This window comes from Dendrobates tinctorius, unplaced genomic scaffold (assembly GCF_039654945.1).
Source record: "Dendrobates tinctorius isolate UK_male_01 unplaced genomic scaffold, ASM3965494v1 ptg000241l, whole genome shotgun sequence".
NCBI classification, from domain to species: domain Eukaryota; kingdom Metazoa; phylum Chordata; class Amphibia; order Anura; family Dendrobatidae; genus Dendrobates; species Dendrobates tinctorius.
The window spans coordinates 13,461,080-14,037,795 of NW_027361908.1; the positions used below are offsets into that span (position 1 = coordinate 13,461,080).

At 43.4% G+C, this 576,716-nt stretch overlaps 1 protein-coding gene and 1 long non-coding RNA gene across 3 annotated transcripts; one reads left to right on the top strand and one right to left on the bottom strand.

The window, feature by feature from the left end:
- Positions 1–37,561: 37,561 nt before the first annotated feature.
- Positions 37,562–178,681, bottom strand: LOC141060651 (uncharacterized). 2 transcript variants are annotated; one of them, XR_012222740.1, is made up of 5 exons: positions 178,545–178,675; positions 39,256–39,398; positions 39,051–39,174; positions 38,790–38,916; positions 37,562–37,953 (listed from the first exon to the last, which is right to left on the bottom strand). It is a non-coding gene; the product is annotated as an uncharacterized lncRNA (long non-coding RNA). The 2 variants fall into 2 exon arrangements; XR_012222741.1 differs by lacking the exon at positions 39,256–39,398 and having other exon boundaries at positions 178,545–178,681.
- PPM1H (protein phosphatase, Mg2+/Mn2+ dependent 1H) lies at positions 178,233–482,986 on the top strand. The gene is made up of 10 exons (XM_073556965.1): positions 178,233–178,683; positions 296,441–296,606; positions 305,518–305,862; positions 331,700–331,812; positions 357,763–357,847; positions 372,880–372,998; positions 443,339–443,402; positions 445,471–445,578; positions 477,349–477,500; positions 482,275–482,986. Exons 1-10 carry the CDS (start codon positions 178,271–178,273, stop codon positions 482,420–482,422), a joined length of 1,713 nt encoding a protein of 570 aa, XP_073413066.1. The 5' UTR covers positions 178,233–178,270; the 3' UTR covers positions 482,423–482,986.
- Positions 482,987–576,716: the final 93,730 nt, after the last annotated feature.

A 576,716-nucleotide genomic window follows, 5' to 3' on the forward strand; every position in this document is an offset into this window, starting at 1 on the left:
CCAACTCACCACAGACAAAGATTTCCAATCCAAAATTGGATTATGGATTTGCAACCAGGGAAATCCCAGAACAATGGTATCATGCAAATTATGCAACACCAAAAACCTGCAATTTTCTTGATGGTCTGGGGCGACCCGCATTACCACCTGGGTCCAAAACTGAGGTTTATTCTTCGCCAAAGGAGTAGCATCAATACCTCTCAAAGGGATAGGTGTCCGCAGAGGTGTCATAGGAAACCCACAACATTTAGCAAAATCCAAGTCCATCAGGTTCAGAGCCGCTCCCGAATCCACAAAAGCCTTAGTGGAAAATGTGGACAGGGAGCAGATCAGAGTAATTGCCAGAAGAAACTTAGGTTGAACACCACCCACAGCAAATGTGTGTGCAAAATGTTTCTCTTGTTTAGGGCAGACAGAAATCATATGAGAGGCATCTCCACAGAAAAAACACAGCTTATTACGCCTTCTGAACTCCTGACGTTGCGCCCTAGACAAAACTCTATCACATTGCATAGGTTCAGACATTTGTTCAACAGGTGGCAACATTTCTCGTGTACTCTTACGTTCACGAATCAACCTGAATGGCCAATGACATAGAATCATCAAGACCAGAGGGAACAGGAAATCCCACCATAGCATCTTTTACGGTTTCTGACAAACCCTTCCGAAAGAGAGCTGCCAAGGCACCATCATTCCAGGTAGTAAGGACCGCCCACTTTCGGAATTTTTGACAGTATAACTCTGCAGAATCCTGACCCTGGCTCAATGCCAACAGGGCTTTCTCAGCTTGATCAATAGCATTAGGTTCATCATACAACAACCCCAAGGCTTGAAAAAATGCGTCCACATTAGTTAAAATAGGATCATCAGGTGTCAAAGAAAACGCCCAATCCTGGGGATCGCCACACAGCAAAGAGATGACAATTTTAACCTTCTGCGCAGAGCTCCCCGATGAGTTAGGCTTCAAGGTAAGAAATAATTTACAATTATTCTTAAAATTCAAAAATTTAGACCTATCCCCAAAAAACACATCAGGAGTAGGAATCTTTGGTTCAGCAGCATGTGAATGAGCAAGATAGGTGGAAATTCCCTGCACTTCAGCAGCCAGCTGCTCCACACGATCAGACAATGGCGTAATCTCAATTAAGAAGATTCCTCCTACGGCCCCAGAGAAAAATAGGAAAAAATACATAAAAAAATTCTGACACTTTTTTTTACAATTCTTTCCTGCTATTGAGTACCCTAGAATCTGCGGTATGGCTGGTCATTCTGTTATGAATGAGTCACCGGAGGAGGAAAAAAACAAAAATACAAGTCCAGAAAACCGGAGAGGTTGGTAGCTAGCGGATTGCAGACCCCTGATCCTATGCACAACAACTAACAGTAGCCGTGGGGTGTTCCTACGGTGGTCCTAGACACCTCGTTCACAGCCGGAGAACTAAATAAACCTAAAGAAAGAAAGGGGAAATCTAAACTGCCCCAGAGCAGACCCCAAAGCAATAGATAGCCCCCAACATGTAATGACGGTGAAAACAGATGAAAACACAAACATAGACAGAAAGACAGGCAGAGCAAATGATGGGGCCCTCACTAACTAGATAGGACAGGAAAGAAAAGCAACTGTCTGCAATCACGCAAAAACCCTGCCAAAAATAATGTCCAACACGTCTGATAGAAAAGGCCCTGAAGTCACTAGACTTTAAAATCACTATATCAGCACTCAGGTATATTTTGAAAACAGCAAAGAGATCAACTGATCAGAGACAAAAATGAAGTTCAGCCAGTCCCAACCAGGGCTGGCTGAACACAAACACTAAGTAAACCAGACAAAATCTCATGAAACAATAGCAGAGCAAAAACTTAGCTTTAGTAGGCAGGACTAAACTGGAGGTCAGAGCTCAGAGCAGAGAGGATCACCAGCAACCCAGCAGGGCGTTGGCAGCCTTATATCCACTCAGAGATTCCGGATGTCCAATCACACTCCACCTGTTCAGATGACAGGTTTTTCCCATCCAAATCAATTTCACTACCTCCTTTCACCAGCAGAGGGAGTTCATCGGACATCAAAGGTGAAGGAGAAAATGAGCTCATAACAGCGAGGGTTGAGATTTGCCCCTACTCCCCCGCAGCACACCTGCTGCCCACACCAGTGAGGGAGGGGCCTGGGAAATGGAGGAAAAATACACTCCCTGGTCGCCTTCCTCTGAACGACCAGGAGGGGCGGTACTTCGGTGGTATGGAAGATTTGGCGAAGACCCCACGGACTATCACACCAGTCTGCTCACTGCTGGGACATAACCCTTCACCTTGGGGAACCCCAGACAGCACCATGGGGACCAACTCCACCCACCTGTCTGGGTACGTCCGCCTGTAAGAGCAAGTCCCGCTCCCCAGCAGCGACTCTAGGGGCTTCATTGCCAGCCGCTATTTGATTTCCGGGTTGAGCCAAACGGGAGGCCCCAGACCCTGATAATTGCTGCTGAACTGCTTCACACCATTCAGCTCCTCACTCTCCTCAGTGAGGCCCAGCAGCCAATAATCACAGGTCTGAACATGGCCTGAGGCTAAGCAGAAAAAAAAAGTAAGGTTGGTGATAATGTCACATGCCCCGTCCTGAGTGACACGGCCAGCAGGCCGGTAACTGATACAACAGGACGCGGCACGTGTAACTGTCCTATGTGACGCAGCCCGCAGGCCGGTAACTAGAATCATAGAATCATAGAATCATAGAATCGTAGAGTTGGAAGGGACCTCCTGGGCCATCTGGTCCAACCCCCTGCTCAAAGCAGGATTCGCTAAATCATCCCAGTCAGATGTCTGTCCAGCCTCTGTTTGAAGACTTCCATTGAAGGAGAACTCACCACTTCTCGTGGCAGCCTGTTCCACTCATTGATCACTCTAACTGTCAAAAAGTTTTTTCTAATATCTAATCTGTGTCTCTTCCCATTCAGTTTCATCCCATTGCTTCTAGTCTTTCCTTGTGCAAATGAGAATAAAGTTGATCCTTCTACAATGTGACAGCCCTTTAGATATTTGTAGACAGCTATTAAGTCTCCTCTCAGTCTTCTCTTTTGCAAACTAAACATTCCCAAATCCTGCTAATCCTGCTAAAATCCTGCTAAAATCCTGCTAAATCCTGCTAAAACTAATACAATACAATACAATACAATACAATACAATACAAGAATACAATACAATACAAAATCCTGCTAAAACTAATACAATAAGACAAAGGGAAAGGGAAAACCTGGGTAACAATAACAATGGTGGCCCTGCGATAGGGAAACGGGGAAGTGGAGACCTCCTGCACTCCCCTGAGTCAGTGTCTCTACACTCCTAACGTTCCCTAGGCTGATTCCGCACCGGGCGCCGATCAGGAACCTCAAAACCCTGACTCGCCCTGCACCTAAACCCTCACTAGGGAATTGGTCAGTGCGGAAACTAATCCCACCACTGCACAAAACACACATAAGGAAAAGTGACAAAACAGGGGAACACCACTTAGCTTTGCTCTGTTGCTTACGCTCCCAGCAACAAAGCCCACACCTGCGTGCATCTTTTCCTCCACTGTGTTTGACATCTGGGTGCACTGTCCAGAAACAGAACTTCTCAGCATCATAATGCAGCCTTGGAGCAAACAGAGTCCACACCTGCATGCAGCTGTCCAGAAACAGAGTCCCGCAAATGAGTCCAGCCTGCTTGAGTCCAGCTCTCAACAACAATGTCCAGCATTTTGAGTGCAGCTCTACACCATAGCTGCCACTCCACCAATCCATGCACGAACTCCTTGCTGACACCATAGCTGCGACTCCACCATGCCATGCCAGCACTCCTTGCAGACACCATAGCTGACACTCCAGGGATCTCACTGAGCTGTCCGTAACTCTCCTTTAGCTCCATCCTTCACCCAGGCTTGCTTGCAAATGAATACTTTATCACCAACCGTGATTAACACACCTGATACTCTCTTATAGAGCTATCACACCTGATACATAATTATGTGCACAGACTAAGGTAACCAAAGTGTAATGACCCTAATGGCCACCGGGGGGAAAACTACAACTGAAATCACCACAGTGCAATGACACTAACGGCCACCGGGGGCAAAACCACCTTTGGTAAACAGCCAAGGGGAAAAAAAAAGTTACTTTGTGCATTTGCTCTGTCAGATCCAACCTGGATCGTGACACCAGAATTCCAAGCAGAGGAAGTTCACCGACCGCCATATTGGAACACTCAAGTGATGGGTGTCTCAATATGGAAACTGCTGCTGGTACCAACCTATTGCGCGGTACCACCAGCAGAACACCATCACACCACACACATACAAGCACACACACTCTATATGCCGAACTCACCACACACACACACACACACACACACACTCACAGACACTCACACACTCAGACTCACGCTCCCACACTCACACTCAGACACTCACATTCATGCAGCCTCTTGCATGGTACCACCAGCGGAACACCGTCGCACTGCGCCTGTGCAAATTCCGCACAGGCACAATGAATCATTCAGCTGATCCTGGCGGCTGATGTGTGACGTGTCTACAGGTAGAGGAAGTCGGTCACATTAAAGGGGTTTTCCCAAGAATGAAAGTTCATTTTAAAAATTGTCTGTGTCTGACCGTGTACGGAGCATATCACATCTCCTGGGCAGGGGAGGAAGCAAAAGACAATACTGACATTACAGCAGGGGATCACAGAGGATTCATTTTGTGAGTACAGGTCAAAAAAGAGAGCACAGACAGGAGAAGTCAGCACATGGGGAAAGAGAGTGGATAGGTGGGTGAGCACATGGGGAGAGAGATTCTCAATGCTGCAAAACCTGCCCCCATCGTGACATTACCTCCCTCCCGATCCGATACTTCATAAGTGTCACCAATGTAGGAAATAGTGACTGGCAAGTTTGTTTTTTTTCTGCAAACCATGAATAAAGTCTCAAAATGTTCAAATTCATGTGAAATAGCTAAATTCAATTCAAACTCGGTATTCTGTGGATTGATCCACTCATCTCTAATGATAGCAGTTTTCTATAGTAATCAGATTATAATAGTGTTAGACCGGTTTACTTTGAACATTAGAACCCTGTGGCTCCAATCAGTCTGGCAATAACCAAACTAAGTTTGATTGTAAGGGACTCTTATATCAAAGTGTGGACTTAAAGGGAACCTGTCAGGTTGGATAACACAAATATCCTTCAGGTATAAGGTTAATCTGTACATTGCAAATGCACAGCCGCCGTGCTGAAAGTGCACACACGGGTGAAAGTTAATTTTATTCCTCTGGGATTTGTTCATACAGGCATGCCGACACAGAAAGAGTCATCACTCACAACACTGTGAGCAAAACCTGACATGTTGACTGACAACTGATTACGAAATTATACTGAGCAGTGAATGAAGCTGAGACACCTTCATGACTGAAATCTAAAGGCTCCGATGAGGACTGAAGTTCCTTTTCCCCGGGTGCCACACTTTCAGTACTGCTGCCAGGAACCTTCATAACATTATTAACCTGCAGATTAACCAGATATCTTCAGGTTAATAACATAATCTTACGTGACAGGTTCTTTTTAAATGACAGTTGGCATATACCAGAAAGCATTGCACCTACAATGATTTCAGGTCAATTACTTGACCTCTTTATACACTGTGTGCAATTTGTATTTTTGATGATTAATTTAATTATTGAACAACTACAGTGCTGTTAGTCAATTCAAAATGCTAATAAACCTGAAACCTGAATATTTAAGAAAGTAAAAGTGAGGTTTCAACCTTCTTAGCAGAATATCTAAGTGTGCAGAATTACTATGCAAATAAGTGAAAAATGTAAATTTTGCCATCTCAATTGTTTATTTTTCTGACAATATATTACAATAACCAAGCAACTCAAAATGTACAAAAATACATTTAAAACAAAATATCAGTGACCATATAGCCATTCTTCTTTTTAACAGTCAAAAGTCTTCCATTCATGGAGTCTGTCAGTTTCTTAATCTGTTGATGATCAATGTTTTGGGCAGCACCAACCACAGCCTCCAAGACACTGTTAAGAGAGGTGCACTGTTTTCCTTCACCATAAACCTGCCATTTAAGAAGAGCCCACATGTTTTTAATATGATATAGGTCAGGTGAGAAAGGTGTCATGCTATTATTATTTTTATCTTTAACCCCTTCCTGAACGGTCAGTTTTTCTGGCCAGTGTCATTTTATGTGGTTATAACTCTGCAATGCTTCAACAGATCCCAATGATTCTGAGACTGTTTTCTCTTGACATATTGTACTTCATGATAATAGTAACAAAAATTGTTCAATATGGCTTAGGCTAGTTTCACACTAGCGTTTATTTCCTGCAGAGCACGGCGCCGCTAAGCCACGCCCCTGCCGGCTCCCTGCCCGCCCCATCCGGTCATCGCCGCCTACTATCGCACACGGCTACATGCGATCTGCGCACCCTATCTTTAGCATAGGGTGTGCAGATCGTGCACTGGCCGTGCGCTAGTAGGATTTTAGTGTGCGCTGCGCACTTTTGAAGGTACACCGTGCGCGCCAAAATGCAACATGATGCGTTCGGCGCACGCCGGCGCACCTTCAAAAGTGCGCAGCACACGCTAAAATCCTACTAGCGCATGGCCAGCGCTAAAGATAGGGTGCGCAGATCGCATGCAGCAGTGTGCGATAGTAGGCGGCGATGACCGGATGGGGCGGGCAGGGAGACGGCAGGGGCGTGGCTTAGCGGTGCCGTGCGCTGCAGGAAATAAACGCTAGTGTGAAACTAGCCTTACATTTATTTTTTATTCAAAAAATGAAAATTTTGCAAAAGTTTGGAGAATTTTGCAATTTTGAAACTTCTAATTTTCATGCCTTCAAATCAATTAGTTATGTCATACAAAATAGTTAACAAATAACATTTTCCACATGTCTACTTTACATCAGCACAATATTTGAAACATATTTTTTTGTTAGGAAGTTACAAGAGTTTAAAGTTGAACAACGATTTTTCCAACAAAAAAATTTGCAAAACTTTTTTTTTTTTAAGGAAAACATCACATTTGAAGAGACTTGTAGGGGTCTATATGACAGAAACTAACCAAAAGTGACACCATTCTAAAAACTGCACCACTCAAAGTGCTCATAACCACATTTATGAAGTTTATTAACCCTTCAGGTGCTTCACAGTAATTAATGGAATGTGGAAGGAAAAAATGAATATTTAACTTTTAAAAAAAAAATTACTTTAGAAAAGGAGAGAAAAGTAATAAAATCCTCATAGGGGTTTGTTATAAGCCACCAAATACAACAGAAACCACTGAAAATGTATTATTGAAACAAACAGACAAAGCAGCAAATCACAATGAGGTGATTATTATGAGGGACTTCAACTACCCCGACATAGACTGGGAAACTGAAACCTGCGTATCTCAGAAAGGAAACCAATTTCTATCAGTGACCAAGGAAAATTATCTGTCACAACTTGTGCAGGGCCCAACTAGAGGGACAGCCCTTCTGGACTTAATTTTAAGCAACAGGCCTGATAGAATAACAGAAGTACGAGTCGATGGGCACCTAGGGAACAGTGACCACAATATAATACAATTCCACTTGTCCTTCAGTAAAGTGCCCTGGAAGCGGGTTACAAAAACACTGAATTTCAGGAAAGCAAAGTTTGATCAGCTTAGAGAGGACCTTCGCCGAATTGATTGGGACAATGTCCTCAAAAATAGGAGCACAGAAAATAAATGGGAAATATTTAAATCAGTTTTACACACCCACTGCGAGCTAGCCATACCGTACAGAAATAAAAGGGCTAGGAACAGGAGAACACCAATGTGGCTAAATAAGGATGTAAAAAGGGCAATAAATAACAAGAACAAGGCATTTAAGAAGCTAAAACAAGAAGGCAATGAAGAAGCATTAAACAGTTATAGAGAAAAAAATAAAATGTGTAAAAAAACAAATACATTTAGCAAAAGTGGAAAATGAGAGACTCATTGCTAAGGAAAGTAAAACAAACCCCAAACTATTCTTTAATTATATAAACAGTAAAATGATTAAAATTGATGGTGTCGGCCCTTTAAAGAACAATGAGGGTGAAATCATAGAGTGCGATATGGGAAAAGCAAATGTTTTAAATACTTTTTTCTCAACAGTGTTCACACAGGAAAAGGATTCGCCAGGGGAAATGCAGAGTGATAATGTAAACTCCCCATTAAGTATTACCAGCCTAACCCAGGAAGAAGTGCAGAACCGCCTTAGTAAGATTAAAATTGACAAATCACCAGGCCCTGATGGCATTCACCCTCGGGTATTAAGGGAGTTAAGTAATGTGATAGACAGGCCTCTATTTCTTATATTTAAAGACTCTATAGAAACAGGGTCTGTTCCTTTTGATTGGCGGCAAGCAAATGTGGTACCAATATTCAAAAAGGGGTGTAAAAGGGAACCTGGAAACTATAGGCTGGTAAGTTTAACATCTGTGGTGGGTAAAATTTTTGATGGGTTTCTAAGGGATACCATTATGGAATATCTTAATGTTAATAAATGTTTAACGCCATATCAACATGGATTTATGAAGGATCGCTCCTGTCAAACTAACCTGATCAATTTCTATGAGGATGTAAGCTCTCAAATGGACCAAGGAGAATCATTGGATGTCATTTATCTCAACTTCTCTAAAGCATTTGACACTGTCCCACATAAGTAAGATGAGAAAGCTTGGGCTAGGGGAAAATGTGTGTAGATGGGAAGGTAGCTGGCTTAGTGATAGAAAACAAAGAGTGGTTATTAATGGTGCATACTCAGATTGGGCCAGGGTTACTAGTGGGGTACCACAGGGTTCTGTATTGGGCCCCCTACTATTTAATATATTTATTAATGATCTAGTGGATGGCTTACACAGTAAAATATCAGTATTTGCAGATGATACAAAACTATGTAAGGTAGTTAACACAAAGGAGGACAGTTTGCAACTACAGATTTGAGTAAATTGGAGAATTGGGCTGAAAAATGGCAAATGAGGTTTAACACAGATAAGTGTAAGGTTATGCACATGGGTAGGAGAAACAGATGCTACGATTACTTACTAAATGGGAAACTGCTGGGGCAATCAGACATGGAAAAAGACTTAGGCATCTTAGTCAATAAGAAGCTAAATTGGAGTGCCCAGTGTCAGGCAGCTGCCACCAAAGCAAATAGGGTCATGGGATGCATTAGAAGAGGTCTGGGGACACGAGATGAAAACATAATTCTCCCTCTGTACAAATCACTCGTCAGACCACACTTGGAGTATTGTGTGCAATTTTGGATGCCAAGAAAGACATTACTGAACTTGAAAGGGTTCAAAGGCGGGCTACTAAAATGATAAATGGAGTTGGTTCACTACAATACCCAGAAAGGTTATCAAAATTAGGTCTATTTACTCTAGAAAAGAGAAGACTTAGGGGAGACCTAATATATATGTACAAATATATCAGAGGGCAATACAGAGATCTCTCCAATGAACTGTTTATACCAAGGACTGTGACAAGAACAAGGGGCCATTCTCTTCGTTTGGAGGAAAGACAATTTCTGCACCAGCATAGAAGAGGGTTCTTCACGGTAAGAGCAGTGAGGCTCTGGAATTCTCTTCCTGAGGAAGTGGTGATGGCCAACTCACTGAATGAATTTAAGAAAGGAATGGATGCTTTTCTTGTGAGTAACAGTATAGAAGGTTACGAATAACAGAATATTATAGGTAGATGGTTGACCCAGCTTAGGGGAAGGAATTTTTTTCCCTATGGAGAAAATTGGCTTCTACTCTATGGGTTTTTTGCCTTCCCCAGGATCAAAACTGCAGAACAGCTGCACTAAAAATAGGCTGAACTAGATGGACATAAGGTCATCCTTCAGCCTTCAAAACTATGTTACTATGACCCAATTTTTTTTTATTTTTGAAAAAGGTAACAGGAAAAAAATGGAAGCCAAAATTGGTTGTGCAATTTCTGCTGAGTACGCTGATATCCTATACTAGATGGAGGCTCGATGCTATCGCATCGGGAGGACGGTAATGTAATGATGGGTGCAGGCTTTGCAGCTTTGAGAATCTCTCCCCCCATGTGTTCACCCACCTATCCACTCTCTCTTTCCCCATGTGCTGACTTCTCCCGTCTGTGCTCTCTTTGACCTGTCTACCCCATGTGTTATCCCCCTTGTCTGCTGTCTCTCTCCTTCCTGTGTTGTGTTTTTCCCTCATGTGCTGTACCGTTTGAGCTGTTTTCCTCCTGTGCTCTGTCTCTCTCACCCCTGTGTCTGACCGTGTACAGAACATACCACAGCTCCTGGGCAAGGGGAGGAAGCAAAAGACAATACTGACATTACAGTAGGATATTGCAGAGGATATATTTTGTGAGGTAAAATATTGTTTAAAAACAGTCAGTGAAATTTCTTACCTCACAAAATGAGTCCTCTGTGATCCCCTACTGTAGTGTCAGTATTGTCTTTTGCTTCCTCCCCTGCCCAGGAGATGTGGTATGCGCCGTACATGTCAAACAGACAATTTTTCAAATGAACTTTCGTTCGTGGGAAAACCCCTTTAACATGACCGGCTTCTTCTGCCTGTAGACACGTTGCGCATCTGCCGTCGGGATCAGCCGAATGATTCACTGCACGTGCGTGGAATGTGCGCAGGCGCAGTGCTACAGTGTTCCGCTGGTGGTACTGCGCAAGAGGCTTTGTGAGTGTGAGTTTGTTTGTGACTGTGAGTGTGTGAGTGTGACTGTGAGTGTGCGTGTGTGTGTGTGTGGTGTGCATGTGTGAGTGTGTGTGTGTGTGGTGCGTATGGCATATAGAGTGTTTGTATGTGTGTATGTGGGTGGTGCGACGGTGTTCCACTGGTGGTACCGCGCAATAGGTTGGTACCAGCAGCAGTTTCCATATTGAGACACCCATCACTCGGGTGTCCCAATATGGCAGTCGGTGAACTTCTGGGATATGGTGACATCTGGACAGAACAGGAAATGAAAAAATTACAAGGCAATTATATAAATAGACTAGATGGAGGCCCAATTGCTATCGCACCGGGAGGGTGGTAGTGTCACGATGGGGGCAGGCTTTGCAGAGTTGAGAATCTCTCCCCCATGTGCTCACCCACCTATCCACTCTCTCTTTCCCCATGTGCTGACGTCTCCCATCTGTGCTCTCTACTTTGACCTGTCTACCCCATGTGCTATCCCCCTTGTCTGCTGTCTCCCTCCTTCCTGTGCTGTGTTCTCCCCTCATGTGCTGTCCCGTTTGAGCTGTCTCCCCCCTGTGCTCTGTCTCTCTCACTCCTGTGTCTGACCATGTACAGAACATACCACAGCTCCTGGGCAGGGGAGGAAGAAAAAGACAATACTGACAATACAGTAGGAGATCGCAGGGGATACATTTTGTGAGGTAAAATATTGTTTAAAAACAGTCAGTGAAATATTTTACCTTACAAAATGAATCCTCTGTGATCCCCTGCTGTAATGTTAGTATTGTCTTTTGCTTCCTCCTCTACCCAGGAGATGTGGTACGTTGTGAATTCCCTTGATCTGACTTCTGAGTCGGGGCTCACTCTGGTGGTTACTGTGGGTAGTGGAGCTTGCCGGGTTGACAGAAGTCTGCCACCTGACGACGATTGGAAATCAGGGGTTACTGACTGAGAGGATATAAATGAGCAGGCTTCCCTCAGTTGCTGCTGGTGATTAGTATCTTCCTGCGCATTTTGAGGTCTGCTGTCTCCTGCCTGATCCTGCATTTTTCAGTTAAGTTGTTCATTTATTAATCCTTTGCATCTGATCTGGTTTTGCCTCTTTCTGCTTTGCTGTGAGGGTTCAGCGTGCACCCTGCTGGGGCAGTGCTGGACCCCGCTCCATATGTTACAGCTTGTGTCAGTTTGTTCAGTCCCCTGTTATATTAGTCTCTTTTGCTTTGCTGCCAGTTCACACCAGAATGCTGATATAGAGGGGGAGAGGTCGTGAAACCTCAGTGTTTTTTGTACATAATTCGTGTTAGATTTGTTAGGGTTTTTGTGTGATTGCAGACAGTATCTTTCCTTTCCTATCCTAACTAGACAGTTTGGGCCCCATCATCATATGTTTGGGGGCTATCTATTTTTTTGGGGTTCTACTCCGTGGCAGTTTAGATTTCACCTTTCTTGCTTTAAGCTTTGTTAGTTCTCCGGCTGTGCCGAGGCGTCTAGGGCATCGTAGGTACGCCCTACGGTTACTGCTAGTTGTGTTGTTAGGATTAGGGGTTTGCAATCTGCTAAGTTACCAATCTTTCTGGTTTCCTGGTGGCCTAGCCTATTCCTGCCATCCTCCTCGGTGACCTATTCATAACAGTGGAATGCTCCATACACAGTCATACACAGACAATTTTTAAAATGAACTTTCCTTCATGGGAAACCCCCTTTAATGTGACCGGCTTCCTCTGCCTGTAGACACGTTGCGCATCTGCCGCCGAGATCAGCTGAATGATTCACTGCGCCTGCACAGAATTCACGCAGTGCAGTGCGAAAGTGTTCCACTGGTGGTACCACGCAAGAGGCTGCGTGAGTGTGAGTGAGTATGAGTGTGTGAGAGTGAGTGTGAGAGTGTGTGTGTGGTGCGTACGGCGTATAGAGTGTGTGTGTGTGGTGTGACAGTGTTCTGCTGGTGGTACTGTGCAATAGATTGGTACCAGCAGCAGTTTCCATATTGAGGCACACATTCCTTGGGTGTCCCAATATGGCGGTCGGTGAACTTCCTCTGCTTGGAATTCTGGGATACAGTGACATCTGGACAGAACAGGAAATGAAAACATTAGAAGGCAATTATATAAATAAATGTGGGGAAAAACAGTGTTTGGACACACAGCAGAGCTCGGAAGGAAAGGAGCGACATTTGACTTTTGACTTTCTGAATGTAAAATTTTCTGGAATAATTAGCGGACACCCTGATTTGCCTAAACAATGGAAACTATTCACAAGTTACACCATTTTGGAAACTAGACGACTCAGGGAACTACTCTAGATGTGTGGTGAGCACCGTGAACCCCAAGTGCTTCACAGACGTTTATAACATTGAGCCATGTAAATAAAAAAAGTAAATATTTCACACAAAAATGGTTTTAGCCCCAAATTTTGCATTCTCAAAAGGGTAACAGTGGAAATAGCACCATACAATTTGTTGTGCAATGTCTCCTGAGTATGCCAATACCCCATATGTGGGGGAAAACTACTATTTTGGTGCATGACAGGGTTCAGAAGGAAAGGACCACCATTTGACATTTTGAATGCAAAATTTGCTGGAATCATTAGTGGACACCATGTCGCTTTTGGAGAGCCCTGATGTGCCTAAACAGTGGAAACCCCACCACACACAAATGACCCTATTTGAGAAACTAGACCCCTCAAGGAATTTATCTAGATGTGTGATGAGCACCTTGAACCACCAGGCGCTGCATAGAAGTTTATTATGTTGAGTCGCAAAATAGCAAAAAATTACATTTTTCCCACAAAAATGTTCTTTAAGCCCCATCTTTTTATTGTCACAAGGGTAACAGGAGAAAATCCATAATGAAATTTGTTGTGCAATTTCTCCTGAGTATGCCAATGCCAAAAATGTGAAGAAAAACTACAGTTTGTGTTCATGGCAGCGCTTGGAATGCAGGGAGCACCATTTGATTTTTTTAATGCAAAATTTGCTGGAATCATTAGCCATGTCAACTTTGGAAAGCTTCTGATGTACCTAAAGAAAGAAAACACCTCAGACGTGACCACCTTTTAGACACTACACCGCTCAAGGAAATTATCTAGCTGTGGGTGAATCTCTTGAACTTACAGGTGCTTCATAGAATAGAAGATGTTGAGCAGTGAAAATAAAAAAAATCACATTTTCCCCTCAAAAATGTGTTTTAGCCCCAAATTCTTTTTTATTTTCAAAAGGGTAACAGGAAAAAATGGACCCCAACATTTGTTGTGCAATTTTTCCTGCGTATGCAGATACTCCATAAGTGTGGAGAAATTACTGTTTTTGCCCCTGACGAAGGAAAACGTGCCGAAACGCGCGTTGGGGAGGGCGCCTATGCAGGAGCATTGTACGCTGTAAGTTATGATAGACTCTTTCACTCTGATTATATTGTCTGCCTTGGTCCTTGTGCAGTATGTTTGCACACTGACATCTACTGGTGTCCTTTAGCACTTGCACTTTACTTAAAAAAAATTTTTATGGTGCACATTATTTATATATGCATATTTTTCCAGTTATAATTAATTTTTTGTGCACATCTTGCTATATTATACAGTAGTATGATTTTATAACAATCTTTAAAGCACTTTATAAGATTTGTATGTAATTTTCCTGGTTAGTACTGCCCCATTTTTTCGACATATACAGATTTTTTAACTATACATTGTTTTTTCATCGTTTTCCCTGCTATATTAATAAACTATATACTATAATTTTGGGACTTATGGTCGAAGTGTGTCTGTTGTTGTGTTGTTTTTTGGGCCCACGGTAGAGCTCAGAAATGATGGAGTGATGTTTTTGAATGCAGATTTTGATGGAATGTTCTGCAGGAGTTATGTCATGTATGGACATTTTTGATACCTAACAGAAGGTATTATGTGGTTTTTGCAATGTAATGTAAGGCAACCAGGGTGGTAGTCGTGACAATGAGCTGTAGTGTTCCCACACCCTGGTGCCCCACAGATGAGATATAACGTCTTTCTCGCTGCATGTGCAGCGTGCGCAGCAGCATACTCACATTCACTGCCAGAGTCCTCTCGGCTGCGATCACTCCGGTTCCACATCCATGAACTTCACAAACCACTTCAGAGTCAATGTCCTTTTCCAAAGGTTTAACTTTACTGAGCAGTAGGGTATCCGTCACACGTGCAGTACCATCTACACAGAGTGGCATTTCTTCCGCTTTCCCTGTTTCTCCTGCAATCTCTTTCTCTTTCTGGCAGTCCCTGCCTTGTTTAGGGACAATCTTTGTCCCACTCCTGGACAATCCTTGTCCCATTTCTGGACAATCCCTGTCCCATTCGTGCTCCAGGCCCACCAGCTTCCTTCCATTCCCTGGTCCTGCTTCAATGGGAAAAGGTGCCAGGTTCTACAGCCCAGCTTCACCTGCCCCGGTCATAGACCCTGGATCCTCTTTGGGTTGGTCTCTGTTCTAGCTTTTGACCACCTGCACGTTCCTCAGCCTGGGGTCTCTTCTTGCCATAGCAGCTTTATCCCCACGGCTGGCAGACTGTGCTTTCTCACTGTTCACTGCTCCATCCTGACTGCACTAAAGATAAAAGAAAAAGAAACCACAAAAGCGCGCCCATAGGGCCTTACCAGTGCAGATATAATGAATATAAATTAAATTGTGCAAGGTACTCACCCTCAATAGTTGTGTAAAGCCACAACTACTGTATGCGCTTAGTCACTTGCAATGAAGCTGCAGCAGGATGGTGTAAACAGACAGCGTCTGCTTCCATTACTCAAAGAGGAGATCCCAAGAGGGAAAAAAACACCAGATTACCGCGCTGCTATATTTCAACCATCAAATAGAGGAAATCCAGTAGATTGTAGAAATTGGTTCCAATATCAGTACTTTATTTATGGTACATACAGAAACAATGCGTTTCGCGGTCCATTCAGTGACCTCTTCTTCAGGTCGAATGTACAGGACCTGAAGAAGAGGTCACTGAATGGACCTTGAAACGCATTGTCTCTGTATGTACCATAAATAAAGTACTGATATTGGAATCAATTTCTACAATCTACTGGATTTCCTCTATTTGATGGTTGAAATATAGCAGCGTGGGAATCTGATGTTTATTTCCCTCTTGGGATCTCCTCTTTGAGTGATCCTGACTGCACTGAATCCTAACCAGGAAGTTCCCTCTTATATCTCACTGCTCTGCGCTGCACTGCTCTATAGCCCAATCCTAGAAGGAAAACCCCTATGCTAACTAAACCTAAGCTAATAATCCTTTTCCCTATCTCTAATATGCCCCACTACTCTAACCCTACTATTATCCTGTACTAACCTTTACACGATCCCTACTTCTACACATATTAAATACATTACAATACAGTACATAAAAATACAGCACATTACACTAACATTATCAAATGACAGGATGCCGCACGTAAGACAGGTGTACAGTATCCACAGGGGGGAAGACACTTGAGAGACTCTGTCACCTCCTTACACTCCTCCTTTCTGAAATATAGTTGTCCCCAACCATGGCAGCACCTGTAACTAAAACTGTTAGAAATTTTAAAATATTTAACATTTTTACAGTTCATGCAGTCTATGTCCTTTCCTGCTCTGGGTATCCAAACACAAGAAATTGATGAAAACAAACACACTGGCCCAGTGGCCAAATCAGCAACAGTCCATATAGTCCTGACCCAGCTCGCTCCATGGGTCCTCCTGTTCAGGTGCTCCCCCTCCCTCCTTTAGTAGAGTACGGTCCCTTTAAAACAAATGTGCTACTTGTACATGTTCGGGAGCAGATCAGTGTTAAAACAACAGTAGTTCAAGGGTAAAACAGCACAGTACTGCAAGGACCCGCACACACAGTCCATTTTTTTTCCAAGGGTGATTAAACCCTTCAGGGTTTTAGTCCCGTAATACAGCAGGGTATGCTCAACCATGGGCAAAAAAAAATTAGAGGAGGGGGAAGCAAACAAAAAGTCCTTCACTGTGACCATACTGGTCACCACTGACACCCAGTCCTGGCGCCATCCAGAGCTCCTTGCCCTTCCGGAGAAATGGAACAGTCTCTGATATTTTTCTCCAGTGTAACTAGCACAACACACTTAAAGGGTCACATTAATCAATTCAGGGCTGCCGACCAGCGTAGTGGGCCGCATTCTCGCACTGAATAATAATAAATGTGTGGCCTGAAGATCCACTGAAGGATAACTCACCACTGTCCCTCCGACTTATTTCCTCCACCAGCGGCTGATTCATAGTACATGGAGCCTCCTGCTCCGTGACCTGACTGTGGCCACTGTTTTCTTTAAGGGCGCCACTGCCCCAGGCTTGCTGTGGGGGTAGTGACCGTTGCAGGTAGCTGCACACAATACTGCACCTCCCGCGCCTGTCTCTCCTTGATACTGGGAGACTACATTCACTGCCACAGCATACGGTCCCTGGGGCCCCTCTTTTTTAATAAAAGTCACTCAGTTCTCGGTTCCATTCCTGTAGAGGACCATCAAATGTAATTGACCCGGTGTTAATGTAACCCTTGTTCCCGGTCTCAACCTTATGGATGAACCCGTACCCTCTGGTAGAGTTGAAGTATTTGATTAGGCCACGTGTCACCTGGCCGGACATAGTTCTTCTGCCGGGGCGCCACAGCTCCCTTAAGATTCGTTGCTCCCACCCTTTCTTCTCCTCGATTACTCCTGCCACCCACTGGGCCTCTTCTGCCGTGGAAGCCCGGAGTTCATCCAGGTAGGCATCACAGGGAGGCACGGAGACCGAGGAAGGTGGTGGGGCAGGTGTCGGTGTGTGAGCTGCGGTGTGAGTAGGTGACGTACTCACCGGGACTGCAGCCGGCTGCGACGGTCCTCCACTGCGGCCGCGCGGACTCAGGATCACAGTCACGACGGTCCCTCTCTCCATGACTTCCAGTTTCTCTGTCTCTTCTTCCAGTTCCAGCGTCTCCGCGTCTGCGGTGTTCAAGCTCCTGGCGATCTCTTCCAGCCGATCAAATGGGAACCAATTCTCCAGTTCTCCCGTCCACCAGCCTCCAGGGTGCAGGTCTGACTTCGCTTGGGCTATTGACCGTTCCCAGTCCTGTCAGCCGATGCCTCCGCGGAATGACATACTTCCTCGCTACATCTGCATAGGTATCTCACTAGGTAATGGCGTCTCTCTTCTGGGCACACCATCTTGCTCCTCTGTACTCCACCCTTTTGTGGGTGGAGTTACTTGCGACTGCTCCACCCGTTCAGCTTCAGGCCCCCTGTTTCTCAGGGATTTGCTGCAGGGTTCAGTGCTTCTTTCGCTGCACCCATCCCAGGCAGGCACCAGTCACTAGGGGACATGGCCTCAGCTTAGGCCACTGCTTCTGCCATCTTCAAGCCTTTTTCCACTTAGGATGCCCATGATGGGTAGCACCGCTTCTATCTTTTGCACCACTGATCGCCAATTTCTTGTCAGCGTTCAGCGCCATCTTAAAGTCTCTAATGGCCGCCTTCGTTGCCGTTTTCAAGGCTCCTCCGATCTCTGCATTTCAGACATCACAATCCTGCTCACTACGCCTATTCTCTAAGGTGGCCAGGGTGGTAGTCGTGGCAATGAGCTGTAGTGTTCCCACACTGTGGCACCCCACAGATGAGATATAATGTCTTTCCCGCTGCATGTGCAGCATGCGCAGCAAAACACTCACATTCACTGCCAGAGTCCTCTCAGCTGCAATCACTCCAGTTCTTCATCCCTGAACTTCACAAACCACTTCATAGTGAATGTCCTTTTCCAACTGTTTAACTTTACTGAGCAGTAGGGTATCCATCACACATGCAGCACAATCTACACAGAGTGGCATTTCCTCAGCTTTCCCTGTTTCTCCTGCAATCTCTTTCTACTTCTGGCAGTCCCTGCCTTGTTTCGGGACAATCTCTGTCCCACTCCTGAACAATCTCTGTCCCATTCGTGCTCCAGGCCCACCAGCTTCCTACCACTCCCTGGTCCTGCTTCAGAAGGAAAAGGTGCCAGGTTCGCCATCCCAGCTTCACCTGCCCCGGTCGTAGACCACAGATCCTCTTCGGGCTGGTCTTTGTTCTAGTTTGTGACCGCCCGCACGTTCCTCAGCCTGGGGTCCCTTCCTGACAAAGCAGCTCTATCCCCATGGCTGATAGACTGTCCTTTTTCACTGTTCACTGCTCCATCCTGGCTGCACGGAACCCTAGCCAGGAAGTCCTCTCCTATATCTCATTGCTCTGTACTGCACACAATCCCTGTCCTGCTCGTGCTCCAGGCTCGCCAGCTTCCTACCATTCCCTGGTCCAGATTCAATAGGAAAAGGTGCCAGGTTCAAAATCCCAGCTTCACCTGCCCTGGTCGTAGACCACAAATCCTCTTCAGGTTGGTCTCTGTTCTAGCTGGTGACCACCCACACATTCCTCGGCCTGGGGCCCCTTACTGCTGTAGGATGTTTATCTCCACAGCTGGCAGACTGTCCTTTCTCCCTGTTCAGTGCTCCATCCTGGCTGCACTGAACTCTAACCAGGAAGCCCCCTCCTATATCTCACTGCTTTGTGCTGCTCTGCTTTGTAGCCCCTTCTAGCAGAAAAACCCCTATGCTAACTAATCCTAAGCTAATAATCCTATTCCCTATCTCTAATGTGCCCCACTTCTCTAACCCTACTATTATGCTATACTAACCCCTATACTATCCCTACTTCTACACATATTAAATACATCACAATACAGTTCATAAACAATACAGCACATTACACTAACATTAGCAAATGACAGGGTGCCGCAAGTAAGACAGGTGTACAGTATCCACAGGGGGGGAAGACACCTGATGGACTCTGTTACCTATTTACAGTAGCATACACCAGGTTTCACTCAGCATTGTTTAGTGCAACACTTCTCTCTGTAGAAAAGATATAATCAGAAATTAAGGCCACATACACTTTTTTGATATAGGTTGTTTAAAGAAATTCTTTAGCTTACTTACTTTGTACAATTTTATATATAATAGCCACTTTATTATTTCACTATTATTAGTATTCTTTAAATAACCTAAATGATTCTTTGAATGATTTCCACATTCTGCTTTAATGTTGGTAACCTTTTTATGAGAAAAAATACTGGAGGTAGTGGGGCTAGCCAGATTGACAGAGGCCTGCCACCTGATGATAGTGATGATTGGAGATCTGGGGTTACTGATTGGAGTATTTAAGTTTGCAGACTTCTTGCAATCCCTGCTGGTGATGGTGGTCATTTGAAACGAATTTGGTTTCATGAAACCCGATCCTACCAAGGTCGCTCAAATCTAATCATGACTATTTATCAATCATGGCCTGCTTAATACACATATCATATTTAACCTGCAGTGTTGCTTACGTACCAATATATTTCACACAGACTAGCGATGCTGCAGTTTAACTCATATGTGTATTTACCTGCCCAGGTGTGAGAACATCATGAATTCACAGGTATACATGGGAAGTTTTTTATTTTATTGTAGTGTAAAAAACATAGTGCACTCGGTACTGGTATCAAAACAGGTTTTTTAGTAACATACACACACAAAAACATTTTTACACCATTTCATCTTGCCAGTGCACCCGTCCTACATCAGAGATAAAGTAGGCCGCAAATTGGTCCCTCATTTGGCCACCTTCAACGGATGACCTGAGAGGGTGCTGAGTGAATTCAGGCAATGGGTTAGGAGCAGCATCATAGAGTTCAAAGGTCGGGTGCTCTTTAGCCATCACAAAATTATGTAGAACCACACACGCCTTCACCACCTCATGCACTGTTTCAAGTTTAAGATTAATGGCTGTGCCGAGAATTCGCCATCTGGAGACAAGAATCCCAAAAGCACACTCTACAGTTCTTCTGGTCCTGGTCTGCCTGTAATTGAAGATTTTTTTGGTGTGGTCCAAGTCACGGCTGGAGTAGGGTTTCAGTAGGTTTGCGCACATTTGAAAAGCCTCATCCCCAACTATTACAAAAGGCAGTGGCGGAGCTTTGGTGTGGGGAAGAGGCCGAGGCATAGGGAAATTAAATTGGTTGCCATACAACCTCCGGCCCATGTCTGAGTTTTTAAAAGCCTGGGAGTCATTACCACGGCCAAATGCTCCAATGTCCACTGCTACAAACATACATCCGGCATCTGCAATGGCCATGAGTACTATTGAAAAGTACTTTTTGTAATTATAGTACTCAGATCCAGTTCTTTTGGGTTTGATGATCCATATGTGTTTCCCATCAACAGCTCCCAAACAGTTGGGGAAATTGCAGACTGTCCAAAATTTGTCAGCAATTTCCATCCACTTTTCAGCGGTGGGCAGGGGCATAAATTCGGGACAAAGAACGTTCCAGAGAGCCCGGCAGGTGTCCGCAACAATTCCAGACAAGGTAGAGATTCCAATACGGTACTGGAAGTGTAGTGAATATAGGGTCTCTCCAGTCACCAGAAATCTGCGAAACAGAGAAAGAAGTAAAATTTATATTTCTGTATATGTTTTTTAAACCTATAAAATAAAAAATTAGTACAGTCACAAAAAATAATTAGCCCAGGTTTTGAATAGTACATGTAAAAAAACAAAACATCACCCCACCCCTTGGTTTTTAAATATTACATACCGTAATGTCACCAGGAGCCGTTCCTCAGGAGGAATCGCACGACGGAGCTGTGTGTCCTGTCTCCGGATGGATTCTTGGACACGAGCAAGCAAATTCCTGAAGCTTTCTTGGGACATCCGGATATAATCTGTAAATTTCTCTGGGTTTGCCTGTAGCTCACTGTAGAGGGTGTGGTACACCTCACGGCTCTCCAGGAGTTCAACAATCGGATGTATCCACATACGCCGCCGCTGCTATCTTCGCTGTCTCGCTCTCTTCCTTTGCTCATGGCAAGCAACTGCATATGCCCTAGCCATCGTGATGTCCAAATCCAAGGTGAAGTGAAAACTCTTCCAGCGCAGATCCATGTTGACACGAGAAAAATCAAGCAAATGTGAAGAATACTGTAGACAGGGTCTATGTTTTAACATACCACACCGCCACTGACGTCCCATTGGTCATGTGTGTTGCAAGATTGTTACCTAGATTTTCTTTGGGTGAGGACAAACAATGTGCAAAAAAATGCAAACGCACTAAAAACGCATACAATCGCTGCGTTTTTTCCTGCATGCGCATACAAATGCTTGAAAAAAACGTAGCGTTTGTATGCATTTTTTCCATGCGTTTGTGTGCGCAAAAAACGCACCACAAAAAAACGCAAGTGTGAAAGTAGCCTTAGCCTGTTTTTGCCATCCTCCTCGGTGACCCATTCATAACAGTCGATTTTTTGGATGTCACAATTTGGTGTCATAGTTTCGGCCTTTTACAAACGGATATTTTCCGTAAGGAGACCTCTGTCAATTCCCTTCTCCATGCCTCCTCTGCTCATCCTAGACACGTGATTAAGGCTATCCCTACAGGGCAATTTTTGAGACTCCAACGTATATGCTCTTCTTTGGATGATTTTAAAATTCGGGCAGATAAAATGAAGCAAAGGTTTTTGGAGTGCGGCTATAGTTATAGATGCATTAAAAAAGCTTATAGCTGGGCCCTTAACACTGATGGATAAAGTCTTCTCAACCTAGAAATCCAAGGGAGATGATAAGGTAAGACTAATTACCCAATACCACTCACAGTGGCAACTTTTGCGGGGTATTGTATCCAAATATTGGCCTATTTTAACTAGTGATCCAATTTTAAAACAGTATCTTCCCACTAAGCCAAGTATAACAGCCCATCAAGCACGCAATTTGCAGGATCATCCGGTCAAAAGTTTTTATGATGTTAATAATCAATCTACGTAATTTCCCACTCTTATTCCTAAACCGATTTCGAGATGGGGATGTTCTCCGTGCAGCAATTGCGTTGCTTGTTCTAAATGTTGAACAAGCTATCACGTTTGGTGCATCAAACAATAAATCATTCAAAATTACCCAAACATTAAGGCAGTAATTTATCATGCCACTTGTCCTTGTTCCAAAATTTATAATGGATTAACTACAAGTCCTTTGAAAATACACGTGCGTGAAAATGTGAGGGATATTATTGCTGCGGAGAAAGAAATAGTTGTTAAACACCTTAAACCTAGCCCCAGGCATTTTATAATATATCACAATTGTGATCCATCTGGTTTAAGAGTAGTTGGGATTGATTGCATTGTAACAGAGTTACGTGGTGGCAATGTCAGTCGTCTCCTTGCGCAGAAAGAAGCCAGATGGATCTGGACTCTGCGCACATTACAACCTCTGGGCCTCAATGAAATATTGAATTGCTCATCTTTTCTCTGATCCTCAGAGTCTGGTTTTTTTTATTCTACAGGATAATATATTTATATTTAATATGTATTTTTTATTATTGTTAATATTTATTATTGTTTGGTTTTACCTTTTTTCAGTATTCCATGTCTCACTACGCTGTTGTTGCTAAAGTCAACATACCTTTAAGAATTGGATGGCTGAACTTACAGACTTTTGCACTCTGCAAAATGAATTTCTATGGACTTTTGTATTTAGTATTTTTTTATTATTTTTTGACTGGATGAACTTACAGATTTTAGCATTCTGGAAAATATACTGCTCAAAAAAATAAAGGGAACAGTAAATGTATTGTTAACTGTTCCCTTTATTTTTTTGAGCAGTATATTTCTAAAGTCTATTGTATTTATTATTTCTTTTTATATTTTTCTTATATAAAAAATAAATAAAAAAGTCAGTATTTTTATAGGAAATTAATATCTTGTGTGATAAATATTTTTTGCACTGTCACTTTAGTTGTGATCTATTATTATTTTCTATATTTACAGTGCCTTGCGAAAGTATTCGCCCCCTGGAACTTTTCAACCTTTTTCAACATATCATGCTTCAAACATAAAGATACCAAATGTAAATTTTTAGTGAAGAATCAACAACAAGTGGAACAGAATTGTGAAGTTGAATGAAAATGTATTGGTTATTTAAAATTTTTGTGGAAATTCAAAAACTGAAAAGTTGGGCATGTAATATTATTCTGCCCCTTTATCTTAATACTTTGTTGCGCCACCTTTTGCTGTGATTAAAGCTGCAAGTCGCTTGGGGTATGTCTCTATCAGCTTTGTACATCGAGAGACTGAAATTCTTGCCCATTCTTCCTTGGCAAACAGCTCAAGCTCAATGAGGTTTGATGGAGATTGTTTGTGAACAGCAGTTTTCAGCTCTTTCCACAGATTCTCGATTGGATTCAGGTCTGGACTTTGACTTGACCATTCTAACACCTGGATACGTTTATTTGTGAACCATTCCATTGTAGATTTTGCTTTATGTTTGGGATCATTGTCTTGTTGGAAGACAAATCTCCTTCCCAGTCTCAGGTCTTTTGCAGACTCCAACTGGTTTTCTTCAAGAATGGTCTTCTATTTGGCTCCATCCATCCTCCCATCAATTTTAACCATCTTCCCTGTCCCTGCTGAAGAAAAGCAGGCCCAAACCATGATGCTGCCTCCACCATATTTGACAGTGGGGATGGTGTGTTCAGGATGATGAACTGTGTTGCCTTTACGCCAAACATATCATTTGGCATTGTTGCCAAAAAGTTCGATTTTGGTTTCATCTGACCAGAGCACCTTCTTCCACATGTTTGGTGTATCTCCCAGGTGGCTTGTTGCAAGCTTTAAAGGACACTTTTTATGGATATCTTTGAGAAATGGCTTTCTTCTTGCCACTCTTCCATAAAGGCCAGATTTGTGCAGTGTACGACTGATTGTTGTCCTACGGACAGACTGTCCCACCTCAGCTATAGATCTCTGCAGTTCATCCAGAATGATCATGGGCCTCTTGGCACCATCTCTGATCAGTCTTCTCCTTGTTTGAGATGAAAGTTTAGAGGGATGGCTGGGTCTTGGTAGATTTGCAGTGGTATCATACTCCTTCCATTTCAATATGATCGCTTGCACAGTGCTCCTTGGGATGTTTAAAGTTTTGGAAATCATTTTGCATCCAAATCCAGCTTTAAACTTCTCTACAACAGTATCACGGACCTGCCTGTTGTGTTCCTTGGTCTTCATTATGCTCTCTGTGCTTCAAACAGAAACCTGAGACTATCACAGAGCAGGTATACGGAGACTTACACACAGGTGGATTATATTTATCATCAGTAGTCATTTAGGACAACATTGGATCATTCAGAGATTCACAATTAACTTCTGGAGTGAGTTTGCTGCACTGAAAGTAAAGGGGCCCGATAATATTGCACGCCCCACTTTTCAGTTTTTGAATTTCCACAAAAATTTAAAATAACCAATAAATTTAGTTCAACTTCACAATTGTGTTCCACTTGTTGATTCTTCACCAAAAGTTTATATTTGGTATCTTTATGTTTGAAGCATGATATGTGGGAAAAGGTTGAAAAGTTCCAGGGTGCCGAATACTTTTGCAAAGCACTGTATATTAATTACACATTTATATCAATTTTATTTTTTATGATGAATTTTACTATTTTTATACTGGCTATACATGATTGTTTTTTGTTTGGTTTATATTATGCACTAATACACCATTATATTTATTAATAATTAATTTTATATTGTTATAATTATGTATTTTTTAGCTTATCAGTATTTATTCATTTTTTCATTTTTTTATTTTTTAGCACCTTTTATTATATACGATATATTTTTATCATAATTCCTTTTTTCCATAGACTTAATTTCTCAATTTTTTTCTCATATATCTTTACTACACTTTTGTCTTTGATATGATTTATTTATTTTGTGTTACCTTTCTATTTTATTTTATTTTTATTTTTTTCATTCATTCATTTAATATTTCTTAAAGACTAATTTCTATTTCTTTTCTCATATAAATTTGCTACTTCCATCCACTACACTTTAGCCTATGACAGGATTCTACCTAGATCACGTATAATGTAGCAAGTAGGGCTTCCTTCATTTTCTTGGTGACTCCTGTGCATTGGAGGTGTGCGTGCACATTCACTCCGCTTGCATCCCCTGTGGCGTCTTTACTGTGTCATGTGTCATGGTGACTCCTCAGGTGATGTAGCTGGGATTGTGAGCGTCTGCGCATGCGCCGCCTCCACACCAGCATGCATGTCATCTCAGTGACTCTTGATGATTGGTTTATGGCCCTATATATACGTAAACCCCTGCTCTTGATTATACACGCCCCCGAAAGATTAGCCCCAAAAAGTGCATAGGGACCTGGCAGGACGTTTGTTAGGTAAACCATGCCCCTTTGACTATTTAGAATACCATTTATTTGTTCTCATTAGCACCTTGCATTTTTAAGACTTGCACTATAGCACCCTTCATCAGCACTTTATCATTAGCACCTTATGTTCTTTATTAATTATTTGCTACACCACTGTGGTTTTGCACTATAGCACTTTGCCTCTCATTGCAGATTGCTCCTATGTGAGCCTTTTTTTGCTCAGCACTATATTGTGTTTACATTACATTGTCTTTGCTTTATTTTTTTCATTTAGGTGCTTTTTGAGATCTGTACAATATATTTTTTGAGATTTGTATTCCTTTTGAGTCATATATATGTATACATATTGTAAGGTAGCGCTGTCATTCAAGGTTGGGGACACTCGCTTGGCAGCCAAATAATCACGTCCGGCACGGGTTTTCCATAAAACAATAACAATCTATGCGGTTTATTCAGGCATCATAAACTCACAGCAGCAACATAAAATTCATATAATCAGCATAGCGTTCATGACAGAGCTTCCCTGTTAAGCCTGTGGTCACACAGGTTACGCAATGTCCAGTACTCAGGCTCTTCAGCCTCACAGATATCTCACCCCGTCAGGGTTACCTCATGGCTGCTTCAGCTCACGGCAGACGTTCATTCCCTCTCCCTGGGAACTGTCAGACGCTTGCAGCAATTACTCACAGCATTCACGTGCTGTCAGGCAGGAAGCCCCATCCTCCAGCGGGACCTTCCACAACGGACCAACCGGGTCCAAGCATTCACCCATGTGACCTTCCCTGGCCACCTTATATGGTCCATAGCCACGCCCACCAGGTCACATGGCTATGACCTCATCACAGGTCCTTCACACTCACATAGTCTTTTACTACCAGCGTTTTCAGACACACCCCTGGGTGGATTTGTAGGTAGCTGGTCCCGCACGTCTCTCCAGCTACCTGAAGACTTCCCTAAGACATTGACACGGAACCTCAGCAGTATCACTGCTGATCAACACATACACAAGTCTTCATCTCAAGGCCACCCACCTTGAGATACATTACGATCATTCAGCATCCTACTCCTATCAGGACACTGGAAATGCTTATACGCCTGTCCTGGACCACCCACACAGTGCCCCCTAGCGGACACAGTGGTCACTACACCACAACATTTTAACATATATTAGATTTATTTTGGCTCCTTTTTACTTGTCATTGGGCATTTGTGCAATACTATCCTTTCCTATTGCAGATTTTATATTACATAACATTATAAAAAAAATGTGCTCCATCTAATTCAGCTGTTATTATTTTGATTTATTATTTTGATTTATTTCAATAAAAATCCTTTTAATTTACCATATTTTATTTGTCTTTATTTCACAATTCCTTTTTATGATCCTGATTTAATCTTTGTGCTTGACTTTTATTTTTTATACAGTTTGTTCCATCTTTGATAATCATTCTATAATGCTGTAGATAAGCCCCCGATCCGACCTGCAAGATAAGAAAAAAAGTTTAATTATACTCACCCAGGGGGGCGGTCCGGTGCGGTCCGATGGGTGTCGCAGGTCCGGGTCCAGCGCCTCCCATCTTCTTGCAATGCTGCCCTCCTGCTTGCTTCATGGCTCCTTGGCATCGCGCTCCTGCACAGGCGTACTTCTCTGCCCTGTTGAGAGCAGAGCAGATTCCTGCAATGCGCAGGTGCTGGGTCACTCTGACCTTTCCCAACGCCTGCACACTGCAGTACTTTGCTCTGCCCTCAACAGGGCAGAGAAGTGCGCCTGCGCAGGAGCGCGATGCCAGGGAGCTATGAATCAAGCAGGAGGGCGGCGTCGCCGGACCTGCGACACCCATCGGACCAGATCGCACCGAACGCTCCCCCCCACGGGAGAGTATAATGAAACTTATTTTTCTTATCTTGCAGGTTGGATCGGAGGCTTATCTACAGCATTACAGAATACTGTAGATAAGCCATGAAAGGCGGTGGCCACATCTTATAGCGGCCAAAATAACTGACAGGTTCGCTTTAAAGTGTAAAGTATGTCATGTATTCAGCAAAGCTCATGTTGCAGCGCTTCCAGAAATGGATGAATTTTTATTTCGCCTGACTATACCTTGTTTTGAAACAAAAATATTCAGCCATGTCTTTTCATCTTTGATTTATAAAAGAAAGCTGAAACAATTCCATTGGGAGGAAAAATATAGTCATTCCTGATTCACTGCATGAACAAATAGGCCTGTCAGAGACTTTAGGTGAAGAAAGTAACAACTACTACAGCCTCTGCAAGCAAGCCAGATGTTCTAGATCCTTTACATGCCAAGCAATATTTTATTATCCCTTCACATCATGTGTCCTACCTCCAACTAGCACTAAATCTATGGAGTTACCAAAGTTTCCTCCACCTGTAAACATGGCTTTATCTTGAATTGAAAGAGAAAAAGACAAGGCAATAAATGGTATGCACACCAGAATGAATTTCAAATGTATAAATCACAGTTTATTTGGAAAAACAAGACACACCATATATCATAAAATCATTTAAAAACAACACATGTAGAATATCAAATCACACCACCCCTGGACCATGATTCATATATTGCACTTAGTGTTGAGCATTTCAATACTGCAATATCAGGTATCCGCCGATATTCGCGGTATCGGAATTCCGATACTGAGTTCCGATACTTTTAGAATATCGAATACCGGAATCGGAAGTTCCCATAATGCAATGAGCCAGTTTGATTTTATTCAGCCAATGAGGAATCCTAAGAAGTGTGGGAACATCCTGTTATGCATGTTAGGCATGTTAACTAATGGCATGGCTGTGATTGGCTGCTGAAATGATGTCATGATGCACTATAAAAGCCGCCGCCGCCTTTTTGAGTTCACTCTGCTGTGAATTTACTTAGGGACAGGACGCTGCTGTTCTGACTCTGAGGGACAGTTTGAGCTAGCGATTTGCTTTATTGTGCTTTACCCAGGCTACTTTAGCAACCACTGTGTGAGAAGCTTTCTTTTACCTTGCAGCGCTGTTCACGGCTGTCTGCGAGGTCTCTGTGTGTGAGTGCAGCTCACGCTGTAGTGTGTTCTGCAGACACCTCCGGTTGTAGTCCGCTCAGCGTGTGTCACTGCCTCATACATTGTCCTTTTTTGCATTAGTGCAGCTCATTTTTCCTGATTTCTCCTATTATTGTGGTTCCATCCGTATCCAGCTAGACTATTTGCAAACACTATATAGGAGTAGATAGAGGAGCCTTTCTGCTGGCTTGTGCCCTGCAGCCCCAGCCAGATTAGTATTAGCCTATTTTTTGGAGCCTCATCTATTACATTGTAGGTCACCTTCCTGCATTGTAATAGCTACAAAAAGTTTGTGATACTATCGGTTTTACATCTTTGGGCACATCCAGTGTCTTTTTGTGAAAAAAAAAAGTTAATAAAGTTCACCAAACAATCAACTTTACAGTTGTGTAGGCCACATTAGCTCATATTAAAGTCTAGTCCACACTTTATAAAATTAGTGTTTCTTATACCTGTTAGCAGCTGTTCAGGAATAAGCACACTAAGCCCTTAGTACTTTTCTGCCTATCTTTATCAGTCTACCAAGATAAAGAAGGCAGGGAGTAAGGCACGCGGTCGTGGGTGTGGAGTTTCAGCAGGGAGAGGACGTGGGGATTCTGTGCCTGCTGCGGGCACCAGTGACTCAGCATCCCCCAGTTTTACCAGGGAACAGTACTTTATGCGCAGCTTTGTAGGAGCTTGCCGTACTCCACTGCTGCAGGACAAACAAATTGAAGCCGTTGTCGGATGGATGGCAGCTAACGCATCGACTTCAATTAGTTCCAGATCCTCTCAGGTCCAGAGCACTGAAGAGCACCCATCTGTCTCTTCACCTGCTGCCAAATTGCCCAGGCAGTCAGAGAGCCCTGGACAGGAGCCATCTCTACTTCTGTTCTCTGAATCTGTTGACTTGGAAAGAGGGGGCCAGCCAAGCAGCATTTGAGAATTTGAAGAAGAGGTAGTATGCAGTGATGCGCAACAGCTTTGTCTCTCTGAATCTGAAGAGGTGGGTGGGCCAGTGCCTATGGTCAGCACACCTCAGTACGTATCTGATGATGAGACTCAGGTGCCACTTTCTGGTGCATACTGTGCTGTCGAGACTACCCAGGAGAAGCAGTCGTTTGAAGAGGGTAGTGTAGATGATGAGGTCCTTGACCCATCATGGCGTGAGGTACAGGAAGATGGTGGGAGCAGCTCTGAGGAAGAGATTCCCCGAACGGCCAAAAAAGGAGGGAGAGGGAGGGGGCAGACTCAGCTGCCTGTAGCCTCCACTTTGGCACCCATTAGGAGCATGCCTCTTCCAAAACCCAAAACCGGCACTCCCAAGACTTGCAGTGCCTGGTCCTTTTTTGACACAGTTGCAGATGACATTTGCTTTGTCAAATGCAAGCTGTGTAATCAGAATGTGAAAAGAGGGAAAAGTGTCAGCAACCTCAATACCACAAATATGTGGAAACATGTGAGGACCAAGCACGTGGTGGAGTTACAAAGACACACTGAAGACCTAGGCCAACCTACAGCGCCACCTACCACCTCTTCAGCTCATGTTGTAGCCTCTTCCTCCAGCTCCCACACAGCTGGTTCAGCTTCCTCACAGGATCGCCATGGAAGAACCTCTGGCACTGTTGTACAGAGACACAGTGTCATTCCACCCACAGCACCACGTTCCCTGTCATCCTCACACTCCCAGGCCACTCTACAGCCATCGGTAGCACAGGCATGGGAGAAAAGGCACCCATACTCGTCAAACCACCCCCAAGCACAGGCTCTGAATGCTGGCATTGCAAAACTACTGTCCCTTGAAATGATCTCATTCAGGCTGGTGGAGACTGACACCTTCCGTAACTTCATGGCATTGGCAGTCCCACAATACAACATGCCCAGCCACTTTTATTTCAGCAGGCAAGCCGTCCCTGCCCTGCAAAAGCATGTGGAGGGAAAAATTAAACATGCGCTACTAAACGCCGGCAGTAGCAAGGTCCACCTGACCACCGATGCGTGGATCATGGACAGGTATGATATCTTTCCCTCACTGCCCATTGGGTAAATGTTGTGAAGCTGGGCACAGATCTTGAGAGTGGCGCTTTATGTGTTCTGCCAACTCCAAGGATTGCAGGAATGCAGTCTGTACACATTGACTCCTCCTCATACTCCAGTTCCTCTGAATCAGCGCTGCAGGAGCCGTCACAGTCTACCTCCACATGGACCCGTGAACGCTTACCTGTTACGACCGGTCGTCAGCAGGCCGTATTGAAATTAATTTCTTTGAGGAATCGAAGCCACACAGCGCAGGAGCGATGGAATTCCATCAAGCAGGAGAGCGACGTATGGTTTGTGCCAGCGAATCTCCAGCCAGACATGGTAGTGTGTGACAATGGCCGAAATCTGGTGGCAGCTCTGGGCCTAGGCAACCTCACTCACATCCCATGTCTGGCACATGTGCTCAACTTGGTAGTGCAGAGTTTTTTGAGGGACTATCCGGATCTTGATGCACTGCTGCACAAGGTCAGCATAGAGTGCACTCACTTGCGGCGTTCCAGCATGGCAAGATGGCGCATTGCAGCTCTGCAGCGCCGATTCCGCCTTCCGGAACATCGCATCATATGTGACCTACCCACCTGGTGGAATTCAACATTACATATGTTGGAGAGGTTGTGTGAGCAGCAGGCAGCAGTAATGGAGTACCAGCTGCATCAGGCGCAAACAAGTCGCACTGCGCGCCGTTCACACTTCACCACCACTGAGTGGGCCCCTATGAAGGACATCTGCCACGTTTTGCTTCCCTTCGATGATTCCACGCAGATGGCGAGTGCAGATGATGCACTAGTCAACATGACTATCCCCCTTATCTGCCTGCTTGAAAAAACACTGCAAGCACTAAGGGAGGAGGTTGTGGAAGAGGTGGAGGATGAGGAGTCACAAATGCCATCTGCTTCTGGACAGTCTGCGCAAAGTGGTTCCTCACAAAGGCCTAGGCAGGGGACTCTTTGTGAGGAGGATGAGGAGGAGTCAATGGAGGAGGAAGACATCTGTCCAGAGGGAGGTACACAATGCTCTAGTAGTCAGTATGTAGAGCGAGGGTGGGGTAATGCAGAGCAGGCAGAGATGACGCCTCAAGCAGGGGACAGCGTTTCTTGGTCAGTTGGCAGTCTGCAGCACATAGTTGATTTCATGCTGCAGTGCCTGAGAAACGACCGCCGCATCGCCCACATTCTCAACACGGCTGATTATTGGGTGTACACCCTCCTAGATCCTCGCTACTGGGACAACTTACAAAGCCTCACAACACCGTTGAACAGGGAGCGTAAAATGCGGGAGTACCAAGACACACTGGTGCATTCCATCATGTTCTCCATTCCACCCAAGAGCAGTGCTGTTATTGCTTTACATAGCAGCTCAGTGCGTCGAGGCAGTGGAGGAAGCTCTGCACAAAGAGGGAGCAGAAGCAGCACATCAGCACAAGGCAAGACCAGTATGGCCCAAATGTGGCAAAGTTTTGTGTCCCCGCCACAAATGTCTACACCATCACAGACGGCTCCAGTCAGCAGGAGGCAACGTTTCCGTCAGATGGTGACAGACTACATGTCTTGCCCTCTCAGTGTTCCCCCACACGGCTCTTCCCCCTTCAAGTTTGGGGTATGCATTGGAGGTGCTGGCTTGCCCTGCTGCTAGTGTATTATCGGAATGCGTCTTTAGTGCCGCAGGTGGTGTACTAACAGACTGTCGCATGCGACTATCCTCCGATAACGTTGACCGGCTTACTTTTCTGAAAATGAACAAGGCCTGGATCTTACAGGAATTTGCCAGTCATCTTCCAGATAAAATAATTGGTTGGCAACAGTATCCAGGTCTCCTGTTGTGTTCATGTTTCTACGACCTGTTTCTCCTGTAATCCCTGGGCTCCAACACCGCCAGTTGCTGCTAAGAAGTGCCGTCTGCATAATCAACACTTGCTCCTGTGTTATTGGGGTTCAGTAACGTTAGCTGATCCCCTGCTGTGTGTCCGGCAATTTCGCCTGCTCTGTCCACATTCACACTACTACAGATATGAAACTTGCTCCAATTAGGCCTCTGGCTACACTCTGTTTCTCCTGTAATCCCTGGGCTCCAACACCACCAGTTGCTGCTCAAAAGTGTCATCTGCACAGTCAACACTTGCTCCTGTGTTATTAGGGTTCAGTAACGTCAGCTGATCCCCTGCTATGTGTCCAGCAATTTCGTCTGCTCTGTCAAGTTCACACTACTACAGATTTTAAACTTGCTCCAATTACGCCTCTGCCTCCACTCTGTTTCTACTGTAATCCCTGGGCTCCAACACCGCCAGTTGCTGCTCAGAAGTGCCATCTGCACAGTCAACACTTGCACCTGTGTTATTGGGGTTCAGTAATGTCAGCTGATCCACTGCTGTGTGTCCGGCTATTTCGCCTGCTCTGTCCACATTCACACTACTACAGATTTTAAACTTGCTCCAATTACACCTCTGCCTCCACTCTGTTTCTCCTGTAATCCCTTGGCTCCAACACTGCCAGTTGCTGCTCAGAAGTGCCATCTGCACAGTCAACACATGCTCCAGTGTCATTGGGGTGCAGTAACATCAGCTGATCCCCTGTTGTGTCTGGCAATTTCTCCTGCTCCGACCACACTCACACTACTACAGATATTAAACTTGCTCCAATTAGGCCTCTGGCTACACTCTGTTTCTCCTGTAATCCCTGGGCTCCAATACCGCCAGTTGCTGCTCAGAAGTGCCATCTGCACAGTCAACACATGTCCAGAGTTATTGGGGTTCAGTAAAGTCAGCTGATCCCCTGCTGTGTGTCCGGCAATTTCGCCTGCTATGTCCACATTCACACTACTACAAATATTAAACTTGCTCCAATTAGGCCTCTGGCTACACTCTGTTTCTCCTGTAATCCCTGGGCTCCAACCCTGCCAGTTGCTGCTCAGAAGTGCCGTCTGCACAGTCAACATTTCCTCCCTTGTTATTGGGGTTCAGTAATGTCAGCTGATCCACTGCTGTGTGTCCGGAAATTTCGCCTGCTCCGTCCACATTCACACTACTACAGATATTAAACTTGCTCGAATTAGGCCTCTGGCTACACTCTGTTTCTACTGTAATCCCTGGGCTCCAACACCACCAGTTGCTGCTCAGAAGTGCCGTCTGCACAGTTAACACTTGCTCCTGTGTTTGTGTTATTGGGGTTCAGTAACGTCAGCTGATCCACTGCTGTGTGTCCGGCAATTTCTCCTGCTCCGACCACACTCACACTACTACAGATATTAAACTTACTCCAATTAGGCAATTAGGCCTCTGGCTACACTCTGTTTCTCCTGTAATCCCTGGGCTCCAACACTGCCAGTTGCTGCTCAGAAGTGCCGTCTGCACAGTCAACACATGCTCCAGTGTTATTGGTGTTCAGTAACGTCAACTGATCCCCTGCTGTGTGCCCGGCAATTTCACCTGCTCTGTCCACATTCACACTACTACAGATTTTAAACTTGCTCCAATTACGCCTCTGCCTCCACTCTGTTTCTAGTATTTACCCTGGGCTCCAACACCGCCAGTTGCTACTCAGAAGTGTCTTTGGCACGTGTACTCCCTCCTGCCCAGCTTGGTTCCAGCACACCAGCTGTTTCCGGGTAGTGTCAACGTCACTTTGCCTCCAATACGTTGTCCTGTCGTGTTGCGGTCGGGTTAGCCGACTCTATGGTGCCTGCAGTTTAGGTGCTTCCTATGTGGGCTGCGGGATCTGGCAATGAAGGCTGGTTCCGTAGTGCCAATAGGACAAGCTCCCCCTGTAGGACCGTGGGTTTCGGTAACTCCGGCCGGCTCGCGGCCTTGCAACTTTTTTTTTCATGTGTACTTTCTGCTGCCTATCTGAGTTCCAGTACCATTAGCTGGTTCTTTGGAAGTCAATCTTGAATATGTCCCCCTGGGTTCCAGTAATGTCAGCTGGTTCCAGGCAGAGCCTTTGGCTTAGGTGCCTCCTTCTCGGTATCCGAGTTCCACCAACGTTTGCTGGTCCTTGGTAGTGCTTTCTGGCACAGGTACCTCCTGCTTAGTAACCGGGTTCCAGTACCATCAGCTGGTCCTCAGTAGTTCAATTGGCTCTTGTACCTTCGGCTACCCATCCAGGTTCCAGTACCGTCAGCTGGTTCTCAGCAGTTCCTCAGCCTTCTTGTACCTTCTGCTACATTTCCAAGTTCAAGCTTTTTGAAATGGTTTTTGGTAATCACTCTGGATCTCCCTGACGCCGACCCTAAAGACGACGACCCTGAAGACCACCCCGAAGGAGACCAAGAAGATGACCCTGAAGAAGATGACCAAGAGGACAAAGAACAAGAAGACAACCACCAAGAAACATAAGAACAAGAGACAGAAGAGCAAGAAGCTGCAGAACAAAAAGTAGAAGAACATTAAGCATAAGACTAAAAATCAGAGCAAAAGATATTATCTAAATTATAAGCAGAAGAAGACTAAGCAGTATATGGGGGTGAGTCCGTTCCTCCTCGTGGTGCCCCTGGAAAATACCTGCTGCTGCAGGCAAAACTGAACGCGGACAAATCCTGTTGTAAATCTTTTGTGACAGGCAGAACGGAAGGTGTAATCTTCAAACTTTTATAGATAACAACTACAGGAATGCCTGTCACAAATAAGAATATGATGAAGAAGAAGAATATGAAGAAGATCAAGAAGTAGAATATGAAGAAGAATAATAGTTGAATAAGAAGACTATGAAGAATGTAAAAAAAAGAATAATAGGAAGAAGGTGAAGAAGAAGAAGAAGATGAATAAGGTGAAGAAGTTGAAAAAGATGCTGCTGCTGAGGATGACGAAGGAGAAAGTGTGGGAGAAGTAAAAAAGAAGGTTAAGAGCATGGAAGTAGTGAAACCTAAATATCTGACAAAATATAAAAAAAGCTTAACATAGTCAATATCTTTGTAACTCCGAACGTCTTAAAAAAAAAATTAATTCCTGCTATTCCATTTGATTGGGCTAAACCTCTATGCCTTTAATGCCTCTTCCACCTCCCCCAATACATTCTACATTATTCTTAGTTGCTTTCCTTCATGTAGAATTAACCTACAAGGAAAGTAAGGGTTTATTTTCATTCCGATATTTGTGTCCCATTGACTTGCATTGGTTTCCGGTATCGGAATCGGTGATATCCGATATTTTTGGGTATCGGTCCGATCCAATCCGATCCAAAATTTCCCGATATCGGAAGGTATCGCTCAACACTAATTGCAATACCAAAATCTCCCTATACAATATAACACCGGTATATGAGAAGTCTGTGTGTAAACCACCCTCAAAAAATCAAGCAATGATCACAATAGGGTCAAAACATGGAAATCTACACACACATGTACAAATGTCTAGATATGGCTAAAATAGACATAGTGAACCCCTACATCATAAGAAGCCCTGAGTATCAAAGCCAGGACAAATAGCCCATGCCTGTTATAGAGGAGGTAAGGTAAGGGTCCCGTTACATTTAGCGATGCACCAGCGATCTCGACAACGATACGACCCGGTCAGGATCGCTGGTACATCGCTAAATGGTCGCTAGTGAGCTGCCAAACAGGCAGATCTCACCAGCGATGTAGCAGCAGTCGGCGGTCGTTACTTACCTGTCAGACGCGGCGATGAAGACGTCCTCCCACCCATGTCCACGCTTTGCTCGTCAGCGCCAGCAGGAAGCCGCCGACAAGCAATGGCCCAGGACGTTCTTGGGCGATCAGCGATAGCCAGAGGGGGAGCCGGTCGGAGGTAAGTGTCACATGTAGCGATATCGCTAGCAATATTGCTGCTGCGTCACAAAATCGGTGACGCTTTAGCGATATTGCTATGTGTGAAGCCCCCTTTAGGATACCATATAAATACACCCTATCCAAAGAAAATGAAAAGTCATGGCCCTAATTATAATTACCAAGCCGGCATAAGGAGAGAATGAGAACAAGCTAAAAAGGGCTGAAGGTCCACAACGAAAGAGAAACAGGGATGTAGGAAAGACCCCATGCATATCGCTGCACAAATCAGCTTCGTCAGGGGAAGTGTGTCTGAATCCCCAAAGTGCACATATTAATACAATAAACTTAACGTCTAAATCAATTACCAGAGTGTAGATACTGCCACCTGATTCAGCAGAAGGGCCATCTCACAGACGCTGACATGCCTAATGCCACTGTATCGCGAGATCAAAACACAGGAGCAGCGTGAGGCACGCATGCGCAGTGGTGCAGACCGGTCTGTACCAGCAACAAATAGTTGCTGGGTATACCGTAGATCATGCGTGCACAATGAGCGCAGATAAGAAGTACTGGGCGCAGGTGCACATAGAAAAAGTGTCCAAACAGAGACGTCGTTCAGCTATCGTGCCAGTGACAAAAATTGCCAGGAATAGCGTGGCCCACGTATATGCAGCAAAGACCAGGCACACGACAGGATAATGCAAATGCAGGCATGTATGCGAGAGATATATACAAGCATGTGTGAGATAAACATATAAAGACGCCCCAAAAAACTCCAAGAGCGCAACCAACAGCCAAAGAGAGAAAAATAAACAATTAATCAACATATATTTAATTACAAAAAAGCAATTTTTTATATATATGTGGAAAAATGATCAAAAAAGAAAATATAATAAAAATGAAAATAAAAAAAAGTGAAAAGTAAGATAAGAAAACGGAGGTAAATAATGATAAACACAAATGAAGTATTCTTTTTGTTTTAAGCCGAACCATCCCAAAAGATGAATGAGCAACAGAATCCAAAAATATGGACAAATAGTATTACAGTCCTTTAAAAGTAGAATCTCCAGACTTCTATGATGCAGGGTAAAAGAGGAATATGCAGAAAGGATGTATATCTCCATGAAGGAGGAGTAAGATAAAATGTAAATGTCAAGGTCCATAATCCATCTCCTGGTAGACAACTGACCAAATCCTGATGACCTGGGGAAAGGAAAAGATGCGTAAATATATATGAAAAAAGCAAAACAGCACAAAATGGACAATGAAAATTAACCCCAAAAAAGGTAAACAAAAACTCCTCATTTAGCCCTGTTGGAGATACAGACTGTAAATCAAAAAGCCATCTAGATTCTGCCTATAACAAAAATCTACGATTATTGCCCCCCTATTGTTATGAATGATTTTCTGTAGCCCCACAACCTTAATGCCTGATGCATTGCCCTTATGTACCGACAAGAAGTGTGCGGGGGGCAAATAAGTGCATAAATGATGTCCCTGCTCTTATAATTAATGTAGGAACCCAGGGTATGTCTCCTTAAATTGAGAGGGTTAAAGAAAACGTCCCGTGTCGGAACCATGAATGGGCACACATTGCAGTCTCCCCACGGAAAAGATCCCTTTAGAATATTCCCTCTATTCAATTTGCAAGTTGGACGGACAAAATTACTTTTGGTCAACAGATCCCATAAATTTGGAGCTCTCCTAGCTGTTAGGAGAGGCCGCACACTCATGGCCAAAGACGTCTGGGCATCCGTGGTAAGTATAGACCAATGCTTAGATAAAACATTTTTTACTTGTTGCCAACTGCTGTTGTAATCAGTGATAAAATGCAGACGTGATTCCTGTTCACGGTTGCAAGGGAATAGAAGGGAGGCCTGGTTGTGCTGTTGAGCCCGCCGAAACGCAGAGGAGATTACCCTCCTCGGATAACCGCGTTTTTTAATACGTCCCTTTAAATCATAAGCCTGAGGGAAAAAATCTTTGTCAAGAGTACAATTCCTTCTGACACTGAGGAATTGACAAATGGGCACACCCACCTTAGTGTGTTGCGGGTGAAACCTGCTATATTCCAACAAAGAATTAGTGGCTGTTGGCTGGCGATAGAGGTCCGTAGCCAGGCGTGAATTATCCACATAGATGGTCAAGTCCAAGAAGGTGGTGGAGCTAGAGGAAATGGAATGGGTAAGGAAAATATTGTATGAGTTGACATTTAAACTGTTCAAAAATTGAATACATTCAATTTCAGTGCCCATCCATATAAAGAAAATATAGTCTATGAAACAATGCCAATGACAGACCTGTTTCTGGAAGGTCTCAGACGAATAGACGACATTTTCCTCCCACCAGTCAAGAAAAATATTTGCGTACGCCGGCGCACACCGAGCCCCCCTCGCCACTCCAGAGATTTGATGATAGAACACTCTAAAAGAAAGAAGTTATGATGGAGAATAAACTTCAGAAGGTCAAGCATAAACACATTGTGTCTATGGTCCACACACTCACGTTTGTCAAGAAAAAATGCATCGGCCTCAATCCCATCCTCATGTCTGATGTTTGAGTTCAGTGACTCCACATCACATGTGACAAGTAAGAACTCTGCTGGAAGGACAATCCCCCGACACACTTCGATGAAACTGGCTGAATCCCTAATAAAAGAGGGCAGGGAAGTAGCCAATGGTTGTATGAAAAAATCCACATAGGTACAGGCCCTCTCACACACACTTCCAATACTTGAGACAATGGGGGCGACCGGGGGGGGGGGGGGTTAGAGGAGTGTTTGTGCACCTTTGGCAACAAATAAAAGTTGGCTTTATCTTTTTTTCCTCTGTCAATTAAAACATATATAGCATTTGCTTATTCAATTTATTGTGTAAAATATACATATGTTTTGGTCTAGTTGCACATTAAAGGCGTTGTCTGGGAATTACATACTACAAGATAAGTAATCAATATGAAATTGTCGTTGTCCGACCTTTAGTGGCCAGATGTAAACAATATATGAAGCCCAAACAGTGAGGCACCATACATTTTCTTAGTGGCTGCGCCTGGGTACTGCATCATTTCTCTAGTGAATGGGAGATGAGACAAGGTGCAGTACCCAGGAGCTGTCACTAAATAATGTAAAGTATAGAGAGCTCTGTTCTGGCTTCATACATTGTTTATATCAGCACAAGAATATGATCACCTAGGAGACCAAAAGCTTCAAACAATAAATACATCCAAAACGAACAGAAGCTATGTCTAAAATGATAAATCTTTATTACAAAAATGCTCATAAAAACATGGAACATGTAAAAGGAGGGGGGACATAACAAGTGGGTCACCGCACCATAGGAAAAATAGCAGAATTAGCAATATATGTTAAATAAACATTTCCATGGAGATATATATAACAGATCATTCATATGCATAATGCAAAAGGCGATCAGATAATCGCCACAAATTAGGCCATAAAGATGTGCCAATGGTAATTAAATAAATAATATGCTGACATACAGACCAAAAAGAATGATCTCCATAGGAAGCAGTAAAGTAAATGCCCTTCACAAAACCAAGCATGGGTGACTAGTGTCCAGAGCTATATAGATAATGACGCGCAAATGCAGACAATAATATGTATATGTGGACCCCAGAGTTGGAGATGGAGAAGGATGTTAATAAAATCATGGCATATTTACCTAGGTGCAGGCAGGAGGACCCCGACGCACGTTTCGCGGCAGCTTTATCAAGCTTTACCCCTTGATAAAGCTGCCGCGAAACGCGTGTCGTGGTCCTCCTGCCTGCACCTAGGTAAATATGCCATGATTTTATTAACATCCTTCTCCATCTCCAACTCTGGGGTCCACATATACATATTATTGTCTGCATTTGCGCGTCATTATCTATATAGCTCTGGACACTAGTCACCCATGCTTGGTTTTGTGAAGGGCATTTACTTTACTGCTTCCTATGGAGATCATTCTTTTTGGTCTGTATGTCAGCATATTATTTATTTAATTACCATTGGCACATCTTTATGGCCTAATTTGTGGCGATTATCTGATCGCCTTTTGCATTATGCATATGAATGATCTGTTATATACACTCACTGGCCACTTTATTAGGTACACCATGCTAGTAAGGGGTTGGACCCCCTTTTGCCTTCAGAACTGCCTCAATTCTTCGTGGCAGAGATTCAACAAGGTGCTGGAAGCATTCCTCAGAGATTTTGGACCATATTGACATGATGGCATCACACAGTTGGCGCAGATTTGTCGGCTGCACATCCCTGATGCGAATCTCCCGTTCCACCACATCCCAAAGATGCTCTATTGGATTGAGATCTGGTGACTGAGGAGGCCATTTGAGTACAGTAAACTCATTGTCATGTTCAAGAAACCAATCTGAGATGATTCGAGCTTTATGACATGGCGCATTATCCTGCTGAAAGTAGCCATCAGATGTTGGGTACATTGTGGTCATAAAGGGATGGACATGGTCAGCAACAATACTCAGGTAGGCTGTGGCGTTGCAACGATGCTCAATTGGTACCAAGGGGCCCAAAGAGTGCCCAGAAAAAATTCCCCACACCATGACACCACCACCACCAGCCTGAACCGTTGATACAAGGCAGGATGGATCCATGCTTTCATGTTGTTTACGCCAAATTCTGACCCTACCATCCGAATGTCGCAGCAGAAATCGAGACTCATCAGACCAGGCAACATTTTTCCAATCTTCTACTGTCCAATTTCGATGAGCTTGTGCAAATTGTAGCCTCAGTTTCCTGTTCTTAGCTGAGAGGAGTGGTACCCAGTGTGGTCTTCTGCTGCTGTAGCCCATCTGCCTCAAAGTTCGACGCACTGTGCGTTCAGAGATGCTCTTCTGCCTACCTTGGTTGTAACGGGTGGCAATTTGAGTCACTGTTGCCTTTCTATCAGCTCGAACCAGTCTGCCCATTCTCCTCTGACCTCTGGCATCAACATGGCATTTCCGGCCACAGAACTGCCGCTCACTGGATTTTTTTTCTTTTTCGGACCATTCTCTGTAAACCCTAGAGATGGTTGTGCGTGAAAATCCCAGTAGATCAGCAGTTTCTGAAATTCTCAGACCAGCCCTTCTGGCACCAACAATCATGCCACGTTCAAAGGCACTCAAATCACCTTTCTTCCCCATACTGATGCTCGGTTTGAACTGCAGGAGATTGTCTTGACCATGTCTACATGCCTAAATGCACTGAGTTGCCGCCATGTGATTGGCTGATTAGAAATTAAGTCTTAACACACAGTTGGACAGGTGTACCTAATAAAGTGGCCAGTGAGTGTATATCTCCATGGAAATGTTTATTTAACATATATTGCTAATTCTGCTATTTTTCCTATGGTGCGGTGACCCACTTGTTATGTCCCCCCTCCTTTTACATGTTCCATGTTTTTATGAGCATTTTTGTAATAAAGATTTATCATTTTAGACATAGCTTCTGTTCGTTTTGGATGTATTGTTTATATCAGGCTGCCGCTGTTGCAGATAACAGCTGTTCGGCCATTGGATGTGCTGGGATTCAGACCACTACTGATGTCATACATGACATATCTTTTTAGCTAAGTCATCATTTAGTTAGCCTTGGAAAACACCTTTAACACAAATAAGTGGGTCCCGAAGCTAATTTATGTAGAACTGGAGCAGACAGTTTTAGAATGGAGATATAATGATAGAGCAGCTTGTGCCACTATACTCTTAACCCTATGGCCTCAAGTTATTTCTACAAATCAGTTTTCATAACACATTAAACAATTTATCTAAAGTCTATTTTATTGGACTAGTTTATACATTTCAGCATTATCTCACGCAACTGGAATTTCACTTTACCATCTGGTGTTGTGAAATAAACTAATGAATATAATTCAAAGGAGAAGCTTATTTTATTAATGGAAGATGTCATTGCAGTAAAGAACAGTCAAAAAGAAGAAAACATTATACTAATAGGAGCTCTCTCATCTGATGATGTTACTGCCCAAAACATTTATATAATTTTTGAATATTTTCAAGCAAAAATATCCATAATAGTGGTGGGAGGAGACAAAAATCAGAATGAGATACATGCCATCAAATGCTCTCCCCATTTTAACATTGGAATGTTAAGGGCTTAACTAGTGGGGTGGATTCTATAAGCCAACAGTCAGGGTGTGCAGCACAGATCAATGGCGATGGGGCAGCAGACCGGGTCTTGTCAGTTGGCAGCTGGATCAGCAAGGAATATGATAAAGTGGACACAGACAGAGAAGTGCAGCAGAAAGCAACTAATGAAGCTGAACTAGTTATGAGTATACATAAGGTAATGGTCAGGATGGAAGAAGCCGATGCAAAATGCATGTTGGGGCTGCTTACCTTTGCTCATTTCCACACAGAGTACTATAGATGAGATGGCCCTTTAGGTGTATGCTCTCCCACTCAAAACGTGCGTGTGGCTTTTCTGTACATTTAATGCACAGGCCTCACACTATTTTACATGCATGCCTCTATCTATAGACATTGTTACTCTGTCTCACTTGCATTTATATAATATCTGGGGGATATAACTATTATTGTACTAGTTACTTTATAGTGTTGAGAGATTAAGACTCTTGCCAGACATTGACTTTTTGTTGGAATATGTTTAGTGCAACAACTCCATTCCTGTCTGTGAGTGTTTAGTTGCTGGATTTGTATTCCATTCATAAAATTAGAACAAAAAAAACTCCCAGAAGTTCACACATGTGACTGTATTTCCAGTTTTTCCTGTGTCTGTGTATGAGAGAAGCAGCCTGCTGTAGATGCTGAAGAGTATCTGCTGCCAAGAGGTTATGGGCCCAGAGTGACACAAAACCCCAGAGTAACACAGCAACAGAAGCCCAAGACAAAAAGCAGCACAGAGCAACAGAGATGTCCACTAGCACCAATCCTGTCAAGTTCTCAGTGCCAGCCTCACTAATCAGAACTACCAGTCCTGGAAATTCAAGGTGAAGATGCTGCTCATAAGAGAAGATACATGGAAATATACTCAGGAACAAGTGCCTCATCCATTACCAGATGATTGGCTAGAGATGGATAAGAAAGCACAAAGCAAGATCTCCCTCAGTGTAGATTATAATCCGATTGTGCACATATCCAAGTGTGCAACTGCAAAGGAGATGTGGGATGAGTTACAGAAAGTGCATGAAAGATCAAATCTCAGCAATAAGCTAAAATGTATCTCATGAGAAACCTGTATCAGTCTAAACTAAGTGATGGACAGAATATACATTACTATATAAGAAACACCCTAGAAATTGTGGAGTGTCTCGGAGGAAAAATTAAAGATTTTCATGTTGCTGCACTTCTATTAAGTCGTCTTCCAGAAAGTTATGACACACTTGTGACTGCACTAGATGCATGGCCAGGTGATGAGCTGACACTAGAGTATGTTAAAGGTAAACTTGTGGATTAATTCAAGAGAAAAATGCAGCATGTAAAAAGTAGTAATGAATCCAGAGCAGAAACACCATTAAAGACCCAGGATTTCCCCTAGATATAAGAGCAATCTAAGAGAAACTCGTGAATGTTTTGTCTGTAAAAAGCCCGGCCACCTTAAAGCAGACTGCAGAATATGGAAAGCAAGAATGAGTCAGCTTAAAAAGCAGAACAGTCATCGAAGGGTTAAAACAGCTGTAAAGGAAGATTCTGCATGTGTTGAAACTGCATTTAATGCCAGTACTGGCCCATCCGCAAAGCATATATGGTGTATAGATTCTGGTGCAAGCAGCCATATGACAAATAACAAGGATTTCTTCACTGACCTTAATTAAAGTAAGTCAGAAAAGGTCATCTTAGCTATTGGTCACTCTATGACTTCAGAAGGAGTAGGAGATGTTACCTCCACTATTCAGTTTCCTCTGTACAAAGCAGAAAGATTCCAGTAAGGGATGTTCTCTATGTTCCCAGCCTTGAAAGCATTCTTCTGTCAGTAAAGAAGCTCACGCAAAAGGGGAATGTAGTTAATTTTAGAGATAACAGCTGCATCATCTCAAAGAAGGGTCACACTGCTGCAGAAGGAAAAAATCAAGATGAATTTTATCAGCTAAAATGCAAAGAAAGAGTTTAAAGTGATAGACAAGATCTGCATAAGAACTGTATCCATTTATGACAGATGTCTTGGGCAAAGAGACCCAGAAGCAGTAAGGAAGTGTCACGGGGCAGTTGGGACAAAGCAGGAGACGTGGAACCTGGGCCCCTAAACTGCCCCTCAGGCTAAGGGGTGCCCTGACTCTCCTTAACTTGGGGGTACACTTGAAGGTAGTGAGGCCCAAGTCCCCGACCTGTCCCTATCTCCTGTTTAGCCCTAAGCTAAACCACCAACCCCCTCCCCAGGAGGTGAGACAGGGAATAAAGTGAACTGCACCCAATAACTCACAAAGGAAAATAAAACAGACACCACAGGGTTAAAGCAACTAAAACCCAAAACTTAGCTTTGCTCTGCTGCAAATGTTCCAAGCAACAGAGTAAGGATCCGATCAGCATCTAGCAGCAACTCCACTGCTCCAGATAAGCTGAACCCCCTCCCCACCAGGTACGTCCAGTCTTCACCACGGTTGAATAACAAATGAACAATATTACCAACAGTGATTTACTGCACATGATGACCTTTTATAGGAAGGAGGGGGGAGCAGTCATCACCTGTTGGTTAATTCAAACATGTAGTAAACCCAGCTGCCACTGGGGGCAAAACCAGCACCAAAACAACTACAGTTGAAGTAAACCCCAGCGGCCACCGGGGGATAAAGGAAAAGGGTTTCTATAAGAATCCACATTCTGCCACGGCTCCAAAAATGGACCGTGACAGTACCCCTCCTTCAATGAGGGGCCTCTGGACCCTCAACACTGAACCTCACCCGAAAAACACCTACGGTGCAGACGCCTAGGTCCACCAGAGTTCACCTCAGCGACCACCTGACTCGCTGGTTTATGGAAAACGTGGGCAGATGAAAATGGTAATGTATGCTCCGGAGGCACCACAAATCTCCCGAGCGCCGACCTGGGGAACAAGTTGTGTATGGGCATAATTGGGGGTAACTGCAGCTGGTAAGTCTCTGGGCCGAGGATGGCAGACACCCGATACGGCCCGATCACCCGAGAACTCCAGACCCCAGCAACACACTTCCACTGGATGTTTTTGGTGGCCACCCATACATACTCGTTCACACACAGGTCCGGACCTGAACGTTTATTACCATTCATGTGTTTGCCACAAAATGGTGAACTCTTCAAAGGACTGACAACAGAGGCGTCCCCCTGTGTCATCACACTCACACCCCCACAATGCTCAGAAGGAGTCACCACTCTCCTCCGACCCCTCCTCCTACGAGGACTCCGACACCCAGGGTTAGCATGTGGTGAGGGTAGAAACTTGCCCCAACTCCCTGGCAGCACCTCTGCTGCCGCCACTGGAGAAGAAGGGGATGGTTGTAGAAAAACGGCAGAGACAGTAGCCCCTGGGCAGCAGCCCTCACACGACTGATCCCAGCTGACTACTTCCCTAGACCGCCAATCTATGACCGAGTTGTGTTTTTCTAACCAAGGGATGCCTAAAACGATAGGTGATGGCATTCCCCCTAAGACGTAGCATGACAGGGACTCTACATGCTGAGTCCCTATGTGCAGATGTATATTTTCTACGACTTGGGTCAACCTCCCCTGGCTCAGTGGGACAGAGTCAATGGCCTGGACGCTTAGAGGTTTGGCCAGCGTCCTACACTTCAGGCCATGTGTCTGGACAAAGTGAGTGTCCACCAGATTGACTCCCGCTCCACTGTCCACAAACACCGGTATGCCCTCAGATACCCGCCAACCACCACCTCCGCTGACATAGTACACTGAGAGGGCAAAATGGAAGAAATATACACTCCCTGGTCGCCTCCCTCCACACGACCAGGGGGGCGCGGCTCCTTAGATGGTACAGAAGATTTGGCGCACGCTGGGCAGACCCTGAAAACATGACCAGTTTGCCCACAGCTAAAACATGCCCCCACATCACGACGATCCGCAGGCAACACGGCTGGGGAAACAACTCCTCCCACCTGCCTGGGCTCATCCACCTGCACCTGTGAGTCCTCCTCCTCAGCAAGGACCCCAGGGAGCATATTCGCCAAAGCCGCAAAAAACTCGTCCACCGACCATAGAGATGATGAATCGGCCGGCATGGAGAAAGCCCAGGATAGGAGATCACCTTCAAGGAGGGCTATAATGAATCCCACCCGCTGTAATTCACTCCCTAATGAACAAGGGTGGAGCCTGAAGTGTAGCTTGCAGGCCTTCTGAAAAAACAAAAAATTCTCTCACCCTCCAGAAAACCTGTCTGGGATAACTTGGGCTCTGGTTGAACCTGCATCTGAGCTCAGGCCCCGTACCCCTCCCACTGCTGCAGCTGCTGCTCCACCACACCACGCAGCACGCCACGCTCCTCAGTGAGGGTCTGCAGCAATTGGAGACAGGTCTGCATTAGGGCCATGGCTCACCAGGAAAAAATGGGTGGGTTGGTAATAATGTCACGGGGCAGTTGGGACAAAGCAGGAGACGTGGAACCTGGGCCCCTGAACTGCCCCTCAGGCTAAGGGGTGCCCTGACTCTCCTTAACTTGGGGGTACATTTGAAGTTAGTGAGGCCCAAGTCCCCGACCTGTCCCTATCTCCTGTTTAGCCCTAAGCTAAACCACCAACCCCCTCCCCAGGAGGTGAGACAGGGAATAAAGTGAACTGCACCCAATAACTCACAAAGGAAAATAAAACAGACACCACAGGGTTAAAGCAACTAAAACCCAAAACTTAGCTTTGCTCTGCTGCAAATGCTCCAAGCAACAGAGTAAGGATCTGATCAGCATCCAGCAGCAACTCCACTGTTCCAGATAAGCTGAACCCCCTCTCCACCAGGTAGGTCCAGTCTTCACCACGGTTGGATAACAACTGAACAATCTTACCAACAGTGATTTACTGCACATGACGACCTTTTATAGGAAGGAGGGGGGAGTAGTCATCACCTGTTGGTTAATTCAAATGTGTAGTAACCCCAGCGGCCACCGGGGGCAAAACCAGCACCAAAACAACTACAGTTGTAGTAAACCCCAGCGGCCACCGGGGGAAAAAGGAAAAAGTTTTCTATAAGAATCCACATTCTGCTACGGCTCCAAAAATGGACCGTGACAGGAAGCTAGCTCAACTTGCAAATGGTATTGAAATCAACCAGTGTATCCAAATGATGAAGTGCACTAGCTGTCTTAAAGGGAAAATGTCCAGAAAATCCCTTCCTAAACTAAGCACCACTAGATCTGCACAGCCTCTGGATCTGATACATACAGATGTATGTGGTCCAATGAGTGTTCAGTCTCCTAGCAAGAAGAGATATTTTCTCACATTTATTGATGACTACTCCAGATATACAGTCACCTACCTGTTTCATAGTAAGGATGAAGTTCCAAAGAATCTTGAAGAATATCTTGCTGTAGTGTTTAACAAATTTGGAAGAATACCAAAAGCCCTGCGTGCAGATAATGGAAATGAATATACAAGTGGTAAGGTGCAAACCATTTTGAAAAAGGATGGAATCGTGTTCCAGACTACCATTCCATACAACCCAGAACAAAATGGCATTGCCGAGAGAAAGAACCGTACTATCTGTGAAAGTGGAAGAAGTATGTTGTTTGATGTGAATCTACCTACAATGTATTGGGGAGAAGCCATCATGACAGCTTGCTATCTTCAAAACAGAGTGCCAGGTAAAGCCAAAAATAAAACTCCATATGAGCTATTGAACTGTGAGAAGCCTAACCTGAAGCACCTCAGGATATTTGGAAGCAAAACGTTTATGAATGTTCCCAAAGAAAAATGATCCAAGTGGGAATAACACGCAAAGTAAGGATTCCTGGTGAGCTATAGAGAAACTGAAAAGGGATACAGAATCCCTCACCCAGAGACCAACACAGTAACAATCAGCAGAGATATAGTGATTGATGAAAACTCCGCATCGCTCAAATTCCATGAAGTTACACCAGTTATTCAACCTAAGAAGCAGGAACAAGAATCTCAATCACCAAACACAAGCGCCGAAAAGGAAACCACTGAAAAATGGATAAGCTCTGAAGCCACCAAGGAAGACACAGAAGAACCAAATCAAGCTGTAGTCAGGAGATCAGAAAGGCCAAACAATGGTATCTTAGCTAGACGCCTTTCTTATGTGGTCAGAACACTTTCTGAACCAGAGCCAGAGTCATGGCAAGAGATGCAAAAACTGCCTGCCCATGAGAAGCAGAAGTGGATAAATGTTGCTAATGAAGAGATGGAGTTCCTTCACCAACTCCAGACATGGGAGCTTACTGAGCTACCACAAGGAAAAAGAGCTAACGGATGTAAGTGGGTCTTCAAAAAATAATATGACTTCAGAACCACAATGGGACTAACAGGATAAATAGTTGTTGAGTGTGGGTGTTGGAATATGTTTGGTGCAACAACTCCATTCCTGTCTATGAGTGTTTAGTTGCTAGATTTGTATGCTCTTCATAAAGTTAGAACAAAAAAAAACTCCCAGAGGCTCACACAGGGATAGCATTTGACTGTATTTCCTGTTTTTCCTGTGTATGAGAGAAGCAGCCTGCTGTAGATGCTGTACAGATAGAGTCACACAAATGATTTATTCCTGATCTATTAAGCATATTGTTCCTGATTGTTCCTGAATAAAGAAGCTCTGTTGTCACACACTTGGAGAATAATCAGCTGCCAACACTTTTTCATTCTTACCCTGATTTATAAGTCTCCTATGTGTAGATATGTCATACTGAATGTAAATATGTTGGTCCATTTTTTGCCTGTACAAATTACAATATTGTGGATCTGTAGCATGCTAATACCTCGCGCCATCACGATTAACCTTTTTATTCTATTTGCTCGCCAGTGTTTTTTGTATATTTTGTAATAAACTTAATTGTTATATTTTAAAAACAACTTCTTTGGACATGGACTTTTAGTCTCTTAAAGGTTATATACTCTTGCTCCTCCATGTTGTATTGCTGTTCCTGTGTACCGACTTCTGGCTTCCCACTCACTATGCTACCTGCTGCTATTCCATAATGTATTGCTGTTCCTGCGTACTGACTTGTGGCTTACCATTGATATCACTACCTGCTTCTCTTCCATGTTGTGTTGCTGTGTCTGTGTACCAACCTATAGCTTCCAACTGAATACCTGCCTGAGCTAAACCAGTGGTTGCAATAAAAAGACTTCAATCCAGATATATATCTGTTAGGGGCTGGCGGAACGCACCAAATAATAAAGATGGTATAAGGTATATGGTGCGTTCGCAGCCCGGGGTCCACCGTGAAGAGGTGACAAACTGCAGCTAAGAAATGAGGAATGAAATATAGCAGGAGGTAGCCGGACACCGGTGGGTAACCACTGACCCGGTGTGTGCAGGGACAGACTCTGTTACTTCACAGAGTTCGCACCAGCCGGCGTATAAGCGTGACCTGTTAACATCACAGATCACGGCTATGTGAACTACCGCTCAGAGCGAGTACAATGTCTGCCCTGGTGGACACCACTAGCCAGCATAAGAACCGTGCTGGTAAGTGCACGAAACTGTGCATGGCGCCGCTCTGGCAGACACTACGGTAACAGCGGTATGTGAGGCCTGTACGGGCCGACGCCCCAAGGCGCTACAGGACGGTAAGTTGACTACACTGCGGCACTAAGCAGTGCTAGTGCTAAGGTGCTGACTCTGACTCCTGAACCCTAACTCATATGTATCAAAGGGAGGGGATCTTAATGAGTCAGTCACCAGTCTCATACTGTACATCCGTCATCACACACACCACTAAACAGAATAGCATCAAAGTCTATCATAGCGCATGGCGGGGCGGCCATGCAAACCTTTTATAGCAGCATCCTTCCGGGGCCTTCCTGATGGTTAAATCCGAGCTGGAGAAGGACCTGAACATGTGACCTGCGATCTCTAATAGGAGATCGTCCCACGGGCATGCTCAGTTGACCGAAAGGAGGACTTAGTCCCTGAAATCATTCGCTGCTGACCAGCATGCGTTGCTGTAGCTGGACCAGAGGTGGCAGCAGCAAACAAACCTACAATGCTGGTGTGGGCAGAGCGCCGGGATCGACGAGTCTGCTGAACAGGCTCCACTGCGGCTGGAGAGGAACTGGAGTCCACCGAAGGCAATGCTCGGGATTCCTGCTGTGCAGCGCCAGGAACCCGATGCCTAACATACAGTATATCATTACAAGAACCGTAGATGTATAGACAATATGGAACTTGTAGCATGCAAATGGTTAATAGCAAATTTGTAATGGCAATTTTGTTCTAGCATGCAAAATGTTGTTTCACATAGGAATAGTAAATTAATACACAATCTGGTAACTTGCTTGCAGAGTGTTAGCACCACGCCAGATCCCTGCTCTGACAGGCAGGGTCTCTGGCGTGTCATTTCTCTCATGCTCTGCATGCTCGCAGCAGCATTTCCAGCCGTGCTTCTAGCCATGTCCTTAGGGCACACGCACGCGTGCTCTCGCCTTCTTAAATTTGCCTGAGCAACCTTCCTGTTTTGTACTCTAGTTGTGTAAGGTTGAATACCAGTCCTTGCTGCGCTCTGGTGCAAATCCTGCCTGCTGCACTCTGGTGCAAACCCTGCCTGCTGCACTCTGGTGCAAACCCTGCCTGCTGCACTCTGGTGCAAACCCTGCCTGCTGCACTCTGGTGCAAACCCTGCCTGCTGCATTCTGGTGCAAACCCTGCCTGCTGCACTCTGGTGCAGATCTTGCCTGCTGTACTCTGATACAAACACTGCCTGCTGCACTTTGATACAAACATACAAACTCTGTCTGCTGCACTCTGATGTGAACTCTGTCTGCTGCATTCTAATACAAATTCTGCCAGATGCTCACTCCAGTCTGTCCTCTGGGTCCAGCTGCTGGGTATCCATTGGTCTGTCCTGGAGTGGCACCTGGCATTCATCAGGAGAAAAGCCTCACCATAAGAGGCTCTATTGAAGAGTCAGGTGTTTGCTTAGTCACTCCCTTCCAGGCTCTCCACGGTCCGTGGCACAGTGGTTCCAGGAACCACGTCTGACAGTTTGCTCAGGCCATGGATCCCGCTGGACCCGGATCTTGCCCTTTTGGACCATGAAACAGGAGCTTTGCTGATAGAAAGACGCATAGGAAGAGCTGTCCATACAGTTGCAGTCCTTAACAACTGTCCTTAACAACTAAGTTGGAGGCCTTAAACATCCCTCCAGAGTTCCAGCATGTTCAAGCAGCCGTGTCTTCTCCAGAAACTTCCCAGTTTGCTTAGTTCAAGATCCAGTTCCATGGCTTACAGCTCCACCACATGTTCACAGCAATCCGAAGCTCTGCCGCAGGTTCATCAATTAGTGCCGGCTACACTTTTCACTCTTTCCTCATCACTTCCCATGAGACCGAACAAAGGTGGCATTTCTTATGTCACATCTTGGAAGTGACGCCCCGGCGTGGTTGAACACATTATGGGAGAGAGAGGACCCTATCATCTTCAATTTGTCCGTATTCTTGGAAGCCTTTCACAAAATATTAGACGAACCCGGGCAAACCACCTCTGCAGCTTCTGCTCTTCTTCATTTACGTCAGTACAACTAGACTGTGGGACAATATGCGGTACACTTCCATACTCTGGCGTCTGAGCTCGGTTGGAATAATGAAGCATTGGTGGCAACATTCTGGGAGTGCCTCTCTGCAAACATAAAGGATGAGCTAACTGGTCGAGACTTACCAACTACCTTTGACGAGCTGATCTCCCTCACCATCCGTATAGACCTTTGTTTCAGTGAGCAGGTCTGTGAGATGGAGCATGAAAGAGGACTGCGGCGCCTGGCTCTGTCTTTTCAACGGCCGCTTGTTCCTTTGCCCTCCCTTGTCAAGGACTCATCTGAACCCATGCAGATCGACCACCTTGGCCGTGCTAGACAGCGACTGAGGGAACGACGTGCTAAAGGCCAGTGCCTTTATTGTGGAGGCATGGGTGACTCCATTCGAGTCTGTAAGGTAAAGCCGGAGAAGATCCAGCATTTAGGGTCAGTAGCAGAGGCCTCCCTAGACTGAAAACACATCTCTTTACCCCTGACCCTTACTGTGGCCGTAACAACCGGTGAATCCCAGTTTGTTGAGTCAGCATATTTGGATTCCGGGGCAGTGTGGGGAAGGTGACTTGATGGACGGATTTGACTGAAGGAAGAAGGGACGGTTGGTGCACTATAGACGGATATTGGCAATGACAGAAGGGAAACAGCTGGGGAAGATGGAAAAGGAGTGCAGTACCTAGTTTTGACCACAAGATGGCAGGAGGGAGCGTAGTTCAGGACTTGACAGCAGCTTAGGGCTTTAGAAACCGCTTAGTCATGGGGGGCGGGGAGATAGAAACCCAGGAGGGAAATTCCCGAGGAAGGGGATAAATAGGACAGGACAGGGTTCCAGGCTAGGCTAGTCCCGGGAGGAGTTCAGGAGGAGAAGACTCAGTACGGAGGACTGACAATGGTGGAGAGCTTGACCAGGGGACTGATAGGAAGAGACAGTCAGGGGGGTGGCCCTGACACAAAGAACCGCAGGACAGACGAGGCCCCGGGGGTACCGATTGGACGACGACCTCGGACTGGTGAAGCGCTGGCGGTAAATAGGCCTAGGGCAGCCCCAGCGAAAGATCTGTAAGGAACGTCACTATGACTGAAGGAAGGTGAAGGTACCCGGGCCTGAATACGGAGAGCTGTAAAGGAGCTGCGGTCTATGGTTACGGTCGTCAGGAGGATGGCCAATAAACTCGAACCTGTTGCAACCAAAATCTGCCTCCGTCTGGTGTCTGTGTCATCTGGTCGCGGTAAGCAGTGGACCACCCCACAATCCAGGCCCTTACCACAGCAGCTGGAAATTTTATCCTTGAGGCTGTAGTGGATCGGTTCCAAATCCCAGTTTGTCTGCTCAAGAACCCCCTGGCAATAACATCTGACGATGGGAGAACTCTTAGGGAGATGGTTCATCTCGCTAATGAGCCCCTTAAGGTCCATATTGGGATGCTTCACACTGAGAGGATTTTCTTCTATGTTCTTTCCCACATGTCTCACGCCTTTCTCTTAGGCCTACCATGGCTACGACAGCACGGACCTGTGTTGGACTGGAGAAATGGAGAAGTGCTCCGCTGGGGACATTCCTGTCATGAGGAATGTCTGGCTCCTGTACGTCTAAGGCCCTGTCTTGTACGGCATCAATGCCTGGTTTGCCATCTGCCTATTGGTCCTTTGCCGATATTTTTTACAAGAAGGAAGCAGAGACTTTGCTGCCCCACAGGCTATATGACTGCCCTAGCTACACCCCCTAGAGGCCGAATTTACCCTCTGTCCCCAGTTGAGACTCAAGCTATGTCTGACTACATTCGGGAGGATTTGGCCAGGGGGTTCATTCAGAAATCCTCTTCTCCTGCTGGAGATTGGTTTTTCTTCGTTATCAAGAAGTATGGATCACCCCGACCCTTTATTGACTATTGAGGTCTCAGACAGATCATGGTAAAAAAATAAATATCCTATCCCACTGATTCCTGAGTTGTTTGATCGATTAAGAGGTGCTAGGATCTTCACCAAATTAGATTTAAGAGGTGCCTACAATCTTATCTGCATTCGCCATGGAGATGAATGGAAGACAGCTTTCAACACCAGGGATGGACATTATGAATATCGAGTGATGTCCTTCGATCTCAGTAATGCACCGGCAGTTTTTCAAGAATTTGTCTACATATTTTGAGACCTGCTTTATTCCTGCGTTGTCATGGACGATATTTTGGCATTTTCCCTGGATCTGGCCTCCCACAGACGAGCAGTTCGGCAAGTTCTTCAGCGTCTTTGGGAGAATCGCCTCTACGCCAAGTATGAGAAATGCGTTTTTGAACAATCCTCTCTTCACTTCTTGAGTTACATTATCTCGGATACCAGACTCAGGACGGATCCTGAGAAAGTCTCTTCCATCCTTAAATGTCCGCTGCCCATGGGAGTCAAAGTAATACAGCGATTCGTTGGCTTTGCTTATTATTTTCAGCAATTCAGTCCTCACTTCTCCACGCTGACTGCTCCCATCTCTGCTAGGACCCGAAAGGGAGCTAACCCATAGAACTTTTCCTCTGAGGCTGAAGAGGCCTTCCACTCTCTTAAACGGTCTTTCTCCACTGCTCCTATCCTGCATCACTCGAATTTGAGCAAGCAGTTGTTTCTAGAGGTGGACGCATCCTCGTTAGGGGCTGGAGCTGTGCTCACCCAGAAGTCCTCCTCGGGTCACCGCGTGTCCTGTGGTTTCTTCTCTAAAGCCTTCTCTGCTCCTCAGCGTAACTACTCCATCAGGGAACGAGAGTTACCATTGAGATGGCTTTGGAGGAGTGGCGATACCTGCTGGAGGGCGCAGTCTGTCCAGTGGTCATCTACATGGACCATAAGAACCTGGCGTATCTCCAGTCCGCCCAGAGACTTAATTCACACCAAGCTAGGTGGTATTTGCTTTTTGCCTGCTTTAACTTTCTTTTATATTTCAGAGCCGATGCCCTTTCTTGCTCTTTTCTGTCCTAGGATCAAGAGGATCGACAATTTGTCATTGAACCGTCCACGATGGTCACTGTCGCTCCAGTCAGTCTGTCACAAATTCCACCAGGGAAGACCCTTGTGGCTGAATCCGAGTTTTGTCTTGGGGCCACTCGTCCAAGATGGCTGATCACGCAGGACAAAGGAAGACTCTACAGTTGATTTCTCGCTACTACTGGTGGCCGCCCATGAGGAGAGAGATCTATGCTTATGTGGCTGCCTGTCCGATTTGTGCCCGCAACAAAGTCCCCAGACAACTTGCTGCCGTTCTCTCCTGCCGTTACCCGTACCATCTGGTCCATGGCAGCACATACCTATGGACTTCATTATGGATTTGTCAGTAACTGAGGGCTACACCATCATCTGGGTAGTCATGGATCGCTTCTCCAAAATGGCGCACTTTACCCCATTGTCTGGTCTTCCGTCTGGCTGACAACTTCATCAAACATATTTTGCGCCTGCACGGATTTCCTTGTCACATTGTGTCCGATCAAGGTTCGCAGTTCACTTCCGTATTCTGTTGCGCTCTCTGTAAACATCTGGATATTGCCTTGGATTTCTCATTGGCTTATTACGACCAGTCAAATGGGCAAGTGTAGCGTGTCAACCAGGTTCTGGGCAATTAACTTTGACACTTCGTCAATGCCCACCATAATGATTGGGTGAAATTGCTTCCCTGGGCTGAGTTCTCGTTCAACAATCACTTTGGTGGAGCCTCGGGAGAATCTCCGCTCTACATTGTGTTCGGTCAACAACCTGGAGGTTGCCCTCCTGCTGATGGTTTATTCTGATGTCCCTGCTGCAGATGTCCTCTCCAAGGATTTTGTGAAGTTGTGGGAGGACACCAAAGCCACTTTAGAAGCATCCTCCACCCGTATAAAGAGACATGCAGACAAAAGGCATCTGGCTCCTCTGTGCTTCTGCCCTGGTGACAAGGTGTGGCTCTCATCCAGGTACGCCCGGCTGAAGGTTTCCTCTAAGGCCTCTTTCACACAACAGGTTTTCGCCGTCAGGCGCGATCCGGCGCTTTTGACAGAAACCGGATCCGGCGAAATGCAATGCCGGATCCGGTTTCCCCCTCATTGACTTGCATTTGCGCCGGATCGCGCCGGATGGCCATGCGTTTCATCCGGTTTTCGCCGGATCCGGCAATGTGTCGCAATGTGTCGCGATCCGGCGTCTGGAAAAAACGTCTACTGTAACGTTTTTTGTCTCCGGCGAAAAAGCCAGACACGCCGGATCCGGCGCGTCCGGCTTTTTCACACAATGAAAGCCTATGAGCGCCGCAATGCGCCGGATCCGGTTTTTTGGTCTGAGCATGCTCAGTAGCTCTGCCCACAAGACATATATAAAAGCAAGACAGTGGGACCCACAGCCACACCCAACATGCCACCCAAGAAAGCAACCAAGCGAAGCAGGAGAAGGCAGGAGACCACTGCAGCACCATCAGCACCACCACCCCAAATGGAGCAGCAAATAGAACATGCTGAGGAGGGGAGGCCAGCAGCAGATGAGAGACGGTAATTATCAAATCCCCCATTCCTCCAAACTAGGGCCATGGAATATCAAGATATTCATTGGCCCTTTGTTTCTCTTTATTCAACAGCCGCCAAAGAGATGCAGCAGCAGCAGCAGCAGAAATGGCATCACTGGCAGCAGCAATACCCACAGCCATGGAGTCTGGCCATCAACAGGACAGCACATCTTCTTCTGGGAGCCCTCCCTCGCATCGTCAGCGTTTGACGGTAAGTTTTTATTTCCAAAATCCATCATCTCTGTAATATATGTCTATTCATTGCCTTTTATTTCAAAACAGGAATCACAAGATGAAGAGGAGCTCCCAGAAGAAGAAGGAAGGGGTGGACAGACACCTGGAGTGGACTCACAATTGGTAAGTTTTTTGCATCAAACGCAGAAACACAACATCACACTACACACAACACATAGAAAACAATGTTCTGCAGACCACACACAGCAAACAAATGCCTACATCCAAAGACATAACATTTTTTGTTTTCTTCTCTAGTCTTCCCAATCTGGTGCTCGGCCAAGAGGTCCTCGCAGTGCCTCCCAGGGTCGTCGGCGACAGCAACGCGGCGGTCACCAGCGTGTAAGTATAAATATTTTTGCTTTGTTTTTTTGCACTTTTTATTTCATTTCTTTTGTGGAGGCTAATTATGTTATTTTTGTCTTTTTCTTTAACAGCCTTCACAGCGTGCTCCCGACTCTGACGGTGAGGATGGAGGACTCGATGTGGACCACCTCATCGATCTCGTCAGAGAAAGGGAGCCGCTCTGGAATATGGCTGACCGCCGCCACGCTGACCTTATCGTTACCCGACGACTCTGGGAGGAAATCTGTTCTCTCCTTGTGGGCCGCTGGGAGGACCTCGAAGCTCGGGCCCAGATTAAAGAGCGTAAGTATATACAGTACCGGTTGCTTGATGTAAACCAGTGTTTCCCGAACTCCAGTCCTCGTGGTCCCCATGGATCATGTGTTCAGGATTTCTATTTACTATGGAAATCCTGAAAACATGACCCCTGGGGACCATGAGGACTGGAGTTTGTGAAACACTGATGTTGTATACTAACCACTCCTTTCTCGTTTCAGGGAACAGAATTGTGAATCGGTGGCGGTCTGTGAGGGATCGTTTCAAGAAGGAGTTCAATAAAGAGATGCGGGCCCCGAGTGGATCTGGAGGACGCAGGAGCAAGTACAAGTACGCACAAGCCCTGTCGTTCCTCCGGGAAACAATGCTCACCAGAAGGTAAATATTACACACCACATGTGAAAAAAATGTTAGATGTAACTTTTTTTTTTCAGCCAGGGCCATACCATGTCAGTATTTTAATTGTTTTTTTTTCTCTTTATTCCACAGCACGGTGAGCAGCACTCGGGAGCCTGCACGATTGGACCCTTCTGAGGCGATCCCTGAGGAGACCGGCACCGAGGGACACTTCGACCGCCCCGGTACATCTGCACCTTCCCAGCCTTCCCACACATTCGACCCATCTGTCCCATCCACCAGCACAGGAGCATCGTGGCCGCCTACATTACATGAAGCTGCTGGTGAGGAGATCGCTTTCCCTTTACCCCACCCTTCTGCCCCTGCCACCTCTAGTACACCTGCGGGTACTGGGCGGCAGCGGCAGAGGGGTCAGGAAAAGAGTTATGCGCAAGAGTTCTTGCATCTGAATGCATCTTTCCAGAACTGTCTCAAAGTCTTGTCAGAGCAAATCTCCGCAGGCTTTCAGCAGATCAACTCCAGCATTCTGGAGGTGAAGACACTTCTGCAAACCATGCATTCAGAAGCAAGATCTTCGCCAAACCACACCTTTTTCAGGTCTGTTGTGGAGCGCATGGCAACACTATCTCCTACCCAGCAGATGCATGTAATGCATTCGTGCCACGGTGCTCTACATCAGGTTACCTCCCAACCTCCACCTCCCACCACTGTAGTTCCTCCACCTGCACCCCCTCCAGCCACTTTCCATCCTCCCCCTCCTATTACATCTGCACCCCCTCCAGCCACTTTCCATCCTCCCCCTCCTATTACATCTGCACCCCCTCCAGCCACTTTCCATCCTCCCCCTCCTATTACATACCAGCAACCTCACCAGTACCAGACATCTCCCCACTTCCAGCAACCTGCCCCGTACCAAACTCCTTCCCCGTACCAAACTCCTTCCCCGTACCAAACTCCTTCCCCATACAACTTTCCATCAACATCATCTGCTCCTACAGTCCCTGCCCAACCCTCCACTCCACCGCCCACCACCTCTTCTGCCTCCCACATGTCCACCCATTCTGTAGCTTTTTCCACACCTTCACCTCTAACTGTTCCTTCCCCACCACGATCCCAGTCCTCTCTCCACACACCCAGTGTCGAAGTGTCCCGCAGCCCCTCCAGCAGTATTTCCACCCCACAGTACACAGATTTGTAATTTTTTTTTTTTGTAATAAAAATGCCCATTGGGTTTAAAACCTTTATTAAAAAAGTTTTTTGCACTTTAAAAACATAAAAAAAAAAAAAATTTAAATAAAAGTTAAATTATCGTTTCACAATGGTTGTCTGTCATTTCTTTCTGCGGCGAACTATGTTTTAAAAAAAGGTTAAATACAGGGTATTTCAAAGGTAAAAAGGTATTCAAAACCAGGTATATAACTGTGGGTAAATTTTAGCTTTTTGCCACAGTTGTGTTCCTGGTTGTGTTTGAAGCAAAGTATTTCACCTAAAAAGTTGTGTTTATTGTTGGTGATTTCCTACCAATGTACACAACTTTTGTTAAAAGGTGAAATACTTTGCATAAAACACAACCAGGTACACACCTGTGGCCTAAAGGTAAAAATAGTAAGACCATGACAAGATAGCCAACTTTGGTTGGCAAAGGTATATACTGTTGGTCCAGAAGGTACACAAGTTTAGGGCACAAATCTTTCACACTCTGTCATCCCAGTGTACTCTGCCTTGAGGTGACATGAAGTATAGTGGAAAATTGTCCCTGAAACCGTCACAGAACTTCTAGTGGTAATATTTCCAATGACAACATCCATCTTCGCCAGTAACTTGCTCTTCTCTCCAACCTGCACTTTCTTCTCTACAACCTGTCAAAGAAGGACTGTAGGAACATGCTATATCTAGTTTTCCAGTAGCCAATCCCGTTCGGAAGGCCACAAGGGTCAATTTTAAAAACCGGATCCGGCGTAATCCGTCGAAAAACGGATAGAAAAACGGATAGAAAAACGGATGAACCGGATGAGACGGATCCGGTTTTGTCTGTCAAGAACAAGACGGATCCGGCAGAAAACCGGATCCGGCACTTCAGGTTTTACAAAACATTTGCCGGATCCGGCATTCCGGCACGACGCCGGATCGCGCCTGACGCCGAAAACCTGATGTGTGAAAGTAGCCTTACAAGTTGGGTCCTCGTTTTATCGGGCCTTTCTAGTTGTTGAAGTGGATCAATGAGGTTTTCTCTAAATTAAAGATGCCTCCTTCTTTACTGATTCCAAATTCCTTCCATATAGCTCTACTAAAGTTGGTCATCCTGAGTCCCTTCCTCAAGGATCCCAGTACCACGCCCATTCAAACAGCCTCGGATGATGCTTTTGAAGTGGAGAACATCTTGGCCATGAAGAAGGTGAGAGGCAAGACCGTCTTCCTTGTAGACTGGAAGTGATTTGGTCCCGAAGAGAGATCCTGGGAGCCGAAGGAGAGCATTCAAGCTCCGATTTTCCTCCGGATATTCCTCAATGGCCTGAAGAGGAGGGGGCATAAAGGGGGGTACTGTTAGCACCACACCAGATCCCTGCTCTGACAGGCAGGGTCTTCGGGGTGTCATTTCTCTCACCCGCACTGCCGTCGGTTCCTCTCTTCCTCATGCTCTGCATGCTCCCAGCAGCACTTCCAGCTGGGCTACTAGCCGTGTCATTAGGGCGCGAGCTCGCTCCCACCCTCTTAAAGGGCCAGTGCGTGCACTTGCTATTTCCTCCCCAGCCAATGGTTGAGAGGCATTATGTATATATTGCTTCCTCTCCACTGGGGAGGTGCCAGTCTTGTTGTGTAAGGTTGCATACCAGTCCTTGCTGCACTCTGGTGCAAATCCTGCCTGCTGCACTCTGGTGCAAACTCTGTCTGCTGCATTCTAATACAAACTCTGCCAGCTTTTCCCTTCAGTCTGTCCTCTGGGTCCAGCTGCTGCGCGTCCATTGGTCTGTCCTGGAGTTGCACCTGATGTTCATCGGGAGCCAAGTCTAACCTCACCATCAGAGGCTCTATTGAACAGTCAGGTGTTCGCTTAGTCACGCCCCTCCAGGCTCTCCACGGTCTGTGGCACAATGGTTCCGTAAACCCCGTCCGTGACACAGAGTTATTGATAATAGTAACAATTTATGCAAACAGGAACTGCAGAGACTGAAGTGTAAATTGCATTGAGAACAGCAATGTTTTGTAAATTGGTATGTGTGCACTACACCAAAGTAAACTGTACTAAGCTTGGAAATACATTCTGATAGCTGTAAATAATTAGTTACCTTGCTGAAGCTGAGCTAAGTAGAAGGTAAAGCAACTCCTGACAAACACATGGTGGCTTGAACTGCTAGACTCAAAAGGCTATAGGTGATCAGTCAAAGACTAGGAGCACATAGAGAGGTAGTCATAGGAGAAGCAAGGAAGGCACAGTGCCTGAGAGAACAGGTGAGCAAAAAAGAAAGTCCACTGCATTGGTTACAATGGTGTTTCCTACCTCCTTTGTTCAGTAAGTCATCACGCTACTAGGGTAGGAGAATAAGTTAACTTGAACTAATCCTAAACCCCTAAAGTATCTTTGCCCATTGATTAATGTGTACACCTATTATTTTAATACTGATTTACAAACAATTATTCAATTATGTTCAGCAAGTCTGCTATTGATAATATTTCTTTTCAGTTTGTGTCAAGGCCACTCTTGAGTGCATATCATAAGAGTCTCATAATTCCAGAAAATTCTGCAACACAATGCAATAAATTTATTCTTTGATATCCACCGTGCCTGAAATCTTAATATAAACCCTCTCTCTTCACGTGATTATAGAAATCAAAGGCTGAGAAAACTAACATGAGGAAGATTCTCTGAAATACAGCTCATGGCCATATAGCTATAACACAAGCTGCTCTTTTCTGCACAAGCATAATATATACTATAGATTATTGTGTCCCTCTTTTCTTAAAAAGCTTTAGTTAGTACATATTCTAGTCACATAATAAGATATAAAAATATGTATTTTTAAAGAGATCATTGTTTTTTTTTTACTAATTGTAAAACAGAGAGCATAACTGTATTCATCTACAGTACCTAGCTGAAGACAAACAAGACTATAATGCCTTTATATCACTAGGGAAATAAAAGACACACACATCTAGTCCTGGAGAAAAACAGCAGCTCAGTATTCATTACAAGCAACCTATAGTAATTTCTAGTCTTAGCACAGCATCTGTATGGCTGTCACATTTTAATGCTTCATTCTGAAATCTGACATGTAGGGATGAGCGATATTGCCCAATATCGTATCGGAATTCCGATTTCCGATATTGGAAAATATCGGATATCGGAATTTCCGATTTCCGATATCAATGCAAGTCAATGGGAGAAAAAATTCGGAATTACAAAATGACCACAACAGTGCTATATAATGGATAAAATGGAGGGGAAACACGTCAGGATAATGGGGAAGGAGTTTGCAGAGGCAGAGGAGCAAAAAAAAATCGCTGGAAAAATGCATAGAGCGAAAGCTGTAGCAGGAAAACTGGTCGCCATCTTAATAGAATCATAGAATCATAGAATCGCAGAGTTGGAAGGGACCTCCTGGGCCATCTGGTCCAACCCCCTGCTCAAAGCAGGATTCGCTAAATCATCCCAGTCAGATGTCTGTCCAGCCTCTGTTTGAAGACTTCCATTGAAGGAGAACTCACCACTTCTCGTGGCAGCCTGTTCCACTCATTGATCACTCTGTCAAAAAGTTTTTTCTAATATCTAATCTGTGTCTCCTCCCATTCAGTTTCATCCCATTGCTTCTAGTCTTTCCTTGTGCAAATGAGAATAAAGTTGATCCTTCTACAATGTGACAGCCCTTTAGATATTTGTAGACAGCTATTAAGTCTCCTCTCAGTCTTCTCTTTTGCAAACTAAACATTCCCAAATCCTGCAACCTTTCCTCATAAGACAGGGTTTGCAGACCGGTCACCATTCTGGTCGCTCTTTTCTGAACTTGCTCCAGTTTGTTGATGTCTTTTTTAAAATGTGGTGCCCAAAACTGGACACAATATTCCAGATGAGGTCTGACCAAAGAGGAGTAGAGGGAAATAATGACTTCACGTGATCTAGACTGTATGCTTCTGTTAATACATCCTAGAATTGCATTTGCCTTTTTTGCTGCTGCATCACACTGTTGACTCATATTCAGTCTGTGATCTATTAGTATACCCAAGTCTTTTTCACATGTGCTGTCACTTAGCCCTATTCCTCCCATTCTATATACAGTGGGGCAAAAAAGTATTTAGTCAGTCAGCAATAGTGCAAGTTCCACCACTTAAAAAGATGAGAGGCATCTGTAATTTACATCATAGGTAGACCTCAACTATGGGAGACAAACTGAGAAAAAAAAATCCAGAAAATCACATTGTCTGTTTTTTTTTCCTTTTATTTGCATATTATGGTGGAAAATAAGTATTTGGTCAGAAACAAGCAATCAAGATTTCTGGCTCTCACAGACCTGTAACTTCTTCTTTAAGAGTCTCCTCTTTCCTCCACTCATTACCTGTAGTAATGGCACCTGTTTAAACTTGTTATCAGTATAAAAAGACACCTGTGCACACCCTCAAACAGTCTGACTCCAAACTCCACTATGGTGAAGACCAAAGAGCTGTCAAAGGACACCAGAAACAAAATTGTAGCCCTGCACCAGGCTGGGAAGACTGAATCTGCAATAGCCAACCAGCTTGGAGTGAAGAAATCAACTGTGGGAGCAATAATTAGAAAATGGAAGACATACAAGACCACTGATAATCTCCCTCGATCTGGTGCTCCACGCAAAATCCCACCCCGTGGGGTCAGAATGATCACAAGAACGGTGAGCAAAAATCCCAGAACCACGCGGGGGGGACCTAGTGAATGAACTGCAGAGAGCTGGGACCAATGTAACAAGGCCTACCATAAGTAACACACTATGCCACCATGGACTCAGATCCTGCAGTGCCAGACGTGTCCCACTGCTTAAGCCTGTACATGTCCGGGCCCGTCTTAAGTTTGCTAGAGAGCATTTGGATGATCCAGAGGAGATTTGGGAGAATGTCCTATGGTCTGATGAAACCAAACTGGAACTGTTTGGTAGAAACACAACTTGTCGTGTTTGGAGGAAAAAGAATACTGAGTTGCATCCATCAAACACCATACCTACTGTAAAGCATGGTGGTGGAAACATCATGCTTTGGGGCTGTTTCTCTGCAAAGGGGCCAGGACGACTGATCCGGGTACATGAAAGAATGAATGGGGCCATGTATCGTGAGATTTTGAGTGCAAACCTCCTTCCATCAGCAAGGGCATTGATGATGAAACGTGGCTGGGTCTTTCAACATGACAATGATCCAAAGCACACCGCCAGGGCAACGAAGGAGTGGCTTCGTAAGAAGCATTTCAAGGTCCTGGAGTGGCCTAGCCAGTCTCCAGATCTCAACCCTATAGAAAACCTTTGGAGGGAGTTGAAAGTCCGTGTTGCCAAGCGAAAAGCCAAAAACATCACTGCTCTAGAGGAGATCTGCATGGAGGAATGGGCCAACATACCAACAACAGTGTGTGGCAACCTTGTGAAGACTTACAGAAAACGTTTGACCTCTGTCATTGCCAACAAAGGATATATCACAAAGTATTGAGATGAAATTTTGTTTCTGACCAAATACTTATTTTCCACCATAATATGCAAATAAAAGGAAAAAAAAACAGACAATGTGATTTTCTGGATTTTTTTTTCTCAGTTTGTCTCCCATAGTTGAGGTCTACCTATGATGTAAATTACAGACGCCTCTCATCTTTTTAAGTGGTGGAACTTGCACTATTGCTGACTGACTAAATACTTTTTTGCCCCACTGTATGCTTTTTTCATTTTTATTGCCCAGATGTAGTACTTTGCATTTCTCCCTGTTAAAAACCATTCTGTTAGTTGCTGCCCACTTCTCAAGTTTATTTAAATCTTTTTGAATCCTCTCTCTCTCTTCTCTAGTATTAGCTATCCCTCCTAGCTTTGTGTCATCAGCAAATTTAATCAGTTTACCCTCAATTCCTTCATCTAAATCGTTGATAAAGATGTTGAACAATACAGGGCCCAGGACAGAGCCCTGTGATACCCCACTTGAGACATTCTTCCAACTGGATGTGCAGCCATTTACGACCACTCTTTGGGTCCGATCACTAAGCCAGTTATGAATCCACCTAACAGTTGCCTTGTCCATTCCATACTTAGTCATTTTTTCAATAAGGATAGTATGAGAGACTTTGTCAAATGCTTTGCTGAAGTCAAGATATACTATATCTACAGCATTTCCTTGATCCACCCAATCAGTGATACCGTCATAGAAGGAAATTAAGTTAGTCTGACATGACTTATTAGTTACAAACCCATGCTGACTCTGTTTAATCACTTCATTCTTATCCAGGTATTGACATACATGTTGTTTAATAATTTGTTCAAAGATCTTTCCTGGTATAGAAGTCAGACTCACCGGCCTATAGTTGCCTGGGTCCACCTTCTTCCCCTTTTTGAAAATAGGAACAACATTTGCTCTTCTCCAGTTTTCTGGCACTTCTCCTGTTCTCCAAGAATTTTCAAAGATTATGGAGAGGGGTTAAAAAATTTCTTCTGCTATCTCCTTCAGTACTCTGGGGTGTAATTCATCTGGACCTGGAGACTTGAATTCATTTAGGTTAGCTAAGTGTTTCCTCACTATCTTTCTGTTTATAGATATCCTGGATTCTTCTATTCCCTTAATAGGACAGTGAATAACAGTTGATGTTACATTTCCTTTCTGAGAGAAAACAGATGCAAAATAGGAATTTAAAAGTTCTGCCTTCTCAATATCCTGTCTTACCATTTCATCATTTTCATCCTGTAAAAATCCTATAGCATCTTTGACTTTTCTTTTACTTTTGACATATCCCCAAAATCCTTTATTATTGCTTTTGACATCTCTTGCAAGCCTCAATTCATTTTCAGCTTTAGATAATCTGATTTGTGCCCTGCAGGTTCTGCAGACAGCATTATATTCTTCTTTAGATATGCCTCCCTCTTTCCATTTTATAAACATTTTTTTCTTCCTTTTTAGCATGTGCTTAAGTTCTGTGTTCATCCATCCTGGTTTCCTTAAATGCTTCCTATTCTTCCCTCTTTTTGGAATTGTTAACAACTGTGCTTTGAGAATTTCATTTTTCAAGATTTCCCATCCTTCCTGGACATTTTTGTCTTTAAGGATATCCAGCCATTGGATCCCTCCAATTCTCTTTCTGAATCCCTTAAAATCTGCCTTTCTGAAATCTAACCTTGATGTCTGAGTCTTCACAGGTCTTCCGCCTCTAGTTATCCAAAATTCTAAAATAGCATGGTCGCTACCTCCTAGGGTCCCAGCCACTTTTACCTCCTCAACCATTTCCTCCCTGTTTATAAGGATTAGATCCAAGGTAGCAGTTCCCCTTGTTTTCTCCCTTACCTTTTGGAAGATAAAGTTGTCAGCAAGAGAGGATAAGAATTTCCTTGACCTGTTAGTTTTGCCTGAGAGAGATTCCCAACAAATGTCTGGATAGTTGAAATCTCCCATGACAACTATGTCATATTTTTTGGAGAACTTGGCCATTTGATGCATAAAGAGTTCATCCATATCTTCAGCTTGCACAGGCGGCCTGTAGTAAATGCCTACAATGGTGTCCTTTCCATTGTTCTGTCCTTGTATTCTTACCCAAACAGTTTCCACAGAACTCCCAGTCTCTGAAGCTTCAATCTCTGTGCAGATATACGCGTTTCTAACATACAATGCGACACCCCCTCCTCGTTTATCAAGTCTGTTTCTTGCAAATAATTTGTATCCTTCTAGTCTTGTATTCCAATCATGTGTATTGTCCCACCAAGTTTCAGTGATTCCAATGACATCATATTTCTTTTCCTGTGTTAGTAGTTCCAATTCTCCTTGTTTGTTGCCCATGCTTTGTGCATTAGTATAGAAACATTTTAGTTTGTGATTGGTTTCTCTTTCTCCAATATTTTTGTTAATTAGATTCTTTCGTCTTTGTTCTTCCTTTCCACTTCTAATAGCAGAGTTCTCAATAGCATTTGTCAGGTGTATGGCTTTTTCTGGTCTTTTGCTTCCCTTCCCATGTTGTTCTAGTTTAAAGCTCTCCTTACAAGTGTAGCAAGGCGACTTCCAAATACATGCTTTCCAGTCTTCATAAGGTGCACCCCATCTCTAGCAAGTAGTCCATCGTATAAGTAGTTCACTCCGTGATCCAGAAATCCAAATCGTTGCTGATGGCACCATCGACGTAGCCAGTTGTTCACCTGCAGAATCTTATTCCACCTCCTTGTTCCATGGCCATCCACTGGGAGGATGGAAGAGAAGACCACCTGCGCTCCCAGTTCTTTCACTTTCTTGCCTAAGTCTTCAAAGTCTCTGCAGATGGTTTCCAGGTCGTTTCTTGCGGTGTCATTTGTCCCCACATGTAGTAGCAGGAATGGGTAGTCATCTGTAGGTCTTAAGAGTCCTGATATCCTGTCAGACACATCTTTAATTTTTGCACCTGGAAGACAGCACATTTCTCTTGAAGTTATATCCGGTCTGCAGACCTTAACAGATCTTCTTAACAGCGGTGTTTTTTCATTGGGTTAGGATTAGTTGGGGTAGGGTTAGGGTTTATGGTTAGTAGGGTAAGGGTTAGGGGTTAAGGTTAGTAGGGTTAGGGTTAGGGGTTAGGGTTAGTAAGGGATATGGTTAGGGTTAGTAGGGTTAGGGTAAGAGTTAGGGGTTAGGGTTATGCTTATGGTTAGTAGGGTTAAGGTTAGGGATATTAGGGTTAGGGGTTATGGTTAGTAGGGTTAGGGTAAGGGTTAGTGGTTAGGGTTAGTGGTAAGGGTTAAGGGTTAGGGGTTAGGGATGGTTAGGGGTTAGGGATGATCACTGTCACCAGCTGGAGGAATGTGCTCTGGCTGCTCTGCATCACCCCATCCACGCTCTATCTGGTGACTACTAGTAGAGAGCTGTGTACTTTCCTCCTGTGGCTCATCCTCATAGTCCTCCTCATCCTCATTGCTTGCTGTGTCCTGCCTGGACCTTTGTGAGGCACCCACAGAGCTTTGTACCAACTGGGCCGTTGAAGATTGCCTGGTTGGTGCAAGTGTCTCATCATACTCCTCCTCCTCCTGAGAAACCTCATCCCTTAGTCCTTTAAGTGATGATTCTATAAGGCATATAAGGGGAATAGTCAGGCTGAGTAGGGCAGCATCCGCGCTCACCATCAGAGTGGAGTCCTCGAAGCACTTCAAATTGGTGCATATGTCCTTCATGGATGCCCACTCTGTAGGTGTATAGTGGGAGGGCTGAGATGTGTGTCGCCTATTTTGCGCCTGATGCAGCTGCAACTCCACAATTGCAGGTTGCTGCTCACACAACCTCCGCAGCATATGCAAAGTCGAATTCCACCTGGTGGGGAGGTCAACAATGATGCGGTGCTCGGGCAGGCCCAATCTGCTCTTCATGGCTGAAAGGCGCGATGCAGCCATGCTTGAACGCCGCAAATGAGAGCACTCGTATCTGACTTTGTGCAGCAGCTCCTCAAGGTCAGGATAGTTCCTAAGGACACTCTGCACCACCAGGTTTAGGACATGGGCAAGGCATGGAATGTGAGTCAGACCACCTAGGCTCAGAGCCGCGATCAGGTTTCTGCCATTGTCACACACCACCATACCTGGCTGGAGGTTGAGCGGCGCAAGCCACATGTCGCTCTGCTCCTTGAGCGTGTTCCACACCTCGGTTGCGGTGTGGCTAACATCACCCAGATAAACCAATTTCAACACGGCCTGTTGATGTTTGGCCGATGCAGTGCTGAAATCGGTTGTTGTGGTACGTCTGGGAGCAGGTGAGTCTGACAAGGAGTATGAGGAGGAGTCAATTTGTACGGAGGAGAGGCCTGCAATCCGTGGAGTTGGCAGGACCCGCGCACTTGCACTGTCTACTTAAGTTCCAGGCTCAACTACATTTACCCAATGGGCGGTGATGGAAATGTAGCATCCCTGGCCATGCTGACTGGTCCACGTGTCGGTGGTCAGGTGGACCTTGCTACTAACTGCATTTTGTAGCGCATGCTTAATTTTATGCTCCACATGCTGTTGCAGGGCGGGGATGGCTTGCCTGCTGAAGTAGAAGTGGCTGGGAACGCTGTATTGTGGGATTGCAAACCCCAACATATCGATAAAGGCTGGCTTGCTCACCAGCCAGAATGGTAGCATTTCCACTGCAAGCAGTTTGGCAATGCGAGAATTCATGCCCTGTGCTCGTGGGTGGTTTGCCGAGTACAGGCGCCTTTTCTCCCACACCTGTGTGACAGATAGCTGAACACTGGATTGGGAGTGTGAGGATGCCAGTGATTGGGATGCTGATGCTGACGAAGTACAGACAGCGTGCCGCCGTACAACACTGCCTGCAGATGCACCCTGGCATTCTGGCGAGGGAGCGGGAGCAGCTGTTTGTGAGCTGGAGGAAGAGGTGGCCGCTGTGGCTGAAGAGGTGGAAGGTGGGGGACCAGCTGCAGGTGGCGAATTATCTTGGGTGTGATGCTGCCACTCCACAGGGTGCCTCTTCCTGACATGCGTCAACATATTGGTGGTATGAAGGTTGCTGACGCTCTTCCCTCTCCACACAGTTTGTCGACAAAGCTTGCATCTGACTACTGTAACGTCATCTGCAACTTGGTCGAAAAAGGCCCATGCACCAAAACTCTTGGGCGCACCCCTTGTGCTCTTTAAAAGAGCCCTGTTCCTAACGGGTGCTGAAGTTGAGGGAGCCGACAACTAATTTTTCCCTCTTCCTCTCCCACATGGATGGCCACGCTGCGCCACACCTGCAAGCTCTTCTTCTGAGCTATCCCCACTTGCTTGCTGCCCCTCAGCATGCCATGATGGGTCAAGGACCTCGTCATCCAATACACTTTTGTCAGCAGAAACTGGCAGCTTAGTTTCATCATCATCTGCTGACTGGGGTCTGGTCGCTGTGGGCACTGGCCCACCCTCCACTTCTTCCTCAGATGCACACAATGGTTGCACATCTGTGCACACTACTTCTTCTTCAGCTGCAGGAATGCTGTCTGGCTGGCACACAGATTCCAAGCCAACAGATTCTGAGAAGAGGATTAAGGTTGGCTCCTGGCCCTCTGAATGTCTGGGCAATTTAGTGGGCGGTGAAGAAGCAGTTGGGTGCTGCTCTTCAGTGGCCTGACTCGATGTGGTGGAGAGGTCCTGGGAGGATGCTGCACTCATTGAGGTGGATACCTCAGCTGCCATCCAACCAACAACGGTTTCTACTTGATCCTCTCTTATCAGCCTATGGCCCTGCGCTCCTAACAAGCTGTGCATAAATGACTGCTGCCGGGTGAAAGTAGGTGCTGAGTGACTTGGGCCTGCTGCTTGCTCTGGATGTGCACCATGTCTAGCTGCTGATGCACCTCTTCCGCGGCCGCCGCGGGGATGTCCCTTAATCCCTGCCTTCTTCATCTCTATCGATGGATTCAGAACGGCAAGAAAGTAATTATTAGGGATTAGTGTGCTTATTCCTGTAGGACTACAAACAGGTATAAGAAACACTAATGGCACTGTATGATGGTGTGTCTGCTACACTTTATTTGAATCTAGTGTGGCCTACACAAAGAGTAACGTGTGTTTGTGATGTTGGTGTACACGTTACGGTCGGATGTCACAGCGCAGTAAATGACACTGCTGTGATACCAAAAAAATAAAGGATTGTCCGGGACTGGGCCAGGTGCTGTGTGGCACCAGCCACAGAGATTGTTTGGGCCCTCACAGTACAATCCCTATATAGTGTTTAACTTTAACCTCAATAGATGCTGTATAAGTAACACTTAAAGGGCACTGAGAGTGAATTTACTGGTGAAAAATTTGGGGGTGCGCGATAGAACAGGCCCCACTAGGGGTCCTGCAGTCTGATGTGACTACAAAGACTGACCTAGTGGGTGCAGAACTCCACAAAAAATAGCACACAGGTGGCTTACACAGTGGAGGTTACTAACTGTGCAAAGCGCACCAGAGAACAGGGGGGGGGTTGGGTCCCTCACAGCACAATCCCTATATAGTGTTTAACTTTAATCAGCCTCACTACCTTCCTTCACCAGAAGAGGGAGTTCATCAGACCTCAATGGTGAAGGGGAAAATGAACTCACAACAGTACCTCCCCCTTGAGGAGGGGTCACCGAACCCTCATCCACGCCACCAGGGCGATCAGGGTGAGCCCGATGAAAGGCACGCACCAATCTTTTGGCATGAATATCAGAGGCAGAGACCCAGGAATTATCCTCCTGACCATAACCCTTCCACTTAACCAAATACTGGAGTCTCCGTCTAGCCAGACGGGAATCCAGTATCTTCTCTACCTCATATTCCATGTTACCTTCAACCAATACAGGGTCCGGAGGTGCCACCCCAGGAACTACTGGTTCAACAAACCTCTTCAACAAGGACTTATGAAACACATTATGGATTTTAAATGTAACAGGAAGAGCCAAACGAAAAGAGACAAGATTAATAATCTCCAAAATCTTGTAAGGTCCAATAAATCTAGGCTTAAACTTAGGAGAAGCCACCTTCATAGCGATATTTTTTGATGATAACCAAACCATATCACCAACCTTAAACTGGGGACCAATGGTCCTATGTCAGTTGGAAAACCGCTGGGCCTTTTCCTGGGAGAGAGATAACTTATCCACCACTTGGTCCCAGATCAGGTGCATTGTCTCCACCACAGTGTCAACACCTGGGCAGGCAGAAGGCTCCACCTGCCCTGAAGAAAATCGAGGATGAAACCCAAAGTTACAAAAAAAAGGTGACATCAAAGTGGCAGAACTAGCTCTATTATTTAAAGCAAATTCGGCCAAGGGCGAAAATGAAACCCAATCATCCTGATCAGCGGAAATAAAACATCTCAAATACGACTCCAAGGTCTGGTTTGTTCTCTCCGTCTGCCCATTGGTCTGAGGGTGAAAAGCAGAGGTGAAGGACAACAGAATTCCCAGCTTGGAACAGAAAGTCCTCCAAAATCTAGACAGAACGGAACTCCTCTGTCAGATACAATGTTCTCAGGAATCCCGTGCAAGCGAACCACCTGTTGCAAAAACAGGGGCACCAACTCAGAGGAAGATGGCAACTTAGGGAGTGGTACAAGATGAACCATCTTAGAGAACCTATCACAAATCACCCAAATAACAGTCATTCTCTGAGAGACAGGCATATCAGTGATGAAATCCATTGAAATATGGGCCCATGGCCTCCTGGGAACCGGCAAAGGCATCAACAACCCACTAGAGCGAGAACAAGGTTTAGACCGAGAGCAAGTCCCACAGGACTGCACAAAATTCCTGACATCACGAGACAAGGCGGGCCACCAAAAAGACCGACTCACCAGATCTCTAGTACCAAAAATACCTGGATGACCAGCCAATGCAGAGCAATGAACTTCAGACATCACTCTCTTCTTCCACTGGTCAGGAACATACAACTTTCTACTGGGACAACGCTCAGGTTTGTCCTCCTGGAACTTTTCCAAAGCACGTCTCAAATCGGGCGAGATGGCAGAAAGAACTACCCCTTCGCCTAAGATGGTAGCAGGCTTGGTCACCACAGGAGAATCAGCAAAGAAGCTCCTAGAGAGAGCGTCAGCCTTGACATTCTTAGTGCAAGGAAGAAAAGAGACCACAAAATCAAAACATATAAAAAACAAGGCCCACCTAGCCTGTCTAGGGTTCAAGCGTTTGGCCGTCTCCAGGTAAATCAAATTCTTGTGGTCAGTGAGGACCACGACTTGATGTTTAGCTCCCTCCAACCAATGTCTCCACTCCTCAAATGCCCATTTCATGGCTAACAGTTCCCGATTCCCCACATCATAGTTACGTTCAGATGGAGAGAACTTTCGGGAAAAGAAAGCACAGGGATTCATTTTAGATGTTACAGGATCCTTTTGGGACAAAACAGCTCCTGCACCAATCTCAGAAGCATCCACCTCTACCTGGAACGGGAGTGAGACATCAGGTTGCTGCAAAACCGGGGCAGAAGTGAATCTTCGCTTCAGCTCCTAAAAGGAAGAAACAGCCTCCGGAGACCAATTCAACACATCAGCACCCTTCTTAGTCAGATCAGTCAATGGCTTGGCAATACTAGAAAATTATGCTATAAATTTCCGATAAAAATTAGCAAAACCCAAAAACTTCTGGAGGGCCTTCAAAGAAGTGGGCTGAACCCAATCATAAATGGCCTGTACCTTGGCCGGGTCCATTTCAATAGTTGACGGAGACAAAATAAATCCCAAAAAAAGAAATCCTCTGTACCCCAAAAAGGAATTTCGATCCTTTGACATACAGGGAATTCTCCCTCAAGATCCGGAACACAGTCCGAACATGTTCCACATGAGAATCCCAATCCTTGGAGAAGATCAAAATATCATCCAGATAGATAATCAAAAATTTATCCACAAAGTCTCGGAAAATATCGTTCATGAAGCACTGGAAGACAGAAGGGGCATTAGTGAGCCCAAAAGGCATCACCAGGTACTCAAAATGTTCCTCCGGAGTATTAAACGCCGTCTTCCATTCATCCCCATGCTTAATGCGGATAAAATTATATGCCCCCCTGAGGTCAAGCTTGGTAAACCAGCAAGCACCTTTAACTCTGGAGAATAGATCCGAAATCAGGGGTAACGGATACTGATATTTAATAGTAATTTTGTTGAGGGCACGATAATCAATACAAGGCCTTAATGAACCATCCACCCAGCACCTAAGGGTGAAGAGGATGGTCTAATATGACCCTTCTCCAACGCCTCCGTAATATAGGATCGCATAGCCTCGTGCTCGGGTACAGATAAATTGAAGAGCCGACCCTTGGGAAATTTACACCCCAGGCTCAGTTCAATTGCACAATCATAACTCCTATGAGGAGGCAAAGACGCAGACTCATTCTCACTAAATACATCATAAAAATCCGCCAAATAGTCAGGAACATCATGTGACTGAGGAGAGGTGGAAAAAAACGGAGCCTCACTAAGGTCACACCGTCAACCCCAACTCACCACAGACACAGATTTCCAATCCAAAACTGGATTATGAATTTGCAACCAGGGAAACCCCAGAACAATGGTATCATGCAAATTATGCAACACCAAAAATCTGCAATTTTCTTGATGGTCTGGGGCGACCCGCATTACCACCTGGATCCAAAACTGAGGTTTATTTTTCGCCAAAGGAGTAGCATCAATCCCCCTCAAAGAGATAGGCGTCCGCAGAGGTGTCATAGGAAATCCACAACGTTTAGCAAAATCCAAGTCCATTAGGTTCAGGGCTGCTCCCGAATCCACAAAAGCCTTGGCGGAAAATGTGGACAGGGAGCAGATCAGAGTAATTGCCAGAAGAAACTTAGGTTGAACACCACCCACAGAAAACGTGTGTGCAAAACGTTTCTCTCGTTTAGGACAGACAGAAATAATATGCGAGGCATCTCCACAAAAAAAACACAGCTTATTACGCCTTCTGAACTCCTGACGTTGCTCCCTGGACAAAACTCTATCACATTGTATAGGTTCAGACATTTGTTCAACAGGTGGCAACACCTCTCGTGCAGTCCTGCGTTCACGTAAACGCCGATCAACCTGAATGGCTAATGACATAGAATCGTCCAGACCAGAGGGAACAGGAAATCCCACAATAGTAACTTTTACGGCTTCTGACAAACCCTTCCGAAAGAGAGCTGCCAAGGCATTATCATTCCAGGTAGTAAGGACCGCCCACTTTTGGAATTTTTGACAGTACAATTCTGCAGAATCTCGACCCTGGCTCAATGCCAACAGGGTCTTTTCAGCCTGATCAATAGCATTGGGTTCGTCATACAACAACCCCAAGGCTTGAAAAAATGCGTTCACATTAGTCAGAATAGGATCATCTGGTTTCAAAGAAAACGCCCAATCCTGGGGATCGCCACGCAGCAAAGAGATGACAATTTTAACCTGCTGCGCGGAGCTCCCTGAGGAGTTAGGCTTCAAGGCAAAAAATAATTTACAATTATTTTTGAAATTCAAAAATTTAGACCGATCCCCAAAAAACACATCAGGAGTAGGGATCTTTGGTTCAGCAGCATGTGAATGAGCAAGGTAGGCGGAAATTCCCCGCACTTCCGCAGCGAGCTGCTCCACACGATCAGACAATTGCTTTATCTCCATTGAGAGAAAAAAAAATTCCCCCTACGGCCTCAGAGATATAGAGGAAAAAATATACACACTTTTTTTTTTTTTTTTACAATTCTTTCCTGCTATTGAGTACCCTAGGATCTGCGGCATGGCTGGTGATTCTGTTATGAATGAGTCACCGTAGGAGGCAAAAACAGAAATACTAGCTAAGTCCAGAAAACCAGAGAAGTTGGCAGCTATCGGATTGCAGACCCCTGAATCTATCAACAACTAGCAGTAGCCGTGGGGGTTTCCTATGGTGCCCTAGACCCCTCGATCACAGCCGGAGAACTACATAGCCTAAAGACAGAAAGGGAAATCTAAATGCCCCAGAGCAGACCCCAAAGCAATAGGCAGCCCCCAACATATAATGACGGTGAAGCAAGATGAAAAAACACTCACACAGATAGAAAGATAGGCTGAGCAAATGATGGGGCCCAAGCTAACTAGATAGGACAGGATAGAAAAGCTGCTGTCTGTAATCCGCCAAAACCCTATCAAAACAAGAGCCAACAGCTGATAGGGAAAAAAGCCCTGAAGACGCTAGGCTTCAAAAAGACTCAGGTATTTTCTGAAGACAGAGCAAAAAGGAATTCAGCTCACCCCAGCAGGGAACGGCAGAAATCAAGGAAAACAATGCAAAACAAAACCAAAACACAAATGCAAAAAGTAGAGCAGAAAACTTAGCTTTTGAGGAGCAGGAATCAGACTGGTCTCCTAGAATCCCTCAGAGAGATCACCAGCAAGGCAGAAGGGCGTCGGCTGCCTTATATCCAGTCAGTAATTCCCGTCACCCAGTCATCATCATCCTGCCCAGGTGCTTGGTAATCAGCCTCACTACCTTCCTTCACCAGAAGAGGGAGTTCATCAGACCTCAATGTGAAGGGGAAAATGAACTCACAACAGAAAAGGCAGTGAGACACACACCACACAGTGCTGCAGCAAGAGGAGCTGCAGCAGCTGCAGTGAATGTGCGCTGCAGTGTCTCACTAAGCACCTCACTGAGAGCCTGCACAGCACAAAAAATGAAACTGAGTGTGGTCAGTGAGGAAAAAGACTGCTTCTGTAACACACAGGGGCTGCTACAGTCGCTGAAAAACAATTTCTATCGCTATTAGATCTGAGATCTCGCCCTATCTCCAACAGCAACCTATCCTTATCTGCTTTCACAGTAGAGTGAGGCTAAAATGGCAGGCGCAGCCTTTTATACTGCCTGATCACACCATCCAGCCAGCCAATCGCAGCGCAGCCCCTAGCTAGCAAGTTTGGATGCCTCCTACCAAGCTTAGGGGAGTTACACAATGTTGTCAGCAATTCTTCAGCTCCTGATTGGCTCCACGGAGTGCTCAGAGGCTTATGGGATTATGGGATTTCCAATTTCCGATGTGAAAAAAATATCGGAATCGGGAATCGGAATTCCGATATCGCAAATATCGGGCCGATTTCCGATATTTCAATATCGGAAAGCTCATCCTTACTGCCATGCTATGCAAGCCAAAAACGAGGTATTATAGGCATTTGCTAAATAAACAATTTTGTGGAATCACGCTGCCCTGGCCTGCCGAACGTGATTCCACACTTAATGTAAGTTATTAAACGATGCTGGCACTTTATCATTGTGTTTATTTAAGCACTTTAATCAACTTTAAGCACCTTATGCACTTTATTTAGCAATAGCATATATTTAGCACTTTATCCCGTTTCCTTACTAGAGGTTTACTTACCTATATTGGGTTAAATCCATACGGGGTTTACCTATGCTTATGCATGCCTGTGTTATTGTGTTACATTATATTCATTGGTAAATGAGATTTGTTAAGGTGCTTTTATGTTATTTATTAATGCCCTGTGTCTCCTGCATTAGCAGTGATGCTCTGTTTATGTTTTAACGTATTTTGTTAATAAAATTTAATATTTTAGCTTGAAAACTCTTTTGATTCCCGCTTTGCTTAATTGGCTCTTTAGGGGATGTTGTTGTATTTTGCTGATATTTGAGTTGTTCTATTTATTTCTCATTCCAGTGCATAGGGAATTTTTTGTATTTATTAATAAAATATGTAGTTTTATTTGTTGCCTATGCCTCTTTATCCCTGCTATCAGTTATGGGATGTTGCTTATAAAAAGTAATGGCGGTCTGCTCTGGATGAAGATGATGGACTTCAACTAGAGACATCACTGGTGATCATTGTATTACCTGTACACTGACACTATATACAGAGCTCCTGTGCAATATCACCGGTGATCGCTGTATTACCTGTATACTGACACTTTACACTGTATACTATGTACAGAGCTCCTGTGTATAATGGCACTTATGGTAATATTAATATTGTCTTTTTTTTATTAATAATCGGCAGTATTGTGTATTTGGTCACTATGTGGTGGTAATATGTGGTCCGGTCATGGCGTGGTGGTATTTGTCCCTTGCATATGGTAATATTCGTTCACTATGTGGTGGTGATATGTGGTCTGGTTATGGTGTGGCTGTATTTGTTTTATGTATGTAGAGGTAATATGTGGTCTAGTCAATGTGTCAGTATTTGTTCATTGTATGTGGCATTATTCAGCAGCTATTTGGTGGTAATATGTGGTCCCACCATGGTGTGGCAGTATTTGACGCCTGTATGTGGTATTATTTGGTCACTATGTGGTGGTAATATATGTCCAGCCATGGTGTAGCGGTATTTGTCCCTTGAAAGTAGTATTATTCGGTCACTATGTGATGGTAATATGTGCGCTGGTCATGGAGTGATGGTATTTGTCCCTTATAATGTGGTATTATTGTTCATTTTAGAAAATGTATGTGACACATTCCTTTAAAGAAACATTAATAAAAATTATACCTAAAAAGAGTACAGGATATTTTAACAAATGTTTAATAGGTTAGGGTAGAGTAGGACCTTGCCAAAAGAGTCTATCTTGTTGTGGTGGTGGCTTAAAAAAAAATCTTTTGGCCAACAAAAGCTGATGGCTATGTATGTGTGATTGGTGAGGATGTGGTGCAGAACTGGAGTTTTTCTATCAGTGGATAGTGGGACTGTGGAAAGTTCGAAGGTTGGAGGCGGAGTTGTGGCGGAGACTGGGCGGAGTCTCAAGAGGGCCCAAAAATTTTGTTCATATGGGGGCCCCAAAATTCCTAGTGGCAGCACTGGATCTAAGTGGTTGACAGAGGGAGAGAGCTCCCTCTTTCCTTCTTTAACCCCATGCTCCCCGCTCCACCGCAAATTGATCACAGTGTGCCGGTGGTGTGAATCTGTCAACTTTAAAAAACTTTTTAGGCCATGTCAGCAATAAGGGCTAATAGCTTGTGTGCCAGCATGAAACAGAAGTATTGCGGTATATTACCCCAGAAATTTCAAGTCCCATAGTGAGTCTAAGGCCGGGGTCACACTTGCGAGAAACTTGCACGTGTCTTGCAACTCAAAACCCAGCACTGCCGCCGGCACTCGGGACCGGAGTGCTCAGCTGCAAAGAAATACATGTAGCCGCACACTCCGGTCCTGAGTTATTTATGCTTACATTGATGGTTTATTATGTTTAGTTCATTACTGATTTGTGTATATGTCTTTTTTTGTGTATTTTTTGCTTTTTTTTATTTTTTACTTTTTTGCATTAGGTTGTTTAATCTAATTTAATAGTAGGATAGGACAAACAGAGCATGCTCGAGAAATGGACTATACCCATGAAATGTCACACAGGCTTCTGGTAAGCTCCCCTTTCCTTCCACCTCCAATATGCAGCATATCAGCAAGTCCTCAAGGATTTAAAATAATAGGAATATACACCCGGTGAAGGTTTCATGTTGTTTATAGAATGGTGAATATGCTGCGAATGCATTTGATGGGATTTATTCATGGATTTAATGGAGATGAAAAATTTGAGAATACATTGAATAACATCAGAACAAAGTTTATGTGTGTGTGTTTTTTTGTCTAAATGGCAGAAAAAACCTGGAGATAAATGGCAGCAAAAACTTGGAGATAGATTCCCTTAAATTGATGCATTTTTGATCTGTTAATCTCTCCTTCTTAGTATATTCAAGATAGGCTAGAGAACTGAATCTGTATTTTGGACGGTGTGTAATAGACACTGCAAAAGGAAATATCCTTTTATAACCTACCAACCTATAACATCTACGCACAACAGCCTACAGTGCTTAAACATATGTACAATCTTTTTTACAATGTAGAATTATAAAACATCATATGGTTTGTAGCTTAGCTCCAACTGGAGAACATGGGTGACATCTGCTGACCAAACTGGAGTGTAAAGTAAGTATAAAGTCATGCATGATTACAGGTTTAACAAAACTATGGAAAATATAGAGCACTATTATAAATCCATATTGAAAGTAAGAGCATACAAGTATAAAGTGAATGTACCAAAATAAATAATTCCTTCAAAGTAGCAATCATGTTGAGAAAACAGAACAAGTAGAAAATGCTATCTTATGAATTTTAAAGTGAACAACCTGATTGGGTCCTCTCTGACACACATTTCAGCGACTCAAGAGATGCATGCTTCCCTTTATATCTAATTGATGTAATTGATTAAAATAGACTTTTGCGCATTAAAGGGAATCTGTCACCCTTTTTTTGGCCTTGCAGCTGCCGGCATAGACATTGGGGGCTTATCTACAGCTGTTGTGAGTTCATTCTCGGGTTCACGAGTTGTGAGTTCCCCTTCTGGACTCCCTCTGGTGGTGACGGGAGGTGGTGCGGTTGGTTTGATTGGTGGAGATCTGCCACCTGAGAATGAGGATGACGATTGGATCTCAGGATTCTCAGATTGGATTTAAGACAGTCGACGCCCTATTCAGTTGCTGGTGATTCCTTCTGGCTTGTCAGCTCTTGGTTTTCAGCTCTGTTCCAGTCATCTAAATCTAAGTTTTTCTGCTAATGTTCACACTTGATTTTGTTGGTCTATTCAGTTTTTTGTGTGGTCTGCCAGCCCCGGCTGGGGGCTGAGCTGAATTTCCACTCTTATTTATCAGTATTTTGCCAATTGGCTTTTTGTCCCTTACTAGTTCGGTCTCTTTTTGCTTTGCCTCAGAATATTTCAGAGTGCTGATATAGTGGGAGAAGTCTAGTGACTTCAGGGTTAATTTTGCTATCAGAAGTGTTGGACATTATTTTTGTAGGGTTTTTTGCAGGTTGCAGACAGTGTCTTCCCTTTCCTTTCCTGTCTAGTTAGTTTGGGCCCCATCATTTTCTCAGCCTATTTTCCTGCCTGTGTTTGTGCCTTCATCTTGTTTCACCGTCAATACATGTGTGGGGGCTATCTATTCCTTTGGGGTCTGCTCTGGGGCAGTTAGTTTTCCCTTTTCTTGCTTTAGGCTTATGTAGTCCTCCGGCCGTGACGAGGCGTCTAGGCTCATCGTAGGCACGCTCCACGGCTACTGCTAGTTGTGTGGTAAGATCAGGGATCTGCAATCTGCATAGTTACCAACCACTCTGGTTTTCTGTGGCTTAGCTGTTTTGCTTTTTTTCTCCTTGGTGACCCATTCATAACATACAGCATTCTGTAATGCTGTAGATAAGCCCCCGATGTAGCATGAAAGAGAAGAAAAACACGTTATGTTATACTCACCGAGGTGGGCGGTCCGGTCCGATGGGTGTCGCCGTCCCGTCCGGCGCCTCCCTTCTTCATGCGATGACATCCTCTTCTCCCATCCTGTAATGGCTCCGGCACAGGAGCATTGCTCTGCTCTGTTGAGGGCAGAGCAGAGTCCTGCAGTGCGCAGGCGTCGGGAGAGGTCTGCAACACTGTCTGCAACCTGCAAAAAACCCTACAAGAATAATGTCCAACACTTCTGATAGCAAAATTAACCCTGAAGTCACTAAAATTCATAAGATAGCATTTTCTACTTGTTCTGTTTTCTCAATATAATTGCTACTTTGAAGGAATTATTTATTTTGGTACATTCACTTTATACTTGTATGCTCTTACTTTCAATATGGATTTATAATAGTGCTCTATATTTTCCATAGTTTGTTAAATCTGTAATCATGCATGACTTTATACTTACTTTACACTCCAGTTTGGTCAGCAGATGTCACCCATGTTCTCCAGTTGAAGCTAAGCTACAAACCATATGTTTTATAATTCTACATTGTAAAAACGATTCTACATATGTTTAAGCACTGTAGGCTGTTGTGCGTAGATTTTATAGGTTGGTAGGTTATAAAAGGATATTTCCTTTCAGGTTACATTGGGGGCTTATCTACAGCATTACAGAATTCTGTAGATAAGCCCCCGATGTGTATGCTGGCAGCTGCAAGGCCAAAAAAAGGGTGACAGATTCCCTTTAAGGGTGTATCTATATTAACCCCTTTACCCCCAAGGGTGGTTTGCAGTTTAATGGCCAGGCCAATTTTTACAATTCTGACCACTGTCCCTTTATGAGGTAATAACTCTGGAACGCTTCCATGGATCCCAGTGATTCTGACATTGTTTTCTCGTGACATATTTTATTTCATAACAGCGGTAAAATTTACTATTACTTGCGCTTATTTGTGGAAAAAATGGAAATTTAGCGAAAATTTTGAAAATTTCACAATTTTCCAACTTTGAATTTTCATGCCCTTAAATCACAGAGATATAGCACACAAAATACTGAATAAGTAACATTTCCCACATGTTTACTTTACATCAGAACAATTTTGGAACCAATTTTTTTTTGTTAGGAAGTTATAAGCGTTAAAAGTTAAACAGTGATTTCTCATTTTTACAACACCATTTCTTTTTAGGGACCACATCACGCTTGAAGTCACTTTGAGGGGTCTATATGATAGAAAATACCAAAAAGTGACACTATTCTAAAAACTTCAACCCTGAAGGTGCTCAAAACCACATTCAAGAAGTTTTTTAACCCTTCAGGTGCTTCATAGGAATTTTTGGAATGTTTAAAAAAAAAAGAACATTTAACTATTTTTCACAAAAAAATTAATTTGGATCCAATTTTTTTTATTTTCCCAAGGGTAGCAAAATAAATTGGACCCCAGGAGATGTTGCGCAATTTGTCCTGAGTATGCTGATACCCCATATGTGCAGGTAAACTACTGTTTGGGCGCATGGTAGAGCTCAGAAGGGAAGGAGTGCCATTTTACTTTTTCAAAGCAAAATTTGTTGGAATTAAGATTGGACGCCATATCGCGTTTGGAGAGCCCCTGATATGCCTAAACAGTGGAAACCCCCACACAAGTGGCACCATTTTGGAAACTAGAGCTCCCAAGGAGCTTATTTAGGTGTGTGGTGAGCACTTTGAACCCCCAAGTGCTTCACAGAAGTTTACAACGTAGAGCCGTAAAAATAAAAAAAAATTTTTTTCCACAAAAATGATCTTTGCGCACCCAATTTTTAATTTTCCCAAGCCTTAAAAGTTATTGTGCAAATTGTCCTGAGTACGCTGATACCCCATATGTGGGGGTAAACCACTGTTTGGGAGCATGGCAGAGCTCTGAAGGGAAGGAGTGCCAGATTTTACTATTATGGCTTGCAGGTGCCATGACCCACTGGGAGAGCCAAAGAGGTGCCAAAACAGCAGAACCCCCAATAAGTGACCCAATTTTACGAACTACATCTCTCAATGAATTCATCTAGGGGTGCAGTGATCATATTGACACCATGGGTGTGTCACGGAATTTTATACCATTGGGCAGTGAGGACAAAATAACTACATTTTTACCACCAAAATTTTGTTTTAGCCAAAGATTTTACAATTTCACACAAGAAGTGGGTAAAAATGGCAACAAAATTTGTCCCACAATTTCTACTGAACGTGGCACAAGCCCATATGTGGCTGTACAGTACAACTTAGCCTTGCGGAGAGACTCGGGAGGAACGGAGCACTATTTGCCTATTCAAGTGAATGGGTCTGTGCATATGTCAGTGTGTTTCCACGGACTATGTGTCCAGGGCAAAACAAGCTGACATGTCCGCGCGTGTGGCATGCATGTGCCTCATCAGTACCACAAGGACGGGCGCTATGAAAGAAGCGTTATAGCAAGCGCTGTTCCCAGGCGCCAGGTGCTGAACATAGCTCTCATCATTCTTCCCTGCTCTGCTGGCGATCGGTGCGAGCAGGGGAGAATGATGAGAGTTACATTTAAGTAATAAAAGAGACAGCAGGTGGCAGCTGATGGGACTATTACTCTCAAATTGATAAGGCAGTTTTATTCTTTGGGTCAGTATGATTACAGAGATACCTCATTTATTCATATTGCTATTTTATGTTTGGGCGCTTTTATATAAGGCTACTTTCACACTTGCGTTTTTTTGCTGTGCGTTTTTTGCGCACAAAAACGCATGAAAAAGCGCATCATGCATTTGTGTGTGTTTTTTGCGGGTTTTGGTGCGTTTTTTTTAAAAACTGCATGTGTTTTTTTGCGCGAAAAAAGGCAAGTGTGAAACCAGCCTAATAAAACTATTTTATAGAAAAAATATTTTTTATTAATATAAATTTTATTAATTATAATTAACCCCTTAATCCCATATGACATAATTCCCAGGGACGGGATAGTACGTCATAGAGATCAGCGGCGCCCACGTGGTGAGCGCCGCTAATCGCGGCCGGGTGTCAGCTGATTATCACAGCTGATTATCACAGCTGACACCCAGCACAATGTGTCAGGGGCAGTCACGGACCGCCCCGACACGTTAACCCCTTGCACGCCGCGATCAAACACGATCGCGGTGTACCGGGGGTTAAAGGGAAGCATCGGCAGGGAGGGGGCTCCCTCCATGCTTCCCTGAGCCCCCACGGCAGCGCAATGTGCAGCGCTGCTGCGGGGGGCTCCTTCCCTGCAGGCCCCCGAATCCAAGATGGTGACGGGGACCTTCGGGGGCCTGCAGGGAGCTGGCTTCCTCAGTGCCTGCAAAGCGCAGGCACAAGGAAGCCTGCTGCACTGCCTGTGACAGATCGCTGATCTGTCACAGTGATGTGATGTGACAGATCAGCGATCTGTCACAGGACAGTGATGTCCCACCTGGGACAATGTAATAAAGTTAAAAAAAAGTGTTAAAATAATTTTAAAAAAATCGCCAAATAAATTAGAAAAAAAAAAAAATATTCCCCAATAAATTCATTTTTTGGAAATAAAAAAACAAAAACAATAAAAGTACACATATTTGGTATCGCCGCGTCCGTAACGACCTGCCCTATAAAACTATCCCATTAGTGAACCCCTTTAGCGAACCCCTTAAAAAATAAAAATAAAAAACGAAGCAAAAAATAATGATTTATTATCATACCGCCGAACAAAAAGTGCAATAACGCGCGATCAAAAAGACACATATAAATATCCATGGTACCGCTGAAAATGTCATCTTCTCCCGCAAAAAATGAGCCGCCATACAGCATCATCAGTGAAAAAATAAAAAAGTTATAGCTTGCAGAACAAAGCGATGCAAAAATAATTATTTTTTATATAAAAGTTTTCATTGCATAAAACCGACAAAACATAAAAAACGACCTAAATGAGGTATCGCTGTAACCGTACTGACCTGAAGAATAAAGCCGCTTTATCAATTTTATCGCACGTGGAACAGTGTAAACGCACCCCCCCAAAAGAAATTCATGAAATGCTGGTTTTTGTTCATTCTGTGTCCTAAAAATCAGAATAAAAAGCAATCAAAAAATGTCACATGCCCGAAAATGGTACCAATAAAAACGTCAACTCGTCCCGCAAAAAAATAAGACCTCACATGACTCGGTGGGTCAAAATATGGAAAAAATATAGCTCTCAATATGTGGTGATGCAAAAACTATTTTTACAATAAAAAGCGTCTTTTAGCGTATGACAGCTGCCAAACATAAAAACCCGGGATAAATAGTAAATCAAACCCCCCGTTATCACCCCCTTAGTAAGGGAAAAATAATAAGATTAAAAGAAAATGTATTTATTTCCATTTTCACATTAAGGTTAGGGCTAGGGCTAGGGTTAGGGCCAGGGCTAGGGTTAGGGCTAGGGCTGAGATTAGGGTTAGGGGTGTGTTGGGGTTAAGGTTGGAGTTAGAATTGGGGGTTTCCACTGTTTGGTCACATCAGGTGCTCTCCATATGCAACATGGCGTCTGATCTCAATTCCAGACAATTCTGAGTTGAAAAAGTCAAATGGTGGTCTTTCCCTTCCAAGCTCTGCCATGCGCCCAAACAGTTTTACCCCCACAAATGGGGTATCAGCCTACTCAGGACAAATTGCAAAACAACTTTTGGGGTCCAATTTCTCCTGTTACCCTTAGGAATTGAAAAAATTGGGGGCAAAAATATCATTTTTGTGGAAAAAACTGATTTTTTTATTTTCATGCCCGGGCGTTATAAACTTCTGTGAAGCACTTGGCGGTTCAAAGTGCTCACCACACTTCTAGAAAAGTTCCGTGGGGGGTCTAGTTTCCAAAATGGGGTCACTTGTGGGGAGTTTCAATAGTTTAGGTACATCAGGGGCTCTCCAAACGCACATGACACCCGCAGACTATTCCCTCAAAGTCTGCATTCCACAACGTCACTGCTTCCCTTCCGAGACCCGACGTGTGCCCATACAGTAGTTTTCTCCCACATATGGGGTATCAGCGCACTCAGGACAAATTGGACAACAACTTTTGGGGTCCAATTTCTCCTGTTATCCTTGGGAAAATAAAAAAAATTGGGTACTAAAAGATCATGTTTGTGAAAAAATACGATTTTTTTATTTTCATTCCCGGGCATTATAAACTTCTGTGAAGCCCTTAGGGGTTCAAAGTGCTCACCACACATCTATATAAGTTCCTTAGGGGGTCTAGTTTCCAAAATGGGGTCATTTGTGGGGGGTTTCCACTGTTTAGGTACATTAGGGGCTCTCCAAAGGCAACATGACACTCGCAGACCATTCCATCAAAGTCTGCATTCCACAACGTCACTGCTTCCCTTCCGAGACCCGACGTGTGCCCATACAGTAGTTTTCTCCCACATATGGGGTATCAGCGCACTCAGGACAAATTGGACAACAACTTTTGGGGTCCAATTTCTCCTGTTATCCTTGGGAAAATAAAAAAATTGGGTACTAAAAGATCATGTTTGTGCAAAAATACGATTTTTTTATTTTCATTCCCGGGCATTATAAACTTCTGTGAAGCCCTTAGGGGGTCAAAGTGCTCACCACACATCTAGATAAGTTCCTTGGGGGTCTAGTTTCCAAAATGGTGTCATTTGTGGGGGGGTTTCCGCTGTTTTGGTACATCAGGGGCTCTCCAAACACGACATGGTGTCGATCTCAATTCCAACCAAAAACGTCAAATGGCGCTGCTTCCCTTCCGAGCTCTGCCATGCGCCCAAATAGTGGTCTACCCCCACATATGGGGTATCAGCGTACTCAGGACAAATTGCACAATAACTTTTAGGGTCCTGTTACCCTTGGAAAAATAAGAACTGAGGGTGAAAAGATCATTTTTGTGGAAAAAATATGATTTTTTAATTGTACGGCTGTATATTATAAACTTCTGTTTAAGCCCTTGGGGGTTCAAAGTTCTCACCACACATGTAGATAAGTTCATTGGGGGGTCTAGTTTCCAAAATGGTGTCATTTGTGGGGGGTTTCCACTGTTTTGGTACATCAGGGGCTTTCCAATCGCGACATGGTGTCCGATCTCAATTCCAGCCAAAAACGTCAAATGGCACTGCTTCCCTTCCGAGCTCTGCCATGCGCCCAAATAGTGGTTTACCCCCACATGTGGGGTATCAGCGTACTCAGGACAAATTGCACAATAACTTTTAGGGTCCGGTTACCCTTGGGAAAATAAAAATTGGGGGTGAAAAGATCATTTTTGTGGAAAAAATATGATTTTTTAATTGTACCGCTGTACGTTATAAACTTCTGTGAAGCCCTTGTGGGTTCAAAGTTCTCACCACATATCTAGATAAGTTCCTTGGGGGGTCTAGTTTCCAAAATGCGGTCACTTGTGGGGGGTTTCCACTGTTTAGGTACATCAGGGGCTCTCCAAATGTGACATGGCATCCGATCTGAATTCCAGCCAATTTTGCATTGAAAAAGTCAAACAGCGCTCCTTCCCTTCTGAGCTCAGCCATGCGCCGAAACAGTGGTTCCCCCCACATATCAGGTATCAGCGTACTCAGGACAAATTGCACAATAAATTTTGCAGTCCAATTTCTCCTGTTACCCTTGGTAAAATAAAAAAACTTGAACCTGAAGTATTTTTTTTTTGTGAAAAAAGTTAAATGTTAATTTTTTTTTTAAATATTCAAAAAATTCCTGTGACGCATCTAAAGGGTTAATAAACTTCTTGAATGTGGTTTTGAGCACCTTAAGGGGTGCAGTTTTTAGAATGGTGTCACTTTTGGGTATTTTCTATCATATAGACCCCTCAAAGTGGCTTCAAATGTGACGTGGTCCGTAAAAATAAAATGGTGTTGCAAAAATGAGAAATCGCTGGTCAATTTTTAACCCTTATAACTTCCTAACAAAAAAAAATCTTGGTTCCAAAATTGTGCTGATGTAAAGTAAACATGTGGGAAATGTTACTTATCAAGTATTTTGTGTGCCGTATCTCTGTGATTTAAGGGCATAAAAATTCAAAGTTGGAAAATTGCGAAATTTTCAAAATTTTCACCAAATTTCCATTTTTTTCACAAATAAATGCAAGTTATTTGAATGAAATTTTACCACTAGCATGAAGTACAATATCTCACGAGAAAACATTGTTAGAATCACCGGGATCCATGGAAGCGTTTCAGAGTTATTACCTCATAAAGGGACAGTGGTCGGAATTGTAAAAATTGGCCCGGTCATGAACGTGCAAACCACCCTTGGGGCTTAAGGGGTTAATTCAAGTAATTTATTGTCCATCATGCTATGACCGGGGTTACAAAAATGTTTTACCACAGGTAGATCCGTTCTATTTTCTCTTATTGTGTGACGATGAGAATTCATCCTTGTTCTCAGTTTTTTTTTTTCTCGCAGATGGGTTTGAGCCCTAATAGTGACCAAGCTGAGAGGTTGAGGCGAGTCGCCAAACAATTATAGAAAACTCCACTAGATGGCACCCAGCAGTCAATATGAACCCTCCTTATTACCTTTATAATATGTCATCTAATGAATATACGTGTCAGATCCCAGGAGAAGCAGCATGTGTTGCAGATCTGTCCATATTTACAGCAGTGTTCTGCCAGACATGCTCACAGATACAATTCATAAGACTATTTGTCTTTTATCCCTTTTATTTTATACTATTTTTGCCTGTATGTATGTCGTTTAATTATTCCGTGTTTTTCCAACCATTTTAAGCATTGTACTCCTTGTAGATTAAATAAAAAATTGAATGTTTGTTCCTCATTGCACCCACGATTGCGAGTAGAGATAGTAGCTAGCTTGTGTTACCTTGCAGCCAGGGGGAAAGTAGTGAACTGTTCAGGAGCTTGGGAAAGCTGGATGTGAATGTGTACTAGTGTGTTGCCCAGTGCAGGCATCTCGCTTGCCTGGTTAAAAGGCAAGTGGTGGCAGTGTGAAGTGTGGTGTGGATCTGGAGACCGTCTGTGGGCTGCGCCTAGCTGATTGTTGGTCTATTGAGACAGGTGAGTGACCGAGTGAGTGGGAAACGTAGCCCCCTTTACAGTGGCATATAAGGCATGAGTGTCATGAGTGAGTGGTGTTCATGACAGTATCTATTTCGCAATATTTTTTACAATTTTCGACAGTGTTTTTGAGATTGATACTTATATATAGTGTATATATGCTATGCACACACAGAACATATGTAGAACACTGTGTAAATGAAAAAACATATTGTAGAATAAAGTGCTCTCTCCGCAAGAAAAAAAATTGGATTTCGTTTTTTTAAGTCTACATCTCCTCTAACAGTCTCGCACCCCTTTAATCTATTCTAAACTCTGCTGCTCGGCTAATACACCTGTTCCCCCGCTATTTCCCGGCCTCTCCTTTCTGTCAATCCCTGCACTGGCTCCCATTACCCAAAGACTCCAGTTCAAAACCCTAACCATGACATACAAAGCCATCCACAACCTGAGTCCATACATCTGTGACCTAGTCTCCCGGTACTTACCTGCACGCAACCTCCGATCCTCACAAGATCTCCTTCTGTACTCCCCTCTTATCTCCTCTTCCCACAATCGCATACAAGATTTCTCTCGCGCATCCCCCTACTCTGGAACTCTCTACCCCAACATACCAGACTCTTGCCTACCATGGAAACCTTCAAAAGGAACATGAAGACCTACCTCTTCCGACAAGCCTACAACCTGCAGTAACCACTGATCCACCAAAACGCTGCATGACCAGCTCTACCCTCACCTATTGTATCCTCACCCATCCCTTGTAGATTGTGAGCCCTCGCGGGCAGGGTCCTCTCTCCTCCTGTACCAGTCGGGACTTGTATTGTTTAATATTACTGTACTTGTTTTTATTATGTATACGCCTCCTCACAGGTAAAGAGCCATGGAATAAATGGCGCTATAATAATAAAAAATAGTAATAATACTATAGATTAATCACTTTGTCTCCACAATTTTCATTTATAGATTTTCATTTTCTCTTTCCTTTTTCCAAAGAGCCAAAACATTTTTATTTTCCCATCCGTATAGCTGTTTGAGAGCTTGATGATTGTAGAGAAAGTTGTAGTTTTAAATGGCACCAATTAAAAAAAATGCAATTAACCATTGTTTGGGGGGGCTTAGTTTTCATTGTATGGTAAAAATGACCTGGGAGCATAATTCTCCAGGTCAGTTCAATTACGTTAACACCAAAGTTGATTAGATTATCATTTAAGGGGTAAACAGTAGTGATGGGCGAGCACTAAAATGCTCGGGTGCGCATTGCTCGGGTCGAGCAAATTGGAATACTCGGGTACTCGGACAGAACAAAGAGCCCAATGTCTATGGGAGACCCGAGCATTTTTATCGCAATCCCCCCAGGGGTCCTTTTAAGGTCTAAAAACGTCTGAAAATGATGGAAACACTGCTCAAATGACATGGGAACATCATGTTGATTGCCCCTGGAAGCAAAAAATAATGAGGATTTCACTTCTCTGAAACCCCTTCAAAGACATTTTAAAATGTCACATGAATGTAATGCTAAAGGCCTGAAGATACTGGCCATAGATCAAGTAGTTTTGGGGGTTCGGGGAGGTGATCTTACTAAAGCCTCATTGCAGGTAGAAAGTAGATGGATTTACCGTCTGGGGAGTGTGAGCCCGGATGGACTTAATGAAACCTTTGGTTTTGGGGCATTTCTTTGAGTTTTTCGTGTCCATTGATGGTCTCTCTACCATTTTTTTGGGGTATGTTCTTCTGTTTAGCGTGTCTATTGAGGTCCTTTTAGGGATTGGGTTTGTTTTTTATTTGTTTTTTATTTATTTTATTATTAAAATTTGTTCATTATTGTCATTGTTTTTAGTGTTTCTGTACTGGGTCATCTTTTGCTGTTCTTTGATGTGGTCATTCGGAGTTGTCCTTGATTGCAGAAGTTCATATCAAGAATGAAGAAAAGAACAAGAAATAAAGAATAAAGGATATAGTGTTTTTATGTACATAATAAAGTTATTAAACTCATATGTGTTTTAGCAAGAGATTGATGGATATATATATGGATTGTATGTATTACATTGTGTATCTGTAGTATGGCAAGTATGGATTGCAACTTATTGAGTTGTATTTTTATCATATGTAAGCTGTTATGTATTTGGCTATTCTATATGGGCACTATAAATTATAACTAATTAGTATTGGTATCTTTATCACTTTTCGTTGGTATGAATTACTATATATTAATATTAGGTATTTTATTAATGATAAATTTATTATTTTGAGCACGTGCACTGATAATACTATTAGGATAATTGCTATTATAAGCACCTGTATTTTAAATACAAAAATAGTATTGTTATACACTGTTTGCACAAGTATAAAAATTATTACAGTTATAATTGTAATTTAATGCCCTTGTTAGTTAATCACCATTGGAAGATAGTGCGCATGCATGGTCGGCACTCCGTGTACTTCTTGCAGCGCTGCCAGAATGATCCACATGAATTCACGTGTGGGCCATTTAGCGCATGTCCAAGAAGTAGTTTTATTGCTCCGGGGTGTTCTGGACTGGTGCATGCGCCGTAATGTCTTCTGAGCACTTTGATTATTTTCTCACGTCGGACTTTGCACTGCGCACTCCCGGAAGTATGGGGTCACATGATGGTGGATTCAGCTTACTGATTGGCCGTATGTGGATATAAAAAGAGGTCCCTAATTAGGTGGAGGTACGCTCCCGGAAGAAGCTAGAGGGCGAAACGCGCGTCGGGGCGCGGGGATCTCTGCACAGGATCGCTAACATTACCATAGATTGGTCCTAGGTAAATAATGTATGGATTACTTCCCTACTATGTTATTTAAGATTTCATAGGTTTACTCAAGTGTATGTCGCATTGGCGCTTTATGATAATGGGGTTGGTTTGCTTTTTCCTTATTATGTTGGCATGATGGCTTTACACGGTATCGATATTGTGTCTCATCTCTGAAATTATGTAAGGTTTTTGTACCAGGAATTTTTGTATATAGAGTGAGATATGCGATTGTATATTATATGCCTCAGTGATGCCTAACAATGATAAGGATAGTTTACTTCCCCTTTTAGGGTTGTTATAATAACTAAACATGACATTGGTATTTTGCCTTATTTTATAAATTTAGAAGGGATATTAGGTACCTCTTCCATGCATTTTTGTGTACTTTTTCACACTATATACATATACAGTGGGGCAAAAAAGTATTTAGTCAGTCAGCAATAGTGCAAGTTCCACCACTTAAAAAGATGAGAGGCGTCTGTAATTTACATCATAGGTAGACCTCAACTATGGGAGACAAACTGAGAAAAAAAAATCCAGAAAATCATATTGTCTGTTTTTTTTTCATTTTATTTGCATATTATGGTGGAAAATAAGTATTTGGTCAGAAACAAGCAATCAAGATTTCTGGCTCTCACAGACCTGTAACTTCTTCTTTAAGAGTCTCCTCTTTCCTCCACTCATTACCTGTAGTAATGGCACCTGTTTAAACTTGTTATCAGTATAAAAAGACACCTGAGCACACCCTCAAACAGTCTGACTCCAAACTCCACTATGGTGAAGATCAAAGAGCTGTCAAAGGACACCAGAAACAAAATTGTAGCCCTGCACCAGGCTGGGAAGACTGAATCTGCAATAGCCAACCAGCTTGGAGTGAAGAAATCAACTGTGGGAGCAATAATTAGAAAATGGAAGACATACAAGACCACTGATAATCTCCCTCGATCTGGTGCTCCACGCAAAATCCCACCCCGTGGGGTCAGAATGATCACAAGAACGGTGAGCAAAAATCCCAGAACCACGCGGGGGACCTAGTGAATGAACTGCAGAGAGCTGGGACCAATGTAACAAGGCCTACCATAAGTAACACACTATGCCACCATGGACTCAGATCCTGCAGTGCCAGACGTGTCCCACTGCTTAAGCCTGTACATGTCCGGGCCCGTCTGAAGTTTGCTATAGAGCATGTGGATGATCCAGAGGAGTTTTGGGAGAATGTCCTATGGTCTGATGAAACCAAACTGGAACTGTTTGGTAGAAACACAACTTGTCGTGTTTGGAGGAAAAAGAATACTGAGTTGCATCCATCAAACACCATACCTACTGTAAAGCATGGTGGTGGAAACATCATGCTTTGGGGCTGTTTCTCTGCAAAGGGGCCAGGACGACTGATCCGGGTACATGAAAGAATGAATGGGGCCATGTATCGTGAGATTTTGAGTGCAAACTTCCTACCATCAGCAAGGGCATTGATGATGAAACGTGGCTGGGTCTTTCAACATGACAATGATCCAAAGCACACCGCCAGGGCAACGAAGGAGTGGCTTCGTAAGAAGCATTTCAAGGTCCTGGAGTGGCCTAGCCAGTCTCCAGATCTCAACCCTATAGAAAACATTTGGAGGGAGTTGAAAGTCCATGTTGCCAAGCGAAAAGCCAAAAACATCACTGCTCTAGAGGAGATCTGCATGGAGGAATGGGCCAACATACCAACAACAGTGTGTGGCAACCTTGTGAAGACTTACAGAAAACGTTTGACCTCTGTCATTGCCAACAAAGGATATATCACAAAGTATTGAGATGAAATTTTGTTTCTGACCAAATACTTATTTTCCACCATAATATGCAAATAAAATGAAAAAAAAAACAGACAATGTGATTTTCTGGATTTTTTTTTCTCAGTTTGTCTCCCATAGTTGAGATCTACCTATGATGTAAATTACAGACGCCTCTCATCTTTTTAAGTGGTGGAACTTGCACTATTGCTGACTGACTAAATACTTTTTTGCCCCACTGTATTAATTCCAGAAGGATTATTATTATTTTTTTGAACTTATGGTCTCTGCTTTTTTCCCCGTTGGGGTATGTTATGAGTAAATTATTATGTATTCTGTAACTTTTATATAAATTGGAATATTTTGATATTCAATAAAATTGAATTTTTTTCATATGTTGAGTTGGTTAGCTTCGTTTTGGGATAATTAGTGAATTCTTTTTACCCCAGTGTGTATTCTCTGAATGCACAGGAAAGAAATCACCAGCAGGATTGCAGGAAGTCTGCAGACTTAAATACTCCAATCCATAACCCCAGATCGCCAATCGTCATCATCATCAGGTGGCAAATCTCTGTCAATCTGGCCAGCTCTACTACCTCCAGTAATCACCGGAGGGAGCAGGGGGTCTTCGGCTTAGAAGTCTGAGCCAGGGAATTCACAACACAAGTCATATGCACCCCAATAACTCCAATCTCCGCTTGGAAGAAACAGGGAGGATGGCCTTTTTAACAAAAAATGTACCATTAAAAAGGAGCGGGTCTCCTAGACTTGGAATGCCCATACACTTTGTGTATGAGCTGGCAAACATTTCCCCTGTGGGGTACACCTCAACTTTTTTCAGAAAAAGTCTTTTATGCACAGCCTAACCACCCACCCTTGATAATAATGCGACACTGGCTGTAGCTGCACGGAACACGTAAACACTTTTGATCTAGTGGCGGTGGATGATCAGACGTGGAGGAAGGCCTGATTAAAAAAATAGGCCCAATTTCTAGGAGGGGGTCTCCTAGACTTGGAATGCCCATACTCTTTGTCTATGGACTGGCAAACATTTCCCCTGTGGGGGTGTACATATTTTTTGTATATTGGTGACGGGCATCATAACACCCTTGCCAAAACAGAGTGGTCGGAGCATGACTGAATATGTTCACCCTGGTGGTGGTGGACGGTGAGGATGAGAAGGAGGAGGAGGACACCAAGTAGCCAAAATCAGGAAGCGTATATCCATGTTTGGTTGTGAAGAGGTGCATGGGAACACACCTCCCAAAAGAACACTACATTCGAGTTTATGCTTCGCTGTCATCATTTGGTAGTGTCAAGAAGTCAGGCCCAATCCATCCCTTGTTCATTTTTATGAGATATCCTGTCTGCATTTTCTGTACAAAGGTGAATGCGCTTGTCTGTGATAACGCCACTAGCAGCAATAAAAACCCGCTCGGACAAAACGCTAGCGGCAGGGCAAGACAGAACCTCCAAGGTGTAAAGAGCCAGCTCATGCCACATGTCCAGCTTGGATACCCAATGATTAAAAGGCACAGAGGAATCATGGAGGAAGATGGTATGGTCAGCAAAGTACTCCCTCAGCATCTTAGAGAAGATTGCATTCCTTGTGAGATTACCCCGCGCCTCAGTGCATGAGCAATGGGAGGGTCTTAGGCTAGTTTCACACTAGCGTTTGAGCGCAGCGACGGCCTGCGCACGGCCGCCGCTAAGCCCCGCCCCCTGCCGCACCCGCCAGTAGCTCCGCCCACCGGCGCATGACGCTGCATGCGCCCTGCGTCCCCTATCTTTATCACAGGGGGCGCAGGCCGTGCGCAGTATGCGTTTGGCGGCGCATGCGTCCTTTTGACGGTGCGCCGACCTGCGCCAAACGCAACCTGCTGCAGTTTGGTTGCGTCGGCGCACCATCAAAAAGGCGCATGCGCCACCAAACGCATACTGCGCACGGCCTGCGCCCCCTGTGATAAAGATAGGGGACGCAGGGCGCATGCAGCGTCATGCGCCGGTGGGCGGAGCTACCGGCGGGGCGCGGCAGGGGGCGGGGCTTAGTGGCGGCCGTGCGCAGGCCGTCGCTGCGCTCATAAACGCTAGTGTGAAACTAGCCTTAGTAAACTGTCCCAGAACTTTCCAGTGTTCCCCTGCCTTTGCTAGAGTGGACTTGTGTCTGTCTCGCCTGTCCTGCTTGGTTGGCCAATGAACTGTTATCTCTGCCGCCAGCGTTTTGAGATGGGAATTTTTTTAATAATTCAGCAACAATGGCCCTATGCTACTGCACCATTTTGGTACTCCTGTCTGCTTCTGGAACAAGAGATTGAAAGTTATCCTTGTACCGTTGGTCTAAAAGTGTCACTAGCCAGTAATGACTGGTACCCAATATTTTAACAATATGAGGGTCACGGGAAAGGCAGCACAATATAAAGTCAGCTATGCGCGCAGGACTGATAACAGGCAAGCTTTCCATGTCCTCACCAACAGGACGACTGACAAAGGTTTCCTCCTCCTCGTTTTCATCTTCTTCCCTGTCCTCAGGCATCCACACTGTAGAGACGGCATGACAGTTGTAGTCCCGTCTATAGCGCATGAAAGTAACTTCTGTTCTTCCTCCTCCTCTTCCTCATTGTCAACCAATCCACGTTGGGATGACATGAGGCTGGGCTGTGTGTAATCACCCTGTATGGTTCCTTGATCCATGTCCTCATGCTCCGCCTGTAATGCATCCTCTTTCATTGTGAGCAGAGAGCTTTTCAGAATGCAGATGAGCAGGATGGTGACGCTAATTATGGCGTCATCGCTGCTCACCATCTTGGTGGATGCCTCAAAGTTTTAGAGGATGCTACATATGTCTGACATCCATGTCCACTCCTGAGGTCTTATGCGTGGAGTCAAACCTGAAAAACGACGGCCTTGTTGATGCTGGTATTCAACAACTGCCCGCTTCTGCTCACAAATCCTAACATATGCAGTGTAGAGTTCCAACGCGTGGGGACATCACACACCAGTTGGTGAGCCGGAATCTGCAATCACTGCTGAAGCATGGCAAGGATGGCTGAAGCTGTAGCTGACTTTCTAAAATGTGCACACAGGCAACGTACTTTAACCAGCAGATCCGGCAGCTCCGGATAGCTTTTTAGAAAACGTTGAGCAACGAGGTTCAGCACATGGGCCAGGAGTGGTACATGTGTCAGTTCGCCTCGCCTCAAAGCCGCCACCAGGTTCCTGCCTTTGTCACACACAACCATGCCTGGCTGGAGATTTAGCAGTGTCAGCCACACATCTGCCTGCTCTTTCAGAGCTGTCAACAACTCTTCAGCATTGTGTGGTTTGTCACCCAAGCAAATTAGCTTCAGCACAGCCTGTTGCCGCTTTGCTTTGGCAGTGCTTCCAGCTTGTGACTGATGTGCTCATTTCTGACATGGAGGCTGAAGAGGAGGTGCAGGAGCTGTACACAGTGGGGGCAACCCTGATTGACGTAGGGAACACAATACTTAGCGTCGGGAGGACGTGTTTCATCTTAAGGTTGACTGGGTCCCGGCTTCCTCTAACCCAGTGTGCTGTCAGTGAGATGTAGCGTCCCTGGTCACAAGCACTTGCACACGTGTCCTTGGTTAGGTGTACTTTCCCGGTAACTGCATTGTTGAGGGCACGGGTAATGTTGTGGGACACGTGCTTGTGTAATGCCGGGACGGCACAGCGGGATAAATAGTGGCAGCTGGGGACAGAGTGCCTTAGGATGGCCACCCCCATCAGGTTGCAGAAAGCTTCCATCTCCACGAGCCTAAAAGGCAACATTTTGACCGCAAGCAGACGAGAAATATGAGAATTAAGTACTGTGGCCTGTGGGGCATTGGCTGCGTATTTCTGCTTACATTCCAATGACTGGGGTATGGACAACTGAAAGCTGCGCTGGAACAAGGACGTGGACGTTGTTCTGCCTTCTTCCACGTATGACACTGTGTGGATTCCAGCATACGGCTTAACCTTTCATCCACTCTCAGAAAGACTGTATGGGTGCTTAAGTCTATTATTTATTGGGATGATATGGACAATGATGGGAGATGATAACTGATGGATAATTCAGCAGATTGTTGTACAAAATGGATGATTCAGGTAAAAACTACAAAAGACAGATAATACAGCATATCAGTACTAGTAGACAGTATACAATACATGAATACTGGCAGGTAATAGCAATGAAGGGTATTACCACAACAGTAGCAATGATACAGGATGCTGCTATCATGCATTATATAAAAGCTGAGCAATATAACATACACAGCAGCAAAGGAGAAATAAATATCTAACACAACTAGTGGCTGCCAACTTTACACTCACTGAGCAGAAGATGCATAACTAGAGGATGCTTATAACAAACATGCAGTAAAATAACATCACAGGAGCATGCAATGCAAACATCATAGGCTGCTAACATAGATGCATAACTCATAATTGCATTATCCTTACCGGAATCCGCTTGTTATAGCAATGGTTTTGCAAAGAGCTGAGCTACACACATGTGGGCTGCTCAAGAGACGCTGGAGAATGGTTACATATTGTTGACCAAGGCTAGAAGAAGGGGCGGTTCTGAACAATTACCCATTCGGGGAACAGAAAATTTCAAACACAGGAATAAAAGAGAAGGTCAACTTATGACACCTACTGGCTATATCTGGAACAGCACTTAAAAATATCTAGCTGCCGGCAACGGCAGGTGCAGGGCTAGGATGCATCTTCGCATGCACCGTGGACAGGCGATTGGCTTTCCTGCACAACAGTGGAAGAAGCAGTGGTGTCACCTGCAGACACTGTTCCTGGAGCCTGGGGTTGGGCCCACAAAGTCAGGTGCTGTGCTGCCATGTGTATGATCATGCTGGTGGTAGTTTTGCTACCCCTGCTGATGCTGGCATGACAGGTGTTGCAAATGGCCCGTTTGGGGTTATAGACAGAGTCTTTAAAAAAAATATCCAGACTCGGGAAGACCTAACAGTTGGACTGGCAACTTCTGTCAGGTTGGTGTTACGGGGAACGGTTGCACACCTTCTGTCTGCAGCCATCACACTGCTTCTTCCTGCCTGAATTGATTTGACGCCTACCTCCCCTTGTGTGCTGCTGTCCTCACTCTGCATGTCCTCCTGCCAGGTTGGGTCTCTTACTACATCTTCCTCATCCACACCACCTCATCTTCTACTTCCCCACCCTGGTCCTCCTCCTGACTTTCCGGCAATTGTGTCTCATCATCGTCCACCTCTTGTGACAGTGGCTGCTCAAAGATTTGTGCATCGCTACATGGAATATCATCTTGCCCTGATTCAAGTGGACCAGGCAAGAGGCACGAATCTCCAAATGGAAAACTGAACAGCTCTTTGGAGTGCCGAGTGTGGGATCAGTTGTCTCAGGGCACTCAGCATTGTGAGAGGAAGGAGGATCATGGTAAGGAATATGCATTCCAGATTCACGGCTACTGTGACTTGACCGTGTTGAAGACAGGGTGCTGGTGGTGGTGGATAAGTAACTGGAAGTATTATCCGCTATACAACCAACAACCTTTACACACTGCTTGGGCTTCAATAGTGCTGTCTTGCCGCGGTCCCCTAGGACTTTGGACACTAAGGTCCAGCGAGAATATGTGGGCGTTTTTGGTGGGCCAATTTCAGCTTGCCCACGGCCTCAGCCTGCACCATCATCATCACGTCCACTTCCCCATCCCTTGCCACGCGCCTTGCCCATTGTAAATGGACTAGAATATTTTACACGTTTACAACAAAAGGGTGATTTGTGAGGCTACTTGTATGTGATACGTGTGCTCGAAAACCACACTTTTACCTATCTGGACTTTAGGTAAAAATGTTTTTGGCCTTATCCGATTTAATAATTACATTAACAGACTGCAAAAAAATAGAATGTTTTGGCCTGAACTGGCCAAACTTTGAGCACGCACAGATATCATCTGGCACGGCGATACCACTACGTGAAATGTGTACCCTGTTTTTTGTTGTTGTTTTTTTTGGGCTAACTATTGCTGTATATCAGTACTGTGACACCCAGGACAAAAAAAGGAAAACTGGCCTAAATTGGCCAAACTTTTGAGCACGCACAGATATGAGCCGTCACGGAGATACCACTACGACAAATGTGTGGCCTGTATTTTTTTTTGGCTAAATACTGCTGTATTTAAGTACAGTGACAGCCAGGCCAAAAAAATAAAACCACCGTAAACTGGCCAAACTTTGAGCACGCACAGATATGAGCTGGCACGAAGATACCACTAAGACAAATGTGTTTTTTTTTGGGGGGGAGCAAAATAGTGCTGTATGTAAGTACAGTTTCACCCAGGACAAAAAAAGAAAAATGCCGTAAACTGGCCAGACATTGAGCACACACAGATATGAGCTGCCACGGAGATACCACACCAAAAAATGTGTGGCCTATATTCCAATTACACCTGGAGATAGCTATATACAGCCAATATATCCTACCGGTAGCAGCAGCACCAGAACACAGGAAGGGAATGGACCTTCTTGATGTATGCAATGATCTATATATACACACACAGTGCCTGCAGCTCTTTCACTGATGTGTATAGAGCAACGTACACTACCCTGCCTACCTAACACTTGAACCTATATACTCCGGAATTAGTCTTAAGAAGGACGGTTGGTTTAGCTGTATTTGAGTAGTTTAGGATAGTAGACCCCACACTAACTAATAAATCCCCAATTCTGACCCTATCTCGGCAGCAGCTCTCCCTACAGTATCTCAATCCGGAGCTGAATGCGCCGAGCAGGGCGGTGTTGTGAGTTCATTTTCCCCTTCACCATTGAGATCTGATGAACTCCCTCTTCTGGTGAAGGAAGGGAGTGAGGCTGATTACCAAGCACCTGAGCTGGATGATGATGACTGGGTGATGGGAATTGCTGACTGGATATAAGGCAGCCGACGCCCTTCTGCCTTGCTGGTGATTTCTCTGAGGGATTCTAGGAGACCAGTCTGATTCCTGCTCCTCAAAAGCTAAGTTTTCTGCCCTGCTTTTTGCATTTGTGTTTTGGTTTTGTTTTGCATTGTTTTTCTGGATTTCTGCCATTCCCTGCTGGGGTGAGCTGAATTCCTTTTTGCCTTTTTGCTCTGTCTTCAGAAAATACCTGAGTACTGATATAGTCTTTTTGAAGCCTAGCGTCTTCAGGGCCTTTTTCCCTATCAGTCTGTTGGCTCATGTTTTGATAGGGTTTTTGTGCGGATTGCAGACAGCAGCTTTTCTCTCCTGTCCTATTTAGTTAGCTTGGGCCCCATCATTTGCTCAGCCTATCTTTCTATCTGTGTTAGTGTTTTTTCATCTTGCTTCACCGTCATTATATGTTGGGGGCTGCCGATTGCTTTGGGGTCTGCTCTGGGGCAGTTTAGATTTCCCTTTCTGTCTTTAGGCTATTTAGTTCTCCGGCTGTGATCGAGGGGTCTAGGGCACAGTAGGAACCCCCACGGCTACTGCTAGTTGTTGTTGATAGGTTCAGGGGTCTGCAATCCCATAGCTGCCAACTTCTCTGGTTTTCTGGACTTAGCTAGTATTTCTGTTTTTCCCTCCTACGGTGACTCATTCATAACAGGGCGGTGTCCAGTCTCTTATACCCCTGATGATGCTGTGTGGCCAGCCAATCACTGCACGACCACAACAAAGATGGCTGCGGCGTTTCATTGCCTGACAGAAAATCCCTGCATCGTGATTAGGCCTGTAAAGTCCACCAAAAAAGCTGGGTGGAGACATGAATTCTCACCGAGTAATCCCGGAAATGCTCGGTGCTTGCTGAGTGCGCCAAGTACCGTGACACTGGGGCGAGCAACGAGTAGTGGCAAACACGTTCGCTCATCACTAGTAAACAGGAAAATCAGAAGGTTTCTGTCTGCATTTTCCAAGACCCGTAATATTTTAATTTTTCAATCTATAGAGCTACGTGAGCGCTTGATTTTTGCATGGCTTACAGTTTTATTGATACCAATCGTGCGTACTTACAGTGTATATAGAAAATCTACATATCCCTGTTAAAATGTCAGGTTTTTGTCATTTAAAAAAATTATGCCATTAAGAATCATTTCAGAACTTTTTCCAACTTTAATGTCACCCACGATCTGTACAAATCCCTTGAGAAAGAAACTGAAATCATTTTGCGAGGCAAAATAACAAAGCTAAAATAATGTGGTTGCATAAGTGTGAACACCCTTGAATAATTGGGGACGTGCTTGTGTTCGGAATAAGCCAATCAAATACAAACTCATGTTAAATAGTAGTCAGTACAATACATCCTTTACCCTTTCTTTCCAACATCCCCTCCTCCTTTCACTTGTTCAGGCTACTTGGTTCAGCCTGTCCATATATATATCCCTTTCAGACCAAATTAAAAGGCCGTGGCCTAGCATAGTTTCCAGGGAGCACAGCCTGATGTCCTTTAATGAGCCTTGTCACATGATAGGATAAATGCCAAACCATGTGACAAGGCTTGTTAAAGGGTCTACATTGACTTTTAAGATGGCTACTTCCAATAGGTGGCGCTAGAGTTCTAGTCCTCTTCCTCTCTTAAGAGACAATTTGCATATTTCCCAGATGAGAATTGCCGCTTTAAGTCTCCTCATCTCGGCATGCTTAACATGTCACTCTCCGCAAGGAGGAACGATACTTCTTGGATCACAATTGATGAAAAAATGAATCCAGAACGCAATGTGTAGAGACTTATGGTTTTTTAATTGTCAAAGTTTAGTTGTCAAAGATTTCTTCATTAGGACAAGTCTGTGGTGGTTTGTGCTGGATTCAGTTCTTCATTAATTGTAGAAACCATAATTGGTGCTTTTTGAAGCGCAGAAAAGATCCATCCTCCATTTGATCCTTCTCTCTGATTACCAAGTACTAGACAGCCCTCAAAAATTGATGATATGTAATAAAATTGGCCCGGCAGGCTTCCAAAATGCCTAGTGGTACCTTAACCCCTTCCTGACATGAGACGTACTATCCCGTCCACGGTACCCGGGCCCGTATGACCGGGGACGGGATAGTACGTCTACCGCGATCAGCGGCGCCCACGTGGTGAGCGCCGCTGATCGCGGCCGGGTGTCAGCTGATTATCACAGCTGACACCCGGCACAATGTGTCAGGGGCGGTCACGGACCGCCCCCGACACGTTAACCCCTTGCACACCGCGATCAAACGCGATCGCGGTGTACCGGGAGTTAAAGGGAAGCATCGGCAGGGAGGGGGCTCCCTCCGTGCTTCCCTGAGCCCCCCACGGCAGCGCAATGTGCAGCGCTGCTGCGGGGGGCTCCTTTCCTCCAGGCCCCCGAATCCAAGATGGCGACGGGGGCCTTCGGGGGCCTGGGGAAGCTGGCTTCCTCAGTGCCTGCAAAGCGCAGGCATGAGGAAGCCTTGTGCACTGCCTGTGACAGATTGCTGATCTGTCACAGTGATCTGTGATGTGACAGATCAGCGATCTGTCACAGGACAGTGATGTCCCACCTGGGACTATGTAATAAAGTAAAAAAAAATTAAAAAAAAGTGTAAAAATAAATTAAAAAAAATCGCCAAATAAATTAGTAAAAAAAAAAAAAAATATTCCCCAATAAATTCATTTTTTTAAAATAATAAAAAAAAAAAAACAATAAATGTACACATATTAGGTATCGCCGCGTCCGTAACGACCTGCCCTATAAAACTGTCCCATTAGTTAACCCCTTTAGCGAACCCCTTAAAAAATAAAAATAAAAAACGAAGCAAAAAATAATGATTTATTATCATACCGCCAAACAAAAAGTGCAATAACGCGCGATCAAAAAGACGCATATAAATATCCATGGTACCGCTGAAAACGTCATCTTGTCCCGCAAAAAACAAGCCACCACACAGCATCATCAGTGAAAAAATAAAAAAGTTATAACTCACAGAATAAAGCGATGCAAAAATAATTATTTTTTATATAAAATAGTTTTCATTGCATAAAACCGACAAAAACATAAAAAAACGACCTAAATGAGGTATCGCTGTAACCGTACTGACCCAAAGAATAAAACCGCTTTATCAATTTTACCGCACGCGGAACGGTGTAAACGCACCCCCCCCAAAAGAAATTCATGAAACGCTGGTTTTTGTTCATTCTGCGTCCCAAAAATCGGAATAAAAAGCGATCAAAAAATTTCACGTGCCCGAAAATGGTACCAATAAAAACGTCAACTCGTCCCGCAAAAAATAAGACCTCACATGACTCGGTGGGTCAAAATACGGAAAAATTATAGCTCTCAATATGTGGTGATGCAAAAACTATTTTTACAATAAAAAGCGTCTTTTAGCGTGTGACAGCCGCCAAACATAAAAACCGCCATAAATCGTAAATCAAACCCCCCGTTATCACCCCCTTAGTTAGGGAAAAATAATAAAATAAAAAAAATGTATTTATTTCCATTTTTCCATTAGGGTTAGGGCTAGGGTTAGGGCTAGGGGTGTGTTGGGGTAGGGTTAGGTTAGGGTTAGGGCTAGGGTTAGGGCTAGGGTTAGGGCTAGGGTTAGGGCTAGGGTTAGGGGCGTGTTGGGGTTCGGGTTGGAGTTAGAATTGGGGGTTTCCACTGTTTGGGCACATCAGGGGCTCTCCAAATGCAACATGGCGTCTGATCTCAATTCCAGCCAATTCTGAGTTGAAAAAGTCAAATGGTGCTCCTTCCCTTCCAAGCTCTGCTATGCGCCCAAACAGTGTTTTACCCCCTCATGTAGGGTATCAGCCTACTCAGGACAAATTGCAAAACAATTTTTGGGGTCCAATTTCTCCTGTTACCCTTAGGAAAATAAAAAATTGGGGGCAAAAATATCATTTTTGTGGAAAAAAATGATTTTTTTATTTTCACGTCCGAGTGTTATAAACTTCTGTGAAGCACTTGGGGGTTCAAAGTGCTCACCACACATCTAGATAAGTTCCGTGGGGGGTCTAGTGTCCAAAATGGGGTCACTTGTGGGGAGTTTCAATAGTTTAGGTACATCAGGGGCTCTCCAAACGCACATGACACCCGCAGACCATTCCATCAAAGTCTGCATTCCAAAACGTCACTGCTTCCCTTCCGAGCCCCGACGTGTGTCCATACAGTAGTTTTCTCCCACATATGGGGTGTCAGCGTACTCAGGACAAATTGGACAACAACTTTTGGGGTCCAATTTCTCCTGGTACCCTTGGGAAAATAAAAAAAAGGTGACTAAAAGATCATGTTTGTGGAAAAAATACGAATTTTTTATTTTCACGCCCGGCGTTGTAAACTTCTGTGAAGCACTGGGGGGGTCAAAGTGCTCACCACACATCTAGATAAGTTCCTTGGGGGGTCTAGTTTACAAAATGGTGTCATTTGTGGGGGGTTTCCACTGTTTAGGTACATTAGGGGCTCTCCAAAGGCAACATGACACCCGCAGACCATTCCATCAAAGTCTGCATTCCAAAACGTCACTACTTCCCTTCCGAGCCCTGACGTGTGCCCATACAGTAGTTTTCTCCCACATATGGGGTGTCAGCATACTCAGGACAAATTGGACAACAACTTTTGGGGTCCAATTTCTCCTGGTACCCTTGGGAAAATAAAAAAATGGTGACTAAAAGATCATGTTTGTGGAAAAAATACGAATTTTTTATTTTCACGCCCGGGCGTTGTAAACTTCTGTGAAGCACTGGGGGGGTCAAAGTGCTCACCACACATCTAGATAAGTTCCTTGGGTGGTCTAGTTTACAAAATGGTGTCATTTGTGGGGGGTTTCCACTGTTTAGGTACATTAGGGGCTCTCCAAAGGCAATATGACACCCGCAGACCATTCCATCAAAGTCTGCATTCCAAAACGTCACTACCTCCCTTCCGAGCCCCGACGTGTGCCCATACAGTAGTTTTCTCCCACATATGGGGTATCAGCATACTCAGGACAAATTGGACAACAACTTTTGGGGTCCAATTTCTCCTGGTACCCTTGGGAAAATAAAAAAATGGTGACTAAAAGATCATGTTTGTGGAAAAAATACGAATTTTTTATTTTCACGCCCGGGCGTTGTAAACTTCTGTGAAGCACTGGGGGGGTCAAAGTGCTCACCACACATCTAGATAAGTTCCTTGGGGGGTCTAGTTTACAAAATGGTGTCATTTGTGGGGGGTTTCCACTGTTTAGGTACATTAGGGGCTCTCCAAAGGCAACATGACACCCGCAGACCATTCCATCAAAGTCTGCATTCCAAAACATCACTACTTCCCTCCCGAGCCACGACGTGTGTCCATACAGTAGTTTTCTCCCACATATGGGGTATCAGCATACTCAGGACAAATTGGACAACAACTTTTGGGGTCCAATTTCTCCTGGTACCCTTGGGAAAATAAAAAAATGGTGACTAAAAGATCATGTTTGTGGAAAAAATACAAATTTTTTATTTTCACGCCCGGGCGTTGTAAACTTCTGTGAAGCACTGGGGGGGTCAAAGTGCTCACCACACATCTAGATAAGTTCCTTAGGGGGTCTAGTTTCCAAAATGGTGTCATTTGTGGGGGGTTCCACTGTTTTGGTACATCAGGAGTTTTCCAAACGCGACATGGTGTCCGATCTCAATTCCAGCCAAAAACATCAAATGGCGCTGCTTCCCTTCCGAGCTCTGCCATGCCCCCAAATAGTGGTTTACCCCCACATGTGGGGTATCAGCGTACTCAGGACAAATTGCACAATAACTTTTAGGGCCCTGTTACCCTTGGAAAAATAAGAATTGAGGGTGAAAAGATCATTTTTGTGGAAAAAATATGATTTTTTAATTGTATGGCTTTATGTTATAAACTTCTGTGAAGCCCATGGGGGTTCAAAGTTCTCACCACACATCTAGATAAGTTCCTTAGGGTGTCTAGTTTCCAAAATGGTGTCATTTGTGGGGGGTTTCCACTGTTTTGGTACATCAGGGGTTTTCCAAACGCGACATGGTGTCCGATCTCAATTCCAGCCAAAAACGTCAAATGGCGCTGCTTCCCTTCCGAGCTCTGCCATGCGCCCAAATAGTGGTTTACCCCCACATGTGGGGTATCAGCGTACTCAGGACAAATTGCACAATAACTTTTAGGGTCCTGTTACCCTTGGAAAAATAAGAATTGAGGGTGAAAAGATCATTTTTGTTGAAAAAATATGATTTTTTAATTGTATGGCTTTATGTTATAAACTTCTGTGAAGCCCATGGGGGTTCAAAGTTCTCACCACACATCTAGATAAGTTCCTTAGGGGGTCTAGTTTCCAAAATGGTGTCATTTGTGGGGGGTTTCCACTGTTTTGGTACATCAGGGGTTTTCCAAACGCGACATGGTGTCCGATCTCAATTCCAGCCAAAAACGTCAAATGGCGCTGCTTCCCTTCCGAGCTCTGCCATGCGCCCAAATAGTGGTTTACCCCCACATGTGGGGTATCAGCGTACTCAGGACAAATTGCACAATAACTGTTAGGGTCCTGTTACCCTTGGGAAAATAAAAATTGGGGTGAAAAGATCATTTTTGTGGAAAAAATATGATTTTTTAATTGTACCGCTGTACGTTATAAACTTCTGTAAAGCCCTTGTGGGTTCAAAGTTCTCACCACATATCTAGATAAGTTCCTTGGGGGGTCTAGTTTCCAAAATGGGGTCACTTGTAGGGGGTTTCCACTGTTTAGGTACATCAGGGACTCTCCAAACGCGACATGGCGTCCAATCTGAATTCCAGCCAATTTTGCATTGAAAAAGTCAAACGGCGCTCCTTCCATTCTGAGCTCTGCCATGCGCCGAAACAGTCTTTCCCCCCCACTTATCAGGTATCTGCGTACTCAGGACAAATTGCACAATAACTTTTGCAGTTCAATTTCTCCTGTTACCCTTGGTAAAATAAAAAAAATTGAACCTGAAGTATTTTTTTTATGAAAAAAAGTTAGATGTTCATTTTTTTTTAAATATTCAAAAAAATTCCTGTGACGCACCTAAAGGGTTAATAAACTTCTTGAATGTGGTTTTGAGCACCTTAAGGGGTGCAGTTTTTAGAATGGTGTCACTTTTGTGTATTTTCTATCATATACACCCCTAAAAGTGGCTTCAAATGTGATGTGGTCCTAAAAATAAAATGGTGTTGTAAAAATGAGAAATCGCTGGTCAACTTTTAACCCTTATAACTTCCTAACAAAAAAAAATTTTGGTTCCAAAATTGTGCTGATGTAAAGTAAACATGTGGGAAATGTTAGTTATCAAGTTTTTTGTGTGCCGTATCTCTGTGATTTAAGGGCATAAAAATTCAAAGTTGGAAAATTGCGAAATTTTCAAAAATTTCGCCAAATTTCCGTTTTTCTCACAAATAAACGCAAGTTATTTGAATGAAATTTTACCACTAACATGAAGTACAATATGTCACGAGAAAACAATGTCAGAATCACCGGGATCCATGGAAGCATTCGAGAGTTATGACCTCATAAAGGTACAGTGGTCAGAATTGTAAAAATTGGCCCGGTCGTGAACGTGCAAACCACCCTTGGGGGTGAAGGGGTTAAAGGCACTACTGGAATTTCTGGTAAATACTGGTTGTGTACTGCACTTGACAACAATATCCCATATTCAGGGCCGGTTTTAGGCAAAGTGGGGCCCTAGGCAAAAGTTTAACATGGGGCCCCAAATGCTAACATATTACACATCACACAGAATCATTTCTGGTGTATTTACATGCGCTGAGTTCAGTCCGCTAAACAAATGTGATCGAGAATATTGAAGTCATTGGACACTTGTTTCCCGGCCTCTTTACACCAACTGAGAAAGACTGATGGGAACAGAACAATCACTATTAGATCAATCTGTCCCCATACAGTATCATGTTATCAGCAGCACATCTACAGTTTACACCTGCGATGTGCTGCTGAGAACAATGATTTCTGTTTCAGCATAAACAATCCAATCACTCGATGAATATGCAGCATTTTGCTTGTTTAGTATAATGCACACCATAGTCCTTCATATATCATAATGTGCACCACAGTCCTCCATATTGTAAAATGCACACCCCATAGTTCTCCATATAGTATAATACACTTCCTCTGGTACTCCATATATTAAAATACACTTCTCAGTCCTCCATACAGTATAAGACACTCCTCATAGTCCTCCATATATGAAAATACACTCCTCGGTCCTCCATATAGTATAATAAACTTCTCATAGTCCTCCATATATTAAAATACACTGCTCAGTCCCCCATATAGCACAATACACGTCTTATATAGTATAATTATAGTATAATGTAGCCCCTCCATAGAATACAATGCAGCCCTCCTCATATAGTATAATATAGCCCCCATAGAATATAATACAGCCCACCTCCCCATAGAATATAATGTAGCCCCAAAGAGTATGACGCAATCCTCCCTCATAGAATATAATACAGCCCCCCCATAGAATATAATGCATTAGAATACAGCCTTCCCTTCGCAGTGTCAGAGGCAGAGGGGAATGATGGGAGAGGGAGCGTCATCTGACGCTCTCCTCCTCAATCATTGCTTTGAACTGTACCGGCATCCTAGACGCCAGCATAGAATGCGACGGCGGCAGGCAGGCCCCCCTGACTCATGGGCCCCATAACAGCTGCGTGATGTGCTATTAGCGGCACGCCACTGGCTGGGGGCCCCCGGGGGAGCGGGGGCCCTAGGCAGCTGTCTGGTCTGCTTGCTGCTAACGCCGGCCCTGCCCGTATTCTTCATATTTCTAACCTGTGAAGGTAGAAAGATGGAAGACTTTACTTACAAAGAGAAACATCCAAGATTGGCTATGTTTTGCCAAATTCTACAAGACTGCCAAAATCGTGATGGAAAACATGTTATGGTCTGAAAATGCCGATGTTTTTTGGCCATGATTCCAAAAGGTATTTTTTTGGTGCAGAGTCAATACTGCGCATCACCAAAAGAACACCATATCCACAATGAAGCATGGTGAAAGGAGCATTAAGCTTTAGAACTGTTTTCCAACAGCTAAAACCGGGGCTTTAGTCAAGGTATAGGAAATTATAAACAGTTCCAAATATCAGTCAATTTTGTAATAAAACCTTCAGGCTTCTGCTACAGAAGTGAAGATGACTTAATCCTTTCAGCAAGATAATGGTCCTAATCATATCTCCAAATCAGCAAAAGAATGCCTTTACCAGAAGATCCACATTTTGGAATGACCCAGCCAGAGCCCAGACCTGAATCCAATGGAAAATCTGTGGGTTAACCTGAAGAGGACTGCTCCCAAGAGATGCACTCACAATCTGACAGATTTGGAGTGCTACTGAAAGGAAGAGAGTGGTCAAAGATTTCCAATTCTAAATGTGCTATGCTGATAGACTGCTAGCCAAAAAACACTAAATGCTGTCATAAATGTAGTGGGTACTTCAACAAAGTATTAGTTTAAGGCTGTGCATATTTATGTGACCACAACATTTTAGTTCTTTATTTGTCTTTTTGCACATGAAAAGACAACAGTTTGTCTTCCAATTGAATTGTACAGATTATAGGTGACATTAAAAAGTGGATACAGTTCTTCTGTGTTTTTCTGTGCTGTGCTGTGCATAAATATGTGATTCTTCGGAGTTTGTATTAGCCAGTGCCTGATGAAGAGACCAGAGTAGTCTCGAAAGCTTGCAATTTGTTACCAACTTTTCAGTTAGCCATTAAAAGGTATCAACCACTGAGGATTCTCAATTCTCAATATTTATCTACAGTTCTTAAATGATTCTACTTGGTATGAACTTTTTACATGACAAAAACCTGCCATTTTAACATGTAGACAGGGATGTGTAGACATTTTATACCAACTGTACAATGTTTTGATTGCTTTATATTTCACTTTTTTTAGGGAGATGTAGTGAGGCTGTGCCTTTCTGAATGAGGACACAAATATGCAAAAGTACAATACATGTAGTCACTGAGGAAAAAAATGAAACATCAGAAAATATTCAGTGGCGTGAAAAAGTGTTTGTCCCGTCGTGATTTTCTATTCATTTGCACGTTTCTCATACTTAAATGTTTCAGATTACCAAACAATTTTCAATATTCGACAAAGACAACGCAAGAAAACACAAAATGCATTTTTTTAAGTTAAGGGAAACAGAAATATAAACCTACAGGGCCCTGTGTGAAAAAGTGATTTCCCAACCTCCACCCCTCTTAAAATATAAATTAACTGTGGTTTACCACATCTTTGGGAAGCGGAGTTGAAATTTCCTAGCCACACCCAAGCCTGATTATTGCCACACATGTTTTCAATCAAGAAATCACTTAAATAGGACCTGTCTGACAAAGTGAAATAGAGCAAAAGACTCTCAAAAGCTAGACATGATGCCGCAATCTGAAGAAATTCTGGAACAAATGAGAAACAAAGTAATTGACAGCTATCAGTCTGGAAAAGGTTTTAAAGCCATTTCTAAAGCTTTGGTACTCCAGCAAACCACAGTCAGAGCCATTATCCACAAATGGCAGAAACATGGAACAGTGGTGAACCTTCCCAGGAGTGGCTGGCCAACCAAAATTACCGTATTTTTCAGACTATAAGATGCACCTTTTTCCTCCCAAAATGTGGAGGAAAATGTGGGGTGCTTCTTATAGTCCAGATGTACCAGCTCTGGTTGTGGTGAGGAGGTGGAGAGGTTTTGGCGGAGCAGCAGGTCACAGAGGCAGGAGCCGGTGGCTGCGGCTAAGTCCTGTGCCCGCTGCTAAAGAGAAATTAATATTCACTGCATTCCACGCCCATGGGCGTGGAAGGCAATGAATATTCATCTCTTTTTGGCATCCTTGTATTATTGGCCACATCCCGTTCCTGGTATGATTGGCCCCATCCCGTTCTTGGTATGATTGGTCCCATCCTTATCTTGGTATGATTGGCCCCATCAGAAAAGATTAAAAAAACAAACCATTACACTTTCCTTCCTCCGCTCCCTTGCAGTGTCCTGTTCCATTGCAAACAGCTGCTTAATGCATGTAAGCAGCGCATGGCAGGGACATCATGCGCTGCTCACAAGCATAGCACAGCGTCCAGAATACTCACCGGAACTGTTCATGGCAGAGAGCAGTGAGTATTCATTGCTCTTCAGTAACGCGCAGTGTCAGCCACCGGCTTCCAGCTGCTGCCAGCGGTCATGTATGCCGAGACTTAAGAGAAATGAGTATTCTGAAAATTCATTTCTTTTAAGTATCTGCACACGTGAACGCCGGTAGCAGCAGAAAGCCGGTGGCTACAGAAGAGCCATGAATATTCACTGCTCTCTGTTATGAACAGTCCCAGTGAGTATTCTGGACACTGTGCTCTGCTTGTGAGCAGTGCATGATGTCCCTGCCAAGCACTGCTTACATGCATAAAACAGTTGATGGCATCGGAGCAGGACGCTGTGAGGGAGCGCCTGGTAGGTAAGTAATATTTTGTTTTAATTTTTAATCTTTTCTGATGGGGCTATGCATACCAGGAATGAGATGGGGCCAATCAGACCAGGATCAGGATAAGTATGGGGCCATGCATATGAATCAAGGGCAACCGGGAGGAAGTTGTGGCGAGTTATTTAAAGGTACAGTACATAGACAGAGTCCACTGAGCACCTCCCAGGCCCTTGTACATAGATAGATGGGACCAACACAACTTTTCCCCTCAGGGAAGAAGAAGATCCTACTCTTTCCCTGTCACACTCTTCAACTGCACTCACAGCAGCTGTAGCAGCCAAAGGTTAGAGGAATTCCAGGCACCAGGATAATCCCTTCAGAAATGGGGGGCCCTTCCATAGTTCTGGGGGCCCGTGTTGCAATCCTTAGGCCTTTTGTCCAGTCTTTGGTCTGGAGCAACAGACCTCTCCCGTCCGGGGGGGGTCTGGCAGTGCCCCATCCTGAAAACACATCTGCCCTGACCAACGCATCCGGGTAGTACCGAGGAAGCAACAGCCTCCTCTCTCCTTTAGGCTGCAAGTCCAGCACCCAACATTAACTATTCACTGTCCCTAACTATATACAAGCATCAGTGAATACAATGAACACATTATCATTTAAAGGGAACATTCACATTACAATACAAATACAGCATAAGCATTTCATTAAGACCAGACAAACACAGCTCAACATAATACATTATATCACAGTACATAAAGTGCACGGGGGGTCATACGGAAGGAGGAGGGGGCACAACTGAGGAGACCAGCCACCTGCTTACACATACCAGGACTGGGATTGGGCCAATCTTACCAGGATAAGGATGGGTCCTGCATACCAGGATAAGATGGGGGAACTGCATATTAGGATGAGATGGGAGGCCCTGCATACCAGAATAGGGATGAGGGTGATCATTCCTGCCAGGATAGGGATGAGAGATCCATGCATACCAGGATAGGGATGAGGGGTCATGTGTATCAGGATGGGGATGAGGGGACCATGCATACCAGGATAGGGATGAGGGGGGCTATGCATACCAGGGTAGGGATGAGTGGGCCATGTGTATCAGGATGGAGATGAGGGGACCATATATACCAGGATAGGGGATAGTACAGTAAGTACAGACTTGACCACATTTTTTGCTTCAATTTTTTTTCCCAATTTCCTCCTTTAAAACCTAGTGTGATGGTCAACGTGTGACTGGACACACCGCCTCCAGCAGAGCGAATTTCTATGGCACACGTGACCCCGGATACACAGCCTCCAGCAGGGCTTATTTAAATAATATAAAGTGCAGCCGGATACACCGCCTCCAGCAGGCGAATTTCAGAGTTACACATATATCTGGATACACCGCTTCCAGCAGGGCGAATTTAAATAATAAAGGGAAACACCAGGGAAACTGATACAATGAAGGGCCCTGCGATAGGGAATGGGGACGTGGAGACCTCCTGCACTCCTCAGTCAGTGTCTCTACACTCCTAACGATCCCTAGGCCGGTTCCGCACCGGGCGCCAATCAGGAATCTAAAAACCCTAGCTCGCCCTGCACCTACCCCTTTCTAGTGAAATGAACGGTGCAGAAACTAATCCCACCACTGCACTGAAACACACAAAAGGAAAGTTACAAAACGGGTAACACCACTTAGCTTTGCTCTGTTGCTCTTGCTCCCAGCAACAGGGTCCACCACCAGAATTCAGCTTCCACCTGAAGCTACTACACCAGAGCTCTGCCTGAGCTGCAAGGAACTTCTCTCTGTAGTTCCTTCCTCCACCAGACTTGGTTGGAAATGAGCAATATCACCAACAGTGAGTGAGAGAACAAGACACACCTATATAGTTAAACCAGAGCAATCACACCTGTTAGTGATAATCACGTGCACTAAACTAAAGAAACGAGAGTGCAATGACCCTATCGGCCACTGGGGGCAAAACTAGAACTGAAATCACCACAGTGCAATGACCCTAATGGCCACCGGGGGCAAAACTACCTTAAAGCCAAAGGCTTGAAGGAAAAAAAAAGGTTACTAGTGCATTTATCTGTCATAATCCAATCTGGATCATGACACCTAGGTGCTTCTTATGGTCTGGTGCATCTTATAGACAGAAAAATACTGTTCTGTCCACACTGAATAAAGCAGACTTATTGCAGCTATACAGTCAGCTAAACCGCTATACCGGGGTCCAATAAGGAGACTATAGTTGGGTCTGTGCTTTTATTGAATTTGATATATTGGTGTGGTGAAACTATAAACAAACAAACATAATATACAATCAGTACAGGGTACAGCAGAAATACATATTATACATAGTACACTGTGAATGAACATTTGTACACTAATAGCTGACCAAGAGCAAGAGCTGATTAAACCAGGCTAATATTAGGACAGGAATTAGCTACAGAAAGCATGAGTACATATCGGCGATGCAATCGCAAGGGGAGAGGAATAGACGAGATGCTTCCTGGATGCAGGCTGAAGGAAAATGGAGGAAAGTGGAGGGAAAGCCACCATAATGCTTTGCAAAAGGAGGGAGGAGATTCAGACATTGTAATGGAAAACAGAAAGATAAGACTGCGAATATGACTCTGGCCACTAGAGCGAGACAAAACACTGCAAACATTAACAAACAGATAATCAGCATTAACAAACAGATAATCATAGATTACAAATTAGATGTTGGAGACAGAACAAATACGGTACCCCAAGAGCGCAGTGGCGACTCATCCAAGAGGTCACAAAGGATGCCACAACAACCTCCAAAGAACTGCAGGCCTCACTTGCCTCAGTTAAGATCAATACTCATGACTCCACCATAAGCAAGAGACTGGGCAAAAATGGCCTACATGAGTTTGGCATGATCTTAAAAAGATGATGCATGCTCAGAAATCCTCCAATGTGGTGGAATTACAACAATTCTGCAAAGATGGATGGGCCAAAATTCCTCCAGATTATTGCAAAAGACTCATTGCCAGTTATCACAAACGTCTGATTACAGTTGTTGCTGTAAGGTTGGCCTAACCAGCTATTAGGTTTAGGGGGCAATCACTTTTTTGACACTGGGCCCTGTAGGTTTGGATTTCTTTTTCCCTTCTATAATAATAAATGCGCTAAGCAGCTTCCGGGTTGTAACAACTTCCGTCCAGTTGTAACTGGTGACGTCACAGCACACCTCTTGCCATGTTAACCCTCAACACACCACTCCTCCTCAACACACACTCCTCTCACCTTTCACCATCTAGACTCACTCTTTCACTCCACATACGACCCTTTCTCTCACTCCGTCTCTCATACTCACGCCGTCATCTCCGCTGCTCCACGATCCCCGGCATCTTCTTCCACCGGCGCCATCCTGGATCCAGACGTTGTCCACGCCGGCGACATGTTCTTGCGGCGACGCCATCTTGGATCGGCGAAATCCCGCGATACTCAAGATGGCGTCGCCGCAAGAACATGTCGCTGGCGTGGACGACGTCGGGATCCAAAATGGCATCGGCGAAATATCGCGGGATTTTGCGATACTCAAGATGGCATCGCCGCAAGAACATGTCGCCGGATCGTGGAGCAGCGGCGATGATGGCGTGAGTATGAGAGACGGAGTGAGAGAAAGGGTCGTATGTGGAGTGAAAGAGTGAGTGGAGATGGTGAAAGGTGAGAGGAGTGTGTGTTGAGGAGGAGTGTGTGTTGAGGGTTAACATGGCAAGAGGTGTGTCACTATCCTCCCGATGCGATAGCATCGGGCCTTAATCTAGTAAAAAAATAAAGACCTTCATTTAAAAACTGCATTTTGTATTTACTTGTGTTATCTTTGTTAAAATATTTTGTTTTGTGATCTGAAACATTTAGGTGTGACAAACATGCAAAAGAATAGGAAATCAGAAAGGGGCAAACAATTTTTCACACCACTGTAGATGTAATGAATTTATGTTTGGTATATACAAAAATACAAAGGGCTACTAAAAAGTCGTGCTTCAATTGTGCCTTTTTTAGCCCTTGAAATATCTTGATTAATCATTTTAAAATGCTCTTAAGAAGTTTTGAGCTTGGCACCGTTACATAATCCTATTATGGCATCTCTTGAATCCACATTGTATGAAACCTGTATTTCCACATATTCCATTAAGCAAACAGTACAAACCTTCAGCAACAAATACATTATTGAAAATAAATTCAACCTAACCTGTGCTTCCCTTTCTTTTAAAACTGCACAAAAAAATAAAAGGTCGCCATACATCTTACCCATTGCTACCATGGGCAATTTTTGTTTCTGTGCATTCGTTTTTCCTCTCCTTCTTCCAACAGCATTTTTGTTTTTCCATTGACATAGTATGAAATCTTGTTTTTGGGAATGAGTTGCAGTTTAGAATAAAACCATTCATTTTACCATACAACACATTCAAAAATAGTAAACAAATTCCAAATGAGGTGAAAGGGTAAATAAAAAAAACTCACCCAATTTTTTTGTTTGTTTCTTTTCTTTCTTACAGAGTATATCTTGTGGTAAACATGACTTAGCGACATGATTCTGGAGGCAAGTATAATTATAGCGATACCAAACTTGCATAGTTTTTAAATTTATTTTACTAGTGATAAAAAGAAAAAAATAACAGAAATTTGTGAAAAAAATTGGTTTATGTAGCCATTTTCTAAGAACAGTAACTTTTTATTTCCTGCTGATGAAGCCAAAAGTGGGCTTGTTTTTTTGCGTGGCAAAATTATATTTTTATTGATACCATTTTGGGATACATACAATGTTTTAGGGGGAAAGGAGGTCACCCAAAAACAGTAATTCTGGTGGTTTGATTAATGTTTATGGACATGTTGATAAAAAATGATAAAACAGTTTCTATATGTATGTATTTTTAATTGGAAAAAAAGTGGGTGATTCGAATTTTTAGGTTTTTCATATTTTAAAAATTTTATTTTATACTTTATTTCTAGCTACCCTACTTATTCTATATACTGTAATATACGTGCATGCGATTGTCCTTTATAGGAGTGCCAATATAACAGACCCCTGAGTCATAATCATAGAGTAGGGTGATGGAATTCATTCCCCGGGTACCCTATGCCTTTAATGCCATTGTCAGAGACTGACAGCTAACAGTTAACAGCAGGGATTGGAGTAAGGTACATTTCACACCTCTTATAGCAAGGACAAATTGAGCACTTTTTGACATGCACAAATAAAACCTAAATACAAAATATCAAATGAAACTCCCATATGAATATATTTTCTGAAAATAAACACCTCATTGTCAAAATGCAGCCCTAAAAGTAAAAGTTAAACCCTCAAATGTACCACTTATGAAAATATGTGTAGGTGGATATAACGCTAAGTCACCAAAACCGGAAACACACAAATCTGGTTTTCGGTTGGAAAAAAAATTACAAAATATAGGGAGTAGGCTAGTTTCACACTAGCGTTACCGGGTGCAGCGCACGGCCGCCGCTAAGCTCTGCCCCGGCCGCGCCCCCTCCGGTCAGCTCCTCCTATGATCGCATGATGCTGCATGCGATCAGAGCACCCTATATTTAGCGTTGGGTACGCTGGTCGTGCGCTGGTACACTTTTACCGCCCTTTTGGTGCTGCGCCGAGTGCACAAAAATGCAACACAGTGAGTTTGCCTGTTTTTGGGGTCATTTACTTCACTTAGACTATTGGCTGATTTTCATTTGTTCAGTATTTCATTACTTTTGATACGTCTGGTGCACACAGTGGAGATAGCTGCAAGGTACCTAACTGGTCCTTCAGGTGTTCATACCTTCAATGGTTTTTAATTGTTTTTAATATGTGGTCTGTACCTTGTTTTGTGTGATCCTGTGTAATCATGCTTTAATAAAATGTATTGTTTCTAATACTTGATATTTATTCAAGGTGATTCTGTCCATTTTTTGTACATACTTCTTTTTGTTGAGTATCAAATATAGTCAGCTCTGTTCTAGTACAATAAAGGTATGTGCACACGTTCAGTAATTTGAATAACTTTGGACGCAGCACATGACCGCTCTGTCTAAAGCGCTGCCGGCTTTATAACGCAGGTGATTCCGCATGTGATCATTGAACCGTGCCTAATCACTGCGTCCAATACACTGTTCAGGTGACATTTATCTTGCGGAGGCTCGCGTCTCTGCAAGAGAAATTGACATGCTGCAGTCTGGAGAGACGTGCTGCATGTCTGTCTCTGCAGGTGTTGGAGCATGCATAGCGGATGTCAAGGCTCCTACCTCCGCCGCTACTTACCTGCGCGGTCCCGTGCGCATCCTGACCCTTCTGCGCACCTCCCGGCGTGCTCCTGCTCCACGGCACTTCCCCGCTCTGGATATTCGGGGTCCTCGGTGTCGGTCCTGCGCGCCTGCGACCGACATCTCACCCGGCACTTAGACCTCTGGGAGCAGTGACGCGGTGGCTTCGCCCCCAACATGGCAGCGCCCACCAACTATTTCTACTCGGTGTCAGGTCAGGTAAGGCTCGGTGACGCTGTCTTTGCTGCCAGTGCCCGCTCTGTCCTCAGGCCCTGTACTGCTAACAATTGCTCTCTACCTGCACTACCTCTGGTAGCTTCTGTGTGTCTGCACCTCCTGCTTTGCTCCGTGCCCCTGTTTCTGTCCCTGTTCCTGCGTCTTACTCTGTACAGCCATCTCCAGCGATCTGTCTGGTGTACCTTGTGCCTGCGTGTGCCCCTGTCTGTCCGTCCTGAGCCCTCTTGTTCGCTCTATTATTATCTTGCTCTCTCTTTTGCAGCCTCCAGCCTCCACCATCCCCAGGTGCTCCCGGCCCATTCTCCTCTCTTGCTCCGTGATCCCTGGAATCCTCACTTCAGTTGCACATTGGATTCTCCGCCTCTGTTTCCCTGGTGCTTAGCCCAGTCGCCCCTTTGGCTCCTGCTGTCACTGTTCCATCCCCTGTGGGCCTGCCCCTAGCACTCCCTGCATAGGGGGTGGCGCCACCTGGTCAGCTCGCCCTCGGGGGCTCTGGAGCCGTGACCCAGAGGGTCCACTTCCGGGTTGTCCTAGCATTCCCACACCTTAAACAGCACGACCGTAACAGCGGATATGGGTTTTTTTGAAATCCCATCCACTATGCTGTAACATCTGGATGTAAGCAGCATCCAACCCGCAGCGCTTACTGACCGTGCGAACGTACCCGAAAAGCCAGGGATAGCATATACAAAGTTACTCGAGGTAGGGGATTCTCATGTACCACTGTGCAGCAGTAAACTATACTCCACCACCTCGGCAGACTCAGTATTTACTATCCCCAATTTTTAATTGCACTAGAATAGATCCGACAGAGATGGAGAAATCTCATGTTACCACTTCACATAGCAATGATGACAAAAGACAGTATAGTAGATTGTGCATGCTCGGTCACCTAATGCCATTCATATACATCTCCTTATAAAACAGGCAGCACTAGTAACTACGGGAAAATATATTGGTGACACTATTTTTTAATAGATATAAATTGATGAAATGGCTAAAATACTGTTTTTGTTCACAAACAAACTTCTGACTCTATAAGAACATTAAAGTATTTGTGGTTTTCTTGTTGGCGGTTTATATTAAAACGATTTTGTCATCATCCATTTGACCATGGTCTGCAGATTAGTTTCCATTTTGTCCAAGCCTCGGCTTATTTCCCAGATGCTTCTTAGATAAAATCAGCTTTAATATTTAAGAATTATTTTCAGATGCAATAATCCTTTCCTTCCAAACATCTTCAATAAGAGCCTTAAAGCATGTTTACAAGTAGGAGGCTATATAAACTAAGTTATTCCATACTGACTTCCAACAATTTCGAGAATGGGTATCTGGAGTGCCACTTCTGAATGAAGCAGAAGTTGGGCATAAGCACTTTTATTCCATTCATTCTTTATGGGACTATAGGAGGTAGCTGAGTACTGCACTTGGCATTTTCCAGCCATTAAATAAAGAATGTTTGGAGTTGAGATGCACATGATAGACCTCTGCCACATTCTCTGCAGAGCAACAATTTTTGGGAATAGTGAAGGCATCAAGTGCTTTTGAATGATACAGGTTTTCTGTTATCCCTGTTTTGTCTTTGTGTTTTGCTTACATTTACATTACATTTCCGTCCCATGCCTCATGGGGTGTGGGAGGGGACTGATCAGGGTTTAACCCCTTCATGACCCAGCCTATTTTGACCCTAATGACCTGGCCATTTTTTGCAATTCTGACCAGTGTCCCTTTATGAGGTAATAACTCTGGAACGCTTCAACGCATCCTAGTGATTCTGAGATTGTTTTCTCGTGACATATTGGGCTTCATGTTAGTGGTAAATTTAGGTCAATAATTTTTGCATTTATTTGTGAAAAAAATGGAAATTTGGCTAGCGGGTTCAATGGATCCCATTGTAGTCCTTGCCAAACAATTGCAGGGTCTGTCCCTTGAACTGTCAGACTTACAATCCAGGGGCTCACAGCAGCAGACTGTTGGTATGGCAGGCAGTCAGGCTGAAGTGAAACCTAAGGTGGCCCTCCAGAATAGGTTTTCTGGGGAACAGGATAAATTTGTTGGGTTCTGTGAAGCCTGCAAGCCTTATTTTAGGCTTTGTCTCATTCATCTGGGAGTGAGGAGCAATGGGTTGGGATCGTTATTTCTCTCCTTCAAGGAAATCCTCAGTCCTGGGCCTTTTCACTTTCTCTAGGTATTGTGTATAACGACCTGGACTGTGTCTCCCTTGCTGAGTCTAAGCTATACAAGCTCTAGCAGGGAAACCACCCGGCAGAGGAATTCTGCTCAGAATTCTGTAGATGGGCCACTAGCTCATGGTGGAACGATCCGGCTCTTAGGAGTCAGTTTTGTCAAGGCCTGTCTGAAAGATAAAAAGATGCAAGAGAACTTTACAAGACTCTTGAGTCGTTGGAGGCCGCCATGGCTCTGGCCATACGCATAGATAAATGCCTCAAGGATAGATTTATAGTGGTGAATCTTGCCAAAATTTTAATATATTCACCTGATCTCAAGTCAAATTAGGTATATGTCGGGCATGTGTTACAGTGTTTTCAGGATAATAAACTGTATGCCATATTAGAAAAATGTGTATTGTCTGTTAAATGTGTGCAATTCTATGCTAGGGGATAGCTTTTTCCCTACTCAGGCTCTGGAAGCCAGAATCTCATTACCACACAAGGAAGGTAAAGATGTCTGATTCCTGCTCCTCAAAAGCTAAGTTTTCTGCTCTGCTTTTTGCATATGTGTTTTGGTTTTGTTTTGCCTTGTTTTTCTGGATTTCTGCCATTCCCTTCTGGGGTGAGCTGAATTCCTTTTTGCTCTGTCTTCAGAAAATACCTGAGTACTGATATAGTGTTTTTGAAGCCTAGCGTCTTCAGGGCTTTTTTCCCTATCAGTCTGTTGGCTCTTGTTTTGATAGGGTTTTTGCGGATTGCAGACAGCAGCTTTTCTATCCTGTCCTACTTAGTTAGCTTGGGCCCCATCATTTGCTCAGCCTATCTTTCTATCTGTGTTAGTGTTTTTTCATCTTGCTTCACCGTCATTATATGTTGGGGGCTGCCTATTGCTTTGGGGTCTGCTCTGGGGCAGTTTAGATTTCCCTTTTTGTCTTTAGGCTATTTAGTTCTCCGGCTGTGATTGAGGGGTCTAGGGCACCGTAGGAACCCCCCACGGCTACTGCTAGTTGTTGTTGATAGGTTCAGGGGTCTGCAATCCGATAGCTGCCAACTTCTCTAGTTTTTTGGACTTAGCTAGTATTTCTGTTTTTGCCTCCTACGGTGACTCATTGTCACGGGGGCTTAGTTCAACTAAGGCTGAAATACCCGGGGCCCCTGTGGTGTCCCTTTACTAGGGGAAACCCTGTCTGACCCTCAACCCAGGGTTTTTGCTGAAGGTGCAAATGCCTGAGCCTCCGACCTTTCCTTATCTCCTGCTCAGCCCTGCACTTAACCCTCCACCCTCCACCCAGTGAGAAGTCACCACCAAAGCTCCCACACAAATAATGACAGACAGGGAGAACTTAAACTGCACTGCGCCGCACACACACAGGAATAAACAGTAATGTGAACAGGGCACAACTAAACACAAATATGGGAAGGAGAAAGGATAACGACGGATCATACGACACCAGATATGAATCTCTCTCTCTTGAACACCTCCACTCCAGACCGGAACCACTTGGTATGAAACACAAGCTATAATCGGCGACGCCCATAGGCCAGCATGACTATTTAAAGACCGTGGGCGTGACTAACCATCCAACCTGGTCTCCAGCAGGATTAACCCCCGAGAGCCTGAAGATCAGGCTGGCGCCACTGAGGCTATAGTGGCTGGAGGTGGAACTACCTCTGCCTGCCGGATGCTGTGGTGTGAACAGCGTCCGACATGACAGTACCCCGTCTTCTACGAGGGACCCCAGGGCCCTCAAGACTCATAGGACCCGGCTTGTCCGGATGACGACGGTGAAAAGAACTGACCAGCCGATCCGCATGTATGTCTGAGGCTGGAACCCAAGACCTCTCCTCTGGACCATACCCCCGCCAGTGCACCAAATACTGAAGAGTACGGCGTACTACTCGAGAGTCCACTACCTTGGCGACCTCGAACTCTAACTCGCCATCCACCATGACTGGAGGTGGCATCGGCGTCGTGTCCACCAAGCCTACCACCTTTTTCAATAAAGCCCTGTGAAACACGTTGTGTATCTTGTACACCGCGGGAAGTTCCAACCGATAAGCTACTGGGTTAATGATGGCAGAAATCCTAAAAGGCCCAATAAACCTTGGACCCAGTTTTAAAGAAGGGATTTTGAGTTTTATGTTCTTCGTAGCTAACCACACCCATTCACCCACACACAGGTCCGGACCTGGCACGCGTCTACTGTCAGCCACCCGTTTGTACCTGGCACTCATGCTCAACAAACGCTGTTTCACCCGCCTCCAGACTGATGACAATTGGGCTCCTAGCTGATCCTCCTCCGGGACACCCCCGGAGTCACCCTGACGTAAGGTACAAAACTGAGGATGTTGACCGTACACACAAAAGAATGGAGACTCTCCTGATGACTCTTGGCGGTGATTATTTAATGCGAATTCGGCCAGAGGAAGGAAAGTAGACCACTCCTCCTGGTTGTCGGACACAAAGCATCGTAAATACTGTTCTAGATTTTGGTTCATGCGCTCAGTTTGTCCATTAGACTGTGGATGAAACGCCGATGAATGTGACAACTTGATCCCCAACCTTGAGCAAAAAGCTTTCCAAAACCTCGCCACAAATTGCGTACCCCTATCAGATACTATGTCAGACGGTACTCCGTGGAGTCTGACCACCTCCTTCACAAATACCTGAGCCAACGTCTTAGCATTGGGCAAAGAGGACAACGCCACAAAATGCGCCATCTTTGAAAAACGGTCAACCACCACCAGGATGACCGTGTTCCCTGCCGAGGCTGGCAAGTCAGTGATAAAATCCATGGAGATTTCTGTCCATGGCCTATTGGGTACCCCCAGAGGCTGTAGCGTGCCAGCAGGACGGGTTCGGGGTGACTTAGCCCTAGCGCACGTGATGCAAGCTGCCACGTACGAGACCACGTCCTGCCGGATTTTGGGCCACCAGAAACGACGCGATACCAGCTCTAAGGTGCCCTTCACCCCTGGGTGACCAGCCAGTACCGAATCGTGGTGTTCCTTCAACACCTTAGGCCGAAGATGCAGGGGTACAAATGATTTGTTGGCGGGAAGTCCTGGTGGTACCTCCTCTTGGGCCTCGGCAATCTCCGCCTCTACCTCAGTCGTGAGAGCCGAGACCACTACCCCTTTCTGGAGGATGGGTACCGGCTCTTCCCGAGGTTCTCCCCCCGGAAAGCACCTAGACAAAGCATCTGCCTTGGTGTTTTTAGCCCCGGGACGGTACGTCACAAGAAAATTGAAACGAGTAAAAAACAATGCCCAGCGAGCCTGCCTAGGAGACAGACGCTTGGCCGACTCCAGGTAGAGCAGATTCTTATGGTCGGTGATAACTGTGACCTGGTGAGCCGCCCCCTCCAAGAAGTGTCGCCATTCCTCAAAAGCCAGTTTGATGGCCAACAACTCCCTGTTGCCGATATCATAATTCCGTTCGGCCGGCGACAACTTCTTGGAGAAGTAGGCGCATGGATGCATCTCGCTCAAGGACGAGCCTTGAGACAGTACTGCCCCCACTCCCACCTCCGACGCATCAACCTCTACCACAAAAGGTTTAGACACGTCTGGTTGCACCAGAATGGGGGCTGAAGCAAAACTATTCTTCAGACGCTCAAATGCACGTATAGCCACCTCAGGCCAGTTCGCCAGATCGGCACCCTTTTTTGTCATGTCCGTGAGCGGTTTGGCGACAGTCGAAAAGTGTTTTATAAATTTCCTATAATAATTTGCAAACCCAAGGAACCGCTGGAGTGCTTTCAGACTCTCCGGCCTCTCCCATTGCAACACCGCTTGCACCTTAGCGGTGTCCATTTTAAAACCAGCTGCGGACACAATATATCCCAAAAAGGGCAACTCCTGGACAAAAAATAAACATTTTTCCAGCTTAGCATAGAGCTGGTTCTCCCGGAGCAACTGTAACACCTGCCTAACATGCTGCAAATGAGTGTCCCGATCGCTAGAATAAATGAGGATATCATCCAGGTATACAATCACAAATCTCCCCAGGACATGAGCAAAGACATCATTAATAAAATGTTGGAAAACGGCAGGCGCGGTGGTCAACCCAAACGGCATAACCAGACTCTCAAAATGACCCTCAGGAGTGTTAAACGCCGTCTTCCACTCATCCCCCTGACGGACCCTTATGAGGTTATACGCCCCCCTGAGGTCCAGCTTGGAAAACCATTTTGCCCCCGCTACCTGGTTGAACAAATCCGGGATCAACGGCATTGGGTAGGGATCACGGATAGTAATCTGGTTTAACTCTCGGAAATCCAGACACGGGCGTAACCCCCCATCTTTCTTCTTAATGAAGAAAAACCCCGCGGCTACAGGCGAGGACGAAGGCCGGATGTGACCTTTGCTCAGACTCTCCGCGATGTAGTCTTTCAGAGCTTGTCTCTCAGGACCAGAAATATTAAACATCCTGGCCTTAGGTAATTTGGCCCCGGGTTTTAACCTAATAGCACAGTCATAGGCTCTATGTGGAGGCAGTTCTGAGCAACCCTTCTCAGAGAAAACATCCGCGAAATCCTGCAAAGCCTCCGGCAGGCTGGGCGTCACGGCGGACACACATGTGGCCAAGCAATTGTCTTGGCAGAAACCACTACATTGTACTATGTCCTGAGTTTTCCAATCAATTACCAGGTTGTGCCTGGACAGCCATGGAAAACCCAGGACCATTTGAGCTGGGAGATTACGGAGGACCCTACATGTAACCGACTCAGAATGTAGGACCCCAATGTGGAGTTTCACCTCTGCCACAAACTCAGTAATCTCCCCTTGAGGGAGGGGAACAGCATTAATGGTCACCACCTGTATGGGGTGAGGAAGTTTTTCAATCTTAAACCCGGCGGTGTGTGCAAACTCCTCATCTATGAGATTGGTGGCGGAACCGCTATCCACAAACACTGATATAGGTAGCTCTCTGCCGGCGACAATAACCTTGGCAGGGAGCATACATTGAGATACCATCATGGAGGATATGCATACGCTCAGTTGGGTCTCCTCCATACCCTCTGAGCTTAACAGTTTTCCGCCGGTGTGACCCTCTTAGGTAGTACCGGGCAAACGTTAACATAATGACCTCCTTTACCACAGTAGAAACATGCTCCGGACTTCCGGACTCCCGGAGCGCGAGGCTGAACCTGTGCCACGCCAGCAATCTGCATAGGTTCAGGGGACTCATCTACTTCAACCACACCTGCACCTCTGTTTTCCCCCAGAGGTAGCGTCTCCTCTGCCCCCTGACGAAAACGGCGATCAATACGTATCACCAAACTCATGGCAGACTCCAATGATGCCGGAGTCTCATACATCAGGAGGGCTTGTTTCACCCTCCCTGATACCCCATGAATAAACTGGCTCCGCAGTGCTGGGTCATTCCACTGTGTGTCTACAGCCCAGCGGCGAAATTCCGAACAATAGTCTTCTGCCAAGCGCTCCCCCTGGCGGAGGGCGCGGATTTTAGATTCCGCTAGAGCCAGTCGGTCAGGGTCATCGTAAATGAGCCCGAGGGCAGAAAAAACATTATCGACCGAATGAAATGTAGCAGAGTCAGGTGGTAAGGAAAATGCCCATGCTTGGGGGTCACCACTCAGTAATGACAACACCAGCCCTACTCGCTGGGCCTCATTACCTGAGGATATTGGCCGCATGCGGAAGTATAATTTGCAGGCCTCCCGAAATACGACAAATTTGCTGCGATCGCCTGAAAATCGTTCTGGCAGCAGAAACTTCGGCTCTGCACCGATACCTGCAGATGCCGTTTGCACCTTTGCTACTACCAGGCCCTGCTGCTGAACTGCCCCATTCAACTCGGAGACCTGTATGGACAGCACCGCCAACTGGCGGGTTATGGAATCTAATGGATCCATGGACTCCTGAAAAAATGTGGGCCGATTATAATGTCACGGGGGCTTAGTTCAACTAAGGCTGAAATACCCGGGGCCCCTGTGGTGTCCCTTTACTAGGGGAAACCCTGTCTGACCCTCAACCCAGGGTTTTTGCTGAAGGTGCAAATGCCTGAGCCTCCGACCTTTCCTTATCTCCTGCTCAGCCCTGCACTTAACCCTCCACCCTCCACCCAGTGAGAAGTCACCACCAAAGCTCCCACACAAATAATGACAGACAGGGAGAACTTAAACTGCACTGCGCCGCACACACACAGGAATAAACAGTAATGTGAACAGGGCACAACTAAACACAAATATGGGAAGGAGAAAGGATAACGACGGATCATACGACACCAGATATGAATCTCTCTCTCTTGAACACCTCCACTCCAGACCGGAACCACTTGGTATGAAACACAAGCTATAATCGGCGACGCCCATAGGCCAGCATGACTATTTAAAGACCGTGGGCGTGACTAACCATCCAACCTGGTCTCCAGCAGGATTAACCCCCGAGAGCCTGAAGATCAGGCCGGCGCCACTGAGGCTATAGTGGCTGGAGGTGGAACTACCTCTGCCTGCCGGATGCTGTGGTGTGAACAGCGTCCGACATGACACTCATTCATAACACTCATGGCGTCGTCTGCGCTTACCATCCTTGTGCATTCCTCAAAACACTGAGGGACTTTACAGAGGTCTTTCAGCTTCGACCACTGCACACCCGACAACTCCATGTCTGCCCTCAAACTGCCTGCCCGTGTATCCTCCCACAAATGCATTACAGCCTGCCTCTATTCGCACAGCCTCTCAACCATGTGCAGGGTGGAGTTCCACCTTGTTGCAACGTCGATAATTAGGCGGTGCTTGGGAAGGTGGAGCAATCGCTGCAGCTTCTGCATACGACTGGAGTGTACGGGCGACCGGCGGATGTGCGAGCACAGTCTTCGCACCTTATGGAGCAGGGCTGTTATCTCCGGATAATTATTGAGGAAGCACTGCACCACCAGGTTCAAGGTGTGAGCCAGGCAAGGTATGTGTCTGAGTTTTGAAAGGGCTATGGCTGCCACAAAATTCCGGCCGTTATCACTAACTACCTTGCCTGCCTCAAGATGTACACTGCCCAGCCATGACTCAGTTTGTCGCTGCAAGTAGTCGGCCAATACCTCCGCAGTGTGTCTGTTGTCGCCCAAACATATCATCTTCAACACAGCCTGCTGATGCTTACCACTAGCTGTTCGATAGTGGGACACCTCGTGTGCAACACTGGCAGCTGCGGAAGGAGTGCTCATGAGACTGCGCTCTGTGGACGAGCTTTCGCTTCTGGAGGAGGAGGGTCGAACGCCTACAGCCAACTGTTTCCTATACCGTGGGCTAGGCAGCACTGTCCCACCGCCGCTGTCCCCTGTGGACCCTGCATCCACCACATTAACCCAGTGCGCAGTGATGGACACGTAACAGCCCTGACCATGCCTACTGGACCATGCATCTGTTGTGAGGTGCACCTTTCCACTCACTGATTGCTTGAGTGCATGGACAATGCGGTCTTTCACATGCAGGTGGAGGGCTGGGATGGCTTTTCAAGAAAAGAAGTGCCGACTGGGTAGGTCATAGCGTGGTACTGCGTAGGCCATGAGCTCGCGGAAAGCTTTGCTTTCAACCAACCGGTAGGGCATCATCTCTAACGAGATTAGTTTGGCAATGTGGGCGTTCAAACACAGTGTACGCAGATGAGAGGATGAGTACTTTCTTGTCCTTCTCAGAGTCTCTGGAAGGGTGAGCTGGACTTGAGAGCTGCATATGGTGGAACTAGCGGTGGACATGGCGGACTGAGCGAGGGTTGGTCATGGTGTTGGTGGTCTTGCTGATGGCCTAGATTCAGTCTTTTGTAGCAATAACATTGTGATTCCTTGACTGCTTTGGCCTTGCGACGACACCTCAACATTTGCTACTGGTGGTGTGCTAACCAGTGGGCTCACAGTGGGGGAAGCGATGTAGCGTTGTTGACTACCTTCATTCGGAGCAGGTGCACATGTGGTAGGTGAGGTTTCGTAGTCCGTCTACGCTTGCAAGTGCATGGTGGTTAAATGTCTAAGCATGCAACTGGTATTCAAATTTCTCAGATTTTTCCCTCGGCTAAAGGTCTTTGCGCATTTCATACAGATAACCTTTGCCTGATCATTAGGATTTTGTTCAAAAAAGTGCCACACTGCACTCTTCCTACTATGGAATACATTTTGAGGCCTTGCACGCTTTGCTAATTTGACCGTCTGGCCAAGCTGTCCTGCAAATCTTTTGGTTTTTGTAACCCGTTTTTGGACTGCTACGGGCCTGCCAGATAACAGCTGTTGCGATGTCGATGCCTGCTGCGGATCCTCCTCCTCTTCTGAGCTATTGGCAGCGGCACCCTCTTCCCCCAATGGATGCCAATCTGGGTCAACAACTGTGTCATCCATCACCTCCTCTTCAATTTCATGTGCACCTTCCTCTGTGTCACCATGTAAGGTGGTATAGTATGCAGGAAGGGGCACCTGAATTTCATCAGGGTTAGATTCTGGCTCAGTACACTGCGAGGACAATGTAGTGCTCTGAGTGAATGTACCAGCAGAAAAATCTAGCAGTGGCTGTGCATCAGTGCACTCCACGTCAGATTCATCTTGGACTGGGGAATTCCCGATTTGACTTGATAACCCAGGCATGGTATGTGAAAAGAGCTCCATGGAGTAATCTGTAGTGTGGCCTGCCGCATCCTTCACTTTTGGTAGGGGTGAAGGACACAAGGAAAGGTGTTGTTCCTGACCAGGAGCCTCCACTGATGACTCAGTGCTTTTATTTTTTGAAACTTCAGAAGAGGTGGCGATAGAGCTGGAGGCTGTGTCAGCAATGTAAGCCAAAACTTGTTCCTGAAGCTCCAGCTTTAAAAGCGGTTTACCTACTCCCAGAAAAGGGAGCCTTCGAGGCCTTGTGGAGCCAGACGATGACGCAGGCTCAACACCTCCTGCCTTAGGTGCTATTGTGCTTTTGCCACTACCAGCAGATGCACCACCATCACCACCATCAGTACCAGCTGGTAACCCCCGCCCACGTTCACGGCCTCTTCCACCATACTTCCTCATTTTTGTGAAAATGTACCCAAAATACCACCAGCTATATGGTACTGTAAAACAAGGTACAAGGTGATATAGTATTGGGGAGAATTTGAATTTCCCTAGAGATTTTAGGAGGCTGAACAATTATCTCACGCCCACTATAGATTACACCTCAATTTAACAGGTTGAAATTGGCTGGTGTATGACAAAGTACAAGGTGTATATAGTATTGGGGAGAATTTGAATCTCCCTAGAGATTTTAGGAGGCTGAACTATTATCTCAAGCCCACTATAGATTACACCTCAATTTAACAGATTGAAATTGGCTGGTGTATGACAAAGTACAAGGTGTATATAGTATTGGGGAGAATTTGAATCTCCCTAGAGATTTTAGGAGGCTGACAATGATGCTCTCAGTCCAAGTATGGCAGCAGGCAGCCTAATAAGCAGGACTGCTGCACACCAAAGTGTGGAAAAATGAACGCTTGGTAACTGCAGAAAAGAGGAAGAAAAGTATTTTTGCTTTTAAAAAATCAGTTTGCACAGCAGTGTGCAAACAGCAATGCAGCTGTCAGGGAGCCTTATAAGGCAGCCTAATAACCAACAGAGCTGATGCACAAAAATATAGCCTCCCCTGTCACTGCACACAAAGTGTTGTGTTGTACAGTAAAAATCGCTACCAGCAGTAGCAGTTTTTTTGTTCTACTTCCCTGCCTAACACTCTCCCTACAGAATCAGCAGCAGCTCTCCCTATGCTAAGATCGGCATAAGTAAGATGGCGGTCGGTGTGCACGCCCTTTTATAGCCCCTGTGACGCCACACAAAGCAAGCCAATCACTTGCATGCACTTCTCAAAGATGGTGGTGACCGCTGCCCATGTAATTGCGTTGCCCACAATATGCGTTCTCCATCATTGGCTGAGAAAAGGCGCTGGAAGCATTATTTGAAACGCGACTTGGGGCTCTGATCGGCGACCTCACGGCCAACCTCACGCTATGGTCAGGTTTCGATCGGCGAAACCTGACTTTAGCTAAAGTCGGCTATTTTTGAATTTGACCGACCCGTTTCGCTCAACTCTAGTGTTGAGGTATTATTATGAGTGCAATAGTGTGCAGATGAAGTAAATGCTAATAAGAATCCCTCCAGCTTGGTGATCACTAAACCCCAAAATCTTAATATGACATAATAATTACAAAAAGGAAAATATCCAAATAAAGTACTACTGTGCATATTCAAGAGGTAATCATAAAGTGAAAAAAGATGCACCGTATTTTCCGGCGTAAAAGACGACCAGGCGTATAAGATGACCCCCCAACTTTTCCAGCTAATAGAAAATTTTCTTAAAAGTCGGGGGTCTTCTTATATGCCATGTGTCATCTTATATGCTGGGTGCAGGGGAGTGGTCCCGATGACAAAGGGAGGGTGTACGTGGAGTTATTATCCCCCTTTTACCTCATTGGTGGCAGTGGTGCTGTAGGCGGGTCTCTGCTGGGGATTGTAAAATATCAGTATTTCTATAATAAAAAATATATGGATTAATTCTCTCATACAGAATCTAGCTAACAGGCTTTGCTTACGTTAGAGTGTGACTGAGCTATTCTGAGTTCCTTGGCTCACACAGCTGTCTCTCTTGTCAAATGTATAGGTCAAGATAGTCAAAGCTGTCAAAATGTGACTATTTAGAGATAATGAATGGTTCTAAAGATCTCAGACTTTAGGCTTAAATATCTCAGACTAAGGTAATGCATAAATAACTGTATACATATTGTTAAAATAACTACGGTTCACTTAATATGGAAGAACTTCTGAACATAGTGGCAAGCCACCATATGTGGTTGTAGTTTATAGTATATAAAGCCGGTCTAACTCTTGTTCAGGAGATCTCATATCCCTTGAGACTCTCGAACACCCGGACAGCTGCTCAAGACTATATGTAAGATAATGCTCGTTTTCTCTTCAAATAATTACTGCATGTCATGAACTTACTTTTCTTCATTTTTGTAATCACTTTTTGAATGAACAATTAAAAACAAGATTTATTTTATCCTCAATTCAACATTGCCTTTACTTTTGATTCTCAACCGTGCAAGAAGATATATATATATATATTTTTCTACATTTTGGCGAGCCGTAGCCAGACTGATCTTTTGTGCTAATTTTGGCTGGCATTCCTTCCTCGATTGTACAAGGGGGAGCACGAACTCTGCTAAAAAACCACCTGTTGTACAAGCCTCCTCAGGAATTCTACTATTTCACGGCACAAAAATCACACTGAACCTGAAGACGACGGGTGAGGATCGTAAAGAGCTGCATGCGTCTCATCCAGACGGAGATCTGAGGATTGCATAAGGACACAGAGGACCATCCATTGACGGGAAAGACTCTCAATAGGTGAGAAAAAATATAATGGATTTTATACATGATTATGCTAAGAAAAGTAACATAGATTTCAAGTTTGTTCATAATCATACGGATGCCCAATTATGGTCTAGTTTGTATAATCAATGTGAGGCAGAAAATGTTAAAATTGACAAAAGGTTTTTTTCAGTTAGAAAATTACAAAGGAAATTTCAGAATGTTATGCAGCTAGTTCATGTGTATAATAGCCTAGTCTTTGAGAAAACTGAACCTAACACCTATAAAACATGCATTGTCACACAAGACATTAATCACACTGACACACCAGGTGACACACAAGAGTCTGACGGGGATTACTTTGATTGTCCAAATTGTTTGATTTTGTCAGAACATATAGAACAATTGGAAGATCAAATAGATACCAGGACAGAGTTATTGTCTAAATTACGACAAGATATAAAGAGGGTTTCTGTTAACACAAGATCAACAGGTAAACAGGAGGACGGTGTTGCCTCTTCATTTGTACCAAATATGCAAAATCCAGATGCTTCAGTAGAGGAATTAGAGGCAGTAGAATTACAACGGAAAAAATTATATGACAGAGCAGCACGCATTAATCTGAAAATACACGATCAGCTAATGAAAATTGTAAAAGACATTCCAAATTACAATGATAAAATGGATGCCTTTTATAATGCGGACACTTTTGAATCAAACACAGACAAATACAATCTGAATGATGAGCAAAAGAATAAAATATTCAAAGTTTGGTTACCTTCACATATGGGAAAAAGATTACAGACCACACCCAGATTAAATGATGAGAATGAAATGGCACATAGTACAAAAGAAGACAGACTTAGACAATTAGTATTGTTTACAACTGGAGAAGACATGCCTACAGTTGATATTTTAGGGAGTTTACAAACAAATATTTCTGAAGACCCATTCTCTTTTTTGGTAAAGTTTGAACAGGCCTATAGGATGGTAATGGATCTCAGGCCTCACGAAGAGCCAGCATCCATGATCAAATTTTTTGTAAAGAAGTTCAAGTACTTAGATCCTGCCTCAGTGCAATTGGCTAACACTCAGCCATCATTGCAAGAAGCAACAGTTTTTATTGACAGAATAAGGAGATCCATGAAACAAAATCAGGTCAAGGCTAAAATAGCGGTAGTTCATGAGAAGGAAGACAGTCAACTGAAACCTAGAGCCACAGTATTCTCCAAGAGCAGGGATTACATTGAGCATAGAGGTAAAAATACTACACAAAGGAACAATATCCATTGTTATTTTTGTGGTATACCTGGACACTTGAAGTGGCAGTGCAGGAAATTTTTGAGAGCAGAATCAGAGATGGGTACACAAGGAACAGGTAAGCTTGGAAGGGAAAACGGACTCATGCCAAAATCATACAACACACCTTCCGCACCTGCATTACAATTATCTGCACCTGCTCATACTGCCAACAGACAAACACAGTCACCATATGCACCATTAATCAGACAGATCAGAGAAATGACAGTAAAGGAAACAGAGTCAAGGGATAGAATTCCAAGGTCTTTTAAAAAGGACACTGGTCTTCTCCCATCTCCTTCATCTTTCTGACAATCACAGACCATTCCTGTACCACATCCATTGGAATTTGTGACTCGAGTTACATTGGATGACTGTGGAAGACCATTTATCAAAGTAAGTTTAGCAGGCCAGAATGTTGTATTTCTTATTGACACAGGAGCTCAGTTAAGTGTTACAAACCTTGATTTGAAGCTAAACCCAGATTCACCAGTTTGTACAATTGTCGGTTTCAGTGGAAAAGGTGGAACTAAAGCGACCTTAGTTCCCAATGTGATTTTGGAAATACCTAGTTCTTTCAAAACAGAAATTGACATCTGGTATTGTCGTGATTCTGAAAATATACTTGGCACAGATTTTATGCAGAAATTCGGATGGGTAGTTGACCTAGGAAATCAAGTGATCTGGAAAGATTCCAATGGTTGTAAACCGGTAGTCATTGATCCTAATGATTATAGCCATGTTGGAAGTATTTGCTTGAATGATGTGGTGTCATCTGACCATTTGTGGCCTGACACTAATGATGACAAGGTATTGACAGAAATTGTACAGCTTTTTCCTTCTCTTTGGGCTCAGTTCAGGAATCAGGTTGGAACAATGAAAGACGTTATCGTGAATGTAGAGGGGCGTGATCCCCCGCCACAGCGTCAGTATAAATTGCCTCCAGAATCAATTGACTCTATGTCAAAGATCATACAGGAATTGTTAGATCAAGGTGTTATCCGAAAGGCTAATTCTGTAAGTAACAATCCTTTGTGGTGTGTTTTGAAATCTGATGGTTCTTATCGAATGATATTGGATTTACGGATGTTCAATAAGCATACACCCAATGTCGCACCAATTGTGGCAGATACTCATGACATGATGGCAAGGTTAAATGCAAAGGCCAAATACTTTTCTGTACTGGACATTAGCAATGGTTTTTTCAGTATACCTCTTGAAAAGAGTTGTCAGTATAAGTTTGCATTTACTTTCTTGGACGAGCAATATCTGTTTTGCAGGTTACCTCAAGGAGCACATTTGTCACCTAGTGTTTTTCATCAGGCATTGGCAAAGGTATTATCCAGATTTTCGAGGCCTGATTGCATTCTGCAATATGTGGATGATATTTTATTGTCTACAGAGGATAAAGAGACACATGTTTCTCTTCTGACAGAATTGTTTGAGTTGCTGCATGATGCAGGGTTGAAATTGAACACCAAAAAGGTCAAATTGATGCAGACTGAGGTCAGATTTTTAGGAGTGCTGTTGAGTCCAGGAAAAAGACAGCCACTGCAGGAAAGAATTGAGGCAATTGCTTCCCTACCAATTCCGACATCACACAAGGCATTGAGACATTTTTTAGGTCTTATGAATTATTCAAGGGATTTCATTGAGAATTTTGCAGATAAGGCCAGATCTTTATATGATCTTTTGAAAGGTGAAAACAGTGATTACTTTGGTCCTTGGGGTGATGAACAGCAAACCTCATTTGAACAATTGAAAATGAATTTACAAAATGCACCTGCTTTGTCCACAGTAGATCCTTCGGCTCCATTTGCTTTGCAAGTGCATACATCAGGAACATCTGTTTCTGCTGTATTACTGCAATTACAGGGAGAAGAGTGGAGAATTTTGGGCTATTTTTCAAAACTTCTCTCACCTGTTGAAAAAGGTTTTGAGACCTGTGCAAGACACTTGGTAGGTGTGTACTTTGCAGTCAAAGCAACCGAACATATTGTCGGGTTCAACAAAATCATTTTGCAAACTCCTCACTCTACACTAAAACTTCTCTTTGAGAATAATATCCCAGGTGTGTCACATCAGAGATTTGCTCATTGGTTATTGTCATTGTCTCCCAAACAAATTGAGGTAGATTACAAGGCCAAATATGTTCTTCCTCAGCTGATGCAATATGAAGGACAAACTCATGATTGTTTACAGTCTTTTCAGGATCCAAGTCCATCACTTTTCAGACGGAAAGCAGAGGTAACAGACGAACCAATTTTTGTAGATGGTTCCAGATTCTATTCAGATGGGCACTATTATTCAGGATATGCCATTTTTTATCCCAAAAGAGGACAGGTTGTGAAGCACAAATTACCGAGTCATTTTTCAGCTCAAAAAGCAGAGCTAGAAGCAGTAAAAATGGTACTACAGCTGAATGAAGCAGATGATCAGTGTCCCATTGTGATCTACAGTGATAGCTCTTATGTTGTAAGATCACTGACAGATTACTTGTCAGTTTGGGAAAAAAGAGGTTATGTAGATTCATCTAATAAGACTCTTGTACACAGTGACACACTGAAGACAATTTTCAGGATAGCATCAAAAAACCCTAATGGTTTTGCTATTGTCAAGGTTCCGGCCCATAAAAAATCTGATGATGAATTATCTGTTGGAAATGCAACCGCAGATATGCTAGCCAAAGAGGCAGCCCTGACAGGAGAAGAGGTGTTTGAACCTGAACCTCTCGAGGTTTCAGCAGTTCAAAGAACAGACACGCATATCCCTTCTTTTGCGGAAGAACAAGAAAAAGACTCATCTCTTGTTGCTTCCGGGGTTGATCCAAAACCTCCCTTTGTTTGTGAAAACAGGGTTTTGTGTCATGACTTAAACGGGGAGTTGCGTCCTGTTGTCCCAAGACATCTACAGGTTGAGTTCACAAAATACAATCATGAAAGTTTGGGTCATTTGGGCCAACAAAAATTGTTAGGCATTCTCAGAGAGAAATTTTACTGGGAAAAGATGGAAGAGACAGTGCAAAGTGTTGTTCAATCATGTCTCATTTGTGCCCAAATTAATCCAAGACCAAAAGGACAGAAACCGCCACTACTCCGAATCGCACCTGCAGATGGTCCATGGTCTACGTTGCAAATCGACTACATTGGACCGTTACCATCAGGTAAAAATGGTGTCAGGTATGCATTGGTTGTGGTAGATGTTTTTTCTAAGTGGGTTGAAATTTTACCTGTCAGGAAAGATGATGCTTTGTCTACAGCTAGAGCATTAGTTAATCATGTCTTTTGTACTTGGGGGATCCCAAGAATGATCACCTCTGATCGAGGAAGTCACTTTACAGGAAAAATCATGCAAGCCGTTTGTGCTATTCTAGGGGTACGACAGCAGTTTCATGTACCCTACCATCCACAGTCTGCTGGTATTGTGGAAAGGATGAATAGAACAATAAAATCCAGAATTGCCAAGATGTTATTGGACAAAGGCAATACTTGGGTTGATGCAGTACCTTTTGTACTGTTGAGTGTAAGAGGAACAACCTCTGCCACAACTCAGTTTACTCCTTTTGAACTGATGACAGGAAGAAAAATGCCATTGATTTTTCCTCATGAACCATTTTTGTCTACACCACAAAAAGATGCTGTTGCAAGGTCCAAATGGTTGCAATTGTTACAGGAAAATTTGAAAACGATTCTTCCACATGCTGCATCAAGAATGCAGAGAATGGAGCCACCATATGTATCCAAATTCAAGAAAGGGGCTCTAGTGATGATTAAAACTTTCAGGAAGAATGGACCTTGGGAAAGTAATTGGGAAGGTCCCTTTGAAATTATCGAAACCATGGGACAAGTGATGATACTTGTGCAGCGAGCATCTAAGGTGGTTAAAAATACCCGCAGACAACAAAAATTGTGGGTACATGTTGATCAATGCAAACTGTATATTGCAAAATAATGATACTGCATTTCTTTTAGGAAGAAATGGATTCCAATAAGAACTGGAATATGAAACTCCACGTCTTTGACGAAAGAGATTCAACACCAATCCTTCAGGAGAAAAAGAAATTTCCCAGGAAAAGCTACTATCTGATGGGAATCACATTTCTGCTGTTTTGTACTGTTTCAACTGTGATCTACGCTGAAGATATTTCACACCATGGAACAAATACTAGTGAAGTGAAGGAACTTTTCAAAGGAACTTTACATCCAAGGAAACCAAGAGGAACGAATCTACAAAGCTTAATAGATGAGGACATACCGGACGATTCAGTAGATATTACTGGAAACATTTGCATGGGTTTTGGTGCAAAATGCTGTATTGAGCTACACTTCATACATGACACTGACATAATATTACACGCAGCCACAGGACCTAAGACGAAGTTCACACAGTTACAAGGAGATTATATACACAATAATAAGACAGGCACATGGGAATGTAGTCCTACAGATGTGTTATTCTGGAATATAGAGATAAGAGGTGAAGAGAAAGCTGTGTGGTCAGGAGACATTACAAATGATATGATCGCAAAAGGGAAAGTTGAAACATCCAAGACAGATGCTTGGTTAAGGACACAACTATTTGGGAAAGTTTTAGATCCTTCATTTCTTTCTATTACAGAAGGAGACGAGGATTGGGTAAAAACATGGAATTTTCAGATAACCAGAGAACCAGTACAAGTACAGGTATCTGTAGTTTTTACAGTTTCAAATACTATAACTCCAGAAGTGAGGGTTACACCACAAGCAGTATATAGTCAAGAAAATATGTCTCCTTTATTACTAAAATGCAGCACGAGGTTAGAGCTACCTTCAGAATCTTTGTTAATATGGACCAAAGATAAATCATTTTTGGGAAGTTTTTCAAATGGTCCAACAAATGTTATACACAAAGGTCAATCCGGTAACGTGAGATGGTTAAATAAGGATTTTATTTTTTCTGTAGATAATCCATCTCCTAAGGATTCTGGACTTTACCAATGTTGCATTTTAACGAAGTATAACTACAAACAATGTAGAGATGTAAAGGTAAATATATGGTCAGCAGTAGATAATGTATGCACACAGACAAGATTTCAACCATCTACTCCTTTTCAGATCAATCAGTTCCAAACTAAACCTCTGTTACGAGATGGAGTGTTTCTGACCATGGTATGGACCTTTAACATGTCTAACTGGAAAATCTCTTCTAGATATCCCCAGTGTCAACCACATCTCACTAACATGGAGATGGGAATAGAACAATGGTTTGGGAAAAGAACTTCAACACAGGTTAGAAGTAAGAGGGGAGTGTTAGAAGGTATTTTGGGGGGATTAGGAACAGTAGGAAGTTTAATTAACACTATGGACATTCATACACTTAAATCAGATCTGGAAAATATTGGGTATATTGGAGGAAAAGGGGTAAAGATTCAGAAAAGCTTGAATCAAGTCCTTGAAAAGATGGTTTTGAACACTGCTACTGTATTGGGATCTTCTGTATCACATCTTCAGGATGCTACTTTAGCTTTAATGGAAAGTGAACAGGAATCTCAAGTGGCCAAAACATGTCTAGAAATTCAGATTGAATATTCCACCAATCTGAAAATGATTGCACAAGCCTTACAAAGTGGAATTACCCCTTTAGGGCTAATAAGAAATTTGCCCATAGAATATAACTTTGCGTTAAACCATACAGATTTGTGGGTAAATAAGTGGTTAGGATGTGAACAGAACATTTGTGTAGGAACATCACTGATTCCAGTGTCAGGAAGAGAAGAAACCCTGGTTCCTATAGGTGTTCTGGGAATTCCTGTCAGCCCTACACAATTGTTATATTATCAATTACAGTACACAGATTCTGCATTTGATGGTACAAACATTGAACAATTAGACATTTCGTCATGCTTAAATTTTGTTTCCAAGGTAATGTGTCTACCTGGACAGGATAAAGTCATTTATCATTCTTGTTTTCATAATCATACCTCCTGTCATGCCAGAGTTGAGAATGTCCACACGATACATGACTTGGTGACACCAGTAAGCGCTAACAAAACTTGTTTCCAAGTCATGTCAGGAAGAGAAGCAGTTTCTGCATTCTTCTCATCTTGTGTACATGTCGAAAATCTGACAATGGGTTTATATTGTATTGAGGGAAATGTTAAAACTCTCACAAAGAAGGAAGGAAGTATTAATATTACGTCAATAAGCTCAAGACGTCTGAAAATCCTTCCGATCCAGTTCAATTTGTCACAAGTTAATAAATTCCCTTGGGATTTGTGGACAAATGAAATAAAGAAAGACAAGGGTTTATTAAATCTGCTGACAAAACAATTAAAAGAAGCTGAAATTGTATTTAGACATGAACAAGGTAATCTAAATGATATTGAACATGAATGGACGAGTATGTCAGGCTCATCTTGGTGGAGAAATTTAGGAAAATCTGTAACTAGTTGGTCACAGTCTTCAGCGAAAATGGCAGCAGGGAATGTATTGTCTAATCCGATCGTTATTTTATTTATCATAGTTTTGCTGTGTATAATATATCAAATAATTATTATGTGTAAAATTAGGAGAATTTATAAGAATATAAAGGTAGAAATGAAAAAGGAAGATGATATTTTAAGAGAGATGTTAAAACGAAAAAATATAACTCTCTGATTTAATTTTTGTTTTTACAATAGGTTTGAAAATTCAGATGACATTCAGGGCAGATGGTGATACAAGGTTTTCAGAATAAAGAATGAATGTGATACGAATGGTGAGAGAATGAGTTAGGATTGATTATGATATGTCTCAAATCATAATCAGGGGGGACTGTAAAATATCAGTATTTCTATAATAAAAAATATATGGATTAATTCTCTCATACAGAATCTAGCTAACAGGCTTTGCTTACGTTAGAGTGTGACTGAGCTATTCTGAGTTCCTTGGCTCACACAGCTGTCTCTCTTGTCAAATGTATAGGTCAAGATAGTCAAAGCTGTCAAAATGTGACTATTTAGAGATAATGAATGGTTCTAAAGATCTCAGACTTTAGGCTTAAATATCTCAGACTAAGGTAATGCATAAATAACTGTATACATATTGTTAAAATAACTACGGTTCACTTAATATGGAAGAACTTCTGAACATAGTGGCAAGCCACCATATGTGGTTGTAGTTTATAGTATATAAAGCCGGTCTAACTCTTGTTCAGGAGATCTCATATCCCTTGAGACTCTCGAACACCCGGACAGCTGCTCAAGACTATATGTAAGAACAATGCTCGTTTTCTCTTCAAATAATTACTGCATGTCATGAACTTACTTTTCTTCATTTTTGTAATCACTTTTTGAATGAACAATTAAAAACAAGATTTATTTTATCCTCAATTCAACATTGCCTTTACTTTTGATTCTCAACCGTGCAAGAAGATATATATATATATATTTTTCTACAGGGATCGGCAGCTACTCCATCTGCACTGTGGCGGCTCTGTGCTGGGGGTCGGCGGCGGCTCCTCGTTGTCCAGCGTGGGAGTGCTGTGCTGGGGGGCGGCTGCGGAGGCTCTCTGTCCAGCGTCGGGGCTCCTCTGGCATTTCCCAAAGCCCGGAGGCCCAGGCAGCTCCATTGCTGTGATGCGGTGGCCTCCCTGAAAATGGCCGCCGGAGCCCGAGTATGCTCAGATTCAGATCTCGTCTCCCGAGATCTCGGGATGAGATCTGAATCTGAGCATGTGTGGGCTCTGGCGGCTATTTTCCTAGAGGCCACCACATCGCAGCAATGGAGCTGCCTGGGCCTCCGGGGAAATGCCGGAGGAGCCCCGACGCTGGACAGAGAGCCTCCGCAGCCGCCCCCCAGCACAGCGCCCCCACGCTGGACAAAGAGGAGCCGCCGCCGACCCCCAGCACAGAGCCGCCACATTGCTGAAGCAGGAGCCGCCGCACCGCTGCCACCAATGAGGTAAAAGGGGGATAACTCCACTTACACCCTCCCTTGTTCATCGGGACCACTTCCCCATATGCATCCGGCGTATAAGATGACACCCGGCGTATAAGATGACCCCCGACTTCTAAGCAGATTTTCAGGGGTTAAAAATTCGTCTTATACACCGGAAAATACGGTATATAAAGGCAATTGACAAAAATCTATCATATAGGTGCTAAATGACAATTATCTAATATATAAAGCTCAAAGTGTGTATGTATGTGTGTATGTGTGTATGTCCGGGATTGGCATCCGCACCGTCGCAGCTACAGCCACAAAATTTGGCACAGTCACACGTCTGGACCCCGAGAGCGTCCTAAGCTATGTTGTGAGGCGAAATTTTAACCCCGCGCGTTCCAATTCACCAAACAATTTTGCCCCTATCTACATACTGGGGGAAAAAGTGTGTGCGCGTCAGGCCCGCCCCTCATTGTGATGTCATAATGCCCCTATTTGCATACTGGGGAAGCAGTGTGTGCATATCAAGCCCCGTCCCTCATTATGTCACAACGGTTGCCATGGCGACGCTGATGTCATCATAGGTCGCAAGCCCCGCCGCCGCTCATTATGATGTCACAATGGTTGACTATGGGATGGAGGATGTGTGATGGGTATATGGGCACGGGACTATGGGATGGAGGATATGTATGACGGGCATATGGGCACGGGACTATGGGATGGAGGATGTGTGATGGGTATATGGGCACTTGACTATGGGATGGAGGATATGTTTGATGGGTATATGGGCACGGGACTATGGGATGGCGGATATGTATATGGGCACGGGACTATGGGATGGAGGATGTGTGATGGGTATATGGGCATTGGACTATGGGATGGAGGCTATGTATGACGGGTATATGGGCACGGGACTATGAGATGGCGGATATGTATGATGGGTATATGGGCATGGGACTATGAGATGAAGGATGTGTGATGGGTATATGGGCACTCGACTATGGGATGGCGAATATGTATGATGGGTATATGGGCATGGGACTATGGGATGGAGAATATGTATGATGGGTATATGGGCATGGGACTATGGGATGGAGAATATGTATGATGGGTATATGGGCACTCGACTATGGGATGGAGGATGCGTGATGGGTATATGGGCACTGGACTATGGGATGGAGGATATGTATGTTGGGTATATGGGCACTCGACTATGGGATGGAGAATATGTATGATGGGTGTATGGGCATGGGACTATGGGATGGAGGATGTGTGATGGGTATATGGGCATGGGACTATGAGATGAAGGACGTGTGATGGGTATATGGGCACGGGACTATGGGATGGAGGATAATTATAATTTGCTACAACCACAGTTAGTTACTATGCCCGGGCAGCGCCGGGCTCTTCAGCTAGTTATATATAAGAACAGTTTATCCTCTTCATACAGTCCAAAACCCATTCTTCAATAGATGAATTGATAACAGGAAAACCAAGTCCATATATTCATTATATAGGCGATTCCATGGTAACTTACGTTACATTCACAATCCAAAAACTGAGTTAATAATGGCTACAGACTGTTATTTGAAGGCAGGCACAAAATGAGTGAATGCATATTGTACATTAAACTATTCTCAATAGATTTCAACACAGTTTGATTTTTCAACAATACAAATTAAATACAAAACACAGTGTTATTACTTGGTAACTTACGTTACACAAAAAGGAAAGGTAATTGTTCATATCATGAGACTGCCAAATTTTCTGTTCTGATAAACAGGGGAGAAGCACTATTTTTATTGTATTAAAACACCATAGTCCAAGCAACTTTATCAAATTTATTTTAACCTCTCAAGTTAAATGCAACAGTTTTTATTACAAGAAATGTAGGTAACTTACGTTACAACACAATATAGTAACTTATGTTACAAAACAAAGAATGTGTTCAACTTGATCAGTGTTCATATTTGAGAAGGCAAACTGACTTTATTAAGACAAAACATAGGCTGCATGTGAATTCATTGGTGTGAACTACATAGGTAGACTAAAATTTAGTATAAAAATGTAATCAATCAATATTCATTCTTCAGTTGTCAACATTTTTGTAGAGTGGAAATTTTGATTACAAAACACGTGTCACGCTCGTGCCTTGGCTGATTGGCGCGAGCCGGGGGGTTGTGGCCCCACTGTGCCACAGACCAGACTACCCTGGAAGAGGCGTGACTAAGACAGCTGCCTTGGTCTTCTCTGGAGCCTCCAATGTTGAGGTCAGGGTTGTGTGGCAGGCAGCTGCCAGGTGCCACTCCAGGGTGGTGTCTGGCTGTGACTGCTGATCCCACTCGGGGACAGGACACTTGGTCAGGTGCGAGTGACTGGTAGGCCGGTGGGTACGGCAGGCACGACTGGTTCCCAGGCAGGCATAGCTGAGATACTGGGCAGACTGGCACGGCTGAAACACTGGGCAGACACGGCTGAGACACTGGTCAAGCAGGCACGGCTTGGAGACACAGGGCAAGCAGGCACGGCTTGGAGACACAGGGCAAGCAGGCACGGCTTGGAGACACAGGGCAAGCAGGCACTGCTTGGAGACACAGGGCAAGCAGGCACGGCTTGGAGACACAGGGCAGGTAGATGTGGTGTACAAAGGAACAGGTAGGTACCTGTTCACACAGCAGGAGTGGGTACTGGCCGGAAGGAATGGAATCTGGAGGAACAGGTAGGGTCCTGTTCAAACAGGAGGTGCAGGTATGGGTATTGATAGGAGAGAATGGAATATGACAAAGCAGGAGTGCAGAGTAGGTGGAGTTGCAGGAGTGCAGAGTAGGCGGAACCGCAGGTGGGTGGAGTAGGTGGAGCCTGCAAGAGTGCAGGGTAGGCGGAGCCTGCAAGAGTGCAGGGTAGGCGGAGCCTGCAAGAGTGCAGACAGGGGGGACACAGGGAAAGACCCAGCAGGGAAAGGAACGACAGACAAGTAGACTGACAGACAGAGGTAAGACAGCGCACAGACAGGGAAACAGTATGAGACAATGTATAGGGACTGAAGGATACAGGAACCAGGATATTCTGTCTCCTGGAGGGTGGGCAGAGAAGTACTAGACAAAGTACAGAGACAAAGCTAGGACAAGACAGAGACCAGGATATTTGCCTCCTGGTGGGCAGGCAGAGTGTACAAGACAGCTAGGAGTAAAACCTCTCAGAGAAGGTGAGACATAGGACAGGGCCTGGCTTCCTCAGCAGCAAGGAGCTGAGTTGAGACATTGCACAGGCAATGTCCCAGTGGATGGGGCAGGCTTAAATAGTAGAGGGCTCTAGGTAAGTGGTCCGGGACACATTAGCCAGGTGCACCCTGACGCCATAAGAAGCAGAGAGTTCAGGGGCCACCCCCCTATACACAGCCAGGAAGCATGCAGGAGAGCGGAGGAACAGAGTACAGAGCATAGGGCTGGCAACAGACAGAATTCACAGCATGGCTTGGCACAGTGAGCAAGTTGGTGAGTGGGGGATGGGAGGCCATGCAGCGATGCCAGCAGGGTTGTTACAATACGACCATTGATCAATTACATAATGTAGACTAAATTTTAATCTAGGCCTACATATGTGGTCCAGGCCAATGAATTCAGACACAGCTAATGAAGAACTTCAACAAGGATGTAAATTTGTAGTCACTGCTCATTTAACTTCCTGGCTAATCAAAAAATTCCCAAATGTCCCTAGAACCCATTTTCAGGGGAGGAGCAACCTTTCTTAAAATTTGAGATACATCATAAAAAATTTCATCATCTTTAGATGGCCATTTCCATGTATTTTTGTCGAGGCGAGCCTTAAGATCAAATAATTAACCTCAAGACATAAGAGATTGAGAGGAACTACCCAAAATATGTATTCTCTCACCTTGCATGAGCTTTTTCAGATCAAAGTGTGACACTAAAGATGGCTGCCATTTCCTGTTTTTCATCACACACCATGTGCTCATGGATCCGGAATTTCCTGTTTTCACACACCATGTGCTCCATGGATCCGCCCATGATGACGCCCACTCTGATGACCTCATGGACCAACCCAGCCTGATGACCTCATGGATCCACCCACGGCCTAGCTCACTGCCCAACCCACTAACCAATGGAATATAGCAGAACACTCCCATTTTAGAATTAACCGAGCCCCCTCACAGGGGATATAGGAACCTATGTTTGAATCAATAAAGCTCTCTCTCGCTTGGAGCTGTGCCATAGATTGATCATAGAGCTACATCCGACTGTGTGGTGTGTTTCTTTTAGTGTGCACTGATCAATACCCTTTGGGCCAGGAACAGGCAACTAGTGAACATTTCTTATTGTTAAACCTAACATTTTTATTCTTGCCATAGAGTTCCATGGTTTTCACTTTCATCTCATTGCGTGCAACCTCAGTAACCACTCCACGATACTTTCTGCCATCATACATTACTTCAACCCAGTCATCAACATTCAATATCAGGGTACTTGCAGTTATTAGCATTGTAATAGACCATGTTTTTAGTTATTCTAAAGCCAATAAATTTACCTGCAAAATTCCCTATGGCATGAAATTTGGAAATTCCTTGCTTACCAATTGCTTTAAATCCAGAGCCAAATTTCTGTAATCAATCTCAGTGTTGCTTATGTCTAGTACCTCTACATTCTTCAGTTCGTTTGCAGCATTGAAACTGAATTGAAAGGCAGGTAACTTACATTGAAAAGCTGAAGTAACTTACGCTACAAAACTGATGGTAACTTACGTTACAATAAGTTTACTTCATACAGAAACTGTGAATGTTTTAGCAGCAACATGAAACTTAGTGAATAGTTAATACATTCTGCAATATAAGAACTCTGAAAGTTACAACTTAACTTCAAAAACTTTTTATCTTTTTGGCAACTTACGTTACTGAGAAAATGTCTACAATGGATACGTGCAAAATTTCTGGTAAAGAATAATCTTACAGAACCAAAGATAGTATAGTATTTTTGTTTCCTAACAGTACTTCTTTTATATTTACTGAACTTAAGTTATGCATGTTGCTAGTTAACCCCTTAAGCCCCAAGAGTGGTTTGCACGTTCATGACCGGGCCAATTTTTACAATTCTGACCACTGATCCTTTATGAGGTTATAACTCTGAAATGCTTCCATGGATCCTGGTGATTCTGACAGTTTTCTCGTGACATATTGTACTTCATGTTAAATTTCATTCATATAACTTGCGTTTTTGAAAAAAACGGAAATGTGGTGAAAATTTTGAAAATTTCTCAATTTTCCAAATTTGAATTTTTATGCCCTTAAATCACAGAGATACAGCACACAAAAAACTTAATAAATAACATTTCCCACTTGTTTACTTTACATCAGCACAATTTTGGAACCAAAATTTTTTTTTGTTAGGAAGTTATAAGGGTTAAAAATTGACCAGCGATTTCTCATTTTTGCAACACCATTTTATTTTTACAGACCACATCACATTTGAAGCCACTTTCACGGGTCTATATGATAGAAAATACCCAAAAGTGACACCATTCTAAAAACTGCACCCCTTAAGGTGCTCAAAACCACATTCAAGAAGTTTATTAACCCTTCAGGTGCGTCACAGGAATTTTTTGAATATTTAAAAAAAAAAAATGAACATTTAACTTTTTTTCACAAAAAAAATACTTCAGGTTCAATTTTTTTTATTTTACCAAGGGTAACAGGAGATATTGGACTGCAAAAGTTATTGTGCAATTTGTCCTGAGTACGCCGATACCTGATATGTGGGGGGAACCACTGTTTCGGCGCATGGCAGACCTCAGCAGGGAAGGAGCGCCGTTTGACTTTTTCAATGCAAAATTGGCAGGAATTCAGATCGGACACCATGTCGCGTTTGGAGAGACCCTGATGTACCTAAACAGTGGAAACACCCCACAAGTGACCCAATTTTGGAATCTAGACCCCCCAAGGAACTTATCTAGATATGTGGTGAGAACTTTGAACCCACAAGGGCTTCACAGAAGTTTATAACGTACAGCGGTACAATTAAAAAATCATTTTTTCCACAAAAATGATCTTTTCACCCCCAATTTTTATTTTTCCAAGGGTAACAGGACCCTAAAAGATAATGTGAAATTTGTCCTGAGTGCACTGATACCCCACATGTGGGGGTAAACCACTATTTGGGTGCATGGCACAGCTCGGAAGGGAAGCAGCACCATTTGACGTTTTTGGCTGGAATTGAGATCGGACACCATGTCGCATTTGGAAAGCCCCTGATGTACCAAAACAGTAGAAACCCCCCACAAATGACACCATTTTGGAAACTAGACCCCCCAAGGAACTTATCTAGATGTGTGGTGAGCACTTTGAACCCCCCAGTGCTTCACAGAAGTTTATAACGCCCGGGCGTGAAAATAAAAAAATCGTATATTTTCCACAAACATGATATTTTAGTCCCCATTTTTTTTATTTTCCCAAGGGTAATAGGAGAAATTGGACCCCAAAATTTGTTGTCCAATTTGTCCTGAGTACGCTGACACCCCATATGTGGGAGAAAACTACTGCATGGGCACACGTCGGGGCTCGAAAGGGAAGTAGTGACGTTTTGCAATGCAGACTTTGATGGAATGGTCTGCAGGTGTCATGTTGCCTTTGGAAAGCCCCTAATGTACCAAACAGTGTAAACCCCCAAAAATGACCCCATTTTGGAAACTAGACCCCCCACGGAACTTATCTAGATGTGTGGTGAGCACTTTGAACCCTCAAGGGCTTCACAGAAGTTTATAATGCCCAGGCATGAAAATAAAAAAATTGTATTTTTTCCACGAACATGAACAATTAAATTAGTCTCCATTTTTTTATTTTCCCAAGGGTAACAGGAGAAATTGAACACCAAAAGTTGTTGTCCAATTTGTCCTGAGTACGCTGACACCCCATATGTAGGAGAAAACTACTGTATGGACACACGTCGGGGCTCGGAAGGGAAGTAGTGACGTTTTGGAATGCAGACTTTGATGGAATGGTCTGCGGGTGTCATGTACGTTTGGAGAGCCGCTGATGTACCTAAACTATTGAAACTCCCCACAAGTGACCCCATTTTGGAAACTAGACCCCCACGGAACTTATCTAGATGTGTGGTGAGCACTTTGAACCCCCAAGTGCTTCACAGAAGTTTATAACGCCTGGGCGTGAAAATAAAAAAATCATTTTTTTCCACAAAAATATTTTTGCCCCCAATTTTTTATTTTCCTAAGGGTAACAGGAGAAATTGGACCCCAAATGTTGTTTTGCAATTTGTCCTGAGTAGGCTGATACCCCATATGTGGGGGTAAAACACTGTTTGGGCGCATGGCAGAGCTTGGAAGGGAAGGAGCACCATTTGACTTTTTCAATGCAGAATTGGCTGGAATTGAGATCAGACGCCATGTTGCATTTGGAGAGCCCCTGATGTGCCCAAACAGTGGAAACCCCCAATTATAACTCCAACCCTAACCCCAACACACCCCTAACCCTAATCTCAACCCTAGCCCTAACCCTAACAGGAAAATGGAAATGAATACATTTTCTTTTAATTTTATTATTTTTCTCTAACTAAGGGGGTGATAACGGGGGGTTTGATTTACTATTTATGGCGGTTTTTATGTTTGGCAGCTGTCGCACGCTAAAAGACGCTTTTTATTGTAAAAATAGTTTTTTGCATCACCACATATTGAGAGCTATAATGTTTCCGTATTTTGACCCACCGAGTCATGTGAGGTCTTATTCTTTGCGGGACGAGTTGACGTTCTTATTGGTACCATTTTCGGGCACCTGACATTTTTTGATCACTTTTTATTTAGATTTTTGGGACGCAGAATGAACAAAAACCAGCCTTTCATGAATTTCTTTTGGGGGGGTGCATTTGCACCGTTCCGCGTGCGGTAAACTTGATAAAGCGGTTTTATTCTTCAGGTTAGTACGATTACAGCGATACCTCATTTAGGTCGTTTTTTATGTTTTGTCGGTTTTATGCAATGAAAACTATTTTATATAAAAAATTATTTTTGCATCGCTTTATTCTGCGAGCTATAACTTTATTTTTTTGCGGATGATGCTGTATGGCGGCTCGTTTTTTGCGGGACAAGCTGACGTTTTCAGCGGTACCATGGATATTTATATGTGTCTTTTTGATTGCGCGTTATTACACTTTTTGTTCGGTGGTATGATAATAAATCATTTTTTGCTTCGGTTTTATTTTTATTTTTTAAGGGGTTCGCTAAATGGGTTAACTAATGGGACAGTTTTATAGGGCGGGTCGTTACGGACACGGCGATACCAAATATGTGTACTTTTATTGTTTTGTTTTGTTTTTTTCAAAAAATGAATTTATTGGGGAATATTTATTTTTTTTTTTTTGCTAATTTATTTAGCGATTTTTTAACCCCTTTCTGCCATTAGACGTACTATCCCGTCCATGTGCCCTGGGACTTATTTCCCAAGGACGGGATAGTACGTCTAATGCGATCAGCGGCGCCCACGTGGTGAGGCACAGGCAGTTCTGCAGACTTCCTCATGCCTGCGCTTTTTTTTTGTTTTTATTTTCAAAAAATGAATTTATTGGGGAATATTTTTTTTTTTTTTTTACTAATTTATTTAGCGATTTTTTTAAAATTATTTTTACACTTTTTTTTTAACGTTATTACATAGTCCTAGGTGGGACATCACTGTCCTGTGACAGATCGCTGATCTGTCACATCACAGATCACTGTGACAGATCAGCAATCTGTCACAGGCAGTTCTGCAGACTTCCTCATGCCTGCGCTTTGCAGGCAGTAAGGAAGTCAGCTCCCTACAGGCCCCCAAAGGCCCCCGCCGCCATCTTGGATCCGGGGGATCGCGGCCGGGTGTCAGCTGATTATCACAGCTGACACCCGGCACAATGTGTCAGGGGCGGTCACGGACCGCCCCCGACACATTAACCCCTTGTACACCGCGATCAAACACGATCGCGGTGTACCGGGGGTTAAAGGGAAGCATCGGCAGGGAGGGGGCTCCCTCCGTGCTTCCCTGAGCCCCCCACGGCAGCGCAATGTGCAGCGCTGCTGTGGGGGACTCCTTCCCTACAGGCCCCCGGATCCAAGATGGCGACGGGGGCCTGTAGGGAGCTGACTTCCTCACTGCCTGCAAAGCGCAGGCATGAGGAAGTCTGCAGAACTGCCTGTGACAGATTGCTGATCTGTCACAGTGATCTGTGATGTGACAGATCAGCGATCTGTCACAGGAAAGTGATGTCCCACCTAGGACTATGTAATAAAGTTAAAAAAAAGTGTAAAAATAATTTAAAAAAAATCGCTAAATAAATTAGTAAAAAAAAAAAAAATATATTCCCCAATAAATTCATTTTTTGAAAATAAAAACAAAAAAAAAAAACACAATAAAAGTACACATATTTGGTATCGCCGCGTCCGTAGCGACCCGCCCTATAAAACTGTCCCATTGGTTAACCCCTTTAGCGAACCCCTTAAAAAATAAAAAACAAAGCAAAAAAATAATGATTTATTATCATACCACCGAACAAAGAGTGCAATAACGCGCGATCAAAAAGACGCATATAAATATCCATGGCACCGCTGAAAACGTCATCTTGTACCGCAAAAAATGAGCCACGATACAGCATCATCTGCAAAAAAATAAAAAAGTTATAGCTCGCAGAATAAAGCGATGCAAAAATACTTATTTTTTATATAAAATTGTTTTCATTGCAAAAAACCGACAAAACATAAAAAAAGACCTAAATGAGGTATCGCTGTAACCGTACCGACCCGAAGAATAAAACTGCTTTATCAATTTTACCGCACGCGGAACGGTGTAAACGCATCCCCCCAAAAGAAATTCATGAAACGCTGGTTTTTGTTCATTCTGCGTCCCAAAAATCAGAATAAAAAGCGATCAAAAAATGTCACGTGCCCGAAAATGGTATCAATAAAAACGTCAACTCATCCCGCAAAGAATAAGATCTCACATGACTCTGTGAGTCAAAATACGGAAAAATTATAGCTCTCAATATGTGGTGATGCAAAAACTATTTTTACAATGAAAAGCATCTTTTAGCGTGCGACAGCCGCCAAACATAAAAACCGCCATAAATAGTAAATCAAACCCCCCCGTTATCACCCCCTTAGTTAGGGAAAAATAATAAAACTAAAAGAAAATGTATTTATTTCCATTTTCCCATTAGGGTTAAGGTTAGGGCTAGGGCTGAGATTAGGGTTAGGGGTGTGTTGGGGTTATGGTTGGAGTTATAATTGTGGGGTTTCCACTGTTTGGGCACATCAGGTGCTCTCCAAATGCAACATGGCGTCTGATCTCAATTCCAGCCAATTCTGCGTTGAAAAAGTCAAATGGTGCTCCTTCCCTTCCAAGCTCTGCCATGCGCCCAGTGTTTTACCCCCACATATAGGGTATCAGCATACTCAGGACAAATTGCAAAACAACCTTTGGGGTCCAATTTCTCCTGTTACCCTTAGGAAAATAAAAAATTGGGGGCAAAAATATCATTTTTGTGGAAAAAAAATGATTTTTTTATTAAAACGCCCAGGCGTTATAAACTTCTGTGAAGCACTTGGGGGTTCAAAGTGCTCACCACACATCTAGATAAGTTCCGTGGGGGGGTCTAGTGTCCAAAATGTGGTCACTTGTGTGGAGTTTCAATAGTTTAGGTACATCAGGGGCTCTCCAAACGCACATGACACCCGCAGACCAATCCATCAAAGTCTGCATTCCAAAACGTCACTACTTCCCTTCCGAGCCCCGACGTGTGCCCATACAGTAGTTTTCTCCCATATTTGAGGTATCAGCGTACTCAGGACAAATTGGACAACAGCTAAAAACGTCAAATGGTTTTTCCAGCTAAAAACGTCAAATGGCGCTGCTTCCCTTCCGAGCTCTGCCATGCGCCCAAATAGTGGTTTACCCCCACATGTGGGGTATCAACGCACTCAGGACAAATTGCTCAATGACTTTTAGGGTCCTGTTACCCTTGGAAAAATAAAAATTGGGGGTGAAAAGATCATTTTTGTGGAAAAAATATGATTTTTTAATTGTACCGCAGTACGTTATAAACTTCTGTGAAGCCCTTGTGGGTTCAAAGTTCTCACCACATATCTAGATAAGTTCCTTGGGGGGGTCTAGCCTCCAACATGGGGTCACTTGGGGGGGTTTCCACTGTTTAGGTACATCAGGGGCTCTCCAAACGCGACATGGCGTCCGATCTGAATTCCTGCCAATTTTGCATTGAAAAAGTCAAACGGCGCTCCTTCCCTGCTGAGGTCTGCCATGCGCCGAAACAGTGGTTCCCCCCACATATCAGGTATCAGTGTACTCAGGACAAAATTGCACAATAACTTTTGCAGTCCAATTTCTCCTGTTACCCTTGGTAAAATAAAAAAAATTGAACCTGAAGTATTTTTATAGTGAAAAAAAGTTAAATGTTCATTTTTTAAAAAATATTCAAAAAATTCCTGTGACGCACCTAAAGGGTTAATAAACTTCTTGAATGTGGTTTTGAGCACCTTAAGGGGTGCAGTTTTTAGAATGGTGTCACTTTTGGGTATTTTCTATCATATAGACCCGTGAAAGTGGCTTCAAATGTGATGTGGTCCGTAAAAATAAAATGGTGTTGTAAAAATGAGAAATCGCTGGTCAACTTTTAACCCTTATAACTTCCTAACAGAAAAAAAATTTTGGTTCCAAAATTGTGCTGATGTAAAGTAAACATGTGGGAAATGTTACTAATCAAGTTTTTTGTGTGCCGTATCTCTGTGATTTAAGGGCATAAAAATTCAAATTTGGAAAATTGCGAAATTTTCAAAATTTTCGCCAAATTTCCATTTTTTTCACAAATAAAAGCAAGTTATTTGAATGAAATTTTACCACTAACATGAAGTACAATATGTCACGAGAAAACAATGTCAGAATCACCCGGATCCATGGAAGCGTTTCAGAGTTATTACCTCATAAAGGGACAGTGGTCAGAATTGTAAAAATTGGCCTGGTCATTAACGTGCAAACCACCCTTGGGGCTTAAGGGGTTAAAATTATTTTTATACCTTTTTTTTTTTTTTTTAACTTTATTGCATTGTCCCAGGTGGGACATCACTGTCCTGTGACAGATCGCTGATCTGTCACATCACATATCACTGTGACAGATCAGCGATCTGTCACAGGCACTGCTGCAGACTTCCTCATGCCTGCGCTTTGCAGGCAGTGAGGAAGTCAGCTCCCTACAGGCCCCCGAAGGTCCCCGCCGACATCTTGGATCCGGGGGCCTGTAGGGAAAGAGACCCCCGCAGCAGCGCTGCACATTGCGCTGCAGTGGGGGGCTCAGGGAAGCACGGAGGGAGCCCCCTCCCTGCCGATGCTTCCCTTTAACCCCCGGTACACCACAATCGTGTTTGATCGCGGTGTACAAGGGGTTAACGTGTCGGGGGCGGTCCGTGACCGCCCCTGACACATTGTGCCGGGTGTCAGCTGTGATAATCAGCTGACACCCGGCCGCGATCAGCGGCACTCACCACGTGGGCGCCGCTGATCGCTATGACGTACTATCCCGTCCCTGGGAATTAAGTCCCAGGGCACATGGACGGGATAGTACGTCTCATGGCAGAAAGGGGTTAATAGTAATCCACTTACTAATATAGCCTGCTAGTGTATGATTCCAGTAAGAACAGCAGGTATTCACAGGCAACCCTTTGCCATCTTGGAAATATATGGAATTTGAAAGAAACAGTGTTGCCACGTTATGCCATGTGTAATGAAGTACCAACTTACAAAAAATTAACTATTTCCAAAATATTTGAAAATTTTGAAAATATTCCTTCTCAGCATGGAATCGCCCATATGCCAATCCACACTTGAGTTGAGGCCCATGAAAATAAAGGCAAAACCAGTAAAACAGAGATACATGTAACTATGAAAATATGTTTAATAGAGTTCGTAGCCACCAACGTCCCTTGCATTTGAGGCATTTTTTTATAAGTCAATTATTTATATGTAATTATGATTATAATAAAGATTGTTCATTTATTTTCTAAATATCTTCCTTTGGTTACGCTTTTCTGATTACCCTATATTGCTCCTTAATTGGATTTTTTAGGGATTTCAGACTGGTTTATATATATTAGCCGAGTTTGCCTTACACAATCGTCACAGTGAGTCCACTGGTAGGTTGCCATTTTTGGGCACATAAGGCTTCTATCTCCAGTTCTGTACCATCAGTACTGAGGGGTCTTCAGGGGTTATTGGGGAGGAACGATTACCTTCATCACTCTCATCTGAATTGCAAGGGGTTCAGGACAACTTAAAGATCTTGGTAGTTTGATACAAAACGCAAGGCTGATAGGAAAAGGTTGTCAGGTCCGGACCTGGGTGTGAATGATTTACTATGGATGTCTACCAGCAATATTAAACTGAAAATTACTTCCTGGAAATGAAGTCCTTGGTTCAATAGGCCTTACAAGGTGGTCGCCGTAATTAGCCCTGTAGCCTTTCATCTTGATTTTTCTAAAACTCTTAAAATCCACCATATTTTCCACAGGGTCAAAAAAATATGTAGTGGCTTGCCACTGTCACCGATTATTCTTGATGGTAATTTGGAGTTTCAGGTGGCAAGAATTATGGATTCTCGTATGGTTTGCTGCTCTTTGCAATACTTGGTGCACTGGAAGGGGTTTGGTCCAGAGTAGAGACTGTAGGTTCCGGCATCTGAGGTTAACCTCCTTACCGACCTGTGACGTCACGTAGTCATCATGAACATGCAAAACAGAAGCCGCGGAGACACCATCACATGTTTCTCAACGCAAGCAGTGACCAGCCAGGTCTTTGCCCGGGAAGGAACAACCACGGGAAGGGCAGTCTCCAATGAAGGAAACCACCTATGCCAAAACATGGTATCCATCCACATCCAGCTGTTTCGGGGTATTGCCCCCTCATCAGTGTGGAGTAGGAAACTGGCTGGTAGGAGCAATGCCTAGTAAAAAGACTATGAAAAGGAGGATGAATGAACTCATGGAGATCAGCATCCGACACTGCGGAGACACCATCACGTGTTTCTCAACGCAGTGATTCTAGAGCACTGCCCCCATCCCTTATGGGAAATATGTATCCATCCACATACAGCTGTTTCGGGGTATTGCCCCTCATCAGTGTGGAGAGAAACATGTGATGGTGTCTCCGCGGCTTCTGTTTTGCATGTTTTACATATTTCCCATAAGGGATGGGGGCAGTGCTCTAGAATCACTGCGTTGAGAAACACGTGATGGTGTCTCCGCAGTGTCGGATGTTGATCTCCATGAGTTCATTCATCCTCCTTTTCGTAGTCATCATGAAAACTTGTGCCTTCCCGACCTGTGACGCCACATAGGCGTCATGGCGAGATCGCATTCCTGTGGGTCGGGTGACCGGGGTCACTGGAATGTCACCTGACTTGCAGGTACGCCAGGACCTGTACTTGACCCAAGGAGGGTGGCTTTGCCCCCTGTGGCTACGATCGCTGGGGTGACTTCTGTGTCACCTTCCCCAGATCTGATTAGAGCTAGCGCCCATGTGACGCTATCCCTCCAGATGTGGAGGTGCGGAGTGAACTATGGATGCCCTCGCTCTTCAGCCTCATCCCGTCAGTGGAAGCTGAAGAGCGAGGTCCCTGCCTGCTGCCGCCGCCTGCCATCCGGTGCTCCCCTCTGCTGTCCTCCGCTCCTCCTGCCGTCCGATTCCACCCCCCGCCCCGGTGATCACCCCCCTGTCCCGATGTTGACCCCCCTGCTCCAGTGATCACTTGCTGCCGGCATCTCCTCAGCCCCCTCCTGCCCCAATGATCTCCCCCCGCCCCGGTGACCACCCCCCGCCCCAGTGATCACCCCCCTGCTGCTGCCGCCGTCTCCTGCATCTTTTCAGCCCCCTCCTACCCCCTGAGCCTGACAGCCCCCTCTTTCCCCTAGTGTTCACCCGCCTGCCCCAGTGTACACCCCCTGCCCCAGTGATCACCCCCCCTGCTGCTGCTGCCGGCTCCTGCATCTCCTCAGACCCTTCCTGCCCCCCGCGCTGACAGCCCCCTCCTGCCCCCCAGTGATTACACCTTTGCCCCGGTGTTCACCCCCTGCCCCACTGATCACCCCCCCCCTGCTACTGCCAGCTCCTGCATCTCATCAGCCCCCTCCTGCCCACCTGCGCCTGAAAGCCCCCTCTTGCGCCCACTGCGCCTGACAGCCCCCTCCGGCAGTAGAAAGTTTCACCAAAAACTCGCACATACACACGCACACTATATTAAAGGTTTTTTTTTTTTTATTTTACACACTCACAATGTCCCGCTCATCCCAGACATCTCAGTCACAAAGGGTGTACTCAGCTGAGGAGGCACATGCCATCATTTCCTCCGAAACTGATAGTGAGGGAAAGGACCTCACTTTTCTCTATTCCTCTAGCTCTTCCTCCTCCAGTGACACAGACTCGCTACCATGAAGACGTCGCAGGACAAGAAATTGTCCGGAGCCCAGGGAAGAAGAGGCGGAGGCCGAGGGAGAAGACCCACAGCCAAGTGCGAGTAACCCCCAACATTGTGCTAGTCACGCCCAACCTAGCACTAGTGCCCCCTTGTGGACTCGCGTCCCTGAAAATTTTGCTCCACGGATTCCTGATTTCGTTCCTCAATCAGGAATCTAGTTCGACTGCCAACCTCAGGGAAATAGACTTTTTCAAAGTCTATTTCTGAGTCAATTGTCAGTCTTATGGTGGAGCAAACTAACTTGTACACCCTGCAATTTTTTGCCGAAAACCCCAATTCATCGTTTTCTACTTGGAGTCCCGTTGATTCAGTAGAAATGATGAAATATTGGGGACTGGTCCTTCACATGGGGATTGTGAAGAAACCAGAAATTTGACAATACTGGAGTACTGATATTTTATATCAAACTTCAATATTTGGCATGGTTATGTTTCGCAAACGTTTTGGAGGTGATTCATAAGTTTCTCCATTTTAGGGACAATACTGAGCCTTCCCCGCGATGACCCAAATTTTGATTGTTCAAAACTCGGCCGGTCATCGAACACTTCAGCAACAAGTTTGCTGAAGTGTACATTCCCCATAGGGAAATTTGTGCAGATGAATCCCTCAACCACTTCAAAGGGATGCTTCAATTCCGTCAGTACCTGCCCAGTAAGAGGGCGAGGTACCGGATAAAACTCTATAAGCTGTGTGAGAGTACCTCAGGGTACACTCACAGCTTTAGAGTTTACCAAGGGAAGGATAGCAGGATCCAGCCCCCAGAATTCCCACCTGCTCTCAGGGTGAGTGGGAAAATAGTGTGGGATTTGGTCCACCCACTGCTTGATAAAGCCAATCATCTGTACATTGATAACTTTAGTATAACCATCCCACTCTTTCAATCCCTCTCTGCCAGAGCTACCGCAGCTTGTGGTAACGTGCGCAGAAACCAGAGGGGTCTCCCTTTGTCACTAATTGAGCAGCCTCTCCCAAAGGGTGAGAGCCGATCCCAATGTAGCGGCAACATGGTTGTGGTCAAGTTCATAGACAAAAGGGATGTTTTTTTCTTGACAACAATCCATGGTATATTGGCACCATGGCCACCACCGTTAAAGGTACCCCAGCACAGGTCCACAAATCGGACTGTACCCAGGGGTACAACAAACACATGGGGGAGTTGATCTTTCTGATCAAGTCCTCCAGCCCTATAGTGCCATGCGGAAGGTGAAGGTACCCTTTTTCTTCTCCCATAAAGTACTGCTTAATACGTTTTTTTCCTTCATGAACCAGGTAATGCCAGCAATGGCTTTAATGGACTGCGGGTCTGTAGCTAACTTTATTAATTTTGGACTGGTTTTGAAAGGGGGAATTAGACCAATCGGTGATTCAGTTTCCAAGTGTTCGTTCAGGGCAGCACACCAGGGGGTAGTCCTTCCTTGACCTATGATGGGACAGGATCAAAGAGAGATTAAAAGGCCCATTCCACTGTAAGGGGATTGATAAATGTTACTGCTTTACCTTTCCTCCTTAGGTGGTCCCGGTATCGTATGTTCTAGTGTAATATAAGTTAATGTGTATTACCACTTAGCAGTAATGGCACTGCTACACTATTACGTGTATTGCCTTTTCCTGTAAACTGTACATATCATTGTATATCGTATTCATGTTAATATAGGGAGAGTGTAGTGGCCACTAGATGGGGGAGCATTTTAGTCTTAGTGCCCACAGTTCTTAGATAGTGTAAGTTTATGGCTAATAGTAGAAGGGGCTGCTGTGTGGTAAGCCAGTGTAGGTGCTAGGTCAAGCCAGAGGGCCCTGGACACCACAGCAGCCACACAACGTTGATGGAGTAAAGCCCAGTCATCCACAACATCAGCACACCACAGCAGCGGGCTGATACAATTGGGGAGCCAATAGGCGTTTCATTATGTGGCAACTCATCGCATGGGCAGATACCCTCGGTGCCAGGGCGAAACAGCTGAAGGAACCTACAGTTGCAGTGAGTTTGGACAGAAAGTATGTGATGCAAGTGCAGGTAACAGCCCAGAAGGGTTGGTCACTCTCCCAGTGGCTTCTGACTCCAGGAAATAATGATCTTGGCTCTGGGGAAAAACAGATCAAGGGAGGCATATCCGTAGCAGAGCTGTGGAGAGAAGATGCTGAGGAATCAGGGATGGTCCAACCCAGGCCCGTGCCTTGTGATCACGAGAGTAGTGCAGGGAAAGGATCATTGTTTGGTGAGGCCTGTTGAAAAATGGGAAGATTTTGGATGTGCTGTGTAGAGAACCCAGTAAAGATGTTCTTGTTAAAGTTCAAATGGACTGTGTCTCTGTTAATGCAAATCCGCCTGGAGAGGGTCCCCTGCGGCATAGGGAAGATCCTGAAGGAGACGGACCTGAAGACACAGGTATGCTGACTAGTGGACATTTTTTTTCTGTGAGGGGAGGCCAAGACACTAATACGGTCCTGGCTGAACATTACACCACCTCCACATTGGTGTTTTTTTTTCAAAGTACCACAGAAGGATGGATGCAAATGGTCCATACCAGCCACTAAAAACTCATATGCAAGATAAATACTTTAATGGCCCCAGCTTAAACTCGAGCTATGGTGACTTGATGAATGAACAATCTGCAGGAAGATCGATCTTGTGGAAGCCTACAGATGAACACAAAGGAGACAAAATAAGGGTGTTGTCCTGAGGGGCTATGTGTAAACTAAATAACTGGTAAGTCTAATTCCCTTTTTCCAGTACATCCCTCTGGACAGCATACCAGCAGTAGTGGCAGAGGAATTGCACCAGGCTGGGTGCAGAAGCCCTAAAGGACAAAAGTCCCGGGCAAGTACCATTCTATATATAGTAAATGATCTGCAAGAGCGTAAGAAAATAGACAATTTTAGAAATCTGCAAAGAGAAAACACCATAGTAATTGCCTGATATATATATATGTCTATACTACCAACAATTCAGTGTAAACAAATTATACAGCAGAAACGGCGAGAGTGAGACGCTCTCCTATTGTACCCCAACACCAATAATAAACCAAAGTGATTGTTAGATGAATTATACTTATAAAAACCTTAGACTTAGGCTAGACCTTAAACACCTCTTATTGCACAGAAAAAGTATGGTGATAGTGACTTCCACAAACAAAATAAACACTGTTGCAGACCAATAATAAACTCGCATGTACACTGTTATTTCATGGGTCCTCCTGGGCTCAGACTAAGGCCGGGGTCACACTTGCGATTAATACGGACGAGTGCTATGTGATAAAACATTGCATAGCACTCGGACCAGTATTCATCTATGGGGCAGCTCCCAGCAGCGTTTTTTACCTCGGCCGTTTTCAAGATGCGAGTGAAATCGCAGCATGCTGGGATTGTCACCGACAATCGGCCAAGTCTCGGCTCACTCGCACCCATATAAGCCTATGGTGCGAGTGAGACAACACACATAAATCGCATTTCATCTGAGTGATGTGCGATATACGCCGACCCTGGCAATGGAGGAGATGGTGAGTGGATTATCAATCCTGTGGTGCCAATGTTATCGATACAAGGAGTCTGGACTTTGGAATTGATGAAAGTGGTTTAAGTAAATGCCCTTACCATTGGTCATTCAATATAGAAAAAATATTTTATATATATTGTGGAGGAACACACACAGACCCGGTCCTCCCACGTCACCACCGTGACGTAACTACACAGGCACAGCTCTCCGGCGCCCCCCTTTGTCTCTCAGGTCAGTAAGGGAACTGCACCTAGAGCAAATGGTCGCCGGGGAGGAGGTCCTGTTACCCGCTCGGGGTTCTAAGATTCGTGATCAGAGTAAAAGCATCAGCCCAAGATTAAGTTTATAGTTTAATTGCCTTAAGGGCGCACTAGATAATTACAGAAATATACAGTAAATTTGCAGTCAGAGAAAAGATATAACAAAAGGGTACAAGACTTAAGATATTAAGCTGGAGGTCAATTTACCAGATTGTAGGATCATGTGGGTGCTGGGGAGCTCTGCAGTCCACAGGTACAAGAATCTTAGTTGCCAGACAGACCCCCAAAGCATGGGCTGCTGCTCCCCTCGGCAGGTCTGTCCCCAGGTCCTTCTTAGATCGTCATCCCGGATCTTCTGTGTGAAGGAATGAATGTCTGCCAGGGGCTGCCAATCCTTAAACACGCTAGGTTCCTCCCCCTGTGTCAGAGGGTGGGCTAATAATCCATGCTCCTAGGATGGAGCCAAAGCGTCTGGGACGCACAAAGGACGTATATTCCTGCGTCTGCTAGCAGGTACATTCTAATTGAAGCCCTAAGCTTTTTTCCGGCCCCCTGCTGGCACGGCTCCGTACCTGAGCTTTGAAGCTCTGTTTTGGGCCTATCTTCATTATCACACCAATGGCCCTGGCTATTTAGCATTGGAACCCTAAATCCTGCTTGTATTTACTAAGTACACAGCACCTGGGGGTATAGAAGCCGTTAGCTGCCTGTAATTCCTGAACTTAGACCAAAATGGATGCCAAGCTCAGACCTGTGGCCCCATACCCAAGATGGCGGCTGCTCCTTCACCACTATATATATATATATATATATATATATATATATATATATATATATATATAAAAATCAGTGAAGTAGCGATTACTAGCGGGCTGGGGTAGCGATATTGGAACACACAGGAGCAGATTCCTTTTAAACAAGTACAAAGCTCTTATATTATTATAGCCTCATAAACCACTTTATAATCCCTGGTAGGCATGTGAACAACACAGAGTCCACAGTCTATTCTAGTCCGGTTCTGTTCACAAAGTTCCAATGCCTGACGTCTGGCAGGACACCATGCACCAGGCTCTGGGTTACCTGGCTTAAAGCACCTCAGGTTTTCCCAGCCTGGCTTCCTCTGGCTCCTGTCCATAGTCCAGACCCTTGGTGTCTCCTGGACCTTCAGGGAGCTCCAACCAGCTCCAGTCTTACACATGGACTCCTCTCATGTGCTGCACACTGGAAACAAATAGGACCAATCCCACCCATCACTTCTGGTTAACCCCAAATCCAGCCCTTTACTAAAAATACTAGAACCAGCAACCTGTCCTGGATTTAGATCGCAGCAGACTTCTGTCTGTGCAATACACACCTATTTCTCAGTACAGCACAATATAATATATATATATAATATACAGTGGGGGAAAAAAGTATTTAGTCAGCCACCAATTGTGCCAGTTTCTCTCACTTAAAAAGATGAGAGAGGCCTGTATTTGACATCATAGGTAGACCACAACTATGAGAGTCAAAATGAGAAAACAAGTCCAGAAAATCACCTTGTCCGATTTGGCAAGATATATTTTGCAAATTATGGTGGAAAATAAGAATTTGGCCATTAACAAAAGTTAATCTCGATATTTTGTTATATATCCTTTGCTGGCAATCACAGAGGTCAAACGTTTTCGGTAATTCTTCACAAGGTTGACACACACTGTTGGTGGTATGTTGGCCCATTCATCCATGCAGATCTCCTCTACATCAGTGATGTTTTGGGCCTGTCGCTGGGCAACACAGACTTTCAAATGTCGCCTAAGGTTTTTTATGGGGTTGAGATCTGGAGACTGACTAGGCCACTCCAGGATCTTCATATGCTTCTTACAAAGCCACTCCTTTGTTGCCCTGGCGGTGTGCGTGGGATCATTAACATGCTGAAAAACCCATCCACGTTTCATCTTCAATACCCTTGCTGATGGAAGGAGGTTTGCACTCAAAATTTCACGATACCTGGCCCCATTCATTCTTTCATGTACACGGGATCAGTCATCCTGGTGTCATGTCGGACGCTGTTCACACCACAGCGTCCGGCAGGCAGAGGTAGTTCCACCTCCAGCCACTATAGCCTCAGTGGCGCCGGCTTGATCTTCAGGCTCTCTGGGGTTAATCCTGCTGGAGACCAGGTTGGAAGGTTAGTCACGCCCACGGTCTTTAAATAGTCATACTGGCATATGGGCGTCGCCGATTATAGCTTGTGTTTTCATACCAAGTGGTTCCGGTCTGGAGTGGAGGTGTTGCAGAGAGAGAGATTCGTATCTGGTGTCGTATGATCCGTCGTTATCCTTTCTCCTTCCCATATTAGTGTTTAGTTGTGCCCTGTTCACATTACTGTATATTCCTGTGTGTGTGCGGCGCAGTGCAATTTAAGTTCTCCCTGTCTGTCATTATTTGTGTAGGTGTTTTGGTGGTGTGTCTCCTCACTGGGTGGAGGGTGGAGGGTTAAGTGCAGGGCTGAGCAGGAGATAAGGAAAGGTTGGAGGCTCAGGCATTTGCACCTTCAGCAAAAACCCTGGGTTGAGGGTCAGACAGGGTTTTCCCTAGTTATAGGGACATCACAGGGGCCCCGGGAATTACAGCCTTAGTTGAACTAGGCCCCCGTGACACCTGGTCCCTTTGCAAATAAACAGCCCCAAAACATGATGTTGCCACCCCCATGCTTCACTGTAGGTATAGTGTTCTTTGGATGCAACTCAGCATTCTGCCTCCTCCAAACACAACGAGTTTTGTTTCTACCAAACAGTTCTACTTTGGTGTCATCAGACCATATGCCATTATCTCAATACTCTTCTGGATAATCCAAATGCTCTCTAGCAAACTTCAGACAGGCCCGGACATGTACTGGCTTAAGCAGCGGGACACGTCTGGCACTGCAGGATCTAAGTCCCTGGCGGCGTAGTGTGTTACTGATGGTAGCCTTTGTTACGGTGGTCCCAGCTCTATGCAGGTCATTCACTAGGTCCCATGTGGTTCTGGGATTTTTGCTCACCATTCTTGTGGTCATTTTGACCCCACGGGGTGAGATCTTGTGTGGAGCCCCAAATAGAGAGAGATTATCAGTGGTCTTGTATGTCTTCCATTTTCTTATTATTGCTCCCACTAATCACACCAAGCTGCTTGCCTACTGCAGACTCAGTCTTCCCAGCCTGGTGCAGGGCTACAATTTTGTTTCTGGTGTCCTTTGACAGCTCTTTGGTCTTCACCATAGTGGAGTTTGGAGCGTGACTGTTCGAAGTTGTGGACAGGTGTCTTTTATACTGATAACAAGTTCAAACAGATGCCATTACTACAGGTAATGAGTGGAGGACAGAGGAGCCTCTTAAAGAAGTAGTTACAGGTCTGTGAGAGCCAGAAATCTTACATGTTTTTAGGTGACCAAATACTTATTTTCCACCATAACAAATAAATCTTGCCAAATCAGACAGGGTGACTTTCTGGATTTGTTTTCTCATTTTGACGCTCATAGTTGTGGTCTACCTATAGTGTCAATTACAGGCCTCTCTCATCTTTTTAAGTGGGAGAACTTGCACAATTGGTGGCTGACTAAACACTTTTTTCCCCCCACTGATATATATTATATAATATATATATATATATATATATATATATATATATATATATATATATATATATACATACAGTGGGGAAAAAAAGTATTTAGTCAGTTAGCAATAGTGCAAGTTCCACCACTTAAAAAGATGAGAGGCGTCTGTAATTTACATCATAGGTAGACCTCAACTATGGGAGACAAACTGAGAAAAAAAAATCCAGAAAATCATATTGTCTGTTTTTTTTTCATTTTATTTGCATATTATGGTGGAAAATAAGTATTTGGTCAGAAACAAAATTTCATCTCAATACTTTGTGATATATCCTTTGTTGGCAATGACAGAGGTCAAACGTTTGCTGTAAGTCTTCACAAGTTTGCCACACACTGTTGTTGGTATGTTGGCCCATTCCTCCATGCAGATCTCCTCTAGAGCAGTGATGTTTTTGGCTTTTCGCTTGGCAACACGGACTTTCAACTCCCTCCAAAGGTTTTCTATAGGGTTGAGATCTGGAGACTGGCTAGGCCACTCCAGAACCTTGAAATGCTTCTTACGAAGCCACTCCTTTGTTGCCCTGGCGGTGTGCTTTGGATCATTGTCATGTTGAAAGACCCAGCCACGTTTCATCTTCAATGCCCTTGCTGATGGAGGGAGGTTTGCACTCAAAATCTCATGATACATGGCCCCATTCATTCTTTCATGTACCCGGATCAGTCGTCCTGGCCCCTTTGCAGAGAAACAGCCCCAAAGCATGATGTTTCCACCACCATGCTTTACAGTAGGTATGGTGTTTGATGGATGCAACTCAGTATTCTTTTTCCTCCAAACACGACAAGTTGTGTTTCTACCAAACAGTTCCAGTTTGGTTTCATCAGACCATAGGACATTCTCCCAAAACTCCTCTGGATCATCCAAATGCTCTCTAGCAAACTTCAGACGGGCCCGGACATGTACAGGCTTAAGCAGTGGGACACGTCTGGCACTGCAGGATCTGAGTCCATGGTGGCATAGTGTGTTACTTATGGTAGGCCTTGTTACATTGGTCCCAGCTCTCTGCAGTTCATTCACTAGGTCCCCCCGCGTGGTTCTGGGATTTTTGCTCACCGTTCTTGTGATCATTCTGACCCCACGGGGTGGGATTTTGCGTGGAGCACCAGATCGAGGGAGATTATCAGTGGTCTTGTATGTCTTCCATTTTCTAATTATTGCTCCCACAGTTGATTTCTTCACTCCAAGCTGGTTGGCTATTGCAGATTCAGTCTTCCCAGCCTGGTGCAGGGCTACAATTTTGTTTCTGGTGTCCTTTGACAGCTCTTTGGTCTTCACCATAGTGGAGTTTGGAGTCAGACTGTTTGAGGGTGTTCACAGGTGTCTTTTTATACTGATAACAAGTTTAAACAGGTGCCATTACTACAGGTAATGAGTGGAGGAAAGAGGAGACTCTTAAAGAAGAAGTTACAGGTCTGTGAGAGCCAGAAATCTTGATTGCTTGTTTCTGACCAAATACTTATTTTCCACCATAATATGCAAATAAAATGAAAAAAAAAAACAGACAATGTGATTTTCTGGATTTTTTTTTCTCAGTTTGTCTCCCATAGTTGAGGTCTACCTATGATGTAAATTACAGACGCCTCTCATCTTTTTAAGTGGTGGAACTTGCACTATTGCTGACTGACTAAATACTTTTTTTCCCCACTGTATATATATATATATATATATATATATATATATATATATATATATACACACACACACAAACAGATACAATGTGTGGAAAATGAGTATTTGACCAACAAACAAGAATTTTTGGCTCTCACAGACCTATTAGTTTTTCTTTAACCCCTTAACCACCAAGGGTGGTTTGCACGTTAACTCCCGGGCCAATTTTTACAATTCTGACCACTGTACCTTTATGAGGTCATAACTCTGGAACTCTTTCATGGATCCTGGTGATTCTGACATTGTTTTCTCGTGACATATTGTACTTCATGGTAGTGGTAAAATTGCATTCAAATAACTTGCGTTTATTTGTGAAAAAAACGGAAATTTGGCAAAAATTTTGAAAATTTCGCAATTTTCCAACTTTGAATTTTTATGCCCTTAAATCACAGCGATACGGCACACAAAAAACTTAATACATAACATTTCCCACATGTTTACTTTACATCAGCACAATTTTGGAACCAAAAATTTTTTTTGTTAGGAAGTTATAAGGGTTAAAAATTGACCAGCGATTTCTCATTTTTGCAACACCATTTTATTTTTAGGGACCACTTCACATTTGAAGCCACTTTGAGGGGTCTATATGATAGAAAATACCCAAAAGTGACACCATTCTAAAAACTGCACCCCTTAAGGTGCTTAAAACCACATTCAAGAAGTTTATTAACCCTTTAGGTGCGTCACAGGAATTTTTTGAATATTAAAAAAAAAATGAACATTTAACTTTTTTTCACAAAAAAAATACTTCAGGTTCAATTTTCTTTATTTTACCAAGGGTAACAGGAGAAATTGGACTGCAAAAGTTATTGTGCAATTTGTCCTGAGTACGCTGATACCTGATATGTGGGGGGGAACCACTGTTTCGGCGCATGGCAGACCTCAGTAGGGAAGGAGCGCTGTTTGACTTTTTCAGTGCAAAATTGGCTGGAATTCAGATCGGACGCCATGTCGCGTTTGGAGAGCCCCTGATGTACCTAAACAGTGGAAACCCCCCAAGTGACCCCATTTTGGAAACTAGACCCCCCAAGGAACTTATCTAGATATGTGGTGAGAACTTTGAACCCACAAGGGCTTCACAGAAGTTTATAACGTACAGCGGTACAATTAAAAAATCATATTTTTTCCACAAAAATGATCTTTTCACCCCCAATTTTTATTTTTCCAAGTGTAACAGGACCCTAAAAGTTATTGTGCAATTTGTCCTGAGTACGCTGATACCCCATATGTGGGTGTAAATGACTATTTGGGCGCATAGCAGAGCTCGGAAGGGAAGCAGCGCCATTTGACGTTTTTGGCTAGAATTGAGATCGGACACCATGTCGCGATTGGAAAACCCCTGATGTACCAAAACAGTGGAAACCCCCCACAAATGACACCATTTTGGAATCTAGACCCCCCAAGGAACTTATCTAGATGTGTGGTGAGAACTTTGAACCCCCAAGGGCTTCACAGAAGTTTATAACGTACAGCAGTACAATTAAAAAATCATATTTTTTCCACAAAAATGATCTTTTCACCCTCAATTCTTATTTTTCCAAAAGTAACAGGACCCTAAAAGATATTGTGCAATTTATCCTGAGTACGCTGATACCCCACATGTGGGTGTAAACCACTATTTGGGCGCATGGCAGAGCTCGGAAGGGAAGCAGCGCCATTTGACGTTTTTGGCTGGAATTGAGATCGGACACCATGTCGCGTTAGGAAAGCCCCTGATGTACCAAAACAGTAGAAACCCCCACAAATGACACCATTTTGGAAACTAGACCCCGCAAGGAACTTATCTAGATGTGTGGTGAGCACTTTGAACCCCCCAGTGCTTCACTGAAGTTTATAACGTCCGGGCGTGAAAATAAAAAAATCGTATTTTTTCCACAAACATGATCTTTTAGTCCCCATTTTTTTATTTTCCCAAGGGTACCAGGAGAAATTGGACCACCAAAGTTGTTGTCCATTTTGTCCTGAGTACGCTGATACCTCATATGTGGGAGAAAACTACTGTATGGGCACACGTCGGGGCTCGGAAGGGAAGTAGTGACGTTTTGGAATGCAGACTTTGATGGATTGGTCTGCGGGTGTCATGTGCGTTTGGAGAGCCCCTGATGTACCTAAACAGTGGAAACCCCCCACAAGTGACCCCATTTTGGAAACTAGACCCCCCACGGAGCTTATCTAGATGTGTGGAGAGCACTTTGAACCCCCAAGTGCTTCACAGAAGTTTATAACGCCTGGGCGTGAAAATAAAAAAAACATTTTTTTCCGCAAAATTATATTTTTGCCCCCAATTTTTTATTTTCCTAAGGGTAACAGGAGAAATTGGACCCGAAAAGTTGTTTTGTAATTTGTCCTGAGTAGGCTGATACCCTACATGTGGGGGTAAAACACTCTTTGGGCACATGGCAGAGCTTGGAAGGGAAGGAGCACCATTTGACTTTTTCAACGCAGAATTGGCTGGAATTGAGATCAGACGCCATGTTGCCTTTGGAGAGCACCTGATGTGCCCAAACAGTGGAAACCCCCAATTATAACTCCAACCCTAACCTCAACACACCCCTAACCCTAATCTGAGCCCTAGCCCTAACCCTAGCCCTAACCCTAACCCTAACCCTAGCCCTAACCCTAGCCCTAACCCTAGCCCTAACCCTAGCCCTACCCTAACCCTAACCCTAGCGGGAAAATGGAAATAAATACATTTTCTTTTAGTTTTATTATTTTTCCCTAACTAAGGGGGTGATAACGAGGGGTTTGATTTACGATTTATGGCGGTTTTTATGTTTGGCGGCTGTCGCACGCTAAAAGACGCTTTTTATTGTAAAAATAGTTTTTGCATCACCACATATTGTGAGCTATAATTTTTCCGTATTTTGACCCACCGAGTCATGTGAGGTCTTATTCTTTGCGGGACGAGTTGACGTTTTTATTGGTACCATTTTCGGGCACGTGACATTTTTTGATCGCTTTTTATTCCAATTTTTGGGGCGCAGAATGAACAAAAACCAGCGTTTCATGAATTTCTTTTGGGGGGGTGCGTTTACACCGTTCCACGTGTGGTAAAATTGATAACGCGTTTTTATTCTTCGGGTCAGTACGGTTACAGCGATACCTCATTTAGGTCGTTTTTTTATGTTTTGTCGGTTTTTTGCAATGAAAACAATTTTATATAAAAAATAATTATTTTTGTATCGCTTTATTCTGCGAGCTATAACTTTTTTATTTTTTTGCGGATGATGCTGTATGGCGGCTCGTTTTTTGCGGGACAAGATGACGTTTTCAGCGGTACCATGCATATTTATATGCATCTTTTTGATCGCGCGTTATTGCACTTTTTGTTCGGTGGTATGATAATAAATCATTATTTTTTGCTTCGTTTTTTATTTTTATTTTTTAAGGGGTTCGCTAAAGGGGTTAACTAATGGGACAGTTTTATAGGGCAGGTCATTACGGACGCGGCGATACCAAATATGTGTACTTTTATTGTTTTTGTTTTTTTTTATTTTGAAAAAATGGATTTATTGGGGAATATTTTTTTTTTTTTTACTAATTTATTTAGCGATTTTTTTTTAATTATTTTTAACACTTTTTTTTTTTTTTTTACTTTATTACCTTGTCCCAGGTGGGACATCACTGTCCTGTGACAGATCGCTGATCTGTCACATCATAGATCACTGTGACAGATCAGCGATCTGACACAGGCACTGCTGAAGGCTTCCTCATGCCTGCGCTTTGCAGGCACTGAGGAAGCCAGCTTCCTCAGGCCCCCGAAGGCCCCCGTCGCCATCTTGGATTCGGGGGCCTGGAGGAAAGGAGCCCCCCGCAGCAGCGCTGCACATTGCGCTGCCGTGGGGGGCTCAGGGAAGCACTGAGGGAGCCCCCTCCCTGCCGATGCTTCCCTTTAACCCCCGGTACACCGCGATCGCGTTTGATCGCGGTGTGCAAGGGGTTAACGTGTCGGGGGCGGTCCGCTGATCGCGATGACGTAATATTCCGTCCATGGTAATTAGGTCCATGGTCACATGGACGGAATATTACGTCTATTGTAGGTAAGGGGTTAATGACCGCCGATACGCCTTTTAACGGCGGCAGCTAAGGGTACTTATGCCTCAGTGCCGTTGTTTAACGGCGCTGAGAAATAAGTGCATAGCACCCCCCAGAGAACATGATTTGCGTCGGTTTTTACCAACCCCAGTGTTGCGATGGCCGTTATTAACAGAATAACTGACCGCAAAAAAAAAGTATGATTTCCCATTTAATTTCTCTCTCCTCTGATGTGATCGCACATCAAAGGAGAAATGAGGTTCCCCCGATTCCTCCTTGGTACCTCCAGTGTCCCTGGACCTTCAAGCATCCCCCAGTCCTGTCCCGCGGCCGCCGGCGTCTTCTTCCTGGAAGAAAATGGCGCCCGCCGAGATCTGCCGCTGCACCGGGCAACAATAGGAAGTTATTCCTATTGGTTCATTTTGATCACTGTGATAGACCCTATCACAGTGATCAACATAAAAAAAAATAGTAAATTAAACCCCTCTTTATCAACCCCTTAGTTAGGTAAAAATAATAAAAAAAAAAAGTATTTATTTCTATTTTTCTATTAGTGTTAGGGTTGGGCTAAAGTTAGGATTGTGGTTAAGGTTGGGATAGGGTTAGGGGTGTGTTAGGGTTGTGATTAGGGTTAGGGGTGTGTTGGGCTTAGGGTTGTGGTTAGAGCTATAGTTGGGATTAGGGTTAGGTGTGTGTTGGGGTTAGGTTTGGAGTTAGAATTGGGGGGGAGTTCCACCTCAGGATGTCGCCAAACGTGACATGCCACCACCATTGATTCCAGCCAATTTTGCGTTAAAAAAGTCAAACGGTTCTACCTCCCTTCTGAGACCTGCCATGCGCCCAAACAGTGGCTTTCCCCCCACATACGGGGTATTGGCGTACTCAGGAGAAATTGCACAACAAATTTTGTGGTCCATTTTCCCCTGATACCCAAAGGAAACCTTTTGTGAAAAAAGTAAAATGTTCATTTTTCCCTTCCACATTGCTTTAGTTCTCGTGAAGCACCTCAAGGGTTAATAAACTTCTCGAATGTGGTTTTGCACACCTTGAGGGGTGCAGTTTTTAGAATGGCGTCACTTTTGGATATATTCTGTTATACTGACCCCCCCAAACTCACTTCAAATGTGAGGTGGTCTCTAAAGAAAATGATTTTGTAAATTTTGTAGGAAAAATGAGAAATCGCTGGTCACATTTGACAGCGACAGCATTCGCGGATGATGGGACAGTAGTCCCATCACTCCATGCATGTCAAGTTAAAAAAACACAATACAGACATATACACATACAGTACATACAACATATAACAAAGAGTACATACTCACCAATCACCTAGTCCCCGAAGCCCTTGATCTCCTGTAACCAAAAATAAACCAACCTATACATACCTTTCCGTCGTAGTCCAGTTAACGAGTGTCCCACGACGATCTCCTGTGTACAACACTGACATCAGGTGATGTCAGTGTTCTACAGGGGCTTCCGCGATGCACTGACATGCGGAGGTAATCCGGCAGCGGAGGGATACAATGCGGCGGAAGAGAGGTCTCCTCACACAGCATTGCCGTAAAGTGAGGACTTGAAATCAGGTAACCTCTTCAGTGATGCACTGAAGGAGCCATTGCCTCCTATCAGTGCATCGTGGGAGGAGGCTCTGTATAGCAATGACATCACCCGATGTCACTGTTCTATAGGGGAGATCGTTGTGGGACACTCGTTATTAAATGGATTACGTTGGAACAGGGATTATTTGTTTGGTAATTTTTTTTTTTGCAGGAGATCGAGGGCGTCGCTTGAATTAGGCATCTAATAAATATGGCAAAAATGTGTAGTGTATTATTTCATTAAAAGACTTTTTTCTGGCTGTGTCTTTTATATAACCCTTAACAACTATAGGATTAGTAATGGATAGGTGTCTTACTGACACCTCTCCATTACTAACCGGGCTTGGATATAAATATAAAGGTGACATCAACCCCATAAATATTACCCCATATGCCACCGCTACACAGCAGCGGGAAGAGAGAGGCTAAGTGACAGAATTGGCTCATCTTAGAGATGCACCATTTCTGGGGGGAGATGTTTGTAGCCGGGGGGGGCAATAACCAGGGTTCCCTTCCTAGGCTATGAACATCTTCCCCCAGTTGTCGGCTTTCCCTCTCTGGTGCCGAAAATTGCGTGGAAGCCCATGTCATTTTTTTCCCTTTTTTTTTCAAAATTAAACATATTGTTCATTAATAAACATCGGCCTTGGTATTATATATCAAACTATAGATACATCTATCTATCGATAGATATATCTATAAAAGAGGTAACAAAGGAAGTGCAGAATATTGGTGAAGGTGTCCGTGGTATTCGGTAAGTATATATTGTAAGACTATAACAACGAACAGCCGGACCAAAGTGATACTACGTGGACAATCGGAAAAACACGAAACTAAAAAGGAGAGGAAGGATCCGATCATATAGTCCAAAAGTCAATAATATATTTATTAAACACAGGTAAGAATAACATGACAGTAAGCAATTACAGATAAAACTAGACAAATACTGGTACTAAAAAAGGGACGCATACACAGGAATATAAAAATATTCACAAGACCGCTACAATGTAACCAGACAATGGACAGAAATACATTGCACCCAATTGCATATCAAGATGTATGGACCAGTGAAAAGGTGCCTAGTGCAAATGTGACAAAAATTAAGCAACAGCAAATAAATGTGGAATATCAATCATGAATAATCTAAAAAAAAAATCAAAATACCCTGTGATATCAACAAAATTGTTACACCATGTTCCAAATTATTATGCAAATGATATTTTTCTCAGATTTTCCTAAATGGTCGTTACAAATGACAGTCAGTCTAATAAAAGTCATCACCTGTTAGAGTGTACATCGAATTTTATTGAGGAAACCTCCCAATGATAACAGTATAATCTCCAAAATGAATAAAAACTCAAAATACACTGTTCCAAATTATTAGGCACAGTAGAATTTCTAAACATTTGATATGTTTTAAAGAACTGAAAATGCTCATTTGTGGAATTTGCAGCATTAGGAGGTCACATTCAATGAACAAAAAAGCTATTTAACTCCAAATCATCCTAACAGGCCAAGTTACATTACAGACCTCTCTATCCTTAGTAGTGTATCAAATACTTATTTATTGGTATAATTTGTTTATTTTTCTATTTTTAAAAAATATTTTGACAATGATTTTTACTTAGCTTCTCTGTGTGACATTAACTTTTATTACTTTGATGACTGGTATAATGCATCAGCACTGCAATTCATTATGCCTGTCAGTGTTACACTAACCGAATCCTCATAGACCACGCTAGTAGCATGGTCCAAACAGGCCATCGTAGCAGGCAGACCCATACGTATAATAATGACCTTGGCCAAAGCAACGATCGTGCCCTCGTGAGGACGTCGAGGGCGCGCCAATTGGAAGCGAGAATTAGCCCCCTCCCCTCTTCCGGCGTTATAACTATATGATTGCTATGGTCAAGTGGACCAAGAAGGTGCAGGGATCCACTCCTGGCTGTGACATCCGGGACTCGGCTTTCACTTAAGTCGAGCTCCTGGCAGTGATCATGTGGGCACTGCTCCTGTGCTCGCATGATCGCTAAGACGGAAATCTATATTATTTTTCAGAGGCCAAGACCCAACTATGACATAAACTTACGTCAACTGTTGTGAAAGGGCCAAATGGGTTGTCTACTTTCTGATAATTTTCCTTTGTAGGTTGCAGTAGCCATAAACCAAGTATTACTTACCCTCCCCAGGTTCAGTACTGACATGTCGACAGTGCTGTAGCCAATAAGTGAGATTATATGAGTCTCAGAATGATTCCATTCCGGAAGAGAATCCCTTATCATTGCAGTAGAGGTGTGTGTGCAGGCTGAATAGTGCTACTAGCACAGCGCTAGCGGTCTGCAACTCAGTGACGGATGGACTTTACACCCGGGAGAACGGACACACACTCCAGAGTCTGTCATTATTGTTGGTCAGGAGTAGAGATGAGCAAACATCGTCGGCTCCCTCCTATAGCGCTTACCGAAGAAGCTGCATCGGAGCCCGGATACCTGGAGCGCTCCTGATGATCAGCTGTTCGGCGCCGCAGCTGCATGTGTCACGGGCTGTGTGACAGTCAAAGCACATGCATGGAGAACCTGTGTGTTGTGACTGTTAGGCTAGTTTCACATTTGCGTCTTTGTGCGCAGCGCATCGTGCGCAAGTAGAAACGCATGCAAAAACGCACATGGGTTTGTGTTTTTTTATGCGCATGGGTTTTCTAGGTGTCACATTTCACAGGAGGAAAATCCTTGAAAAATCCTTGAAACAGACTCCACCAAAGGGACACCAGTGGGCGTGTGTCATGGGAAGGGGGAGGTTTAAACCAGTGTCTAGACATGTTTACTCTCAAAACGCATGCGTACGCAAACACAGGCGTATGCATGTCCGTGTGCACGCCTGCGTTCCCATAGGCTGCAATGCGTTGTTTTGACGCATTCCGTGTGCAAGCGTACGCATGCGTTTTTTTGACACCTTTGGGCGGGCCAAAAAATGCAACATGTTGCCTTCGGCGCGTCTAGACGCACACCTGCAAAAAACGCATGCGCACGAATACGCAGACGAACGCATGCAAACGCAAGACCATGCGTACGCCATGTTAAACATAGGTACGCATGCATGCGCACGATGCGCTGCACACAAAAACGCTAATGTGAAACCAGCCTTAGGCTGCGTTCACACGTCGCGGTTTTTCGTGGTGGTTTTTGACGCACGATTTTGCCGCGAAAACGCAAAAAAAAAGCATCCCATGCAATCCTATAGGATTCCGCAATGCTGTGCTAATGGCGCAGATTTTCCCGCGGTGGAATCGTATGGCGGAAAAATCCATAGCATGCTCATTATTTTGTGGAATCGCGGCGATTCCGCCCACATAGGAATGCATTGTTCTGCTTACTTTCCGCATGTGGCTATGCCCACCATGCGAAAAGTACCGTAAGCAGAACATTTGCGGATGGTACCCACGGTCCGGAGGAGAGGAGACTGTCCTCCGGGCTGTGGGTACCATATCCCTGTAAAAATAGAATTAAAATTAAAAAATCGGGTTATATTCACCTTCCGGCGTCCCGCGCAGCATCCCCAGGCTCAGTGGCGTATCTAGGGGGGGCAGCCGGGGCAGTTGCCCCGGGCGCAGCCAGCAGGGGGGCGCAGTCGGGCCGCCTAATGCAGCGGTCCGCAGTGTCCTCCCTGGCGGCTGCGTTCTGCTGCCCCCCGCCTGAGAGTCGGCGGTTCTCTGTGTCAGCTGTCAAGCTGACAGCCGGCGCAGAGAAGGAGGCCGCGCCGGCTCCCAGGGAGCAATTGTACTGGCGTCTATACAGACGCCTGTACAATTGAAGCTCTGACCGCCGGGCCAGAGCGACGTCAGCAGCGTGATCAGGTCATGTGATCACGCTGCTGACGTCACTCCCCGGCGCCCAAAGCAAACGCTGGTGGTAAGTGTGCTCCACTGTGGAGCTGAAGAACCACCGAAGATGGGAGATGAGGGGGAGTTGTAGAGGGGATGGCGGTTAATGTGTGGGGATATTTAGAGTGGGGATGGGGGTTAATGTGTGTGGGGGTTAATGAGTGGGGATGCCATGGGGTTAATGTGTGGGGGGATTTGGAGTGGAGATGGGGGTTATTTAATGTGATGGGGGTTAATGGGTGGGGGGGTTAATGAATGGGGATGGGGATAAATGTGTGGGGGCGTCAATGAGTGGGGATGGGGGTTAATGTGTGGGGGTATTTGGAGTGCAGATGGTTATTTAATGTGTGGGGGGATTTGGAGTGGTGATGGGGTTAATGAGTGGGGATTGGGTTAATGTGCGCGGCGGTTAATGAATGGGGATGGGGGTTAATGTATGGGGGCGTTAATGAGTGGGGTTGGGGTTAATGTGTGGGGGTATTTGGAGTGGGGGTGGGGGGATTTAGAGTGCTCATGGGGGTTAATGAGTGGGGATTGGGTTAATGTGTGGGGGGATTTGGAGCGGGATGGGGGTTATTTAATGTGTGGGGGGGATTTGGAATGGGGATGGGGGTACTTAATGTGTGTGGGGGATTGGGGATGGGGGGATTTAATGTGTGGGGAGATTTGAGGACACAAAATAAAGAGTATGTATGAGGAAACAGTATGGGGGATTGGTGCAGACAGTATGGGGAGCGAATGGGTTAATATGTGAATGGACACAGTATGGGGAGTCAGGGGTATGTGTGAGCAGACAGTATAGAGAGTGAGGGGGTAAATATATGAGGAGACAGTGTGGTGAACAGGTGGGATGCTAGAGGGGAATAGTGTGAGGCGACAGTATAATGCAGATATTTTTATTTAGGAGCATTATAATGACACTTCTATCTTTAAGGGCGTCGTGTGGAGATTTTCTGCAGAAGACCGGAGAAGATGGACGTCTACAGAGACGAGATATGGATGAGAAAACTCATCATGGGGTCTAGAAGAAAAGGTGACTGACTGCAGAGACGACGTCATCTATAAGGTACCTGGATGTAAATGTTATTTGTGCTACTGACTTATTCTCATGTTTTTATTTGTTAGGAACATTAAAGGGGTTGTTCAGGTTTGTGCTGAGTCTGCAGTCATTCTTTGTGACTGCAGACTTCTGAATTCCCACAGTGCTCACTGAACGCTGTCAGGATTCTCTCGTGCCGATAATTTACATACATACGGTTACATGCTGACTAGACATGTGTAGCCTCACTCAATGAAAATGAACGGAGCGAGGCCGGGCACGTCTAGTCGGAATGTGGCCAGAAGTATATAAATCACATACTTGTGCTGACATGACTGTACATCGGCAAGGGAGAATCCTAAAAGTGTGCAGTGCATTCGTTGTGAGAATTCAGAAGCTGCAATGTCAGGATTCAGCTCTGCAGGTTCCAGTGCCATCACATAGACACTTCACTCATATGCGATTTTCATAGGTATGGTCCTGTGACAACGAGCTTCTCTTCCTGCTTCTCTCATTTTTTTACTGAACATTGAGAGCATTAGGAGGAGCAGCACGTGGGTGCATGGCTAAGTGTGCAAGTCGCATATGTACTTGGGGGGGGGGGGCCGAACCGAATTCTTGCCCCGGGTGCCAGAAAGCCTAGATACACCTCTGCCCAGGCTTCAGCGATACACGCGGCAGGTCTCGTTCCCAGTAATGCATTGCGATAATGACCTTTGCTGACGTCGCTGTCTCGCGATACTGTAGCGGTCTCGCAAGACCGCAACGTCAAAGGTCATTGCCGCACTGCATCACAGGGAACATGACCTGCCGGAACATTGCGGAGGCCCGGGAAGGCTGCACGGGACATCGGAAGGTGAATATAACCCGATTTTTTACTTTTTTTTATTATTTTTAACATTAGATCTTTTTACTATTGATGCTGCATAGGCGGCCTCAGTAGTTAAAAGTTGGTCACACTCGTCAAACACTATGTTTGACGAGTGTGACCAACCTGTCAATCAGTTCTCCAAGCCATGCTACAGATCACTTGGAAAATGCTAGCATTCTGCAAGCTAATTACGCTTGCAAATCGCTAGTTTTTCCGCGGGAAAATCGCGGGAATTTAAAATTCGATTTTCCCGCGGAATGGAATTCTGGAATTCTCACGGTAACTTCCGTGGGAGTTCCGCTATGTGTGAACTTAGCCTTAAACAGCCGTGACGCATGCAGCTGCGTGTGACCATAGCCTTACTGCATGCTGGTGAAGCTCAAAGTATGCACAGAGGAAAAGAAGATTAAAAAACCCACAATGGATGCTCGATTCATCATTTGCTTTTTTCTCCTGTGACATTTGTTGTTTTCTGCCAAATTCGTCACAATGGCACGCACAGGGTCAGAAATGTTGTACAAAAATCAACTTTTTTTTACTAGATAATAGGGACAGCAGAATAAAAACACTTTGAGGCCTGGGTGGCTGTACACACCACCTGGTGGCCTTGGTCACTTCGGCTTTTTTTCTGGGGCACAAGGGGGTAAACTGGTCGGGTTTTATTCTTTTTACGTTCAGCATTGGAATAACGCTGCAGCCAATCAGTGAGCTCAGCGGCTCTGGGCAGCTCGTGCAGTGATCACTGATTGTCTGCAGCGCTCTCTGCGTGACATTGGCGCTGCAGACAATGAACTACAGGAGCGGTGGTGGGAAATCAGCACTGAACCCGAGGAGGGTGAACCAGGAACAATGTAATAAAAAATATATATATATACTGTATATAAGCAGGGGTTCACTGCTTTCAGTTTGCAGAAAGAAAATAATAAACCTGGACAATTCCTTTAAGCATGGACGCTACATATGGGCTAATTATATGTGCCAACCTGCCCCTAGTCACAAGTGTAATAATCTAGACACGTTCCCAGAAAACGCAGATATAACGGAGATGTGCGTGTGTACGGAATCCCGGCTCTGCAGGCCGCCGCCACAGCTCCCACCTGCCCGCACACGTAATATGCCGCGTCCTCCCAGCACCGGTGCGCCGCGCGGATCACGTGACAGGGAGTGGGTCACATGACCAGAGCTTATTTCGCCGTTTCGCGTCGCGCGGAGAAGCTGCACCTGGAGCGCGATCATTTCCTCCTCCGACAGACGCCGGCGGCCGATCCATGCAGCGCCGGACACCGTGCGAGGGGGAAGGGAGAGCTGCCCGAGCGCCTGCCGCCCGTTTCTTCATGCTGCCACCGCACCGCCTGTAACATGCTCACTAGGATGAAATCTGCTGTGGCCAATTTCATGGGAGGAATCATGGCTGGCGGCTCCGATCACGCCAATGGCTCGGACTTACCCGTGAGGTTTCCTTATGTCAGACCGGAGTTTCTGGGGCTGTCGCAGGATGAGATCGAGTGTTCGGCCGACCACATCGCCAGACCAATTCTGATCCTGAAGGAGACCAAGAGGCTACCCTGGAGCACCGGCTACGCGGAGTGAGTGACACCGGCCTGGTGCTGAGGGGTCGTGAGCTCATGGTGGGCGGTGTGACGTCACGCCTCGTGCACTGATGGCAGGGGTGATGTCCAGCAGATACAGGGGCAGGTGTGTGTGATATATGTAAGATCTATAAGATATAGGGGCAGGTGTGTGGATATATGTAAGATCTATAAGATATAGGGGCAGGTGTGTGGATATATGTAAGATCTATAAGATATAGGGGCAGGTGTGTGGATATATGTAAGATCTATAAGATATAGGGGCAGGTGTGTGGATATATGTAAGATCTATAATATATGGGGCAGGTGTGTGATATATGTAAGATCTATAATATATAGGGGCAGGTGTGTGTGATATATGTAAGATCTATAATATATAGGGGCAGGTGTGTGTCTGATATATGTAAGATCTATAATATATAGGGGCAGGTGTGTGTCTGATATATGTAAGATCTATAATATATAGGGGCAGGTGTGTGATATATGTAAGATCTATAATATATAGGGGCAGGTGTGTCTGATATATGTAAGATCTATAATATATAGGGGCAGGTGTGTGGATATATGTAAGATCTATAAGATATAGGGGCAGGTGTGTGGATATATGTAAGATCTATAAGATATAGGGGCAGGTGTGTGGATATATGTAAGATCTATAAGATATAGGGGCAGGTGTGTGGATATATGTAAGATCTATAATATATAGGGGCAGGTGTGTGGATATATGTAAGATCTATAATATATGGGGCAGGTGTGTGATATATGTAAGATCTATAATATATAGGGGCAGGTGTGTGTGATATATGTAAGATCTATAATATATAGGGGCAGGTGTGTGTCTGATATATGTAAGATCTATAATATATAGGGGCAGGTGTGTGTGATATATGTAAGATCTATAATATATAGGGGCAGGTGTGTGATATATGTAAGATCTATAATATATAGGGGCAGGTGTGTCTGATATATGTAAGATCTATAATATATAGGGGCAGGTGTGTGGATATATGTAAGATCTATAATATATAGGGGCAGGTGTGTCTGATATATGTAAGATCTATAATATATAGGGGCAGGTGTGTGTGATATATGTAAGATCTATAATATATAGGGGCAGGTGTGTGTGATATATGTAAGATCTATAATATATAGGGGCAGGTGTGTGATATATGTAAGATCTATAATATATAGGGGCAGGTGTGTGATATATGTAAGATCTATAATATATAGGGGCAGGTGTGTGTCTGATATATGTAAGATCTATAATATATGGGGCAGGTGTGTGTGATATATGTAAGATCTATAATATATAGGGGCAGGTGTGTGGATATATGTAAGATCTATAATATATAGGGGCAGGTGTGTGGATATATGTAAGATCTATAAGATATAGGGGCAGGTGTGTGGATATATGTAAGATCTATAATATATAGGGGCAGGTGTGTGTGATATATGTAAGATCTATAAGATATAGGGGCAGGTGTGTGATATATGTAAGATCTATAATATATAGGGGCAGGTGTGTGGATATATGTAAGATCTATAAGATATAGGGGCAGGTGTGTGGATATATGTAAGATCTATAATATATAGGGGCAGGTGTGTGGATATATGTAAGATCTATAAGATATAGGGGCAGGTGTGTGGATATATGTAAGATCTATAATATATAGGGGCAGGTGTGTGTGATATATGTAAGATCTATAAGATATAGGGGCAGGTGTGTGATATATGTAAGATCTATAATATATAGGGGCAGGTGTGTGGATATATGTAAGATCTATAATATATAGGGGCAGGTGTGTGGATATATGTAAGATCTATAAGATATAGGGGCAGGTGTGTGGATATATGTAAGATCTATAAGATATAGGGGCAGGTGTGTGTGATATATGTAAGATCTATAAGATATAGGGGCAGGTGTGTGATATATGTAAGATCTATAATATATAGGGGCAGGTGTGTGGATATATGTAAGATCTATAATATATAGGGGCAGGTGTGTGGATATATGTAAGATCTATAAGATATAGGGGCAGGTGTGTGTGATATATGTAAGATCTATAATATATAGGGGCAGGTGTGTGGATATATGTAAGATCTATAATATATAGGGGCAGGTGTGTGTGATATATGTAAGATCTATAATATATAGGGGCAGGTGTGTCGGAGATATGTAAGATCTATAAGATATAGGGGCAGGTGTGTCGGAGATATGTAAGATCTATAAGATATAGGGGCAGGTGTGTCGGAGATATGTAAGATCTATAAGATATAGGGGCAGGTGTGTCGGAGATATGTAAGATCTATAAGATATAGGGGCAGGTGTGTCGGAGATATGTAAGATCTATAAGATATAGGGGCAGGTGTGTCGGAGATATGTAAGATCTATAAGATATAGGGGCAGGTGTGTCGGAGATATGTAAGATCTATAAGATATAGGGGCAGGTGTGTCGGAGATATGTAAGATCTATAAGATATAGGGGCAGGTGTGTCGGAGATATGTAAGATCTATAAGATATAGGGGCAGGTGTGTCGGAGATATGTAAGATCTATAAGATATAGGGGCAGGTGTGTCGGAGATATGTAAGATCTATAAGATATAGGGGCAGGTGTGTCGGAGATATGTAAGATCTATAAGATATAGGGGCAGGTGTGTCGGAGATATGTAAGATCTATAAGATATAGGGGCAGGTGTGTCGGAGATATGTAAGATCTATAAGATATAGGGGCAGGTGTGTCGGAGATATGTAAGATCTATAAGATATAGGGGCAGGTGTGTGGATATATGTAAGATCTATAATATATAGGGGCAGGTCTGTCGGAGATATGTAAGATCTATAATATATAGGGGCAGGTGTGTCTGTGATATATGGATAATATATGTACAGTACAGACCAAAAGTTTGGACACACCTTATTCAGGCTATGTGCCCACATTAGCTTTTTTTAAATGCTCAGGAAACGGGCCTCCTTCCCAGAAAACGCGTGGTTTTTTTTGCACGTTTTTGATGCGTTTTTTCCGCGCGTCTTTTGGACTATAGGAAATAGCAAAAAACGCGGACCTAAGCGGAAATTAATGAACATGCTGCGTTTTTTACCGCTAAGGCCTCTTTCACACTTCCGTTTTTTCTTGTCAGTTAAAATCCGCCAAAATGGCGGAAAGCGGATTCGTTTGTAACTGATGCAAAAGGATGCCACCGGACCGTTTTTTTTGACGGATCCGTTGAATGCAGAATTTTAAAGCAACCGCAGTCCGAGAGAGAGAGATTTTTTTTCCACCGCCAGAAAGGATTTCAGGGTTAAATCCCCGTCTGACTTCCATTCTCCGGGCATGCGCACTGAAAAATGCGGATCCTACAGCCAAAAAAATGTTGCAGGGTCCGTCCAGGCATGTCGGCGGACGCAAACATTTTGGCGGTTCCGCAAAAAAACGGCTCCAACGGATGGCCATCCGTCAAGATCCGCTGGTAATGCAACTCAATGGGGAAAAAAACGGATCCGCCAAAAAAAATGGCGGATCCGTTTTTTTTAAAAAACTGGCGGATTTTGACTGATGGTCAAAAACGGAAGTGTGAAAGTGGCCTAAGCGTTTCCTTAGCGGTAAAAAAACCGCATCCATTGGCACAAAAAGGCCAAAATGCATTAAAATGACTGGGATGCTGCTTTTAAGTGTTTTTGATGCGGTTTTACCCCGAAAAACGCATAAAAAAAGCAACATGGACACATAGCCTCAAAGAGTTTTCTTTATTTTCATGACTATGAAAATTGTAGACTCACTCTGAAGGCATCAAAACTATGAATTAACACGTGCAATTATATAATTAACAAAAAAGTGTGAAACAACTGAAAATGTGTCTTATATTCTAGGTTCTTCAAAGTAGCCACCTTTTGCTTTGATTACTGCTTTGCACACTCTTGGCATTTTCTTGATGAGCTTCAAGAGGTAGTCACCGGAAATGGTCTTCCAACAGTCTTGAAGGAGTTCCCAGAGATGCTTAGCACTTGTTGGCCCTTTTGCCTTCACTCTGCGGTCCAGCTCACCCCAAACCATCTCGATTGGGTTCAGGTCTGGTGACTGTGGAGGCCAAGTCATCTGGTGTAGCACCCCATCACTCTCCTTCTTGGTCAAATAGCCCTTACACAGCCTGGAGGTGTGTTTGGGGTCATTGTCCTGTTGAAAAATAAATGATGATCCAACTAAACACAAACCGGATGGAATAGCATGCCACTGCAAGATGCTGTGGTAGCCATGCTGGTTCAGTATGCCTTCAATTTTGAATAAATCCACAAGATTGTCACCTGCAAAGCACCCCCACACCATCACACCTCCTCCTCCATGCTTCACGGTGGGAACCAGGCATGTAGAGTCCATCCGTTCACCTTTTCTGCGTCGCACAAAGACACGGTGGTTGAAACCAAAGATCTCAAATTTGGACTCATCAGACCAAAGCACAGATTTCCACTGGTCTAATGTCCATTCCTTGTGTTCTCTAGCCCAAACAAGTCTCTTCTGCTTGTTGCCTGTCTTTAGCAGTGGTTTCCTAGTAGCTATTATACCATGAAGGCCTGCTGCACAAAGTCTCCTCTTAACAGTTGTTGTAGAGATGTGTCTTCTGCTACAGCTCTGTGTGGCATTGACCTGGTCTCTAATCTGAGCTGCTGGTGACTCAGATGAACTTATCCTCCGCAGCAGAGGTGACTCTTGGTCTTCCTTTCCTGGGGCGGTCCTCATGTGAGCCAGTTTCTTTGTAGCGCTTGATGGTTTTTGCCACTGCACTTGGAGACACTTTCAAAGTTTTCCCAATTTTTTGAACTGACTGACCTTCATTTCTTAAAGTAATGATGGCCACTCATTTTTCTTTACTTAGCTGCTTTTTTCTTGCCATAATACAAATTCTAACAGTCTATTCAGTAGGACTATCACCTGTGTATCCACCAGACTTCTGCACAACACAACTGATGGTCCCAACCCCATTTATAGGGCAAGAAATCCTACTTATTAAACCTGACAGGGCACACCTGTGAAGTGAAAACCATTTCCGGTCACTACCTCTTGAAGCTCATCAAGAGAATGCCAAGTGTGTTCAAAGCAGTAATCAAAGCAAAAGGTGGCTACTTTGAAGAACCTAGAATATAAGACATATTTTCAGTTGGTTCACACTTTTTTGTTAATTATATAATTCCACATGTGTTAATTCATAGTTTTGATGCCTTCAGAGTGAATCTACAATTTTCATAGTCATGAAAGTAAAGAAAACTCTTTAAATGAGAAGGTGTCCAAACTTTTGGTCTGTACTGTATATGATATCATATATAGGGTCAGGTGTGTCTGTATAATATAAACATGCTCAGTTGTGTGTGTGAGATCTATGTATAATTATAGGGTCAGGTGTGTGTGTATGATATCTATAATATACAGGGGCTGGTGTGAGCCATATCTATGTATAATACGGTATATAGGGTTAGGTGTGTGTGTGTGTGTGATATATCTATGTATAAAATATATACTGGGTCTGGTGTGTGTGATATATCTATGTATAATATATAGGGTTATGTACACTCACTGGCCACTTTATTAGGTACACCATGCTAGTAACGGGTTGGACCCCCTTTTGCCTTCAGAACTGCCTCAATTCTTCGTGGCAGAGATTCAACAAGGTGCTGGAAGCATTCCTCAGAGATTTTGGACCATATTGACATGATGGCATCACACAGTTGGCGCAGATTTGTCGGCTGCACATCCCTGATGCGAATCTCCCGTTCCACCACATCCCAAAGATGCTCTATTGGATTGAGATCTGGTGACTGAGGAGGCCATTTGAGTACAGTGAACTCATTGTCATGTTCAAGAAACCAATCTGAGATGATTCGAGCTTTATGACATGGCGCATTATCCTGCTGAAAGTAGCCATCAGATGCCTGTTCTTAGCTGAGAGGAGTGGTACCCAGTGTGGTCTTCTGCTGCTGTAGCCCATCTGCCTCAAAGTTCGACGCACTGTGCGTTCAGAGATGCTCTTCTGCCTACCTTGGTTGTAACGGGTGGCAATTTGAGTCACTGTTGCCTTTCTATCAGCTCGAACCAGTATGCCCATTCTCCTCTGACCTCTGGCATCAACAAGGCATTTCCGGCCACAGAACTGCCGCTCACTGGATTTTTTTTCTTTTTCGGACCATTCTCTGTAAACCCTAGAGATGGTTGTGCGTGAAAATCCCAGTAGATCAGCAGTTTCTGAAATACTCAGACCAGCCCTTCTGGCACCAACAATCATGCCACGTTCAAAGGCACTCAAATCACCTTTCTTCCCCATACTGATGCTCGGTTTGAACTGCAGGAGATTGTCTTGACCATGTCTACATGCCTAAATGCACTGAGTTGCCGCCATGTGATTGGCTGATTAGAAATTAAGTCTTAACACACAGTTGGACAGGTGTACCTAATAAAGTGGCCAGTGAGTGTATATACGTGTGTGTGATATATGTATGTATAATATAGAGGGTTAGTGGTGTGTGTAAGATATCTTTCATATAGAGGGTCTGGTGTGTGTGATATCTATGTATACGGTAATATATAGGGTTACGTGTGTGTGTGTGTGTGATATATCTATGTATAATATAGAGGGTTAGAGGAGTGTGTATATGATGTCTATAATAGGGTTAGGTGTGTGATATATCTATGTATAATATATAGGGCTAGGTGTGTGATATATCTATGTATAATATAGAGGGTTAGGTGTGTGTATATGATATCTATAATAGGGTTAGGTGTGTGATATATCTATGTATAATATAGAGGGTTAGGTGTGTGTATATGATATCTATAATAGGGTTAGGTGTGTGATATATCTATGTATAATATAGAGGGTTAGGTGTGTGTATATGATATCTATAATAGGGTTAGGTGTGTGATATATCTATGTATAATATAGAGGGTTAGGTGTGTGTATATGATATCTATAATAGGGTTAGGTGTGTGATATATCTATGTATAATATAGAGGGTTAGGTGTGTGTATATATGATATCTATAATACATAGGGTCTGGTGTGTGTGGTATCTATAATATATAGGGTTAGGTGGTTTTTCTCCACGAGTGACCACGTAGGAGACTTATTGGATATGCTGCTGGCCTAGGTGTCTGTATGATATCCATAATATATAGGGTCAGGTGGTGTTCTCTCTCCACGAGTGACCACTTAGGAGCCGTATTGGATGTGCTCCTTTTTTCCTGAGGTGTCTTCTCTGGTACAATAAGGCTACTGCCTCCTGCTTTATCTGGCGCTTTTATCTAGTCTTTAGCTAAAATGCCGCAGGAAAACTGATGGAGGATCTAATCCCATAGTTAGCAGCGGTGTCCGCTCCATCAGTAGTGCTAATCTGCCACTGGGAGAAAATGGGGGAGAACGAATGCCTCAGTTCTGATACATGGGGCTGTATCCACCTTACAAACCAGCCTAATTCAACTGATGTGAGCCTTGCTTAACCCCTTAACGACCAGGTGTATTTTTGGTTTTACATTTTCATTTTTCCCTCCCCTTCTTTCCAGAGCCATAACTTTTTTTATTTTTCCATTTATATGGCCATGTGAGGGGTTATTTTTTGCGGGACGTGTTGTACTTTTAAATGACATCATTGGTTTTACCATATCGTGTACTCGAAAACGGGAAAAAAATTCCAAGTGCGGTGAAATTGCAAAAAAAGTGCAATCCCACACTTGTTTTTTGCTTGGCTTTTTTGTTAGGTTCACTAGATGCTAAATCTGACCTGCCATTATGATTCTCCAGGTCATTACGAGTTCATAGACACCAAACAGGTCTATGTCCTCTTTTATCTAAGTAGTGAAAAAAAATTCCAAAGTTTGCTAAAAACAAAAAAAAATTGCGCAATTTTCCGAGACCCGTAGCGCCTCCATTTTTCAAGATCTGGGGTCGGGTGAGGGCTTATTTTTTCCGTGCCGGATGGACGTTTTTAATGATACCACTTTTGTGCAGATACGTTCTTTTGATCGCCCGTTATTGCATTTTAATGCAATGTCATGGTGACCAAAAAAGCGTAATTCTGGCGTTTTTAATTTTTTTCTCGCTACGCCGTTTAGCGATCGGGTTAATGCTTTTTTTTTTATTGATCGGGCGATTCTGAACGCAGTGATACCTAATATGTGTATGTGGGATTTTTTTTTTACTGTTTTATTTTGATTGGGGCGAAAGGGAGGTGATTTGAACTTCTATGTTTTTTTAATTTTTTTTATTTTTAAACTTTTTTTTTTTTTACTTTTGGCATGCTTCAATAGCCTCCATAGGAGGCTAGAAGCATGCGCAACCCGATCGGCTCTGCTACATATGGGCGATGAGCAGATCGCTCATATGTAGCAGATTTTCTGCTGTGCTTTCAGCGCCGACCACCGGGTGGCGCTGAAAGCCATATGCCTGGAACAACCATAGAGGTCTCATAGAGACCTCTGGTTGTCCAGGCAACATGACGCCGACCCCCGATCACGTGACGGGGGTCGGCGATGACGTCATTTCCGGCCCGGCGGCCGGAAATGCTATTTAAATGCCCGCTGTCAGCGTTTGACAGCGGCATTTAACGAGTTAATAGGCGCGGGCGGACGGCGATTCCGCTCGCGCCTATTGCGGGCACATGTCAGCTGTTCATAACAGCTGACATGTCCCGGCTTTGATGCAGGCTCAGCGCCGGAGCCCTCATCAAAGCAGGGGAAATGTCTGATGACGGACTGTGTCCGTCATTGGACATTAAGGGGTTAAAGGGAACCTGCCATTTTAATGACGCAATCCTCCTATCATTGGTTCTATACTACTAATATATTGCAGTCATGTTATATAGCACTGTGCACTTACAATTGCTCATTTTGCCTTTCTACCCAACTAACTCTTCTCTTTTCCATTAGGTCTATGGCATCACGTGATTAATACTGACTAGCTGAATCCTTCTAAGCTCTGTGTAGAAGTAGGAGGTCTCTTTCCCTGTATGATCCAAAGTCACTGCACATGTCTATGTAGAGGGGAGGAGCCGAGCCGCTGTGTCAGGAGGGGAATGATTTCTTCAGGGACAAGAGACTTCCTGCTTCTACTCAGCAGAGAAAGGAGAAGAATTAGCTGGGTAGAAAGGCAAAATGAGCAATTGTAAGTCCACAGTGCTATATAATGATTGCAATATATTAAAAACTTAGATGGAGGGCTTCTTTAGGGGTTGTCCAGGCGTTTTACAGAAGTCTGCAATGGCTTTCCTCACATGGTATGCAGCAGTGCACTCTGAGGGTTCTCCGTTGGCGGAAGTGAGACTGAGCGGTCATGTGACCACAAGTAAGTGATATGCCACATTGTGTTGCGCGAGGCCACGCACACAAGTAAATTGATAGTGACTGCAGACAACCCCTTTACATATGATCCATGATTTATGGGATGTTGTAGAATCAGATTTTTATGTAACTAAAACTTTAATTTTATTGGAAGTCCCGGTGTTTGTGTACATGAGTCTGGTGGGCGGTCTTGTCAGGGGTTTACAGTCTTCCCTGTATGACTGTGCATGTAGAACCAGCTGTCAATCACTGTTAAGACCGCCCACTGGACACAAGCACCAGGGATTTGAATTAAAACACGTTACACTGAATATTTAAACGCCCCTGGAAGAAGCAACTACTGCGAAACGGCGCTGTCGGGCGGCGGGGAGAACTTACCAGCATCTAGCCTCACTACATTTGTCCTGTTTTTCAGCGGCCAGCAGCAGGTAAAAAACACTGTATTTAATCTATTATGAACACTTTATAAAATGTCCGTTCTGCTGTGCCAAACTTTTTCCTCTCCTTTGGGAAATAATTATAAAAACAAATATATATATCCAGGACTGAGGATTTAACTATTGAATTACTTCTCACTTGTTGCTTTCCTCTATAGCCTCCCCCCCTCCTCTTAACAATATGCCATATATATCACTGTAGTGTGACGGCACTTATTTTGGCAAATTTTAGCAATATTGGTTGCAATTGCTGGTGGATTATAGGCTATGGGTTTTTTTCTTGTTTGATGGGGGTTTTATAGGAATTGTGGGCTCTAGATGTATTATAACATTATTCAATGTGACTTTATTCAATACATGTGTTTAGCACCTTATGGAGAATTATTACCTTCATTTTTTGCTGGTTACTCCTACCCCCTCATGTTGGAGACCCCATTATTCTGTCTTTTTAATATAAATCTCTACTGTTTTAAAACTGATCATTAATAAAATTTTGTATTTTCTTAAAGAAGTATTTTTTCCCCTCTGTCTTCACTTCTTCAATCCTCATGATATATTTCATGATGATTTTTGTTTTGCAATGCTTATTGAAGTGACCATTGCCGTACTAATTTAGGATTATGGGTATAACTGAATATTTTCTACCAAGCGTTATGTAATTCTGCGTCACACTCTGCCATGCGCCCAACAGATTAGACTGCATGTAGAAGGTTCCCATATAAGCAATGACAATCAAAAAAACCCCAAACCTTTAGGAAAGGAGAGTCCCCTCCAGGTCGGGTTCAGAGGGTCACTTTTCTGTAAATGGAGCGCACTGCCCAGACAGAATGCAGATCTGACCAAATCTAACAGCCCTCTATGAGGTTCCGATCAGGAAATCCGTGATCCATATCTGGACCGTGATTCATGGACCTCTAAATATGGCCTTAGGGTATTTGCTGCGTTGTTTTTCTGCACAAAAACTAAAGTGAATGAGATTCCTGAAGTCTTGTTCACACGGTGCTTATTTTTTTTCCTTGCAGTTTCATATCTGCAGCATGGCACGTCAATATTCACCTGTTCCAGTGCATGGTAAAAAAACACGCCGATTTTACAGCTCTTTCTCCTGCCGAGAGATAATGACTGTCCTACTCTGGTCACTTCTTGGGCAGTTATTGTTTCCCATAGTGATCTCTGCACAGCTGTCATTTCCCACAACTACTCTGGTAAAATGTGATTGGCTGCTGTGGGCACCCAAGTTTTTTTTTTTTTTTTTTTTCTTGGCTGGATTTCCACGTTCAGTTTTTTGATGAATGATTTTAAGCTAGGATTTTGGTCCAACAGCTGACACCCCCACTGATTTAGTACCAAAAGGGTGGGACCAGCTCCCCTGTCGGCCAAGCCAAACATTCATGCGCCCCCTTACTACCCTATGTGCACATCGCGTTTTTATTACTTTTTTTTTAGTGTTGATTACGTCTTTGAAGCTCCTTTTAGTCTGTCATGCTTTATATAAAGCTGCTTTGTTTTCAATACTTCCTGGTATTTGGCTGTGACAAACTTTTGTAACAGTCATGTGCGAATCACATGTGGATTTTATCTGTGGATTTTCCGCATCCAATGCAATTCTATAGGGAAAATCCGCACATTAGGCTCGCAGGATACTTACGAGAGAAATTGACACGTTGCGGACCACTGTAAGAGGCTGCGTTGTCGGAGAAGTGAAAATACGCAGCGTCAAAAACTCATTGTGTGGGAACCCCACCTAAAAGAACCAAAACGGCACAACTTACTTCAGTGGTAACTATTTTAGGAAACGATCCATTTTTGGAGGGGTTGACATGCACTATTTATTTTCCAACAGCTGTTTTTCAGAGAAAAAAAAAGTTCTTGGAGCAAGGTTGCAAAGGTCCAGGCATCAGAGGTTGTCGTTAATTGTGCTGAGGGTTTAATTTGTGTGTTTTTCACTGCGCTGCCATAAATATTAGCCTGGCTACAAAATGGGCATTATGGTATTAGCAAGTATGCTAAAGTCTTTCAGCCAAAAGAACAAATAAGCGTTAGTTTGTTTTTCATTGCATTTTTTTTACGTGTCTTGTGTGTTTCAGATGATGGTGTTTATCTCCTATTGAATAAAAAATGTTTTGTTTTTGAACATTTCCTTTTTACTTATCTTTAACACTTTATTAATAGTCATTTGTGGATTAAACATGTTTATGGAGTTTTTGTTGTGGAAATGCACTTAAAACCCCCCTTTTCCCCAAGAAATTAATAAGGTTCATATTTCAAGGTAACACAGCAGGGAAAAAAAAAAAAAAAGTGCCCATGAGATCTGTGTAAATCATTCACTTTGCTGAAGCTGTAAGACGTTTTGTTTATGTACAAAAATGTGCAGCTGGAAAAGCTCATCATGTGCTACTTGTGTGAATGTAACCGTGGTTTGCACGTTCATGACCGGGCCAATTTTTACAATTGTGACCACTGTCCCTTTATGAGGTAATAACTCTGAAACGCTTCCATGGATCCCGGTGATTCTAACACGGTTTTCTCGTGACATATTGTACTTCATGATAGTGGTAAAATTTCATTCAAATAACTTGCGTTTATTTGTGAGAGAAATGGAAATTTGGCGAAAATTTTGAAAATTTCGCAATTTTCCAACTTTGAATTTTTATGCCCTTAAATCACAGAGATTCGGCACACAAAAAACTTGATAACTAACATTTCCCACATGTTTACTTTACATCAGCACAATTTTGGAACCAAAATTTTTTTTTTGTTAGGAAGTTATAAGGGTTAAAAATTGACCAGCGATTTCTCATTTTTGCAACACCATTTTATTTTTACAGACCACATCACATTTGAAGCCACTTTGAGGGGTCTATATGATAGAAAATACCCAAAAGTGACACCATTCTAAAAACTGCACCCCTTAAGGCCTCTTTCCACTTCCGTTTTTTACAATCAGTCACAATCCGCCAGGTTTTGAAAAAAACGGATCCGCAATTTTCTTTTGAGGATCCGTTTTTTTCCCCATTGACTTCCATTATTGGCGGATTCTGACGGATTGCCGTCCGTTGCATCCGTTTTTTTTTTGCGGATCCGCCAAAAGTTCCTGTCCGTCACCATCCTCAAAGATTTCAAAACGGAGCTTGCAACGTTTTTTTCTGTGGCGGATCCTCCAGACACTCATTTAACCCGAAATTCTTTCTGGGTGCCAGACAAAAAAAAAATTCTCTCTCTCTCTCTCTCTCTCTCTCTCTCTCTCTCTCTCTCTCTCTCTCTCTCTCTCTCTCTCTCTCTCTCTCTCTCTCCCCCCCCCCCCCCCCCCCCCCTCCAAAACGGACAGGTGCCATCCGTTGTCATCAGTACTAAAACGGATCCACCATCCGCTCTTTTGGCGGATCTTGACTGATGCAAAAAACTGAAGTGTGAAAGAGGCCTAAGGTTCTCAAAACCACATTCAAGAAGTTTATTACCCCTTTAGGTGCGTCACAGGAATTTTTTTGAATATTTAAAAAAAAAAATGAACATCTAACTTTTTTCACAAAAAAAAATACTTCAGGTTCAATTTTTTTTTATTTTACCAAGGGTAACAGGAGAAATTGGACTGCAAAAGTTATTGTGCAATTTGTCCTGAGTACGCTGATACCTGATATGTGGGGGGGAACCACTGTTTCGGCGCATGGCAGAGCTCAGAATGGAAGGAGCGCCGTTTGACTTATTCAATGCAAAATTGGCTGGAATTCAGATCGGACGCCATGTCACGTTTGGAGAGTCCCTGATGTACCTAAACAGTGGAAACCCCCTACAAGTGACCCCATTTTGGAAACTAGACCCCCCAAGGAACTTATCTAGATATGTGGTGAGAACTTTGAACCCACAATGGCTTCACAGAAGTTTATAACGTACAGCGGTACAATTAAAAAAAATCATATTTTTTCCACAAAAATGATCTTTTCACCCCCAATTTTTATTTTCCCAAAGGTAACAGGACCCTAAAAGTTATTGTGCAATTTGTCCTGAGTACGCTGATACCCTACATGTGGGGGTAAACCACTATTTGGGCGCATGGCAGAGTTCGGAAGGGAAGCAGCGCCATTTGACATTTTTGGCTGGAATTGAGATCGGACACTATGTCGCGATTGGAAAACCCCTGATGTACCTAAACAGTGGAAACCCCCCACAAATGACACCATTTTGTAAACTAGACCCCCCCAAGGAACTTATCTAGATGTGTGGTGAGCACTTTGAACCCCCCAGTGCTTCACAGAAGTTTATAACGCCCGGGCATGAAAATAAAAAATTTGTATTTTTTTTCTACAAACATGATCTTTTAGTCACCATTTTTTATTTTCCCAAGGGTACCAGGAGTAATTGGACCCCAAAAGTTGTTGTCCAATTTGTCCTGAGTATGCTGATACTCCATATGTGGGAGAAAACTACTGTATGCACACGTCGGGGCTCGGAAGGGAAGTAGTGACGTTTTGGAATGCGGACTTTGATGGAATGGTCTGCGGGTGTCATGTGCCTTTGGAGAGCCCCTAATGTACCTAAACTATTGAAACCCCCCACAAATGACCCCATTTTGGACACTAGGCCCCCCACGGAACTTATCTAGATGTGTGGTGAGCACTTTGAACCCCCAAGTGCTTCACAGAAGTTTATAACGCTCAGACGTGAAAATAAAAAAATCATTTTTTTCCACAAAAATGATATTTTTACCCCCATTTTTTTATTTTCCTAAGGGTAACAGGAGAAATTGGACCCCAAAAGTTGTTTTGCAATTTGTCCTGAGTAGGCTGATACCCCATATGTGGGGGTAAAACGCTGTTTGGGCGCATGGCAGAGCTTGGAAGGGAAGGACCACCATTTGACTTTTTCAACTCAATTGGCTGGAATTGAGAACAGACGCCATGTTGCATTTGGAGAGCCCCTGATGTGCCCAAACAGTGGAAACCCCCAATTCTAACTCCAACCCGAACCCCAACACACCCCTAGCCCTAACCCTAATGGGAAAATGGAAATATATACATTTTATTTTATTTTATTATTTTTCCCTAACTAAGGAGGTGATAACGGGGGGTTTGATTTACTATTTATGGCGGTTTTTATGTTTGGTAGCTGTCGCACGCTAAAAGACGCTTTTTATTGTAAAAATAGTTTTTGCATCACCACATATTGAGAGCTATAATTTTTCCATATTTTGACCCACCGAGTCATGTGAGGTCTTATTCTTTGCGGGACGAGTTGACGTTTTTATTGGTACCATTTACGGGCACGTGACATTTTTTGATCGCTTTTTATTCTGATTTTTGGGACGCAGAATGAACAAAAACCAGCGTTTCATGAATTTCTTTTGGGGGGGTGCGTTTACACCATTCCGCGTGCGGTAAAATTGATAAAGTGGTTTTATTCTTCGGGTCAGTATGGTTACAGCAATACCTCATTTAGGTTATTTTTTTATGTTTTGGTGGTTTTATGCAATGAAAACTATTTTATATAAAAAATAATTATTTTTGCATCACTTTATTCTGCGAGCTATAACTTTTTTATTTTTCCGCTGATGATGCTGTATGGCGGCTCATTTTTTGCGGGACAAGATGACGTTTTCAGCGGTACCATGGATATTTATATACGTCTTTTTGATCGCGCGTTATTACACTTTTTGTTTGGCGGTATGATAAATCATTATTTTTTGCTTCGTTTTTTATTTTTATTTTTTAAGGGGATCGCTAAAGGGGTTAACTAATGGGACAGTTTTATAGGGCGGGTCGTTACGGACGCAGCGATACCTAATATGTGTACTTTTGTTGTTTTTTTGTTTTTTTTATTTCCAAAAAATGGATTTATTGGGGGAATATTTTTTTTTTTTTCCAATTTATTTGGCGATTTTTAAAAAAAAAAAAAAAAATTATTTTAACACTTTTTTTAACTTTATTTCATAGTCCCAGTTGGGACATCACTGTCCTGTGACAGATCGCTGATCTGTCACAGCACAGATCACTGTGACAGATCAGCGATCTATCACAGGCACTACTGCAGACTTCCTCATGCCTGCGCTTTGCAGGCACTGAGGAAGCCAGCTCCCTGAAGGCCCCTGTCGCCATCTTGGATTCGGGGGCCTGCAGGGAAAGAGCCCCCCCGCAGCAGCGCTGCACATTGCGCTGCTGTGGGGGGCTCAGGGAAGCACGGAGGGAGCCCCCTCCCTGCCGATGCTTCCCTTTAACCCCCGGTACACCGCGATCATGTTTGATCGCGGTGTGCAAGGGGTTAACGTGTCGGGGGCAGTCCGTGACCGCCCCTGACACATTGTGCCGGGTGTCAGCTGTGATAATCAGCTGACACCTGGCCGCGATCAGCGGCGCTCACCACGTGGGCGCCGCTGATCGCGCTAGACGTACTATCCCATCCATGGGCATAGGGGCCCGGGTCCCATGGACGGGATAGTACATCTGATGTCAGAAAGGGGTTAAAGCAAACCGGTCAGCAGGATTTCGCTAAGCTGCTGGTGGCACCATTTTTTTGGAGGGGGTAAAAAATTTTTATGATCTTGGGCTGGGTGAGGGCTTATTTCTCTCTCACCCATGACAGCACCATGGAGAGAGGGGATCCGCCCATCCTGGACAGGAACCTACAGATAAAAAGGCGGTACCTTCCCTCCGCCTTCAGTTGGGTTCCTTTCCCTGACGGGTGACCTACAGAACCAGCAGCAGCAGCTTACCAAAGGGGAGATCCAGGGCCATTCCGTCCGAGGATTGACAGCAGGGAGGCCCCTGTCACGGTGGGGTCAGTTCCTGAAGCCGCCACCGCTACAGCCGACGGGCTCGACAGGGTGGGCGGGGGGAGAGGACCGAGCCGCCGCTCCTGAAAGGAGGCTGGGGCTGGTGGGGACCCAGGGCACGCGCGGGCCGCGCTATGGTACAGAGGTATACCAATATGGCGCTGCCCCGGAAATGAACAAACGACGCCCGGGACCCCGCAGTCGGCGCATGGCGCACTCCCCGGACAGAGCGGTGCAGCCTGGGAGAGGAGGTGACGTCACACGCCGAGAGATTCGATGAAAGCGCTGAAAGTGCTCCTGGCTGGAAGCATCCCAGCAGGGCTGTGGAGTCTGTAAGCCAAACCTGCGACTTCACGACTCCGACTCACACATATATTGCTTATATTTAAGTGAAAAATTTATTGTAGTACAATGTGAACATCAGACATGTAATCATTTCTATGATCCAATAATCAAGATATTTAGATACAACATAATATCTATTTATTGGAATACAACTTTAGAACACAAGCTGTAATAAATTGTAAATATGTAATACACTGTATACATGTACATGTATACGGTACAGACCAAAGTTTGGACACACCTTCTCATTCAAAGAGTTTTCTTTATTTTCATGACTATGAAAATTGTAGATTCATTCTGAATCCATCAAAACAATGAATTAACACATGTGGAATTATATAATTAAAATGTGAAACAACTGAAGATATGTCTTATATTCTAGATTCTTCAAAGTAGCCACCTTTTGCTTTGATTACTGCTTTGCACACTCTTGGCATTCTCTTGATGAGCTTCAAGTGGTAGTCACCAGAAATGGTCTTCCAACAGTCTTGAAGGAGTTCCCAGAGATGCTTAGCACTTGTTGGCCCTTTTGCCTTCACTCTGCGGTCCAGCTCACCCCAAACCATTGGGTTCAGGTCTGGTGACTGTGGAGGCCAGGTCATCTGGCGTAGCACCCCATCACTCTCCTTGGTCAAATAGCCCTTACACAGCCTGGAGGTTTGTTTGAGGCCATTGTCCTTTCATTCTTTTTGGTACAGATATGATATGGATAGACAGATATGGATAAATGGATATATAGGTAGAGCAGATTTCTAATCTGCTTTTGCTATTGAAAACATTATCTATGAGCTCAAAAACCTTTCAGGTGATGCGTTTTTTTAAAAAGCTGATCTGCTTTTGCAACTGAAAAACGTATCCTCAAAAAACGCAGGAAAAACGCTGTGTGTGAATGTAGCCTTAGATCAGGAATAGAACAGTCATTTATAGGACATTTCATAACTTTCCCAAATTCCTATGAAAAAATATTCAGCATATTCTGCATTGAACTACTGTACCCAATTTATTATATGTTTTAGGAGTCTGAGCCGGTCCATTTTATACCGACTCCGACTCCACCAAAATGAGCACAGACTCCGACTCCACAGCCCTGCGTCCCAGAAGTGGGGAACAGCAGGAGCAGCAGCCCAAGCAGGAGCCAGGCAGCAGCGGCACCACCATCTCCGGCAAAAAAGAGCGAACAGGCGTGGTGACCGGTCTAGTAGACACTCCACGCAGTGCAGCAGATCGGCTGCAAGGAGCAGTCACCATCCTTGGATCAGCCTGTACGGGACCTGAATCCACCTCCCGAACTGGTACCTGCAACCGTGCTTACCTGGTGTGTGACCTTCGTGAATGTTCACCATTGTAACAGACTTCTATTCCCTTATCAGGGAAATAAGAAGGGGGAAAACAAAGAGCGGGGTGTGCCCCACTGGTAGCAGCGCCCTACCAATCTCATGAGATAAGAGGCTCCGTGAATCCTGCGGACCTAAGAGCTGTAATCAGTTCAGAGGTTCAGAGTACCCCCCTTTTCATCCCTGACATGGGGGGGGGGGAGTTAAAGGGAGATACGCCATAGCGGGTTCCCAGTCACATGTCTCGACGTCAGAGGAGATTACCTCACATACCTTGGACACCGGCTCATCATCCTCAGACGAGCAAACGGGAGGCCGTCATTGTTTAACCCTAGAGGAGGTAGACACGCTGGTAAAGGCAGTAAGATCTACCATGGGGGTGGCAGACCCTCGCCCTGATAGGCCAGTCCAGGACATAATGTTGGGGGACTGGGCCAAAAGAAACGCAGGGCGTTCCTGCTAAACGAGAATGTACAGGGAAAAAAAAAAGGGAAAAGCCGGATAGGCAGTCCCTTCCCTTAAGAGGAAATATCCCTTTGACGAAGGGGCGTCCACATCTTGGGACAAGGCCTCGAAATCCGAAGTAGCTGTCGCCAGGGCCTCAAAAAAAAAAGAAGTTTGCACTCCCCTTTGAGGACGGGTACTCTGAATCATCTTTTAGATAAAAAGGGAGATACCTTCCTCAAGGGTGCTTGGGAAGCAATAGGCCAGCTATAGCGGCAACATGTACCTCCAGAGCCTTATGGTATGGGTGGATCAACTAGATAAATCGTTGAAGGAAGGTACACCCAGGGGAAAAGATTTGGGAATCTATTCCAAGAATAAGGGGAGCAGGCAGACTTATCAGCCGACTCAGTAAGATTATCATCCAAAGCGGCAGCCCGAAGAAAGTTGTGGCTCAAATGTTGGCCAGGGGATTTACAAGCTTAAATGAAACTATGCTCGATCCCCTGCGAAACGAAGTTCCTATTCAGGGAAACGTTGGATCACATCCTCAAAAAGCAGGGGATAAAATGAAGGGATGCCCAAACCTGGGGCCTATAGCTTTTAAAAGGTCCTTTCATAACAAAGTTCTTTCAGAGGAGGTCACCGAGGGAACAGGAATGGGATGAGAGAAGAGGAGATGGAGGTCCTCTTCGGTAACTTATCCCGAGACAAGAAACCTTCTAACTGACATATATATAATAACTTTTTTTTTTTTTTTAACTTTTGGAATGCTTCAATAGTGTCATCCTCCAGGCCGGGTTTTTGTCTTGTCTCTCCTTTCCTGGTCTGGTCATGTCAGGGGTTAATTTTCCCTGCCTCGTTCCTGTGTCTGGTCTGCTATATCTCTGTGCTGCAACCTGTGTGCAGTGCCAGTTATATTGCTTGCCTTCGGCGTCTTTAGCTGGCTCTGGTGAGTTTCCTGATGTGTCCTGCTGCGTTCATCTGACTCTACCCATGTCTGCTGCTGACCTTTGGACCGTGTTCAGACTACCCATTTTTTATTGCTTCTTTTCTTGTCCTCTGTCTCTCTGGTATTCTGACCCTGGCAGGTGACCTTGCTTGCGAGTTTGGATTTCCATTTGGTACTGCGCTACTGTCTGGTATCGACTCGGCTCTCTGACTATTCCGCTGACACCTAGTGGTTGCTTCTCTGTATTACTGCTGGTCTGCTTCATTGCAGGGTTTTCAGCTCAGTCTCCATTCTGCTGCCGTCTAGTGGTGTTCGTGTTACTCTGCAGTAGCCCCTAGTATTACATCGTGGCAAATAGTCTCCATAGGAGACTAGAAGCTGCCATAATCTGATCAGCTCTGCTAAATACAGGCGATGATCAGATCGCTTGTATGTAGCAGAATTGCTCACTTGCTATGAGCGCCAACCACCAGGCGGTGCTCATAGCAATCTGGCAGTGACAACCATAGAGGTTTGCTGGAGACATGGTTGTCATGCCAACCCATCGGTGACCCACAATCACATTTAGCAGGTTAACAGCCGCAGGTGGATTGCAATTCCACTTGCGGCTGTTAGAGGCACAAGTCACCTGTTCAATACAGCTGACCTGTGACGGGAAAGATGTGGGCTCAGCGCCAGAACCCACATCAAAGGAGGAGACACAACATGTGCAGTACTAGTACGACTCATGTTGTGAAGGGGTTAACATATACTAGGATTTGAAAATTTCTGTTCACCCAGTAATGCTGGTTTCACATTAGCGTTTCGAGACGCAACAAACCCTTGTCGTGAAGATCCGGCCCCGCCGTGCCTCCTCCGGTCAGCTCCGCCTATGGGCGCATGCCGCTGCATGCGGCCTGCGTACCCTACTGTATCTTTAGCATTGGGTACGCAAGCCGTGCGCAGATATGCTTTTGACGGTGTGGCGACCTGCGCCAAACGCAACGTGTTGCATTTTGGTGCGATTGCCGCACTGTCAAAAGGACGCATGCGGCGGTAAAAACATATCTGTGCACGGTCTGCATACCCAATGCTAAAGATGGGGTACGCAGGCTGCATGCGCCTATAGGCGGAGCTGACCAGAGGAGGCGCGGCAGGGGCGGAGCTTCATGGCGAGCGTCCGTTGCGCCTCCAAATGCTAATGTGAAACTAGCTTAAGAAGAAATGTAAGTGTTTGTATAAAAAAAATCATTTTATTGGATATAACAAGCTATTATTAAAATCATAAAAGGTGCTTACAAAGGAGGGACACAGTTATTCAAAATACATGCCTTGTACATTAGTGTTATTTTAGCAGGTTGTACCACCTTAAGAATTGATTTGTCTTTTTTCTTATAGTGTAAACACTAAACCTGACATACATATATCCCAAGATATCCATTGTTTTTGACTGTAGATTCTATATATCAATTTAGTGATGCAGTAGATGAGAGATTCTTTGACGCTCTCACCTTTCATACAGAATAACATGGAGCTATTTTCCAATGTGGATTTGAAAGCTAGAGAACTCCTGGCTTATAAAGGCCTCTGATATGTTCAGCAAAGGTGCTGCCTCTTTCTCTTCTAATACTTCAATTTCCAGTGAAGAATTTCCAGTGAAGAAGTTATGAAAAAATATAAAAACGCACTATATAAAAAGACAAAACTATGTTGGACCAAAACATCCATGGAAAACTATTTTTGTCAAAATATCGTTCCAAGGGGATTGAGAATTCAAGTTTTCCCGACATTTGAGTTAGATGATGATGATGATGATAACGGCTGCACGTTTGCTGCAATTTATACAAATAATCATGGAAAAAAATAAGCGCTTTACAAAAAAAATAGAAAAAGAAATTGAAGCCCAACAGAAAGCTTTACATGAAGAAATGAAAAGTGACTCTTTCCTAGAATTTAAACTACCGTAATCTGGATAAAGATTTTGAAAAAATGGGAGAAAGAAATGGTCCAAAACAAGATTTAAAAAATATTTGAAACAAAACCTTTTTGATGGCAAACATTAGATTTAACCTCTTAACAGAAAATGTCTAGGCGTTCATCCGTACAATTGGCATTATTTTTTTTGCTGACTAAAACATCTCCCTAAATGTTTGGGATAATGAGCGGGATTATGGGGGCAAAAGAAGGTAAAAGGGATGAATGAAGAAAAATGGCATGGTATAACAAAGATCTCGAAATCTTGCTTTGTAACATCATTTATTATTTAATGTTTGTAAGCCTTTACAAGGTATCATAACTACAAGATTATCTTGTTTTTCACACTAAGAGCATTATTTTTTTTCAAATGGCTAACACGGTACCAACCCCCCCCCCCCATTGGTTTTTTTTTTTTTTTTTGTTTTTTTTTTCTCGAACAACACCCCAAATAGTAAAGTATTTTCACTTAAGGTACTTAGTCTTTCATCTCATCAATTGTCAGTTCAATCCAAAAGCTCTACATTTCTTTTCAAGAAAATTTAATCTTCAAAAATTTGCACTACAAAACTGATCAAGTTAACTCCGGACCTGTGGTCATTTTCAAAACCTACTATATGTTTTACTCAAATATACATCCTCCCCATCCTTTTTTTTTTTTTTTTTCCTGAGTGGGTCACTAGTTCAAGTTTTGGACTTTTTTGAGTTTTAAAAAAAAATACAAAATAAAAAAATAATAATTAAAACAAGATATAACAGGAGACAAAAACATGTCAAAAAACGCAATGAAAAAACTCAAGTAACCGAATTTGCTTAATAGTTGCAGAAATTGTGCAGAAAATCGGCAACATAAAAAATTTATCAAAAGCTCATAATTGCAACATATCATAAACACAAAGTATATTACCACTTGCAGGCATGGGGTGTCAGATCAAAAGGGCTCCTCACATGTGGCTACAATTAAGCCAAAACCCCTAAACACACTAATATAAAGCTCAAGTGTGTGTGTGTGTATGTATGTATGTGTGTGTGTATGTCCAGGATTGGCATCCGCACCGTCGCAGCTACTTCCACAAAATTTGGCACAGTCACACGTCTGGACCCCGAGAGTGTCCTAGGCTATGTTGTGAGGCGAAATTTTAATCCCGCGCGTTCCAATTCACCGAACAACTTTGCCCCTATCTACATAATGGGGGGGAAAAAGTGTGTGAATCAAGCCCCGCCCCTCATTATGATGTCATAATGGTTGCCATGGTGACGCTGATGTCATCCTAGGTTGCCAGCCCCGCCGCTCATAATGTCATAATGGTTGACTATGGGTTGGAGGATGTGTGATGGGTATATGGGCACTGGACTATGGGATGGAGGATATGTATGATGGGTATATGGGCACGGGACTATGGGATGGAGGATATGTATGATGGGTATATGTATGGGCATGGGACTATGGGATGGAGGATATGTATGACGGGTATATGGGCATGGGACTATGAGATGAAGGATGTGTGATGGGTATATGGGCACGGGACTATGGGATGGAGGATATGTATGATGGGTATATGGACACGGGACTATGGGATGGAGGATATGTATGATGGGTATATGTATAGGCATGGGACTATGGGATGGAGGATATGTATGATGGGTATATGGGCATGGGACTATGGGATGGAGGATGGGTATATGGGCATGGGACTATGGGATGGAGGATGTGTGATGGGTATATGGGCACCGGGACTATGGGATGGAGGATATGTATGATGGGTATATGGGCACGGGACTATGGGATGGAGGATATGTATAATGAGTATATGGGCATGGGACTATGGGATGGAGGATATGTATGATGGGTATATGGGCATGGGACTATGAGATGAAGGATGTGTGATGGGTATATGGGCACAGGACTATGGGATGGCGAATATGTATGATGGGTATATGGGAATGGGACTAAGGGATGGAGGATATGTATGATGGGTAAGATCACATCTCACCACCTGTGCACTCGACCCAATCCCATCGCACTTCATACCAAACCTCACCACAGTCTTCATCCCAACCCTAACCCATCTCTTCAACCTATCACTAACAACTGGTGTTTTCCCCTCAAGCTTTAAACATTCCTCCATCACTCCTATCCTCAAAAAGCCCTCTCTTGACCCATCCTCTGTATCTAGCTATCGCCCTATATCACTTCTCCCCTACGCCTCCAAGCTACTGGAACAACACGTCTACCTTGAACTGTCCTCCCATCTCTCTTCTTGCTCCCTCTTCGACTGCTTACAATCTGGCTTCCGGTCACACCACTCCACTGAAACTGCCCTTACTAAGGTCACCAATGACCTCTTAACCGCCAAGAGCAAGCGACACTACTCTGTCCTCCTCCTCCTGGACCTGTCGGCTGCCTTTGACACAGTGGACCATTCCCTATTATTACAGACCCTCTCATCCCTCGGCATCACAGACTTGGCCCTATCCTGGATCTCATCATACCTAACAGACCGGACATTCAGCGTCTCCCACTCACACACCACCTCCTCACCTCGCCCCCTATCTGTCGGAGTCCCACAAGGTTCAGTCCTTGGGCCCCTGATGTTCTCTATTTACACCTTTGGCCTAGGATAGCTAATAGAATCTCATGGCTTTCAGTATCATCTTTACGCTGATGACACACAGATCTACATCTCTGGACCAGATATCACCTCCCTACTAAACAGAATCCCTCAATGTCTGTCCACTATTTCATCCTTCTTCTCCGCTAGATTTCTGAAACTCAACATGGACAAAACAGAATTCATCATCTTTCCCCCATCTCACGTGACCCCCCCTACGAACCTATCAATTACAGTAAATGACTGCCCACTCTCCCCAGTCCCACAAGCTCGCTGCCTCGGAGTAATCCTTGACGCTAATCTCTCCTTCAAACCACATATCCAAGCCCTTTCCACTTCCTGCCAACTTCAACTCAAAAATATTTCACGAATCCGTTCATTCCTCACCCAAGAATCTGCAAAATCCCTAGTCCATGCCCTCATCATCTCTCGCCTTGACTACTGCAACCTCCTGCTCTGTGGCCTCCCCTCAAACACTCTCGCACCCCTCCAATCTATTCTAAACTCTGCTGCCCGACTAATCCACCTGTCCCCCCGCTATTCCCCAGCTTCTCCCCTCTGTCAATCCCTTCACTGGCTCCCAATTGCACAGAGACTCCATTACAAAACCCTAACCATGACATACAAAGCCATCCACAACCTGTCTCCTCCATACATCTGTGACCTCGTCTCCCGGTACTTTCCCGCACGCAACCTCCGATCCTCACAAGATCTCCTTCTCTACTCCCCTCTTATCTCCTCTTCCCACAATCGCATACAAGATTTCTCTCGCGCATCACCCCTACTTTGGAACTCTCTACCACAACATATCAGACTCTCACCTACCATCGAAACCTTCAAAAAGAGCCTGAAGACCCACCTCTTCCGACAAGCCTACAACCTGCAGTAACCACTGATCGACCAAACCGCTGCACGACCAGCTCTACCCTCGCCTACTGTATTATCACCCATCCCTTGAAGATTGTGAGCCCTCGCGGGCAGGGTCCTCTCTCCTCCTGTACCAGTTATGACTTGTATCATTTAAGATTATTGTACTTGTTTTTATGTATACTCCTCCTTACATGTAAAGCGCCCTGGAATAAATGGCGCTATAACAAGAAATAACAATAAATAATAATAATAATGGGTATATGGGCACGGGCCTATGGGATCGTGGCTATGTATGATGGGTATATGGGCACGGGACTATGGGATGGAGGATAATTATAATTTGCTTTAACCACAGTTAGTTACTATGCCCGGGCAGCATCGGGCTCTTCAGCTAGTATTATATAAATTTGCTATGTAGTTCTACAAAATTATACAATGTGTCATTCACTATTGCAATAAATAAAATGAATTCTGCATCATTTGCACCATAATTTGTAGCAGGAAATCTGTGTGAATGTGTCATCAGAAAATGAGCTATTTTCACTTAATTTTTAGTTTTTGTTTTTTTTCTTTTCATATTATGATCTAAATGTGAAAATTCAGAAATCTTCCATTTTTCTGTCTGGCTTCTTAGTCTCCACAATAGTCTGAAAATTCATGTTCTCTTGTAATCATCAGTTTTCAGTAGTCATCTTATTCTCATCACACAGGCTTTACCCTTCATTGTAATTCTATCATTCACATTAGGCAATGGTCACAGCTCACTTCTCCCCCCCCCCCTTCCTGCATGATGACCTGTGCACGGGTCACAGAGCATGAGTAGAGAATTCTACCATAGACATTAATTAAAATCTCCTATACATTGTCTCTGTAAAGCAGTGGTCCCCAGCTTTCTGACCTTGAAAGCCCCATCCAGCTCTGAGAGAGGGTCGCGAGCCCCATCCAGCTCTGAGAGAGGGTCGCGAGCCCCATCCAGCTCTGAGAGAGGGTCGCGAGCCCCATCCAGCTCTGAGAGAGGGTCGCGAGCCCCATCCAGCTCTGAGAGAGGGTCGCAAGCCACATCCGGTTTCCACACTCGCTCACATTAGTGGCAACCAAAGCCCCTATTATCGGTATAATGACAGCCAAAGCTTTTCCACAGAAGAAGTATACCAAGATCTAAGGGTTCCCACAATTCCCCCTTCAGTATTCTCCCATCAAGCACGCCCACCACACTGTCTCATCCAGCTTCAAGCACCTTCTCTGACCAGTAGTATCATCCTGTCTCCAGGACACCATCCTTAAATTATCTCTAAACCCCTAAGACCAGTATATATGCATCCAGACCTGCTCTTCTGTGCCGGACTACTCACAAAATTCACGATTTTGAGATGCGTCCTTCATATCTCTTCGCTAGACCTGGAGCTAATACACAAAGCTAGCAGGCAGCCGGGGATTCCTGCTGTAAAGCATATCTCTAAAAACTGTTAATGAAAGTTCAAGCAAGAAGTCCGCAAGTATAGAAATCGATGGAAAAATGGGCATTGCTTAGTGCTTGACCAGGACTTAGAAACCTTTTACAAAATGAAAATTGGAGGATTTTTCCCTTTTTTTTTTTTTTTTTGTCCCACTTGTTGTTGATTCTTTGCCAAAAATTTACATTTGGTATCTTTGTTTGAAGCATGATATGTGGGAAAAGGTTGAAAAGTTCCAGGGGGGCGAATACTTTTGCAAGGCACTGTATTTGAAGGTCCTCTCATGCTCTGTAAACCAACTAAAGCGGAAGGGGAAGTGTCGACCTTTTTATCTTTTTCTGGATGGGCGGAACCTCTCTCAGGTGGTACTGCCATGGGCTCTGGAAAAATCCATTACTAGGGAGAGTTACTTTTTTTTTAAATCAACATTGCTTTCCATCCCATTATGGATCTATATAAGGCAGTCATTCTAATCCTGCAGAGCCCTTTATCATCATAGTTTGTGATTGCTGTGAGATTGCTACATTTATGATGTTGTCAATACCACACTTCTTTGTTATATTGATTTGTCCAGAAGAACTTGAACATTGAGAATCTATCTTGAAGTGTTCGAAGATGGATATTTTTGGCCCAGCTGAATACTGCGCTTTTCTGTAGTGCAGATTATAGAAAAGCAGTATTTCATTACAGAAGATCTGGAAATGATGAGATATATTATGTGTTGAGCTCTATAATAGCTCCACTTCTAGATTAGCAAACTATATAATTGTTCATCATTCCTGCTTTAATTATAATAGCATATAAAAAAAAAAAACATGTAACAATAGGAAATTCTAGTCGATATGGCTCTATCTTGCACATACAGGGTGTCCTAAATATTGCATTGCCCTTGCCCACCTACCCCCCCTTTCCTGTGTTACATATACAAGTAGTGATTTAAATCACATACAGTGACCATTTATCTGTGGATTGCTTTCTTTTCTTCTTTGTATCCCATGTAATTAAGTTAGTTTGTATCTTGTACCCATTATTCTGACAGAGTAGTCTGTACTGTTCCACTCCTTGAAAGGAATGACTTGGGCATCCTTTTACGGGGGTGTTCTAATCTGCTTTCTGCAGTTCTTTTACTTGTTGGATGCTTCACTTCCAGTATAGGGTTCCAGCACATTCTTAACGCTATTAAAGGAGTTGTGCAATAATCGTCTCTTATCAGCATTTTTGCATCAGGCGCTGTTCCAGTGGTGGTTAGAACTTGCTTACCTGGGTCTTGTCACACGTGCCCAATCGCTGCTGGCTTAGCCCTCTCTGCCTTTAGACCAGTGTTTCTCAACTCCAGTCCTGAAGACCCACCAACAGGTCAAGTTTTCAGGATATCCTTAGCATTGCACAGGTGATTTCAACACCTGCTCAAGCACTAATTCCATCACCTGTGCAATATTAAGGAAATCCTGAAAACTTGATCTGTTGGTGGGTCTTGAGGACTGGAGTTGAGAAACACTGCTTTAGACGAATCGGACATCAAGAGGAAGTCAGAACTACTGCTAGCGATTTTCGCTACCTCTTGTTGTTTTTTTTTTTTTTTTTTTCTTTTTTTTTCTCTGTAGTAATATCAGACTTTATTTTGTTAAATGTTTTTTCTTTTCAAACCAATTTTATTGAGAGTTTTTACAATAATGAGGGGAAGAGCTCAGGGGGAGGGTGGGAGGAATGGGGAGGGGAGGGAAGAAAGGTGGGAAGGACCGGTTGGTCCAAACAAGTTTTCATTCATAAAACAATATTTGAGAGATATAATTGACTGGGTTATTTTATAACCAGAACCATGCTAAAATAATATGTTTAATACAAACCAGATTGTCTCTGGAGCAAAGAACAAACAACAAAATATCAGTGCTGCAATTGCTATAGGGTTAGCTTGTAGGAAATAATGTAATCCATCTGAGCCATTTATGATTGAAGAGGCCAATATTATTATTAATAGTGGCTAGTTTTAGTTCGAAAGATTTGTGTAAGGAGATTTTTTCCTTTATGTCTTCAATTGTTGGAATATCCTGTCTTTTCCAATTAAAAGCTATGGAGCTTTTGGTAATAAGGAGGATGAGAATTATTAGAGGTGGTAATGTTTGGTTTGATTCTTGTGAGGTAATAGATAACAAGGCCAATTGGGGAGAGAGGGTGATGGGTTTTTGAAGAAGGGAGTTTATTAGGAGAGAAATATTTCTCCAGAGAGGTTTGATCACTGGGCAGTGCCAAAATATGTGAAAAAGATTCCCGTCATGTCCACATCCTCTCCAGCATAATGGGGAGATCTCAGGGTATATCTTGGCTAGTCTGGCTGGGGTGTGATACCAACGCGAGATAATTTTCTGATGGGTTTCCAAGAGAGACATAGATAACGTGGCGGATATGGAGGAGGAACATGCCTGCTCCCAGTCCTCTATTCCTGGATTTATCCCAAGTTCCGTCTCCCACTTAATTATATTGTTTGTTTTGGTAAATTCGTGGCACTTAATGAGCCACATATAAATATAGGAAACCTTCCAGAAAAGGCAGTGGTTTATGTTGTTAATAAGATTGGAGAAAGGCTCAGAGGGTTTTGCGCCTTTCTTTCTAAGTTTGGTTGCTAGTTCTTTTAGTTGAATATAGTCATAAAATGATGATGATGGAATACTGAACTTGTGTTTCAAATCGCTAAAGGAATAGATGTGGTTGTGTCCGCAAATGTCTCTGAATTTTTTGACACCGTGGTCAGACCAGATCGAGGGTAGATCTGACTCAAAAAGACGCTATCACGTCGAGAGATAGAGGGCCCAACGGGGCAGTATTCGTGACGCTTCTTTTTTGTTTAGCTAAGAGTCTCCAAGCTTCCAGGGTTGCTCGGAAGATTGGATGAGTAGTGGAGAGAACCTTTTTGAGAAGGATGGATTCCAGGACGAGAAAAGAAGGAGACCTGTTGTTGTTTAACACCTTTTCAATGTCGGCCCATGCCGGAGGGTCTACGGTTGACCACCAGTGGAGGCTGTTTTTGACAAGGAATGAGGAGTAGTAAGCCGAGATATTTGGAAGGCCAGCACCTCCAAATCTCCTGTTGCCATATAAAACATTTTTCTCAACTCTGGCTTTTTTCCCGTGCCAAACGAAATTGTTGGTCATGATTTGAAGATTGGTAAGGGCAGAGGTGGAAATGGGTAGAGGGAGAGATCTAAAGAAATAGATTATTTTGGGGAGGATATAGGCTTTAAAAATTATAATTTTACCCCACCAAGAGAGGTTTTTCTCCCTGTATGTGTTTAGGTCTTTTGAGATGGTCTCTGTGAGGAATTTTAAATTTAGAGGTATGAGGGAAGGAACTTTATTTGTGAATTTGATTCCCAAATATGTGATGTAATCTGTAGTCCAGCTCCATGGGCATGAGCGGCTGATAGAGTTGGTTTGGGTGTTGTCCAGATTAAGTGCTAGCATCTTGGATTTTGTTATGTTGATTTTGAAATGGGAGATGTCCGAAAACTTCTGCAGAAGTTCTTGGACTCTGACAATTGATTTGGTTGGGTCTGACAAAGTGAGAATAACGTCGTCAGCGAAGAGGCATATTTTATATTCTTTATCCCCTACCTTGATGCCCTGGATACCCGGGTTGTCTCTAATAGATTGAGCTAGGGGTTCAATTGCTAGGGCAAAGAGAAGAGGGGAAAGTGGGCAGCCCTGTCTGGTGCCGTTGGATATTTGGAAAACTTTCGAAAGGTGGTTATTAACATATACTTTGGCCGTTGGGTCGGTGTATAATGCTCTAATGCTTGTAATTAGTTCGTGGTGAAAGCCGAATTTATGTAGGGTGGCGAAGAGGTAATCCCAATTTAATCTGTCGAAAGCCTTTTCGGCGTCAAGAGAAGCTATGACAGATTTGGTTTTGTGTGTATTGATGAGTTTTATAAGATTGATCAATCTCCTAGTGCCGTCTGTAGATTGTCTATTGATTATGAACCCGATTTGATCTTTATTGATTAGTTTGGGGAGTATGGAATTCAGTCTGTTTGATAGTAGTTTTGCATAAAGTTTGATATCTGTATTTATTAGCGAAATTGGCCTGAAATTTTTCATAAGAGTGGTATCCGAATTGGGTTTGGGAATAAGGATTAGGGTGGCCTCAAGCATTTCCTTGGGGAAGTAGCCCAAAGTAGAGGCTGTGTTAAAGATTTTCGTCAAGTGAGGAGCGAGAATTTCGGCAAAAGTTTTATAGTAGTTATTCGTAAATCCGTCAGGGCCAGGGGCCTTGAAGGGTTTGAGGTGTTTTATAGCTTCTAGAGTTTCTTTTTCGGAAAAGGGGGATGACAGAATAGATTTGTCATCCTCATCTAGTTTCGGGAGATTAATTTTTGCCAGAAAAGAAGTGATATCTGAAAGATTAGGATGGGGGAGGGGTAAGTTTTGATTGATATTGTAGAGATTTTCGTAAAATGTGGCAAAGGAGTTAGCAATATCCTGTGGGTGGGACAGGGGGATAGCTTTAGGGGAAAGAATGGTGTCGATCCTGTTTTTCCGTCTATGGTTTTTCAAGATGTTAGTCATGTATCGCGATGGGCGATTTAGATTTTGATATAGTCTAAAGCAGTTGTTTTTAACTGCTGAGTCATGAAACGAGAATATCAGGGCTCTAAGCTCTTGTCGTAATTTGAGGAGTTCCGAGTGTATAACTGAACCTGAATTTGTATTGTCAGTTATCATTGTTTCTTTAGTTTTGATTTGATTCTGGAGATCTGTTATTTTCTCTCTGTTTGCCCTTTTGTGTCTCGAGGATATTCTAATTTGGATGCCTCTCAGAACAGCTTTGTGGGCATTCCAAAGTGTAAAAGGGTTAGAAAGTTCAGTATTGTTCTCTTTGAAGTAGTTTAGGAGGGTTGTAGTAATCTCTGCATTATAATGTGGGATATTAATTAAAGAAGAGTTGCACTTCCATAAAAATTGTTGGTTGGTAGCTGGGCCGAGAGTGAACGTAGCTACTACTGGAGCGTGATCAGAGATCGTTTTAAGGAGAATAGAAATGGAAGTAAATTTGGGGAGTGAAAAGACATCGGTTAAAATTAGGTCAATACGAGAAGCAGTGTGATGGACATCCGAAAAGTGAGTGTACTCGATTGAAGTCGTGTTTATGGAACGAAATGTGTCAAAGAATTCATTGTAATATATCCAGTTGTTTAGCGATTCTGCCTTGTATCTATTGGGGGCTGAGGAGTCCAATTTTCCGTTTGGGACCATGTTAAAATCTCCTGCGAATATTAAAGAACCCTTTTTTATTAGATTGATTTTCTTTAGAAGTTTGTTTAAGAATCTGATTTGACCTGTGGTAGGGACATAGACGTTCACAATAGTGACAGTTGAGTTATTGATATTGCAAACTAGAATGTGGTAGTGGCCTTTCTCGTCTCTTAGTTCTTCTATGAATTTAAAGTTGATGGAGTTTTTTATCATGGTGAGGACTCCTGCCTTTTTCTTTACTTCCGATGATTCATATATGTGGGGAAAGTTTTTATGGGAAAAGTTGGGGTGGGCCTCTCTTTTAAACTTTGTTTCCTGAAGACATACAACATCGGAGCCCAGCTTGTTGGCCTCATAATGTATTACATGGCGCTTCCTAGGGCTGTTTAGACCACTGACGTTGTACGTGGCCAGGTTTATTTTCATTGTCAGAGTGGTGTTTTGTGGTTGTGAAGGTACCTGTGATGCTGTTGAACTCGGTTGGGTTGTGGCTGATGAAGAAGTTTAGGCACAGATGGAAAAGGTTGAGGTTGTATAGGCTGCAACTGAAACACAATATAATGGAAAAAACAAGACAAATTAGACAAATTAGTAGCAAATTTGGTCAGAATAATCTTATAAGGACCAACAGGAGCAGATTTCTACAACGAACTCTGCTCAACTCAGGGGGGACCACCAGGAGAAGGTTGCCTAGGCAAACTCTACTCTAACTCGGTGGAAAGTCCGTGGGAGAGTATCCCGAAAACAACCTCTGAGAGGAATAAACCAACATCCTAGCCAAGTAGGGCACTTGACAGGAAAAAGAATCTGCAGTCTATCTTTGCAATTTTAACGATGGTGACAAAATTAACGGGCCAAAAGGGAAATGCCGTGTGACCTGCTAAATAAAAGGAAGAAAGAAAAGAGTTTTGTGGTGGTTGAGACAGCTCCGGTGATCAGGACGGATTCTTGGAGTCTTGGGATGAAGCCGGCCTGTTCCTGGGCTTGATTTTCATTGATTTCAAAAATCTGTGACCTTCTTCTATGGAGGAAAGGACTGTGGTTTTGCCATTGTGGAGGACCAGGAGTTTTAGGGGAAAGCCCCATTTGTATTGAATATTATTGTCTCTCAAGGGGATGGTGATATCTTGGAAAGCTTTTCTTCCTTCTATGGTATGTTTTGAGAGGTCTGTGAAGATCTTGAGGTGGGAATATGGGTCTGGGAAGCCTCCATTATCTCTGATGTTATTTTGGATCCGTTCTTTGGTGTGGAAAAAATGGATTCGGAGGATTGTGTCTCTGGGGGTGTCTTTAGGTAGGTGGGCCGGTTTTGGTAGTCTGTGTATTCTGTCAATGATAGTATCATGGGCTGAGAGAGTCGGTTCGATTTTTTTGAAGACTTTTTGGACATAGTCTTCTAGTTTGGTAGAGGCAACGGATTCTGGAATCCCTCTGATTTTTATATTGTTTCTTCTGCTGCGATCTTCTAGGTCTGCCAGCTTGTGTTTCAACTGGGTGATCTCTGTTCTGATTTGGTGACTCTCGTTAGCTGACTCCTCGGATTTCTTTTCTACTGTGACAATCCTGGATTCGAGGGTTTCTAATTTTTTGTTAAAAGATTCAAATGTTGATTGGAAGATTTTCATTTGAGATTCGAGGGTGGCTTCCACGGTGATTTTGAGATTATTATTTATTTTTTCAGCCAAAGAGGTCATATATAGCTCAATAGAGTCAAGGTTTGCTTTGTCAAGGGAGTCTAGTTTTGGTTTGGATTTTGCTGGGCTGGAATTCGGAGTTGAGGCCCATGAATCATTATCGGAGTCGTCTTTACTGTCGATTAGAGGTGCGAATCTCTCGTTCCGGGCTCCTGGGTTCCTTCTTTTTGAGGAGACAGAAGTGTCCATAGTGGTAGCGATTTTATGTGGGGTCCTGGACCTAGTGGGGCTGGTTGTGTTGACTTTGTCCGAGGACGGATGAGATTTGCCCCCCTTGTCTCCACCTCCTTTAGGGGATGAGGAGGCAGAGGAGGCCGGTGTTTTGGTTTGTTTAGCAATATTTGATTTATTCTGGCTCATTTTGCCAAACTGAGATATCATAGAAAGATTCAGTGCCCGTTGTCTAGTAATGGGGGTTGTGTAGAGCACTCCTGTAGGATGGGAGTTAAAGAACGCTTGTAGGGCGAATTCTAGTAATTTAAGGGGGAGGGCGGTTTATATTTGAATATGATGCCCTGGTCGGAGCTAATCAACCCCCTTGTGTTAATGCTTGGTGTGACAATGATATTGTGGTTGCCACTTTTGTGCTGGGTAGCCTTGGGTTAATAATTTTTATTAGAACAGGCAGGCTCAGCAGCACTGTTTTTTTTTTTTTTTTTTTTTTCCCTTAGACTACGTTTTTTGCGTATCCGGGGAAAGTAAGCTACGCAATTGGCGTAAGGAGTGTGCGCGTCTGCGCACTGAAACACCTCTTTGTCAGTGTTGATCTCCGCTCTGATGTCGGGACATTGGAGGCTGCAGGCAACCCGGGTGGCTCCCCACTGATGTCCAGCGAGGAGGGAAGGACCCCCCGGGATCCGAAGGAGCTGGGGGCGGTAATGTTTTAGACTCCTGTTTGTTGCAATTACCCGCGGCGGACGGGGATGACAGGCGGGGTCGCGGCTAGTGCGCCTGTGCGCTGGCTTGTATAACTAGCCGCTCAGCCGCGGTAACAGATTATCTCCTCCTCACTCCCGATGGCCGGTGGGGGGTCCCGGTCAGTGGGAGGAGATGTTTTTGAATGCGGGCAGGGGCCACGGGATTCTCCGAGGTCAGCGGAGGTTGCGGAGGAATTATTCACAGTTCTCCGGTTGCCGCTATTGTCCCTGTCGCCTCGGAGTTATCAGCCCGGGTGCGGGGCTGTTGCACATGCACAGTAGGAAGGAAACTCGTCGGGGCTGAGGCGGCAGTGTAATAAAAGAAACGGCCGCGGCGGTTCTTACCGGGGATAGTAGTAGGAGAAAATTTAAGTACCGGGCACCTCTTCGGGGAGCACCGGGGGCCCCTCTTTCGCTGTTCTTTGCTGCAGTGGTTCTTGAAGGAGCCGCGGTACGGGCCGGAGAGGTGGGCCGACAAGCACAGGGAGACGGGGGCTACAACGGTTTTTTCCTGGGCCAGATGAGCCCTTCCGAGGATGGGCACCCGTCAGGAACTCTGTGGGGATAGATTAGTCCACGGACAGTCTTGGTGGGGACAGTCTTGGTAGGGATAGGATCGGTAGGCCTCGGTAGGCCTCAGAAATGAGGTCAGGCCTTGCAGTTCTGATTTTCCCTGGATTACAGTCAATAGGGGTTTCAAAGTTGGTCTGTGATAGCCGTTGAGTATTCTTTCAATAAAGAATTGGTTAGGATGGGTCTTTCCTGGTTGATGGTTGTTGATTTAAATAGGCTGTGTCAGGAGCTCTCGGGCTGCACCTCTTACTCCATTGCAGTCCAGGCCACGCCCCCCTACCTCTTGATTTTTGATTTGTCCAAAGGCAGGGAGAATTAAGCCAGTTTTGATTGGGTGCAGGCCTCCTGTGACATAATGTGACATGAGCCTCGGGAGAGTGAGTGCCAACACCACTTGAACGGAGCCCGCTCCGCAGGTGAGTAGAAATGTTATTTTGCTGGTGAAAACATGCTGATTGAGACAATGTAGTCCGGGTAGTGGAAAACCCCATTTAACCTGCAGACTAACCCCATATCTGCAGGTCAGTAGCGTTATCGGACATGATGGTAGACTCCCTTTAAGGTATTTAATTGCCATCATTAAGCTTGAGCTCGAGCTGTGGCGGCTTAATGTATGAGCAGAGCGTAGGAAGATCAATCTTGTGCAAGCCTACAGTATATAGGTCCAACATGGTCTTCTACGCCCTCATCTTGATTGGATCAAGCCATCAGGTGGCTGGTCTTCCTCTTCACCTTGTTTCTTTTATTTTTTTGACCATGATGTCCTTCTCCAGTGACTGCTGGATGAGGAGTCCAAAATAGGCAAGTCGTAGCTTGGTTATCCTTGCTTCAACTAACATATCTGGCTTGATTTTGTTCCAAAATTCATTTTTGTTCTTCTTGCCATGGTATTGGTCGCATCCTTCTCCAGCACCACATGTGGAAAAAGGTGTTCATGATAGACAGTTGATTTGTTGTACAAAAGTGAATCTTCCAGCCTTGTTTTGTTCACAAAATCCAAAGTTTGCAACAATGGTTCCATGTTTCCCACTGCCCACTTTGGCATTCGTCTTCCTTTATAATGAGTAAGTCATCTTTTGGCGTCTTGCTGCTTTTTTTTCTTCTTGAACTTGGTCATAGAATAGTTAAAGGTCCTCCTCAGCATCTGCTGTTGTTGAGTAGACTTGTATAACTCTGACATAAATTGGCGCTCCTTGCAGTCATATCGAGATGACATTTAAGATAATTGTCAACCGCGGGGTGGTTCAGCTGATTGTTCAGCCGGTAGCTGTTTTGCCCAACTCTTCCATACAGCGGAGCTCTCTCTCTGAGGATCATTTTTTGCGCAGAGAACCACTGCTAGGCATCTCTGGTCGTCCATATTGGCGTGTTCAGCCAATGATAATCTATTGCCTATAGGACCTGTAGGATATTCTCTGCGTTGTACAAAATATATTTCATAAAGCCTCACTGTATCTACTTACTACTGTAATTCACCACAGAATTTCTATACACAATTCAACTGTGGGGAATTTGCTGCATATTGGTCCCTTGGGAGTGTAGCCTTACAGTGGCTCTCGTATTGCTGATAAACAATATTGGAGACAGAACAAACCCTAATTTGATCATTCTGTCCTTATACAGTATCTTGTTGGCATGTTAAACAAGATTTGTATGGCTTACTAAACTGAATAGCCGAAAAAAGTTTTGCTCCTTTTATCGGGTAATTGCCAGGGTGTTTACACTGGGGGATAATCGTGGTCGTGTTCCCACGCACACCCTGGCGGATAATCGTGGTCAAGTGTTCCCACGCTCATTCGCCAAAAGTCCACTAGAGTAAAAGCACTGTGAAGATGGTTTTTTTTTCTTGAAAGATGGTTTCTAAACAGCCCTGATTTGCTTTTCCGTTTTAGTGAGTGTTTAGTGTGCATCTTTATGACCCGGGGCTGGTACGAAAGGCTGTATTTTCAGAATAAGTTACAATTTCTTTGATATTACTTGTGACAGATCTTTGCTGCTTTTACATACACATTTTCAAAGCGTTTCTGTATTTAAATGGAGCATGCTTTAAAAATCCTAGGGGCTTCACATTGAATATGAAACCAAAAATAGGGCAATGCAATTTAAAAGCATATTTGCTATTTTGAGACTCGCTGCGGCAAACTTGCTTCTATAACACAAATGTCTTGTGTCCTGTCCATGTGCCTCTGCTCTGAGAACAAAGGAGTTGTCAAAAAGCGCCAGGATTCTTCTGGGTGTTCTTTTAAGCGTTCTCATTGGCTTGTGTTGTAAAGTACACAGCGTTTTCCGTGCAGAAAATGCCAGAAGAATAGACATAATTTAGAAAGTAATTTCTTTTATCCGCTTGTTATTTTTAGAATTCTAACTCCGTTTAGACTTTCAAAAGCCTGAACATATGCACAGCAAGTCAGTTTTGCATAAAAATCCATATGTTCATTCATTTTGTGAGGTTTCTAATAGGTTTTTGCATGCAGTTAACTGCTGTGGAATCTGCTTGGTAAAGATTCTTGAAGGACATCTGTGGTCAGGATTTCACCTCTCACCTCCTCCACCCTCCTCGCCCCCAAAATATTGGTGCATGTAGCTCTTTCAATACAAATTTCAGCAATACCATTACATTGCCAGTCTTTTCCAGAGAAATCCATGGTTAAATTGATATGCAAATGGAGCTGTAGATCTATTTGTAGATCTGAAGCCTTTTGTCACTCCAGCTCTAATCCACGCCCTGCGCCACCTCCTCTTGTTTGACTGGTGGCCTCTAAAGTGTATGACTTCAGGCAAGGGAGTTGTCATTCAAGCAGGAGGAGGTGGCGTTGGGCAGACATAGAGCTGGAGTGACGGAGTCTTCAGAGCTACATCTTCATTTGCATATTAATTCAGAAGCTGATATCTCAGTAATGGAGGAACGGACTGACCATGTAAAGGTATTACTGGACTTGTCACATCTGTATAATTGCATTTTTCTTAATACATGATAATTTTATCTTGAACATTCGCAGGTGAATTCTCCTTCCAAGCTGACTTATGTAAGCTTCATTTGAATTTAGAAAGTGCGGTTCTTCATTTCTTTTTTTGTTTCTCCCCACTGGATGCACAGCAGCAGACGATGCCAAAAGTACATGCAAAATATAGCGCGTCGTCCATTAGTGTTCACATTAAAGCCTTTTTCCATGCTACCCAATTGCATAATTAACAGCTTTAATGACTATCTGGCAGAGCACAGTGTGTGTAGTAGATGCCCCTGAATATACCTTGCAGTCTCTTTTCGTACATTGCCTTTCAGTTTAATTGTGCCAGCCAGAAATGACACAATCTCGAAAACCATTTTAAGAGCTTCTGATAAGTCTAAGTAGATCGCTCTTCACTACAAGTGTAGTATAGGTGGTGACCATAAAATAAACCGTATGGTATACCATGCAGAAAAAAAACCCTGTCTTTAAAGGGAAACCTGGCACCTTATTCATTCAGCCCAAATTATGGGCGGCATAAATTAGAGACTGCCTCCATTATTGCAGACATGTATGTTTTACTCCGAAACACAAACACTGAAGCATTTCAGAGAAATCTAATTTAAAAAGTAAGGCAAGGACAATGCGATCAAGATGACTAGTCCAAGAAGCAGCTGCTCCCTTTCCTGCTCCCCTAGATGGTCAGGTTTCTCCCCATGTTTCCGACTGCCCTTTAGACTTGTCATCATAGTCTCATCGACCCTTGCCAGCTTTTGAGGTACGGTATGTCTTCTGTAACCCAGCACAGCATTTCTGGTTAAGACTTATGTTCACACCACTTTTTAGGCCCACATGAGTGGCTCAATTAGAGCATACTTCTGAAGCCCTGATAAATGAAATTGGGATGTACCATATTTTTCGGACTATAAGACAAACCAAACCATAAGGCGCACCTAGGTTTTAGAAGAGGAAATTGGGGGAAAAAAAAGAATTGAGCAAAAATGTGATCAATTCTGTACTTAATATCCCCTATCCTGGTATATATGGTCCCCCCCCATCTCCATTTTGATGCACATGGCCCATTCATCCCTATCCTGGTATGCATGGCTCCCTTTTCCCTATTCTGGTATGCATGGCTTTCATCCCCATCCTTGTATGCATGTCCCCCTTATCTCTATCCTGGTAAGAATGGTCCCCCTCATTCCTATCCTGGCAGGAATTAACTCCCTCAATCCCTGTACTCTTATGCAGGGTCCCCATCCCTATCCTGGCATGATTGACCCCTATCCCGGTCCTGGTATGATTAGCACCCATCCCCTTCCAGGTAAGCATGGCCCCATCAGAAAACATTGGAAGAAAAAAAAAAACCATTACACTTCCCAGCGTTCCATTGCAGCGTCTTGTTCTGGTGTCAGCAGCTGCTTTATGCTAAGGGCCATCATGCTCTGCTTGCAAGCCAAAGGCAGCTGCCGGAATACTAACTGCTCTGCATGCCGGGACTGTGTGCACGCAAAGCAGTGAGTATTCATTGCTCTTCAGTAGCACGCAGGGTGAGCCAAAGCCTTCCTGCAGCTGCCGGGGGTCACGTGTGCAGCTGTGAAGAAACCAGAGTATATTGTAATTGCCCAGACAGCTATGTGTTTTAACAGGCCTGGAGAAATTGACTTTTTGTCTGTATATTTGGCTTGTGGATTTAAGTGTGGGTTCTGGTGGGTCAAGAAGGCTGACTTGCACAATGATTTACCATGTAACATAGTGTGTGCTTATCTGATGCTTGTTTATATTCTGGAATCAGTTTGTTGACTTTTGAATGTAGATAAGCTGTGAGGGTGTACTGAAGGACTCTGGGTAAATCTAAAAATTGCTTACCTGCCTTGGGTATAAAAGACCCTGAGACAGAGAGAGATGGGGTCTCATCTCATCACATAGAGCTACTAGCCGGACATTCTGCTAAACACCAAATGGACAAGAAACTCTTCAGGATCCCAGCTGAGGGTATGTCAGACCCGGCTGAAAGAACACAGGACTGCTCTCGGTCATCTCCCTACGCTTGTCGTGACTTCCTCTCTGTGTGTTATCACAGGTGGAATAGCGACCCTGGGAGCTCCTAACATAACATCTACTAGCATCCCGGTGAGCCAGCGGAGGGGAGAGACCTTGTAATATGCACCTTCTTTGGGAAATTGCTGGAATTCTACTGTTTGCTAGTGGGTGTTGTGGTTCAATAAAGCTTGGCCACACTGTTTTACCCTAACCCTGTGTTGTCTGTGTAGCGTTCTGCCCACAAGGAGATAGAACGGGCGTTCAGTGGTATGAGCCCTGGTCCATGTAGTCTTGCTAAAGACAGGCGGGCCAGCGGACGAGAGCACCCACTATCCCCGTTTCTTCACAGCAGCTACTTAAGAGACGTAAATATTCACCGCATTCCACACCCATGGGCGTGGAATGCAGCAAATATTAATTTCACTTTAGCAGCGGGCACAGGAGTTAGCAGCAGCTGGCTCCTTCCTCTGTGACCAGCAGCTCTACCAATTCCGCTCCCCGCCAGAGCCGCTACATCCGGACTATATGACTCACCTCCTATTTTCCACCACATTTTTGGAGGAAAAAGTGTGTCTTACAGTTTGAAAAATACGGTATTTGCTGTTGAGGCCATTGATTTTCATGAAGCAAACAGTCAGTTTGTGTTTCATCAGACATTATTTTCAGCAGTATCCCCCTACTGCAGGCAGTCACCAAAACTTTGGTGACCACTTAATTTTTGGGAATACCGGCCTGTTTTATGTCCAACAATGCACATCTGCTTCATTAAAGTCGATGGCTCCGTCGACGGATACTCCCATATCCAGTTTTTTAGAGCTTCCAATGTAAAGCTTAACAGAACCACTTCCACTGTATTTTAAAACATACATGGCTGAACTAACTCAACCGGTCTCGGATTCTTGCTGCATAGAGCTCGGGCGGCATGAATTGGCAGTGTATTTCCTTTTAAAGTATAACTTGATTTTTTGGTTGGAGTATGATATGTTTAAAAAATTACCTTTTACATTATAATCGCCTAATAACAATATTGATATGATCATTGTAAAGCATTGCTTTTCCGCGACTTTCTTATTTTCTGAACAAAAAAAATGTACCACTGTATTTTTGGGCAACGAAATTTTTGTTTATATGTGGATTTTTTTCTTCCATACAATGTCTGTCCCTTATCACTGCATCACATAAGCTATGCCAAGCCAATATAAGGAGATGTATAGATCAAGCAATGCTCTCTATTTAAATATACAAATAACCTCTTCAGAGAGGAAGAGGACGTGAACTAAAGCGCCACCTATTGGAAGTAGCTTTTCTAAAGGTCAATATAAACCCTTTTTTAAACACTCTGCACACTGATAGTTTAGATATGCAATGGTGCAATAGCATACCCTTTTTGACAAAATTTCTTAATTAGGGTATCAGCTTCAGTGATATAGTCCTGGGTACTGGAGCAGTTTCTATGAGCTCGTATGAATTGGCTCTTTGGAATGTTCAGAAGCCAGCTAGGGAGGTGACAACTTTCTAATGAAATGTGATTGTTCGAATCGGTGGGTTTATGAAATAGTTGTGTCTGGATGGTGTTTTCCTCAATGAAGATTCTCAGATCCAGAAAGTTAATTTCCGTGGGGATAGTGGTTGCAGTGAATTTTAAAAAATAACAATTTTTATTCGATTCATTAATAAAATCAATTAAAAGAGTGGGACCACCAGACCAAATAAAAACAATATGGTCTATGAAGCGATGCCATAGTACCAGGTTCGCGCGCAGTCTGCCCTCAGGGAAGATGGTTTCCTGTTCCCACATGCCCACATAGAGATTTGCATAACTGGGCGCGAACCTGGTACCCATTGCAGTCCCCCACTGCTGGGAGTAGTAGTTCGCTCCATAGTGAAAATAGTTGTGAGTAAGTATAAAATCAATACATTCAACAATAAAAGAAATTTGATCACTAGGTAAAATTCTGGCCTCTGACATAAAAAATTCCGCAGATTTGCAACCCTTTTCATGTTCAATGACCGTATAAAGGGAAGTAATATCAAGAGTCCCTAAAATAAAATGTTCTTTCCATTCTATGGTTTCTAAAACCTGTAGAACATGAGTACTGTCCTTCATATAAGCTGGAAGAGCAGGGACTAGCTTCTGTAAATGGCAATCCACAAATTTGGAAAGGTTGGCTGTCAGGCCGCCAATGGCCGATATTATCGGTTTGCCAGGTGGATTGGTTAAACTCTTGTGAACCTTTGGGATGTAATAAAAATATGGTATCCTAGGGTGAGTAGTGTTGATAAAATCAAATTCCTCTTATATAACCTTTGTCAAGGCCCCGCCTTATGAGATCCTGCATCTCTGCAAGGTACCTCTCTGATGGATCACTGTTCAGTAATTTGTAAGTGCGTGAATCAAATAATATCCTTAAGGACTCTTCCTCATAGTCAGAAGTATTCAGAATCACTATACTCCCTCCTTTGTCAGCTGGTCTTATTGTGATTCATGATTCACCTGAAAACATCTTATAGCTGAACGTTCTTTACCGGATAAGTTGTACCTAAATTTTCTACACCTTCTGTCGGATATGTTCCTAATGTCCTGTATCACATTGTTTTGAAATGCCTCAAAGGATTCTGAATATTCTTGAATCGGGTTGGAGTTGGATTTCTTTTTTAAATCAGTGTGTTGGTAAGGGTCTGTAACTACTGGCAGACTAATAACGTCACTAGAGGTCATTCTCTCTTTCATATAGAATTTCTTGATAGCCAGTCTCCTCATAAAGGTTTTAATACCTATGAAGGCCTGAAATTTGTTAAAACCAATGCTCGGTGCAAATTTGAGACCTTTGCTTAATAGACTCTTCTCATTATCTTTTAAATTATAGTCACTAAGATTAAAGATTTTTTGTTCCAAGTGACTTATTTGGTCCTTTGATAGTTGTTGGTTGGTCTTTTTTTTTTTTTTGGTAAATTTCCCGCCCCTACATCCCCTCTGCCGTAATTTCTTTGACCCACCTGAAAAAACGGCAGGTGACTTTGTTTAGTTTTAGGTTTAGTTTTTTTCGTGAGGGTATTACTTCTATTTGAGACTAGGGGCTGTTGGGTTAGATTATTGTCAGAAGTGGAAGGATAATTGTCTGTTTTCGCAAGTGAAGTAAATCTGTTTTGAATGGAAATAGCAGGTACTGGTGTTGATGCGGCTACTGCTGTCTCATGACGTTGGACATTTTCTATATTGGGATCTGTGCCCTGTGTATGGGCTATCTCTTGTATATTATTGACATTTATGTCATCCATACCCGAAGTTAAATGAATCGAAAATCTTTCACTAGAAGTTAAAAGGGAGGAATTCTCCTGTCCATGCACTTCATCAAGGGTCACCAATGGGTAAAACTGTCTAGAACAAAATTGGCTTTCCTCAGTGTGAGAGTTAGTACTACAAATAGTGGGATGATGCAAGCGTGTGGAGTGGTACCAGTTGCTAGAGTCATTTAATAAAAAGTGTCTCCCAAATTTCTTTTTTTTCCTTTCTATAATCTCCTTTTCTTTTACATGTATCCTCCGTATGTTAACGGAAAGGTGTATTATTTCGGGATGTGTTTTCATATGGTTTTATAACTTCAAATAAGTTGGAAATATCATCCCTAATTCTGATCAAAGAATATGGGAAGCAAGATGTGCCACAGTCCGCGCTGCTGAATCCACAAAATCACCTGGGATGCAAGATGTAGTAACAAAGTACTGCTTTATTCCTTCCTACGCGTTTCGGCGCCCTTCCTGGCACCTTCCTCAGGGATATTACACCAGCCATAGGAGCAGGGAATTTATAGCCCCTTCCATTAGCAATTATGGGTGTGTTCTGTTTACATATGATGTCATAATGGTCATCACTGGGGGAGGGGCCAGCATTTTTGGCACAATTTCACACAAATAACATAATAAAACAAGAAAATCCTTCAAAATACTTGCTAAAATGTACATAAAAATCCTACCAGTAAAATGATATAAAGACCTTCATAAAAATTGCAGCGGAAACATTGCCAAAGTATCCAGACTGTCAATGCAAAAACAAAAAAATTTTTTTTAAAAAATATTATCTCCCGACTTTCAGGGTAGTAGAACCCATGTGTTTACTGGTTTCATTTTTTTCTCTTTGTGACTTATGTTGAGCGCCACCGTTCTGCTGGTATCAGTGCCTTTGGAACATAGGTTCTATGAACTATTTTTTCACAAAACTATCCTGTTAAATATGTGATACTATGGTTTGTTAAAAAATTATTATAAAAAATTGCAATGAACAATTTTCTTTATTTTTGTTTTGTAGGAGGGAATCAAGGAGCGATGCCACTATTAAATAAAATGGATTATTTCTAAAATTAACTGCTTTTAAAAAACTTATTTTTATTTTCATTTTTATTATTTATTATCAATAAAGAATTATCTAAAAATTACTATTATATAATCGTATTATTAAAAATGGCCTGAAGAAAGTATCTATCATCTTCCGTATAGTTATGGTCACTATTTTATATATTAATTGTGGTGGTGTCACCCATGAAACGTGTGTCTTTTGGTCTAGCACACCTGGGTTCAAGTCACAGGTCTCCATGCAGGCATAAATGACATTGTCTTTTGTAATATCAGGAAAAATTATAAATTGTTATGAGCTTATGCATATTAAATTAGGGAATTGTGAAATTCTAGATAGGATACCAACTTTGATATATATTTAAACAAAATAAATGTGTCATTAGGTGTATGTGAGACATTAAGTGTTTAGATATACCCGTGCGATCAAAAAAGTAGTCAGATGAAAAAATAAATAAAATGAAAAAAGATAGAATGAAAAAATAAAGTGAGGTTTGCTTAAGTGTGTGACATAAGGATGCAGGAATTCCTCCTACTATGGTGCGCCTTTCTTACCCACTCAGGATGTGACCAAGAGAGGGGGGGGGTTGGGGGATTATAATTTATATTAGTTCTGAAATTATGTTTAGCCCTCTCGGTTTTAATGTGTCCAGTTTAAACATCCAATATTTTTCACGTTTTTTGAGCAGCTCGAATCTGTTGGGTATATTCACTGCTATATGATCGATCGGGGTTATCTTGATTGCTGTTGCATCTCTGTTATGATACGTGTCATAATGGAATGACACTCCATGTGCTCTATACCCACTCTTTATATTTGAACGATGTTTGTTTAGCCGCTCATGAAGTGGTCTGATAGTTCTGCCAACATACTGCATGCCACATGGACACTCAAGCAGGTAAATTACAAACTCTGTAGAGCAATTCATGTCATGTTTAATGGTAAAGGATTCATTCGTTGATGCGGATTTAAAGCTGCTTGTCTGTTGGATGCTCCGACAACAAAGGCATCTATTTTTTCTACATTTTGATGTCTTTTTCTGCAGTACTTTGGCATAATTCGTGGTTGTCTTCTGTTTGAGCCTACTAGGAGCTATTATCCCTTTAATGTTTGGCGCCCTGCGGAAAGTAATTCCTGGTCTATCAGGTACAATGGATTTTAATATTGGATCACTTAGAAGTAAGTGCCAGTGTCTATGAAGGCATTTTTTGATTGACTTGTGACAATTATTATAAGTCGTTATAAAATTAAATGCTTTATTCTTCTCTGTCCCTTTTCTGTCTTTCTGTATAAGGAGGGTTTCTTGCGGGATTTCTCCACTGTGCTTTTGTGTGCTGGATATCAATTTTTTTGGGTATCCTTTCTCTAGGAATCTTTTTCTGAGTATTTCAGATTGAGAAGCGTAGTCATCCTTGGAAGTGCAATTCTTCTTAATCCTTCTAAATTGATTGGCCGGTATATTACGCAGCCATTTTGTGTAATGTCCACTCCTGAAGTCAATATATGAATTCCTGTCCGTAGGCTTAAAGTATGTTTTTGTATGTATCCTTGTGCCATCAGAGAAAATTTAGGTCCAGGAAATTGATGCTTTCTTCATGTATTGTTCGTTCAAAATTTATCCCCCAGTGGTTATTAATGATGTCACTGAAAAACTCCTCCATGTCACCAACTTCCGTGTCCCAGATCAGGAATAAGTCATCAATAAACCTTTTATATAAAACCAAGCCATTCTTGTATTTGTTTCCATATATATGTATGTCTTCAAAAAGACCCATAAAAAGATTAGCGTACGAACAAGCTGTTTTCGAACCCATAGCTGTACCATACTTTTGATGGTACATGTCACCATCAAAGGTGAAAAAGTTATTGTTTAATATGAAATTTAGGCCATCCAGAATGAAGTTGATGTTCCTTATATCCAATTGTATGTCTCTTTTTAGGTAGTATTCAATACAGAGTAATCCTATTTCATGACCTATATTCGTGTACAATGATGTAACATCCATGGTGACAAATCTATATGATTTTTTCCATGTGATTCTTCCCAAAATCCTGATCATATCCGTAGAATCCTTAATATAGCTTTCTAATTTCACCACGTATTTCTGTAAATTTCTATCAATATAGGTGGCAAGGTTACTTGTCAGGGAATCAATTCCTGAGATTATTGGTCGCCCAGGGGGATTGTCCAAGCTTTTATGAATCTTGGGCAAGTGGTATAGGAATGGAATGGGGGGTTGCCTTTTTATTAGAAACTTCTTTAAGTCCTTATTAATTATCCCCTGTTGGAATGCCATGTTTATTTTTTGATTGTGTATTTTTGTTAATGTGGGGTACGGGTTATTTTTTACTTTCTCATAGTATTTAGTGTCCGACAATAATCTTAATGCTTCTTTTTTATAATCATTGGTGTTTTGTATCACTATGCCGCCCCCCTTATCGGCTGCCCGAATTACTATTTCACTATTCTTACCCAAATTTTTCAGGGCTTCTCTCTCTTTCTTCGTGAGATTATTCTTATCCCCCCTTAAGTTGCCGGCTTTCTTCATTAAGGTGTCCTTTTTAAGATCTTTTAATAGTAAGTCTTGGAACGTCTCTAGTATATGACCCCTACTTTCCAAGGGATAGAAATTGGATTTTGTTTTCAGAGTAGGATCAGATGGTGCTTCACTTTTGTTATCTTTCGTGTCATCTGGCTTTAATAAGAAATGCCTTTTGAGAGTCAACCTCCTAATATACTGATGCACATCTATAAAAAGTTTAAAATCGTCTGGTTGGTTCGTGGGGCAGAAAAGTAAGCCCTTATTCAGAAGCTCCTTTTCTTCTTCTGTCAATGAATAATCTGATAAATTAATGACATTATTATTAGTTACCGTTATCTGTTTCAATCCCGGAAAGTGATCTTTGCTTTTTTCTTTATTTCCTCTTCCTCTTTTTCCTCTTTTTTTCTTTTTCCAAGAGCGGGACTGAAAAATTTCGTTATATTTTGATTTGTTACGTTTACAGCAGCTAAAAAAGGAACTATGCCATTATTTTGATTTTGAGTTGTCTAATATAACCTTTTGTGTAGGGGTATTGCTACCTGTTTCTATAGGTGTTGGTGTTACTATACTGATTAAATCCTCCTGGTTCTGATCAGTTTCTGTAATAATCATTAAGTCGGGTACAGAGTTTTTATTGTTTTTCAATGGCTTATTATTGTCATGTAATATGATTGGGTCTAGGGGCCTCTCTCTGTTGATTCTATCGATGAGTTCTTTGATTTTGTTAAGATGTTCATCAACATTAACTGTTCCAGTTCCAACAGGTTTTGGATCCTCTGCATTATTATGTACTTGTGCTACAGTAATGACTTGATTGCTGCTAGCTGGCTCGTTATTGGATGCTTCTTTGTTTATATTCCTATCCCCATTGATTAATCTTGTCATGCTGCTAGGTAATTTCTCTATCACGATGAAACCCTCATCATCCAATATTTCATCTGGAAAAAGGCTTGACTCCTCTTTGCTATCTATTTCCTCCTCATCCATTGTCTCAATTTCATTAGTGCTCACAGTCACCGTAGATCTTAGGTTCAGTCCCTGTGTGCTGGATTTTTCAGGACCGTGCCTAGACGCTGTTTTTGTCTCTGTCTGCATTTTGTTCCCAATAGGTGCTATCTCCGTATTATTCTTCCTAAAATCTATAGTATTTTGACTGTCTTGACTATTACTAGTGTTATTTCTTGTATCTCTCTCACCAGGGGTCTTACCCCTCCTGGAGCTGTTGGAGAAACTCCTTCCTCTATGCTCTTTGTGGTGTGTGGGAGTTCTATTCCTCCTATATGTATTATTCTCCATCTCAGGTTTGTACTGGGAATAGTCCTGTCTATCTCTGTTGAGCTTCCTGGACTTCCTAATTACTGTATCGTGTTCGATTTGCGTCAAACTAGTGCTGATATTAGAATATATTCTTTTAAATTCAGTACATGCATTAAACCTATTCAAGCTTGCACTGATTATGTTAATTTCTTCTGTTGCAGCATCTGCAAGTTTTGACCTTTTATCACATAAAATACTCAACAGCGTGTTCATACATTTTCTCAAAACAAAGTTCCAATTTGTAGTAAAGTCATTATCATCAGGAAATGGAGAATTCAATACCAATCTTAGCCCCCTGGGGCAGATGTTCTCCTCTATGTAAACAGCCAAAAACCGGGCATCAATGCCATACTGCACCTCCTTTTTGAGGGCATCCTCCAAAGCATGCAAAAGTTCCTTCATAGTCTTAAGTTCCTCATCGCCAAAGTTCTCACCACCAGTCACATTATCCTCAGAAGATGTTCGACCAGTACCTATGGTGCGTTGTATCAACTTCTCTCTGGAAGCAAATCTTCCACGCAAATAGTCCATCTTATCACGCAAAATTTATGCAGCACTCTGTTCCAAAACGGGATGCTAAGCCCCAACCACCGTCACTCTCCCACAGAAACGATGATTCACTGTATCAATACAAAAAGGGTGGGGGAACAAGAGGTGCAATAGTGCCCTATCACTAGTGACACTACGATGTGAGTGGTGTAATGCAGTTCCACTCACCTATTCCGGTTGTGTGACCCACAACTGGCTTGAAGACATAACACAGTATCAGCTGCTGCAGGACCTCCACCGACCACTCCAAAGTGGAAAAACTGCCAGAGAATATGGGAAGCAAGATGTGCTACAGTCCGCGCTGCTGAATCCACAAAATCACCTGGGATGCAAGATGTAGTAACAAAGTACTGCTTTATTCCTTCCTACGCGTTTCGGCGCCCTTCCTGGCACCTTCCTCAGGGATATTACACCAGCCATAGGAGCAGGGAATTTATAGCCCCTTCCATTAGCAATTATGGGTGTGTTCTGTTTACATATGATGTCATAATGGTCATCACTGGGGGAGGGGCCAGCATTTTTGGCACAATTTCACACAAATAACATAATAAAACAAGAAAATCCTTCAAAATACTTGCTAAAATGTACATAAAAATCCTACCAGTAAAATGATATAAAGACCTTCATAAAAATTGCAGCGGAAACATTGCCAAAGTATCCAGACTGTCAATGCAAAAACAAAAAAATTTTTTTTAAAAAATATTATCTCCCGACTTTCAGGGTAGTAGAACCCATGTGTTTACTGGTTTCATTTTTTTCTCTTTGTGACTTATGTTGAGCGCCACCGTTCTGCTGGTATCAGTGCCTTTGGAACATAGGTTCTATGAACTATTTTTTCACAAAACTATCCTGTTAAATATGTGATACTATGGTTTGTTAAAAAATTATTATAAAAAATTGCAATGAACAATTTTCTTTATTTTTGTTTTGTAGGAGGGAATCAAGGAGCGATGCCACTATTAAATAAAATGGATTATTTCTAAAATTAACTGCTTTTAAAAAACTTATTTTTATTTTCATTTTTATTTTTATTATTTATTATCAATAAAGAATTATCTAAAAATTACTATTATATAATCGTATTATTAAAAATGGCCTGAAGAAAGTATCTATCATCTTCCGTATAGTTATGGTCACTATTTTATATATTAATTGTGGTGGTGTCACCCATGAAACGTGTGTCTTTTGGTCTAGCACACCTGGGTTCAAGTCACAGGTCTCCATGCAGGCATAAATGACATTGTCTTTTGTAATATCAGGAAAAATTATAAATTGTTATGAGCTTATGCATATTAAATTAGGGAATTGTGAAATTCTAGATAGGATACCAACTTTGATATATATTTAAACAAAATAAATGTGTCATTAGGTGTATGTGAGACATTAAGTGTTTAGATATACCCGTGCGATCAAAAAAGTAGTCAGATGAAAAAATAAATAAAATGAAAAAAGATAGAATGAAAAAATAAAGTGAGGTTTGCTTAAGTGTGTGACATAAGGATGCAGGAATTCCTCCTACTATGGTGCGCCTTTCTTACCCACTCAGGATGTGACCAAGAGAGGGGGGGGGGGGTTGGGGGATTATAATTTATATTAGTTCTGAAATTATGTTTAGCCCTCTCGGTTTTAATGTGTCCAGTTTAAACATCCAATATTTTTCACGTTTTTTGAGCAGCTCGAATCTGTTGGGTATATTCACTGCTATATGATCGATCGGGGTTATCTTGATTGCTGTTGCATCTCTGTTATGATACGTGTCATAATGGAATGATACTCCATGTGCTCTATACCCACTCTTTATATTTGAACGATGTTTGTTTAGCCGCTCATGAAGTGGTCTGATAGTTCTGCCAACATACTGCATGCCACATGGACACTCAAGCAGGTAAATTACAAACTCTGTAGAGCAATTCATGTCATGTTTAATGGTAAAGGATTCATTCGTTGATGCGGATTTAAAGCTGCTTGTCTGTTGGATGCTCCGACAACAAAGGCATCTATTTTTTTTACATTTTGATGTCTTTTTCTGCAGTACTTTGGCATAATTCGTGGTTGTCTTCTGTTTGAGCCTACTAGGAGCTATTATCCCTTTAATGTTTGGCGCCCTGCGGAAAGTAATTCCTGGTCTATCAGGTACAATGGATTTTAATATTGGATCACTTAGAAGTAAGTGCCAGTGTCTATGAAGGCATTTTTTGATTGACTTGTGACAATTATTATAAGTCGTTATAAAATTAAATGCTTTATTCTTCTCTGTCCCTTTTCTGTCTTTCTGTATAAGGAGGGTTTCTTGCGGGATTTCTCCACTGTGCTTTTGTGTGCTGGATATCAATTTTTTTGGGTATCCTTTCTCTAGGAATCTTTTTCTGAGTATTTCAGATTGAGAAGCGTAGTCATCCTTGGAAGTGCAATTCTTCTTAATCCTTCTAAATTGATTGGCCGGTATATTACGCAGCCATTTTGTGTAATGTCCACTCCTGAAGTCAATATATGAATTCCTGTCCGTAGGCTTAAAGTATGTTTTTGTATGTATCCTTGTGCCATCAGAGAAAATTGTTAGGTCCAGGAAATTGATGCTTTCTTCATGTATTGTTCGTTCAAAATTTATCCCCCAGTGGTTATTAATGATGTCACTGAAAAACTCCTCCATGTCACCAACTTCCGTGTCCCAGATCAGGAATAAGTCATCAATAAACCTTTTATATAAAACCAAGCCATTCTTGTATTTGTTTCCATATATATGTATGTCTTCAAAAAGACCCATAAAAAGATTAGCGTACGAACAAGCTGTTTTCGAACCCATAGCTGTACCATACTTTTGATGGTACATGTCACCATCAAAGGTGAAAAAGTTATTGTTTAATATGAAATTTAGGCCATCCAGAATGAAGTTGATGTTCCTTATATCCAATTGTATGTCTCTTTTTAGGTAGTATTCAATACAGAGTAATCCTATTTCATGACCTATATTCGTGTACAATGATGTAACATCCATGGTGACAAATCTATATGATTTTTTCCATGTGATTCTTCCCAAAATCCTGATCATATCCGTAGAATCCTTAATATAGCTTTCTAATTTCACCACGTATTTCTGTAAATTTCTATCAATATAGGTGGCAAGGTTACTTGTCAGGGAATCAATTCCTGAGATTATTGGTCGCCCAGGGGGATTGTCCAAGCTTTTATGAATCTTGGGCAAGTGGTATAGGAATGGAATGGGGGGTTGCCTTTTTATTAGAAACTTCTTTAAGTCCTTATTAATTATCCCCTGTTGGAATGCCATGTTTATTTTTTGATTGTGTATTTTTGTTAATGTGGGGTACGGGTTATTTTTTACTTTCTCATAGTATTTAGTGTCCGACAATAATCTTAATGCTTCTTTTTTATAATCATTGGTGTTTTGTATCACTATGCCGCCCCCCTTATCGGCTGCCCGAATTACTATTTCACTATTCTTACCCAAATTTTTCAGGGCTTCTCTCTCTTTCTTCGTGAGATTATTCTTATCCCCCCTTAAGTTGCCGGCTTTCTTCATTAAGGTGTCCTTTTTAAGATCTTTTAATAGTAAGTCTTGGAACGTCTCTAGTATATGACCCCTACTTTCCAAGGGATAGAAATTGGATTTTGTTTTCAGAGTAGGATCAGATGGTGCTTCACTTTTGTTATCTTTCGTGTCATCTGGCTTTAATAAGAAATGCCTTTTGAGAGTCAACCTCCTAATATACTGATGCACATCTATAAAAAGTTTAAAATCGTCTGGTTGGTTCGTGGGGCAGAAAAGTAAGCCCTTATTCAGAAGCTCCTTTTCTTCTTCTGTCAATGAATAATCTGATAAATTAATGACATTATTATTAGTTACCGTTATCTGTTTCAATCCCGGAAAGTGATCTTTGCTTTTTTCTTTATTTCCTCTTCCTCTTTTTCCTCTTTTTTTCTTTTTCCAAGAGCGGGACTGAAAAATTTCGTTATATTTTGATTTGTTACGTTTACAGCAGCTAAAAAAGGAACTATGCCATTATTTTGATTTTTTGAGTTGTCTAATATAACCTTTTGTGTAGGGGTATTGCTACCTGTTTCTATAGGTGTTGGTGTTACTATACTGATTAAATCCTCCTGGTTCTGATCAGTTTCTGTAATAATCATTAAGTCGGGTACAGAGTTTTTATTGTTTTTCAATGGCTTATTATTGTCATGTAATATGATTGGGTCTAGGGGCCTCTCTCTGTTGATTCTATCGATGAGTTCTTTGATTTTGTTAAGATGTTCATCAACATTAACTGTTCCAGTTCCAACAGGTTTTGGATCCTCTGCATTATTATGTACTTGTGCTACAGTAATGACTTGATTGCTGCTAGCTGGCTCGTTATTGGATGCTTCTTTGTTTATATTCCTATCCCCATTGATTAATCTTGTCATGCTGCTAGGTAATTTCTCTATCACGATGAAACCCTCATCATCCAATATTTCATCTGGAAAAAGGCTTGACTCCTCTTTGCTATCTATTTCCTCCTCATCCATTGTCTCAATTTCATTAGTGCTCACAGTCACCGTAGATCTTAGGTTCAGTCCCTGTGTGCTGGATTTTTCAGGACCGTGCCTAGACACTGTTTTTGTCTCTGTCTGCATTTTGTTCCCAATAGGTGCTATCTCCGTATTATTCTTCCTAAAATCTATAGTATTTTGACTGTCTTGACTATTACTAGTGTTATTTCTTGTATCTCTCTCACCAGGGGTCTTACCCCTCCTGGAGCTGTTGGAGAAACTCCTTCCTCTATGGTCTTTGTGGTGTGTGGGAGTTCTATTCCTCCTATATGTATTATTCTCCATCTCAGGTTTGTACTGGGAATAGTCCTGTCTATCTCTGTTGAGCTTCCTGGACATCCTAATTACTGTATCGTGTTCGATTTGCGTCAAACTAGTGCTGATATTAGAATATATTCTTTTAAATTCAGTACATGCATTAAACCTATTCAAGCTTGCACTGATTATGTTAATTTCTTCTGTTGCAGCATCTGCAAGTTTTGACCTTTTATCACATAAAATACTCAACAGCGTGTTCATACATTTTCTCAAAACAAAGTTCCAATTTGTAGTAAAGTCATTATCATCAGGAAATGGAGAATTCAATACCAATCTTAGCCCCCTGGGGCAGATGTTCTCCTCTATGTAAACAGCCAAAAACCGGGCATCAATGCCATACTGCACCTCCTTTTTGAGGGCATCCTCCAAAGCATGCAAAAGTTCCTTCATAGTCTTAAGTTCCTCATCGCCAAAGTTCTCACCACCAGTCACATTATCCTCAGAAGATGTTCGACCAGTACCTATGGTGCGTTGTATCAACTTCTCTCTGGAAGCAAAAAAAAAAAAAAAAAAATTTGGGTAAGAATAGTGAAATAGTAATTCGGGCAGCCGATAAGGGGGGCGGCATAGTGATACAAAACACCAATGATTATAAAAAAGAAGCATTAAGATTATTGTCGGACACTAAATACTATGAGAAAGTAAAAAATAACCCGTACCCCACATTAACAAAAATACACAATCAAAAAATAAACATGGCATTCCAACAGGGGATAATTAATAAGGACTTAAAGAAGTTTCTAATAAAAAGGCAACCCCCCATTCCATTCCTATACCACTTGCCCAAGATTCATAAAAGCTTGGACAATCCCCCTGGGCGACCAATAATCTCAGGAATTGATTCCCTGACAAGTAACCTTGCCACCTATATTGATAGAAATTTACAGAAATACGTGGTGAAATTAGAAAGCTATATTAAGGATTCTACGGATATGATCAGGATTTTGGGAAGAATCACATGGAAAAAATCATATAGATTTGTCACCATGGATGTTACATCATTGTACACGAATATAGGTCATGAAATAGGATTACTCTGTATTGAATACTACCTAAAAAGAGACATACAATTGGATATAAGGAACATCAACTTCATTCTGGATGGCCTAAATTTCATATTAAACAATAACTTTTTCACCTTTGATGGTGACATGTACCATCAAAAGTATGGTACAGCTATGGGTTCGAAAACAGCTTGTTCGTACGCTAATCTTTTTATGGGTCTTTTTGAAGACATACATATATATGGAAACAAATACAAGAATGGCTTGGTTTTATATAAAAGGTTTATTGATGACTTATTCCTGAACTGGGACACGGAAGTTGGTGACATGGAGGAGTTTTTCAGTGACATCATTAATAACCACTGGGGGATAAATTTTGAACGAACAATACATGAAGAAAGCATCAATTTCCTGGACCTAACAATTTTCTCTGATGGCACAAGGATACATACAAAAACATACTTTAAGCCTACGGACAGGAATTCATATATTGACTTCAGGAGTGGACATTACACAAAATGGCTGCGTAATATACCGGCCAATCAATTTAGAAGGATTAAGAAGAATTGCACTTCCAAGGATGACTACGCTTCTCAATCTGAAATACTCAGAAAAAGATTCCTAGAGAAAGGATACCCAAAAAAATTGATATCCAGCACACAAAAGCACAGTGGAGAAATCCCGCAAGAAACCCTCCTTATACAGAAAGACAGAAAAGGGACAGAGAAGAATAAAGCATTTAATTTTATAACGACTTATAATAATTGTCACAAGTCAATCAAAAAATGCCTTCATAGACACTGGCACTTACTTCTAAGTGATCCAATATTAAAATCCATTGTACCTGATAGACCAGGAATTACTTTCCGCAGGGCGCCAAACATTAAAGGGATAATAGCTCCTAGTAGGCTCAAACAGAAGACAACCACGAATTATGCCAAAGTACTGCAGAAAAAGACATCAAAATGTAGAAAAAATAGATGCCTTTGTTGTCGGAGCATCCAACAGACAAGCAGCTTTAAATCCGCATCAACGAATGAATCCTTTACCATTAAACATGACATGAATTGCTCTACAGAGTTTGTAATTTACCTGCTTGAGTGTCCATGTGGCATGCAGTATGTTGGCAGAACTATCAGACCACTTCATGAGCGGCTAAACAAACATCGTTCAAATATAAAGAGTGGGTATAGAGCACATGGAGTGTCATTCCATTATGACACGTATCATAACAGAGATGCAACAGCAATCAAGATAACCCCGATCGATCATATAGCAGTGAATATACCCAACAGATTCGAGCTGCTCAAAAAACGTGAAAAATATTGGATGTTTAAACTGGACACATTAAAACCGAGAGGGCTAAACATAATTTCAGAACTAATATAAATTATAATCCCCCAACCCCCCCCCTCTCTTGGTCACATCCTGAGTGGGTAAGAAAGGCGCACCATAGTAGGAGGAATTCCTGCATCCTTATGTCACACACTTAAGCAAACCTCACTTTATTTTTTCATTCTATCTTTTTTCATTTTATTTATTTTTTCATCTGACTACTTTTTTGATCGCACGGGTATATCTAAACACTTAATGTCTCACATACACCTAATGACACATTTATTTTGTTTAAATATATATCAAAGTTGGTATCCTATCTAGAATTTCACAATTCCCTAATTTAATATGCATAAGCTCATAACAATTTATAATTTTTCCTGATATTACAAAAGACAATGTCATTTATGCCTGCATGGAGACCTGTGACTTGAACCCAGGTGTGCTAGACCAAAAGACACACGTTTCATGGGTGACACCACCACAATTAATATATAAAATAGTGACCATAACTATACGGAAGATGATAGATACTTTCTTCAGGCCATTTTTAATAATACGATTATATAATAGTAATTTTTAGATAATTCTTTATTGATAATAAATAATAAAAATAAAAATGAAAATAAAAATAAGTTTTTTAAAAGCAGTTAATTTTAGAAATAATCCATTTTATTTAATAGTGGCATCGCTCCTTGATTCCCTCCTACAAAACAAAAATAAAGAAAATTGTTCATTGCAATTTTTTATAATAATTTTTTAACAAACCATAGTATCACATATTTAACAGGATAGTTTTGTGAAAAAATAGTTCATAGAACCTATGTTCCAAAGGCACTGATACCAGCAGAACGGTGGCGCTCAACATAAGTCACAAAGAGAAAAAAATGAAACCAGTAAACACATGGGTTCTACTACCCTGAAAGTCGGGAGATAATATTTTTTAAAAAAAATTTTTTTGTTTTTGCATTGACAGTCTGGATACTTTGGCAATGTTTCCGCTGCAATTTTTATGAAGGTCTTTATATCATTTTACTGGTAGGATTTTTATGTACATTTTAGCAAGTATTTTGAAGGATTTTCTTGTTTTATTATGTTATTTGTGTGAAATTGTGCCAAAAATGCTGGCCCCTCCCCCAGTGATGACCATTATGACATCATATGTAAACAGAACACACCCATAATTGCTAATGGAAGGGGCTATAAATTCCCTGCTCCTATGGCTGGTGTAATATCCCTGAGGAAGGTGCCAGGAAGGGCGCCGAAACGCGTAGGAAGGAATAAAGCAGTACTTTGTTACTACATCTTGCATCCCAGGTGATTTTGTGGATTCAGCAGCGCGGACTGTGGCACATCTTGCTTCCCATATTCTCTGGCAGTTTTTCCACTTTGGAGTGGTCGGTGGAGGTCCTGCAGCAGCTGATACTGTGTTATGTCTTCAAGCCAGTTGTGGGTCACACAACCGGAATAGGTGAGTGGAACTGCATTACACCACTCACATCGTAGTGTCACTAGTGATAGGGCACTATTGCACCTCTTGTTCCCCCACCCTTTTTGTACTAATTCTGATCAAGCCATCCTTCCTTTTCTTAATGATAAAGGATACTGCTTTTTTGGAAAAGTCGTGGAACATAGTGTTCCACTCAGCTAAGGTGTCCCCATCACCAATGTCGCCTGAGAGTGATTTATAAACAACAAGTCCTTTAGGGATAGTGTCCCTGGAAATGTATTTTTCCAATGTGGCAATCTCCCATAGGTCCCTCATCTTTTTTATAAGGAGTTGTTCTAGTGTCTTTAAAGAGCTGATACCTGCCTGTCACGTGGCACACCACATGACTGTCACGTCACGCAAGGTCCTTCAGCGTTTTTGGACCTTGCAGGCTTGTTTTTTCATTCGGCGACTGTTACCTCTGCAGTCTGCCGCTCCATATCTCCAGCTGCACGCTAGTCCCTGGCCGGGACAGCGGCATGCCTGGAGACAGCACCCTTTAGCTTCAGAGACCACATTTACTGCTGGGCTATTGAATACCTTTGGAAAGGACCTTTTTCATTTATCTTGTTTCTGAAGACTCCTCTCTCCAGAACCACTCCTCCAAGCACCATCTAAGGTAATTTTTCCCCCTATATGGTCATTTTTAAATTAATATGTACTATGCACCTCTTTATGTAACCTGGGTACACCATATTAGCGCCAGTTAATTTTATATGCGGTTACCATGTTTATTTATATCCATCTTTTTGATCGCATGTTATTCCACTGTTTATTTGGCAGTATGATGATAAAGCATTGTTTTTTTTGCCTTGTGGTGTGTGTGAGAGATTTTTTTGTTTTTTATGGTGTTCACTAAAGGGGTTGACTAGTGGGACACTTTTATAGGTTGGGTCGTTGCAGACGCTGCGATGCCAAATATGTGTACTTTTGTCGTTTTAGATCTTTTTTTCATTCAAATATTTATTTAGTGATAGAAAATATATTGTGTTTTTTTTTATTTTTTTTAAATATTTTTACAATTTTTAAATGTTTTACTTTTTTCAAACCTTACTACTTTGGCCCACTCTAGGACTATCATTTTTTGCAGGCTGATTGCTTCTGTAGCATGCAGATGAAGAAGCATCTGTATGCCATAGAAGCTGTCAGCTCTTGACTGACAGAGACTTGCTGATGATGCACTGCGCATGATCAACAAGTATCCCAGCTCTGGTGACCCAGAAGTCGTCATGACAGCAAACAGGAATTTGTAGGAATGCTCATTTTATGCTGATGATCATCCAAGGAACAACCTAATGCTCTTTGGGTGTTTTTAGATAGATGATTTTTTTTTTTGTTTAGCGGGCATAAACATTGTGGGAAGCACATCTCCTACTCTCCCACTCACCACCACACCACCTACCTCTTGACAGCTAGGAATATGCTGCTGGTAATGATTCTGTATGGTGTCAGAACAATCGCATTAGCTCGTTTGTTTGTAAACAGGATAATCAGTGAGCACAAAACAACTGGTTACACTGTCTATCCGCGTTCTTAATGGTGAATTGATCGAAATTGATGTCTAAATGCACTTTAATATTCAAATCGCCTCTTCAGAGACAAAGATGAGAGGACTTGAACCCTAACGCCACCTATTGCAAGTACCATTCCTCAGTCAATAGCGACCCTTTAACGAGCCTTGTCACATGACTTAGGATAACAGACAAACTAGAATCTCTATTTGCAGTCACATGTTTAGGGGTGTTGCCCCTCCTCAGTACTAAGCATGAGATCTGCACAATAAGTCACAGTAGTTTTTTGGTTTTTTTTTAACTCTGCAATGCAGTACTCTAGACACTCTGTCGGTGCTCTCTTCAGTAGAAAAGAAATGATATCTTTAGCTTCATGAGAAGGCTTGCTAAAGAACAAGGATGGTGGAGTTTGGTGTCAAAAAGCAGCCAAGATGAGTTCACAGGAGTATCTCCACACATCTCTTCAGGCCGCAGGTGCAAATCTAACACTTGCTAAAGACCAATTGGTGAAACAACCACACAAAAAATGAATACAAGTATGTATGTTTTTTATTTTTGTTTATTAAATCACATTTGCAAAGTTAAGAGATCACATAGTGCTAGAAAGGCACCAAATGGAGATGTGCTCTATGATACTCAAATATCAATCAAGTATCTGGGTGCACCAACATTGGCTGGTGCTCGGATTTGAAACTCTAATCCCCGCCCCGCATGTTTGGCACCTGTTACACAGCCAATAAGCATGCAGGGATTGCCTGCCAGTCGTGGAATGCGTTGAGAACAATAAAACATAAAAATGATCAATGTAAATCCAAATCAATATCCTATGGAGGTCTAGATTTCGAATGATACTCCAAATCAAAGCGGAAAGTCAAATTACAGGCGGATCCACTTCATTGGAAATGCCTCAAGATAAGGAAATGATGCTCAGTCGTTTGTGTGGCCTCCATGTGCCTTTGTGACCGCCCTAAAACACCTGGGCATGCTTCTGATGAGGCGGCGGATGTTCTCCTGAGGGATATCCTCCCAGATCTGGATTAAAGCAATGGGTCTGAGTATCTCATCTTCGTACCTAATGGCAGTCAGGGTACCTCTGGCTAACACATGAAGGGCTGTGCAGCCCTCCAAAGACATGCCTCCCCACTGGAGTTGAGCGACTTTGGTCGGATCGGGTTTCATGAAACAAAATTTGTTTCAGATGAAACTGGTCTGACTAGGGCAAAAAAAAAGTCGGAGTTTCGTCCGAAACCCGACCCCAGTGCAAGTCAATGGGGAATAAAAGTTGGCATTGAGTGGATGAATGTGACTTTTATTGAAATCAATGCCGACTTTTATTTCCCATTGACTTGCATTGGGGTCGGGTTTCCGACTTTTTTGTCCTAGTCGAACCAGTTTCATCTGAAATAAATTTTGTTTCATGAAACCCGATCCAACTAAAGTCGTTCAACTCTTCTCCCCACACCATTACTGACCCACTGCCAAACCTTTCATGCTGGAGGATGTTGAAGGCAGCAGAACGTTCTTCACGGCGTCTCCAGACTGTCATGTCTGTCACGTGCTCAGTGTGAACCTGCTATCCTATCATCCGTGAAAAGCACAAGGAGCCAATGTAAAATCTGTCAATATTGGTGTTCTCTGGCAATTGCTAGTTGCCCTGCACTGTGTTGGGCTATAAGCACAACATCCACATGTGGACATCGGGCCCCCATACCACCATCATGTAGTCTGTTTCTGACAGTTTGAGCAGACACATGGATGTTAGTAGCCTGCTGTAGGTCATTTTGCAGGGCTCTAGCACTGCTCCTCCTGTTACTCTTTGCACAAATAAGGAGGTAGCGGTCCTGCTGCTGGGTTGCCCTCCTACGGCCCCCTCCACATCTCCTGGTGGTGTACTGGCCTGTATCCTGGTATCTGCTCCATGCTCTAGACACTGTGCTGACAGACACAGCTACCCTTCTTGCCACAGCACGCATTCATGTGCTATCCTGGATGAGCTGCACTACCTGACCAACTTCTGTGGGTTGTAGACACCGTCTCATGCTACTGTACAGTACCTCTAGGGTTGAGAGCAATGACAAAATGCAAAAGTGACCAAAACAGCCAAAAAGAATGAGAACAGATAAATGGTCTGTGGTCACCCCTGCAGAACCACTCCTTTTTATAGGGGTTTTCTTGCTAATTGCCTAATTTCTACCTGTTGTCTGTTCCATTTGCAGAACAGCAGGATACATTTATTCACAATCCGTGATGCTTCATAACTGGACAGGTTGACTTCAACGAACTATGATTGACTTGGAGTTACATTGTGGTGTTTAAGTGTTCCTTTAAAGGGAATCTGTCACCCCTTTTTTCGACTATGAGCTGCCGGCACCGCCATCAGGGGCTTATCTACAACTTTCTGTAATGCTGTAGATAAGCCCCCGATGTAACCTGAAAGATAAGAAAAAAGAGTTAAGGTACTCTCACACTTAGCGATGTACCAGCGATCCCGACCAGCGATATGACACGGTCAGGATCGCTGGTGCATCGCTAAGTGGTCGCTAGTGAGCTGCCACACAGGCAGATCTCACCAGCGACATCGCTGGGGACGGGGGTCGGTACTTACCTGTCACACTAGGCGATCCTGCGTCCTCCCGCCCGGCTCCACTCTCGTCGCTCGTCTCTCCACAGGAAGCTGACGATGAGAAACAGTCCTGGACGTTCTCGCGCGATCAGCGATAACCAGCGGGGGAGCGGGTCGTAGGTAAGTATCAGACACAGCGATGTCGCTAGCAATATCGCTATAACGTCACAAGTTATAGCGATATTGCTAGCGATATCGCTTAGTGTGACAGTACCTTTAGATTATACTCACCCCAGGGTCCGGTCCGATGGGTGTCGCCGTCCAGTCCGGCGCCTCCCATCTTCTAAAGGTGACGTCCTCTTCTTTGCTGCCTGTCGTGGTTCCGGCCCCGGAGCCACGACAGGCAACAAAGAAGAGGACATCACCGTTAGAAGATGGGAAGCGCCGGACCGCAACACCCATCGGACCAAGACCAGACCGCCCCCCTGTGAGTATAATATAACTTCTTTTTCTTCTCTTTCAGGTTACATCGGGGGCTTATCTACAGCATTACAGAATGCTGTAGATAAGCCCCTGATGTCGGTGCCGGCAGCTCATAGTCAAAAAAAGGGGTGACAGGTTCCCTTCAATTTATTTTTTTAACCAGTGTATATAGCTGCTGCATGTGACCACATTCTTTTTTTTTTTTTTTTTTTTGGGTGGGGGGGGTGAAAAAATTGACTATATTGTCATCCATAGAGTATTGCGTGCTATGTTTTACATTTCTGTGGCATATAACATTCAAAAAAATGGCTCCAAATTTTTTTCTGGATTGAATTAGTAATCCATACAGTGTAATGTGATTAGTGGGTGGCAATGATGGCAGAATCCCACTAGACTCCCAAGGGAGCGACCGGTGGAATATCAGACCAAGCTGTCGTGACAGCAGAGGTTGCAGGAGCCTGTGGTCCAGAAGTGGCCTCTGTCACGAACAAAGGCCGCTGGGGTTCTTGTTGACTGCGGACAGGAGTCCCTGGATCCAGCAAATGGTTAGCAGACTGCAGGGTCTAGACTCATTGGAAGAGAGAAGGTGGTGAGATAGGACCAGGCCTGAAGACATGCTAGCTGGCTTGCTGCAAGGTAGTGAGAGTTGGCATCCCAAGGGAAGGTCGTTAAGTATGACCAGCAGAGGAGATGGGGGATCATAGAAGAGTTGGGAACGGTCATCTCATATTGTTCAACCAGCTGGCAGTAAAGGAGGAACACTTGCCTTGAAGGCTGCAAGAATTGACGGTCACATTCCTTAAAAAACTGTGTTCAAAGCCTTTGTGTTTACTAGTGCTGCAACTACACTTCATAAAAAAAAATAGGCACTCTGGTGCCATCATAGGTGTATGGATGACCCTACTTGTAATTTTTGTCAGGCCTTGCACTGTTTGCAGAGCTTTTATGAGTGTAGGAGTACTACAACTACGCTTTGCTCACAATATTGGAATGAGGCACTACAGCTTGTGCCTTCAAGGGGTGTATGAATGATACTGCTTGTAATTTTTGGCAGGTTTTGCACTTAATGCATAGCCTTTTGAGTCTAGGAGTACCGCTACATGACAAGTTGAACATAATGTGTATGAGGCCCTCCTTTATGTTTAATACAGGGTGTATCGGAGTTCCTCTTGCATCACATTTTTGGCAGTTCTTGCTTCCTTCATAAATTTACACTGAAATTTCCAATTTTTTTTTACAAAAAAAGTCAATTTTCATTTACTTTTAATTTTTAAATCCTTTTTAAATGTTTCCTTATATACAAGTCATAAAACATTCTTTCCTGTATAAACATTCTTTTTTCTTTCTTGACTCCAATTTCGAACGTTTTGTCAGTTGTTAAAGTGGAGTAAAAGTGTGACACCATTGCTCTCTGCAGCGATCTGGGAGTCAGAATCTTCCAGAGATCTTCCCCATGTTTTTCTCCTTCCATTCAGCACTTTTTCCATCCATTTCAACATTTTCAATGCCCCCCTCCTCACCAATGTAGGGTCTGCTGGAAAAATACTCTGATTTCCCATTGACTCTCATTATACCCGTTACTCGAAACAAACACCCAAGTATTAAAGGGAATCTTGTCACCTATTTTTTCGTATATAAGATGCGGCCACCGCCATCAGGGGCTTATCTACAGCATTCTGTAATGCTGTAGATAAGCCCCCGATGTAACCTGAAAGAGAAGAAAAACGAGTTAGATTATACTCACCCAGGGACGGTCCGGGTCCGATGGGTGTCGCGGTCCGGTCCGGTGCCTCCAGTCTTCTAGCGATGATGTCGTCTTTGCTTCCCGTCGTGTCTCAGGTGCACTGCTATGCCCTGTTGAGGGTAGAGCAAAGTGCTGCATTGCGCAGGCGCCGGGAAAGGTCAGAGAGGTCCGGCGCCTGCGCACTGCAGTACTCTGCTCTGTCTTCAACACGGCAGACCCTGAGCCGCGACGGGAAGCAAAGAAGACAACACCGCTAGAAGATGGGAGGCGCCGGACCGCGACACCCATCGGACCCGGACCGCCCCTCGGTGAGTATAATATAACTTGTTTTTCTCTTTCAGGGTACATCGGAGGCTTATCTACAGCATTACAGAATGCTGTAGATAAGCCCCTGATGGCGGTGGCCGCATCTTACATATGAAAAAATAGGTGACAGATTGCTTTTAAGAATTGCTTGGTTCGAGCATAAGCACGCAAGCATTTTGGTGCTCTCTCTTGCCTAGCACAAAAGTCAATCGGAGAGGGAAAAAATTGCAATGTGGAATGTAAAGTTAAGAAGCTCCAAAAGACTGGTTCTACACAATACAACAGCAAAGTGGTATGGTCAGGGTGGCACGGTGGCTCAGTAGTTAGCACTGCAGCCTTGCAGCGCTGGTGTTCTGTGTTCAATTCCCACCAAGGACACCATCTGCAAGGAGTTTGTATGTTCTCCCCGTGTTTGCGTGGGTTTCCTCCCGGTACTCCGGTTTCCTCCCACACTCCAAAGACATACTGATGGAGAATCTAGATTGTGAGCCCCAACAGGGGACAGTGCCAATAATGTCTGTAAAGCTCTGTGGAATTAATGGAATAAAGAAATAAAATGTGTAAAATATATTTATTTCACAAGTCAAACTACTAGTTATTAACTTACTCTGATGCAGAAACATGGCAACATATGCTACAACTCCCAGAGCAAGAACTTTTATGTACCTATCCTTTCCAGCTGCAAAAGTTCCAGCCCGTGTCAGGAAATGTCCCTTTAATAAATTGCAATGCATGTAAATGACTTTGAGGTGTTTGTTTTTTTTTTTTGTTGCTTAGTGATTTATAGTTAGGTTTTATTATAGCATAACAGGTGAATACATAGGCACTCTATAATATACTTTATTTAAAGGCATGTCCGCCTCTGTTTATCTTCACTGCCCAGTTTACAGCAGTGCATAAGTGCAGGAAGGGTTGTCTTTCGGAAGCTCATGTTCTGGAAGCATATCCCTCCAAATCCCCCAAGCTGCATCTGATGATCTGATAACAGCTGATTAGAGAGCTAAACTTATCTCTCAGATCATCAATGATCTTTAGCCAATGCTTAGCAGGCTGTGAAGTGCAGAAGGAATTCAGTTTCCTTTTAGCTCGAATTTCTTCTTGCAGTAGCAGCCTCGTAATTCTTGTATCTGAAAATATGGACGTTTTTATCCTAATACGTAGTAGGAATAAGTGCCATCTATGTTAGTGTAGCAGCATGGGTGGGCCTGACTTAAAGGGAAGTGCCCTGTGGCCACTGTATGCGATATGCAGGACTTGTGTTCACTAAGGGATTGTCCACTGAGGATGATAACTTCTAGATTGATCTGAGTCCAACCGTTGGGACCGGAAGCAGAACTGGGAAGTTTTATCCAAGAATGGAGCAGCATGTTGGATGCCCAACCACCTCACCGTTCATTCCCCTTTCATTCCTTATGGGTCTGCCAAAAAATGGCCAAGCGCAATGGTTGGTAGCTCTATAGAGAATAAATGGTGCAGCATTCACTGCTACGTTATTCTAAAGGGGCTAAAAGGACCCCATTCTGCTAATCTGAGTTGGTCCTAGCTACCTGACCCTCCCACTGATCTACAAGTTTTCATGTATCTTAGGCTGGTTTCAATTTTGTGTATGGAGGAACTGCGGACTTCCTCTGTGAAGCTCCGCCCCCTGCCGCACCTCCTCCGGTCAGCTCCGCCTACAGCCGCATACTGCGGCCTGCGTACCCTATATTTAACATTGGGTTTGCAGGTTGTGCGGATGTATGCGGTTGCCTCCGCATGCGTCGTTTTCACGATGCGGTGACCCAACATGTTGGAATTTGATGCGGTCGCTGCATCGTCAAAACGACGCGGAGGCATCCGCATTCATCTGCACGACCTGCGTACCCAATGTTAAAGATGGGGTACGCAGGCCACAGTATGCAGCTGACCGGAGGAGATGCGGCAGGGGGCGGAGCTTCACAGAGGAATTCTGCAGTTACTCCATACGCAAATGTGAAACTAGCCTTAATTGTCACTCTGTGTATGGGGTCCCCAGACAACTGATTTGGAGGAGATGCTGATTAGGCCTGTCCCGACTTTGGACTGCTGAACGCTTTTTCCTGCTGGAGATAAGCCACTGCCTCAAATTCCTGGCGATGGCTTCTTCTTGAAGACAGGAGCACTTGGCAGCTCGGATGGCTTCTGGCTGGCCAAATAATCATTTGGCACACTGCTATCTAATTATGTATTGTGCCTTTTATAACCCAGTTTAGCTGCATTCTCTGAAGTTTAAAGACCTGGTTAGATTAAAAAAGAAGAAAAAAAAAAAAATAAAATTTTTTTTATATATATATAATAATAAATTTATATTTTTAATTGCGCCCTTCAGCAAGACCTATGCTATTAGGTCGTGTGATGGGTTGAGCTTGTAGGTATAATGCAGGCATCCCTACACCCTGCTTCCCCCTCATGCCCTGGCAGGGTCGCCAACATTCTCACTGCCTGCTTCGGGTATCGCCGTGCCTCCTGTCTCCCAGGGCCTGCGCACACCGCTCAGGTCTCCTTGCAGCGTGTTTAGGGTGTGCAGTCTGGAATTTTTAAAGGGGTAGTGTGCACTCCTATTGTGTCCCCAGCTGGGAGGTGCCTGAGCAACATTAATGTTTAGTGAGTTTTCAAGCTGCTAAGGCCTCTTTCACACTTCCGTTTTTTACAATCAGTCAAAATCCGCCAGGTTTTGAAAAAAACGGATCCGCAATTTTTTTTTGCGGATCCATTTTTTTTCCCCATTGACTTTCATTACTGGCGGATCTTGACGGATTGCCGTCCGTTGCATCCGTTTTTGTGCGGATCCGCCATAATGTTACTGTCCGTCAACATCCTCAAAGATTTCCAAACGGAGCTTGCAACGTTTTTTTGGCCGGCGGATCCTCCAGACACAGATTTAACCCGAAATTCTGTCTGGGTGCCGGACAAAAATAATCTCTCTTTCTCTCTCTCTCTCGCCAGCAGTTCCTTTAAATTTCCTCATTTTGCGGATCCATCAAAAAACGGATCCTGTGCCATCCGTTCACATCAGTTAAGAACGGATCCGCTTGTCCGCCTTTTTGGCGGATTTTAACTGACACAAAAAACTGAAGTGTGAAAGAGGCCTTAGTCTGTCAGGTGCCTGTTCCTGGTGCCATCCTGTTAGCAACTGAAACCTGTCCCTGAACCTGTCTTGTTAGAATCACTACCTATACCCCTGAGCCCATTCCTGAACCTGTACCTATACCTGGAGTTTGTCCTTGTCCGTCCTGTCTGAATCTGCCATCAAGTCCTCTGTGAACGCTGAGTATCTTTGATGGTCCTGAATCCAGTGCTGTGGAGTCGGAAAGCCAGACAGCTGACTCCTCAATTTCCCTGACTTATGACTCTGACTCCACAGCACTGGTCACTACTGAGCATGTACATAAAGTGCAGCACAGATTCATCTCAACTAAAAGCCTAGATCCTTCGATCAGGATCAGAACAGGCATTTATAGGACATTTTCATAACTTTCCCAAATTATTATGAAAAAATTTACAGCACATATTTTAGGAGTCAGAATTGGTCTATTTTGTTCCGACTCCACAGCCCTGCCTGAATCTGCTCCACCTGAACCAACTCCATTCCATTTTGGGCTTGATCCTGTTCCTGTCCTACCAGCTACTCTGAGTCAATACATACCTTCATCCCTGTCCCCTTGGGGTCAGCTTCTGCGGCTGCGGGATCTGTCCTGGAGTGGTACCTGATGATCCCCTGTAACTCAAGTCTAACCACACCACTGGGCTCTAGTGAAGAACCAGGTGGTTGCTGAGTTACTCCTCTGCAGGTTCACCCCAGGTCTGAGATGCAGTAGGTCCACATCCACCAGTGTGAAAGTAGGGCATAATAACTGTTCTTCTGAAAGGTTCCTGGTGGTGATCCTCCCCGTCGTCGTCTCCTCCTCCGTCATCATCGTCTCCTCCGTGGTGGTAAGCTGTATGAAGTTCTGGGCTCATTATTTTGACACCATTTAAAGGCTATGGCTAGTGTGTGAGCACCTAAAGAGACAAATTTTGCAGATGCTTATATGGACACTGTAAGAGCATGACCATAAAGTAGAGATCGGGTTAATATATGGGTGTTTTGCAATACACAAAAGTATAGGGCTCTATGGCTGTATGCGTAGTTAAAACTGTCCTTAATTTGAGACTAACCAAGATTTTGTTTGGACCATGTCAAAAGTCGAAAGAGTCAGTGTTTACTTTAACGGAACCTGTCGCATAAAAAAACAACTTTTTTTTTCTTGCAGATATATGGACAATCTGCAGGGAAATAGAATTTAAATCCACTTTGGTTGGTTTTCTGGAGCAGTTGATACATGGAGAAAGAAGTTCTTTTCTCCCTACAGTTATCATGGGGGTGCAGGGTGCTGTAACAGTCACAACGACAATGACTTAAGCGGCCATTAAATGGTATCTGTTAGCAGGTTTTTGTTATTTAATCTGAATTACATAATATAAGGCATGGCACCCTTATTCCAGGGAGGTGTCACTTGTTAGGCTGTGTGCTGTAGTGATAGTGTTTTATCAGCAGGAGACACTGCTGGACTCCTGCTCGGGTGGCCAGCAGTCAGGCTGATCTATGTAACCCCCCGCCCACACCATTGAGAAGCAGTTAGCCAGGTGGGGTTATACACGGAGTAAAAGACGACTCTGCTATATCTATATTAGACAAAACCAGGTAGTCTATGAAAACTGCAAAAAGCAGCCCAGAAAGTGATGCATCTATGGAATCAGGTTTTTTTTGCCCTATATTATGCTGCTCTCAGATTACATTGTGAAAACCTGCTGATGGATTCCCTTTTAAGAGGTTAAACTTGACAGGCGCAAGCCCCGGTCTCTGCAGTTATAGGCAGTTGCTGGCTTTAGCAGTTTTGTTGCATTTTGAGGTCCTAGGAAAGGGATTGCGGCTGTGTGATGGAGTTTACCCGCATACACACTAGTGAAGGTTGGACGTCAAGAGCTGTACTTTGATTTTGTTCGTTTTCATTGCTCACTTGCATAATTGCTCATATGGTGGGGAGCTCTGTTTATATGTCACAGGTCAAACAACTCTACTTTCTTCATGGGATTTAAATACTGTTTTTTTTTTTTTTTGCCTTTTTTTTTAAAGGGTTGTCCACTATTCACGCTGAAGGTTTCCGCCATTAAAACGAAAGCACTTATACTCTCCTGTGCGGTCTTAACCTCATGTGACCCCGTGAACACGGGAGCTATGTCACAAGAGCCCTGCGCCCAATCATTGTCTCCGCACACTTTCTCTTGGTTACTTATGGAGACCGTGATTGGGTGCAGGGCTTGCGTGACATAACGTCACGTAAGTCCCGGGAACACAAGTGCCGACCCCGCACAAGTGGAGAGTATATGTTTTTATTTTAATGGCTGCAGACATTGAGTGAGAGGTGGATGTCCTAGTTGCGGACAACCCTTTTACTACACTACACTTGCCAGATTGGTGATGGTGGTGGTGTTTGTTTTCATTTCCCCTGTGCTTATGCATTGTTACTTAGTGATCAAGACAATAAAAATGAACACTAAATATTAGGCCTATAATTTCTTGAATTTGATGGAAGATTTAAAGCAAACAAACCTGATTACTTTATGGTAGCAATGGGAGTTGAATAGAGCCTAAGCTGGCCACTTTTGGCTTGGTTATTCCGAGTGCCAGCAGCAAGAATAGGGCAGGATTGTGTGCTGAGAATGTTCTAATGGCGCTAGACTTCTTCTAGATGCGTACAAGGTTGGCTGGGTATACAGACTGTCCACAAGATGTTTGATTTTTATTTTGCAAAATGTTATGATTTTTCTCTTTCATTTTCCCACTGCATTCCTGCTTAAGGAGGAGGAGTGGGATATCGTGTTGTCCATTTTCAGTCCTCTCCGTTTATGTCTGTGTGAGGTTCTCCATTGACACTTTTTTTTTTTTTGCGGAAACTGACTTTGTAAATTTTAAAGGGGAGACTTTCATTTCTCGAGCTTAGTGCAATTATCAAAAATTATAGTGGCACTTAGTATTTTCTTTTATACATTTGCTTTAGATTAAACTTCTATTTTTGCTAAATGTCTGGAAATCTGCACAGAAATTCACTGAGTGAACCTGATGTAAAACAATACTGGAAGCTGTGTGTGGCAGGGATAAAGGACACTTGCTACTACTCGGACAACCCCTTCTGAATGCCTATGTTTCCTATACTCCCCTCTGGTTCCGGCGTCATTCCTGCACTGGCTCTCCCAGAACTCGAATAACCTTGTGACGTGATCTCTGTGGCCAGTCGGCGCTGGCTTCGCTCTCCTCTCCAACGTGCGTAATTGACATCCAATGGAAGCGAGAGCGCTGCCATAGCTCTCATTTCCACTGGATATATGTGATTTGTCTGAAGGAGGGGAGAGTGAAGACAACGCTGATTATGTCATGTGAGCCTGTGGCCAATTCGCCCCGGGAGAGCCAATGCCAACACTGCTGGAACGTCTTCAGTAGCGACGGTGAGTATAAATGTTATTTTATCTGGGGAGACACAAAGTGGCTGTCCATAACCTCTGATGAGCCCCTGTAAGACCAGATACGTACTTCTGTGTGGATCTCGAGGTACGCCCTGGCCGGGGGTTTACTGACCTAAACTTGACAACCTCGATGAGGCTGTTTAAGTCAGATCAGTAAACTGAGAAATGTAATTTCTACGTGAGTCCGCAGATGTCTGATTGCATTCGGATGACATCTGAGTGTAGTCCGATGTTTCACATGCACCCATAGACTTGTATGGGTGCGCGTGGTTCCGGAGCCACTCGCAGCTTGCAATTTTTTTTTTTTTTTCCTCTTCTCTCATGCTGAAACAGCATGGAAAAAGAAATGGCAGATCTGCGCTGCTCCATAGAACAATATTGACCCTAGTGCTACCCAATAAAACATTGCATGGCACTCTGTCGTGTTTTACGCTTGTGTGAACAAGCCCTTGTTCAGATTGCACAGCTCTCCTGTTCCTAAAATAGTGTTCAGCGTTGTGCTGGGAAAGCTTTTGATAGAGGCATGTGATTGACTGTTGTGTAGAGAGCGTGCATATGAGCACATTGATTTTAAATGCAAGCTATTTAGTCTGACATAATAGATTATGCACTGCTAGTTGTGTGATAGGATCAGGGATCTGCAATCTGCATAGTTACCAACCTCTCTGGTTTTCGTGACTTAGCTTGTTTTGTTTTTCTTCTCCTCGGTGACCCATTCATAACAGGTGCCATCTCGTCTTTACCCTTGATAGGGATCCTCAAATCTCAGTGCCCTCAAGGTCTCATCTCCTCTCTCTAAATATGTATATGTTGTCAGTGGGGACAGAATGTGCCCTAGATTCCGTTAAGAAGAAATGGGAGAGGCTCATCCCAGATACACAGGGTGAGGAATGGGAAGAAATCCTGGAGTCACCAATCTGGGTATCTCCGTCTGCCAACAACAGGATGATACAACTGTATATTATTAATCAATCATATTTGTCCCCAATACGACTCTTTAGGATGGGCCCGATACTCGTCATCGGAATGTTTGAGATGCCACTCAATGGATGCAGATTTCATCCATATGACCTGGTGCTGTCCTGTTGTTGCTCAATACTGGAGAGGGGTGACGTCATTATTAACATCCTTGATACAAACCCCTGTTACCCTTGAGCCATTGATCTGTCTGTTTGGAGTGTGGGATGAGGAGACATGGGATCATTATGTTGGGATTTTTCTACGGGAGACACTGTTCATGGCACGGAAGATACTTGCATTACGGTGGATGGGGAAGTCACCTCCTTCTCTTGGGTCCTGGATCACTCTGGTAAATTCGATTATCCCTTATGAGTGGACACTGTATCAAAATAGAGAGTGCCCGGGTAAATTTAAAAAGATTTGGGAGAGGTGGAACTCCTCTCCCCCTACCTTGCAGTGCGGAGATGTCGCACAGTAAACTGCTCATTATATAGAGGTAGGCTGCGGAATAGTTTGTTTTGGTAGATTTAGATAGCGTTTAAAAGCCAGGCAGGTTTTATTACTGGCACAATAACACAATACTACTGTAATTCAATTGATTTTATGTTTGCTTCATTTACACACAATTGATGCACATATTATGCCTCACGTTTACATGCTATTTGAATATGTATATTCTGTATCAAGCTTAACATCTTGTACTAAATGTGTATGGTTTAATAAACGAATTAAAAAAAAAAAAAATAACCTGTCTTGGTATTGCAGACCCCCTAGTTCCCTAATAACCTTGGTCGCTCTTCTCTGCACCCGCTCCAGTTCAGCTAAGTCTTTCTAAGGGTCCCGTTTCACTTAGCAACGCACCAGCGATCCCAACAACGATACGACCTGGTAGGGATCACTGGTGCGTCGCTAAATGATCGCTAGTAAGCTTCCAAACAGCGATGCAGCAACGATCCTCGGCGGTCGTTGGTACCTTGTCACACAGCAGCTTTTCAAACGATTCCCGCATGCATCCCTGAGTTCTGCTTCGCCAACGAGGTCGCTCGTCGGTGTAAAACACAGCGATGTGCGCTGGCCAGCTGGACGCCGATGACGAAAAAATGGCCCAGGACATTCCTGCACGATCAGCGATATCCAGCGGGGGGGACCGGACGCTGCTGCGTGTCACATGTAGCGAGATCGCGGTTGCGTCACAAAATCGGTGACGCTTCAGCGATCTCGCTATGTGAGAAGGGGGCTGTACACAGTATTTTAAGTGTGGTCTCATTAGTGACTTGTATAGGGGTAAAATTATGTTCTCCTCATGAGCATCTATGATTCTTTTAATGCATCCCATTATTTTATTTGCCTTTGCAGCAGCTGCCTGACACTGGCCTCTAAATGTGAGTTTGTCGTCCACCCATACACCCAGTTTTCCCCAGTATTTTACAATTAAGCACATAATTATACATCTTATTTATTCTGCACAAGTGCATGACCTTACATTTATCCTCATTAAGGCTATGTGCCCACGTTGTGTTTTAATCCGGACACTCAAAGCTGGACTTCTTCCCAGAAATCGCGCGGGTTTTTCCCGTGCGATTTTACCGCGATTATGATCGCGACTTTGCCGCGATTTTCGCATACGATATTCAAGCACTTTCCAAGCGATTTGAAGCATCGCTTGGAAAGTAATTGACAGGTTGGTCACACTCGTCAAACATAGTGTTTGACAAGTGTGAGCAGCTTTTTACTATTGAGGCCGCCTATGCAGCATCAATAGTAAAAGATAGATTGTTAAAAATGATTAAAAAAATAGGGGTATATTTACCTTCCGACATCCCGCGCAGTCTCAGCGACGCTCCCGTTCCCAGCGATGCCTTGCGAGACCTGTGATGACCTTGGTCTCGCGTTGCTATTGCGATCTCACGAGACCGCTAGAGTAACGCGAGACTACGTCATCACAGGACCTTGCCGCAAGGCATTACTGGGAAAGCTGAGGCCCGGGAAGGCTGCGCGTGACGCCGGAAGGTAAATATACCCCAATTTTTTATTCTTTTTTTTTTTTTTACAGGGGTATGGTACCCAGGGTCTGGAGGACAGTCTCTCCTGCACACCGTGGGTACCAACCGCACATGAGACGCTTAACTTCGCGCATGGTGGGCATAGCCACATGCGGGAAGTAAGCGGTTCTCATGCATTCCTCTGGGTGCGGAATTGCGGCAATTCATTGCGATTCCGCAAAAAAGAATGAGCATGCTGCGTTTTTTTCCGCGATGCGATTCCGCTGCGGAAAAAAGCGCAGCATTAGCACAGCATGTGCAGAATGCCATAGGAATGCATGTGGTGCGTTCTGTACAAGTTTTTTAAACGTTTTCGTGCCAAAAATTGCGGCAAAAACGATTAAAAATCGCATCGTGGGCACACAGCCTTAAGCTCCTTTGCCATTTATCAATCCAAGCTTCTAGTTTACATAAATCCTCCTGTAATATTAAATTGTAATCCTCTGTATTGATTACCCTGCAGAGTTTAGTGTCATCTGCAAATATTGAAATTCTACTCTGTATGCCCCCTACAAGGTCATTAATAAATATGTTAAAAAGAAGCGGGCCCAATACTGACCCCCACTGCTAACCGTGACCCAGTCCGAGTGTGCTCCATTAATAACCAACCTAAACCCACCTACACATATTTTCCCCTATCCCCATTGTTCTCATTTTATGCATCAACCTTTTGTGTGGCACTGTATCAAAAGCTTTTGAAAAGTCCATATACACCCCACGTCCACTGCGTTCCCTTGGTCCAGTCCGGAACTTCTTCCCGAGCTCTGCCAATCCTCTGGAATGCTCTACCCCAAGAAATTAGGACTTTCTACAATTTGCAAAGTTTCAGTCGCTCCATCAAAATACTTTTGTTCAGAGCGGCCTATCACGTTCACTAATCAAAATCATTCTATGTGCATGTGTAGCCCATTCACTATCTCCATCCATCCCTCACTCCCTCAAGATGGCTGGACCACCATTGTAAATACACCATTGTAAATACACACCTGTACTCTGTATCTCCCCCACCTCATTGTAGATTGTAAGCTCTCACGAGCAGGGTCATCTTATTTTACTTTAATTATTGTATTGTTAAAGTTGTTACTTATGACTTGTGTTTTGAAACTGTTAAACTGTAAAGCGCTGCGGAATATGTTGGAGCTATATAAATAAAGATGATTATTATCAGATTAGTCTGACAGGAGCGGTCCCTTGTAAACCCATGTTGATATTGGGTCATGAGGTTATTCTTCAGATACTCCAGTATAGTATCTCTTAGAAAACCCTCTAGGATTTTACCCACAGTTGAGGTTAAGCTTACTGGCCTATAATTGCCAAGTTCAGTTTTTATCCCCTTTTTGAATATTGGCACCACATTTGCTATACGCTAGTCCTGTGGGACAGACCCTGTTATTATGGAATCTTTAAAGATTAAAAATAATGGTCTATCAATGACTGTATTAATTCATGCAGTGCTCGGGGGTGTATCCCATCCGGGATCCTGTTATGCATGGTTCCTCATCCAAGGTTTTCCTGTCAGTAGTTTCAATGTGCTTTGGTTCCATATAGTGAAGGAAATAATTATTTGATCCCTTGCTGATTTTGTAAGTTTGACAAAGACAAGAACAGTCTATAATTTTAAAAGTAGGTTAATTTTAACATTGAAAGATAGACTATCAACAATAAAATCCTGAAATTCACATTGTATAAATTATATAAATTTATTTGCATTTTGCAGTGAGAAACAAGTATTTGCTCCCCTACCAACCATTAAGAGTTCTGGCTCCAACAGACCAGTTAGACGCTCCTAATCAACTCGTTAACTGCAATAAAGTTAGATGTCTTACATGATCAACTTTATAAAAGGCTCCTGTCCACAGACTCAATTAATCAGTCAGACTCTGACCTCTACAGCATGGGCAAGACCAAAGAGCTTTATAAGGATGTCAGGGACAAGATCATAGACCTGCACAAAGCTGGAATGGGCTACAAACCAATACGTAAGACTCTGGGTGAGAAGGAGACAACTGTTGGTGCAAGTAAGAAAATGGAAGATATTCAAAATAACTGTCAATCGACATCAATCTGGGGCACAATGCAAAATCTCACCTCATGGAGTATCCTTGATCATGAGGAAGATGAGAGATCAGCCTAAAACTACACGGGGGAACTTGTTAATGATCTCATGGCAGCTGGGACCACAGTCACCAAGAAAACCATTGTTAACACATTACGCTGTAAAGGTTTAAAATCCTGCAGCGCCCGCAAGATCTCCCTGCTCAAGAAGGCACATGTGCAGGCCCATCTGAAGTTGGCCAATGAACACCTGGATGATTCTGTGAGTGATTGGGAGAAGGTGCTGTGGTCAGATGAGACAAAAATTGAGGTCTATGGCATTAACTCAACTCGCCGTGTTTGGAGGAAGAGAAATGCTGCCTATGACCCAAAGAACACCTTCCCCACTGTCATGAATGGAGGTTTTGGGGGTGTTTTTCTGCTAAGGGCACAGTGCTACTTCATTCCATCAATGGGAGACTGGATGGAGCCATGTACCATATAATCCTGAGTGTCAACCTCCTTCCCCTCAGCCAGAACATTAAAAATGGGTCATGGCTGGGTCTTCCAGCAAGACAATGACCCAAAACATACAGCCAAGTCAACAAAGGAGTGTCTCAAAAAGAAGCACATTAAGGTAATGAAGTGGCCTAGCCAGCCTCCAGACCTTAAAAACTTGAAGCTCCGAGTTGCCAAGCGACAGCCTCAAAATCTTAATGATTTCGAGATGTTCTGCAAAGAGGAGTGGACCAAAATTCCTCCTGACATGTGAGCAAGCCTCATCATCAACTACAAAACACGTCTGACTACTTTGCTTGCCAACAAGGATTTGGCCACCAAGAATTAAGTCTTGTTTGCTAGAGGGATCAAATACTTATTTCTCACTGCAAAATGCAAATAAATTTATACAATGTGATTTTCTGGATTTCATTTTTGAAATTCTATCTCTTAATGTTAAAATTGACCTACCCTTAAAATTCATGTCTTTGTCAGTGGGCAAACTTGCAAAAATCAGCAAGGGATCAAATACTTATTTCCTTCACTGTATACTATGTGTAATGAGAAACTCAGATTAACCCTTTCCAGGCAAATGATTCCTTATTTTGCAGACTGTTTAGAAGACCCTCTTTTTATCCCCCTCTCCACCTTGAATATTATTTATTATATATTTTTTTTGCATCTTCCTCTCTTTATCAGGCCTGTGTAATACATATATACATTGTTTTATATGTCCAACAAATACCAGTAATCACTATGGGTAGAGTTTAATCTCCCTGCACTGAAAGGATATGTTTTTACCTGATTTGCATGTCTCTGATTCATTGCCCTTTTAAGATACATTGGTGAATTTCTTCACCACGTTTGATTCTCTTTTGTTCAATAGATTTTTTTTTTCGTTGTGTTTTATGGATCATCAAGTTAATAAAATGGTAAAATAATCGAAATTATGCCAGATCTGAGCATAACACATCACTTTGCCATGTAGTCGCTATATAGAATCCAGTCCCATCATAGGTGGTAACTCCCAGAGCAGAGATGCAATGACTGTGGTACAAGTAAAATACAACTTGTACCCCCTTGTAAAAACACCCTGTACAAATCTTCGCATTTGTTAAAGGGGTTGTCCATTACAAGGACAACCCTTCTTGAACTACCGTAATCGTTTGGCCCCAATAAAATAAAAAAGCCTATACTCCTCTCTCATGCTGGCGCCAGTCCCGTGTTGTCAGCACTTGCTCTCCCCAGGGTTCCTGTGCAGTTGTGACCCCAATGTCCAATCAGCGCTGGCATCACTGTCCCCGCCTATGTACGGATTGAACATAAACAGAAAGCCAGGGATCAGATGCAGCCCAGACTTCCTCTTGATCCTTACGGATAGTGACGCCAGCGCTCATTGGGTGTTGGGGTCACGTGTCACAACACCGCATGGGAGCCCCAGGCAGAGAAAGTGGAGAGGAGTATAGGGTTTTTTTTTTTTGTTTTTTTTTATTGAGGTCAGATGTTTAATTTAAGAAGGGGTTGTCCTAGTAGTAGACAACTCCTTTAATTATCTATATTTGAAGGTATACTTAACCAGCTCATGACCAGGCCATTTACTCTCCTTCCTAATCAGGAAGACTTTCGAATGTTATCGCAAATGCACTTTTAATGGCTCTATAATTTTATTTTTTTTCTCATTCAAATATTCAAATCATTTATTGGCTCCTTTTTACGCCATACATGGGTCTAAATTTATATCGGGTTTTTTTTTTTTTCTACTGTGGTGGGTGGGGTGGGTATGACAAAAAATAGGAAATGCGTTTTTTATATTTTTCACACTTAACGAGATTTAAAAATATCTGAGCACAAAACTGCTAAAAACATTTTAAACTGTTAAATTGTGTTCCCCTTTCTATAGAAAATGTTTATGTATGGTACATATATATTTCAGGGGGGTAGGGCTAGAATCGTCATTTTTGACTGTCAGTGTGTTTTTTTTTTAATTTTACTTTGTGCTACTTTTATTTTTTTTAATTTGCTGTATACTCTCTTTTAAAGATCTTTGGAGAGGGATGGGTGTGTAATATATAACAATTCAATATTATTTTTTCATTTTTTCTTCCCTGTGTTTTCTTGTAACTGAAGTTGGTATATTATTCCCAGCTACAGTGGCATGTTAGCCTCCTGGCTGCATAACAGAGCGGTCTACCACAAATATTGGTAAACTAGCTTGGCCCTTGCAACATTTTCGCACATTGGTCGTCGGGGGCGCAGGCAATTTCAGAAAAAGCAAGCTGGTCAAATGTAAATGTATTTCATGAGATGATGACCACAGACAGATATTTATATACGTAGATTGGTAATACAATAAATTGTTTTGATAAGTAGAGGCCAAAAAATGGTTTCCGGTTGAGGTGCCACCTGCAGGTCATTGTGTCTTTCTGCAGGTTTATGAAAATGCATGCTTAAACTGTATTTAGTGATAAAATCGTGGATGTGTGGTTTGTTTGGCTGTTCTCTTGCTGAAGGGAGCAAGTTTACCTTTCAAATGGTGTTTCATTTGTGTGTGTGTGGGGCGAAGTAATCATTGAAAAAGCAGTGCATGTTTACAAATGTATTGGTAGTGTGCTTTGGGGTACTGTGGTGCCACCTGCAGGTCATTTTTCCTTACTGCAGGCTTACTTATGAAAATTAATGTTTAAACTGTATTTTGTGATCAAATCATGGATGTGTGGTTTGTTTGGCTATTTTCTTGCTGAAGGGGCCAAGTTTACCTTTCAAATGGTGTATCGTTTGTGTGTGTGTGTGGGTGCAGTATGACCGGGGATACAAAGGAATCACCGAAAAACAGTGTTTAGAAATAATAGAATAGATTTGCTTAAAAGGGCTGTACAGGTTTGGGAGAAAAGTTTGCATCCATCACTGTGACAGCGCATGGTGCAGGCAGTGTCACGATTACCTGATATTCCTGGTGCTAATCTGCAATCACATGACCCACATGTATGCAAATTTCCATACTTGCAGTCACATGCCGACTAGAGGAGTTTGCCTTCTTCCAATAGAAGAGAAGTTGGTTGGCTAGGTGGCATGTGACTGCAAGTACTGAAATTGCACCAGGACTAACGCACACTCGCGATTCTGCAGTCATGGATTGGTTGTAGACTTTTGTCTCAAGCCTGAAAAACCCATATAAGGCTACTTTCACACTTGCTTTTTTTGCAGCGCGTTTTTCCCGCAAAATAAGGCATGGAAAAACGCATACGAATGCTGCGTTTTTTTCAAGCATTTTTATGCGCATGCATGAAAAAAACACAGCGTTTTTATGCGTTTTTAGTGCGTTTTTACCGTGTTTGCGTTTTTTTCCAACATTAGTTGGCCTCACCAAAAAATCAAGATAGGGTTAGGATTAACACTAACCCAAACCATGACTTTACTAACCCTAACCCTTAACCAAACCATCCTAACCCTTAATCAAACCATACTAACCCTAACCCTTAACCAAACCCTACTAACCTAAACCCTAAGCCTTAACCAAAACATACTAACCCTAACCCTAAACCCCCTTAACTAACCCTAACTCTAACCCAAACCCCTAATTTCCATTGTCTAACCAATGGTCAACAAAAAAACGTATGCGCACCCATAGACTTACAATGGGTGTCTTGCTGTAAAAAAAGCATTGCGCGCGCATGCTTTTTTAGAAGCAAGTCGGACGCCCAAAAAATGCAACAGGATGCATTTTGTGCGCCCGAGCGCACACCACAAAAAACCGCATGCGCGTAAAAACGCTTACAAACGCATGTGTATGCGCACATAAGCGCATCCCATGCAAAATATAGGAAAACAAAGCGCATGCATTTTTTAGCGCTAAAATAGAGCGCAAAAAAACGCAAGTGTGAAACCAGCCTAAGTAGCAGGATGGCTACATACTGTCAGAATAGTTATTGCGCCAATACACAACGATAAAATACATGCATGTATATGGCCTTTTAACAGATACTTTTTTTTTTTTTAGTGAGATAGCCCTCCCTTTTTATAACATCTTTATGCCCTAAACCAGGGGTGGGGAACCTGTTTTCCATCCACGGGCTTTTTGGATATTTATAACCCTATTCGCGGGCTGTTAAAAATGATCACCTCAAATTAACTCACACCTAATAGAATTACTGGATCTGCTTCTCTTTGGTGTGGCTGTGAGGTTAGGTGGCAATGATGTTACTTTTCGTAACTGCTTTTACAGGTTTGGGTCGGTCTGGAATGCTGGCGGCTTATTGCAATGAGTTTTTTTTAAGAATTTGAAACAGAAACCTTTCTGAAAAATTTACATATGTATATCCTCACAGTGGGAAACTCATCACTGCCCATGTGTTGTTTTTAGAGAACTTAAGCATTGAGAGGTCTGAAGTATAAGTTGCATAGACTACACTGAGTCTGCTGTACATTTGTGCTCAAAAGTTTACATACCCAGGCAGAATTTTTGCTTTCTTGGCTTTTTTTCAGAGAATATGAATGATAACCTCAAAACTTTTTCTCCACTCATGGTTAGTGGTTGGGTGAAGCCATTTATTGTCAAACTACTGTGTTTTCTCTTTTAAAATCATAACGACAACCTAAAACATCCAAATGACCCTGATCAAAAGTTCACATACCCCATTTCTTAATACCATCTATTGCCCTCTCTAACATCAATGACAGCTTGAGGTCTTTTGAGGTAGTTGTGGATGAGATTCTTTATTTTCTCAGATGGTATAGCTGCCCACTCTTCTCCTGGGCTGTCTAGCATGAACTGCGTGCTTGAGATCTCCCCAGAGTGGCTCAATGATATTGAGGTCAGGAGACTGAGATGGCCACTCCAGAACCTTCACTTTTGTTCTGCCTTAGCCAATGACAGATCGACTTGACCTTGTGTTTTGGATCGTTGTCATGTGAGAATGTTCAAGTACGTCCTATGTGCAGCTTCTGAGGAGATGATTGCAAATTTGCCTCCAGTATTTGCTGATAGCATGCTGCATTCATCTTTCCTTAAACTTTGATCAAGTTTCCTGTGCCTTTGTAGCACACCCATCCCCAAAACATCAACAATCCACCTCTGTGTTTTACAGTAGAAATGGTGTTCCTTTCATCATAGACCTTGTTGAACTCTCACCAAATGTAACGTTTATGGTTGTGGCCAAAAAGTTCAATTTTGGTCGCATCACTTCAAATTACCTTGTTCCAGAAGTTTTGAGGCTCGTCTCTGTTCTGTTTTGCGTATTGTAGGTGAGATTCTCTGTGGCATTTGGGAAGTAATTGCTTTCTTCTGGCGACTTGACCATACAGCCCATTTTTCTTCAAATGCCTCCTTATTGTGCATCTTGGAACAGCCGCAACGCTAGTTTTCAGAGAGTCCAGTATTTCAGCTGATGTTGTTTGTGGGTTTTCCTTTGCATCTCAAACAATTTTCCTGGCAGTTGTGGATGAAATTTTTGTTCATCTACCTGACCGTGGTTTTGTGTTTACAGAGCCCTGATTTTCCATTTGTTAATCAGTTTGAACTCTGCTGACTGGCATTATCCATTCCTTGGATATCTTTTTGTATCCCTTTTCTGTTTTATACAGTTCAACTACCTTTTCCCATAGATCCATTGAGAATTCTTTTGCATTCCCCATGACTCACAATCCAGAAACGGCAGTGGCTGGATGAAAGATGCAAGAGTCTGTCTGGATCCCAGAAACTCACTCAGGTTTTATGCACACACTGATTACAAGCAAACAGGTCACAGTTGAGGCTGTAACCTTTAGTAGCCATTCAAACCCATTTATGTCAATTTCTGTGCATGTTATCAGGCCAAAATCACCAGGGTATGTGAACTTTTGATCAGGGTCATTTGGAAAATAAAGAACCTCATCCACAACTACCACAAAAGACTTCAAGCTGTCATTGATATTAGAGGGGGTAATACATGGTATTAAGAAATGGGGTATGTGAACTTTTGATCAGGGTCATTTGGATGTTTTGGGTTGTCGTTATGATTTTAAAAGAGAAAACACATTAGTTTGACAATAAATGGCTTCAACAAACCACTAACCATGAGTGGAGAAAAAGGTTTAGTGTTATCATTCATATTCTCTGAAAAAAGGGCAAGAAAGCAAAAATTTTGCCGGTTATGTAAACTTTTGAGCACAACTGTCGATCGAGTCTAGTGATGAGGCAACGTGCTAGGATCACAACTGGCAGTTTGAGCCAGTCGTCAGCTATGATGTTCGTTGAACTCCTGACGACGATTGCGCGCGCAAGGCTCCTGTGAGGCCGTTGGGAAGTCCTTCCTATCCATGACTTGTATGTATAACACAAATGTTGGGAAGGGTTTAATGGGTAAAATGGCCAAGTTGTTTTAAACAGGTAGCTTTGTAATTTACCTTGTGCCTATGTTCTTATGAATGGAGGGATTTTTTTTTTTTTTTTAATTCTATTGTGTCCCGCTCATTGCCCAAGTTACTGACCACCATGCAGTCTGAGTGGCCGCTTACGAACAGAAAGAGTGCATCACTCCACTACCAACTGGAAAACAGGAGGAAGGAGAAGGAGCGATATGTTCCTGAAGAAAGATGTGACAAATAGTGAAGAGCGAACGTGCTCGAATAAAGGTGTTACCGAGCATACTCGTGTACTAAACGGGTGTCTTCAGCATGCTCAAAAAATGTTAGTCCCCTAAGCTGCAGGTCTCGTGTGCGGGGATTGCCTGTTAGATAGACAGCCACAACACATACGTGGATAGTCTAACAGCTGCGAGACATGCAGGCGCGGGGACTCGAACATATTTTTCAAGCACTCCGAAGTCACTCTGATAGCACCTGAGCATGCTCGGATGATGCCTTATCTGAGCATGCTTGCTCATTACTAGTCACAAACCCTTGAGTAAATGATATCTTTATGCTGCTTCAAGACCCTTATTTTTCATAAACATTTTTATCTAAAATACTGATGGGATATACGCATGAGATGACTGCAAACTATGTGTAGTATCAAAAGGATAAAGTGATAAACTGAGGAAATCCTCTGATCTCATGTGTGCAGTATGTGGGCATAGCTACAAAGTACGGTAAGCGCTGCACCAAATAGAGAGACGGAAAAAAAATTGGATTTCATTGGATTTCAGCTCTTATTTCTTAAAGGCAGTTTTGAAATATTGCAGCTGAGTTGTTTTTAAAGGGATTTTTGTGGACTCGCAGCTAAATGATCCATAGGCTGGAAAATATCCAAATCAGCGTTATTTTGTTGATCTGGTTCTAAATCAATTGTGTTTATTCAAATTCAGATTTTTCTATTCTCTATAGTCATAAGAACACAGTAGCTAAACACATCAGAGCATTATTATTATTATTATTATTATTATTATTATTGTTATGTATTTATATAGCGCCATTAATTCCATGGTGCTATACATGAGAAGGGGGGTTACACACAAACTTATAGATTTCGTGACAGACTGGTGCAGAGGGAAGAGGACACTGTCCTTGCTGACTTACATTCTACCGGGCTGAGCCATACTGACACATTCCCTTTGTTATTTAGCGGTGTCGTTTTTGATTATTTTGCATAATTGCATCTGCATGTCCTAAAAGGCCACATAATCTAGGACTTGGAACAGTTTGGACTGTGTCGCTGTCATCTCGGTTAGATCCACGCTCATGTAGAGTGACCCTACCTCACAAGAAATTAAGCGGAGTGACTGTGCTTTCTACCGTGAAGGTCTTTTGCAATTTAATAACACTTTTTCTGTTGCAGGAATTGGTTTGTTATTATTTGTTGCATCTTAGTAAACATAGTTAACCTTTTAAAATGGAATCTTTTTTTCCCTTGATTTATTATATTTTAGGTTATGCAGAATTGCCTTGATTGTTATAGTACTTTATTTATTTTTTTTGTATACATCTTTTTTTTTATTATAGCTTAGTGTATACTGGCGTACGCTGTTTTGGCCATACATTGGATAAATGAGGCCCAATGGATATATTTGGCTTGTAGGTGATGTGAAGAGTGCTTTAGGATTACGGTTTATTGTTTTTAACAGTCCAGCAAGTTCTCATGAGGAAAGTTTGTTTGCACGTGGTAATAACATTCATTATTCTTCTATTCTTCAAGGATTTATCCGGAACTATTGTATTTTTTTTCTATTGGGCTAAGAACTGGCACCTGCCCAGTAACTATCTTTGGCAGCTCCATGACCACTCCTGCCAGAGATTCTGTGGCTTTTGCTGATGTCCTGTCGAGAGGGCAGCTTCTCTTCCTCTCTGGTCTGCTGATGTCATGCTGATTGACAGGCAGTTAACTGCTGTATGACTGCGGGGAGCCATCTGTCAATCAGCATGACGTTATCAGAGTGGAAGTGCGAAAGCTGCCCTATTGACTCGAAGCAGCAGAAAAGCTTGTCAGTTCTTAGCCCAATAAGGAAAAAAATAAAATGGCGTTGGAAAAAACCCTTTAATAAAACTGGGTATTCTTATGGTTAAGTGAAACTTAAAGCAGCTTCATTTGTTAATGGCCTCATGTGGTTTTGCAGCTAAACAGTTTACCACGTTACCATTAACAAACTGCTTTCAGCTGCCATTCAAAACCACCCTGACACTGCATACGGCGGGAGCGGCGCTAATTTCAATCCCTAGGTGCATATGGCATCTGGCTTCTGACATTGCCAACAGCTGTAGTTTCTGCACATAAGGGGCACCCGTGTATCGCGATGTCAGATGCACAAGTGTACAAAATTACTGAACCATTGCTTATCTCATGTCTTTTTACGTTTTAGATGTTTTTGTATCTGATTACTAATAAGTTAAGGGAAAGCTACAATAAAAAAATAACTTCTTGTTTGTCAGGTTTTTTTGTTTACATGGTTTGTTTTTTGATTTTTTTAAGGGTATGTTCAGACGGTCAGTAAACGCTGCGGGTTGGACGCTGCATACTTGTGCAGCGTCCAACCTGCTGCGTCCAGATGTTACAGAATAGTGGATGGGATTTCAAGAAATCCCATGTCCACTATGCGTGCAGAGACACCCGAGGAGATGGACATGAGGCGCGTCTCTCCAGACTGCAGCATGTCTATTTATCTTGCAGAGACTGGAGTCTCCACTACTAAATCTTACCCATACAATGTATAGGACGCAGTGATTCTGCACGGTTCAATGAACATGTGCGGAATCACGGGTGTTCAAAAGCTAGCAGCGCTTTGGACAAAGCAGACATGTGCAGCTTTCAAAACACTGCCAATTATTGACCATGTGCACCTACTCTGAATTTTTAGCAACTTTTTTTTTTACTTTTAAGCCAGCGTCACACACAACGTAGAAAAATATGGACCGTATTGTACGGCCATAATACGCATAAATGGTCCCTAAATAGTGATCCGTATGTCATCCGTTGTCAGGGTGTGGCCGCGTATTTTTCCCATGTAAGCGTCCGTTTGGCATCCGTATGAGGAGAATTTCTCGCAGGCTTGCAAAATGGACATATAATGGAGCCCTATGACCGGTTTTCAGACACAAATGAAAGAATAGATCTAGACACATAGAATATATATATATATATATGTATTCTATGTGTCTATATCTATTCTTCCGTTTCTTTATTAAACCTGTCAGTGTGATTTTACTGTATTGCGCACTGAATTGTCGGCTTTTCTAAAGGACACCGGGTGCGTATTTCTTGCAAGTCACACATATGATTGGTGTGTAATGCGTTGTTTTTGCGTACCCATAGACTTGCATTGGCGTACTACAGTCGTAGTACGCTGACAATCGCAGCATGCTGCGATTGGCTCGGCCCATAAAAAATACGCAAGAAAAATACGGCTGATGGGAGCTGACTCATAGAGAATCATTGGTCCGTGTGCAGTGCATTTTTTTTTAACGCCTCTCACGCGTCCGTATTTCTCTTTAGTGTGACGCCGGCCTTAGATTTCATATCACTGATTTTATTAAAAAGCAAAATGTGTTAACTCGCAATTTTCACACTGGCCACTGTGGCTATTTTAGGGCTCCGTTACACACAGCAATGTCCCAGCGATCCCACCAATGATCCAACATGGATGGGATCGCTGGGACATAGACAGACTCACCAGCGAGCACGCTGGTTTCCTAGGTAAACAGCGGGTAACTAAGAGCCGCGCGGCTCTTAGATACCCACTGTTTACATTGGAAACCAACATGCAGCGACGCTGATAGTTGGTCTTTCGCTGTTACAAGCAGCGATGCGCGCTGGCCAGCTGGAGACCAATGATCAAAAATCGGCCCAGGACATTCAAGCACGATCAGCGATAACCGACGGGGGGGCCGGTCACTGATACATGTCACACACACCGATCTCGCTGTGTGTGACGGGGCCTTTAGACTTTGTCCTTCCAGGAAGACTTTACTGGAGGCTCCTTATCAGAGGCAGGATTACAATGACCGATAACACCTATATACACAGCTGATAACAGAGAATCCACCATTCACAATTGGCGATGTCACCAATGACCCTGCTCTCTGAAAGTGATCTTTTTCACATACTTGTTAGATTCTTCAGTACAAAAGTTGGACCCGAGTCTGTTCATTGTGGCCAATGTTCATGTTTTGTTTCCTTAAACATGAAGTTAGTGTGTTTTAAAAAAAAATAAATAAAAAATGGTAATTTTGCAATTTTCACATTGCGGCTTTATAAACAAAAAAAAAATGCTTGTGAAAGGAAATATATATAAAAAAAAAATCATTAAACTTGAAAACCTAGTTTATTTTTTCATGGTTGCTTTCCTTTTAGGGAAATTTGGAAAGTCAAAATTATGATATAACATAAGCCTAGCTATATGTAGAGCACCCTACCCTAAGAATCCACCAAAATAGGCAGAGCTGGGGGCGTGATGCCAAAACTTGTCTAATTCATGATGCATGGCAGTGTGCCTCACACCAGGAATCTACTCCATTCCCTGACTGGAATAAGATTTGCTGCAAGGCACACATGCTACTTTTCATCTCCAGCACACCCCACTCTGGTCTTGATGAATCGGGGCCTAATATTTGTGTTGGTTTCCTTAAAAAATAGCCTACGGAATTTGGAATAAAAGATGATATTTTTCTTATGGTATGCTGTGGTTACGTGGTCATTTTATTACCAATTAGAAATAAACCCAATTATTAACGCCATTCCTGAATACTCTGTGAAACCGTGTCCTAGAGAAATGTTTAGGATGATGTAACTGCACTGTAAGAGATTGTAATGCTAGAAGTTCTTAATGGATTAAATCATTGAAGCATGAAAGATCCTACAGCAAATGGTTCCATGAATGTACAGTACAGTCATGGCCAAAAGTTTAGAGAATGACACAAATATTAATTTTTACAAAGTCTACTGCTTCATTTTTTCGAATGGCAATTTGCATATACTCCAAAATGTTATAAAGAGTGATTAGCTTAACAGCAATTACTTGCAAAGTCAATATTTGCCTAGAAAATTAACTTTATCCCCCAAAACACATTTCAACATCATTGCAGCCCTGCCTTTAACCCCTTACCTACAATTGACGTAATATTCCGTCCATGTGTCCATGGACCTAATTACCATGGACGGAATATTACGTCATCGCGATCAGCGGCGCCCACGTGGTGAGCGCCGCTAATCGCGGCCGAGTGTCAGCTAATTATCATAGCTGACACCCGGCACAATGTGTCAGGGGCGGTCACGGACCGCCCCCGACACGTTAACCCCTTGCACACCGCGATCAAACGCGATCGCGGTGTACCGGGGGTTAAAGGGAAGCATCGGCAGGGAGGGGGCTACCTCCGTGCTTCCCTGAGCCCCCCACGGCAGCGCAATGTGCAGCGCTGCTGCGGGGGGCTCTTTCCCTACAGGCCCCCGGATCCAAGATGGCGACGGGGGCCTGCAGGGAGCTGACTTCCTCACTGCCTGCAAAGCGCAGGCATGAGGAAGTCTGCAGCAGTGCCTGTGACAGATCGCTGATCTGTCACAGTGTTCTGTGATGTGACAGATCAGCGATCTGTCACAGGACAGTGATGTCCCACCTGGGACAAGGTAATAAAGTAAAAAAAAAAAAAAAAAAAGTGTTAAAAATAATTAAAAAAAAATCGCTAAATAAATCAGTAAAAAAAAAAAAATATTCCCCAATAAATCCATTTTTTCAAAATAAAAAAAACAAAAACAATAAAAGTACACATATTTGGTATCGCCGCGTCCGTAATGACCTGCCCTATAAAACTGTCCCATTAGTTAACCCCTTTAGCGAACCCCTTAAAAAGTAAAAATAAAAAACGAAGCAAAAAATAATGATTTATTATCATACCACCGAACAAAAAGTGCAATAACGCGCGATCAAAAAGACGCATATAAATATGCATGGTACCGCTGAAAACGTCATCTTGTCCCGCAAAAAACGATCCACCATACAGCATCATCCGCAAAAAAATAAAAAAGTTATAGCTCGCAGAATAAAGCGATACAAAAATAATTATTTTTTATATAAAATAGTTTTCATTGCAAAAAACCGACAAAACATAAAAAAAGACCTAAATGAGGTATCGCTGTAACCGTACTGACCCGAAGAATAAAACCGCTTTATCAATTTTACCGCACGCGGAACGGTGTAAACGCACCCCCCCAAAAGAAATTCATGAAACGCTGGTTTTTGTTCATTCTGCGTCCCAAAAATCGGAATAAAAAGCGATCAAAAAATGTCACGTGCCCGAAAATGGTACCAATAAAAACGTCAACTCGTCCCGCAAAAAATAAGACCTCACATGACTCGGTGGGTCAAAATACGGAAAAATTATAGCTCACAATATGTGGTGATGCAAAAACTATTTTTACAATAAAAAGCGTCTTTTAGCATGCGACAGCCGCCAAACATAAAAACCGCCATAAATCGTAAATCAAACCCCCCGTTATCACCCCCTTAGTTAGGGAAAAATAATAAAACTAAAAGAAAATGTATTTATTTCCATTTTCCCGCTTGGGTTAGTGCTAGGGTTAGGGTTAGGGCTAGGGCTAGGGTTAGGGCTAGGGCTCAGATTAGGGTTAGGGGTGTGTTGAGGTTCGGGTTGGAGTTATAATTGGGGGTTTCCACTGTTTGGGCACATCAGGTGCTCTCCAAAGGCAACATGGCGTCTGATCTCAATTCCAGCCAATTCTGCGTTGAAAAAGTCAAATGGTGCTCCTTCCCTTCCAAGCTCTGCCATGTGCCCAAACAGTGTTTTACCCCCACATGTAGGGTATCAGCCTACTCAGGACAAATTACAAAACAACTTTTGGGGTCCAATTTCTCCTGTTACCCTTAGGAAAATAAAAAATTGGGGGCAAAAATATAATTTTGCGGAAAAAAATGTTTTTTTTATTTTCACGCCCAGGCGTTATAAACTTCTGTGAAGCACTTGGGGGTTCAAAGTGCTCTCCACACATCTAGATAAGCTCGGTGGGGGGTCTAGTTTCCAAAATGGGGTCACTTGTGGGGAGTTTCAATAGTTTAGGTACATTAGGGGCTCTCCAAACGCATATGACACCCGCATACCAATCCATCAAAGTCTGCATTCCAAAACGTCACTACTTCCCTTCCGAGCCCCGACGTGTGCCCATACAGTAGTTTTCTCCCACATATGAGGTATCAGCGTACTCAGGACAAATTGGACAACAACTTTTGGGGTCCAATTTCTCCTGTTACCCTTGGGAAAATAAAAAAATGGGGACTAAAAGATGATGTTTGTTGAAAAAATACGATATTTTTATTTTCACGCCCGGTCGTTATAAACTTCTGTGAAGCACTGGGGGGTTCAAAGTGCTCACCACACATCTAGATAAGTTTATTAGGGGGTCTAGTTTCCAAAATGGGGTCACTTGTGGGGGGTTTCCACTATTTAGGTACATCAGGGGCTCTCCAAACGCAACATGACACCCGCAGACCATTCCATCAAAGTCTGCATTCCAAAACGTCACTACTTCCCTTCCGAGCCCCGACGTGTGCCCATACAGTAGTTTTCTCCCACATATGAGGTATCAGCGTACTCAGGACAAATTGGACAACAACTTTTGGGGTCCAATTTCTCCTGTTACCCTTGGGAAAATAAAAAAATGGGGACTAAAAGATCATGTTTGTGGAAAAAATACGATTTTTTTATTTTCACGCCCGGACGTTATAAACTTCAGTGAAGCACTGGGGGGTTCAAAGTGCTCACCACACATCTAGATAAGTTCCTTGGGGGGTCTAGTTTCCAAAATGGTGTCATTTGTGGGGGGGTTTCTACTGTTTTGGTACATCAGGGGCTTTCCTAACGCGACATGGTGTCCGATCTCAATTCCAGCCAAAAACGTCAAATGGCGCTGCTTCCCTTCCGAGCTCTGCCATACGCCCAAATAGTGGTTTACCCCCACATGTGGGGTATCAGCGTACTCAGGATAAATTGCACAATATCTTTTAGGGTCCTGTTACCCTTGGAAAAATAAGAATTGAGGGTGAAAAGATCATTTTTGTGGAAAAAATATGATTTTTTAATTGTACCGCTGTACGTTATAAACTTCTGTGAAGCCCTTGTGGGTTCAAAGTTCTCACCACATATCTAGATAAGTTCCTTGGGGGGTCTAGTTTCCAAAATGGGGTCACTTGGGGGGGTTTCCACTGTTTAGGTACATCAGGGGCTCGCCAAACGTGACATGGCGTCCGATCTGAATTCCAGCCAATTTTGCATTGAAAAAGTCAAACGGCGCTCCTTCCATTCTGAGCTCTGCCATGCGCCGAAACAGTGGTTCCCCCCCCCCCCCACATATCAGGTATCAGCGTACTCAGGACAAATTGCACAATAAGTCTTGCAGTCCAATTTCTCCTGTTACCCTTGGTAAAATAAAGAAAATTGAACCTGAAGTATTTTTTTTGTGAAAAAAAGTTAAATGTTCATTTTTTTTTTAATATTCAAAAAATTCCTGTGACGCACCTAAAGGGTTAATAAACTTCTTGAATGTGGTTTTAAGCACCTTAAGGGGTGCAGTTTTTAGAATGGTGTCACTTTTGGGTATTTTCTATCATATAGACCCCTCAAAGTGGCTTCAAATGTGAAGTGGTCCCTAAAAATAAAATGGTGTTGCAAAAATGAGAAATCGCTGGTCAATTTTTAACCCTTATAACTTCCTAACAAAAAAAAATTTTGGTTCCAAAACTGTGCTGATGTAAAGTAAACATGTGGGAAATGTTATGTATTAAGTTTTTTGTGTGCCGTATCGCTGTGATTTAAGGGCATAAAAATTCAAAGTTGGAAAATTGCGAAATTTTCAAAATTTTCTCCAAATTTCCGTTTTTTTCACAAATAACGCAAGTTATTTGAATGCAATTTTACCACTAACATGAAGCACAATATGTCACGAGAAAACAATGTCAGAATCACCGGGATCCATAGAAGCGTTCCAGAGTTATGACCTCATAAAGGTACAGTGGTCAGAATTGTAAAAATTGGCCCGGTAGTTAACGTGCAAACCACCCTTGGTAGTGAAGGGGTTAAAGGACCAGCTAACATCGTTTCAGTGATTGCTCCATTAACACAGGTGTGGGTGTTGTTGAGGACCGGGCTGGAGATCAATCTGTCATGATTAAGTAAGAATGACACCACTGGACACTTTAAAAGGAGGCTGGTGCTTGGCATCATTGTTTCTCTTCTGTTAACCATGGTTATCTCTAAAGAAACACGTGCAGTCATCATTGCACTGCACAAAAATGGCCTAACAGGGAAGAGTATCGCAGCTAGAAAGATTGCACCTCAGTCAACAATCTATCGCATCATCAAGAACTTCAAGGAGAGGAGAGGTTCCCTTGTTGCCAAAAAGGCTCCAGGGCGCCCAAGAAAGACCAGCAAGCGCCAGGACCGTCTCTTAAAAGTGTTAAAGCTGCAGGATCTGGCTACCAGCAGTGCAGAGCTTGCTCAGGAATGGCAGCAGGCAGGTGTGAGTGCATCTGCACGCACTGTGAGGCGGAGACTCTTGGAGCAAGGCCTGGTCTCAAGGAGGGCAGCAAAGAAGCCACTTCTCTCCAGAAAAAAACATCATGGACAGACTGATATTCTGCAAGAGGTACAGGGAGTGGACTGCTGAGGACTTGGGTAAAGTCATTTTCTCTGATGAATCCCCTTTTCGATTGTTTGGGACATCTGGCAAACGGCTTATTCGGAGAAGACCAGGTGAGCGCTACCACCAGTCTTGTCTCATGCCAACTGTCAAGCATCCTGAAACCATTCATGTGTGGGGTGGCTTCTCAGCCAAGGGAATGGGCTCTCTCTCAGTCTTGCCTAAAAACTCCAACCATGAATAAAGAATGGTACCAGAATGTCCTCCAAGAGCAACTTCTCCCAACCGTCCAAGAGCAGTTTGGCGATCAACAATGCCTTTTTCAACATGATGGAGCACCTTGCCATAAAGCAAAGGTGATAACTAAATGGCTCAGGGAGCAAAACATAGAGATTTTGGGACCATGGCCTGGAAACTCCCCAGATCTTAATCCCATTGAGAACTTGTGGTCAATCATCAAGAGACGGGTGGACAAACAAAAACCTTCAAATTCAGACAAAATAAAAGCATTGATTTTGCAAGAATGGACTGCTATCAGTCAGGATTTGATCCAGAAGTTGATTGAGAGCATGCCAGGGAGAATTGCTGAGGTCCTGAAGAAGGGTCAACACTGCAAATATTGACTTGCTGCATTAACTCATTCTAACTGTCAATATAACCTTTTGCTACTCATAATATGATTGCAATTATATTTCTGTATGTGATAAAAACATCTGACAAACACACATAAAAACCAGAGGGCAGCAGATCATGTGAAAATATAATATTTGTGTCATTCTCTAAACTTTTGGCTATGACTGTACATTGCTGTATACGAGATGTTTTGCCAATGGGGGGCAGGCTACTGTATGCTGTTGTGAGGATTCTCATATTTTTCATCCCATGAAAGGCGGTGACGATGTTGCTGTTTGCCCTTTTTGAACATGCAGCTGTTTATAATGGGAAAACACAAGTATCCCTAACGCTATTGACCTGTCTCCCATAAACTATATCCCCAGTTTACACAGGTCGATTTTCTGCTAATAATGAAGATTTGTACTTGCGCACAAAATGTGATCACCCAATGACCAAGTGGTCTGTATGTTTGTCTGGTGATGGCTGGCCTAGATAATCAGGCTTGTCTAAATGGACATTAACCCCTTCACCACGAAGCCTGTTTTCACCTTAATGACCAGGCCAATTTTTACAATTCTAACCACTGTCACTTTGAGGTCATAACTCTGGAACGCTTCAACTAATCCCAGAGATTCCGCGAATGTTTTATCGTGACATATTGTTACTGGCGTTGTAGTGACCAGTACGCTGTAATGACCAGTTCTTTGCAGTCACCAGTACATTATGTCCAGCTCATGCTTCTGGAGACACGCACCTGTAAATTAGGCAGGCTCTCATCACTACAGAAATCCCAAACATGGGCACTAAATGTGGTTAAGGCACACTGGAGCTCAGAAGGGAAGGGGGGGGGGGATTTGGGAGCAGAGAATTTGCTGAATTTCTTTTGAGGAACGAGGAGCCATTTAGCTTTTCCAGAGCCTTTGCGCTACCAGTAACATGGAAGGCCCTATATTTCTGTTAACAGATGACAGACCTGAGTGAGGGCTTGCTTTTTTTTTTGTGGATTAAGTTGAAGCTTTTATTGGGAACATTTTATATAACGTTTGGGATCACATTTATCTGGCACTCTATGCTGAGCACTTACTTTGGGGTTTCCATCTAACACTCAGAGTGACATGACAGATGAAATCCCCGAGGGATTCAATCACTATAATGAGGCAGCAGAGTTACTCTGGACTCCGTCTGACTTCTGTTCAGCGGTGTCTTTTTCAGAAGTGCACAAAACTGTGCAATCCTAAAAAGACGGACAATGCCGGATCACAGGTCCTATGGTGTCCACAGTGCCTCCATGTGCCTCATTATAGGGAATCTTCCTCTGGGGTTTCAGTTGGAATCATGTATTTCAAATATTTGCACAGAAACCCTGGTGTAAGTACTCAGCGCAGCGCACAGGATAAATGTGCGCCAAGCCTTTCTGCGATTTCTGGGAGGCAGAATGAAAAAATCAACAGTAGGTGAAGAATTGGTTTTATTTGTTTTTTTATGCCATTCCTCGTGCAGTATAAGTGATTAGGTGACTTTATTTTTAAGGTTGGTGTGAAGCAAGATTTATATCGGGTTTTTATGTTTGGCAGCTGTCGCACACTAAAAGACGCTTTTTATTGCGTAAACTAGTTTTTGCATCATCACATTTTGAGAGCTTATAATATTTTTAAATTTCGACCAACAGAGATATGTGAGGGGTTGTTTTTTGCGGGACGAGCTGACGTTTTTATTGGTACCATTTTCGGGCACGTGACATTTTTGATCGCTTTCTACTCTGATTCTTGGGAGACAGAATGAACAAAAACCAGCCATTCAGGAATTGCTTTTTGTTTTTTTTTTTTTATATACTGTTCCACGTGTAGTAAAATTGGTAAGACAGCTTTATTCTTTGGGTCAGTATGATTACAACGATACTCCATTGTTAGTTTATGTTTTGGCGCTTTAGAATAATAAAAAATCTTTTTCTAGTGGGGTGTCAGCTGTCACAACGCACTTCCCGCAGAGCAGTATATGTATGTCGCATATCGAGAAGGGGTTAATAATATAATCAAGGCCACATGCCTAACAGTAGATGAGGAGATGGCCATGAAGATAGTGCTGACTGTGATATCATGCAGGTCAGTGGGTTGTAACATAATGGTCGCCGCTCAGTTCCCATGCAGAAATGAGTGGCTCTGGGCATTGTCGTATAACCCCCTTTTAAAATGAACTTTGCCCGTCTACCAGCTGCAGCTTGCATTGAGCAGTGGGAGATTTCAGCAGCAGGATGCAAACTGAGAAGCTGCCAATCAGGCTACATTGAGTTTAAAGTGTGTCTGTTTTCTATATGACGGGTGATGAAGTGTGCACCCCCAGCATGAGCTGCGCACACGCTGTTTACAGGCTCAATAGTAAGTTTATGGTTCCGTGCACCGCTGTATGAGACTGAATGTATGGACTCGGACTTACTATTGATCTTGTACGCCAATCTGCAAGCAGCTCATGCAGCAGCTGCAGACTTCGGTATTTTGACTGACTGGTAGGTTTTTCAGGATTTTCCCCTCCCCCCCAGCAACACTCTGTTATATATAAAAACTTTTATACAGTTTACAACAGTGACACTTTAAAAGATGATTGTACTATCATTCATACATGAGTTTTTACTCAAACCTCATCGGGTCTAAGAGATCTGTTTAAAGGGAGCCTATCGGGTGATAAAGGCAGCATGAATTGTAGCCAGTTACGGTATATTATTATATCTCCCTGGCATTTCAGAGGAAATATAATCTGAAGATTTGGCTGGGACCATAGCCGAAGACTAAACTAAACTCGCTCTTCCCCCTGCGGACTCTTCCCAGGGCCAATCCAGGTGATTTGACTCTCGGGTACATGGCGACACACCTTTCAATCTCTTGCTGCAGTGCCAGGAAGTCTTTTTTGGTCTCTTTTTAATGCTATTTTTATGGCACTATTCCCCCACCAAAAAATATTTACTTAAATGTTTTTTTTCTTATTAGAGATTACATTATGGGTTAAAATAATTTTATGTTTTGGTACTCTGTCCTAGACATACCGAATACCAGCGCTGGGGTCCTGGGTTCAAATCCCACCAAGGACAACATCTGCAAAGAGTTTGTATGTTCTCCCCGTGTTTGTGTGGGTTTCCTCCAGGTTGTACAAAAAAGTTTAGTGTCTGCTCACCACCTCCTGGAGCGCACGGATCCTGTTGTGCGGCAAGTTTTCAGAACTTAGAAAAAATAAGTCCAGCACTGTAAGAACATAAAATCCATTTTTCTTTTATTCCATCACTTCCAATAGTATAAAAGTAATTACGTCATAGTCCAGAACATTAAAATCAAACGCATTTCAACGCAAAACCGTGCGTCTTAATCACTGACAGAGATCTAATGGCAGACTGAACATTTTAGACTAGTTCAATCCCACCCAACTACCTGATAGGGACAGCTGTGCAGAGAAACCGGATAGACAATTAACCCCTTACAGGCTGGGATCACATATGACATCAGATAGGTATTTTTTTTTTCTTTTTTCTTCATTCATAGCGATAAATCAGATCCTGTCTAATATTGGACCCTGGTGTTTAACTGATAAGCCGGGAAACATGGTGGATTTATCAGTTTTCTTTTAATATCGCCACCTCTGGCTGGAATTTGAACCCTTTCTATACCTGACACCTCAAAAGCGGACACATCCCCTCCATGACTATTAATAAAATGTTTTGAAATTGCTCAACTTTTATTAATAATTTTGCTGGTGGCATCTGAGAGGTGCCGTCTTATCCTGATCTTCAGTGGTCCTCCTGTGCAGCCGACTTACTGGAGGTCACACACAGCGCAGTGCACACCACATTACTGGTGTTGCAGTTTATATACGAATTAATTATATACTTTTTTTTTTTTTTTTTTTTTATTGTGGCCGCATTTGTATGACCCTCTGGTGCTGAGCCAATTGTTCTTTTTTTATTATCGCTGAGATAGAGGCTGGGGGACAGAATATCTCCCAGAGTAGAGGCTTCCGGTGAGCGCGGACGTTGTCCCGCCTCCACTTGATTTAGACTCGCTGACAATGGCAAACGCGGCTAACAGACGAGCGGGGGAAACCGCGTCTTAGTCCATTTTTCCATTTTTTTTCTTTCTCACCTGGTTCTCCTAGCACAATGTTGTTATATGTATTGTGATGACTCTCATGAGATGAAATTGTTTGAAATTTCAATTACAGCTCTGTCAATATGTTTGTACAAAAATGTATATTTGACTTGATTTATGAGGACTAGTCATGATTTTTGTTTCTGTATATATCTTGTACCTTCCATAGCAGACTGACGAAGGCCGATTGTAGGCCGAAACGTCTCTCTAGGACTGCAAAAATATAAAATAAACTTCATCTGTAAGGGATTATTCAGTTGAGTGCCAAGTTACTTTATTATTCACTTGCGTCTGGGTAACCTACTTGTGCACCTTGTGGTAGTGCCACGCTATATTTGACACAAAAAAGTGGAGAAAATCCTGACAAATCCTGTGAAATTTATTGCCAAAAAAGCCTGCCCTCGGGGAGATATTCTGTCCCCCAGCCTCTATCTCAGCGATAATAAAAAGGACAATTGGCTCAGCACCAGAGGGTCACACAAATGCGGCCACAATGTCTGCACCTGTTGCAAGTATATGAAAAATACTAAAACTTTTGCCTCTTGTGCAAATAAAAAAAAGAGTATATAATTAATTCGTATATAAACTGCAACACCAGTAATGTGGTGTGCGCTGCGCTGTGTGTGACCTCCAGTAAGTCGGCTGCACAGGAGGACCACTGAAGATCAGGATAAGACGTCACCTCTCAGATGCCACCAGCAGAATCATTAACCCTTTCACCCCCAGGGGTGGTTTGCACGTTCATGACCGAGCCAATTTTTACAATTCTGACCACTGTCCCTTTATGAGGTAATAACTCTGAAACGTTTCCATGGATCCCGGTGATTCTGACATTGTTTTCTCGTGACATATTGTACTTCATGATAGTGGTAAAATTTCATTCAAATAACTTTAAAAAAAGGGGGAGACAGAAGCGCACAATCGGGTCTTATCCAATGATATAAACGTTTCACAGATATGGATCCACTCACCTGGTTCAGTTGTGTGAAACACAACAACCATAAGCACAAATGGGTAGGCTCCGATGAACTGCAGCAATCAGCCGGTCACTAGAATTGCATATATAGGAAGGAGAGAAGTCCGGCTTTCAGGATCGCGCTGTTCCAGTCCAAAGTTAACAAGGAGTTAATCCAAGGACCAAGCAGTGATTATAACTTTCTTTTTATTCCACAAACTCTACGCGTTTCGTGTACACACTGTACACTTCCTCAGGAGCAAAGTTACACTGGCATCACATTCCATTCTCCTTATATACTAACTCCCCCAGGAAGTGAGGTAGGTGCTCATTGCACTTAAAAAAAATTCACACATAACTATCAACATAATGTAAAATCACAAAAATCACTAAAATGCATCTATAAAACACACTTCTATAAAAACACACATATGTAAAACTTCACACTAGAAAAATTGTAAAACATTATAATAAAATTATGATTATACTCAATAAAAATCTAAAATTCTTGGTACATCATATCAATTAGCAGAACAACATTCACAAATCTCTTATATAACCGCACTTATATTTTCCTTTCAGTATTAACCCTTCATTCAATATATTATACTTTTACTTTCCTTATATTTCAGGCAGATGATCATATATTAATTAATGTATGTACTCCTATGCGGATTCGATCCTGCACAGCAGACCCATGCTCTGCACTGAAGAAACTTTTCTGTTCTCTCAGCCAAAGGCTCCACATCTCCAGAGCTGTCAGTTCCTTTTCAAGGTACCAGCCAACTATTCCAATCATAGTAAAATGCCGCCGATTGTATCTCTTTATATGTTAGCGATATGATCATTCCCTTGCTGTAATGTTATAGCATGGACATCACACAATTATCAGATGCCAATATTACTCTAATCCTTAGCAGACAAATATGCAGAGCACCAAAATTATTTAAAGATGTCAGATATTTCATTTAAACCGTATGGTTGCAGAGTCTGCAACCTATGAATCCAGTAAATTTCCTTTCTCATCAGAATGACACTCCTGTTCACAGTGTCTTCTGAAACATAATCAATTGGGGCCACTTTAATACATGGTTTCTTCCCATGTCTTATAGTGCAATGTTTTGATACTCCATGGAACATAAAACCTTCAATTATATTGTGTCTGTGCGAATTCATGCTGTTATGCAGTTCTTGTGTGGTTTTACCCACATACTGTAAACCACATTCGCATTCTATCAGATATATCACAAAACTACTTTTACAATTCAGGGAAACTTTATATCAAACACCTTATTATTCTGAATTGATCTGAATGTGGTCATATTATGCATAATCATGCCACAACACAGACACCGAGCGGTATTACATTTAAAGACTCCTGGTTTTTTGCACTGTTCATCCCTAATTTTTTCTTTTTTCAGGCGACTAGGGGCCAGTATATTTCTAAGAGTAGAGGATCTTTTAAAGGTTAGTCCTGGTTTATTCGGTAGCATACTCCCCAACACTGGATCATTAAGAAGAACAGACCAATGATCCTGTAAAATATTCCTAATTTTTTTATTTTGTTTAGTAAAATTAGTTAAAAAGTTTAAGGAGAAACTATCATTCTCTTTTTCTTTTTTCGTAGGATTTACTAGGTCCATCTGTTCCAAACCTGCGCACTCATTAAAGGTTTTTTTAGCAGTTTTTTTGGGTAGTTTTTCTCAATAAACCTATTTTTCAATTCCTTGGCTTGTGATACAAAATCTGACTCTAAACTACAATTTTTCTTAATCCTTTTATACTGGTTCTTCGGGACATTGATTAACCATTTATAATAATGGCCACTATTAAAATCTAACAGACTATTTGCATCACACTTCTTAAAAAAAGTTTTAGTAAAAATCTTCCCTTCTGAATGGAAAATGGTCAGATCCAAATAATCTATACTCTCTATATTATATACCCATGAAAAGGTGAGACCCCAATCATTCCTCTGAATGCTCTCCAGAAATTGTTCTATGTTATTACATTTATTATCAAAGACTATCATTAGTTCATCTATGTACCGTTTAAAAAATATAATATGCTCTGAAAAAATGGAATTTTCTATATAAATGAATTCAAAAATGGCCATAAATAGGTTAGCGAAAGTTGGCGCTACTTTCGAACCCATTGCGGTTCCGACTTGTTGGTGATATAGTTTTCTCTGAAAGTCAAAAAAATTATTGTGTAGTATAAACTTCATGCTATCCATTAAAAAGGCTTTCTGATTCAATGATAAACGGGCATCTTCTTTCACATATCTCCCAAAGCAATACAATCCTAGATCATGTCTAATATTTGAATAGAGGGATGCAACATCTATAGTCAGAAACATGTATGAATCTTTCCACACTATATCCTTCATCAAATGAATCAGCTGAGCAGAATCCCTAAGAAAACTTTTCACAGACATCACATGGAAATACATTATATTATCTACATACGCTGCCAATCCTGACGTGAGAGAACCTATGCCAGAAATGATGGGCCTCCCTGGGGGGTGGTTTTGATCCTTATGAATCTTAGGAAGATGATAGAAAAAAGCCCTAGGGGGATTTTTCATAGTCAGAAAATTATATTCATTTTTATTTAAAATCCCCTCCTTTTTTCCAGTTGCAATTAATTTATTATATTCAGTTACCGCACTCTTATAAATATCCATTGTGACCACTTTATATGTATTCTCATCATTTAATATTCTATATGCCTCTTTCAAATATTCCTTCCTGTCTTGGATTACAACTCCCCCCCCTTATCAGCTGGTCTAATAACCACCTCTGTGTTCTCTTTCAGACTTTTAACAGCCTCCCTTTCTGCTTTAGTCATATTTCTTTCATTTTTATAATCTGCAGGATTTATATTCTCAAAATCCTTCAGTACTAAATCAGAAAATGTTTTTAAATGGTGTCCCTGGTTCTGTATCGGGTAAAAATTTAGATTTATTCCTCAATGTAGTGTGTAATATTCCATTTTCAGTCTGCTGTAATGAAACTTCCTAATCTAAAGACACTTTTTTACTATCCTGTATCAGGAAGTGTCTTTTTACCGTTAATTTTCTGATAAAAGTTTGCAAATCAATAAAACGATCCAGTTCCTGTGAATTCGTGACAGGACAAAAGGATAATCCTTTTTGCAACACAGAAATTTCTGCTGTATTTAATATGATAGATGCTAAATTAAAAATATTATTTATTATTTTGTTTTCAGGTGTCGGTATCTTTATTCTGTTTTGTTGCGTTTGCTCCCCTCTGCAGCCTCTGTAACACTTTTTCTTTTTCTTGGCTGGTTTGAAAAAAAGTGCGTTATTACATTCTGCTGGTTTTTTCCCTTCACTAAAAAAGACGGTATATCATCTTGAAAGGATTGTTTCTTCTTTTGTTCACTACTGTTAAATTTTGGAAGAAAAGGGACCAAACTGCTCTGATTTTTAGAGTTATCAATAATACACATTTTGTTCAACTCTTGTGAGTTGTCACATACAATGGACTCCTTCTCTGCAACTGCAATATCTGTCGCTCCCACAATTAAATTATCATCCAACCCCACTTGGGGGAGAATATAAATATTTTGTCTATGATCATCAATTTTATCCAGGAGATTGCTCTTCATGTTATCATCTGAAAAATTAATCATATCCGGGGGTTCAATCCTCATAGGAGTCATAGGAGGTGGCAAGCTTTTATTTCCATCTTTCCTATTCACCTGTTTTTTATCCTGATTTTTCCCACTTCTCTTTATTGCATCTATTTGTTCTATTATTTTCTTAATCTGCATCTGTGAGTCTATAACTTCCCCAGTAACATTAGTATTATTGGTGGTATTTATATCAACTATTTTTACTAGTGCACCCAAATCATTATTTCTTGAATTATCCGTCACATCCATTTTGTCATTGTCACTATTGTCACTAATGATCCGCGGTTCACTTATTTCAGCTATCATATCATTAATATTTTCATTTCCATTTTTATTTTCATTTTCATTCTTATTAGTGTAATTTTCAGTAATCACTGTTTCACATAAACCCGTCTGTTTTACTTGTGCATCAATGTTTTTGGGGACCTCATTTACTATAGTTTCAAAAGAAGGTTTTTGTGTAATCTTCAAATTAGTCTTTGTAAAATTTGGAGTATTTTTCACTATAAAAAATTTTTTTTATTTCCATTTCTGGGTGTACGTGTAGGCACCATAGGAATTTGTGGGGTGTTTTTCTGTACATTCCCATCTCCCTTATTCACATTCATTATATTGTTGTTCCCACAATCTAGTGTGTTTTTATCAATACTATTCGCTTTCTTATAATCATCTCTATCTCTATATAGTTTGCGTGCCTTTCTCTTAATTATTTCTTGTTCAGCTTGTAAGAGCCTAGATGTAATAGCTGTGTTAATCCTATTAAATTCCGGGTGTTTCCCAAAATGAAGGAGTTCTAATGATAAATTAGAAATCCTTTCTACTAATGTCTCTGCCAAAGACGTTCTTTTTTTAAAAAGTAGTTGCAGTAAACCCTGCATGCATTTAAATAAAACCTCATTCCATTCAGAACAAAAACTTAAATCATGTGGAAAAGGGGACGAATGATTAACCCTCAATCCCCTTGGGCATAAATTCTCATCTAAATATATAGAGAGAAACCTAGCATCAGTGTAAAAATGCAATTCATCCTTCAGAAAATCTTCTAACTGATTAAACAGTTTTTTCATTTTAGCCGTGTCTTCCCCTGTAAAGGGTGTCGTGTCATCCACATTAATAGTCTTATTTGCTCCAGTCCCAATAGTCTGTACATTAAGTCGTTCCCGGGAAGAAAGGCGATGAGGAAAATATTCCATATTTCTGCCCTAGTGCAGCTATCCAAAGAGGAAATTCAATTTCCAATGTGAACTATAAAAAAAGGGGGAGACAGAAGCGCACAATAGGGTCTTATCCAATGATATAGTGTGGAAAGATTCATACATGTTTCTGACTATAGATGTTGCATCCCTCTATTCAAATATTAGACATGATCTAGGATTGTATTGTTTTGGGAGATATGTGAAAGAAGATGCCCGTTTATCATTGAATCAGAAAGCCTTTTTAATGGATAGCATGAAGTTTATACTACACAATAATTTTTTTGACTTTCAGGGAAAACTATATCACCAACAAGTCGGAACCGCAATGGGTTCGAAAGTAGCGCCAACTTTCGCTATCCTATTTATGGCCATTTTTGAATTCATTTATATAGAAAATTCCATTTTTTCAGAGCATATTATATTTTTTAAATGGTACATAGATGACCTAATGATAGTCTTTGATAATAAATGTAATAACATAGAACAATTTCTAGAGAGCATTCAGAGGAATGATTGGGGTCTCACCTTTTCATGGGTCTATAATATGGAGAGTATAGATTATTTGGATCTGACCATTTTCCATTCAGAAGGGAAGATTTTTACTAAAACTTTTTTTAAGAAGTGTGATGCAAATAGTCTGTTAGATTTTAATAGTGGCCATTATTATAAATGGTTAATCAATGTCCCGAAGAACCAGTATAAAAGGATTAAGAAAAATTGTAGTTTAGAGTCAGATTTTGTATCACAAGCCAAGGAATTGAAAAATAGGTTTATTGAGAAAAACTACCCAAAAAAACTGCTAAAAAAACCTTTAATGAGTGCGCAGGTTTGGAACAGATGGACCTAGTAAATCCTACGAAAAAAGAAAAAGAGAATGATAGTTTCTCCTTAAACTTTTTAACTAATTTTACTAAACAAAATAAAAAAATTAGGAATATTTTACAGGATCATTGGTCTGTTCTTCTTAATGATCCAGTGTTGGGGAGTATGCTACCGAATAAACCAGGACTAACCTTTAAAAGATCCTCTACTCTTAGAAATATACTGGCCCCTAGTCGCCTGAAAAAAGAAAAAATTAGGGATGAACAGTGCAAAAAACCAGGAGTCTTTAAATGTAATACCGCTCGGTGTCTGTGTTGTGGCATGATTATGCATAATATGACCACATTCAGATCAATTCAGAATAATAAGGTGTTTGATATAAAGTTTCCCTGAATTGTAAAAGTAGTTTTGTGATATATCTGATAGAATGCGAATGTGGTTTACAGTATGTGGGTAAAACCACACAAGAACTGCATAACAGCATGAATTCGCACAGACACAATATAATTGAAGGTTTTATGTTCCATGGAGTATCAAAACATTGCACTATAAGACATGGGAAGAAACCATGTATTAAAGTGGCCCCAATTGATTATGTTTCAGAAGACACTGTGAACAGGAGTGTCATTCTGATGAGAAAGGAAATTTACTGGATTCATAGGTTGCAGACTCTGCAACCATACGGTTTAAATGAAATATCTGACATCTTTAAATAATTTTGGTGCTCTGCATATTTGTCTGCTAAGGATTAGAGTAATATTGGCATCTGATAATTGTGTGATGTCCATGCTATAACATTACAGCAAGGGAATGATCATATCGCTAACATATAAAGAGATACAATCGGCGGCATTTTACTATGATTGGAATAGTTGGCTGGTACCTTGAAAAGGAACTGACAGCTCTGGAGATGTGGAGCCTTTGGCTGAGAGAACAGAAAAGTTTCTTCAGTGCAGAGCATGGGTCTGCTGTGCAGGATCGAATCCGCATAGGAGTACATACATTAATTAATATATGATCATCTGCCTGAAATATAAGGAAAGTAAAAGTATAATATATTGAATGAAGGGTTAATACTGAAAGGAAAATATAAGTGCGATTATAAAAGAGATTTGTGAATGTTGTTCTGCTAATTGATATGATGTACCAAGAATTTTAGATTTTTATTGAGTATAATCATAATTTTATTATAATGTTTTACAATTTTTCTAGTGTGAAGTTTTACATATGTGTGTTTTTATAGAAGTGTGTTTTATAGATGAATTTTAGTGATTTTTGTGATTTTACATTATGTTGATAGTTATGTGTGAATTTTTTTTAAGTGCAATGAGCACCTACCTCACTTCCTGGGGGAGTTAGTATATAAGGAGAATGGAATGTGATGCCAGTGTAACTTTGCTCCTGAGGAAGTGTACAGTGTGTACACGAAACGCGTAGAGTGTGTGGAATAAAAAGAAAGTTATAATCACTGCTTGGTCCTTGGATTAACTCCTTGTGAACTTTGGACTGGAACAGCGCGATCCTGAAAGCCGGACTTCTCTCCTTCCTATATATGCAATTCAAATAACTTGCGTTTATTCGTGAAAAAAATGGAAATTTGGCGAAAATTTAGAAAATTTCGCAATTTTCCAACTTTGAATTTTTATGCCCTTAAATCACAGAGGTACGGCACACAAAAAAAACTTAAGTAACATTTCCCACATGTTTACTTTACATCAGCACAATTTTGGAACCAAAATTTTTTTTTGTTAGGAAGCTATAAGGGTTAAAAGTTGACCAGCGATTTCTCATTTTTGCAACACCATATTATTTTTACGGCCCACATCACATTTGAAGTCACTTTGAGGGGTCTATATGATAGAAAATACCCAAAAGTGACACCATTCTAAAAACTGCACCCCATAAGGTGCTCAAAACCACATTCAAGAAGTTTATTAACCCTTCAGGTGCTTCACAGGAATTTTTTGAATATTTAAAAAAAAAAAAAGAACATTTAACTTTTTTTCACAAAAAAAATACTTCAGGTTCAATTTTTTTTTTTTTATTTTACCAAGGGTAACAGGAGAAATTGGACTGCAAAAGTTATTGTGCAATTTGTCCTGAGTACGCTGATACCTGATATGTGGGGGGGGGGAAACCACTGTTTCGGCGCATGGCAGAGCTCAGAAGGGAAGGAGCGCCGTTTGACTTTTTCAATGCAAAATTGACTGGAATTCAGATCGGACGCCATGTCACGTTTGGAGAGCCCCTGATGTACCTAAACAGTGGAAACCCCCCAAAAGTAACCCCATTTTGGAAACTAGACCCCACAAGGAACTTGTATAGTTATGTGGTGAGAACTTTGAACCCACAAGGGCTTCACAGAAGTTTATAACGTATAGCGGTACAATGAAAAAATCATATTTTTTCCCAAAAAATGACCTTTTCACCCCCAATTTTTGTTTTCCCAAGGGTAACAGGACCCTAAAAGTTATTGTGCAATTTGTCCTGAGTACGCTGATACCCCACATGTGGGTGTAAACCACTATTTGGGTGCATGGCAGAGCACAGAAGGGAAGCGGCGCCATTTGACTTTTTTGGCTGGAATTGAGATCGGACACCATGTCGCGATTGGAAAACCCCTGATGTACCAAAACAGTGGAAACCCCCCACAAATGACACCATTTTGGAAACTAGACCCCCCCAAGGAACTTATCTAGATGTGTGGTGAGCACTTTGAATCCCCCCTGTGCTTCACAGAAGTTTATAACGTCCGGGTGTGAAAATAAAAAAATCGTATTTTTTCAACAAACATGATCTTTTAGTCACCAATTTTTTTTATTTTCTCAAGGGTAACAGGAGAAATTGGACCTCAAAAGTTGTTGTCCAATTTGTCCTGAGTATGCTGATACCCCATATGTGGGAGAAAACTACTGTATGGGCACACGTCGGGGCTCTAGATGTGTGGTGAGCACTTTGAACCCCCAAGGGCTTCACAGAAGTTTATAATGCCCGGGCGTGAAAATAAAAAAATCATATTTTTTTCCACAAAAATTATATTTTTGCCCCCAATTTTTTATTTTCCTAAGGGTAACAGGAGAAATTGGACCCCAAAAGCTGTTTTGCAATTTGTCCTGAGTACGCTGATACCCTATATGTGGGGGTTAAGCACTGTTTGGGCGCATGGCAGAGTTTGGAAGGGAAGGAGCACCATTTGACTTTTTCAACGCAGAATTGGCTGGAATTGAGATCAGACACCATGTTGCATTTGGAGAGCACCTGATGTGCCCAAACAGTGGAAACCCCCCAATTATAACTCCAACCCGAACCCCAACACACACCCCTAACCCTAATCTCAGCCCTAACTCTAGCCCTAACCCTTGCCCTAATGGGAAAATGGAAATAAATAAATTTTCTTTTAATTTTATTATTTTTCCCTAACTAAGGGGGTGATAACGGGGGGTTTGATTTACTATTTATGGTGGTTTTTATGTTTGGCGGCTGTCGCATGCTAAAAGACGCTTTTTATTGTAAAAATAGTTTTTGCATCACCACATATTGAGAGCTATAATTTTTCCATATTTTGACCAACTGAGTCATGTGAGGTCTTATTTTTTGCTGGACGAGTTGACGTTTTTATTGGTATCATTTTTGGGCACGTGACATCTTTTGATCGCTTTTTATTCCGATTTTTGGGACGCAGAATGAACAAAAACCAGCATTTCATGAATTTGTTTTGGGGGGTGCGTTTACACCATTCCGCATGCGGTGAAATTGATAAAGCGGTTTTATTGTTCGGGTCGGTATGATTACAGCGATGCCTCATTTAGGTTTTTTTTTTTATGTTTTGGCACTTTTATGCAATGAAAACATTTTTATATAAAAAATAATTATTTTTGCATCGCTTTATTCTGCGAGCTATAACTTTATTTTTTCGCTGATGATGCTGTGTGGCGGCTCGTTTTTTGCAGGACGAGATGACGTTTTCAGCGCTACCATGGATATTTATATGCGTCTTTTTGATCACGCGTTAATGCACTTTTTGTTCGGTGGTATGATAATAAATCATTTTTTACTTCGTTTTTTATTTTTTAAGGGGTTCGCTAAAGGGGTTAACTAATGGGACAGTTTTATAGGGCGGGTCGGTTCGGACGCGGCGATACCAAATATGTGTACTTTTTATTGTTTTTTGTTTTTTTTCCAAAAAATGAATTTATTAGGGAATTTTTTTTTTATTTATTTAGCGATTTTTAAAAAAATTATTTTTACACTTTTTTTTTTTTTAACTTTATTACATTGTCCCAGGGGGGACATAACTGTCATGTGACAGATCGCTTATCTGTCACATCACAGATCACTGTGACAGATCAGCGATCTGACACAGGCACTGCACTTGGCTTCTTCGTGCCTGCGCTTTGCAGTCACTGAGGAAGCCAACTCCCTTCAGGCCCCCGAAGGTCCCCGTCGCCATCTTGGATTCGGGGACCTGCAGGGAAGGAGCCCCCCGCAGCAGCGCTGCACATTGCGCTGCCGTGGGGGGCTCAGTAAAGCACGGAGGGAGCCCCCTCCCTGCCGATGCTTCCCTTTAACCCCCGGTACACCGCGATAGTGTTTGATTGCGGTGTGCAAGGGGTTAACATGTCGAGGGCGGTCCGTGACCGCCCCTGACACATTGTGCCGGGTGTCAGCTGTGATAATCAGCTGACACCCGGCCGTGATCAGCGGCGCTCACCACGTGAGCGCCGCTGATCGCGCTAGACGTACTATCCCGTCCATGGGCATAGGGGCCCGGGTCCCATGGACGGGATAGTACGTCTGATGTCAGAAAGGGGTTAATAAAAGTTCAGCAATTTCAAAACATTTTATTAATAGTCATGGAGGGGATGTGTCCGCTTTTGAGGTGTCAGGTATAGAAAGAGTTCAAATTCCAGCCAGAGGTGGCGATATTAAAAGAAAACTGATAAGCCGGGAAACATGGTGGATTTATCAGCTAAACACCAGGGTCCCGCATGGCATCAATATTAGACAGGATCTGATTTATCACTATGAATGAAGAAAAAAGAGAAAAAAAAATACCTATCTGATGTCATATATGATCCCAGCCTGTAAGGGGTTAATTGTCTATCCGGTTTCTCTGCACAGCTGTCCCTATCAGGTAGTTGGATCTGGTGGGTGGGATTGAACTGTGAACTAGTCTAAAACGTTCAGTCTGCCATTAGATCTCTGTCAATGATTAAGACGCACGGTTTTGTGTTGAAACGCGTTTGATTTTAATGTTCTGGATTATGATGTAATTGCTTTTATACTTTTGCTTTTAGTGATGGAATAAAAGAAAAATGGATTTTATGGACTTACAGCGCTGGACTTATTTTTTCTAAGTTTCCTCCAGGTACTCCGGTTTCCTCCCAAACTCCAAAGACATATTGATAGAGAATGTAGATTGTGAGCCCCATCGGGGACAGTGCTGATGGCAGTAAAGTACTGCGGAATTAATGGCGCTATATAAGTGATACAAATACCTATATTTCAGTGTGCAGTGAAACCCTAAAGTCATGCCTGTGGCTAGTCTTCACAGGAGGGTCTAGATGGGGGGAAGTGATTGCTTCTCAGCGTGGGGGGCTGTCAATGGTGTTGGGCTCCCAAACTGACATCCCACCAGGATAGGAAATAACGGTGGCATTTCTGGTTAAAAAGCTCTCTGTGATTGCCACTGTTAAGTCATGTTCACACATTCAGTATTTGGTCACTATTTTACCTCAGTATTTATATAAGGCAAAACCAGGAGTAGGTGATAAATCCAGAAGTGGTGACGTGTTTCTATTATACTTTTCCTCTGACCGTTCCTCCTCTGGTTTTGGCTTACAAATATTGAGGTAAAAAACTCACCAAATGCTGAACATGTGAATGTGGCCTTAGGGGTAGATGCTGGCTGTATAGCGCAGCTGGCTCCTGCCCTATGTGAAGCCACTCCAGCTCCTGACTGAGCTCCCTCGTTCCACACACCCACAACCACTCAGTGACCTTTTTATTTGCCAACTGTACTTCAGCAGGGAGATTTTATCCATAGTGTTTCTTTGTGATGCTACGTAGGTGAGCTAATCCTAGAACAATACTATATATCTGACTGCCTCACCTATACAATAATCAGAGGCACTGGATGAGTTAAACAGGAAACTGAGTGCTTGTATGTAGCATACAACTATATACATTCCTTATGGTAATTCACAAGAAAGTAAAGGAGTGTTCCTGGAGCACATTGTAACGTCTATGGGAAAGTCCAGTTTCTGTCGAAATTGTGCTCTGTTAGGCTACTTTCACACTTGCGTTTTTTTGCTGCGCGTTTTTTGCGCACACAAACGCATGAAAAAAAGCATGCGTTTGTGTGCGTTTTGAGGGTTTTGGTGTGTTTTCTTAAAAAATGCACGCTTTTTTTTGCGCATACGTACGCATTACAATGCGCACGTATGCGCACCCATAGACTCTAATGGGTGTTTTGCTGTAAAAAAAAAAACGCATTGCGTGCGCATGCGTTTTTTGGGGGCAAGTCGGATGCACAAAGAATGCAACAAGATGCATTTTGTGCTCCCGAGCGCACACCACAAAAAAAGCGCCTGCGCATACAAAAGCGGGGTGATCAGCCTTTTTGGAGCCTCGCATATGTTTGAGTCGATTAGAAACTTCTGAGTGGACCCCTAACCAGGTAAACTTGACTATAGCTCGGTGACGCACCCTAAGGCCGGGATCACACACAGCGAGATACAACCGAGTCTCGCAGGTTAAAACCAAGCTCTGGCGCCGGCACTCCGGAGCGGAGCGTGCAGCCGCACAGCAATACATGGAGCTGCACGCTCTGCTCCGGAGTGCCGGTGCCAGAGCTTGGTTTTAACCTGCGAGACTCGGCCGTATCTCGCTGTAGTGTGACTCCGGCCTAATAGTGGATGTAGGAGAACCTCAGCAGATGAAAGCACTGTGGATGAAAATAATCTCTGTACAATGACCAACATTGATTTTGCCTCCATATGGTCAGTGGTAGATACCAGTCCTACGGAACATATACACACGTGGTCAAAATTGCTGGTACCCCCAGTTTAATGACCCCCAGTTTAATGACTGAAAATCCCACAATGGTCACAGAAATAACTCTGACTTTCATTTGTTCATTTTCATAGAATTTTGATTTATTACTACTTTTGTCAGACGTTGCTTTTCAACTATGCTTCTACAGAATTTAAAAAAAAAATCTCATAAAATAGGCCTGGACAGAAATGATGGTACCCATGGAAATAATGTGACAGAAGGGACATGTTAAATCTTGGTGTGTCCACTAATTAGCATCACAGGTGTCTACAATCTTGGAATCAATGAGTGGGCCTGTATAGAGGGCTACAGATGCTCACTGTGCTGTTTGGTGACATGGTGTGTATCACACTCAACATGGACCAGAGGAGCACGACGTCATCGCGAATGACCGCGAGACGTCGCGATCCAGCGAGAACGGATGCCATCGCGGTCATTCTCGCAAAGGATTACTGGGACCAGGAGCGTGGAGAGAGGCGGGAAGGCTGCGCGGGACACCGGAAGGTAAGAATAACAAATATTTTTTATCTTTTTTATTTTTTACATCCTATCTTTTACTACTGATGCTGCATAGGCAGCATCAGTAGTAAAAAGTTGGTCACACTCGTCAAACACTATGTTTGATGAGTGTGACCAACCTGTCAATCAGTTCTCCAAGCGATGCTCCAGATCGCTTGGAAAACGCTAGCATTCTGCAAGCTATTTACGCTTGCAAAACGCTAGTTTTTCCGTGGGAAAATCACGGGAATTTAAAATGCGATTTTCCCGCGGAATGGAATCCGGAATTCTCGCGGTAATTTCCGCAAGAGTCCCGCTACGTGTTAACGTAGCCTCAAACAAGCCACAAAGCTTCTGGGAGAATGGCCTATGGACAGATGAGACAAAAATGGAACTTTTTGGCAAGGCATATCAGCTCTATGTTCATTGATGAAAAAATGAAGCATATCAAGAAAAGAACCCTGCCCCTACTGTGAACCATGGAGGAGGAACTGTTATGTTCTGGGGCTGCTTCGCTGCATCTGGCACAGTGTGTCTAGAATCTGTGCAGGGTACAATGAAATCTCAAGACTTTCAAGGGATTCTAGAGAGAAATGTGCTGCCCAGTGTCAGAAAGCTTGGTCTCAGTCACAGGTCATGGGTCTTGCAACAGGGTAATGACCCAAAACACAGAGCTAAAAACACCCAAGAGTGGCTAAGAGGAAAACAATGGACTATTCTGAAGTGGCCTTCTATGAGCCCTGACCTAAATCCTATTGAGCATCTTTGGAAAGAGCTGAAACATGCCGCCTGGAAAAGGCAACCTTCAAACACGAGACAACTGGAGCAGTTTGCTCTTGAGGAGTAGGCCAAAATATCTGTCGAGAGGTGCAGAAGTCTCCTTGACATTTACAGGAATCGTTTGATTGCAGTGATTGCCTCAAAAGGTTATGCAACAAAATATTAAGCATCTTTTCTGTCCAGGCCTATTTCATGAGTTTTTTTATATATTATTTTTTTTTTTTTTTTTTTTTTTTTTTAAATTCTGTGGAAGCATGGTTGAAAAGCAATGTCTGACTTTCATTTGTCCATTTTCATAGATTTTTGATATATTACTTTTGTCAGATTCAAGTTATTTCTGTCACCATTGTGGGTTTTTCTGTCATTAAACGAGGGGTACCAACAATTTTGACCACGTGTGTAAGTCACCGTCTGTAACTGTGCTGTGATCACAGCACAGTTACAGACGGTGACTTACAGAGGATGTTCTTTCTGATGGAATCGTTCACTTTTCCCCATCTTTTCCATCTGGCCCAGACTGACATGACAGCTTGGCTTCTACCAGCCATGACTCTGCTGCAGATATAACAACAAAAACACACTTCACGTCTCATATTTTCAGAACCGTCCCAATCTATTCCCAACCTCCACAAACTCCTCATCCTGCTGATACCCCAATGTTGAGCTGCTGCTGCTGTATATTCTCCTATTGCTTCACTTACTGTGTGGTATTGTGTGACCTCTAGATGGTAAAACAAATCTCTATAATATAGTAATGTTATGTACGAGTGCCCTAGAAAACAGTGCCCACATTTTGCCCACTAGAAAGTAATAATGCCCTTTGTGTTGCCCTTTGACAGTCACAGTAACCTGAGTTCCCCTATAACAATAAGTGCCCACTTTACATTTAATAATGCTTTCCCTGTGTACAGCTCCCCTATACACAGTATGAATCTCTTATATACAGTATAATGCCCCCTCACTGTATAGTACCACCCATACAGTATACTGACCCCTTAGTGGGCCCCAAACTGTTTGATGGCCCCCTTACTGTAATATGCACACTGTAGAATGGCCCCCTAGATAGCCTCCATATAGTATAATGCACCAGATAGTCATCCATGCATTGTAATGCTCTCCCCATAGTCAGACACTATAGTATAATGCACTCTCCATATGTAGACGTTATTTAATATAATGCACTCTCCATAGGCAGACTCTATATAATATATAATGCACTCCCCATAGGCAGGCTCTATATTGTGTAATGCACTCCCCATAGGCAGACTTTATTTAATATAATGCACTTCCCATAGGCAGACTCTATATAGCATAATGCACTCCCCATAGGCAGACTCTATATAGTATAATGCACTCCCAATAGGCCTCTATAGTATAATGCATTCTGCATAGGCATACTTTATATTGTGTAATGCACTCCCCATAGGCCTCTATGGTATAATGCATTCTGCATAGGCATGCTTTATATTGTGTAATGCACTCCCCATAGACCTCTATAGTATAATGCACCCCCATAGGCCTCTATATTATGCTGCATTTCCCATAGGAAGATTCTATTTAGTATAATGAATTCCCCATAGGCAGACTCTAAATAGTTTAATGCACCCCCGTAGGCAGACTCTATATCAAGAGTCCTCAAACTACGGCCCGTGGGCCACATGCGGCCCGCCAAGGACTTTTATCCGGCACCTGGGCCCGGCCGACATTGAACTGCACTGCAGTTCAATGCCGGCGGGCCCTGTAATCGCGGGCGGGACGAGATGCCAAGGAAAGGCGTTGTGCAGCCCTCCGTATGCAGTGAGCACACAAAGACGACGTGATTGTCATCACCCCGCCTGTGTGGCCTAATGACGTCATGCCGCCTGTGCCGGAAGAAGACAGAGACAAGCGGGCACCTCTTCAGAGCAGCAGGGGACATAGGTGAGTACTGTTTTTTTTTGTTTTTTTTTTAACACCGGGTTCTATTGGTGACATTTACCTGCCTATTTGTGACCTGTGCTACCTATTGAGGACATTTGCCTGCCTATTGGGGACCTGTGCTACCTATTGGGGACATTTACCTGCCTATTGGGGACCTGTGCTACCTATTGGGGACATTTACCTGCCTATTGGGGACCTATGCTGCCTATTGGGGGGACATTTACCTGCCTATTGGGGACCTGTGCTGCCTATTGGGGACATTTACCTGCCTATTGGGAACCTATGCTGTCTGTTGGGGATTCTCGCACCACACAAGTCTGAGTCTGAGGTAAAAGTGGAGTTCCACCAATATGGGCACTGGTGAGGTTTCATTGATGGGCACTGATCAGGCTGCATTGATAGGCACTGATCAGACTGCATTGATGGGCACTGATCAGACTGCAATCACGTCGTCTTTGTGTGTTCGCTGCATATGGAGGGCTGTGCAACGCCTTTCCTCGGTGCCTCGTGCCGCCTGTGATTAGAGGACCCGCCGGCCTTGAACTGCAGTGCTGTTCAATGTCGGCCGGGCCCAGGGGCCAGATAAAAGCCGTTGGCGAGCCGCATGTGGCCCGCAGGCCGTAGTTTGAGGATCACTGCTCTAAAGCATAGAGCTTGCAAGTGCATTTCTTTTCTAGAAAGTCTGCCACCCTTGATAGTAGTATACTATAGAATTAAAAATATATCCATTCTTGATTAGAGGATTTTTAATAAGAGGTAAATTGCTGCATAGTTTAAAAGTACTTTTTGGACTTTTCCCAGTGCTGGTGTAGGCCGTTGAGCAATCTGCTGGATCCAGTTTACGATGGCTGTTGCTCCTTTACTTTGGGCTTTTTTTCCAAAGTAGATGGCATAACAAGGGACTTTCCTAATTCTTCCACAAAGAGTCTTTGTTTATGCAATTTATTGGCTTTCCAATCAGGGTTTATTTCACGCCGTAGAACAAATGCATGGTAGGCAAATATTTAGGTCATAAAATAAAACCATTGGTTTTTCGTCTGCTTGTGTATTAAGCTATTAGTAGATCTCATGTTTCAACTGCCCCTTTGGTGGCACTGTAATCTAATATATGTGGCTTTTTGTCATGTCGGCTACTTACTGCATTGCTGTGGTGCATCGTGCTCATCAGAACGACTGGTTAGTTTATTTGGGGGAATGTAAGATACCACTGTCCTATTTCCAGTATAGTAAAACGTTGAACTATGAACATCTCTTTTACCAATGATACCTTGCGGCAGTTCAGGCTTGCTTTTTCTTACAGTTCCCACCATTGTAAGTTTTCGTTTTAGCAACAGCTGCCCCAGATGGTGCAACGTAGAAAAGTTGTCACATGTCACATTTTATCGTCTTAGTCCATATGCCAGATCTGAAATGACTCACCTTTCCTGATGCTTTTCAGGTTTTTCTCCAGGCTTTTTTCCTGTATGTACCTGAGCGGTTGGAAAGTGTGAACTGCTGCTGTCACAAAGTGTCCGTATCTTGATGCCGTACTTTGCTTGCTTACTCGGTATTGTAGTGCAGCGGAGTCCTCACTGTGCAGTTATGAGGCAGTGAACCAGGAAAGTTCAAAGTAAGTGTAGTTTTAATGTCCAAAAACTTGCAAACAAAACGGTATCCTCCAGATTGCAGCCGGGAAGCAAGACAATCCGTAAATGCGACCAGTTGCCGAGGGCGACTGCACCACCGTATTGCTCTGCGGGGTGCTAGGAGTTCACTCTGCTTGGCTCTGTGTTCCCTCACACAGGCTGAGCTTTTGCAGAGCCGTCTACTCTGCAACATTCAAATTCCACACTGACACACCCAACCCTCTGTTTCAGTGGTTGTTGATATCAGCCGGTGGCCGTAGGCCAAATGGAAATCCCGGCCGGGAGCAGGAAACCGACTGCCACACTACCTTCCTGTTGTCCGATTTCCTAAATCTGCCTTGGACAAATAGCTTGCCCAAGACCAACACTCACATTTATTCTGCATTGTAATCACAGCTTTCATACCAAAAGAGTTAAAAATAATTAAAAAAACCACTCATAATAACACCTATTCATAAACAAACTCTCCTAATCACGATTTGCACATCCTAATAAATAATCTATAGCTTAACAAACTTTTTCAGGTAAGAGAGACCCGAACAGTACAGCAGGGTTAAGGCCCCGTTACATTTAGCGACGCACCAGCGATCCTGACCACGATACGACCCGGTCAGGTTCACTGGTGCATCGCCAAATAGTCACTAGTGAGCTGCCAAACAGACAGATCTCACTAGCGATGCAGCAGCGGTCGTTACTCACCTGTCAGACGCAGCGATAATGACAGTGTTCCACCTGCGTCCATGGCTCGCTCGTCGGCACCAGCAGGAAGCCGACGACAAGAAATGGACCAGGCCGATCTCGCGCGATCAACGATAGCCAGCGGGAGGACCGGTCGGAGGTGAGTGTCACATGTAGCGATATCGCTGCTGCGTCACAAAATTGGTGACGCTTTAGCGATATTGTTAGCGATATCACGATGTGTAACAGGCCCTTTAATGTGCCCAACTTGTGACTCACTTGCAAGGTGTTTGCGAACCTTTCCCACCAACAGAGCCTGCCTTCTGGTACAGCAGAATCAGAATATTTTGTCATTTCCCTTTTATGTATGAAAGCTTCTCAACAATACTGTATGTCACTTTTACATTATTTTGCATTTAGCCCTTTTTTTTGGCTAAAATTACTGAAAGCGCGTTGTTACCTTTGTGCTATTGTTCAACACTTTTTTTTGTATTGACCATTGTTCAACACTGTACACTAGTCCTCATACTCCCTAATGAACATTCTCTTCATGCACAGAAAATCCAGTATACCATGGTGTTGGTTCCTTCTTTCAGTTCCAACAGCTCACACTCTTCAGGGACGGCTTTCTCCATTTTGGAGTATGTTTTACTGGTATTTTTACTCATTCATCCAGAATTTTGTTTGTGAGATCAGACACGGAGATTGTTTGCCAGGCCGACTTGTCCAAAATCTGTTTTTTTATACCAAAATTGTTCAGTGAGGTTGAGGTCAAAGACCTGTGCTGGCCTGTTATGTTCTTCCACCCCAAACTTGTCCTAAACCATACCTTTATGGACGTTGTTTTGTGCAGTGAGAGGCACAGTCATGCTGGAACAGAACAGGGCCTTCCCCAAACTGTCCTCACAAAGATGGAATCCTACAAAATGTCTTGATATGCTTAAGTATTAAGATTTCCCATCACTGGAACTAAAGTGTCTAGGCCAACACCTGAAAAAAGCATTTTCCTTCCCCAACAAACTTAACCTGTCTGAGAGCATTGTCCCAGCTATTATGTTTTTCTACCATTCCCCAAACTTAGACTTGTCCATCAGAGTGCCAGTTAGAGAAGTGTCGTTCACCATTCGACAATGGAACCACCTTGGCACTTGTGGGATGGCTTTTACGCTTTTTCTGATCAAAAACTGTGTTTACCAAGTCCTAAGTACCCTATGTTACTTATATGTGCACTCTTGCTTTTTACTTTCTTACAGTAGGGTATATGTTCATTTTCTTTCTACCTTTTAGGTTTTGTCTGTTTAGTGGATTCTCAGGCATTTAAATAGCAAGCGGCTCCACCCAGGGCTGGCAGCAGGAAGAAAAACGATCTAGGTTTTAACCTGTTTGTGGACTGCTGAGAGCTTAAACAGGCTACTGAATACTCACCCTGATCTGGCCGACGATTGAAGCGGGAATAGAGTGTACGACAGGCTTCGGCCCAGATGTCACACTGCCATTGTTCTCTGCAGTGCAAGTCCTATTTAGACAGGACGATGTGCCGACGAGAGCAATGATTTTTAAGCCTGCTTAAAAATCATTTCACCCAATTAACGAGCATTGGTCGGCCGCCTGTTTACACTGCAAGGTTATCATGCACAAGCCTTTTTAGGGATGCTCGTTCATGTGATCTTTCAGTGTTAATGAACCCGTACTCTATATTTCTGTGTGTCCACTTTCATCCATTTATGTTCTTGTTTCTCTGTTCTGTACAGGGTGATAAATGCAGGGAAGAGCACGCACAACGAAGATCAGGCCAGCTGTGAAGTTATGTTTGTGAAGAAGAAAAGTGGAGGGCTATCCACTCCCATCAAGATCACCGCAAACAAGCGAAGATCCTCGCTGCCAAATGGAGAAGGCTTACAACTGAAGGACGGCATGGTAAGTAGCCTGGTTTGGCTCTTATTTTACTCCAGCTGCTCCCTTGATTTTTCTGTGCATTTTTTTGCTAACTTTTATGGCCTTAACCAATGAGGTGTAGCTAACAGGATTCTCTGACAGAGCGCAGTAGGGTTGTTTTTTTGGCTACTCTGCATAATTATGCTGTAAGTAACATCCCTTTTGTGAAGACCAGAAAATTCACTCTAAATAAAAAAAAAGCCCATCTCGCTGCGATCACTTGCCAGATTTAAAAAAACAAAAAAAAACAAAATACTTAAGAGTAGTGAGAATAAAGTGACCAGTTCTCCATGAAGTCATAATATCGAAGGACAAAAGGCATCCTTGAGCGGTTAGAATTTCAGCTTTTATTCATTCCATCAGGTTAAAAAGCAAATATTGTAGCAAAATAATGTAGGGACATATTGGCCATATGGCTTTTATCCAAGAATACAAAGCCATAAATAAAGTAGTAGTAAAGCCAAAGCTCTCATCCATCTGTGCACTACTTTTTGATAACCGCATGAGTATTGCATATTTAGCAAAACGTAGGGGACAGGTGGAAGAGAGTATTAGGCCGGGGTCACACTAACCGACGCAAAATACGGTCCGTAGTTTACATGCGTAATACGGATGAATGACCCCTAAATAGTGCTCCGTATGTCATCCGTAAGCAAGGTGTGGTCGCGTATTTTGCGCATGTCAGCATCCGTATGCCGAGATTTTCTCGCCGGCTTGCAAAATGGACATATAATGGAGCCCTATGACAGGGTTTCTAACAGAAACAAAAGAATAGATATAGACACATAGAATGTATGTATGTATATATATATATATATATATATATATATATATATATATATATATATATATATATATATATATACACACACACACGTCATTGAGACAATATATATATATATATATATATATATATATATATATATATATATTTATATTTCATAGGGTTCTTCATAGCAGAATTGTCGCCAATTCAATTGCCGACTTTTGTCAAATCATCCCCCAACCCGACATGAAATGACACATGGTTTACATAAAGTAAACCATTTCATTTCATGTTTTTTTTTATATTTCCCTGACTAATAATTAGATGAGGGTTTGTGTGCAAAATTTGGTGAGCAGTGACGTCAGCAGGAGTCCCCCGGCTGATCTGTGAATGAACTAATGACTGTGGGAAAAAAGTCAGAAACTTTCCCACGGTAATTAGATCATCTCCAGGCAGCCATTGAGGCTGTGCAGAGCGGAATCAATTAATTTAGTAGTAGTTTACAGTGGGGCTGGTCGCATTAGCACCGGTCCTCATTGTAAACTATTTACCTCCTTCTGATGGATTGCAGCATGGGACATGACTGAACGGCGGAGAGGTAAGGATATTGGTGATTTTTTATGTTATTTTTTTTGCAGGTCATGGTTTTTTGGGGCTTACCAGATTAATAAAAATTTGTCAAAAACTTGGGGTATTTATTTCATTAAATGACTTTTTAATTAATGTCTGTGTGTGGTTTTTAACGCTATCTTAGTATAGGGTTAATAATGGATCGGTGTCTTATTGACACCTCTCCATTATTAATCGGCTTAATGTCCCCTTACAATCGAATGGTGACATTAACCCTTTGTTATATTAACCCATTCGCCACCGCTACAGGGCAATGGGAATAGAGAGGATAAGTGCCTGAATTGGCACATCTTATAGATGCGCCATTTCTGGGGTGTCTGGGGGCAGATTTTTGTAGCCGGGGGGGGGGGGGGGGGGCAAAAACAATGGTCCCTTTCATGGCTATTAAAATCTGCCCTCACCTGCTTAACCTCTCTGGTTGACAAATCACAGCGGGAGCCCACGCATTTTTTTACAACGAATTAACCCCTTAAAATAACACCTATACCTCCCAAATTTTGCACACAAACCCTCATCTAATTATTAGTCAGGGACATACAGTAAACCATTTCATGGTTTTTTTTTTTTTTTTTTATATGTAAACCATGTGTCATTTCATGTCGGGTTGGGGAATGATTTGACAGAAGCCGGCAATTGAATTAGCAGCTATTCTGCTATGAAGAAGTCTGTGAAATATAAATATATATGTGTGTGTGTGTGTGTGTGTGTGTGTCTCAATGACATGTACTGTGTGTTTCTTTATTAAACCTGAAAGTGTGAGTTTACTGTATAGCGCACTGAATTGCCGGATTTTAAAAAAGACACCGGGTGCGTATTTCTCGCAAGTCACATGTGTGGTCCGTGTGTAATGCGTATTTTTAGCGCACCCATAGACTTTCATTGGCGTACTACGGGCGTAGTACGCTGACAATCGCAGCATGCTGCGAGTGGCACGGACCGTAGAATACGGATGAGAAATATACGACTGTTGGGAGCTGCCCCATAGAGAATCATTTGTCCATGTGTAATGCATGCTTTTAACGCCTCTCACTCGTCCGTATTCCTCTCTAGTGTGACCCTGGCCTTAGGCCTCTTTCACACTTTTTACAATCAGTCACAATCCGCCAGGTTTTGAAAAAAACGGATCCGCAATTTTCTTTTGAGGATCCGTTTTTTTCCCCATTGACTTCCATTATTGGATTGTGACGGATTGCCGTCCGTTGCATCCGTTTTTTTTGCGGATCCGCCAAAAGTTCCTGTCCGTCACCATCCTCAAAGATTTCAAAACGGAGCTTGCAACGTTTTTTTCTGTGGCGGATCCTCCAGACACTCATTTAACCCGAAATTCTTTATGGGTGCCGGACAAAAAAAATCTCTCTCTCTCTTTCTCTTTCTCTTTCTCTTTTCCAGGCTGCGATTCCTTTAAAATTATTCATTTGTCGGATCCGTCAAAAAAAACGGACGGGTGCGATCCGTTCTCATCAGTACTAAAACGGATCCGCCATCCGTCCTTTTGGCGGATCTTGACTGATGCAAAAAACTGAAGTGTGAAAGAGGCCTTAGCTCTAGATCAGTCTCTGAGAGGTCTGGTCTGTTAGAACGAAATCGGCAAGTTGTAGATAAAAAAAAAAAAAATCTAAAAAGCTTAGCTGTGATAGTATACTGCCTTTTAACCTCTTACTGGCTTTTGAAGTTACTGTTAACCTGTTAAAGGGGTTGTCTGTACTTTTGTATGGCTGGTCCATCCTTAGCAGGCGCTGGATGTGCTCACTTGCTAGGGAGAACAGCATACCTCCATCAACTATATAATGACCGCGGCCGGGTACTGCACATTTGAATAAATTGGACTGGAACTTTTGCTATGGTCAGCTTTGCTGTTTTCCTCCGTAACTGATCGCATCTGTCCAGCATCTGATATTGATTACCTTTTCTACGGACGTGTCATCAGTATAAAAGTTTTCAGCGTATGTTCCCACTGACAGCAAGCAGGGACCTTAAAGTAATGAACAATAAAAAAAAAAAAAGCTCTTTTTTTTCTTTGCATAAATACACAAAACATTTTTCAGTAGCACAGATAGAAAATATTTTTAGGCAAATACCGCAGCATCACCTTTTAAGGCTATGTGCACACGTTGCGGAATTCCCGCGATAACTTCCATGGGAATTCTGGAATTCCATTCCACGTGAAAATCGCATTTTAAATTCCCGCGATTTTCCCGTGGAAAAACTAGTGATTTGCAAGCGTAATTAGCTTGCAAAATGCTAACGTTTTCCAAGCGATCTGGAGCATCGCTTGGAGAACTGATTGACAGGTTGGTCACACTCGTCAAACATAGTGTTTGACGAGTGTGACCAACTTTTTACTATTGAGGCTGCCTATGCGGCATCAGTAGTAAAAAGATCTAATGTTAATAATAATAATAAAAAAAAATCAGGTTATATTCACCTTCCGTTGTCCCGCACAGCTTTCCCGGGCCTCAGGGATGCTCCCTTTCCCAGTAATGTTTTGCGAGACCTTTGATGACGTTGCGGTCTCGCGATACTGTAGCGATCTCGCGAGGAATAGGGACCGCTGCAGTAATCGCGAGACCGCGATGTCATCAAAGGTCTCACAAAGCATTACTGGGAACGGAAGCATCGCTGAGGCCCGGGAAGGCTGCTCGGGACGCCGGATGGTGAATATAACACTATTTTTTATTTTTTTATTTTTTTTACAGGGATATGGAACCCAGAGCCCGAAGGACAGTCTCCTCTCCTACCGGACCATGGGTACCATCCGCAGATGTTCTGCTTACTTTTCGCATGGTGGGCACAGCCACATATGGAAAGTAAGCAGAACAATGCATTCCTATGTGGGCGGAATCCCATAGGAATGCATGGGATGCTGTTTTTTTGCGTTTTTGCGGCAAAAACGCGTTAAAAAGCAAAAAACGCGACGTGTGAACGCAGCCTGAAAGTGTCATCTAGCACCTCACACTTGAACAGGGGAGATAGATAGATATATCTATTATGTGCGTGTGTGTGTGTATGTATGTGTGTGTGTATATAGATCGATAGAAAATATAGATAGAATAATGTGTATATATATATATACACTCACTGGCCACTTTATTAGGTACACCATGCTAGTAAGGGGTTGGACCCCCTTTTGCCTTCAGAACTGCCTCAATTCTTCGTGGCAGAGATTCAACAAGGTGCTGGAAGCATTCCTCAGAGATTTTGGACCATGTTGACATGATGGCATCACACAGTTGGCGCAGATTTGTCGGCTGCACATCCCTGTTGCGAATCTCCCGTTCCACCACATCCCAAAGATGCTCTATTGGATTGAGATCTGGTGACTGAGGAGGCCATTTGAGTACAGTAAACTCATTGTCATGTTCAAGAAACCAATCTGAGATGATTCGAGCTTTATGACATGGCGCATTATCCTGCTGAAAGTAGCCATCAGATGTTGGGTACATTGTGGTCATAAAGGGATGGACATGGTCAGCAACAATACTCAGGTAGGCTGTGGCGTTGCAACGATGCTCAATTGGTACCAAGGGGCCCAAAGAGTGCCCAGAAAAAATTCCCCACACCATGACACCACCACCACCAGCCTGAACCGTTGATACAAGGCAGGATGGATCCATGCTTTCATGTTGTTTACGCCAAATTCTGACCCTACCATCCGAATGTCGCAGCAGAAATCGAGACTCATCAGACCAGGCAACGTTTTTCCAATCTTCTACTGTCCAATTTCGATGAGCTTGTGCAAATTGTAGCCTCAGTTTCCTGTTCTTAGCTGAGAGGAGTGGTACCCAGTGTGGTCTTCTGCTGCTGTAGCCCATCTGCCTCAAAGTTCGACGCACTGTGCGTTCAGAGATGCTCTTCTGCCTACCTTGGTTGTAACGGGTGGCAATTTGAGTCACTGTTGCCTTTCTATCAGCTCGAACCAGTCTGCCCATTCTCCTCTGACCTCTGGCATCAACATGGCATTTCCGGCCACAGAACTGCCGCTCACTGGATTTTTTTTCTTTTTCGGACCATTCTCTGTAAACCCTAGAGATGGTTGTGCGTGAAAATCCCAGTAGATCAGCAGTTTCTGAAATTCTCAGACCAGCCCTTCTGGCACCAACAATCATGCCACGTTCAAAGGCACTCAAATCACCTTTCTTCCCCATACTGATGCTCGGTTTGAACTGCAGGAGATTGTCTTGACCATGTCTACATGCCTAAATGCACTGAGTTGCCGCCATGTGATTGGCTGATTAGAAATTAAGTCTTAACACACAGTTGGACAGGTGTACCTAATAAAGTAGCCAGTGAGTGTATATTGTGTGTGTGTGTGTGTATATATATAATATACAGTGTGTGTGTGTATATATCTAATATATAAAGCTCAAGTGTGTGTGTGTGTGTGTGTGTGTGTGTGTGTGTGTATGTCCGGGATTGGCATCCGCACCGTCGCAACTACAGCCACAAAATTTGGCACAGTCACACGTCTGGACCCCGAGAGTGTCCTAAGCTATATTGTGAGGCGAAATTTTAACCCTGTGCGTTCCAATTCACCAAACAATTTTGCCCCTATCTACATAATGGGGAAAAAGTGTGTATCAAGCCCCACCCCTCATTATGATGTCATAATGGTTGCCATGGCGACGCTGATGTCATCATGGGTTGCAAGCCCTGCCGCTCATTATAATGTCATAATGGTTGACTATGGTATGGAGGATGTGTGATGGGTATATGGGCACGGGACTATGGAATGGAGGATGTGTGGTGGGTATATAGGCACGGGACTATGGGATGGAGGATGTGTGATGGGTATATAGGCACTGGACTATGGGATGGAGGATATGTATGACGGGTATATGGGCACGTGACTGGGATGGCGGATATGTATGATGGGTATATGGGCACGGGACTATGGGATGGAGGATATGTATGATGGGTATATGGGCATGGGACTATGAGATGAAGGATGTGTGATGGGTATATGGGCACTTGACTCTGGGATGGCGAATATGTATGATGGGTATATGGGCATGGGACTATGGGATGGAGAATATGTATGATGGGTATATTGGCATGGGACTATGGGATGGAGCGTGTGTGATGGGTTTATATGGGCACTCGACTATGGGATGGAGGATATGTATGATGGGTATATGGGCACGGGCCTATGGGATTGTGGATATGTATGATGGGTATATGGGCACGGGACTATGGGATCGTGGATATGCATGATGGGTATATGGGCACGGGACTATGGGATGGAGGATAATTATAATTTGTTATAACTAGCCACAGTTAGTTACTATGCCCGGGCAGCGCCGGGCTCTTCAGCTAGTGTGTGTGTATAAATATATATATAATATACACTCTAGTGCAGAATTGTGCCAATCACAATAATAATATAATAGAATCGTAGAGTTGGAAGGGACCTCCTGGGCCATCTGGTCCAGCCCCCTGCTCAAAGCAGGATTCGCCGAAATCATCCCAGACAGATGTCTGTCCAGCCTCTGTTTGAAGACTTCTATTGAAGGAGAACTCGCCACCTCTTGTGGCAACCTGTTCCACTCATTGATCACTCTAACTATCAAAAAGTTTTTTCTAATATCTAATCTGTGCCTCCTCCCATTCAGTTTCATCCCATTGCTCCTAGCCTTTCCTTGTGCAAATGAGAATAAAAATGATCCTTCTACAATGTGACAGCCCTTGAGATATTTGTAGACAGCTATTAAGTCTCCTCTCAGTCTTCTGTTTTGCAAGCTAAACATTCCCAAATCCTGCAACCTTTCCTCATAAGACAGGGTTTGCAGACCGGTCACCATTCTGGTTGCTCTTTTCTGAACTTGCTCCAGTTTGTTGATGTCTGTGGTGCCCAAAACTGGACACAGTATTCCAGATGAGGTCTGACCAAAGAGGAGTAGAGGGAAATAATGACTTCACGTGATCTAGACTGTATGCTTCTGTTAATGCATCCTAGAATTGCATTTGCCTTTTTTGCTGCTGCATCACACTGTTGACTCATATTCAGTCTGTGATCTATTAGTATACCCAAGTCTTTTTCACATGTGCTGTTGCTTAGCCCTATTCCTCCCATTCTGTATATGCTTTTTTCATTTTTATTGCCCAGATGTAGTACTTTGCCTTTTTCCCTGTTAAAAACCAATCTGTTAGTTGCTGCCCACTGCTCCAGTTTATTTATATCTTTTTGAATCCTCTCTTTCTCTTCTCTAGTAATAGCTATCCCTCCTAGCTTTGTGTCATCAGCAAATTTAATCAGTTTACCCTCAATGCCTTCATCTAAATCGTTGATAAAGATGTTGCGTTTTTAGCCACTAAGCGTCTTCTAAGCATTTAAAAACACATGCATTGGCACAAAAAGCCAAAAATGCATTAAATTTAATGTGAAGCTTCTTTTAAGCGTTTCTGCAGCGTCTGATCCGGCAAAAACGCTTAAAAAAACCGCAACGTGGGCACACAGCCTTAGGGTGGTGCTTTGTAGGTGGAGTGGGAAGGTGCTGAGAATGCCAGTGTGTGAGCTGTAGAACAGGAATAGGGCTCGCAGAGAAGACAGAGCACTTTGCCTCCTGGGAAATGTAGTCTAGAGACACAAAACGAGAGCAATCACAAAGTTTAGTCTGTAAACCATACCAGACCACAGGGATGACTGCACGCTAAAATAAAAGGTAATGGGCTTTGGAAACTCATAGTGACTGGATCGTCTTTTATGTTTTTTTTTTTCTTCTGCCCAAAAACCCTTTTAATATCTGAAACATCTAAAGTAAACCTTCTTCTCTTCAGTTTTGGAAAATTGTATATAATTCAGAATGTATGAAACCAAATGACTTGGTTAACCTCTATATTTTTATGTGAAAACCATAGTATTTTTTTTCTTGACTACGACAACGGTATAAGGCCATGTTCCCACATTCAGCATTTGGTCAGTATTTTACATCAGTATTTCTAAGCCAAAATAAGGAGTGGGAGAAAATCCAGAAGTGGTGACATGTTTCTATTATACTTTTCCCCTGACTTTTCCACTCCTGGTTTTGGCTTACAGATACTGAGGTAAAAAACTCACATAATAGCCAATGTGTGCAAATGACCTAAAACTAAAAATCCAGAAAGTTCTCCTGTAGAGGAAATAACCTTTCTTCTCGGTGAGCCTTGCATTGAATAAAAAGCAGAAACAACGCAAACTATTGAGTGGCTAAGGTATTCTGAAGGATAGGACTATTTTGGTTGTGGAGGCACAGTGACAAGTTTTATGTGTAGTCAATGGGGATATTTGGTGTAAAAAGATTAAAGTAAGAAGCTGTAAAAAAAAAAAAAAATGAGCTATTCACCCATTTTATTTCCTGCTGACCCAGCGCAGAATGGCAGACAGTCAGCATGGAGCATCTGCTCTGGATCAGCGGTTAACAGGAAAGGTTGCCATTTTTGTCTTAAGATACTAGATAACACATTCGGTGTCAATGTTTTATATTCTCATACTTATTTTTTATTTTTTGTTCTCTCGTCCAGGAGGTTGATGGAATCACCTTTCAGTATTGGGCACTGTTTGATGGACATGCAGGAGCGGGAGCTGCAGTGGTGGCTTCTAAACTTCTTCATCACCACATCTCAGAACAACTACAGGACGTTGTAGACATCCTGAAGAACTCTGCAGTTTTGCCTCCCACGTGTCTAGGGGAAGATCCAGAAACAACATCCAGCAATAGTCGGACTCTAACAAGGGCTGCATCGTTACGTGGGGCTGCTGGTGCACCAGGCTCGCCCAGCACACCTCAGACACGATTCTTTACAGAAAAAAAAATTCCTCACGAGTGTCTCATCATTGGAGCTCTTGAAAATGCATTTAAGGAAATGGTAAGGGAAATATTTCAACATGTGACAGTAAATTCACCCTTTTTTGGCATCAAAGTGGTCAAACGAGACTGCTTTTTCATCAGGTGCATATGATGTGCAGATTTGTACATGGAACCCATCCTTAGGTCAATACTACCTGAACCATGAGCCACATGATTCAGAACCTGACTGTGCGATTGCAGACAGATATAATTTTTTTCCAATATACTCTGGCATTTCAAAAAAAAAATTGAGTTTGAAAACACAGCTACCTGGAGAAAATGAACTTTATTCCTCCTGGAAGCCGCCGACTTTCGGTCATCGCTCAAGGCGATGTTAGCAGCAGCCGTAAGTATGCCCAGAGCCGGCTGTCAGTCAGTGCTATGGCGTGCTTACAGCCGTCCCTCACAGTGCACTGAGTGATGACCATAGCAGTGCCCAGCACGCTTCTGTGACTGAAAGCCGGCGGCTCTCATTAAGAATGTAGTTCATTTTCACCCAGTAGCCACTCTTAGTGCAGCTGCGGTACAGCATTGTAAGGGTACTAACTTGCAGATTTACCATATATCTACAGGTTAATAGTGGTTGGTGACATCATGACAGGTTCCTTTTAATTAATGCAGTTATATCCATATAATAAATAGTGAATCCATATACTATACCAATAAATTATACCGTCATGTGATAGGTGTACATGGGAACAATGAGATCGGTTTTGGGTGCTGTCCGAGAATAACTGCCTTTGATTCACAGAATTTTTTTGGAAATATGGAACATGTATAACAATATACTTCATTACACATCTCAGCTGCAGGAATGGAGCCTTCATCAGATGACTGAGAGTAGTAATACACTGCATTTTAAAATGAGGGTGGGGTGCCATCTGATTTCCCATCAGACTTATTATTTGGCATTTGAAGCTGGACCAAGGCAACATCATCAAAAGTTGTATGTATTTTTTACACTATAGCAATAAAACCTTTAGGTGTATGTAACTCGCTTCGTGTTCTTTTCACCCTCTCTACAATCTATTCTATTATTTCTAAACACTGTTTTTCAGTGATTACTCTGCATTGATACTGCACCCACACACACATGATATACCATTTGAAAGGTAAACTTGCCCCCTTCAGCAAGAAAATAGCCAAACAAACCACACATCCATGATTTGATAACAAAATACAGTTTAAACATTCATTTTCATAAACCTGCAGTAAGGAAAAATGACCTGCAGGTGGCACCACACTACCGCAAAGCACACTACCACAAAGCTGCTTACAGACATCACAAACAAATCCAAACATTTGCCTTGGGGTCTTTCCAGAATGCCCTATTGTTTTCCCAGCCTATTTCAGGCACATTGGAGGATTGCACACTTCACTGCAGGTGAGTCACGTATGTAAACACATTTGTAAACATGCACTGCTCTTTCTGTGATTACTTTGCCCCACGCACACAAATGGTGAGTCACATATGCACACATATTAGTAAACATGCACTGCTTTTTCGCTGATTACATCGCCTCACACACAAATAATACACCATTTGAAAGGTAAACTTGCCCCCTTCAGCAAGAAAAGAGGCAAACAAACCACACATTCAAGATTTTATCACTAAATACAGTTTAAACATTCATTTCCATAAACCTGCAGAAAGAAACAATGACCTGAAGGTGGCACCTCAACCGGGAGACAGTTTTTGGCCTCTACTTATCAAACCAATTTATTGTATTACCAATCTACAGGTATAAATACCTGTCTGAGGTCATCTCATGAAATACATTTACATTTGACCACCTTGCTTTTTCTGAAATTGCCTACGACCCCGACGACCAATGTGCAAAAATTGTGCACGGGCCAAGCTAGTTGTATCTTAATTTGTTAAACACATTAGTTATGGCACCATATGCTCCATAAACGTCACATACATAATGCAACTATATGTAAAAATCGCTTCAGTTATGACACACAATCTGTACACATTGGTAACCCCGTCCTATATTGTACACAGAGAATACTGCTATACACCTTACACACAAATAATCATGTTTGGCAAGTAATGTATAACCATAGAAAAGTGCTCCATACTTGGTCTAAGGCTAAATGGCGACTTTAGGCTCAATATCAGTGGTGTAATTAGAGTCCGATGGTCCCGATGCAAGATAAAAAAATATATATATATATATATATTATAATATAATATTCCCTTATCCTGGGCCCAATCCTAGTATGTACAGTTAAAAACAGAAGCTTCCATACACTATATAAAAAGACACATATGCATGTTTTTCTCGATATCTGACATGAAATCAAAATAAACCTTTCCCATTTTAGGTCAATTAGGTTTACCATAATTAATATTTGCCAAATGCAAGAATAAATGAGAGAATGTTTAAAGGCATTTTTATTACTTACGGCAAAGTCAAACGTTTACATACACGAAGATTACTATGCCTATAAACAATTCTGAACTGCCCATATGATGTCATGTGTTTGGAAGCTTCTGATAGGTTTTTGGCAACATCTGAGTTAATTAAAGACACACCTGTGGATGTATTTAATGCACACCTGAAACACACTGCTTCTTGGTGTAGCATCATGGGAAAGTCTCAAGAAATCAGCCTAGATATCAGGAAGAGAATTGTGGACTTGCACAAGTCTTGGCTCATCATTGGGTACAATTTCAAGATACCTGAAGGTGCCTTGTTCATCTGTACAAACAATTAGGCTGTGTGCCCACGTTGCGTTTTTTTAAGTGAAGTGTTTGTGCCGGATCAGACGCTTCAGAAACGCTTAAAATAAGCTTCCCATTCAATTTAATGAATTTTTGGCTTTTTGTGCCAATGCATGCGTTTTTTTCCGCTCAGAAAACGCGTAGTGGCTAAAAACGCAGCATGCTCATTATTTTCCGCATAGGTCCGCATTTTTAAGTGTTTCCAAGCTTCCCAGAAACCGCGCGGAAAAAACGCATCAAAACCGCGTGGTTTTTGTGCAAAAAAGCTCAAAAACCGCGCGTTTTATTTCTAGCAAGGAGTCCGGTTTTCTGAGCGTTTAAAAAAACGCTAACGTGGGCATATAGCCTTATCAGCAAGTACAAACAAGATGGGAATGTCCAGCCATCATACCGCTCAGGAAGGAGACAGGTTCAGTGTCCCAGAGATAAACATGCTTTGTTTCGACATTTGCATATCAACCCAAGTACAAAAGCAAAAGACCTTGTGAAGATGATGGCAAAAGCTGGTAAGATTGTGTTAATATCCACAGTGAAATGAGAACTGTATCAACAAGGGCTGAAAGGCCCGTCTGCCAGGAAGAAGCCACTACTCCAAAAGTAGCCTAAAAAAGTCAGATTAATGTTTGCAAATGCACACAGGAACAAAGACCTTGATTTTTGGAGACATAACCTGTGATCTGATGAAACTAAAAATTTTTGGGCATTGTTCCTTTTTTAGGAAAAAGGGAGAAGCGTGGAAGCCTAAGAACACCATCCCTACTGTGAAACATGGGAATGGTAGCATCATGTTGTGGGGTTGTTTTTCTGCAGGAGGAACTGGTTCACTTCACAAAATAGATGGCATCATGAGAAAAGATTATGTGGCAATACTGAAGCAACATTTCAAGACATCAGCCAGAAAGATAAAGCTTGGGTGGAAATGGTCCTTCCAAATGGACAATGACCCAAAGCATACTGCCAAAATGGTAAAGTGGCTTAAGGATAACAAAGTCAATATTTCGGAGTGGCCATCACAAAGTCCTGATCTCATTCCTATTGCAAATTTATGAGCAAAGCTGAAAAGGCAGGTGCAAGCAAGGCGGCCTACCACCCTGGATCAGTTACACCAGTTGTGTCAGGAGGAATGGGCTCAAACTCTGAACAACTGTTGTGACAAGCTTGTGCAAGGATATCCCAAACGTTTGACCCAAGTCATTCAGTTTAAGGGCAATGGTACCAAATACTAATGAAATGTATATAAACCTTTGACTTTACAGTAAGTAATAAAAATGCCTTAAAACATTCTCTCTCATTATTCTGGCGTTTGAAAAAAGGTTTATTTAGATTTCATTGTGAAAAATGAGGATGGGAAATAAGGGATGGGGGCATTGCTCTAGAATACTGCATTGAGAAACATGTGATGGTGTCTCCGCAGTGTTGGATGTTGATCTCCATGAGTTCATTCATTCTCATTTTTCACAGTCTTCTACTAGGCATTGCTCCTACTGTCCAGTTTCCTACTCCACACTGATGAGGGGCAATACCCCGAAACAGCTGTCTGTGGATGGATACCATGTTTTGGCATAGGTGGTTTCCTTTATTGGAGACTGCCCTTCCCGTGGTTGTTCCTTCCCGGGGAAAGATCTGGCTAGTCACTGCTTGCGTTGAGAAACAAGTGATAGTGTCTCTGCGGCTTGTGTTTTGCATATTCAGATTTCATGTCAGATATTGAGAAAAACATGCATATGTGTTTTTTTATATAGTGATTTTAAACTTCTGGTTTCAACTGAATGTCCCTTATCCTGGATCCAATCCTGGAATGTACAGTTGTGGCCAAAAGTATTGACACCCCTGCAAATTTGTCAGATAATACTCAGTTTCTTCCTGAAAATTATTGCAAACACAAATTCTTTGGTATTATTATCTTCATTTAATTTGTCTTAAATGAAAAAACACAAAAAGAATTGTCCTAAAGCCAAATTGGATATAATTCCACACCAAACATAAAGAGGGTGTACAAAAGTATTGGCACTGTTCGAAAAATCATGTGATGCTTCTCTAATTTGTGTAATAGCACCTGTAACTTACCTGTGGCACCTAACAGGTGTTGGCAATAACTAAATCACACTTGCAGCCAGTTGACATGGATTAAAGTTGACTCAACCTCTGTCCTGTGTCCTTGTGAGTACCACATTGAGCATGGAGAAAAGAAAGAAGACCAAAGAACTGTCTGAGGACTTGAGAAACCAAATTGTGAGGAAGCATGAGCAATCTCAAGGCTACAAGTCCATCTCCGAAGACCCGAATGTTCCTGTGTCTACCGTGCGAAGTGTCATCACGAAGTTTCAAGCCCATGGCACTGTGCCTAACCTCCCTAGATGTGGACGGAAAATAAAAATTGACAAGAGATTTCAATGCAAGATTGTGCGGATGTTGGATAAAGAACCTCGACTAACATCCAAACAAGTTCAAGCAGCCCTGCAGTCCGAGGGTACAACAGTGTCAACCCGTACTATCCGTCGGCGTCTGAATAAAAAGGGACTGTTTGGTAGGAGACCCAGGAAGACCTCACTTCTTACCCCGAGACATAAAAAAGCCAGGCTGGAGTTTGCCAAAACTTACCTGAAAAAGCCTAAAATGTTTTGGAAGAATGTTCTCTGGCCAGATGAGACAAAAGTAGAGCTTTTTGGGCACAGGCATTGTTTTGCTGCCTCTGGCACTAGACTGCTTGACCGTGTGCATGGCATTATGAAGTCAGAAGACTACCAACAAATGTTGCAGCATAATGTAGGGCCCAGTGTGAGAAAGCTGGGTCTCCCTCAGAGGTCATGGGTCTCCCAGCAGGACAATGACCCAAAACACACTTCAAAAGGCACTAGAAAATGGTTTGAGAGAAAGCACTGGAGACTTCTAAGGTGGCCAGCAATGAGTCCAGACCTGAATCCCATAAAACACCTGTGGAGAGATCTAAAAATGGCAGTTTGGAGAAGGCACCCTTCAAATATCAGGGACCTGGAGCAGTTTGCCAAAGAAGAATGGTCTAAAATTCCAGCAGAGCATTGTAAGAAACTCATTGATGGTTACCGGAAGCAGTTGGTCGCAGTTATTTTGGCTAAAGGTTGTGCAACCAAGTATTAGGCTGAGGGTGCCAATACTTTTGTCTTGCCCATTTTTGGAGTTTTGTGTGAAATGATCAATGTTTTGCTTCATTCTCTTTTGTGTTTTTTCATTTAAGACAAATTAAATGAAGATAATACCAAAGAATTTGTGTTTGCAATCATTTTCAGGAAGAAACTGAGTATTATCTGACAAAATTGCAGGGGTGTCAATACTTTTGGCCACAACTGTACATTCCCCATTTTGGTATACATGTTCTTTATCCTGTTCCCCCCATTCTGTTATATGTCCTTCGTTCTGACGCTTTTCTATAAGGCTGGGTTCACACGTAGCGTAAATCTCGCGGAAATTACCGCGAGAATTCCGGAATTCCATTCCGCGGGAAAATCACATTTTAAATTCCCTCGATTTTCCCGCTGAAAAACTAGGATTTTGCAAGTGTAATTAGCTTGCAGAATTGCTAGCGTTTTCCAAGCGATCTGTAGCATCGCTTGTCGAACTGATTGACAGGTTGGTCACACTCATCAAACAGTGTTTGACGAGTGTGACCAACTTTTTACTATTGAGGCCGCCTATGCGGCATCAATAGTAAAAGATAGAATGTAAATAATAATAATAATAAAAAAATATTATTGTTCTCACCTTCCGACGTCCCGCGCAGCCTTCCCGCCTCTCTCCACGCTCCTGGTCCCAGTAATCCTTTGCGACAATTACCGCGATGACGTCCGTTCTCGCGGGATCGCAACGTCTCATGGTCATTCGCGATGACGTCGCGCGAATGACCGCGAGACATTGCGATCCCGCGAGAACGGATGTCATCGCTCGCAAAGGCTTACTGTGACCGGGAGCGTGTAGAGAGGCGGGAAGGCTGCGCGGGACGTCGGAAGGTGAGAATAATAATATTTTTTATTTTAAATTCTATTTTTTACAGGTATATGGTACCCAAAGCCCGGAGGACAGTCTCCTCTCCTCCGGACCGTGGGTGCCAATGTTCTGCTTACTTTTCGCATGGTGTGCACAGCCACATGCGGCAAGTAAGCAGAACAATGCATTCCTATGGTTGCGGGATCGGCGCAATTCCGCAAAATTAATGAGCATGCTGCGTTTTTTACCGCGAAGCAATTCCACCGTGGTAAAAAACGCAGCATTAGCACAGCATTGCGAAATCCCATAGGAATGCATGGGATGCTTATTTTTCGCGGTTTCGCTGCAAAATCGCGCGGTAAAAACCGCCGCAGAAACGTGAAAAAACGCCTCGTGTGAATTCAGCCTAATGCATAGAAAAGGTTAAACCATTTTACTCACCTTCCCTCCGCTCCCCCGCCACTCCATGTCCTCTTCTGAAGCTGGCAGCTGACTTCAGTATGCAAGTGATGGGAGGGCATGATGTCACGTGTACACCGACGTCAGCTGCTGGCCTCTGATTGCCGGCAGCGTGTATTGCTGCGCACAAACCCCACGGGTCTGTGCGCCACACTACCCTTCACGACGTACATCCAGGGGACTTTTGTGTGGGCATTGGCAGGCCCCTCAACCTCACAGGCCCGCACAGGTTGCGACCATGGTCATTACTCGGTCTTCATGAAGTTCATTCTGTGCTGGTGCTACAGAAGTGAACAAGGTTGTGTTGAAATGTCTCCCCAACCTACTACAAGCAAGTGACACAAAATCTAGCAATCTGAGTTGATGTTTTTTTTGTGACTTGATTGTGATACAAAACTTTTATCTATTGCCTTTTCAGTGGGGTTATTAAAAACATTGTTCCTCATGTATGAACTGGTGGTGTAGTTGGCACATAGAATGACGTCTCATATCCTGGTGATATAACAGTCCCATTTTCTCAGTATTTTTATTTATTTATATAGCGCCATTAATTCCATGGTGCTATACATGAGAAGGGGGATTACATACAAAGTTATAGATATCATTAACAGTAAACACATTTGCAATGACAGACTGGTACAGAGGGGAGAGGACCCTGTCCTTGCGGACTTACATTCTATGTATGTATGTTATTTTAAGATGATAATCACTGCCTATTTAGAATTGCTATTTTATTTGAATTCTATAATGGTATACCCTGGAATGACCAGACGTTTTATGTGCCTGTAATGTTGTTTAAAATGTCCCAAATTTGAGCAGTGTTACCTTATTCAGGGATTAAATTGTTGCCTGTCATTTTCTTGGCAGACAGCAGATGGCAGTCTTGGACAAAAGGTTATACTGCCTTGTCTCTGTGGTAGTCAGCTGCTTAGCCAGTCTTCACATTGTTAACCCTTTAGTGATTCATAATAGTGAGCCTTTTTTTTTTTTTTTATTTGAGAGGGAGGGGTTGGTGTGGAAAAACAGACTACATCAAAACGGCTGCTTCTGTTGTTCCCCCATGACTCTCTTCTTTCCAGTCCCTGGCCGTAGGGGGGACATGTCCAAACCACTGTTATGGCCGTTACTACTGTGGCGGGCTGCAAGGGTTTTAACCATCTGTGTATAACCTCATTCACACAAAGAAGTGTCAGTGCCTTGGATCAGATTTTCCTCAGTGTTTGGTCCGTGTCCGTTTTTACCATCAGTTTCATCAACGATTTTCACTTAAGGAAAAATAAATGACAAGGCTTCTCCTATAAATTACAGTGTTAATGACTGTGCTCTGATGCCATCCGTGTGCTGCCTGGGATTTTCACGGACCCGTAAACTTATGTTGTTAGTTTTTATATGTGGTGCTGGTTAAAAACATATATGTCTCCGTGATTTTTACATGGTCCACAAAAACCACGGGTGTGTGGACTGCACCATAGACTATAATGGGTACATGTTCTGTCCTTGAAAGTCACGGTACATGAAAACCGGCCATCTGAATGACACCCTAAAGAATACTTGTCACCAGCCTGGAGCTGTCTTTTTATGTAATAGAGGACCCCTCTGATTTTTGCAAATTACAGTTGTGCTCAAAAGTTTTCATACCCCGGCAGAATTTTTGCTTTCTTGGCTTTTTTTCAGAGAATATGAATGATAACACTAAACCTTTTTCTCCACTCATGGTTAGTGGTTGGGTGAAGCCATTTATTGTCAAACTACTGTGTTTTCTCTTTATAAATCATAACGACAACCCAAAACATCCAAATGACCCTGATCACAAGTTCTCATACCCTGGTGATTTTGGCCTGATAACATGCACAGAAGTTGACACAAATGGGTTTGGACGGCTACTAAAGGTAACATCCCCCCTCTGACAAATGCCAGGAAAATTGTTCGGGATGCAAAGAATAACCCCCAACTAGCACCAGCTGAAATACTGGACTCTGAAGACTAGCGGTGTGGCTGTTCCAAGATGCACAATAAGGAGGCACTTGAAGAAAACCCTATTTCAGCTGATGTTATTTTTGGGTTTTTCTTTGCGTCCTGAACAGTTTTCCTGACATTTATCACAGGTGAGGATGTTTCCTTTAGTTGCCATTCAAACCTATCTGTGTCATATTCGGAGCATGTTCTCTCCAGTTTCTCCTAGCTCCACCAAAATGATGGGGTCTGGGTTGGGGAGACCGCCACTTGGCAAATTCGTGACCGGCGGCATTTGCTGTGCCACAAATGTTACCAAAGTCAACACTGGAGCAGGATTTGTGGCGAGGTGCACGCCACCTGTCCAACGCCCCTGATCCATGAAGAGGAGTGTCCGACTCCACACAGCCCCACATCAAGACTGGCCTGAACAACTCCAAGCTTGATTAATGTCGCCCCAAGACTGTTTTTTTTTTTTTTTTTTTGAAGTGGGGGATTTCATACAAACCTATAATAAAAATGGAAAAAAAAAACTTGATTTACCTGTTGGAAAAAGAAGGAATGCAGATGCTAGTTAATTGTTCATGTCCCATTCTTTCTACAAAAAATACATGTTTTTGTTTTTTCAAGCTTTATTTTTGTGCCAGGACTTCATTCGTTAGAAGGAAACATTAATGATGATGATGGTGATGATGATGCCTGACTACCTGTCCTAGATCAGCATTGGTGACCAGTGATCAGTCTAGGTACAATTGACCGAAATCTGTCAGCTGGCGCTGATGAATGGGTACAGAATACTGGCCTAAAGCTTGGCACTGAAAGTTGGATGCACTAGCAGTTATGTTCTGTGAACCTCCAACCTTTCACTGAAAAGAAGCTTGACATTTCTCCTGTATGGTCACCCCAAAATGCTGCCCACCATTTGCCTCCTGTTACCTTCTCTGTTCATACTGGCATGAAGTTCCTCCTGCTTCCAAGGTGACAGCCTAAGTGGGAAGTGCAGGGGTAAGTCTAACCCACGAGTCCGGTGCCTTTCTTGTGCCCATGGGTTAGGTAAAACAGACCAAGGTGTGATCTAGACTTACCACTACACTCCCCATGCCGCTAAGGCTGCCATCTTGGAATCTGGAAGAACCGGATTCCAATCTTAGTGGAAGGGGTAGCGAAAAGTAAATGGAAGATGACTGTAATGGAGTTACTTTTCGGTCCCAGGGTGGAGGAGAATGAAGGCTGTTAAATCACTGTTTTTTTTTTGTTTGTTTTTTAAATGCTAGGATACACAGGAGATATATAGATATATATATATAGATATATATGTGTGTAATATATATGTATATTGTATTTTTTTTTAAATTTATGAGAGGTGGATTGTACTTCCATTATTTAAAAAGTATTGCGATAAATTTGTTCTTAACTGACACTAGGTGGCGCCTGTGAGCTGCCTGTGTATGCACATTTTACTTTTGGCTCCTAGCAGCTAGACTGACAGAAGCTATTGTCATCATTATGGTCATTGAGTTACTATACAATGGGATTCTAGAGTAACCTAAATATTAGAACAATTAGCTAATTTCTAGTGAGTCTGCTGAAGTTTAAGAAATAAAAGCCGCAGCTCTTGATGCCTTTTTCTGTGCAATCCCCCCCTCCCCACCAAAATGCTTCCGTTCATTTAGTATTGGTACTGTGTTTCTCTGCTTTTCAGATTGTCTCATATCACTAACCAGAGTGCAAAAAGGTTTACAAGGGTTGTCTAGCATTAGAAAAATATAGCTGCTTTTCTTTCCCTAAAACGGCACCACCCCTGTCCGCAGGTTGTGTAAGGTATTGCATTCAGTCACATTGAAGTGAGTGGGACTAAGGCGCAACACCAGACATAACCTGAAGACAGATCTTGAGCGGTTTCCTGTCCAGGATTTATGCTTCAATTAAGCAGAAGTGATATGACCAACAGGTCTGGATAAATTTCCATAAGAGGTTTATTTAAATCTAGTTAATTTAGGAAGGGACTGTGTTTCCATAGAATATATTTTAAATGCATACTTCTGATGTTGTTTTTCCATGGAAGTGTATAATAATCCACACAAAGTTGAATCATGCGTAAAACAGAAGGGAGTAGGGATGAGATTGATTCTTTTGAAATATAAATCCTCAAAGTTTGACAATTTTGTTCCCAAAATTTTAACTTGCAGCTTATTAATTCAGCTCCAGTACTGCAAGGCCTCCAATTACACTGAAAAGACATTAGAGAAATATTGGAGAATTTCTTGTCATAACCCTCATTTGGCTTCTATAAAATAATAAAGCCTATAATCCCTTTCTGTGCCGGCACTGTTCCCGCAGTGTCGGCATCCGCTCTCCTCGTGCGGTGTTGTGACCTTGGCGCCCAATCAGCACTGGCGTTACTGTCCCCGCCTCCAGGCAAATGGAACATGAAGAGTGAAGTCTGGGATCAGCTGCATCCTTCAATTCCTCTTCAAGATCGATTTGTTCGAAGTCGGGAACAGTGACACAAGCACTGATTGGGCGTTGGCGTCAAGTGTCGCAACACCGCACCAGAGCCACTGCCAAAACCGCGGTACGGCGCTGGCACGGGTAGCGAGTTTAAGCTTCATTATTTTATGGGCTCAAACATTTTGATCAAGATGGTGTTGTCCTAGTAGTGGACAACCCTATTAAGTACTCTGAGGTCTCCTAGGACTGGATGCAGAAATACAGCCTTAGGCCAGGGTCACACATGTGAGAAACTCGAATGAGTCTCGCACGTCAATACCCGGCACTGCCGCCGGCACTCGGGAGCGGAGCGTGCAGCTGTGTATTTCTATGCAGCCGCACGCTTCTCTCCCGAGTTCCGGGAGAGACTGGTACGGTTTATAGCATGTATGACCCCGGCCTTAGTAAGTTTAAAGTTATCTCACTATAGAACTGGATGGTAAGCTGGGAGTAACTAACACTTAAACACAGAAATGACAGCCTTACCATGTTATTCTAAATGTAAAAATTATGCTTAGTCATTTGTGCTCAGGCAGACCATTTTTTCCATCATACATGACGGCACCACGAGAGAGGGGATCCGCCCAACAAGGAAAGGAAACCTTCAAGATAAAAGGGGCGCATCAGTTGGTTTCCTGTCCTCGATGGGGAACCCTCAAGATGAAGCCTCTTGAAGATTCTGGAAGAAAGAAGAGGATGCCTGGGTCGGGTGTTTATTGGCAGGCACCGGTCTGCTACACCCGTCATCAGGTACCGGTAGTCGCCTCGGGGGCCATGTATTCCCATGCCCCCCTCTGAGTGAGTGCATGGCCACAGCCCGTGAGGCGATTGAGTGGGTGAAGTTAGAGCCTCGGAGGCCACGTTGGTGTACCCTCCCTGATTACCGACATGCCCCATTGAAGTCCACGGTTGCCACTTTGTGCTCCCTCCCTGTTGACAACCGGTGGCAATGCAGCCCGTGAGACACATCGGTGCCCGGGCAGAAGTTAAGCTCCTCGGAGGCCTTGTAAGTGTACCCTCCCTGTTGAGGCCAGACCCCACTGGACGTGAGCCCTGGAAAGAAGTTTTGGATACCTGTTATCAGTGGTGGCCAGGGTGACGTCCATGTTCCTCCAGGAGACCGGGTCCGGTGAGATCGCAGGTATGAGGGGGGCAGGTGTCTTGGCGTTGGTGGCGTGGAACGCCAGAGATGGAGCGGGCACCGGAAGCAGAATCCGGGAGCGCACAGACAGCGCGTACACCCGGAAGACTGAGACGCCGACTAGGCAGCAGCAGTGTTCACACGCTCCGGAAGCATAGGCGGACGGGGGCAGAGCATTCAGCAGGGCAGAATGTCAGCAGCGCGCACCGGAAGTGGTTACCGGGTGCGCGCAAACAGGTGATCCTCGGCGGATGTGCACAGGTGTTTACACCCGGGTAATAGAGTGCTGGTTGCCGGGTACGCGCATAGACCAATGGCAGTGCGCATGCGTGGGGTACATTAGGTAAGCGCAGGCGGCCGGCAGGTGCAACCCAGGTGGTCAATTAAATAAGAAAGAGGGAGAATGGTGCTATTTAAAGGCAGCAGGAAGTGCTGGCAGGCGTCACCACACCATTATTGGGATAGATGTGACTGCTCTCATCACAAAGCGGCAGCAGCAGCAGTTTATAGGATGGAGAGCCCTTCACCAGAACACTTGCAACCGCACCAGGAGGTGCAGGAAAGGCGGTCTCGTTCAGAAGAGAAGAGCCAGACACGCCGCAGCAGCAGTGGAAGCCGCTCGGGCAGCGCACGGGCGTATCGTCACCGCAAATAGGAGGGGTCCTTAGTCTCTTTGGGAGACAGTGATAAGACCAGTCAGCCTCCAGATCTGATACCCTTTCTGTGAAGCGTTCGAGTGTTGAGTGAGCTTCGAGAAAGTCCAGCACGCTAATGTCCTCTCTCTCTCTCTCTCTCTCTCTCTTGTCTCCTCTCTCCCCGCTTTTTACATACGTTGGCAGGGTGGAGTATAGGAGGTCCCTAAGAAGAGTAGATCAAAATATAAGAATAAGGAATGTCCCTTAGGAGCATCTTAGAATAAAAGATTGTGCCAGGACTGTATTAATAAAACAGTAGCGGTAGAGACACCCGCTTTTTCTGATAACCAGAGTTCCCTGATTCAGTCAGAAGTCTTTAAATCAGTGAGCGCTTTACATTCAGCAGATGCGGATAGAGCAAAAGATAAATCTAGCCCCTCAGTAGTCTCAGGAGGACTCTACAGGATCAGAGGAGGACTCCGATAAATCCTGCTGTTCAGATAGCATTTCTGATGAGGAGGGCGCATTCCCAGTGGAAGCTACAGATAAACTTATAAAATCAATTCAATCTACTATGGGGCTGCTAGAGGAGCGAGGAGACGGCTCAGGAACTAACGTTTAGCGGCTTGCAAAAGAAAAAACGTAGAGCCTTCCCTATTAATGAACAGCTGGAAGGGCTCATAAAAAGAGAATGGGAAAAACCAGAGAAGAAGCCCCAGATAATTCCCTGAAAAGGAGGTACCCCTTTGACGAAGAGGCGTCCTCATCCTGGGATAGAGCTCCAAAGATTGATGTAGCAATCTCGAAAGTCCTCAGAAAATCCTCCCTACCCTTTGAGGATTTAGGTTCACTAAAAGAACCTCTGGACAGAAAGACAGATGATTGTCTTAAAACAGCCTGGGAGGCCTTGGCTGGGGCACTAAGGGCGGTCACTTGTGTTGCTAGATCCCTAAAAATATGGGATGATAACCTGGAGGATCAGCTAGAGCAAGGAGTCCCCAGGGAATCTATCTTAGAAGCAATACCGGCCATCAGAGCAGCGGCAGTATTTCTAGCTGAAGCTTCAGCGGATTCAGCCAGGCTAGCAGCAAAATCAGCAGCGCTAACTAATGTGGGACGCCATGCAGTATTGCTCAAATGTTGGCCGGGGGACACACAGGCAAAGATGAAACTCTGCTCTCTGCCGTGTGAGGGAGATTTCCTGTTTGGACCGGCATTGGGAGGACGTATTGGAGAAAGCCGGCGACAAAAAGAAGAATTTCCCAAAACAGCCATTTCAGGCCTTTCGACGCTCTTTTCAGAAGGGCCGAAAATTCAGAAGACAGCAGTACAGGGATCTAGACAGAAACAACTCTGACAAGCGATCCAGAGAGGCTTCTACTTCGGCAAGCCCTCCGAAGACGCCAAAAAACCCTACCAGTGATGGTTCTTCTCAGGTGGGGGGAAGGCTCTCTTCCTCCCAGCCTGGGAGAGGATCTCATCCAGCACCTGGATCCGGCAGATTGTGTGGTCAGGTCTGGAGTTAAGATTCCATCACTGGCTGCCACGAAGATACATGCAGACTCCAATACAGTCCTCTCAAGAAAAACAAGACAGTCTGGAGGGGGAAGTAATCTCAGTCCTAGACAAACATGTCCTGGAAGAAGTTCCGGAAGAGGAAAGGAAGGAAGGTTTTTATTCCCCCCTGTTTCTCATAAGAAAACCAGACATTCCAATTCTTGGAGGACGATTATAAATCTAAAATTCCTCAACAAATATCTGATAGTCCCATCATTCAAGTCGGAAATGATAAGATCGGCTGTTAAGCTCCTCTTTCCTCAGTGCTATATGGCAGTCCTGGACCTCAAGGATGTTTATTACTATGTCCCGATCCGGCAACAAGATCGCAAATACCTCAGGGTGGCGGTCCAGATGAGGTCTCAATGGCGTCCCTTTCAGTACAAGGCTCTGCCCTTTTGGAGTAACAATAGCCCCCCGAGTGTTCACAAAAATAATTGCAGAGGTCTCAGCATATGTCAGGGAAAAAGATACTCTGGTGATACCATATCTGGACGACTTGATAGTGGGAAAAAAAAAATTCTTACTGTCAGGAACAAGTCAAAATAGTGATGGAGACACTACAGATGCTGGGATGGCAGCTGAACCTCAAAAAATCCAAACTGGAACCAGCAATGATCCAAAATTTCTTGGGATTAACAATGGACTCAGTGGTGCAGGAGTGTCGCCTCCCAGAGGAGAAAGAAGAAAAGATCAAAAATTTAATCGTGACAACATTACAAAAAAAACAAATGACTGAGAAGGGCTATGTCAGTGTTGGGGTCACTAACCTCCTGCATACCGGCAGTGAAATGGGCCCAGTTCCACACACTAGAACTTCAGTGGTGTGTGCTACAAAACGACCTGAGGCTTCAGGGACAGTTAGAGCAGAAGCTCACCCTCCCGGACCCTGTACTCCAGTCATTCACGTGGTGGATACAGTTAGAGTCTTCTCCGAGAGGAGTACCCTGGACATACACAGCCTCCAAGGTGTTCACAACGGACTCCAGTGCTTGGGGGTGGGGAGCCCACCTAGACACACTATGGCTCCGGGATCCCTGGGCCCAGGAGGAAAGAAATCTATCCTCAAACAATTGGGAACTACTAGCAATCGAAAGGGCACTAAAAGGATTATTGACACACCTAAGAGGTCACCATGTGAGAGTCCTTTCAGACAACCGAACGGCGGTCGCATATGTAAACCACCAAGGGGGCACCCGTTCTCAGTCCTTGATGCAAATAGCAAGAAGGATGACTCTGGCGGAACACCAGTTCCTCTCATTATCGGCCCTGCATATCCGAGGCATGGACAACCTGAAGGCAGACTTTCTGAGCAGGAACCACTTGAGGCAAGGAGAATGGTGCCTAAAAGAGTCCATTTTTCAACAGATAACCCAGCATAGATCTCTTCACCTCAAAAGCCAACAGGAAGGTTCAGAAATTCTGCTCCCTAAGTCCAGCAGACAGATCGTTGGCAGTAGACGCCTTCAAGATAGAGTGGACATCAGGTCTCCTGTATGCCTTCCCTCCAACATGCCTCATTCCAGCAGTTCTGAGGAAGGTCAAGGAGGACCGAGCCAGAGTAGTTATGATAGCTCCCTTTTGGCCGAAAAGACCATGGTTCTACTGGCTGAGAGTGATGTCAGTGATGGACCCATGGGTGCTCCCGGAGGACCAAGACCTCCTTACACAGGGTCCCTTCACTCACCATCAGAAGTCCGGGCTGCATTTGACAGCCTGGAATTTGAAAGGTCACTACTAGAGGAAAAATGGATTCTCACCGGGGTTAATATCCACCTTACTCAGGCTAATTTCACACTTGCTTTTTTTTCAGCGCGTTTTTAGCGCAAAAAAACGCATAGAAAAAACGCATACAAATGCATACAAACGCTGCGTTTTTTTCAAGCATTTTTATGCGCATGCAGGAAAAAAACGCAGCGTTTTTGTGCGTTTGTATGCGTTTTTTGTGCGTTTGCGTTTTTTTACAGATTTTTGGACAACCCCCCAAAAAAGAAAAAAAAAAACATTCAACAACACACAAGACCAATGGGACTTCATTGTGGGTGTGGTATGTTAATATATAGACCCTGTCTACAGTATTCTTCCCATTTGCTTGATTCTTCTCGTGACCATGGATCTGCGCTGGAAGAGTTTTCACTTCAACTTGGATTTGGACATCGCGATGGCTCAGGCGTATGCAGTTGCTTGCCATGAACAAAGGAAGAGAGAGAGGCAGCGAAGACGGCAGCGGCGGCGTATGTGGATACATCCGATTGTTGAACTCCGGGAGAGCCGTGGGGCATACCACACCCTCTACAGCGAGCTCCAGGCAAACCCGGAGAAATTTACAGATTATATCCGGCTGTCCCAAGAAAGTTTCAGGGATTTGCTTGCTCGTGTCCAACAATCCATCCGGAGACAGGACACACAGCTCCGTCGTGCGATTCCTCCTGAGGAACGGCTACTGGTGACATTACGGTACGTAATATTTAAAAACCAAGGGGTGCGGTCTGATTGCTTTTTTTTTAAATTTAATATTCAAAACCTTGGGTAATTAGTTTTCGTGAATGTACTAATATTTTATTTTATAGTTTTTTAAAATAATATACATAAATATTAATTTAACTTCTTTCTCTGTTCACAGATTCCTGGCAACTGGAGAAACCCTATCTTCACTACACTTCCAGTACCGTATTGGAATCTCTACCTTGTCTGGAATTGTTGCGGAGACCTGCCGGGCTCTCTGGAGTGTTCTTTGTCCAGAATTTATGCCCCTGCCCACCGCTGAAAAGTGGATGGAAATTGCTGACAAATTCTGGACAGTATGCAATTTCCCCAACTGTTTGGGAGCTGTTGATGGTAAACACATACGGATCATCAAACCCAAAAGAACGGGATCTGAGAACTATAATTACAAAAAGTACTTTTCAATAGTACTCATGGCCATTGCGGATGCCGGATGTATGTTTGTAGCAGTGGACATTGGAGCATTTGGCCGTGGTAATGACTCACAGGCTTTTAAAAACTCAGACATGGGCCGGAGGTTGTATGGCAACCAATTTAATTTCCCTATGCCACGGCCTCTTCCTCACACCGAAGCTCCGCCACTGCCCTTTGTAATGGTTGGCGATGAGGCTTTTCAAATGTGCGGAAACTTACTGAAACCCTACTCCAGCCAGGACTTGGACCACACCAAAAAAATATTTAATTACAGGCTGACCAGGGCCAGAAGAACTGTCGAGTGTGCTTTTGGGATTCTTGTCTCCAGATGGCGAATTCTCGGCACGGCCATTAATCTTAAACTTGAAACAGTCGATGAGGTGGTGAAGGCCTGTGTGGTTCTACATAACTTTGTGATGGCTAAAGAGCACCCGACCTTTGAACTGGACGCTGATGCTCCTAACCCATTGCCTGAATTCACTCAGCACCCTCTCAGGTCATCCGTTGAAGTTGACCAAATGAGGGACCAATTTGCGGCCTACTTTATTTCTGATGTAGGACGGGTGCACTGGCAAGATGAAATGGTGTAAGAATGTTTTTGTTTGTTTATGGTAATAAAAAACCTTATTTGATACCATTACTGAGTGCACTATATTTTTTAAACTCCAATTAAATAAAAAACTTCCCATGTATAACTGTGAAGTTTTTGATGTTCACACACCTGGGCAGGTAAATACACATATGAGTTAAAATGCAGCATTGCTAGTCTGCGTGAAATATATTGGAACGTAAGCAAAGCTGCATGTTAAATCTGATGCGTATTAACCAGGCCATGAATCAGGAAACCAATTTTTTTCAAGAGAAAATTGTCCAACTAGTTGAAAAAAAAGTATGTGATTTTTTCAAAACCCAACCCCAATGAAAGTCAATGGGGAATACAAGTCAGCATTGAGTGGATGAATGTAATCAGCTCAATTCCAACTTTTATTTAAAATTGTGGTAGTGTAGAAATAAACATTTTTTAAGAAAGAAACTTATTTTTTGAGACAAGTTTCAACAGTTTGTTTTTCATGAAACCAGATTCTAGTTGGTAAAACTCGAGTTATTACACTAGGCCTTGGTATGACTATACTAGTCCGTGGTATTTCACATATGAGTATACTAGGCCTTGGGCCTACTAGTATAGTCATATGTGAAATACCACGGCCTAGTATAGTCATACCAAGGCCTACTGTAATAACTCGATTTTTACCAACTAGGATCTTGTTTCCCGAAAAACAAACTTGTGAAACTTGACTAAAAAAATTGAAACATTTTTTAAGAAAGAAACTTATTTTTTTAGACAAGTTTCAACAGTTTGTTTTTCATGAAACCAGATCCTAGTTGGTAAAACTCGAGTTATTACACTAGGCCTTGGTATGACTATACTAGTCCGTGTTATGTCACATATGACTATACTAGGCCTTGGGTTGGTTTTTAACATGTATTTACCCATCAGTGTGTGTGAGCGGCGCAAACAACATTAATCAAACTGTAATGGTGAACCACAAATGTAAATTTATTTTTAACCACAAAAATAAACAAAAAAAAAATTATTTTTTTTGGCGTTTGGGGGCAGATGGTTTCAATTTGGGGGTGTGCAGGGAATATGCAACACTTGCAGTTGAAGACGGTGTTTGAGGGGAAGGGGCAACAAAACTTGTGGGGGAAGGTAGTCCAGTTAAGGGAATTAAGCTAGGAACACTTGGAGGAGAGGAAATCTGTTCAGTTACATTTGTTGTAATGGCATGTCGCCGTAGGCTTGTGTGCCTGGACCGACTTTGGCCCAATGCCCGCCTTGATTGATTTCGCCTTGAACTTAGGGAAAATATTGAGTGTATGTCCCCCGTCTGCGGGGGTGGCTGCTGCTGCTGAGGTGGCTGCTGCTGCTGCTGAGGTGGCTGCTGCTGCTGCTGAGGTGGCTGCTGCTGCTGCTGAGGTGGCTGCTGCTGCTGCTCAGGAGCAGCGCTTGCCATGGTGGTGTCGGTGAAGTGACCAGCTGCACTCAGACTTGTGGTGTAACGGTGGGTGTCCTGGCTTTGAATAGAGGTGTCCGTGCAGTGGTATGCAGCACAAGTCGGTAGTGAGGTGAAGCGAGTCAATGGTGGCACAGGTGGAAATGACACCACTGACTGCTGACCGTACCGATTATGCTGCATAGCCTGCAAGAAAGCATTGTTGCAGGCCTGCAGCATATTCAGCTGTTGCTCAGGACTAAGGTGTTCCGCCATGCCCTTTTCAATCTTGCTAAAAAAATGGTGTGCTGGTCTGTTGAGGTCGGCCTCCAGACGGTCAAGGCGCTGTTCTACAGAATTGAAGCGGTGTTCAAAGTGGTTAAAACCACGTTCCATGAGTGCAAAACCGCTTTCAACTCTGTCGGACAGCGACTTGAGGCTGGAATTAAAGGCCTCGCTCAAATGCATAAACTCGGGCAAGACATTCCTGTCCAAGGCCCTCTGCCGCTGGCGGGTAGTGCCCGCATAACCAGTGGCAGAGACCTGGGACAGGGGAACACCTGATGGCCCAGCTTCCTGGTCACCAGCTGTGTGTGTGGCTGACCTTCAAGGTGCTTCCTGGCTGTCGGATGGCTGGGACGGGTCAGAGGACGTCCGATGAAGGACCGCTCTAGGGCCAGGTTGCAAGGTGCTGCTACAGGTGCTGTGGAAGAAAGGAAAATCATTACTACAATGCCTTTACAAGAAGCATCAGCTGTGGATTAGAAAAACACAGATTAATAAAACTAAAAACCCAAAATTTATAATACTTACGATCTCGTGGCAAGGACCGGTCTTAGGAACTGCAACGCGTGATAGTGACGGTATCTAGTTCTGGTCCTTGACGCAGATCCACTGCGAACCTGGCCCTCAGCACGAATATCACTGTTGAAGCGGTCCTTGATCGAACGCCAACGTGTTCGGACTTTGTCCACTGTTGGGAAAAAAAAAAAAATGCCATCAAGGACAACAGTCACTGCGGCACAATACAGCAATACAATACTCAAAGCAGTCACTGTAGAGCCCGATGACACTGTTGGGTTTCCTGCTAGAATATACCTAGCACGAAACCCAACAGTGCCGTCAAGGACAACAGTCACTGCGGCACAATACAGCAATACAATACTCAAAGCAGTCACTGTAGAGCCCGATGACACTGTTGGGTTTCCTGCTAGAATATACCTAGCACGAAACCCAACAGTGCCGTCAAGGACAACAGTCACTGCGGCACAATACAGAGCAGGGAAATACTCACTAAACGCCTTTTTGGAGGATGCTGTGGCGCTGTCCCAGCCATCCATCAACGCTGCGGCCACCTCATTCCATAGCCGCCGGGTCACCACATTGTCCTTGTACAGCCGGTCACGGCTGTCCCACAATGGCGCACGCTCCTGGACCAGGCTGATGAGCTGCTCATTATCCAGGTAGACGTCTTCATCCCGTTGTGGAACCTAGACAAAACACATTCATTAGAATAATCAAATTTAAATTGAATAAAAAGTTACAAAAAAAAGAAACATAAAAAAGAGTAAAAGTAGAAGATAAAAAATAAAGAACATTACAAGTCATTTGATACATACATTCCGTATCACCACCGGGACTTGGCTTCGCTGCTCCTGCTCTTCGCCCTCAGTAGTCCCATCCGCAGAAGATGATGATGATGATGTCTTAAAAAAGTTGAAAAAAACGTAAGAGATTTGGAGTAGCAGCAGATATACTTACCAGATGCACGAAAATAATCACCTCACGGTCTGCTTGCGCCAATTCCTGCCGCGATGGGGAATATTCTGAAGACATACTGCATGTAAAAATAATAAAAATCATTAGTACATACATAATTTAAAAGGACAGGCATATGATGTAATACTCACATTCTTGACGCTGATAGAAGATGGGTTCCTTGGTGACTGTCTGCTCTCCAATCTGTCAGTGTAGTAGTGGCAGAGTTTTGGCAGGCACCTCCTTTATATAGACTTTTTTTTTTGACTTTAGAATTTTCTAACTAGTGCAACTAGTGGACACCACCAAAAAAAACGCAGCGCTAAAAAAACGCATACATGCGCATGCCACTGCGCACGTATGCGCATCCATAGGCCATAATGGCCATTTTTAGCGCAAAACGTGCGCATACGTGCGCATGCGCTTTTTTGCAGTGCTTGGGCGGACCAAAAAATGCAACATGTAGCGTCTGTAAAATACAAACGCACACCCCAAAAAAACGCAGCGCATGAAAAACGCATACGTGCGCATGCCAGCGCGCACGTATGCGCGACCATGTTAAATATAGGGGAAAAAAACGCATGCGCACGTATGCGTTTTTTTCAAGCGCAAAAAAACGCAAATGTGAAACCAGCCTCAGTAGCAGAAATCCAGTGACTACAAAATTTTATGGAAGGATATGGAAAAAATTCTTATTTACCTCAGGCCCAATACGGGAAGGGGAAGTCCCGATAGTGGCAGTACTGGAATTTCTGCAAAAAGATTGAGTTGGGGTTAGCTGTCAATACCCTCAAAGTACAGGTCTCAGCCCTGGCAGCCTTATTCAATTACGACCTGGCAAACAATAGGTGGGTGGCCAGGTTTATTCGGGCCTGTACTAGAGCTGACTCTGTCCCGTCCCCTACTCCTCCTCCTTGGGATCTAAATTTAGTCCTATCATCCCTGACAAAGACTCCGTTTGAACCACTAGACACAACATCAGATAAAGTTCTAGCACTAAAAACAGCCTTATTAGTGGCACTCACTTCGGCTCGTAGGGTTGGGGACTAAAGCCCCCGTTACACACTGCGATATCGCTAGCAATATCGCTGTAAAGTCACCGATTTTGTGACGTAGCGATATTGCTAGCGATATCGCTACATGTGATACTTACCTCCGACCGGCTCCCCCGCTGGTTATTGCTGGTCGCGCGAGAAGGTCCTGGACCATTTCTCGTCGTCAGCTTCCTGCGGCGCTTCCTGCTGTGACGACGAGCGACGCGTGGACGCGGGCGGGAGGACGTCAGGATCGCCGCGTCTGACAGGTAAGTAGCGACCCCTGCGATGTCGCTGGTGAGATCTGCCTGTGTGGCAGCTCACTAGCGACCACTTAGCGATGCACCAGCGATCCATATCGTTGTTGGGATCGCTGGTGCATCGCTATGTGTAACGGTACCCTTACACGCATCAGCAGACCCTCCCTACACTCAGGTCATGGATGATAGAGTTGTGTTAAAATTAAATCCAGCATACCTTCCCAAGGTGGTATCAAAATTCCATAGGGCTCAGGAGATAGTCTTACCATCCTTTTGTCCTAACCCTAGTAACCGGAAGGAGGAGAGGCTTCATTGCCTAGACGTTAGAAGATGTATCCTGCAGTATTTAGAGGTAACATGACCTTGGGGAAAACAGAGGGCCTTATTTGTCTCATACCAGGGGGCAAGAAAGGGCCTTAAAGCCTCTAAACAGACTATAGCTAGATGGGTGAGAGAGGCCATTATGCTAGCGTATAGTAGTGCAGGCAGGGCTGTTCCAGAGGGCCTAAAAGCCCATTCCACGAGGGCCATGGCAACATCCTGGGTGGAGAGAGTTTTTTCATTAGACACGACGGCACCCTTATATTCCCTCCCTATTGATCACATTATTAGTTGGGTGCGTTATTAGCATTTGGGTGTTGGAAATTTAGTAGTGTAAATGATGTATTTTTTATATGTTCACTAACCTGCGGAATTCCTCTCATGCTCTGTAAAACAACTGATGCGGAGAGAGGAGCCGCCCCTTTTATTTTGAAGGTTTCCTGTCCTTGTTGGACGGATCCCCTCTCTCGTGGTGCCGTCATGTCTCATGAAAAAACACATTACCAGGTATGTAATACCCGTGTTTTTGAACACTGACACAAACTGACTGTGTCATAGAGGTAACAACATCCTACTGTGAGTGATGTGCCATACATTCCATAACGTCCTTTTCTCCCTCCCCACTAATACACTTGCCAGAGGCAAAGGAGACCAGTTGTGTCCTGTGTTTGGTAGTATTACTGCAAGGATGGCTGGTGCCAGTAGTGGTGGTGATCATTTTGCAGCTGTTGGTGACTCTCACAGTCTTTGCTGTGGCATAGTTTTCTGTTTTTATTGAATTGTACCCCTTCCATTGTTATTGACATTTTTTATTTTACTGTAGGTTGTTTCTAACACTATAATTTAAATTTAATCAAGCTTTAGTTATAAACTTCAGTTATTGCACCCAAAAAGGTCGTAACGAGAAATACTTGGTAGTTACGGTAGATACATGTATGGAAAGACTATGTAGTATAGTTTTGGTGTGTATGATTGCTAAATTGAACTAGAAAAACAGATGAACAAAAACAGATATAAACAGATATAAACAGATAAGTACCTACATTATAATTTTTTTTTATTTTACAAAATTCATCAATCTTCTTCAAAATAATGATGTATCAAATTCTAGATAGGTGCATGTCCAAAAAGCCAGAACCTGCAACAGGGTGCTGACATCTATAGATGTAAAATTTGACTACCAAAACAGATGTTTAAAAAAAAAAAAAAAGTTTGCAACTTGCTCGCTTTGTGACAGAGTTGCTGTTAAATGTCTGGACTTGAGAGGAAAAAAAAATTACTATATTCCACCCTCCACGAAAAGGAGTGCAAATACTCTGTACAGTCTCGTGTAGCAGGCAGACGCACCATGTTTCGTGATCAGAGTACTGACCACAATGCACAGCCTGGCCATGGGTCTCTTGACCTTAACTCGCCCAGCAGTTTGGTGTATGACTTTGAAGCAGTCGCGTTTTAGGTCATTTGAGCCTTGGATGGTACTTGTATCATGGTCAGTATTCGGACTATGAATGTGGCCTAATGGTAATGACTTATATCATGTTTTCCCGACTTGTATTTTGTATGATTGTTACCTATACCTTAAACTGCTGCTGTGACCTACAACATGTGTTTAAGGTCTCAGAAAACCCCTTAAATAGCTGTAGTTTGGTTAGAAAAAAAAGTACTCTCCTTGCCCACCCTGTGACCTGGGCTGTTTCCAGCGCTGACGTTACTTGACAGTGCTGCTGCCAAATGGAGAGCTAAGCCGCTTTGAGTGGCTCATTCGTAAACTTAGATGGATCCACTGTGCTCACTTATTGGCTATTGAAGTGATGTCAGCGCTGCAGACAGAAACACACAATACCGGAAGCAGCAGCAGCAGCAAAGCACATTTGTTTTTGTTTTGATTTTTAAGGAACCCGCAGCCGTCGGACAGTGGTTTTTCAAAACTGGAAAACTACTCTTAAATTTTGTATCAAGTTATCACTATCCATAGATGTGTAGAAAGCGATCTCTGGCAGTCCCTTAGACAATAAATGAATTGAGGTGGACATGGATGACCTCCATTCTATTCACACTGCTCGGCACTGCCCCCCGCTCTAGAGAATATGAGGATCACAGTGGTTGGACCATGAGTGATCAATAAGCAATGTCCTATGTTACTCATCAGGGATAGCGTCTAAAATTGACACAAACATATAAGGTTGATTTTAATGGTCCACAGTGGAGTAATACATTTAAAAAAAAACAACAACTTCTATTTCTCTCCAAACCCAGTACCATTAGTCCACACTCAATGGTCGCATCACTCACCGATATCCTGGCACCATGGTCAGCTGCGGCCTCCATGTTCTGCTCAAGCCGACTTCTTCCATTCAGTATGGGAAAGCTGCAGCTGATGAGCAGCCGCTTTAGCTTCCCATTGACTGCTGCCAGGAGACCAGTGGGGGACACACTACTGCATATAGGGGGACACTTGTAATAGTGACGAGCACCACCATTTTTTGAGATTGTGGGTCTCCAGAATCAAACCCCTCCTTTGTCATAACCAGTCAATCTACCATTAACATTTTCTAATGGAAAAACCCTTTAAACATTTGTGCTTAGTTTTAAAAAGCTTTATTCTGCAAATTTACTTTCTAATTCTTTTAACGTCTTCCCTTAGGATCTGCAAATTGAGCGAGAAAGGAGCGCTTACAGCATATCTGGCGGCTGCACGGCACTTATTGTTGTATACCTACTGGGGAAAATGTATGTTGCCAACGCCGGTGACAGCAGGTATTTCACATTTCTTCAGCTATTCCCATTCAGTAATAAGTACGCACCCACCCGCAACAGTTTTGTCAGTTTGGCAATTATTGCAAAATTGAGCATTATTTTTGTTTCTCGCAGCAGCTACAGTAGCAAGCTTTTCATTAGCAGCTGTATGTTGTTAGAGCGCTTTGTCGTAGGTGGACTTGTTATCCATTGTGTGGAAATGAAGGGTTTCTGTGTTTTTTTTTTAACCGTCCAAGAATTACTACTGAAGCCAACTGATTTCATTAGTCACCACCCTATTTGTAGGAACATTAAATGTGAAAAATGGGAATGCTATTGGGCCAATATGGAGGAGAACAATGGCACTATTGGTTCTATTTAGGAACTGTATCAGTGTCTTGTAATTGCTAATTAAAAGTATTAATTTATATTTAGTAATAATTTACATAATCTCAGTACCTGGAAAATAACCTCCCCAGCAAACTATGGCTGGTAGTTATACAGTGGGAAATGGATAGCCAATCGGTTCCTTAGAATGAAGACGTGAGCTGAGGTCACAGCTGCTTCAACCCCTTCACAAGCTTTTGAGGTATGTTTGTCAAAGGTCATGTCCCTGCCTTTTATGTGATCTCACACACTAAGGGCCCCGTCACACATAGCGACGCACCAGCGATCCCGACAACGATATGACCTTGTCAGGATCGCTGGTGTATCGCTCCACGATCGCTGGTGAGCTGCCAAACAGGCAGCTTCACCAGCGATCAGCACCAGCGACACGGGGGTAACAAGCGACGCACGTCGCTTAGTTACCCACTGTGTACCTTAGTTACGGTGCAGGGAGCTGGTAACTATGGTAAACAGAGGGTTTCAGCAGCGCGCAGCACTTAGAAACCCGATGTGTACCTTGGTTACCAGCTCCCTGCACCAGCGTGCTGGTAACTAAGGTACACATTGGGTTTCTAAGCGCTGCGCGCCGCTTAGAAACCCTCTGTTTCCCTTAGTTACCAGCTCCTGATCGCTGGTGAGATCACTGTTGCGTCACAAAACGTGTGACTCAGAAGTGTGTGTGACGGGGGCCTAAGTCCGTATTCCCCCCCCCCACACACACACACACACACACTACCCCGCACATGATGACTTATTTAATCAGTCATCATGTGCCTTTAACATCCGCAAGTTGTCATGACAGCCTGAGATCTGCTGAAGATCCCTGTGCCTGCTATTACGATCCTCCTGTCAAGGTCGGCTTGTGGCCAACATTCATAGGAGATGGTGAGTTCTGCTATACATAGCAGAGCTTATGCCCTGCTATGTATAGCACACGTGATCAGACAATCGCAGCTTCAAATCTCCTAAGGTTTAAAAATATGGAAAAAAAATTAAACACATTTTCAAATCACCCCCTTTTTGCCCCATTAAAAAAACAGTAATAACAAAAATACAAATGTTTGCAATCGCTGCTTTTAGTAAAAGTCTGATCTGTCAAATTATAAAAGCAATTAATCCAATCGGTAGGTAGCGTAACAAGAAAAAAAATCGAAACGTCAGAATTACAACTTTTGACAACTGCAAAATTGCAATAAAATACAGTAAGCAGCAATAAAATCATCATATCTACCCCCAAATAATATCAGTAAAAACTTCTTCAGCTCAGAACGCAAAACATAAGCCATGACCCAGATCACGAATCATGAAGCGTTATTGTCTTGGAAAATGGCGACAAAAGCAAAAAGAAATTCTTACAAATTTTCAGTATTTTTTTCACCTCTTTAAAAAAAAAAAAACCTACATATTTGGTATCCGCATACTTGTTCTGACCTGGGGAATCATATTGTCAGGTTAGTTTTACCATATAGTGAACAAGGTAAATTTAAAAAAAAAAAAAAAATGCACTTTTTTTTTGCAATTTCAACCCATCTGGCAATTTTTCCCCGCTTTCCAGTGCATCCCATGATAAAACGGATGGTGGTGTTCAAATTACAGCTGATCCCTCAAAAAAAAAAAAAAGCCCTCGTGGCTATGTGGACGTAAAAATTAGAAAGTTATGACACTCGGAATTAGGTATCACCTAAGGTATGAGCATGCGACGTCTTGTTTTGGAGGGAATCTATTGTACTGTGAAGAAACAAAGAAGTCCAGCAAAGGATCCAACAAAAAATTCTTTAAAGTCCATTAAAATCCCCAAATATTAATATTCTGACACGTTTCTGACTGATGTCCTTATTCAATGCTGGATTACTTTTTTTTCTTCACGGTGGAACCTTGCAAAACTAAAGGACTATTCGAGCAACAGGGATCCATGTATCCATGGGTGATCTGATTTTTTTGACCCTGACAGGTCTCACACTGCTTTCACTAATCTTTTGTACTAGCGAATTTTTGTTTTTTGTAGCAAGAAGTATCAAGAAGATACCTGGGTGTCGTCTTGGTATCTTTTGGACCTTCCCTTTGACATCAATTGGAATGTACAGAGCCTTTAGAGCAGAAGATGCCTAAAGAATGGTCCAGTCACTTCTTTTAACAGCATGGCGTTATTGGAAAGCCGAAGTTGTTAAAAAGATGCTTAAAAGACTGATCATATGAACAGCAAGACCGTTTTACAGAGAAATGAAGGTGTTCATTCTTTTGTGCAGTTTGTTAGCGGGTTTTCAGGTGGTCTCGGAGCTCCAAAGTTGCCTGTAAAGAAAAAAAACAAAAATGTTTATTGATTCCTAGGGATATAAACCTTGGTGGAGAGCCTACATGGGCACTGAATGTATAGAAGGAATGCTACGTGCAAAAGTAAAAGCATTAGTGAAATCCGCAGCAGTAAATACTTCTGCAAATTTTGTTACGGAAATGGTGCATACTTGCACTTTTTTACCATTTGCTTTGAAATCTGCAAAGATATATCCGCAAAAATCCAAGATCACCTCCAATTGGAGTACAGATCAAAACCAGAGCATTTCAAATGGTAAAATATAATTACTTTTATTAATACAAATATCAAAACATTAAAAGACATACAAGTTTCCAAGATCAGTGCAAAAAGAGAGGGACCTGCAACTCCCATTATATGTATTTTTCTGCTGCATGGTATAGAACCTCATAGCTAATAAGCAATCAGTTGATGTATGCTCCTGGAAAGCTATACTATAAATGTCTGCTGTTTACTCAAACATGCAGAGTATAATGACTACACAGCACAAGCTCATCGGCTCAGATAAACCAAAGTTATATAATAACATCCATGGTATACCTATGTAAACTAGTTAGCATTAAAGCTACTGAGGCCATTACCTGAATCCTGGCAGCGTTGATAGAAGTCCCCTGGGAGAAAAATCCCTCCACCCCGACATGCACGTTTCGCTCCCAGCTTCCTCGAGCAGGGGGTTGGACCAGATGGCCCAGGAGGTCCCTTCCAACTCTACGATTCTATGATTCTATGAATAAGGGAATAGTGCCACTGAGCGTCGGCAATTCCCGCAGGTGTAAGTTGCACATAACAGCTGACACCCTGCAGTATCGGCCCCTGCCGATTTTGCAACTAATTGGGGCTAAGCCCCTTAAATACCACTGTCAATCGTCACAAGACCCCTCTTACCCCTTAATAACCATCGAACCCCCACAATGAAAATTGCAGGTCCGGATGGTTACCATTCTACCATGAAGTCATGTGATAACCCCGGGGTACGGTGGCCTGTGAGATACAGCAATAAGCTGGCTCTCACAGGCAGAGTCAGTGAGAAACTGACCGCTCTCATGCACTTCTGTAAAGCAGTGTATGAAACAAGTGATCAAACTGAAAATTATACATGTCCCGCAGTGGGTCTAAGTAAAAAAAAAAAAAGTAAAATAAAATAAAATATGTAAAAAAAAAAGTGTACACATCACTAATATCGGTTTCACCGCTCAAAACACAGCGTTTATAATAAAACAAAAATCAAAAAAAGTACACCTAATTGGCATTACCGCGTCCGTAACGACCCGCTCTATAAATCTGGTACTTTATTTATTACGCTTGGCAAACTTCATATAAAAAAAATAATAAAAAACATTCCAAAAAATCACTTTTTCATGATACTGACTCACAATAAAGTGAATAAAAAGTGATCAAAAAGTAATAGGTAAAAAAAAAGGTCCATAATTTCCCCCGGGATCAAAAAAGTGTATCGTAAATGAAAACACCAAATAGTCCCGCAAAAAACAAGCCCTATTATGGCTCATTCGGCAAAAACTAAAAAAGTTACAGCTCTCAGAATATGGTGATGCAAAAACAAATTCATTTTTGTAAGATTTTATTTTATTTTTTTGTAAAAAGAACAAAGCATTAGAAAAATATAAAACTGGTATCGCTGTAATCGTACCAACCCAACAAACAAATCAGTCTTATCACTTTTACCGCATGGTGAACAGCGTCTGTGTCAGAAAAATCTGAATAAAAGGCGATCAAAAAATGTTATGTACCTCAAAGTGGTACTAAAACTATCTGCAACTCGTCCACAGAAAATAAGCCCTCATAAAGCTCTGCGCGCCAAAAAAATAAAAAAGTTACATCTCAGAATATGGCACAAAAATATTTATAAAAAAGTAATTTTGCTGCGTGATAGCAGCAAAACCTTAAAAAAAAGGATCTCTGGTATCTCTGTAATCATACCAACCCAAAGAATAAATCCGCCAAATCACTTGTACTGCATGGTGAAATGCGCAAAAATAAAAATAAGAACTACTCTTGTACTGCTGTCTTTCTTCATTCTACTTCCCAAAAATCGGAATAAGGCTCAGTTCACATTTATCCTGCGCTCTCTGCTGAGCACTCACTTTGGGGTTTCCGTGTACATTCCCCCAAACCGCGATTCATGCAAAACTCTGGACAGAACCACTGACTTATGAGGCAGATGGAGTCACTTTGGATTGGTCTGTGTTCTGGCGGTGTCCCATCATTTTAGGCTTCTTTTTAGCACACAATTGTAGACAACCACAGATATGTGCACGCCTAAAAAGATGGATATCACCGGAGCAGACGCCAAACGGAGTACGAAGTGTCTCCATCTGCCTCATCGTGGGTAGTTCTGTCCTGTGTTTTCTCTGAATCACAATTTTGTGGGATTTATACTGAAACCCAGATGTAGTATTCAGCATGGAACACAAGAATGTGATCCCAGGCTTACTCTGGAAGTGATCGAATAGTATTATGTACCCCAAAATGTTATCAATAAAAACCTTAGTTTATCCTGCACAAAACCAACCCCCACTCAGGTCTGTCATCTGTCAGTGGAACTGTAGGGGGTGCTTGCGTTACTGGTAGAACAAAGACTCTGGAAAAGCGACATGGCTCCCGCCCCCATAGAAAAGCTGCCGTGAATTCTACGCTTCCAAATCCAAATGCCCCATTATACCTAAACCACAATAAGCAGCCACATGTTTGGCATTATTGTAATGGAGAGAAGGCACTTAATTTACGGGTGTGTATCGCCAGAAGCATAAGCAGGGCGCAATGTATGGGGCCACTACAATATGTGGGGACACAATGTACGGGCAGTAGACTGGCAAATTTTCTTTTCTCCAGGAAAAAAAACTGGCATGGAGGTTCAAAAATAGTCACTGCAGTCGTAGATTAATTCATTGAGAGGTGCAGTTTCTACAATGGGGTCATTTTTGGGTTTCTTCTACGTTCTGGAATCTTCGGGGCGCCGCAAATGTTGGCCACAAACTTTTCTAGTAAAATCTGTGCTCCAAAAGCCAAATAGCGCGCCTTCCTTCTCAGCCCTGACGTATGGACTAACAGTAATTTCTGACAACATATGGGGCAGCACTGCCTTTGGGAGAAATTGCACAATAAATTGTGGAGTCTAGTTTGACCTATTAACCCTTGTGTACCTGACAAATTTGCAGCAAATACAAAAAATACATTTTTACCACTAAAATGTCATATTTCCACATTTCAGTGTTATAAAATTCTGTGAGGCACCTATGGATTCAAAATACTCACTAAACCCCTAGTTGAATTCCTTGAGGAGTCTGCTTTTCCAATATGGGGTCACTTGTGGGGGGTTTCTGCTGTTTTCACTTGTATGGGGTTCTTCAATGCGACATGGCATTCACAATCTATCCCAGGCAAATGGCGCTCTTTTCCTTTCCTAACCCTGCCATGTGCCCAAGCAGAAGTTTTTGACCACATATGGGGTATAGTCGTGTTCAGTACAAATTGCCCAACAAATTATGGGATCCATTTTCTCCTTTTACCCATTGTGGAAATTACAAATTAGAGGATAATACAACATATGGCAATCTAATGTTATGAAATTCTGTGTAGTACCTGTGGATACAAAATGCTCACAATACCCCTGGATAAAATCCTTGAGGCGTGTTGTTTCCAAAATGGGGTCACTTGTCGTTTTTTTTACACTGTTTAGGCACATCATGGGGTCTCTAATTGCGACACGGCATCCGATTCCAACTATTTATGTGTTCAAAAAGTCAAATTGTACTACTTCCCTTCCAAACTCTGCGGTGCGACCAAACTGTGGATTTCCCCCACATATGGGGTATTTGCATACTCGGGAGAAATTTCACAACAAATTTTAGGGTCCATGTTCGCCTGTTACCCTTGTGAAAATAACAAATTTGGAGCTAAAGTAAAGTTTTTGTGAAAGAAATTTGACTTTTTTCCCTCCATTTCTTTAGTTCTTGTGAAGCACCTGAAGGGTCAATAAACTTCTTGAATGTGGTTATGAGCATCTTGAGGAGTGCAGTTTTTAGAATAGTGTCACTTTTGGGTATTTTCTGTCATATTGACTCCTCAAAATGACTTCAAATGTGATGTGGTCCCTAAAGAAAACGTTTTTGTAAATTTTGTTGGAAAAAGGTGAAATTGGTGGTCTACTTTTAACCCTTAAAACTTCCTAACACAAAAAAATATGTATCCAAAATTGTGCTGATGTAAAGTAGACATGTAGGAAATGTTAATTATTAATGTTTTCGGTAACATAACTCTCTCTGATTTTAAGGGCACAAAAATGAAAAGCTTGAAAATTGCTAAATTTTCTACATTTTTGACAAATTTTCAATTTTTTTTCATAAATAAACCCAAGTCATGTCGAAGACACGATACCATTATGTATTAAAATGTTGCAAAAAAAAAAGCAATCAGTGAGATCCGTTGAAGCATTCCAGGGGTATTAGCACATAAACTGGTCAGAATTGTAAAATTTGGCTTGGTCATTTAAGGTCAAAGTTGGCTCCATCATTGAGGGGTTAAAGGGAACCTGTCATGTTGAAAATGTTATCTGATTTGCATTTTATTCATTGAAATCCCTGGTGATTGTGTGTGTGAGTCCAGTGGGCGATCCGATCAGTGATGTCTTCCCTTTATAACTGTGCATGGCTGTCAATCACAGGACCACCCACCGGACTCGCATGGATCCATATAGTAGGGATTTCAATATCTAAAATACAAGTTATCCTTAATCTTTTCCAGTAACCTTTTCTATATCATTCTGCTCATATTCACCTTTTCTCTACCATGCTGTCCACAAATGGGACTGGTGGTGGGAGAGGGTTTCTTTGATCTCTCCCCTCTGCTAGGTTCTATCTCCTGAAGCAATGAAGTACAAGGGTATATGCACACGTTGCAGATTTGGCCCTGCGGATCCGCAGCAGATTTCCATGCGGTGTACAGTACCATGTAAACCTATGGAAAACAAAATCCGCTGTGCACATGCTGCGGTTTACACCTATTCCATTCTAGGAAACCGCGAGTGTAAAAACGCAGGCCAAATCCGCACAAAAACCGCAGTAAATCCGCAGGTAAAACACAGGTCATTTTACCTGCGGATTCTGCAGATTCTGCGCGGAAAACTCCGCACAGCAATCCGTCATGTGTGCACATACCCTAAGGCTGTGTGCACACGCTGCGGATTCTGCTGCGGTTCCACAGCGGATTTGGCCTCTGCGGGTCCGCAGCAGTTTTTGCTGCGGTGTACAGTACCATTATTCCCTATGGGAATTAAAAACCGCAGTGCAGACGGTGCAGATTTTTCCGCGGTTTTGAAACCACAGAAAGAATTGACATGTCAATTCTTTCTGCGGATTCCGCTGCGGTTTGCCATCTCCTCCATTGAGGAGATGAAAAACCGCTGGGCAAAACCGCAGAGCAATCCGCAGCGTGTGCACATACCCTAACACTGCCCAGGTTTAGGCACGCTGTACAAGGACGAGATGGCGGAGCATTATCGTGCTATAATAGTTTCTTAATTCTGCATTTTCATTTCCCATGATGTATCGGGAAGGTCACTTTTTGTCTATTCTAAGCTGAGCGTGGTAGCTTTACTATGTGTGAAAGATGTAGTAACTAAGTATCAGTAAAGAAGACAACTCTCTTGGCTGTGTGTCATGTATATGAATGTGTTGGATGACTACTAATTTAGTCTTACATCTGCTGCCGCATATTCCTTGCATTCCAATGAGGAACATCCACCACTGTCTCTGTGCTTGGCATTATGATAGTACAGTACAGTGTTCTCCTTTCAAGTTCATACATATATCACATGCCATTATTGACCTTCCTGTAGCGACAGGAGCGTTTCCCAGCTTAATTTCTCTTGCGTGTCAAGGACATGTTCTATAGTCTGTACAAAGGCTTGCATGATTCTCAGAGTCCTGACATGTATCCAATACCTAAATACCCTTATGTAGAGCTGCATTCATTTCTTTACAATGTACCGTTTATAACTTATACAGTGTGAGTGAAAGCTCGAGTACTCTGAATAACCCATAAGAGAATATCCCATACTTTGCTGTAATTAGAATTAATAGGAAATGTACAGCAAGGCTCCGGTGTTTAATACGTGCAGCACAGACTCTTAATTAAAAGGAATTTGTCAGCAGGTTTTTGCTATGTAATCTGAAGACAGCAGGAGACAGTCTGACACACACACCATATTTTTTGGATTATAAAACGCTTTTTTTTTTTCCCAAAAATTTGGGGGGGAAATTGGGGTGCGTCTTATAATTCGGATATGCCTTGCCTAGTAGCGTTGCTGCAGGCTGGATGAGGGGGTGCCCAACACCCCCCATGGCACCGCCAGCAGCGCCGGACACCTCCGTAGCACCGGAGACACCAGGAGGTAATGCCACAGCAGGTACCTGGAAAAAAGTGTTTCTTTCTATTTGGCGGACCCAGTTGGTGTTTGATTTTTTTACTATTCGACATGAACAGGTTACCAATTTCATTGAGAACTGTGGTGACTCTTTGGAGTAATAAACAGTTGCCTGTCAGTTGCTTTTGTACATGGAGAGCTTGGTGTGGGCAGGATTAGCTTTCTCAGCTCTGCTTCATTCTACATCTAAAAGCTCTGATTGTGTTAGAACAGCTACACCAAGTAATCTAAATGACATCGTTGGATTCAGCTTGTCTTTGTCTGCGTCAGGCTGCTCTCAAATGAGGTAGTAAAAACCTGCCGACAGATCCCCTTTAACCTCTTTCTATGTTGGGCATAATAGTGCACCCACATCGGAATACCTCGCTTTGATGTGGTCTCCGGCGCTAAGCCCACATCTTTCCTGGCACATGTCAGCTGTTAACCCGTTAAATGCTGCTGTCAAACTCTGACGGCGGCATTTACCTTTCACTTCCGGCAAGCACGCCGGAAATCCCAACCAACGGCGCTCATAGCAAGTGAGCACTTCTGCTACATAAAAGCGATCTGATCATCGCCCGTATGTAGCAGAGCTGATCGGACAACTGCATGCAATAAGTAATGAAAACAAAGTTTTTAAAACTATTAAAAACATAAAAAAAATATAAACGTTCAAATCACCCTGCTTTTGCGCCATTCAAAATAAAACAGAAGCAATAAAACATACATGTGTTAGGCATCACCTGATCTATCAATATAAAAAAAAGAATTAACTCGATCGCTAAACAGCGTAATGAGAAAAAAATTCAAATTGCTACTTTTTTTTGGTCTCCGCTACATTGCAATAAAATGCAATAATGGGCGATCAATACATCTTATATGCACCAAAATAAAAACTTGAGCTTGGTGTGCAAAAAATAAGCTCTCGCATAGCCCCAAATCATGAAAAATGGAGACGCTAGAGTTCTTGGAAAATGGCGCCTTTTTTTTAAAAACCAAAGATTGGATTTTTTTTCGCCACTTGAATAAAAAAAGAACGTAGACATGTTTGGTGTCCATCATCTCGTAATAACCTGGAGAATCATAATGGCAGGTCTGTTTTAGCATTTAGTGAACATGGTAAAAAAACAAAACAAAAGAAAGAGTGGTCTTGCACTTTTTTTGCAATTTCACCGCATAAATTTTTTTTCCTGTTTTCAAGTACACGATATGTTAAAACCAGTGGTGTCGTTGAAAAGTACAACTTGTACCGCAAAACATAAGCACTCACATGGCCATTTTGACCGAAAAATAAAAAAGTTATGGCTCTGGGAAGAAGGGGAGCAAAAATCTCAAAAACGGAAAATGGCACAGGGGTTAAGAGGTAACCGTGAGATCTAACTATAGACAGATGTAACTTTAGATCTAACTATACTTTGGGACTTTTAAGTGTTGTAGTTCAGTTAAATAATAAAAAAAAATTGGGATCAATTTGAAATTTTAGATTGCATAGCTTTTAGTCTGCAATAAATAAAAAAAAAAATATATAATTTAAACACAAATGTGTTGATGGCGCCTGTCTTTGTTTTAGGCCGGGGTCACACTTGTGAGAAACTTGCATGAGTCTCGCGTCTCAATACCCGGCACTGCCGCCGGCACGCGGACCAGAGCGCTCAGCTGCATAGAAATACATGCAGCCGCACACTCCTGTCCCGAGTGTCGACGGCAGTGGCGGGTATTGAGGTGCGAGTTTCTCGCAAGTGTGACCCTGGCCTTAGAGGTAGTCTTCAGTAGTTCTATGATTATTTTTTTTTTTTTGCCTTTTAGGCAAGATAAGGAAGTTGGGCTTGGTCACTGTGTTTGTCTGCACTGCATGGCTTGAGTTAAAGGGGTAGTGAGGAGGTCAAATAAATTTGAATCTAAAGCCCTATTTGGTGCCGTTACGTAACAGATGGGCACGGGTTGGTAGTCATGGGCGAGTTCTCTAAGCGACCATCAGTAAGCACCCCGGCACCTTGTACATGGGAAGATAAATGAAGTCTCGTCCTGCGTTAGTTACCTCCGCTCCACATTCCCTTCAGTGACTGGAGTTCGGATCTCATGAAGCACCACATAGCCACAGTTCTTTTCAAATGATTGAACTTTACTAACAGTCACATCCAGGGCACAGTTTAGACAAGGCAATCTTCCCTGTACTTTAACTCTGGGGAAAATCTCGACGAGCTGGTGCCCATCCACACTGCCCATCAGTCTGGAGCAGCTTCCATCCCCACGTCGGAAGCCTTTGCTCCTGCTGTGTGTTGCATGTCTCGCCCTGGGCAAGCATGCCCAGGCTCTGCTCTCTATGCAAGAATTCCTTTTCCTATATCCCTGAGGCTTTGCACTGTCCTCTAATTCCTCCCAACTATTTAACCCTCTATATCCCAATATTTCCCAAAGCTAAAACACGGCACATACAAATACATCGTATTATAATACAGTACATTGCAGTAACATTAATAAACGATAAGGTAACACACGTAAGACAGGTGTACAGAATCCACGGGGGACAGACGCCTCATGGATTCAGCCACCTCCTTAGTTACATAGTGATGAGCGAGTGTGCTTGCGTAAGGTGTTATCTGAGCACCTTTCCCTAACCTTCATCTAACCGCTATTATTCCCCCACTTCCTGTGTTATAACGCTTCTTTTGAGTATCCCAGTTCATCCTGGGATTCTCAAACAAAGTGTCACCAGTAGAGTTGAGCGAAACGGGTCGAAAAATTTCAAAAGTCGCCGACTTTTGGCAAAGTCGGCTTTCATGAAACGAAACCCGACCCTAGGATGAGGTCGGCCACGAGGTCGGCGACTTACGCGCCAAAGTCGCGTTTCAAAAGTTTGTTTTGCGCTCTTTTTCAGCCAATCAGGATCCACGGACACTGTGGGCAACGTGATGACATAGGCAGGGGTCACCACCATCTTTCAGAAGGGCATGCAAGTGATTGGCTTGCTTTGGTGGGCGTCACAGGGGGTATAAAAGGGCGTGCACGCCGACCGCCATCTTACTTCTGCCGATCTCAGTATAGGGAGAGGTTGCTGCTGATTCTGTAGGGAGAGCGTTAGGCAGGGAAGAAGACAAAAAAACTGCTTCTGCTGCTAGCGATTTGGCCTGCACAACACACCAGTCACTGTGTGTGCAGTGCAAGGGGAGGCTATATAGTGGTGTATCAGTGGTGTTGGTTGTTGGGCTGCCTTCTAAGGCTTCCTGACAGGCTGGCATTGCTGTTTACCCACTGCTCCGCAAACTGCTTTTTTAAAAGCAATCCAATCTCCCTTATCCTCTAGTCACGTTGGTCACAGCTGTGCCATCGAGCCTGTCACATAGCGCTCAGATATTCATTGGGCCTCAAACTGCTTTTTTAAAAGCAATCCCAATTTTTTTTTTTTGTCCTGCTGAGAAGAAAAAAAAACTGCTTCTGCTGCTGATAGCAATTTGGCCTGCACAACACACCAGTCACTGTGTGTGCAGTGCAAGGGGAGGCTATATTGTGGTGTATCAGTGGTGTTGGTTGTTGGGCTGCCTTTTAATGCTTCCTGACAGGCTGGCATTGCTGTTTACCCACTGCTCCGCAAACTGCTTTTTTAAAAGCAATCCAATCTCCCTTATCCTCTAGTCACTTAGGTCACAGCTGTGCCATCGAGCCTGTCACATAGCGCTCAGATATTCAGTGGGCCTCACACAATCCAAAAGTGTCCAGTGTCCAAAAGTGTGTGCAGAGATTCAAAATCTCACATATCCTCTAGTCACTTAGGTCACAGCTGTGCCATCGAGCCTGTCACATAGCGCTCAGATATTCAGTGGGCCTCACACAATCCAAAAGTGTCCAGTATCCAAAAGTGTGTGCAGAGATTCAAAATCTCCCTTATCCTCTAGTCACTTAGGTCACAGCTGTGCCATCGAGCCTGTCACATAGCGCTCAGATATTCATTGGGCCTCACACAATCCAAAAGTGTCCAGTGTCCAAAAGTGTGTGCAGAGATTCAAAATCTCACTTATCCTCTAGTCACTTAGGTCACAGCTGTGCCATCGAGCCTGTCACATAGTGCTCAGATATTCATTGGGCCTCACACAATCCAAAAGTGTCCAGTGTCCAAAACTGTGTGCAGAGATTCAAAATCTCACTTATCCTCTAGTCACTTAGGTCACAGCTGTGCCATCGAGCCTGTCACATAGCGCTCAGATATCAGTGGGCCTCACCCAATCCAAAAGTGTCCAGTGTCCAAAAGTGTGTGCAGAGATTCAAAATCTCACTTATCCTCTAGTCACTTAGGTCACAGCTGTGCCATCGAGCCTGTCACATAGCGCTCAGATATTCATTGGGCCTCACACAATCCAAAAGTGTCCAGTGTCCAAAAGTGTGTGCAGAAATTCAAAATCTCCCCTGTCCTATAGACACCTTGTACATTGTTTTACATACTATATAGTTTGTTGGATTTTGTCTACATTTCTACCAAAAATGAGGAAGGCTGGTGGAAGAGGCCGTGGAATTGGGCGGGGGTTGGCAGCTGGTAATGATGGTGTTGGTGGTGGATCTGATGGTAGTGGCAAGAGCAAAATAGGACCGAATGCAGGAGGTGTTGAGCCTGCGTCATCGTCTGGCTACATAAGGCCTCGAACGCTTAGTTTTCTAGGAGTTGGCAAACCGCTTTTAAAGCCAGAGCATCAGGAAAAAGTTTTGTCTTACATTGCTGACTCAGCCTCCAGCTCTATCGCCTCCTCTTCTTCAGTTGTAAAAAGTAAAAGCACTGAGTCGTCATTGGAGGCTCATGTTCATGAACCACACCTTTCCTTGTGTCCTTCACCCCAACCAAGATTGTAGGATGACGCAGGCCATACTACTGATTACTCCATGGAGCTGTTTTCACATACCATGCCTGGATTATCAAGTGAAATGGTGAATTACCCAGGCCAAGATGAATCTGACATGGAGTGCACTGATGCACAGCCGCTGATGGATGATTCTGCTGGTACATTCACTCAGAGCACTACATTGTCCTCGCAGTGTACAGAGCCAGATTCTGACCCTGATGAGACTCAGGTGCCCCTTCCCGCACACTATACCACCATACACGGTGACACAGAGGAAGGTGCACATGACATAGAAGAGGAGGTGATGGATGACCCAGTTGTTGACCCAGATTGGCATCCATTGGGGGAAGAGGGTGCTGCTTCCAATAGCTCAGATGAGGAGCATCCACAGCAGACATCGACATCGCAACAGCTGTTATCTGGCAGGCCCGGAGCACTCCAAGACAGGTTCCAAACATCAAAAGAGTTGCTGGACAGCTTGTCCAGAGGGACAAAAGATCACAGCGTTCTAGGCCGCAAAATGTCTGCCAAAGTAGGAAGAGTGCAGTGTGGCACTTTTTTGACCAAAATCCTCATGATCAGGCCAAGGTTATCTGTAAGAAGTGCGCAAAGACCTTTAGCCGAGGGAAAAATCTGAAAAATTTGAATACCAGTTGCATGCTTAGACATTTAACCAGCATGCACTTGCAAGCGTGGACACAACACCAAACCTCAAGTGCCACATGTGCAACTGATCACAACGAAGGTAGTCAGCAATGCTACATTGTTTCCCCCACTGTAAGCCCACCGGTTAGCACAGCAGCAAATGTTGAGGTGTCGTTGCAAGGCCACAGCAGTCAGGGAATCCCACTGTTATATCAACGAAAGACTGATTCTAGGCCATCAGAAAGAACACCAACTCCATTACCATAATCAACCCTCTCTCAGTCCGCCCTGTCCACCGCTACTTCCACCATATGCAGCTCTCAAGTCCAGCTCACCCTCCCAGACACTATGAGTAGGTCAAGAAAGTACTCAGTCTCTCATCCTCGTACACTGGGTTTGAACGCCCACATTGCCAAACTAATCTCGTTTGAGATGATGCCCTTTCGGTTGGTGGAAAGCACAGCTTTCCGCGAACTCATGGCCTATGCAGTACCACGCTATGACCTACCCAGTCGCCACTTCTTCTCTCGCAAAGCCATCCCAGCCCTCCACCATCATGTGAAAGACCGCATTGTCCATGCACTCAAGCAGTCAGTGAGCGGAAAGGTGCACCTCACAACTGATGCATGGTCCAGTCGGCATGGCCAGGGCCGTTACGTGTCCATCACTGCGCACTGGGTTAATGTGGTGGATGCAGGGTCCACAGGGGACAGCGGTGGTGGGACAGTGCTGCCTAGCCCACGGTATAGGAAACAGTTGGCTGTAGGCGTTCCACCCTCCTCCTCCTCCTCCTCCAGAAGCGAAAGCTCGTCCACAGAGCGCAGTCGTACGAGCACTCCATCTGCAGCTGCCACTGTTGCACACGATGTGTCCCCCTATCGAGCAGCTAGTGGAAAGCGTCAGCAGTCTGTGTTGCAGATGATGTGTTTGGGCGACAGACACACCGCCGAGGTACTGGCCGAGTACTTGAAGCGACAAACTGAGTCATGGCTGGGCAGTGTACATCTTGAGGCAGTCAAGGTAGTTAGTGATAACGGCCGTAATTTTGTGGCAGCCATAGCCCTTTCAAAACTCAGCCACATACCTTGCTTGGCTCACACCTTGAACCTGGTGGTGCAGTGCTTCCTCAAAAACTATCCGGAGTTAACAGCCCTGCTCCATAAGGTGCGAAGACTGTGCGCGCACATCCGCCGGTCGCCTGTACACTCCGTTTGTATGCAGAAGCTGCAGCGATTGCTCCACCTTCCCAACCACCGCCTCATTATCGACATTGCAACAAGGTGGAACTCCACCCTGCACATGGTGGAGCGGCTGTGCGAGCAGAGGCAGGCCATAATGCATTTGTGGAAGGATACACGGCCAGGCACTTTGAGAGCAGACATGGAGTTGACAGGTGTGCAGTGGTCGAAGCTGAAAGACCTCTGTAAAGTCCTTCAGTGTTTTGAGGAATGCACACGGCTGGTAAGCGCAGACGACGCCATCCTAAGCATGAGCATCCCACTTATGCGTCTGCTCATGCAAACTTTGACGCACCTTAAGGAGCAGGCGTCTGCAGCCAATGTTGATGAGGAGGAAGAGGAGGAGGGAATCCTTGATGACATTCAGCCATTGTCTGCTCAGGGACCTCTCCTGGACGAGGTGGAGGAAGAAGAGGAGGAGGAGGATGATGATGGGGATGATTACTTAGGGGAGGAGGATGCATCTCGTGGGGCAAGTGAAAATGTTGGCGTGGCAAGGTCTGGTACAGGGTTTGTGCTTGACTGGAGGGATGTGGATTTGCCAGAAAGTGCTCCTCCAACCAGCACTCGCAGTGCATCATTGACACCGGGAACATTGGCCCACATGTCAGATTATGCCTTGCGGATCCTAAAAAGGGACCCCCGCATTGCCAAAATGATGAACGATGACGACTACTGGTTGGCCAGCATCCTGGATCCACGCTATAAAGGCAAATTACAAAACATCATGCCACAGGAGAACCTTGACCTAATATTGGCTAATAAACAAGCAACTCTGGTAAATCGGTTGCTTGAGGCATTCCCAGCACACAGCAGCGGTGATGGTTCTCACACGAGCCGTACGGGCCGGGGGCAGCTTGGCAGAGGTGTTGGTGGTGCACACAGCAGAAGTGGCGTTGGAGACAGGGGTTTCATGACAATGTTGTGGACTGATTTTTCAAATACCGCTCACACAACTGGTAATACTGCATCGATGGAAAGTGACAGGAGACAGCAGTTGTCAACTATGGTTACAAACTACTTTTCCTCCCATATCGATGTTCTCCCACACAGGTCATTCCCCTTTGACTATTGGGCCGCTAAACTGGACACCTGGCCTGAATTGGCCCAATATGCCTTACAGGTGCTCGCTTGCCCAGCTGCAAGTGTGCTATCGGAAAGAGTCTTCAGTGCAGCTGGATCAATCCTGACAGAAAAAAGGACCCGTCTGTCAACCCAAAATGTGGATGATCTAACCTTCATTAAAATGAACCATGCATGGGTTTCCAAGGATTTTGTCCCACCTTCCCCTGGTGACACATAGGGTGACAGAAAAATGGCTTGCTTTGGTCCACCTCTTCCTGGGACTTCACCTATTTCGCCTTTTGCATCAGCTGAATGTCCAACATCAACATATGCCACTTTCTAAAACTCCCTAACTGTGCTGCCTCCCCCCCCATGGCCGGGGTCACCACCTAGCGCACGACACCGTGCGAGTGCCGTTGCCCTGGACAGGTGGGTAGGCTGACTCTTGGGCGCGGGCACTGGCACAGGGTCCCTCATAGTGCAATCAAGTGTCTCTGGCGGTGGTGGTGCACACCCGCCGTCAGACACACCGCTGTACTATGAGGGGCCCAGTGCCAGTACCGACGCCCACGAGTGGGCCCCCCTTGCTTGGGCAGGGCCCCAGCATTTGCAATCTTTACCTCTCCCTGCTCCTCCGCTGTGTAATCTGGGCCGTCAAATCCATACTGTGCCTGACACCGTCTGAGCCTGCCTCCTGAGACATATATTTTGAATGTGTACGCTATCCATACGTGTTATCCGGGGATACGGTACCCTTTCTAACCTTTGTGCAATCACGTGCAATCCATACTGGGCCTAACACCGTCTGAGCCTGCCTCCTGAGACATATATTTTGAATGTGTACGCTATCCATACATGTTATCCGGGGAAACGGTACCCTTTCTAACCTTTGTGCAATCACGTGCAATCCATACTGGGCCTAACACCGTCTGAGCCTGCCTCCTGAGACATATATTTTGAATGTGTACGCTATCCATACATGTTATCCGGGGAAACGGTACCCTTTCTAACCTTTGTGCAATCACGTGCAATCCATACTGGGCCTAACACCGTCTGAGCCTGCCTCCTGATGTATAGACATATATTTTGAATGTGTACGCTATCCATATATGTTATCCGGGGATACGGTACCCTTTCTAACCTTTGTGCAATCACGTGCAATCCATACTGGGCCTAACACCGTCTGAGCCTGCCTCCTGAGACATATATTTTGAATGTGTACGCTATTCATACATGTTATCTGGGGATACGGTACCCTTTCTAACCTTTGTGCAATCACGTGCAATCCATACTGGGCCTAACACCGTCTGAGCCTGCCTCCTGAGACATATATTTTGAATGTGTACGCTATCCATACATGTTATCCGGGGAAACGGTACCCTTTCTAACCTTTGTGCAATCACGTGCAATCCATACTGGGCCTAACACCGTCTGAGCCTGCCTCCTGAGACATATATTTTGAATGTGTACGCTATCCATACATGTTATCTGGGGATACGGTACCCTTTCTAACCTTTGTGCAATCACGTGCAATCCATACTGGGCCTAACACCGTCTGAGCCTGCCTCCTGAGACATATATTTTGAATGTGTCCGCTATCCATACATGTTATCTGGGGATACGGTACCCTTTCTCACCTTTGTGCAATCACGTGTAATCCATACTGGGCGTGAGAACGGCTGGCGAGCTGTTAAGCAAGCTACAGCACCTGTGGTTTGCACACGTAAGTTTTTCATTTTTTCAGGAATGACGGTTAGGCCTAATTCCGGAATTGCAGTTGACCTGCACTTACTGGGAAATCATTGTTCGAGGGTAATAATTGTAATCAGTGATCCCCATCACTAACGTTCTTCAGCGGGTTATCTGCACCTGTAAGCGACAAACGCTGGCCTTTTCAGTGTAGCGCACATGCAGCCACGGACATGTAAGGGCATGACACACCAGTTATTGGCCAATCTCATGTGCCAGAGCCTCACGTGTCCCTCTAGTAAGCCGGACTCGGACCGCGGGGCATGACGGAGTCTCGTTCGTTAACGGAATTAAGCTTGCAATGTGTGCACCTGTTCTGTAGCTGGCATGTTTGAGGTTTCCCAGGTGGAGTCGAATTTAACCGTAGGCTCCACTCCTGGTGGTGCCCTTCTGGACATTCCTTTAAGGTTCAGCTTTGCAACCATACTGCCCACGTAAAACAAACACTTTGCCTTCATGAACGCTGTTTGGAGGGTCATGACTCGTGGGAATAACGCCGCCCAATCAGTTAACCTGCTAGAGAGATCGTTCGTTGCTCCCAAGCATGACATCACACTCCCTAGGAGGAAGGTAATGCCACTGTGGCGATCGTACTCCTGGGGGCGACACAAGTGCACTGATGCTCAGCCACTGCTCGATGAATCTGCTGGTACATTGACCCAGACCACTACATTCCCCTTGCACGCTACATGGCTTGAATCTGACCCTGATGAAACTCAGGTTACCCTTCCCATATACAGTTCCATCTTACACGGTGACAAAGAGGAAACTGCAGATGAAAGTGCAGGTTCGGCCCACCCGCCATCAGACACACCACCGTACTATCAGGGGCCCTGTGCCAGTGCTGTCGCCAACGAGTGGGCCCCCCCTGCTTGCTCAGGATCACAGCACTTGCAAGGTTGAAATACTGTGCAGTGAGATGGAAGATGGGGACGACGAGGAGTCCAGACTAGTACATGGATTCCATAGCGAGGAGACTTATTTCATTGTTTTCAATGTTGGCACAGCAATTTTTGGGGAGCACTATACTCTGGAGAATGATAGATGGGGCCCACCATACACTGGAACATTCCAAAGGTGGACATCAGACACTGGAGCAGCATTTACAGGGCCCATTATACACTAGAGCATTAGAAATGGGGCCCATTATGTTTGTAGCATTATTTGGGCCCATACGACAGTGGAGCTTCATCCATGGGGACCAACATATACTGTAGCATTATGTGGAGCTCATCATATTCTGTTTCAAACATTATATGGGACCAATGATTCTGTATGGAGAAATAGATGGGCCTCGTCATGAGATGTAAAAAGTGAAGTATTTTTCATTGTACTATACCGCTATTTCTCTGCCGTATCGGAGCATGATGAGTTGTGGTATGTGTTAAAGGGGCGCTCTTTCGCCCAGGGCACATGAAAATCTGTAGCCAGCCCTCCCCCCCCACAACTGTAGCCAAATAACCCCCATTTTTCAGTGCGTAACTTGTATTATGAAGTTAATTAAGGTTGACAAGCTTAAGTAAGAAGAATTGATGCTTTTGGCATTCAAATAGGCACTGTAGGTGTGTTTCCTGTCCTCCTCTCACTGCTGACTTTTATTCCCCATTGACTTACATTGGGTTTCGTGTTTCGGGACGACCCCGACTTTTCCCTATAATCGGACGATCTTGCTCGACCCGACTTTTGGAAAAGTCGGGTTTCACGAAACGAAACGCGACCCTAAAAAACCAAAAGTCGCTCAACTCTAGTCACCAGGGATTAGAGGCTGCGGTCATACTGCCCTCCCTGAAACAAACAAACATTGATTTTTATTTTTTGTTATTATTTATTATTTTAATGTAAGCGTATTCTAAATTAGTTTACATTATGGCACTAAATAGAAAGGGATTTAGATTAACATTTATTTGACATTCGTACCTCCCCTTTAAAATCAATGATTGTTCTAATCACCCAAGAAAACAAGTGAACGGCACCCAAAAGAGGAGTTAAGTAAAAAATATTTGCACTACCTTGGCGTCCATGTCATGTCTCACGACTTATGAATCATGCAGTACTGTGTATGTTCTTTGTATTGTTGTTTCATTGCTGTGCAATACAGTTTGCCTTTTAGAAGGTTGTACTCTCTCTATTCCCCCTGTAGGCCAGCTCTGATGTAGGCTTTTATGTCAGTGCCCCCTCGCTTTTTCTTCCTCATTCTGAGAATGTCAGCCATGTTAAGTGGTTCATGTCTTTACATCTCTGGTTCAGAAAAAAATCTTTTTTACCTACTGTAATTGTGAACAACAAGAATTCATCTTAAAAATAAACCACCTTCTGGAATCTTTATGTACCTCTACAGTCAAGTTACACTATCTGATGAAGAACTTCCTGTGAGTACTAGTACATAGAGACATCCATAGGGTCCCGTTTCACCAGCGATCCTGACAACGATACGACCTGGTAAGGATCGCTGGTGCGTCGCTGAAAGATCGCTAGTAAGCTGCCAAACAGGCAGATCTCTTCAGCGACGCAGCAACGATCCAGTGGTGCATGCTGGCCAGCGGGACGCCGATGACTAAAAAATGGCCCAGGACATTCCTGCACGATCAGTGATATCCAGCACGGGGCCAGTCGCTGCTGCGTGTCACATGCAGCGAGATCACTGTTGCGTCACAAAATCGGTGACACATTAGCGATCTCTCTATGTGAGACGGGACCTATAGAAACCGTGTCTCAAGAGCCCTGCACTTGCAGCCTGTTTAGGAAGTTAGAAGAGTCCACAACGTTACCATGTAACAGCCAGATCTTTGTCAGCTTACGCCCAATGCTAACCTACTGGATGCCACTTGCGATTAGTGGGCGTTCAGAACATCATGGCATCACATAAGTCACTCGGCCTCAAATAGTATGTTGCACTATGAAGTCTCGGGGGGGGCCCCTAATAATCGCAAGAATTCCCCAGGATGCCAGAATTTAAGTGCTAGCTGAGGAAATTGGCTTTCACTGAGTACCGAAGTGTGTGCCAGTAGTATGAATCTTCTTGCTCGTCTCTACCCTGAAGCTTTGTTTCGTGTACAGTATAGAAAAGATTAAATATTTTAAGTACTCTAATGGTTCCCAGTTTTTTTTTTGTTTTTTTTTTAAAAAAACATCCAGACAGTAATGCAGCATTAAAGGCAATCTATGTTGCGAGTAGCAGTTAGCCATATGGTATGAAACAGACGCAGATAAGTAGGAGGACAGCATAAGATTGCTGCTGTCTAAACAGGCAGCTAAAGACATTGCTTTGGATGAAAATTTATGGCGTAGCAAAAAAAAAAAAAACTTTCTGAAGTATTTGTATTTTTTAGAAATGTATGAACCCTCTAAAAAACAAAACAAAAAAAGAAACACCTTTTAACAGGTAGTGACTTTAAGGGCAGAACAGTTTGCCATGTGCGTTAAACAGAAGAAAGATCTATGTAGATAAGATATTAAAAGGAAATCCAGTACACGCAACTCGCAGGACCAATAATGTTTGAGCGTTTGCCATATTGGTACTAGAGCCAGATCAAAAACATTGTATGATCTGATAGATGTCGAACCGCTAGTCAAGATTTGGCCTGCTCAGGCCTTAAACAACTGATCGGAGACATATGATGTATGGAAGGAAAGAAACAAACACAGCCTAACCATACAATACAGCAGTAATACACAAGTCTTGCCAAGTAATATGTGGATCAGCCAAGTCTATCAGTTGCTATTTTTTGTCCCAGTGTTGACGGTGCCAATGCCATATGTATTGCAGATTTTCACGTGCAACTCTTAAAACAAAACACAGCATTATCAATCTTTTTTAGGTTATTACTTCCACTAACACAGCCCTTTGCAGTCGTGAAGGATTCAGCCAATAGACCTGTGGAGTTGACCTGATTACTAGCATGTCCTTAGTGAGAAAATTTGTCCGAACAGGACAACCCTTTCAACAAAAAATGATTTGGGAATCCAGAATTGCCCCTCCAGTTTTCCACCTTGCCTCTTCATCACACGCCAAGCAACCAAACGCGAAACTGTCTTAATGGCATGATCTAGAAATAAATTTTAAAATTGTAATTTTCTGGAAAAATATGTGCAAAAGTTTTTCTCCAACCTTTATAATAAGGTGTCCTGTTGCAGAATAAAGGCTCTGCACCTCTTTGAAACTCGCATCAATGTATGAACACGACTAAAACAGGAGCTCCGATCCATCAAAGCAATTTTCCAAGAATTCAGGAGAAAATTGCTTTGAAACGTCAGAATTTTGCGCAATTCAAAGTTGCACAAAAATTTGAAGATTTTTGGCTTTTCCAAGCCAGTTTGCATACTTGGCCCAGATGAGTGCATTGATGGCCATGAGACCCTGGCATGACAGGTAGAGTTTCAGTCTTCCATATATTCATGAGAAACAAAGACAATTAACTTGGGTGATAGAAGCCGTAGGAAGAATATTGGGCAAATGATCATGTAGACTAATATTGTTGGAAGAAAGCAATTCCCTTTGGATGATAGCACAGTATACCCGACCAGTATCTCATGACCTGCGGAGCCCGAGAAGTAGAGCGCTTCTGAAAAAGGCAGGCAAGAGGGGCATGAGCTGCTTATTTCATAATAATATTATTTAGAATACAGCAGGAAGTGTGACACTTTGTCAGATCCTTAATTTGGGCTCGAGTTTCTATCAGTCTGCGCGTAGCATAGAAATGATAGGCTTAGCAATCATTCTTTACTCTGGGGATCAATTGGTAGCTGGGAGTTCTTGGTCTTTAGTCCCAGAGTCTTTTTTTTTTTTTTTTTTTTAAATTGTGAAGCAATAGCAATGAATTGACCCCAAAATACAGTTTAATGAGCCCACAAAGCAGGGTAGGGCATGAGAAATAGGACTTGAACTCTATAGCGCCACCTGTTGGTAGTAGCGATCCTACAAGTCACAATCAACCCTTTAACGAGTCTTGTAATATGACTTAGGATAAAAGCCAAATCAGAATCTCAATTTGCAGACACGGTGTTTCGGGCTATTGGCCCTCGTCAGTGCAAAGTATGAGAACTGATTTGTCTAGGTGAGAGGCTCTGGACTGAGGTCTAAGGGGTAAGGTTTCTCCTCTGCTCTTTAGTATATTTAACTGCCTCCCTTAATTTGGAATCCTCGGGACACTTGATGCCTTGACTGATTTCTTGGATGCTTAACATAAAATATTTTCCAAATCTCCTCTTTAGTGCCCTTTGTCTTGTGATTTGTGTAATTTATTTGTCTAATTCATGTGGGTAAAAATGGAAGTATTAAATGGACTTGTACTGATAACTGCGGTTCACTCCCACTACAGGTAGATTCATTACTCTAAAATTGACTGTCTTTGGTCACCTGGCAGCTCGAACTAGGGCTTCCACATACAGGCTTTGCTCTAGGTACTCTGATTATCAGGTTCCAAAGCAGCCCTGGCTTTCACCCTTTAAACTTCTGTACAAGTATGTGGATTTACACAGGAACCCTAGGTTGAATCCACTGAGTAGCCACTAGTCGGAGGATTACACAAGAAGGAATGGTCAGGTCTCCACATCAGAACTAAGAGTGAAACAGGGAAAAAATTCAGTCAGAAGAATTATCAGTAAATGGGCCAAGGTCAGAGTGAGAATCACGCAGGCAAAGCAGAACAATAGGAGCAGTCCAAAGCTAGTATGAACTATTGGCAACTCCCATCAGTAAGTAGCGAGTGGTGTTCTGTCCTATTGGCCAAAGTAAGGAACTGATTGCTCCAGCGGTACGGTACTACACGCTTCCATACTGCCAAACTAGACTACACCGGGGCCTGATTACGATTACAATCACCAAGCTTGAGTTAGCTGGTATTCGGCATTCCAACAAGTAGTCAGTGGTTTAAATTTGACTGTGGGGTTATCAGCCTTTGTTTTCCTTGTACCTTCTACAACTGTTGTATCCCCTCTATGATCTCATCCAGTATTTATTTCTGCAACTCAATATCCAATAAAAGTTACAGTTAATACAAAAAATACATAATTCTAATACTTCTGTTCTCCTTTTTCCCTTACAACGTAATTTTGTCTGCTTATAGCTTGCACATAGTAATAGTGTCTTGGCATAGTTGTACCCATAATAATAATGGCCTTAACATCTCTTACAGCCTCCACAGAGTAATAGTGTCCCATCAGAACACGGCCACTATCAGAAGAATGAGCAGTTCCACAATTGAGCATTTTTTTTAATATATATATTCTTAAACGCAGATCTTATGAACATAAATGTACCACTGACATAAAGTGCAATGTGTCACGAAAAACCGTTCTCAGAATCATTGGAATACGTTGAACCGTTCCAGAGTTGTGTCCACATAAATTGACACTGGTCAAAATTGAAACATTTGGTTTGGTCGGAAAGGTGAAAGCAGGTTTCAGGGTAAAGGGGTTAAATGTACATTGTGGTGAGCCTTCCTTTTAGGATATGATTCTGTTTGTGTCGTTCTCCTTAGTGGATGCATTGAATTGTACCCATGTGTCAAAGGTATATCATTGGAGAGTTACTTAAGTTTGGTGCGTTTTACAGCACTACACATTAGTTTATTATATAGTGTACTCCCCATCATTAGTTTGGTGAATCTTTGTCTATCTATAGTGTTACAGAACCACTCAGCACCCAGAATATGTTGTGCAGTTATATGTATGTATAATAGGTTCCATGTGAGATGCATGTCCCTAATGCATCAGCCCACAGGCTGCGCCCCTGGGCAGAGGGGACACGTTATTCTCCTTTTGTCCGCCCTCCCCCCACCTTTGTAAATCCCACAGTAAACATTGGCAGGCTCCGGCCACCTGCGGCTTTTGTAATGTATGTCTGGCCTGCCGCTTTTCTATTGGCCGGCCCTCTGTATCTGTGTGATATATTCTGTGTCCTAAGAGTAAAGTGTTGTCAGACTGGAAATACGTGGAGAAGCAGTGATCTTTTATATGCGCCCATGTAACCAAGGAATTTCAGCCAGCGTCATTCATTCAGACTCCAGCCAACGCAGAGCGGACCTCCGAAAACATGGGGTGGTACTGAAAGAGGTACCCCAGCTTGGGTAGACCCCGTTACATATAGTATTTCACTCACTCGGTAGTTGCCCACACTGCTTAACCCTCATACTAAGACCTATTTCTTTTGAATAGTGGTAAAAATAGTAAAAATTAATTTTGCTACTTTTATAAGCCATATAATTAAAATGTCCCTCTAGATAAATTCCCTCAAATATCTATCTGTGATGTTAGGTTTCCACTTTACTGACTCAATGTTATTTCTGTAATATGAAGACAATCATCAAATCTGTTTTTTTCTTTCAGGGCTATAATTATCCGAAATGGAGAAATCCTTCCTATGTCTTCAGAGTTTACACCAGAAACAGAGCGTCAAAGACTTCAGTACCTAGTAAGTTGGACAAAATATTACCAAGAAGCAACGTGCAATTGTTTTTTAAGGTGAAAGGGGTAATGTATATTTGTACACAATAAGGTAAAAGGTACATGTATGGCTGCCATATATCTCGTTGGTGTATTTTCTAAAAGCTCATATTGGCCAAAGAACACCAATATATTTTGTACCCATATAGTAAATAGGAGAGCTGACCTGTCTCCAAACTTGGCATCACTTCCATCCACCATAAATTACACATAGACCATTACTTTTATAGTATTCATAATTGATATGATTCATTTCTGTACTTCTGTGTTCTTTTCGACAGATTTATTAAAATCCCCTCCCACTTATGTGATTTTTTTTTTTTTAAATTTCTTTGTGAATACACAATTCAGACTGTTTGAATGGACTCTGTTGGCATGATTTCACCCCCCCCCCCCCAAACTATTTATATGTGAATGTAGCATTTTCAAAGACAAGTCCAGTAATACCTTTACATGGGCAGAGTCTGTTCCTGCATTGATCAGAAATAAGCACTTCAATTGATATGCAAATGAGGCCAAAGGCCTATTTATGGATATGAAGCCTCTGTCACTCCAGCTCTTTTCCATGACCAGCATCTAGTGATGAGCGAGTATACTCGTTACTCAAGATTACCTGAGCATGCTCGGGTGATCCCCGAGTATTGGGATGTGCTCGGAGATTTTCTGTTGCCGTAGCTGCATGATTTGCGGCTGCTAGACAGTCTGAATACATGTGAGGAATGCCTGTTTGTTAGGGAATCCCCACATGTATTCAGGCTGTCTAGCAGCCGCAAATCATGCAGCTGAGTTGACACAAACTAAATCTCCGAGCATGTCCAAATACTTGGAGGACACCCGAGCATGCTCAGGAAAACCCGATCAACGAGTATACTCGCTCATCACTACCGTGTGTCATCCTGCTTGACTGATAACTCCTTTTCCTGAAGTAGCACAACAAAGATAATGTCAGTCAAGTAGGAGGTAGCGGTGCTTGACACTGAATAGAGCTGGAGTGACAGAGGCTTCAGCTCTACAGCCACATTTGCATATCCATTCAAACTCTGATTTCTCCAGAATGGAGGAATGGACAGGAACTGTAACTGGATTGCTGGACTTGTTTGAATGCACTACATGGACATATAAATAGTTTGCGAGTGTGAGGGCAATAGAAAAGTGACAGAAAAGAATATGAGGGTAAAAATAGCCTGAGCTGCTGCTGATGTTTTGGTGATCTAGTAGGTGAATAGTTCAAAATAATAAAATTAAACTAAGCTCTGACTACAGGGTGTTCTCCCAAATTACTGAAAATATTAAAATGGGATGTCTGTGAATTTGTTTCATTTGAGACATCAGAAAATCACTCAACAGTACAAGGAAAAAAGTTTCAAATGAAGCAGCCTATTTCGTGTAGTATCTGGCAAATTTCCACAGTAAGAAGACTTCAAAAAAAGTTTGACGTTAGTAAGTGTGGAGGAGCAGGACGACTGATGCTATAGTAGCGAATGAAACATATGAATAAATAAGACAAAAATGTTGTCATCCAGATTAAGTGCTGCACAGTGGGTCAAAGGTAAGCTGTTAACGGCATTTATAGAGAACTTGTTTGACAACCAGCTATGGACGATTTACCTGAACAATTGTGTGTATGAAACTCACTTAAAGGGAACCTGTCATGTCCCCAAATGCTCTTTATCTGCGTATATGGGGTTAATCTGCAGCTTTTTGGCATCCTAAAGCTGCCCGGCCGCAGTACTGAAGTTCTGGCTACCAAGAGAAAATTGACTTTGTTCCTCCTAACAGCCTCCAGCTTTCAGTAATAGAGGCGAGGCCAGCCTGGCTTGAGTTACCACTCAGTGCATTGTAAGCGGTGACAGAAACCACGCCCCGGCACTGACTGACAGCCGGCTAAGCGGTGCATCAGTCTAATGGGAGTGTGCAGCCAGGCACACATAGTGAGTCAGAAATCCAGGGATTGAGTCCTTTTAATGAGAATATTCCTTTTAGACCACTGTCTTGGTGAAATTTAAGATAAAGATCAGCAGCCATTTTCGGAGTTGCTTGTGATCACTATCGGCACACTGATATTATCTTCTTTTCTTTTCTGTGGCTTTGTGGATCCATTACCAATGGATTATATCCGTGCTATAAGCATGTAATCCTTAAAGTGACTCTGTCAGTACAAAATGACAGTGTCTAAAACAGGTCCAAAAAAGCTCATCCTCTGAGATATATCTTGGATTATACTCTTACTCAATCCTGAAATTTGCACCAATTTAGAGTTGACTAAAGGGGATGAAATTAAAGGGACTCTCTTTGAACAGTCATTCTGTGCTGGCAAAGTACAGGCAATCGATGCCAGATGACGGAGCCAGTCATTTATATACACCTTCCCACCGGCTTGGTTTTCATCTAGCTCCTCCCTTCTCTGGCCCTATAAAGCTAAAGTTGTCAAAGAAGAGATACAATTCTGATAGTACTACAGAGCTTGGCTTTAGATAATGGATTTCTTTGATGAAAATTGCTTCACTGAAGATACAGCTGTGGTCAGCATTGTTGCCACACTTGATTTTTATTATTTTTTTTTTTACAGAAGGCAAATATCTCCAGAATTAATTGGATGGGTTTTAACTGTGTATCAGTAGACTCTTTTAGTAGCATGTCCAAATACACTTAGCAAAAAGGTTGACCTATACATACAAACAATAAAGAAGAAACCTAGTATAAGACAGATATGATTAAAGGCTCCATTCCTGAATGCTTAGGCCTGTTTCACACTTCAGTTTTTTATGTCAGTTAAAATCCGCCAAAAAGGCGGAAAACGGATCCGTTCCTAACTGATGTGAACGGATGCCACCGGACCGTTTTTTTGATGGATCCGCCGAATGAAGAATTTTAAAGGAACAGCTGCCCGGGAAGGGGAGAGAGAGAATTTTTTTCTCTGTCCGCTAGAATTGATTTCAGGGTTAACTTTCCTCCTGACTTCATTCCTCCGGGCATGCGCTGTATAAAAATGCGGATCCTACAGTACAAAAAACGTTCCATGGTCCGTCCAGGCATCTCGGCGGGCACAAAAAAATTGACGGATCCGCAAAAAAACGGAACCAACGGATGGCCATCCGTCAAGATCCGCCGGTAATGCAAGTCAATGGGGGAAAAAACAGATCCGCCAAAAAAAATGGCAAATCCGTTTTTTTGCAAAAACGGCGGATTTTGACTGATGGTCAAAAACGGAAGTGTGAAACAGGCCTTAGTTGCACAACCTTTGCCAACAATGACAGCCTCCAAATGTTTGGTATCCATCTGTGAATTTCTTCTATCTGTGGAATGGCCGTTTTTTCCAGTGCATTTCTCTCAAGCTCTTTAAATGTTTTTATCTCAAGCTATTTACAACTCTATGCAAAGACTTTAAATTGGATTCAAATCGGTGCTCTTACAGGTCATTTAAAAAAAAAAAAAACGAAAAAAAACACTTTTATTTCGAATTAATCCCTTTAAAATAAAAAAAATCACATTTTCCCCACAAACATGTTATTTTGACCCCAAATTTTTCATTTTCGTAAGGCTAACAGAAGAAATTGCACCATACAATTTGTTGTGCAATTTCCTATGAGTTCCCCAATACCCCATATGTGAGGGAATACTACTCTTGAGGCACAGTGCAAAGCTCAGAATGGAAGAGGCGCCATAATGGATTCAGATTTTGCAGTAATGGTTTGAGGGTGCCAGGTCACATTGGCAGAACCTCTGAGGTGCCAGAGCAACAGAAACCCCCATATGTGAACTCATTTTACAAACTACAATCCCCAATGAATTTATATAGGTGCTCAAAATTAGGTGGGCTCTCATTGCTTCAGAAATGCCAAACATATGAATGCTATATGTGGTTTGGGTACACACTGGGGCTCAGAAGGGAGGGGGCATTTGGATTTGAGAGCGGAAAATTTGCTAAATTTCTTTTGGAGGGTGAGAAGCCATTTTGCTTTTCCAGAGCCTTTGTACTACCAGTAACGTGGAAGCCCCCTATATTTCCGTTAACAGATGATCGACGGAGTGTGGACTTGCCTTTTTTGTGAATTTAGTTGAAGCTTTTATTGGGAACATTTTGCACAATATTTGGGATCACATTTGTCCGGCACTCTACTCTGAGCACTTACTTTGGGGTTTCCATCTAAATCTGAGTGACGTGATTCAGATGAAACCCCCAAGGGATCCATTCACTATGAGACAGCAGATAAGCCAGACTGCATCCACAGTATCTGTTCAGCGATATCCTTCTTTTCAGAAGTGCACAAAATTGGTTTTATTTATTTTTTACGCCATTCCTCGTGCAGTATAAGTGATTAGACGACTTTATTTTGCTGGTCGGTGTGATTACAGCGATACCAGATTTATATTGTTGTTTTTAGGTTTGGCAGCTGTCACACACTAAAAGACGCTTTTTATTGCAAAAAAAAGTTTGTGCATCACCACATTTTGAGAGCTATAATTTTTTTTTTTCTGGTGAAGAAAAATGGTAAAAATTGAAAAAAACAAAACAGTGCTTTCAGACCTCAAACAATGCAAAGAAAACAAGTTCATAATCATTTAGAAGCAACAATACTAATGTTTTAACCCAGGAAGAGTTCTGAAATCAATATTTTGTGGAATAACCAAGATTTTTAATCACAGCTTTCATGCGTCTTTGCATGCTTACCACCCGTCTTTCACACTGCTTCTGGTGCAAAAATTTTAAGCAGTTCTTCTTTGTTTGATGGCTTGTGACTATCCATCATCCTCTTGATTACATTGCAGAGGTTTTCAGTGGGGTTCAGTTATGGACAGGGATTTGAAGTGGTGGTCTCTAATTTTTTTTTTTGTATATTCTATTGTATATTCTATATATATTCAGTATATACACTATTATGTTCTGTATTCTATTCTATATACAGTATATACTCTATTATATTCTCTCTCTATCTCTCTCATATTTATATATATATAATATTCTCTATATACAGTGCCTTGCTAAAGTATTCAGCTCCCTGGAACTTTTCAACCTTTTCCCACAGATCATGCTTCAAACATAGATAACAAATGTAAATTTTTAGTGAAGAATCAACAAGTGGGACACAATTGTGAAGTTGAACGAAATTTATTGGTTATTTTAAATTTTTGTGGAAATTCAAAAACTGAAAAGTGGGGCGTGCAATATTATTCGGCCCCTTTACTTTCAGTGCAGCAAACTCACTCAGAAGTTCACTGTGGATCTCTGAATGATCCAATGTTGTCCTAAATGACTAATGATAAATATAATCCACCTGTGTGTAATTAAGTCTCCGTATAAATGCACCTGCTCTGTGATAGTCTCAGGGTTCTGCTTGAATCCCAGAGAGCATCATGAAGACCAAGGAACACAACAGACAGGTCCGTGATACTGTTGTGGAGAAGTTTAAAGCCGGATTTGGATACAAAATGATTTAAAAAATTTAAACATCCCAAGGAGCACTGTGCAAGCAATCATATTGAAATGGAAGGAGTATCATACCACTGCAAATCTAGCAAGACCCGGCCGTCCCTCTAAACTTTCATCTCAAACTAGGAGAAGACTGATCAGAGATGCAGCCAAGAGGCCCATGATCACTCTGGATGAACTGCAGAGATCTACAGCTGAGGTGGGACACTCTGTCCATAGGACAACAATCAGTCATACACTGCACAAATCTGGCCTTTATGGAAGAGTGGCAAGAAGAAAGCCATTTCTCAAAGATATCCATAAAAAGTGTGGTTTAAAGTTTGCAACAAGCCACCTGGGAGACACACCAAACATGTGGAAGAAGTTGCTCTGGTCAGATGAAACCAAAATCAAACTTTTTGGAAACAATGCCTAACGATTTGTTTGGTGTAAAGGCAACACAGCTCATCTCCCTGAACATATCATCCCCACTGTCAAACATGGTGGTGGCAGCATCATGGTTTGGGCCTACTTTTCTTCAGCAGGTACAGGAAAGATGGTTAAAATTAATGGGAAGATGGATGGAGCCAAATACAGGACCATTCTTGAAGAAAACCTGTTGGGAGTCTGCGAAAGACCTGAGTCTGGGAAGGAGATTTGGCTTCCAACAAGACAATGATCCCAAACATAAAGCAAAATGTACAATGGAATGGTTCACAAATAAATGTATCCAGGTGTTAGAATGGCCAAGTCAAAGTCCAGACCTGAATCCAATCGAGAATCTGTGGAAAGAGCTGAAAACTGCTGTTCACAAACGATCTCCATCAAACCTCACTGAGCTCGAGCTGTTTGCCAAGGAAGAATGGGCAATAATTTCAGTCTCTCTATGTACAAAACTGCTAGAGACATACCCCAAGCGACTTGCAGCTGTAATCGCAGCAAAAGGTGGCAGAAAAACTATTAAGTTAAAGGGACCGAATAATATTGCACGCCCCACTTTTCAGTTTTTGACTTTCCGCAAAATTTTAAAATAACCAATAAATTTCGTTCAGCTTCACAATTGTCTTCCATTTGTTGTTGATTCTTCACCAAAAATTTGTATTTGGTATCTTTTCGTTTGAAGCATGATATGTGGGAAAAGGTTGAAAAGTTCCAGGGGGCCGAATACTTTTGCAACGCACTGAATATAGAAAAATAAATAAATAAAAAAAAAAAATATATATATATATATATATATATATATATATATATATATATATATATATATATAGCGTTGTGAAAGTATTTGGCTCCCTGGAATTGTTTGCATCCCCCTGCTATGCAAACTGTCAGCTCTGCACTGGCAGAGAGTGTTGATAATCTTGCACTGCTCATGATCAAGCATGTTTCCTAGCGCTGGTGATCTGGGTCACCATTACAACGATTGGGACCCTGCGTCACGCCGTGGGGTCTCCGATCCCGGGGCAGAGGGGCTGTCATCCCTCTGCCGTCTACCGGAGTACTGCAGTCGAGTTCGATCACAGCATTTAGGGGGTTAAAGTGCAGTAATACGTCCCTGGTCAATAAGGCACAATGCGTGTGGATGTATTATTACTGCAAATGTCAGGGTACAGAGATTAACCATTCTTGTGGTTCTAAATTTCCGACTAGTCATCTCTATGGTCCTGTCCCCTGCTACCTCTTAAAGTATGCTTTTCTCTTAATTGCCACAGCATTTTTGAGTCCAACATTGTTGGCTGAAATCATAGAGATAGTGTCTTATACAGTTAGGTCCATATATATTTGGACAGAGACAACATTTTTCTAATTTTGGTTCTAGACATTACCACAATGAATTTTAAACAAAACAATTCAGATGCAGTTGAAGTTCAGACTTTCAGCTTTCATTTGAGGATATCCACATTAAAATTGGATGAAGGGTTTAGGAGTTTCAGCTCCTTAACATGTGTCACCCTGTTTTTAAAGGGACCAAAAGTAATTGGACAGATTAAATAATCGTAAATAAAATGTTCATTTCTAGTACTTGGTTGAAAACCCTTTGTTGGCAATGACTGCCTGAAGTCTTGAACTCATGGACATCACCAGACGCTGTGTTTCCTCCATTTTGATGCTCTGCCAGGCCTTCACTGCGGTGGTTTTCAGTTGCTGTTTGTTTGTGGGCCTTTCTGTCTGAAGTTTAGTCTTTAACAAGTGAAATGCATGCTCAATTGGGTTGAGATCAGGTGACTGACTTGGCCATTCAAGAATATTCCACTTCTTTGCTTTAATAAACTCCTGGGTTGCTTTGGCTTTATGTTTTGGGTCATTGTCCATCTGTAGTATGAAACGACAACCAATCAGTTTGGCTGCATTTGGCTGGATCTGAGCAAAGTATGGCTCTGAATACCTCAGAATTCATTCGGCTGCTTCTGTCCTGTGTCACATCATCAATAAACACTAGTGACCCAGTGCCACTGGCAGCCATGCATGCCCAAGCCATCACACTGCCTCCGCCGTGTTTTACAGATGATGTGGTATGCTTTGGATCATGAGCTACTGTACCACGCCTTCGCCATACTTTTCTCTTTCCATCATTCTGGTAGAGGTTGATCTTGGTTTCATCTGTCCAAAGAATGTTCTTCTAGAGCTGTTCTGGCTTTTTTTAGATGTTTTTTAGCAAAGTCCAGTGTAGCCTTTTTATTCTTGATGCTTATGAGTGGCTTGCACCGTGCAGTGAACCCTCTGTATTTACTTTCATGCAGTCTTCTTTATGGTAGAGTTGGATATTGATACGCCTACCTCCTGGAGAGTGTTGTTCACTTGGTTGACTGTTGTGAAGGGGTTTCTCTTCACCATGGAGATTATTCTGCGATCATCCACCACTGTTGTCTTCCGTGGGCGCCCAGGTCTTTTTGCATTGATGAGTTCACCAGTGCTTTCTTTCTTTCTCAGGATGTACCTAACTGTAGATTTTGCCACTCCTAATGTTGTAGCAATTTCTCAGATGGGTTTTTTCTGTTTTTTACAGCTTAAGGATGGCTTGTTTCACCTGCATGGAGAGCTCCTTTGATCGCATGTTTCCTTCACAGCAAAACCTTCCAAATGCAAGCACCACACCTCAAATCAACTTTTATCTGCTTAATTGAGAATGACATAACGAAGGGATTGCCCACACCTGTCCATGAAATGGCCTTGGAGTCAATTGTCCAATTACTTTTGGTCCCTTTATAAACAGGGTGGCACATGTTAAGGAGCTGAAACGCCTAAACCCTTCATCCAATTTTAATGTGGATACCCTCAAATGAAAGCTGAAAGTCTGAACTTCAACTGCATCTGAATTGTTTTGTTTAAAATTCATTGTGGTAATGTCTAGAACCAAAATTAGAAAAATGTTGTCTCTGTCAAAATATATATGGACCTAACTGTACATGTTGGCCGTGGCCCGATTTGCTGTCTGGTTACTTTTAAAGCCATAATTGATAGGTTAGTTGAAATCATGTGGGAACTGATAACCTAACCTGTCGTTACTTATGTTCACACACATACAGTGCACTATGTCTTAGTTTCTGTTGGAATCACCAAAGAAATAGTATTCTGACAGAAACACAAGCAGAGCCCCGAATGAGCCATTCACTTCAATGAAACCAAGAGAGTCACTTTGGACACTGTCTGGCCTCCATCATGACATTGTTTTTCAGACATTCATTAATGTGTGGCAGCTCCCGTTTATGTGCATGGCTGGAAAAGAGCAACGCGGGCAGGAAGCGGGCTAGAGAGTGTCCAAAATGACTCTTGGCACAAATGGGGTAAAATTTGGTTTTCATTAAACATTTCTATTGAGATTTAGTAGTTTTTTGTTGTGTTTTTGTTTGGGGGAGGCAGCGGGGTGTGCTTAAGATGAGGAAACTGCATGCACTTTTACAGAGTATTGTGACTTTAAGGTTTTTACAACTGAAGTATATTGTAAAAATGAGTTTTACTTGTAAAAACAATCACACCAAAATGCAAGGGTGCCCTTTGCAGTTACCCAGACACTTACCGTAATTACCCATCTCAAAGCAGTGGCGTTACTGAGACACTTCATATTCCCCCTCGGACTGTGCCGTTACTAAGATGCTTAATTTTCCCCCTCTCAGTTCTATGTAGTTAGGGTACAGTCAGAAGACCGTATAAATTGGACTGCGATCGGAATGCAGTGCTCGGACTGGCCGGCGGCTCTACCGACACGAGTGTGATAGTTGCATAGAAATACATGAAGTTGTCATGCTCAGATTGTGAGAATCGGTGGCCAGTCTGTGCACTGCGTTTCCAGTCCAATTTATACTACAGTCTGACTGCGTTCTACTGAAATTTTTTGATGTCTGCCTTCATGGAGTGTTAAGTTACTGAAGCAGTTTATATGCCTCCTATGCTATTACTGATATCCGGTACTGTAGAATTGTGCAATCAGTAAAGAGTGCCGAACTGTGCAATCACCTCCTCTCGCCAGAATAGCTTGCTCAGAAGAACATGGTTTAGCAGTGTAAATACTGTTAAACATATACTGTGGCTATAGAAAGGTCCACACGCCTGTTAAAATAACATGTTTTTGTCATGAACTTGTCACCCATATTCTGTATAATTCAACTGAAAAACAAACTAAAATAATCTTCACCTATTTAACAGAGGCTTCAAGGATTTGTTTCAACATTGACTGATATTTAGAACTGTTCATAGAACTGTTCATAATTCCTTCCACCTTGGCTAAAGCCCCAGTTCCAGTTGCCAAAAAACAGACCCAATGCATAATGCAGCATCCACCATGCTTCGCTTAGTGTATGTGTTCACGCTGCGCATTTGCCTGTGGAATTTTCTGCACAGATTCTGCATCTCTTGGCAGAAAACGCAGGTAAAAATCAGCATGTTTTTTATGCGTTTTTTACGCAGATTTTCTTGTGTTTTTTCATGCGGATTTGTATATGTTTTGTAAGCTAAATAAAGATATGTTATTTAACAAAAAGAGTTGTGATGTAATGTTTACACACACAGATCTATAGATAGCTAGATCTATATCTATAGATAAATAAATGGAAAAAAATCAGGCAGCACTCCAGTTCAAAGAAAAATTGTGGACTTGAATCCAGCACCAAGTGGTGCAACGTTTCGACCTCACAGCACGATCTTTGTCAAGCTAAATAGATAAATAGCTGGATCTATAGAGGATAGATGGATAGATCGATAGATGGATAGATCTAGATCGATGGATAGATAGTTAATACCAAGCCCGATGTTTAATAATAAACTTAAAATGGTACATAAAGAGTTAAATAAAGAAACACACACACACAATCTGCGCAGGCCAGGGTCACACTTGTGAGAAACTTGCACGAATCTCACCCCTCAGTACCCGGCACTGCCGACGGCACTCGGACCGGAGCATTCAGCTGCATAGAAATACGTGCAGCCGCACACTCCGGTCCCGAGTGCCGGCGGCAGTGCCAGGTAATGAGGTGCGTGACTCTTGCGAGTTTCTCGCAAGTGAGACCCCGGCCTTAAACACAATATGTTTAATTAAAAAAAAAATGGAGTGCCAGAGAAGGAAAGCCAGCGATTGTAGGCTGATGTTTATAGCCTAGGAAGGGGTTAATACCCATGGATCTTCCCAGGCTATGAATATCAGCCCGCAGCTGTAGATTTAGCCTTTACTAGCTATTAAAATAGGGCGACCCCCCCCCTAAAAAAAACGGACGTGGCGTCCCCCTATAATTAATAGCCAGAAAAGGCTATGCAGACAGCTGCAGGCTGATATTAATAGCCCAGGAAGGGGCCATGGATATTGCCCCCTGGCTACAAACACTAGCTCACAGCCGCCCTAGAAATAGTGCATCTGTAAGATGCGCCAATTCCGGCATTTAGTCTCTCTCTTCCCACTGCCGTTTAGCAGTGGCATGTGGGGTAATATTTGTGTGGTTGATGTCACCTTTGTTTTGTAAGGTGACGTCATGCCCGGCTTAGTAATGGAGAGGAGTCAATAAGATACCTATCCATTACTAATCCTACAGTTGGTAAAGGGTTAAAAAAAGACACCGCCAGAAGAAAGGTATTTTAATTAAATAAAACACTAAACACCGTTTCCCATTTTTATTATTATTTCTAATTTCTGGGACGCCCTCGACCACCTGTGAAAAAAATAAATAAAAAATAATAAACCAACAACATTCTCCCTGTTCTGACGTAATCCATTTTTTTTTATTAACGAGTGTCCCATGACGATCTCCCTTGTAGAGCTGTCACATCAGGAGATGTGACCTCTCTACAGGGCCTCCAGTGACACACTGACAGGAGACAATGGCTCCTGCAGTGTTATCACTGATGGTTCACAGGAGTTCATGCTCTCACTTTACGGCATTGCTGCATGAGAATTTTCCCACACAGCGGTGCCACAAGTGACAGCCTGAACTCCATTGACCTCTGACGGCAGAGTGATATACTGCGGGAGGATACCTGCCGTTATTGTATCACTTGAGCCCCTGGAGAGTGGTCACATGTGCTGATGTGACAGCTCTGCATGGGAGATCATCGTGGGACAATCGTTATTAAATGGATTACGTCGGAACAGGGAGTATACTATTGCTTTATTTTTATTTATTTTTTTAAAAGGTGATTGAGGGCGTTGGGGATTAGCTGTATGGTAAGTATGTACTGTATATGTGTGTGTATTTTTTTTTTAACACTTGAACACACTAGCCTGATGATGGCACTACAGCTGTCCCATCATCGGCTAGCTGTCAGTGTAGCAGGCATAGCTAGATGGGACTAGTAGTCCCAATGGACGATGCCTGCCTATATACAGACACACGCAGACCCTTGCACAACATACACATAGACACCCGCACACATTCTCCGCACACACACAGTATTCACCAACACACTTTTCTTCTGCCCGATCTGCAGCATTTCTCGCACACAGCTCCACAGCAGATCTTTTTAAACCTGCGGTTTTGTTGCGGATTGGCCTGACTCAATGGAAGTCAATGGGTGCAGAAACGCTGCAGATCCGCAAAAAGAATTGACATGCTGCGGAAAATAAGCGCTGCAAATCCGCGCATATTTTTCCATGGCAGGTGCACAACAAATCTCAGTTTCGCATAGATTAACATTGGTGGTGCGCTACACTGCAGATTTGATGTGAATCCGTGCGGCCAAAAAACGCTGCAGAAACTCCTCAAAATCTGCAACGTGCGCACACAGCCTTAGAGTACAGTGTCCTTCTGGTGATGTTTGGTGTTCAGTTTGCACCAAACTTACGGTATTTTAAAAATGTGTGTCCAAAAAGTTCAGCCTTGGTCTCATTGGATCATAAAATGTTTTCCCAACTGCTTTTGGAAGACTTGATGTAGGCTGTTCAAAATGTAACCAGGCTAGCATATTTGTCTTTGTAAGAAAAGGCTTCCATCTTACCACCCTTCCCCACAGGCCAGAGATATGAAAAATGCAGGAGATTGTTGTTGTTACATGCAGTACATAACCAGTACTTACCAGAAATTACAGCAGCTCCTTTATTTGTGCTGTAAAGGAGCAAAATTAGGCAGCCTCCCAGACCAATGTTCTTCTAATGGTTTATCAATTTTTGAGGGTGGTCCAGTTCTAAGTCATGTCACTGTGTTGCCAAATTTAAGCCACTTCTCGATGACCGTCTTCAGTGTTCCATTGGATATCTAATGCTTTGAAAAAATTCTTGTGACTTTTGGTAGACAAGAGTTAATGTTTTGATGGAACATTGTATAGATTGTTAGGATGCATCTGTGAATAATTGAAACCAAACCATTTCACTTCCAATCAGCCAGAAAACCTTATATAGTGCAAGAATTTCTAGAAGAGATGTGGGTTGAATACACTATTAAATAGCTCCTCCGTATCTGCCACCTGAGGCACAGGAAATACAAAATGTAATTATACAATGCCAAGAAACGTTATGCATTAGCAGAGGGTCACTTTTCATGTCCTTGGATCTCCCATCAAATATCTTCCGTAAAAAATGGAATTTACCTCCCACTGAGATTTTTGCGTATTTGTTATTCTTTTTACTTTTTCTTTTTTTTAGTTTTAATGTTGACATGGATATTGTAACTGTATTTCAATCAGAACAGAAAAGCAATATAGTAGTCTGGCACTTAATTGTGTAATGGTAGGGTGTTGCCACCTTGATGTACTGCTGAAAGTAGCCATGTGGTGGTGAACTGCATATAGTACAATCACGTCACTACACCATCCATAAAGATGGAAGGAAATGCGGCACTCGAACTGTATGAAACCTTTCTTGTTATTGAAATCTGCTGCTGGCCTGGACCGGGAGCCTGGCTCTAAAATACCCCTTGGGAATGCAGTGCTGGCCGCCATCTAGTTGGAGTTACACAAATCAGAACGTTACCAGCTATCCCAGGGATAAGTGATCACTTTCATTCTTGAAAAACCTTTAATTGACTTACAAAAAGGCTCACCAGGCTCCCTTGAGACGATTGTTGTACTGTTACAAAAAATAGCGTGGGCTAACTTTCCCCTACCTGCTAGGAGAAAGATGTGTGAATATAGCCACAAATAAAAGCCACCGGCAATGGGAACTGCACTTAAAAGGAATCGGTCAGCAGGATTTCACCCCCCAAACTATTTATTTGTGCATGTAGCACTTTCAAACACCAGCCCAGGAATGCCTTTACATGGCCAGTCCATTCTTCTATTACTGAGAAATCCGCATTTAAATTGATAAGCAAATGAGTCTGAAGATCTATTTGTAGATCAGAAGCCTGTCACTCCAGCTCTATTCCCTCCTAGCGCCACCTCCTCTTGCTTCACTGACAGTTCCTTTGCCTGAGATCACACAGCATCGAGGCTATCAAGAGGCAGCCCTGTGTGGGAAATAGAGCTGGAGTGACGGAGGATGAAGATTTACAGCCTCATTTACATGTAAATTTCTCAGTAACAGAGGAACAGACTGGCCATGTTAATGTATCGCCAGACTTTTCTTTGTAAGAGCTACCTGCACATATCAATAGATTTGGAGGTTGAAATCCTGCCGACAGGTTACCTTTAACAAAAGTCAAACTTTTCTTTATCTTCCCTTTTGGTAAAGGGAGGGTACAAAGTTTATTTGTCATTGGCTTTTTACAGGGGATCCATCAACACGGTTTGTCCCTTAAGCAATTATCATAGAGAAACGAAGAGGTCCCTAAAATAAATCCTATAAATACACTGGGGGATATATGGTTACATAATTTATGAATCTGCTATAGAAAGTGGTTGCTGTCCTGTTTTTTTTCTACGTGTTTCTGTACACTAAATAAATTCAGCAGACCCATTTCTCTATTAGGAATGTGGTGAATTAATCCAGGATTTGGTTTGCATTGCTGCTTAATCTCAGTGGTTTATATGTCAAGATTCACATCTAAGTCCTGATTTCCTGCCATCACTTCCAGGAGCTAAAATTACAGATAAGATTGATGTATGTAAGCTATTCATGCTGGGGTGAATATGCAGAGCAAGGCTCAGATATGGTTCTACTAATCTTTTCTAATGTACATTACATGGCTTACAGTTTCTAAGAAATCTTTTATTTCTCTTTTCCAATCTGTTAGGCTTTCCTGCAGCCACATCTACTGGGAAATGAGTTCACACATTTAGAATTTCCAAGAAGAGTACAACGTAAAGAACTGGGCAAGATGATGCTTTACAGAGACTTTAACATGACCGGCTGGTGAGATTTCATATTTGGACTCCTTCACGTACTATGTTGGTTGAGTATTGCTTTTCTGCCAAAACAGAGGTTCTTTTAGTAAATTTAAAATATTTTGTTTCTATGTATATTTTTTTTTCACCAAATGTTCTACAAAAGTTTAGGCACCCCTGGTCAAAATTACTGTTATTGTTAACAGTTAAGCAAGTTAAAGATTAAATTATTTCTAAAAGGCCTGAAGTTATGACACATTTCCTTTGTATTTTAGGCAAAAAAAAATATTTTAGTCTTTTACATTTCAAAAATTACAAAAAGGAAAATGGGCTGATCCAGAAGTTTGAGCAACTTAGGAGATTTGTGTATTCAGATAACTTTGACCAAGGTTTCACACCTTAATAAGTCTGTTGGGGTTATGGCTTGTTCACTATCATCGTTAGGAAAGGCAAGGTGATGCAAATTTCCCAACTTTATAACCCAGCCTCCTCTAACCGTGTGCCAGAAAACAGCAGTCATAGGGTCTTCTAAGCAGCTACCTAGCACTCTGAAAATGAAAATGGTGGAGGCCCACAAAGCAGGAGAAAGCTGTAAGAAGATAGCAAAGCTTTTTTTCAGATTGCAGTTTCCTCAGTAATCAAGAAATGTCTGTTAATGGGAACAAATGGGAACAGTGGAGGTCAAGATAAGGTCTGATAGACCAAGCAAAATTTCAGGGAAAGCTGCTTGTAGAAATGCTGTAGAGGTAAATCAAAACCCCCACCTGACTGCAATAGACCTTCAGAAAGACTTAGCAGATTCTGGAGTTATGGTACATTGTTCTATTGTTCAGAGACACCTGCACAAATATGGCCTTTGTGAAAGTCATCAGAAGTAAACCTCTCCTGCATCCTCACCATAAAATACAGCATCCGAAGTATGCAAAATAACATCTAAACAAGCCTGATGCATTTTAGAAATAAGTACTGTGGACCAATGAGGTTAAAATAAAACTCTTTGGCCACAATGAGCAAAGGTGTGTGTGAAATAAAAGGGCGCAGAATTTCAGGAAAAGAACAGCTCGCCAACTATTAAGCATGGGGGTGGATCAATCATGCTTTGAGGTTGTGTTACAGCCAATGGCACTGGGAGCATTTCACAGGTAGAGGGAAGAATGGATTCAATGAAGTTTCAAAAAAATACTTGATACAAACATAACACCAACTGTAAAAAGCTGAAGTTGATAACAGGATGGCTTCTACAAATGGATAATAGACCTAAACACAAGTCAAAATCCACAATTAGCAAACAGAGAGAAACAGCAAAACGGCACTCAAGCAAAGTCTACTCACTGGTGGAGATATGGATGTTTGAAATCCGGGCGTCTGGGTGATATTCAAAACGGTTAATGGGAACGGTGCTTGCGTGAAACCACACATAGTATGAAGGCAAAAAATGAAGAAAAATGCGGCACTCGTGGAATCCGTTGAAAAACCATAGTCGTTTATTAAATTAGTTGGACAAGGTCAGCATGAGGGCTAGGTACTTGAGCAACATGCAGGGAAAAAGACTACAGCTGTTTCGCGTTACACACGCTTCAACAGGTCCACAGACTACCTCAAAAGGCGCAAGCTGAAGGTTTTACAGTGACCCTCACTGTCCCCTTATCTGAACATCATTGAAAATCTGTGTCTAGACCTCAAAATAGCAGTGCATGCAAGACGACCCAGGAATCTCACAGAACTGGAAGAATTTTCCATAGAAGAATGGATTAAAAATACCTCAAACAAGAATGGAAAAGCTCTTGGCTGACTACAAAATGTGTTTACAAGCTGTGATACTTTCAAAACGGGGTGCTACTAGGTACTAACCATGCAGGGTGTCCAAACTTTGGCACCAACTCATTTTTCCTTTTTGTATTTTTTAAAATGTAAGAGATGAAAATATATATTTTATCCAAAATCCAAAGGATACAGTTGTGGCCAAAAGTATTGACACCCCTGCAATTCTGTCAAATAATACTCAGTTTCTTCCTGAAAATGATTGCGCAAACAAATTCTTTGGTATTATTATCTTCATTTAATTTGTCTTAAATGAAAAAACACAAAAGAGAATGAAGCAAGAGGCAAAACATTGATCATTTCACACAAAACGCCAAAAATGGGCCAGACAAAAGTATTGGCACCCTTAGCCTAATACTTGGTTGCACAACCTTAAGCCAAAATAACTGCGACCAACCACTTCCGGTAACCATCAATGCGTTTCTTACAATGCTCTGCTGGAATTTTAGACCATTCTTCTTTGGCAAACTGCTCCAGGTCCCTGATATTAGAAGGGTGCGGTCTCCAAACTGCCATTTTTAGATGTCTCCACAGGTGTTCTATGGGATTCAGGTCTGGACTCATTGCTGGCCACCTTAGAAGTCTTCAGTGCTTTCTCTCAAACCATTTTCTAGTGCTTTTTGAAGTGTGTTTTGGGTCATTGTCCTGCTGGAAGACCCATGACCTCTGAGGGAGACCCAGCTTTCTCACACTGGGCCCTACATTATGCTGCAAAATTTGTTGGTAGTCTTCAGACTTCATAATGCTATGCACACGGACGGTCAAGCAGTCCAGTGCCAGAGGCAGCAAAGCAACCCCAAAACATCAGGGAACCTCCGCTATGTTTGGCTGTAGGGCCCGTGTTCTTTTCTTTGAATGCCTCTTTTTTTTCTCCTGTAAACTCTATGTTGATGCCTTTGCCCAAAAAGCTCTACTTTTGTCTCATCTGACCAGAGAACATTCTACCAAAACGTTTTAGGCTTTTTCAGGTAAGTGTTGGCAAACTCCAGCCTGGCTTTTTTATGTCTCGGGGTAAGAAGTCCACCCTCTTTTTTATGTTTGGTGTGGAATTATATCCAATTTGGCTTTAGGACAATTCTTTTTGTGTTTTTTCATTTAAGACAAATTAAATGAAGATAATACCAAAGAATTTGTGTTTGCAATCATTTTCAGGAAGAAACTGAGTATTATCTGACAGAATTGCAGGGGTGTCAATACTTTTGGCCACAACTGTATGTTTTAGAGAGCATTTCAACTTCTTTTCACAATAACAGCAATTTTGACCAGGGGTGCTACATGCCACTGTAGCAGACCCCGGATATCTACAAAACCAGATTGATCTATCATCATAATGTCAAATAGTGATCCCACTACTGTAGAGCCCAGTGGGTGGCATTTGTTAGACTACTCCAGCTGATGCCTGTGCATGGTGGTCTCAGATTTCTGTGCAACTCTCTGACTAGAGAAACCCATTTCATGAAGATCCTGACGCACAGTTGTTGTGCTGATGTCACTTCTAGAGGAACTTTGCAATGAGTGATGCAATGGAGTATAGTCAGTTTTTCAACACCATATGCTTCTGCACCTGTTGCCCTTCTCTGTAAATTTTTCTGGTCTACCACTTTTCAACAGAGTTGCTGTAACTTCTAGATGCATTTACTTCTTAAAGGGAATTTATTAGTAGAATCAACTTTCCTAAGCCGTCTAGGGTATATTGGCAAGCAGCTCATGTCTGCATCCGATTTTCTTATTTCAGAGAAATCCACGTTTTTCTTACATGTAACTGAGCTGTTAAAGACTGTGGACCGGACACTGATCTGCATGAGATTCTGCCTCCAGCTTATTTTAATTTAAATGGGGCTTTAGCAGTGTTGAATATATTGCTGGGGACAACGCTGTCAGTCATTACATGTCTCACACTGGGAATGAACACTTTAATTTATAATGAGCTCTATAGGCATCAGATCACAATATCAAGGTATTTTATTCAGCTTCCTATGACCTACATACCAACATAGATGGCATAGGAGGGCTGATCCTGCTGGCAGATTGCCTTTTATACAAGCTTATAGCTGACTGTGGTAGATCAGTAATCCCACAATCCTACTTGTGTAAAAAGTGGCACCCTATGATGATTTAAGTTGTGTTGATCTTCAGTGTAACCTCTAGAATTAATCTTTTTTCTACAAAGATTGTATGTCTGTGTGCTTGATTTTATTCACTTGTTTGCAACGGATAGGGCAGCAGGGTGACTCAGTGGTTAGCACTTTTGCCTTGCAGTGCTGGGGTCCTAGGTTCAAATCCCACCAAGGACAACATCTGCAAAGAGTTTGTATAGGCGTTTGTATTTGTTTTTTGGGGTTTTTCACACTCATTTCACACTAGGAAATTTAGATTGTGAGCCCCATTGGGGACAGTGCTCTGATGTATGTAAAGCGCTGTGGAATGAGATGGCACTATATACAGTTATGGCCAAAAGTATTGACACCCCTGCAATTCTGTCAGATAATACTCAATTTCTTCCTGAAAATGATTGCAAACACAAATTCTTTGGTATTATTATCTTCATTTAATTTGTCTTAAATGAAAAAACACAAAAAGAATTGTCCTAAAGCCAAATTGGATATTATTCCACACCAAACATAAAATAGAGGGTGGACAAAAATATTAGCACTGTTCGAAAAATCATGTGATGCTTCTCTAATTTGTGTAATTAACAGCACCTGTAACTTACCTGTGGCACCTAACAGGTGTTGGCAATAACTAAATCACACTTGCAGCCAGTTGACATGGATTAAAGTTGACTCAACCTCTGTCCTGTGTCCTTGTGTGTACCACATTGAGCATGGAGAAAAGAAAGAAGACCAAAGAACTGTCTGAGGACTGAGAAACCAAATTGTGAGGAAGCATGAGCAATCTCAAGGCTACAAGTCCATCTCCAAAGACCAGAATGTTCCTGTGTCTACCGTGCACAGTGTCATCAAGAAGTTTAAAGCCCATGGCACTGTGGCTAACCTCCCTAGATGTGGATGGAAAAGAAAAATTGACAAGAGATTTCAACGCAAGATTGTGTGGATGTTGGATAAAGAACCTCGACTAACATCCAAACAAGTTCAAGCTGTCCTGCAGTCCGAGGATACAACAGTGTTAACCCGTACTATCCGTCTGCGTCTGAATGAAAGAGGACTGTATGGTAGGAAACCCAGGAAGACCCCACTTACCCCGAGACATAAAAAAACCAGGCTGGAGTTTGCCAAAACTTACCTGAAAAAGCCTAAAATGTTTTGGAAGAATGTTCTCTGGTTAGATGAGACAAAAGTAGAGCTTTTTGGGCAAAGGCATCAAAATAGAGTTTACAGGAGAAAAAAAGAGGCATTCAAAGAAAAGAACACGGTCCCTACAGTCAAACATGGCGGAGGTTCCCTGATGTTTTGGGGTTGCTTTGCTGCCTCTGGCACTGGACTGCTTGACCATGTGCATGGCATTATGAAGTCTGAAGACTACCAACAAATTTTGCAGCATAATGTAGGGCCCAGTGTGAGAAAGCTGGGTTTCCCTCAGAGGTCATGGGTCTTCCAGCAGGACAATGACCCAAAACACACTTCAAAAAGCATTAGAAAATGGTTTGAGAGAAAGCACTGGAGACTTCTAAGGTGGCCAGCAATGAGTCCAGATCTGAATCCCATAGAACACATGTGGAGAGATCTAAAAATGGCAGTTTGGAGAAGGCACCCTTCAAATATCAGGGACCTGGAGCTGTTTGCCAAAGAAGAATGGTCTAAAATTCCAGCAGAGCATTGTAAGAAACTCATTGATGGTTACCGGAAGTGGTTGGTCGCAGTTATTTTGGCTAAAGGTTGTGCAACCAAGTACTAGGCTGAGGGTGCCAATACTTTTGTCTGGCCCATTTTTGGAGTTTTGTGTGAAATTATCAATGTTTTGCTTTTTGCTTCATTCTCTTTTGTGTTTTTTCATTTAAGACAAATTAAATGAAGATAATAATACCAAAGAATTTGTGTTTGCAATCATTTTCAGGAAGAAACTGAGTATTATCTGACAGAATTGCAGGGGTGTCAATACTTTTGGCCACAACTGTAAGCAAAGCATATTTAACAAATAACAGATGGAACTGAAACGCCTGATCTGAATAATTCAGAGCGCTGGAGGGTTGCCAGCGGCCCTGACTGACACTGGCTCTGCATTGTGGCCGGCTGAAAAATCAATAACAAAGATCGGGGAGCTTAATTCCAAAATGCCAAAAATGTGTGAATATTCTTTCTGGGTGCCGGAGAAAAAAAATATTCTCCCTCTCCCTCTCTCTCTCTCTCTCTCTCTCTCTCTCTCTGATTCCTTCAAAAAAACGGACGGGTGGCATCCGTTGTCGTCAGTACTAAAACGGATCCGCCATCCGTCCTTTTGGCGGATTTTGACTGATGCAAAAAACTGAAGTGTCCTTAGAAGGCCTTAGAAGTCTCCAGTGCTTTCTCTCAAACCATTTTCTAGTGCTTTTTGAAGTGTGTTTTGGGTCATTGTCCTGCTGGAAGACCCATGACCTCTGAGGGAGAACCCAGCTTTCTCACACTGGGCCCTACATTATGCTGAAAAAATTGTTTGTAGTCTTCAGACTTCATAATGCCATGCACACTGTCAAGCAGTTCAGTGCCAGAGGCAGCAAAGCAACCCCAAAACATCAGGGAACCTCCGCCATGTTTGACTGTAGGGCCCGTGTTCTTTTCTTTGAATGCCTCTTTTTTTCTACTGTAAACTCTATGTTGATGCCTTTGCTCAAAAATCTCTACTTTTGTCTCATCTGGCCAGAGAACATTTTTCCAAAACATTTTAGGCTTTTTCAGGTAAGTTTTGGCAAACTCCAGCCTGGCTTTTTTATGTCTCGGGTTAAGAAGTGGGGTCTTCCTGGGTCTCCTACCATACAGTCCCTTTTCATTCAGACGCTGACGGATAGTACGGGTTGACACTGTTGTACCCTCGGACTGCAGGGCAGCTTGAACTTGTTTGGATGTTAGTCGAGGTTCTTTATCCAACATCCGCACAACATCTTGTGTCGAAATCTCTTGTCAATTTTTCTTTTCCATCCACATCTAGGGAGGTTAGCCACAGTGCCATGGGCTTTTTTTATGTTTGGTGTGGAATTATATCCAATTTGGCTTTAGGACAATTCTTTTTGTGTTTTTTCACTTAAGACAAATTAAATGAAGATTATAATACCAAAGAATTTGTGTTTGCAATCATTTTCAGGAAGAAACTGAGTATTATCTGACAGAATTGCAGGGGTGTCAATACTTTTGGCTACAACTGTATATCTAATATATAAAGCTCAATGTGTATGTGTGTGTATGTATGTATGTATGTATGTATGTATGTATGTATGCATGCATGCATGTGTGTGTGTGTGTGTGTGTGTGTGTGTGTGTGTGTGTGTGTGTGTGTGTGTGTGTGTGTTTGTCCGGGATTGGCATCCACACCGTCGCAGGTACGGCCACAAAATTTGGCACAGTCACACGTCTGGACCCAGAGAGCGTCATAGGCTATGTTGTGAGGCAAAATTTTAACCCTGCGCGTTCCAATTCACCAAACAATTTTGCCCCTATCTACATAATGGGGAAAAAGTGAAAGGAAAAGTGTTGGAGGCAAATTGACAGCTGCCAGATGTGAACAAGGGGGACTTAAAGAATGAGAGCAATGACGCCAAAGAGTATATACCGTACAGTTGCTAAGGTGGGGCCCTGACATGGGATACTCACCACACAAGGGGATATAAACACACACACAAAATGCGCCACACACTACCACGTGCTTCAACACATATACCACCCTCAGCACACATTTCACCACACATACAACAACCTCACCACCTAAAAGTCGAAACACAAAAGTCGCCACTTAAAACTCTCCACGCTGTCCCAGAGCTGTTTAAAAGATGAAAAATGAGCTGTGATTGGTTGCTATCAGCAACAGTTTTCTTTGTAGACAGTTGTGGTAACTGAGGCCTATTATTCTTACCATTTCTATGGTGTTATTGTCTATTAGATACACGGCTCAGCAGACAGTATCACACAGAATAGGATTAGATACACAGCTCAGCAGTCAGTATCACACAGGATAGGATTAGATACACGGCTCAGCAGTCAGTACCACACAGGATAGGATTAGATACACGGCTCAGCAGTCAGTATCACACAGAATAGGATTAGATATACGGATCAGCAGTCAGTATCACACAGGATAGGATTAGATACATGGCTCTGCAGTCAGTATCACACAGGATAGGATTAGATACAAAGCTCAGCAGTCAGTATCACATAGAATAGGATTAGATACATGGCTCTGCAGTCAGTATCACAAAGGATAGGATTAGATACAAAGCTCAGCAGTCAGTATCACACAGGATAGGATTAGATACATGGCTCTGCAGTCAGTATCACAAAGGATAGGATTAGATACACTGCTCAGCTGTCAGTATCACACAGGATAGGATACTTGGGTAATCGTTTAGTTAATTTGTGTTGCAAATCTGTAGTGTTGAATATATGATGTGAAATGTTTTTATGTGCAATATAATCATTATAATTTGTTATAACTAACCACAGTTGGTTACTATGCCCAGGCAACGCAAGGCTCTAAAGCTATTGTGTATGTATGTGTATATATATATATATATATATATATATATATATATATATATATATATCAGAATGATGTAAACTCAAATCTAAATCACCACACCAGAATGGCACCACAGGCAAATAAAAATGGACCTGAACAAAAGTGGACCATCGGAAACACAACCTATGAACACCAAAAAGAAAAAACCTACTAAAAGTCCAATATGTAAAATTATAAATTTTATTGTTAATGTAAATATACCAAGTTAAAAAAAAATGTTTAGTTTATGCAGTCAACAATTCATAGATATAAATAAAAATACATAGTATTCATCTGTATATTAGGAAGGAAATGGGGCACTATAAACCAGGGTTGTAGAATATATGTAGCAATATCAGTATATAGCACTGCTAAAATTTACACAGTGACAGAGCAAATTTATATACAGCAAGTGTATAACATATAATGTGCACAACAAAATGTATTTGATATATATAAAGTGCAAGTGGCAAAAATGTGTGCATTAAAAAAATAGAATGTAATATAAAATTTGAAAACAATAAAGTGCAACTAGTGCAAAAAATTTATAAAAATTATTACAAATATACAGATACCAATAAAATGAATAATAAAATAAAGTAATGATGATAATAGTATTACAAAGATGGTCAGAGAAATGTAGCGAAACTATTATGTTCATTAAAACCTAATGGATGAACCGTGTTCAGTGTCCAAATCTATTTAGTTTGGCATTGCGCAAGTTGGCGGCTAATTTTTGCACCTCTGATATTAGTTTTAATCACTCTACCATTTTCTAGTGTTTGCTAATAACTAGTTTTGGGCACATCAGCACTTGCTGCTATACAAATCCTTTGCACTAGTTGCACTTTATTGTATTTTTCTCATTTTATATTACATTCAATTTTTTTAATGCACATATTTTTGCCACTTGCACTTTATATATCAAATACATTTTGTTGTACACATATGTTATACACTTGCTGTATATAAATTTGTTCTGTCACTATGTGTAAATTTTAGCAGTGCTATATACTGATATTGAAACATATACTCTACAACCCTGTTTTATTGTGCCCCATTTCCTTCCTAATATACAGATGAATACTATGTATTTTTATTTATATCTATGAATTGTTGACTGCATGAACTAAAAAAAAAATTTAACTTGGTATATTTACATTAACTATAAAATTTATAATTTTATATATTGGACTTGTAGTCAGTTTTTTCATTGTGGCCGGCTGTCGGTCAGTGCCAGGGGCGAGGTTACAGTCATGCTCTGTATTCTCTGGTGCCGTGACTGAAACCAGAACACTGCGAGGGGAGAATAAAGTTAATTTCCAGTCTGTCCCTCCGGACAGCACCATGGAGGTAGTCCTTCCTTGACCTATAACTGGACAGGATCACAGATTGGTTAAATGGCCATTTCCACCTCCACTTTCCAGTGTTTTTCCTGTCTCTACAGGGGATAGCTGTATGAGCGGTTGCTCCTAGAGTGAAGATAGTCTGTGGAGCTTTGTTATATGGACTCAGGGGAATCGGGGGGGGGGGGGGGGGGGTGTTTCTCGGCCTTCCCTTCCCCCTGTCAACAGTCCATGGACGACACCTCTCTGAATGGAGGTCCCTCAGCCATCAGTCTCTGTACCAGCATGGACCCAAGAGGATCGGCGGGGGTCTCGGCCTTCCCATACCCCTGGCAAGCGGTATGTGGCCAATACCTCTGTGAGAGAGGTCGCTCAGCCAACCTGTGTATCATTGGCAGTAATACAGTATTCCTGATGTTACACCGTTTCCCTCCATATTGGGCTCTCTGCATTACCAGCTCCCCCTGTTCTTCTAGTGGGTGTGGAGCCATCACAGGTGAGTGCACGATGGAATGTTATGTTGAAGGCCTAGGCCTCTGGGCTGATGATAGCCTCATGCCTTCATGCCAAAGCTGGACCTAGAGCCTCATGTTCTGAGGTTTCATTTCACATATGATCAACTAGGCCTTGGACCTCTAGGCTATAGTAAGGCCGTATGTTCGGGCTACATCTCATGATTTTATTTGTTAGTTACATGTCATGTCTGCACAGGGCTTTATGATCGGGCTTCAGCGTTTGACATTTTCAAAGCATGTTTCCCATTTTTTGGTGTGTATGTATATATGCTTGTTTATGGCACGACCGAGGTTGACATTTAGTTAGGCCAATTTCAAAAATTCCTGAATTCAGACTTCCTGTGTCATTACTATCGGCACCACAGGAGTGATCATCCACGCTTCCCTATCAGTTGTTCTGATGAGAAACCCAACGTTGGTAATGGCAGGGGATGCATATTTCCTTAGTTTCAATAATATCCAGCTCCTTTCTTGAGGCCTAAACATCTAAAGATTCAAACTAGACGTGAACTCCTGGATGAGTAATGTACATGCATCCCAATGCTCTGCCTATTAGCTATATGCTAACTGTTAATGGTTTGATTTTCCTGCAATCCAGGGTCTCTGCCTTGCAGGTCCACGTTGTGGCAGTGGCCATCACCATATTTTCCCTTCACCCATGACAGCACACCTGAGAGAGGGATCCGCCCCGCCAGGACAGTTGGGTTCCTGTCCTGGAACGGGATCCCAGTCTGACAGCGGCGGTGCCTGTCATGGAAGATGATGGACCCAGGGCCGTCCCGGTGCGGGAAGAGCAGGTCTGCTTACCTGCAGCGCCGGCCGTCGGTGGCCTGGAAGCGCAGTCCCCGGGGATCCTCCTGCAGGCCCCGAGTTCGTGCGGGTGCGGTAAGGCAGGCCTCGGCAGTGGGGCGCTCCTCTGTGCCTCCCTCCCCCTCCCGCGCACCCGTTCCTTCTCCCTGGGACGACAGGGAAAGCCGGGGCGGTTTCCGGCATCTGACGTCAACGGCGCGGTGCACCCTGGGAGTGCGCCGGCTGATGTCACAGACAAGATGGCGTCTGGTGCGGCGCCGGCTGCAGTAAGAAGAATTGCGGCCGGCGGTCGCAGGGGGGAGGGGAAGAGATCGCTCACCGGATGCACCTACTTAAAGGAGGACAAGGAGCAGGGCGGCCAGGTGATACAATGGGGTCACAGCAGGAGCGTTCACCGTCTCCACCGTCTCTGCCCCCATCGCAGACCTCTGCACGTAAGCATGGCAGCCGTTCAAGCGGCAAAAGCAGTAGCTGCCCGAGCCACAGATCGAGAGATTCATCGAGGTCGAGAGAGCACAGACCACATGCTCCAACACAGCCTCCGAGTCCGGTATCCGACTTTGTGGGTGGTGAGTGATCTTTGTGAAAGTTAGACCAATATTAATAGGGTCCTTCTTGTGTGTTATTTTTTCCTTAGGGAAAAGACAAAAAAGCAGGGAGCAAGCAAAATAATAGAGTGTGCTATATGCCAGAGCCCCCTAGCGAGAGATTGGCAAAAGGACCTTTGCGCCAGCTGTATCCAGCGAACTATGGTGAAGGAGGTGCCGAGCCTGGCAACTAACCTCAGATCAGTCATAAGGTCCGAGGTAAAGGCTCACTTAAAATGTTAGTAAAGAAAAAAGTAGGAGAGACTCCCCAAGTTCCTCATCAGACTCCTCCTCGTCTGAATATCAGGCCGAGCACATGTCCTCCTCAGATAGTGATACTGGGGGCAGGCCGTGTTTTCCGGTAGAGGATACAGATGCGCTCCTTAAGGCCATTAGGACAATCATGGGCCTACAGGAAGAGAAAGCGACTACGTCCCTAGAAGACGTCATGTTTGGGGGGGTTACAGGAACGGAAAAAGCGCACCTTTCCAGTTAATGAGAAAATCCAGGCGCTCATTGAAAGACAGTAGAAGCAGCCTGAAAGATCAGGTAGCCTTCCTTCCTCCTGAAAAAGGAGATATCCCTTTGAGCCTAAAGATACGGAAATATGGGACAAGGTCCCAAAAATTGATGCAGCAGTATCCAGATCATCCAAAAGATCGGCCCTGCCCCTAGAAGACTCAGGAGTACTAAGAGAATCCGCTAGATAAGAAAGCAGACTCCTACCCTAAGACATACATGGGAAGCAGCGGCAGGGGGACTGAAACCGGCAATAGCCGGCACCTGCACAGCTCGATCCTTAATGATCTGGCTACAGCAGCTGGATGAAAAACTCGCATCTAAAGTTTTAAAAAAAAAATCCTGGGAGACCTGTATCTTCTACATGGAGCAGCCGCTTTTTTGGCCGACACCTCTGCCGATTCCATAAGACTGACGGCGAGGGCGGCGGGATCAAACGCCGCAAGGTGTGCATTATGGCTTAAAGGCTGTCTTGGAGATCTACAGTCAAAAGCTAAATTGTGCTCTCTTCCGTGTGATGGACAGTTTCTATTTGGGAAAAATTTGGACGACATCCTGGAAAAAGCTGGTGATAGAAAGAAGGGCTTCCCTAGATTTCCTGGAGATCAAAGAAGACTGCTCTTTCGGAGGGGAAAATTCAACAGAGGCCGTCCTTCGGGGGATCGGAAAAGATGGGAGGACAAAAGGAAGAAGAAGTCTGGTTTCATGTTTGGCGGAGCCGCTTCATCCGCAAAGAAATCCCCACAATTACGCCGATATCCCAGTGGGGGGGAGACTGATGCTCTTTTATCAAGCCTGGGAAAGTATATCTTCCAATACCTGGATTCTAAACATTATAAAAACAGGCCTCAAATATCCCTTTTTTCAACGGCCAAGAACATCGTTTGTGGTGACCCCCGTCAGGAATGGGATAGAAGAGCAGTTGGCCCTAGAGGCAGAAATCCTAAGTCTGCTGGACAAATACGTTCTGACCGAAGTTCCAAGCGAACAGGAGAGAAGGGGTTTCTACTCACCCCTCTTCCTAATAAAAAAGCCAGACCATTCATTCAGGGCGATTATAAACCTCACAGGCCTCAATCAATGGATAGAAAACCAGACCTTCAAAATGGAGTCAGTGACTTCGGCCATAAAGCTTTTACACCACAATTGTTTTACAGCCGTAGTTGACCTAAAGGATGCCTACTACCACATCCCGATCCATCCAGAGTACCAAAAATACTTAAGGGTAGCTCTCTACATCCAGGGCAATCTCAGGCGTTTTCAAATCAGAGCCCTTCCATTTGGCATATCCATACCCCCGAGGGTGTTTACGAAGGTCGTAGCAGAGATGACAGCCTTCCTCCGAATCCACAACACGATTATAATACCCTACTTAGACGATTTTCTAATAGTGGGCAACTCAGAACATCACTGCACAGAACAAGTGGAAAGGGTAACAGATACCCTACAGAGACTTGGCTGGATGGTGAATGTCAAAAAGTCAAGACTACACCCCCTAAAAAGGCAAATATTTTCAGGATTCATCCTGGACTCGGAACAACAAATTTGTCTTTTACCAGAGGCCAAAGTGGAAAAGGTGAGGAATATGACCTTGACAGCCATAGACCAGCCTCACATGACCCTGAGAGGGGCGATGTCCTTACTAGGCACTCTGACAGCCTGTATTCCAGCGGTATACCCGTCAACTGCAGGCAGAGATCCTATCAGCACAGAAATTGCTAAGAGGACGTTTAGAAGGAAGGCTGGAACTTTCCTTAAAAGTCAAAAACTCTCTCAGATGGTGGTTAGACAGGGCAAACCTAGTAGCAGGAACATTGTGGCACAGACCAGTGTCCGATGTGATCCTGACGGACGCAAGTTTCTCGGGGTGGGGAGCACACCAGAGGGGACAGGCAGCCCAGGGACCCTGGGAACACCAAGAACAAAACGCATCCTCCAACCTAAAAGAACTACGGGCAGTAAGCAAAGCCTTAAAAATTTTATTCCCAGCCTAGAAGGCCACAATGTCCGGATCATGTCAGACAACAAAGTGACAGTGGCATATATCAACCAACAAGGTCACACTCAATGAACGAAACCAACAAAATTTTTTACAGAGCAGAACGACACCTACTCTCTTTAACGGCCCTACACATCAGAGGGGTAGAGAACATACAAGCCGATTTCCTAACCCAAAACACATTAAGGCGAGGAGAATGGGCCCTAAATGATTCAGTGTTACAGAAAATAGTACAACTCTGGGGAGAGCCGGTAATGGACCTCTTTGCCAACAAAAGCAACAGGCAGGTAAAGAGATTCTGTTCACTAAACCCAAAAGAAGAGCCATGGGCGGTGGACGCATTGCAAATTCCGTGGAATTTCAAACTGGGTTATGCCTTTCCTCCAGTAGCTCTAATCCCAGCAGTGGTGAAGAAAATAAGAGATCAGGCCAGGGTGATCCTAATAGCCCCGTTCTGGCCAAAAAGGCCCTGGTTCTCACTACTGCAGATGATGTCCCGCTCAGATCCATGGGTACTGCCAGAGATTCCAGACCTGCTAGCTCAGGGTCCGGTATTCCACACGCAAGTCAAGGGGTTGCATCTGAATTGGAATTTGAGGTCACTTTTAAAAAATAGAGGGTTCTCCCCTGGGTTGGTGGCTACGCTGATGAAAAGTAGAAAGCCAGTAACAACTAACATATACGGTAGAACATGGAATTCTTACAGGCGGGGCTACAGCTAGGTCTAGCAGTAAATACACTTAAAGTACAGGTTTCAGCACTAGGCGCTCTATATAACTGCAACATAGCAGCAAACAGATGAGTGGCCAGATTCATCAAATCCTGCCAATCCCATTACCAAAAATAGCTTCCTTGGGATCTAAACCTTGTGTTAGAAGCTCACGAAAAATAACTACCAGTAAAATATCTCACCCTAAAGACCATTATTTTAGTGGCCCTTACATCGGCCCGTAGAGTAAGTGACTTGCAGGCCCTCTCAGTTAATCCACCTTATACCCAGGTGTACCAGGACAGGGTTGTCCTAAAAACAGACCCTGCTTATTTACCGAAAGTTGTATCGAATTTCCATCATAGCCAGGAGATTATCCTCCCCTCCTTCTGTGAGAATCCAAAAAACCCAGGAGAGGAGAAATTCCATAAACTAGACGTTAAAAGAGCCCTCTTAGAGTACATATCAGTGACTAGCTAGTGGAGGAGGTCCCAGTCCCTATTTGTAGCCTTTCAGGGTGCCAGGAAGGGCTATGGAGTATCAAAAGGGACTATTGCCAGATGGATTAGGGAGGCCATTAGTGTAGCCTACTCAGCTAGTGGTGTTCCGATTCCTGACGGCATCAAGGCTCATTCCACCAGAGCCGTGGCGACCTCCTGGGCTGAAAAGGCAGAGGTATCGATTGACCAAATCTGTAAGGCCGCTACCTGGACCTCACCCTCAACCTTTTTTAAGCACTATAGATTAAATCTATCCTCCTCTGCTGACTTAACCTTTGGTAGAAGGGTGCCGCAAGCGGTGGTCCCTCCCTAAGATGTTCGAAGTCTCCAAAAATCTCTCAGGTGTGCTGTCATGGGTGAAGGGAAAACCACCATGGTTACTTATCGGTAGCCGGTTTTTCCGGAACCCATGACAGCACCCGTATATCCCCCCCCCCCCCTTTTCACCGTATGGGTGTGCACGTTAACAGGGTGTATTTGTGTGATGTGGTGTTGGATAAACATGTAACTAACCGGGAAGTCCTCTCAATGCTCTGTAACCAAGTGAAGCGGGGGAGAGGTGCCGACCCTTATATTTCAGTAGGTTCCTGTCCTGGCAGGGCGGATCCCTCTCTCTGGTGTGCTGTCATGGGTTCTGGAAAAACCGGCTACCGGTAAGTAGCCATGGTGGTTTATGCTGGGCAATAAGGTTTTTAGACCTATTCTATGGCTGCAGTGTTTATAAGTATCTATCACAATAACTGAAATAGCTCACTGCGGTTCATTATTGGTATTGGGGTACAACGGGGGTGTTTCACTCTGTTTCTGCTGCATATTTTGTTTACCACATTCATAATGATTTTTGCCATTATAAACACATATCTGACACTCGCTAGGGTGATTTTTCTTTGCAGATTTCTATAGTCCACTATATTTCTTCCAATCTTTCAGATCCTTTCTATATCTAGCCTTATTCTTGCCTGGTACTTTGGTCCTTGAGCTTCTGTACTCACCTTGGGGCCTTTTCTTTGGTATTCCCCATGGTGCTGTCCAGAGGGACAGACAGTAAAAAGGGAATTGGACCTTCCAGTGATTCTGTTTTCAGGTAGTCAATCAGGACAGCACCCTTAATTGCGCTCCCTTATGTTTGTTTTTATGCTAACCCAAGATCGATCTTCCTTCAGATCGTTTATCAAGTCAGCATGGCTTGAGATTGAGCTGGAGCTGTTAAAGAATTTCTTATATATGAGTTTATAAGCGCTTGTTTAGACCATTTCCATCCATCCTTCTGTGGTACTTTGAAAAAACACTGGAGGGTGGAGATGGGAGGGACCTTTTAACCTCTTTTGTGATCCTGTCCCGCTATAGGTCAGGGAAGGACTACCTCTTGGTGTGCTATCCTGAGTGACTTCTGGAAACAGAATTACTGGTAGGTCTAATTCCCTTTTGTCTCTCTGCAGGGTTCAGCTAAATGCAGGCGCTGGACATGTTAATAACGTTATTAACCTGCAGATTAACCCCATATCTGCAGTTTAATTGCAATTTTTCTTGTGAGAGGTTGCTTTATCTCCTTTCGGACATCGGGCGTGATAGTACGCCGGTCAGAATCCCTCCCTTTGATGTGGGCTGCGGCGCTGAGCCGACATCTTTCCCGGCACGTGTCATCTGTTTTGAACAGCTGACATGTGCCGTTAACAGCCGCGGGTGGAATCGCGATCCACTCGTGGCTGTTAGCCCGTTAAATTCTGCTGTCAATCTCTGACAGCGGCATTTAACTCGTGCTTCCGGCAAACCCCGCCCATCAATGACCCCGTCACATGATCGCAGGTCACTGATGGATTGGCATGACAACCAGAAGTCTCCAACAGACCTCTATGGTTGTCATAGCTAGATTGCTATGAGCGCCGCCCGGCAGTCAAAACTCATAGCAAGTGAGCATTTCTGCTACACATAGGCGATCTGATCATCGCCTGTGTGTAGGAGAGCAGATCAAAGTACTGCAGCTTCTAGTCTCCCATGGAGACTATTGAAGCATGCAAAATGTAAAAAAAAATAAAATAAATATATAAAAGTTCAAATCACCCCAATGCAAAATAAAAAAAATAAAAATACACATATTTGGTATTGCCTCGATGAGAGTCGCCCGATCTATCAATATAAAAAAAAATTAACCTGATCGCTAAACGGCGTAGCGAGAAAAAAATTAAAAACATCAGAATTACGTTTTTTTTGGTCACCGCTACATTGCAATAAAGTGCAATAATGGCCGATCAAAAGATCGTATCCACACCAAAATGGTATCAATTAAAATGTCAGCTTGGCGCACAAAATATAATCCATCACCAAGCCCAAGAGGCCGAAAAATGGAAACGCTACGGGTTTCGGAAAATGACAGCATTTTTTTTTTAGCCAAAACCAAAGATTGGATTTTTTTTTTTTTCACCACTTAAATAAAAAAGAGCCTAGACATGTTTAGTGTCTCTGAACTCCTAAAGACCTGGAGAATCATAATGGCTGGTCAGTTTTAGCCATTAGTGAACATGGTAAAAAAATACCAAAAAACAACTGTGGAATTGCACTTTTTTTACAATTTCACCTCACTTGGATTTTTTTTCCCATTTTCCAGTACACGATATGTTAAAACCAATGGTGTCGTTCAAAAGTTCAACATGTCCAGCAAAAAACAAGCCCTCACATAGCCATATTGACGGAAAAATAAAAAAAGTATAGAATTGTAGAGTTGGAAGGGACCCTCCTGGGCCATCTGGTCCAACCCCCTGCTCAAAGCAGGATTCACTAAATCATCCCAGGCAGATGTCTGTCCAGCCTCTGTTTGAAGACTTCTATTGAGGAGAACTCACCACTTCTCGTGGCAGCCTGTTCCACTCATTGACCACTCTGTCAAAAAGTTTTTTCTAATATCTAATCTGTGTCTCCTCCCATTCAGTTTCATCCCATTGCTTCTAGTCTTTCCTTGTGCAAATGAGAATAAAGTTGATCCTTCTACAATGTGACAGCCCTTGAGATATTTGTAGACAGCTATTAAGTCTCCTCTCAGTCCTCTCTTTTGCAAGCTAAACATTCACAAATCCTGCAACCTTTCCTCATAAGACAGGGTTTGCAGACCGGTCACCATTCTGGTCGCTCTTTTCTGAATTTGCTCCAGTTTGTTGATGTCTTTTTTAAAATGTGGTGCCCAAAACTGGACACAATATTCCAGATGAGGTCTGACCAAAGAGGAGTAGAGGGAAATAATGACTTCACGTGATCTAGACTGTATGCTTCTGTTAATATATCCTAAAAGTTATGGCTCTGAGAAGAAGGGGAGCAAAAAAACGTTAAATGACCCAGGGGTTAATTAAATGGATTAGAAATATGTGAATATTTTTCTTTTATTCCCTTGCCTTTACTGTCCACTCTTTACTTTGTCTTCAAAACGTGAGCAAAAAAACAAACCTCAAAACGACACATATGATGGCACGCTTTAGCATTACTGCTGATGTTAAGGCTTGATTCTTGGTGAGTCTGTGCTCACTAACTGGCTCATACACATGAGCTATGTGCCCAAAGGTGGCCATAGTATAAACGCTGTGTGTACTTAGCCTAATCCTAAGGGATCCATATGGCATAAAGATACCTAGACATCTATCCTAGGTATGGTCACATTCAAAAGGTGTGCACCCGATATTGGTTATAGTTTGGACATCTGCAGAGTACACTCTGCCTAATCCTAATGGGTCTTTATAGTTTACAGGTGCCGAGGCATCCATCCAGACTATGGCCATTTTTCCAGCCGACCATTCTGCTTGTATTTGGCTGATAGTGAGTGTAGGTGCAATGTATACCTAGTAGTAAGATTAAAATGTAACTTTTAATAATCCTTAAAAAAAAAAAAAAAAAAAAAAAAAGACCCTTAGGCTCAGCAAAATGACAAACACAACAGGCATATGAACATCTAAGAAGGAGCAATAAGACTTAGGCCGGGATCACACTTGGGAGAAACTCGCAAAAGTCTCACACCTCAATATCTGGCACTCGGGACCGGAGTGAGCGGCTGCATGTATTTCTATGCAGCCGCACACTCCGGTCCCGATGGCCGGCAGCAGTGCCGGATATTGAGGTGCGAGACTCACGCAAGTTTTTCGCAAGTGTGATCCCGGCCTTAGGTTGTGTGTAGGAGGGGTGAGAAATACTGACCCTCTTATTTTATCTACACTGTAGAAACCTATACATCAATCACAAGGAAAATCTTTCAGAATACATACTTATATCCCATAATCTTATATGAAAAATACCAATTCATTCAGCTATCAACAGAGGATGGTAACACTAGTGCCTTATCTGATTGTCACTGGCACAATGCAATAATCAGGCAGTGTAGAGGTAAACAGGGTGTGACATCAAACAGAGAAGTTATTATACCCATATTCACTCTGAATCCCTGTTGATAAGCCGATTATATCTCATGCACAGAATTAATCATAAAAAATGGAACGATCTCACCCAGTTGCGCTCAAAAGTCAGCCCAAGCTCCGTTCCGAAGCCTGGGCTGACTGCATACTAGATTGGGATTGGTAGCTGCACTCTGCAGTGTGTACCTAGCCTAAGGGAATCTAACAAAGTGTAATTTAGTTTTGCTGCTTTTTGTATGGAGTTGCAATTTTTAGAAACATTTGTGTTACATGTTTCAGTTGTCAACACCGCAGCTGCATCCAAAATGCATTTACATTTTTCTTGATTCAATTTTAAAGGCGTTTATCCAGGAATTTTTTATTTTTGCACGTTAAAAGTAACAAATACAACCTCCCAAGACCTAGTGCTGCCTTTTCACCACTACTCCAATTTTAGTTGTTTCTTATTTGCACCAGTGATGTCCTGGCTGTCTCCAGCGGTCACTTGTGCTGTAATAATTTACTTTACTGATTTATGTAGTTTTATATTGGTAGAGCCACAGAACACAGTGATTGGCTGTAGCCATCGTCGGACTGGAGCTCCTTGGGCCCTCCAGATAAAATCGCTGTTGAGGCCCACTATGTAGCTACATAGAAATAAATACAAGACTGCATATTGTGCCGTAAAACACTCTAATATCAGGGTATAATATAAGATGGTACACGTCTTAATTATGTTGCGGGGGTTAGGTAGCCCCCCTGATAGAATATAATGTAGTCCCCTCATAGAATATTATGTATCTCCCCCTCATAGAATGTAATGCAGCCCCCTTAATAGAATATAATGCAGCCCCACATAGAATATAATGTAGCCCCCTCATAGGGTATAATGCAGTGAGCCTCATTTAGTATAATGCAGTCAGCCTCATATTATAATGCAGCCCCCCCACAGAATATTATGCCGCCCTGCTCATACGGTGTAATGCAGCCCCCCTCATAGGGTATAATGCTGTCCCCCTCATAGGGTTATAATACTGTTCCTCTCACAGGGTATAATGCAACCAGGATATATATATATATACTCAGTGATGAGGCAGTAACCCACAAAGTTCAAGCATAAGTCTCTTTAATGTGTTATCTTCACACAGAAAAGTTTCAATCCACACAATTGCATATAACTTCAGTGCATATTATCAGTGTTCAATTCACACCAGTTCATAGCGCTACATAGTGCACGGCTTTGTATCACAGTCCCTAAACATGCCTGACTTCACCTTGTACAGTTTCCATGGGCGACTGCACGCCATGCCAGTGTCTCTCACTTACAGCCTCATTTAGTCTCTTTACTCACACACTGAGCCGTACGCAGTACTTGACAGCCTCCGGACCCCAGCCGGGCACCATATCCATCAGTTTGCAGCCGTTACTCACGCCAGTCTTTCTTCAGGCACAGGACTGCCTACCTCCGGGCACAAAACATCCACATCCGATACCAGACACCGTGAACGGCAGCACCACTGTGTACACTGTGTCACTGTGGGTTGCCAGGCCTCACTCTGGCCCTGACACACCTGAGACTCCTCAGACTCACTAAGACCTCACTAACCCTTTCCTGCAGGGCTTTTATCACAGAAACCTGTGGCTTTCAGCCACATGGAAAACCTGGGTCTGGAATGGAACAGACTGCAACAGTATCAAACTGCAATCTGTTTCAAACGCAACATCCAGAGCAGGTTTTCCATACCTCTGCCTTGGACATTAATATGTCTAAGATTAACACTTTTATTTTCAGTCTGCATTGCAGTCACAGCTATGCCCGTGTCTGCCATGCACACCTATGGCCTTCATACACCTTTGTGCATATCCTGGGGAGACGACACAGCGACGCCTACCTGTGACCTCGGTCACTGCTATGCCTGTGAGCACAATGCATTCCCATAGTCTCAATACACCTCCGTGCGTATCCTGGGGAGAACACACAGCACCCCCTAACTGTTACAGGGGTCACTGCCTCACTATATATATATATATATATATATATATATATATATATATATATATATATATATATATACACTAGCTGAAGAGCCCGGCGTTGCCTGGGCATAGTAACCAACTGTGGTTAGTTATAACAAATTATAATGATTATTTTGCACATAAAAACATTTCACATCATATATTCAACACTACAGATTTGCAACACAAATTAAACGATTACCGAAGTATCCTCTCCTGTGTGATACTTTCTGCTGAGCTGTGTATCTAATCCTATTGTGTTACTGACTGCTCAGCCGTGTATCTAATCCTATCCTGTGTGATACTGACTGCTGAGCCGTGTAGCTAATCCTATCCTGTGTGATACTGTCTGCTGAGCCATGTATCTAATCCTATTCTGTGTGATACTGACTGCTGAGCCGTGTATCTAATAGACAATAACACCATAGAAATGGTAAGAATAATAGGCCTCAGTTACCACAACTGTCTACAAAGAAAACTGTTGCTGATAGCAACCAATCACAGCTCATTTTTCATCTTTTAAACAGCTCAGGGACTGCGTGGAGAGTTTTGAGTGGCGACTTTTGTGTTTCGACTTTTAGGTGGTGAGGTTGGTGTATGTGTGGTGAAATGTGTGCTGAGGGTGGTATATGTGTTGAAGCACGTGGTAGTGTGTGGCGCATTTTGTGTGTGTGTTCATATCCTCGTGTGTGGTGAGTATCCCATGTCAGGGCCCCACCTTAGCAACTGTACAGTATATACTCTTTGGCGCCATTGCTCTCATTCTTTAAGTCCCCCTTGTTCACATCTGGCAGCTGACAATTTGCCTCCAACACTTTTCTTTTCACTTTTTCCCCATTATGTAGATAGGGGTAAAATTGTTTGGTGAATTGGAACGCGCAGGGTTAAAATTTCGCCTCACAACATAGCCTAGGACGCTCTCGGGGTCCAGACGTGTGACTGTGCCAAATTTTGTGGCTGTAGCTGCGACTGTGCGGATGCCAATGCCGGATGTACATACATACACACATCCACATTGAACTTTATATATTAGACATCTAATATATAAAGCTCAAGTGTGTGTATGTATGTATGTACATCCGGCATTGGCATCCGCACCGTCGCAGCTACAGCCACAAAATTTGGCACAGTCACACGTCTGGACCCCGAGAGCATCCTAGGCTATGTTGTGAGGCGAAAAAATAACCCTGCGCGTTCCAGTTCACCAAACAATTTTGCCCCTATCTACATAATGGGGGAAAAGCCCCGCCCCTAGCAAGCCCCGCCCCTCATTATGATGTCATAATGGTTGACTATGGGATGGAGGATGTGTGATGGGTATATGGGCACTGGACTATAGGATGGAGGAGATATGTATGATGGGTATATGGGCATAGGACTGTGAGATGAAGGATGTGTGAGGGATATATGGGCACTCGACTATGGGATGGCGAATATGTATGATGGGTATATGGGCATGGGACTATGGGATGGAGGATGTGTGATGGGTATATGGGCACTCGACTATGGGATGGAGGATATGTATGATGGGTATATGGGCATGGGACTATGGGATGGAGGATATGTATGATGGGTATATGGGCACGGGCCTATGGTATCGTGGATATGTATAATGGGTATATGGGCATGGGACTATGGGATGGATAATTATAGTTTGCTATAACTAACCACAGTTAGTTACTATGCCCGGGCAGCGCCAGGCTCTTAAGCTTATATATATATATATATATATATATATATATATATATATATAAAACTTGAGTATAAGCCGACCCAAGTATAGTCCGAGGCACCTAATTTTGCCACGGAAAACTGGGTAAGCTTATTGTCTCGAGTATAAGCCATTTATGAATTGTTCCCTCATCCCTGGCCTGCTATGCGTGGCTCCCCCAGTCGTGTCCTGGTATGTGTGGCTCCTCCGTCCTGTCCTGCTATGTCTGGCTCCTCCATCCTGTCCTGCTCTGTCTGGCTCCCCCTGTTGTATGCATGACTCACCCACCCCCCAACCCCTGTCCCAATGTTGTTTGCGTGGCTCACCCTCCCCCCCCCATCCTACTCGCCCTCCTTGCTCCGCTCCACGCCTATGGGAGTGGAGAGCAGTGCATATTCATTATCTTAATGAGCGGTACCACGTGGCCACTGAGCACAGGAAGAGCTGCCGGGACGGAGATGCAGCGATTGCACGAGAAGGGTGAGTATGAGGTCTTCTCTTAACCGGCGGCTGCAGCTGTCGCTGTGCTCCGCCGCTCCCCCTCCCCTGCCGGCTTTCTGGGCAATAACTCGTGTAAAAGCTGAGGGGACGTTTTCAGCACGAAAAGATGTGCTGAAAATCTTATACACGAGTATATACCGTAGATATAGATAGGTAGTTATTCTAAAACAGGAGAAGCACAGGAGTGTTTAAAAATGTGCAAAAATACTTTATTAGCACCTAAAATATTACATACTGATCACACACAAACAAGTGAAAAATAAGGACACATAGTAGTGGTTTTCCACAGAAGTGTATAATTACAGAAGGTTCAGATACAGTTCAGAAAATTCTGATAGGGAAAACACTACATAAATCTCACATATCAAAAAGAATCATTACTATCCCTTCAGAGGTACAAAAACGAATTTGGAATAAAAAAAGTTATATATGCAATTTGGCATAGTAACCCACTAAGATGTGTGTATACTAATAGTAGCATGTATAACCTTACCAAGTTGCAGAGACAAATAGATATATAGAGATACAGATATAGAGAGATATAATATAAACTAGAGGTGTGCCCGATGCTTTCGCATTGGGAGGGAAGTGTGTGTGTCCCTCAGCTGCCTGCCTGCCCACCCACCTCCGTGCAGTCGCAGCCGGCAGGAAAGAGGGTGGTTTGCGGCCTGTGCTGGAGATGTGAGTACGTGTGTGTGTATGTATGTGAGTACGTGTGTGTGGGAGTACGTGTTTGTGAGTACGTGTGTCTGGCAGAAACCATAAGAGATGTTATGGTGGGATTTCCTGTCCGCTCTGGTCTTGACGACTCTATGTCATTGTCCATTCAAATTTATAGGTGTTTATGTGAACGTAAAACTACACGAGATGCGGTGCCACCTTTCGAACAAACTTCTGAACCCATGCAATGCGATAGGGTTTTGTCTAGGTCACAACGTCGGGAGTTTAGAAGGCGCAATAAGTTGGGTTTTTTTCTTGTGGGGACACCTCTCATACTATTTCTGTCTGCCCTAAACAAGAAAAGCATTTTTCTCACTCATTTGTGGTGGGCAGTGTACAGCCTAAATTCCTTTTGGCGATTACCTTGATCTGCTCCTTGTCTACATTTTCCGCTAAGACTTTTGTTGATTCAGGAGCAGCTCTGAATCTGATGGATTTTGACTTTGCCAAACCTTGTGGTTTTCTCATGATACCCCTGCGGACGCCTATCCCTTTGAGGGGTATCCTTTGGCGGAGAATAAAGGGCCCTTTACACATAGCGATATCGCTAGCAATATCGCCAAAGCGTCACTGATTTTGTGACGCAGCAGGGATATTGCTAGCGATATCGCTACATGTGATACCTCCGACCGGCTCCCCCGCTGGCTATCGCTGATTGCACGAGATCTTCCAGGTCCATTTCTCGTCGGCTGCTTCCTGCTGGCGCTGACGAACGACGCGTGGACGTGGGCGGGAGGACGTCATCATCGCCGCGTCTGAAAGGTAAGTAACGACCGCTGCTGTGTCGCTGGTGAGATCTGCCTGTTTGGCAGCTCACTAGCGACCATTTAGCGATGCACCGGCGATCCTGACCGGGTCATATCATGGTCGGATTGCTGGTGCATCGCTAAATGTAAAGGGGCCTTAAGCCCCAGTTTTGGACCCAGGTGAATAATGCGGGTCGCCCCGTACCACCAAAAGAATCTTAAATTTTTGGTGTTGCATAATTTGCATGATACTATTGTTCTGGGTATTCCTTGGTTGCAAACCCATAATCCTGTTTTGGATTTGAAATCTGTGTCTGTGGTGAGTTGGGGTTGTCAATGTGTTCTTAGTGACACTCCTGTTTTCTCCACCTCTCCCCAGTCTCATGATATTCTTGACTATTTGGCTGATTTTTCTGATGTATTTAGTCAGAATAAGTTTGCGTCTTTGACTCCTCATGCAATTGAGTTAATGCCCGGGTATAAATTTCCCAAGGGTCGGCTTTTCAACTTATCGGTACCTGAACATGATGCTATGCGTTCTTATATCAAGGAGTCGTTGGAGAAGGGTCATATCAGACCATCCTCTTCACCATTAGGTGCCGTGTTTTTCTTTTTGTGGCCCAGAAAGATGGCTCATTAAGGCTATGTCTTGACTATCTTTCCCTTAACAAAATCACTGTTAAATATCAGTACCCGTTACGCCTGATTTCTGATTTATTTTCCAGAGTTAAAAATGCCTGTTGGTTTACCAAACTTGACCTCAGGGGGGCGTATAATTTTATTCGCATCAAGCACGGGGATGAATGGAAGATGGCGTTTAATACCCCGGAGGGTCATTTTGAGTACCTAGTGATGCCTTTTGGGCTCACTAATGCCCCTTCTGTATTCCAATCTTTCATGAACGATATTTTCCGGGGCTTTGTGGATAAGCTTTTGATCATTTATCTGGATGATATTTTGATCTTTTCCAGTGATTGGGATTCTCATGTGGAACATGTCCGGATTTTGAGGGAAAATACTCTATGTTAAGGGATTGAAGTGTCTCTTTGGTGTACAGAGGATTTCATCTTTGGGATTCATTTTGTCCCAGTCTGCTATTGAAATGGACCCGGCCAAGGTACAGGCCATTTATGATTGGGTTCAGCCCACTTCTTGGAAGGCTCTCCAGAAGTTTTTGGGTTTTGCTAATTTCTACCGTATATTTTTAAGTAATTTTTCTGGTATTGTTAAACCACTGACTGATTTGACCAAAAAGGGCGCCGATGTGGTGAATTGGTCTCCAGAGGCAGTCTCGGCATTTCAGGAGCTTAAGTGGAGATTTACTTCTGCTCCGGTTCTACGGCAACCTGATGTCTCACTCCCATTTCAGGTGGAGATAGATGCTTCTGAGATTGGTACAGGAGCCGTTTTGTCCCAAAGATATTCGGTAACTTCTAAGATGAATCCCTGTGCCTTCTTTTCTCGAAAATTTTCCCCATCTGAACGTAACTATGACGTGGGGAATCGGAAATTGTTGGCCATGAAATGGGCATTTGAAGAGTGGAGACATTGGTTGGAGGGAGCTAGACATCAAGTTGTGGTTCTCACCGACCACAAGAATTTGATTTATCTTGAGTCAGCCAAGCACTTGAATCCTAGACAGGCTAGGTGGGCCTTGTTTTTCACGTGTTTTAATTTTGTGGTCTCCTTTCTTCCGGGCACTAAGAATGTTAAGGCTGATGCCCTTTCCAGGAGTTTCTTTGCGGATTCTCTTGATGTGACTGAGGGTGTCCTTCTTTCCGCCATCTCTCCTGATTTGAGACGTGCCCTGGAGGAATTTCAGGAGGATAAACCTGAACGATGCCCTATGGGAAAATTGTATGTCCCTGACCAGTGGAGGAAAAGAGTAATGTCTGAAATTCATTGCTCTGCGTTGGCTGGTCATCCAAGTATCTTTGGTACCAGAGATTTGTTGAGTCAGTCTTTTTGGTGGCCTGCCTTATCTCGTGGTGTCAGGAATTTTGTGCAGTCCTGTGGGACTTGTTCTCGGTCCAAGCCCTGTTCTCGTGCTAGTGGTTTGTTGATGCCCCTGCCAGTGCCCAGGAGGCCGTGGACCCATATCTCAATGGATTTTGTCTCTGATCTCCCTGTCTCTCAGAGAATTACTTATTTGGTTGATCTGTGATAGATTTTCTAAAATGGTCCATCTTGTACTACTCAGAGTTGCCATCTTCTTCTGAGTTGGTGCCCGTCTTTTTACAACAAGTGCTTCGTCTGCACGGGATTCCTCAGAACATTGTGTCGGACAGAGGAGTCCAGTTTGTTTCCTGATTTTGGAGAGCTTTTTGTTCCAAACTGGGAATTCAGTTGTCTTTCTCCTCTGCATTTCATCCTCAGACCAATGGGCAGACTGAGAGAACAAACCAGACTTTGGAGTCCTATTTGAGATGTTTCATATCTGCTGATCAGGGTGATTGGGTCTCATTTTTGCCCTTGGCCGAATTCGCATTAAACAATAGGGCTAGTTCTGCCACTTTGATGTCTCCTTTCTTTTGTAACTTTGGGTTTCATCCTCAAAGTTCTTCGGGGCAGGTGGAAGCTTCTGCCTGCCCAGGTGTGGATTCTGTGGTAGAGAGTATACAGCAGATTTGGGACCAATTAGTGGATAAGTTGTCCCACTCTCAGGAAAAGGCCCAGCGGTTTTCCAACCGGCATAGGACCATTGGTCCCCGGTTTAAAGTGGCTGATATGGTTTGGTTGTCCTCAAAAAATATTCCCATGAAGGTTGCATCTCCAAAATTCAAGCCAAGGTTTATTGGACCTTATAAGATTTTGGAAATCCTTAACCCCGTTTCTTTCCGTTTTGGCTCTTCCAGTTACGTTTAAGATTCATAATGTTTTTCATAAATCTTTGTTGAAAAGGTTTGTGGAGCCAGTGGTTCCCATGGCGGCGCCCCCTGACCCTGTACTGGTTGAGGGTAATTTGGAGTATGAGGTAGAGAAGATATTGGATTCTCCTCTGTCTAGATGGAGAATTCAGTACCTGGTCAAGTGGAAGGGTTATGGTCAGGAGGATAATTCTTGGGTCTCTGCTGCTGACATCCATGCCAAGAGATTGATTCGTGCCTTTCACCGGACCCATCCTGATTGGCCTGGTGGCATGGATGAGGGTTCTGTGACCCCCTCCTCAAGGGTGGGGTACTGTTGTGAATTCCCTGGCTCAGACTTCTGAGCCGAAGCTCCCCCTGCTCCCTCCGGTGGTTACTGGAGGTAGTGGAGCTGGCCAGATTGACAGAGGTTTGCCACCTAATGATGATGATGACGATTGGAGATCTGGGGTTACTGATTGGAGTATTTAAGTCTGCAGACTTCCTGCAATCCCTGCTGGTGATTGTTTTCCTGTGCATTCAGAGGTCTGATGTCTCCTGCCCTGATCCTGCATTGTCAGCTAAGTGGTTCATTTGCTAATCCTTTGCATCTGATCTGGTTTTGTCTCTCTCTGCTTTGTGCGGGTTCAGCTTGCTCTTCTGGGGGCTGTGCTGGACCACCGTTCCATATGTTTCAGCCTGTGTCAGTTTGTTCAGTCCCCTGTTATATTGGTCTCTTTTGCATTGCTCCCAGTTCATACTGGAGTGCTGATATAGTGGGGGCGAAGTCGTGTGACTTCAGTGTTTTTTTTGGACATCAGACGTGTTGGATTTTTCAGGGGTTTTTCATGATTGCAGACTGTGTCTTTCCTTTCCTGTCCTGTCTAGTCAGTTTGGGCCCCATCGTTTGCTCATTCTATTTTTCTGCCTGCGTTTGTGTTTCATCTGGTCTCACCAACAAAATGTTTGGGGGCTATCTATTCCTTTTAGGGTCTGTTTCACCTTTCTTGCTTTAGGCTTAGTTAGCTCTCTGGTTGTTCCGAGGCGTCTAGGGCATCGTAGGTACGCTCCACGGCTACTGCTCGTTGTGTGGATAGGATCAGGGGTCTGCAATCCGCTTAGTTACCACCCTCTCTGATTTTCTGGTGGCTTAGCCTGTTTCTGCCATCCTCTTCAATGACCCATTCATCAGATACGTGTGTGTGTATGTGAGTACGTGTGTGTATGTGAGTACATGTGTGTACGTGTGTGTGTATGTACATGGTGGGCAGGCAGCGGCGGGGGGGGTTCAGCGGTGGCGCCCGCACCCCATCTCCAGCACAGGCCGCAAGCTGTGGCGTTCCTGCTGGCTGTGACTGAGGTGGGTTGGCAGGCAGCACCGGGTCCAGCGGCGGCGGGGGGGTCCCGACGGTGTCCCACTGGTGGTACGGTGGAAGGGCCTGGTACCACAAGCGGGTGCCATCCTGGAATACCCATCACTTGGGTATTCCCATATGGCGGTCGGCGTACTTCCGGTGTGGCGCGGTGGATTGTGGGATTCGGGGACATACAGACGGAAATGGATGACGGACAATTTAAGGCAATTATATATATAGTTAAATAAAACAAACCACAATACTCACCTCTCCTCGTTGCCACGCTAATTCTGGCTCAGCTCCTGTCTTAGAAGCTGCACTGCAGTCTGTCCAGCACACAGTGGGTACACGATGAAGTGACGTTATCGCCATCGCGCACCCACTGTGTGTGAGGCAGAGGGGAATGATGGGAGAGGGAGTGTCATCGGACACACTCTCCTCCATTATTGCTTTCAACTGTATTGGCATCTATGATGCCGGGCCTCCCCTGACTTGCTGGCGCGTGGGCTGGGGGAGCGGGGGCCCTGGTCTGCCGTCCCTATTAAAGTGAAATTAATATCCACCCCTCTCCATGTCCATGGGGACGTGGGGAAGAGTGAATATTCATTGCTCTTTAGCAGCGGGGACAGGCTGTCACCCACTGCTGCTCCCCTGACACCTGGGGCCCCCATAGCAGCTACGTGGTGTGCCGTTATTAGCGAGATGCCCCTGGAGCAGCAGTGACCCTGGGCAGGTTCTGGCCCTGTTTGCCAGCAGGTGTCAGTGCCTTGGCCCATCGGAAAATCCTCTGGTTCTCCGGTGGGCCGGTCTGACCCTGGCTGTAGCTGTCGCATGCACTGACATTATTACATCTTTCTTGCAGCCAGTAAACAAAGACCAGCACAATGTTAAGAGGCAACACTGGACCTGTAGAGGGTGAGAACTGGTGGGTTTATTATTTTAAAGTGCAATCCTCTAGAAGATAAAAAGGATGCACGGACAAACTCCTCTAACCACATTACAAACTGGAGTGTGTGAACATACCCTAAGATATCCAGTTAAGATGAAGTTACAATGCTTGACACACCTGCTGAGACAAGCAAGCACATTGCCTTTCCTTTGTATTGAGTACTGAAGTAAGATATTGAAAAAAAAAAAAAATTCAAAACCTGCATAACTGACAAAATGTAGCCAGGAACCAATTTAAACAACATTAATAATTCCCCCACCAATAATGAGGACCAGTCAAGTAATAGTGGAGTACTCCCAATATCATGCAATAAAAGGAAAAAATAGAGTAGCCATCAACCACAATACAAGGTAGTGAAAAAGATAAAAGACAAATCTTTATTTCAGTATTTAAAAAATAGATCAAACATTTATAATTACATAACATGAGGTGAATATAGAAGGAATAATCCCAAAATTAGCGCAAGAAAAACGCCCCTGCAGATGAGGTGACACAGAGCCAAAGGACCGCATGCATTGAGTAGAAATAAACATAATCCAGGCACTCATATATATTATACATCTATCCCGAGACTATGCCCCCATATCATACAAGACACAGAGGTGCTATAGATTAAGTAATATCAAGAGATATGTTAACAAATTGCGGATATAAATCAAATTACTCCGGGATCATACCCGGTATCAATCCTGCTTATGTCACTTACCCATAATGGGGTTGTAATGCAGGGGAGATGCCGCGCTCAACCCCGACGCGCGTTTCGCCTCAGCTTTCTCTAGGGGAAGTACCTATCTGTATTCAATTGTCCATATATAAATACGGCGTCCCAGGTGTCGGTGATCAGAGACGGCGCATGCCCGGTGAGGCCGACCATTAACGGCGCGATGACCCGCCGCCATCAGAGAGCGACGCGCATGTGTGGTAAAAATTACCACTGGACGTCATCAACATGCGCGCAACCCACAAAGTGATGGCCGGAACATCGCACGCTGAGACGGACACACCACGCATGCGCGCAAGATCAGCGCCATTTTCTAGAAGACTCCATGCGGGCAGCCATACTAGTAGTGTCCAGCCACTCACCAGACCGCCCACAGGCACGTATTAAAGGGAGGAGGACAATATTAATCATATAACAATATCTAATCATAGTTTTCAGACATGAAATTGTCCGAAACACCACAATATTATAATAACCAAGTCAAATTGTCTCCAACCGCATAAATAAAGTGCAGCACACAATTTAAACATCATAATGAAAGGGGCCATACCTAAAAGCTCACTATATATGGGCAATTGAATACAGATAGGTACTTCCCCTTGAGAAAGCTGAGGCGAAACGCGCGTCGGGGTTGAGCGCGGCATCTCCCCTGCATTACAACCCCATTATGGGTAAGTGACATGAGCAGGATTGATACCGGGTATGATCCCGGAGTAATTTGATTTATATCCTTTTGGATTCGCAATTTGTTAACATATCTCTTGATATTACTTAATCTATAGCACCTCTGTGTCTTGTATGATATGGGGACATAGTCTTGGGATATATGTATAATATATATGGGTGCCTGGATTATATTTATTTCTACTCAATGCATGCGGTCCTTTGGCTCTGTGTCACCTCATCTGCAGGGGCGTTTTTCTTGCGCTAATTTTGGGATTATTCCTTCTATATTCACCTCATGTTATGTAATTATAAATGTTTGATGTTTTTTTTAAATACTGAAATAAAGATTTGTCTTTTATCTTTTTCACTACTTTGTATTGTGGTTGATGGCTACTCTATTTTTTCCTTTTATTACTGGAGTAAGATATGTAGCATTGTGACTGCCATCACTAGTTATAAATTTGAGCAGGGGGTTTAACTGTGCAGATTTAAATCTGCAAGAAAAGAATAAGCAACGTGTGCATGAGACTTGAGGAATCTCATTCACACTAGGAAATCCTTTACGTTTTGTGACACATCTACGTAGACAAAACTGCAACATGTGAATAGACCCTTAGGCTACAAAGCCCAATGTGTTGGCAGGAAAAAAGCTGCGTAAATGTTTGCAACGTTTTTGACGCAATTTTTACTTATAGTATGCTTTTGGTTGAGATTTTCCCCGCTCATTAGTATAGGTGAAATTAGGAGCAAAAACCATGAAAAAATTGACATACTGCAGATTTAAATCTGCTTCAAATCTACAAAGAAAAAAATAAGCGACGTGTGCATGAGACTTCAGGAATTTCACAAATTCTGCTGGTACTAGGAAATCCTTCAGGTTTTGAAACTAACGAGATTGCTCAGAAAAAGCACATACCCTTACAATGCAAAAGAGCCTTCCAGTCTGAATAGTAAGTGTTACCACGGCTGGTCAGAAGTGGGATCTATAGGAGTGGACCCTCTGGACCGTGGCACCGAGGGGCCCCGGGCGAGCTGCCAGGTGGAGCCGACCCCTAAACAGGGATCATTAGGAGCAGGCCCAGGTGTTCGTGGACCACGATAGCCGGTACTGAGAGGGGCAGCTCAGGACAGACTGGAGTAGGAGTGCAGGACTGAAGCATAGACAACAGGACTGAGCAGGAACACGGAGGGAGGACTGGAGCGTGTATAGCTGGATGGAGTAGGACTGAAGGACTGGAGTGTGGACAGCAGGATGGAGCAGGAACACCGGAGGCAGGACTGGAGAAGGACTGGAGTGTGGATAGCAGGATGGAGCAGGAACACCGGAGGCAGGACTGGAGCAGGACTGAAGGATGGGAGCGTGGATGGCTGGGCGGAGCAGGAACACAGGAGGGAGGACTGGAGTATAGATAGCTGGGCCCACGGAGCACCGGACTGCGGGGATACTGCAGGGACCACGGATGGCAGGACTGCGAGGCTACTGCAGCAATCACCGAAGACAGGACTGCGAGACTGCAGAGAGCACACGAGGAAGCAGGGCCCATTGTGCTAGCAAACACAACGATCAGGCGCCTCCCTCGGGGGCGGGGGGGGGAACGGCCTAATATGGCCCTGTCTGGTCTGCCATTGGTCAGCAGGTGCTTCCGGGTCAGGGCATTGCCGGAGCACAAGTAACAGGAGGGAGTCGCGGCCTATGGCGCATGCGCATTGCATGTAGAGACCCCGTCGGCCGCAAGCCTGTCAGAAGGGATCGCCGTGGCTGGCGGGCGGCGGGGGGCTGCGGCTTGGGAGCGGAGGCCGGGTGAGTATGCAGAGGCGGCATGACAGTAAGGCTATGTTCACACGTTGGATTTTTGCTGCTTTTTTTAAGCTGCACTTTACTGTACCCCAGGAAAGGCTATGAGATTTCAGAAATCTCCTGCACACAGCTTGATTTTATTTTCCTGACTGGCTTGGAAAACTGCTGCGTTTTTTAAACTGCAGCACGTCACTACTTTTAAGATATTTTTTTTCTGCTTATTTGCAGCATTTTTCCACCCATGGGTAAGATCAAAAACGCAGCAATAACACATGAAACAATTTTTGCTGAGTTTTTGGTGCAAAAACCTTAAGGAAGTTGCATCATAATTTTTTGGGTGGCACTAAAGTTTATCAGCATGTACTAGAGACAACAAAAACACAGCAGATCCTGCTTTTTTTGGATCAGTTTCGCGCAGGTTGGATCAGTTTCGAGCAGGTTTTGCATGTCGAAAAAAAAGCAGCAAAAACACAATATGTGAACATAACCTAAACCCTTTTGTGATCTGGCTGTTTGGAGTTGAATTCACGTAACTCAGAATGGAACTGGATAAATTCTGGAGATCAGTAAGTATTTTCTTACAACTACACTACACTGCATTCATATATTTAGAAAGGTTTACGGGATGTAGATTTTTTTTTTTTAGTGCTCCATTTCTTCTTTTTCTCTAGTCACCTTCCACGACAGCCATATCGGAGGATGTCTCCCCACCCTAATGGGGGACAGGAAATGCACAAGAGGTTAAATAACCCTCCCCTTCCTTCTACCTCCAGTGTTTTTCCTGACCCCTATGGGGCATGAAGAGGTTTGATAGTGCTGCCGTGGCCGGTGACCGGAGGCACTATGTTGGTTACCTGAAGCCCGGGCGGCCGATGGTCGGGGGCTCCCCTCTCCTCCGTGTGATGGCTGCTCCCGTCTCCGCTTCAGCGAGACTCGGGGCCCCTGTCCGCCTCTCCTGCGCCCCTTTTCGGGGTAAAGCAAGATGGTGATGTGCGGCCGAGGTCCTCTGTGAGCTCCCCGGCATCCTCCAGTTTGGCCTCCCTGCTTTCCCGGATGGAACGCTTATGCAGCCGGTATTACCGGACCGCCGTTAGCGTCTCTGGCCCCCGTCAGTGGCTCTACTCACCCCCAGGGTCACACCGACCGGCCGCTAAAGCAAGAGGCTGGACCGGGTCAAGGGGTCGGAGCCAGCAACCCCAGACGGGGTGGGGGAACGGGACTGCAGCTGCAGAATCAGCTACGAGGAGGGGTGATTACAATGACCCCAACCTGGAACCAGGGGAGGAGGAGCACGGAACACGCTGGTGGACTTAGGCTATTAAAACCCTGGTTTGGGTATGTCCTGGTAAGGCCATTTCTGTACCAGTGACTGTGACAGACTGACCATGGACAGCGATAAGCCCCTACGATCTGCTTCTGGGGAGCCCAGCGTTCACCCTCCTACTGTAAGTAGCGGGGTGGGTCCCCCTTTTTTCTGTCCAAGTGGTCTCTGAGGTGACTTAGTATGCCTTCTCTCTCTGTTTTAGGGAGACAAGGCCCCTGACCCTATAAAGAAACCGAGCCGCAAGTGTGTGTGGTACCAAACTTCCCTCGGCATATAGAAAGAAGCTATGTCAGCCCTGCACAGATGATGTAATACGTGCAGAGCAGCCCTCCCTACTGGACAGTATAAAAACCCACATCAAACAAGAAGTCCAAACTTCTATGATGACTGTTGCCCTGACCCCGACGCCGCATCCCCCTCCTGCTAGGAAAAGGAAAGCGGCCCCTGTGGAATCTGACTCGTACTCTGGCGAAATTGATACCTCTAACTCAGAGGATGCGTGGGAAAATGAGAGTTCCACTTCCACCCCCAAACCCGATAACAAAAAATACTACTTCTCGTCTGAGGACATGGGGCGATTTAGTTAGTATGGTAAGGGGCACTATGCGATTGGAGGAGGCGAAAGTGGAATGCTCTATCCAGGATGAGATGTTTGGGGGACTGAAACCCAAAGACCAAAAGGGGTTTCCCATTCACAAAAACATCCAAAACCTGGTTATACAGGAATGGGCCCTCCCCGAGAAAGGGCATAGTGTCCCCTCAGATCTGAGGAATCTGTTTCTCTTAGAGGGAGATTGCTCCCTATGGTAGGTCCCTAAAGTAGACGTGCAGGTGTCCAGAGTGACTAAGAGAACGGCTCTTCCATTCGAAGATTCATCTCAGCTCAAGGATCCCATGGATCAGAAAACGGAGAGCCTGCTCAGGAAATCCTGGGACGCCTCCACAACCCTGCTTAAGGCCAATATAGCCTCTACGTGTGTAGCCAGGTCCCTATTTCGCTGGCTGCGTACGCTGGAAGACCACCTCACTCAAGGGACCTCCAGGGAAGAAATACTTGACTCTCTTCCCCTATTACAAAAAGCAACAGGGTTTCCAGCTGATGCTTCTGCAGAATCCATACGAGTGGCAGCAAAGTATGCGGTCCTCTCCAACTCAGCCAGAAGAACACTGTGGCTGAAATCTTGGGGAGGAGATTTTACGTCAAAAATGAAACACTGCGATTCCCTTCCAGGGGAATTATGTGTTTGGCCCAGCTCTGGATGACATCCTGGAGAAAGCCACGGATAACAAGTCGCTTCCAGAACAAAAGGAACCTAGGAAACAATTTTTTCGTCCCCCCCCCCCCCCCCTTGACCAGCCCTCCCAGAGAGATTTCAAAGGGAAGGGCAAAACGGGCCGGTGGAGTTATCCTAAAGGAGGTAAGGGCAGAAATATTCTGGCCCCCCCCAACAACAACAAAACCCTGCTGACAAACAATGACAGTATTCCGGTCGGGGGCCGACTCTCGAATAATAGATCAATGGCAGTCCATAACCTCAAACCAATGGGTTCTTCACACCATTCGCGACGGACTGAGATTGGAATTTGAGTCCTCCCCCTCAATGCCTGAGAATAACCTCCCTACAGGCGCACCTCCAAAGATCCTTGCTGTCAGACATAAAAACACTTCTGCAAGCAAGAGCGATTTCCCCAGTTCCACAAAAGGAGGTAGGCAGAGGCCACTACTCTCGCATCTTCGTAATTGTGAAACCCTCAGGGAAGCACAGGGTCATAATAAACCTAAAGCCCTTAAACCGAGTGGTGAAGTACAGACGATTCAAGATGGAGTCAGTCAAATCAGCAATCCCCCTCATAGGACAGAATTGGGTGATGGCCACTATAGACCGGAAGGATGCTTACTATCACGTCCCAATTCACCCAGACCACAGGAGATTCCTCAGGTTTGCGGTGTCCTGGGGGTCCCAGGTCAACCACTACCAGTTCAATGTACTGCCGTTCGAGGTGTCAGCAGCCCCTCAAGTGTTTACCAAGCTGATGGCAGAAGCAATGATCTTCATTCGCCAGCAGGGGATCTGCATTGTCCCATACCTAGACGACCTTCTAATAATAGCTCCATCCATATCTCTCCTGAACCAGGATGTAGAGAAATCTCTGGAAATTTTACAGTCCTTGGGCTGGATTCCCAACCTGGAAAAATCAGACCTTCATCCCTCTGCAAGGAAAAAGTTCTTGGGAATACTCCTGGACTCATAAAAGCAAACATCTTTTCTACCCAGGGAATGACAGCTCGACCATGTTCAGAGAGTCTCCAAGTTCAGAGACCAGAGGGCACCAACCCTGAGAGACTCAATGTCCATCCTAGGTTCGCTTACAGCATGCATCCAAGCCATCTCCTGGGCTCAGGCCCGTACTCGGATCCTTCAGTCCTATGTACTCCGATGCTCAAAGAAATGTCGGAATACACTGACCAAGAGAACCCCTCTTCCAGATCATGTGAAGGTGTCCCTCCTATGGTGGCTGAACTACCAGAATCTCCAACGGGGTGTCAGCTGGGATCAGCTCCCCCTGAAAATCGTCACCACATACGCCAGCCAGAGAGGCTGGGGTGCTATAGTGGAGAAATCACACTTCCAGGGAATATGGCCCCCAGACGTCAGAGCCAGCTCCTCAAATGTGAGAAAACTGAAAGCGGTAGAAGTGTTGAAGGCAGTGTCAACCCTTGTCCAAAACCATCATGTACGTGTCTATTCAGACAATATGACTACAGTATCCTACATCTGTCACCAAGGAGGCACAAAATTCTTCAACCTAAAATTGGTGGCTGCAAGAATTTTTTCTTGGGCAGAGAAACATCTGCTGTCCATATCAGCAGTACATATAAGGGCATTGGACAATGTGGAGGCAGACTTCCTCAGCAGGAAGGATGTTCATCCTGGGGAATGGAGCCTAGACCAAAGTGTTTTTTTTCTCTGGTGTCAAGGTGGGGAAATCCTGATGTGGACCTTTTTGCCAGCGGTCAAAACACGAAGGTGGAAACGTTTTTTTCCCTCAGTCCCACCGATGGAGCATGGGAATTAGATGCCTTCTCCCATCCGTGGCAGTTCGATCTGGCTTACGCCTTCCCTCCGATTCCCATGATAGCGAGAACACTGCAGAAGATAAGGGAAGAGCAAGTCACTACAATCCTAGTAGCTCCCTTGTAGCCAGGGAGAAGTTGGTACGGAGCCCTACGTAACAAGGCTCAGGAAGGTCCAATACTTCTGCCCCAGAGGGCCAATCTCCTTCACCAGGGCCCTCTACTGCACCCAGACCCGCACAAAATGAACCTTGCAGCCTGGCTACTTAAGCCGGAATTCTAAGGGCCAAAGGCCTATCCGAAAAAGTAATCCAAACTCTACAGAAGAGTAGGAAACCAGTGACTAACGCCATTTATGGGAAGGTTTGGAAGAAGTTCTCATCTTGGTGTTCCCCAAATGCTCCAGATCCCTTCCATCCTAATATCGCACAGATCTTAGAGTTTCTTCAAGACGGCCTAGATCTGGGGCTCACACCTACCACTCTAAAGGTCCAGGTGTCAGCCCTTTGTTCATTCTACGACCAAGATCTGGCAAACCATTGTTGGATCAAGCGATTCATAACCTCAGCATCTAGGATCCGTCCCAGACTCCGTAGTCCGGTCCCCCCCTGGGATTTGAACCTAGTTCTCAGGGTCTTGACCAGGGAGCCGTTTGAACTACTGTCTTCCACGACTCTGAAAAACTTAACGCTAAAAACTTCCTGGTGGCAATTACTACCGCAAGACGCATAGGAGAATTGCAGGCCCTTTCAATACAGGAGCCATACTTAACCATCACGGAGGATATCATCATCCTGAAGTTAGATACCTCCTTTATGCCTAAAGTAGTCTCGAGCTTCCATAGGTTCCAAGACATTGTATTGCCTTCCTTCTGTGCAAACCACTCCAACACGAAAGAAGAAGCCTTTCACACCCTCGATGTCCGTAGAATAGTTCTCTTCTACCTCCAGCAGACAGAGTTGGAGGATTGACCAGAATTTATTCATTCAAATTTCCGGTCGGAATAAAGGCAAAATGGTGGCAAAAAATGCAATCGCAAATTGGATCAAGCAAGCTATCAGCCTCGTCACAGAATGTTCCCTCTCCTACGTCTTTGAAAGCCCACTCTACTCGTTCAGTATCAACATCGTGGGCAGAAAGAGGGAACGCAACTTCTGAGCAGATATGCAGAGTCGCCACCTGGTCGTCTGTCCATACATTCACCAGACATTATAGACTAAATTTCAACAGGGATTTAACGTTTGGCAGACGTGTTCTGCAGGCTGTCGTTCCTTCCTAAGAAATTAGTTGTTGGTATTACTCTGATATGGCTGTCGTGGAAGGTGACTAGAGAAAATAGAATTAGTCTTACCGGTAATTCGGTTTCTAGGAACCTTCCATGACAGCACTAATTTCCCTCCCTATCTGATGCTTACTGAACGATTTCTGCTCTTTGGTGGTAACTATACATGCTAGTGTGTACAGAAAAAACACTGGAGGTAGCAGGAAGGGGAGGGTTATTTAACCTCTTGTGCATTTCTTGTCCCCCATTAGGGCAGGGAGACATCCTCCGATATGGCTGTCTTGGAAGGTTCCTAGAAACCGAATTACCGGTAAGACTAATTCTATTTTTTTTATTTTTTGTCGGCGCTCCAGCTCTTCTTTTTTTTTTGCCGGGGGGTGCTCCATCTCTTTTTTTTTTTTTGTCGGGGGTGCTCCATCTCTTCTTTTTTTTGTCGGGGGTGCTCCATCTCTTCTTTTCATGAAGTTATTATTTCCTAGAAGCTTTGTTCCTGCAGCATTATTTGATGCATAGAACTGCTATGTGGTGTCATAGATCTATAATATGGAACTTAGGGACTATTTGTTCCATTACAAAAGGTCCATGCATGAGCCATGGGTTTGTCCCATGATCGTTCACCAGGAGCGCACCACTCCGACAGCTTTCTGCCATGGGGAAGAAGGGTCGGGAGGTGTGTTCCTAAAGATTGACAATTTGGGACTGCAGCCTGGTTGTGCTGCTAGCCCTATCTTTGCCCTCAGTGTTGCTGCAGGCAGAGGCAGTTTTGTTTCGGCAGAACTTTAAATCTCAGTGGGACTAAAACTGGCCAACTTCAGAGCAGTGTTTGCGGGCGCTTGCTTTTAGACTGCAGAGGTGGCCTGTAACGTAGGCAGTGAGCAGTACACTAGACTTGAAAATCCTTCTAGTCTTGTGAGTTTAGAGGATTTTTAATATAAGGTAATTTGCAAAGTTCTTTCTTTTTACAAACACTTTACAATTATACCCATTTAACAAGATGAGAATAACCATTTAAAACATGAATGCCATATTATACTGCAAACAAGATTTTGTTGCAAAGGTGCACATGTATTTTACCATAAGATCTTTTTTTGCTGTGACCTACTGGAGAAGCTTCTGGCTAGCATCTAGAGGTAAAGCATTTTAATGATGCCCTCTATGCATTACTAATTATCATACCTAGACATCTGATCGTTTTGATAGGTGTAAGGTAATGGATATTTTTTTTTTTCACTTGATTAAAAAAAAAAAAGTTAATCTTGCTGTAATAGAAACCTGTCAAATGTTTAAAGTACTAGCTGAATATTCATAAATGGCTTTATTCGATAGAGTGAAAATGTTCCTCTTACCTCCCTTTCCCTGAAGAGACGTGTCAGGATGATCTACACCTAAGCATGTCTGATTTGATTGCATTTAATTAAATGTATTAGTATGCAAGAATATATTTTTCTTTCATTGGCGCTTTGTTGAGTTTTGGAGCTCTGCCAAGCTGCTAAGCATCAGGGACTTACTTTATTTCCCTCTTCCAGCTAAGAAGGTCTTTTAGTCTCCAAGGATCTGATTAAAAGAAACTTCACTTTCAATACGCTCAGATGCTTCCCAGTGACCTTTTCTTTGTGAGAGTCCATGGATTTTCTTTACCAAAAAAAAGTGCTTATTAATCTGTGCCAGAATTGGAAAACAAGAAGATAAAAAATGATTAGCTAGATTTAATTTGTGTCTTCCAAATCATATGTAACAAAGCGGGTGGGGTAGCAGTCTCGCTCAGGATTTATTATGCTTCTTAATGTATGAATAAAAGCATTGGAAAAGATGAGTTGAAAGCGAGGAATTGCACAGCATTCTGTATTGACCCACTTCATTCACAAGGAATTGTTCCAATGTTATAGAATACATGAGGGTTTTTCTTTTTCAAAGTTGTTATTCTTTGTATAGTGGAAAATAACCTTTTTCCTTGTAGTTTCTGGTGAGGAGGGCACTTTTTTTTTTTTTTTTAACCCCTTTACCCCCAAGGGTGGTTTGCACGTTCATGACCGGGCCAATTTTTACAATTCTGACCACTGTCCCTTTATGAGGTAATAACTCTGGAACGCTTCCATGGATCCCGGTGATTCTGACATTGTTTTCTCGTGACATATTGTACTTCATGTTAGTGGTAAAATTTCATTCAAATGACTTGAGTTTATTTGTGAAAATAACGGAAAACTTAATAAGTAACATTTCACATATGTTTACTTTACATCAGCACAATTTTGGAACCAAAATTTTTTTTGTTAGGAAGTTATAAGGGTTAAAAGTTGACCAGCGATTTCTCATTTTTGTAACACCATTTTTATTTTTACGGACCACATCACATTTGAAGTCACTTTGCGGGGTCTATATGATAGAAAATACCTAAAAGTGACACCATTCTAAAAACTGCACCCCTCAAGGTGCTCAAAACCACATTCAAGAAGTTTATTAACCCTTCAGGTGCTTCACAGGAATTTTTTGAATGTTTAAAAAAAATGAACATTTAACTCTTTTTCACAAAAAAATTACTTCAGATCCAATTTTTTTTATTTTACCAAGGGTAAGAAGAGAAATTGGACAGCAAAAGTTATTGTGCAATTTGTCCTGAGTACGCTGATACCTGATATGTGGGGGGGAACCACTGTTTCGGCGTATGGCAGAGCTCAGAAGGGAAGGAGCGCCGTTTGACTTTTTCAATGTAAAATTGGCTGGAATTCAGATCGGACACCATGTCACTTTTGGAGAGCCCCTGATGTACCTAAACAGTGGAAACCCCCCACAAGTGACCCCATTTTGGAAATTAGACCCCCCAAGGAACTTATCTAGATTTGTGGTGAGAACTTTGAACCCACAAGGGCTTCACAGAAGTTTATAATGTACAGCCGTACAATTAAAAAATCATTTTTTCCATAAAAATGATCATTTCAGCCTCAATTTTTATTTTTCCAAGGGTAACAGGACCCCAAAAGTTATTGTGCAATTTGTCCAGAGTACGCTGATACCCCATATGTGGGGGTAAACCACTATTTGGGCGCATGGCAGAGATCGGAAGGAAAGCAGCGCAATTTGACTTTTTTGGCTGGAATTGGGATTGGACGCCATGCCACGTTTGCAAAGCCCCTGATGTGCCTAAACAGTGGAAACCCCCCACAAATGACACCATTTTGGAAACTATACCCCCAAAGGAACTTATGTAGATGTGTGGTGAGCACTTTGAACCCCCCCAGTGCTTCACAGAAGTTTATAATGCCCGGGCGTGAAAATAAAAAAAATCTTATTTTTTCCACAAACATGATCTTTTAGTCCCCAATTTTTTTATTTTCCCAATGGTAACAGGAGAAATTGGACCCCAAAAGTTGTTGTCTAATTTGTCCTGAGTACGCTGATACCCCATATGTGGGAAAAAACTACTGTATGGGGACACGTCGGGGCTCGGAAGGGTAGTAGTGATGTTTTGGAATGCAGACTTTGATGGAATGGTCTGCGGGTGTCATGTCACGTTTGGAGAGCCTCCAATGTGCCTAAACTGTTTAAACTCCCCTCAAGTGAACCCATTTTGGAAACTAGACCCCCACGGAACTTATCTAGATGTGTGCTGAGCACTTTGAACCCACAAGTGCTTCACAGAAGTTTATAACGCCCGGGCGTGAAAATAAAAAATCATATTTTTTTCCACAAAAATGATATTTTTGCCCCCAATTTTTTTTATTTTCCTAAGGGTAACAGGAGAAATTGGACCCCAAAAGTTGTTTTACAATTTATCCTTAGTAGGCTGATACCCCATATGTGGGGGTAAAACACTGTTTGGGTGCATGGCAGAGCTTGGAAGGGAAGGAGCACCATTTGACTTTTTCAACGCAGAATTGGCTGGAATTGAGATCAGACACTATGTTGCGTTTGGAGAGCACCTGATGTGCCCAAACAGTGGAAACCCCCAATTCTAACTCCAACCCTAACCCCAACACACCCCTAGCCCTAACCCTAGCCCTAATGGGAAAATGGAAATAAATACATTATTTTAATTGTATTATTTTTCCCTAATTAAGGGGGTGATAAAGGGGGGTTTGATTTACTATTTATAGCGGGGTTTTATGTTTGGCAGATGTCATATGCTAAAAGACGCTTTTTATTGTAAAAATAGTTTTTGCATCACCACATTTTGAGAGCTATATTTTTCCATATTTTGACCCACCGAGTCATGTGAGGTCTTTTTTTTTTGCGGGACGAGTTGACGTTTTTATTGGTACCATTTTTGGGCACGTGACATTTTTTGATCGCTTTTTACTTAGTCCGATTTTTGGGAAGCAGAATGAACAAAAAACGGTATTTCAAGAATTTCTTTTGGGGGGTGCGTTTACACCGTTCCGCGTGCGGTAAAATTGATAAGGCGGTTTTATTCTTCGGGTCAGTAAGATTACAGTAATACCTCACTTATGTCGGTTTTTTTATGTTTTAGCGCTTTTATGCAATGAAAATAATTTTATATAAAAAATAATTATTTTTGCATCGCTTTATTCTGCGAGCTATAACTTTTTTATTTTTTCGCTGATGATGCTGTGTGGCGGCTCGTCTTTTGCGGGACAAGATGACGTTTTCAGCGGTACCATGGATATTTATAACCGTCTTTTTGATCGCGCGTAATTGCACTTTTTGTTCGGCGGTATGATAATAAAGCATTATATTTTGCTTTGTCTTTTATTTTTATTTTTTAAGGGGTTCGCTAAAGGAGTTATCTAATTGGACAGTTTTATAGGGCGGGTCGTTACGGACGCGGCGATACTAAATATGTGTACTTTTATTGTTTTGTTTTTTTATTTCCAAAAAATGAATTTATTAGGGAATTTTTTTTTTTATTTTATTTAGCGATTTTTTTTTTTGTAAATTATTTTTACCCTTTTTTTTCTTTTTTAACTTTATTATACTCTCCCAGGAGGGACATCACTGTCATGTGTGAGATCGCTGATCCTGACACATCACAGATCGCTGTGACAGTTCAGTGATCTGACACAGGTACTGCAGAAGGCTTCCTCATGCCTGCACTTTCCAGGCACTGAGAAAGCCGGCTCCCTGCAGGCCCCCGAAGGTCCCTGCCGCCATATTGGATCCAGGGATCTGCAGGGAAGGAGGACCCCGGAGCCGCGCAGCACATCGCGCTGCTCCGGGGGGGCTCAGGGAAGCATGGAGGGAGCCCCCTCCCTGCCGATGCTTCCCTAAACCCCCGGTACACTGCGATCGTGTTTGATCGCAGTGTGCCAGGGGTTAACCTGTCGGGGGCGCTCCGTGACCGCCCCTGACACATAGTGCTGGGTGTCAGCTGTGATAATCAGCTGACACCCGGCCGCGATCAGCGCCGCTGATCGCTATGACGTACTATCCCGTCCATGGGCATAGGGGCCCGGGTCCCATGGACGGGATAGTACGTCAGATGTCAGAAAGGGGTTAAACAGCACTCAGCCACACTTCAGTCAAACATTGGAATGCAGTCCCAAGAAATAAGTATAATTGATAAAATCAATAGAGATGGGCGCACAGCTATGATCGAATGTTTAAAGTTTACCTCCTGTCACTGGTGTCAGCTGATGGGACTACTGCTCTCATCAGCCGACGCCTGCTGCCGCTAATAACGGCATGATTGGAGTATTCATCAGCCTGCGCTGTAAATAAATAATTTAAATTAAAAAAAGGTGTGGGTTCCCCTGTATTTGTGATAACCAGCCAGGCAAAACTCATAGCATGGGGCTGCAACCCTCAGATGTCAGCTTCAGCAAGGCTGATTATCAAGAATAAAGGGGTCCCCACACCGTATTTTTAAAATTATTTTATTAAATAATTTTGCTGGGGTGAACTCGCCTCTGCGCCGTGAGACTTTCTCACGGTGCTAGCGGGGATCTCACCGAACGCAGACTCGGCAACTAGCAGTAATCTAGGTGACGTCACTGAGACTGCGCTCGCAGCAGATCATTCCACAGTGGTTCTCAGCCTGGGCGGTCGCATCTTGGCACCATCCAAGTTGAGATCTGTTAATCCCCCCCAGACATGGATTACGGTGTGGGACCAAACGACGGACAGGTGGGGGATATTGTTGTTTGTTTTTGTTTTATTACTGAAGACGAGGGATTCAGCGCCCTCACTTTAGGGCAAGTGGGAAGAGTTGGGCAAAGCACCAGAATGGGCGCATCTAATAGATGCGCCTTTTCTCCGGTGGCTGCGGGCTGCTATTTTTAGACTAGGCGGCCAATATTCATGGCCGCTTACCAGCCTGATAATACCAGCCCCAGCTGTTTGCTTTAGCTTGGCTGGTGGTCAAAAATGGGGGAACCCCACGCCAGTTTGTTTAAATAATTAAAAAATACAGTGTGGCGTGGCTAAGGGTTGTATAATCGATGGGAGATATGTGTCTCAGAGAAGCTTGTCTCCATAATGTAAGGCATAATAAATATTGATATATTACTAATGTTTTGAAAGGACCTGTGGTGAGGTCACAGTCACGTGACCAGTCAGCTGCTGGGTTCGTGGGTGTGGCTGCACCCTTATAATGTAGCCTGCTCCTGAACCAGGCAGTTGTAGGTGGTGAGGACTAAGCCTCCCTTGTGTGCTGAGACTCCCGGTCTGAGTCTGAAGGAACGGACGTTTGTGTTCTTTTTGCCTAAGCTAAAGGCTATTTTTGGTGATACGCTGCTTTATGGGTTTATGACGCAAATAAACCTCATGAACTTTGGAAGAACCTGTCTCATGATTGTCTCCCGCTGCACCTGAGCGAGTCGAATCCCTACAATTGGTGTTAGACGTGCGGGCAGCGATCCCAGCAGAGACTTGAGACAGTTGCTGTATGTCCTGGGTAAAGTTTTCAGCGAGGCAGCAAGCACTACCTGGAATAATGGAGGACCTGATGAAACATTTGGTCCAGGCCCAGGCACAGCAACAGGCTGTTGTTACAGCAGAGCCAGCAGGAGCAACGGCAGCAGTTCCAGCAGAGCCTGCAGGAGCAACGGCAGCAGTTCCAGCAGAGCCTGCAGGAGCAACGGCAGCAGTTCCAGCAGAGCCTGCAGGAGCAACGGCAGCAGTTCCAGCAGAGCCTGCAGGAGCAACGGCAGCAGTTCCAGCACAGCCTGCAGGAGCAACGGCAGCAGTTCCAGCACAGCCAGCAGGAGCAACGGCAGCAGATGCAGCTTCTGGCAGCCATCATCCAGGAGGGCAGGACGAGCGCCCCAACCCCAGGTCTAGTTGATGCCACCCACGTCGGGAAGGCGATAAGACGCGCATTACAAAAAATGACCCCTGAGGATGATATTGAGGCCTTCCTGATGGTGTTTGAGAAGGTGGCTGAGAGGGAAAAACTTCAGCCAGAGCAGTGGGCAGAGTTACTGGCCCCATACCTGACGGGCGAAACCCAGAAAGCATACTATGACTTGACTGTACAAGATGCCAAGTAGTATCCCAAACTAAAAGTGGAAATTCTCACATGTTTGGGGGTGACAATGACTATCAGGGCACAGCGGGTTCACCGAGTGAAGGTGAACAGTCGAGCAGTAATGGCGCTGCTAGACTCCGGGAGCTTGGTGACTCTTGTACGGGACTCTTTTCCTCTCAGCCTACTCCTGGGTAAAAAGGTCGGCGTTCGGTGCATACATGGTGATGCAAGAGACTACTCTATGGCCAGGGGGAACATTGAAACGGCGCTTGGCACCGAGTTCCATGAAGTTGGAGTCATTCGGGACTTGTTGCATCCTATAATTATAGGCCGGGGTTTCTGTCTGTTTTGGGATCTGTGGGGTAAGGGTTCTGAGATTGCTAGCAAGAGCAGGGAACCAATGAACCCTAATAAGGTATCGCCACCATCAGAGGTAGATGGGTTTCCTTTGTGTCCTTGTTGGGGATGAGGAGGAAGGGTCCCTTGTATCTAACATTCCGGAGTTAGGGGTGGCCGGTGAGAATTTTGGGACTGCTCAACATAGGGACCCAACACTGAGAGAAGCCTTCAATAATGTCACCGTCATTAATGGGGTTGCACAAGAGCCGGGAGCAGACACAATGTTTCCCTATTTTATGATGAGTGGGGAGTTGTTATACCGGGTCACGAAAATAAGGGAGGAGGTGGTAGAGCAGTTAATAGTACCAGTCCCCTATAGACGGGAAGTGTTGGACTTGGCCCATTCACACATCTTGGGGGGACACCTGGGGGTGGAAAAACGCAGAAACGGGTTGTACAGAGGTTCTACTGGCCTGGTTGTCACCGGGAAATAGGAAACTACTGCAGGTCCTGCCCTACATGTCGGGTAACTGCCCCCACATCTCATTTTCGCAACCCCCTTGTGCCATTGCCCATTATTGAGGTGCTATTTCAGAGAATTGCCATGGACTTGGTCGGTCCCTTAGTTAAATCAGCCCGGGGCCATCAGTATATATTAGTCATCCTGGACTATGCCACCCGCTATCCTGAAGCAATTCCCCTGAGAAATTTCTCTGCGAAGATTATAGCCCACGAGCTGGTCCATGTGTTTTCCCAGACGGGTTTGCCGAAGGAGATCCTGACCGACCAGAGGACACCTTTTATGAGCAAGGTGATGAGGGAGTTGTGCTGAGTCCTGCAAATCTCTCAGTTGAGGACTTCAGTGTACCATCCGCAGTCAGATGGCCTTGTTGAGAGGTTTAACAAGACACTGAAGAGCCTGGTAAGAAAAGTCATAGAGAAAGATGGTAGAGACTGGGATTGTCTCTTACCGTATCTGCTGTTTTCTATCCGTGAAGTTCCCCAGGCCTCCACGGGGTTCTCACCCTTCGAGCTTCTGTACGGCCGACATCTGTGAGGTCTTCTAGATATAGCCAAGGAAACCTGGGAAGCCGAAGTCACTCCCTACAGAAGCGTCATTGAGCATGTGGCACTGATGCAGCAGAGGGGTTGTGAAGGTGATGCCCATTGTTAAAGAACATCTCCACCAGGCACAAGAGGCTCAGGCCATGGTCTACAACCGGTCAGCAAGAGTGAGGCAGTTCAATCCGGGAGACCGATTTCTCGTGCTAATTCCGACGGTGGAGAGTAAATTCTTAGCCAAGTGGCAAGGGCCGTATGAGGTGGTGGAGAAGCTTGGAGACGTAAACTACAAGATCCACCAACCCGGAAGACGGAAGCCATACCAGGTTTACCATGTCAACCTCATCAAGCCGTAGCAAGATAGCCAGCGGTAACTCCGTGCTTGCTGGGCAACCTAGAAGGGGAGGTTGGAGCGGTTACCATAGCGGAGATGCTATTGAAGGCCCAGAAACAGCAGTGTCGGGAGTTAGTCCAAAAAAACAGGGACCTGTTTTCAGAGTTGCCGGGGTGCACGAAGGTTGTGGAGCACGAAGTTCTGACCGAGCCACATGTGCAGGTGAACGTGAAGCCGTATCGAATTCCTGAGGCCCGTCGAGAGGTAATCTCCAAGGAGGTGCAGCGTATGTTGAAGCTCGGGGTCATTGAGGAATTCAAGAGCGGCTGGTCGAGCCCGATTGGTCCTGGTCCCAAAACCTGATGGTGAATGGAGGTTCTGCAACGATTACCAGAAGCTGAATGAGGTCTCCAAGTTCGACGCTTATCCCATGCCACGCGTTGATGAGCTCATCTAGAGACTTTAACCTGCCAGGTACATAACCACCTTGGATCTGACAAAGGGATATTGGCAGATCCCCATGGCACAGGAAAACAGGGAGAAGATGGCATTTTCTACATCGGACGGGTGCTTCCAGTATGTCCGGATGCCGTTTGGCCTGCAGGGAGCTCCGGCTATCTTCCAGAGGGCTATGGATAGAATCCTTGCACCTCGTAAGCTATACGCTGCCGTGTATCTGGATGATATCATCTTTACCCCGGACTGGGAGACTCACCTGGAAAAGGTCCAAGCAGTGTTTGATGCTCTAAGGGAGGTGGGGTTTACAATAAACCCGAAGAAGTGTGCCTTGGATAAAGAAGAAGCCAAGTACCTCGGATATGTAGTGGGGCGTGGCGAGATCAAACCCCAAATCAATAAAGTAGAGGCAATTCAAACATGGCTGAGACCTCTCTCCAAAAAGGAAGTTAAATCCTTTCTGGGGTTCGTGGGATACTACAGAAGGTTCATCCCAAACTTCGCCATGATGGCTGCGCCTCTAACTGATCTGCTTAAGGGGACAAAGTCCGTAATGGACAGATAGTTCATCCTTCAGACAGATGCATCAGATGTCAGGGTAGGTGCAATCCTCTCCCAGGAGATACACGGGGAGGAGCATCCTGTCCTCTACCTGAGTAGGAAGCTATCTTCATGTGAAAAGAATTACTCAGTCATAGAGAAGGAGTGTCTGGCCATAAAGTGGGCAGTGGATACGTTACGGTACTATCTGGTGGGACGTAAGTTTAGATTAATATCCGACCATGCACCACTCAGATGGATGAGGGAAACAAAGGGTAAGAATGCTAGGGTCACCCGCTGGTTCTTAGCCCTTCAAGACTTCAGCTTCCATGTAGAGCATAGGGCCGGGAAGCTACATGGGTATGCCGATGCCCTCTCAAGAATCCCTTGCCTGGTAGGTGAAAGTGCCAAGCCCCACGGCTTTATGCAGAGGGGGAGGTATGTGGCATGGCTAAGGGTTTTATAATCGATGGGAGATGTGTCTCAGAGAAGCTTGTCTCCATAATGTAAGGCATAATAAATATTGATATATTACTAATGTTTTGCAAGGACCAGTGGTGAGGTCACAGTCACGTGACCAGTCAGCTACTGGGTTCGTGGGTGTGGCTGCACCCTTATAATGTAGCCTGCTCCTGGACCAGGCAGTTGTAGGTGGAGAGGACTAAGAAATACAATATAGATATTCCAATGTAAGTACCAATAACTGAGACAGCGGATATAAGGAATATAAAAACCTAATCCCATAATCTAGAACAAAGATCATGTCTGTTTATAGAACCCAGTGAACAATAAGTCCTCATTCAGGCCAGAAGGAACCTGGCTATTTAGATTGAAGATCTACTTGGATTCCCGTCTAAGGAGTTCCAGGGTAATATTACCACCTCTAATGTCCAATTGAACAGACTCAAGTCCCATAATTTTGGTACCCTTCCATAGAGAGTTATGTGTTGTTGACAGATACATAAACCAAAAAAGAGGCATGTAAATAATAGGGATCACCAATAAGGTATATAAAATTAATACATTTTTTATTGAAACATCCACAAAAAACAACACGCAATATAAATAAAAACAATTAAAACCGCACAATGCGTTCGTTTAACATACCCAAAAGAGGGTAAAACCTCTAGCACATAACCCTCATAATACACATAGATAGCATATATACTAACAATATGACAATAATGGTAATATGCTCACTATCAAATAATAATGAAACCCAAATTGGCACCTAGCCCCTATATGATTATAAATACAAGGATAGCTAATGAAACCAACAAGAAGATAGAATATGCATGTATACACTAGAATGGTAAATAGATCCTGGAAAAAATGCCCCTAGAAAATAAGGAGTGCACATACCGCAGTGTATGCACAAAGTATGGAAATTAGATATACTGCTGCTAAGGAGTAAGCAAGCAGAAGATCTAAGGGCCCAATGAAAAAATGGCCCCCTGCATACAACCTGTTGGAGTCACAATAAAGCCGGCAAGCGGGAACTAGGTCCAATAAACAGTGTGGGTAAAGAGAAGAGGGATAAGGCAGAGGCACAAAAGCCCGCCGCGTTACGCCAGAACAACTGGCTTCATCAGGAGCAGTTGTTGACAGATAGTGCGAGGCAACAGTTGTCAAAGTTTTTCCTTTTTCCATGTCCTTTTTTGCTGTCGTGATACAGGAAAAGTGATACTGGATCCTTTTCCTTAATTCCTATGTTGTTTGTCCAATGTATATTTTTGGACAAGGGCATACCAAAGGATACACCACGTTACGAGATTTGCAATTAATGTAGCTCCGTGTGGTAATCTGAAATGGGAAAGAAGGCAGAGTGAGAATCCGATCACAAATGGTGAAAGGACATATATTACAGTTTCCACAGGGAAAAGTGCCGATCAGTCGTGTACCTCTATTCAGTCTGGTGACTGGCCGTTTAAAATGGCTATGGCTTAGACAATCTTTCAAATTTCTGGCCCTTCTTGCCACCAGACAAGGTCGAACAGAAATGTGAGGTTTCAATCTAGGCTCACTAAGGAGAATCCCCCAATGCCGGGACAAAATGCCCCTAAGATCTTGCCACTGGTTGTTATATGTGGTAATAACTCCAAGTGGCCTTGGAGGACCCCTAGCCCGAGGTTCAAGAAGAAGGCTTCCCCTTTCCACTTCTCTTACTGCTATAAAGGCACGTGAGATTACCTTTCTAGGGTAACCTCTATTCCTGAACCATGTGGTCAAATCTTGGGCATGTGTCAAGAAGTTGTCTTGTGTACTGCAGTTTCTCTTTACTCGATAGAACTGGCCCTTGGGGATACCATTCTTAAGATGCTGGGGGTGAAAACTGTAAAAGTGCAACAGACTGTTGGTGGCAGTGGGTTTTCGATTTAATGAAGTAGATATACAAGAATCCATAGGGCGGAGCTTCAAATCCAAAAATTCCACTTTCGTTTGTGAAAAGTTAGAAGTCAACCGGATAGTCCAAGGATTATCATTTAGTAACTCCACAAATTGATGGAGACTGAGACTCCCGGTCTGAGTCTGAAGGAACGGACGGACGTTTGTGTTCTTTTTGCCTAAGCTAAAGGCTATTTTTGGTGATACGCTGCTTTATGGGTTTATGATGCAAATAAACCTCATGAACTTTGGAAGAACCTGTCTCATAATTGTCTCCCGCTGCACCTGAGCGAGTCGAATCCCTACAACAGGGACCTCTCTGTTCTTGATAACCAGCATTTCTGATGCTGACAGCTGAAGTTTGCAGCCCCATTTGTGAGTTTTTCCTGGCTGGTTATCAAAAATAGAGGGTAACCTACGCCGTCTTTTTTTTTTTTTTTTCTTTTTTTTTTAAATTTACAGCACAAACGCTGGCTGGTGTATGCTTCCATCAGCCGCTCCTGCTCTCACTGTTAGCAGCAGCCGCCGTCGGCTGATGGGAGCAGTAGTCCCATCAGCCAACACCAATGACCGGAGGTAAACTTTATACCTTTGATCAAAGCTGCGTGCTCACGCTGTCATTTGACAGTGTGGGAACCGCAGCAGCTGTCTGACCAGTGGTGATTATTTTATTGCCGATCATAAGCGGTGTTTGCCGTGCTGTTATGCACATAACAGCGCGGAAAACACCTGGTGTTCGGGAGGGTCGAACCCGAACAGTAACACGAACTTCCTTTTCAAGTCTGTGTTCGATGTCTGTGCCCGAACAATAGGTGTTCGATACAGATGCCGAACTTTACTGTTCTGGTTCGCCCATCTCTAATGACCAAAATTACAAAGAAGAGCATCGGTAATCTATGAAACTAAAGTGTATGATAAAATTGTGTCTGTGATGAACCCATCAGCAGCTAAGTAATTGTGGACAAAGAGTAATGAAGTTTTAATCTTTAGCTGAGAACACCTGAGCAAATATGATTTGCACACCCCACCATTATGTAGTAATGTCCCCGTTCTTGGGCTCCTTCCTGGTGTATATGTACCCCATCCTGTGCCCAAACTAATATATACAGTTGAAACTAGAAGTTTGCATACACTATATAAGAAGACACATGTACATGTTTCTCTCAATATCTAACATGTAATCAGAATAAACCTTTCCTGTTTTAGGTAAATTAGGATTACCATAATCTCTATATATAAAAAAGTGTGGTTGGTGATACACACACAATCACGAAGCATCTTTCATTTCACCAGAGCTGTTCAAAAGAAGCTGAGCTGTGATTGGTTGCTATGACCAACAGTTTTCCTTTCAAACAATCACTAAGCATCTCTCATTTCACCAGAGCTGGTTAAAAGAAGCTGAGCTGTGATTGGTTACTATGACCAACAGTTTTCCCACTTGACAACACCTCAGCAGACACTGACATGGTGGGAGAAATATGGCATACCTGGGAACATAAGCTCCCAGCCATTGTCTGCCCCCCTGAAAGTAGCAGTGAGTACATGACAGAAATGAATCTCCCCCCCACCGTGCCTATATACACCATCACACATCCTCCATCGCATAGGCAAATCTTCCCTCTTAAAGGGATCATTGGTATGGAAGTCAAAGCAAATCCATCCAAAGCTTTGCTTTTTTTTGACCCCAGGCCTCTCTTAAAGGGATCCCTAGTATGAAAGTTAGGACCGTTCCACTCAGCTCTGTGGTTCTGACCCAAGGGTCTCTTAAAGGGATCATTGGTATGGAATTTAGGGCAAATCCACTCTGCGCTTTGGTATTGACCCCAGGTCCTTCTTAAAGGGATCTCCGGTATGGAAGTCAGGACAAATCCATCCAGCACTTTAATTCTGACCCCAGACCTCTCTTAAAGGGATCCCCGGTATGGAAGTCAGGGCAATTGTCTTCAAATGCTCTGGTACTGACCCCAGGCTCTCTTAAAGGGATCTCCTTTATGGAAGTTAGGGAAAATCCCTCGGTGCTCTGATTCTGACCCCAGAGTTCTTGTTGTGAACTCATTTTCTGGTTTACCTCTGGCTTCTGGTCAGGGTTGTGGAGCTGGCTGTGTTGACAGAGGAGTCGTGAGTTCTCCATCCGGGCTCCCTCTAGTGGTGACAGTAGGTAATGAAGCTGATCTAAATGGTAGAGACCTGCCACCTGAGGAGGACTGTGAGTGGACATCAGGAGTCTCTGACTGGATTTACGACAGCCAACTCCCTAATTTTGTGCTGGTGATTTTTCCTGCCCTGAGGTTCTGGTCTCCAGTTCTGTTCCTGCCTTCTCATGCCAAGTGTGCTCTGCTTTTTTTTCTCATGAGATTTGGTCTGGTTTACTCAGTTTTTGTGGTCAGCCAGCCCCTCCTGGGGCTGTGCTGAATTTCCATTCTTATGTCTCTGTTTATGCCAGTTTGCTTTTTGTCCCTGATCAGATTGGTCTCTTTTTGCTCTGTCTTCAGAATATACCACAGTGCTGATATAGGGAATTGAAGTCTAGCGACTTCAGGGTTTTTGTTATCAGAAAGTGTTGGACATTTTTTGGCAGGGTTTTGTGCGTGATTGCAGACAGCATCTTTCCTTTCCTGTCCTTTCTAGTTAGTGTGGGCCCCATCATTTGCTCAGCCTATTTTTCTATCTGTGTTTGTGTTTTCATCTTGTCTCCCTGACAATACATGTTTGGGGGCTGTCTATTGCTTTGGGGTCTGCTCTGGGGCAGTTTAGAGTTCCCCTTTTCTTTCTTTAGGCTTATTTAGTTCTCCGGCTGTGACGAGGCGTCTAGGATCATCGTAGGTACGCTCCATGGCTACTGCTAGTTGTGTGGATAGGATCAGCGGTCTGCAATCCGCTTAGTTACCAACCTCTCTAGTTTTCTGTGGCTTAGCTTGTTTTTGTTTTTCCTCCTCGGTGACTCATTCATAACAGAATCACCAGCCATACCGCAGATTCTAGGGTACTCAAAAGCAGGAAAAAAAAAAGTGTCAGAATTTTTTATTTATATGTATTTTTTCTCTGGGGCCGTAGGAGGATTTTTTCCTTAATGGAGATTAAGCAATTGTCTGATCGTGTGGAGCAGCTCAGTGCTGAAGTGTGGAGAATTTCCACCTATCTCGCTCAATCACATGCTGTTGAACCAAAAATCCCTACTCCTGATGTGTTTTCTGGGGATCGGTCTAAATTTTTGAATTTTAAGAATCATTGTAAATTATTTCTTGCCTTGAAGCCTAACTCATCGGGGAGCTCTGCGCAGCAGGTTAAAATTGTCATCTCCTTGCTGCGGGCGATCCCCAGGATTGGGCGTTTTCTTTGACACCTGAAAATCCTCTTCTGACTAATGTGGATGTATTTTTTTCAAGCCTTGGGGTTGTTGTATGATGAACCTAATGCTATTGATCAAGCTGAGAAAGCCCTATTGGCATTGAACCAGGGTCAGGATTCTGCAGAGTTATACTGTCAAAGATTCTGAAAGTGGGCGGTCCTTACTACATGGAATGATGGTGCCTTGGCAGCTCTCTTTCGCAAGGGTTTATCAGAAACCGTAAAAGATATTATGGTGGGATTTCTTGTTCCCTCTGGTCTTGACGATTCTATGTCATTAGCCATTCAAGTTGATCGGCGTTTACGTGAACGTAAAACTACACGAGAGGTGTTGCCACCTTTTCAACAAATGTCTGAACCTATGCCATGTGATAGAGTTTTTTCTAGGGTGCAACGTCAGGAGTATAGAAGGCGTAATAAGCTGTGTTTTTTCTGTGGAGATGCCTCATATTATTGCTGTCTGCCCTAAACTATAGAAACGTTTTGCACACACATTTGCTGTGGGTGGCGTACAACCTGTTTCTTTTGGCAATTACTCTGATCTGCTCCTTATCCACATTTTCCGCCAAGGCATTTGTGGATTCAGGAGCGGCTTTGAATCTGATGGATTTGGATTTTGCTAAACGTTGTGGTTTTCCCATGATACCTCTGCGGATGCCTATTCCTTTGAGGGGTATTGATACTACTCCTTTGGCGGAGAATAAGCATCAGTTTTGGACCCAGGTGATAATGCGGGTCGCCCCAGACCACCAAGAAAATTGTAGATTTTTGGTACTGCATAATTTGCATGATACTATTGTTCTGGGTTTTCCCTGGTTGCAAATCCATAATCCAGTTTTGAATTGGAAATCTGTGTCTGTGGTGAGTTGGGGCTCTCGGTGTGCTCTTGGTGACACTCCTGTTTTCTCCACCTCTCCCCAGCCTCATGATGTTCCTGACTATTTGGATGATTTTTATGATGTATGTAGTGAGAGTAAGTCTGCGTCCCTGCCGCCTCATAGGAGTTATGACTGTGCAATTGAGTTGAGGCCTGGGTGTAAATTTCCCAAGGGTCGGCTTTTCAACTTATCTGTACCTGAACACGAGGCTATGCGATTTTATATTAAGGAGTCATTGGAGAAGGGTCATATTAGACCATCCTCTTCACCCTTAGGTGCTGGGTTTTTTTCGTGGCTAAGAAAGATGGTTCATTAAGGCCTTGTATTGACTATCGTTCCCTTAACAAGATTACGGTTAAATATCAGTATCCGATACCCCTGATTTCTGATTTATTCTCCAGAGTTAAAGGTGCCTGCTTGTTTACTAAGCTTGACCTCAGGGGGGCGTATAATCTTATTCGCATCAAGCATGGGGATGAATGGAAGACGGCGTTTAATACTCCGGAGGGACATTTTAAGTACCTGGTGATGCCTTTTGGGCTCACTAATACCCCTTCTGTCTTCCAATCCTTCATGAATGATATTTTCCGGGACTTTGTGGATAAGTTTTTGATCATCTATTTGGATGATATTCTGATCTTTTCCAGTGATTGGGATTCTCATGTGGAACATGTTCGGACTGTGTTCTGGATTTTGAGGGAGAATTCCCTGTATGTTAAGGGATCGAAATGCCTTTTTGGTGTACAGAGGATTTCATTTTTGGGATTTATTTTGTCTCCGTCAACTATTGAATTGGACCCGGCCAAGGTACAGGCCATTTATGATTGGGCTCAGCCCACTTCTTTGAAGGCTCTTCAGAAGTTTTTAGGTTTTGCTAATTTTTATCGTAAATTTATAGCTAATTTTTCTGGTATTGCCAAACCACTGACTGATCTGACCAAGAAGGGCGCTGATGTGCTGAATTGGTCTCCAGAGGCTGTTTTGGCATTTCAGGAGCTGAAGCGGAGGTTCACTTCTGCTCCGGTTTTACGGCAACCTGATGTCTCACATCCATTTCAGGTAGAGGTAGATGCTTCGGAGATTGGTGCAAGAGCTGTTTTGTCCCAAAAAGATCCGGTGACTTCTAAAATGAATCCCTGTGCCTTCTTTTCCCGAAAGTTCTCCCCATCTGAACGCAACTATGATGTGGGGAATCGGGAATTGTTGGCCATGAAGTGGGCATTCGAGGAGTGGAGACATTGATTGGAGGGAGCTAGACATCAAGTTGTGGTCCTCACTGACCACAAGAATTTGATTTACCTGGAGTCGGCCAAACGCTTGAATCCTAGACAGGCTAGGTGGGCCTTGTTTTTCACGCGTTTTGATTTTGTGGGCTCCTTTCTTCCAGGCACTAAGAATGTTAAGGCAGGCGCCCTTTCTAGGAGTTTCTTTGCTGATTCTCCTATTGTGACCAAACCTACTATCATCTTAGGTTGGGGGGTAGTTCATTCTGCCATCTCGCCCGATTTGAGACATGCACTGGAAGAATTTCAGGAGGACAAGCCTGAGCGTTGTCCTATGGGAAAATTGTGTGCTCCTGACCAGTGGAGGAAGAGAGTGATGTCTGAAGTTCACTGCTCCACGTTTGCTGGTCATCCAGGTATTTTTGGTACCAGAGATTTGGTGAGTCGGTCTTCTTGGTGGCCCGCCTTATCTCGTGATGTCAGGAATTTTGTACAGTCTTGTGGGACTTGTTCCCGGTCTAAACCCTGTTCTCGTTCTAGTGGGTTGTTGATACCCTTGCCGGTGCCCAAGAGGCCATGGACCCATATCTCAATGGATTTTATTTCTGATCTTCCTGTCTCTCAGAGAATGACTGTTATCTGGGTGATTTGTGATAGATTTCTAAGATGGTCCATCTTGTACCACTCCCAAAGTTGCCATCTTCTTCTGAGTTGGTGCCCTTGTTTCTACAACAGGTGGTTCGGTTGCATGGGATTCCTGAGAACATTGTGTCGGACAGAGGAGTCCAGTTTGTCTCCAGATTTTGAAAAGCTTTTTGTTCCAAGCTGGGTATAGAGTTATCCTTCTCCTCTGCGTTTCACCCACAGACCAATGGGCAGACTGAGAGACCAGACTTTGGTGTCCTATTTGAGATGTTTTATATCTGCTGATCAGGATGATTGGGTCTCATTTTTGCCCTTGGCCGAATTAGCCCTAAATAATAGAGCTAGTTCTGCCACATTGATGTCGCCATTTTTCTGTAACTTTGGGTTTCATCCTCGATTTTCTTCAGGGCAAGTGGAATCTTCAGCCTGCCCAGGTGTTGACACTGTAGTAGAGAGAATGCAGCAGATTTGGGACCAAGTGGTGGATAAGTTGTCCCTCTCTCAAGAAAAGGCCCAGCGGTTTTCCAACCGGCATAGGATCATTGGTCCCCGGTTTAAAGTGGGTGATATGGTTTGGTTGTTGTCAAAAAATATCTCTATGACGGTTGCGTCTCCAAAGTTCAAGCCAAGATTTATTGGACCTTATAGGATTTTGGAGATTCTTAACCCGGTTTCTTTTCGATTGGCTCTTCCAGTTACGTTTAAGATCCATAACGTGTTTCATAAGTCTCTGTTGAAGAGGTTTGTTGAGCCAGTGGTTCCTATGGCGGCACCTCCTGACCCTGTGTTGGTTGAAGGTAATGTGGAATATGAGGTAGAGAAAATACTGGCTAGACAGAGACTCCAGTATTTGGTCAAGTGGAAGGTTTATGGCCAGGAGGACAATTCTTGGGTCTCTGCCTCTGACATTCATGCCGATCGATTGGTTCGTGCTTTTCACCGGGCCCATCCTGATCGGCCTGGTGGCGTGGATGAGCGTTCGGTGACCCCTCCTCAAGGGGTTGTTGTGAACTCTTTTTCTGGTTTACCTCTGGCTTCTGGTGAGGGTGGTGGAGCTGGCTGTGTTGACAGAGGAGTCGTGAGTTCTCCATCCGGGCTCCCTCTAGTGGTGACGGTAGGTAATGAAGCTGATCTAAATGGTAGAGACCTGCCACCTGAGGAGGAGGACTGTGAGTGGACATCAGGAGCCTATGACTGGATTTAAGACAGCCGACTCCCTAATTTTGTGCTGGTGATTTTTCAAGCTAAGTGTGCTCTGCTATTTTTTCTCATGAGATTTGGTCTGGTTTACTCAGTTTTTGTGGTCAGCCAGCTGAATTTCCATTCTTATGTCTGTTTATGCCAGTTTGCTTTTTGTACCTGATCAGATTGGTCTCTTTTTGCTCTGTCTTCAGAATATACCAGAGTGCTGATATAGGGAATTGAAGTCTAGCGACTTCAGGGTTTTTGTTATCAGAAAGTGTTGGACATTTTTTGGCAGTGTTTTGTGCGTGATTGCAGACAGCATCTTTCCTTTCCTGTCCTTTCTAGTTAGTGTGGGCCCCATCGTTTGCTCAGCTTTTTTTTCTATCTGTGTTTGTGTTTTCATCTTGTCTCACCGACAATACATGTTTGGGGGCTGTCTATTGCTTTGGGGTCTGCTCTGGGGCAGTTTAGTTTTCCCCTTTTCTTGCTTTAGCCTTATTTAGTTCTCCGACTGTGACGAGGCGTCTAGGATCATCGTAGGTACGCTCCACGGCTACTGCTAGTTGTGTGGATAAGCTCAGGGGTCTGCAAAGTTTTTTGTGGCTTAGCTTGTTATTGTTTTTCCTCCTCGGTGACTCATTCATAACAGTTCTATTAAAGAGATCATTGGTATGCAAGTCAGAGCAAATCCACTCAGCGCTCTGGTTCTGATCCCAGGCCTCTCTTAAAGGGATCCCCAGAATGGAAGTTAGGACCGCTCCACTCAGTGCTCTGGTTCTGACACCAGGCTGACGGGATGATGTGGGATATTAGTGGTAGTTGTCCGGGGGCTCTGGCTGACGGGATGATGTGGGATATTAGTGGTAATTGTCCTATGGCTCTGGCTGATGGCATGATGTGGGATATTTTGGATAGTAGTCCGGTAGCTCTGGCTGACGGAATGATGTGGGATATTATAGTGAATGTGGCAATGCGAAATGAGCGGGGCTCTACACTCAGCTATATATATATATATATATATATATATATAGATAGATAGATAGATAGATAGATAGATATAATCATAATTTGTTATAACCGTAGTTAGTTACTATGCCCGGGCAGCGCCGGGCTCTTCAGCTAGTTATTAATATTTGCCAAATGCCAGAATACTGAGAGAGCGAGAATGTTTTAAAGCCATTTTTACTTACTCCAAAGTCAAAAGTTTACATACACTAATATTACCATGGCTTTAAACAATTCTGGACTTCACATATGATGATGTCATGTGTTTGGAAGCGTCTGATAGGTTTTTTGGCAACATCTGCGTTAGAGACAAATCTATGGATATATTTTAATGCACACCTGAAACTCAATACTTTGTGTTGTTTCATGGCAAAGGCTAAGGAAATCGGCCAAGATATCAGGAAGAGAATTGTGGACTTGCACAAGGCTGGCTCATCCTTGGGTACCTGAAAGTGCCTTGTTCACCTGTACAAATTGGGATCATCACGGGGATTGTGAAGGAGCAGACCATCAATGAGTATTTCATGGCCATCTATATCAATTCTTTACAGTTTTTATGATCTTTATGTCCATCACATGACTGACACAGATTTTTAATCCGCTGAAAAGTCACAGTGCAGATAATTTTTTTTTTTTACTGTACTGTAACTTTAAGAAGCAGTGCAATGGTGTCCATCGCAAGATCACAGCAGGTTTTATCCTCTGCAAATAAACAATATAGGATCACTTTATGATCCCTTCTTACAACTGGATAGCACTTAGCACTTTATTGCGTTTCTGGTCCGTCCATGATTCAGGACAGTTTTTAGCCACTGCTGCATTGATCCTGTTGCTAATTGTTTCTCTGTACTTTGTTGTAATTTTGTTTTCTACTTTTTTGAATATTAACATCATTTGTACATGGATTATTGAAGTTTATGGTAATCTTGTTTTCAATAAAATTGTACATTTTTTACGTATTTCATGGACTTCGTACTCCGTTTTTCATTGTTTTCACATGGCTCTTTGGGAGTGTCCTGTTTTTATGCCTAACACATAGCCACTTGGCTTATGGTGTTCCTGGGCATTTTGTTATTTATGGTTCCATTTTTATGATCCAATGAAAAACTTTTAGTTACAAAATATTCTTTTAAAATCTTAACCCCTTCCCAACCAGTGACGCAGCGTATGCGTCATGAAAGTCGGTGCCAATCCGACCAATGACGCATATGCTGTGTCATGACCTTAAAGCCATGCGATGTGCCGCCGCTGTCATCATCTGCTCCATCTGCTCCCCCCAGCTTCCAATCAAGTCCCCTCCCACGCCCCGGTACCTACCGAGTGCTGCTGTCGTTCCCGATGTCCCGCGGTCTTGGATCATGGGCGCCGCCATCTTGCAAAATGGCGGGCGCATGCGCAGTGTGCCCGCTGGAACCTGCCATTGCAGATTCCATTCATTAATTTTGATCACTGTGATAAACTCTCACAGTGATCAAAATAAAATAAAAAGTAAATAACCCCCCCTATATCACCCCCATAGGTAGGCACAAGTAATAAAATAAAGAAAATATTTTTATTTTTCCATTAGGGCTAGGGTTATAATTAGGGTTAGGGTGGAGTTAGGGTTGGAAATAGGGTTAGGGTGGGGTTAGGGTTGGAATTAGGGTTAGGGTGGAATTACGGTTAGGGTGGTTGGAATTAGGTTTAGGGTGGAATTAGGGTTAGGGTGGAATTAGGGTTAGTGTTACGGTTGGAATTAGGGTTAGGGGTGGAATTAGTTAGGGCTGGAATTAGGGTTAGGGTTGTGGTTATGGTTAGGGTTGGGAGTGTGTTGGAGTTAGGGTTGTGGTTAGGGGTGTGTTGGGGTTAGGGTTGGAGTTAGAATTGAGGGGTTTCCACTGTTTAAGCACATCAGTTGGTCTCCAAACGCGACATGGTGCCACCATTGATTCCAGCCAATTTTGCGTTCAAAAAGTCAAACGGTGCTCCCTCCCTTCCAAGCCCCGACGTGTGCCCAAACAGTGGTTTACCCCAACATATGGGGTATCAACGTACTCAGGACAAATTGCACAACAACTTTGGGGGTTTAATTTCTCCTGTTACACTTGGGAAAATAAAAAATTGGGGGCTAAAAAATGATTTTTTTGCAGCAAAAAATGATTTTTTTATTTTCACGTTTCTGCGTTATAAACTTCTGTGAAGCACTTGGGGGTTCAAAGTGCTCACTACACATCTAGATAAGTTCCTTAAGGGGTCTAGTTTCCAAAATGGTGTCACTTGTTCGGGGTTTCTACTGTTTAGGCACATCAGGGGCTCTGCAAACATAACGACGACCGCAGACCATTCCATCAAAGTCTGCATTTCAAAATGTCACTACTTCCATTCCGAGCCCTGACGTGTGCCCAAACAATGGTTTCCCCCATATATGGGGTACCAGCGTACTCAGGACAAACTGGACAACAACTTTTGGGGTCCAATTTATCCTGTTACCCTTGTAAAAATAAAAAAAAATTGCGAGCTAAAAAATGATTTTTTGAAGAAAAAAAATGATTTTTTATTTTCACGGCTCTGCGTTATAAACTTCTGTGAAGCACTTGGGGGTTCAAGGTGCTCACCACACATCTAGATAAGTTCCTTGGGGGGTCTAGTTTCCAAAATGGGGGTCACTTGTGGGGGGTTTCCACAGTTTAGGCACATCAGGTGCTCTGCAATTGTAACATGACGCCCACAGATCATTCCATCAAAGTCAGCATTTCAAAACATCACTACTTCCCTTCCGAGCCCCGACGTATGCCCGAACAGTGGTTCCCCTCCACATATGGGGTGTCAGCGTACTCAGGACAAACTGGAATACAACTTTAGGGGTCCATTTTATCTTGTTACCTTTGTGAAAATAAAAAATTGCGGACTAAAAAATAATTTTTTGAGGAAAAAAAAATATTTTTTATTTTCACTGCTCTGCATTATAAACTTCTGTGAAGCACCTAGGGGTTTAAAGTGCTCACTATGCATCTAGATAAGTTCCTTAGGGGGTCTAGTCTCCAAAATGGCGCCATTTGTTGAGGAGATCCAAAGTTTAGGCACACAGGGACTCTCCAAACACGACATGGTGTCCGCTAACGATTGGAGCTAATTTTCCTTTCAAAAAGTCAAATGTGCTCCTTCCCTTCTGAGCCCTGCCGTGCGCCCGAACAGTGGTTCCTCCCCACATATGGGGTACCAGCGTACTCAGGACAAACTGGACAACAACTTTTGTGGTCCAATTTCTCATGTTAGCCATGTGAAAATAAAAAATAGCGTGCTAAAAAAATCATTTTTGAGGAAAAAAATTATTTTTTATTTTCCCTGCTCTGTGTTATAAACTTTTGTGAAGCACTTGGAGGTTGAAAGTGCTCACTACACATCTATATAAGGTCCTTAAGGGGTCTAGTTTCCAAAATGGTGTCACTTATGGGGGGTTTTCACTGTTTAGGCACAGTGGCTCTCCAAACGCGTCATGGTGTCCGATAACGATTGGCGCTAATTTTCCTTTCAAAAAGTCAAATGGCGCTCCTTCCTGCCGTGCGCCCAAACCAGTGGTTTATGACCACATATGAGGTATCGGTGTACTCAGGAGAAATTGCCCCACACATTTTAGGATCCATTTTATCCTGTTGCCCATGTGAAAATGAAAAAATTGATAAAAGAAAATGTTTGTTGGAAAAATTAAAATGTCAATTTTTTCCTTCCACGTTGCTTTAGTTCCTGTGAAAACCTGAAGTGTTAATAGTCTTCTTGAATGTTGTTTTGAGTAGCTTGAGGGGGCAGTTTTTAGAATGGTGTCACTTTTGGGTATTTTCTGCTATATAGACCCCTCAAATGTGATGTGGTCCTAAAAATAAAATGGTGCTGTAAAAATGAGAAATCACCTGTCCACTTTTAACCCTTGTAACTTCCTAACAGAAAAAAATTTGGTTCCAAAATTGTGCTGATGTAAAGTAGACATGTGGGAAATGTTATTTAGTAACTATTTTGTGTCACATAATTCTCTGGTTTAACAGAATAAAAATTCAAAATTTGAAAATTGTGAAATTTTCAAAATTTTCACCAAACTTCTTATTTTTTTTCACAAATTAACGCAAAAATTATCGACCTAAATTTACCACTAACATGAAGCCCAATATGTCACGAAAAAACAGTCTCAGAATCGCTAGGATGCATTGAAGCGTTCCAGAGTTATTAACCCATAAAGGGACACTGGTCAGAATTGCAAAAAATGGCCTGGTCATTAAGTTCAAAATAGGCTTGGTCATGAAGGGGTTAAACTTTATTTATTTTTTACATACATTAGGGAGCCAAAATGCTTCATGACACTTCACTCAGTAATGAGACACTGATACAAAAGCAATAAAGTTGCTGGCAAAACTTAATGAGCTTCAAGAGACCTTCTCTTTAATTCTAAGTAACAGGAATATCTTGGATGTTTAGAAGTGTTGACTGAAACTATTAGTGCCATTTCTTCAGCAGCTACTCTCACTAATTTGCAATATACGGTACTTAGATTTTTTCTTATAAGTATTTAATGCATAACCCAATGTCCTGCAACAACATATTACCACAAAACATTTTGCTATGAAGTCATGGGATAGTTTAGCCATGAGCAACATCTGTATTTGGATTTTGTATGTTTTTCCTTATACTTGTGCTTTCTTACTCCCAAACTCCAAAACTTAAGTGTTGTCCAAGTCTGCAATCACTTTGTGACTGCAGACTTGTGAATCCTGACAGTGCGCAGTGTGCACGTTCTCAGGATTCTCTGAGATTTGCATAAATGCAGTCGCATGCCAACAAGTGAATTGAGTATAGCCAGCCATGTCTAGTAGGAGTGTGGCTGGAAGTATGTAAGTTTCATACTTTCATTACATGACCACTCCCTCCCTGCGATAGCACCATAGAATCCTGACAATGCGCACTACGAGGATTCACAATTCTACAGTCACATAGTGAGCCCCAAGCATGGTCAACCCCTTAAAAAAACTTGAACATTTAACATTTCTGATTTTATCAAAACTACAGCAAGCAGCCGCCCAGTAAGTGTCTCATTATTGGAATCATGATCTTTGTCTCTACATTATGCTTCTCTCTGATAAGGTAGCAAAAAATTGGTGACTGATTCCTTTTAAATCAGGAATGACAAGTGAATGGAAAGAAAACTAATAGGAATGAAGGATGCTGTGCACCATTTGTCTGGTTTAGATGAACTATACTGTGGTTTAAAGCTTATCGAATATTTATAGTACAATGTCTTAATTTTTTTTCACAATGAAAATAAACTTTTGTCTAAAACAGGAAGGAATTTGGTAAGTCAGTAGTTACAGTTGGTAAGGAATTGTTTGGTTTTGCCTTTTTGAGAGGAAATGATCTTATTATCCATTGTGAATTAGTAATGTTAACTAATGACACAAAATAGTCTCTTTAAGTGAAGGGAGGTTCTAAGCGATATTGCAGAGAGAGCTGGTGTTCACCTATTATGGTGCACGTGTTAAGGATAAGCAAGTAACAGAAAAAAAAACAATACAATGAATGTCAATACCTTAAGAAACTAAAGTCTATGCAGACTGAGTCGTAAAGTCCATAGTTTGGGAGTATAATTTAAGTCGCATCTTAAAAGAACTAGGGAAGAGAAAGAAAGTTAACACTTCAACTTCCATTGAAATAGTGGCCTCCTGCATTGACCAGATAATTACAGCAGTGAGAGTTGCTGGGAAGAAGACTACAAGTCAAGTCTGAGATCTGTTTACACAGAGCTGAAGTAGTGCCTTTTCCAGTAATAGGTCTTCCTCTGATTCAAGTAGCTTCTTAGACGTTTTGAAGCCAGTGGTCAGCTATGAGTATTGTGGTTTTGCATCAATCTGATATTTATGTGAGATATATTTGTGTTGTAGCGAAGGGACGGATATTGCATTCACTCACATTACTATAAGCTCTCTGTGAGAGTATTCAGTTTTCCTAATCGGAATGATTCTCTCTGCTAAGCTCTGGGCCATTTCCATGACATCAGGTTAAGTACTTTTTATTTCCTGTAATTGTAGATACCATATTGTTTTGTTCCCACTTTGTAACATCTTTGTATAGTTTTTATAAACACTGTCTACTTTTCTGGATTAAATGTATATAATTTAATCGCTCTGTTCCTCTTGCTCTGTAAACCACACTCCTGAAGCCATTCGCTACCTGTAACTGGTGTCTGACTGGCCCGTAGAAACGATTAGTGGTGGCAGCTATTAGTGGTTCCTTTTTTTTGTTGTTGTGGAGTTGGCAGTGACCATACGGGGTTGTGTATATGTATATATTCCATGCATTGGAATCTGAGGTGTATATTCCATACGCTCGCTGTGAGTTCCTCGATAACCGGCTTAGTATTGGCAGCAGCTGCGACCTTGGCAATCACTTGTCAGTCATTTGCATAATTATTCTGACGATTGGAGGCTTCAGCGTTGCGTTCTGCTGACAAACTGGTGACTGCGGTGGAATCTGCGTGATATCTCTCCGGTGTCATCTGTGACAAAGTGGTAACAGTGGTGGGATCTGACCCAAACCCTCGGTTGTTATCATTGACAGTCACCTTTGATGTTATATTTCAATTAATGTACATTGTTAATTGTATTTGATAAAGCTGTAAGCCTATAGGATATTTAATATAAGCAATGCATATGTAGAAGTGTTTGTCATTCCTCAGCACTGTGGCAATGATGAACATGCTCCTTGGCTAGTGTTTTTGTTCTGATTATTTAAAATCTAAAAACCTCATCCCCCGGAGCTCAGCGTTCCCATCCACCTGGCTTACTCTTTAGTTATCTTTAATGCTTTGTAGAACAAAGTAATTTTGATGGAAACAGAATGAGATTTACTCAAGGACAAGCGAAACCCTGTAACCTTCATTGGAGACTGCAGCGCTGGAGTCAACTCAAGGTTATAGAATTTATGAGCTTTTTAATGTTTGCGCCTCAGCATTTGGGAACTGTCACTTGAAAGCTGCTTAGAAAGTTTAGTGAGCAAAGATCCCGAGGTTAATGATTTAGCCTGATTGTTCAAACTTCTGTACAGTAATTTTATTAAGTACATGTTGGATTAAAATGCCACTTTACTAATAAATGTAATGGTGTCCTCTAAGGAATTGTATAATATTTAGAGACTGCTTTTTAATTTTTTTTTTTCAAAAACCGCACCACATACCCGTACGTATATGCTGCTTAATCTGGTACCGAAGGTCAGCCTGGTTCACTTGAATGAGACCGAGGTGCAGTTCCAGGCACTTCCTGTTGACAATAGTGGTGCGGTTTGTGAAAGAAAGCATTTAGAAAAACCCCGGCCCACAATATAAAGGCCCCGTTGTGTGGTTCACTTTTGCAAACGCTGACATTTACCCCGGAAATGACTGTGTCCTATACTTAAGGGAGAGGGTGCGTGTATGACTGTTATGGCGCTCTCTTTCTTGCCGCGCAGCACTAGCGGCACACTCTGTTATACATCGTGGATTCTTTCCCTTTTCTTCCATAAGGTATGTTTATACAATAATAATTTTTTCATTGCGGTGGCTGGTCTTTGGCGTCTGGTGGACGCTCATGCTTTATTTTCTTTTAAGTATTTTTTATGCTTTTTGCCATAAGGTGGCGCCTTCATAGGAGCTTTTTGAAAAACTTTATTAAGTCCAGATTCAGAGAATTAGGACCTTACCTTGCTCAGGTATTATGCTTATTATTTTGTTGGGATGACTATATCTGATCAAGATTATTTTTTGTAAATTAATTATGGTATAATGATAATATACATAATGTTTGGGGATACGGTTGCCTCTTGAGTGTTTTTGAATACAATGCTCATACCATTTGTAATGTTTAATCGGAATATTGTCATTTTGTGGTGATTATATAAATATCATGTATTAATAACTGTCTGACATATTATACAGACCTGTTTTGTTTTTTTTGTCTTTTATGGAATGATTTTTCCTTTTCTTTCACTTTATTCATTGTTGTGAATTTCCATTATTTCAGGTATGTCTTGAAAAAGGCACTTGAGCCGAAACGTTGACAATTGATTGTGTATACACATTAACTTACTTTTCTCAGTTCAGATTTGTTTTTTAATTGATTGTGTATGCATTTTTTGGTCTAATGGACTGTTATCTCTAACATTGTGGGCCGGGATTTTCTAAATGGTCTCTAGTTTTTTACCCCTGAACACCTAGTATATACAGTGAGCACCCCATTACCTTATATATGTGAAAGAAAGCAGACATGGTTTTTAACCCCTTAATGACAGCCAATACGTATTTTTACTGACCTGAGATATATGAAAATAGCATCCCCATACAGGTGACAATCCAGCAGCTGTCAACTGTACACTTTAGCTGACAACTTGCTGTATCACAAACGATCAGTGTTGGCACCGTCCATATCTGTTTAACCCCTTAGTTGCTGCTGTCAATAGTGACTACATCAAATAAATGGTTAATAGATTGTGAGGGCTTCTGCTTTAATCTAATTGACACACCGAGATCATGATTGTGTGATCCTGATGTTTGCCATAGCAGTTCATGGCCAAACAGCGGCCTCAGAGTCTCCCGGCTATAGCGGTTGGTTCAGAAGTTAGTGACATTTAGGTGGCAAACAAACACTTTTTCATTCCTGCTATACCTCTTTGCTTTAATTCCTGAAAATCACCTGAAGGGTTAATAAACTATCTGACAGAAGTTTTCAATATGTCAGGGGGTACTGTTTTTAAAATGGTATCACGTTTGGAGTTTTCCAATTTATGGGACCCCCAAAGTCACTTCAAACTTAAATAGGTCCCTCAAAAAAATAAATGTTGTAAATTTCCTTGAAAAAATGAAAAATTACTGCTACATTTTTATGCCTCCTAAAAGGCTAACAAAATAAATTTGCATTTTAAAAATGGTGCTGATGTAAAGCAGACATGTGGGAAATGTTATTTATTAATGTTTTTGTGTGGTGTGACTATCTGGATTAAAGGGATAATCATTCAAAGTTTGAAAATTGCATTTTTTTTTTGCATTTTAGTCAAGTTTCTGATATTTTTAATAAACACAAAACATATCAACCAAAATTTACCACTATCATAAATTATAATGTGCTATAAAAAAAAACATTCTCAAAACCAACGGGATTTGTTGAAGCGTTCCAGAGTTATCGCCACATAAAGTGATATTGGTCAGAATTTAAAAAATTGGCCCCGTCACTAAGGGGTTAATCTAATATGAGTGCTTTTGACTTTCATAATCAATATTTTGCTTTGATGGTAATCATTCTCTCTTGACAACTATTCCTTATCATTTGCATTTACTCACATAGGACATTCGCCGCCATTTTTTTAAAAAATGCTAGATTATAGATGTAGACTAAATAATATATAACACGTGCGGTCATGATTGCTAGCCTTCAATTTTTCATGGATGAAAAACAGAACTTTTCATACGATTCTGTGACTTTAGCCCTCAGACCTCATTCACACTCATTCACTTATGAGAAAAGCTGAAAGTTTCATCAGTGATTTTCATCAGTGTCTTCTGAGTTTTATTAGAATGTGGTCACGTTTTTATCAGTTTTTCTCGTATGTCAAAAACAAAAAAAGTGTCTCTAACGTCTCCCATCTAGCAGTCTATTAAAATCTTTGGTTTTTTTTTCATAGACTTGCATTCTCTATTTTGTTCCGACACTCTGATCGATATCGGGCATGTCTCAGCGATTTTGTGTGGACTGTTCATTATTATTGGTATGAGTGCTACCTGTGAAAAACACTGACAGCGCTCATACAGGAAAACTGATGTGTGAATGAGACCTTACATGGGAAACCCATGTATTTAGTTATTGTGAGCAGAGGGGGTGACTGTCCAAGGCTGCAGGCTTGGAGGTTAAGCTTTGCCATGTAGTTTCTGAGCTAGTACGAATATACCAGGAATGTCTAGTAGAACAGTAGCAATTTTTCCTTGTTTTCTCTTAATAAACTTGTTAAAAGCTCTAACTCATTGTTTCCTATAGGGCTTACAAGACAATTGAGGAGGAAGATTTAAAGTTTCCTCTAATATATGGAGAAGGAAAAAAGGTAAATGATTTCCTTGGTAGCATCAATTGACTGCGTGCTAAACATAAGTAACCTTAAACTCCTACTGTTTTGTCTTAAACATTTGCTGTTAGGCCCTGTTCATATAACAAAAATGGCCTCTGTCTGACACATACGCCAGGGAGAGGTTTCCTCCCTTTTACCTACTGTGGATACAATACAATGATTTACATCACTGATAGGCGCCTTTGTTAAAAATTTAATACCATATTGTGTATGTATGTGTGTGTGTGTGTGTGTGTGTGTGTGTGTATATATATATATATATATATATATATATACACACACACCATATTGTTTATGTATGTGTGTGTATATACAGTATATATTTTTTTTATGCCGCTGCGTGGAATTCTACAGTTTACTATGCTATTGCATACCTTCTTTTTTCTTGCATTACACAATTGTATACTGGCCTGACAAGACACTGGTTTTACCTCCTCCTGGTTTATGGAGCCATATACCTCTTGGCATGTACGGCAGGAGCTTTTTCTGGCTTACACTAAACATAAGCCAATAGCGGGATTCACCGATGTATGAGCAAATTCCCTGCCTAACCAGCTCTGTGTAACGTTATTCAGTGAAATAAGGTATAAAAAAAAAAAAGCATTTAAAATCTCCTCATTTCCTATGATAATGAGGCCTTTGACTAGTCGATGGGGCGATAGTTGTCCCAGACTAGTCAGCTCTCATTCATGTTATCACGCTCCCGTGGGCGTGATAACATAATTTGCATGAGCGGCATCATTGCAAGCTCATGCAAATCTCACGCATGCGCGCCGCTCATTCCAGCAGCATCACTGCGTCTCTGAAGCCGGGTGTACGCTTCCTGATTTCAGAGGCGTGCATTGCGCATGTCCAGATGTTTAGATGATTGCTACCTTGTTTTCACTCAAGTAACGTTATGATAGGTCTGATAGGTGGTGTTCCCCTCCATGTGCCATGCCTGAGTCTTAAGGTACTGTCACACTTAGCGATGTACCAGCGATCCCGACCAGCGATATCACGTGGTCAGGATCGCTGGTACATCGCTAAGTGGTCGCTAGTGAGCTGCCACACAGGCAGATCTCACCAGCGACATCGCAGGGGACGGGGGTCGCTACTTACCTGTCACACTAGGCGATCCTGCGTCCTCCCGCCCAGCTCCACACTCGTCTCTCCACAGGAAGCCCCAGCAGGAAGCTGACGACGAGAAACAGTCCAGGACGTTCCCGCGCGATCAGTGATAACCAGCGGGGGAGCCAGTCAGAGGTAAGTATCACATGCAGCGATATCGCTAGCAATATCGCTATAACATCACAAGTTATAGCGATATTGCTAGCGATATCGCTTAGTGTGACAGTACCTTTACTCCAGAGTGAGATTTCTTTTGTAGGTAATGTCACAACTTGTCCTGAATTAAACTAGCTGTAATGTCACTCTCCCACGGCTGTCCCGCTTCAGCTCCACCCATTTTGGCAAACATTGGAGAAACTAGAGTGTAATCACACACAATGTTTGTTCAACTCAAGAGGTACCGCAAGCTGGCAGATTTGCATCTTTTAAGTTTTCTGAAAACACCTGTGGGGTCGAAATAGTTAATACACCGGTAGAAAAATACCCCAAATGGGGTAATTTTGCAGGGATTCTGCTGCTTTGGCACCTTATGTGATCTGCCAATGGCTAAATGTCAAATAATTCTTTACTTCTGAGCCCTCCTTCACTGTAAAGATTGAGTAGGATTCAATTCCACTTTGCGTATCTCTGGCAATCACTTGATGGCAGCACCGTCTGCATGTGACTGTTGAAGCCAGTGATTGGCTGCAGTTGTCATTTGTGGGAAGTTGGGAAATCAACAATGGGGGGGCACTAACCAAGGGACTCCGGGATCAGTGCGCTATTTGCCTAGTGAGTATACACACTGCGCACTGTTGTTGTTTTATGGCACAGTTATTTTACTTTAATAACTTTAGCTCACTGATTTTGTATTCTTTTCAGGAGTTTAATATAGATCTACCAGCAAGTCAATCTATTAAAATGCATCATCAATTATTTTTTTTTTTAAATGCAGGCCCGTGTAATGGCCACAATTGGTGTAACCAGAGGACTTGGTGACCATGATTTGAAAGTACACGATTCAAATATTTATATTAAACCATTTTTGTCTTCAATTCCTGAGGTAAGTGCAAGTCATGTGATATCTAAGATAAAGAAAGGCAAATGAGGATCTTCACCCCAAATATTTACTGGTGTTTATGCAATGCATATATAAACCGAAATCACAGTATTATGGGTAATGTGTGGTGCCAGAGGTAGATTCCTAAACTTGTCAAATTTTGGAAGTAGATCTTCTGCACACGCTGTATCAGACTTGCATATTATTTTGTCATTTAAATTCAGCATCAGATTTAAAGTATCAGGCTGTGTGCACACGCTGCGGATTTTGCTGCGGTGCCGCTGCGGACCCGCAGCAGTTTCTGCTGCGGTGTACAGTACCATGATTCCCTATGGGAATCAAAAACCGCAGTGCAGACGGTGCGGAATTTTCCGCGCGGATTATCTGCGGTTTTCAATCCGCAGAAAGAATTGACATGTCAATTCTTTCTGCGGATTCTCCTGCGGTTTGCCATCTCCTCCATTGAGGAGATGAAAAACCGCAGGGCAAAACCGCAGAGCAATCCGCAGGTAAAACCGCAGGTCTTTTGACCTGCGGTTTCACCTGCGGATTTTACAAAATCCGCGCGGATGAATCCGCACATAATCCGCAGCGTGTGCACACAGCCTCAGCCGCCACGTTCAGTATTTGGTCAGTATTTTACCTCAGTATTTGTAAGCCAAAACCAGGAGCGGGTGATAAATCCAGAAGTGGTGACGCATTTCTATTATACTTTCCCTCTGACTGTTCCACTCCTGATTTTAGCTTATGAATACTGATGTAAAATACTGACCAAATACTCAATGTGAACGTGGCCTAAATGTTGATTCTGGTGAACTTGCAGCAGGATGCCTGTGTCTGCCTCTAGTTCCTTGCTGCTCCTCCCATCCCTTCTCCATAGACTTTTATGAGCAGCAACTGTAATGACATCCCTTAGTGAGCTGAAAATCAATACTTAAAATGAAGAAGTAAAGCTAAATCATTAAACTTACCGATTTTTTGGGGTTCTTTGAATATCCTACACTTCGAGTCAATTTTTTCTCTTTCTTGATATCATTGTTTCCTAGGGATTCAAAACTGCTATTAGTAAAATACCAATATATATACAGCACTACAAAAACAATATACCAGCAATAAAATTGCCCACACAGACATATAGACTTCACTGCTCATCAATGCAGCCTGATCGGTGCCCATCAATGCAGCCTTGCCAGTGCCCGTATTGGTGGAACTCTACTTTTACCTCATGCTCAGACTGGTGTGGTGCGAGAATCCCCACTAGGCAGGTAAATGTCTCCAATAGGCAGCAAATGTCCCCAATAGGCAGGTAATGGTCCCCAATATGCAGCATAGGTCCCCAATAGGCAGCACGGATCCCCAATAGGCAGGTAAATGTCCCCAATAGGACAAGGCGTTAAAAAAAAAAAAAAACACAGTACTTGCCTATGTCCCTCGCTGCTCTGAAGAGGCGCCCGCTCATCTCTGTCTTCTTCCGTCACAGGCGGCGTGAAATCATCAGTCCGCGCAGGTGGAGTGATGACAATTATGTCGTCTGTGTGCTCGCTGCATACAAAGGGCTGCGCAACGCCTTTTCTCGGCGCCTTGCTCCGCCCGCGATTATGCCTCTGAAGAGGTGCCCGCTCATCTCCGTCTTCTTCCGTCACAGGCAGCGTGAAATCATCAGTCCGCGCAGGTGGAGTGATGAAAATTATGTCGTCTCTGTGTACTCGCTGCATACAAAGGGCTGCGCAACGCCTTTCCTCGGCGCCTCGTTCCGCCCGCGATTACGCCTCTGAAGAGGTGCCCGCTCATCTCCGTCTTCTTCCGTCACAGGCGGCGTGAAATCATCAGTCCGCGCAGGTGGAGTGATGACAATTATGTCGTCTCTGTGTGCTCGCTGCATACAAAGGGCTGCGCAACGCCTTTCCTCGGCGGCTTGTTCCGCCCGCGATTACGCCTCTGAAGAGGTGCCCGCTCATCTCCGTCTTCTTCCGTCACAGGCAGCGTGAAATCATCAGTCCGCGCAGGTGGAGTGATGACAATTATGTCGGCTGTGTGCTCGCTGCATACGGAGGGCTGCGCAACGCCTTTCCTTGGCGCCTCGTCCCGCCCGCGATTACAGGGCCCGCCGGCATTGAACTGCAGTGCAGCAGCAGCTGTATACCCGATACTCAAGAGACAGGAGAATGAGCTTCATAAACCAAGGATATTTATTAAAGAAGATTTAACAAACGGGAAAAGGTGCCTGAGAGGAGGACCCTGTGGATTACAACACTGTACTGCGTAGTGGAGCATCAGGCAAGGTATACCCCTATACAGGGATTCCCCCATCACAACACCAGGAGACCTACAGTCATATGTTAAAGTTTGGGTACCCCTTATTAATGTTAACCTTTTTTCTTTATAACAATTTTGGTTTTTGCAACAGCTATTTCAGTTTCATATATCTAATAACTGATGGACTCAGTTATATTTCTAGATTCAGATGAGGTTTATTGTACTAACAGAAAATGTGCAATCTGCATTTAAACAAAATTTGACTGGTGCAAAAGTATGGGCACCCTTATCATTTTCTTGATTTGAACACTCCTAACTACTTTTTACTGACTTCCTGAAGCACTAAATTGGTTTTGTAACCTCATTGAGCTTTGAACTTCATAACCAGGTGTATCAAATCATGAGAAAAGGTATTTAAGGTGGCCACTTGCAAGTAGTTCTCCTATTTGATTCTCCTATGAAGAGTGGCATCATGGGCTCCTCAAAACAACTCTCAAATGATCTGAAAACAAAGATTATTCAACATAGCTTTTCAGGGGAAGGATACAAAAAGTTGTCTCAGAGATTTAACCTGTCAGTTTCCACTGTGAGGAACATAGTAAGGAAATGGAAGAACACAGGTACAGTTCTTGTTAAGCCCAGAAGCGGCAGGCCAAGAAAAATATCAGAAAGGCAGAGAAGAAGAATGGTGAGAACAGTCAAGGACAATCCACAGACCACCTCCAAAGACCTGCAGCATCATCTTGCTGCAGATGGTGTCACTGTGCATCGGTCAACAATACAGCGCACTTTGCACAAGGAGAAGCTGTATGGGAGAGTGATGCGAAAGAAGCTGTTTCTGCAAGCACGCCACAAACAGTCGCCTGAGGTATGCAAAAGCACATTTGGACAAGCCAGTTACATTTTGGAAGAAGGTCCTGTGGACTGATGAAACAAAGATTGAGTTGTTTGGTCATACAAAAAGGCGTTATGCATGGAGGCTAAAAAACACAGCATTCCAAGAAAAACACTTGCTACCCACAGTAATATTTGGTGGAGGTTCCATCATGCTTTGGGGCTGTGTGGCCAATGCCGGCACCGGGAATCTTGTTAAAGTTGAGGGTCGCATGGATTCAACTCAGTATCAGCAGATACTTGATGATAATGTGCAAGAATCAGTGACGAAGTTGAAGTTACGCAGGGGATGGATATTTCAGCAAGACAATGATCCAAAACACCGCTCCAAATCTACTCAGGCATTCATGCAGAGGAACAATTACAATGTTCTGGAATGGCCATCCCAGTCCCCAAACCTGAATATCATTGAACATCTGTGGGATGATTTGAAGCTGGCTGTCCATGCTCGGCGACAATCAAACTTAACTGAACTGGAATTGTTTTGTAAACAGGAATGGTCACAAATACCTTCATCAAGGATCCAGGAACTCATTAATAGCTACAGGAAGCGACTAGAGGCTGTTATTTTTGCAAAAGGAGGATCTACGAAATATTAATGTCACTTTTATGTTGAGGTGCCCATACTTTTGCACCGGTCAAATTTTGTTTAAATGCAGATTGCACATTTTCTGTTAGTACAATAAACCTCATTTGAATCCAGAAATATAACTGAGTCCATCAGTTATTAGATATATGAAACTGAAATAGCTGTTGCAAAAACCAAAATTGTCATAAAGAAAAAAGGTTAACATTAATAGGGGTGCCCAAACTTTAACATGTGACTGTAAATGCCGTTAATACCAGACCAGAGGGACAGCCTGTACAGACCGGAAGACCGGATAGAAAAGACTTGTGGAATACTGGCTTTGTCGATGGACAGAACCCCGGAAGCTCCGTATAATCCTGATCCAGCCTGTAGTGGTATCCGGAAGGTTCCGAGGGATCCAGAATAGAGAACTGCTAGCAGAGGATTCTATGGAGACCGAGATATCAGCATAAAGCAAAACAGACCTCTGATTGCAGAGCACTGCAAAGTGCGGCCTGAGCAGGAGGTAACGATCCCACAGAATGAACACGTTGCTCAGGCATCTCCCTTAAGGTGCCTTTTATGCACAGAGCATCACAGCACAGACGACGCTAATAGAGGACAGGTGCCCTGCTGCTTTAAATATGTGCAGGAAGTGGGGCACGCCTCGTAAGAAGAGCATATCCAAGAGGATGTAGATTCCTAGCAGAGAAAGGAGCCGCTGATCGTCTGGAGCCGCGGACAGGGTAAAAAGTACCAGTGGAGCTGCGTGATAGGCGCTGGTCTCCCTGCACAGCGGACACCGAACCTGCGGCTACGGGCATGACACAATATCATTAGATAAACGTCAAAAGCTGCAGAGTAAAACACATAGTCGGAATATCCATAGTAAATCACAAGCATTATGCATATAATATAACATCACAACGGAGATAAGTATGTGTCCAAAGCTAAAATATGCAAATTATAAGAGTCGGCGAGCCAATTGGAATATCTTTTCTTTTATTCTAACTAAAGAGATTTGCTTAAAAAAAAAAAAAAAAGTAGGTGAGTGGAGTATTAAGTGTCTGGGGAGACTTCAAAAACTTTACCATAGTAAGCATGCTAAACTGGAAAGTAATGAAGAACAGGCATAAAAATACATAGATAAAAAATAATACAAGGAGCTTGATGGGTCGAAAAATGATCATGTTACTAGTAAAGTCTGGATGTGGAGTGGACATGTGACTAATAGGTGGTAATAGAAAAAACTCTTTTAATAGAAAAATGCAAAAAAAAAACACCTGTCCCAGTGAACAAGAAAAACGGAATTGTGCGAGTCTCTCGCAAGTGAGTATGAGCCCTAAGGAGCACAGTGGTGGCATTACTATTTAGGGCAGTATGCTCTATTTTTGTACCACATAGTAGGCACAGCAATAGGGACACATATGGTATTAGCTGCTCACATTGGGGTATCAGCAGGATAAGGAGTTTGTACAGGTTGGGAATAGATTGGGACGGCTCTAAAAATGTGAGAAGTCAAATCTGTGCAATGCGCAGGGAAAGGTCAGAGAGGTTCTGCGGACTGCAGTACTTTACTCTGCCCTCAACAGGACAGATAAAGTACGCCTGCGCAGGAGCCGCGGCAGAAGTAAGAAAGAGGACATCATCGCTAGAAGATGGGAGGCACCGGACCGGACCACGACACCCATCGGACCGGACCCCCGGGTGAGTATAATCTAACTAATTTTTTTTATCTTTCAGGTTACATCGGGGGCTTATCTACAGCATTACAGAATGCTGTAGATAAGCCCCTGATGGCTGTGGCTGCATCTCATAGGCCGAAAATGAGGTGGAAGATTCCCTTTAATTTGATTTATTAAGGGCAGTGTATTCCTGCAAAAAAACAAAAAAAAAAAAATTTCCCTATATTCTAATTGGGAGCGCTGTTACGGTTGGTTCTTTGCATCGCCCGATCACTGTGTGTGACCCCACTTTATAAACGAGTGATGGCCATAAAACTGAACGTTTTCTTTATAAGGAAACTGGTGAAATGTATTACCGTATAAGCCGAGGCACCTAATTTTGCCACGGAATACTGGGTAAGCTTATTGACGCCAGTATAAGACAGGTATGCATTGTCCCTTCATCCCTGTCCCGGTATGTGTGGCTCCCCCCGTCACTGTCCTGGTATGTGTGGCTCCCCCCCGTCACTGTCCTGGTATGCGTGGCTCCCCTCGTCGCTGTCCTGGTATGCATGCTTCCTATTCAAAAAAAAAACAAACATCCTACTCACTCCTTCCAGCGTGCTTTTGCAGCACCTCGTTCCGACTTCCAGCCGCTCTTCCTGTGCCGAGCGATTAAATGGCAACGCTCATTAAAGTAATGAATATTCCCTCCATGACTATGGGAGTGGAGACGCGTGCATATTGATTACCTTAATGAACAGTGCCATGTGATCGTTCAGCACAGGAAGAGCTGCCAGAAGCCGGCCCCAGCGAGATGCTGGGCACGCTGGAGGGGGGTGAGTATGATGTCTTCTGGCGGCTGCAGCTGTCACTGTGCGCGCTATAAAAGAAATGAATATTCATTTCTCTTTAGCAGCAGCACAGGGTGTAGCCATTGCCGCCAGCTCCTGCCTCTGTCACCCGCCGCTCCCCCTCCCCTGCCGGCTTTCTGGGACAACTAACTTGTGTATAAGCTGAGGGAGACTTTTTCAGCACAAAAAAATGTGCTGAGAAACTCAGCTTATATTCGGTAATTATCTCAAGGAAATTGAAATCTGATCCCAGCAGTAAAGAAAAAACAAACACATTTTCTCTAGGTCTGAGAACCCCTTCGCGCAGCAGCCCTTTTTCATTTTTGCATTGTTTTTTCGCTCCCCTTCTTCCCAGAGCCATAACTTTTTTATTTTTCCATCAATATGGCCATGTGAGGGCTTGTTTTTTTGTGGGAAAAGTTGTACTTTTGAACAACACTATTGGTTTTACCATATCTTGTTCTCAAAAATGGGGAAAAAAAATTCAAGTGCGGTGAAAAAAAAAGTGCAATCCCACACTTGTTTTTTGTTTTATTTTTCATCATGTTCACTAAATGCTAAAACTGACCTGCCATTATGATTCTCCAGGTCGTTGCGAGTTTATAGGCGCCAAACATGTCTAGGTTCTTTTTTATCTAAGTGGTGAAAAAAAATTCCAAACTTTGTTAAAAAAAAAAAAATTATGATACCCATAGCATCTCCATTTTTCGTGATCTCGGGTTGGCTGAGGGCTTACTTTTTGCATGCCGAGTTGACATTTTTAATTATACCATTGTGGTGCAGATTCGATCTTTTGATCGCCCGTTATTGCATTTTAATGCAGTGTTATGGCAACCAAAAAAACTTAATTCTGGCGTTTTGACTTTTTTTTTCTCGCTACGCCATTTAGCGATCAGGTTAATCCTTTTTTTATTGATAGATCGGGTGATTCTGAATGCGGCGATACCAAATATGTGTGTGTTTGATTTTTGTTTTTTTATTATTGTTTTATTTTGAATGTAGCGAAAGGGGGTTGATTTAAACTTATGTTTTTTGTATTAACTTTTTAAAAAATTTATATTTTTTTTACTTTTAGCATACTTCAATAGTCTCCATGGGAGACTAGAACATAGCCCGATCGGCTCTGCCACATAGAGGATATGATCAAATCGCCTCTTTATATCAGAATTAGTGACTTGCTGTGAGCGCCGACCACCAGGTGGCGCTCACAGCAAGCCGGCACTGACAACCATAGAGGTCTCCAGGAGACCTCCTGTTGTCATGCCAACCCATCAGTGACCCACGGTCACATGACGGGGGTCACTGGTGGGCGGATTTCCAGCCCGATGGCCAGAAGCGCGCTTTAAATGCCGCTGTCAGAGTTTGACAATGGCATTTAACGGGTTAATAGCCACGGGTGGATTGCGAATCCACTTGCGGCTATTGCGGGCACATGTCAGCTGTTCAAAACAGCTGACATGTACCAGGAAAGTGGGCTCACTGCTGGAGCTCACATCAAAGGAGAAGATGCAACTTGTGCAGTACTAGTACGGCACATGTCGCAAAGGGCTTAAGTTGAGTAATTAAGGGCAGTGTATTCTGCAAAAAAAAACTACCGTATATACTCGTGTATAAGACGAGATTTTCAGACCAATTTTGTGGGCTGAAAGTCCCCCTCTCGTCTTATACACGAGTCATATACCTGGGGGTCGGCGGGGGTTGTCAGAGATCATACTGATCCCCCCCCGGCGCAGTCTCTGCAGCGCCCCCCGCTTCTCCACTGTCTCCCTTCCTGCCTTCAGCGGTCACGTGGTACCGCTCATTAAACTCATGAATATGCGCGTATTCACAAGTGTAATGAGCGGTTTCACGTGACTGCTGAAGGCAGGAAAGGAGACAGTGGAGAAGAGAGACTGCAGTTCAGAGACCGCGCCAGGAGGAGGGGTGAGTATAGCGATATTCACCTGTCCCCCCGCTCCATCGCTGCTCATGCTGTCTGCTGCTTCCTGTGTCCATGACGTTTAGCCAGCAGGGGGAGCGATGATGTGGTTAGTGCGCGCCGCGCCCTCTGCTGGCTGAATAGTCACTGACAGAGGACGCGCAGACAGTGGTGAGCAGCGATGGACCCCGGACAGGTGAATATCTCAGGTGCCGGGTCCTGAGCAGGAGAGGTGAGAATGGCATTTTTTTTGCAGCAGCATATGGGGGCATAATATATGGAGCATCTTATGGGGGCAGCATATGGGGCATATTCTATGGGGCAGCATATGGGGCATTGTTATGATTGAGTCACCGTAGGAGGCAAAAACAGAAATGCTAGCTAAGTCCTGAAAACCAGAGAAGTTGGCAACTATCAGATTGCAGACCCCTGAACCTATCAACACAACTAGCAGTAGTCGTGGGGGGGTTCCTACGATGACCTAGACACCTCGATCACAGCCGGAGAGATACATAGGCCTAAAGAAGGAAAGGGAAAATCTAACTGCCCCAGAGCAGACCCCAAAGCAATAGGCAGCCCCCCACATATAATGACGGTGAAGCAAGATGAAAACACTTACACAGACAGAAAGACAGGCTGAGCAAAGACGGGGCCCAAAAACTACCTAGATAGGAACGGATAGGAAGGCTGCTGTCTGCAATCTGCCAAAACCCTATCAGAGACAAAAGCCAACAAGCTGATATAAAAATGGCCCTGAAGCAACTAAGCTTCAAAAACTAAATCAGCACTCAGGTACTTTCAGAAGACAGAGCTCACGGAACACTGCACACTCCAGCAGGGAGTGGCAGAATGCAAAAAGCAAGAAAAACAAAAACAAATCTTAGATGCAAAAGGCAAAACAGAAAACTTAGCTTTAGGAGAGCAGGAATCAGACTGGTGTCCAAGAGTCCACAGAGAAGTCACCCGCAGGGCAGAAAGGGCATAGGCTGCCTTAAATCCAGTCAGTGACTCCACTCAGTCAATCGTCTTCATTAGTCCCAGGTGCCTGATAATCAGGCTCACTACCTTCCTTCACTAGAATAGGGAGTTCACCAGGCCTCAGTGACGGAGGGGAAAATGAACTCACAACAGTACCCCCCCTTGAGGAGGGGTCACCGAACCCTCAACAACGCTACCAGGGCGATCAGGGTGAGCCCGATGAAAGGCACCCACGAATCTTTTGGCATGAATATCAGAGGCAGAGACCCAGGAATTATCCTCCTGACCATAACCCTTCCACTTAACCAAATACTGGAGTCTCCGTCTAGCCAGACGGGAATCCAGAATTTTCTCTACCTCATATTCCGAGTTACCTTCAACCAATACAGGGTCCGGAGGTGCCACCTCAGGCACAACTGGCTCAACAAACCTCTTCAACAAGGACTTATGGAACACATTATGGATCTTAAATGTGACAGGAAGAGCCAAACGAAAAGAGACCGGATTAATAATCTCCAAAATCTTGTAAGGTCCAATAAATCTAAGCTTAAACTTAGGAGAAGCCACCTTCATAGTAATATTTTTTGATGATAACCACACCATATCACCAATCTTAAACTGGGGACCAATGGTCCTATGTCGATTGGAAAACCGCTGGGCCTTTTCCTGGGAGAGAGATAACGTATCCACCACTTGGTCCCAGATCTGGTGCATTCTCTCCACCACAGTGTCAACACCTGGGCAGGCAGAAGGCTCCACCTGCCCTGAAGAAAATCGAGGGTGAAAACCAAAGTTACAAAAAAAAAGGTGACATCAAAGTGGCAGAACTAGCTCTATTATTTAAAGCAAATTCGGCCAAGGGCAAAAATGAAACCCAATCATCCTGATCAGCGGAAATAAAACATCTCAAATACGACTCCAAGGTCTGGTTTGTTCTCTCTGTCTGCCCATTGGTCTGAGGGTGAAAAGCAGAGGAGAAGGACAACTGAATTCCCAACTTGGAACAGAATGTCCTCCAAAATTTAGACACAAATTGAACTCCTCTGTCAGATACAATGTTCTCAGGAATCCCGTGCAAGCGAACCACCTGTTGCAAAAACAGAGGCACCAACTCAGAGGAAGATGGCAACTTAGGGAGTGGTACAAGATGAACCATCTTAGAGAACCTATCACAAATCTCCCAAATAACAGTCATTCTTTGAGAGACCGGCATATCAGAGATGAAATCCATTGAAATATGGGTCCATGGCCTCCTGGGGACCGGCAAAGGCATCAACAACCCACTAGAGCGAGAACAAGATTTAGACAGGGAGCAAGTCCCACAGGACTGCACAAAATTCCTGACTTCATGAGACAAGGTGGGCCACCAAAAAGAGCGACTCACCAGATCTCTAGTGCCAAAAATACCTGGATGACCAGCCAATGCAGAGCAATGAACTTCAGACATCACTCTCTTCTTCCACTGGTCAGGAACATACAACTTTCCACTGGGGCAACGCTCAGGTTTGTCCTCCTGGAACTCTTGCAGAGCAAGTCTCAAATCGGGTGAGATGGCAGAAAGAACTACCCCCTCGCCTAAGATGGTGGCAGGCTTGGTCACCATAGGAGAATCAGCAAAGAAACTCCTAGAGAGGGCGTCTGCCTTGACATTCTTAGTTCCAGGAAGGAAAGAGACCACAAAATCAAAACGTGTAAAAAACAAGGCCCACCTAGCCTGTCTAGGGTTCAAGCGTTTAGCCGACTCTAGGTAAATCAAATTTTTGTGGTCAGTGAGGACCACAACTTGATGTTTGGCTCCCTCCAACCAATGTCTCCACTCCTCAAATGCCCATTTCATGGCCAACAGTTCCCGATTCCCCACATCATAGTTACGTTCAGATGAAGAGAACTTACGGGAAAAGAAAGCACAGGGATTCATTTTAGATGTTACCGGATCCTTTTGGGACAACACCGCTCCTGCACCAATCTCAGAAGCATCCACCTCTACCTGGAACGGGAGTGAGACATCAGGTTGCCGCAGAACCGGGGCGGAGGTAAATCTACGTTTCAGCTCCTGAAAGGAAGCAACCGCCTCCGGAGACCAATTCAACACATCCGCACCCTTCCTGGTCAGGTCAGTCAATGGTTTGGCAATACTAGAAAATTTTGCTATAAATTTCCGATAAAAATTAGCAAAACCCAAAAACTTCTGGGGGGCCTTCAAAGAAGTGGGCTGAACCCAATCATAAATGGCCTGTACCTTGGCCGGGTCCATTTCAATAGTTGACGGAGACAAAATAAATCCCAAAAAAGAAATTCTCAAAAATTTATCGACCAAGTCGCGGAAAATATCGTTCATGAAGCACTGGAAGACAGAAGGGGCATTAGTGAGCCCAAAAGGCATCACCAGGTACTCAAAATGTCCCTCCGGAGTATTAAACGCCGTCTTCCATTCATCCCCCTGCTTAATGCGGATAAGATTATACGCCCCCCTGAGGTCAAGCTCGGTAAACCAGCAATCACCTCTGACTCTAGAGAATAGATCCGAAATCAGGGGTAACGGATACTGATATTTAATAGTAATTTTATTGAGGGCACGATAATCAATACAAGGCCTTAAAGAACCATCCTTCTTGGCCACAAAAACAGGCACCTAAGGGTGAAGAGGATGGTCTAATATGACCCTTCTCCAACGCCTCCCTAATATAGGACCGCATAGCCTCGTGCTCGGGTACAGATAAATTGAAGAGCCGACCCTTAGGAAATTTACACCCCGGGTTTAGTTCAATTGCACAGTCATAACTCCTATGAGGAGGCAAGGACGCAGACTCATTCTCACTAAATACATCATAGTAGTCCGCCAAATAGTCAGGAACCTCATGCGACTGAGGAGAGGTGGAAAAAACCGGAGCCTCACTAAAGGTACACCGGCAACCCCAACTCACCACAGACACAGACTTCCAATCCAAAACTGGATTATGAATCTGCAACCAGGGAAACCCCAGAACAACGGCATCATGCAGACCATGCAACACCAAAAATCTGCAATTTTCTTGGTGGTCTGGGGCGACCCGCATGACCAACTGGGTCCAAAACTGAGGTTTATTTTTAGCCAGAGGGGTAGCATCAATCCCCCTCAAAGGGATAGGCATCTGCAGAGGTGTCAACGGAAATCCACAACGTTTAGCAAAATCCAAGTCCATTAGGTTTAGCGCTGCTCCCGAATCCACAAAAGCCTTGGCGGAAAATGTGGACAGGGAACAGATCAGAGTAATCGCCAAAAGAAACTTAGGCTGAACCCCACCAACAGAGAACGTGTGTGCAAAGCGTTTCTCACGTTTAGGACAAACAGAAATAACATGTGAGGCATCTCCACAGAAAAAACACAGCTTATTACGCCTTCTGAATTCCTGACGTTGCGCCTTAGACAAAACTCTATCACATTGCATAGGTTCAGACGTCTGTTCAAACCGGTGGCAACACCTCTCGTGTAATCCTGCGTTCACGTAAACGCCGATCAACCTGAATGGCTAAAGACATAGAGTCGTCCAGACCAGAGGGAACAGGAAATCCCACCATAGTATCTTTTACGGCTTCTGACAAACCCTTCCGAAAGAGAGCAGCCAAGGCACTATCATTCCAGGTAGTAAGGACCGCCCACTTTCGGAACTTTTGACAGTACAACTCTGCAGATTCTCGACCCTGGTTCAATGCTAACAGGGTCTTTTCAGCCTGATCAATAGCATTAGGTTCGTCGTACAGCAACCCCAAGGCTTGAAAAAATGCGTTCACATTAGTCAGAATAGGGTCATCTGGTTTCAAAGAAAACGCCCAATCCTGGGGATCGCCGCGCAGCAAAGAGATGACAATTTTAACCTGCTGTGCGGGGCTCCCTGACAAGTTAGGCTTCAAAGCAAAAAATAATTTACAATTATTTTTGAAACTCAAAAATTTAGATCGATCCCCAAAAAATACATCAGGTGTGGGGATCTTTGGTTCAACAGCATGTGAACGAGCAAGATAGGCGGAAATTCCTCGCACTTCAGCAGCGAGCTGCTCCACACGATCAGACACTTGCTTTATCTCCATTGAGAGAAAAAAAAATTCCCCCTTTGTTAAACACAATTCTTTCCTGCTATTGAGTACCCCAGGATCTGCAGTTGGGCGGGTGATTCTGTTATGATTGAGTCACCGTAGGAGGCAAAAACAGAAATGCTAGCTAAGTCCTGAAAACCAGAGAAGTTGGCAACTATCAGATTGCAGACCCCTGAACCTATCAACACAACTAGCAGTAGCCGTGGGGGGTTCCTACGATGACCTAGACCCCTCGATCACAGCCGGAGAGATACATAGGCCTAAAGAAGGAAAGGGAAAATCTAACTGCCCCAGAGCAGACCCCAAAGCAATAGGCAGCCCCCCACATATAATGACGGTGAAGCAAGATGAAAACACTTACACAGACAGAAAGACAGGCTGAGCAAAGACGGGGCCCAAAAACTACCTAGATAGGAACGGATAGGAAGGCTGCTGTCTGCAATCTGCCAAAACCCTATCAGAGACAAAAGCCAACAAGCTGATATAAAAATGGCCCTGAAGCAACTAAGCTTCAAAAACTAAATCAGCACTCGGGTACTTTCAGAAGACAGAGCTCACGGAACACTGCACACTCCAGCAGGGAGTGGCAGAATCCAAAAAGCAAGAAAAACAAATCTTAGATGCAAAAGGCAAAACAGAAAACTTCGCTTTAGGAGAGCAGGAATCAGACTGGTGTCCAAGAGTCCACAGAGAAGTCACCCGCAGGGCAGAAAGGGCGTAGGCTGCCTTAAATCCAGTCAGTGACTCCACTCAGTCAATCGTCTTCATTAGTCCCAGGTGCCTGATAATCAGGCTCACTACCTTCCTTCACTAGAATAGGGAGTTCACCAGGCCTCAGTGACGGAGGGGAAAATGAACTCACAACAGGGCATATTCTATGGGGCAGCATATGGGGGCATATTCTGTGGAGCAGCATATGGGGGCATATTCTATGGAGCAGCATATGAGGGCATATTCTATGGAGCAGCATATGGGGGCATATTCTATGGAGCAGCATATGGGGCATATTCTATGGGGCAGCATATGGGGGCATATTCTATGGGGCAGCATATGGGGGCATATTCTATGGGGCAGCATATGGGGGCATATTCTATGGGGCAGCATATGGGGGCATATTCTATGGGGCAGCATATGGGGGCATATTCTATGGGGCAGCATATGGGGGCATATTCTATGGGGCAGCATATGGGGGCATATTCTATGGGGCAGCATATGGGGGCATATTCTATGGGGCAGCATATGGGGGCATATTCTATGGGGCAGCATATGGGGGCATATTCTATGGGGCAGCATATGGGGGCATATTCTATGGGGCAGCACATGGGGGCATAATCTATGGGGCATCTTATGTGGCATAATCTATGGAGCATCTTATGGGGCCATAACCTTTATGGAGCATTATATGGGGCATATTATTCTATGGAGCATCTTATGGGGGCATTATTAACTTTTGTGCAGCATTATATGGGGTGTATTTTGTATGGAGTATCTTATGGGGCCCATCATGAACTCTATGGAGCATTATATGGGGCTCCTGATTCAATATGACCATTCAAAAACATTTAACCTACTGATGTCTCAGTTAATTTTACTTTCATTGGCATCTATTTTTATTTTTGAAATTTACCAGTAGCTGCTGCATTTTCCACCCTAGGCTTATACGCGAGTCAATAAGTTTTCCCAGTTTTTTTGTGGCAAAATTAGGGGGGTCGGCTTATACACGGGTCGGCTTATACACGAGTATATATGGTACTTTCCCTATATTCCAATTGGGAGCGCTGCTATTGTTGGTTCTTTGCGTCGCCCGATCACTGTGTGTGTGACCCTACTCTATAACAGAGTGATGGCAATAAAACTGAACATTTTCTTTATAAGGAAACCGGTGAAATGTATTAATTATCTCGAGGAATTTGAAATCTGACCCCAGCAGTAATGAAAAAAACAAACACTTTTTGTCTAGGCCTGAAAACCCTTGGGAAAAAATAAACTCCTATCATCAGGGAAATGATAACATCAGTTTCTTATTATTTACATGTAAGCTGTAGGAAGTTAGCATTCTCAGAATACGCTTTAGGATGTTTGTGTTTGAAGTTAGAGATGGTTGATCCCACCTGGAAAAATACTGAAAGCCGCATTCACTGTGCAGATGGAGCACAGACACGACATGGGAATTGAGAAACAAAAGGTATTGAAAGGCAAGAGACCTTAGAAGGGAGAATAAAAGGAAAGAGGATCTGCTTGCAATCAAATCACTTTTTCTAAATTCCTGTATCTGTTTTGTGGGCAACATATCGCTTAAATAGACCCGAAATTTAGTCTTAATTGTTCTTGTGTTCTGTACTTCTTCTACAAATTGCATGAACATTCTTCTGTCAATGTAAACTACTACATATAATAAGCCACAATTACTTTGTTTGTACCCAACCGTAATTGTGCCCTATGGGAACACTGTTATCAGTGCCTGTAAAAAGCCAGAGTACTTTTCAGGATAATATACCAGTATTCACTTTCCTTTACATTTGTAATCACAGGTGTAAAGGTCTTCTACCTTCTAGATTATACCTAATAAGAAAACAAATTAAATAAAATAAATTGCGCATATACCCTATGGTAAGAAAAATAGTAATAGTACATGTAAATAACCTAAGGTGCTTGGTTATCACTATTTTGATCAAAGCAGTGCAAAAGTCATCCCATCACAACAAGGTGTATGCAGTTGGAACTGCCATGTCTCTGGCATGAAAACCTTACCATGTGTCTACTCATCTCAATGTGAATAACAGTCCAATTAGTTCAGACACATGTCCATAGGAAGCTATTTAGATAAATGCTTAGCTCAAGAAGGGGGACCACGCTTCTGTTTGTGCAGAGTGCAAAAAAAAGTAAGCAAAACAAAAATAAATAAAATGAGCTGGAGTACATGTTGGTATACGTGCTGTGTAAGAGCACGTTCATACTCTGGCCATTTCACAAACTAAAACAAAGGCAAAAACAAAATGAGCACATACCCTGTAGTTAACAGTAATAGTACATGTATATGATCTAGGATACTTGGTTATCAATATTTTAGTCCACAAAGAAGTAAATAGTTAGCACTCACCGATCTTCAGAAAAATTCCGTACTTTATTGGCAAACTACCTGAAGAGCTCGACGCTGCCCGGGCATAGTAACTACGGTAACTACGGTTAGTTATAACAAATTATAATGTGTGTGTGTGTATATATATATATATATATATATATATATATATATATATATATATATATATACACTCTGAGTGTAGAGCCCCGCCCACTCCACATAGCCACATTCACTATAATATCCCATATCATCCCGTCAGCCAGAGCTACCGGACTACTACCCCTAATATCCCACATTGTCCCATCACCCAGAGCCACCGGACTACTACCCCTAATATCCCACATCATCCCGTCAAAGCCACCTGACTAATACCCCTAATATCCCACATCAGCCAGAGCCACCGGACAACTACCACTAATATCCCACATCATCCCGTCACAACCGCCAGACTACTACCCCTAATATTCCACATCATCCCGTCAGCCAGAGCCACCGGACAACTACCACTAATATCCCACATCAGCCAGAGCCACCGGACTACTCTCCCTAATATGCCGCATCATCCTGTCAGCCAGAGCCACCGGACTACTACCCCTAATATCCCACATCATCCCATCAGCCTGGTGTCAGAACCAGAGCGCTGAGTGGAAAGGTCCTAACTTCCATACCGGGGATCCCTTTAAGACAGGCCTGGGGTCAGTACCAAAGTAGAGTGGATTTGCCCTCACTTCCATACCGGGGATCCCTTTAAGAGGGGCCTTGGGTCAAAACCAGAGCGCTGAGTGGATTTGCCCTAACTTCCTTACCGGGGATCCCTTTACGAAAATCTGGGATCAGAACCAGAGCGCTGGATGGATTTACCCTGACTTGCATACCAATGATCCCTTTAATAGAACCCTGGGGTCAGAATCAGCGCTGAGGGATTTGCCCTAACTTCCGTACAGGAGATCCCTTTAAGAGAGCCTGGGGTCAGTATCAGAGCATTTGAAGGCAATTGCCTTGACTTCCATACCGGGGATCCCTTTAAGAGAGGCAATGGGTCAGAACCTAAGCACTGGAAGGATTTGCCCTGACTTCATACTGGAGATCCCTTTAAGAGGGAAGATGTGCCTATGGGATGTGTGATTTGTATATGGGCACGGGTGGGGGGGTTTCATTTCTGTCATGTGCTCTGTGCTCCTGTCTGGGGGGCAGACAATGGCTGGGAGCTTATGTTCCCGGGAATGCTAGATTTCTCCCACCATGTCAGTGTCTGCTGAGGGAAAACTTGCTCATAGCAACCAATCACAGCTCAGCTTCTTTTAACCAGCTCTGGTGAAATGAGAGATGCTTAGTGATTGTTTGGTGATACACACACATACATACATACATACAGTTTTATATAGAGAGATGTAAAACATTATGGCCGGGGGGAGTGAGCACAGGAGGGAGCAGAAACTGACGACGGCCGTTTCGCGCCGAGTAGCGCTTCTACGGGTCAATACCTGGAAGGATATGACGAGGGAAGAAAATACTACCCCGTCATTACAATGCTCCTCCTTCCACAGCTGTTGCCATAATGAAATGAAATACATAAAAAACAATTAAAAACAATCTAGAACAAACATGAAAAACGTACAATAATTGTGGGGAAAACGATTAATAAATGAAATTTCCATTGTGCATGAAATCTTGTATATAAATTTATGATATGCATGTAAGGACAGTATCTGCCCATGGAATCATTGCTCCAAATACACCCATATCAAAAATACATTTCTGTAATTAGCATTGCTGTAACAGACTGATACAAAAAACTTATCCAAGCATCCCTACAAAAAAATGGACATATCCACCCGATCCTTAAACCCTATTGGGCCCATTGCTTTAGTATGCATTATCCACCTAGCCTCACGTCTGAGTAGGAGGTTATGCAAATTACAACCTTGTGGAATCAGATTGACTTTCTCTAAACCTGCAAATAATAGAACGTTTGGGTTTCCTGCATGTGCTTCTCTTACGTGACTAACTAAACGGGGTACTCCCTTAGCTGATAATAGATTTATAGTGCTCTCTGAACCAAACATATAATGGTCGTATAGATTTACCTATATAGAAGTATTTGGATGGACAAAGGACAACATACTGTATATAACAAAATCAGTTTTGCATGAAGTGAACTTTGTCCTTTTTCTTAATGAATTTTTGGATGTTTCAGTAAAGATCATAGATGGGGTCATTTGCACATCATTGTTCAGAAAACCTGTCATAATATCCCATAGTGGGTAATACACAGTATATATCAGTAGTCAGTAGGAGAAGTCATTTGTTATAGCGATAGTAAACCTCTGAACTACCTGGAGGAAGTCAGTCCCTTTCTTCAGGCTGAAACTACTGTCTACCAACACCATTTCAGTTCCAGGGCTTTGTCAGCCTTCTTTCTGAGGTTAGTATATCCCAGCCTACTACTGTGAAATGGTAACAATTCTGTTGGCTCTCTGGCTGCTTTTCAAGTATTAATGGTGATATATTGATAAGTATTGCCTTTGGGTCCAAAAAATACACACCAGGTGAACCTAATATGTAGCATATCCAAAGTTTTCTAATCAGTCAGTCGGACCTTCAGCTGACCACCTCACATCCCAATGAACAATCCACTCCAGCTTCCAACTTATCAACACATTTGTCCAATCACAAGTCTAACAAACTCCAAACTGTGCAATTTTAGTATTTTCACTCAGGTTTGGGGCCGTTTCTTGGCAGCTGGAACTGGGGCTTTAGTCAGGGTGGAGGAAATGGTTACAAAAATCAGTGAATTTTGCATCAAAACCTCAGGCCTCTTCCAAATAGCTGAAGATGAAGAATTCACCTTTTAGCAAGACAATGACCCTAAGCATGGGCTCAATTCAACAGTAGAATGGCTTTGCTAGAAGAAGACAGTCTTGGAATGACCCAGCCAGAGCAGGAACCTTAATGCAATGGAAAATCTGTGGGAAACCTGAAGAAGGCTGTACATTAGATGCCCTGGCTATCTGAAAGATCTGGCGCTGTATTACCAGGAATAATGGGCCCAAGATTGACCATTCTAGATCTGTCATGCTGATAGAATCTTAACCAGAAAATTCAATGTTATCATAAAATCAAAGAATGCGTCAACAAAATATTAGTTCCATATTTATGCAACCACATCATTTTAGTTATTTATTTTTCTTCTTCTACCTGAAAATTCATTTAGTTTTTTTTTTTTCAGTTGACTTGTACAGATTATGGATGACATTAAAGGGAATCTGTCACCCTTTTTTTTTGCCCTATGAGCTGCCGGCATTGACATCAGGGGCTTATCTACAGCATTCTGTAATGCTGTAGATAAGTCCCCGATTTAACCTGAAAGATAAGAAAAACACGTTAGATTATTCTCACCGGAGGGGGCGGTCCGGTCCGATGGGTGTCGCGGTCCAGTCCGACGCCTCCCATCTTCATACGATGCCGTCCTGAACAGGGCTGAACAGTGAGCCTGCGCTGGAGCCACGACAGGAAGGAAAGAAGAGGACGGCCTCGTATGAAGATGGGAGGTGTCGGACCGGACCACGACATGCACGGGATGTTTCCATCCATGTTTTTCTTATCTTTCAGGTTACATCGGGGGCTTATCTACAGCATTACAGAATGCTGTAGATAAGCCCCTGATGTCAATGCCGGCAGCTCATAGGGCAAATAAAGGGTGACCGATTCCCTTTAAAGGTGGATAAAGTTCTGGAATGATTCTTCTTGGTAGGAAATTTTTACTTAGCAAAAATCTGGCATTCTATTGGGGGGGGTGTAAGCTTTTTTATATTCACTGTATACACATAGACAAGGCAAACGTTAATTATACAGTCTCAAAACAGACTGCATTACCGATTTATACTAAAATTATATACAGTATGTAACTGGATTAATTCTAAGCTGATGTATACAGGGACAATATGTTGCAAAGTGGAAGCTCCTCTCTGTTCTCTGCAGTGTATAAAACGCAAACGAAGCTTAAAATAAGGTATTTGATCCTTATGCTAAACAGTAAGCCCATTCACCTCGACTGGATAGCAAAATGCCTGCAAAGTTAATCCCTGGAGCTTTTTATTTGTTCAGTAAATCTGATCCCTGGCTAGATGAATATTAGTCTGATGCTCTGATTGAAAACGTAGGAAATATCACCATGTCATGTATTAGTTATTATGTATGAGTTTTTATATTATTGGACTTGAACACAACCCTCCTTAGTTAGAAGCTGGAAGATGAATTTCATATAGGAGGCTTTAATGTATAGCTTGCCAGAATTTAGTTTAACCATAGGATGCATGAATCATTTTTATGTACTCAATATAAACAGCAGTCTTACTAAGAAAGTGGGAGCTAGACAAGACACAGCCCCCTAATCCCTGTTTATTCATGGTTCATGAAGAGCCTGCTAGTTTGAGTACCTTTCACAAGTTTGAGAATGTTAAACTGGCTGCATAAGGGAATAATGGCTGTAGAGCTGAATAAAACATAAAAACTATTTGTTAATTTCTCCTTTCCGTTGCAGAGATAAACTGGTAAAGTTTAGGTTATAAATCCAAAGAGATTCTTCTCTAGGGGAATGTACTTCTTCCCACGCATGAAGTTAACCAGTCATAAGCAGGCAGCAACATACAGGGGGGAAAAAAGTCCTCACAGTACCATAAAGCAGGTTTCTCAGTATGAGACCTGTAATAACCGACAGTCTGATTGCCTCTTTAGTCTCATTGCAAAGTTTTGTGTGATTACAAAGTGCTGGGAGTAGAACAGAGATGTGTGTAATTACTAGCACTTCTAAAGCTTTCATCTCAGGAGGTCAGTATCCAGAGCTGAGCTTTTGACACATTCAACACTTCTAGGAGCTGTCATCTCTGCTGTATCCCCTCCCTCGTACAGATTGCTGTGAAATGAAAGCTTATCAAATGTTAGAAATCATATCATCTCTGCTCTGCTCTGATCCCGTACCGCTATGCAGTGAGATCAATGAAGACATCAGACTGTCTGTCAATACATGTCTCAAAAAGAAGAAACACCTTTTCTAAATCTGTTGTGGGGGGCATGTTTTTTTTTCCCCAGTATGTTTTTTATGATTGGTAAATGTCATACAGGGAAAGAAGTTCACACCCCCAGGGAACAAATATGGTAACGCCCTTTTGGATGCTCGCTATAACCTAAATTCTTACAAGCTAATATATTTGTAACATAGATGAGGAATTTAAAAAAACAAAACAAAACACAACACGTGTTCAACTCGGCAGTCACTATTTTATGATGTGACCAGTGTAACCTGGTGAAAGGTCCTGTTTTTAAAGACTGTCCACATCTGCAACCAATTTTAACTGACATGATTCATATATAGAGGAGCATTGCAGTTAGTCTTATTCAGAAATCTCCATTCATTTTCTTTTCTACAGCTTCTGAGCAATTCAGTACATCGTCATGGTATCGGACAGTATGCAAACTGCAGTAATACTGTATCTCATTGACTATGTTGACACCTTTTACAGTGCTGCCATAATTTACATTGATGACTGTAATGATAAAGCTTTGTACAGTTTAGCAAAGGATCGGGAGATCACACAGAGTCCATGTGGAGCCCTTCTGCATGTGTTAACGACCGGAGGTATTTTCATCTTTGCATTTTCGTATTTTGCTCCCCTTCTTTCCAGGACCATAACTTTTTTTTATTTTTTGGGCAAATTGGTCATATGAGGGCTTGTTTTTTGCAGGAAAAGTTGTACTTTTAAATGACATGATTGGTTTTAACATATCGTGCACTGGAAAACGGGAAATCATTTCCAAGTGCTGCGAAAGTGCAAAAAAAAGCGCAATTCCACAATTTTTTTTTTTTTTTTTTAACCATGTTCACTACATGCTAAAACTGACCTGCCATTATGGTTCTCCAGGTCATTACGAGTTCATAGACACCAAACATGTCTAGGTTCTTTTTTATTTAAATGGTGAAAAAAAATCCAAACATTAGTTAAAAATAAAAAAGCGCCATGTAGTGTCTCCATTTTTCGTGATTTTGGGCTGGGTGAGGGCTTTTTTTTGTGCACCGAGCTGACATTTTTATTGATACAGTTTTGGTGTATATACGATCTTTTGATTGTCCGTTAAAGAAAAAAAAACATAATTCTGGTGTTTTACATTTTTTTTCCTTGTTACGCGGTTTACCGATCAGGTTAATTATTTTTTTATATTGATCAGGCGATTCTAAACGCGGCGCCACGAAATATGTGTAGGTTTGATTTTTTTGATTTTTTTTGTTTTATTCTTTTATATTGAATGAGGCGAAAGGGGGTGATTTGAACTTTTATATTTTTATTTTTTATATATTTTTAAAACATTTTTTGCATCCTTCAATAGTCTCCATGGGAGACTAGAAGCTGCAGTTGTCTGATCGGCTTTGCTACATACAAGCGATCAGATCGCCTGCTTGTATAGCTGAAGTGCTCACTTGTTATGAGCGCCGACCACCTTGCAGCGCTTATAGCAATCCAGCTTTGACAACCATAGAGGTCTGCTGGAGACCTCTGGTTGTCATTCCAATCCATAGGTGACCGGCAATCATGTGACGAGGTCACCGATGGGCTGGATTACTGGCGCGCACACCAGAAGCATGAGTTAAGTGCCGCTGTCTGAGATTGACAGCGGCATTAAACAACCATGGGTGGATCGCGATTCCACCCGTGGCTGTCAGAGGCACATGTCAGCTGTTCAAAACAACTGACATGTGTCGGGAAAGATGTGGGCTCAGTACCGGAGCTCACATCAAAGGGAGGGATTCCGAAGTGGGCGTACTGTTATGCCCAAAGTCAGAAAGGGGTTAAAGAGGAACTGTCATTCGCTCCAAGAAATTTGAGTTACATATCTTGCAAAGCTCCCGGAGTGCCCCCTCTTTTCTTTTTAGCACTGCATCATTCCGTTGCAGTGACATTCCCATATGTTGCTTTTGGAGCGCAGTATGTGAAATTTCTTCTTGCAGACCAACTGAGCATTACTTTTGTTTGTTTTTTTTCTGAGAACTTGCACCTTATTCCTTCCCAGAGTGAATAATAATAAAGTAACTTGGCACTCAACTGAATTGTCCTTTTTAGGTGAAGTTTTTATGTGCAGTCCTACAAAAAGACGTTTCGGCCTACACTTGGCCTTCGTCAGTCCGACTGCTGTCTATATAGTATGAACAAACGTATGTCCACGAGCAAAATAATTTTTTGTAAGTTCCTGCTTCCAAATATGGTGTAGGCATAATATAGCAGGCTTCCAGCTACCCTTAAGGCATGCTGTGCTGGTAATTCAATTAGATACAGTATATTCCATAAGGAAATGAGGAGAGGTTCCCGCTGGATTGCTGAAGCAATTTGCCTGTGGAAGATGTCTGTACTGAGACCGGTGTGAAAATATACCTGTAGAAAATGTCTGTACTGAGACCGGTAGCAAAAGGCCCGTATGGGGCATATAATGGTAGCCTGCAGGTGAGACCGGCAGCCTAAGGCTAATATGGGGCTTATAGAAGTAGGTTGCAAGTGTGCAGGGCTGAACGCGGTATCCGCCGCCATTTGGCTTCAGCAATCCAGCGGGAATAAAAATAAAAACCACCTAAAAAGGACAATTCAGTTGAGTTCCAAGTTACTTTATTATTCACTTGGGTCTGGGTAACCTACTTGTGCACGTTGTGGTAGTGCCACACTATACTTGACACTTAATCCATCCCAGACACTGCCAAGCTGTGATTGGCTGCTTCTGAGAGGGAGGGGTGGAAGTGTACAACCCCTCCTCCAAAGAAGACTTTGAAGAAACTAAGCAGGGATTTCACTTAAGTTACTGCACTCCAAAAGCAACAAATATAGTTATCTGTGCAATAGAGCAATGCAGCGTATAAGAATTGGCAAAGCTCAGGGAGTTTTGCAAGGTACTTAGTTTTTTGGGTTTTTTTAGCGAGTGACATTCCCTCTTAGTCTAGATGTCTAGATTAACTGTCAACGTTGTCTCTACTAAATATTTACAGTACAGACTCTGGGGTAAGTAGTTAATTAATGAGTATTGATCACCCCTTTCTATATCTTTTTTTCCATTACTACAATATTTCTGGCAGAACAGTCCTTATCACAACAATGTGCTTTATTTCAGGCTTTGGTTTTGAAGATGATTTTTAGTCTAGAACAATGTGTAATTTTCTGTGACGTTTTATCGCAATTTTTGAAACATTTGATTGTATTTTTTTTCCATTACACTTTATATACTCCTCTGGATCAGTCACCAGGTTTCTGGTACCCCATCTGAGAGCAGCATGATTTAGGGAAAGAGACCCTGATGCCAGTGATGTGTCACTCACTTGGCTGCTTGCTGTGATTTTGATAAAATCCCTGTTTCTCCGCTGCAGATTTACCAGTTCTCTGAATGCTGAGCTCTGTATAACCACGCCCACACCACTGATTGGCAGCTTTTTGTGTACATTATACGTGGATAGAAAGCTGCCAATCAATGCTGGGGGTTGGGTTTATGTAGATCTCATGAATATGCTTGGCTACCTCCTGGCAGCAGGTTTACTAGTCCTCTAATGATCATCTCCTGCTGGTAAAACTGTGATTTTATCAAAACTCCATTGAGCAGCCCACTAAGGGACATATCGTTGGAATTGGGGTCTCTGTCTTTATATTATGCTGCTTTCAGATTAGGTGGCAAAAACTGGTGTCAGATCCCCTATAATTCTGAAATATTGCTGATATCAAAGCCTTATAATATACCGACTTCTTTATTTTTTGCTAGAGACCACTTTTCTATAGTTATCTCACTATTGTCATAGGTAGGACTAGAATAAAAGGTGGTAACTCGATTATTAGGCTGGAGGCAGATAAAAAGACATGCTGCAACCTCGCTACATTATGGGAGCAAGAACTTACTAATAAGAAGTGAGAACAAAGCTGACTGCTGTGTTCAGTAAAGGAAATGTATGTGAGGGATTGCATATTTAGCATGTAAGCTAGAATTATGAGACAATGAAGTCCGCTGATTTCTTTTAATACATGGAAAAACCATAAAGGGTGAGCCTTTTTTATTATTACTGTTTGTGCATGGTATGTTATCTGTAAGACATGTGTTGGAAAGTCTCTGAGATATTCCTTAAATGTGAAATTATGTAATTAAATCAAAAGCAAATATCAGAATTCCAGGAACTCTGCATTTCAGCAAACACTGGAAAACTGTTGGAAGCAAAAAAAAAACCTGTTTTATAAACATTCCCTTTTTACAATGAGTGAAGAATGCGGAGAGGCATATTAAAGCCTCCCAGCCGTGAGCGTATGCCAAATACAGTACATGTTTAGACGGGTTTGTGGACGACAGATGTATTGCTGAACTGAAAGGATTATCCAGCATGTCTGACCAGGCGTACGATTTCCAAATTGTAATACTGAGTATAATTTTCCCTTGGCTGCCTTGGCTAAAGCCGTCATTCTTCTTTTAAATTACTGCTTTTCCATAGGTTAATTAAAATGCTCGGCAAGCACTGTCTACTGATTGTAAGGTTTAGCAGGGAATTCAAGTAGGGTGCAATGACAATTGGAATGCCGGCGCAGAGGATACTTCGTGGATGTTCAGCAAAAGATTCATTTAGAAGAGACAAACGATCTGCGGAACAGGCCAGGGAATGTCTCTGGATTGTGTAAAGGCCACTAGTTAATGATTTAGGCTGAGTTCACACGTGGCGTTTTTTTCGCGTTTCCGCGGCAGTTTTAACCGCGCGATTTTGCCGCGAAAACGCGAAAAATAAGCATCCCATGCATTCCTATGGGATTCCGCAATGCTGTGCTAATGCTGCGGTTTTTACCGCGGCGGAATCGCTTCGCAGTAAAAACCGCAGCATGCTCATTATTTTGCGGAATCGCGGCGATCCCGCACCCATAGGAATGCATTGTTCCGCTTATTTCCCGCATGTGGCTGTGCACACCATGCGGAAAGTAAGCAGAACAATTGCGGATGGTACCCATGGTCCGGAGGAGAGGAGACTGTCCTCCGGGCTTTGGGTACCATATCCCTGTAAAAAATAGAATTTAAAATAAAAAATATTGTTATTCTCACCCTCCGACGTCCCGCGCATCCGTTCCCAGTAGTCCTTTGCGAAAATGCCCGCGATGGCGTCCGATCTCGCGGGATCGCGAAGTCTCGCGGTAATTCGCGTGACGCCATCGCGAATTACCGCGAGACGTCGCGATCCCGCGAGAACGGACGTCATCGCGGGCATTTTCGCAAAGGACTACTGGGAACGGATGCGCGGGACGTCGGAGGGTGAGAATAACACCATTTTTTATTTTTTTTTTACATTCTGTCTTTTACTACTGAGGCTGCATAAGCAGCCTCAGTAGTAAAAAGTTGGTCACACTCGTCAAACACTATGTTTGACGAGTGTGACCAACCTGTCAATCAGTTCTCCAAGCGATGCTACAGATCGCTTGGAAAACGCTAGCATTTTGCAAGCTAATTACGCTTGCAAAATGCTAGTTTTTCCGCGGGAAAATCGCGGGAATTTAAAATGCGATTTTCCCGCGGACTGGAATTCCGGAATTCTCGCGGTAATTTCCGCGAGAGTTCCGGTACGTGTGCACTTAGCCTTAAAGTGAACAGCAGGATTGTGCACAATAACCTACAGACAGTGTCTGGTCGGCGCCATTACACTGATTAAAATGATACTGTGCCGACTCCTGGAGTGGACCCTCTGGGTCATAGCACCAACCCACCCAGGATGAGCAGACCTAGTGAGGACCACCCCCTATACAGGGAGTGTCAGTGGCAGGCCCAAGGGGGTAATGTACCACGACTGCTGGATCCAGGTGGCTGGCTCACAGGAGATACGACTGAGTGTGTCTGCAGGATGCAACAGGGAGTGTGCAGAAAACGGGAGTGTGCAAAGCGTGGACAAAGGGGCATGCAGGGTATAGGACAGTACAGGGCGGGTGTACGGAAGCACGGAGGGTACAGGACAATACAAGACGTGTACATAGGAGTGAGTTAGATACTGGATGGTGCAAGGCGAGCACACGGGAGCACGTATGGCGCGCATAGACTAGCACACCCAGGTGCGGGCAAATCAGGGTGCATGCAAGGGAGCACGCCAGGGCACAAGGTTAAACAGAACGCGTGCTGGGAAGCACACCAGAGTACAGGATTAGGCAGAGCGCATGCTGGGAAGCACGCCTGAGTGCAAGACAGAGTGTGTGCAGAGAAGCACGACAGGGCACAGTACAGGAGCCAAGGGTGTGCTAGGGAGCACGGCAGAGCATGTGCTAGGAAGCGCGGCAAGGCAGAGTACGGGAACGGAGCGTGTGCTAAGAAACAAGGCAGAGTGCAGGAACGGGGCATGTACCAGGAGGCACGACAGAGCGCAAGGCAGAGGACCCGAATACAGTGCGCAGCCAAGCAAGGACCAAACAGACCAAGCCAGAAAGCACAACAATAATCAGGCACCTCCCATAGGAAGAGGTAGCCTGATATAGGGCAAGGACACAGGGCTGGAGACATTTCCAGAAGCGCGCACGGCCCACTTAAGGAGCAGTGAGCGTGCACCCCAAGCATTCTCCCAGGAGACCTGCATGCCAGGTGCTGGGGAGGGTGCAGAGACAATGGAGACTGGAGCAGCAAGGGGCGTTGAGTAAACATGCTAGCTTCCATGCTGAGAACGGAGACTTGCAGGGGCGCCAGTGCTGCTATAATAGGTACATTCCCACATGCATGTGACATGTCCAAGCGTTGTCCATTTTTTTTTCTTGTACAGCACATTAACCCATAGAGTTTCATTATTTTACATATGCATCATTTTTAAAAATTAATCTTTATCTACGATCCTTGAGACTCTGCTCATTCCTATTCTAATTTGTATTGTGGATCAGACTCTGCCAGTAAAGTCAATGGGGATCCACATAAATCGGATGACGCACAGAAGACATACTTCCATCTGACAGATACAAAAAAGGGTCCAGTGCAAGAACAGTGTATGGGCCCTTTGCAATACAATAGTTGTGTCAGCGTAGCTGCACGCGGATTTGGATGTAATAGTGGGTCCCTTTACTTCTTGGGCCCCTGTGCGGCTGCACCAATGATATGTCCGCCCCTGCCTCTGAGTTTCATTTCTTTTTGATATATCAAGAGTCCTTGGATAAAGAATGTTCAGTCTATCTGCTTCAGTTAAAAAAAAAAATGGTGAGAAAAAAAAGAAAGCAACTAGGATAACGCCCGAAAAAAAATCACTCCCTTTCTCTCAGTTGTTTTCAGTTCTTCTTGGGTTTCCATATACAGTGGGGAAAATAAGGAATTGATACTTCCCCGATTCTACAAGTTTTCCCACCTACAAAGAATGGAGAGATCTGTAGTTTTTGTCGTAGGTACACTTCAACTCTGAGAGACAGAATCTAAAAAGAAGAAAAAAAACAGAAAATCACATTATTGTATAATTTTTAAACAATGAAACTGCATTTTTTTGCATGAAATAAGTATTTGATAATCCACCAACCAGCAAAATTTCTGGCTCTTACAGACATGATAGTTTTTCTTTAAGAAGCCCTCCTACTCTGCACTCATTACTTGTATTAATTGCACCTGTTTGAACTTGTTACCTGTATAAAAGACACTTGTCCACACAATCAATCACACTTTAACCTCCCCACCATGGCCAAGACAAAAAGCTGTCTAAGGACAATACCGACAAGATTGTAGACCTGCACAAGGCTGAAATGGACTACAGTACAATAGGCAAGCAACTTGGTGAGAAGGCAACAACTGTTGGCACAATTATTAGAAAATGGAAGAACAACAAGATGACTATCAATCTTCCTTGGTCTGGGGCTCCATGCAAGATCTCACCTCGTGGGGTAAGTATGCTTTCTAGAAAGGTCCAAAATCAGCCCAAAACTACACAGGAGGACCTGGTCAATGACCTGTAGAGAGCTTGGGGCCACAGTCTCAAAACATTACTGCTAGTGACACACTGCGTTGTCATGCATTAAAATCCTGCAGGGCACGCAAGGTCCCCCTGCTCACGCCAATACATGTCCAGGCCCGTTTGAAGTTCACCAATGACCATCTGGATGATCCAGAGGAGGTATAGGAGAAGGTCATGTGGTCGGATAAGACCAAAATATAATTTTTTGGTATTTACTCCACTCGTCGTGTTTGGAGGAAGAAGGATGAGTACAACCCCAAGAACACTGTCCCAAGCGTGAAGCATGGTGGGGGAAACCTCATGCTTTGAAGTGTTTTTTCTGCAAAAGGGACAAGATGACTGCACTGTATTGAAGGGAGGATTGGATAGGGTCATATATCGTCAGATTTTGGGCAAGTACCTCTTTATTCAGTAAGAACATTGAAGATGGGTCATGTCTGGGTCTTCCAGCATGACAATGTCTCAAAACACAGCCAGGGCAACTAAGGAGTGGCTCTGTAAGAATAATTCCTAGGTACTGGAGTGTCCTAGCCAATCTCCAGACCTGAACCCAATGCAAAATCTTTGGAGGGAGCTGAAACTTAATATCATTGCCCAGAACCGTGAAAGATCTGTAAGGAGAAGTGGGCAAAATTCCTGGTGCTGTGTGTGCAAACTTGGTCAAGAACTACAGAAAACATCTGACCTCTGTAATTGCAAACAGAGGTTTCTGTGCCAAATATAAAGTTCTGTTTTTCTATTCTATCAAATACTTATTTCATGCAATAAAATGCAAATTAATTGTGTACAAAATCATACAATATGTTTTTCTGGGTTTTATTTAATAGATTCTGTTTCACCGTTGAAGTGTCAGTACGATAAAAATTGCAGACCTCTCCATTCTTTGTAGGTGGGAAAACTTGCAAAATTGGCAGTGTATGAAATATAATGTACTGGAAAACGGAGGAAAAAAATTCCAAGTGTGGTGAAATTGCAAAAAAGTGCAATTCCAGAGTTGTTTTTCACCATGTTGACTAAATGCTAAAACTGACCTGCTATTATGATTTTCCAGGTTATTACGAGTTTGAATATACCAAACGTATAGGTTCTTTTTATTTAAGAGGTGAAAAAAAAAAATGAAGTTTGGTTAGAAAAAAAAAATGGCGCCATTTTCCAACACCTGTAGTGTCTCCATTTTTCATGATCTAGGCTGGTGAGGGCTTATTTTTTGCGCGCAGAACTGTTTTTATTGATACCATTTTGGTGTAGATATGATCTTATAATCGCACTGTATTGCATGTTGTTGCAATGTAGCGGCGACCAAAAAATACTTAATTTCGCTGTTTAGCAATCGAGACTAGAAGCTGCAGTACTTTGATCGCTTCTGCTACACACAGAAATGTTCACTTGCTATGACCACCGGGCGGCGCTCATAACAATCCGGCAATGACAACCATAGAGGTCTGCTTCAGACCTCTGGTTGTCATGCCAACCCATCAGTGACCCGTAATCATGTGCACGGTCACCATTGGGCAGGATTTATGACGCGCCTCCGGTAAGTGCGAGTTAAATGCCTCTGTCAGAGATTGACAGCAGCATTTAACTAGTTAACAGCCAGGGTTGATCGCGATTCCACCCGCGGCTGTTGTGGGCAGATCAGCTATCGTGTTCCCTGAAAGGTGTGGGCTCAGCGCCGGAGCCCGCACAAAACAGGGGGTGTCCAACATCAGCTCACTAGTCAGGATGGAGTTTTTGAAAGCCTGAAGTGTTTAAATGACACTCAGAAGCTTGAAGATGTGAATCGGAAGTAATTTCTCCATAGAAATGAACAGAATGATTCTTTTTGAGACTTTTCCGAGCTGTATGTCAATTGAAAAATAAATAAGACTAGTTTCACACTAGCGTTTGTGAGCGCAGCGACGGCCTGCGCACGGCCGCCGCTAAGCCCCGCCCCCTGCCCCGCCTCCACCGGTATCTCCGCCTCCGGGCGCATGACGTTGCATGCGTCATGCGTCCCCTATCTTCATCACAGAGGGAGCAGTCTGCGCACAGTCTGCGTTTGGCGGCGCATGCGTCCTTTTGACGGTGCGCCGAGCACAACCAAAATGCAACAGGTTGCGTTTGGCGCTGCTCGGCGCACCGTCAAAAGGACGCATGCGCCGCCAAACGCAGACTGCGCGCGGCCTGCGCCCTCTGTGATGAAGATAGGGGACACATGACGCATGCAACGTCATGCGCCCGGAGGCGGAGATACCGGTGGAGGCGGGGCTTAGCGGCGGCCGTGCGCAGGCCATCGCTGCGCTCACAAACGCTAGTGTGAAACTAGCCTAAAGGCATAGTTTTTAGGAAGAAAAGGATAAATGGCTTGCCGTGGAAATAAGTTAATATTAGGAGGGTATCTTTGACAAGAGTATGCAGCTATTATTATATGCATTTTAAAAGTAAGTACACCTAAATTATGTATTTAATAATTGATATAGTTTGTATTTTGAAAACGGTTGACAAATCCTCTAATAATTTATATTTCCATTGTTATTTTGCCTTTTTACAATAGGTACGAGTTTATGATCTTTTGCAGTATGAACATGGTGCAGATGATGTTCTAGTATTGGCAACAGATGGCCTTTGGGATGTCTTATTGAATGAAGAAGTGTCTGAAGCTGTTACAAATTTTCTAGCTTGCTGTGATCCTGATGACCCTCATAGGTATGTATTGGATTTTCTCCGTTTTTAGAAAACCGTATATAGAATTTACACAAGTATGGTACAAAGCCAGTTTCTTTAAAAATCTAATTTACAGTAGGGTTTGCTGGGGTGGGGGAGACACTTACAGCTTGTCATATGCAGTATGTAACTTCTTTCCTTTCCTTGCTCCGCACCAGACTACTTATGAGCTAAAAATCCTGGCTTGTCATGGCCAATTGGCTAGCAAACCATTACATCCCAGACCCACATTACTAGTTTTATCCAGGACATGTTCTTAATATAAATTTCCATTAATAGTTTGTTTCTCTGTGGTTTCCAGATCTGTGAAAGGGCCATTTTATTTTTACATATGTACAGTTGCTTTTATGTATGTATGTATATGTGTGTGTGTATGTATGTGTGTGTGTGTGTGTATGTGTATATATATATATATACTAGCTGAAGAGCCTTGCGTTGCCTGGGCATAGTAACCTACTGTGGTTAGTTATAACAAATTGTAATGATTATATTGCACATAAAAACATTTCACATCATATATTCAACACTACAGATTTGCAACACAAATTAACTAAACGATTACCCAAGTATCCTATCCTGTGTGATACTTTCTGCTGAGCCGCGTATCTAATCCTATCCTGTGTGATATTGACTGCTGAGCCGTGTGTCTAATCCTATCCTGTGTGATACTGACTGCTGAGCCGTGTATCTAATCCTATCCTGTGTGATACTGACTGCTGAACTGTGTATCTAATCCTATCCTGTGTGATACTGACTGCTGAACTGTGTATCTAATCCTATCATGTGTGATACTGACTGCTGAGCCGTGTGTCTAATCCTATCCTGTGTGATACTGACAGCTGAGCCGTGTATCTAATCCTATCCTGTGTGATACTGACTGCTGAACTGTGTATCTAATCCTATCCTGTGTGATACTGACTGCTGAGCTGTGTATCTAATCCTATTGTGTTACTGACTGCTGAGCCGTGTATCTAATCCTATCCTGTGTGATACTGACTGCTGAGCTGTGTATCTAACCCTATCCTGTGTGATACTGACTGCTGAGCTGTGTATCTAACCCTATCCTGTGTGATACTGACTGCTGAGCCGTGTATCTAATCCTATCCTATGTGATACTGACTGCTGAGCTGTGTATCTAATCCTATCCTGTGTGATACTGACTGCTGAGCTGTGTATCTAACCCTATCCTGTGTGATACTGACTGCTGAGCTGTGTATCTAACCCTATCCTGTGTGATACTGACTGCTGAGCCGTGTATCTAATCCTATCCTGTGTGATACTGACTGCTGAGCTGTGTATCTAACCCTATCCTGTGTGATACTGACTGCTGAGCCGTGTATCTAATCCTATCCTGTGTGATACTGACTGCTGAGCCGTGTATCTAACCCTATCCTGTGTGATACTGACTGCTGAGCCGTGTATCTAATTCTATCCTGTGTGATACTGACTGCTGAGCTGTGTATCTAACCCTATCCTGTGTGATACTGACTGCTGAGCTGTGTATCTAACCCTATCCTGTGTGATACTGAGTGCTGAGCCGTGTATCTAATCCTATCCTGTGTGATACTGACTGCTGAACTGTGTATCTAATCCTATCCTGTGTGATACTGACTGCTGAACTGTGTATCTAATCCTATCATGTGTGATACTGACTGCTGAGCCGTGTGTCTAATCCTATCCTGTGTGATACTGACAGCTGAGCCGTGTATCTAATCCTATCCTGTGTGATACTGACTGCTGAACTGTGTATCTAATCCTATCCTGTGTGATACTGACTGCTGAGCTGTGTATCTAATCCTATTGTGTTACTGACTGCTGAGCCGTGTATCTAATCCTATCCTGTGTGATACTGACTGCTGAGCTGTGTATCTAACCCTATCCTGTGTGATACTGACTGCTGAGCTGTGTATCTAACCCTATCCTGTGTGATACTGACTGCTGAGCCGTGTATCTAATCCTATCCTATGTGATACTGACTGCTGAGCTGTGTATCTAATCCTATCCTGTGTGATACTGACTGCTGAGCTGTGTATCTAACCCTATCCTGTGTGATACTGACTGCTGAGCTGTGTATCTAACCCTATCCTGTGTGATACTGACTGCTGAGCCGTGTATCTAATCCTATCCTGTGTGATACTGACTGCTGAGCTGTGTATCTAACCCTATCCTGTGTGATACTGACTGCTGAGCCGTGTATCTAATCCTATCCTGTGTGATACTGACTGCTGAGCCGTGTATCTAACCCTATCCAGTGTGATACTGACTGCTGAGCCGTGTATCTAATTCTATCCTGTGTGATACTGACTGCTGAGCTGTGTATCTAACCCTATCCTGTGTGATACTGACTGCTGAGCTGTGTATCTAACCCTATCCTGTGTGATACTGACTGCTGAGCCGTGTATCTAATCCTATCCTGTGTGATACTGACTGCTGAGCTGTGTATCTAATCCTATCCTGTGTGATACTGACTGCTGAGCCGTGTATCTAATCCTATCCTGTGTGATACTGACTGCTGAGCTGTTTATCTAATCCTCTCCTGTGTGATACTGTCTGCTGAGCCGTGTATCTAATCCTATCCTGTGTGATACTGACTGCTGAGCCGTGTATCTAATCCTATCCTGTGTGATACTGACTGCTGAGCTGTGTATCTAATCCTATCCTGTGTGGAACTGACTGCTGAGCTGTGTATCTAATCCTATTCTGTGTGATACTGACTGCTGAGCTGTGTATCTAATCCTATCCTGTGTGATACTGACTTCTGAGCCGTGTATCTAATCCTATCCTGTGTGATACTGACTGCTGAGCCGTGTATCTAATCCTATCCTGTGTGATACTGTCTGCTGATCCGTATATCTAATCCTATCCTATAGCTGCGACGGTGCGGATGCCAATCCCGGACACACACACACACACACACGCATACATACACACCCACATTGAGCATACTGTGTGTGTATATATATATATATATATATATATATATATATATATATATATATATATAATGCGTTTCACCTCTAATCACCACCAATCTCATTTTCTTTATCTCCTTTCTTAAGAATCTTGATTTCAAAATGTCAAAGCCCAATTTTGGAAATAAGCACCTCCAGGTTTCCTAACTGTCCCCAACCCTTTGTTATGAATTATGGGTTTGCTTGTTTTTTTTAGCTCTGCACATGGATTTGTCAGATTTCCAAAGTAAATATTGCAAACATCATAATAAAAATAATAATAATTTGAGTTTGCAAATATTGATAAATTATTTAGAAAAGTCATTGCGAACATGCTGTGAGAAGATGTTATCCGAGCATGCTCGTGTGCTAAGAGTGTCTTCGGAGTACTCTAACACCATGTTCAAGTCGCCGCGGCTGCATGTCTCCCTGCTGTTCAACAGCCACAACACATGCAGGGTTTTTCTGTAAGTTAGGCGACCCCTGCTTGTGTTGAGGCTGTCGAACATAGTTGCTCAACACCAGTCACGATTCATGAGCGTTTTCGCCAGAAATCTGGTGTAAAACACTTTGATAAGTCACAAAATTTTCTACTTATTCTAGACACAAGCTGTGGCCTACCTAATAAGTCTTAAACCAGTCCCTGGCTGGAGTAAGATTTGCTTATCCAAATTGCTATAGCGCGTACCGAGTAGCTGCATCGGGAACCTGTTCCCCCGATCACTCCCGGTAATCAGCTGTTCCGCGCCGCAGCTGCATGTGTCGCGATGTAGCTATTCGGTAAGCGCTTTACCTATTTGGATAAGCACTTTTCCAAAGCCATTAGATCATCCTAAGTGGAGAGGAGTACAGACATATGCACCTCTTAATGAATCAGGAGTGTCTGACTCCAGCTCACATTATTCATGCCTGTCTTGATGAATCAGAGCCATGGTCTTCTAATCCTTTTACATTTTCACTGTGAAATATCGAACATGTATTAATGAGTATAATTTGTACTTTTCTGAGGTGACTCAGTTTTCTGCATAGTGTCTTGCTAAAGAGAATCCTGTCGCCTTCTGTTATCAAAGCCTCTGACCTCTACCTAGTGATGCTAATGTGTGGATAAAAACATAGGATGAAATCTAAAATAGTCTACATTTTAAAACTTGTTTGTTTGTTTTTTGCTTTACAAATTACTTAATGGTCATACAAAAAATTCTGTTTTAAAAATGCTCAGCTTTTTTTTACTTAAAGTGCTTATCCAGCCTTAGGCTATAACTCTGATTCACAAGTCTGCAGTCACATAGGCTAAAATTCTACAGTCACTCTGAGGCTTGATGACCCTTTAAAATATATTTCTAAATAAAGTCAGCACAAAATGACTGATCAAACCAAGCACAGGCACTAGGTGCACCTTTGTCGAAACTGTTCGGTACATCTTCCCACCTACCTGTTTCCATCCATTTCCGCCCTCTTTTGTCTTCTGTAAATCTAGAGTTGCCAATAAAGAAAGAAGGGGCAGAGATACATGAAAAGTAGGTGGTAAGATGCTCTGAATTGCTTGATACAGCCAGGCATGCAGCAAGCGCTTCTACTTAGTGTGAACAGTCATTTTATGCCGACTGTCTCTTTTTTTATGTAAAAAAAATATCTTGGTCAGCTCTAGAATAAAGAAATACTTTGTTATTAAAGAATAAATGATCCTGGCTTCATCCACTTAAGTGCTTATACGATCGATTCAAGGCAAAGGTCCCAGTAAGTCCGAGAAGAATGACTTCTGTGCAGTACAGTAATCTGTAATGTGTGTTCCTCTCCCTTGGCAGGTACACGCTGGCCGCCCAGGACCTTGTGATGCGCGCTAGAGGTGTCCTGAAAGACCGAGGTTGGAGAATATCTAATGACAGGCTGGGCTCGGGAGATGACATTTCCGTGTATGTCATTCCATTAGTACATGGCAATAAACTGACATGAAGGCATTGACTCCAAGATCAGGGATTGTTTCTTATGTACTGTTAACAAGTTGTGAATAAGAACTTCTGTAGAAATGTCACTACTGAAATAGGGCATTGCACAATCCCTCTAATTGTGCGTCTGGGACCTCCGAGCATATGTAACGCTGCTAATGTCATATGGTTTCTTGTGTTGTACTCTACAGACCTGGTCCTTGTTTGGATTTTCGTGTGCTGCCATGTAGGTTTCATCATTAAAGTACTGTCAGTAAAGCGGTGCATATTTGGACAGGAGAAGTTAATCTCTCGACACCTCCGATAAGTGGCCATTCAGTTATAAATCACAATTTAACAATCCACCAACTGTTAGGTTGCAGCATCTCATCATTCATTTCTGTCTGGCATTAGAGTAGGGAGGGGGCAATCTTCAATAAATTCACTGCGTAAAATAGGAGTCCTTTCGCCAACATCAATAATAATGAAAGGATGCGTCCGTGATGATTTACGCATAGAGAAGCTCGAACACGTCATTGTGATTCTAATTCTCATCAGTTCACAGTAAACGTTCCTGATCCATTAAACACCACTCCGGAGTTTTGTATTTTATTTATTTCAGAGTAGTATCACTAATGTTGCTTTTATGCCCTTAATAAAATACTTACCAGCCACCATCTTCTGCTTTTCCCGGGACCGCTTTGGTGCCGTTCCACCATCTTTTGACCGCAGCTCTTGAATGACCTGAAGGCAGGGCTAATGGTCACAACTAATGATGAGTGAACGTGTTGGGATATGGTGTTTTCCGACCACGCTCTTGTGCTAACAGTGTGACTTTGGCGTCCTCGAAAAATATGGTCGAGTCCTCGCGGCTGCATGTCTCCTGGCTGTTCAACTGCCGCAACACACGCAGGAAACAAACATCCCTGCATGTGTTGTGGCTGTCAAACAGCCATGAGACATGCAGCCGCGAGGACTTGAACATATTTTTCGAGCATGCCAAAGTTATTTGGTTAGCACCTGAGCATGCTCCGATATCTGCACGTTTTATCATCACTAGTCACAAGCTCTCAATGTAATGCTATGAGAGTCTCTTTCTGGTTCTCATAGACTTGCATTGACAAGCAATTTTTATTCCCCTTTCCCCCCAGCAAATCCTGCAATGATCGGACAGTTCATAACCTGCAAAAGATGACAGGAGCGGCGCTGAGAACCGAAGAAGAGCAGGGAACATGCTTTAGTAATACCGCTTTGGTGGGGAAATAAAGACATAAACCGCTGGAGTGGTTCTTTAATATCTAAGCTACAGATCTATTGAACTTATCTTCATGATTTTTCCATGTTCTAAATGTTTTAGTTGTCCATAATAAGAGGTTGGCCACCCTGTTCAAGAGGCCCAGCAGAATGTACTGCCTGGTGGCCATGCTGGGATATATTCACACACAGTCTCGTAGCATGGGCTCCTACCAGGTATATAAACTAGAGAGACAAGCCGTACCTTTTTTTTTTGTTTGTTTGTTTTTTTGTTTCTTCAAATAAACCCTTCATCACCATCATATTTTTGAACATTATTGTCAAGTTTAGAAATTATAGCCTATCCATAAGGTAAGAGATGACCTCCCAATTGCTGGAGGTCCAAACACTGAGACCCACACAGACTCCAAAAACCAGATTTCTGAAGAGCTTTGTGTCAATTGAGTGGTTGTCAATCATGCACATTGCCACTCGATTCCTTTTCAGGATCAGTTGAGGCCACCACCCAGCTATCTCCAGCGGCCACATTAAGAATGAATGGACCAGCAATGCGCATGATTGACCACCACCTCTCAATTCACACATCTCTTCAGAACACCACACATTGGGACCCGTGGAGGGCACAGTGGTTGGACCCCTAGCGATCAGGAGGTTAGTTATTCTCCATCTCATTCATAGGGGATAACTTCCAGACATGAGGACACCACTTTTATGAATTTCATAAAACAATGTAGAAAAGGATGAATTGTTTTGTTAGCTGTCAGAATATTGTAACTACTGAGCACTAGATTTCTATTTATATCCATTATCAAATGTATTTGTTTTTCATTAAGGATTTATTTGGCATATATTCCTTTAAACCAAATGTACGTGCATTTTACTGAGGGAGGATTATTATTGCACCCATCATTCTGTACTTAAAGGGGTATTTCCCATCTCCAAGATCCTATCCCAATATGTATTAGGTGTAGTAATAATAATAATAGCAAATACCTCCAATTAGAAAGGTAGTAGTTTTTCTGATTCACTCAGGACCTTAGGTACTCATGGTTATGACCACTGATATGGTAACAGTTAGCTAGTTGCTAGTGGTCATAACCATGAGTACCTAAGGTCCTGCCTGCACATGAGGAAAGAGACATAGCGAATCGGAAGAACTAGTCTGCATTTCTAATTGTAGGTATTTGCTTATCTTATTATTATTACACCTTCTACATATTGGGATAGGATCTTGGAGATGGGAATACCTCTTTAATGCTTACAATTAAATGGTTTCCTGTAATTTTATATTAGTATGGTATCCTTTGTATAGACCACCAATATGAAATTGCTGTGTAACTCTTGGCACCCCCACTGATTAGCTGATTGAATAGACTGAAGCTCTCCGGCAAGGGTCCGTTGAAGTTGTTGTCTTCCATATATTATGTAGCATCTGTGCCTGCTACTGCATTCAGTCCATCCAAGGGACTGACCTACAGAGCTGCAGTACCAGACACAGCTACTGCAAAATGTATGAATCTGTGCCTGCTAAATGTACAGGCGGTGACACTACTGCGAATGCGGTCATCTGGGGAAAATCATGCGTCTCGCCCCACCATTCTAACTCTGGTCTCTAACCTTTTGCTGCTTTATTTTTAGAGCAGATTGGGCAGCTGGACGTGAAGCAGCTGATGTTGCCGCATACGCACTGCAGAATAGTTGCTGCATTTCAACTGTGTGTCTATTGAATGCAATCTAGTCTGTTATCTATGGAGGGAACTTGTGACCTCTTTAGTGACCCAATGACATTACAGACTGATTGTGTGCAATGCATCTCACTTATTGGCCCCTAGTTTGACTATTACAGAATATAAAAGTTATCAAATGAAGAATCGTAAAAGTAGTATTAGCATTCGCACATTCTGCATTCGTCCTATAGATTGTGGATGGCGACGACTTTTTAAAATATATTCTAAATATACAGATGACATTTTATAAGGCCGTATTGTCCACAGCTTTTGCTTGTGCAAGTGTTTTTTTTCTATGCTGCATGCTAATCGGGCTGCATTTCTATACTCATGTATCTATAGTGTATGAAAGACCATTTAACGTTCCCATACAAGCTGATCTTGTCTGAGTCATTCAGAGGACATAAATGTGTCATCGTCTCACCGATTCCCGACAGTACCACTGGAGCCAAGTTTAGCTCCTGCCCGGACAAGATAGATAATCGCATTAGATTTATATTCCACTCAACGCATCTTTGGCTCCAGATAAATTAGATTCATCTGACAAATTACGGAAAGCAATATTTCATCACAACTGGTAGTTTTGTGGTGTATCACTTTCAAATGTTAATTCTCTAAGTATATATCCCCCTGATATTTCCTTAAATAATTTGGGCACCTTTGGGGCATTTTTTTTTAGTTGGCTGCATTTGTTTGTAGCTTTAAAAAAAAAGAAAAAAAAAACTTCATTAAAATCCGTTTCGGGAGCGAATATAGTCCCTGCTGTGCTGAGAATGTGTCAATTCCGATGTATGCTCGGTATGAGCTCATGAGAAGTAACTATCCTGCAAGAGAGTGCACTGTTAGGCTATGTGCACACGTGTGGAATTCCCGCGGAAATTTCAGCGGGAATTCCGGAATTTCATTCTGCGGGAAATATGCAAGAAATCCGCATTTTAAATTCCCGCGTATTTCCTGCTGAAAAACTAGCGATTTGCATGCGTAATTTGTAGCATCGCTTGGAAAACTGACAGGTTGGTCACACTCGTCAAACAGTGTTTGACGAGTGTGACCAACTTCTTAGGCCGGGGTCACACTGGCGAGGAATACGGCCGAGTGAGAAGCGCTAAAAGCACGCATTAGACACGGACCAATGATTCTCTATGGGGTCCCTCGCACCAGCCGTATATTTCTCCTCCGTATTCTACGCACCGTGCCAATCGCAGCTTGCTGTGATTGTCAGCGTACTACGCCCATAGTACGCCAATGCAAGTCTATGGGTGCGCAAAAAATACGGATTACACACGGACCACACATGTGACTTGCGAGAAATACGCACCAGGTGTCTTTTAGCAAAGCCGGCAATTCCGTGCGCTATACAGTAAGCTCACACTGACCGTTTTAATAAAGAAACAAAAGAATAGATATAGACACATAGAATACATATATATATATATGCATTCTATGTGTCTATATCTATTCTTTGGTTTCTGTTAGAAACCCTGTCATAGGGCTCCATTATATGTCCATTTTGCAAGCCTACGAGAAAATCTCGCCATACGGATGCCATACGGATTACATACGGATGCTGACATGCGCAAAATACGCGACCACACCTTGATTACGGATGACATACGGAGCACTGTTTAGGGGCCATTCAGCCGTATTACGCATGTAAATTACTGACCGTATTTTGCGTCGGTTAGTGTGACCCCGGCCTTACTATGAGGCTGCCTATGCAGCATCAGTAGTAAAACGATATAATGTTAAAACATGTTTTTCTCACCTGGCGTCCCACGCAGCGTTCCCGATCATCGCGATGCTCCCGGCAACTCCCGTTCCCAGGGATGTCTTGCGACAATGACCTTTGATGACTTTGCGGTTTTGCGAGACCGAGACGTCATCAAAGGTCATTGTCACAAGGCATCCCTGGGAAACGGGAGTTGGCGGGAGCATAGCTGAGGCCTGGTGACGCTGCGCAGGTCGCCGGAAGGTGAGAATAGCATGAGTTTTATTTTAATACTTTTTTTTTTTTTAACAGGGATATGGTACCAAGAGCCTGGAGGAGAATCTCCTCTCCTCCAGACCGTGGGTACCATCCGCAAATGTTCCGCTTACTTTTCGCATGGTGGGCATAGCCACATGCAAAGTAAGCAGAACAATGCATTCCTATGTGTGCGGATTTTCCCGCGATTCTGCACAAAGAATGAACATGCTGCAGATTTTTCCGTGCTGCAATTCCGCCGCGAAAAAAATACGCAGCATTAGCACAGCATGTGCGGAATGCCATAGGATTGCATGGGATTCTTTTATTTTGTGTTTACGCGGCAATATCGCGCTTTTAAAAATGCAGAGAAAACGCAAAAAGAGCTACGTGTGAACTCAGCCTTAGTGTGCATTGAAAGGGAAAGAATGCGATGAGCAGGGGACGGCACAGCCCAGCTACTGAAACAGACATTGCCACAATGTCATCCATGACATAATTGGGCTATTCTGTGCTCTCTGCGTGCTGCATCCCATTTTCTTCAGTCTGCACTCTCACAATTTCATAATTTCTTATTAAAGGCTGCAAGTGAGCCCAGTGTCACTGTGCATTGAAAGGAATATACAGCAAAGAGCGCATACTGAGTATATGTCGGAATTGACAATTGGCACATGCTCAGTAGGGAAGGGACTAGCCCAGCCCCTGAAACAGAATACACTGATGACGCTTTGTGTCAGATGGAGAAAGAAGCTTCGGCAGTGACAAAAACCCAGGCCCCCTGATGATCTGTTGTTTGAACAGCCCAGCATGCACTGAGGATTATTAAAACAAATGTCATCTGAACGGAAATTTAAAAAAGTAGGAAGATAGAGTAGAACAGGAATGATAGGGAATTTTTAATTTTATTTAATTAAAGTATATTAGACATGTGATTAGATTATTTAGAAATTTAATTTAATCCTGCCTCTGATAATAAAGAAATTTCTATATATTCTAGTATATTCGGTCTTCCTGAAAGTTCTGGATGATTGAGTCTAAAATAGCCCAGTAGCCAGCGTAAAAATTGTAAATTACTCATTTTTGTTTTTTAACTCCTTTCTGACGTTGGGCGTAATAGTACACCCACAACTGACTCCCTCTGTTTGGTGCGGGCTCTGGCGCTGAGCCCTCATCTTTCTGGGCATATGTCAGCTGTATAGATCAGCTGAAATGTGCCCATAAAGGTGCGGGTGGAATCGCGATCCACCCGCGGCTGATAACTAGTTAAATGCCGCTGTCATTCTATGACAGCGGAAATTAACTTGCGCTTACCAGAAGGGTGTCTTAAATCACACCCATCGGTGACCCCGTCACATGATCGCAGGTCACCAATGGGTCGGTATGACAACCAGAGTTGTGAAGCAGGCCTCTATGGTTGTCAATGCTGGATTGCTATGAGCGCCACCTCAAAATAAAAATTGCCCCATTCAAAATAAAACAATGAAAAAATAATATACACATTTGGTATTGCCGCATTCCAAATCGCCCGATCTATTAATATAAAACAAGAATTAACATGATCACTAAACAGTGTAACGAGAAAAAAAATTAAAATGCCAGAATTACGTTTTTTGGTCGCCACTACACTGCAATGAAATGCAATAACGGGCGATCAAAAGATGGTATCAATAAAAATGTCAGCTTGGCATGCAAAAAAAATAAGCCCTCACCCAAACCAAGATCATGAAAAATGGAGATGCTACAGGTCTCGGAAAATGGCGCTTATTTTAAAAAAAAAAAAAAAAACTTGTGAAATAGTTTTTTTGCAATTTCACCACACTTGAATTTTTTTTCCCATTTTCCAGTATACAATATGTTACATCCAATGGTGTCGTTCAAAAGTACGAGTTGTCCCGCAAAAAGTCCTCACATGGCCATATTGACCAAAAAATAAAAAAGTTATGGCTCTGGGAAGACTGGGAGCAAAAAACAGAAATTCAAAAACTGAAATACCCCTGGTCGTTAAGATGTTACTGAAGCTCGTGATATAACATATTTTTTTCCCAAACTGTAAAAAAAAAAATGAACCTGAAAAAATTGTTCCCAAATCTGATACGACCTGTACCCTTAACCTAAATTCAATATATGTTTAACATTTCCCTCCACTCAAAGATCCTATAATCTATATGTTTAAGCCAGCTGCATAATGAATTCCAAGAATCTCTTGGAAGTGAACCTTGAAACACATTATTGAAATGTGTTTATGTTCCAGAGCTGGCTTGTCTTGTTGGGATCTCGGGTGAGTCTTTCATCTTCTGTAACGTTTTCATATGCATTGTCACCAAGATGTTAGCAGAAGATCCCTGCACATGAGTCTGCCTGGAGCTTTACGGTCATCAAACCAAAGCTCCATTTACACTGGCCAATAATCCGTCAGATTCTAATGTTAAAGACCCATTGTGTACAATTATTGTCTTGTGAATGGGTTGAGCAACTGAACGACGCATCCAAAAACTCTCGTCCATTGTGTATGAAATCGTTTAAGTTAGTGAAAAAAAATCCTCAATCAACTTTAAAAAAAATGATGGAATGTAAATGAAGTTTAATCACGATTTGACCAGCAAAAAAGAGGAATGGAAATTGAAGTTCTAAGTAGGGTTGATCGTCATCCACAGCAATAAATACCTTCATTTATCCAAAATAAATATAATCACTTATCAGATTTCAACTTTGTACACACCTACACTTCAGGTTATGCACGATGTCCAATGTAACAACCGCTATTCAACCATTTCATTCATTATTTTTGTCCTGTCTAAACACTTGTCTGACATTGTTTTCTGTTTGTGAGTTACAATTGTTAAACCCCTCCACCCCCAGATGATTTATTGTTTTATTTTTTTCCTCCCCTTCTTCCAAGAGCCATAACTTTTTTATGTTTCCACCAATATAGCCATGTGAGCGCTTGTTTTCTTTGTGGGACAAGCTGTACTTTTTGAATGACACCATTGATTTTACCACATAGTGTGCCGGAAACCCGGAAAAAAAATCCAAGTGCCGTGAAATTGCAAAGAAAGTACAATTCCACAATTGTCTTTTCTTTTTTTTTGTTTACCATGTTCAATATATTGTAAGGCTGTGTGCCCACGATGCGATTTTCGACACGAAAACGTTTAAAAATCGTGTACAGAACGCCCCCCATGCATTCCTATGGCATTCCGCACATGCTGTGCTAATGCTGCGCTTTTTTCCGCAGCGGAATCGCATCGCGGAAAAATCGCAGCATGCTCATTCTTTTGTGCGGAATCGCGGCAAAGAATTGCCGCGATTCCGCACCCATAGGAATGCATGAGAATCGCTTACTTCCCGCATGTGGCTATGCCCACCATGCGGGAAGTTAAGCGTCTCATGTGCGGTTGGTACCCACGGTGTGGAGGAGAGGAGACTGTCCTCCAGGCCCTGGGTACCATACCCCTGTAAATAAAAAATAAAAAATCGGGGTATATTTACCTTCCGGTGTCCCGCGCTGCCATCCCGGGCCTCAGCGTTAACAGTAATGCCTTGCGGCAAGGTCCTGTAATGACGTAGTCTCGCGTGACTCTAGCGGTCTCGTGAGATCGCTATAGCAACGCGAGACCAACGTCATCACAGGTCTCGCAAGGCATTACTGGGAGCGCTGAGGCCCGGGATGGCAGCGCGGGACGTCGGAAGGTAAATATACCCCGATTTTTTTATTGTTTAATTATTTTTTACATTCTTTCTTTTACTATTGAAGCCGCATAGGCGGCCTCAATAGTAAAAGGCTGCTCACACTTGTCAATCACTATGTTTGACGAGTGTGACCAACCTGTCAATCACTTTCCCAGCGATGCTTCAAATCTCTTGGAAAGTGCTTGAATATTGCACGCGAAAATCGCGCGGAAAAAAACGCGCGATTTCTGGGAAGGAGTCTGGTTTTCAGTGTCCGGATTTAAACGCTACGTGGGCACATAGACTAAAACTGACCTGGCAATATGATTCCCAAGATCAGTATGAGTACACAGATATCAAACGTGTAGGTTCTTTTTTTATTTAAGTGGTGAAAAAAAAATCCGATATTTGTATGAAAAAAAGTTTTTGCATTTGTCAATATATTCCATGTTTACTTTTCACTGTGTTCAATAGTTCCATAGGGGACTTCAAGCTGCGATTGTCCGATCACCTGTTCTGCTATGTATAACAAAAATCACAATCTCTTATGACCGCTGGCCACGGTCCGGCGTCTCGGGGTAATCGTGATGACAGACCCCTGGCTGTCATAATGACCCATCTGTGCCCCTTGATCACGTAAAAGTGGTGCTGATGGGGCAGGACTTGTGATGCACTTCCAGCCGGTGTGTCTTAAATGAGACTGTCAGTTAACAGTAGCATTTAACTGGATCCAACCGCGGCTGTTAGAGGCACTTGATGGCTTGCTTAATCAGCCTTCAAGTGCGGGGAAAGATGGCAGGGACATGCCCAATGGTGTAAATATTCATCATTGGTCTTGAAAGGGTTAAACTATAATCTGCTCATGTAGGTAAACCATAATTACATAAGAAGCGATAGTGGAAGCCAAGTTCAGTCATACCTTTATTGTGTCAAATGGATAAACATCTCTGAATCTTTGTGTATATGAGGCTGAAAGTGCAGCAAGAGTGGAGCAATTCCCTCCGCTAGTGCATTGATTTTTCACGGATAGCGCTTGTACTTATGATATTCTTCTGGGCTGCGCACATGTCTGATTTTGTTTTCTTGGACCAAATGGACCATGGAAAATATCGAAGACATGTCTGATTTTTATCCGATGACTGGATCAAAATTGGCAATGCAAGTCTAGGGATCCTCTGATAAAAATTTGACCACACTTGGAGGACATTTGAGTGCTGTGCAGTTTTCGCAGACTGTCAGGAAATGTAGAAACATTTTTCTTTCCTTTTTTCCACGTGCAAGGAAAACTGATGACACTCAGGCCAATCTTTGATCAAGTCTGATTAAAATAATTTGTTTGTTTTTCTCGACGGTGGAAAATAGTGACGTGTGAATGAGGCCTAAGTCTTTGTTATCAACATAACTTGCAAGTAGAGCTAGACTGGGAATAGGAACCGTGTGGAGGATCCATTCACCAGCCACAATTTGGGCAGTCTTTCTGCACTTACAGCCTCAGATACATAAAGGTTGAGAGTTAATTTTCTCAGAGCTTAAACATCCATTTGTGGTCAGGAAGGTATCTTTGAACTTTACTTTTACTACTCTAGCTAGCAATGTAATTAGTTTGTCAATAAATTTCCTAACAAAATTTAAAGGGAACAGGTCATGTAAAAAAAAAAAAAAAACACAACCTAGGGTTAATCTGCAAGTTAATAGGATGGTAAAGCAGTGAGGCTCAGCACTGAAAGCCCTGCTACCGGGACGGGAAGAAATGAACTTTATTCCTCCTGGCAGCCTTCAGCTTTCAGTCATAGAGAGGCGCTCAGTATACAGTGCGTGGCGGTTATATTCGTGCCCCCAGCACTGACTGACAGCTGGCTCAGCACTGATGCACTGCTGAACCAGATGTCAGTCAGTGTCGAGACGCGGTTACAGTCACCGCTAACTATGCACTGAGCGGTGACTATAGCCGCAATGCTGACTGAAGGCTGCCAGGATTAAAGTTCATTTCTTCCTGTCATTGGGGCTTTCATAAAGAGGCCACTATTAGGCCTGTTTCACACATCCGTTTTTTGGCATCCTCCATCCGTTTTTTGCATCCGTTTTTGTGTGAAAAAGCGGATCCATTTCTGTTTTACTGCAAACGGATCCGTTTTTTTGACGGATCCGCGGTAACTGCTAATGAAAGTCTATGGGACCAAAAAAACGGATTCTCCAAAAAAATGGCGGATCCGTTTTTTAACGGAAAACGACGGATTTGGACGGATTTTAAAAAACGGAAGTGTGATCCAGGCCTTATTAGGTAATATTGTTGCCACGAAGTCTTTTGCAACATGAAGTAGGTGATACCATTGCGCAAAGCATAACACTATACCTGCTAGATTTCCATTAATGCATTCTTGTGTAAAAATCAAACCTATGTAAATGTGGGCTGCTCACGTGTCCGTATTTTTACATGGACCGATTGTCACTCGGAAGACATGTCCGGGTTTTTTTTCCTCAAGCACAAATGAAAAGGGCCAGTACAAATCTATGGGTCCATGAAAAGCACATGGATACTTGAAAAACACTGATGGCACCGATAGCTTTTTTTTTTCACGTATATCTTTTATACGAATGGGTAAACGAGGCCTAATATATTCCACTGCTCAACAGGTGTCATTGTAACAAGGTGATCAATGTTATCCACGTAAACTATTCTAATGTTGTGGGTGCTCAGCGTATAATACAGTAGCAATACATGGGGCAAATGATCGATTTCCTAATACATGACGACTGTAGTGGTTGTATTCATATTTCTTATTGGCCATTGAAGCAACAAGAACAAAGATAGATTATGTGTATCGACTTAGATTTTCTATTAAAGTTAATCTATACAGTGGAGCATCATCAAAACGTTAAATGAAATGTGCTCCATTGTAAGAGAAATATTAGCAGCACTACAGAGCTATTTATTATTGCAACAGTCAATCATGTAAAATAGTCATGTAGATTTCTGCTGATATGGTGTTTGTATGGGAAAATGTCTCTATTCGTAACAATACATCAGGACAGATCCAATAAATCATAGATCATTTTCAAATTAAGGAGTTTACATCTTTATGGTCATTTATAGTTTACTAGTGAAACCTAAAACATACAAGACAGTCTTTACAGTGTCTGCGCCATTCAGACTTGGGCGCACACGTGCGCATACTGTATCACAACGGTGAATGACTAGTGTAGTAGACAACGCCATTACGTCCTGCAGATTTTAGTATGGTTATATATTTTTAACATGGTAACCTGTTAGTGAAAAATGACACTTGAATATCAGCATTAGTCCAACTTGCCCTACTAACTTAGAGTACCTATCACCTAGACGTGTCGTAGAGTTGGAAGGGACCTCCTGGGCCATCTGGTCCAACCCCCTGCTCAAAGCAGGATTCGCTAAATCCTCTTAGATGTCTGTCCAGCCTCTGTTTGAAGACTTCTATTGAAGGAGAACTCACCACCTCTCGTGGCAGCCAGCTCTACTCATTGATCACTCGAACTGTCAAAAAGTTTTTTCTAATATCTAATCTGTCTCCTCCCATTCAGTTTCATCCCATTGCTTCTAGTCTTTCCTTGTACAAATGATAATAAGGATGATCCTTCTACAATGTGACAGCCCTTGAGATATTTGTAGACAGCTATTAAGTCTCCTCTCAGTTTTCTCTTCTGCAAGCTAAACATTCCCAAATCCTGCAACCTTTCCTGATAAGACAGGATTTGCAGACCGGTCACCATTCTGGTCGCTCTTTTCTGAACTTGCTCCAGTTTGTTGATGTCTTTTTTAAAATGTGGCGCCCAAAACTGGACACAGTATTGCAGATGAGGTCTGACCAAAGAGGAGTAGAGGACAATAATGACTTCACGTGATCTAGACTGTATGCTTCTGTTTATACATCCTAGAATTGCATTTGCCTTTTTTTGCTGCTGCATCACACTATTGACTAATATTCAGTCTGTGATCAATTAGTATACCCAAGTCTTTTTCACATGTGCTGTTGCTTAGCGCTATTCCTCCTATTTTGTATATGCTTTTTTCATTTTTATTGCCAAGATGTAGTACTTTGCATTTTTCCCTGTTAAAAACCATTCTGTTAGTTGCTGCTCACTGCTCCAGTTTATATATATCTTTTTCAATCCTCTCTCGTATTAGCTATCCCTCCTAGCTTTGTGTCATCAGCAAATTTAATCTGTTTACCCTTAATTCCTTTATCTAAATCGTTGATAAAGATGTTGAACAATGCAGGGCCCAGGACAGAGCCCTGTGGTACCCCACTTGAGACATTCTTCCAACTGGATGTGCAGCCATTTACGACCACTCTTTGGGTCCAATCACTTAGCCAGTTATGAATCCACCTAACAGTTGCCTTGTCCATTCCATACTTAGCCATTTTTTCAATAAGGATTGTGTGAGATCCTTTGTCAAATACTTTGCTGAAGTCAAGATATACTATATCTACAGCATTTCCCTGATCCACCCAATCAGTGATTCTGGCATGGAAGGAAAGTAAGTTAGTCTGACATGACTTATTAGTTACAAACCCATGCTGACTCTGTTTAATCACTTCATTCTTGTCCAGGTACTTACATACACGTTGTTTAATAATTTGCTCAAAGATCTTTCCTGGTATAGAAGTCAGACTCACCGGCCTATAGTTGCCTGGGTCCACCTTCTTCCCCTTTTTGAAGATGGGAACAACATTTGCTCTTCTCCAGTCTTCTGGGACTTCTCCTGTTCTCCAAGAATTTTCAAAGATTATGGAGAGGGGTTCAAAAATTTCTTCTGCTATCTCCTTCAGAACTCTGGGGTGTAATTCATCTGGACCTGGAGACTTGAATTCATTTAGGTTAGCTAAGTGTTTCCTCACTAACTTTCTGTTTATAGATATCCTGGATTATTCTATTCCCTTAATAGGACAAAGAAGAACCGTTGTTACATTTCCTTTCTGAGAGAAAACAGATGCAAAATAGGAATTTAAAAGTTCGGCTTTCTCAACATCCTGTCTTACCATTTCATAATTTTCATCCCGTAAAAATCCTATAGCATCTTTGACTTTTCTATTACTTTTGACATATCCCCAAAATCCTTCATTATTGCTTTTGACATCTCTTGCAATTCTCAATTCATTGTCAGCTTTAGATAATCTGATTTGTGCCCTGCAAGTTCTGCAGACAGCATTGTATTCTTCTTTAGATATGCCTCCCTCTTTCCATTTTATAAATATTTCTTTCTTCCTTTTTAGCATGTGCTTAAGTTCTGTGTTCATCCATCCTGGTTTCCTTAAACGCTTCCTATTCTTCCCTCTTTTTGGAATTGTTAACGATTGTGCTTTGAGAATTTCATTTTTCAAGATTTCCCATCCTTCCTGGACATTTTTGTCCGTAAGGATATCCAGCCATTGGATCCCTCCAATTCTCTTTCTGAATCCCTTAAAATCTGCCTTTCTGAAATCTAACCTTGACGTCTAAGTCTTCATAGGTCTTCCTCCTCTAGTTATCCAAAATTTTAAAATAGCATGGTCGCTTCCTCCTAGGGTCCCAGCCACTTCTAACTCCTCAACCATTTCCTCCCTGTTTATAAGGAGTAGATCCAAGGTAGCAAATCCCATTGTTTTCTCCCCTACCTTTTGGAAGATAAAGTTGTCAGCAAGAGAGGATAAGAATTTCCTTGACCTGTTAGTTTTGCCTGAGAGAGATTCCCAACAAATGTCAGAATAGTTGAATATTTTTTGGAGAACTTGGCCATTTGATGCATAAAGAGTTGATCCATATCTTCATCTTGCACAGGCGGCCTGTAGTAAATGCCTACAATGGTGTCCTTTCCATTGTTCTGTCCTTGTATTCTTACCCAAACAGTTTCCACAGAACTCCCAGTCTCTGAAGCTTCAATCTCTGATATACGCGTTTCTAACATACAATGCGACACCTCCTCCTCGTTTATCAAGTCAGTTTCTAGCCAATAAGTTGTATCCTTCTAGTCTTGTATTCCAATCATGTGTATTGTCCCACCAAGTTTCAGCGATTCCAATGACATCATATTTCTTTTCCTGCGTTAGTAGTTCCAATTCTCCTTGTTTGTTGCCCATGCTTTGTGCATTAGTATAGCAACATTTTAGTTTGTGATTGGTTTCTCTTTCTCCAATATTTTTATTATTTAGATTCTTTTGTCTTTGTTCTTCTTTTCCACTTCTAATAGCAGAGTTCTCAATAGCATTTGTCAGGTGTATGGCTTTTTCTGGCCTTTTGCTTCCCTTCCCACATTGTTCTAGTTTAAAGCTCTCCTGATGAGTGTAGCAAGGCGACTTCCAAATACATGTTTTCCAGTCTTCGTAAGGTGCACCCCATCTCTAGCAAGTAGTTCATCGTATAGGTAATTCACTCCGTGATCCAGAAATCCAAATCCTTGCTGACAACACCATCGACGTAGCCAGTTGTTCACCTGCAGAATCTTATTCCACCTCCTTGTTCCATGTCCATCCACTGGGAGGATGGAAGAGAAGACCACCTGCGCTCCAAGTTCTTTCACTTCCTTGCCTAAGTTTTCAAAGTCATTGCAGATGGTTTCCAGGTCATTTCTTGCGGTGTCATTTGTCTCCACATGTAGTAGCAGGAATGGGTAGTCATCTGTAGGTCTGAAGAGTCCTGATATCCTATCAGACACATCTTTAATTTTTGCACCTGGAAGACAGCACATTTCTCTTGAGGTTATATCCGGTCTGCAAATAGCTTACTCTATTCCTCTCAACTGGGAATCCCCCATTACCATCACTCTCCATTTCTTCATAACATTTTTCTTTCTCCATCCAGGAGTATTCTGAAGGTGTACAAGGTTGCTGTTTGTGGGCAAAGTCTTATCCTGATGTATTTCTTCATCGTTCTCCTGCGTGAGAGTCTGGTACTGGTTCCTTAGCAGTATGGGCGCTGACCGCTTCCCGATCCTCCTGCTTCTCTGGGTCACATGTTTCCATTCCTCTGTTTCTTCAGGTGCACTTTCTGTAACATGAAGAGATAATTCTGCTCTAAGAACTCTTCACCTTCCTTAATGATCTTCAATGTATCTATCCTCTTTTTGAGATTTTGCAACTTTTCCTCCAACAGAGACACAAGCTTGCATTTGTGGCATGTGAAGTTTGGCTTTTCCACTGGTAAGTCTGTGAACATGTAGCAAGAAATGCAGCTCACCAAATGGCTCCTGGCCTCATCCATATTGTTATTGTTAAAGCGCTGAAAAATGAGCCAAATTTCCTATTAGCGCACGGTTTACCGATTTCCTCTTTTCAGCTGCAACAGCCAAAATCCAGTGATCGTTGAGGTCGCGGAGACTCTTCATTTATCCCAGAAGGCACTGGGAATATGCAAATTCTCTCAGGACTCTTCCCCTGTCCCTAAAGGACCGAACATTCTAGCAAAAGTTTGGTCCGAGCTCTTAAGTTGATGGATCCTCGTCCATCACTTTCTTTAAAAAATGACATAGGCAGATTGGTGGGAAGCATACTTGAAGTGTCCTAATGTGCTATTGTGCTTGTGATCCCTATAAAACTGTATACAGTTATATAATATACAACAACACAATAGAAGCTTTGAGTATAAATCCAATTAAAATTAATTTGTATTCAAATTTAGATATTAAAACAGAGATTACACAAGCAAAAATTAGGGGGAGCTGGGTGACAAACATATGTTTAAACAAAAGAATAAGTATCCACAATTCATGAACAAATTTATGCCAAAATGCATGAAGCATACTAGTAGCTTATCATGCATACACTAATAATTTCAGTGTTAATAGCAAAGGTTTAAGCGTTATCTACATAATGTAGCCTCCTGATGAAGTAAACATGAAACGTGCATTGGGGCGAAGGAGCACTGTGGACTGTGTTAATGTGTAAGTATTACATTGTATCTTCATTAATGCTTTAACCATTGGCAACATTATGTAGATAACGCTTAAACCTTTGCTATTAAGGCCTGTTTCACATTTCCATTTTTTGACGGATCCATTTTTTCCCCCATAGACTTGCATTAGCGACAGATTTAGACTGATGGTCGTCCGTTGCATCCATTTTTTGATGGATCCGTTAGAATTGTAGCGTCTCCCGGGCGGAGGAGACGGACTCTGAAAAGTTTTTTTTGAGCGACGGACCGCTATTTTCAATTGTGCAATGCGCATACCCTGCAGATTTGCTCTGCCAAGCATTTTAACCCTGAATAGCGTTCTGGAAATGCCGTGAAAATTCTGTCTCTCGCGCGGTTGCTTTAAATTTCATCCACTTGCCGGCTACAGCGGATCCGTATAAAAAACGGATCAAGTGGCATCCATTTGACCCATGAATTGTGGATACTTATTCTTTTGTTTAAAATTAATTTTAATTGGATTTATACTCAGAGCTTCTATTGTGTTGTTGTACATTGATGTGAGTTGTTCTTAATTAGTTGGGAGTTTGTGTAACTAAGGGTACCGTTACACCTAGCGACTCACCAGCGATCCCGACCAGCGATATGACGCGGTCAGGATCGCTGCTGCATCGCTAGGTGGTCGCTAGTGAGCTGCCACACAGGCAGATCTCACCAGTGACATCGTTGGGGACGGGGGTCGCTACTTACCTGTCAGACGCGGCGATCCTGACGTCCTCCCGCCCGGCTCCACGCGTCGCTCGTTGGCGCCACAGGAAGCCCAGCAGGAAGTGGCCGACGAGGAATGGTCCAGCAGCTTCTCGCGCGATCAGCGATAACCAGCGGGGGAGCGGTCGGAGGTAAGTATCACATGCAGCGATATCGTTAGCAATATCGCTAGAACGTCACAAAATCGGTGACTTTACAGCGATATTGCTAGCGATATCACAGTGTGTAACGGGGGCTTTAGTTATATAATGTATTATGATGTACACCGATGCCACGTTTAGGCCTTAGCCGCTTTTTAGTGCATCTGTTGGAAGTTTTTCTCCTGGCGTATGTTACATCTAAACAGAAAATTAAATGTAAGCCTAGTCTTAGACGCTGTGTACTCAGTGCTATTCTTGGTTAGGGACATTCACATATCAGATTTTCATGTACAAGTGCTGTCTGTGTTTTTCATGGATAAACTATCATGGGTATGAGTGCTAAGGGGCCATCCACTTGTCCTTGATTTTTCACATGCTGAGAGGTCTGTGGAAAATCGTGACAACATTTATCAGATCAAATTTGGCAATGCAAGTCAATAGGCCCATGAAAAAAAAAATCGATTTTCGGACTGTGAAAATGGAGAACTACTTTTTTGTCCAGGTATAAGAAAAATGGATGACAGTTTGATCAGGTTCTGATCAGAATAATCTGTCTGTTTTTCTCATACGTAAAATAATCAGACACGTGTATGAGCCGTTAGTGAGTAGAAAATCTTATACAAAGCAGTGTCTAACTTGTGGCTCTCACATTCTAGCTGCTTGTGCAGAACCTTGGGGTATGTTCATACAAGACACCCATGTGAGAGGCTTTTAAATTTTTGAGAGTGTTTTCCATTCGTATGTGGTTTTGATTAGTTTTAAGTTCTTGTTTTTTTTGTTTATTTTCTTAAGCCTTTTAACTTGTCATCTAAGAAGTGACATGTCACTACTGTGGTAGAGCGGCTCACTTGGCTGCACACGTAAGTAGTCACGGGTGCACTGCGGCTTTAAGAACTTCTTTTTGGTTTATTGTAGGCAGCATAAACCAAGGTGTAGTAAAGAAAATACAGCCCTCTGGGCAAACCAGGAAAACAAAACAAAATGGTGGCAGAACAAACACAGTCCTGTGAGCGGGGTTCCTCCCGCTCACGGCTGGCAGAACACACACGGTTCAGGTTCTCTAGTCCATGCAGCACTCTCCTGCAGTGCTCCTTCTTCAGGCAACCAAACTGAACACTGAGAGTCTTTCCCTTCAGCCATTTAAACCCAGTTCATGTGACTCCACTACGACGTGACTGATCATATCACAGTGAGCTCACCAAGGTCCTGTCAGCACACAGTGGTGCCAGCTCTGTAGGGGGAGATAAGCAGAGACACTCTCCCTCCCACTCTATGACCATCCCCCTAAAAAACAGCCCATAATATAACCTAAACCTTGCAACCCTTACTGTGCTGGAGGAAATAAAACTCTGTTTTTTATATCACTGATGCCATTAGGTGTAGTGAAACCTATCTCCCCTCTATAACATTACCAGTGACTCTGTCACACTACATTTCTTTTTTACATGGCAAGGTTTTCAAAATCTCATTGAGAAATGTGGATTTCCCATTGAAATCAATAAGGCTACTTTTCCATGATGACTTTTTGGTGAGGTTTTGACACTGCATATTTTTGAAAAAATGCAAGTAGCCTATTTTACTTAATAGGTGCAGAACATCTGAAATTTTCCAAAAGCTCTTAGTGGGAACGTAGGCGGAGAAGAGTATTGGATGTGCGTTTTTTATGTGGCTTTTGGAGCAGATCGCTTGAAAATTCATGTCAAAATTGTTTAAACAAAGCCTTCCCCACCATTATTAATTTAATAGCCTAATATATTATTCCCCACTGTACAGAAACTGTTTATCTACTTAGTAAACTTTATCCTAGACCTGACAATGTTAAGACAGTAAACTGGAACTTCCTTTAAGAAGAAATGTTTTATTTAGTCTACTATTTGTTCACTATATCTAGGAACTTTAGGAATGAACACTGTAAGCACAAAGTTTGCATATAGACTAGTCCAGTGTATGTTAAAATCTTTAGAGCCGCCAACATTCCTGTTGCACCAAATTAGCGTTTAAACAAGATGTCCATAAATTGCTTGAAGGTCATGTCCCATAGCGTTCTGACGGTGTTTGAGAATCTGATATTTGTTTATTATTACAGTTGTTTTCACTGGAACATTTCCCAAAAAAGTTTCCCCCTTATTTTCCAAGCCTATTTTGTTTCGTATACGTATGTATGTAAAATTCCTTTCTGTGTTGATTTTATTAATCCTGTGGCATTTTAGGGATTCTCGTCTATGACTGCTTTGCTCATTCTTTATTCCATTTGTTTTTGTGTTTTACTTTGCTTGACCAACACTGTAGATGGTGTGTAGTCTATTTGTGACTGTTGTATTATGTACCAAATGAATCTAAATGAATGAACTAATGTTCCAGCCTCCTTTGTGACTGTTTAATGTTAGTCTTTTGTAGCCTGGAGATAAAATACAAGTTTAGTACTTGACTATATATTTTATGTCTTTAGAAATATATTTAAGGTGATGCCGTTACAATGAGAATATTAACCTATATCAAAATGTAAAAATAGCTATAAAATATATATGTATATAGCTAAACCTTCTGTCTGTGCTTCATTCATTTTGGATTGTATTTTGTGTTTGCTGTATGTATTATTGAGAAGCAGGAATGGTTCACGTCCAACCATAGTCTACTGAAAGGGACTTTTTGTCCATAATCTTATATAGCAAAACATACTTGGTTTTATATAATTGGAATTTTCATTGTTTCCCCAGAAACACATTCTCATTCAAAGTACGGTTTATAATCACTGAAGGGGTGTTTGCGTGGATTTCCTCCAGGTACTCCGGTTTCCTCCCACACTCCAAAGACATACTGATAGGGAATTTAGATTGTGAGCCCCATCGGGGACAGTGATGATAATGTGTGCAAACTGTAAAGCGCTGCGGAATATGTTAGCGCTATATAAATATTATTATTAAGGGGTTATGAAAGGCACATAATACACATTGTGATACATGGAATTGACATTTATGCACTTGGACTTTTAAGAAAACGTAGTTCCTGTTGTCAGCCATACAGGTTATTACAGTTGTATCTGAACCGACCACCAAAGTAGTCAAATCTTACACATGGGATAATATCTAAACACTAAAGGTAACTCTTGGCACATTGTGTTATGTCTAGTGCAGGGCATGGGGCAGTGGTGCATGATACGTTGGTGCAATGAGCACCAAATACAAAAATCACTTTGGCAGCAACTCATTGCTTCACATGTATCTGGAGTGCAACCTGGCAGCCTATGACAACACCATAACACCAACTCCTGGTTTTTACTTGCAAAAACTGAGGTAAAAAATTCTACAAATACTGTGTGCACATGGCCTTTAGGGCAGGGCTGTGGAGTCGGTAAGCCAGACCTGCGACTCCGACTCCTCATTTTCCCTTACACCGACTCCACGACTCCGACTCCCACATATATTGCTTACCCTTAAGTGAAAAATGTATTGTAGTACAATGTGAACATCAGACGTTTAATCTTTTTTATGATGCAATAATCAAGATATTTAGATAGAATGTAATATATATTTATTGGAATACAACTTTAGAACACAAAAAACTAATAAATTGTAAATATGTAATACACTATGTAATATCGATTACATATATACAGTTAGGTCCATATATATTTGGACAGAGACAACATTTTTCTAATTTTGGTTCTAGACATTACCACAGTGCATTTTAATCAAAACAATTCAGATGCAGCTGAAGTTCAGACTTTCAGCTTTCATTTGAGGGTATCCACATTAAAATTGAATGAAGGGTTTAAGAGTTTCAGCTCCTTAACATGTGCCACCGTTTTTAAAGGGGCCAAAAGTAATTGGACATTTGACTCCAAGGCTATTTCATGGACAGGTGTGGGCAATACCTTCGTTATGTCCTTCTCAATTAAGCAGATAAAAGGCCTGGAGTTGATTTGAGGTGTGGTGCTTGCATTTGGAAGGTTTTGCTGTGATGGAAACATGCTGTCAAAGGAGCTCTCCATGCAGGTGAAACAAGCCATCCTTAAGCTGCAAAAACAGAAAAAACCCATCCGAGAAATTGCTACAACATTAGGAGTGGCAAAATCTACAGTTTGGTACATCCTGAGAAAGAAAGAAAAAGCACTGGTGAACTCATCAGTGCAAAAAGACCTGGGTGCCCATGGAAGACAACAGTGGTGGATGATCGCAGAATAATCTCCATGGTGAAGAGAAACCCCTTCACAACAGTCAACCAAGTGAACAACACTCTCCAGGAGGTAGGCGTATCAATATCCAACTCTACCATAAAGAAGACTGCATGAAAGTAAATACAGAGGGTTCACTGCACAGTACAAGCCACTCATAAGCATCAAGAATCAAAAGGCTAGACTGGACTTTGCTAAAAACATCTAAAAAAGCCAGCACAGTTCTGGAAGAACATTCTTTAGACAGATGAAACCAAGATCAACCTCTACCAGAATGATGGAAAGAGAAAAGTATGGCGAAGGCGTGGTACAGCTCATGATCCAAAGCATACCACATCATCTGTAAAACACGGTGGAGGCAGTGTGATGGCTTGGGCATGCATGGCTGCCAGTGGCACTGGGTCACTAGTGTTTGTTGATGATGTGACACAGGACAGAAGCAGCCGAATGAATTCTGAGGTATTCAGAGCCATACTGTGTGCTCAGATCCAGCCAAATGCAGCCAAACTGGTCGTCGTTTCATACTACAGATGGACAATGACCCAAAACATAAAGCCAAAGCAACCCAGGAGTTTATTAAAGCAAAGAAGTGGAATATTCTTGAATGGCCAAGTCAGTGTATAAAGGAATTGCCTCATGCACAGTCAGTTTTGATGAACGGTTGAATTTTTCTATTTCTTTGAGAGGAAGTGAAACATTTTGCTGAAATATGGTCAATCTGCTTGCTATAGGAGACAGAGTGAAATCTTTTTCCTTGCGGCAACACTTTGCCTGCACCATGTCATCCAAATACTTGTCAGAGTCAAACTCCTCATCTGATGATGATGAAGATATGGCAGTAGTAGCACTGTCAGGACCCAAGTCCTCTTGCGCCTGGCAGTCCTCCTGTAGGCCACTCATACTGACTGCTACCTTAGTCAGAGCTTCTTTTCTTTTAGTAAGCTGTTGATCATCCAGCAATATACGATGATTTGGGTCCACATAAACAGCTGCCAGAAAAATTTTATTTTCCAATAGCTGTGTCTCTCTCCGTTTCATTGAAGCGGATATCCCATCTGCAATTAAACCTCCTCTTTGGGACAGGCAAAATAGCAAGTTCTTCCACTCCCTTATGAAAATGCCAGGAGTTAAATCCTCAGCTTGTAATTTTTTAGTCACGGTAAATGGGTGATTAAGCAATTCCTTCAATTCAGCCACCTGTGTCCATTGACCTTCATTTAGGGTTACCTGAGGGTTCGCCATATCTATAAGAAACGGTTTTAGCTCAAGCAATCGCTCAATCATTAATTAAGTGCTGCCCCACCGAGTGGCTTGATCAACAATTGCCCCTTTCCCAGCGCGTCTCTTCAAGATGGAATCAATTTTAGGCGTTCTGGCGGCAATAACCAATTTCCTCACTTTTCCAATCAGATTTCCAGCATGTCCCTCTTGCCGACTATCTTTTATTGCCAGCTGCAGCGTGTGCACAACACAGCGCATGTGATGAATATGAAAAACGTATCCTCAAAAAACGCAGCAAAAACGCTGTGTGTGAATGTAGCCTTAGATCAGGAATAGAACAGCCATTTATAGGACATTTCATAACTTTCCTAAATTCCTATGAAAAATATTCAGCACATTCTGCATTGAACTACTGTACCCAATTTATTATATATTTTAGGAGTCTGTCCTAGAGTTGAGTGAAACGGGTCGAAAAATTTCAAAAGTCGCCGACTTTTGGTAAAGTCGGGTTTCATGAAACGAAACCCGACCCTAGGGTGAGGTCGGCCACGAGCTCGGCGTCTTTAGCGCCAAAGTCGCGTTTCAAAAGTTTGTTTTCCGCCCTTTTTCAGCCAATCAGGATCCACGGACACTGTGGGCAACGTGATGACATAGGCAGGGGTCACCACCATCTTTGAGAAGGGCATGCAAGTGATTGGCTTGCTTTGGGGGGTGTCACAGGGGGTATAAAAGGGCGTGCACGCCGACCACCATGTTACTCATGCTGATCTCAGAATAGGGAGAGCTGCTGCTCCTGCTGCTGTTTCTGTAGGGAGAGCGTTAGGCAGGGAAGAAGACACCAAAAACTGCTTCTGCTGCTAGCGATTTTGCCTGTACAACACACCAGTCATTGTGTGTGCAGTGCAAGTGGAGGCTATATTTTGCTGGATCAGCTGTGTTGGTTGTTAGGCTGCCTTATAAGGCTTCCTGATAGCTGCATTGCTGTTTTCCCACTGCTCTGCAAACTGCTTTTTTAAAAGCAATCCAAATTTTTTTTTTGTCCTGGTGAGGTACTGAGCGTGCATTTCTTCACACCATACAGTGGTGTACGCTCCTCACACAGTACCGTGTAACGGCTGTTATCTCGGCCACAGTGAAGCTATCTGTGTGTGACTCTGTAAGGATAAGTCGAGGATATGTTCCATTCTTACAGACCTCCACCTTCTAGTTTTGTCTGGTTTTCAAACAGTTAAGTATATTTGCTGTTTGATCACATTCAAAACTATAGAGAGACAGCGTGTGTCAGTCCGTATACTTAAAAAACACGGAGCTTGACAATTTTACGGACACCGGACAGCAGTGTACGTGCACGCTCCTCTCTCAGTACCGTGTAACGGCTGTTATCACGGCCACAGTGAAGCGATCTGTGTGTGACTCTGTAAGGATAAGTCGAGGACTTGTTCCGTTCTTACAGACCTACACTCTAGGGAGATTCCTATTCTGCCCAATTCTATATACACCTTGTAGTTTGTCATACACTAGCCAATTTCTGCCTGTGACATAGCGGTGTGATATTCACTGGGCCTCACACAATCCAACAGTGTCCACAAGTGTGTTCAGAAATTCTACCTCTCCCCTATCCTATAGTGACATTTTTCACACCTGCGACATTGAGCCTGTGACATAGCAGTGTGATATTCACTGGGCCTCACACAATCCAACAGTGTCCACAAGTGTGTTCAGAAATTCTACATCTCCCCTGTCCTATAGTGACATTTTTCACACCTGCGACATTGAGACTGTGACATAGCTGTGTGATATTCACTGGGCCTCACACAATCCAACAGTGTCCACAAGTGTGTTAAGAAATTCTACATCTTCCCTGTCCTATATACACCTTGTACCTTGTTTTACATTACTATATAGTTGTGGGATTTTGTGTACATTTTTACCAAAAATGAGGAAGGCTGGTGGAAGAGGTCGTGGAATTGGGCGAGGGTTGCCAGCTGGTAATGATGGTGTTGGTGGTGGATCTGATGGTAGTGGCAAAAGCAAAATAGGACCGAATGCAGGAGGTGTTGAGCCTGCGTCATAGTCTGGCTCCACAAGACCTCGAAGGCTTAGTTTTCTAGGAGTTGGCAAACCGCTTTTAAAGCCAGAGCTTCAGGAAAAAGTTTTGACTTACATTGCTGACTCAGCCTCCAGCTCTATCGCCTCCTCTTCTGAAGTTGTAAAAAGTAAAAGCACTGAGTCGTCATTGGAAGCTCATTGTTCATGAACCACACCTTTCCTTGTGTCCTTCACCACAACCAAGATTGAAGGATGACGCAGGCCATACAACTGATTACTCCATGGAGCTGTTTTCACATACCATGCCTGGGTTATCAAGTGAAATGGTGAATTACCCAGGCCAAGATGAATCTGACATGGAGTGAACTGATGCACAGCCGCTGATAGATGATTCTGCTGGTACATTCACTCAGAGCACTACATTGTCCTCGCAGTGTAATGAGCCAGATTCTGACCCTGATGAGACTCAGGTGCCCCTTCCCGCATACTATACCACCATACATGGTGACACAGAGGAAGGTGCACATGACATTGAAGAGGAGGTGATGGATGACCCAGTTGTTGACCCAGATTGGCATCCATTGGGGGAAGAAGGTGCTGCTTCCAATAGCTCAGATGAGGAGGAGGAGCATCCACAGCAGACATCGACATCGCAACAGCTGTTATCTGGCAGGCCCGGAGCACTCCAAAGACAGGTTCCAAAAATCAAAAGAGTTGCTGGACAGCTTGTCCAGACGGTCAAAATAGCACAGCGTGCAAGGCCGCAAAATGTCTTCCAAAGTAGGAAGAGTGTAGTGTGGCACTTTTTTGAACAAAATCCTCATGATCAGGCCAAGGTTATATCTGTAAGAAGTGCGCAAAGACCTTTAGCCGAGGGAAAAATCCGAAAAATTTGAATACCAGTTGCATGCTTAGACATTTAACCAGCATGCACTTGCAAGCGTGGACACAACACCAAACCTCAAGTACCACATGTGGAACTGATCACAAAGAAGGTAGTCAGCAACGCTACATTGTTTCCCCCACTGTAAGCCCACCGGTTAGCACAACAGCAAATGTTGAGGTGTCGTTGCAAGGCCAAAGCAGTCAGGGAATCCTACTGTTATATCAACGAAACACTGAATCTAGGCCATCAGAAAGAACACCAACTCCATCACCATCATCAACCCTCTCTCAGTCCGCCCTGTCCACCGCTAGTTCCACCATATGCAGCTCTCAAGTCCAGCTCACCCTCCCAGAGACTATGAGTAGGTCAAGAAAGTACTCAGTCTCATCCGCGTACACTGGGTTTGAACGCCCACATTGCCAAACTAATCTCGTTAGAGATGATGCCCTATCGGTTGGTGGAAAGCGCAGCTTTCCGCGAACTCATGGCCTATGCAGTACCACGCTATGACCTACCCAGTCGCCACTTCTCTCGCAAAGCCATCCCAGCCCTCCACCATCATGTGAAAGACCGCATTGTCCATGCACTCAAGCAGTGAGTGGAAAGGTGCACGTCACAACAGATGCATGGTCCAGTCGGCATGGCCAGGGCCGTTACGTGTCCATCACTGCGCACTGGGTTAATGTGGTGGATGCAGGGTCCACAGGGGACAGCGGTGGTGGGACAGTGCTGCCTAGCCCACGGTATAGGAAACAGTTGGCTGTAGGCGTTCGACCCTCCTTCTCCTCCAGAAGCGAAAGCTCGTCCACAGAGCGCAGTCGTACGAGCACTCCATCTGCAGCTGCCACTGTTGCACACGAGGTGTCCCCCTATCGAGCAGCTAGTGGAAAGCGTCAGCAGGCTGTGCTGCAGATGATGTGTTTGGGCGACAGACACACCGCGGAGGTGCTGGCCGAGTACTTTCAGCGACAAACTGAGTCATGGCTGGGCAGTATACATCTTGAGGCAGGCAAGGTAGTTAGTGATAACGGCCGTAATTTTGTGGCAGCCATAGCCCTTTCAAAACTCAGCCACATACCTTGCTTGGCTCACACCTTGAACCTGGTGGTGCAGTGCTTCCTCAACAATTATCCGGAGTTAACAGCCCTGCTCCAGAAGGTGCGAAGACTGCGCGCACATCCGCCGGTCGCCTGTACACTCCATTCGTTTGCAGAAGCTGCAGCGATTGCTCCACCTTCCCAACCACCACCTCATTATCGACATTGCAACAAGGTGGAACTCCACCCTGCACATGGTTGAGCGGCTGTGCGAGCAGAGGCAGGCCATAATGCATTTGTGGGAGGATACACGGCCAGGCACTTTGAGAGCAGACATGGAGTTGCTAGGTGTGCAGTGGTCGAAGCTGAAAGACCTCTGTAAAGTCCTTCAGTGTTTTGAGGAATGCATACGGCTGGTAAGCGCAGACGACGCCATCCTAAGCATGAGCATCCCACTTATGCGTCTGCTCATGCAAACTTTGACACACCTTAAGGAGCAGGCGTCTGCAGCCAATGTTGAAGAGGAGGAGGGAATCCTTGATGACATTCAGCCATTGTCTGCTCAGGGACCTCTCTTGGACGAGGTGGAGGAAGAAGAGGAGGAGGATGATGGGGATGATTACTTAGGGGAGGAGGATGCATCTCGTGGGGCAAGTGAAAATGTTGGCGTGGCAAGGTCTGGTACAGGGTTTGTGCGTGACTGGAGGGATGTGGATTTGCCAGAAAGTGCTCCTCCAACCAGCACTCACAGTGCATCATTGACACCGGGAACATTGGCCCACATGTCAGATTATGCCTTGCAGATCCTAAAAAGGGACCCCCGCATTGCCAAAATGATGAACGATGACGACTACTGGTTGGCCAGCATCCTGGATCCACGCTATAAAGGCAGATTACAAAACATCATGCCACACGAGAACCTTGACCTAATTATGGCTAATAAACAAGCAACTCTGGTAAACCGGTTGGTTGAGGCATTCCCAGCACACAGCAGCTGTGATGGTTCTCACACAAGCCGTACGGGCTGGGGGCAGCTTGGCAGAGGTGTTCGTGGTGCACACAGCAGAAGTGGCATTGGAGACAGGGGTTTCATGACAATGTTGTGGACTGATTTTTCAAGTACCGCTCACACAACTGGTAATACTGCATCGATGGAAAGTGACAGGAGACAGCAGTTGTCAACTATGGTTACAAACTACTTTTCCTCCCATATCGATGTTCTCCCGCACAGGTCATTCCCCTTTGACTATTGGGCCGCTAAACTGGACACCTGGCCTGAATTGGCACAATATGCCTTACAGGAGCTCGCTTGCCCAGCTGCAAGTGTGCTATCGGAAAGAGTCTTCAGTGCAGCTGGATCAATCCTGACAGAAAAAAGGACCCGTCTGTTAACCCAAAATGTGGATGATCTAATCTTCATTAAAATGAACCATGCATGGGTTTCCAAGGATTTTGTCCCACCTTCCCTTGATGACACATAGGTTGCCAGAAAAATGGCTTGCTTTGGTCCTCCTCCTATTCCGTGAACTTGACCTATTTCACCTTTTGCAGCAGCTGAGTGTCCCACATCAACATATGCCACTTTGTAAACCGCCCTAACTGAGCTGCCCCCCCCCCCATGGCCGGGGTCACCACCTAGCGCACGAAAGTGCGAGTGCCGTTGCCCTGGACAGGTGGGTAGGCCGACTCTTGGGCGCGGGCACTGGCACAGGGTCCCTCATAGTGCAATCAAGTGTCTGACGGTGGTGGTGCACACCCGCCGTCAGACACACCGCCATACTATGAGGGGCCCAGTGCCAGTACCGATGCCCATGAGTGTGCCCCCTTGCTTGGGTAGGGCCCCAGCATTTGCAATGTTTACCTCTCCCTGCTCCTCCGCTGTGTAGTGTGGGCTGTCAAATCCTTCGCTTGAACTGAAAGATGATGGTTAAGATGTAGCTATGCCCTGTCCTGCTGGCCGGGCTCTAGCTTCAGATGATCAATGGTTTCCATTTCTTATGGACGTCGACTCACAATGACATGCAGTGGTGGTTTATCATCAGCTTTCACAGTTTTCCTACTCACAAATGTGTGACATTCCGGCGCACATTTTAAAATGTGCCCTCATGCCAATCAAATAGAATCGCCTATGGCCTGTGGCTTCTGTCTTTTGCACTCCAAAGTTATGTGACAGATCATGATAGCCAGTGAGCACCATGTTTACATCGCTCCCTGTGATAAAAATTTGATTGAGATGAGTAACAGTGATGGAATCAACGGAAGTGCGATACAGCAAGACTTTATTCACAAAAAAAATATTTTCACTGTCTGAACACAAATTAATTGAGGGTCAGCATCGCCAATGAGAATTGTGACGGAAGTTTTTCCCGTGAATAGTAATTCCTAGATTTCTGCAATCACTAGCCTTTATGTCAGTAATTGTATGCATCTCATTTCCTATTGCGGAGAGGCTGGACTGTATTACTGAGACAGAAATATATATGAAGATTTAAAAATAACACCAAAAGTATATAGTTGTGTACGCCTCAAATGCATTTCCTTTTTTCCACTTTTTAGGTTGCTGTGTAATCCATACTGAGAACACGGAGATTTTACATGTTTAAACTATGCTATATATACCTGCTATCCAGTGATAAAGTACCCTTTCTCAACTTTGTACAATCTGGTCAAATCCATACTGGGCCTGAGAACATCTGAGTCTGCCTCCTGATCTATAGACATATATTTTTAATGTGTAAACTAGGCTACATATATACGTGTTATCCGGTGAAACTGTACCCTTTATCAACTTTCTACAATGTTGTTGAATCCATACTGGGCCTGAGAACGGCTGCCGAGCTGTTAAGCAAGCACCTGTGGTTTGGACACGTAATTTTTTCAGGAATGACGGTTAGGCCTAACTCCGGAATTGCGGTTGACCTGAACTTACTGGGAAATCATCGTTCGCGGGGAATAATCTGAATCCCAGATCCCCATCACTAACGCAGTTTAGCGGGTTATCTGCACCTGTAAGCGACAAAAGCTGGTCCTTTCAGTGTAGCGTGCATGCAGCCCTGGACATGTACGGGAATGCTAGACCTGTTATTGCTCGATCTCACGTGTCAGAGCCTCGCTTATCCCTCTAGTAAGCTTGACGCGTACTGTGGGGCCATGCCGGAGTCTCGGTTGTTAACGGAATAAAGCTGAGAAATCGCTAGCACAACTACAAACACACATACCACACCACACACAGAATTGACAAAGCTTTCAAAGTGTGCATCTTTTCTTTAGGTGGCATGGTTGTGGTTTCCCGGGTGGAGTACAATTAAGCCACAGGCTCCACTCCTGGTGGTGCCCTTTTGGACATTCCTTTAAGGTTCAGCTTTGCAATCATACTGCCCCCGGAAACCAAAAACTTTGCCTTCATGGATGCTGTTTGGAGGTTCATGGGAATAACGCCGCCCGATCAGCAGTCGGCATATGGGTCGCCCTCCCAGGGCTGTGGGGTACTCAGTACCGGGCCGGTGTCAGTGGGATGTGTCACAGCAGCGGTGACCCGGACGGTGGCCCTGGGCGCCCATGGTGTGGTATAATGGTAAAGAGTTTATATAGATAGTTTGACGCCACCTGTGGTGTTCGGCAACATAGATGTTAGGCCGACGCTGCATGCAGATCCTCTGGGACTGATGGTGTTGTGCAGCAAAGATGGTGAAGCTCCCCACAGGTGGAGCTGGAGTCCCAGGGAAGTGTAGATGTAGTGATGGGGGAAAGGCACAGGTGGTGTAGGTGCTGGTACCCAGATGTAGCGGTGCTGGAATAACTCTAGGACACCAGAGCGTGCAGTTCCAAAGCTTTACTCACAGTCTGCTGGTTACACAGATGCCTGCCTCCGTGCTGTGTTCTCCGGGTCAGGATTTCAGCCAACCTCCGGGACCAAAATGGAAAGCTCCCTTCCAACACTCCGCCAACATGTACCTTCCTGAACGTCTCCTTTCTAGCGCTTGTGGGGGAAGTACTCACAGGACCGTGGTTCACTGAAGCGCCTCCTGTCTAACAGATGTTCCTCAGACTTTACTTGTATGGCAGACAGCTGTAGCTTTTTCCTTCTGGCTCCCACACGTCGATGCTGGGGCCTCTGAGCCTTAGTTGGGTAAAGAGCATTTATAGCTGCTATTTCCCCCAGTTTCTGCTGCAGGAACATCAGTGTCCCTACAAACTCGGAGACCGGAATCGGGACCATGCGCTCCAGCTAGGAGTGAGCCTTAACTCTGCTCATCCTCCAGCTCCCCTTCCCCTTCCCTGCACAGAGTGCCCTAACTTACCTCCTCCCGACCACAGAGAGCAGCTCCTCAGCAGTCAGGTTCAGAGGTCTCCCTGCTAGCCTGGAGTGGGAAATGTGTTGTGTGTTGGTTTCACTTCTAGAGAGATCCTTCGTTGCTCCCAAGCTTGACAACACACTCCCTAGGAGGAAGGTAATGCCACAGTGGCGACCGTACTCTTGGGGACGCCACAAGTGCACTGAGGCCCAGCCACTGCTGGATGCTGCTGCTGGTACATTGACCCAGACCACTACATTCCCCTTGCACTCTACACTGCCAGAATCTGACCCAGAGGAAACTCAGGTTCCCCTTCCCACATACTATACCACCTTACACGGTGACAAAGAGGAAGGTGCAGATGAAAGTGCAGGTTCCTTGAGCAGGTGGGGGGGGCATACTCATGGGCGATGGCACTGGCACAGGACACCGCATAGTACGCAAAAGTGTCTCTGCCGGTGGGAGGGCCTAAACAGCCAAGTGCAGTGAGATGGAAGATGGGGACGACAAGGAGTTCAGAGTAGTGCAGGGATTCCCTAGCAAGGAGACTTATGTAATTGTTTTCAATGTTGGGACAGCAATTTTTGGGGAGCACTATACTCTGGTGAATGATATATGGGGCCCACCATACACTGGAGCATTCCAAAGGTGGACATCAGACACTGGAGCAGCATTTACAGGGCCCATTATACACTAGAGCAGTAGAAATGGGGCCCATTATATATGGGCAATTATTTGGGCCCATAAGACAGTGGAGCTTCATCCATTGGGACCAACATATACTGTAGCATTATGTGGAGCTCATCATATACGGTTTGAAACATTATATGGGATCAATGATTCCATATGGAGAAATATATGGGCCTCATTACTCTGTATAGCGCACTAAGCGCTGGCCATAATACTGTATGGAGTTATATACTGTCCGTTTTTGGAGGTATTGGAGAATTTAAAATGGATATCAGTCATGAGATGTAAGAAGTGAAGTATTTTTCATTGTACTATACTGCTATTTCTCTGCCGTATCGGAGCATCATGAGTTGTGGTATGTGTTAAAGGGGCGCTCTTTGGCCCTGGGCCCACGAAAACCTGGTGCCAGCCCTACCCCCCCCACAACTGTAGCCAAATAACTCCCATTTTTCTGTGCGTAACTAGTATTATGAAGTAAATTAAGGTTGACAAGCTTAAGTAATAAGAATTGATGCTTTTGGCATTCAAATGGGCACTGTAGGTGTGTTTCCTGTCATCCTCTCACTGACGACTTTAATTCCCCATTGACTTACATTGGGTTTCGTGTTTCGGTCGGACCCCCGACTTTTCCCTATAGTCGGCCGATTTTGCTCGACCCAACTTTTGGAAAAGTCGGGTTTCATGAAACGAAACTCGACCCTAAAAAACCAAAAGTCGCTCAACTCTAGTCGGTCCATTTTATTCCGACTCCACCAAAATGAGCTCCGACTCCACAGCCCTGCTTTAGGGTATGTGCACACGCTGCGGATTCCGCTGCGTTTCCGCAGCAGTTTTGGCCGCTGCGGACCCACAGCAGTTTTAGCTGCGGTGTACAGTACCATTCAAATGAATGGTAAAAAAAAAACGCTGTGTAGACGTTGCGGAAAAATCCACGCGGATTTGCTGCGGTTTTGAAACCGCAGAAAGAATTGACATGTCAATTCTTTCTGCGGAATCCGCGGCGGGTTCCTATCTCTACCATTGTGGAGATGGTGAATCCGCAGGACCAAACCGCAGGCAAAACCGCAGATAATCCTCAGGTCTTTTGACCTGCGGTTTATCTGCGGTTTTTGCAAAATCCGTGCGGATTAATCCGCAGCGGATTCCGCAGTGTCTGCACACACCCTTAGGGTTAGACCACACAGGCGTTCAGCCAACCACTATCTAAGCTGTATGGGGTACCCTTAGAGTCTGAAAATTCAAGTATCTAAGTCAATTTCTATGCACATTGGTGAAACAACTTGGCTGATATGGAAAAAAAAGTACAGATCTGCGTAGTGTCAGTATAATGCCTCATAGCAAAAATGTAAGAAATGTATAAATAAACTACAGGCAAAGTAATGCATGAAATAACTACACTGATTTCTTTTGCCACAATTATGCCTATTTCAAAACTCTATATGAATGGCCATTAAAAGCTCATTGACTTATTGTGTAAAAACGCCTTTCACAGCTAAGGCTTGATATTGTCTCAGGCATAGTGCGGTTATAAAAATATACATTAAAACTGTTTATAAAAGCTAACTCTGGAACATTCCTGTATATCTATGTAAACTATGTATGGAATATGAACATTTGACTTGATCAGTTATAAATTACTAGATGGTGGCCCGATTCTTTCGCATCGGGTATTCTAGAGTCTCTGTTAAAATAAAAAAATAGTTGTATTATATTCCTGTTACAGCCAGAGCTGCAGTCACTGTTCAGATCTTACCAAATGTATTGTACTCCAGTTACACCCAGAGCTGCAGTCACTGTTCTGCTGTTACCTAGTGTACTCCTGTTACACCCAGAGCTGCAGTCACTGTTCTGCTGTTACCTATTGTATTGTACTCCAGTTACACCCAGAGCTGCTGTCACTGTTTTGCTGTTATCTAATGTATTGTACTCCAGTTACTCCCAGAGCTGCAGTCACTGTTCTGCTTTTACCTAATGTATTGTAGTTCAGTTACACCCAGACCTCCTGTCACTGTTGTGCTCTTACCTAATGTATTGTACTCCAGTTACAACCAGATCTGCAGTCACTGTTCTGCTGTTACCTAATGTACTCCTGTTACACCCAGAGCTGCAGTCACTGTTCTGCTGTTACCTAATGTAGTGTACTCCAGTTACACCCAGATCTGCAGTCACTGCTCTGCTGTTACCTAATGTATTGTACTCCAGTTACTTCCAGAGCTGCAGTCACTGTTCTGCTTTTACCTAATGTATTGTAGTCCAGTTACACCCAGAGCTGCAGTCACCATTCTGCTCTTACTTAATGTATTATACTCCTGTTACAGCCAGAGCTGCAGTCACTGTTCTGCTGTTACCTAATGTATATGTACAGGACTGTGCCTGTGTAATGAGCGACGCAGCAGTGATGCCTTTAACGGCTGTAATGTGCCTGTACAATAAACAATGCGGCCGTGTTGCCGCGACGACTAAGCTACTGTCGCTGATTGGTCGCGGCCTAACTGCTGCGACCAATCAGCGAGGTGGGATTTCCATTACATAGAGACAGAATTAGACAATTATATAGTAGACTAGATGGTGGCCCGATTCTATCGCATCGGGTATTCTAGAATCTCTGTTAAAATAAAAAATAGTTATATACTCACCTTCCGACGGCCCCCGGACTCTTTCTCTCCTATCCATGCTCCCGGCATCTTCTGGTCCCAGTAATGCTTTGCGTGAAACACTGCTGATGACGTCGCCCTCTCATGAGAGTGACGTCATCTCCGGCCCTTCTTGATAAGCATTACTGGGACCAGAAGATGCCGGGAGCGTGGTGAAAGGAGAGAAAGAGTCCAGGGGGCCGTCGGAAGGTGAGTATATAACTATTTTTTATTTTAACAGAGACTCTAGAATACCCGATGCAATAGAATTGGGCCACCATCTAGTGTATTATACTCCTGTTACACCCAGAGCTGCTGTCACTGTTCTGCTGTTACCAAATGTATTGTACTCCAGTTACTCCCAGAGCTGCAGTTACTGTTGTGCTTTTACCTAATGTATTGTAGTCCAGTTACACCCAGAGCTGCAGTCACCATTCTGCTCTTACCTAATGTATTATACTCCTGTTACAGCCAGAGCTGCAGTCACTGTTCAGATCTTACCAAATGTATTGTGCTCAAGTTACAACCAGAGCTGCAGTCACTGTTCTGCTCTTACCTAATGTATTGTACGCAAGTTACACTCAGAGCTGCTGTCACTGTTCTGCTGTTATCTAATGTATTGTACTCCAGTTACTCCCAGAGCTGCAGTCACTGTTCTGCTTTTACCTAATGTATTGTAGTCCAGTTATACCCAGAGCTGCAGTCACTGTTCCGATCTTACCTAATGTATTGTACTCCAGTTACACCCAGAGCTGCAGTCACTGTTCTGCTGTTACCTAATGTATTGTACCCCAGAATATGTACAGGACTGTGCATGTGTAACGAGCAACGCAGCAGTGATGCCTTTAACGGCTGTAATGTGCCTGTAGAATAAGCAATGCAACCGCGACCAATCAGCAAGGTGGGATTTCCATGACAGACAGACAGAATTAGACAATTATATATATAGACTAGATGGTGGCCCAACTCTATCGCATTGGGTATTCTAGAGTCTCTGTTAAAATAAAAAATAGTTTTATACTCACCTTCCGACGGCCCCCGGACTCTTTCTCTCCTCTCCATGCTCCCGGCATCTTCAAGTCCCAGTAATGCTTTGCGCGAAACACCGCTGATGACGTCGCGCTCACGTGAGTGACGTCATCTCCGGCCCTTCTTGCTAAGCATTACTGGGACCGGAAGATGCCGGGAGCGTGGTGAGAGGTGGGACAGAGTCCGGGGGCCGTCGGAAGGTGAGTATATAGCTATTTTTTATTTTAACAGAGACTCTAGAATACCCGATGCAATAGAATCGGGCCACCATCTAGTGTATTGTACTCCAGTTACACCCAGAGCTGCAGTCACTTTTCTGCTTTTACCTAATGTATTGTACGCAGGTTACACCCAGAGCTGCAGTCACTGTTCTGCTGTTACCTAATGTATTGTACTTCAGAATATGTACAGGACTGTGCCTGTGTAATGAGCGACGCAGCAGTGATGCCTTTAACGGCTGTAATCAGGGCCGGATTAAGGTTGGTGGGGGCCCCTGGGCAGAAAATCTGGTGGGGGCCCCCATATCATTAACATTTTAGCCATAACAGTAGAGCGCGAACTGTAGCACTTAGATGTACAATCTAATCTTATCCTCTTGTTCTGCCACATTCAGATTTACAGTACTACAATAGAGATACAGTCCAGGATAACTCAAAGCAGTCCAATTATAGACAGAAAGAGTTACTCACATTTTTTTTTATTGAACCCAATGTTAAGACAGCCAAGGAATAATAAAAATGCAGAAAGGGAAAGTTTTCACCGGCAGCAATTGTTGCTAACTACTGTATAACAATATGCTCTCGATTGTATTATCTCCGGAGTAGTGGCTTGCTAAACCTATAGTAAGAGAAGAAAAAGAAGCATTCTTTGAATACAGGTCTGTTGGCTGAAGGAGGATATATCACCTGTCTTAATGTGCCTGTGAGCATCTCCAAGTACAAGGGGGAGGTGTTAGCGATCGAAAACATGCTTTATATAAAAGTGTGTACAGATAAAAGCTTAAATAAATGTATACATTACAAGCTTTACTGTATTTTTTCCCACAATGATGTATGATTTTGTCTGGCTCTCTTGCTTTCCACATAATATAACAATTTCAAAGCATCTTTTCCCATAACTCTGAATTGTACTTTTTCTGTAATACCTCTTAGAAAGTCGTGAATAAATTGACAACTAAGTTTTACCACCCCCCTGTCAAATCTCTGTATCCAACACATGTCTGTCATCAGATTGCAGAGCTCCAGGGGAAAATTAACACAAAGAATAAGTAAAATGTCAACATTAGTACCAGCATTAAATGCAAAAATTTTTATATGTGCCTTAAAAATTTCACTTACCCATCATATAATGAAATAGAGTACATTGAGAAGGATCATATGAACTCTATCCATCAAACATCCAATGATTCTTGTAGTAACCTCAAAACACAACTTGTATGCTATAAGGAAATGAAAATTATAAAAAGTTAAAATAATCATCATTAGAATGGAATGGATATATGAGCAGACTAGAACTTTGCAGCTTTGCTTACCTAACAGTTATTCTCCATGTATAATTTAAGATGTATATATCCAGGTAATCCAAGATGTATGATAACAGATTTGATGCCACGAACAGAACACCCATAATGTATTAAACATAAACGTAACTGAAAAAAAAAGAAGGGGTTAAACGCATGTTTTTACTTAAGTTAAAGTGATTAAAGGGGTTGTGCTGTCTCCCCTGCTTCTGACTGCTCTACAGCATACCATATCTGAGCTTTTAAGGATGTACATATCATATTTGATCACAATGTGAGCATAGTTTTACAAACCTTTTGGAACATTTAGGAAGGCCAAAGTACTGGAAACTTAGAGGTGAACTTTTCTTGATTTTTTCATAGCAAATTCTTGAATCAGATCTGAAAAGTCTAGCTCTTCAAGAATGTCATGTTCAATACTTAACAAGCAAAGGTGGGATAGACGTTCCTGGCCCATTGTACTGCGAAGTCTGTTTTTAATTAGCTTCATTTTGGAGAATGATCTCTCTCCACTGCAATTGGTTACCATCAAGACCAAATACATTCTCAAAAGAATTTCAATATTTGGGAATGTACTCTTGAAAGGGTCCTTTAGCACCATTTTATACAGGGACGGCATCATATATAACTAGAGAGGATGGTACGTAATAAGGGATGGTGTTATACATAATAAAAGAGGAAACTATGTAACTAAGGATGGTGTTATACAGAATTAGTGAGTACACTATATACTAAGGGACTGTGTTAGACATAATAAGCGATAATGTCTTCCTCCACCTCCCCCTGTTCCTAAGGCCATTATAAGTCCGGGAGTCCCCCTTCCTCCCATCCCAATCCCCCACACCCCTCATTGTCCTCCCCTCGCATCCCATTATTGTCCTCTCCCCCACCTCCATCATTTTCTTCTCCACCACTATCTTTGCTTTCTCCCCCACCACTCCCATCATTGCCCATTCCACCACCTCCATCATTTCCTCCTCCTCCACCACCACCATCATTGCATTCTCACCCACCACCCCATCATTGCCCTCTCGACCATCACCCCATCATTGTCTTCTCCCCATCACTGCCTTCTCCATCACCCCATCACTGCTTTCTCCCCATCACTCCCATCATTGCCTGCTCCATCACCCCATCACTCCCATCATTGTCTGCTCCATCACCCCCATCATTGCCTGCTCCATCACGCCATCACTCCCATCATTGCCTTCTCCATCACCCCATCACTGCCTTCCCCCATCACTCCCATCATTGCCTGCTCCATCACTCCCATCATTGCCTGCTCCATCACCCCATCATTGCCTGCTCCATCACCCCATCACTGCCTGCTCCATCACCCCCATCATTGTCTGCTCCATCACCCCATCATTGTCTGCTCCATCACCCCATAATTGCCTGCTCCATCACCCCATCACTCCCATCATTGTCTGCTCCATCACCCCATCATTGCCTGCTCCATCACCCCATCACTGCCTGCTCCATCACCCCCATCATTGTCTGCTCCATCACCCCATCATTGTCTGCTCCATCACCCCATAATTGCCTGCTCCATCACCCCATCACTCCCATCATTGTCTGCTCCATCACCCCATCATTGCCTGCTCCATCACCCCCATCATTGCCTGCTCCATCACCCCATCACTGCCTTCTCCATCACCCCATCACTGCCTGCTCCATCACCCCCATCATTGCCTGCTCCATCACCCCATAACTCCCATCATTGTCTGCTCCATCACCCCATCACTGCCTGCTCCATCACTCCCATAATTGTCTGCTCCATCACCCCATCATTGCCTGCTCCATCACCCCCATCACTCCCCTCATTGCCTGCTCCATCACCCCATCACTGCCTTCTCCATCACCCCCATCATTGCTCCATCACCCCATCACTGCCTGCTCCATCACCCCCATCATTGCCTTCTAGACCATCACTCCCATGTCCCATCACTGCCTCTGCCTGCTCCATCATACACACAGATATACACACACACAGACATACATACATACATACGTACACTGATACACACATACATACACACACAAGACACCACCTCTCTCCTCTCACCTGTCCTCCGCAGCATCGCCAGCGCTTCCTCCCTCACACAGCAGCGGCCGCTGAATGATGACGTGTGAAAACAGGAAGCGCGGCCTCCGGGCAGGAAGCAGGACGGACCCTTGCCGGCCGCTCCGTTCCTGCTATTCACTGACGGCGTCTAATATTTATCCTCGCGCTGCGTTGGCGGTCGCTGCCCAGTGGTGGGGGCCCCCTTAGAAGCTCTTGTGGTGGGGGCCCCGGGGCTGAAGCCCCGCCTGCCCCTCCTATAATCCGGCCCTGGCTGTAATGCGCCTGTACAATAAGCAATGCGGCCGTGTTGCAGCGACGACTAAGCAACTGTCGCTGATTGGTCGCGGCCTAACTGCCGCGACCAATCAGCGAGGCGGGATTTCCATGACAGACAGACAGACAGAATTAGACAATTATATATAGATAAGGCCATCAGCACATTGTTTCCATGTTTTATGATACTCAGTACTTGTTGAACAGGTAAATTAGTCAGCAGAGATGTATAACAACGTATAATAAACCCCAAAAATGAATAAATAGGTTTAATGGACACGTGTCATTTTGATGCTGATCGTGTAGAATTACCATTTCTGTTAACTAGGACCATTCATATTTTATATGTATATATTTACCTATGTGACATTTTTCTTCAAATCTGACTGGTTACCTAATTTGGGAATGAACTTGGAATGTTTCTTTGATCCCAGTGATTCTGAGACTGTGTTTTTTTTTCATGACACATTGTGCTTTGTTAGTGGTAATGTAAGTTGATATGTTTTGCCTCAATTAGTGCAAATTTCCGAAATTTGCCTAATATTGACCAACTAGCAATCTTTAAACATTTAATTTTTATAACCTTAAGACAAGTCATACCCTACCATTCATGACAAGCTGTTACATTTTCTATGCCAGAAATCTCACTCCAGTCCCCAACTAGGGTGAGATTTCTGTCATACTGTAGTGCATGGAGGTACACTCCACTCAACAGACAATCAAGATTCAGAGGCATGCACCTATTCATGAATCAGGAGAACCTGACTCCATTACGCCCCTTGTCAAGACTGGCAAGATAAACGCTGATCTTGATAAATCTGACCCTTAAGGCCCCGTCACACTAAGCGATCTCGGTAGCGAGATCGCTGCGGAGTCACAACTTTTGTGACGTAACAGCGATCTCACCAGCGAGATCGCTGTGTGTGACAGCGATCAGCGAGCGGCCCCCCTGCCGGTATCGCTGATCGCTGGAAGAAACCTCTGGACATTTCTTTGGTCGCTGGTCTCCCGCTGGCCAGCACGCATCGCTGTGTGTGACAGGCGGGAGACCAGCGATCAGGTGTAAAAAATAATAAAAAAAAATAAAAAATATAGTTATTCTCATCTTCCGACGTCCCGTTCAGCCATCCTGCCTCTCTCCACGCTCCGGTCCCAGTGATCCTTTGCACGAATGACCGCGAGACTTTGTTATCCCTCGAGACCATGACATCTCGCGGTCGTTCTCGCAAAGGATCACTGGGACCGGAGCGTGGAGAGAGGCAGGATGGCTGCGCAGGACGTCGGAAGGTGAGAATAACTATATTTTTTATTTTGATTCTATTTTTTACAGGGATGGCCAGCGATGCTGGGCGCTCGGCATCGCTGTGCTGATCGCTGGTGAAGCTGTCTGTGTGACAGCACACCAGCGATCACATAGCGACTTACCAGCGATCCTGACACCTTGATATCGGTGTCGGGATCGCTGGTAAGTCGCTTAGTGTGACGGGGCCTTAATTCAGATTTGAAGTAGCTTTGCGGGGTCCATATATTATCTCTGACTTGAGTGAACTCAAAATAAAATATAACCTTTTAATATTTTGATTGATTGCTATATTCTTGATTCAACCTTCTATATGTCTATCTTCAGAACCGACTTGAGTCCCCTCAATAAATCCTTCTGTCTGTGCTTGATAATAGAGGCACTATGGGAACAGCTGATAAATGAGAGCTAGAATAATGAATACAATCCTCTCCATAGCTTACTCTTGTCTAATACACATATTCTGTGCTTCTGAATTAGTATATATGCATTTTATTAATTGTTAGTAAACTCCACACTACAGCACTTCAAACTAAAACATACCTGGCTGCCATCGCTCAGCCAGGCGCTGATTCATGCTGTCCACCATCAATTGCAGACTGAATAACAATGTTTGCATATCAGCATTGCAAAAAGAAAGGCATGAAAACCAAAAAAACACACAAGATAGGTTAGGGATAAAGTTGGGGAGAAACCTACAGCAGGCTTAGGTTATTAGAAAAAAAAAAAAAAAAAAACGCTCTGAACATCTCGGAGCACTGTTCAATCAGTCATCCAAAAATGGAAGACGTATGGCACAACTCAAACCAACCAAGACATGGCTATCCCTCTAAACTGACATCCCAAGCAAGGAGAGCACTAAATAGAGAAGCAGCTAAGAGGCCCATAGTCACTCTGGAGAATCCACAGCTCAAGTGAGAGAATCTGTCCACATTGTGCCCATCTCGTGCTGCTGGAGACATGTACCCATAAATTAGGCGGGCTCTCATTGCTACAAAAATGCCAAACATGGACACTATATGGGGTTTAGGCACACTATGGGGCTCAGAAGGGAGAGGGGCATTTGAATTTGGAAGAGCAGAATTTAGTGAGTTTCTTTTGGGAGGCGAAGAGCCATTTCGCATTTTCCAGATCCTTTATACTACCTGTAATGTGGAAGTCCCCGATATTTCCGTTAACAGATGATGGTACTGAGTGGGGACTTGCTTTTTTTGTGGATTGATTTGGAGCTTTTGTTGGGAACATTTTACATAACGTTTTGGATCACATTTATCCAGCATTCTACACTGAGCACTTATATCGGGGTTTCCACCTAAATTTCCAAGTGACCTGACTCAGATGAAAAACGTGAGCGATCCATTCACTATAATGAGGCAGCAGAGTTACTCTGGACACCATTTAGCCTTTTTTCAGAAGTGCAAAAAACTGTTGTCGTCCATACTTTTATGTGCATCCACAGTGCCTCTATCTGCTTCATTATAGGGAATCTTCCACTGGGTGTTCCATTTGAACCACATATTTCAGAGATTTACATGGAAACCCAGGTATAAGCGTAAAGTGTAGGATGAATACGAGCCAAGCCCTACTGCGATCTTTGGGAGGCAGAATGAACAAATCAACAGCAGGTGAATAATTGGTTTTATCTATTTTTTTTCTTATTCCTCATGCAGTGTAAGTGATCAGACAACTTTACTCTTCATGTCTGTACAATTACAGCGATATCAGATTTATATTTTTTCTTATTTTTGGCTGCTGTCACACATGAAGACGGGGGGTTTCGTGATGTTTGAGAGCTGTAATTTTTCCACATTTCTGCCGATCGTTTCATATAAGGGCTCGTTTTTTGCTGGACAAGTTGACGTTTTTATTGGTACCATTTTCGGTCACATGACATAAGATAAAGTTTTCAGCTATACCATTTTTATTTACAGTTGTCTTTTTGATTGCGTTTTTTCCCAGTTTTTGTTCGGCGGTGTGATCAAAAAGCATAGATTTTTTTTCCTTTTTTCTTTTTTTTAACCGTGTTCACTGGAGGGGTTAACTAGTGTGACCGGTTGTTCAAGACACGCAATACCAAATGTGTACTTTTTTTTAAGTAAAATACTTGTATGGGTATATCTTTTTTGTATTTTTAAAAGAAATATATATATATTTACAATTTTTTTACGTAGTCCTTCTATGGGACGTTCACTCTCATTGTTCTGGTATATTGCAATGCACTAGCATTACAATGCTTTGTAACTGTTAGTGCTGCAATGACAAAAGCCTCTTAGATCTAACAGGTTTCCCGTAGCCTGGTGACCTGGATGTCGTCATGACGACCTCTGGTCACCATGGTAACGATTGGGCTCTGGCGATGATGTTGCAGGGGTGCCAATCAGATGGGAAAGAGAGCCAACTCCCTGCCTTCTAAATGCTGTGATTGATATTACTTGCAGCATTTAGGGGTTAATCAGCTGGGGCTGGTGCGGGCAGTGAGATCCGGGTGTCAGCTTTCATGTTAACTGAAAACCTGGCAGCCATCACGCACCCACAGCTCCTGTGCCCGTGTGATAGGACTTCTCCATACGTCATGGCTGGAAAGGGGTTCCCGACCTAGGACACATGGATAAGTCTAATGTTGTGAACGGGTTAAATATCCACTGTTCATAGTTAACTAAATGTATATATAGATTATGTACTTGCTTTTCTAGGGGGCTAATATCAGATTTATTTGTTTTTCTACGTTTTGTTTTATGCTAACATATGTGGCTATTTCTATAGAACATGCATTTGTTATAGGAATATTTATCTATCATGAACTTTGGCTTCATACAGGACCGGGTTCCAACCAGTGGAACACCAGTTAGGGAAAGCCTTTAAATACAATTTCCAGCTCAGGAGAGGGAGACCACAGCCCAGCTTGCATAGAATGCAAAAATACAAAGAAAAAAACACAAAAATTGAGCTTTATTTTAGTTGGTACACATGCAGCATATAAACGCATGTTCACATTGGCCATAAAGCATACAAAACCTACAAAAGACAAAATGAGAAAATCCCTGCTGTAATTAAATAAACAAAAAGCAAAAGTGCATTTAAGTAATGCAGATTTGTTAGTAATACTGTATTTGATCAAACATAGCATAAAAGCCGTCTCGACATCGACCCGGTCCTGTTGTCTGCCCTTATTCACACACTGATGTCAACTTTGACACAGGATAAAGTTTTTAATTTTAGACCGTGTAGGACCGCCCCGATCACAGAGTCACCTTGTCGATGGTGGGACGGCTTTTATGCTTTATTTGATCAAATAAAGTATTACTAAGAACTCTGTATTACTTAGAAACACAAGGAATTGTAACTTGTTCTAACTGTTTTGCAATAAATATAATTGACATTGTAACTATGCACAATTAATGAGCAGTAAGAATTCCCTGTAAAAAAGCTGAAGTTGAAAAGAGGATGGCTTCAACAAATGATAATGATCCTAAACACACGTCAAAATCCACAATAGACTACCTCAAAAGGCACAAGCTGAAGATTTTACAATGGTCCTCACAGTCCGCTGATCAGAACAGCATTGAAAATCGGGGGCTAGACATAAAAATAGCAGTGTATGCAAGATTACCCAGGAATTTCACAGAACTGGAAGAATGAATTAAAATCCCTCAAACAAGTATTGAAAGACTCTTGGCTGGCTACAAAAATAGTTTACAAGCTGTGATGCTTTCAAAAGGGGGAGCTACCAGGTACTAACCATGCAGGATGCCCAAACGTTTGCATTGGCTCATTTTCCATTTTCCTTTTTGTAATTTTTAAATGGTTAACATGAAAATATATATCATTTTTTGCCTAAAATACAAAGTAAGTGTCATCTTTATCTTTAAGCCTTTTAGATATTTAAGCTTCAACTTGCTTAAAGGGAATCTGTCACCCTTTTTTTCGGCTTGCAGCTGCTGGCATAGACATCGGGGGCTTATCTACAGCATTCTCCCGGCCCCTGCGCACTGCAGAATTCTGCTCTGCCCTCAACAGGGCAGAGCAGTGCGCTTGCGCCGCAGCCATTATAGGACTGGAGAAGAGGACGTCATCGCATGAAGAAGGGAGGTGTCGGACCGGACCGCCCACCCCGGTGAGTATAATATAACGTGTTTTTATTATCTTTCAGGTTACATTGGAGGCATATCTACAGCATTACAGAATGCTGTAGATAAGCTCCCGATGTCTATGCCGGCAGCTGCAAGCCAAAAAAAAAGGGTGACAGATTCCCTTTAACTGTTCACAATAACATTATTTTTTACCTGGGGTGCCCACACTTTTACATGCCACGGTATATTCACTATTGAATGGCTGAACAGTACAGAGATTAATTAACTTACATTGTCTTGGCTTGTGAGTCCCTGATATGGAGTAATGTCATCTGCCTTTGGGGCTGTATTCTTCATCTAGCATTGATTAGCAACTCTTTAGTAATTAGGATGTTCACAAAGTTTGCCCTTCCAAAAACTATCAACTCCTTACTAATTACTAAGTATACACGCTCCACATCTGCTCTCCATCAGATAACTTTCTTTAATAACCTGTTCACAGCAGGAGTGCAGGCAGTGATCCACTTTCCTCAGCCTTTGATCTGTATAGCTATAACTGTTTATGGCAAGATGATAATTCTTTATTTGTCCCATTCCTTTCTAATCCATTCCTGGCTTTTGCATAATACACAGATTGTGTGCTTCTAATCTTCCAGAATGGAATTCTGACCTAAAAGGTTCTTGTCATCTTAGCTATTCTTGGTGGTGACGATAATGACTCCATCCAGTTGCTGATTACCGGAGGTGGTTTAGTATAGACAGCTGATCTGTGCTGCTTCTGCACCTTCCATAGAACTGAATGGAAGTAACTGAAACAGTAAGGGTATGTGTCCATGATCCGGAATAGCACCTTTGCTGTGTCCAAAATGCTGCATTCTAGGTTACAAGCACAGTGGATGGGATGTATAGAAATCCCATGCCCATTGTGCTTCTATTTGACCCTGCATAAACTCACCCACACTCTGGGTTTACGAGCTGCAGCATGTCAGTTATCTGCAGCGGAAACGCTAGTCTGCATAGTCTCACCTATAGCCATTGATTAGATGCGGTAAATCCCCAAGGTTCAATGAACAGATATGAATTTACCTGCCTGATTAGAAAAAACGCCTAATTCACAAAAGTGAATGGGCGTTACCATAGCCCAACCTCCATTGAATCACACCAGGATTAAGTTATTGAAGTCGTAGCTGTAGAAAACTGAGATGGAAATAACCTTTTAGCTGCATAAAGAAACTATACTGCCTCCAATTTTCATGTACATGTTAAGTTTTGTTGTTTTTTTGTGGAAAAAAACCCCTAAGATGTCAGAATTTCTTCTTATTTGTCAAACTCAACATAGGTTTCCCTATAAAATCACACAGATTCCATCCCCATTCATCCATGTGCTGTCCGTTTCCACCAGGAGACACAATTCCATCCATAGAAAACCCAAACATCATTTACGAAACCTCTGCTGCTTTGTATAAATGATCAAAAATGATGTTCTCTTCTGAGAACCTGCAGCTAACCCATTTGCCATTCTTCGCGCACAAATCTGTGAGCAGAAAGACAACTCATCGATCTATGAGACTGCTTTATTGATCCATGGCCACCTAGGTCAGAGCATTCAATCAAATAGCTATATACTTCGAGTTAAATATGCCTCTTTTACGCATCCTATTATTTCTTGGGAGGTATGTGGACGGAATATGATGTTCTATCTGATCTAACCTTATTTCCATATCATTGCGTTCTATGGGATGTTTTAATGCTTTCGTTGTACCTACTTCTCCAGATACCTTTATAACACAGGGATTAAACTCTCTCCCTTTAATATTCGTAAACCTCAAGATGCTGATGCTCCATGTGCACTGCTTCCAGACACTATTACAGCAGAAGATAGACTAGCGATTGCTGGGATGGAAAACTAATTTCCCGTACTGATTCTATTTACACTTTTATTAAAGAGGCTTTCACTCATTTCAGAATGGCACCTAATGTCTCCGCTCAACTGCTGGCTTTACGCCAGACAGGGAATATGACATGCCAGTAAAAGATGTTTGCTTCCATTTTAACCTTACGTGTTCCTTCATTTGCATGAAGGTGAAAAATTTATTATTGAGGGTTGGAAGATCTTGTTGAGGGCAAAAGACTGGAAAATCTGTCTTTTCAGACAAGAATTGTCTTGTGCTGCAGGGAACAATATTGTACAGATTCCTTAACAGAAAGGCTCATGTTTTCCCTAGTGCTATCTTGCAAACATCTCAAATTATTTTGGAATTTGGATGACATATTTACAGGGCACAATGTTAGATGACAGCATACAGTGGGAAAGTATTCGGCTCCCTGGAACTTTTCAGCCTTTTCCCACATATCATGCTTCAAACATAAAGATACCAAATGGAAATATTTGGCGAAGAATCAACAACAAGTGGGACACAACTGTGAAGTTGAATGAAATTTATTGGTTATTTTAAATTTTTGTAGAAATACAAAAACTGAAAAGTGGGGCGTGCAATATTATTCGGCCCCTTTAACTTAATACTTCGTTGCGCCACTTTTTGCTGCTATTACTGCTGCAAGTCGCTTGGGGTATGTCTCTAAGTTTTGTACAGTCATGGCCAAAAGTTTTGAGAATGACACAAATATTATATTTTCACATGATCTGCTGCCCTCTGGTTTTTATGTGTTTGTCAGATTTTTTTTATCACATACAGAAATATAATTGCAATCATATTATGAGTAGCAAAAGGTTATATTGACAGTTAGAATGAGTTAATGCAGCAAGTCAATATTTGCAGTGTTGACCCTTCAGGACCTCAGCAATTCTCCCTGGCATGCTCTCAATCAACTTCTGGATCAAATCCTGACTGATAGCAGTCCATTCTTGCAAAATCAATGCTTTTATTTTGTCTGAATTTGAAGGTTTTTGTTTGTCCACCCGTCTCTTGATTGACCACAAGTTCTCAATGGGATTAAGATCTGGGGAGTTTCCAGGTCATGGTCCCAAAATCTCTATGTTTTGTTCCCTGAGCCATTTAGTCATCACCTTTGCTTTATGGCAAGGTGCTCCATCATGTTGAAAAAGGCATTGTTGATCGCCAAACTGCTCTTGGACGGTTGGGAGAAGTTGCTCTTGGAGGACATTCTGGTACCATTCTTTATTCATGGCTGTGTTTTTAGGCAAGACTGAGAGAGAGCCCATTCCCTTGGCTGAGAAGCAACCCCACACATGAATGGTTTCAGGATGCTTGATAGTTGGCATGAGACGAGACTGGTGGTAGCGCTCACCTGGTCTTCTCTGAATAAGCCGTTTTCCAGATGTCCCAAACAATCGAAAAGGGGATTCATCAGAGAAAATGACTTTACCCCAGTCCTCAGCAGTCCACTCCCTGTACCTCTTGCAGAATATCAGTCTGTCCATGATGTTTTTCCTAGAGAGAAGTGGCTTCTTTGCTGCCCTCCTTGAGACCAGGCCTTGCTCCAAGAGTCTCCGCCTCACAGTGCGTGCAGATGCACTCACACCTGCCTGCTGCCATTCCTGAGCAAGCTCTGCACTGCTGGTAGCCCGATCCCGCAGCTGAAACACTTTTAAGAGATGGTCCTGGCGCTTGCTGGTCTTTCTTGGGCGCCCTGGAGCCTTTTTGGCAACAAGGGAACCTCTCTCCTTGAAGTTCTTGATGATGCGATAGATTGTTGACTGAGGTGCAATCTTTCTAGCTGCGATACTCTTCCCTGTTAGACCATTTTTGTGCAGTGCAATGATGACTGCACGTGTTTCTTTAGAGATAACCATGGTTAACAGAAGAGAAACAATGATGCCAAGCACCAGCCTCCTTTTAAAGTGTCCAATGGTGTCATTCTTACTTAATCATGACAGATTGATCTCCAGCCCTGTCCTCATCAACACCCACACCTGTGTTAATGGAGCAATCACTGAAACGATGTTAGCTGGTCCTTTTAAGGCAGGGCTGCAATGATGTTGAAATGTGTTTTGGGGGATAAAGTTAAATTTCTAGGCAAATATTGACTTTGCAAGTAATTGCTGTTAAGCTGGTCACTCTTTATAACATTCTGGAGTATATGCAAATTGCCATTAGAAAAAATGAAGTAGTAGACTTTGTAAAAATTAATATTTGTGTCATTCTCTAAACTTTTGGCCATGACTGTACATTAAGAAACTGAAATTCTTTCCCATTCTTCCTTGGCAAACAGCTCGAGCTCAGTGAGGTTGGATGGAGATAGTTTGTGAACAGCAATTTTCAGCTCTTTCCACAGATTCTCGATTGGATTCAGGTCTGGACTTTAACTTGGCCATTCTAACACCTGGATACGTTTATTTGTGAACCATTCCATTGTAGATTTTGCTTTATGTTTGGGATCATTGTCTTATTGGAAGACAAATCTCCGTCCCAGTCTCAGGTCTTTTGCAGACTCCAACAGGTTTTCTTCAAGAATGGTCCTGTATTTGGCTCCTTCCATCTTCCCATCAATTTTAACCAGCTTCCCTGTCCCTGCTGAAGAAAAGCAGGCCCAAACCATGATGCTGCCACCACCATGTTTGACTGTGGGGATGGTCTGTTCAGGGTGATGAGCTGTGTTGCCTTTATGCCAAACATATCGCTTGGCATTTTATCCAAAAACTTCAAATTTGGTTTAATCTGACCAGAGCACCTTCTTCCACATGTTTTGTGTGTCTCCCAGGTGGCTTATTGCAAACTTTAAAGGACACTTTTTTATGGATATCTTTGAGAAATGGCTTTCTTCTTGCCACTCTCTCATAAAGGCCAGATTTGTGTAGTGTACGACTGATTGTTGTCCTATGGACAGACTGTCCCACCTCAGCTGTAGATCTCTGTAGTTCATACAGAGTGATCATGGGCCTCTTCGCTGCATCTCTGATCAGTCTTCTCCTTGTTTGAGATGAAAGTTCAGAGGGATGGCCGGTTTTGTAGATTTGCAGTGGTATGATACTCCTTCCATTTCAATATGATCGCTTGCACAGTGCTCCTTGGGGTGTTTAAAGTTTTGGAAATCATTTTGTATCCAAATCCGGCTTTAAACTTCTCCACAACAGTATCATGGACCTACCTGTTGTGTTCCTTGGTCTTCATTATGCTCTCTGTGCTTCCAACAGAACCCTGAGACTATCACAGAGCAGGTGCATTTATACGGAGACTTGATTACACACAGGTGGATTATATTTATCATCATTAGTCATTTAGGACAACATTGGACCATTCAGAGATCCACAATAAACTTATGGAGTGAGTTTGCTGCACTGAAATTAAAGGGGCCGAATAATATTCCACGCCCCACTTTTCAGTTTTTGTATTTCCACAAAAATTTTAAATAACCAATAAATTTTGTTCAACTTCACAATTGTGTCCCACTTGTTGTTGATTATTCACCAAAAATTCAAATTTGTTATCTTTGTTTGAAGCATGATATATGGGAAAAGGTTGAAATGTTCCAGGGGGGCGAATACTTTTGCAAGGCACTGTACATTTTTACTTAAAAATGTAATTTCACTTTTTAAAACTAGATTCATTTCAAGAATATTAATCCAACTAATATCAAATTAATATTATCATGCTACTATTACATTGGAAACTACATAACGGTAGTTGATTTGCATATTCTTCATAGTCTTGTGAAACAAAGTTGAGTTCCCTTTTTTAGTTATGCTGGTATTTTTAGATATAATAAGTCCTGGTCAAATAGCAAATGTAAGCTCAAAATATCATGGAAGCTAGAGTTAGTGCAAATCGAGTCACACAAACCAGTTCATCGGCAAGAATTGCTGCTAACCTGATGGATCTTCTTTTGATTATCCAGTCCGACACAACATCGTAATTGTGACATGAAGCACATGCGACGTCGTGCCATACCAGCTACTTAAAAGAAGAGTTGTGGATGCAGTAAGGTAAGAGACCACTATAATGGCTGATGGACTGTGACATGCAAATCAATTTGCAAGAACTCTAATGGTAGCTATTACTTAATTACTACTTCATCTTTTGCATATCGAGTTGGTCACCCAAATAATTACAAGCTTTTTATGGCCTCCTCTCTTCCAGTCAGTTAAAGGTGATTCCACTTTATTATACTACATGTGCTGGGAACATTCCATTTTTTTCAGATTATAAAACACACTTTTTCCCCCAAATTCCAGAGAAAAATGGAGGGGCGTTTTACAATCCAAAGGTAGCTTACCAGGGGGGCCGCTGTGGTGGAGCTGGGTCAAAGCAGGCAGGGTCGCTGCTTAAGGAGGTCGCTGCTTCCCGAGATCTCAATCTGCCACGTGGCGCTTCCGGTGGCCATTTTCCTGAAGCCCACCGCAGGAGAATCGATGGGAAAGGGGGCTCAGCTCACCGGCTCCAATATCTTATGAAAGGTCAGGTCTACAGCATCCCACTTTCTGGACGCCCCCTTCTACTAGTATTGTGTGGCGCCCCTGAGGCTCAGTCGCCACAGAGGTACTGCACCTCCTCCTGATGTGTGGTGCCCCACCATCCAGGTAAGTTGGAGGCTCCTGACCACGCTCCAACACCTGCATCCCACACAACACTGTAGTTCAGCAAAGCCACATTGTGTCTCCCTGCTTGGAGTGTTGCAGAGGACCTTTGGTGGCTCCCTGCTTGGAACACGAAACGTGCTGGGAGGCGGGTGGAGTTAGAAGACATAAAAGAGTGGGAAGGTTTAGGATTTCAGGTCAGTCAGCAGTGGAGAGTGAGGAGAGAAGACCCTGAGAGAAGGATAGAGGAAGGAGGTGCTGCAGCAGACCTCAGTGACCTGGGTCTGCTGGCACGGGAAAGGAAAGGAGAAAGACATTGAACAGAAACCTGATCTTCCATAGGAAGGAAAGACTAGTGCGGAATTAAAGGGAACAGAGGACATGGGTTAGAGGAAGAACCCTGCCTAGAAATTCTAAGCGCAAGGCCTGGGCCCGGTCCCCGAGGTTGTATGGACACTCATGGTTCTACAGCTGACACCGGTGGAGTAGTGGGCTGTAAATGCACTACTCCCATCTAAGACTTGGGGGCACAACAGCAACATTGATAGTGAGCCGGGACTCAGGAGTAAGGAGTCCCCGAAGCAGGCTACAGCTGTCTGCCGTACAATAGAGTTCTTGGGAACATCTGTCAGGAGGCACTCCATTGTAACTCAGTACTAGAAGTACTTCACACTTAAAGGCGCTATAAGAGGAGACGTTCAGAAAGGCACATGTTGGCGGAGTGTTGGAAGGGAGCATTCCATCTGGCCTGGAGGTTGATTGAGTCCCTGCCCCGGAGGACACAGCACGGAGGCAGGCACCTGTGTATACTACAGACTGTGAGTAAAGCTTTGGAACAAGCCCTGGTGTCCTCCATTCATTCTTGCGCCAACGCACCCAGCATCGCTACATCTGTGTACCAGCTTCTACACCGCTTGTACCTCTCCTCTCCCCCTACATCTACACTGCCCTGGGGCTACAGCTCCACCTGTGGGAAGCTTCACCATCTTGGCTGCAACACACCACCAGCCCCAGAGGATCTGCACGCAGTGTCGGCTCAACATCTCACTTGCCGAACACCACAGGTGGCGTCACGAACTATTCCATTAACTACATTCCACCATTCCATCTCCCCTAATACTTGGGTGCCCCAGGCCATGGACCGGGTCACCACTGCTGTGACACATCCCGCCGACACCGGCCTGGTACTGAGTACCCCACGGCCCTGGGAGGGCGACCCCATTGCCTCACTCCAGCCTCTGAAGCACCGCCTCTGCCGCTCCCCAGTAAGCTAAACAAAGCAAAGCCAATAACTGTCTGAAATGGCAAATATTTCCCATCCAAATTTACAATGTAAAGCAGCAAATGAGATAAAATCTAACTTTTAATATACCAATTAAAACAATAATAAAAATAATATCACCCACAAGTGAATTTTTAAAATGCAGAATGAATGGGTGATCCTCAGAGGATATTTGAAAACACCCAAAAGCATAACATTAGGGATATAGAATGTAGCTGTTAGAACAGACAACAACCTATATGATGGATACAGCATGAAAAATAGCACAATACTATAACCAATCGCACATGTATACACATGTATAATATTTGAGATCAGACCAGGGGTTCATAGCCCCAAATAACGAGATTTCAAAGTAGGAACGAGATTTCAAAAAAAAAAAAAAGGAACAATCTCACCAGTTAATGCAGACGGTCAGGAGTCATCAGGGATACTCTGTATACCTACAGGAAGGTAGCGACGGGAAGGCAATACCCTGTCAATTCCCTTACATGCTAACCATTAACTGATCCCCAGACCCCTGCCCTTACAAGGGCAGTCCACAACTAGCCCTATATTGCACATGCCCTGCACTTTCCCTATAAGGAGCGTCCCAACGCGTTTCATCCAAGTAACTCTTCAGGGGACTAACTTGTTTAAAGTGCCATAGTGCTATAGCTAAGAGAAATACATCCTCCCGCTCTCTATACTATCTGCTGTCTGCAGAGAATGGAAGGAAAAGGGCATATATATATTGTGTTAATGCACACATATTGCCGCAATTAGATAATTAGCATATATATGTTTGATCATACCTCACATACCAGTCATCTCTCATTGCAGGATTTAAAACTCCCAGGGCACGCGCCATAACCCGCTCTGAAAACGCCCCGCAATGACATCACTGGAAGGGGAAAGAAACCCCTATCCAATTGGTGGACAGAGCCCCATTACCGGTATACTCACAAAATGGTGGATGCCTCACTTCCGGTAACAAACCCAATATATAAATGGCATATTTCAAATCATCAATAACCACTCATAGTTTGCGCACTGGGTATACAACATAAGACGACTTAGATAGGGAGCGCACGGCATGATTCGCTCTAGACAACGCCTCAGTCAGTCTCCCAAAGCCGATGTCTCCCCACTTCCGGTAAGGGCAAGATGGCGAATGCCCCACTTCCGGTGGCGTCCATTAACAAAGCGGCGCCACACTTCCGGCTCGCAGGGAAAATACTCTGCCCCACTACCGGTAGGAGCAAGATGGCAGATGCCCCATTTCCGGTGGCGTACATTAAACAAGACGGCGCCACACTTCCGATTCGCAGGGAAAATACCCTGCCACATTTCCGGTGTCGTCTATCTAAACAAAAGGCGCCACGCTACCGGTTAGCAGGGAACAATTCCTACCACACTCCTAAGGATGCGGCGCCGCCCCCAGCATCGCCATCATGAAGAAAGGCAATCATATATAATTAAACCGGAGAGGCACGTTAATTCAAAAATGGATATTCATATAAGCACACAATTTTTGTTTATCTAAATGTCAATAAAGACAAATGGCGCCCAATTAATACTTATCTAAGTGTCAATAAAGACAAACGGCGCCCAATTAGGTGCCAATATAAGATACCAACCAAATAAGCGGCAACATGAAAATGCAAATATAGGCATATAATATATATGTATACACATATGCCAATCCCCAATAATGGGTGACAGACAAGTGATTCAGGCTTAAGGAAAATCCGGGTTGTGGATCAAAAAATTGGAAAAGACAAAAGAAGGAATTCAAATAAAACAATTAAAATTGATCTGTTCATTGAGGCCTTTAGGTGTTACAGTATCCAAGTAGAATATCCACTTAGCCTCACGTTGCAATAGCAATTGATCCCAATTGCCACCTCTCTGTGGTTTAGAAACCTTATCAATGGCAGTAAAAGAAAGATATGAAATCTGCCCCTCATGCATACCATGAATATGCCTTGAGACTGGGGTGTCCCTCTTATGTGTTATGTCTCCCACATGTTCACCAATTCTCCTCTTAAATTCTCGAATCGTCTTTCCCACATACTCCAATCCGCACTTACAAGTCATTTTATATATAACACCTCTTGTGCTGCAATTCATGAAATGTCTAATGACATAGTTTTTACCAGTCACATTACTTACAAAAGTCTTACACCAATATGCGAACATGCTACACAATGGCCGCACTTAAAGCAGCCCATAATGTCACTGTGGAGCCATGTTCTATTTACTGAAGGTGAAAAATGACTACGCACCAGTCTATCCTTCAAGGAGCGTGCTTTCCTATATGTGATCATAGGCGAATCACTCAAAAACGGAGAAATGTCATTATCCATCTGTAAAATAGACCAATGCTTTTTTATAATGTTTCTTACAGGAATTGCACCATTGTCATACGTTGTGATGAATCTGAGGATATCACTATCCGGGGGCTTTCCATTGTCTGTAGTCAGCAGATCACAACGTCTGCCCCGGCTTATGTGAACCTCCTCCTCGGCTGGTGGGAGGAGATTCTGGTTTTTGGTGGTGATGAGGATGGGGGGTCGTCCGTGTGCCGCATCCCTGAATTGTGGACGCGGTACATAGACAACATTTTCATTGTTTGGAGAGGCTCCGTTGAGGAATTTAATGAATTTGTTGTGGCACTTAACCACAATGATATAGGCCTGTTTTTCACTTCAGTCATTGAGACATGTAGACTGCCCTTTCTGGATATATTGATTGAGAAGAATGAGAAAGGGGAGATAGGGACTTCTACTTATAGGAAACCTACATCTACCAACTCCCTATTGCACTGGGGTAGTCATCATCCTCAACATCTTAAGAAAGCAATCCCTAAGGGACAATATCTCAGAATTCGCAAAAATTGTTCTGAGACATCGAGTTTTGAGTTACAGGCTAGAAATTTGAGAGATAGATTTTTGAATAGGGGCTACCCCAGGCACGTGCTGAAACAGGCCTACCAAGGAGCTAAGGAGAGCAGACGTTGTGATCTGCTGACTACAGACAATGCAAAGCCCCCGGATAGTGATATCCTCAGATTCATCACAACGTATGACAATGGTGCAATTCCTGTAAGAAACATTATAAAAAAGCATTGGTCTATTTTACAGATGGATAATGACATTTCTCCGTTTTTGAGTGATTCGCCTATGATCACATATAGGAAAGCACGCTCCTTGAAGGATAGACTGGTGCGTAGTCATTTTTCACCTTCAGTAAATAGAACATGGCTCCACAGTGACATTATGGGCTGCTTTAAGTGCGGCCATTGTGTAGCATGTTCGCATATTGGTGTAAGACTTTTGTAAGTAATGTGACTGGTAAAAACTATGTCATTAGACATTTCATGAATTGCAGCACAAGAGGTGTTATATATAAAATGACTTGTAAGTGCGGATTGGAGTATGTGGGAAAGACGATTCGAGAATTTAAGAGGAGAATTGGTGAACATGTGGGAGACATAACACATAAGAGGGACACCCCAGTCTCAAGGCATATTCATGGTATGCATGAGGGGCAGATTTCATATCTTTCTTTTACTGCCATTGATAAGGTTTCTAAACCACAGAGAGGTGGCAATTGGGATCAATTGCTATTGCAACGTGAGGCTAAGTGGATATTCTACTTGGATACTGTAACACCTAAAGGCCTCAATGAACAGATCAATTTTAATTGTTTTATTTGAATTCCTTCTTTTGTCTTTTCCAATTTTTTGATCCACAACCCGGATTTTCCTTAAGCCTGAATCACTTGTCTGTCACCCATTATTGGGGATTGGCATATGTGTATACATATATATTATATGCCTATATTTGCATTTTCATGTTGCCGCTTATTTGGTTGGTATCGTATATTGGCACCTAATTGGGCACCGTTTGTCTTTATTGACACTTAGATAAGTATTAATTGGGCGCCATTTGTCTTTATTGACATTTAGATAAACAAAAATTGTGTGCTTATATGAATATCCATTTTTGAATTAACGTGCCTCTCCGGTTTAATTATATATGATTGCCTTTCTTCATGATGGCGATGCTGGGGGCGGCGCCGCATCCTTAGGAGTGTGGTAGGAATTGTTCCCTGCTAACCGGTAGCGTGGCGCCTTTTGTTTAGATAGACGACACCGGAAATGTGGCAGGGTATTTTCCCTGCGAATCGGAAGTGTGGCGCCGTCTTGTTTAATGTACACCACCGGAAATGGGGCATCTGCCATCTTGCTCCTACCGGTAGTGGGGCAGAGTATTTTCCCTGCGAGCCGGAAGTGTGGCGCCGTTTTGTTAATGGACGCCACCGGAAGTGGGGCATTCGCCATCTTGCCCTTACCGGAAGTGGGGCGGCATCGGCTTTGGGAGACTGACTGAGGCGTTGTCTAGAGCGAATCATGCCGCGCGCTCCCTATCTAAGTCGTCTTATGTTGTATACCCAGCGCATAAACTATGAGTGGTTATTGATGATTTGAAATATGCCATTTATATATTGGGTTTGTTACCGGAAGTGAGGCATCCACCATTTTGTGAGTATACCGGAAATGGGGCTCTGTCCACCAATTGGATAGGGGTTTCTTTCCCCTTCCAGTGATGTCATTGCGGGGCGTTTTCAGAGCGGGTTATGGCGCGCGCCCTGGGAGTTTTAAATCCTGCAATGAGAGATGACTGGTATGTGAGGTATGATCAAACATATATATGCTAATTATCTAATTGCGGCAATATGTGTGCATGAACACAATATATATGCCCTTTTCCTTCCATTCTCTGCAGACAGCAGATAGTATAGAGAGCGGGAGGATGTATTTCTCTTAGCTATAGCACTATGGCACTTTAAACAAGTTAGTCCCCTGAAGAGTTACTTGGATGAAACGCGTTGGGACGCTCCTTATAGGGAAAGTGCAGGGCATGTGCAATATAGGGCTAGTTGTGGACTGCCCTTGTAAGGGCAGGAGTCTGGGGATCAGTTAATGGTTAGCATGTAAGGGAATTGACAGGGTATTGCCTTCCCATCGCTACTTTCCTGTAGGCATACAGAGTATCCCTGATGACTCCTGACCGTCTGCATTAACTGGTGAGATTGTTCCTTTTTTTTGAAATCTCGTTCCTACTTTGAAATCTCGTTATTTGGGGCTATGAACCCCTGGTCTGGTCTCAAATATTATACATGTGTATACATGTGCGATTGGTTATAGTATTGTGCTATTTTTCATGCTGTATCCATCATATAGGTTGTTGTCTGTTCTAACAGCTACATTCTATATCCCTAATGTTATGCTTTTGGGTGTTTTCAAATATCCTCTGAGGATCACCCATTCATTCTGCATTTTAAAAATTCACTTGTGGGTGACATTATTTTTGGTATTGTTTCCCCAGTAAGCTACCATTAAAATGGACTATAAGGCTCAACACCATTTTATTTTTTTTTAAAAAATGTCCTATTTTTCACCCAAAAATGTGGGGTGCGTCTTATGGCCTACAAAATATGGTAATTTTGTGCACATACAAAAGTCTTGCAAGTTCTCCTGCACTTCCTAGTGCAGCCTTCCCCATGGACTACCCAACTTTCCTGTTCTCAAAATGGCTTCTTGTAGAGGAGCATGTGACCCGACCTATCAGCCTTCACCACTTGAAAAACACTTCAAATGGAAAAGCGGGTTATCAATTGAAGGACGCTAATTTCCGTTGACCCTTTTTTCCCAGTCTATACTTTACAGAAGATAATACTTAATGCAATATTGCTATTTTCTTTAAGAGTATTTTTTATCAATTAATAAAATTAAAAATTGGTGAGGGTCCAATTTCTGAGTCTTTTGGCAATTCCCGAAAAAAGTGACTAAAACATCCTCAGCTTTCATATCTACTGTACACAGATTTGTTTTGAAGTAAATCGATTTTTATTGATGTTCTTTGCACAGCTAGTGGTCACCACTTCAACGTTGTATAGGAAAAGTTAAACTAATGTTCCAGCTTCTTTATTCTGAGGATGAGTATACTTGTTAGCAGTTAGATCCCTACTAACCAACATGTGATAGCATAGTCTTGTTGTTTTCTGCAGTATGCCTGCTTTATTTATCTGCACTGCTTTAGCTTATATTTGTTGTTATTGTGCTTTAAGTTGATGCCATAGTCTACAATAAAAAAAATAAGAGTTCCATGCTTGGATGTACGGAAGATTTTGAGATCTGGCTTGGTGTGAGAGAGGCGTCTGACTGGGTTCCGAGAAATATTGTTTCTTCTAGCGGAGAGTGACATTGTGGTCCCGATCAAAAACTCAATATTGATGCTAAATTGGACATTAGGAAATTGAAAGAGCCAGCTGCACAAGAACAACACAGTCACTGTTTGCTCTTATTTTTTTTAAGCTTTTATATTTTTAAAAGGGAGAGACTTCTGCTAAAAGAGGTCAAACGCTCAACTATAGTATTCAGAACCAAAGCAGTTTACTTTGGAACACGTTCTCTAGGTGTTGAATTTCTACTGCAGGAGTATTGGCTGGCATGGACAGAGTAGCTTCTCACATTTGCCACAAATTTAATGCAGGTTTTGACTTGCTGTAATGGCCTCATATTACCTTGTCCCAGAGATGATCTATACAAGCAAGATCTGGGAACTGTAAAGGCTAGGGAAACAAGGAAAATCTATGGCTATACAAATCTTGTGACGAGGTGCATTGTCCTGCTAAATGTGTCTTTCAGCCATGAGGCAAGCACCTGCCCTGAAGATGAACTAAGCTGTGATAATCCTTAGGTAACTCCTACTTTCTATATATCCTGTGGTGTGACAGGTGGTCAAGTGGTTAATGGAAGGTATGTGTCACAGGGATGGTAGCACCCTGTGATGTAGCCCGGAGTGTTTTCTTAAGTGAACGTACATTTTTAAGTAGTTGCTGTTCACATTTGGGTCCAGGCTACGGGTAGCTGTGAGAGTTGGGATGGTCTGGCTACCCATGTACCACACACTGTGGAGGTGGCTCACTGTACCCCATTTTGTCTGAAGATACCTGTCTGGTTGTGAATCTGAAGGACCTGCAATGAGGTCATAGCCATGTGATCCATACCTCACCTGTGGGTGTGGCTATGGACCATATAAGGTGAGCAGGGTGGGTCACATGGGAAAGTATGCATGGATTTGATTGGTTCATGTGGAAGGCCTAGGTGCTGGAAGGTGTGCTGCCTCCCTGAAGAGCACATGCTGAGGCCGCGGACCTGGTGAGGCCTGTGTGTATTGGACAGTCCCCAGGAGGGAATGGATGTCCTGAATGAGAAGCAACTAAGAGGTAACCCCGGAGAGGGGGAAATAACTGTGTGGCTATAGACCCTGTATGCTGGACAAAGCACAGCCTGTGTGACCACAGGGCTAACAGCGGAGCTCTGTTATGAACATTCATTTGGTCTGATGTAAGACAGTTACCTTTTCTTCATGCTTCTATGGTTTATGCTGTGTAACAACAAACCGTATGGACTGGTTATGTTGGAAAACCCCGTGCCGGACCCTATTAATCGGTTACCAAGTGTGTGTCCCAACACGAACAATAGGCGCTACCTTACAATCCACATATTGGAGAACTCTGATTGTGTAAATACAACTTTCCTTTCACAGATTATGTCATCTCCACTAGCCTGAACTGTTGACACCTCACAGGAAGAGTTCATCAATTCATCTTATGTGGCAATAATTTTTAACTCCACAGTGTTTCCAATTTTTCAACTCACTAGACTTTCCCCTTGGACAACACTCAAACTGGACTTCTGCTGTTGCAGCTCATGTGTGCCAGGAAACAATGAACTGTGTGTTTGAGCTCCAAAGACATACTGATAGGGAATTTAGATTGTGAGCACCATCGGGGACAGTGATCAAAATGTGTGCAAACTGTAAAGCGCTGCGGAATATGTTAGCGCTATATAAAAATAAAGATTATTATTATTATGTGTTGTATTTGGTTGTAATTTGCTTGGCTCTGCATCATTTGTTCATCAGAACAATTCTTAACATCCTTCTCTGACTCCTTTTGTCATCATGTGTTTTATTGTGTCAGGATTTGAGGAATTCACATCTCTAGCTGTCGTAGAAGGAAGCTTCTACCAATGAAGGATCATGAATGGGTATGTATGTCTAATAAAGTGGCTGTTTACTGTGTGTATATATTTATGGTGTCTATTCTAGCGTACTCATGTTGCACGTAATTGTATATACAGTAATGATCAAAAGTTTGGACACACCTGTTCAGGCAAAGGTTTTCCTTATTCTTAGTGGAATGTCCACATTGTAGATTTAGACTGAAGGCAGCAAAACCACAAATGAACATGAAGAGTAAAGAAATACATGTGAAATAAACCAGAATGTGTGTACTGTCACACTTAGCGATGCACCAGCGATATGACGCTGTCAGGATCGCTGGTGCATCGCTAAGTGGTCGCTAGTGAGCTGCCACACAGGCAGATCTCACCAGCGACATAGCAGCCGTCGGGGGTCGCTACTTACCTGTCAGACGAGGCAATCCTGATGTCCTCCCGCCCGCGTCCACGCTCGTCATTCGTCTCTCCACAGGAAGCCCAGCAGGAAGCTGACGACGAGAAACGGTCCAGGACGTTCTCGCACGATCAGCGATAACCAGCGGGGGGAGCGGTCAGAGGTAAGTATCAGACATAGCGATATCGCTATAACGTCACAAAAACCAGTGACGTTATAGCGATATTGCTAGCGATATCGCTTAGTGTGACAGGCCCTTTAAACCTTAGATTCATCAAAGCAGTCTTCTTTTACGCTGATGACCGCTTTACACACCTTTGGTATTCTCTCAATCAGCTTCATCATGTAGTCATCTAGCATGGCTTCCGGTAAAGAGGTATGCCTTGTGAAGAACTCGCTTGAGCAATCACTAGCCTTCTTAGGCCTCTTTCACACATCAGGTTTTCGCCGTCAGGCGCGATCCGGCGCTTTTGACAGAAACCGGATCCGGCGAAATGCAATGCCGGATCCGGTTTCCCCCCCATTGACTTGCATTCGCTCCGGATGGCCATGCGTTTCATCCGGTTTTCGCCGGATCCGGCAATGTGTCGCGATCCGGCGTCTGGAAAAAACGGCTACTGTAACGTTTTTTGTCTCCGGCGAAAAAGCCGGACACGCCGGATCCGGCGCGTCCGGCTTTTTCACACAATGAAAGCCTATGAGCGCCGCAATGCGCCGGATCCGGTTTTTTGGTCTGAGCATGCTCAGTAGCTCTGCCCACAAGACATATATAAAAGCAAGACAGTGGGACCCACAGCCACACCCAACATGCCACCCAAGAAAGTAACCAAGCGAAGCAGGAGAAGGCAGGAGACCACTGCAGCACCATCAGCACCACCACCACCCCAAATGGAGCAGCAAATGGAACATGCTGAGGAGGGGAGGCCAGCAGCAGATGAGAGACGGTAATTATCAAATCCCCCATTCCTCCAAACTAGGGCTATGGAATATCAAGATATTCATTGGCCCTTTGTTTCTCTTTATTCAACAGCCGCCCAATAGATGCAGCAGCAGCAGCAGCAGCAATGGCAGCAGCTGGAACACCACCCACAGGCATGGAGTGTGGCCACCAGGAAGACAGCACATCATCTTCTGGGAGCCCTCCCTCGCATCGTCAGCGTTTGACGGTAAGTTTTTATTTCCAAAATCCATCTTCTCTGTAATATATGTCTATTCATTGCCTTTTATTTCAAAACAGGATTCACAAGATGAAGAGGAGCTCCCAGAAGAAGAAGGAAGGGGTGGACAGACACCTGGAGTGGGCTCACAATTGGTAAGTTTTTTGCATCAAACGCAGAAACACAACATCACACTACACACAACACATAGAAAACAATGTTCTGCAGACCACACACAGCAAACAAATGCCTACATCCAAAGACATAACATTTTTTGTTTTCTTCTCTAGTCTTCCCAATCTGGTGCTCGGCCAAGAGGTCCTCGCAGTGCCTCCCAGGGTCGTCGGCGACAGCAACGCGGCGGTCACCAGCGTGTAAGTATAAATATTTTTGCTTTGTTTTTTTGCACTTTTTATTTCATTTCTTATGTGGAGGCTAATTATGTTATTTTTGTCTTTTTCTTTAACAGCCTTCACAGCGTGCTCCCGACTCTGACGGTGAGGATGGAGGACTCGATGTGGACCACCTCATCGATCTCATCCGAGAAAGGGAGCCGCTCTGGAATATGGCTGACCGCCGCCACGCTGACCTTATCGTTACCCGACGACTCTGGGAGGAAATCTGTTCGCTCCTTGTGGGCCGCTGGGAGGACCTCGATGTTCGGGCCCAGATTACAGAGCGTAAGTATATACAGTACCGGTTGCTTGATGTAAACCAGTGTTTCCCGAACTCCAGTCCTCGTGGTCCCCACGGATCATGTGTTCAGGATTTCTATTTACTATGGAAATCCTGAAAACATGACCCCTGGGGACCATGAGGACTGGAGTTTGGGAAACACTGATGTTGTATACTAACCACTCCTTTCTCGTTTCAGGGAACAGAATTGTGAATCGGTGGCGGTCTGTGAGGGATCGTTTCAAGAAGGAGTTCAATAAAGAGATGCGGGCCCCGAGTGGATCTGGAGGACGCAGGAGCAAGTACAAGTACGCAGAAGCCCTGTCGTTCCTCCGGGAAACAATGGTCACCAGAAGGTAAATATTACACACCACATGTGAAAAAAAATGTTAGATGTAAAAAATTTTTTCAGCCAGGGCCATACCATGTCAGTATTTTAATTGTTTTTTTTTCTCTTTATTCCACAGCACGGTGAGCAGCACTCGGGAGCCTGCACGATTGGACCCTTCTGAGGCGATCCATGAGGAGACCGGCACCGAGGGACACTTCGACCGCCCCGGTACATCTGCACCTTCCCAGCCTTACCACACATTCGACCCATCTGTCCCATCCACCAGCACAGGAGCATCGTGGCCGCCTACATTACATGAAGCTGCTGGTGAGGAGATCGCTTTCCCTTTACCCCACCCTTCTGCCCCTGCCACCTCTAGTACACCTGCGGGTACTGGGCGGCAGCGGCAGAGGGGTCAGGAAAAGACTTATGCGCCAGAGTTCTTGCATCTGAATGCATCTTTCCAGAACTGTCTAAAAGTCTTGTCAGAGCAAATCTCCGCAGGCTATCAGCAGATCAACTCCAGCATTCTGGAGGTGAAGACACTTCTGCAAACCATGCATTCAGAAGCAAGATCTTCGCCAAACCACACCTTTTTCAGGTCTGTTGTGGAGCGCATGGAAACGCTCTCTCCTGCCCAGCAGATGCATGTAATGCATTCATGCCACGCTGCTCTCCAGCAAGTTACCTCCCAACCTCCTCCTCCCACCACAGTAGTTCCTCCACCTGCACCCCCTCCAGCCACTTTCCATCCTCCCCCTCCTATTACATCTACACCCCCTCCAGCCACTTTCCATCCTCCCCTTCCTATTACATCTACACCCCCTCCAGCCACTTTCCATCCTCCCCCTCCTATTACATACCATCCACCTCCCCAGCACCATCCACCTCCCCAGCACCATCCACCTCCCCAGCACCAGCAACCTCCCCAGCACCAGCAACCTCCCCAGCACCAGCAACCTCCCCAGCACCAGCAACCTCCCCAGCACCAGCAACCTCCCCAGTACCAGCAACCTCCCCAGTACCAGCAACCTCCCCAGTACCAGCAACCTCCCCAGTACCAGCAACCTCCCCAGTACCTGCAAACTCCCCAGTACCAGCAACCTCACCAGTACCAGACATCTCCCCACTTCCAGCAACCTGCCCCGTACCAGACATCTCCCCACTTCCAGCAACCTGCCCCGTACCAGACATCTCCCCACTTCCAGCAACCTGCCCCGTACCAAACTCCTTCCCCATACAACTTGCCATCAACATCATCTGCTCCTACAGTCCCTGCCCAACCCTCCACTCCACCACCCACCACCTCTTCTGCTTCCCACATGTCCACCCATTCTGTAGTTTTTTCCACACCTTCACCTCTAACTGTTCCTTCCCCACCACGATCCCAGTCCTCTCTCCACACTCCCAGTGTCGAAGTGTCCCGCAGCCCCTACAGCAGTATTTCCACCACACACTACACAGATTTATAATGTGTGTATTTAAATAAAAATGACCAGTTTTATGGTTTCAGTTTTATAGTTTCAAAGTTTTATTAAACAAGTTTATTAAAATTTTAAAAAAGTTTACTAAAAAAAACATTTTTCAATAAAAGTTAAATTATTTTACACTGGTTGTCTGTCATTTCTTTCTGCGGCGAAAAAGGTTAAATACAGGGTATTTAAAAGGTGAAATGGTATTCAAAACTAGGTATATAACTGTGGGTAAATTTTAGCTTTTTGCCACAGTTGTGTTCCTGGTTGTGTTTGAAGCAAAGTATTTCACCTAAAAAGTTGTGTTTATTGTTGGTGATTTCCTAACAATGTACACAACTTTTGTTAAAAGGTGAAATACTTTGCATAAAACACAACCAGGTACACACCTGTGGCCTAAAGCTAAAAATAGAGACCATGACAAGATAGCCAACTTTGGTTGGCAAAGGTATATACTGTTGGTACAGAAGGTACACAAGTTTGGTTAGGGCACAAATCTTTCACACTCTGTCATCCTGCCAGTGTACTCTGCCTTGAGGTGACATAAAGTATAGTGCAAAATTGTCCCTCATTACTGAAACCGTCACAGAACTTCTAGTGGTAATGTCATGGTAATCTTGCAAGGTGGTTTCTTCAGAGGTGTCCTCAATGGAAATGGGTTCCTTGCAGATAACAAAATTGTGGAGTACCACGCACGCTTTGATCACCTCGTCCACAGTTTCTGTCTTGAGGTTGATCGCAGTCAATAGGACCCGCCATTTGGCTGTCAGAATACCAAAGGTACATTCAACCATTCTTCTTGCTCTTGTGAGGCGGTAATTAAAAATGCGTTTTGGTCTTGTCAATCCTCTGCTAGAGTACGGTTTCAAAAGGTGTTCTGACAGCTGGAAGGCTTCATCCCCTACACAGACAAATGGCATAGGTGGACCAGATGTTTGCGGCAGCGGTCTAGGTGGTGGGAACTGGAAGGTGTTTCCATACAGTTTACGCCCCATGGCAGACAGTTTGAAAACTTGAGAGTCATTGGAGCGGCCATAGGCCCCAATATCAACCGCAATAAATTTGTATTCCGCGTCAGCGATGGCCATGAGGACAATTGAAAAATATTTCTTGTAATTGAAATATTCCGATCCCGATCCAGCTGGCTTTACAATGCGGATATGTTTCCCGTCCACAGCGCCCAAGCAGTTTGGAAACTGACATATCTGTTGAAACTTGTCAGCAATTTCAATCCACCTCTCTGTTGTGGGCTCTGGTAAAAACTCTTCAGCTAAGGAGTCCCACAGTGCACGGCATGTGTACTTCACAATTCCAGATATGGTGGAAATCCCGAGTCTGTACTGGAAATGCAGTGACGAAAGGGATTCTCCAGTTGCAAGAAATCTGTGGGGAATTAAAAAACAATAAATTAGTTTTAAATCACAGCATTACATACCAAAACTGACCTATAACACTTGGAGATGCAAACTACCACCAACAAGATTGCAGTGAAAGTGTGCTCTGATGCGAGCATATCCAATAAATGTGGCTTACCTTAAAGTCACCATCAGACGCTCTGCGGGTGAAACAGAGAAGCGGCAATAGGTGTCCGCTTTTCTTATGAGGTGTGCAATGCGCTCCACCAAGTAATCAAAATTCTCCATTTTCATCCTAACATATCCAAAAAATTTATCCGGGTTTCGTCGAAGGTCCATGCATAGTGTAGAATAGACCCCACGCGTCATTCTCTTGGCTGTGATGGGGTGGATCCACAAACGTCGTCTACGATGCCTGATGCGCTGCTGTCTCGCTCTCTCCTTCTCCAGAACAATCACCCTCAAACGATTCGCCTCCGCTGTAAAATCCGCCAAATTCTTCAAAATATTTCCAATGACAACATCCATCTTCGCCAGTAACTTGCTCTTCTCTCCAACCTGCACTTTCTCCTCTACAACCTGTCAAAGAAGGGCTGTAGGAACATGCTATATATAGTTTTCCAGTAGCCAATCCCGTTTGGAAGGCCACAAGGGTCAATTTTAAAAACCGGATCCGGCGTAATCCGTCGAAAAACGGATAGAAAAACGGATGAACAGGATGAGACGGATCCGGTTTTGTCTGTCAAGAAAAAGACGGATCCGGCAGAAAACCGGATCCGTCACATCCGGTTTTACGAAACATTTGCCGGATCCGGCGTTCCGGCACGACGCCGGATCGCGCCTGACGCCGAAAACCTGATGTGTGAAAGTAGCCTTAAAGTGTTTGTGACTATCAGGTTTATTTTGAGGAGGCAGTATTGTTACACAGTGCTGAGCCCTATTCCACAACTGATCTAAGTCAGAATATGGCAAAAATCACTCAACTAAGTAAAGAGAAATGTTCGTCCACCATTACTTTACGGCATGAAGGTCAGTCAATCTGGAAAATTGCTAGAACCTTGTATGTATTCTCAAGTGCAGTAATAAAATTGCTATGATGAAACTGGTTCTCATGAGGATCACCCTAGGAAAGAGACCACGAAAGAGAAGAAATTAATTTGGCCCAAGAAACACGAGGACTGGAGAGTAGATTAGTGAAAATTTGTACTATGGTCAGATGAGTGAATTTTTAGATTTTTGATGAATAGTGCATACAAATGTATATGAAGAATTACTGATGCAGTAGAAAGTCAAAAACTCCTGTCTCCAAAGCTGCACAGTTCTAAGAGATTTTTAAGTATTTAACCCCTTCCTGACATGCGCTGTACTAGTACTGCTCTGTGGGAACTGCGTTCCCGCAAACAGCAGTACTAGTATGGCGGCACGATTGCACAGCCTCACGCTGAGCGCTGCGGCGATCGCATGCAAGTGTCAGCTGTATGTGATAGCTGACACCCCGCAACAAGCCCACGAACAGTGCTAGCTCCGATCGTCGGCGTTTAACCCCTCTGATGCCGCTGTCAGTACTGACAGCGGCATAGAGAAGAATCACGCAGGTAGGTGGCTCCCTGCGCTCTCCCACCAGAACGACGCGATGCAATCGCGTTGTTCCCGTGATCTCCATGGAGACCCCCGGCTCCAAGATGGCCACGGGGTCCTGAAGGTGAGGTGGCTTCTCAGTGCCTGCTGAGAACGCACATGCAAGCCACCTTCACTGCCTGTCAGATTGCTGATCTGACACTGTACTATACAAAGCGTCAGATCAGGGACAATGTTATAAAGTTAAAAAAAAATTAGAATGTGTAAAAATGTTTTTTAAAAAGTCCCCAAATAAAGAAAAAATAAATGTTTTTCCAATAAATCCATTTATGTAAATTAAAAAAAAACAATAAAAGTACACATTTGGTATCGCCGCGTCCTTAACGACCCGCTCTATAATACTGTCCCACTAGTTAACCCCTTCAGTGAACATCGTAAAATTAAAAACGAGTCAAAAAACAATGCTTTATCATCGTACCGGCGCACAAAAAGTGCAATAAAACGCGATCAAAAAGACGGATGTAAATAAAAATGGTACCGCTGAAAACATCATCTTGTCTCGCAAAAAGCAAGCTGCCATACAGCGCCATCAGCAGAAAAACAAAAATCGTTATAGCTGATGCAAAAACTATTTTTGCAATAAAATGCTTATTTTAGTTTGTGACAGCTGCCAAACATAAAACCTGCTATAAAAGCCCATTATAAAGAGTAAATCAAACCCCCTTTATCACCCCCCTTAGGCTGGTTTCACACTTGCGTTTTTTTGTGCTGCGTTTTTGCGCATAAATGCGCATGCGGTTTTTTTCACTATACTTAACATGGGTGCGCATAGTCATGCGTTTGTATGCACATGCATTTTGTAGTGTGCGCCCAGGCGCACAAAATGCATCCTGTTGCATTTTTTGTGCACCCCACCTGTCTCAAAAAAATGCATGTGCACGCAATGCGCACGAAATTCACCCAAAAACACATTATAGTCTATGGGTGCGCATGGTCATGCGCACGTCAGCGCAATAAAAGCATGCGTTTTTTGTAAAAACTATGCGCAAAAAAAACAAGAAATTGCATAAAACCACATGATGCGTTTTTTATGCACGTTTGCACTGCGCACGCAGCGCAAAAAAACGCAAGTGTGAAAGTAGCCTTAGATAGGGAAAAATAATAAAATAAAAAAAGTATTTCCATTTTCCCATTAGGGTTTGGGCTAAAGTTAGGGTTGGGATCCAATTTCTGCTGTTACGCTTGGGAAAATAAAAAATTGGGGGCGAAAAGATCGTTTTTGTGAAAAAAAATATGATTTTTTATTTTTATGGCTCTACATTAAACACTTCTGTGAAGCACTTGGGGGTTCAAAGTGCTCAACACACATTTAGATAAGACTCTTAGGGGGTCTACTTTCCAAAATGGTGTCACTTGTGGGGGGTTTCCACTGTGTAGGCACATCAGGGGCTCTCCAAACGCAACATGGCGTCCGAACTCAATTCCAGCCAATTTTGCATTGAAAAGTCAAACGGTGCTCATTCCCTTTCGAGCTCTGCCATGCGCCCAAACAGTGGTTTACCCCCACATATGGGGTATCAGCGTACTCAGGGCAAATTGAACAACTTTTGGGGTCCAATTTCTCCTGTTACCATTAGTAAAATAAAACAAATTGGATCTGAAGTAAATTTTTTGTGAAAAAAAGTTAAATGTTTGTTTTTTTTTAAACATTCCAAAAATTCCCGTGAAGCACCTGAAGCGTTAATAAACTTCTTGAATGTGGTTGAGTACCTTGAAGGGTGCAGTTTTTAGAATGGTGTCACTTTTGGGCATTTTCTGTCATATAGGCCCCTGTTATGATTGAGTCACCGTAGGAGGCAAAAATAGAAATGCTAGCTAAGTCCAGAAAACCAGAGAAGTTGGCAGCTATCGGATTGCAGACCCCTGAACCTATCAACACAACTAGCAGTAGCCGTGGGGGGCTCCTACGATGCCCTAGGCCCCACGATCACAGCCGGAGGACTACATAGCCTAAAGACAGAAAGGGAAATCTAAACTGCCCCAGAGCAGACCCCAAAGCAAAAGGCAGCCCCCCACAAATAATGACGGTGAAGCAAGAAGAAAGAACAAAACACAGACAGAAAGATAGACTGAGCAAAGATGGGGCCCGCGCTAGCTTAGATAGGAAAGGACAGGAAGGCTGCTGTCTGCAATCCATGAAAAACCCTATGAAAATAAGAGCCAACCAACTGACAGTAAAAAAGGCCCTGAAGACGCTAGGCTTCAAAAAAGCTATGTCAGTACTCAGGAATATTCTGAAGACAGAGCAACAGGCAAAAGGGGATTCAGCTCACCCCAGCAGGGAATGGCAGAATCCAGAAAAGCAAGGAAAACAAAACACTAATGCAAAAAGGCAAAGCAGAAATCTTAGCTTTAGATGAGCAGGAATCAGACTGGTTTCCTAGAAGTCCACAGAGAAATCACCCGAATGGCAGAAGGGCGTCGGCAGCCTTATATCCAGTCATTAACTCCACTCAGCCAGTCATCATCATCAGCCCCAGGTGTTTGACAATCAGGCTCACTACCTTTCTTCACCAGAAGAGGGAGTTCCTCGGGCCTCAGTAGTGAAGGGGAAAATGAACTCACAACAGGCCCCTAAAAGTCACTTCAAGTGTGAGGTGGTCCCTAAAAAAAATGGTTTTGCAAATTTTGTTGTAAAAATGAGAAATCGCTGGTCAACTTTTCACCCTTATAACTTCCTAACAAAAAAATTGTTTCCAAAATTGTGCTGATGTAAAGAAGACATGTGGGAAATGTTATATATTAACTATTTTGTGTGCTATGACTCTCTAATTTAAGGGCATAAAAACAACGTTTGAAAATTGCGAAATTTTCAAAGTTTTCGCCAAATTTCCATTTTTTTTCACAAATAAACGCAAGTTATAGTGAAGAAATGTTACCACTATTATAAAGTACAATATGTCACGAGAAAACAGTCTCAGAATCAACAGGATCCGTTGAATTGTTTCAGAGTTACGACCTCATAAAGTGACACTGGTCAGAATTGCAAAAATCGGCCTGGTCATTAAGGTGAAAACAGGCTTTGGGGTGAATAGTGTTATCCCAGGGGTGGGCAGGTCCAAGGACCATGTAACCCTTGACCGCTCCCCTCAGCAGCAACACAGAGCTACTCCACTGTCTGCTGTTTCATTGGCGGGGCTGGAACTGCATGTTTAAATTTGCTGGTTTGCTAGTCCAGCCGCATCACAGCACATTAGGCACTGCAGCACTTTGTGTATGTGTGTGTGTTGCATGTGCAGAGTGGGGCTGTCAATGAAAGTGCTGAGAAGTTACTATAGCACACTCACTGTCTAGTGACCAGTGGCTGTAACAGCTCCTTGTACCACCCCGATGACTGGAAGTGAGTCATGGGGAAATAAAAGGTTTAGGTTAGGATTCCCTGACCTGAGGCTCAGGAACCAAATGTGATTTGCGGGTCCATGAAGTATGGCTCTCTGCTAGATATAAGTATGCTTTCTATAAGGGAGAAGGCCACAAGAGATTAATATGCTTTCTGTTGGGAAGCTTTGGTTATTATTCCGATAATGGCAGAATTTGGGTGTCACTACGGGAGAGGGGAGGCGCCAAATGCGTCTCGTGACCAGATCTTGTGCTGAATGTGGCTAGAAGGTAAGAAAGGATTAGGCATTGTACATTCAACATGCTGTGTCCTTCTCTCCTCTGACAGCATCTGTAGTAGATGGATGGTTGGTCCAACTAGAATCCGTAGGTTAAAGAAGCATTTATGTGTCAGTAATTACTTGCATAGATGGTAGTGTGATTGCAGTTCATTAGAATATGAATAGGCTGCTGATTCAATTTCACCATATACTGTGCTTAAACATTCCTAACTGCACAACTGTTCAACTTTCAACTCTTGACAAAAACTGAAGTCTGGGAGTTTGCCTTCTTTTCTGAAGCAAAATCAGTAAACCTTCCCTAGGGACCATACCTTCTTAAAATACAAGCCTTGCCTATTTACAGTCTTATCTTTGTTATCCAAGTCTTTGTTTCCAATCTTCTAACCAGTTGCTGATCCATGAAATTGCCTTTTCACTATCTCCTAGAACTGTTTAGTTTTGAAAGATATAAAATGCTGCTGCTTAAAGTTTTGGTTGACACTAATAGGTAAAATGATAGCCTACTGCTATTGTGCAAAAATGTTAACTCTTGTGGTCCAGACATCTCAGAACTACTTTGGGAAAAATACTTCTTTTCATCATGATAGAATGAGTTCAATGTACTATGTCTTCCTTCAATCATAAAAGTATGAAATTATCATTTTTTTTGCACAGTAAAAGTTCAGTTTACTTTGTTTTATGCAATAGAACATTTTTTCTAACTGTGAAGCAAAAATTGAACATATGTATGCATCCTATCCGCGGTTTTATCCTGCTTATTTCCTCTTGTTAAAACTTCCTGATCGACAAAAAAATACAATAAAAATCTATAACTTACCTTGAAAAAAAACAATAATACAGCTGCCTTGATAAAAAAAAGAGTTCTAATTAAGTGAAAGAGTGGTGATGTCAGGCCTCGGGATTCAATCCTGTGCTCTTCTGTCTTGGCTCTGTCTCTGTCCAGATGCTGATTACCTTTTGCCTTTGTCCACTCCTCTTTGGACACCAGGTGTTTTTCATTTATTTGGCCTGTCCTATCACTCCACAGGTGCTGCTATTTAACCCTCCCTCTGCTGGTGATAGTTTTAGGTGGATTCTGCATGGAGTTCTGTTCCTACTGGAGAGTATCTAGGTCAAGCAGATAAGTTTACCTCTTGGGTTTCTATCTTACGATGTACTCTCGGTTCCTAAGAGGTTCGTGTTACAGTTGATGGCCCTTTACGTAGTCAGGTCCGAGTGCTCAATGCTAGTTTCACTGTCAAGGGTTATCTCGATTGTGCTGAAGGTGCTATGGGCTGCGTTACCGAATACTTTAGTCTGTACAGGAACCGGGTGGGGTTAGTGTGGTGTTTTCATAGATAGATCTTTTTCCCCAATGTTTACTATCACAAGTGCAAAACAGGTAATCAACTGGTCTTTAAGGCGAGGTTTACACAGACCATGCACATTGTGTGCACCATTGTGCGTGTCTGGTAGTAAGTCAAAGAGTTTGTTTAGACGGATTGACCAGTTTCCCAATTGCAGTCTTTTGGCTGCCTGTTTACAGTCGCAAAGTCACTTACACAGGCAGATCAAAGTACACAATGTAATATATCGCTCAGTACGCATAGGCAGCCATTGCTCTCAGCAGTGCAAGTCTTGTTTACGCAGGACGATTGACCACTGAGAGTGATGACCCTTTATGCTGCATAAAAGACCATTTCAACTGGGGTGATCAGCAGCCTATTTACATGGCAAGATAATTGTGAAATGGAAGTTTTTAGTAATGCTCATTTCCAGTTATCTTGCAGTGTAAATGCCCCTCAATTCTAATATCTATATTATGTTGACAGGCAATATGACTTCCAGGCCAGTACGATTATGCAGATACCAAGGCTCTGTGAAGACTACACTAAATCATTCTTACATAACTGAATGGTAACCAAGCAGACAAGACATTTACCATTCATCATCTCCTGTAGACGGGGGAACTGAAAAATGAATAAACACGGAGTCCTAAACATAGTAAGGGTATGTACACACGTTGCAGATTTGCCTGTGGAATTCTCCGCGCAGATTCCGCATCTCTTGGCAGAAAACTCAGTTAAAAATCTGCACATTTTTTATGTGTTTTTGATGTGTTTTTTATGCAGATTTTCATGCGGATTTGTATGCGTTTCCTTGTCCAACCTCTTCTTTTACATACTCCCTTGAAGAATAGATAGATTAGATATATCTATAAATAGATAGAGCTATAGATAGATTTATATCCATAGATCTAACTATCTATAGATATATCTATCCATCTATCTATAGATATATCTATCTATATATAGATATATCTTTAGAGAGATGGATAGATATATCTACAGTATAGATAGATAATACCAAGCCCGATGTTTAGTAATAAACATAATAAAATGGTACATAAAGAGTTAAATAAAGACACACACACACACACACACACAAAATCTGCATTAGGCCGGGGTCACACTTGAGAGAAACTCGCACGAGTCTCTCACCTCAGTAGCCGGCACTGCCGCTGTCAATATCTGTTTAACTAAAAAAAAAAAATGACGTGGGCTCCCTCGCAATTTTCTGCGCCAGAGAGGGAAAGCCAGCGACTGTAGGCCAATGTTTATAGCTTAGGGATTAATACCCAGGGATCTTCCCAGGCTATGAATATCAGCCCGCAGCTGAATATTTAGCCTTTACTGGCTATTTAAATAGGGGGACCCCCCAAAAAATGACATGGAGTCCCCTATAATAACCAGAAAAGGCTATGCAGACAGCTGCGGGCTGATAATAATAGCCTAGGATGGGGCCATGGATATTGTGTCCCCCCCAGCTAAAAACACCAGCTCTCATCTGTCCCAGAAATGGCGCATCTCTAAGATGCGCCAATTCTGACACTTAGCCTCTCTTTACATTTGCCATGTAGCGGTGGCAGGTGGGTTAATAGTTGTGGGGTTGATGTCACCTTTGTATTGTAAGGTGACATCAAGCCCACAGCTTAGTAATGGAGAGGTGTCAATAAGACACCTATCCATTACTAATCCTATAGTTGTCACATGTTAAAGACACATCCAGTATAAAGTATTTTAATGAAATAAAACAACACAGTTTGCCATATTTATTATACGCCTAATTCCTGCAACGCCCTCGTTCTCTTGCAAAAAAAAAAAAATATATACAGTACACATACTTTACTGGCTATTAAAATAGGGGGACCCACCAAAAAAATGACGTAGGGTCCCCCTATAATTAATATCCCGAAAAGGCTATACAAACAGCTGTGGGCTGATATTAATAGCTTAGGAAGGGGCTATGGATATTGCCCCCCCTAGCTACAAACACCAGCTCACAGCCACCCCAGAAATAGCTCATCTCTAAGATGCACCAATTCAGGCACTTAGTCTCTTTCCCACTGCCGTGTAATAGTGGCATATGCGGTAATATTTGTGGGATTGATGTCACCTTTGTATTGTAAGGTTGACATCAAGCACGGCTTAGTAATGTAGATGTGTCAATAAGATACAGTACCTATCCATTACTAATCCTTTAGTTAGTAAAGGATTAAATAAAAACAGCCAGAATGAAGTATTTTAATGAAATAAAACAGGATACAGTTTCCCATCTTTCGTGTACTCCTAATACCTGCGACGCCATCGATCACCTGTAAAAAAATAAACCAACAGTATACTCCCTGTTCCGACGTAATCCATTTACTAATGAGTGTCCCACGATGATCTCCCCTATAGAGCTGTCACATCAGGAGATGTAACCTTTCTACAGGGCCTCCTGTGACACACTGACAGGAGATAATGGCTCCTACAGTGTTATCACTGAGGGTTCACTGGAGTTCATGCTTTCACTTTACGGCACTGCTGCATGAGAATTTTCCCACACAGCGGTGCTGCAAGTGACAGCCTGAACTCCATTGACCTCTGATAGCGGAGTGATCCACTGTGGGAGGATACCTGCTCTCATTATATCACTGGAGCCTCGGGAGAGTGGTCACATCTGCCGATGTGGCAGCTCTCCATGGGATATCGTAGTGGGACAATCATTATTAAATGGATTATGTCGGAACAGGGAGTATACTATTGGTTTATTATTTTTTTTACAGGTGATCGAGGGTGTCGAGGATTAGCTGTATGGTGAGTATGTCCTGTATATGTGTGTATGTGTTTGTTTGGTTTTTTTTACACTTGAACACACTAGCCGGATGATGGGACTACTACTGTACCATCATCGGCTAGCTGTCACTGCTGTAGCAGACATAGCCGGATCGGACTAGTAGTCCCATCGGACGATGCCTGCCTACATACAGACCTGCATGCACACATACACAGACAGCTGTGGTACCAGAGAAGACAAAGTCCGAGAAACAATCCAAGGCCAGGTGTGTAGTATAACAAGTCACAGCAAGCCAGGGATCAGTTGAGATCAATCAGAAACAGCAATTGCCAGCATTAAATAAACCAACAATATCTACAATCAGTAGATGGACAAAGGAAGAGAACATCACAGGCTGCCTGGCAAGGAGTGACACGGATGCCAGGATAGGGGAGTAACATAGTCTCTGGATCAAAAACACTTCTGCACCTTGTATTAAACTTAAAGGTGGCCATGGACCTTCAGTAGCAGTTGACTGAATATACATTCAGCCAACAACTATGCTTCAATCCTCTTCTTTCAACTTTCTTTTTATTGAAAAATTTGCAAATGGCAAACAGTGGTTGAGAACACAATCAAATCAGTATTAGAAACAGTAGTACAAATTTTGTGTGTCAATCACTGCACACAAAATAATTATGGACAGTTATTATTATTATTATTATTTATTGTTATAGCGCCATTTATTCCATGGCGCTTTACATGTAAGCAGGGGTATACATAATAAAAACAAGTACAATAATCTTAAACAATACAAGTCATGACTGGTACAGGAGGAGAGAGGAACCTGCCCGCGAGGGCTCACAATCTACAAGGGATGGGTGATAATACAGTAGGCGAGGGTAGAGCTGGTCGTGCAGCGGTTTGGTCGATCGGTGGTTACTGCAGGTTATAGGCTTGTCGGAAGAGGTGGGTCTTCAGGCTCTTTTTGAAAGTTTCGATGGTAGGTGAGAGTCTGATATGTTGTGGTAGAGAGTTCCAGAGTAGGGGTGATGCGCGAGAGAAATCTTGTATGCGATTGTGGGAAGAGGAGATAAGAGGGGAGTAGAGAAGGAGATCTTGTGAGGATCGGAGGTTGCGTGCGGGAAAGTACCGGGAGACGAGGTCACAGATGTATGGAGGAGACAGGTTGTGGATGGCTTTGTATGTCATGGTTAGGGTTTTGTAATGGAGTCTCTGGGCAATTGGGAGCCAGTGAAGGGATTGACAGAGGGGAGAAGCTGGGGAATAGCGGGGGGACAGGTGGATTAGTCGGGCAGCAGAGTTTAGAATAGATTGGAGGGGTGCGAGAGTGTTTGAGGGGAGGCCACAGAGCAGGAGGTTGAAGTAGTCAAGGCGAGAGATGATGAGGGCATGGACTAGGGTTTTTGCAGATTCTTGGGTGAGGAATGAACGGATTCGTGAAATATTTTTGAGTTGAAGTGGAAAGGGCTTGGATATGTGGTTTGAAGGAGAGATCAGCGTCAAGGATTAATCCGAGGCAGCGAGCTTGTGGGACTGGGGAGAGTGGGCAGTCATTTACTGTAATTGATAGGTTCGTAGGGGGGGTCACGTGAGATGGGGGAAAGATGATGAATTCTGTTTTGTCCATGTTGAGTTTCAGAAATCTAGCGGAGAAGAAGGAAGAAATAGTGGACAGACATTGAGGGATTCTGGTTAGTAGGGAGGTGATATCTGGTCCAGAGATGTAGATCTGTGTGTCATCAGCGTAGAGATGATACTGAAAGCCATGAGATTCTATGAGCTGTCCCAGGCTAAAGGTGTAAATAGAGAACAGCAGGGGCCCAAGGACTGAACCTTGTGGGACTCCGACAGATAGGGGGCGAGGTGAGGAGGTGGTGTGTGAGTGGGAGACGCTGAATGTCCGGTCTGTTAGGTATGATGAGATCCAGGATAGGGCCAAGTCTGTGATGCCGAGGGATGAGAGGGTCTGTAATAATAGGGAATGATCCACTGTGTCAAAGGCAGCCGACAGGTCCAGGAGGAGGAGGACAGAGTAGTGTTGCTTGCTCTTGGCGGTTAAGAGGTCATTGGTGACCTTAGTAAGGGCAGTTTCAGTGGAGTGGTGTGACCGGAAGCCAGATTGTAAGCGGTCGAAGAGGGAGCAAGAAGAGAGATGGGAGGACAGTTCAAGGTAGACGTGTTGTTCCAGGAGCTTGGAGGCGTAGGGGAGAAGTGATATAGGGCGATAGCTAGATACAATATGTGACGAACAGCCCACCGCCGTTCGCCACTTACGGAGGACTACTAACGGGGGTCCTGCTGCAACCAAAACGTGACAGACAGCGGACCCTGTGTCGCCACTATGTCACAATCCCACCACTGACATGGGTGTATCAGCGGACGGAGGGATGTGACACAATGCCAGCACACGGCTATCACAGGCGCAGTGGGGCTTATCTTAGTTATCCCACCACTGGCACCATGTGACAAAAATATCCAGCAAGCTAATCTCGCTCTACAATTTGCCGCAGGGGAGTATTTTGGGTGCCCAACCACTGCTATCAATCTTCTAAGTACTGCGGGGATTTATGTACATCCCACTTTCTCAGTTCCACTTTGGAACTCGCAGCTCTCCGGCGCCCCCCTTACCCTCAGGTCAGTCAGGGAACTGCACCTAGGATAATTAGTCGCCGGACGGGCTGCCTGTTGTGAACCGGCAATTAGGCTTCTGCAGTAAGGGAATTATCAATGCTGTGGCCGCAGCCCCTCATTCAGCAATATAAGACCCTTCTGGACTGCCAGAAAGCCGCAATAACCGTACACAACATGCTGCCACCAGCTCCTGGTTTCTCCGCTTAAGTTATAGACTCAAGGGAGGGGTTCGAAGCCAACCCGACAAATTAGTAGCGATTATCTAACAAAGGCGTATAGTTCGATTCTTAGAGCATGGAGGCAGCCTAAATATCAAATCATTTATTTTCCGAAAGAGGACAGTGATTACAGATAAAAGTTGCTATAAAGTTGAGACATTAATTATGTACAGTTGCAAATATAAAATAAAAGATGGATGAACATAGAAAGTACACTCACGGTTGTTCATGGCTCTTTAGGCAAAACCATGCGGCGGAGAAAGAAGGCGGAGCCACACATCTCCACTTGTCTCAACAGTTTGCAGTTGCAGTTTTCAATTTTTGTTAACGAGAAACAACAAGAGATAAAGAAAGGAAAGATAGGATGAGATCAGAAAAGCAGGGGGGAGTTATGTGGTGGAGAAGGGAATTACGAATGGGGATAGCACTTTGGGATATGTGTCTAATAAAAATTACAGTGTAATTACTGAGTGAAAGGATGTTTGTGTCCTAAATTGGGACCAATATCTCCAAATATTATTAAATTTAACAGAACTATGATTTACTCTTGCTGCTAGTTCTTCTACGTAAAAAATTTGATCAATTTTTGAGTAGAGTTGCTGTGTAGTGGGTGTAACTGCGGTATTCCAATTGATAGGGATCAGAGATTTCCCAGCTGCCAGGATAAATTGAGCCAGTTTGTTCGCTTCTTTATCTTTCTGTGGAATATTTAATAGAACATTTTCTGACTTCAGGATGGCGCGTTTGCCCAGTACCTTGCGTATGGTTGTGGAAACTTCGTCCCAAAAGGGTTGAAGCGCCAAACAAGACCACCAAATGTGGATATAGCTGCCATCGTTCTCTCCACATCTCCAACAATTTGTCTCTGCAGTATGTTGCCATCTGCGGATTTGATTGGGCGTAATATACCATCTAATAATAATTTTATGAGTTTTCCAGGATTAGTACACACTGTGAAGGACCATGGGAGTTCCTATAAATATGATTAATTTGTAAGTTAGAAAAGGTGGCACCCAAGCCCCTCACCCAGTGTGCTATGTATGCCCGTTTTTGAGGTACATCAGTCTTAAGTAGAGATTGGTAGATCGTAAAGAGAACTCTGGCTGGTGCTTTTGTTGTGGCACATAAGATTTCATAAGGAGTTAAGGATCTGTCGAGATCGATCAAGTAGTTTCGTTGACGAAGTAGGTGGGAAAGTTTTCCATGCTGTAAGAAAGTGAGGCCTGATAACCCTGGTAATTTACGTAACTCTTGTAGAGGAAGGAGGGCCCCATCTTGAAACAATTGCTCAATCAGAGGGTGCGCAGCTTGAAGAGATAGTGTTTCTACTAGATCATTGATTTTGGTCAATGGTGACAGAGGGGGGGCTAGAGCACCACGAGATTTATTCCATATTATGCATTACATTTTTAATAATAAAATCAACCTATTACAATTCTATGAACAATACTGAATGGCACGGAGTGCTACAATTTAATTTGCAGTCTACTTAATCCAAAAGTGTCTTATGTCAGAGCTACCCAGTAATTTTGCGTTCAGTATATGATGGCGGGGTGTAATTTAAATTCTTAGCAAGTCAAATAAAACAAGTTGAAACCATGTGGAAAATGCAATCACTGCACACATCAAAATTGTATATGTCCGACTTTAAAACCAAATGGGTAAATCCTAAAGTTAATGCTGTCAATGAATGAAGATTGGGCCATCAATCCAGTCACTGCTAGAACAAGTGGAACTTATAGTGACAAATAATGATACGATCCATTAAAAAATTAAGATAAAAAAATCTAAATTTACAAAATACTCTTGTTTGAAAATACTGAATCATAGAACACAATAAGTCTACGGCATTCAAATATAAATCTATTTTCATTATGCAGTAGCAAAAAATACAGAAATTGCTAAATATAGGATCAAAAAGGTCTGGAAATTATTGTTCCCATTTATTGTAATTGACTATACGCAATGTACGTATCAAATACATAGGATTTCAGATTTATTACTTTTCTAGGATCGGTAAATGATGCCATAAGGCTATGTGCACACAGTGCAGATTTATCTGCGGATTTTTTCTGACCAAAAACCGCAGCTCTTGGCAGAAACCGCAGGTCTCTCCTTTCTGCGGTTTTTACTGCGGTTTTTCCTGCGGTTTTCTCAGCGGTTTTTGAAGGAATGAAGACCTATATAAAGTTTATACAAACTAGACTGGAGAAAAAAAAAATATGATGTCACTTCCTTGTCCAGCCCCTTCTTCTTCCAATCTCCATCTTGACTTATTAACACAATGAGTGGATGGGAAAATCATCAGCAGAGCGCCCAGCGCACTGAACAGCAGAGCAGCCAGCAGAGCGCCCAGCGCACTGAACAGCAGAGCAGCCAGCAGAGCGCCCAGCGCACTGAACAGCAGAGCAGCCAGCAGAGCGCCCAGCGCACTGAACAGCAGAGCAGCCAGCAGAGCGCCCAGCGCACTGAACAGCAGAGCAGCCAGCAGAGCGCCCAGCGCACTGAACAGCAGAGCAGCCAGCAGAGCGCCCAGCGCACTGAACAGCAGAGCAGCCAGCAGAGCGCCCAGCGCACTGAACAGCAAAGCAGCCAGCAGAGCGCCCAGGCACTGAACAGCAGAGCAGCCAGCAGAGCGCCCAGCGCACTGAACAGCAGAGCAGCCAGCAGAGCGCCCAGCGCACTGAACAGCAGAGCGGCCAGCAGAGCGCCCAGCGCACTGAACAGCAGAGCAGCCAGCAGAGTGCACAGCGCACTGAACAGCAGAGCAGCCAGCAGAGCGCCCAGTGCACTGAACAGCAGAGCAGCCAGCAGAGTGCACAGCGCACTGAACAGCAGAGCAGCCAGCAGAGCGCCCAGCGCACTGAACAGCAGAGCAGCCAGCAGAGCGCCCAGCGCACTGAACAGCAGAGCGGCCAGCAGAGCGCCCAGTGCACTGAACAGCAGAGCAGCCAGCAGAGTGCACAGCGCACTGAACAGCAGAGCGGCCAGCAGAGCGCCCAGTGCACTGAACAGCAGAGCAGCCAGCAGAGCGCCCAGCGCACATTAGAGCACAGTGCCCTTCTACGGCTCCGCAGGCCTGATAGAATTCGGATTCTTGAGTCCCTGCTGAATATCTTCAATCGCCACACACCGCAAGTAAGCAAAAGTAGATTTCAAAAAGTACTGACATGTCTTTGGCTAGGTTCACATGACCTTTCAGCAGCCTGATCAATCCATGCAAATGGACTGCGCTAACGCAAATTATTTTTGATTGCGTTATGTGATTCCACTAGTGCAGATGCAGCATCTGCAACAGCAATGACAGACGGACCCTCGGATGCTGCTAGCGCGATCGCATAATGCAATCATAAAGAAGTTGCGTTAGTGCAGTCAGTATAACGCATGTGCTGAAAGGACTGCCATAATGCAATGTGAACCTAGTCTAATTATGTCATGTGTTAGCTATGCGCTTGTCTATGGCAGCATATTGGTGCGTAAACGCATCCGTAACATAGCGGTAATGCCGCTATGTAATGGATGCGTTACATGCACACTTTTAATGCAATGTGAACACAGCCTTTGGTTTATCACTGTGTTGTGTACTAAACGCTATATTTTTTTTAGGTGTAGCAGCAGAGAAGAATAAGAGCAAGAAAAATGTGGGTTCACCCAATAGTAGGGGAGCGTACAGAAAAGGGCCATTTTTATGTGCTCTACAATGATTTGAGAAGGTAAGTAGCCACATTTCTACATATATTATCCACATTATAATGTGTATGTAAAACACTAATCCTTTGTTTTTATGTTTTTCCTGAACAATTTCCAGATTTCCAGACAAATTCATATCATTCTGCAGACTAAGCATCCCGGCATTTGACCGACTCCAGGAAATATTAGGACCTAAGCTTACGTTGTCACATACGGTTATGAGGAAGGCCATCACTGCTGAAGAAAGGCTGCTCATCACCTTGCGGTAAGTACATTTTTTTTGTTTTGTATGTCATTCATTAGGCCTCTTTCACACGTCAGTGTGTCTGGTATGTGTCATGACAGTTTTCACATGAACTGCTGACACTAGTGAAGAAGCACTACAGGAAGCGCAGTTACCGGCGGCAGGTGCTGAAGATGGTGGCTTCATTCTCCCCTGGCTTGCTGGATTTAACCACCATCAGGGAAGAATGGGTTTTGTTTTCACCACCTGCCACCGTGTAACTTCACTTTCTTGAGCGCTTTTTCCCTGCAAGCCATTCGTGTGTGAATGGTGCAGCACATTTCTGAGACACATACGTGCCGTACAGACACACTGACATGGATATCCTTGGTACAGTGTTTTGCTGTACTGGACATATCCTGGTGTTTTTGAGAAATATAACCTGTCTGCATTTTTGGCAGCTTTAAGATAACACAAGGTGTTGGCCACATCTTCTAGCGCCCATAAATGCTGCCAGGTTACATTACATGTTTGTGTGACATTTCTAATATTTTTTTTTTGTTTCTTTGCAGATTTTTGGCCACAGGATAGAGCTACACATCCCTACACTTCCAATTTAGAGTTGGTAAATCTACCCTCTCTCAAATTGTGAGGTGCACATGTGCCATCATCTGGCAGAAGTTGTAGCCCATGGTGATGCCTTCCCCAACCGAGGAGACTTGGCTGCAGGTTGCAGCAGGCTTTCAGTTTGTGGCCAATTTCCCAAACTGCATAGGTGCAGTTGATGGTAAATATGTGAGAGTGCTGAAGCCACCACGATCAGGATCACGCTTCTTTAATTATAAGAAGTATTTTTCGGTGGTCCTGATGGCGGTGGCTGATGCACGTTACAAATTTGTTGCCATTGACGTTGGTGCCTATGGCAGTACTGGGGATTCTCGGGTGTTGCGAACATCACAGATTGGTCAGCAAATTCTTCGAGATGGCGGAACACTCCCAGCCCCAAGACCTTTGCCGGGTTCCACACATCCAGTGCCCTTTGTGATGGTATCGGATGAGGTGTTTCCCTTAATGACAACCCTGCTGCGCCCATACCCACGAAGGGGACTGGATGACCGGTGGAGGATTTTTAATTATCAGCTGAGTTGTGCACGAAGATATGTAGAATGCACCTTCGAAAGTAGCCTTAGCTGTGTCCGCCTGTAGTGCCTCAGCCGTGCTTGCCTAAAGTGTTTCCCTCCTTCATGACTAGACAGTGGAGGATCTTTCACACTGCCATCCAGTTGGATCCTGACACCATTGACACTGTGATTAAGGCCTGCTGTGTACTCCACAACTACACTTGTGAGTACAGTACTGACGTAGTTGTGGAGTACCAGCAGCCACAATTTAATCCAGTGCGCAATGCGGGAAGGCCATTCAACTTGGGTGTGCGTGTGAGAGAAACTTTTGCTGACTATTTTAAGAGTCCTGAAGGTGCTGTGCACGGACAATTCTCCTGTGCCGGTGTTGAGCAGCCTGAACAGCAGTGAAGGATGGAAAAAGATGGAGCAACACCAAAGAAGTACCCTTCATTTTGTTGAATTTGGTTTAAAAATTGAATCTCACTTTGTTTTTTGTTGTAATAAAATTTTTTAAATTTTAATTTCAGGTGTGTTACGTTTTTAATGTACTGGGTTGGTTCCATTTTTAAACTTTACACAGTGCAGGGGCACGACTAGGTCCAAGGCATGGTACGTGCCAGGTGGCACACAAGTGTTTCAACAAGGGCTATATGGCATTTGTTTCCGTACATCTGGCAACTATCTTCAGTATCTGGACATCAGATTGAGGCCAACAGCTCAGGACATCAGGCTGCAGTAATCAGGCTCGGGAGCTCTGGCAGCGAACAGCAGGCTCCGGGCATCCGTAAGGCAATCCAGGGTTGAGGCATGGAGGCACAACATATTTCAACACAGGATGCGTGTTACAATACACGCCAAGGTACAAGGCAAGTTTCCAGGCAGGGTGTGTGGTAGGGGTTACACCATGGTCCAAGTAAAGGAGCGTGATAAGGGATACGCCAGAGTTCTGGCTATGGCAAGGGTCTGCGCATGCTAGGTGGCAAGCCAGGGTACAGGCAAGGGCCTATGCGTACCAAGAGGGCACGCAGTGCACAGTGCTGAGACAGCGTGGGTTCAACGAAGCACAGAGCACAGATGGGGCACTGGCTAGATGGTCAGGCTGAGGCTCAGAAAGGAGGGAAACACTTTAGGCGAGCACGGCTGAGGCACTACAGGCGGACACAGATAAGGCTACTTTCACACTTGCGTCGGTACGGGCCCGTCGCAATGCGTCGGGCCGACGTACCGACGCACATTGTGAAAGATTTGCACAACGGGGGCAGCGGATGCGGTTTTTCAATGCATCCGCTGCCCCAATGTAATGTCCAGGGAGGAGGGGGCGGAGTTTCGGCCGCGCATGCGCGGTCGAAAATGGCGAACACAACGCACAAAAACGTTACATGTATTTTTTTTGTGCTTCGCAGCCGCCAAAACACGACGCATCCGTTGCACGATGGATGCGACGTGTGGCCATACGTCGCAATGCGTCGCTAATGCAAGTCTATGGCTGGAGTCACACACAATGATTAAAAAATCGGTCCGATTTTAACAGTCCGAAATCGCACAAAGGTTTCTTCACCATGGCTCCGTCTGTGATCTGATTTTCCAGCGTAGAACCCATTTTATTCACATGTAAGCATCCGTTTGACATCCATCTGGCGAGATTTTCTTGCAGACTTGCAAAATGGACATCTAATGGAGCCCAATGACAGGTTTTCAAACACAAAGGAAAGAATAGATATAGACACATAGAATACATATATATAATTCATGCAGTTCTTCATAGCAGAATAGCCACTGTAACATTTGCCGGCTTCTGTAAATTCATTCCCCTACCCGACATGAAATGACACATAGTTTACACATAGTTAACCATTTAATTTCATGTTTTTTTTTATGTCTATCACTAGTAATTAGATGAGGGTTTTTGTGTAAAATTTTGGAGTTGTAGGTGTTAATTTAAGGGGTTAATTTGTTGTAAAAAATTGTGGGGACTCCCTGCAGCCTCAGTGACGTCAGCGGAATTCCCCGCAATTTTTTACAACAAATTAACCCCTTAAATTAACACCTACAACTCCAAAATTTTACACAAAAACCCTCATCTAATTACTAGTGCTATACATAAAAAAAGAACATGAAATGGTTAACTATATGTAAACCATGTGTCATTTCATGTCGGGTAGGGGAATGAATTTACAGAAGTCGGCAAATGTTACAGTGGCTATTCTGCTATGAAGAACTGCATGAAATATATATATACATATATATATATATATACATATATATATATATATATATATATATTGTATTCTATGTGTCAATCTATTCTTTCGTTTCTTTATTTAACCTGTCAGTGTGATTTTACTGTATTGCTAGATGAATTGCCGGCTTTTTGTAAAGGACACCGGATGCGATTTTATCGCAACTCACATATCTGGTCCGTTTGTAATCCGATTTTTTATCGCCCCCACAGACTTGCATTGGCGAGTCCGATCCGAAAATCGGTGACAATCGCAGCATGCTGCGATTGTCTCGCTCCGAGGAAACGTTCAGAAAAAAAATTGGATGATTGGAGCTGCCCCATAGAATAACATTGGGACGAATGCAATGCGATTTTTTATCGCATAGCATTCGTCCGATTTAATCGCTAGTGTGACTCCGGCCTATGGAGAAAAAACGCATCCTGCGGGCAACTTTGCAGGATGCGTTTTTCTCCAAAACGGCGCATTGCCACGTACGTCACACGACGCTAGTGTGAAAGTAGCCTTAGTCAATGCCATGACACATATCCTCAATCACATAGTCACTTGCACATATACAATCACACATATCCAACATAATATAGTCATGCACTCATATAGCCCTGACAAGAAAGTAGAACATATCAAAAAAATTTAATAACAAGCTATAAAGCATGACAAACATATTTATTTATTCAAAATGGATGCATAAATCATGGGACAAAAATTTGATATTTGTGAATATCACAAATTTGTAGAGGACAATCATACAATAGATTTATATTTTGATACATACAGGGCATTTAAGAGAGTTGGGAGACCTCTTTAGCATTGTCATTGTAAGCAAGTATTTTCTCTCCATTGGAGCATTCAACATTCTCAGCGCTCCTGCCAAAGTGCTGAGCGAGCCTTCAAAGTATGGCTATTTTTCATAGAACAGAGGTAGAAAGGTTAACATTTAAACTAGAAGCAAAAGGTTGTCTACAAAACATAAGATTATAAGTACTGATACTCTGGGCAGTATCCGTACGCATATGATGACGGCTCTGAATTTAATGGGGATGGTGTTGATGGTCCATTCCTTTGGGTTGGTCCAAAGTTTGAGGGCTGCTGGGGTGCTTGTGTGGGCCGGAAGAGTCCGAAAAGACCCATGAGTATGTTATTGTATGGTGCGATTGGGGCAGGGTCCTCCAAAGCTGTCAGACTCATCTGTGCCAGGCTCATAAAAATGGACTGCCTATCCGGCGTCAGTGAGCGAGCCTTATTTGCTATTGTTAAGGCAAAAAAGTCAGAAATCCTCTGAAGTAGTTTTTTTGAGCAACTCCAGTGTCTCGGTTGCGGCTTTGACCGTTTTATCCTCAATTTGTTTTTTTTTGTTTTTTTTCTTGTTTGGCTCACCTCTCACCGGATAGGCAGTCCTTTCGGTAGCAACCGCTTCTGCGGAGACAGATGCTACAGATGGGTAAACAGTAGCAGATGGGCCAGCAGCTTCAGATGGGCCAGCAGCTGATGAAGAATTTGCCCCAGCAGAAGCGGTTGCTACCGATGGTGAAGATCTGTCAACAGCTCCAGAGGAATCGGCCCCATCTTCGGACTCTTCCTCTGCAGGACAAATGTTCCCGTCAGTCCTGTTGAAAGAAACAAAATAAAAAATGTTTCAACGCTGTGTATCACCAACAGTTTATAAGCCTAAAAAAAGAAACAGTTACCTCCACAATGTACGGCTGGTGACAAGGAACTGCAGCTCCTCAAAGAAAGGGAAATAGTGCCTCCTAGGTGGTGAAGATCCACTTTTATGCAAGGTTGCCATGTATTTATTAAATCGATCCCTAACGGACCGCCACCTCTGCTTCAAATCTTTCTCTGCAAAAAGAGAAAAAGAAAACATAAATTAATTCACTATCCCTTTCTTAACAAATGGAATCAAATGTGTACAATGACATTATAATTACCGATTTGCAACTGCTTGGAACTTGGGAATGAATGCTATTCCGGGTACAGGTCCACAAAGATCTTGTTCCAGCAGATTTCTTTAAAGAACCGATCTTTAAAACTGTCCTCGGCCTGGTCCCATATTGTGGGATAGCCACGGACCTAACATGTATAGAATTATGTTATTACATACTATACCAAACCCGCAATTAATTTCATAAACCTATTTCAAAATCTTTTTATCTTAAACCCCTAATCATAATACAGCCATAAACCATACAGCCATTTATAACCCAAAAGTAACCCTAATGGCCACACATCATGGTTCGGGAGGGAAGTAGTGACATTTTTTAATGCAATGTTATGCAGGTGTTAGGTTTGCGTTTGTGCAAACCTGATGTTCGTAAACATTACAAACACAAAAGGGACAATTTAGCCAACCAATTGTTTGGGTAATTTGCATGGAGTACACGAATACCTCATATATGGTAAATCACTATATGGGAGAAATGCAGAGGTCAGAAAGGAAAGAGCCCAGTTTGATTATCAATGGCAAAATTGGTTGGTGAATTGGAACTTGAGGGGTTTAAATTTGAGATTATAGCATAGCCTATGACGCTGTCAGGGTCCAGACGTGTGACTGTGCTAAATTTTGTGGCTGTAGCTGCGACGGTGCAGATGGCAATCCCGGACATACACACATACATACAAACATACACACACATTGAGCTTGATAAAGTTAAAGTGTAGGCCAAAAAAAAATTATTTTGACGAAGGTTCCCCCAATATTTTAGGGCCAGAAAGGCTATGCAGAAAGCTGCGGCCTACTATCCCTAGCCTGGGAAAGGGGACCTGGATATTAACCCCATTTCCCGGGTTGTACAAATCATGCTGCAGCGGTCTGCATAGGCTTTCTGGCCCTAAAATATGGGGGGACCCCCACATCATTATTTTGTTTTTAAGGCCCTTGTTTTTACAGCCAGATAAGCTACGCATACAGCTGCGGCCTGATATGTACAACCTGGGAAGGGGTTAATATCCAGGTCCCCTTTCCCGTACCTTATCTGGCTCTGAAAAAAGGCCGCAAAAACAAAATAATGACGTGGGGTCCCCCATATTTTAGGGCCAGAAAGCCTATTCAGACCACTGCAGCATGATTTGTACAACCTGGGAAATGGGGTTAATATCCAGGTCCCTTTTCCCAGGTGGTACATATCAGGCCGCAGCTGTCTGCGTAGGCTTTCTGCCTTTAAATAAAAAGGGGGACCCCAAAAAAAAAAAAATCGACGTTGGGGTCCCCCATATTTTTGGGCCAGAAAGGCTAAGTAGACTAGTGCGAGCTGATATTTCAAACCTGGGAAGGGTTTAATATCCATGTCCCCTTTTCCAGGCTATGAATATCAGCCCACAGCTGCCTGGCAGCCTTTCTGGCTCTAAAAAAAAAAAGGGGGACCTCCATGTCAATTTTTTTGGGGGGTCCCCCTTTTTTTTTTTTTTTAGAGGCAGAAAGGCTACGCAGACAGCTGCGGGCTGATATTTATAGCCTAGGAAGGGGTCATGGATATTGCCCCCCCTGGCTACAAATATCACACCGCAGCCGCCCCCAAAATGGCGCATCTATTTGCTCCAATTCCGGCACTTAGCCCCTCTCTTCCCACTCCCGCTCTGTGGCGGCGGGATGTGGGGTAATAAAGGGGTTAATACTGCCTTTGATTGACAGGTGACATTAACCCCGGTTAATAATGGAGAGGCGTCAATAAGACGCCGATCCATTATTAAGCCCATAGAAATAATTTTAAAAAAAAAAACAATAAAATTTTTTTTTTTAATGAAATAAAAAGTGTTTTTGACAAAATATTTTATTGCACGCTCAATCCAATTCAATGCCCTCAATCACCTAGAGAAAAAAAAAAATAACACACCAATTATATACCTACCGTTCCGTTGCAGTCCATTAAACGAGTGTCCCACGACGATCTGCCATGGCTGCTGAAACACACTGACAGGAGCTCTGCTCCTGCAGTGTGTTACTGCGCATGTGCCAGTAGGGTGATCGAGGGCCTCGGGAAACAAGATGTGCTGTATGTGGTGAGTATGTATTCTATGTTGTATGTCATGTCTGTCATGTATACATGTATTCTATGTTGTATGTCATGTTTGTGTTTTGTTACGTTTTAACACTTTGTGCTCGGACGCCCCAGGGACTACTCTCCCATCCTATAGGCGGATGGGAGCAGCAGTCCCATGCGGCGATTGAGCACAATAGGGGGCCTACCGTCGCATGGACACACAGGACGCACACAGACCAACGCACACACAAACATACATACCAAATCTATCAGACGGCCTACATCAATGTCCATGCGACGGTATTCCATGGCGACGTCTTCCCTACACTACACTCCACCCACACACTTCCTCTTCCTCCTGCTCACTTCCTTCTACAGCGGTTTTGACACCCAAATCGCAGCAAAAACCGCAGATCTTTTTTTCATCTGCAGTTTTGCTGCGGAATACAGTGACTCAATGCAAGTCAATGGGTGCAAAACCGCTGCAGAACCGCTAAAATAATTGACATGCTGCGAAAAAAAAAAGGTGCTTTTCCGCACATTTTTTTCCGCAGCTGTGTACAGCGGCTTTGCAAACCCATAGGCTTACATGGCAATGTACACTGTCAGCGGAACTGCTGCGGTTCCGCAGGTCCAAAACCGCTGCGGAACCGCAGCGTGTGCACATAGCCTAAGAAGGTTTTAATTAATTCTATGGATTGTAAGGACAATTGAACATTAGATGAGAGGCAGCAATGACTAGTAACCTATGCAAAAAATCATTGCATCTTTTTCATTAGCATTTCTTTTAAAGAATTTGCATGTTTTATTTTTTTTGGGAAAAAAAACAGCCTGCAGTAGTCTGGTCCAATTTACTTAATGTATGTATATAGAAAACCTAAAGAGATGAGCTGGAATATAAGCTGGTGTGGATGCAGCATGTTGGCGCATGTTCACACTGGCCACTAAACAGACAAATACCCTGCAGTAAGGCTAGTTTCACACTAGCGTTTCTGCCGTCTGCGCACGGCTGCCAATAATCCCCGCCCCCTCCTGACATCACCGCCTATTATCGCACATGGCCGCATGCGATCTGCGCACCCTATCTTTAATATAGGGTGAGCTGACCGTGCGCTAGTAGGATTTTTGAGTGCGCTGCGCACCTTTGAAGGTGCGCTGAGCGCGCCAAAATGCAACATGCTGCGTTCGGCGCGCACCTACAAACTGTGCAGCGCACTCAAAAATCCTACTAGCGGAAGGTCAGCACATGGTTTGCGCACCCTATATTAAAGATAAGGGTGCACAGATCGCATGCGGCCATGTGCGATAATAGGCGGTGATGTCAGGAGGGGGCGAGGCAGGGGGCGGGGATTATCGGCGGCCGTGCACAGACGGCAGAAACGCTAGTGTGAAACTGGCCTAAGTACTGTAAATAAACAGCAATGGTGCATGAAAATAACATAGGGTGCTTAGTTAACAATTTTGATAGAAAAAAAAGTGATGGGATAGCTTTTCCATTTTTTTTATCAACAGTATGTTAACCAAGCACCTTATGTTATTTTCATGCACCATTGCTGTTTATTTACTTATGCAGGGGATTTACTTATTATGTTTTAATCTTGGGTTTTTATCTGTTCTGTGACCAGTGTGAACGTGAGCTTACATGCTGCATGCACACCGACTGATATTCCAGTTAATCTCTTTAGGTTTTCAGTTTCAGTCTCTTTGCACCATGTGCATATAAAGGTGTGGCTTGCCTTTTTTTATTTTAAGTAGACATTATATTCATGTAGTTCCCCATGGCTGTGTGTTCACTAGAAGGGTTTCAGTCCATCTCAGCCCTTATCCACACGCACGTCACTTGACAAATGATAAGGCTTTAATATTAGAGGTTAGGATCATCCCGAATAGGGTCACTTTTATGTGTTAGGATGGTTTTTACCTTTTTTTTTATAAAAATTGTTAACTAAGCACCCTATGTGATTTTAATGCACTATTGATCGCTATTTACTGCAGGGTATTTACTTATTATGTTTTTAATGTATGCATATAATAGGCAGCTCGTGTACCTGTCCATCGTTAATTACCAGACCAAACTGCACATAGAAACAGTCATCATGCCATTTGCGGAGGTGACATGTTTGCAAAGGTCAGTGATCAAGCATCTGAACTTTTATCTTAAGGCTGGGGTCATACCATGCCTTGGTCTATGTGCATGACTCAGTCCGGTGTTCGTTTAGTGCGTGATCTGTTTTGCTGGATCCAAAAATACAGCTTCACAACTATCCTTATATCTGCCATATCCAACACTGTTTTACAGGAGCCCTGAGGCCCGCGACGCCTCACAAACCAGTGTACCAGACACTGAACTCTGTCTGCATCTGCTCTTGTCTGATAGGAAGAAAGTGGCCAATATTTAGATTTTTACTCTGGAGATCAATTAACAAGGACTGCAGGAGATGACCTCATGATGTAATCCCTTTTGATCTTCCTTTTAGTTTTGCCATAAAGAATTTAATTAACTAGGTTGGGGTCACTCAGCAACCAAGACACTCCTACGCCTCAGTGTAGGGGCTAATTCTGTGGGCCAACATATCATTCCATTTCAAATTCTGTCCTCTGAACTTCTTTGGAATGATGAAACTTTTCTTTGATGGATTCTGGCCAAATCAAAGATAACTTGCTGGCAGGGATCTGCTGACCTTATTTGACAATCGGGTAACTTTAGCCACAGGAGTCGACTTGCATCTCTAAGAAGTATCAAAAGAGAATGAACAGGGCTGCCAGCTGGCAATCGCTGAAATCAAACATTCATATAAAGAATCTTCTGAACTCTTGCACTTGGGGTTCAAATAGACTTGATTTTTTTCTATTTGACAAAAATATCTGTTTTGTTCTCATCTAAGTTTCCAAGTCCTCTTGTTTGCCTACACAGGCATTCATAAATTCTGGAACTGAAAGAAATTTCATTGACTTTATTGGCCAGGAAGCTGAATATTCCCTTAGATTCTTCATAATTGAGACTCCTCTTTTTTAATGGCTCTGCAATTCCTCATATCCATATTTGTTATATTGCACTAAGAAAGTGCTATTTCAGATTGGAGTTGTTCATTTTGAGAACATTTCATTTCTGGGGCCTATCCATTTCTGTCGCTTTGGTACTCTTGATTTACTAAGGTAGAACGTACAATGGCAGCTTACCATCTTCGTCGTTCAAGATCATTCGATGGAGCCCATCTTATTTCAAGCATTGCATCAAAACCGTACCTCAACCTCCCTCTTTGACTCTGAGTCCTGCCTTTATATTCTTCAACATCCCATTTCCCTATAAGAACCTTGCTCATGTTTCTTCGAGTCTCCCGCCCCATTGTTCATATGATTGCATAATTCCTGTTCTCCTAGGGCAGGGGTCCTCAAACTTTTTAAACAGGGGGCCAGATCACGGTCTCTCGGACCATTGGTGGGCCGGAATATAGTTTAAAAAAAAATTAGCACCAAATTCGTAGGCACTCTGCACATATCTTATTTAGAAATCATAAAACAAAATAGGAACAAATACAATATTAAAAATGAAGAAGTAAAGTTAAATCATCAAACTTACCGATTCTTTTGGGTTCTTCGAATATCCTACACTTCGAGTCAATTTTTTCTCTTTCTTGATATCATTGTTTCCTAGGGATTCAAAATTGCTATTAGTAAAATACCAACATATATACAGCGCTACAAAAACAATATACCAGCAATAAAATTGCCCATACAGAGACATACAGACTGCACTGCCCATCAATGCAGCCTGATCAGTGCCCATCAAAGCAGCCTGATCAGTGCCCATCAATGCAGCCTCACCAGTGCCCATATTGGTGGAACTCCACTTTTACCTCAGGCTCAGACTAGTGTGGTGCAAGAATCCCCAAGAGGCAGCATTGGTCCCTAAAAGGCAGGTAAATGTCCCCAGTAAGCAGCACAGGTCCCAAATAGGTAGCACAGGTCCCCAATAGGCAGCACAGGTCCCCAATAGGCAGGTAAATGTCCCCAATAGGCAGGTAAATGTCCCCAATAGGCAGCACAGGTCCCCAATAGGCAGCACCAGGTCCCCAATAGGCAGGAACAGGTCCCCAATAGGCAGGAACAGGTCCCCAACAGGCAGGAGCAGGTCCCCAATAGGCAGGTAAATGTCCCCAATAGGCAGCACAGGTCCCCAATAGGCATCACAGGTCCCCAATAGGTAGCACAGGTCCCCAATAGGCAGGTAAATGTCCCCAATAGGCAGCACAGGTCCCCAATAGGCAGCACAGGTCCCCAATAGGCAGGAACAGGTCCCCAATAGGTAGCACAGGTCCCCAATAGGCAGGTAAATGTCCCCAATAGGCAGGTAAATGTCCCCAATAGGCAGGTAAATGTCCCCAATAGGCAGGTAAATGTCCCCAATAGGCAGCACAGGTCCCCAATAGGCAGGTAAATGTCCCCAATAGGCAGCACAGGTCCCCAATAGGCAGCACAGGTCCCCAATAGGCAGCACAGGTCCCCAATAGGCAGAAAAATGTCCCCAACAGGTAGCACAGGTCCCCAATAGGCAGGTACAGGTCCCCAATAGGCAGGTACAGGTCCCCAATAGGCAGATACAGGTCCCCAATAGGCAGGTACAGGTCCCCAATAGGCAGATACAGGTCCCCAATAGGCAGATACAGGTCCCCAATAGGCAGATACAGGTCCCCAATAGGCAGATACAGGTCCCCAATAGGCAGGTACAGGTCCCCAATAGGCAGATACAGGTCCCCAATAGGCAGATACAGGTCCCCAATAGGCAGATACAGGTCCCCAATAGGCAGATACAGGTCCCCAATAGTCAGATACAGGTCCCCAATAGGCAGGTACAGGTCCCCAATAGGCAGGTAAATGTCCCCAATAGGCAGGTAAATGTCCCCAATAGGCAGGTAAATGTCCCCAATAGGCAGCACCAGGTCCCCAATAGGCAGCACCAGGTCCCCAATAGGCAGGAACAGGTCCCCAACAG

Excerpts from the sequence above, each read along its gene's own strand:
- PPM1H (XM_073556965.1), top strand. The coding sequence starts at position 178,271 with ATGACCAGAGCTTATTTCGCCGTTTCGCGTCGCGCGGAGAAGCTGCAC. Across the intron at positions 296,607-305,517 it reads TACAACTGAAGGACGGCATG|GAGGTTGATGGAATCACCTT; the intron begins GTAAGTAGCCTG and ends TCTCTCGTCCAG. Across the intron at positions 305,863-331,699 it reads AAAATGCATTTAAGGAAATG|GATCTGCAAATTGAGCGAGA; the intron begins GTAAGGGAAATA and ends GTCTTCCCTTAG.